The sequence below is a fragment of the Anser brachyrhynchus genome (assembly GCF_964034855.1).
Source record: "Anser brachyrhynchus genome assembly, chromosome: 14".
In the NCBI taxonomy this organism is placed as follows: domain Eukaryota; kingdom Metazoa; phylum Chordata; class Aves; order Anseriformes; family Anatidae; genus Anser; species Anser brachyrhynchus.
In genome coordinates, this window is record NC_137709.1 from 245,778 (window position 1) to 776,596 (window position 530,819).

Consider the following 530,819-nt stretch of genomic DNA (forward strand, 5'->3'; position numbering starts at 1 on the left):
CTTAAAGAGAATGGAAACCCAGTCCATTTTCCCCTACTGAATCAAGGGGAAATAATCTAATGCATGTCCTGTCACTTAATTGCTCTCATATCTGTTTAAGTACCTTGCCAACCTACAGGAACAGTAAAATCTTGTTTTCAGTTCCATTATTTTTCTGTTACCATAGTCAATATAATATGTGCCTCTGAACAGCTGCTACCCCTAAGGCATTACAGCATCTGCCTGGGTCTGTCTTGCCATTGCCACATCCACTGTCCTGCGTGCTAATTTAGATTCACTTGAGACAAGGAGAAAGCAAGTAGCTGCTCTGACAATATGCAGCATGGATATACTAGGATCTGGAAAAATGGGCCAGCATTTGTAGGGCTGTAGATTTGTAGGTGCATCATTTAAATGCTTTTGAATCAAAATCTAGTGGAATGTATTATTAAAGCTACTTGTTCCATGTTCTTGTCTCTGAAAAAAAAAAAGTAGTATAACAGTACTGTTAGAAGGAGCTCCTCTTTTCCTCTCTTAAAGATTTTGGCTTTCCTCTTACAAATATTTTTTTTCTTTTGAGCTGCTCATGACTTGGAGTGCTTGGATCACCCAAGCATATGCACTCTAACCACTGCCCTGACCAGTTGTTGGGAAGGGTTTTTACAGAGTCTCTCATCCAATGTCTGTTCCAGGCAGTACTGCCACCAGCACCAACACAAGTCAGCTATGGCTTTTTCTACAACTTTTGAAAATGGTTAAGGATATAGACTCCAACACATCTCTGTAGAACCTATTACAGCACTGCACCAACTTCTTGGTGAAAATGTTTTCACAGTATATAGTCTGAACCACCCAAGTTACATATTATGGCCATGATCACTCCTTATGTCACCTGCCATTACCAACATGGGTTTGGCTTTGTCACCTTTGCAACTTGCCTTCGTGTAGCTGTAGGCTGTTAACAGATCGCCACTGAGACTCCTCTTTGCCAAGCAAAAAATCCCAGCTCTGTTCACTTCTTTGTGGGTCTTATGCTACTGTCTTGGTAGCCCTCCACTAGACTCTGTCAAGTTCCCACATATCCCTCTTGAACTTTGGGGTTAGGGAACTTCATACAACATTCCAGGTGTGGCCTCAGCAGTGCTAAGTAGATAGGAATAACTTCCCTCAGTTCTCTGGCCATGTTCTTCCTAATACAGCACGGTGCGTGGATTGTCTTACACAGTATCAAAACACACTGGTGTCCAGGTCCTTCCAGTGGGGCTGCTCCTCAGCCAGTCCCTAACCAGAACAGATGCATGGGGCCAGCTCTGCCCTGTTAGAGAGCTCCACTCTTTCTAAACCTTACAAGGTCTCTCTTGACCCAGTCCTCAGGTTTCTCAAAGTCCCTCTGGATTGAAGCTCTGTAGTTCAGTATGTCAATCACCCCCCCTAAAATAACATTATCATAAATTTGCTAGTTCCTTTTCCTGTAGGATGACTCTTTTTAAGGAGTTCATGTCACCAAAGATGCAGTCTATACATTGAGCTACATGTCTTTGTACCTATCCATACCTAAAAGTCTCCAGTATTCCTGCTGTGAACCACACTGAGACTAAAGTACAAGAGCAGATTTGAGTGCTTTATTCATAGGAACAAAAGAATAAAACTATATGAGCCATAAGTGGCCAAATGCCACAGGTACTGAAGCAGAAAACTATGAGTAGCTGCTTTAGATGTCAAGACCCTGAACCTTCATCAGCAATGAGCAGCCAGAGCTGTTTAGGGACCCAATACTCATGCTACAAAATGAAAGAGGTTTTTGTTTGTTTTTCTGTGAATACAGACATTAACTTCTGCTGGGCTGTTTGCATTAGGTTAATATTTCTGTAGTGTACAGGTGTTAATACGAGATGTGAGTGTCTGCTGTCTGTCTCTGGCCCCATAAAGAGCAGAGTGTGGTGCTGTAAATATTAGCCTAGGCAGAGAAGTGTTTGCACAGCCTTCTTCTGTGCTGCCTCCTGCAGTAGAACTCTGATAGTACTCCTTACAAATGACGCAGGCTCAGCTGTCAGAGGCTCAGCATCTTCTGCATTCTGCAGTAACATCCTCTGGTTTTAACTAAAAAAGCACTGAAGCAATCAAATCTTGAAAAATGCAGCAAAAGCACTGGTGTGCTATAATCTTCAGAAGATCTATGCTAGACAAAGTAAGGTACAACTAAGTAACTCAGCACATACAGAAATCAAAGTACTTGTTTGGTCTAGTTCAATGTTCCTTGGCTGTGGCAGTCCCAGATGCAGAGAAGAAATGTCTGGCACATCACTGAAACTGCTACATGCGTTAGTACAGTGACATATAGTCATTTCAGAGGGAAACTGAAGACTTTTGTTCTCAGTTTGTTTAAAAGAGCTCCCTAGTAATAGAAGGGAATGCCCATTGCCGTTGATTCGAACAAAAGAGGAACATGAAAAAACATCCTCTTGCAGATACCATAGGGATCTTCCTGCCACCAAAGAGAGGAACAAATGAGACAATGGCACCAGCACAGTATACGGATTCCTCGTTCCACTGAGAGTCCTGCCTCACACATAAACTCTCACATAGTCTATGATGAGAAATAACTCAGATGTGGCCTGCCATGTGTCCAAACATGCTGAATGAGTTGTTACTTGATAGAGCAAAAATTTTCATGCACTTTACCAAGTCCTTCATAGCCTGAAAGCAAAATGAAGAAGATGAACTGTGATAGCTTCAATGAATTTCAAGAAACATCACGAAGGCCTGGCTGGACTTTCCTCAGTTGAAGTACGGAAACTGAGTTGTACAGTTATTGCAACAAACAGACATCCATCTGGGCTACTCTGTTCAACCTGAAGTATGCCGTCATTGCCATCAGGACCCTCATGAAAGTTCTTGTTGCCACAGTAAGTCCAAGTGGAAGGCCTTAATACATGCTCTAGTCCTGACTTCCTGGAAGGTATGGACATTTTTGATGAGCTATTCAACACAGCGAAGCAAAAAGTAGGCAAGCTGTATGTCAGAGTTGCAAATTAATAGTCATAATGATCAGCAACGTTGGCATTATCAGCCACCTTCATAGCTTTGCATATGAAGGCATTTTTCTGCCTTAGGCTGAAAGTGGATTGACACCATCCATTCCCTTATGGGCTGCAAAATAGAGAATACAAAGGCCCTTTTCCCCAAGGTGAAGTAGACCAGCCTTTATTTATTCTCGCTCACCAAGCCAATATGAAGCATTATGAGCAATGGGACTCTGAAAGGCAAGGACTGGGTGGATTGGAAAGCTGAAAGGTTCCAATTTTCCACATTTTCAGAGGTGCTGTTTATAGAAAGAGGAAAACAAATGCAGTATTAGGCAAAGACAACAATGTATGTGCTATAAAAAGTCTCTGGGTTGGGCACTTGTGGTACACACAGCCTCACAGAAAGCATGTAGCCAAGCACTCAGAGTGGACATTCAGTCTAAGATCAACTGCTACTCAAAGCATGCATGAGCTTGAAGATGTAACAACATTAACTGTATGCGAGTATCTACAATGCTAAAGTGAAAAGCGGCTAGACACTTCAGAGAACTAGAATCCAGAATTCATGGCTTTTGCAGTCAGTTCTTATCACTGAACGACCTCGGAGCAGACATTGCTCTATGTCCAAGCTTAGTTATCTGTAAAGCTAAAAGCATATCGATCTCTCAGTAGTAATGTAACAGTAAACTAGCTTTATTAATGCCTTTTTCTATGGAGCTGTGGACATACAGTTATTTTTACAGAGTTAATTTTATGCTAATTAATTTATTCTAATAGCTACTACTAAAATATTAGGAAAGTCATTACGACTTCTTATCAGTACGGCAGCTGAGTCATAGAGAAAAGCAACCAAGATGCTGTGTGTTCATGTCCATACTGAGAATAAAATTATTTGTATTGCAGTGGTTTGGGATGCTTTCTGCATGAGGTTAGGTGCTAATGTTTTCCATTAGAAGTTGTTGGATTGTAAGCTGCAGTGTAAGGACCAGAGGCTCCTCCAGACTCATGAATCATGAAACAAAAATGAGAAGCAAAGTAAGGCTCTATATCAGGGGGAAGGTGAGCGGGAGAAGGGACGGTAATAAATGTACAACACTCTACTGGTTTTGCTGCCTGTAGTGTACCAGTGTGGAGAGAGAGTTTCTATGACTGTTGTAAAAGCAGTTGCTTTTTTTGGCTGATTATTTTCAGTCTAACAGTCAAAACCACACAACCTCCCTGAGGATGAAATAGTGATGAAATAGGCAATGCAAACCTTATGCCTGATCAGCTTGCATACAGGTGTCCTCTTCAGTCTCAATGCACATCAGGAAGAGCAGAATTTACCTCAGAGAATAAAAGCAGAGGAAAATGGTTCGCTGCAGGAGTCAGATAGCAAGTGCTATCTTCAAAGGACTGGGATTCAGAAGAAGGGAAACGCAGCTCTGTAATAACATTGGCTCTGGTTCTGCAAAGTAACTCATTGCCTATTTGATCATGACAGGTCACTTATGAAACGTTTCCCTCAGCTCTTTTGAAATGACATCCCATCACAAATATATGCACAGGGATGACACCCTCCAACTAGCTGATGAGAAGCAAACGCTCTTTAAACTCCATGAAAAGTCACTCCATGTGTGACTACATGAATGGGACTATATAGCTCTGAACTCAAAGAATTCAAACACAAATTGAATTCCTTGATGAGTTTCAGCAAGTCTGTTCCTCAAGATCCTATGTGTAAATGGTAACAGTTCATAGGAGCTTGTGTTTGAGGATGGGTAAGTACTTGAGTGATGGTATACTGCCCAGATACTGCTTAGCCCTATGAATAGAATGGTGCTTACTGCAATAGGTGATGACAAGATCATAAAATGGCTTGGGTTGGAAGGAACCTTACAGATCGCCCAATTCCAAACCCCCTGCCATAGGCGGGGATGCCACCCACTAGATCAGGTTGCCCAGGGCCTCATCCAACCTGGTCTTGAACACGTCCAGGGATGGGGCATCCACAACCTCTCTGGGCAACCTCTTCCCATGCCTCACTGCCCTCTGAGTGAAGAATTTCCTCCTAACACCTAATCTAAATCTTCCCTCTTTTAGTTTAAAACATCTCCCCTTGTGCTGTCACTATCTGATAGAGCAAAAAGTTGCTCTCCGTTTTTTTTTACTAGCCCCCTTTAAGTATTGAAAAGCTGCGACAAGGTCACCCCAGAGCCTTCTCTTCTCCAGGCTGAACATCCCCAGCTCTCTCAGCCTTTCCTCATAGGAGAGGTGCTCCAGCCCTCTGATCAACTTCATGGCCCTCTTCTGGACCTGCTCTAGCAGGTCCACATCCTTCTTGTGCTGGATGCAGCATTCCAAGTGGGGCCTCATGAGGGCAGAGCAGAGGGGCACAAACACCTCCCTCAACCTGCTGGCCACTCTTTTGATGCAGCCCAGGACACAGTTGACCTTCTGGGCTGCAAGTGCGCACTGCCGGCTCATGTCAAAATGATAAGGACATATCCATGATGACAAGAAGTAAAGAACAAGATGTCTAATTTCTGCAAGTGTTTAATTCCCATGCAACCCTGAGACTATGCACAGGATTAACACTTCTATTTTGGGTAAGATAAGATATTGGCAAAGATCTGATGAGAATTTACTTACTATGCTCCAGTCACTTGTCTGTTTCATTGCAGGACCTTGTTGACATCACTAACCCAATTCAGCCAGGACTTATATGAAGATACAAAGAGCAACACAGATAACATAAACCATGGAACTGATGCTAAAAGCTGAGGAAATCAGATCAGTGTTGATCACAGTTTCTACAGCTGCTTGAGTAGGTCAAAGGCCTGGACATTGCAGGGAATTAGTGAAACTAATTCATAAGATATTACACATTACACTGTAGATGGTCCTCATAGGTCAGAGTTGCCTATACAATTTCAAATAGAAAGAGTGATGAAAGCATTGGTCGTGAGAGACTGGTAATTATCCAACTCTCTGAGACCTGTAGTGAGGTTAAAGTGCTTCTCTGTACGTGTGTGTATGTGTGTGAGAATAAACAACTAACCTTGTATGTCATGGGTCGAAGGCAAAGACACTTATAAGTATTAAAAAGTTGAGAAAGGGATAGTTCCATTGCGACAGGTGGGCCATTCTGGCTAGTGAAGTGACTAGCACTTCACCAGTTATTAAGACAGAATTCCTCTACTTGGCCACTTGCCAAGGCAACCTGAAAGCACAGCTGCAACATTCGCCTTTAGTATGGAAAAAAGATTTTTCCCCCTCCATTTTTATTTGCTGCAAAGCATAATTCAAAACTGAGTTAATTAAGTTAACTAAGTTAATTCAGTGGTGTTTGGGTGAAGATTCATAATCACAGAATCAGAAAAATAGTCTGGAAAGGATCTTGGGAGATCCTCTAATCTATCATCTTTTACCAAACTGCACTGATTTACCAAGAACTGTTCTTACAGATCCCAAGTACAGATGATCTCTTTCTCCCCTCCCCACAAAAAAAATGTTATTCTGTTAGAGAAGAAATAGTACTGGTCCTTGACAAATCCGCTTTGGAGACAAATAGCAAGCCTGTTATTTTCCACATGCTAACAAATTGTTTATACATGCCACAGTTTTCCTAGAGCTTGACAATAAGATTAATAGTTTATATCCTTTCCTTTCTCGATGTACACAGACTTCTCCCTTCTCCAGGCTTTTCTCCTGTGAGTTGCTTGCTACCAGTTCACTGAATTTACTGAAATCTGTCTTTGCTTAGAAGGAGAAACATAAAACCAGCAAAATAGAAACAAGAGACCAGGATCACAGGCTGATAACCACTACCATCCAAACCGCCCTTTACGTTCATATCCTCAAAAAGCTGTACCTGACACTACAGTCAGGTCTAGTAGAGCTTCCTCTCCTGTGGCTGTCATTAATTATCATCTTCTGTTCTGAAAAAAACAGTAATGCTTGCCACAAACTTACTGAACCAGCTGTACTCCTGTACTGCGGGGGGTACAGGGCAGCTATAACTTCCCACTGCTCTGCACTGGATGATTCTACTTGGTTTTACTTCTAGGCAGCCTGTGACATAAATGGTAATGCCCAGTCTTCTTCCCTTTTAGCAGTCTCTCAAATTGCTTAGAAAAGATCCTCCTACTGTCTCAAAGCAAGTATACAAATCCATGACATAGAAGACATCTCTTCTTCTCTTGCCTGTTATTTCTCACGTTGCACACTTCTGTATCAATATTCCAGACATAGCAGTTATCCAGGCAGGTCTCTACAGTGCCATAGTTAGAATTTTGATCACAATTAAAGATTTCCAGCTCCACTTGTTTATTCCTCTCACAACATACAGAAGTTCACAGCACCAGCTCACTTTTCCTCTTTCATTTTTTTTCCACGTCTTTGTGACAAGTAAACCTCCTTGCTCCTAGTTTTTTCTTCAATATGACTGCTCTGTTTCCTCCCTGAAGTGATAACAGAAAACACCTCTTTACAAAGTTAAAAAGTCATGTCCCATCCATCATTTACCTTAAGTTCCCCCGACCAATAGACGTTGATAAGTATTTAAGGAACGGTGAGAAAGATCTTCTCTCCTCCTTAAACAAGAAGCAGGAGGACAACTTGTGGACAACTTGTTCACACCCAGAATTCTCTCATGGCAGCTCCCTCCAGTAAGCAGGACTCATCTTTTTCAAAACCCAGGAACAGGAGGCAGCACTGAATTGGATTAAGAATACTTAATGTGTTTGCATAATTATTATCCTTTCTGTTGGGCTTTATGGAGTAAGGCTCTCTACTTGTACAAACAACTGATCTACCAAAAGTTCACCTTATTTTCATGTATTACTGTTTGATGTGTACATGTTGGCATGTTACTTTTTCACATTGGTTAACTAGATCTTGGGATGGAAACTAAAACGAAAGACCTGTTCAAAAAGAAGCACATCTGCCTTAATGTCACATAGGGTCTTGGAAATGCCCTACATAGTGGGGATCTAGAAAAATAGCCCAATAAAGGACAAGCCTGCAACGGGTACGTTTCTGAAAAGACCCTTCACAGCAAAGCTAATGGGAAGGAGCCAAAAGCTCATGCCATCCTTTCTGCAGACCAAAGAAGCACCAAGGGAATTTATTCAAGAGCCAGCCAGCATCTGTCCCGTCCAAGGCCACTTCCTCTGTTTAATGTTCACTTTTTTTTTCCTTTTTTTTTTTTTTTTTTTCACCAAAGCGCACCCCTGCGGGTGCTCCTCACAGAGTTACCAGCGACTACAGCTTTGCCCTCAGTGCTAGGACTCAGCGAGCAACCCAACAAACGGGAGTTTTACACGGCATCCTTCCTAAACGCCGCTTCTGAAACATCCTCGCCGGTCTTGCCTGGGCGCACGGCCCTGCACGGCCTGCGCCGCGGGGCCCAGCGGCTCACCGGGTGCTCTCGGGACAGCCGCGACGGGCTGCCCGCAGCTGCAGCGCCCGGCCCCGGCCCTCGCCCCGGCCCTCGCCCCGGCCCGCCGCGGCTCCGAGCGCCGCCGCTGCCCCCGCGGGAGCACGGGGCCGAGCCGCGGGGCGGCGCTCGCCGCCAGCACCTCGACGGGGCCGGGCCGGGCCGGGCCGAGCCAGGCCGGGCCGGGCCGGGGCGGGGCGGGGCGGGGCGGGGCGGGGCGGGGGCCGCTCCCACGCTGGCGGGCTGCGCGCAGCCTGTGAGCTGCGGACCCAGCACCCGCAGAGGGCGACCGCTGGCTGGGCTGCAGCATGCTGCTCGCCCTGCTCCTGGGGCTGCTCTTCTCCCGAGCCGGTAACAGCGCGGGGCGGCAGGGCAGGGCAGGGCTGGGCTGGGCTGGGCTGGGCAGGGCAGGGCAGGGCAGGGCAGGGCAGGGCAGGGCAGGGCAGGGCAGGGCAGGGCAGGGCAGGGCTGGGCTGGGCTGGGCTGGGCTGGGCTGGGCTGGGCTGCGCGGCCCCGGCCCGCTGCCGGCAGAAGCTGTGCCCGGGGCCGGCGCCCCTCGCTGACCCCGTCCGGGCGGCCCGTTTGCGCGCTCCTGGCGCCGGACGAGCCCGGGGCGCGTCCCGGGCTCGGGGCTACCGGCCCCGGCAGCAGTGAAGAAGCCGTGTTTCAAACCGGGAAAGACATGCTGCTGCTTTGACCTGAAACGTGAATCGCAAGTGCTGATGTGACCAAGGAGGGATGCTCTGGGGCGGGGGAATGGATTTCATTGAGGCGAAGCTCGCGGAGGCGAAGGAGGACGACCTGCTGCTCTGACTCGCAGCGGGGAGCGACAGATGTCAGGAGCTGATCCCTCAACGCAGCAGAAAGGGCATAAAGACAGTGTCCGTTCTAGCTCTTGGAGGAGACGCTGGACCTGTCTGAGATAACTTTGCTGAGAGCTTGTTTTGATAGCAACCTTCCAGGCAGTCCCCCTCTGAAATGCTTCAGGATGATAGTTTTCTGAGATGAGGCTCAGTTGGCAAAGACCAATCTAGGGAGCTCCTGTGGAGATACAGCTGTTTGTCTTACTCTGCCGTATACTACTGACAAGTCACAATGGCTGAGGATGGAAATGGTTCCTCTTTCCAGTTCATCTCTTTCTTGGGCAGTCTTCATGGTTGAAGTGGCTAGAAATAGAGAAACTACAAAACTGCTCTGAAGCACTCCTAGACCCTACCTATGGGATGTCAGTGCTTTACGTTCAGAAAAAGGTGCAACTGCTGAATATCATGACTGCTATAAAGAAGAGCTATTGTGCTGAGATCTCAGTAGTATTTACAGCAACATGATTGCAGTAGATTTCCTAGTTTTCTGTTGTCCAAATACTAATGCTTACTTTATATCTGTTCTTAATAAAGCAAAGGTCTCCTTTCTGCAATTGTCCTCTCTTTCAAGAGCGTGGAGTGCAAGGGATATTTAAATAATAATACTATTAATTGTAACTCCATAAATATATATAACAGAACACGGAGTCACAAGGGAGAATAAATGGCTGTTGTATTAACTATTAATTTCTCTAAGATACAAATAATCATGTTTTGCGAAGTGAATATTACTTTTTATTTATTTATTTATTTATTTATTAACTGCAGAAGGGACTCCTGTACAGTCCCTTTAATGCTTTCTGCAAGCTAAACTACAGAGCTTTCTAATTCTTTCACCTGACTGCCTGGAATTATAAGTTTTTGTTGTTGTTGTTTGTGTGTGGTTTTTTTTTTTAAAGAAGAAGCATGTCATGTATTAGGGCTTAAGACAATGCCAGCTATTATATGATGTCTGTAAAGGAGGATTGTTTTAAATTTCTCTGCTTTGAGGTTTCCAGCAGCTTCACCCAAAGCATCTGGTATAGGCCTGTGGCAAAAACACAGTCCATTCATTTATAATCAGTTTTGCTCCACCCTGTCAATAACTATATCACTTTAAAGTTTTGAAAATGTCACTTAAACCTCAGGTGCTTGTTGAGCAGAATTCTTAAGGCTAGGAAAGTATGTCCTGTCCTTTAATGAGCTTACTACAACAGCTAGTACAGGCCACTGTTGGAGATGGTACTTTGTTCTGGCCTTGTGAGGTAGATCAGTTTGTACCTCTTAGAATTCCAAAGCTACTGGAGATAATAGAATCATTGAATCGTTTAAGCTGGAAAATTTGCTATTGGAAATTTGCCCTGCTTGCAGCCTTACGGGATGTAATCAAACTCAGAATGTTCTTTAAGGTTGTGCTGAGGTGGAATGCCTAACCAAAACCTACTGTGCCAGGTACAAAGCATTTCTGGTGAGAGATTGTTTTTCAGAAAATTCACAAAGTCATACAGTCTTTATATAACAGCCAGATGAACAACAAAGTACAGGAAGTTGCTAGAAAAGCCAAGAAATATGTATGATTGGGACAGAGACACCTAGATAGCATAACTGGGCTGTAGGAAAACTAGGAAGTTTGAGAAGCAGACTAGTATGGAATTAAACAGCCTACCGCTTACAGCAAATAAACTCATGAAGCCAGCAAAAGTGAAGGAAGTGAGAAAACAAATTAGATAGCGAAGACAGTATACCACGTAATATAAGCTGAACCTATATATATATTTAGCTTGTAGTGAAGACAGACAGAAATAGTAGTACAGCACCTGCTGATCAAGAGAATGATAGGTGAGATCACATACCCAAAGAACATCAAAGATAGGTGTTAGGCTAGGCATAGTTATTTCCCCAAAACAGCCAAGCAATATTGTCCTGAAGGGAAGAAACGTACTACTAGCCTACATATAAATTCTGTTAGCAAATAGTCTTGTTCCAAGTCTTCACAAGTCTAGGTTGGATGGGGTTTGGGAAACTTGTTCTAGTGAAAGGTGTCCCTGGCCATGCAGGGAGGTTGGAACTAGGTGGTTTTAAGGTCTTTCCAACCCAAAACATTCTGTGATTCTATGGTTTGTTGTACCTGTACTGTAAACATAGATTTATGTACTGTAGAAGTGAAGAAAGATTACAGACTGAATTCACCTCTCTGTGAAAATGACAGCTCACCCTCTGTATTATCCTTAGGGCAGAACAGTCTATATATTTAAAAAAAAAAAAAAATCATCAAGTTTTAAAGATTGTATTGTTAAATTAAGGTTATTTAATACTTCCATAAGGTGGTGGGGTGTATATAAATTAATATTTTATATATATATATATATATAAATTAATACATGTGTTATACAAATACACACAAATAGTTATACTCAGAATTCACAAATGACCAAAAGATGAAAGCTGATAGGTCAAGCCTGCATCCCAGCGTTTTTGGCAGAAATTTCAGGGATTCAGTTCTATATACTGTAAATTGATTGCATGTCAGCACTTTTATATGAAACTACTTGCATCTAGTGATAAGGGTTTCTTCTATTATACAAAGGATACGTATATTTATTCTTACGTTTCCAAGCTCAATAAAATAGTTGCTTTTACACCCTGGCAATGGTTTTCTCTGCATCTCTTAATGACCAGTATATACATAGCAATGGCACTAGCGCTGACTTACATCATGCAGCATCGTGTTAGTACTTGTTTGTTTCACTGAGCTTTTCATTACCCATATAGGAGAGTTTCTTCAAAGCAGGCCTCAGCAAAGCCAAGGTTTCCATAGAGATTTACTGCTTCAGGAAAATACAGAGCCATCCCTGATCCTGACCAAATTGAAAGAGTGAAGGGTGATGGGGAAAAAAAAAAAGGTTTTATTAAACAAAATATTTTTTGAGATTTTTCATTAATCTTTTGTTCCCCCTTTAATACACTAATACTCATCCTTTTGTTTCTAAATGGAGAGCTTTTGCTCCTTGCTACGGTATGAAGGACCCCAACCAATTCTGCGCTGAGTCCTTACTAGGAATGCCAACAGAACAATGATAACGTGTTTGTGTGGCATTCATCCTGACTGAAATCCTAACAATCTTTTCCCTGCTTGACCAGGAGACCTCCTGTCTCTGCCAAGGAGTGACTGCATAGCAGCAGAACAGCTGTGCCTCTCAGACTCCATCTGCAATGCCACCTACAGGATTCTGGAAGACTGTGCCCTTGCTAAGACTCGCTTCCTTCCACTGGATCATGATACCAGGGTCAGGTGTCTAAATGCAGAGCTAGACCTCGGAAACAGCTCTTTACTGCACTGCAAGTGTCACCGACGCATGAAGAGACAGGAGCATTGCCTACGCGTTTTCTGGACTGTTCACACCAGCATGACAGATGGTGAGATGAAATAATATGAATTTAGAAGGTACTAGTAAGGCTCAACCCTGCCCCACCACCTGAAAAAAAACGTGAAGGGCCACTTCCCAACACTGCAGGTTATCACTTTGGAGCCACATCTCCTAGTAAAGAGGAGTCATTACTTCTCTGTTTGATAAGCATAGAAAACTGATCTGGTCTGCGACTGGCCCTTCAAATACACCGGGGACCTTACAAAACAAAGATAGCTAGTTTGAGACATTTACTTATATTTAGTGCTGTAAAAATCACCTCAAAATGGTCACATCTATCCATCACTGAAAACGGATGTGAGATTATCACACACACTGTAACGGCATCCATGAGCAGGCTACTTCTCTCCAGCTTTAATGGGATGCTTCTACTTGGCCTCCCACCAGGGACTGCTAATGCTGCATATCTCCTCACTAGCACTGAGGCCAAAAAAACGCAAATTTCAACATAGACCAAATTCCAGCCAGAGGAAATCTAATGACAAAATGTAATGCTGTTGCTATACAGTAACACCTTTGCATCTCCAGCAGAACCATTCTTGGCATTTGGCTTTGAGCATGATAGAACATCTCTGAACCCCAACCTGAAGAATCACAAATAAGAGGGAAAAAAAAAAAAAAAAGAAAAAAAACTGGTCACAACACATTTCTCCCACTGCATAAAATAGAATACCTTGTGTCTTGCCTAGGCTATTTCAATTTGGAGACCTCTCCTTATGAGAATCCAGCAAATGAAGAACACTGGAAGACAGATTATAACGAACTGGCAGCTCTGCTATCAGGTAGGGATTATAATGGTTATATGATATGCTGCTGCTGGTTTTTAACTTTTCAGGGGCTGAAAATTATTAAGAAGAATGATTTGAGGTACTTGACCTCGGAGGAATGTCTGCTCTGGGTACTTACCTGTATTTGCACCCCTACCAAATATAAATATAGCTACAGATCCAGGCCTATGAAACAGGCAGTAACCCACAATGATGCATTCTTTGGAACGTCAACCAATAAAATATGTGATTTTGTAACTAACATCACTGCAGTGTCATGCTACAGGCACATAGCAGGACTAAGTTGCTTTGTTCATTTTGATGTTAGCAATTAGACCATCAAGTAAGGGCTACTCCTATTTCCATGTAAAATCTTTTCTGAAGACTTGCTTCCTTGTTTATGGTTTGGGTTTTTTTTTTGGCTTTATAGGCTCACAGTTAGCAGGAGATGCAACAAATCCATGCCTGAAAGCAACTCATGTCTGTAATCTGAGCAAGAAGTGTGTTCGGCTGCGCACAGACTATGCCTCAATCTGCACCAAGGGAGCAGGAAGTGAGGACATGTGTGACCGTCGCAAATGCCACAGAGGGCTAAGAAATTTCTTTGAGAAAGTGCCTGAGGATTTCACTAGAAGGATCCTGTTCTGTCCGTGTCAGGATGAACTTTGTGGAGAACGACGCCGGAAAACTATTGTTCCCGATTGTTCCTTTCAGTATAACACTAAACCCAACTGCCTCTGGCTTCTGGACTCCTGCTTGGAAGACCACATCTGCAAGTAGGTCTGGCAGCAGCAGACACTAGCCACAAGAAGAGAACAACATAGACACTGATAGTCTTATTTTCCTTCCTACAGATCCCGACTGGCTGACTTCCAACAAAACTGCCAACCTGCAGATATGTCCCCAGATGGTTGCTCTCAGCACAATCATGCTGCATGCCTGCAGGCTTACATGGGGATGATTGGTAAGTGATACCCACGGGAACACACAGGGTGAATGCCTTTAGGCAACAAACTTGCAGTCACACTGCTATGCTGTGAGGGACTGTCTTGCTTTGATGCAGGTAATAGTGCTCAGTATGCCCATAAACATGCCTTAGCCTAATTGATGATAGTGTTCTCACTTGCTTCTGAGGTAAATGCAGCCCAAAGAGAGCTCCTTGGTGGCATTTATCACTCTGTTTTGTCCCATCCGCTGCTGTCAAAGCAGCAGCACTTGCCTGGGATTCTTGCACTCCTGTTCGCATCATCAGCTGATGCAAAATGCTCTAAATGCCTGACCACTGGGACTCTCTTGGCTGTATGAATTAAGACATTCCTGCTGTAGGAGCTACATCATGATCACAGCAGAATCCAGTTGTAGGATAGGATCGTTATTATACATGCCCTCACTTCTTAATGTTTACATTCCTGGTGGTTTAACACTGTGTGCACACTATCTTTGAGCCAGTCAGAACAACAGGTACACAAAGCACTATCAGCTGTTGGAATGAAAGTTGTCTTTGCTTACAGACATTTGCTGTCAACTTGCTAATACCTTTTCAGAATGGTTCAAAGGAGAAGCGACAAAGTGCAACAGTATCTCAGAAGCTGTAATTCTAGACTACAACTTCTGGTTTTCCAGATGTTTTTGCTATTTTCATCCCAAATAAACTCTGTGCTCTGAATGGCACACTACAGATGTGCAGCGCTTGTTTGGCAAAAAGCATTTGGCCACGCAGTATTGCCTGCTATGTGAGAACTGAGAGAGCCTTTTGCTGTTATATGCCAGTATTGCAGTTGAATCTCTGCAGATGGTTCACATCCTTCAGTCTAATGTTTTCACCAGGTTCAGTTATCAGTGTACCTCACCGTCAGATTGAGTTGGGATTAACAACCTCCCCACTTTCTCACAGTGTAGCAGACTGCACATGTATTCAACAGACCTAGGTCACCTTGCAGGGGCTTCTGACCTCTTCTGAGTAACAAGCACATCACAATGGAAGGCTTCTGCCTCCAGGGTAGCATTGTCTTTAACACAAGAGGACCGATCATGCTTCTTTCACTTAGTGAAGTAAATCTTGATTCCCATTTCTGGGGGTTTGGGACAGGCACGCCAATGACACCCAACTACATCAGTAACTCCAGCGTGGAGGTCTCCTTGTGGTGTACATGTGAGAGCAGCGGCAACCAGAAGGAGAAGTGTGACCAGATACTCAGCATGTTTGAGAGCAACAAATGCCTTGGTAAGCATCACATCATGGAACTGGGGAAACAGCTTAGCACAGGGAAGTTCAAATCCTGTTCATTTCAAGATCCTACATTGCATTGCTCTTGCATATAGTTCTGTCTTCTGAAGTGTTTCCATGATCTCCTAGCCAACCTGTGGGACCAGCCTGGATCTGCTCACAGAGGTGATTTTATATCTTTTACCAACACAGACACCAGTGAAGCTATCTACAAACAGCATTCAAATGAAGGGATTACAAAGAAAACAGGGGGTGTCAGATGTGTTGTATCCATAGGTTGCTGAGTAGCCCCATCACTGCACCAGGATTATGGGGTTTTGGTTCCTCCTCCCCTTACTAGCAACATACCTTAATAAGATTTAAATACTTCGTTTGTAAAAGCTTCCAGATGATATCAAACAAAGAAATCAGCATAATTAGATAAATGATTATTTAAATCTACCTACTGCTATACTGAAAAGACTTATACCCAGCACTATAGATACACCTACAACCCAAACATCCCACCTGAGATACTACATAGCTGCCCCTTACAAATAGACAGCTGGCAAAGTCCCATAGAAACCCAAAGGTCTTCAGGTAGAGTGAAAATTGGCCTTGTAGTCTCTTCTAAAAGTCACAAGTAAACCCACAAAGTAACGTGCCATTTATTAAACACAAAATATGTATTTTCTAAATCAAATCCATACAGACTGTGAGTGCCTTTCTTAAAATAGCTACCCTAGACTTCTGTTCACTAAACTCCAAGGTATGCACAAGAAAAGTACAATAAGACTCTTGCTTTACTTCTGTTTACAGAAAATACTATTTGGTCTCAAATGCACCAGAAGCAGACAGGTCTAGAACGACAGGAAGACTTATTCTATTCATCTTCCCTAAGCTTCCAAGGAGACAGTGCCAGCACATCTCTTGCTTCAGAAATGTCCCAGGTACGTATTGCTTTGTTGCCTCCAGCAAGTGGTGAGTCAAGCAACGTAGAGACAGTTGTCCAATAACCCCGGATCTGGAAATGTATGATTTTGGACATCAACATGAGGGATGCCATATGCATGCAGAACCCTAATCTACTTTAGCTGAACCTATTCCTTCCACAGACAAGCAGAAATAGGAGGCCTTGCTGCTTGGCTGCACAAGTTTCCTATAGTCTCACAGCTGTGCCCAGAATTGGAGGCCCTACAGAGGTGTTTGAGCACAAATAAGTCTAACTGGGATTCATTCCTCCTTTTCATTTCCTAGGTGGCAGAAATGAAGACACATCGAGAGACCTCTGAACACAGCAGTTTGCCTATGGTCTCCTCTGTATATTCTGGAACTGCTGTTTCTTGGTCATCTCTGTCTCTGTTCCTGCCCCTGTTGCTGAGTGCACTTTAACTTGGCATAAATTGCATCTTTCCTTCCCATATTATTAATCTTATTCCATATCCAGGCACCTCCCACTACTGATTTACCCTGGAGAAACAAAAGGCTTCTGGAAAAGAGGAAGGGAGTAGCCTTAACCCATAAATGCAGTCACTAGAAACCTCTCCCCAGCTTGCATCCCACTTTCCCCCAGTCAGTTTGCACTAAGAGCTGCAGATTTGGAGCCCACCATTGCTTCTGCCATGTTAGTATTTTGAGTAAAAGTCCAGCTGATATTCAAGCACAGTATTTTAAAACCGAAGTCTGAATTCTGTCAGAACTTGTGCAGGGTTAGGTTTCTGAATAGAGGGAGGCACCTTTAGTCAGAAACAGCATGAAGCTGCAACAGAGGAGGTTCAGGCTGGATTTTAGGAAAAGGTTCTTCACTGAGGGGGTGTTCAGGCACTGGAACAGGCTCCCTAGGGCAGTAGTCACTGCACTGAGCCTGCCAGTATTCAAGAAACATTTGGACAATGCACTCAGACATATAGTTTGATTTTTGGGTGGTCCTGTGCAGAGCCAGGAGTTGGACTTGATGATCCTTGTGGGTCCCTTCCAACTCAGGATATTCTAAGATTCTGTACCTGACACTGTATCCTATCACCCCACCTCCTGAAGCTCTTCCTCAGGCACAGAGTACAGCATACCATCTTTAAGATTTAGTGGCCTCACTCCAGGGGGAGTTGCAAACAAAGCCAAGTAAATGTAAACATAAAGTCCCTGTCAAACACCAGTTCTGGATTACTTTCAGTTCCTTTTATTTTTATTTTTTTCCAAATCCATTCTTTTAAATATATGAAAAACACTATCCCAGGTCAAGGATGCTATACCCCAGATTATGTTCTTGCTTCTTTCAGTTTTGCCCCTTGTAACTATACATAACATCCATTAGCATGGCTAGCAACAGACTTGTATTTTGTGGGTTAGCAGAGATTTCTCTACTCAACCCTAGTAAATTCATCTAGCCAAGGATGACCTTGCCAGGCCTCAGGCCAAACCTTTTCAGGAATGCTTACAGAAAGCGGATAGCTCATTGAAGCTGTATTCACTACACTGAAGTTGTATTCTCCTGGCACATTCAGTTGCAGAAGCCTCTGAAAGATGGAACTAGTTTGTACCTTTCCACATACTGAAGTTATCATTTTCCCCTTTCACTCCCTGCCAGCCTCCTCCTTGCCAAGATCTATTTCATAATCTGTTTATTCTGAGTGTAAACATGTGCACTGTATAACTGCTGTTATTTTATGCTGCATTGGCCTGTTAAAATGTGGTGTTAAGTAAATATTGATTTCTGAGCATAGGTTAATAGTCCACAATCAATTGTGTGCAAGAGTTGCCTCATCAGCCATCTTATGCTTTCAGGATAGCTAGAAACTGAGTTCAGTACAGCTTCTCTACACACACATATAATGCCTCTTGTTCATCCTATGAGGTACAACAGATCTGAACAATATTATGCACAGCTAATACTGTGTGAGCAATATTACAGTCCTGAATAGATGCAGAACAGGTTAGCATTTCTTTCTGCCTTGTGCTTTATCTGCTCCCAGAAAGGTACCAGCTAGGTAATGTGCTGTGGTTCCCAGTCACTGTCAGACACCTTCTTACCAGAGAATCTTCCATTGCTAAATGTATCAGAGTAGCTGTCCTTCTGCAGTGCTAATATTTCTGTTTAGAATTCCAGCCTTCTCTTACCTTCTTGGGCAGGTAGGGCAGGAAAATGATTGCATGGAGCAGGACTTTGTTGCATAGAGAAGCAACACCTTATTTCCATGCAGTAGGAACAAGTATCATGTTATCTTAATTAAGAGGAATATGAATGCTGTTATTTACCATTGCCTACTGAAATGTGACTATGTGAATCAAAAGACAGCATTGTTTCCACATGTTTGTTACCCCTCTTTAATGAAAATAGAGCCCATGTTACCACAGAACTCTGAGATCTACATTTGGCCATCCTCCATAAGGTGAGGCTGGAAATGCGTGTCAAGGCTTTTTATTGTAGCATCGTAGGTTGTGTTATCTCCAGAGATTGCTGGAGAGTGACAGGGAAGAGGAAAACATCGTGCTTTACAATATTCCACAAATCAGTGAGAACATTTATCAGAAAGATAGAATAGCTTTCCCTGAGCCATCTCTACCACATATATAGTCTACAGCATCCATCTTCCACTCATCAATGCTGTGAGTTTTCCTCTTTCTCCACTTCAGTGCTCTGAGACAGGTGGATATGGGGAAAGGCATTAGCATTTGTTGTTCGTATTCATGGCACTGTGGACTTTTAGCCCCTAATGAGAAGGTTACCGATTGCAACTGCAGCCTCCTGTTGTGCCCTGGATTACATAGGAAAATGCTTTACAGTCAGACAAAATCCTGCTCTAGACAGAAATTAAATAGAACGCATCAGTTGGGATTTTTCTCCAAATGTCTTACGTCCTTTTTCTATGTACGTATGCACCTTTATATATACAGCTGCCTCCTAAAACTCATTCATCAATAACTGGAAACAAAATTTTCCTATAAATACACCTGCACTCAAAAGTACTCACACTGATGTGTGTAGAAATCCATTTTTACTTAAACTTTCTTAACACCTAATCTCCAAATATCACAGTTGTTCAATGACACAGCATACGTGCATGCAGAAGTATAACTACTACTAAGAAACATCATGCCAGTATCAGTCCAGTTCTGCTAGCATCACAACACATTCAGAACAGTTCCTACTATCTGTACTACATGGTAATTTACAAAAAACAAAACAACAACAACAGAAACCCCTCAGCATCTATTCACTAGTAACTGCAATACAACATCCAGCTAGCACCTTTGCTCTAAATACGAAAATAATCTAATAGAAATTCTCTGTCCTGTCAGTCTTAATATTGAACTCTCAGCAAGCATATAAAAGGAAGAAACCTTCTAATTGTTGTAATGTAAATTATTTTTAAGAGTGTAAAATAATGCCAAAACTCAGTAATAAAATTTATCTTGCAACTCTAGAAGTCTCCTGCCTTTCTGTGCCCTTAAGAGAAGCTACACTCCTTAGTGTCTACTGCTGGACACATTATGGGAAAGAACAGAGACAGGATCTCTTACCAAGCAATCTCAACAGTAACTTTTACAGACATCGCTCACTGTCAGGGACTTCAGATATGGCTTCTAGAAATCTGATGTAGCTTTAGATTTCTTAACGTGGTTTAATGTATTTACAAAGGGCATTCACATAGTTCTTTTTGAGCAATGAGCTCAGTCGCTGTGTTGGATGAGTTATTTCTTGTCTGACAAGTGAGAGAACTGGTAGGCATTTCTTGTCCAAGGTCACAAGCAAGGTTATGCCAGAGATAAGCCTTGGATTTGGAATCCCTGAAGCATCATGCCTTAGCCTCATTAAAATAATTCCTACTTCCTCCAGCAAACGCACAAGCTTAAGGAACAATCAAAGGAACATGTTTTTCTTTTTAAAGAGGGACACCATTTGTATCACAGATCCGGAAAAAATAAGCTTTACTTCAAACAGTAATTCTTGGCTACTACCCTGGAATGCCTTTTAAAACCTGCTGATGGTACAAGGTAACTTCAAGTTTACAAGACAACACTACAGGTTCAGCACCCATAAAGAACAAAGGTATCATTTTCAATACATCATAAACATCACACGTTGCTCTATTTGCTAAAATGGAAGGCAGCACAAGAACATGAAGAAAAACTCCAAAAGTAATCTTCGGGGTGTCCACGCACCAGACAAAGCTTTTGGGGACAACAGTGAAGAAGCAGGAAGCCAACCAGCACTACTATGGAATCTGAACCAGCTGCTACTCTACAGTTGCTTCCCCCATTGAAACATGGTAAATATGATCCACGACTAATAACTTTTACCTAAGGGATTTTGTGGCTGAACCTTTTTTCAGATGAGGGAGGGTCAGTTGAGGCTGAGCTTGGTTTTGCCTCTAATGGAAGCTTTTCTTATAGGTGATTAGCTCTCCTCCAGGAAGTGATTTGGTGTTTGGGTTTCTTGCAAACCCTAGGGTTAGCAGAGGTCAAAGAAAACAGCAATTTCTCCAAGTGCCTTCATGAAAATAGCCCAACATACTTTCCATTTACAGCTGATCACCTCCATTATCTGCAGGCTAGGAGGAGATGATCAGCAATTGTTAAGTGCTTGAATCAGACTAATAGCTCACTGCTAATTCCCCCAGTAATGTGAATCTAAATTCCTGGTAAACAGACTGACTGCTTTTCATGCACAGGGATGAATGCCAAAAGCCTAATATTAGAGCTCTGGAGCTAAAGCTTTTAGAGCAACTCAAAGATGTTTGATGACATTATATTATGTACTAAATAATTAGAAAATGAAGGCCCACTTGGAATCAATGAGTTACTGTCTAATTAAGATGAAAAAGGGGCTCTACCCTTTTTTAAACAAGTTTATACTAAAATGGTGTACCTGATAAATGGCGCTGATAGCTAGGTCTTTACCTTTGGGCAGAACACGGCAGCCATTAAGCTAGTAGAAAATAACTGTGTGATTTTTGGCTCATCTCTTCCTCTTATTGGTCCCACCTGTTTTCCTGTAAGGCACAAGCTTCAGCAGTTCTTCCCCTCTCCCCATCAGATGACAAATTTTATTAAGCACCATTCAAATAGCTTATCCTGACACAGAGAATCATCTTTGCCTTTGTTTTACTATGTGGCCAGAATCGCTGAGCTCACACCACTAGATGTTTGAAGAGCTAAGAGATGCAGACTGGAGCCCCTAGAAGCAATTTGCAACGGGAATTGCTACCGAGCTTGAGAATACAGGAGAAGATTACAGTTATCTCTTTGTTTAGTTAGAAGATTGAGAAATGTTCTATTGATTATCCGATTAAATTATAATTAATTAGCAAATTAGTCTTCAAATAAATTATATTTCAGCAACCTCTAAACAAAATAAAGAGCAAAATCCTAGAAAAGCAGTAAACAGAGTAGATGAAACTATTTATCTATTTTTTTTTAAACTCTACTTTCATTATACAACATATACACATAGACACTTTTGTATTTATCATCCCTTGAAGAACATGCAAGTCTTCACACTTCAGTATCAATGACACTGACAGTGGGATTGAGTGCACCCTCAGCAAGTTTGCAGAGAACACCACGGTGGGTGGTGCAGTTGATACCAAAAAAGGAAGAGATGCTGTTCAAAGGAACCTGGACAAGCTTGAGGAGTGGGCCCATGTGAACTGCATGAGGTTCAACAAGTCCAAGTGCAAGGTGCTGCACCTGGGTCAGGGCAATCCCAGACAGGAATACAGACTGGGAGAAGAACTCCTTAAGAGCAGCCCTGCAGAGAGAGACTTGGGGGTTCTGGTGAACAAAAGGCTTGGCATGAGCCAGCATTGCGCGCTTGCAGCCCAGAAGGCCAACTATGTTAGAGTAGCCAGCAGGTTGAGGGAGGTGATTGTTCCCCTCTACTCTGCCCTCATGAGGTCCCACTTGAAGTACTACTGTGTCCAGGTCTGGGGCCCCCAGCACAAGGATGTGGACTTGTTAGAGCGGGTCCAGAAGAGGGCCATGAAGTTGATCAGAGGGCTTCTGAGAGCCATTCTATGATTATATGAACTCGGGATATTCTATGATTCTAAATGTCAAAGCCCTAGATCGCACATATCTGGGTAATGCTGACATGTTTCTTCTTTTAATATTGTCATCTTATAGATCTACTCGTTTCTTAGTTAAGTAAAACTTTTCAGAGGAAACATTTGGCTTCAACTCATGGCATCCAATCCACCGAGGAGGAAATTTGTAATGTAACAGCTATGTGCTACCCGTAAAACAAAGGTAAAATTCAATACAGTAAAAATAATTTCCTGGTTTGGTGATAAGACAGTATTGCAGTTTTTCTCAGGAAATATGCACAATGGAAAGTGTTTTAAGTTTTTGCCATGAAAAGCATGTGCTGCTACGTATGTATATATTGCCGTGTGAAATTTCATACCAGTTATGAGAGTCATCAATTGATTTTTTTTACACTTGCTGATTTCAATATTGATGTGTGTTCTTTGCAGAGATTATAAATTCGGGGTAAAATCTGTCAGTCTAGTGTAACTGACAGGCTCTTGATTAATAAAGCCTAGGACTGAAATTTCAAAAAGGGGTGGACCTGCTGTTGGCAGAATGGAGATTGCAGAGTTTCACAGGGTGAAGCATCTGTATGTAAGGATGCTTTTCAGTCACTCTTGCTTAAGATATCTGTGAAAATAGTACTATTAATACATAGTGGAATTGCAGTAAGATTTTAATAGAAGTAAATGTAGCTTCTCCAGACTGTGGGCTGCCAGTCCCATTTGGGAAGGCTTCTACCTTTATCTGACATCTTGTTTAGCACTGATAACACTAGAGTCCAATTAAAGTATTTCAAGAAGACATCCCTATAGAAGACTACATTGATTGTTCGCTAATGTGTATTGAATTTTAGCTAAATACAGCCCCGGGGTGCTGTGCTGGAAAGCAGAGGAGCTTGCTGTCCGAGCTCTTAATTCCTTTTATATCGATTTGGCTACTAATGATATAGCCTTCTACTCTAATTAACTGACATCTGCATTAGGCTGAACAAGAGCCCCCTGCTTGAGGCTGTCCACTTGTTTGTGTTATGAAATGTGTCCTTTTGTGTTCAATTTTGTCCAGATTTGCTCATTCTGTGCAAAACCGCTTATCTAAAGGATGACTTTACTTTTAAATATCTTGTGAAGCAAGTTTGTCTTTCTGCTGTCTGCATTCCTACCTATGTGCCCAGGGCTTAAGTTGCTGGTGAGTCTAGCCAGAGCTGTTTCACTGACTGGATGCTGTTCTAATCCTTCTCAACAGATTATTCGCCCCTTAGAACGATTTGAGGCTGCCAAGAAAGGTGTAAATTCAAATAATGATGCAGGGTATGAAGACCTGAAGATGAGTATGAGTATTTGGTATGCCTCAGAGCATGAAACAAACATCTGATGTAAATGACATTTAGCTAAAATTGTACAAATTTGTTGGAAAATATTTGAAGCTACACATGATTTTGATTTAGGAAAGTGCTACAGCAGTGTACTGAAATAATTATACAAGCACACTATAGCAATATATGCTTAGATCACAGTACAGATGTGATTCGCTTTATGGGTCTCTACATACCTTCACAGTGCTGGACATCCCCAGTGGCCAGGAAGGCCAGGTTGGTTGAAGACAGCTCAAGCCTGTTGCTCCCTTCAATTTTTTTTTATTTTCAGCTGTTTTTTTCTTACACTCTGTGTTGGGCTGATTTATGTATTCGCTCCCTCCATGCTGATCTGCCTAGCTCAGGGAAACATTCATACTCTTTAATGACCTAAGGGGGAAACATTTGCACCACCAGTTGATCCATTTAACTGTTGATAGCTGTTTTAGCTAAACCATCCTCATTGTGTTGGGTCAGCTTCTTCCAATGGCTGTGGTCAGCCAATCCCTGCACTATTCCCTGAACTTCATGGTCACATCAGCCTTGCTTGCCTATCTCTACTGAGCCTTCTTCCATTGTAGGGCTTTAATCAGTGAATCACATTCCAACCCAGGATTTTAATCAGTCCTGGCTTCATACTCGGTGATAGATACTGCAGGAAGATTCGGAAGTTGGCTTCTCTTGCTCTGTCTATAATATGTCATGTTTTTTCTGTGAATACTATGACAGCCACTTGTTTTTCTATATTGTTTGTGGGGCTAGACAATCTCCTGAGAAATAGACCTATATATGATAGCATTTCCAGTGTTCATTCGATTGCTATTCAGCCAAACTTGACAGATAATAACTGTTTGAAGATTTCTATTTTGGTGCACTTCTGAAGCTAGCAACTATGAAAAGGACAAAAAGTATCACTCAGAGAGAAAATGGACAGAACTCAGCTGGTGAGACTATTGGCTTCTTCAGTCAGCATTTGTGTATGTAACTTAATGGTCAGTATGTACATAATCCTGGACTGGCTTACAGTATTTTCTGTTTCTTGCTTGATGGGGATATTGTTAGGAATGCAGGCTTTTTATGGTTATATATATTCGAAGACAATAAATCTGTGAAAACAGGCTTCATTAGTTCCTTTGCTTAGGGAGCAAATAGTTTTCCATGTCATTCTAGTCCTGTAACGGTAAATTTTATTTCATACTTTATTCTGTGTGTTATAAAATAATTCTAGTTATGGTTTATTTCCACTAAAATGATGTTCTCACTCTGGTTTCTGCTAATTTACAGCTTTCAGTAAAGAAAATTTACAGCTTTCATTTGTAATTGAAGTTATTAAGTTTTATTAACAGCACTAGAATGTCTTTCTCTCTTTCTCTCTTCCTTCTTTGCCATTTTCCTTCTTTGCCTTTTCCTTCTTTGCCATTTTTCTTCTTTCTTTCCTTTTTCTTTTTCTTTTTTTTTTTTTTTATCCTATTGAATCCTACTTATGTTTTGGGGAACATAGAGAGTAATTAATTCTACTTAAAGCAATGCAACCAGTTCTGGTTTAATTCTTGATCCATCACTTTTGATTTTTCAAAGTCTTTTGCTTGTAATTAGTGCTGTCACCTTCTGTTAAAAGAAAGAGTCTGTGTACATGCCATAGTAGCAATGATGATGTACTCCACTAAGTAGTGGCACTGCTTTTCCTTAATCTGGTTTCCTTCCAGCCACTGGCTGTGAGCCGCAGAGGAATGAGGAAACAACACAACTCAGAAAATAGAGGAATAGTAAATAACATTTTTTCCATGTGGCTAAAGGTTAACATAAGTGGATCTCAAAAGGTGGCAGGTGTGTTAATCAGCAATTTTAGAAGAAATGTAATTGTCAAGGAAATGAGCAGTAGCCATAATCAGACAAGGTGCCTGAGATCCACGGTCATCAAAAGGATCTAATGAAGCTGAAGGAGTAGGCAACATGATTACAAATGGAATTTGGTGTTGGCAGATGTTAGAGAATACATACAAGAACGAATGATTGAAACACTCGTGATTATGGTGCTTTCTATTGCTTATGACCACTTAAAAAGATCCAGGTGTCACTATGGCCATGATGATAAAGACTTCTCTTCAGTGAGCAATAATAGGGGTTAGAAGGTGGTCCAGCTCTGGGGCCTCTCGAATGTTAGACCTTGTTAAGTCTGCTTTGCTTTTGTCATATTAACTGTCATATTTTAGGGTGAAGACAAAATGCAAATTGGACATTGGTATTAAATTGCAAAAGGCACGGGCCAGAGGAGAGCGTTTGAGTCTGGGTTTCCATCTTTGTGTTCCACACTGATACTGGACAGACCAGTGTACTGAATCCTGAAGCCAGCTTGCAGAAGCACCCAGTACAAGGGCACTGAACTCTTGAGAGGAAAAGACAGTCTTGTGGAGAGTTTATGCAGTCTCTAGCAAGATGGAAAGCCCAGCCTCTGCTAGGGATGACAACACCTGGGTAGAAATAACACTGACGGCCTAAAATGAGTCATCACAGAGCCATTGATTCAAATCCACACTTCAGTTGGCCTTTTCTCCCAGAATGTTTACTGTGTAATTCATGGAGGGATCTTTTCATTCCTCTCTCCTCCCTCAAGCATCTGGGTTTATTCCAAAGCTGAGAACAGAAGAATACAAGAAAGGTGTTTTATTGGCAATGGGATTTTCTGTTCCTTAAAGAACCTTTGCCTCTTTCACTAGAAAAGTGACCTGACATGCAAGAATGTCTTGACACATTAAAGGCTCTTTAGTTGATGATATTTCTACTTAAGTGGGGATTGCTCTTGAGGAATACTGAAGATCAGCTAAACCTGTTGCAGAAGGTTTTGTAACCTTTGACAGAATATGTTTCTTAGTTAGCTAAGAGCTGTGATGTCAGAATGTGATGTGATTGAGCTTTGTTTGAGAACTCGTGTTTGTATTTGCTTACAACATATGAGAATATCTAAGATTTACTCATCTCAAAAGCAGAACTGAATTATTATATTACCAAGTGTGCAGACCATTTTTACTCTTGTCTGTGTCATTGCTGATTGAGGACTTAATCACAACTGAATTGTGCAAGACATTAAAATATGTCATTAGGCTAAGTCTTGGAAATGCTATGCTTTAACATAAGCAACAGACTCTGAATTGAAAAGTTCATGCTTAAAAATCTGAATTAAAATACAGGCTCAGGTGGATACCTGAGTAATACTGTGCTGTCAAGAATGATTGTAGGATTTCTGCTGAGATCTGCTAAGCTGAGATCAATCAATCAAAAAAATTATATATATATATATAAAATCTAGTAAAGTGTTCAACTCATCATCTTTTCTCTTTCCTTACCATTTGATTGTGCATGATTTACCACATGGAAGATATAACTTGGTGATGCTTGAGAACAGAGGCCAATCTTGAGCTTCTAGTGATAGCATTTCAGTCCTATAGAAGGAATGTATCTCCTATGTAGTATGAATATAGCTGAGATTTTACTAACAACTTTTTAGTGAGTCCCTTCATGGCAAGTCATAATCTCTCTCTGCCTCAGGGCCTTTCTGTGTTTAAAATACATACAAAGCTTGCATCTGCACTATGATTTGCAGTTCCTTTTGGAAATATGCATATTAAGAATGAAGTATTCAGTGCACTAAAAATGTGCTTCTGATGTGATGCCACTGCTGCTCCAGTGCAGCTCTTCAGCTGTTGGATGTACAATAGGACTAAATTGTGTAGTATATTTAAGGACCTGGACAATTTGTTCATTACGGATTTTGTACAAGGCTGGATTGAAAACTGAGAGACAAGATGACAAATCTCTTTAACTGTTTCTATTAGAATTCACACATGTTCTCTGATTTGGAATGGTGGAAGTGAAATCCAAAAAGCTTGAGGCTGGAAGAATTAGTTGTTAATCTCACATTTCTACAAAAAGACTGAGTGATTCCTTTTTTATAGTCCTGAAAACATAATGGACCCCTGGGGATTACTGACACAACAAGCTTCTGAGAGCTGCTAGCACTTAGCAAAATTGACCTCAGTTAATCAAAAAACAAACCTTACCAAACAACAACAACAACAAAAACCTGCTAATTTCGCCCTGTAGCCCGGGGGTCTACAAGGCAAGTAACTGTGTAGATGGTTAAAGAAATTTAATTTCCTTGAAGTGGGTCTCAGTGACCTGTAATGTCAGTATGTAATTGGCAAACTCAAATGGAAGGGAAAGTAATTTACATGCTAAGGTGGTGGAATAAGTGAAAGGAAAGAGAGTAGAGCTAGCAATACAATGGCATTTTGCTCAACCTTTATTAAAACATTTCTTGAGCATAGTGTATATGAATCTGCAAGCACATAAAAGACTATGGCACTAATAGGAATAAAGAGAACAGAATTAAGCAGTGTGCATGATCTGGAATATTAACATGCTCTATTACAGGGAATCAGTTGCCATTATTCCGACTCATGTTCCATGGACTTTTGAGTCATTTTCCTGTAGTCCTGTTTCCTGGGCCTAAAATGGAGCCCTGAGGACCCCACTAGGGACTGGTTGCCAGCCTGATGTAACCCCGTTTACCATAACCCTTTGAGCCCGACCTTTTCATAATAAAAGAAAGGTTGTAGCACTGCAATCTGTGTAGATTTCAAAAATGTTATAGAACACTTTCATAGTGTATCCTGGAGAAACACAAGGTTATTTTTCCCCAGTAATAACTCATACAGGCCATGAGTACTTTCTGTAACAGAAAAGCTGCACACTGCATCTTCCATTACCTTCCAGTTTAATTAAATGTTCCTTGAATAAATCTTGTGTTTACATTCTCATGACATGCTCCCAGTGATGACTTCTCCATTTATAAACTGACTGGATTCAGTCCAATCATTGCTGCTTATTGTACCTGTCACTCAAAGAAAACTCCAGACTCTTACAGTCATTCCTCTTTGGGTCCCTCTTTGCTAGTTACTAACTTGATATGCCTGTGAAACTCAATTGTTTAGATGAGCTAGGTAACAACAGACCTCTTTTAGTTTACTTGCCTAGAGTGGCCAAGAGGTTGAAGGAGGACAGGACACCAATATTCCTTAAACTGGAACTACTAGAAAAATTGTAAGTTACTAGTTAATTAAATTTAAAACACGAGTATCCTTCAACTGGCTACACATTTCTAGGCCACTGCAACACCATGGTGATTTAAACTAACGTGTTTTACTTTTATTTAGAACAGGTGAGAAGAGAATATATGCTCAATTGTCGTCTTTCAGCAGATGAAAGGGTATCTTTCAGAGAAGATGCAGTAATTGTTTAAATCACCATTAGCTTAATCATTAATCTGACCAAACGCCACTATGCAACCCAGGAAGAGAAGGCATCAAGTGCCACAGAAGTCCTTTCAGATCATGTCTGCACTTAATAAGACAGAATGAGGATAAGCAGTAAATCACATACCACTGGCATTAAACTTGTATTCTCTGATATTTTCCTCTCTTGAACCAGGACGGTTGCCAGAATTTTTTGTAATGTTGCATTTTAATATACATTCCATGATGACTGGGAGTCATCCTTACTCTTTATGATGATAAGAAAAACAAAGTTTATCTACTTTCATTAAAATAATCCCTACAAATTGGAAATTTCCTTATATTGCACCTCCATTATACTAATCTAGTGGTGTTTGTAGGGTTTTTCATAGAATCATGGAATGGCCTGGGTTGAAAAGGACCTCAAAGATCATCTAGTTTCAACCCTCCTGCTCTGGGCAGGGTTGCCAACCACTAGAGCAGGATGCCCAGAGCCACATCCAGCCTGGCCTTGAATGCCTCCAGGGATGTATTGGGATTTTGTATTTTTTGCTCTTAAAAGGGAAGAAAAAAGATTTATTCTGCATGTATGTACAAAATATTTCAACAACCTGGGCTTCTAGAAGAGAATAACAGAACTCTCAGAATCAATTTGCAAGCATGTATTACTTGAAATTATTAAACTAAGTACTTCAAATGCCTAGGCTAACACTCAGCATATCAATGTTGGAGTTAAACCACCAGTTAAACTGAAGGTTCTTAATGCCCCAATTTTTGGTGACCTGTAGAAGATTAACTGGAAATAAACTATGTCACAGAAGTCACTATTTGGCTTCTTGGACTTTCTAATCCATCATAATATGGCTAGCACCAGACAATTTAGAAATACTAAATTCTGTTTCAGAACAGCATCACCCTCAATTAAAGAAAAAAAGGCAATTATGTGCATAACATAATTTAGTAATATTTAACTTCATTTTCCTCAGGATGTCTAGTATGATACACTGTTATATCAAGGAAATAAATTTTGCATCTTTATCAGATCCAGTGACAGCAGAAACCTCTCCTGCAGCAATTCATCAACATAGCACAAGTGTACATGTGCACTACTTTATCTTCCATCTGAAACAGTACAGCTCAGTTAAAAAGCTAGGAATTTCAATATAATTAACTCAAGTGAAAAAAGCCCTGTAATTTAGAGTTGTTGTTTACTTGGATATTCACAATGTCCCCAGACATTCGTAATTCAAGTAAGGCTTACATATCACTAAGTTCCAAAAGAACTGATGAAATCTGAGGAGTAATTACAACTGTACAAGAAAGTTAATTAAAATTAATTTTATCATCACCACATTAGAACCTAACTTCCAAAAAAACATTCTGAATTTTTATTCTAGTAACAGGTGTATGAAGCAGAAAGAGCATTACTTTCTTAATGCATGTACCAGTATACATGATGGTGGCCACTCAGCTGGAAAGTAGACTTGGGGTCCCTGGTGGACACCAAGCTGAACATGAGCCAGCAATGTGCCCTTGCCACAAAGAAGGATAACAGTGTCCTGGGCTGCATTAGGAGTGTCACTGTAGATGGAAGGAGGTGATCCTTTCTACTCAGCATTGGTGGGGCCACAGCTTGAGCACTGTGTCCAGTTCTGGGCTACCCAGTACAAGAGAGACGTGGATGTACCGGATGGAGTCCAGCAAAGGATGCATCCCAAATATGAGGAAAGGCTGAGCAAGCTGAGACTGTTCAGCCTAGAGAAGTAAAGGCACAGCGGGAATCATATGAATGTACATAAATACCTGAACATAAATACCTGAAGGGAAGTTGCAATGAGGACCAAGCTAGGCTCTTTCCAGTGGTACCCAGAGACAGGACCAGAGGCCATGGGCACAAACTGGAATACAGGAGGTTTGGTCTGAACATCAGGAAGCAGTTTTCCACTGTGCAGGTGAGGGAGCACTGGCACAGACTGCCCAGAGAGCTGGCTGGAGATACTTATAAGTTGTCTGGACATGGACCTGGGCAAATGGCTCTTGGTGTCTCTGCCTAAGCAGGGGGCTGGACCAGATGACTTCCAGATGTCCCTTCCAACCTCAACCACTCTATGATTCTGTGAATTTTGCAGATCTGTAACTACAAGACAAGTTAAGTAACTTATCCAAATGCAAATTGATCATGCACAGAATCAGTACCCAAACTCATGTCTTGTGTTCCAGTCCAGCCACATGTAAGCCACATGAGGAATCATACAGCTTTCCTGCTTCAGATTAGAAAGACTCATCAAACAAACAAACAAAAAAACCACAGTGCCATTTCTTGCACAACTCATTCTGCTTTACTTATCAAGCTTAACTGTTATTGTCTTTCTGAACCAGAAATGTTTCACATATAATGTTTTTTTCTAGTCATCCCAAGATTCTTCTTATGTACCATGTTTTACTCAAGTTCCTTCCTACCACACTCTTGTTTTTAATATTTTTTTCTGCACATAGCCCAGAAGTTCCACCTCAAAAACTTCCCAACTGTTCTCCATTTTCTGCTCAACTTTTATTTATTCTGGATATTAAACAAAACAAAACAACCAAGAAACAAACAAACAAAAAACAACCCAAGCTCAGCTGAAACTGCAATTAAATAAAATATCTTTGACACAGAAAATACATGGCATGAATAAATGGATTTTTCAAATATAAAGAAGTGATTCAGACACAGTAAACACTTCTGCTGCATGACTCCAGGGTCCTCAGAGGCATTTTATGTCACTTCATCACAATTAACCTCCCAAGAAAGCAATTCAGATCTGAGCAAGAGAGAGAAAATGAAGACATTACTGACAACACACAAAGTCTATTCTGATGTCATAATGCTATATTACTTGAATCACAGGCAGGTTTCCCGGTATTCAGTTTCAAAGCAGGAAAACAGACAATGGAGAGCATATAGAAGGAAGAACAACTACCTGCTGTGAATCAGATGCAAGATGATTTAAGCTACTCGCCAGATGCCGATGAAGTTATTACTACTGCTGAAAGTTAAAGAACCACACCTGAACACCTTATTTGGCTTTGAAATGTTCCCCAATCTCAATTGTGCACATGCTGAAAATGAAGAATATAAGTTCCAGCTCTCCCACAGTATCAGTATCTTCGGGGTTAGAATATGCTCTTCTATCTCCCTATTTCCAAAAACGACAATTTACTGTAAACTCAACTCATACCTCCCACTACCTCTTCTGCAATTGTTCTAGCAACACCCTTTATGCATCAGCACCACCAACTGTCAGTACTCTGTTACCTTACTTTAAGACATCTCTTTTTTTTTTTTTTTTTTAATTGCACTATATTGCATTCCACACAGGAAAATTCAGTACTTCATGAAACCAGAAAGTATTTCAGCTCTAAAGAAGTTACCAGCCTGTGATAAGGGATCAAAAGGACAAACCACAAGGACTGCTGTAGCTACATGCACAGGTCTGTAGGGTTCTAGTAATACTGAGAAATTCTTACTAGTGAGACCACCTTAAACATAAAGTACATTAGTCATAAAATGAGCAACCTTAATAAAACCAGGCCTTAGTACTGTTTGGTCAAAACAGACGCTCAAAATGTCTATAGCAATCCAATGTTCCAACAGCACTTTAAAATAAAAATAATTTAAAACCCTCATATGATGAGGATACAAGAACACATATTTCTGCAGTTCTTACACAGACCTGTACAAATAATAATCGCAGGAGGAAAAATACAGTTTTCCATACTAAACCACTATGTCAGCTCCAGCAGGGAGCTGTCTCAGCTTGACTGTCATCTGGTACCTCCCTAGTCCATAAACTCCTAGCACTTAGATATCTGCACTACAAAACTCTTCACCATCAGTAATGCCTTCTCACTAGCAGATGAAGCACATGGATTCCAAATCAGTTGATTGCAAACTAAGCCCGAGTTGCTTCCGCTGCAAAGGGCAGTCCCATCCTTCTCATACACTCTTGTAAATTTTTTGCCATCCATGTGAGCAGCCCTACGGTCTCTCCACAAGCTGGACAAGGCAATTGATTCCGTTGAAAACTGAAGCACCCTCTTTCACACAAAATTTGTTTAAAGCTAGATCAGTTTTACGATCCAGATTATTCTGTGGTTGCATAATTGCTACCGTCGGCATGACAGACCCATTAGGAGAAAGCAGCCTTGAGTAGGTGAAGAAGGATCACAAAACAACAGTCTAAGCAAAATGGTAAAGGAAACGAAAGGTGTTCAGACATTCTTAAGGTATCATTTCAAGATTTTAGCACAATGACAGTTTACGTACTGCCACTCAACTACTCATCTTTCCCTTGCAGAGCAGGCAAGCAGAAGAAAACATTCACCTATACCTAATTTTTTGCGATATGAAATCCATCTGCTTAGCCTAACACCAATAAAAGTTTCTCAAGGAGGCAGAGTGGATTTTGTGAGAGAAACATTAAATCCCTTCACTGCCACAACCCCAAGTTCATTTCTTGATTTGAATGGTAATCCCTGTAACGCAAAACACTGATGTATGAATGAAGTATGAATGCTTGTTGCCTTGTTACCCATGCTATCATTTCATGGACAAGGACTATGTGCTTCCCAGGACTATCTGTGTCCTGGAAAGGACACTGTACCTGTTTTTAAAATTCTGGTGAAGAAAAACGTGCTGCTGCAGTGAACGATTTTCTTCTATCATGTTTGCAACGAAGGCATGTTTGCTTTCAATCAGGACAGTTCTAAGCCTCCCTTGCTGTGTATTCTATCACTGCTTGTCCCCTAAGGGAGAAGGATAGACAGCACTGCATCAAACAACTGGGGGAAAAAAAGATCATCGTATTGTGTGCTCCATTACTCATGTTAACACACTCTCTGGACATCAGACGTTTTAGATTGTGCTGGTCATTACTATGACTGGACTATAATGCACGTTAACCACATGAGATATTCCCCAGTCAGTTTCCCATAATCAGTAAATGACTCTTTTTTTTTTTATCATATTTGATTTATGAGATTAACAACAGGTCTATAAATGGAGAAGAAATAACAGGAAAAAGAATCACAAATTGATGACAGAAAAATCATATTAAAATCACTCCTTCCATTCTATCTGAAGACTGCAAACCCTAACATCCCATTTTTCAGTGCATTTCAATTGACCCACAGCATGGAGTGTCTATTTTTGTCCCAACAAGATCCCTGCCCACATTAATGCACCTCATTAATCAGTAGGTCTTTGTTCTGTGTTTTTGTAACATTCTTAATTTCATATCAGTTGCCAGATCTCCAGTTTATACTAAACAATTTGTCCACGTCCTGCGGGTTTGTACTCTTTTCACATTTATTCATAGTGTTCCCACTTCCTCCACTCACAGATCTCTGTCTTGGACTTAAGCAATTTACACAAGCTGAAACAATTGTTAATGACCTCCAGAACTATTGGGACCAGTTTCGGATTCTCACTTTCACTGCTGTAATAACCATGCTAGAACCAGTATGAAAAGATTTCCTACTAAAAAAGCCAAACATGTAGATTTCACCAAGGACACAAAACTGCCAAATCAACGATCCCTGTAGCCCAGTTTCTCCTATGTGGTTCTGACAACTGTTTCTCAAAGGGTGCAGAAATTCTTAAAATACATTGAGAACTTCCTAATAGCAGATATACACAACAGAGTTACCTGTTTCAACACAATCACTACTTCATATTGACCTTACTGAAAACCCCACAGTACCCCAAGGAAAGATGACAGAGGATGGCAGCTGTTTTCCACATACATCAAATGTTCACTCCCTACATCCTACTCTTCTCCACACCTTGCAGAATCCCTGCCCCAGGTGCTGGGGTCCTAGGGTCTAATAGCATCTGCAAACATTTGAGTTGTTTAAACATTTCTGTACCAGACAGATGCCTCCATGTGTTTTGACATCCATTCTGAAGAAACAGATGGTGTGCAAAGAGGTTATTGAAATCAGAAACGCTCTAGAAATACCTAACCAGGACAAGGGTTGCCAAACCCTACCAGCTGTTAAAATTAAGAGAAAGTTGAATTGGTAGCACTGGCATGCCCTTCCCACTACAGCTCTGTCACCCTTCTCCATGGTGCACCCTCCCTTACAGGGATATCTAATGAGATCCAAGAGATCCCAGTCCTACTATGTCAGTGCTGCTCTTATCAACCTTTTTGTATATCCTCCCAATCAGCCTTCCTCTCATCCTCAGTCTTCCCTTTCACATTTCCAGAACGGCTCTGTCACTTCCCTGCTGTACTGTACTATCTTAAACAACTACTACAGGAATTCAAGTATTAGCAGTGCAATGCAGAGGAAATAGAGATGGGCTAAAGTTTCCTCTTTTCACACAGACTAATGATGACTTCCTCTAGCCTACACCAGGGCAGACCCACTCTTGCTTGAGAGGCTCCATGCTGCATTTCTCCGTCCAGTACCAAGTTAGGGGAAAAATATAAAAAAAAAAGAAAACCACATCTTCTTAAGTGAAAATGTACAGTTGAATTTTAAGTTGGATCTTGCTTTACAGATGATCCTGCTTTGTTCAGGGAGTTAGACCAGATGACCAAAAATCTCCTCTAATGTAACTTACTACAGTTCTGTGCAAAGGGAACACAAGGTTTAAAAGTTAAAGTTATCTGACCCAGGCTTTGAGACAACTTGCTATGATTTTGGACAGAAGTAAAATGCTCTTTACTTATGGTTAAACATACTAAAGATGATATAATTCATATATATACGAGTTTCAAGAGCAGCCTCGGGGAAAGAAAAAGGATTTTCACTTACTTGTATACACACCTCCTATATCCTTTTCAGTGTCACTGCTTTCCGGAATACCCTCCTATTTTACATTTCTGCTCAGATACACAGATTTACATTTGGCTGTGTTGAAACACTTCACTTTTATAAGTTCAGCTTACCAAGTGAGCCAGGTAAATTTCTGATTACCCTGTCCTCTGACTACCCTTTCTGATTACCCTGAGTACTTTGTAAGGCTGGCAACTGACGCATCAGTGGCTGATCTCACACTGTCGATAAAACTGGTGAATTGCATTTGGCTGCTGAACCTGGTAAATATGTACTTTAAACTGTCTTCTTGAATAACCAATGCCTTTCAACAGCTATGAAAGAACTATGAACAACTGTTTTTTTGTTGTTTGTTTGTTTTACCACAGAAGGTGTCCAAAGAGAGGTGGTTAAATTAATGTTGCTTAATATGAACAAAAACCTAAACTCACACACCTTGCAGAATTCTATGCATTTTACTTCTCTAATGACAATTTTATTGATGAATCTGTAATCTCAAAGAATGAAGCACAGTTTGATAAGAACTGCTTTCCAAAAAAAACATAATTAAAGCACAGGATTATAATGCCGGGATCTTATACTGCATTTTCTTTATCTGGAAACTACTGCCAGACTAAGATAGCTGTCAGCCAGGTAAGTTCTCTTGCTTGTTCTTCTTCAAACTAGCACAGTATTAGATTTTTTTTTTTAATATTTCAAAATTTATTTTAAAAAATCTAACATAGTTGGGACACAAATCTCTTCAACAACTTATTTTAGGATTCTTGGATGCAAGTTCTCTCTTCCTGCTTACTTAAAAATATACATTCTGCATTTTAGCAACTTCCTTTATTAGTAATAGGTTAAGGAGCCTCTCATTCTTGTATGATACATACTCTTGAGTTTTCCAAATATACCCCTTTTAGTTCTAGGATTTTTGTTCACAAAAGTCTACAGTTTTAGAACACTAAGAACAAAAACCATGAAGCTACAGCATACTGAAGTTATATAAATCCTCCTAAGAACAAAAACAGATAATTTAGCACAGATCAGAGAAGCCCATAGAATTGACACCATTTTTGTTAGCAGAGCTGATGCTGCACCTGTGTGGTGCCTGACCTCTAAAGTGAGAATGCTTTTCTTCATCCACTTTACATACTTCTACAGAACAAGCAGATTACCTATTCAATCATAAATTTTCCAAGCTCAGGATCGGTGCATCCCTAAGAGTAGGAAATCGGGGAAGGGGGGCAGGAGACCTGCGTGGATGAGCAAGGAGCTCATGGACAAGATCAAAACGAAGAGGAAGGTCCATGAAATGTGGAAAAAGGGCCTGTCCTCTTGGGGGGAGTATAGGAGTGTTGTCAGGGCCTGCAGGGATGCAACAAGGAAGGCTAAAGCCCACCTGGAGATGAAGCTTGCAAAAGAGATAAAGGATAATAAGTTTTTTTTTTAAAGTATGTAAATAGTAAAAGGAAGACTAGGGATAACGTGGGTCCCCTGCTGAACGAGGGGGTGTCCTGGTAACGGGGGATGCTGAGAAGGCAGAGAATGCAAAAGTAGGAGTTGCATAACTGTGTTACATAGAGAATACAACCAATAGTGGAAGAGAATTTCTTATTACATGAAGTTTCTAGTGTAAAATTATAAAACAACCTGTAATCATTGTTGATTTTAAATATTTTAAAAAGCACTGTTTGATAGAATCATAATAAAGAAACTGAATTCAGATAATGAATAAGTCAGGATTTTCTAACTGGCTGAAATGTCTGCCAACAAATGAAATTCCCTGTATCGGCAAGACACTTCAGCATTTGTAAAGACAATTACACTGGATTTTGTTGGAGAACAGTTGTACTTTTCAAGATTTTTCTCCTTGAAAATATTAATCCTCTTAATATAAGAGTATCTGCACGCCCCATTGGTATGATGGGTGTATTTTTGTTACCATGTTTCTGTGAGGGACCAGAGACTAGCTCATGCAGGTAGCTGTGCCATGACATAGCAAACAAACTCCTGCTCTTTCAGCAGCACCCAGTTAGTACAGCCAAGTCAATCTGTGTCTCTCTGAGATATTATCAGTTTCATGCACAGAGTATTTAATTAGTCTCCTGCTCTAAAAGCCAGCCTTGGGTGTCACTTAACAGACGCATCTATTACACAATGGAATGACAGGAAGAATTATGCCTTCTCATTATGAAGCAAGTCTTGAGAAATTGAATTACTGAACTCTTAGCCACCAATAAGTACCCTTTCACCCTTTTTATGTTGCCTCAAGGAAGAGCCCAGAGCGCCACCTTCTGTTTAACGGCCAGAATCACAATTTCAGCTGCTGCTAACTGCTGCAGTAACAGCCGTTCACAATCAAATCTATCGGGCTGGGTACCAAAAAGAAAACCGTTTTCTTGTTAAACAGCTCAGTATGTCATACTTGTCAGACCTACTGCTCTTCTAGAAATGCAATCATACGAACAGCGAGAGCATAGCTGCCCAAGCGGCACACATCCGGATCCTGACACAAAGGATATTTTTCATAAATTTCAGCAAGCATCCAAAGCACCTCATAGATTTTTGCAGAAGGTTCCATATTTCTTACTTAAATGTCACAGAGCACTTGCAGCTATTGTCACAATTTCCATCCAGGAAAACAACACACAATACCCAGCGTGACCAAGGCTGAAGTGAAGATAAACAGACTTTGATAAAATTACTTCACAGACCTCACTGAAAATCACTCACTGGATTCTTGTAAAACCTGAACAGCCTTAAATTAAAGCAGTATAATTATCAAATAAATATCAAATACAAAATCTGAGAGTACAGAACAATTCACTCTAACACCTAATCCCCAAATATAGAGAACACAATAGAGACTATAAGGACAATGAAAATTCGTTTTTAGATAAAAAACAGGAGTCTCTTTTCATCTGTGTTTTGGAGCAGGACAAGGAGAAGAGGAACAAGAAATAAGTCATAGGCATTTTGTGGGTTGATTAGACATCTTCGTAATGAGAAGAATAACAAAGAACTTTTTATTTATATCTTGGACATATGGGGTGGCAGAATATTTTCTGTCAAAGCTACGACTGAACTTGCAATATGTTTGGCTATAATCAAAAGAGAAAAAAATGCAATATTAATTCAGACCTTAAACAACAGATTAATTTGCTTTGTCTATTTGAAAGACCATAAATAACTCATCACTGCCCACTTTAACAATAACGCGAGCTATGCGTATTTCTGTAAACCTCTGCAGAACAACCTTCATTTCAGCAGGCTGCTCCAGAACAAATGGGTCCAGACCAACATAGAGTTACAACCTAGAAATTGTTGTAGTAATCATCACCAAACTGAAAATAGGCAGTGGCCTTAGAATTCAAGCTGGATTCAGTGCAATCAGAAACACAAACATTCAGTGGCTCACAACAAAAATCTTTCATTATGATAATAATGAATCAAGTATGGTGGCATCATACTAATCAATTATGCTCCTTTTATTACCAGTGACCTTGAGGCCAATTCAAACACTGTGTCCTCTCATTCAAGCCACTTTTGTAATAAAAGAAGCGATTGTGAAGGGTATTTTCATAATACTGAGAATAAAGTGCCTTCACAATCATTAAGAGAAAGAATAAAAAATATAAGCGCAAACTACATAGAAAATAATTTTAACATTACTCATTCTTAACTGCTCTTTTAAAAGGGTCATAGCTGACATTCTGATACTAGAATGAACACAAAAGAGGTATTATCACCTTTCCGTAAAAGCTTAAAAAGCAGTTGGGCACAATGATCCTAAAACAAGTCCTTAATTTTCTGTATTTGAACCAAATGCAGAAATTGAATCAAAAACCAAATTGAAACCAAAAACAGAAATTGAAATTGAACCAAATACAGAAAATGAACTAAACACCATAGAAAAGATACAGAGCCAAACTACATTCTAGCATAATACCAGTGAAGTCCCCAAAGCATTGTAACAAAAATGCAGTGGGAAAATAGAGGCTGAAATGAATAGGAAAATACTGTGTTAAAAGTACAGCCCTGAGATACCAGTATTAGAACTGATTCAACTTATTGTTTTCAAGTTACAAACTGTAAGTCTGAAAGCATTGTCCAAATGCTTCTTGAACTCAGCAGGCTTGGTGCAATGATCACTGCCCTGGGCAGCTTGTTCCAGTGCCTGACCACCCTCTTGGTGAAGAACCTTTTCTTAATGCCACCCAGCCTGAACCTCCCCTATCGCAGCTCCACGCTGATCCCTTTGGGCCTGTCACTGTCACCACAGAGAAGAGATCTCCACCTGCCCCTCTGCTCCCCTCTTGAGGAAGCTGTAGGTTGCCATGATGACTCCCGTCAATCTCTTCCTCTCTAGGCTGAACAAATCAAGGGATTCAGCTTCTCCTCATATGTCCTGCCCTTCAGACCCTTCACCATATTTGTTGCCCACCTTTGGACACTCTCTAAGAGCTTTATGGCCTTATATTGTGGCACCCAAATCCGCACACAGTTCTCGAGGTGAGGCCGCACCAGCGCACAGCAGAGCGGGGCAATCCCTTCCCTTGACTGGGTAGCAACGCTGTGCCTGATGCATCCCAGGGTATGGTTGGCCCTTTTGCCTGCCAGGACACACTGTTGGCTTGTACTTAACCTGCCATCAACCAGAGCCCCCAGATCCCTTAGCGTGGGGCTGCTCTCCAGCCGCTTGTCCCCCATTCAGTATGTATTTCCAGAGTTGCACCGTCCTAGGAGAAGAATCTGGCACTTGGTCTTGTTAAACTTCATGAGGTTGGTGATTGCCCAGCCCTCTAATTTGCTAAGATCTCTCAGCAAGGCCCCTCGTTCCTCAATGGAGTCAATAGCTCCTCCTAATTTAGTGTCATCTGCCAACTTAGTATGCACTTGAGTCCTGCATTCACATCATTTGTGAAAACCTTCAAGAGAACTGGGCCTAAAATGGAGCCCTGAGGAACCCCACTAGGGACTGGTTGCCAGCCTGATGTAACCCCATTTACTACAACCCTTTGAGCCCGATCTGCCAGCTGATTGTTCAACCACTGTACAGTGTACTTGTCTAGCTGTATGCTGGATATTTTGTCCAGAAGGATACCGTGAGAGACAGTATCAAAATCATTACTGGTCTTTTGTCCCTGGCTTTCATCCTACAAGAGCCACCAACAGTCTAAGACCCAAACCAGCTAAATTTTAATTACATAAAGTGGGAAAATGCAAAATATGTGAAACATTAAGTCAGAAGTGAATGAAATTTTCAGTTGCAGCTAAGTTGGGTAAGACCATGCAAGAAGTCTTACTGTACTAACCCTTCCTCCGACTTCTCTGAATGGGCTTTCTTCTAGTTTTCTCTCATCCTTGTTTCTCCTCACTCAGTAGGTTCAAAAAACATTAGCCAACGTGTCTCAGTACAGGTATCTGTTAAAGAAAGATAATATTTATCTACCTTAGATGAAAAGGACAAACCCCAAACAGTTATTAATGTTCTGTTAGTATGCAAAAGTCAGGTGTAAACTACTTAATTTAAAAAAAAAAAAAAAGCAAAACTCAGAAAACAGGGAAAGAAGGATGACACTGAGATACACAATCCCACACCTCCAGAAGGTAGAGGGGCATTTTGAACCCTTACATTTGCCTAGCCTTTGAAAAGCATCTGGTTTGGCGGGTACTTCCCAGCAACGGGCCCGCCTAGCAGCGAGGCAGGGCACGCAGGAGCCCCAGGAGCGCCGGCTCCCCGCTCCTCGGGCCGGCGGGGGGCGCAGCGCGGCACAGCGCCGCCAGGCCGCAGGGCGGCGCCCGCGGGCGGGGCGGGGCGGGGCGGGGCGCTGCGCCGTTGGGAGCTGCCCAGTCAGACGCCGAGGCCTCGGCGAGCCGCCTTGGGTTGGGAGCGAGGCTCCTCGAGCTCGTCCGGTGACAAAGCTGCGTCTACAGCGCGGAGGCGCGCGGGGTGCGCGGGGCTGCGATTGGCGGGGACGCGCGGCGGCGGGATGGCGGCGGCGGGGCTGTGCGGCGCCGACTTCTCGGACCTGCGGGAGATCAAGAAGCAGCTGCTGAGCGTGGCGGAGCGCAGCCGCGAGCGCGGCCTGCAGCACAGCGGCAAGTGGTGAGCGCCGGGCGGGCGGGCGGGCCCCGCGCTAGCGGCTGTCTGCGCGCTAACGGCTGTCTCCACGCAGGGCCTCCGAGCTGGCCTTCGCCCTGGAGCCGCTGCCGCTGAGCGAGCTGCCGCCGCCGCCTGCGCTCTCGGAGGTACGGGGGGGCGGGAGGCCTGGCCGGGCTGCGGCTCCCGCAGCGAGCGTCAGCGCGCGGGGCGGCCCCGGGCCCGTCCGAGTCCGTCGGCGCGGGAGCGGTCGCTGCAGCCCTTCCCGCGGCAGGAGCCGCGAGCTTGTCTTTAGCCCCGTCTAAAGCCGTTAAGGAAAAATGCGATAGCGATTTGTTTATCTTTTAAACTATTGTGCACGAGGTAGTTCTGAGCGCCGATCCTTGTACGGTGCTGTACAGGTCCCTTCTGCCTTCCCTTTTTTTGAAGTGGGGTGGGCAAGCCCGAGTAGGCCTTGCAGGTGAACGCATTCTTTTCCCATTTTGCCCTGTCCTAAATGAGAGATTCTGTACGCAAAACTTGAAATCATGCCCCTTAATTTTGACTTCTTCACCTTCACTGAGTTATTGCAATCCAAATTATTTTATGCCAGTAAACTTGTCCTTCTTAGGGCACAGGAGAAATAAGTTGTATCTCATCCCTGCGTCCACAGTGGTACCGTAGAACTCGTAGGTGTAATCCTGCTTGGCTAAATCACTGCAGTGTAACATGTCATAAATGCATTTCACAGGATGTTTTAGGTTGGAAGTGACCACTGGGTCCATCTGGTCCCACACCACCCCGTTCCAGCAAGGCCACTTGAAGCAGGTTGTCCAGGACCACGCTGAAGCATTTTTTAGTATCTCCAAGGAAGGAGACAATGCAGCTTCTCTGGGCAAACTGTGCCAGTGCTCTATCGCCCACACAGTACAGAAGAGCTTCCTGTTGTTCAGACAGAGCCTTCTGTGTTTCAGTTTGTGCCCGTTGCTTCCTGTCCTGTCACTGGGCAGCACTGAGAAGGGCCTGGCTCATCCTTCTTTGCACCCTCCCTTCAGGTACATTGATGAGATCCCCCTGAGCCTTCTCTCCTCCAGGCTGAACAGTCCCAGCTCTGTCAGTTTTTCCTCATGTTAGAGATGTTCTGGTCACTTCATGTTCATGGTCCCTTCATTGAACTCTCTCCAGTGTGTCTATGTCTCTCCTGCATTAAGGAGCCTGGAACCAAACACGGTTCTCCAGGTGTAGCCTCACCAGTGCTGAGCAGAAGGGAAGGATTGCCTCCCTCGACCTGCTGGCAATACTTTGCCTAATGCAGCCCAGGACACTGTTAGCCTTCTTTGTGGCAAGGGCACATTGCCGGCTCATGTACATCTTGGTGTGTACCAGAACCTCCAGGTCCTTTTCTGCCAAGAAGTTGTTCAAGGCATAGGTTCCATGTTCTTGTTGAACAGCAAGTTCTTGATGTCTGTCAACTTGCCACTGTGTATTTCCTGGAATCTCTCTGTTTACTTTAAATGTTTCTAACCAGTCTGTATTCATTATGTCAGAACTAGGAATCCAGTCATATGAGGGAATGGAGAGGCTTTTTTGATGGTACTTAACTCATCTTTTGGGAGTGAACAAAACTATAGAGTTTTTTGTTTTGTGCTGTGTTTTTGTTCAGCTTTCAGGGCAGTTTCAATTATACATTTGTAACTAGGTGATTTTCATAAAGCATGGCAGAGCTTCTAAGGTCTTGAACTCTTCTGTGTTCCTGCAGGAGGATGCTCGTGATCTGGATGCCTATACGTTAGCCAAGTCCTACTTTGATCTAAAGGAGTATGATAGGGCTGCATATTTTCTTCGGGGCTGCAAGAGTCAGAAAGCTTACTTCTTGTATATGTACTCTAGATACCTGGTAAGACAGAAAGAAAAATTGCCTTTAAGCACTGAACTCTGCTTCCTTTCCTTCCCCCATGTGGAATGTGGCAAACCTTATTTCTTTGTCTATACTGTTTCATATGTCCACCTAAAAATCCAAATGTATATATATAGTGGGGATGGGGAAGAGGAGAATGGGGAGGGTTCTTATTGGAACTGTCTGTGATGTTCGTGAAAATTCAATTCACGTGCTGCTGCCAGAACTGCAGCAAACATAAGGAATATGCTGTTGTAAAATAATCTTGGTTTTCCTCTGTTTTCCACAGTCAGGAGAAAAGAAGAAGGATGATGAGACAGTGGATAGTTTGGGTAAGGCTCTGGTGTCAAGAAATGCAAGTTAATTTAACGAAGCTTGCAATAATGCATCTTCATTTAAATCATTTTGGTTTCATAGCTTTTCCCTTGATTTTTGGATAATAGTGGGCTGTAACATAATTTGCTTTCATTCTCTTTGTTGGCTTAAGACAGGTTAAAAATTTTCATCTTTTAGTTCTTCTGTTAAAGCGGATCATTGGACTAAGTGATTTTATTTTTAAAACAAAAAATTGACATGCTGGGAAGTGTTCTGGTCATGTCAGTGATGATTCTGAATATACTCTAGAGTTCATAGTTAATGTGGAAAGACTTGAACGAAAGCTTGCTGTTTGACTTGCTCTTCGTGCAGGACCACTGGAAAAAGGACAGGTGAAAAATGAAGCTCTACGAGAACTGAGAGTTGAGCTCAGCAAGAAGCACAAAGCACGGGAGCTGGATGGGTTTGGCCTTTACCTGTAAGTGTCTACAAGTATTTCTAATGTGTTTGTGTACATTTATGTGGATCTGCATGGTTTTATGACTGATTAACTTGATTCACAGGTATGGTGTTGTGCTGCGGAAGCTGGACCTGGTTAAAGAAGCAATAGATGTGTTCGTTGAAGCTGCTCATGTCTTACCTTTGCACTGGGGAGCCTGGCTGGAACTTTGCAACTTGATTACAGATAAAGAGATGGTAAAAGTTGGGAAATAACAAGTTATGGTAACAATTTCTGGACTGTAACCTGATTTAGTAACCAGTGATTCAGTTGCCGGAAGATTGGTGTTGCCCACTGCTTTATTCTGTGAGACTCTGTCCAAGAAGGCAACCCAAGATCATAAATTATATTGTTAAAGTCTCTTTTTCTTCAATTGCTTGCTATGCCGTTGCCTGAGAACCTTTATACAGGCAGGATTAATTCCTTCACATTCACCCACAAGGTGGTGTAAGAAATGGCTGATTCACACATTCTGAAATAGTTGTCCACTGGGTTATTGCTTTGTGTCACAAAGGAGATCCTCCTAAGGTACTTTCTTTGTCTGGATCTAGTACTGCAGTTACTGAGCACTTTTGGTGACTTTGTATTATATGTAGAATCACTGCTTGCAGTGTTTTCAAATGACTGAAAGTTTGTGCTTTTCCTGTCACATCCTACTGTGCAAATTATTTGCAATGATACAAATGATTTGGTAAGCAGTCATTCATGCAAGTAAGCCTTTAATAAGTCTGTTCCGTCATTATCACCAAGTAAAGTATAGTAGGCTTGAATCTGTAATTGGAAATAGTTGACTTAGAAGACCCATTGTTTGCACTGTATATGATTTGGAGAGATTACTTTGAACATGCTGTGGTCTGTTTTTGTGGCTTAGACATCTATTAGTAATGGGAGTGTATCTCTTGAGTTTAGCTTTATCCTAAGAGAATCTGGATTGCATACTCTGATAGAGCTTCATGATGTGAAATAAAGCGTGCTTATGGGGGTGTATTGGGGGAGAGATTTGCTTCTGAAGTGCCAATCTGATTCAACTAAAAGGTATTCCCTTCGTTGAATATCGAGTCACATGTATGAGATGAACTGTATCAAAGAACTGAACTTTGATTATTTTGTCTTTATGCATGGGATTTATGAGACCACTCCTGTAACTCTTCAGTCAATTCTGGCTGATAGCGTATTTTAAAAAGTAGAGGTGGCACAGAAGAGAGTCTTACTGATCTTTGAAGAACAGGAAATACATTTTTGGTGAGATTATTTACAGTTCTGTTCATTTAGCTCATATAAAAAAAACCAATTTAATATTGATGCTCAAACATGGGAAGAAAATTCAGTCTTTTGAAGGACTCTTGAATTTAAAGTAGAAATAAAGCCAGTAACCAAAGCAGAAGCCGGATTTGAAGACAGTCATTTCTTCACTGATTGGCCAAATGCAAAGGCTTCAGTTTTGATTTCAATCATCATAGAAATAGATTGGGAGTGACTAAATGGAATTACATGGTCCATATTTTACTGCCTTTTAGAATGGATGTCTTAATACTCCTTTCTTGTTCTAATATTCTTAATTTATAGGCATTATTTAGCCTTTCCTGTGGAAGAAGCTGATATTAATTTTTGGTCCTAATACTGCTCTTTCATAGCTGGTGTTATGGCCTAAGAAAGCACGATTACAGGAAAGTCTCCTACCTCAAGACTGTCTACTAAATCATGGGAGGGAAGATAATGGATTCTTTGCCACAGGTGGCTCTTAGAATACTACTGATTATCATCTCTTCCTCCTCTTCTTTGATTCTTGCTAGTTGAAGTTCCTGTCCCTGCCAGATACATGGATGAAAGAATTCTTTCTTGCACACATTTATACAGAGCTGCAGCTGATAGAGGAGGCTCTGCAGAAGTATCAGAGTCTCATTGATGCAGGATTTTCCAAAAGCACCTACATCATTTCTCAGATTGCAGTTGCCTACCACAATATACGAGGTCAGTGGTATTTAATAACGTATAGGAATGAGCCTCTTAACACAAGCATGGCATTTGTAGTTCTTGTTCTCACATCTGCTGTTCTTTCTTCAGATATTGACAAAGCTTTATCCATCTTTAATGAGCTAAGGAAACAAGATCCTTACAGGATAGAAAACATGGACACTTTCTCCAACTTGCTGTATGTCAGGGTAAGCACCCTTTCTATTCCATGTCCATCATGATGCTTTTTATCAGAGGTAAGTTAAACACTGGCGAAGCAGCTGCTGTTACCTAGCTTCTCTGAATATAAGTGCTCAGCTTCTGTTTTCTGCTCCACAACTCCTTGAAATAATATGATCTGTGCATTGTCAACTGCTTAGATTTTCGTTGTCTGAATCTGTAACATGATCCTTTCCTCATCACGTTCACTTTGTTTCACTAGAGCATGAAGCCTGAGTTGAGCTACCTGGCTCACAATCTCTGTGAGATAGACAAGTATCGTGTTGAGACCTGCTGTGTAATTGGTGAGAGCCAGTCCTTTTACATGTTCTTACTATGCTGTCTGCAGGCTGTAGGAGAAAATCTTAGTAACGCTTGTGAAAATGATCAACCAGCAGGGCCATCAGAAACATTTGGTAAATGTGATTTCAGGCAGCCTAAAAAGTGTACAAAATGAGGGTACCCCTTTGTCTCATTTCTCTCTGAAAGAACTGCTGTAATACTATCAGTGCAAAAAGTAGTTGAAGAAAACATGAAGGCCCATGTAGCTGATAATGCCTTTATTTATAGTCCCGAAACTACAACAGAAACAATTGTGTGTCAGGTCTAGGAAATCTGCTTATTAGATCATGACATAAATTTCAACACAGAGAGATGAGATCTTAACTGATTGGTACAACCAGAGAAGCATTTGATCAGAACACTGGAGAACAGACTGCTATTAGGTCTCTTGAGGTTTGAGTCAGATCTGCCTTTAATATGTCTCTTCTTAGAATCTAAGTTAGGAGGTAGTAGATAATACTTCTTCCATCTATTTTTTTTTTTACTTCTCTGCTGTTTTTTTTTTCTATGTATTTAAATATTGTGACTTTTTGCTTTAGGAAATTATTATAGCTTACGTAGCCAGCATGAAAAAGCAGCACTCTATTTCCAGAGGGCCTTGAAACTGAATCCTCGTTATCTGGGAGCCTGGACACTTATGGGACATGAATACATGGAAATGAAGAACACATCTGCAGCTATCCAGGCTTACAGGTATCACTCGTGCCATACAAAACAGTGTTTGAGTTTGCATACATTTGAGTTGGATTAGATCTTTTTTTTGGTTGTCTTTTGCTTAACTCTGTCTTGTTTCTGATTAAAACTGCTTTCTGACTGGTTTGTCTCCTTTTCTTTGACAGACATGCCATAGAGGTGAATAAAAGGGATTACAGAGCCTGGTATGGCTTGGGGCAAACCTACGAAATCCTCAAAATGCCATTTTACTGTCTCTATTATTACCGACGGGCCCACCAGCTCAGGTAGAGTTGAAAACGTAGCCATGTCTATTGATGTTCACCCAGACCTGGTGGCTACTAGCTGAGAAATTTGCACACAGGAACTGAATTGGGGAAGGGGGAAGAGCATCAATGCCATGTGATTTGTGCAGTCTCTCTATTACAAATTCTTCTAGTTGAATTCATTAGCTGTTAGCGGCTTTGTCACTTATATCCTGAGGAATGCTGGTCAGGAATCATAGAATCATTAAAGTTGGTAAAGACCTCCAAGGTCATCTGGTTCAATCATTCCATCATCTGGCGAAACTTGAGGCCATTCCCTCTTGTCCTGTCGCTAGTTGTCTGCAAGAAGGGGCCAACCCCCAGCTCCCCACAACTTCCTTTCAGGTAGTTGTAGAGAGCAATAAGGTCTCCCCTGAACCTCCTCTTCTCCAGGCTAAACAAGCCCAGTTCCCTCGGCATTTGTGTTCCAGGGTCTGGAACACAATAGGACTTGTGTTCCAGACCCTTCACCAGCTTCGTAGCCTTTCTCTGGACATGCTCCAGGGCTGAAATGTCTTTCTTGTAGGGGCTCAAAACTGAACAAAGTACTTGAGGTGCAATCATAGAATATCCCAAGTTGGAAGGCACCCACAAGGTTCACCAAGTCCAACTCCTGGCTCCTCACAGGACCAACCCAAAATCAAAACATATATCTGAGAATGTTGTCCAAACACCTCTTGAATGCTGGCAGGTTTGGTGCCAAGACTACTTCACTATTCCAGTGCCTGAGGAATGTAAATGAAATTTTATGTAAGAGAAGATGAAGGACACTGGGAGTTATAGGTTCCCCCCCCAGCCCCCTGAGAAATCAGCTGACTGTCCATTAAACTACATTTAGGAATTGCTTTTTTTTTTTTTTTTTTTTTTACAGACCTAATGATTCCCGTATGCTGGTTGCTCTAGGAGAATGCTATGAGAAACTTAATCAGTTAGTGGAAGCTAAAAAGGTAAGTGATGACTGGCATGTGGAGTAAGACATTAGGATGTCCCCCAGGACACTAGGTGGAGTTGGAATAAAATTGTGTGGCTAGAGCTACCAGAAATGCATGCAGCATGTTAGGTTATTGAAACCCTTTCTGTTGCAGTTTAAAACAGGCAAAGTTCTGCTGTGATGTAACTAGAATAGCTGTTAAAGAGATACGTACATCTGATGTGTGTCCTTTTGCTTTAAAGCCATGCAGTTTTCTGTTCCTAACTTGCTTGCCTGAGTCATTTTTCTTGTGTGCTTGACTGACTCTTCTTTGACAGTGCTATTGGAGAGCTTATGCTGTGGGAGATGTGGAGAAAATGGCATTGGTGAAACTAGCAAAGTGAGTATGTGTTAGTACTGAACTGTCAACATGTTGTTAAATGCAACTAAAGCACTTTGATATCTAGTGATAAAATACTAATTGGGAAACAGGCGGAATTGCCGTTAGGTACTATTGCTTTTGGAGCTGCATAATCTTTAGAAGGTTTGCAGCAACTGCATACTCTCTGTTAAAGTTCAGCTTTAACTTTAATTTTCCCTCAGAACAGCTACAGAGGAAATCATGGGATAATAGGGGTTGCAAGGGATTTCCAAATCCTGGGGTGATTTTAGTACCAGTAGTTGTATGTCTTACAGTGAAACTTAAAACAATCCAAGCAATTTGTGGTGCTAGATGCTATACAAAATTGTAGATTGATTGTTACTCCATTTTTTTTCCTAATATATGGATGTGACATTAGAGAAGGGTCTAATGTGAAATAAATGTGAACACTGCTGTTAGCATCAATTTTTGGTAGGGGAAAAAGTGGTATTAAAAGGAAAAAAGTGAAGGGGAAAGAAACAGGCAGGTGAAAAGTGAAACTGCTGTACAAAGATTTTGGGGATATAGGGGGGAAGAAGGAACACTGGCAGAAATAGCCAGTTATAAAAGACTTTTCCTATCTTATTCTAAGCTTTAAAATATAACAGAATAGACAAAAGTTCCTGCTTTGGATGTATCCGCAGTGCTTCTAGCAGTTGTTACCTGACTGGTTTCCTTCCTGATAATGTGACTGTTCTCAGGCTAGATCGCTTCTTTCAATGAGGGACAGTACATGATGCATGTCTTGCAAATTCTTAAGGAAAAGACCTAGCTCTAGTTCTGGTCAGGCTTAGTGGATACATTCTCATTGACCAAGAAGGTCTTTGGCAATGCAGTGTTGTTCCAGTGGCCCATTTCTTCTCCTTTTCTAGACTGCATGAACAGCTGAATGAATCTGAACAGGCTGCTCAGTGCTATATCAAATACATCCAGGACATCTATTCCTGTGGGGTAAGATGATATCTTGGGAACAAAAGGAAATGTAAACATGATGTAGAGCTACCTTGGAAGATACTCAAAGATGGTTTTTCCCCCCTTTCTGTAGGAGATAGTGGAGCACCTGGAGGTCAGCACTGCCTTCCGTTACCTTGCCCAATACTACTTCAAGTGTAAGCTCTGGGATGAAGCCTCAGCTTGTGCTCAGAAATGCTGTGCATTCAATGATGTGAGTAGTTGCACAATCCCTGGTGTCTTGGGGATCTCTGACGTTAATCTTGGCTATACTCGTAGGTATGAGTAGACAAATCTTTTATTGAAGGAATGAGGACTGTCTGTCATGCAGGTGAACAGTCTCATTCTGAATGTTTTTGTATACCTGATTACTACTGCTGCTTGTGATTAACTAAAGTCAGGGAATATAGTGTAGATAGTAAACTTGAATTAGGTATCATTGGTTTGGTGTTGACTAAGTATAAGAATTTGAGACTGCAGTCTTAAGACTGCTGAAAATCTTGATGGTGGTGAGGTGGTTAAATGTTACTTCTTGTTTTTTCATCTTGTATGTGTAGGCAGTGCAGAGGTTACAACAGCACTAGAGTTCTATATGTTACTCCATATTCTGAGGTTTTCTGTAGCTTGTAAGGGGGCAATTTTGGATTTTTATTTCAGACTAGTGGTAGCCAACAGCCACAAGACAGGGTGTGTGTCCTATCTTTAATAAAGCTGTCTGGAACGCAGAAGAACCTGAATTCAGCTTATTTGTTTCTTCTCCTTTTTACTTTTTGATGGACTATGTAGACAGTAGCAGTGGTTGATGGTACCACTGTCACAAGTAACATGCAAATCAGGTGAGTAAAAAGAGGAAGGATTATTTAAAAAAAAAAAAAAAGTAGCACACTAAAGTTCTTGATAAGTAGCAGAAAAAAGAACCGAGGACGTTTTTTTTTGTATTTTTCAGAGTGACAGTCTTACAGAGCGATAAATTAGTATAACTTAGGTTGCTTACATACTGAGTTCGACCCAGAAACAATCCATACATAGATGCGTTGTTTTGTTTTTCACAAATTATCTTCCAGACTAGAGAAGAAGGAAAGGCCCTTCTGCGGCAAATCTTACAGCTTCGCAACCAAGGAGAGACCTCATCCACAGAAATTGCTTCTCCTTTTTTCCTCCCTGCATCATTGTCAGCTAACAGCACTCCCACACGTCGTGTCTCCCCACTCAATCTGTCTTCTGTTACACCTTGAACAATGCTGATACCTCTAACTTTGCATTGAATGTGATGTTGCAGATGGGGCTTGCAACCACTTAGTTCTTTCCAGTGAAATTTTTACATTCAACGTTGCCTTCACGTGAAGGGTTAGGAGTTACCAGAGTCCACAGCTGAAGAAAGATGTGTCCAAGCAGGCAAAGGTGCAGCCTACATGAAAGTGCCTATGCTGAGATGTGAGCATCTGCTGTACTTCTCACAAAGTCATTCCAGTCAGTGGGCAGATGTGTTCTAATATACTGGACTACTAACTGAGAGACTGGGAAGAAATTGTCTGCTTGAGTTAAAATATATTAGAAGTTTGACTGCGCCCTGTTAACTCTGGTCTTTACTGAACTTATTTGGATGATCTCTTAGTGGTATTGTTGCTGCATACATCAGAAACTGTTACCTGCCTGGCTGCTTAAGAACTTTTGCCTGTCTCAAACTGATTTGGATGATCTCTTAGTGGTATTGTTGCTGCATACATCAGAAACTGTTACCTGCCTGGCTGCTTAAGAACTTTTGCCTGTCTCAAACTGCACAGAAGTTCCACTAAAGTGTTATGAGGCACTTAGATATTGTTGGCATTTCTATGTTGAAGGACTGAAAAGTGTCAGGAATCTCAAGTAGCCACAAGTGACAGCTGTTTGTTCTATCTGTGATTTTGACAGATATTTTGACTTTGAAAAGAAAGACAGCCAGTAGGATAGCACAATTAAAAAAACAAATGATTCAGCTACTGTTGTTGGGCTTTTTTTGTGATGTAGCTTTCATGGGTACTGTAGCAAATTAAATTGGATGAACCATAATTTTAGGATTGCCAAATGTAGTGGATGATGTGATGCGGGGGGTTCCTTTCTTCCAAGTCTGCTGAATGCCAGGGTACTGCTTGTTCCTCTTCATGCATCCAGCCAATGGTAAGGCTGAGTGATTTTCAAAGATGTATGCATATGCCCATGTAGTACAGATATGACCATAAATTAATGGTTTAACACCAACCAGAGGATAGCGCCTTTAGAGATGCACTTGCTTAAGACACAAGCCATAGAAATGGCCCGATCCTCTTCCTACTTGCTGGTTTATCAATTTGCTAGTGGAACATACATATTTGCTTTCAGTGTCTCATGCACATTTCTGTTTTCTCTTCAGTCTCCCGCCAAGACCTTAGGTGTCTTCAGTATCCATATCTAGACCTTTAAGTTTTTGTTCCATCTCAACCCTGGAACTAGGATCTCTACAGATTTTGTTTTTCTCCAACTTGCCAGCTAGTCCCACTTGAGATTGCTATTGAAATTATTGCACACGTATGCACACAAATGCATCCAGTGTAGAAGACAGGCTGCCATAGGGTTTAATAAGTGTAGAACACCGTGGTGAAGGGATGCAAGGCTCAGTTAGACAAAGCTTACTGATCAGCAGCCTGCTTGCTTGCAGTTGTTAGCTTTTTCTCCCCATTCCCAACACAGTTACTCCCTTCCATTTTCCCATACTTGTTGCTTTCTAGCCCATCTTCACCCCCTCACTAGATCTGTGTTTGTTCCCCTAGACATTCTATGATACATTTTATGTGGTCCTGCAATCCTCTTCAGACATCTTAACATAAATTTGCTCTTGCCTGTGAGACCCTTCCTGATAACTGACCACAGTCTTACTGGTTACAAAGCTCCCAGCTGAATCTCTTCAGAGTTATGCTTTGGTGGTTCCTTTAATGGCCAATCAACCTGTGTCTTAGAGTGCTAGCCATGGTTATCTGTCAGTAGGCTTTTAAATATGTGCGCTTCATTTGCTGCCTTTCATGTTTATTGTCCTGTCTTTTACACTCGATAGCTGTTAACCAGATATCCTTACACATGTATGTGGTTTGTTCACACTTTCACTAATGTAATGAAGGATAGAAGTTAATAACCCTGCTGACTTTGACTTGAATTGTCTTGCTCATTGACAGTTAGTACCCTTCAAAAACAGTGTGTTTCACCTAAGCATGGCAGGAATGTCATTTTGCTTTGAGAAGTGAAGAACAAGCAACAGTTCAGGGTATCAGTTTGACTTATGGCCTTGAACAACTTCAGCTGAATCTTTCAGTTCTATTCAGTTTCACCTTGTAAACTTCATTCAACTTGGAGGTATTTTTAAAAGTACTTGAGACTTGCGTACATTTTTGACTATGAATATATGTTATGAATAACCTGCAAATGTTCTTTTTCCTTGCTAAACAAGCTCCAGTTTCCTCAGGGCTATCCAACAGTGCAATCTTCCATTGCATTTTGTAATTGTTTGAAGATTTCCTTACAAGGAAATATTCCCAAGTTTCAACTGACTGTCTTTTAACGAGGATTCTCCAATCTCTGGTGCTTACAAAGGTCCTGCATTAAATTCGCTGTCTGGTTGTCACTGTGGGAGTCTGTCTATAAGGATTAACTTGCAGACACCAGGTCTAAATACTAGGATTGCACTGAGCTGATACGATGCCTGCTGAGTTTCTAGAAGGCTTTCAACACCAGGAAGGTCGGTAATCTTGGTTTCTCTTGATGTGGAGGATATTTCTTCCAGATCCATGTATTTTAAATACTTACTTATAAAAGGTGCTGTAGAGTTGAGGAATTAATGTCTAAGTTTGGTTGTGAGGATACTCAACAGCCCAGGAAGAACTGAGCTCATCATTTTGTCTCCCTTATCCCTAACAGAGATAATGGCACTTATAGCCAAGTTCAGAAACTTGTGTTTGGTGAAAATGTGCTGATTGATATGTCTGCTATGCTATGCCAGTTCTGGAAATATGAAAATCCTTGGTGATAATGACATTAGTTGCGCAAGGTCAGAGTGATTTGTTAAAAATAAGGCAAAAACTACACATAGGTATAGGTTACTGTCTTAAGACTGAAAATTCAATGGGACTTCCTTGTTTTGGAATATGGCCTATCAGTATGTTTAGAATCACAAGCCAGTCTACTAGTTTTCTATTATAATACATAGCATAAAAGTGTCCCATGTTGCAAACATCAGTGACAAAAAAAATCAGTAGTTTCTAGCAACAGTTAATGATCAGTTCTTGTGCCACCTAAACAGCAAGTTTAATATACGTTACACAACTCATACAGCAGAACAAATGTACTAGTTCTGTCTTTCCCTTCTGGTAAAACAAATAAGCTTTATATTTATCATCAATAATTATTACCTAGGAAAGTATTATAATACAGGAGGCATTGAAGAGCAACTTTCAAACTCTACATGCTTTTGAGGAATGATTGTGATTATGTAGAGCTATTAATGTTTGTTTCTTGATACTTTGTGAGCATTTGCATGGAAATCTTTGCGTTTTATTTTGTTACTATATTCATAGATCTCTAAAGGAGATACTGGTTTTAACATCAGTCACATCTACAACTTAAAGTCATGCGTCATAGGATTACATTTTGGAAATAAACTGGTTTCTAAATAGGTATGTGTTCTGCAGTACTGACGTACACAATCTTTCTTCTACATTGTTTTTGTCCTTGTTCAGTCATAGTACTTAACTATTCATCTCTCCTCAAGTACTTCTGTGCTTAACATGCTTGAAAGGTTGTTACTGAAATCAGCAATACTATTAGTAGGTATAACTACATCTCTTCAATCTATCCTCGTTTGGGGGATCACCCTGTAAAACAAGCCATTTTGTGCCTTGGTGTTCAGCTTCAAGTGTTAGGATGTAAAGCACGAACAACCCTGTAAAATGATGGTAGGACCTGGGCTCATCAGACCAGGCTGCCTTTCCTGCCTTGGAGAAGTTTAGAGCCATAGTCGTGGCTTGCCTTGGTCCACTGGTATTTCTTAGGAGCACATTACACTAGACAGAAGGCTGTGACCTCCAGCCAGAGCAAGAGAAAGGGGATAGAGTGGCTGTGACAGTCCTGGATGTCACTTCCATATCACCTGTACCTCCATTTCAGGCCTGTGGAGCAGCAAGAATGGGCAGTGCTGCAGCCTTGCCTCCTAAGAAGCCCACAGACAGAAGGGGAATATTTTGAAGCTATTTTGCTGTTTGCCACGGGAGCCGATAGGACACTGTATGGAGCTTGCCAGATCCTGTGAGGCTAATTTTGTAGTCTCTCTGTGCTTGCAGGCCCAGAGGAGTCATGCCGCTTTATACATCTTTATAGTGTTTGTAGTAGCGTTTTCCCTTTTCCATGTACTTCAGACCTTCCATTTATCTAGTACAGCCACTGTACTAGTCTTTAAAAAGGCCATTTCCAGAGCTATATATTCAGTAAAAAAGTTAGGAAAAATCGAACATTTATGCTAGACATAATCAGGCAGCAGCTTTTAAAACTTTTTAAATGGGACCTTGCTTTTTTTTGGGCATTGAAGTTTTCTTCAGTCACTGAATGTGTTAACTGCCCCTGGGGAATTTCTTATGAAAACACTAGTTCTGTAAAGCCCATTTATAGCATCTTCCACTTAGAGCTCTTAGAGTTTGTCATGGGGCAAGGGATTTTCCTTTTGATTCAGGTTCAGGTGTGTAAGGACAGAGTTCATGTGAGGTTGAACCGGGGAGCTTATTGTGTTATTTGGCAAGTGTAATGCTAAACTATATGTATCTAATGCTCTTGCCCTTAGTATCATGTTGCAGATCCCACTGAATTAAAGGAAAAAAATCACTGAATATGTTAAACTGATCTGAGGAAAATTAAATGCCACCACTTTAGAGTGAGGAAGCTGAAGCTGGGACAGACTGCTCTGCCATCAGCTGGGCATACAATGCCTGCCCCTTTACTCTGAGACCTTTGTTTCAAGGTTTCTAGTGCTGTTTTTTCCTTTTTTTCTTCCTGAAAGATTTCATGGTAAAGGTTTGAAACACTGGCACTTAAAGTAAGGATTGGCAACCAGTTATTAGGCGCTCTGATGGAATTTGGTATTAAGGGTGGATGACTCAAAATTTGGTGTCTTTGTCACTAGTTTCGTTCTTATTTTGTCACTGATTCACCAGGAAACTGCTTCACAGAGTGGAGATAATCTGCAAACCCAGTAGCCAACTAAGCCATCTTCTAGTTTTCAAACGTTTTTGTTTCCTGCGTCTTGGTGTGCTTAGCAAAAAGAAACAAACCAACCCAAGCGTGTTTGTCTTCAGTTGGCCCACAAAAAGAAAAGCCTGTTTTTGCAGAAAAGCTGATGCTTTATCTGACCAGGCTTAGCAGCCACGTTTGTCTTCTGTGTAAAGCGCCAAAAGGATAACAATTGGAATTCTTGATGTGTTTATTAGCAGTAGCCTACCGAACTCTTTCAGGGATACCCCTGTCAGTATTCAAAAGGATGGAGACGAGGAAGCATCTGAAGAAACCGAGGAGTATGTGCCTCCGCGCCCATCGCTCTCGTGACTGCCTCTCCGAGGGTTGGACGACACAAAGAAGCACGAGAGCTGGCAGCTTATTCGGGCATACGAGCAGTTCCCATTCTGTCAGCCTGGGCTTGAACGTGTTACCCGCCGAGGTGCGGGCCCGTTCGACGCAAACCGCCGCTGCCCGTCGGAGGGCGGCTTTCCAGCCCGCGGCGCCGTTTCGCGGGAGCAAGCAGCGGGGAGCTCCGAGCGCAGCGGCCCGCGCGGCCGCCCGCCCCCGCCGAGTCCGCTGCGCGGCGCCGCCCGGCCGGGCCGGTTGCGCGCGGCTCCGCCCGGCCCGCGCAGCCGGCAGCGGGGCCCGCTCCGCGAGGGAGCCCCCGGCCCGCGGCCTGCTGCTGCCGCGGGGCCACTCGGCCGCGACGGGCGCCGCCGCAGCCCCTTCCCGCCCCTCCGCCGCTTCCTCCCCTCGGGGCCGCTCCCGCGGCCCCGCCGCCGGCGCTCGCCGGGGCCCGCGGCCCCGCGCCCCTTCTGCCGCGGCGTTGCCATGGCGGCGGGCGCGCGGCGCTGCGGCGGCGGCGGGGCGGTGCCTGCCGCAGACCCCGGCCCGGCAGCGCAGGCCTCCGCCGCGGGGAGGCGGCGGGGCGGGCGCCCGCCCTCAGCGTCGGTGCGCAGGAGGCCGGCAGCGGCCGGGGCTGGGCGCTGGAGCCGCCGCGGCGGCGGGAAGATGGATGCGCCGCGCCCGCGCCTCGCCGCTCAGCATCCTCCCCGGGCCGCGGCACGGTGAGCGGCGGCGGCCTCCCGGAGGAGCGCCGGGTCCCGCGCAGGGGCTGCCCGCTCCCCGCGGCGCCGGAGCAATGACTTCGGCCGGCTGCGGGGCCGGGGCGAGGGCGGCGGAGCGGGGCCGGCCCGGGGCGGCGCGGTGCGGCGCGGCGCGGCGCGGCGGGGGAGGGCGAGCGATGGCGGTGAGATGGAGGCCGAGGTGATGGGGAGGAGGCAGGTGGAGATGATGCAGAGGAGAGATGGAGATGGAGAGGCAGAGATGGAGGTGGTGGAGAGGAGGCAGAGGGAGAGGTGTGGCAGGATGCCGCCGGCAGCTGTGCCGAGATCCACCGCAGCCGCCCTCCCGTCCTGCACCATTGTGTTCCAGGTTGGTCATTGTCTTGCCTTCCTCACTGCAAACCGCGGCGTGCCGGGCATGATTGCTGGTTACAGTGGAGGGAATCTTCTAAGGGCTGAATTTGATGTGCGGAGAGTCACAGCCAGCAGAGCCTGGGCTGGGCCTCAGTGAGATGGCATCTGCGGGTGGGTATAAGCGCAGCTGAGCGGAGAGCGGCTGTAAAGGCACTCCCCTGGTTTATTTTTACTCGCAATGCATCTTTGCCTATTCCATTTGTTTGTATAAACGGTATTGCACAAGGTTTCTTTCTGAGCAAGTCTTTTCAGAAATGCACCTGTACATGTTTTGGACTCTCAGGGTTGGTGCATTTGTGGATGTGTGTATGAATACATTCTCCTTTGCATACAGAAACACCAGAAGCTGCATCTCTTTGTATGTGCAACACGTCTTTTTTTTCCCAATCATTAACTGATGAAACATGCCACTTGGGCTGATGTGCAATTTATTCTTAAATTACCGGATGCTGTCCTTCACTTCATTATGGCTACTTAAGACAAATCTAGGTCTTGCATTTGGGCTGATTTTTTGTGGCATTAAATAGTCATTTGTAGTCTGTTTCTATTTTTTTTTTCTGTGAATATGTATATGTATATATATATAAGATGCTGAGTATCTCATAGGCTAGAAACATAGAGAGGTATATGTTTTAAAAGATTAATTTGAACTTTTGTAAGGAAAAATATAATGGGATGCATTGTTACAACTTTTGCGTTCTGATACTGCCCTATGCATTACACTGAGGTGACATGTTGCAATCTCATTCTCTATGTCTCTCGTTTGCTGGGTCAAATTCTTCACTTGTGCATATACTATGCCTAGTCTTACTAGACTTATAATGCCCAGTCTAGTAAGCAGAGTCTTTGTCCATTTCAGGAAATGATGTTAGGTTTATTGCTTCTGCTCTGTCTCAGGTTTTGTTTCTATTGATCTGGCCTGCTGCTCCACAATACGAATTTCAAATCTGGATCTTCTGTGCTGTAAATGCAAGCTTTGCTGGCACTTGACCAGATTTAAATTTGTGCTTGAGTGAGGTAAATCTGTGGTGATTCTAACAGGTTTTCTGGGAATGGTTATGGTATTGGTGAAGTCTGAGAGTGGTTAGCTGTTAATTGTTGAAGAGGAAGCAAGGTATGGGCTCTATAAGTAGATTTGTAGCAATCAAAAGTCACCATGGACCAAAGAGATGTGATGAAGTTAAGGGGGTTGCAGCCAGTTCCACCCTTACTTACACAGTGAACAAAATCCTGAGAAGGAGCCTGGGGGAGGAAAGGCTGGAAAGTTTCTGTTGGGATTTTGATTGGAGTTGCCTGGTAGAGTTGGCTGCCAGGAGCTGTTGCTCTGCCCTTGGGCTTTGCTGCTTTCCAGCACTGGGTCAATGCAGTGGACTGCTGGGATTACCTGGTCACCAGCAGAGCTGAAGGAGCAGGCTGCCTCTGATGGATGCTACATCATTTCTGACTTGCTGATCTTGGACTGAAAATCTGTTAGTGCCTCAGGTAGAGAAACATGGTCCTGACCTTGGAGATGAATTTGAGCCAGGTATTTTTACAGTGTCTGCCCAGAGCTTAACTTTAGTCTGTGTGATATTGCAAATACTAATGATCTGTCTCAGCCTCCCTTCTGATAACCTTGTCCCTGTCATCTTTCAGTGGTTTCTGATGATTCCTCTGCTTCCGTTGGCTGTTTCCAGCTAGACTTTTGAATAAGAGCTACTTTGTGCTACTTATTAGGAATTGAACATAAGGTACAGCTAGAACATGGTTGTGTGTAGGGGAGACAAGTGGCAGTTGTCATTTGTAAATGTATGGTGGGATATGCTAGACCATTTGTTATCGAGACTTTAATGTTGCTGGAAAGATGCAGCATAACTTCTCTGTCATTACAAAGGATGAGTGACATCAGGGTATTCAAGAAAAATGCCACGAAACATAACTGGCAAAATGAATCATTTTCAATTTTGATTTCTATTCATCCATTCAAGAGACAATTGCTACTGTGGTTTCAAAACTATATAAAAATAGTCTTCTAACTGTAAAAGAAAAAGTATGGTGTTGGATTGTACTCTCAGATATAGCTCAAGTGTAGCTCAAGTGGTTGACATCCAAGTAGTTGTAAATTATAACTTTTTTTTTTTCCTTTTTAACTGAGCTATGGGACTGAACATGTTTACAACTAGTCTTTCACTACTGAGTCATGGTCAGTTTGCATTGTGGTCAGCATTTGTGCTTTCTGTTTTCTTTGTGAAATTGTGACACAGCAAATAGTCCTTACTAGATACCTGAATTTCGGGTCACTTTTGAGTCTGTCATATTTTTGGGGTTCAGACAAATTTCTGTGTTATCTTTGTGCATGGCAATGCAATATGTGGGTTACAGGACTACAAAACAAATGCTTAAATTCAAGTCAAAAAGTTATTTTAGCTGAATTTGGAATGGCATGTTCGCAATGTGTGTTTCTAAACTAATAGCTCACTTTAATTCCCAGGAAGTAGCTTTTTCAAAGTTCTCATATATATCTGTACCACTTGAAAATCTGGTCTATACCAGATTACAACAATCTTGTCCTCCCATCCTCAGAGATGGATTCTCTGATGCCTTCTCTTTAGTCGTCATCTACATCAGTGCAAAGCTTTAGGGTGACTGTGTCATCAACTTTCAACATTCAGAATCCATGACGGCATTAAAATGTCATTTATGTAGTACTTCTAGTTTCTGTATCTTTAAGGTCTATTTGAATTTCTCCTTTAAAATATGAGGACTAAAAAACTTTCCCTGATCTAATTTCTTTGCTCCGGGAGGTGGGGCTCTAAACAGAATATTCATCAGCATGTCATGAGAAAACTCTATGGTCTCGCCACACTGAATGCTGTCAAGTTGAAATGAGTGTATTTGGCAACGTCTTGGTATACAACAGAAAAACTGTGTTGATCACAGCCTGCAGATTGGATTCTGAAATATCCAATGAACTTTAAAGGAAAAATAATAACATGCAAGCACTTTCACGAATGCAGGCTTTCAGTTCAGATCACTAAAATTCCTGTTGTATGATTTGTTTGCCATGAATTCGGATCACTGGCGGATCGCTGAGAAACCGTCACACATCCTGGAAACTTTAGGGCCTGTGTTGTTTATTTGGAAGATCGTATTTGGACATCACAGCCTGTTCCTATGTTAAATAGTCTGAATCAGCTATTGTCAAAATAAAAGCACAGTGAACTAATTGGTGTGACAATCTACATAGCATAGTTAAATGAGAAAGAGGCAAATGCAGAAACTATTTTAGTATATGGCTGCATAATGAGAAACCCCTCAGTTAACTGTTTAACAGATGCCGACAAATAATGAATACAAATGAAGACTGGGTAGACCACATATTATATTATATTTCTAACTTTAGATAAAATATACCTGTGATTTACAATAAAGCAATCGAAGGTACCTAAGGAAATGGTTTAGATAGAACAGCTGCTATGGTAAGCCAGATCTTCTGTAATGTTATACTTTGCATCATCATTTTTAACATGATCTCAGATTAAATATATTTTATCAAAAATAACAAAATGACTGATTTAAGTTAATTGATGACTGCTGATGCTAAAGCGCAAGTTTTCTCTCGTTTTTACATTATGAATTCCTCCTATCAGCACCAGGGAGGTTTTATCTTCGAGTTACTGTTTGACACTTGTACTTCATTTGTCAAACTATTTGTTGTATTTTGTTGAAAATGTTTATTATAATTTTTTTTAAGCAGCTAGGGGGAAAGAATTGTTAAGCCTTACATTGCATGGGCTGTAAATAAAAGCCATCCAAATGTCCAACTTAAAATTGCACTGAATTCCCAAGGTAGCTTAGAGTAATCAGTTATGAGTGATCAAATGAAGTTGGGAGAAATGGTAGAGTCAGAGCTTCTGGGCTTCTTTTTCCTCCATGTGCACTAGTTTACTGAAATTCACTAAGTTGATTTTCTTTTAAAATTGATGCAGAAATATTTTTCATTATTCATTTCTATAGCGCATGCAAAATCATTAGAACTTCTAATGTTGCAAGTGATAGATAGAAATTAATTATAATCAATACTGTATTGTTTTGCATGTATTTGTTGTAGGATTGGTGTACAAATACTGCAGTGAAGAATTAAAAAAATAAAAATAAAATTGTATTAATACACAATATGCAATTACTTTCTAATTATATTTTCATGAACCCAAATGCTATTTTTGTTTCTGAAGGTCTGTTATTCTTAGGTAAGTCATTCTTTTTTTTACCTGGTGTTTATTTGTACTTAATATTCAAGGTTCTCTGAGCTGCTATTTTCTGCCAATGTGTGTTGGAGAGGAAAAAAATGAGATGCAGTCATTTTTGGAGAATCAGCTAGGAGAATCTGCTCTAATTTTATATGACACTTAGTAACATCCCTTTTCCATTTTCTGCCCCTGACTGGAAATTATAGTCAGTTATAATTTCTTTCAGAAAAATGAAGAATGTTTGAGGACTTTTGCACTTGAAGAACGTTTAGTAATCTACAGCTGAGAGAACAATTGTGTTAGTTACTATTTGGTTGCTTATAACTAAATGAATGGTTACTTTAATTAAATAGGCAATGTTTTTAAGAATTAACCTGTAAGATGAGAGAGTGCCAAGTGTTTTAGAGTCACAACTAATAGCAAATAAGCATCCATGCAGATTCAGTGTTAAGTATTACTAACTGAGCGGTATTTGGCTTGTGGTTGCAAGGTTCTGTGTTAGCAGATCCCTTTTGTACTGCTTTGTGTATGTTTTAGGTCACAGAATGACCTGCATGTTGCCTTTTCTTGGAATATACAGTCAGTGTCAGTGATCTGCCTGTTAACCTGTGTTAGGTGAAGTCAGTGAAGATGTAAGCATTGTCCTTGGAAATTGATTTGAAATGTTATACAGTAGCTTAATGCGTATTAAAATCTCTATGAAATTGCCATAGATATTTTTTTCTGGTTTCAGATGCAGCCTTAATGGAAATCTGGGTGCTCAAGACAGTATCCTGAATGTCTTATAAATGAGACCTTTTTGTTTTTTCTACTTTGTCATGTCATGTATGACCCAGTATCTCATCTGGGTTTAATGGGTGCTGTTTCATGCTTACACTTTTGCCAGCTGAGAATCCCACCCATCACCTACTTACATAGGTGGAGAATGCCCTGACCAATACTAGCTGATGCTTCCATTTTTAAAGCAGCACAGTTCAGCTAAAAATCTTCGTGTAAATTTCATGAGCATTTTCTGATTAATAACCTGTAAAGAGTAATTCTACATGTAATGCAAGTTTTGCTTTTTCCTGACTTGTATTTTATTTTATATTTGTTGAGTTCTGTTCATCTCATTATGAATAGAACTACAGTACGCGTGATGAAACATGGTATGGTGTTCTTTAATTTGTTTTGTTGGGAGGGCAGCAAATAACAGTTCCTTGTACCTCAGCTGATTAATGACATTGATGGAAAAGAAGATTTCTAATGTTACCTGCCTATTAAGGGCCATTGTTAAAAAGCTCATAGACTGTAGAGGTCTTGAGGGAACCTATCTTGCAACATACAATAGAAGAGTAAGATTTACAACAAATCAGAAATGAAAAAGACCAGCTCTGGTAACAATATTTTCGTAAGTGAATAATCTGAGTGTTTCTAGTGAATATTTCTTCTGAGGTTTTTTATTTTTAAAGGCATTTTGACTGTTAAAGATGAATGGAAATTGCTAACAGGATGTTCACATAGATATTCACATTTCTGCTGAAAAGCTGATCTGAAGACAAGCTTTAATTCCAATTGGCTTAGGTTTTGCATAGCTTGGAGTATAACCCATGGTAATGGGAACATTCAGATTATTTTCCCAGGTAATGTAATGAAAGGCTAAGTGGGATACAGGACATGGGAAATTAGAGAAGTGTGTACATCAGGTTCTGCAGGACATTGACAGTGATACAGTGGAAGTAGAAAATACATATTTTGAAGTTATATTGAGCTGCAAGAATGTAGTGATCTGGTCAGAAGCAAGGTATTCAGAAAAGAAAAAAAGTCATCGTAGAGATCCACATTGTTAAATGTTAGAAGTGAACACAGGAGGCCAGAACACTGAGTTTTCTTATGCAGTCTGACATCTTATCTAAATCTATCTTCATCAGCTGTAGCAAGAGTTGAGCTAAAAATGGCAAAAACTCTCACAAGTTATCTGGTGCTTTTAATAGCAAAGTTACTTAAATATCTCACAATTTTTAATAGTGAACACAAAATATCCTCCTCTGATGCTTGTAAGACAATAGATAATGAGGGCTATGACCTTGGAAAGAAAAAGGAAGTGTTTCTACAAGACACAAATGGGACATGAACATTTCCCTCACTGTTTGTTGTTTTCTTGTTTATATGCATTTTGATTAAATAAAAGATGGTTTTGCTGGCTTATTGAAATCAAAATCAAAGGAAGGACGGCCTCATGCTATAAATTCCGTGACTTGCAATGTTTCTCTTTCAGGCTCCATGTGTTGTCTCTGGCAGTGTTTGAGTGCAATTCTACTTGTGTAAAATACCTGTACAAAATGTCTTTTCAGTAAACCAAGAATGGGCCTAGAGTAACACTAAAAAGTGCAGAAACACTGAAATGTTTTTTTAGACCCCATTGTGCAATGAGCTGGGCAAGTTGATGGAGTGCATAATTTTCTTGACAATTCTGTTATTCTTCAGTCATGTGTCTTATCTGTGTCCATGTATATTTCACTCTGTTGAGTCTGGGAAATTTCTATTTCCTTTCAGGATAGGGAAGGATTTCACTTATTTATTGGTAGTATGCTTCATGGTAACTTCTAAGAAAACACTTGTTTAAAAAAGAGATGGTATTTTAGCCACAGAATAATAGAATATTGGTTTAATATTTAAAATGTTTAAAAAAAGCTCCTCAGCTTTGCTGCAGATAACAATAATGCTTCTGTCCCCTTTTGAATGTTTCCATGGTGCTGCCAGCAACTTGGATAGGGATTTTTGGTTCATGTTTTAGAGCAAGAGCCAATGGTAATTTTAGCAGCCTAGCAGCACCAGATTCATCCTGTATTCCTTGTGTGGAGCCTGAATCTGAGGGATAGATATTTTGAGTTTAGTTCTGAAGACATTTCAATATTCCTGAAAATTATTGTGGTATTGATTAAAAAATTATCTATCACACTATGATTTCTGTATAGTCAAAAGCCAAAGTGGTTAGGATTTGTTCTGAAGAGCTATTTATCACCATTTGGTAGAATAAAACACATTTAAGCTGCTAGCACATGAAATTTGTCATGTTCTGTCTATAAAAAAATATAGAACAGAATTGTATAAAGGCATGCAAATATTTGTAGCAAGTCTGAGCTAAGTTTTTTCTTTGATCTTGGGATGCTGTATTATGATTTCATACTAAGATAATACAGATCGTGCTTTTAATCGCAGTTTCCATTAATCATTTATTTCATTATGTGACATAACATGCACAGCATGGAATGCAATAATTCACACTTGAATTTTATTCTGAACCAATGTAAAGCATAGATGAAAATTGGTAAATAAGACAAAGCAAAGACTTAATTTTGGATTTATTCAAATCCCACTAGAAGATGCAAAATAATGTGCATCCTGACAATAATGCAGGAAAGCTTGTCTGGAATCTAGTATCAGAGTACTGATTGTTCCTGCAAAGCTTCAACACTGTTGAGGAGTCTGCCCTAACCCTTCTTTGCAGTTTTCATCTTTCAGTTCTTTGCCCATCTCCAAAGAGATGTATCGATGTTTGCCCCAAACATCAAACATTCTCTCTGCTAACACCCACAAGTGGGAATAATAATAATGCTGTCACATGAAAGTGATGATTATGATGTTTGTCTAATGTCCTGAATTTTATTTCATACAGTTAACAACCAAATGTTAGTGTTCTATATGTTAGTAGAACCAAAGTTAGTAGAACCAAAACCCTAATGGTTACATTACAGAATAATCTTGCCATTCCCTGCACCATTTGTATGCCAGGTTCTTATCCTTCTAAAGTGTTGGTACTAATTTCTCATCCTGTGGCAGATTGTAAGATATTACTCCTTAATAGTAAACACTTGTGATTAACATCTTGCATTGCCTGTGCCTTCGATTTAATGGTCAGTATCCTTCCTTTGTGAAAGCTACTTTATATAGCTAAGCACAATTTATTTGGAAGCCCAGTAGCCTTAGAGGCTTTCTAGAATTATGAATAGATGGGATTAGGTCCTCAAAAGCAATGCATCTTTGTCACTTGATCATCCAACTTGTGAATTATAATTGGTGAGACATCAGCTGCAGATGCATCAGATGCTGACTGGAAAACGGAAGAAGCTAAACAAGAGGGTGCGATACTAATCTGCTGCTGCTGTCTTAGTTACTACAAGGAACAGAGCTCAAGGTTTCTAGTTCTGAACTTTGAGATGTTAAAGTGGAAACCCAGGAGTGCAGGGTATGTCTATATATTTTAAAGATACTTAGTCCCAAATTCCACTGAGTGTTTGGGCACAAAATAGGCAGGAGTAGACATTCTTAGTGTTTTTATTTATTTATTTATTTTTTGTCAGGGGGGAGGGGGGACAGGGAGGTAATTTCTATTGTGTGTTCAAAGTCTAGATGATGAAAGAGTCATCAGGATTAGATGATTTCTCTGTCTGTGCAAAAGGATATTATGAGCATATGCTTGCTTTCAGTTTTGCCTTTGCCAGATGCCTGCACTCTGGTCTCTGCCACTTTGAGGGGATGTATATATACTTGTTCCTCAGGAGACATAGCGTGTGTTTTGGTTCACTCATAGTCAAGGTTATTCCTGTGTTGAGACTTAAGGGTTTTGTGTGCAGACCCAAACAGACCAACACTCTTACTCAGGAGTACACCAAATTTGGCACATGAGACACCTTGCTTTGCTGAAAGGAAGGGTTATACTTTAGAATATGTTTTAAAGGATTTGAATTGATTTTCTAAATTCTGTGGAAATTGTCATGTTATTGCTTTTCTAAAAAAAATACTGATCATGCTTGCATTTGTATCAGTTTGCTAAAGATAGCCATAAAAACCTGTGTTCTTTGATCTTTGAGTAAGAACTCCTTGTGTTTCACATGGAGCTCACTGCTGTAGTCTTAGATGTCTTAGTCTTGTATGTAATTCGTGCAAAAAGTAAAGTCATGGTTCAGAAGACAAAAATGGTCTGGCTAGATTCCTCTCATCTTTATTACAGTAAAACAAGATAAAGTGGTTAAGATTCCTGTTACAAATGGGGAGAGTAAAGCAGGGAACTGTTAAAACACTGTAAGAGAATTATAGCCTCAGCTCTTTTCCTGATGAGGCCCGAAGCAGTTTCCATGATATAAATACAGGCTTGCTTGTCATATGTGCAAACTGGAGCATATATGCCTACGGCTGTTTGATTGGTGTGCGCTCGTGCCTCTTCATACTTGGCTGGACATCCCCCACAAAGAGTGCGCTGTTTCTCCTGCGCTTGCGCTATTATTCCAGTGAGACTGGAAAGGTATTTTGTGCAATGTGTCTCATTCAGCAGAAGCCCAAACAGAGAAAGGAGCCAGTTTTGGACCTTCAACTGTCATGACAAAGCCTTACCTAAAGACAGATTGTTTTGAAATAGCCTGACCCCAACCTGTCAAATTAATTTTTGGTATGATAGTAGTGATTTTTTTGCATTTTAACACGGGAAGACAGAAGTGAGGGCTTTATACTGTTGCTTTTTTTTTTTTTTTTTTTTTTTTTTTTTTTTTTTAGAAAAAAATCTTCCATATAACTAACTGTCTGCAAACCCAGAGTACTTCCCCTGGATTCACCTCTGGACCACGTCGGATATACGACTTGCTCAGTGTTGCTGTTTGGTTCTGAGCCCACTTGGTGGTCATGCTAATAAGGATATCCAGTGAAATGTGTCTGAGTCTAGTTTGCATGATATTCTAGCCATGAAGAATACAATGAGAAGACATTCCTTCAGGCTGCTGAACTCCACCCCACCCCAAATTTCAGGTATCTTTAATGGGATTGTTTTCTTCTATATCCTTTTAGATAAGGGGTGTGACTCAACCTTAACAAGCAAGCATATCTGAACTGACTGCCAAGGCAACTTCAGGGACAACTCTGGTGGGAAGCCTGTTACCAGATAAATTCTGTCCCTACTAATCTGTTCTGGTTGCCTTCACCAACTTAGAAGTTGAAGACAGTTTGGAATTGCCATAGGTTATCATTAGGAGCAAAATCCAGAGCAGTTTCCTCACCACTTCAGATAAAGGAATAATCACAGAATATCCCAAGTTGGAAGGGGCCCACAAGGATCATTGAGTCCAACTCCTGGCTGCACACAGGACCCAAAACCAAACCATATGTCTGAGAGCATTGTACAAACTTATTTTGTACTACATTTACTGTATGAAGAACAGTAATTGATTACTACTTTGAATGTGACATATTTGCTATTCAGAAGTTTGATTTCAAGACCTGACCTGCTTTTTGTAACCTTATTTATTTTGCCTTTGTTACGGATACGGAAATGGTACTGCTTGAATCTGGAAAATTTATCTGAACTTTTGTGTGTGTTGAGTTCTGAGCAAAGTTTTCAAATCAACATGCGCAATATCAGCAGCCTTTTCCATAACATTAACTGCACATAGCACATAACAAGGAAACAGTACAGAAAAAGTCACCCTAGAATTATTTTACATTTGTTTGCACACCCTTTCACTTACGGCTACTTGCAGAAGAAAAAAATATGAACTAGAGGTGGAAAATCTACCAGCAAGCTGTAACTGGGGACAGATCTCAAAAAGTAGGTTTCTTGGCTTGGAAGAATTTTCTCCTCTTCCCATCCTCAAATATTCAGAACCCAATGAAGTTCATTCCTTTCAGTGATAGTTAATTGAACAGTTAATATGAACTCTAAGACAAACATACTTGTTCAGACTATTAATACCACAAATATTAGAATGTAACAATCACTTTGAAATGAAGTACTGGATCGGAAACACTGCTCTTAAGCTCAGAACAGCTTCAGAGTCCCATATTTTCTGGGATCAGGAGTAGGAATTTTTCCTCTCTACTTTTGCTAGCATATGACCAAACCCACACAGAAAGTTAGCCTAGAATGCAATGGAAAAGAAAAAAAAGCTAGGACAAAGGGAAATTAAAAAAAAAAGGGGGGGGGGGAGGGAATTAAAAAAGGAAAGCATGGAAGAAAAAAGAAAAGTAATAGCAATGAGTGAAATTTGTAGGAAGGGATGAAAACAGAAGATTAAACAGACTAGGTAAGAAGAAGCTTTTAGTGGGATTGCTCATCGAGTTGCACTTGTCTTTTTACATATAATGTTAAAGATTACAGAGTGCTTGCCTTGAAGCATTTTCTTTTTAAAACATGTTCTGCCATGGGACGAAGTACAGTGTTATCCGCGCACTTGCTTTGAACCTCTGGGAGTGTGAATATGAACAAACTTCTTCTACATGCTTATATCATGCAGCTAAGCTTGAATTGATCTCAAAAACAACAACAAGAACAAAAATGAGATTCAAACGACATACTTTTTTCATACAGTAGCAAATCTAATCAAGTTCAAGTATTCAAGTATAGCCATGATTTCTTGCTGATAAATTCTTCACAGCCTGTAGCAATGTGTTGCTTCTTCTCATAAAAAGTGTGGCAAATTCTTCAAGGAATTCATTTAGACTTTCATTGAAGGTGCATCTCAAAGAAAATGTGTGGTGCTTTTACTCAAGAATCCAGTGGATGGATTTTCTAGGGAAAGGAGCAAAATGGAATCTCTCCTTGTGGGTTCCAGACTGAATTTATTATGCTTTAGGAATGGACTTAATCCTGTTATCTTGGATTGAAATCTGCCCATAGGGTTTTTTGATTTTTTTTTAAGCAAGCTTTTGCTTAACTAGGTATTTTCATGGCTCTGAGGGCTTCAATAATTCCTACACATTCTACTAGCAAGTGCTAGAAGAGGGCAAAGCTGATAGGAGATGCTCCTGTTGCTATTGTACTTGGCAGCCATTCATCATAAACAATTCTGATGGTCTTTTTGCTTACAGACATCCGACAGATGCTTCTTGCAATCTCTAAATAGCTGCATGGCCAAATATGCCACCAGAATTTGAAACAGTTAATAGGGTAACATCATTCTCACAATCTGGGAATGTTATGATGTTTTTAATTTCCTTGACAGATATGCCTTATGATATCTGCACTATGCACTGTGTACTTCACAGGGAGATCTATATACCCAAAGGGTTCATTCCACTAAAGTCAAAGGAGTTTGTTTACCTAAGGACTGAAGCTGTTTCTTCTTGGGCTTAAAATCTAGGGTTTGATCATGTGTGCTGCTGAGAATCAGTACATCTACCTGGCTCCCTTCACTCTTTTGGAATTGCAAGTACAAGTGTAAAGTTGCAAGTGTAGTAAGGACATGGCAGCAGGTGAAATGAGCCTCCTCACTTGCCTAGATTTCCACAGCAGACTGCTGGGACAGTGTTCTTCAGCAATATAATTGGCACCCTGTGGGGGACGTGGTATACCAGGGATTTATAAGGAAGGTTATTACCTCATTGTAGTCTGCAAGGGTCTGCACACAAGCTTTGGTAAAGCAGGTATTTAGAAATGCGAATAATACTAACGATTTGGCATAAATATCAAGCTTTGTGCATTAAAAGCAATATGATCCAATATGGACAAACTCACTATGCCCTTCCATCTCAAAGGGTAGGTGACCTTGATAGGTGAAAAGATACAGCTTCCCAAAGAGTAACTATATCCCTTTTTAATTATGCTGGATGCTGAGGAGGTCATTTGAAGGTGGCAATATCTTTCCTTTTTGCCTTGGTTTTGGCTGGGATAGAGTTAATTTTCCTCCTAGTAGCTGGTATGGTGTTGTGTTTTGGATTTAGAATGAAAATAATGTTGATAACGTGCTGATGTTTTAATTTTTGCAGAGTAGTGCTTACGCAAAGCCAAGGACTTTTCAGCTTCTCATACTGCCCTGCCAGTGAGGAGGCTGGGGATGCACAAAGAGCTGGAAGGGGACAGACCCAGGACAGCTGACCTAAACTGGCCAAAGGGATATTCCATGCCATATGACATCATGCTGAACAGTTAATATGGGGTGGCTGGCCAGGCTGGGGGGACCGCTGCTCGGAGAGGGGCTGGGCATTGGTCAGCAGGTGGTGAGCAATTGCATTGTGCATCACTTGTTTTGCACACATTATTATTACCATTACCATTACTATTATTATTGTTATTAGTATTTCTTTTCTGTCCTATTAAGCTGTCTTTATCTCAGTCCACAAGCTTTTACTTTTTTTTGATTCTCTCCCCCATCCCACTGAAGGGGGAGGATGAATGAACGGCTGTGTGGTGCTTAGCCATCTGCTGGGTTAAACCATAATGCTTTCCTCTCCCCCTTCACAGGCACGAGATAAATCACACTCATAATGAACTCTTAATCATACCTGTTCCATGTGCTTATGAATTTACTCCAACTCATTCACACAGAAGGCAGTATTGCCTAAAGGAAGATGTCTGGCCCTGCAAATGAGGCTGTCAATGAAAACAGACACTTTGCTGATGAAAAATATATTTCCCTCCTATAGTGAAAAATTGCCCCTCATCAAGTACAAGTCCTGCCTGTCTCACCACAGACTACCAACTGTTTTGTAGAGGAGGCTGGCCAGAGGATGACATTAAAGGCAACCAGACTGTTGTGACAGCTTGTCTTATTACTTTATAGTTAGTGTCTGATTTTTGAGGATGGACACTAGTGTCCCCCAGTCCAGTTGCCTGTGCCATGTGTTGATTCTAAATGAATTGCTGAGTGGTAAAAAAATGGAATTCCTCTCCTAACAAAAATGCCTCTATTTTCAAAATCTGTTTTGTTAAATGCAAGGTTGACATAGCATGATAATTCTGAAAGCTCTTTTTTTTTTTTTTTTGCTACTATTTAATTTTTCATGTATTTTCATTATTTCATGTTGAGGTGTTCCATCTGAAAATAGGAAAATTCAGTGGAATGACCGAACATAACAATATAACATACAAACATAAACAATAGATTGCGTAGTAAGAGACTTGCAGAAGTTATTCAAAGGTTGTGCTAAATATTACTAAAACTGCATTCACCAAAGTCATCTTACCTTTATAGACTTTAACTGACAGTGCCAGCAACATTTCCCTTTAAGTGAGTAATAATTCTACTTCTCTTGCCTGTAATTCTAAATTTGTTCTTTAATGATTACTTTTTGGTCTTTGTTTCATGTTTAGGATCACTGTTGATTGAAGCCATTCTTCAAAGCCTTGTGTTTCAGTTGGTTAACATAAACCATGTTAGCTATTGGTAAGATACCATTGAATCAAATGTGTCTGATCTTAAAAGGTACTTAACTGGGAAAATAAATAATGGCAGTGGAAAACAGCTTACAGAATGGGCTCTCTGGAGTGATGTTACTGGAATGTTAAGGAAAGTACATATACGGGAGTGGAAGGGATGAGAAAAGAACCTGGAAGTTGTGCATCATGGTCTCTGCTTTACCCACAAGATCATATTGTGTTCCAGCAGAATTGTCTCTAGCTTGCGTTAAATTACACTAGGTTTTCTTAAGTGCTGCTGCAGCCAGTCAGTCTCACTAGAGTGTGATCTGCAATATATAGTCAATAGATATTTATGTCTATTTTTCTAGAGTAGACCGAAGCAGGGCTCAGGACCCCAAATCTGAAACTAGATTAATGAAGGACCTTCACTGCAGTCCTCCCACTGATCTCTACACTTGGATCCAACAGCATTCAGTCTTATTTCTGTGAAGCATAAGTGACTCGTTGTTTCTAAGTAGACATAACTCAACCTAGGAAAGATTATCAGTCTGTGTCAGACCATACATTCAAAGCTTCTTGTTAAAAGGAATTCTGGAAGCAACTTAGCAAGAAAACAGTTAGGCCACTTGAAGAGGCAAGGTGTGCAGACAACTAGTAGATCTGACAGTGAGGGTTATACCAACTGATGGGCACTGTTGCTTGAAGCGCAAACATGTTGAGTTTCTTTCTGTTTTGTAAGTCTGCAAGTGGAGATACAGCCATGGCCAGAGTGACTTTGGAGAGTCCCTCTGCAAGTTCGGCATTTTAAAGCACCTCTGAGTGTACTCATGTGGTCTGCAGAATGAGAGGCAGGATACACCATGTTGCCACGTCCTTGACTGACACAAGAAATGCTCATACAGTGGATAGAGATGCTTTCAAATTGTTCTGGGGACACCAACAGGAAAACAGAATTCAATACAGCATACCTGAGAGGACCCAAGTGCCTCTTGGAAGAGTGTGATGTTAGTGATGTATTGGAGAATGATGAGAAAGATGAACGCCTCTAAGAGAAAAAGGTTGATAACTGGAGTCAGAGATGCCATCTTTCATTTGAAAATTAATTGTGGGTGCAAAACTGTGATAAGTACAAGTTATGCTCATCAGTGTGTTGAAGTGCTGTACATGCCATGCAAGTTGATTTGTGGAAAATTAATGGAGATTGCTCACATGGCCTTTTTTTTAAAAGAATCATGAAGTTAACATTATCATCAAATTATGAATGCAGTTGAGGAAATTATGGGCTACTAATGAATTTGCTGTAGGTCTCTCCAGTGCATTTTTATGTTACATTTATATAGTTGCCTTTGTTTTAAAGATATATTGAAATTCTATCCCAAAGCAGTATTCTTTGTTGAACCAGTAAAACAGCAGATTAAATAAATAAAAAAGCTACTCCAAACTAAAAAATCATAGGGCCATTAGTGTTCTGTTTAAGTACTTCCACTATACATTCATTAATCTTAATGTCACAAAGAGCATCTTTAGGTTCCTTTTGCTTTTGAATATCCATATTTTCTTATTCCATTGAGACAATCTTGATACTAAAGTAATATGCTCTATTTTTCTATTTGCTAATTATTTTTTAGTTTATCTAGAATATATACTACTAAAATAATGTTCATTAAGCCCTATTGATCACTAAAAATCCATGTTATACTGCTGTTTACCAGTGATTATAGTCATGGGAAACAGGAAGAATATGCACTCTAACTTGATGTTTTGCAATTAGTGAATGATTTTTGTGTGTTTCATTGAAACTACTTCCCAAAAGTGCCAGTAAACTTGGCCAATTCCTTGCAGTAAACCAGAACAGAGTCTGGCTCTGGAAGTTATTCCTAGTTAATGTAATATCTGACATTGTGTGGTGGCACTGATTGTATGACAGCACTCTGATAACACTGCCTTGGGATTACCTCTGTTATGGCTGTGTGTTCTTGTGTACCAGTTACACTCTGTTTATTTAATAGCTCTGTTGCAGCATACTGGCAAATCAGTTGTCCAGTGAAGAGTTGTGTGGCCAGCTCAGTGTGGTAAGGATTGTGAACAGTATGGTCCTGGTGCATTAGTAGAAGTTTGTATTATCGCAACACTACAGCATATCACAACTATCAAAGCCTCTCTGCTCTCTGCTGAACGGGCCTCTGGGACAGAGGAGTCTCTGGAGTGGTTGAGGGTCTTAAACAACACAGCAAAGAAGCATTTTCCCCATTCAGGAAATCTTATCCTGTTAATTTTAATCTGTTGTCTTTACTGATTCGCTTGTGTACTGTTTTCTTTCTCCAAAGCCATCCTTCGCATGGCTAATCTGGCGAAAGCATGAGCTGTTGTTCAAACTCAAACAAATCATCATTTGGCATTGACAGTCAAAGATTTCTGCTTTCTTGACCATTTCTGTCCCATATGGTCTGATTTTTTTCCTGGCCAGAACTATATAAGATGTTCCAGGGCTGTGCTGTGTCACATGGTATGTGAGAAGAACAAGCCATTTTATTAACTGCTTTCCAAAGACCATTTTCTTTCTCTGTCACTTGCACTGAAAGCAGGCTCAGTTCTGATGTTGTACTGTTGCAGCCCTACTGAAGAAAAAGTCTTTCATGTAACTAGCTTGATTAGATCTTTTGTTACCAGTTTTGAATATGAGGCACTGTGGGAAGGATGGATCAGATCCTGCGCCCATTTATAGTGTGTATATACAACACAGTTCCAGGATTTCAGAGGTATTATAACAGGGAGCAGCATATGAAGTCCTGGCTGATATAGTACAGTATTTTCAGAACAGCAAGATCAACACAGCAAGAAGGAGTGAATTTGCTTTGTTCAATTCACAATGACATTCTTTATTGAGGATTCTGCTTTCATCTCAAAAGATGTATGTAATTTCTGCAGGTTTTGTGAATGTGTCAGGAAAGGCAGACTGACTATGTGAGCATGAACATGGCACCATCTCAATCCCTGCTTAGCGCTGAGAGACAGATACAGAAATTTCTAGGAAGCTTATTAAATCCACACTTATTTTGTGGGTAGACAGAATACCTCTTTATCCAAGGCTGTCAGTCTGTGCTAATAACTAATAAGAAAAATGTTTAAAAAAAAAAAAAGTACATGGGACTTGCAGGACAGAGGGATACTCATATTCCCAGTGATACGGAAAACAAACAAACAAACAACAACCCACCTTCACTTCCCTATCTGCGTATCTTGCTGATGTGCTTGGATTTATGCTTACCATATCATTTTGACTTAGGACAGAATTTTCCCCAAAATTTAGTTGACAGAAACTGTTGGTTAGTTTTTTTGCATTCCCTTAAAAATGGCATAGGTGACAAATTCTAGTCTGATATGGGCTTTTGCATGTCATTCGTTTTCTGCTTCTACAGAGACCCAGAATGCTAATGAGGACTTCAGCGCTTCTCTCTTGTAGTAGACTGTAGGAATGTTGTATGAAAGTCTGAGTTTGGCACAGGATCTTGGGAGAGTTCAAGGGTTGGGAAGGGTAGCAGGAAGAGATTGTAGATAGATTCTTCAGACTAAAATGCCTGCTTTGTGGTTATCCCAGACTGTAAGGCTTGGATTAAATGACCTGTCCTCTCCAATCCTGTAGTCTCAACATCATTAATCCTTATGGTAAACAAACTTGTATCTTCTTTGCATGGTGCCCCTTTATGAGAAAAAGAAAAGGGCATGTATGAAATCTCCACCACTATGTCAGACTTGCATAAGGAAGCCTGGTTGTGCTGGGATCTCCCTTGCAGGTTTTCAGACTTGCAGAGATTGCAGTGTTTGGAGAAGTGAGCTATCTTGTGTTCCATAGCCATGTGAGCTGTCATGTTGCAGTGTCCACTGATAAATAATAGTATGTCTTATTTCTCACAGGGCTTCCAAAGCAGCTGAGGACAGAACCTTAAGGATTGCCAGGCAGTAGGTGTTAAAATAACTGGTACAGAAAGGAACAGAAAAAGATGGCAGTCCACATTTGAAAGAAGTAAACACATGGACTCTCACTGATAAGAAATCATGTCAAAAAAAGGACGTAGCAAGGGCGAAAAGCCTGAGGCACTGATTCTTGCCCTACAGGCTGCCAATGAGGAACTCAGGACCAAGCTAACAGACATTCAAATTGAGCTGCACCAGGAGAAATCTAAGGTGAGTGAGGGTTTGGTTTTAAATAAAAGTGTCTGCACTGAAGGAAAGAAACACATGAAAAAAACAGTGTCACAGAAATCAACAGATGCAACTCTTCTCTAGAACAGTGGTATGATGTGCTGCTGCTTCAGTGGAAAAGACCTCAGTAAAATACCAAGGTACAAGTTTAATAAGACTTTGGCCCTCAAATGGAACGGTATACTTTTTGTAACATCTTTGGCCGTATTCCAATTAGTGTTTTTCATACTATCCACTCAGATTGTCTCTAACTATATTATTATTTTTTAATTTCCAGCATCTAGAAATTGTGTACTGTTGCTGTTTTTGAATAAGTGAATTTTTGAATATATTTCAGCAAGATATGTCTTTATTTCAAAGTAGAGTGAAGTAGTTCTTAAATGTATAGCATGAAATTCCATGTGGATCCTTGTAATCTATCTGCAATGCAGCCGAACTGTATTTTGTACATTAAGGTATGTATACATTATTTCGAGCTTGTTCAGGTACCAATGGTCTGTCAGCATTACAGTCTGATATCCAAAGTTAGTCAAAAGCCAGCTGAGTATCATGTGCAGAGGGTATAGCCATGGCCCTGTCTGTTCATACCTGTGAAGGTTTGAGGTTCCTCACATAAACTTTAGAAGCCTTTGGTACCACCTTAGGGCTGTGGGCTGCAGCCTCAGCTCTCCCCTACATCATCTGCTGATGTCTTGACTCTCTTCCTGCATCATCTGCACTAGGGCAGCCCTTGAAAGACACTAAGATCTTGTTACACTGTTTCAGCCTTTGTAGCCTGTAAAAAGGTAATGGGCCAGTTGTTATCCAAGTATGAAATACTGGCTGTTATTTTACACCTATTCTGCATAAACCCTGCAGACCTTCTGCTAAAATCCTTGCAGGCAGCATCAGTTTTCCCACATGTGATCCTGACGTGGCCTTGCAAAACAGTGTAGATTTTGCTCTCCAAAGTGCTGCTCCCTCATCATTTAGGGATGCTTCTAGTGGCACTCACAGTGCATCTGTGTTTTATAGGCAGAGTGCAGCTTTTGTGCAATAAACCCTTATGTGGTAATTGCTAAAGTTCCCTGACCATGAGTGAGATTAAGACAATCTTCAATCTGTCTTTTACAAGCAGTGAAGATAAACAAGGAAGCAGATACCATAATTCTTTCAAACTCATTCTGCATCCTCTTCTTTCATATGGTCAATGACAGCCTTGGAAAGTAAAAATGCTTCTTTTGTGTATTCCCTGCAAGCTCTGTCATTCATATGTTGCACATAGGCAAGGCTTAGTTATTTTCTTAAGGAGCCATAGGAGGTCAATAAGAAAACTGATGGCCGAGGGAGATTCTGTAGTGCTTTCCACTATATTCTAACTCTTGCTGGTTTTTTATCATTGCAGCTATGGAATTTTGATATGGTACTTGCCAGTGCTGGTTTTTGTTACTAGACATCACTTCAAGGATGGGTCTAAATAATGAGAGCAACAAATGTAGTAAAGCCTTCAAAACTGAAAAAAAAAAAATCTTACCTGAAATATATTTAAATGTGCTTCAGAGTAACAATGGAAAGAACCTGAGCAGAACGTGAACAAAACAACGAAATTGCTTGTGCTTCAGTACCTCTCAGGAGGTCCATCCATAGGTGCTCTCATCTGTTCCTGTGACCAAATGGGACTGAATGCTCCAGATATCAAAGGAATTGTCATCATGGAGGAGCAAGGGGCTAAAAACTACAGTCTCAGGAAGCAGATCACAATTCTGAAATGTTCTGCAATTTGTATCTAGAGGAGCAGCAATCACTGCAATTTTAATTGTGATGTAGAAATCAGATTTTAGCTTTTCCCCCCTTTTTTCCCTAGACATAAGCAGATTTAGAATATACATCTTAGTACAACCTCATTTGCAAAATGATGTTAAAAATAGGATGCCAAAATGGACAGTCACACAACATCAGAAGGAGTTTTAAGAAATTGTTCATCCCACAAAGGGTTCAAACCAATAGGATCTTTGAATTTTCCTGTCTCTACTAGCAAGAAATTCACTCTATCACTGAATCCAAAGAGGACCCTTGTGGTCTTTCATTGAGCAGGTCTCTTTCACGTTACTTCAAATATAGTAATCTTTCTACCACAAGACCCTCACTCTCTCTCCCTTTCTTCCCATCAGAAACGTGCATCTACACATCAGCTTAACGCCTAATGGCAGTTAGATAAACTAGGCAGCCTGGAAAATAATAGGTGCAAAACCAGGCATCCCAGTACTCAGCTTGGGTTGTACTCAGGTCCTGCGTGGGTCTGCACTGTGCTATTGTGATACCCAAACTACTTTGTTGAAAGTTTACGTGTATCTTTTTATGTCACTCCAGAATAGATCACATACAATAATTACACCTTATTTTGTAATGCATTCAATTCCCTTTTTAATAAACAGGAAGACAACGGTTAAAGAAATAAAGAGAGCATCAGGCTCATTTTTAGTCATGAGTATTCAAAATCAAAGATGAATTTAGACTGAAAAAGGAGTGAAGGCAAACCAAAAACATGCCTAAGGATTCTCAGGGTGGGGTGGAGGGTGGCGGGACACTAAGGTTATGTGTAGCTTTCTTCTCAGAAGTGATCTATGTAATGGCATTTGAATTTCTCATGTGAATCATATAGATGTGATTAAAAGAGATTGCTTTTTAGTCCCTAGCTGAAAAACACTTTTTTGCATATGACGTGTTATTACACATAACTACCACACTGATAACTGCTGAAGTCCTGCAGAGAAGTTAGTGGGAGCTGCAAGTACATACCAACTTTAAATAACGTGTGTACTGAATATTTTTCATTGAAAAGTTCTTGTGTGTTCCAGAGAACTGTGTAGGGAATTTTAGGAGAATCTTTCAGATTTGTTTTCCATGGAGCTTTCTGAGAAATATGCATCTCATTTTTAAAGTCTATTAATTGTCAGAAGGACTCGAAAACCGAAGTAAAAAGGTAGGAAGTAAGAAAACCGAGACTTGATTGAAACCGAAGTAAAAGTACGCTTTCAAACTCTTCTAACAACTTATTTTGGGAAAGGTAAAATGGCAAAGCTTGAGACAATAAGTCAATCAGCTCTGCATATAGTCAGTAGCACTTTCTACCTTCACTAAATCCTATCCAAGTAATCAATTAGGCCTGTATGCTAGACCACCAGTGGCTCTTGGAGGGCTTTCAGATGACCTGCTACTATGTTTGTTCATATATTTTTTTTTTCTCCCTTGATTTTTCTTTCTGAAAGGTTTTCTCTTGTTCATTCTTTGTGGTCTTTATTTAAAAAGAAATAGACAAAGTAGTTCTTACTATCGCAGAAGTCCCAATCTTTTTCACTGTAAATAACAAACTTACTGAGCTTGCTCTGAACTGAAAACTTTCCTTGTCAGTGGCTTATCTTTGGTGTAGGTTCACATGGGATTCTATTGTGAAATTGCTCAGGGTTATGAAGTTGGACTTAGAGATATGTTAGTGCAAATGTACTGAAAGCTGCCTTGTAACTTTGATTCCAAAGCTATGGTCCAAGAACTTTAAAAATTATCTTTAATCTAGAGTAGCAAAGGACATTATTTTAAGTAAAGCTAGCTGTTCCATTAGTGTAATAACCAGTGAAGCATGCTTTTCTGTGGATTCATGTTCAAGAGCTGACTACATATGCCCATTAAAGCTTCACTTATGGATAAGAAAATCTGCAAAAGACGAGATGTTTTCCGGTCCTTCAGACTCTCACCTTACCTCAGTTGGGATCCTATAGATGCACATACTTCTGTCTCATGTAATTGACTGCCCATGGTCATGAAAGTTGTAGGAATCTTGCTATTGCTAAGCTCTCTACTTTTCTTATGAATTTGGCTGAAACTGACTGATGGGTTAAAAAGTTATTAGACAAATGCATACATATATACAGGATCTTATTTCTTAAGGGAAAAATGAAAGTTTGTGTAGCCTCATTGAGTAAGGCAAGATACCTAGAGAAGACAATGATGTTTTGGCTTGAGTAAAGACAGTGTAAAATCTATGTGAGGGCTGTAGGAGTTGGCCCATATTTTGTGGTAGGAGGATGGAGGAGCATCTAGGGTCTGCAGCAGGGTCTTCTTCACTTTGATAAGGCTGTGTGCCTGGGTGAGCTTGCTTTGATAATAGTATCTTGGTAGCAGGTGACTTTCATTTTGTCTCAACTTAGGTTGCTAAACTAGAAAGAGAGAAGACTCAAGAAACTAAACGTATCCGTGAAGTGGAGCAGCGCAAGCAGACTGTGCAGATCACAGAGCTAAAAGCCAAACTTCATGAGGAAAAAATGAAGGAGCTGCAGGCTGTGAGGGAGAACCTCATCAAGCAGCACGAGCAGGAGATGACACGGATGGTAAAAGTCCGAGACAGTGAAATCCAGCGCCTCAAGTCAGCGTTGTGTGCACTGCGGGATGGGAGCAGTGATAAAGTAAGGACAGCGCTGACTATTGAGGCACGTGAAGAGGCCAGAAAACAGTTTGACTCTGAGCGCCTTAAGCTTCTGCAGGAAATTACTGAACTGAAGTCTGCAAAAAAGCAGGTAGACGAGGCCCTTAACAATATGATCCAAGCTGACAAGATCAAGGCGGGTGATCTTCGGAGTGAGCATCAGTCCCACCAGGAAGCCATTTCTAAGATCAAATGGGAGAGTGAGAGGGATATTCGCCGCTTGGTTAGTAACCCCTCCTTGAACCAAAACATTTCATGTGTTGTTTTATGCTGTAGTGAGTTTGCTTCCTGTACCTCTCAGGTTTTTGCGAATCACAGAACTCTGCAAAGCACCTTGGCTTGCAAAAGTAATAAAAACGTTGCATTATTGTATCCCAGCATCAGATAGATCACAGTGAATCCACTAGAGTGACCACTAGGAGGGCAAATAACTCCACAGAGTAAGAGTGATTGGTCCAGTCCATAAGGAATTGATTTGCTGAAATGCTAATACATCTGCCATGCAAAGTATTAGAAAAAGAAGATGTTTGCATCTGCACTGACAGCTTATTAGTTTCTTTAACCATTGTGATGGTATCTTAAACACATTAAACACAGAGCATGGCAGAAGAAGAGAGATCTTTTGCTTTAATCTTGGCATAGCCTTCAGTAATTACTGGAGAGAATGAGCAAAATAAGACCCAAAATTGGCAATGGTGCAAGTGGCCATGTTTCCCTATCATGCAGCGAGCTGAGCCTGCTTAGTACATTGGAAAATGTGGCTTGAAAACTGAAATTCAAGATTGGTCAGTTAAGTAAAAGAGATGGTGATTTAAACAGTATCAGGAGTGGTATTTTTGAGTTTAAAGCATTGTAGTTGAACCCTGGTAGGTGGCTAAGCACCCCACTGCCACCACTTACCTCCCTTCCCCTCCTCCCCCACAATGGGAGGAGGAAGATAATTGGATGGTAAAAAGTTAAAAAAATCATGGGTTGAGGTAAAGTTTTATATATATATATATATATAAAGTATATATAGGTTTAAAACCCAAAACAAACAAATAATAATAAATGTGCTGATCTTAATAGAAGCTTTAATTTAAAATTTTCTTCCCAGTCATCATTTGCACTCAGATGAAGATTAAGAACATTGTCAATCAGCTTTAAGAAATAGGGGGTTTGCACAGAATTTGTAAGAAACCATCTGTACCCTCTACCATCTCAGCTGTTGTAGCTCAATTTATATGAGCAGGAGCTATTCTAAACTGTTCTGGTTTTGTTGGAGTATAGACTTAGTTTTCAGTAGTATAAATAACTGACCAAGATGCAAGGTGAAAGCCTGAACTGTTCATCCAGTTTTTGAAGCTTTGTATCTTATTACCCTGTGTCTATTGCTGTTACAAGGGCTGAGACATTTTGCATATTTCATCATGCTTGGTTCCAAGGCTTCACTCTGTGAAAGGCTGCCAAATCTGTTACTATATGTGATGGCATACAGTTGTGTCTGAAACCTCAAAGAGTATTGTTTTCAAGCTTGTGTGATATGATGTAGCAGATTTAAGTGGTGAATACTGGTGTTAAGTAAATCATATCGTCCTAGATTGGACAAGGATGAAATGCTTTTACATTTACGCTCTAACGTTGTTGCTCTGGTGTTTGTCTCATCAGATGGACGAGATCAAGGCTAAAGACAGGATCATATTTTCCTTGGAGAAAGAACTGGAGACACAGACAGGCTATGTGCAGAAGCTGCAGCTACAGAAGGAAGCTCTGGATGAACAGCTCTTCTTGGTGAAGGAGGCAGAGTGTAACATGAGCAGTCCCAAGAGAGAGATACCAGGAAGGGCTGGAGATGGTTCAGAGCATTGCAGCAGCCCTGTACGCAGGTTTTACTGGATGCTGCAAAACAGAAACGTAGCTGGTTTCTTTTACTTAAAAATTTTCTTGGTCCCTGGGAAAACATTCCTGCTGTTATTCACTACAGAGAAGTTATAACTGTAGCTTCTTCTAAGAAAAGGCCAGTTGGACAAAGCTTTGTAATTCTGATTCCTCATTTGCTGTATTTACAAACATAAAACATCTTAAATAATAAGTGCTATTCTGAAAGAATCATAACTATCTGGGTAGTCTGCATCCTCAAAAACAAACATAGAATTGGGAAGACAGGTAGGGAGAAGTATGGGGGAATCTAGGAAGCTCAGGAGCACCTCCTCTTTCTCTGTCTTGGTCTCTACATGTGTAGCTGTTGCTTTCATTTACAAGGCATGCAGCTTCCCTAGTTGAGTGACTAAACGTGGCATTTACACAACAAATATGTATATACACATATTTACACATATGCAAATGAAGAATAAGAAGGTAAAGGCAACTGATAGTGAAAGGGATGTCCTTATTTTTTTGTGGCTTAGCAAGTAGAAGCAACGTATAGGAGAAGGCAAGAAAAGCTAGAAGCTCTTAGCATTTTGCTTTTTTCCCCTATCAGAAAACATATGAACGTCAGTTTTGTGTTGTTTTTTTTTTTAGATTTTGCTAACAACTGAAAATTCTCAGTCTTAAAATTTCCCCCAAACTAGATGCTTTCTTCCAAACAAACAAACAAAAAAAAAAAAACAACAACCAACAACACATTTTTGCCATAATATTAAGTATCATTTAAAAAAAAAATCACTTGAAGGTGATGATGATGACAGCTTAAGTTGACTAGTATGTGGTTTTGGGAGATTATTTTCCAAAATGTATTTTGAAAAGAATTAGTAACTGTATTATGTTGTTACCAATGAACAGGACTTGCGCAGAAACCAGAAGAGGATAGCAGAGTTGAACGCCACGATTCGGAAGCTGGAAGACAGGAACACATTGCTCGTTGATGAACGAAATGAATTGGTGTGTGAGCTTTGCACTGTCAGACAGAGGGGGCCAGGAGCCATAAGGAAGGCAAAGAGGGGAGTCTCCAAGCATGACATTCAGTGATAAATGTGCCTTTTTGATCCATCAGGCTTGTCACTCAGGAGACTGAGGATGGTTTTTCACTTTAGAATTCAACAATAATTTCAGTGAAGTTATACGGGGACAAAATCACAATGGAAGCTGAGGCAAAGGGTGTTATATCTTTCTATATGATTGATTGTGTTCCTTCCTTGACCTTTTCAGGTGTTTTTGGGCATACAACAGTGCATGATGAGACTTATCTTGTAAATCAAATAATGTCTGTAGTCCACTGTATGAGAACAGCTAAGAATCAGCTCTAGGGAGAACAGACAACAGTGAATTGATCCCTTTATCTGATTTACTGTTAGGCAGTGATATCTGTGTGTTGAAGTCAGCACCCTGACTTTTTGACTACTCCATGTTTCTGCTTCTGTGATTAAGGGTGAGGGTGTTGAAATTCAACTCCTGGTATTTTTTATAATTCTTGAGCTAGGAGTCTTAATGTACTCCTTTCATATCAGTGTGGCTGGCTTGGATATCCTCAATGTTCTTAATTTAATATTTGCAAAATAATATAAAGTTTGTAGTAACATTACAAATGTGTTCACAAGCCTCTCTTCAATTATGAAAAGCTCTCAAACATCAAATTTCTGCAATACTGAATAGTTTGTAGTCTGATGAGTCACCTTGACTAGCTGTTGCATGTCATTAAATACTTAGCCTGTTTTTCCACAAGAAAAAAATCCTTAAAAAGGCTTCAAATTTGTATCTTGCACAATGTGACTACAATGAATACATTTTGTTAAATGTGACCAGGGTACTGCTAGAAATATCATGCACCTTAAGATACATTCAGACCAGCAACAGCTAACTTTGTACTTAGGTTAGGACAGATGGTTGTTTTGCCAACAATTGTGCTGATTGAAGGCCACTTATGGCAGCTCCTCCCTTTCCTGTTAGCAGAAGGGATCTTCAGGTGCTTGCTAGCCCACTTTGGGCAAAATTTAATGGATTAGTCTGAATACCCTAGTAAAATGATGTGATGATATAAGCAAATGTGGTTAACAGTCTTTAATAGCTACAATAAATTCTCCCAGTCCTTTCCCCAGCAGAAATGCAAGGGGCAGGAACCTCCCAGCGATGAACAGTAACTCGGAGCTGGCACAGTGCCTTCATTAGGTAGATCATCTGGGCACAAGGAGGATGTCTTTCCACAGCCACACATAATTTTCCTTGTCCTCCCTAAGAAAAAGAAATGTCATGTATTAACACTCAGTTTTACCAGATGGAACTAGTTTTGCAAAGAAAGAGAACTTGGTTAAAACTCTAGTTGTGCCAATACTGGAACTTACAAATATGCCCTAAGATAACTTTTAATCTGATGGGATTTGTTGTTTAAATGATACGTGATTTATTGATTAATGCAACATTCATTGTGCATGTGCACAAGTATTTTACTGTGTTGCATTAAGAAACAGGTTTACATATATGTTGTTGCTGTGATCCAGACTGAGTAGGTACCTATGAAAATCTGTCTTTCAAAGAAAATCAATGGGTTTCCTGCAGATTAAAAAGAGGTTTTGGCTTTGTTTAGGGCTTTTGTAGCAGCTTTGCAGTTGCCTGGTGGTTCGTAGGATGGGTTCATTCCTATGTATGAGTTTTCACATAGATAAAGCCATCTTTCAGAAATAGATGTGCAGAATTATGCTTTGAGATTTATAGATAAAGTAAGTTTATAGAAGCTGTAAGCATTACTAGGATTGCTTTGCCAGTTCCATTTGATCATTTTGTTTGGCATTTTACTGGGACAGTAGTCCAACAGGGAAGATTAACAAAAATATTTCTAACAAATGAAAGAGAAAAATATATTTTATTTGGATTGCTTACAATTATTAATTGCTACTATCAATTCAGTTGAAGCGTGTCCGAGAAGCTGAAAAACAATGTAAACCTCTCCTGGAAAAGAACAAGTGCCTCACGAAGAGAAATGATGAACTGATGCAGTCTTTGCAGCGCATGGAAGATAAACTCAAAGCAGTCACTAAAGAAAATATAGAAATGGTCAGTACTGAAGAGCAAAATGAACATTACTGCATGACATATGTCTGTTTTGGTGTGCATGTCTGCACAGTACATGCATGTACAAACAAAGTGTGTATGTGTAACACTATTTATAAAATATATCAATATTTAGGTTTGTACATAATAGACTTACATAACCTTGTGGGTTATGCATACGTGTAATATTTTTAAGTGAATTCATAAAATCAGTCTTTAATACTATCCCCAAAATTAGATTTGAGTGAAAAAAAAAAAGGTGTATCATTGAGTCATATCCTACTCTGCCATTTTGCATTTGTAAACCAAAAAGGAAGCTGTTAAAAACTATGTTTTCAGCCAGCCTGATTGCCATCTTAGAATGCTTAGAATGTCTGTGTTCTGTACAAAGAACATTGTAGAGCTGATAATGGCAAAGTGAAGTTCTGGTCTGCCCCTGAGCAAATATAATATTCCCATAAAACACATGCATTGTACATGTATATGAGAGAGGGAAAATGGTGTTGTGATGGCTAGGGTTATATATTTCATATATCAGGGCTATATGAAGTGGGAATAAAGTGGTTATGTCTGTAGTTCCTTCAAACGGAATCATCCTTAGTGTCAGTTAGAATATGGTTCCTGCACATGCGTCAATGTTGCCTTGACATTAATATAAAAAAAGAAAAAAAAAGGTGGAAATCTTGGGTTGCCAGATGCAAACTGGCAAGCTGCTAAGTGTTTGTGTCTCTTGTCTTTGGCTCACAATAGCCATTGTCCTCATCTTGAGCAGGCTGACCATTCTGCAGTGGATGCAACTCTCCTGCTGATTAGGATGAGACTATCAGATTCACTTTCTTGTCTTATAGAAGAAAGGCTTCAGAGTTACAAGGTTAATCCACTTTAAGACTCTACAATTCACTCATGCCCAGAAGTCAGATAAACTTACTGCAGACATCACAAGTCAGAATTCTTCTTCCACAACTGCAGCAGATCACAGATCATGGCCCCTTGGGCTCTCCCTCAGCAAGCAGAAGGGACTTGAGTGTCTGCATGCATTAGGCATCGGTGGGCAGCACCCCTGGTGCATATGGGCGCACACAGCACCTGTGTTCTAATTTAGCTCCCTGACATTTGCTCTTGATAGTGTAGATGCCCAAATTATGGAAGCTAGCAAATTGTAGGTGGCTAGATTGATTCTCACAGGCTATAGACATCTCTCCCACATATGCTCTGAAACAGGCAGGATACAGAATTCTAGTTAAAATAGTTCTGATACCCCATTATTTACCTCTCCTCTTGTTCTGACTGGATACATGTCTTTCACAAGTCTAAAATGTCCGATTCCTCACTGTGTATGGTCATATGAGGGGTATATGCAAGTGCATGGGGTCATGGGACCTCATGGCATACCCACTAGGCACACTGGGGATACAAATATATTTGCCACATGGTGGACATCTAGATGCATGGTGCAGAAAGTTATGGTACATGACCTTTAAAGGCTGCTGTAGAGGCTATATTGCCTCTAAGTAGAGAGAGAAATCTTTGTTGTTCTGCTTGAAGGACTCGGCCTTGCAGTGCTGCTTTATTATTAAGAATCGCTTGTGGGTTATAAAAATTATATAGCTGAAATTATGAATTACAAAATTTTAAGTTATAAGAATTATGTAGCTGAAGCATATTTAAATGGCTTTACATCTTAAATGAAGAACAATGCCTAATTTTTAGCTGAAAGGTTGTCTTTTTCTTTTAATTGCTATATATTATTTTATCTGTGTCTTTCTTCTTCATACCACAGAGAGAAAAAATGACATCACATCCTCCTCTAAAGAAATTAAAATCTCTCAATGACCTCGATCAGGCTAATGAGGAACAAGAAACTGAATTTTTAAAGCTTCAGGTCATAGAACAACAGAACATAATTGATGAGTTAACAAGGGTACGTCCAGAGCACCAGAAAATGAGCAACAATTCCTGTATAGAGTTCACCACTGTTAGTATTTTTTTTATTATAAATAGAGGACTGAGAGTTCATCTCTTCCTTACTTTTAACACCTGCAGATTTTTAGATGTTGGTGAGTGCGGGTGTGGTTTATTAACTGGCTTTCTAATGGGGCATCAGCCTTACAACGAAAAGGTGTAGCTTGTGTGTGTGAACTGAGCTCTGGAAATGAACACAGACTAAGAACAGTGGAGCTCACCAAATTACATATATGTTCATAAGGCAGAGCTGTGACAAGCTGTCTTTCCATTGTAACTAGACTATTATTAAAATCTTGATATGCGGGCACACAGTGCAATATCCTTCATGTTCTAGAAAAGAGCATGCTGCCAGTTGGGGCTCATTAGTTTCTGATCTTTTTATTTTTTTATTTTGGGGGGCGGGGGTTAGACTCAATGACTCCTTTTGGGTTCCTCGCAACTCAGATATTCTGTGATTCTATGATTAGTTCTTCTGTCATATCCTTTAATACAATCCTTTTTTAGCTGGCTTTGTATTATGATGTTGAGGGGAACGAAAGAGAGACTCCAAAGCAAGCTGTTGCTTCTTCTAAGATATCAGTGCTAGGAGTGTTGAAACCAACACTAGTATCTCTTAATGACTCTGAGATAGAGGCAGCATCACCTCTGCAGTGAAGTCAAACAGTTTGCCTCCCATATAAAGCCCAAAACAGTCCCCTGCAACAGGCCTCCCAGTGATTTTAACAGGAAATCAATCAGTGCCTGTTGTTTGACAGCCTGTCAAAGCAGCTGCACAACAGTGGGGTTTATTTTCTGCTATCCCTTCCTCCCTTCTTCAAATGGTTTTCTGCTGATGCACAGACACAGATTAGAATATGAATCCTTCCTTCCACCTGGAATCAGATTCCTGTTTGAAAGTGTAAACACAGTCAGAGGAAGCCCAGTGTTTTGTTTTGTCTGTAGATTTGGCATTCTAGGACTGCAAACAAAAGAAGAGCAAGATACAAATTTTAAGTCCAATAACATTTTAATCTTATTTTCCAGGACAGGGAAAAACTCATTCGTCGCAGAAAGAATAAAAGGAGTTCAAAGCCAATTAAGGTAAGAGGAAAAATTTTTTTCAGGTTATAAAAATGCCAGTAGGCTTTGTAGGAAAACACATTTTAGCAATCTGATTAAAGAGAGTTCTGTGGATTATAACAAGCTGCTTTAGTGATCGGTTTTATAAACACCTTAGTTAACCTGGGATAGCTTTTCAGGTCCGTTTTGAAATTCAGTTAAGGGTGCATAGCTATTTTATTCACAACAAAATGTGTCTTTTCCCTTCTCTCTAAAATAATAATAATCTTCCCTCTATTTTCTATAAATATTGGTCTTAAGGCCTACTATGCTGAGATGTATTTATGTTTCCAGAGACCTTCCCATCTATCTTTCGCTATTTTTTGTAGTCCATGTAGTCCATCTAGGCCAATCCTGCAATTCCCACTAATGCAAAATCCTTATCCATCTAATTTTTCAAGTGGAAGTCTGTCAGAAAAACTGTGTCATTCTCTTCTGCTCAGTTCCACAGGGCTGCCCCTTATGTTATTCAGTATTGTTTGGATACCCCTTATGTTATTCAGTATTGGGTCAAGTCAGTTAGGCATTAGTTAGGCATTGGAATGGGTTGCCCAGGAAGGTGGTGGAGTCACCATCCCTGGGGGTGTTTAAGGAAAGGTTGGACGTGTGTTAGTGGATGATATTAATGGTAGGGGGATGGTTGGACCCGATGATCTTGGAGGTCTTTTCCAACCTTTATGATTCTAAGTCCAAAGCTGGTATAGTTTAGGATAACTTTAGAGCTGAGTAGTCAGCAGTGGTTCAAGTAATTTTTTTATCAGCTGGATTTAAAGAATGACTGTGCAACAGCCATGTCCCATGTCCAGAGAGTGGAGGTACTGTGTATGACACATAGTTTGGTTGCTTTTTGTCCTCAGGGACATTCCTTAGGTGGTCAGCCATGTTCTGTGAAAGTAATGCAATGCTTCCCTGCACACAAGACAGAAATTCAGACCAGTATATCCTAGATGTGTCATCACATTGTTTCTATATCGGTTTTCAGGCAATATGTTCAGCAGTTCTTTCAGCAGAAAGAACTGTGAGGCAAGGACTAAAAAGTATTTTCATCTGTTAACTTTATTTCTAAGCCAAAAATTGAAACATGGAAGGATATGGCTATTGTCTTCACTTGTAAAAATAAATGAATAAGAAAAAAGATAATGTATGAAAAAGTTTATTGTGCTTTTTTTTTGGGGGGGGGCGGGGGGAGAGGATTCTAATTCCAGGTTTAGAAGGTTGTAACTTGTCAGCAAAAAAGAAAAATATTGCAAAGCAGAAGTGCATCTAAAATGCTCATTGATCAGCTTTCAGCACAGTTACCCATAAAGCAAGTTTTAAAATGCTCATCTCTGTGCCCTAAAACCCAGCCCTGCAGGTCAAGCACCTATACTTTCATAGGTCATGACTCAGTTTTCATTTGATTTGGTGAATTCAGTTACCAAGACTGGAGACAATGAGGCATCAGACGTACAAAAAAGCTGTGTTGTGTGAGCAGTCTCTTACAACATGTGTCAGTTACTATATGACTGGAAAAATATGTGAGATTAAGGTCACATTAAATTATTTTGTGTTAGCGTAACATTTACTCGTTTTCTCGAACAGCACTATCAGTGAGAGAAGCACTGAAATATTCAGAATATCAGCAGTGTCTGTGAGAGAAGGAGGAGGTTCCCTATTCCACAACTTAGACATTTCCTTTTCTGGCATTGTCTTGTCTTTGCATATTATGCTGCATGTTGACAGATGCCTTCTGAACAGCTTTGAGATTAACAAATGATTCTCCTGACATTGTGTGGGGCAGAGACTTCTCCTTAGTATGTTGCTGCTACCGTAACGTTTTCCAAGTTTTAGATTGAGCCAGATCCTCAGTCTAGAAAAATTAATCAGCAAACTCATGTTCTCCACCAGCACAAGACCTAATATTCAGTATGATTCCCTTTGATTTTGTTTGGAGGTGGTAGTTGCAGGGGTTGTACATAACTCTTTTTTCATGTCTTTCCCTTTTTAAATAGCTAGCAATGTGGTTTGGAATTAACCTTTCCCCCAATCAGAAATGCTCGCAGCCCATTTCCAAGGAGATTCAGAAATCACATGTTTTTCCTTCTTTAGAGACATGTGGTGGATACAGTTTTTGGGTACGATGATGATTCCATGGACTCTGAAACATCCTCTGTGGCCTCATATAGAACAGACAGAACACCAGCAACCCCAGATGATGATCTGGATGAGGTAAGATCCGACTCTTTCCATAGGTAAGGACAGGTGTTCATGAGATTTTGACTTTCAAAGCAAGTGGCCAGGCTCTCCAGGTTTTTATTCCTGAATATTGAATGACAAGTTCTTCATAGTTTGTCCTCAATTTCAGTTACTGATATCCTGAAATGCTGAGAGGTTCTTTAAAGATCTAATCCATAGAGTCTACAGCTATGACTTCATTGTGATCTGAGATGAGTTTCTTTTCCCACTCAAGAAAATGAACTTGTTATATTTCTTTTAGCTTAAAGACATATAAATGGTCTATAAAGTCTACATTTTTATTACTTCTTATTACAGCAAGCTTACCAAAAAGCTGTTTTGAATCAAGATCCATAAACCAACTATTGTGTTTAACAAGTCACACTTGCATTCTTTGCTTTGGCAGTGCACTGCTGCCTGGTGCTTAGACATGTCCTTTCTTCCTCAGAGTTTAGCTGCAGAAGAATCAGAGCTGCGGTTTCGACAGCTGACAAAGGAGTATCAGGCCCTGCAGAGAGCTTATGCACTACTGCAGGAACAAACAGGAGGCATCATAGATGCTGAAAGAGAAGCCAAGGTCAGCATTTGTTTGAGGGTAAAAGCATTTCCTTGCCATCAGAACATACAGATATCTCAAAGAGGCATACAAAGAAGTAGAGTGGCATACAACAGAAATGTCCGTTTCCCTCATTGGCTATGTTTATTTTAATGGAATGATGATTACAGATGGACACAATAACTCAGTTTACAAGGGGCTGTCCTCCAGCTGAGCCCCAAACCCCTGCATTTAGGAAGGCATACCAAAGCAGACAATTGTGCAGTTTGGTGCAGAATCACAAGAGTTTTCTCGTGTTTTTCCCAGGTATGAAGGTGTTGGATTTGCAAACGTAGATAGAAGCCTGTGGTTTTGCACAAAGGCATAGATTGTACCAACCTTAGGAATACCCACCTGTTTCTAAAAAATACATCCAAATTACATTCAAATTTGAATGTGATGCAGATTACAGTAAACCTTCCAAGGCTAAAAATGTTATCCATCTAATAAAATCCTGGAATCGTTCAGGCTAGAAGGGGCCTCAGGTGGTCTCCAGACCAACCTCTTGCTCAAAGCAGTGTCAGATGTGAGATAATACCAGGTTGTTTACCACTTTAAGTCAGTTCTTGAAGAATTCCCAGGCATTTCTGATTGCTTTTTTCTACAGCCCTTTGCCAGTCTCATCTGCTAAGCACTTTTCTTCAGTTTAGGGACTGTCCCTTACCAGGGTCTTTGAGCAGAGTCTGTCACACTGAATACCTGATCTTGGGTTTTGCCACTCTAATACATGTTACTAACAGGCTTGGGTGGCGAGAGGGGGATGATCTGCTGCTTTGTCCCCCTGTGTCATTTATATGCTAATACGTGAGGGGGCAGAAAATATTGATGAGCCAGAATCTTTGTAATGGTTACTCATTCAGTGGAAATAACAGCATAGACCATGATTCTTCTTATGTTTGGTTTCCTTTAATATCAGCCACGTTCCTGTTTTTGTTGTTGTTTAATGCTATACCTCACTTAAACAGGCTCAAGAGCAGCTCCAGGCTGAAGTACAGAGATATAAAGCCAAAATAGAAGATCTGGAGAAAACTTTAGCACAGAAAGGGCAGGTAAGCACTTCTTGTATATCTTCTTTTAACTGTTCTGCTTTGAATATGCCTAGTACAGTTTCAGTCTAAACTTCCCTAAGATACAATGTCACTGTTTAATAAGCAGGCAGGTCTAGCAGGTTCAGAAGCTTTTCTAAAGCTTGGTAGACTAATATGCTGTTATTCTGTAATTTGCAGTCTGTTTGTGTAAGATTTTTAAACCTGAATATTGTGGCTCCAATTTTCAGTGAACATGCCCAACCTAATACAGTTTGATTATTCTGAACAGTACTGCTTCATCCAACAGGACTCTCACTGGGTGGAAGACAAACAGCTTTTTATTAAGAGGAACCAAGAACTTTTAGACAAGGTATGTTCCCAAGTTCTGTGTGTTCACGCGGAAAGGTAACCTGGATGCTGCAATACAGCTTTTGGATATGCAGTCTGGTGTTTATAAGTATAGTATATGGATAGAACAGCATATTTGAATATGGACAAAATGTATGGACAGGATGACATATGGATAGACACAACCTCTCTAACTGCTTAGGCACTGTTGCTGATGCTCCCAACCTGAGAGCTGGAAGCTCTGCTTAGCATTACAGCTCTGCTCCAACATTGTGTTCCTGCAACACTGCACTGAAGAGTCTGCTGTTGCTGCCCTGGCAGGACATTTTGAAGTCAGCTTCTGGGTGTGAAACAGCAGCAGAAATGTAGTCACCCTGTAACACCAAGACCCTTTCATACTCCTATTTTCCGTATGTTCTGTATATTCTAAAGGGCTTGTATCATCCCTAGGTCCAGTGCAACTTGAACTAATATTTCATTCGGTGCATTCAGGAACATCAACTCTATGTGTGCATATATATACATGTATAGATATATATATGTGTATATATATTTAATCATGGAATATAAGGCCATGAAGGACCTCGGCATTGCTTGAATCACCAACAGTTACAGCAGTGTCTGTACATACAGCTGCCATCAGCAAGAGATCATTAACACCCAGCAACAGCTCCCCTCTCTTCCGTCACCTCCGCAGATGAGGCTTCCTAGCTGTGTTTCTTCCCTTCCATAAACATGCCTAATAGGTCTCCAGCCCTGTGTCATGCTTCTCCAGACAAACTAACCTACGGGGGCTCATTTGACTTCAGTCTTAACACACTCCCTAACCGTCCTTGTCTGGTCCCTACTCAGAGAACCTTGTTGCAAACTATAGGTCCTGGCACTGGCTGGAGACTTGCAGAAGAGAGCAGGCTGAGGAGCCAGTGGTTGTGTTGTTGCCAGCAAGGAAGTTGTATCCAATTGGCCAATGCATGGTATTCATGTCTGCTAATTGACAGCGCAATTCATGTGGACATGCTTGTTGTGCAGTTCACAGGAGTGCTCATGTGGGATAGGATGACTGCACAAGTAACTGCCCCACAGAGACAACTGTCCCTGCATGCCAACTTTGCTTCATGTGCCACACACTGGGAATCCCTGATCCAGCCCAAGATTTCCTCTGAAGCAGGACCAGCTATTTCTGTGCCACTCCTGACAGATGTTTATCCAACTTGTTTGCAGAGCCCTCCAAGTATAGTCTTCACAGCCTTTCCCAAAAAACCTATCCTAGCACTTTACTATGAGATCAGTGCATTTAATAGCTAATGTAGAATAATCTAATAGCTAACTTGATATTTCTGTTGTGTTAACCTTCCCACTGATCTTCACTAGGATTGGATTGCTTTAGGAAAACCTTCAATCTAAGCATTTTATAATGTTTAGCAAGCTGATGAGCAGAAGTTCACCTGTAAGCTAAAGACTCATTGAAGTAACATGGCAAGTATCCACGAATCCTCTCTAGAGCTTGGATCTTGAGCTGTCTATGCTGTCTGAACTGTTACTCACCAAATATTCAACATTTCTTGTAACAGTCACACAGATCATGAATTTACATATTTCTATTAGATAGAGAAGCTGGAAGCAGAAAACAGCCGTCTGCAACAGGAGCTGCAGGATGCTCGGGACCAGAATGAACTGCTGGAGTTCCGCAACCTTGAACTGGAGGTGACAGATGAGCTCCTTACAGTAGACAGAACCAGGGCACTTGCACTGAACACCAACTTTAATCAAGTGTTTACACCAGTGCTGTAGTGATATAATAGAGTAACAAATCAGGCTGAGCATATTTAATTGTGGGCTGTGGAGGTATGTCAGCTCTAATATCGTGGAAACAGTAATCTCTATACTTAAATGGTTCACTTCTATCTGAGCTAGGTGCCTAGTAAGGTAAGGTAAGCTTAGCCAATTAACTTCAGCATGGCTGTGCTAGGTTACCATGTTTTTCTAATAAGTCAGAGAATTCTGTTGTCAGCATGCTTTGTTCTTATATCTGCTCTGGAGTACAAATGTATAGTGCTGGACAGAATATATTAAAATAAACAGAAATTAATTAAATCTAAATGACCCAGGTAAACAAAGTTTAAATTCCATCCTCATGTACTTTACTCAGAGCTGCATCATAGTTCACAGCTAAAATCTCTGCTGAGAGTGAGTACCCAGGTTATTGTTTTGTTTGTGCTTTTGTTTTGTTTTTGTTTTGTTTTTAATGAAAGTAGACTGAGCAATTGAATTAAATGTTTGTAAACCAAAAACATATTTGAAAGCAAAATTTGATCTTTGTTTTTTGTGCTTGCCTGAATACCTGAAAGGGATGAGAAATAACATTTTCAATTTTTTATTTTTGTCTTTGGTCCTTTAAAACTGGACAAAATTTTATAAGTTTTAGGTAATGAAGGTGTGTAAGTAGCTAATTATTAATTTTCTTGAATTTATTCCTTTCCACAGATAATAGAACATATGACATACCAGGATGAGCAAGCATGTAATCTGAGTATCCTAGTAGCCTTAAGTCAAATACCCATTTTCCACAGACAACTTGCAAATATATATAATTCATGAAATTAGTCTGCTGTAAAACAATTCACTGGGTTTTAAAACCCTGTACCACTTGGCATACTGTTTTTAGCCTGGAGTCTTTCCATTCAGTTTTACCAGCAGTAGTTAAATAGTGATGTTTCTTTTTCTCCTAATATGAAGAGGTTAAGTTTGTGAAGCATGATATAAACAGTAGATATTGCATTTATTGAGTTCTCTACACATCTCATTCATTCTAACATGTTCTCTGGTGTCTTCTGAATTAATTTTCAGGAAAGAGAGAGACGGTCTCCACCATTTAATCTCCAGATTCACCCATTTTCAGATGGTGTGAGTGCTCTACAGATCTACTGCATGAAGGAAGGGGTTAAGGTATGTCAGTTTTATAAGGCAGGACTTACTACAGGAGTGGTTGATGCTCCCCAAGTAATCCATTATATTAATCGCCACTAATAACTCCACTATATTTTAAGCATTTAAACTCAGTCTAATATAAAAGTGTATGATGACTGATGCAATTGGACTTGTAATTTTCATCATAATGATAAAACCTGGCTCAAAGGCAATTGAAATCAGTGTGTGATGCATTTCTATGGGATACTACAAAATGTTATGTCTCGCTGTTGTTCATAGGAGGGACAAATATTGCAGCTATGATACAATGTGCATGCAATGCCTTTATCTTATTTTCTCTTTGCAGGATGTCAGCATACCAGACCTCATAAAGCAGTTAGATATCCTAGGTGATAACGGGGTAAGTTCAAATGGGAGGTATTTTCCCTTTACAAAATACATTTTGTACAATAGGAAAAGTGAAATCTGTAACTATGTCTATTTTCTAAGATATTTGTTAAAATTATGTAATACCAGAAGTCTTCATTTAGAGTGTTTATCTCCTTAAGTTGAGCATTTGTGAGATTTCAGTAATCAGAGAACTAGTAATGAAGTAGCAGCTTTAACATTTGGTTTCACAGACTGGGAAGAACTCATGTCCAATGGCCACTGATATTTGGAACTGGTTCTGACTGTACTCCAGTCATTCAGCGAATCATGTGAATTAGGTTGGCAGTATGAGCCCACCACATCTTCATCAGGACTAGAATTCCTCTGCAAGCAGTTTCATAAACAGACAAGAAATACCAAATGGCCTGTGGCTTTCAAAGTGGGCATTGCTTCCCACTTTAGTCATCTATGTAAAAGAAAATACCCGGTATCTCTGGCTAACATAAGATACATTTTAAGAAAGCGTATAAGAAATAGAAAAAGAAAGATCATTATTGTCTACACATATACTGGTGTAAATTAGCTTTTTTTTTTCAAAAACAATGGAGATTCAGCTTTGCAGAACTAGCAAAAAGAGAAACAAATGGGTCTAACTTCAGTTTACATTTCATGTAAGAAGCAATGATATGAAAACATACAGTCAGTCCATATCATGTAGAAAGGCAAAAGCAGTGTTTTTTTGTTTGTTTGTTTTTAATTATGTTAGCAGATCCTGAATATTTTGTTGGGAATACTATAATCAGTAATATGTGGTTCCCCTAAAAACTGTAGACCTAGCGTGCAGCCTGGATAATCTGTATTCATGCAGGAAACTGCTGCTATTTTTTTTCTTCCCTCTCTTTCTCTTCACAGAATTTAAGAAATGAAGAACAAGTGGCCATAATTCAGGCTTCCACTGTTTTGTCCTTGGCAGAAAAGGTAAAATGTGTGCTTGCTTTTCTCAGTGATATCTAATCCCTCATCTAATGCTGTACATTTTTTGGCTCTGGTATATCAATATTATCAAACTTTCTAGTGTAGTGAGCATTTCCACAGACAAAGTAAACTCTGCTATCTGTATGTAAATACTATTGTTTATCAACTAGAGATTTTGCAAGGATAGAAATACCTTGATGTAATCACAGTCCCAAACACCTTACTAAAGCAGCAAAAATGTCAGACCTACCTGACACAAGCTATGTAGTCAGAACAGCTGGAAAAGCAAAAAGAATGACAAATGAAACCTGAAATTCTAAAGTGAATTAGAAAATATAAAATCAGACATTTAAGCCATAGTTAATCATAGCCAGAGATTTCCACTCTGAAAGGAACTGTATGCAAAATTTCCACTGAAATTATGTGTCTAGGTTCCTTGTCTGGGAAATTGAAAATAGGCATTGGTTAAAAGTACTTTCTATGGTTCAAATACAGCACACAGTTGTGTTAATGTGACAGCATCCAAGGATTCTACTCATCAATTCTCCCTCTCCAAAGTGAATTGCCATTTACTTAACTAAGCTATTTCCAGATCCTAGAGACCCATGGGTCCTTATCCGTGGAGTGAAATGGGGTTCCCTGTCCAGGAAAGTGTACTTTTCCATCTTCCAGTGATCCTGTAATAGTGATCCTCGTAATTCCTCCTTATGAAGTCTCACTCGTAGCCATCATGGCTGTACCTGTCACTGGAGAATCTATTAAGACAGGCCCAGAACTAGCAATAGGTTACTATAAATAGACTAATAAGATGCTGTATATGTCCCATTGCCACTGCCTGTGTGCCTAGAAAACACAGGAGATTACAGCTCTCATTGTCTTCCCTACAGTGGATCCAGCAGATTGAGGGAGCTGAAGCTGCTCTGCACCAGAAGATGATGGAACTGGAAAGTGATATGGTAGGCAAACTTTCCTTAATAGACATTTTAGGAGCATGTCACATTTACTTGGTGTGCCAAAAAAATAATTAAAAACTTGTCTTTTGGCAAATTAGGTATGCAGGCTTTCTCTGATAATTGCTGAAACCATAAAAATGTTACTAGACTGTTTCATATGCAACAGCAGATAACACAGAAATGGAAATAGTTAAGGTTTGAGAACTTTCCCTCTTTCCATGAGGATGACTTTACTAAAAGTACAGAGGGCTCAAAGGCTGCTCAGTGATTTTCAGATATGAAAATGGCCACACTCTTTGCCTACTAAGATTGACAGTATAAACGTTAGCAGTTGTAGAACATTTTGTTCAATACCTGTAAGTGAGAAATTAATGAATTTTCATACTGTCTTCTTTCATTACATTTCAAGCCCGTATCCTCCTGAAGGTAAAAGCTTCACAGCTGAACTTCCTATAGCATCATTAAAGCTAGGACTTTATTCTTTTTCTAGTTAATAGAAGTAACTTAAGAGATGAACAAGCCTAACAACATGAGTTGGATAGCTGTAGCATTTTACCTTTTGTTCCTGTGGTATGTCTATACTCAAGTTAATTAAGCTTAAAGTACACTGAGAAGTTAAAGCACAGCATCTTTCCTCAAATAACAAGGACATGAAAATGCCTGTTTAGTTCCTGTTTAGTTTATTGCACTTCCACACTTCTTCCAAAAAAGAAGCCACAAAAAGAGTTGTCTGGGATGCCAGAGGTGTTATCTTTAGAAAAACCACACAGAAAACCTTAAATACTACTGAAATGCCAAGCAATATTACTGAAATCAACAAGAGATGATGGATTTAGTTCCATGTAGATCAGATGTATTATCATACAAAAGTAAACACAGCTATTTTTCCTTCTTCCTTTTCTAGCTGAGTCAGATAGATAGTAACTTTGCAGAGTGTAAGTGAAGACCAGTCTCCTAGTCCTGCCCAAGTCAGATGTCTGTAGCTGATTTAATAAAACTTCCCAAAGCATTTTGGGTAACTGATTCACGTTTCTGTCTAAATCCTTCATTGTAGGAGCAATTTTGCAAAATAAAAGGTTATTTGGAAGAAGAACTAGACTACAGGAAGCAAGCTCTTGACCAAGCATACATGGTATGTACAAAGGAAATGCTACAGTACATATTAGCCAGCACTGTGACAGGACATGGGCTCCTGTTGGATCACGAAAAGAGGTTTTTGCTTTCTTCTTAGTATCTTTTTTGTTTTTTTACTATTTGTTTTCCGATTCTCCTAACAAACTACCATGCAACGTGCACAACTTCAAAATGACACCTAGGTTTTGCAAATCAGAAAAAGGTAGATCTCCCGAAGTCTGAAACTCTTTTACTCTTTTGTCATTTATAGGCAGTTGCTCATTAGTGTCAGCTTGTCCAGCTGGAGTCAGTGAAACCAACTGGAACTCAGATCTAGAGTCTTAGATGGCCCATTTTAAGCATATCATAGCAACTAGAGGATATGCCACAAAGAACACAATTTCCTGCTGTAAAACCACTGTGTCAAATTCTGATACATAGGTCTGATAACTGGCCTTGCAAGTTCAGCACAATTGGTTTGTCAGTTAATGGGAATGCTCATTGATTAGCTCGATTAAGAGCAAAGTAGTTTGACACTGACCTTCAATTTTTTCTCTCTCTTTTTTTTTTTTTTTTTAGTACAGTGGGTCAAAATTTTAGAATTGGTGAAATAATCATCTTTTTACATTACAAATATAAAATAGGTATGAAAGTTCTATCCAACTCCTGATCACCTCTGTAACTGCTTTAAAAAAGTCAGCAAGAGATTTCAATGAAAACCAATGTTGAAATACCATAAAAATAAAAACTTTTTTTTATTTGTCTAAACAGTGAACCACTTTATGAGTTCTGTTTGTCACATTTTTGCACACTTGAGCACAGGGACCACCATGCAGGTGCCTGAATCTGCCACAACCTCCCCAGTCCCCATTGTGTTTTAAACAATGTTCTGTCTCTAACTGGCTTTTGGTATTGCATCGACCAGAGGATCCAGGAGCTTGAAGCCACCTTATACAATGCTTTGCAGCAAGAAACGGTAATAAAGTTTGGGGAACTGCTCACTGAAAAACAGCAGGAAGAGCTGAGGACAGCAGTAGAAAAGCTAAGACGTCAGATGCTGAGGAAAAGCAGAGAATATGATTGCCAGATTCTTCAAGAGAGGATGGAGCTGCTCCAGCAGGCTCATCAGGTAAGAAAAAAGAACGAAGCACATATAGATCTACTCAGCTTTGCTGAGTAAGAATGTAAGCTGAGGTCAAATTTAGGTAAGCTCTTGGTCATGAGTGTGCCTGGCATTTCTTGAGTTGTTTTATACTTTGAGTCTTTACTGTACACACAAACATTTGATATTAGTTTGTGGAGCATTAGTTAGTTATATTTTGAGCCTTAAAATTCCAAGCCAAACAGTTTTCATCCAGAATTCTGTCCACATGAATCTATCTCTTTGATTAAAGTGGTCACCCCTAGTTACTGGACTTGGTTCAAGAGGAACTGTATGAATGTGTCTGGCTATTTTTACGTAGGAGAGCTATCTGTTTTTCCAGCCACTTCTGGTCTGTCCCTCCCAAAGTGGGCAGTTGTAATGTTTTGCTGATGAGATATAGCACTATATTTACATTCAAAGATTAATGTGACAGCTGCAAAATGAACAAAACTTACTCTAATGTTTAAGGGAATAAGAGAAAGCATATGCCCAGCGGTCTTTCTTCTCAAGGTGCCAGAAGTTTAAGTCATGTTACACAGTTTTTGTAAGAGTACCCAGCTCTGCTAAAAATGCACTTTGGCTACAATTTACGCATAACTGGCTCACCACAGAATTAGTGTTTTCATGGTACTATAAACATTTATCATTTCTAATAATAATACTTTAGTCCTCTTTCAATACATCAATCTGTGAGAAATTTTAATGAATTGTGATATAATTCTAAGGAGTATAATTGTGATCTTATGCTTTCCATCTATTTACCACAAGATTGGTATGAAATCAACGCTTGAATCAGATCCACTATTGGTACTAATTTCCAGCATTTGAGGATGCAGTGAAATACACACAACAGCATATTTTGAGTAGTCGTGCGTGAGGTAAAGTTATGGTTAGGCAAGGCTAGTCGATGGAGTCATGATACTGCACAGGTTTATCCCTGCCAGAGAAGTGGATTTGTTAATTACTAGGCTGTTAGCACTTTGAACATTTAGTCGCTTTTCAGGCAAGCAAATTTATTGAGTATTTAGTCTAGATTTCTTTCTTTTTTAATTTCCAGAGGATCCGAGACTTAGAAGATAAAACTGACATCCAAAAGAGACAAATTAAGGATCTGGAGGAAAAGGTTGGTTCTGTTTTGCTTCTGAAGCAGGCTGATCCACTTTTTTTGGAAAGTAATGATATAATTCTTTGGAACTACATGACCTTTTTGTTTAGCTTAATAAGCTGGACATGTTAGTGTTTTTCTACTATACCATCTTTTCAATTTGTGTCTTTCAGTATACCCAAACTTTAATCTTAAGAGTCTCCTCCACAACAAACTCTTTTTCATTTTAGGAAATAAATGCTGAACACTTAATTATGGTTAATGACACTGAACCAAATGATGAAGCCTTTATTTGTCTGTTAAATGCTGTCTTGGTATATAGACAATACATCCACTAAAGGCAGGGTGATGGTAGGAAGCAGGAAGGAATGAAGAAAACTGAATGAAGATTTGGAGATTGTCCTTTGCTGGCAGGACTAGGGAACCCAGGTTCTGATGTCATCCCATTTATTGAAGGTTGCAATTGATTATACAATATGAAAACAGTACTAGAATCTTGCCCCTAAACTGACCTGTCAAAGAACTATAGAAATACACATGCTTATTCTTTTTATATATATATATATAAAATACATGTTTATAAATATATGCAGAGCTGTTCTGCTTTTTGGGGGGGAGGGGAGAGAGCAGGGGGAGGGCAGTGTTAAAGCTGCTCTGTCACATTAAGTTTTTCTAGTTTTAGATAGCTAAGATAGGATTGCTGAACAAAGATCACAGCATGGGCACAGCACAACGCTACCAACAATGTATTTTCTAGAAATGCTAGACTGATATAAGATACATCTCCAGTGGCAGCTTTGCCAATGTAGTCATATTAGGGAATATCAATGTACATACATAAACTGTAATAATGATTATATCAGTACAATGACAGTAGTGCCAATGAGACCTTTCTGTTTGTACATACATTCCTAAAGTGAAACAACTGTGCTTAATGTAAAACTTGGTAGACATAATTCTTTCCACTTTTCTGCCAATATTTTTGTGACACAAAGACTCAGTGTCCTTCTAGTATATATAACTTGGAAATAGACCATAATCTGTGATGAAGATTAAAAACAAAGCAAAAATTATGCCATGGTCACATGGAGACCTTGAGTATGAGACTTTTCAGTGTAAATTTTCAAAAGAGCTTTTGATTCACGAAAATTCACTTTCCAGAAGATGCTGTATTCATGCTTAAAATGATATATCCAAAAATTAATTATTCAACATATAATAGTTAGGGTTTACCATTAGGCATATATATTTCCCAGGCTATTTCCAGTATGGATAGCAGGCATTGTTTTTAACCCACTTTAAAATACTACCGATGCTATTTTCGATATCCAGCTCTGTGAGTTCCATCAACCCATAGTGGTTTACAGTGAAAGCTATATCTCAGGCTTTCAATATGGTGCCAATTCTAATTCATCACCAAAATTAATGGGATGTTTGTTTTCTAAGTCTGGGAGATAGTATGGCACTCAGAGAAGTAACCAGGAAATACAATGTTTTCTGAATGAGTAATTACTTTATTTGTCCTTCAGAGTGCAAAAAGAACTAATCCTGATGCTTACAATGCCATGACCTTTTGTTTTTATGCAATCTTCTTTTTCTTCTGCAGTTTCTATTTCTATTCTTGTTCTTCTCTCTTGCCTTTATTCTTTGGCCTTGATGTCAATGTGCCTCTTGGAAAGGTAAGACTACTTCATATATTTCCTCAAAGGTAGCACTTCTTGCACAGAGCTGAGGATCAGATCTTTGCATGTTCCTGTATGTGTCTAGAGTCATGGAATTCAGCAGGTCCTTGTCAATTTGTAATAGTTTGCAACAGAGAGTGGTTACACTGCTGAGCTGACACAGGGTGTTGCAGTCAGACCAGCACTATCCAACATACTTTTAAGTGAATTGCGAAAGCTTGCGGATGATATTCTGCCATTCATAATTGTGAAAATAAAAGCCAACAAGAATTTCACAATTATCAAATAGTCAAGAGAATTGCACGTGAAATTCAGTATTGATATTTGAAAAATGATGCAGCCTTAAAACTGTTAAACAGGCTCTGAGCTGACTGCTCCCACTCAGAACATAGCTCAGTGTCCAAAACTAGGAGAGGTATAAAGAAGAGCAAGGAAGAAGGATCAGCTGCTGAAAGACAGGAAGAGGGAGACAGAGGGAGAGAAGGATTTTTCTGGTTTCTTTCTCTCACAGGATTAGCACAGCACTCACTGCTGTACTTTTCAGATCAGGAAGGAGAAGCATTTGAAACAAGGCCAGAGTGCAACGTGCATGAATTAAACCATATGCAGCAATATTTAGCATCAAGACCAAAACTCTTTAGTTCCTTCTAACGTGAGAGTTTACTATAGGCATTGTTTTCTGTGCTTGTGAATATATACATTCACTTATTTGTGACCAAATAATGAAGTCTAGTCTGCATGGATTTCACACTCAGTGAGTTTTACCATGTGGATTTTAATGCTGAGAAAGCAAAGAAAAACTATGCCATTTTGCCCCATGTTTCAAATCTGAAACCCAGAATTCTTTTCCATATATATGAAAGGCTTCCTTGGATCAGGAGCAGTCTGCGTTTGCCTCATTGCAGAATTAGCCAAAGTTCTGGGGTTGCCTTGAAACCACACGCAATGCATATCACCTGCTGTCATGTCTGGTGAAATTTAGGCAGCTGTAGTACAGGAGATATTGAAACCCACAGTTTTGTAAGGGCTGGTGCATAACTCTTCATCTGAAGATACCCGTGGGAACTTCTATGGACCAGAGAGCTTTACCTTTTCAGGTTAAATGGACAGGCCTGGCTGGTGTTACTGATTAACTCATTGTCAAAATATAAGTAATTTTCACAAATGTCTTGCATGGAAACAGAAACAGTCTGCCCAGTTAGCTGATAATTGTAAGAACAGATCTTTTCAACTTTCTGACTCTATTTTGTCATCTGGATATGTAGGTAGAGGAAATTATCACTTATCTGATACAGATGTTCTTTTTGTTTTATTTTTAGAGCACCCGACCACACAGATAAGTCCTTAGAAAGGCAAATGCTTCCAACCCCCCGATGAAGAGAACATTGTTTACACCAATTTAAAAAATATATACAAAAGAACAACCTGTAGCCAAGACTGCAACCACCTTATATTTTAAAGCCATCATTCAAGATTTGTTACTTGACAGTTTCTGTCTAAAGCTATGATATATGCTGCATCTAATGAAATCCTATATGTTGAAATTACAAAAGGGGAAGAAAAATAAACTGTGAACCTACATCACTTAGGAAAAAACTTAAAGGGAATCTGCAAGGCTCTACTTTCAGCTGATCAAGTCAGAGTGTGTCTTGGGCATGGACAGAAAAATATATCCCTGCTATGCAGGGCAATCATTTAAATGGGACACTGTCATCCCATGAACAAATCAAAAGTAAGAAGACAGAGCAGGAGAAACACTTGAGAGCTGTGGAGAGATACTGACAATAAAGCATTTGGTTTGAACTGTCTGGCTTTCTCACTACAGGGACTCTTTCTCTTTCCCCTTGGTTTTAGCCTCAGGAACAATGACAGCTGCAGTGTGGGGGCAAAAAAAGGAAAAATACATTCTAGTTTATTGCACGACGGGCAGGACAGGGCACCATGTTTTCTGTTTGAGGTCATAACTATGCACCATTCTACATGGCAAGGGATGGGAAATGAGGGTGTGTAGTATAAGGAAGACTTCTGACAGAATTGTAGCCTTATCTCTTCACACTCCCTGCATGAAGAACAGCCTGCCCATTGTCAGATACTTTTCATACTCTTTAAAGACTGACAGTGAGATATTAATGCCCATACTTAGTTTCACTATTGGAATAACATAGTGAGGATCACTGGATTGGACCTACAAAGTGGCTTCTTAGAAAGAAAAAAATGAGTTTGAGGGAAAAGGGGAAAAAAGCTATCCCCAGTGTTCATGTGGTATAACCCACAAAGCATCATCTTCCAAATATTTTGTCTCAGCTTGGATCCTACTGAACATGCAAAACCCTTATAAATGTTTTGGTTTGGCTTGTCAAACTGATTTTGTTAGCCGACTTCCTGACCAGTGACACCTAAGCCAAAAAATGGGGAAAGCCATGTGAAAGCATCCTTATTAGACATGAGGAGAAGTATCACTGGCTTGTTCAGATTTTTCCACAATTAAGAATAACTAGTAGTAGTTTCCATTTCAGAGCATTACTTACCTCTCCCATGACAAAGGCTGGAACCCAGTCCTGGTGGCTCCCTGAGGCAAGGAGTGCCATCACAGTGGCATGCCCCTGTAGTCAGTAAAAAACAAACCCTGAGGAGTGTTGACACCTGCAACAAACATTGCCAAGTTCCTGTCTGTTGGAAGCAAAGTTGCATCCATCTTCCCTTTTCTCATGGTGTGCTGTATGATCTAGGCATGACAATGCCCTTCTCTGTGCTTCTGTTTTCATTTACCTGGAAATTGAGTCCTTCCTGTATAGACTTCAGGTTCCTGTGGCAAGGCTCCTTATTTGAGCTGTGTCTTCCACAATGGAGCCTTAATTTTAGCTAAGAAAAATGGATTTCCATATTTCAAAGTAGAAGACAACCTGTGCATTACTTAAACCTTCAAAAGAGGGCTCACATGTTCTGACATCTTAAGCACAGACTCTACAGACTCTGCACACCAGAAGCTTTACAAGTGCTTTATAGAGGGTGTTGCTTCTTTTTGCTTATTTTTGCAGATGAAACAACTGAGGCAAAAAGTAGTGAAATAAGTCAGCAGGGCAAAAGCCATTCCTTAGCCACAGCAGGGATGAAGTTCATCTAGTATAGGGGATGCCTGCCCCTTACAGATGTTTTTCGTCCAGAATAGCTTTTAATTATTAATGTCCATACACTCAGCTGGATTGCAATGCTGGGCTCAGTTTCTCCACGGAGACTTTAAATATCCTCACTTCTTTCATGCCTGGAGATTGTGTTGAGCCCTCTGTTGAAGGTTGGAAGCTATTAGAAAATTCCTCTTCCTTAAAATTAATTTAAATTAAAAATGACCACAGCTTCTGGAAGCAGTCTGTTTTAGCCAAGGAGTTTACTGAATTCTGCACCAGTTGTATGTTTGCTTTTTTTTTGTTGTTGGTGGTGGTGGGTTTTTTTTTTTGGTAGAACAAACAAAAAAAAACAAACAAAAACAGACTTGTAGGCAAATATGTTAAATGAATGCTAGTATGTTGCATGCTCTGTGGTTCAAACTCTTTGCCCCCCCTGCAGAGGCATCTATGGGTAAGGTTGACCCAAACCTACCACCTGTGCTTTCCAAGGGTGCTGCTACCAATTTAGTCCTGAAGCTTTGGAGTTATGCTTCTTCTACACCTGACGTATTAGGATCACTTTACAACATCTCGTTAGCTACAAAAAGTTTTTTTTCCTCCCTCGTTATTATTCCCTCTTCCCCCTTCCACTGTTTTTTCCCTTGCTGCAGCACAAGTTCACTTCATACCACTTGGCAGCAGCGGTATGTGGCAAGTCACAAGTACATGCAGGCTGGAAACTGTTTTCCATAGGTATTATGGCCAGCAATTAAAGTGCTGAGCTCATCTTACAGAAGCATGAGCAGCATCTATTTTCTATGACGTTGCAATAACGTCCTTCTCTGCTTTGGTTAAAAAAAATAAAAAAAGAGTACTAGAAATGTTTGTTTCAGGCAGACACAGGGCAGAACCATAGCACAGATATAAGTATCTAGTTTCAGAACATACTGGACTGATTTTGTGGCAGACTATATCATTCAGGTCCTCTGAACTGTGCTGTGCACACTTTACTCTCATTTGTCTTGCCTGATTTCCCCTCCCTTGCTCTTCCTTATTGCATGTGCATTTCCAAGGGCTTGGGGTGAGGTGGGAGATGGCAGACAATCCACGGCTTACCATGGTGCGACTTGTAAATTGTCTGCAGACTTTTAATGCTAGAGTTCCTCCAGAAAGCTGAATAACAGCTGCTTTACTCCTCTCGAAGCTTAACATAAGCCATGCCTAAAACACACTTCCTGATAAAATACAAACTTCCTACTCTCGGCTAGATCAAAATGAGTTTGTTTGTATGCATATTTATGTGTATATATAGTATACTATATATATGCATATATATATATCTATTCTCTACTGTATATAGTAAATCATTGCTATAGCTTATGAAAGTTTACTTCCAATCTAGGTATGGGGAATTGAATCTAGACTTGTTTAGCCGCCACAACTGGTAACACTCCTCATGGTTTAGTTTTACATCTCACGGGCAACTAGTCTTTCTCCTCCCTCCCTCCTTCCTTCCTTCCTTCCTTCCTTCCTTCTTCCTTCCTTCCTTCTTCCTTCCCTCCTTCCTCCCTTCTCCACTGTTCTCTGTCCTGAAGCTGTTTCTCCAGGGCTTTTGTTGTTCCTGATATTCTTTGAGGCACGCTATTGAGAATCCTCCCTCAAACTTCACAGCCAACTTCCCCTCCTACAAATCAACTAGCAAAACCAGATCAATTTATTTCAGTCTTTGAGGACAGGAAACATAGTCCTGGATTCCTCCCATCTATCTGTCCTAGGCTGTAGCAGGACTACCAGCACTCCATGCTACCTATACTGTCAAAACATCAGATGAGGCACGTACATCATGCAAGTCAAACAAAATCTGACTTGCCACTTTTTCTCCACTGACCAAATCAAGAGAGTTTGAAGACTATACTTTCAATTTAAAAACTTCAGGCAAAGGCCTAGTTAGGTGAGATGAATTTAGGCAATTGGGTCTGCAGAAGGAAATAGAGCTTCTTGCAGTATTATCAGCCTGGTTTACAGCTCCACCCTCTCATTGACATGCCTAGAGGACCATGTAGTCCTTCTTTTTGTATACGTGCACCATTTTCCATCTCCCTGCTCTCGTCTCAGAGGGGAATATCCGCTGGCCCTCCAGCGCTTTCAGTTCCATGGCACTGCATGAGGACTGGATAGTCCAGGCTCTTGCTCTCACTAGGGTAAGTTTCAATAAACAGCCACACAGTTGCTGGAGAGTCAAAGTTTTGGTTTTGTTTTGTTTTTCTGCCCTCACATCAGCACCTGTGTGTTTTTATATATACTTTTCATTCCCAATTTCTTTGGTGTTTACTCCAGAACAAAACTGTAAATGACTTGTCAGAATGACCCTTTGATAAACACTGGACATGTATCTGTACTATATGTATTAATGTGTAGAAGAGAATCCTTATTGTATGTAAAGTTTTATGAATGGTTATTTTTTAATTTATGTATTTAATATAGGATTCGATGACCTCTGGTGTTTTAGTTTGTATAAAAAAAAATAAAACAGCAGCATTTTTTTTAAAAAAAATCTCACTTTACATTCACAGAGCTATTCAGTGTCTGTCTGGAATCTGTTCAGAAGTATCATGTTAAAGCTGGGTAACCAAGATGCAGGAGACACTTCCTTGCCTACTCGCTCCCACTGATGTGTTTGCAGCCCACAGTGAGAAAGACTGGAGAGGCTGGGCTGTAACATATCACACTTGGGAACATAAATCAATTAAAAAGCTTCAGTGGACATCTTGAAGTAATTAGTTGATAAGAGGTGGACAGTTAGCTTTCCCAGCATGTGTCCAAGTTTGAATTTACTGGCTTTTTACTAGGCCTGTGTAGCCAGGAATAAAAAAAAAAAAAAAAAAAAGGCTGCCTGTTTGCTGGAGTTAAGGAAGGAATCTGCATGGGGGCAGCCTTATCAGACTCTTGCCACAGTTCAGGAAAAAAAAAAAATAAAGATCTCAGAATCTCTTTTGCATGCTGTATTCAGTCTCCCAGTGCTCTGAGGTGCCGATACTCGACCCTAAGTTCTCTGCCTATAAAACAAGGATCAGGCTCAGCAGAGCTGCACAATGCACACGGTCCTGTCCGTCTGCACGAAGGAATCACACCACGGCGAGCACAATTCCCGTGGCTCTGCTTCAGCCTCTGCCGTTCCTGCGGCACCTTCACGGGGCCCGCGCCGCCGCACGCGCGGGCACCGCTCCCCGCCGCCGCCCGCCGCCCGCCAGGGGGCGCTGCCGCCACGCGAGCTCCGACGACGGCGGCGCCGCCGCCGGCCCTGCCGGGGCCCTCCCGCCGGCGCCGGGGGCGCGGAGCGCTGCGAGCCGGGAGCGAGGCGCGTGGCCGCGCTCGGGACACGGCTCGGTGGAGTCGCGATCGTCGGTGGGAAGCTCGGCCGCTGAAGTCAGAGCAACGGGGGGGAGTCGGCGCAGACGCGCGCAAATAGATCTGGAAGGCAAGCTGCCGTAAAATACAGGCAAACAGCGTTGAAGTTAAAACAAGTAAGTAACCGAAACGATGGAAAACGTTATCTTTTTGCCTGACTTCACCTTCCTCAGGTGCCAATAATACTTTCCGCTGTCCTACTCAGACACTAAATACATGTATTTAACATTTTAGGTCATGCTCTTTAAAAGCCTCCTCCTTAGAAATACACTCCTAGACAAATTATGCAAGTTCTCAGCTTGAAATGAACTTTAAATGGTCATATTGATCACAATGTGACTCCCATATATGAAAAAGAATAAAGTTGCTGTTATGAACTTCCTCATAAGCACTGGGAGAATCAAAGACATCCAGCTGGCTAAGCAAAACTTTTGAAATATGAGCCAGCTCTGCCAGGAGAAAAGAGAATGACTCTGAAATTCAAACTTCTGTTCTCGCTTTGTGGATTATTACACAGAACTACTAGTCTGGCCAGAAAAATAGAACACTCAAAATATTTACAGAGCTGTTTTCTGCCATTATCTACAAGGTTAATGAGAATCTAATGAGGCTAATGAGAATCTTTGGGTTCAGAACCACAGAGTAGAAAACTAAATTGACTTCCATTACATTTCAGCCATTGTAAGGGTTATGATTTGGGTGATGAGGTTTATGATTTTTCATGAGTACATAACTGCTAGAGGAAATTGATGAACTGTGGTTGTGGAACTCATATGAGCTATAAAGAGGATGAAATCACGCATGAGCCTTTCATTTGGCCCCTTGAGCTCACAGCTGAAACTCATTCATGGCACAAGTGTGGTGTAAGAGGGCTAGAAAAGTAGTTCTGTACTCGAAAATTTTCACAGATTCCACACAAGGGTCACACAATGCCACCTTAGAAATGCTGCTTTGCTGCACTGGACTTTTTCATTTAAAACACCAGCAGTGTGCTAGCTGGCCATGGATGCTGCAGAAATTCTGCAAAACATATTCCCCCCTAGATGGTTGTCAGCAATCTCTTGCTGTTATATTACAGAACTGGTGTGGCCTCCTAAGAAAGGCTTTGCAGATCCTCCCCAGATAAGGGAGTAGAGTGCAGCTCCTGTGTCAGTACAGTACTTACCTCTATCAGATAAGCACAATGAGGTTATTGCTGTGCAACCACCCAGGTAGAATGGGTACACAGAGTAGAATGTTAAAAATGTACTCCTTTAATCTGTGATAAAATTAGAAATATATTTCAGTCAGTGTGCTGTTTATTGGACCCAGATCAATAGGGGTGTATGAAAGCTACCATGTCAGCCCTGAGTCTGGACTTCTGCTGATGTAAATCAGGAGTACTTTGCTGAAGAAATGAAGATACAGGGCAACAAAACCAGTATCCCACCTAATACATCTCAGCATGGAAGGGCTAGGTGTCAACATTTGTTATCATGTCTGATTTTGCCATCTCCAATGCGTGCATGGAAGCATGGCCATCCAAGGTACCATTTTTTATGACAATAGCAAGAAATCTGACACTGTGTTGTGGGTCCAGAACTGTCTGGATGCTTCTCTGGGACAGCTAGCTGCAAGTAACCATCAGCTACAAGACAATAGCAAGGATGCAATAATGCAAGGGAGTCCCAGACTATGCCTACTATTGTCATGAGAAGGTAAGCTTTGTGTTAGTCTGTCCCTGGTATGTGACAGCACTTCAACCTGCTCCCTGCCGCAGTAGAAAATACCCTAGTAAGACGGCAGCCTGAATCATGCTGCAGCTGTTTGAGCTACCCTCGAAGCACCTTAATTTTGTCAAGGCTTTTGTCATCAAACAGGCTTTGGTGAGTAAAGAACTGAGCTGTGTTACAGATTGTGCATCTGTCAGGGGCAGCCATGGCCAGTACTCATGGCTTGTCTAAGAGGAAGTATGACTGTCTGCATGTTGAAAGGTTTCTGTCGTCTTGGCAGCCCTTTTGCATGGCAGTAGTTTTCCATTGTTTGGGAGACTGTCTAAACATAATAAAAGCCCTAAGAGCTGGCAGTATGCCATCTGCTATGTGTCAAGGGGGGCTGAGTCTCTGAACACAGCAGAAAAATACACTCCAAAGCCCTGTTTTTGCTTGGACAGAGGAGCATCCCACAGCCTGTGCCACTGACAAGAGAGCATTGTGCAATGTCTGCCGCACTGCCTGGCCACCAAGTGACAGCCACAAACAGGCTCCTTTGCACAACAAAGAAAATACTGCAAAAACTATTTTAGAAGCCTGGAGCAGGACCGAGACTAGACATATAATGATTTCAGTGTGCACAACAGATGGAGACTTTAGAGTACGGAGCTACTAATCTATGGATTACAGACTCCCTAATTATAGACTGACACTTACCATTTCTGTCCAGTACTACCAGCTGATGGAGGGATCTTGCAGATCAGTGCTCAACGACAGCATACAATGTTAGGGATAATTAGGGAGAGAATAGAAAATCAGATACTGTCACTGTACTACTGAATCAACCTCTTGCCCATTTGTGTCTCTGAATGCTGCATGGAGTTCTGGTCCACTGCAGATCTTGAAAACAATGATACTAGTGCTGGGAAAGGTCCAGAAAAATCTGCACGCATGATCAAAGACATGGCCCACAGCTCTACCCAGGCAGGCTCTTCAGTGACAGGCACTTCCTTGAGAATTAAGCACATGTCATTCATACATTTCTAGACACAGGTGGGGGAGCCTGTAAGAACCAATAACAAAATGAATTATTCAGCATCTCCAACCTTGAACTTTAAATTAATCCTAATACTGATCCCAGTATGGTCCTACCTTACTGACTCTTGGCCTTGGAGCAGACGAAAGCTTGTTATTCCTTTACACATTGTTCTTAATTCTTTCCCAGTCAGTCATACAACAAAACATAAAACAAGAACTACAGATTACTCAAAACCGAACCCAAAGATTAACACTGCACTTAATTGAAATAATTGAACCCTGAGACACAAAAAACAAAGCAATCTGCAACCAAGCAGAGACACCACTGTCATTGGCATGGGCCAAGCAAGAGCCGTCAATAAACTGTCATCAACTCTTGCTCCAGATCCCTAACCCTAAGAACAACCCTAGGCCAAGCTATTATTTCCAAATTTAACCACAGGATAATAGCAAGAACAGAAAACAGCTTCAGTATAGACAAAACTGGAGGGCCTATTTAGAATGATCAGTGCGTTAAGTTCAGAGTCGTAACTGAGATGCAGTCATTCACCCTGCTTCCGTTCATTTCCATTCATGAAAACTCATTCGCTTACTTCTGGTGTTATCCTACAACAATCCACCTAGTAAAGTTCAGAAATTAACAGCTCCATAGTGGTCACTAAACTGAACACCAGCCCTAGCCTGTACTGCATCCTAATGCTATTTGTCCCAAATTCCTCAACTGCCTCAGACACAGGAAAAACACCGCCAGTCAAATATGGGCCCTCATCTGTATTCAAGCCCTAACAGAGCCTAGCAGAAGCAAGAAATTCAAGCTCTTCAACTTTATACTCCAGTATACTGTCTATACTCATGCCTTGGGGACATCTGCTACCCAGAGAAGTAAAAGCAAAGCAACTGCAGAGATTAGTAACAAAAACCTGGGATGTGGTGAGTTGCTGTCATCAAATGAGGCTTTCAGTGCCTCCAGTCAAAAATGCTGACTTTAGCAATAAGCCTGACTTAATTATCCATACTGGCTCTAGACTGGTGGGAAGCTAGTCACTCCTGTGCACTCCAGGCCATGTGCCACCTATGAGCCATCTGTAGCAAACCCCATGTTCCCAGGTTTCTGGACAGCTAAACCCTACCTGTAGTGCATCTTGGAGGTTACCAGCTCCCCAGCTCCCAAAAGATGACTGCCAGGCAAGACCTGCCAGCTTCCAGCTGGCCATGGGCACCACACTTGAACACCTTTGGGAATTCCTGCCCCTCCTTCATGGATGGCCCTCCCAGCATGGCAGCCCAGCTCTCGTGACACCTGCTGTGCCATGCCTACGGGTCAGTGCCAGGTCCCCTGCTGGAATTAGCCCAGAACACCTCATCTGTAGTGGCACTGGCAGTAGCTTCCAGCATGTGGAAGCTCTGTGGGGAGCAGGCTCATCTTGAGCTCTGCCCTGGTAAGGTGAGGCACAGCACAGACAGCGCTGGGGGATTTAAAATTCAGTGAAGGAAAGAATCATGGAGTCATAGAATATCTGACTTGGAAGGGACCCACAAGGATCATCGAGTCCAGCTCCTGGGTCCCCAAAGGAACACCAAAAGTGAAAAATAAAAATCAGACCATGTGTCTGAGAGCATTGTCCAAACACTTCTTGAACTCTGGCAGGCTTGGTGCTGTGACAACTTCCTGGGGTGGGGAGCCTGTTCCAGTGCCAGACAACCCTGTTGGTGAAAAACCTTTTTCTGTTATCCAGCCTCAATCTCCCGTCACAGCTTCAAGCCATTCTCTCAGGTCCTATCGCTGGTCACAAGAGAGAAGAGATCAGTGCCTGCCTCCCCACTCCCCCTTGTGAGGAATTTGTAGACCACGTTGAGGCCTCCCCTCAGCCTCCTCTTCTCTGGGCTGAACAATCCAAGTGACTTCAGCCACTCCTCATACGACTTCCCCTCTAAGCCCCTTTACCATCTTAGTTGCCCTCCTTTGGACACTCTGACAGTTTTATATCTTTATTATACAGAAAGCATCTGTGCAGTGCATAAGGCTGCAGAACAAGGCAGTGTAGGTATTAAGTTTTCTAGATCAGAGCTCAGGAAAATTAATTTTGCCCAAGTCTCAGTTTTAGTGCCAAAAGAAATGCCCACACAATAGTATAATGCAGAGTACCCCAAACTAAAAACGGGCTGGGAAAGCCAAGCAGGATAGGCCAGTGCTGTGCGGATGTGCCTGCTGTACTCCAGTCTGTATTCTCTATTGCCTTTCTGCTTTCCGTAGGGCAGAGCTATTTTAGCAATAGCTGTTTTGGGGTTAGTTCAGCTACACCTGGACTGAAAGGTTTCCATTAGGTATGGCCCTCAAAATGGAAACTTTCTGGAGTGTGGACTGTCCTCTCTCTAGTAGACTTACACTGTCAGTGGGCAGAAACCCCAAAGTGAATTAAGATGTCTGGTTGTTGCTTGAATGCAATAATGCATTTAAAAACAATAATATTAACAACAATTAGAATAATAGTTGTTGTTTTGGAGCCAAAATAACTCGAATTGGAAAGAAAATGAACCATTTTCAAAATAGGGAAGAGATGGTTCTCACAAGTAGAATTCACTTTTGGTTTATTAGGAAAACTATGAATAGTCTAACATTTGGTTTGGATTTAAAACATGCTATGACCTAGAGGAATTATGAAATCGTAATTTTGTTGCTTACATTAATGCAGATCTCATCCTGACTGATAATATAGGGAGTTACCATCTGTCCATTGTAAGGAGGTACACATTGTCCCCTCACTACAGATAGCAGAATGATTTATAAATATCAGTTCAACTGAAAAACACTACTGTGTTTCATATAGGTGGGTTTTCTACAGGTGAACATCTATCTGTGTTGTTCAATAAGTCCATGAGCATCTTCACCAAATTTTCACCACTTCTTTCACCACTTTCTTTCCTAAAAAGAAAAGAATGAGAAAGAAAGCCAAAAGAAAGTTCAAATTTCAAACTATATGACGGTTTTGTCATACTTTACAGTTCACAAATGAAAATTCACATAGTTATCAATTCTAAAATCAGGAAATGTTTAGGCAAAAGTCTTGGGTGATTCAGGCTTATAATCAAGTATTAATACACATCTTAATATTAATGAATTAATATTAATAAACGATATCCTCCTCTCTGCTGAAGGAAAGCAAATAGAAAAGAACATGGTGAATTAAAATGCATATTTAAGTATTAATATAAATATATTTCAGCATTTGCCTGGCTATATGAATGGGAATTTGAGGTCCAGTAACTAATCTATTGAAGTGAAAGCCAGCAATCATGAGATCTACAAGAGTACACCATTCGAGGTGGACATGGCCCTATGCCACCAAATAAATGGGAGAAAATTATTGCATGCTGAAGCTACTAGGGAATTATCTTGGCAGGCTGGTTTAAAAGCTGAGACTTAATAAGTGAATCTCACTCTGCTCATAAGGTGGTGTTTGCTCTGTGAATAAAGGACATCCAGAGCTCTCATGCCAAGCCTAAACTAAAAAATCACACAAATATGCACAATTATTAGATTCTGATCCTCAGAGGACTCGGGGAGAATGAATATTTATGAAACAAGGTGACTTGCGGAAGGAATCTGGGTATTTTAAAAAAAGGCTTAGCTTCATCTGGTTTCCTTTAGACGCATAAAGCAGATTTGCTGAGTTACTGCATTCTTGTTTGATGTCTTACATGAAATCATATTATTAAGTCCAGAGACACAGCTGACTCTTCACCCCATCCTGGTTAGCATTTCACCATTGCCACAGCAACTGCCACAAACAGCATGCTAACCCTGAGTGGCAGCATGTCCCAGTGCTTGCCACTCTGGTCAGGAGAGCAGAGCCACCAGCACAGCCTGAGGCACTGCCCCCCTGGTGATGGCCAGGGTGAATTTTGGGGGGAGATGGCAAGTGGTGGCGAAGAGTGGGGAGAGTGAGGGAAACCTTCAGCATAAACTCAAGCAGAACGTACCAGCATGAGTGCTTACCAACAGGCAGATGCTGGAATATTTCCCAGGACAATAATATTACCTGGTGATTAAGCTCCCCTCAGGCCCTGAACATCTAATGTCAACTGAATATTTTGATGTTATTGGGTTTCAGGAAGCATGCAGAACAAATTATTATCAAGATGGTATTTCAATTTTGCTTAAACCAGAAATAACAGCTTAAATGAGTGTTGTTGCCCCTGATTTGCAGGGATATAACAGAAAGCAGCCTAGCCCAGGAGTCCAGAGAAAGCAGGCAGAAAGCAAAAAAGTGAAGTATTCCTGCCTGACCCTGACAGTGGTGAAGCCAGGAGTGAAGGTTGGAGGGGCCTGTGTCTATCAGTTTTGTATTTGAGTGCAAAAAATGTGATAGGAAATCTGTGATTTTACAAATTAATACCAATAATGGTACCGGAAAAATATGCTCGCCTCCTGTATCCATTTGAAATGCTGGAAATCTGACATTAGTTTGCAAACTGAAAAAGTCACTAAAATTGTGACTGGAATTGGTTTCCTAGCAATTTTCTAAACATGTATCTCAATATGTATCGTAAAGAAGTGTGACATAGTATTAAAAGTAGCTAAAGAAAAGCCCTCTCTATTCAGAAAAGACAAAAACATCAATTAATGTGAGCAGTCTCACCACTGAATGGGATGGACCGTGCCTTATGTCAAGGACACATAGAGTTCTCTGCTCTCTGATTTTCCCCCTCTAAGTGCATTAGCTATGGTCTGCTATACAGATGACACTTGGGTCAGCCAGCAATAGAGGGAGGGAGTTTATGACCACCGTAGACACCAGTCTCCTTCCTGCAGTCAGCCAGCCACACAGTGATGATCTAAGTGCTCCAGAATGCATTCAGACTGCACATGAGCAGACTGGTACCCACCCACAAAAGACATCTGTTCCAGAGAAAGTCCTCTTCTGTGGAGAACTTGCAGTGCTTTGCATGAACCAGTGCAGCTCTGAAATGTTTCAATTAAAGTATCCAGCATCTACTCCCAAACACAGAACTGGCTAAGGCCTTCTGTCATCACTTCTTGGAGGGGAAGATGCTTCTCTCCGTCGCTAAAAGGGCAGCAGAAACTCTTGGTGTGCTTTATTGCTGCAATCTTTATTCAGGCTCTCCTGAAACTGTACTCACATGTTAGTGTCTCTTTAGCTGAGCTACATGTCTGCTCCTTAGTGGTTGCTGACTCCCAGATGCTTTAGAGGCTCGGGTCTTGAGCAGACTACTTCCTTTATGAACAAACTGGAGTATAAATTCAGTGATAATCGTAAAGTAGTGACTCATTAGTTCTTGTATTCTTATAATAACTCTAATTAGGTTATGTGCATTCAAAGATTTGAATGAGTAAGCTTCTGGAACTTAAAGTCTCTTGTTTGTACATTCTTTGTATGTTTTCAACTATCCCAGAAGTTCAGTAATGTTAACCTGACTCAAAGCATACATTACAAAACAAGATTATTATTCTGCTTTGCAAGGTCCAGAGGAAACATAATGAGCTTCACTTCCTGGAGACAGATAAGGGAATTCTGAAAGCAGGGCCTTTCCCTCTCAGTGGGGAATTCACTGCCCTTCCAGAAAATTAGCTGGCAATAGACAACATTTTTCAACAGCAGCTTCCAAGTTAGGGATCTGAACTTATGTCCAGGCATGAATAAAATACAACTACATTTTTTTTTCAAGATTAATGGAGAGCATACACTGCAAAAGGAGAAGGGAAGTTGGCAGGGAAGTTGGCAGATTTGGAAATACTCAGCACACAGGAAAATCAGTCCATTTTCATTAGGTGCCTAAAAAAAGACTTTTATGAATGAAACCCAAGCAAATCCAACATTCAGACAGGTAGCACTGGCTGCAGTCATCTTAGGTCCTGAATTTGCAAGCTGTGATACTGTCTTTAACTTAAAAGCATGGAAACATTCTTAACTACATAAATAGCATTAATCCTCAGTCTAGAATGTGCAATGTGTTTTCAGAATGAGAACCCTAGTATCTTGTAATTCTCTCTCTTCATTCTCATGTTTTATGGCCTTCTTTGCCACATTCCCAGCAACTGTTCTCAGCTATGGTATACCTTGCTGACTCCTACAATATTCCTGGCAATCCACATCTTCTGTTTCTGCCATAGCTGCCCTCTTGCTAGCAGGGGAAATACGGACCTTTCTGGACCATTCCTCATCATCATGGAAAGTGCTTTGCAAGCCTCAAAGAAAAACGCTGCTGAGCTAGAAACAATTACTGTGCAAGTGTAAGTAAATAAACTGTAGTTTTAAACAAAGGAAGTACAGAAAAAGCACACATTCCTTAGCAGGGCTGAAGCATACATATTACATGTTTATAGGACAAGCCAGAGAAAAGCAGTGGGTAGCTATTTGAGGTGGAGTTCATGTACCCCTGAGCTATTCCAAGTTCCAGAATTGTTGTTCAGAAAGCACTCTCCTAAATCACTTCATCCAGAACCAACACACACTCTTAAACAACAGTGTTGTTTTTAGACATAGTTTGAAAGTATCTGTATAATGCTTTCCCTATAACTTCAGAGAATGCAGATTTAATGAAGGAGATAAGAAGCTTCCGGGACATTTTGATCAAGCTCCGAGAAATGGCAATATATACCAAGTATTATAACAAAAAGACAACAAGCCACAATAGTTTGGATTCCTTTGTATATGAAACAGAGAACTTTTAAAGTGACTAGTTTGTCAAAGTTTATTCTTTAAGCTCCAGGTAAACCAGTCAGTACAGTTGCAGTAGCTTAACTGATACGGGCTGTGAAAAGAATTTGAGCATTCCAGCTTGGCAAGAAAGGCAAGCCTCTATTTTTACGTTCTCAACAGAGCACGCAGTAACTTCCAGAGTTCACCATGGTATCTGTTACTTAGGTTTTTATCAGTTAGCTTAGGCATTGAATGGAGGATTTGCATATTTTAATACTGACAGTCACTTAATCTAAACCTGTAAGAACACACCATGGACATTGTACATAAGCTGTGTGAGTATCTGCACATATTTTGACAAGCTCACATCCTCACTTCCATGTCAGAACATACACATCAGAAATAGTGGAAAGGTAAAAGAAAAACACAGTGAAGCAGAAAGATGACCCTGCAAAAGTAACCTGCCATGTTCTTACCCACACTTTCCACTTAGAGCAATCTGTAGTAATGGGAAGATATAGGGAAAATGAAAAGGACTTTAGCTTCTTGGTTTACAGTCTCAGAAGAATGGTTCATTTGGCAGTAACAGGTATGAAATTCCTAAAATATTTTGTGTTTTGTGGGATGCAGGAAAGCTATGCTGCAGTTAAGGCATTAGCACATCTGGGGTGCAGATTGATTTCAAACTCAGAAATTCAAGGTTTATCATGAACAGATACAACATTCGTACGCTTTCCTAGGGAAATGACTAATATGCCACCTTTTACAATTTTCCATTCCAAGACACCTCCCTCTGTTCTGAAAGTGCACAACCACTTGGCATTCATATCTTGCCCATGCTCTGTAAAGGGCTCACATCAAAACGCTGCAATTTGGACCCTGTGTTCCAACCTCTCCAGCAAGAAAGGATCTGTATCTTTATCTATTCATCTCTCTCTTTGCTCTTTATTTTTCGTATTTAGTAATATTCTGGTGATGACAGCACAATGGTATGCTGTGGTGCACAATTCACTATTAAACAGGAATGAGCCTGTGGCATGATGAGTCTTTCTGATTCCTTTCACTGCAGCCTGACTTTGGTATGATACTCACAAGCCATTGGTTTAGAAGTAAAAGCAGATGAGATGAAAGAACCAAGCAGGAAACTAGGAAAATCTTCTTCACACTGAACAAAGGAGGGTGTGAACATGTAATATAAAGACAAAACATTGATGTTGATTTAGTGTACGTGCTACATGGTAGTCCTGTGAGCCCACATAATACTCCACCTCATCCAACCTATTCTTCCAAAACTGTTAAGAGATTAGTTAGCAAGATTTTTATTACCTCACCATTTCAGCTGGCAGTTAAACACTGGCAAAGGCTGGAATGGACTATCCTCCTCTGCTGCCTACACTTTGCACTTCTTTCTGCAGAGGAAAGCAATGCCAAACCAGACCCAGAGACATAACAGCATCCTGAAATGAGTAGGAAATACCTGTGGCTTCCACTTCCAGCTTCTGACGTGGGGTCCCAAATTTAACCCTAGATGTGCAGCCATCCAGGGGCAATTTGATACTTAAGTGCCTGGTGTCATCACAGAGAAAGAAAAGAACAATATATTAAGTAGAAAACAGCAAAAGTTATAGCATATTGGGGAATAGTATATTGTCTCCTTTTTGGCCCCTAAAGCAAAAGTTGCTAAAAAAAACCTTAGTGTTTGAACCTGGGAGCATAACCCTACATGCACATCCTGCTTGTTTTGAGGTTCACTACAGAGACCTTTTTTACAGCCCAGTGTACTAGAGCCTGAGCAGCTATGCACATCACAGTTCAGATGGAAAGATCACCTATTCAGATACAAGGATTTCCCTGGGAAACAGGAATCCACCGGGTGGTCTGAAACTGGCACAAGCTGTTCTTCTTCCCCACCCCCTGGGTGCATCATGGGCCTGACATTGACCTGAATGTGGCAGGATTTACTTTTGACTAAGTCTGCCTTTCTCAGATGACTTTTTCCAGGTGCATTCAATGCAGCTGAGTTTGGGTTCTGGCATTCTGACAGAGTCTTAGGTTTCACGTGAGTAGCTGAAAGTGAGTTCAGGGAACAACTCATTCCAAGACCACTTGCAAAAAAGTGAAGGGCAAGATGTGTCCTGGTGATGGATTTTGGTAATACAGAAGACTTTTTCTAACATGAGCTCTGCTTGCTTTTTTCTCTTGGACATAACTAGCAAGCAACATAGTTGGACATGATCTGTTCTTATCTATTTTACCATCTCTGTTGAAGGAATATCCCACTAGTCCTTAATGGCTGTTGGATAATTTGGCAATAATTTCAAAGGGAAATCATGGGGGACAGTGAATACAGACTGAACACAATTACTAATATAACTACATAAGATGGAGGTGTGGCTTGCTGGTGCTGAAGCTGCTGAAAGACTCTTTTCTTTACTGCCATACTATCTTTGTTCTTTATATGCAGTGGAACTTGCCTTTTTTTTTTTTTTTTTTTTCCCCAGCAGATGATGGTATAATATAAGCTTCAAGGAGGTTCTTAAAGTGCTTTGAGATTGTTAATTTCTTGCCAATCTCTTCTTAGGGCATCTCAGAGACTTAGTTGCTATGCCTGACTGATGGAGTCAGACATCTTTTGTTTGCCAACACTATGACAAAAAAAAACAAATTTTTTTAAGCTCTGTTATAAACCATAGCAAGCCTGAATCTGATTTCTGCACAAACGTATCTCCAATGAGGTATGTTCCAGTTAATCCAGCTTTACACCAGGTGTGTTAAGATAAGAATGTGATAAAACCAACCTTTCTAGCTAAGATGAACACAGCAAGATGAAACTATCATTATAATTTTGGATACTTTTGACAGGAAGCAGTACTAAGTAGAAATGGAAGTAAAATGCGGATGGGTAAATTTTAGTGCAAATGACCTTTGTAAGTCAGTCCCAAAGAGAAATGTCAGTATCCCCTTTCATCTTGGCTCCACCACAAAGACAACAGACAAGTGCCTGATGTGGGTCTTGTCAGCAACCCTTTATGCAAAAGCGGTGTAAGAGGAATGGAGCCACAGATGGATCAGATTAGTCCTGGCACTTCTTTGCTGCATGTGGCAGACTGCAAGAACAGCTACCTCTCCAAGGCAGACAGCATGTCTATTAGACAACCCAGACCACTGGCAAAGTGCCTGTGAACAAAGACAGCTATCTCAGACACTTCTGTCATGCTACTCTGACCTGTCTGTGCCTACCAGTTGCATAATGAAGGCATCAGTGCTCTGTTGCAAGCCATTACCCCTCTGCAGCAGGAGGCCTCAGGACCGTGATCCCATCATATTGTTGCTTCTGTGCTGTCTGAACAGTGCAAGCATGTAATACACTGGAGTGGACAACCAAACCAAACCACAAAACAGTATGTGATTGTCTAATCACATCTTAGAAGCAAAACCCGCTTAGAGTCCCTAGTATTTATCTTTCCCATATCCCTTTATGGGTCTAAGCAGAGTCTTATGTGAAGTTGCAGTGAAAAGCGCAGTTTCACTGTACGGAAACCACTTTAGAATTAGGGTTCTATTGCCCTGCCGACCAAGTGGTGAAGGGCAGGGGCAGAGCAGATGAGCAGCACACTTGCTCACACAGTGCCCGACACCTGTCTTACAACGAACAGCTCCTCTTGTTGGTTATCATGAGAGGTGAACACCAAGTGCAGCAGTGCTGTCTGTTACATGGGTTACCAAACTCATGAGTCAGCCAGCGTGTGGACAGCCCACATGTCCCACTGCGGTGTCCCCGTGAGCTGCATGCCAAGGGCGGGGAGCAGGAGGTGAGCGGGAGCTGTGTGCCCAGGGGAAGAAGATTCCCACAAGGTTTTTCTGCATTGCTGTCACTGATTGCTGTCTGCCTGCGGCTCTTATTGGACTCCTAGAACTCTGCAACTGTCAGATGAAATGTGCTAATTAAATGAATGCAAATTATTTTCACAACGTATTTTGGCTGTTACTGACCTGGTTAGAAACACCTAAGTATATTAAAGCTGAAAGCAACCGTAGATTATTGTTAATCCCCAGAGCTGTCTGCTTACCTGAAAAAAACCCACATGCTTTAGAAAGCTTCTAAAGCACATTCAGCTGATCAGAAGGTGACACGTCTGAGGTTTAAGTACCTAACATGGATCTTGGCATTTGGGCTCTTTTTCTTTTTTCCTTGATACATAAAACTTTCAGAGACACTGTTTTAGTTTAAATAAAATCTACAAAACTTATTTTTTTCATTGGGACACCTCTCTCCTGTGGTGTCTTCCTTCAACTGAGACTTCAGCCAGGACTTAGGTTCATTCTCAGGCCAACAAGGATAAATTTCTGTTACGATTACTCTCCTTGCTTCTGCTTGCAAACAGATGGAAGACAAACCTTTACTGGTTAGTACATGGTTCCCTGGTGTGGTTTGGAAAGAAACAGAAATAATTTCAGACTTTCTCTGGACTAGCAGAATTCTGACCTTTGTAGCTTTGTCCTTGCTCAGCATTTATCACCTCAGTACCTCTGCAGCTAATCTGCTGTGGCAGGACCTGCATCTCTTGTTTTTCATTTATCACACATTTTGCACCACAGAGGGAAAAAGAGGCTTATAACCCAAGTGGTGGTGAGCAGAGACTATGAAGAGAATATAGAAAGATACAAAACCAGCTGTACTGATGCCAAATCACCTCTTCTGAATCTCTTAAAAATCACTGTATCTCTGGCACTGTCTTCAACAACCCCATGATTGAGTGACTTGTTTTGTATCTGACCATGATGTTTGCAGCATCACGAGAGTCTTTGGGCATTAAGGAAGAGGTAATAGTTCTTCCTCGGAGAAGGAAGAAGAAGCCAGATTACCCAAAGGGAAATTTTCTGAACTCCTGTTCCATAATTGTTATTTGCTAACATTTTGACTATCAGCTCATTTCAGGACAAAACAAACAAAGAAACAAAAAAACCCCACCACGCTGAAATGATGGAATTTTCCATAGATTTTGCTCAGTACTAAACTAATCTGGAAACTAAAAGCATTACTCTATATCAGAAATATTCTTGGAATAATCCAGCACAGAAGATTATAAATCTATTCTAACGTCAGCATGCTCTACTAGCATGGAGACTGAAGGCACACTGAAGTCAATCTGTATGTGGTGTTAGAAGGTGTACACTCTGACTGTACAACAGCATTTTGCAATAGAGATTAACACTCTGTGAACCCACTTTCCCTTGTGGCTTTGACATGGAATGCTGAACAGGCTTTTGACAGTCAAGCGTTTTTTTCTTTGGAACCCTTCAGAAGTTTGGCTTTCGTAAAGTATTTCATTAGTCACCACTCTACTGTATAGCAGCTTGCCAAATGATATCTGTGCCTATGGTGAAATCTTTCCCTGGTACCTGATATAAAGGCTTATTTCCCCCCTCAAATCATTTCCACGTTAGACAAGCATCCCATTCCTGTCTTTTCTAGTTTGTGACAACACAAAGTATGTCCTTCCAGTCTCATCCATTAATTTGCCTCATCCAGTATAGAACATCCAACACAACACGGAGCTGACGGGTGGGTTTGTGTTATCTCATTTAACTACAGGTGGGTAGGGTAGCACATCTGTCAAACAGTGGAAAGCTGGGCACAGTCACACAAGATGGCATGTTCACAGGTTCTTACATAAACTCATACATCTGGGAACAAAGACATTCCTACTGGCACTGGAAACTCTGTTCTGGAAAATTGATTTTAAAACAGCTGAACATCGGCTCCCAGCATGACTTTGTGGCAAAGACAACTAATGCTAGCCTTTGATGTATAAGCAGACATATCAAATGAGAGTACATATGGATGTATTTAACGTTGCTATACTATTGCCACTGTGCCTTCAATTCTAGCTGTCTGCATTTCCAGTGGCTGTCAAAAACTGCCAACCCTCCAGACACAATCAAGGATAGATGTGTATGAGAGGTCTACTGCTGGAACCTGACGCTGAGTACATTTAGAGGAGATAGGGGATGCCCATTTTTAACAGCAAGGGTAGGATTCTGTTTTAGGACCTTACAATATTTGTCACATACTCTCCAGCACTAAAAATATAAATCAAGATCAGATGTTTTTCTGAAAGATATGGTCACAGAGAGTCGAGATGGAGAGCCCCTTGATATGCAGAGCAGCCTGGAGGATCACAAAGGTCTGTTTGGACCTCCTAACTTACTATGTCTGAAAGTTTAGAAACTGGAGCTTGAAGATGGAAGCATCAGCTGCTGGCCTTTCCTGGTTGAAGATAGCATGCTCATCATTGGCCTGCTCTTCACCAGTGTGCCATTTCTTGGGTAGTGAAAGCACCCACTGTTCTCTGACCTCAAAAGATTTTTCTTTTAAAGTTTGGCTCTTTCACTAATCTCTCTGTTTGTCCTTAGCCTGACTTTTCCTGAGGCACATGAAATGCAGTGCTAGAGGCTGAAAGAATGAATCAGCAAAGCAATCCTGTTTATCTGGCAGTGTCCTAAAACAGGACACCCAAGTAAGATAAGGCAGCTGTAACTTAGCATGAAACAAGACAACTCCAACTAATTTCATCATTATTACTTGTCATGCATGTAGTATAGGGATTCAGTTTTATCAGACCCTGTAGGAACCAGACAGAAATTGAGGAATCAGTGTTATCCTGCCACTACCATTGCCCTACTACTTCCCAATGCTTCTTCAGCTGAAACTACAGACCTTAGCAGCAAACCTAGAGCTATAAAACCAGACATGTATTTATCATGCTAACAAAGTTATGCCATCATTATGTCCTTTTCTTGCACAATTACAAAAATGTGCTGCCTCCAGGACCACAGGAAAACTAATGTAAAACCATTTTGTATTGATTTGACATCAAGGAAGGAGATGTCCTCACTCAGGACACAGCTCTCTTTTGCTTGAGCTTGTGAGTGTTTGCAAGAGGGGGACAATTCTCAGCTAATGTCAACAGCCCATTTTCTTCAAGTAACACAACGTTCCCTGAGTCAAATGAGCGTTGTGGTCGTAGCTATGGAGCCCAAGATGCTTTCCTGCCACCCCAGGTCCTTTCTTTAAACAGGCTGAGTAACTCCAGAAAAAGAAACAAGAATAAAAAGCTAAACACTTAAATGTTGTGGATTTCTGGCATGACTTTCTTCCTGCCAAAGCCTTTGTGTTTCTCTGGGGTGGAAGGGCAGCTGACATACAATGCTAGAAAGTACTAGAAGTCATCTAATTCCTGCAAAGTCAGCTTGTCTCCTGTGAGCATATCTGGACCCTCTCTGGTGCTCAGATGCCCAAGGAACAGATCAGCAACATTGATGCTGCATGTGCACATCTGCACAGCAAGCCTGTTGCTTCTCTTAACACACGCATCTGCTGATGGTTTTCCATATCAGCAGATTACGCAAAAGAGAGGCCTTCAGCATTAATAGATGCCTGTAAGAATCACCTGATAAAGAACTCCAGATATTTGCCACGATCCTGAAGTTATCCACTGCTTGATAAAATCTAGCTGTGGTATTTAGCACTGCTAAATCAAAAGCAAGGCCACCTTGTTAGTGAGTCAAGGGAAACAAAGTGCGATCTTAGCCCCCTGGGGGTATTGAGCAGTTCCCAGTGGCACAGGCAACACTATGTGAGCAAGAAGCCACAATTTGGGATATTCCTCACTTCTTTTTAATTCCTTTCAGTTTTTACTATAGACAGAATCATGTTGTGTAGTGCATCTGGGAAATGGGAACCAGCACAGAAGTTTGCCAACAGAGGGTACAGAGTTTATCCAGTTAAGAAACTGCCTGCCAGCCTGACAAACTGACGATGAATCAGCAAAATCACCAGAAAATACTCAGCAGAGAGTAACTGTGTCTTGGCAGTGGCAGGCAAGATGACCTAATATGGCTTCTCTGTTAATACCTCTGCTGTTTGCTCACTGATTCCGTGGGCAATTTAAATTCCTCTCCAAACATTTAAAAGACGACACTCACTAAGTGGGCAGCCTCACTGGGAAAACGCCTGTGAAAGTTACATCGCATGCTGTGCCTCTTGCTGGTTGCTCAGCAGATTGGGCAGTCATCACTGGAGCCCATGATTCCCTGCACAGATACTAACAGGAAACCCAGCTGGTGCTCTGGCAGCAGATGAGAGGAGCAACAAAGGAAACCAACAAAGGTTCTGTGTGTATAGAATGAGAAAATGCCCACCCCAGACAGGGTGATTATGTCCCATTGCATTAACTAATCCTTTTGCAAAAGGGATTTGCCTAAAGAACGTTTCTAAGAAGGCTCTACCACTCCCCCATTCATAACTAGTACAGTTCACCCTGTGACATGACTGATTTCCATTTCTGAGCGCTGCTTAATAAAAGCAGCTCTTACTCAGATAGAAGGACACAGTCTAGTTGGACATAAATTAGAAACTTGACATCACAAAATGTAATTTCCCTTAAAATAAACTCTGTTTGCTAAATCAGAATACTAACCTATTTGTTTTCTTCTGAGATATGACCAGCAATGCCTGTCTGACAGGCTCAGTCAGACTGCTGACATGAGGGACAGGCACTTGTTCTGTGGTCAAGAAATGAGTGCAGTCACTAAGCCAGGGAAATACTCTGTGGGGCTGATGCATCAGTTCTAGCAGGTCCCCATGCACATGAATTCAAATGCCTGCCATCTCCATCCTCCTCGGGCTCAGTCTGGGAAGGCAGCCTTGTCGTGGAATCACGTCCTTGATCTATATCTCCCATCCACTTTGCACAGACAAACAAGAGGAGATCAAATTTCCCAGCAGGATTTGAAGACACACCACTCATGACTGCTTGAATGAAAAGCACTTTTGTCAGTTAGCATAAAAACATGTGATTTAAAGAAAAGAAATCATGCTTAATTACAGGGGACAGATGTTTTGTCATTGTATAATTAAGCCTCAAATCTGATCTGAAGACATACAAATACAGAAATAAAAATAATGCATTCTAATGGGCTCATATGCAAGGCTATTGCACTGAACACATACTGAACCCAAACCTCAGTTTTCATAATAATCTCAAACAAAAGGCCTTAAAACACCTGACAAAAAAGAATCTTAAAAGTGAATGGCAATGCACAAGAACAATGCGAAAGTGCTGTAGACGACAGAAAATTAAAACCAAGAATTGCCTCTTTTATAGTGAATAATTTCCATTAAAAGTCAGATTTTAAAGCCTCCACTTCTAAGAACAGCCCCCGTACTTTTTCAGCAGTGCAAATAACTTCAATGCACCATTTATGCAGCAAAGCACTAGGAAAGATAAACACAAGAACCAGGATTTAAATAAATACTGCTATTAAAGTACAATGCCGAAACTTTTGCACATTTGCTGAACCAGACAAAGGCCAGGCCCTGTTCCAAGGAATTTTAATTCTCCATAAAGCTACATAACCATATGGAGAGGCCCCAGCCAAAACAAGGGGTTCACAATACCTTCCTCAGGGTCAGTGCACAAAGCAATCAGGCAGCCTGTGGCTGAGGAACACGTTTTGTCCTGTAAAAGGGTTATTCCTCAGGAGCTGTTACTTGGCAATGAGAAGGCAGGGGTCTGCTCAGTGCCTGCAGTGCGCTCTCCACTGGCTCTGGAAGAAGATGTCTTGAATTCTGCCTTGATGGGGCAGAAACTGGCTAACAGTTCTCACCTTATGCTCAGTGGACCCAGCTTGCAGCAGGAAGAGGACAAATTCATTCATTCCTCACTAAGGAAGAGACCTGGTGGGCAGCTATTTTGTGTGCAGCTATTTGGTCAGCACTGGCTGTCTCCCTGGTAAGCGTCTGAGAGAGTGTTTGCCCAGAGAGCCTATTCTATAGTAGAGGAAACTATGAAGCAAACTCATTCTGGTTATCTGAAGGAAAGCTTCCTTCCTTAGCTGCCAAGCACTGCTGCTGCACCTGAAAGTGGTAGCAGCATGGAGCTTTTCTCTGGCCTTGGTGGGCGAGCACAGAGCTCTGGCCAGGATCAAAGTCCTGAGGGTAAATTTCATTGAGCTGCAAACCTGGGGCTGTTGCATGTTAAAGTTCTATAATATCACAAGAACAATGAAGTTTAACCCTCTCTGATGTTACTTTAGGGTGATTAAGAGTAGATACTGACCGGTACTCTGCTGTGGAAGACATACGATTCTGATAAAGTAACTCATCCAAGTTTACTGACACACTTTGTTTATACTAGTGTTTATATTTAGTGCATCCTCTTTTCTCCTAACCCTTCAGACCTGAATAATTAGTCAAAAATTCGAGGTCTTGTAGATTGTTCCACTTAGGTGGAGAAAAAAAGGACAGAGTCAATTACATTGGTACATATCCAGTAACAAAAGCAGACTGCTTCACACAGTGCAAAAGGAAGGAAACAATCCCAAACCATTTCCTCCCACATAACTTTAAGCCTCTGTCAGACAGTGCCCACAAACTCCCTCTCCAGACATAATCACAGGGTCATTGTTTTCCATGATGGGTCAGGCTCCCTGGAAATTTTTCCAGAAGTGAGAACCACCAGTCCTTGGAGGACTGGCAGAGACAATGGCACTGCTTTGTTTTCATAAAAAAAGGGTGGAAAAAAACATAATCGACACCATATCATAGCACAAACATGGGGTGTGAGGAATTACTTGGCAGGATGTTGAGCCCAGGTACAATGGACAAATGTTCTGTGTAAAGAAACAAGTACTTGGAAAAAGAATTTTAAGTTAAAACTCTAGTTTTGCTGCTGTGTGATGGATTTCACAGGCTGCTACTCTGTTAAACACCAATTAGCATATTTAAGACTCATCCCTGGCTCCCATCTTTCAGGCCTCCTATACCTTTGAAATGCAGTTGTAATGGAGTTCTCAAAGCTTAAATTAGCTAACACGCAGCTTACATGCTGATTATGTTTGCATGACAGCATGCATGCACATGTGTGAACAGTTACATCCTCTGTAGGTTTGTGCAGTTCACATTGCTTGCGTGTACCTGTAACATGACTGACTGTGCCTGTGCAGTGGCTGTGGCCCCGAGTGGAATGACACACTGCCTTGTGCCTATGAAAGCCAGGTTGCAGGCAGCACCCAATTATCTGCAAAGCCAAAACCTCCTGAGCGTGCCGATTCTGCTGCTGGTGCAATTCTGCACATGCCTATTTGCTGAGAGCAAGCCCCAGCGAGCCGTGCTAGCAGAACCAGCAGCGCGATGGTTCTGTGCCTGCCCAGGTGTGAGTCCCAGCTCTGTCCCTGCGCAGAGGCTGGAGGTGCGGCCGGGCACATCACAGCGCTGCAGCACTCGGGGGGTGGCTTGCGCACCACCGCCGCGCTTTAGCGCCCGGACCCGTCCCGCGGCCGTGGCAGCGGCCAGAAGCGAGGCTCGGGATGAGCCGCTCAGGGCCCGCGGCCGCACGCGCCCCGCCGTCACCTGCCGCCACCGCCGCCCGCTCGGCGCCCGGCTCCCAGCGAGCCCTCTGCAGGCGGAGCTGTGCCGGGGCCACCAGCGCCGCTCCGAGCGCCGGAGCGCAAAAGGAAGGGAGCCGCTGCTGAGCGGGCCCGCCGAGCCGCCCCCAGCGCCTGCCCCTCGGGCCGCCCCGCTCCCCGCCCCGCGCCCCGCTCCGCGCCGCGCGGGGCCGCCCCGCCGAGGAGCCCCCGCCCAGCGGCCCCGGCCCCGGCCCCGGCCCCCTCCCGGCGGCGCGGCGGGCGGGCGGGCATGGCGGCGGGCGGGCGGCGCGGCGGCGAGGAGCTGCCGGTGTACCTGGCGCGGCCGGGCGCGGCGGCGGCGCCCCGGCAGAAGCGCGGCGGGCTCTTCTGCAGCGTCGAGGGCGCCTTCGAGAGCAAGACCCTGGACTTCGGCGCGCTGCGCGTCGGGCAGCGCCGCGCCCCGCCGCCCGCCGCCAGCCCCGGCCCCGGCCCCGGCCCCGACCCCGGCCCCGGCCCCGGCCCCGGCCCCGGCCCCGACCCCGACCCCGACCCCGACGAGGTCCGCGCCGCCTCGGACAAGGAGCGGCTCCAGAACCTGTGCCCCGACGACGACAAGGTGAGGGCCGGGCCCGGCCGGCCGCGGCGGGGGCGCGGGGCGGCGGAGCTCGTCCCGGGGCGGCGGGGCTGGGGCTCGGGCTCGGCGGCGGAGCGGGGCGCGGTGCCGGGCGGAGCTGCCGCCGCTCTCCTGCGCGGGGCTGCGCCCGGCGGCTCCGGAGCCCAGCGCGGGAGACGCGGGGCCGCGGGGCTCGGCGGCTCCGGGCGGAGCAGGAGGAGGGGGCAGCCGCTCTGCGCCGTCGTGACGAACAGTAACTTGCAGCGAAGTCTGTGCTCGGAGGAGCTGCGGGCAGCGCGGGCTGCCGCTGGAGCTCAGGCTGTTTTTTTTTCCTGCTAGTTCTGGTTAACCAGGAGGCTCCACAGTGTCCTCCTGCGCTTCCTTAAAGGAGGGAAAGAAGGAGAAAGAAGGCTTTGCTGTCATCGTAGAGTTTGCAGAGCTTCTGCCTGCGATGTGTTATGTCGGCGAGTTTTGGAAATAGAATCAAACGATCCACACCCCATTACCAAGAATGGTAAAGCTAAGCATTAGAATAGCTGACTCTTTTTACTATGTTTGCTCTTTGTAAACCTGAATGAAAGGACATCTCCCCCTCCTCCCCCAAAGAAGGGATTTTGGAGTTGTTACTCTTTGAAGTAATCCCAGCCTGATCCTGATCTTGCATTGACACAAATCAGAAGTACCGTATCTGAAGCTGGGGACATCACGTTGGTCTGGAACTGACACCAGCGAAGGTAGCATCAGGCACAAAGTTCCTAAACTCATACCGATCTCAAAGTAATAAATAAATACTCTCCTAGCTCAGCAGCATAGATTCTTCAGCCATAGATTGAGATTGCTTGCTTTTTTGGTTCTGATCCCATATACGCCCGTGTGAGTTTGGCAGGAAGATCGTTAAGTTAATAACGCTGAGGAAATGCTTCAGTTGGGATTTCAGTGACTCTGTTACTCATTTACGTATGAGGCACTTGCTGGCCTGTGGGTCAGTGAGTAAATCTGAGGCTAAACTTTTCAGTAAATAGTAGGCATAAGGGCACTGTTTTTCAAGGGTGAACAGGGGAAATAAATAAAGTCCATTTTAAAAAATGGAAGCAAAAATCACTAAACTAAATAGCAACCTTGCAGCTTAGCCTGAAGAAATGATGTGGTGATGTCAGGATTCTGCAGAAACCTCAGCTTGTATCCAGGGTACAAATTTTGACAAAATGCAAACACTTAGGATCTCGAGGACTAAACTCACCATCTGGAGCCTGATGGGAGCAGAAGCAATGAAGTGCAATGACTTGGCCTGTTATGCCTTTTGGGAAAAGCATCAGGCGGTCCTCAAGGACTGCTGTCTTCTGTAAGAGCTTCTAGCTAGGCAATTGGTTGCTTTGAGGTTTCTTCCTTGCACATTTCTTTAGTCTCTGCTTTCTGGTTTCTTATTGGCACAATATTTGGTTCCTGCTGTTGAGCTTTGCTCCTTTTACAGTCCATTTTACTGAGTCGGGAAGAAAATTAACGCTATTCCTGTCAGCACTGACCTTGTCTGTATGGTTCAAATAGCAGCTGCAGAACTGAACACTGAAGTAACATTAAGCTGCTGCTTGTTGGAAAAGAAAAGGAAACTTGTGACAGCCCGTCTGCAGGCTTTGCTCCGAGCTTCTTTGTATTAGCTGTACCAATAACTTGGAACAGTGTCGTTCCCTTTTAAGGTCTTGACTAGACCCTTGTCTCCAGAGTTTTGTAGCTGAGGTTTTCCTTCAACAACTCCTCTCTTCCCAATGTTTTCTACTCCTAGATTTCTTCCTCTGAGGCCTTCCGCCTGACAAGCATCAGCAACCAAGCCCTTTTAATCTGCACTTAGTGCCCGAGAAGGTGGGAAGCTTCACATATAAATGTTCTTGTGACTGCATGACCAGAAGGAATCATATGACTTTTTACTACACCTTTCAAGTTCAAGAGTGTCCCGGAGTACAACAGTCCTGATGGGAAACACCCATCTTGCATACTGAGCCACACTATGGCAAGTTAATGTGTCTGTACAACCACAAAGAGTTTGCTTGCATTGAACTTTTTGCAGATTCAGAGCACACAAAAGCTCCTTTGTCAAGACAAATTGAAATCAAACTTCTTTGAATAATTTGACAGATTAAGAAACAGAGAGAAAGGTTAAGTGACCTACCCTTGACCAAGTAACTATTTACTAGGAAAGCTGAGAATAAAGGACTTGCCTCTGCAGAAAGCAGCAGATAGAGTTTTATATCCGAATTTTTCAATGAACAAATTCTTGGAAATATAACATACCAACACACCATTTCTTTTTTAAGGGCATTAATTATAATTAAAGCACCACTATCTCTGCAGGAAGATAACTGCAATGTATAACTGCCCTGTAATAGTATGTAGTGTCACACAACCTGTCAGCATAATACAGGACCAGGTAGATGTAACCTCACTTCACTTTATTGCAAAGCCTATTGGAAGGTCAAGAACAGAGCTGTGGATTCAGGCACAGTGAAGTAATACTGCTGTGCTACTGCACAGTGTATGTTTAAGAGCAGTTAGGTGCCTTGCCTTTGCTTCATCAGTGGGAGTCTGAGCTTTGCCACTTGATTTGGGGGTAATGGCAGTGACCAGTCATTCAGGCCAGAGAGTCGGAGGCAGCTGGGGTCGGGGCTGTGGGGGCTGCTGTGTGCCTGCACAGCTTTCTGGACTTGCAGATTACATCATGTATTTTACTATAATGAAGTCAGAGAGAGTTTTCTGTGGCTCACAGGCAGCACCCTCTGAATTCCTGTGGTGGGGGCATTCATGGGGGGGCTGGTAATGTTGCAATACAGCCTACAGGGCTCCTCTGTTTGAGCTCCTGGGCATCTGCAGAGGCGGTGTGGCTTTGAGGAGTAGAGGAGCGAGCTTTACAGGCACAGGGTCTCCTCTGTGCTTGGTGCCTAGAAGAATAGTAAAGCAGAAGCCTGTGGTAGCCTCCTTAATGGACCTCCTCGGGGCTCAGCTGTACGGGATCCCTGCTCTCCATCCTTCTGTTCAGTAACACGGGCGAGGAGTGCTTGGCTTGTTATGCTTACCCCAGACTTCTTGTCCCATCCTGCTGCGTAGTTCTGCAGTGAAGTCGTCATTTCCAAGGCAACTGGCCGTGGTCCCACAAACAGGGGATTGCAGCTTCGCCGCAGGCTGAGGCTGTGCCGTCAGCCAGGCTGCAAGGGAGCGGGCTCTAGCTGGAGGCAGTGGGGCGAGGCGCGCTGCGCTGAGCGGGCCATGGGGACCCTCCCACCAGCTATTGGCTTCTTCCCGGAGGTGGCCGGCACCACGCAGGCCCTGTCCCATCCAGTTGTGTGACACCACTCATATTGTTTGTGCTAAATCTTGGGATGACAGAGGGCTGCCTCAAATGGAGAAGGAAGATTGAGTTAACTCTGTTCTTTCTTATTTTTTCTTTTTCTGACACTCGTAAAATTTGCTATGACTTCAGCATTCAGCTTTTTTTTTTCCATTGCCAGTAATTTATGGCAGAAACTCCAAGCCAACAGCAGTCTTTTCCTTACTAGCGAACTTAGTGTGATCTAGAAATTGCAGTTGTGCACGTCCTTTTAGCACCATTTAAAATCTTGTATTTATGCAAGTGATCATAAAGCACTTTGATGGCATTGATTCATAGCCTCCATACCACCCCCTTCAACAGAGAGCTGAGGAAAGGTTTTTTTTATTTCTCATATTTCTGTAGAATATAGGAACAAACCCAGGCCACTGAACTAGTTCAAACAATGCAAATACAAGAGTAAAACCTATATTGTAATTCCTGGGGTTTTATGCTAAATACACTCATTTTTATTGAAAAAAAATCTTGCACATCTTTTTTTTAATTTAATTTTATTTTTTTTAAGAAAGCTGTTGCCTGCAGAACAATAACTGGTCATTTCTTTGGCTGTTAATGACAGGATACAGGTACTTGCCTGCACTTACACAAAACTACCAAGTTTGTTAAGCTGTCCTGTAGGTGGTCAGAGCTTTGCAGGGATTTAGAGGGATTCTGGCCTGTTGGTGTAAAAAGCGTTGTGTGCTGGGAAAGGAGTTTATTTCTATGTCGGTGACACAGTTTAGCATGCTCTTTGCCTTTGCGAACTGATAGCACAAAAGAATATTTAAAATGCAGAGCCAGTATTATTTCCCCCCGCATTTGACAGCCAATAATATGTCCTAGCTCTGGCACATTTTATGGAGGCAATGGGGAATCACCATGCAGGCCATGAATGTCACAGTATGCAGCATGTTCTAGTGATGGCTCATTCCAGCAGATAAGGGAGATGATGCTTCCTTTAATACTGTATATATGGTCTCCAAGGTTGACGGAAACCATAGCAAGATGTGCACATGCAATATTTCCTGATCCTGCATGAGGAAAAGTCTGTTCTCATGCATAGCTTCCAGAGTAGCTGAGATTGTTCCTCCACTAACCACAGATCAGCAGTGGGCTCGCTTATTACTCTGCTGGGGATGCCACAAGAAAAACACCTGCAGCAGGAGGTGACATTGCTGATTCAGTAGCTTTGCATCTTTCCTCTGAAGTGTTTCTGGATGGTGCCAGCCCAGCATAGTACAAGGGTCTGTGTCCCTGCCCAGCTGCTGGTTGTAGGGTGAGATGCAGAAGCGAAGGGCTGATTCCCACGTATCTGTGCTTGTAACAGATCCTGAGCCATTTCCTGGGTGATGGTTACACAAGAACTTGCTCAGCTACAGGGAAGGGGACAACGATGCTTTGCCTCTGCCCTATGTGGCTGGGGGCCCTATCAAAAGTCCTTCTAAAGTGTGGCTTCCTGCAGCCGTCTGCAGGTCTGAGGCTCCAAGCAGAAGCTGGAAGAAGCGTGTGGCTTCCTCACACAGCACCTCACTGTAGTGGTGCCAGGGGGTGGTCACGTAGCGTGAGCATCCCAGCAGGTAGCATTTCATCAGTAACCAGATTTTGGGAGCCAAACAAATTCTGGATGAGCCACATGGGTATTTATTGTTGTCATTGCAAAGTTGCATGCAATTGTTTTTGCAAAGCACATTTTAGAAAAGAGTAAAACAATGAAAAAATTCTGAATTGTAGCTAAACATTTTGAGATTCACAAAGCAAAACTCACTGCTTTCTCATTTGAAGTTTTTTTGCTGTGTTGGAAATCCCTTCAAGCATGTTGTATGCACACAGTTGTAAGTGTCAAACACAAGCATCAGTGGGTTTAAATTGAAGTGTTGTGGTTTGACCATAGCAGATTCGTTGGCTCCATCCTAAATTAGCTTTTCCTTTTGTTTTTGTCTAAGAAGTCAGCACTTCCAGCAGGTCAGAACAATCTGGCCCTGCTTGCCCCGCAGGGAAGAAGAGTGTTTGGTGAGGTGAGAGTTCTAGAGTACGGGACTGCAAAACGTAGGTGCTAGAGGGAGCGCTAACATGGTGTTGGCTCCCCTGTGCCCTGGCAGCCCTGTCCCATGCAGTGTGTGGGGGGTGCGGGCAGTGTTGGCTGGGCAGGGCCGGGCCAGGGGTGGGTTCTGCTCGGGAGGTGTCGTAGCTGCATGAACTGGGGACAAGGAGACCTGCTCGGCAGTCACAGCTAGCAGAACATGAGGAAGGGGATGGAGGAGAAATGCGGCCTGTGGAAACCTGCAGTAGTTCTTGGGATTTGCAGATGTTGGATATCAGAGCAAAGTCAGTAGTTTTGCAGGTTAATGGAGTATGAAATCTTAAGTGCTTTGCCCAAGAAGTTGGTGCCACTCTTACGTGGTGGAAGAAAAAATGAAAAACAAATCAGAGGTACACAGTCCTTCAGGTTGGTTTAGAAATGATGAGAAAGCCACTGGAATGGTACCAGCTAATGCCTAACCTGACAGAATTTATTGAACCATTAAGTCTGAAGAAAATAGCCTGTAGGCAAATATTAATTCATCCCCCCAGATACCAAGACCCCCAGTCGTCATCCTGAACCTGAGCGTGGATGACAGATTCCTTCAAGAGGTGGTAGTCAGTGCGTGAGTGTGTAGACACTGAGCCTTTTGGTTTTTCACCAGATCATCCTGGGACAGTCAGTCCATGCCTTTTCCACTGAATGCAGAAAGCCCAACAGTGTGTGACCTCCTGCCTTGGTTGTTTGTGTGGGAGATGGTAGATCCCGTAACTGATGTTGGGCTGTCTTGCCTGTGAGCAGCCAAGCTGGGGGGGATGCACCCTCGGGGACTGAAGTGCTGAGGGAGCCCCAGGTGCGTTCTTGTACTGCTCTGGCCACCACTAGTGGCAGTCTTTATGCTTAAACACTAATGGGTGTCATATCAGAAAAAAACCAAGCAGGTGCTGTGTTTGATTATGTTGAATGTGCTGGTGGCACCGGCTGATTTTCTTTGGTACTTTTTTATGGGTTTGCCATTTTTGTGGTTCTGTAATAATCCAGCTCAGCACAGGAGTGGGATGCAGGCTGCCCAAGGCTGCTGGGCCACCCAGGCCCGCATTGAAGCTATTGAGGTCCAGGACCCACGGGTGTTTACTACGGCCTCTTCAGACATGAGCTCCTCCCTGTCCTGCACAGCTCACGCCTGCCCTTTCATTCCTGGCTTCCACTGGGCAGACTGGCCATTGCAAGTGACATGAAAGCAAGGAGGTTTTGGAATTATAGAATCACAAAATAGAATCATAGAATGATTTGGGTTGGAAGGGACCTTAAAGATCATCTAGTTCCAACTACCATGCTAGATCAGGTTGCCTGAAGTCCCTTCCAGCCTTGTCTTGAACACTTCCAGGACTGGGGCAAGAAACAAGCCCCATTTGTGATGGAAACGAACACTGTGAGACCCAGAAAAGTTATTTCCTCTGTGTGGCCTTCTCTGCAGAAGTGGTCTGAGTGAGTGCAAAGCTGGTCACTGACAGTCCGCCCTAATCCCGAGGAAAACCATAGTGGAGACCAGCTAGAGCTGTATTTGCTCTGATGCTTAACCTCAGGAGCAAAGTTAGGAGTTTCCCTATGTAGACCCCTTCCATTGTTACCTCTGCAAAGAGGTGGAGAAAGTTGATTTTTCTGCTGGGGAGCAGTTTCTATGATGGCCAGAGGAAACGGGAGGAAGAAACAAAAACCAAACATGCCGGCAACTTCCTGGAGACAAGGCTGAGGAGCTGGAAAATATAGCAGTGCCTTGGCTGGCTCTGCTGGGCTGGCTCCTGGTGGTGGGTTGGATTCAGCAGCACTGTTCTCATCGATCTGCTGGGACGAGCTGAATACCATTTTAGAGCAAGTGGGTTTGGATCCAGCAATGGGTGTTTCCATTCAGCTGAGGGGAGAATAGTGGTGAGGCTGAGCAGAACACCCAGACCTTCTTTCTGTTCCTTGCACTGCACGTGAAGGGGAAGACATCACCTCTGTGCCTCTGTGTCATGGGCTTGGTCTGGCTCCTCTGCACTCAGAGGGAGTTGAGTCATTTCAGTGGAAATCCAGATGCTCTTGTGTAGCCAGAGTTCACCCTGTGGAGAGAGCAAAGCATGCAGTGGGAGCGATACCCCTCCAGGCTCGGTGTTAGCGTTTGGCCAGAGATGGGCTTTGGTGGAGACTGTGTCACCTGTCCCGGGCCCGACAGGAGCCTGGCCACCCTAGCATTGCTGGACGGATCCTGTCCATGCTCAGTGTCAAATAAGCTGTGTCCCGTGCAGCCGTGGGGATGGAGCTGTCAGAGGGCATGGAGCAGTCAGTGCAGGTGAGGCCAGGACCCTCCCAGCTGCGTTGCACCAGGCATGGGTCAGAGGCTGCAGTGCGGGGCTGGGGGGTCCCCAAGGGACTGGCCCAGCTCTCTGGTGACATCCTGTGGAAGGAGCACCCTCACCAGCCCTGAGCAGGCTTGCTTCGGGAATCCTTGCCGGGGATACGAGACCATGCAAGGAGAAAAGCAATTCTTCTGGCTAGGAATCAAACCTCTATCTGGGCACCCCACATTTTTTTCCTGCAGGTGTGGCTGTATGCTCTGCCGCTTCTTATTCTTCATCCTATTGTTGCTTTAATCAGGAACACACTTTCAAGTTTCAAGCACTCGTGTCCTCCAGGGTCATTTACAAATTCAGTTTTTGCTGCCACATTTGATTGTGTCTGGCAAACCCAGTGCCACCTTCTTGCTCTTAGGTTTCTGTCCCCTCCCTTTTTCCCTTGTGTCATTTCTGAAATGAGTTTGAGAGCTGCCTCCTCCTCTCTGGGTCCTGGTGGCTCATCCTGTGCAGAGGTGTGGGAAGGGACCAGGGGAGCAGCTTTGGCTGCCAAGCTCCGGGAGGCTGTGGTTGTGTTAATGCTAATACATTGATGTTCGTAGTCTGTCGTAAAACCAAGGTGTACACACTGCTCTGCTATGCTCTGTGCATTGCTGTTGTGTTTCTAAAAGGGGAACTGGAGCAGGCAAGGTGCTGCTAATGATGGTGGTGGCACTGGGCAGGGTGATGAGGACAGCGGCTCCATCCCACAGCCTGTGAGCTATCCTCTGGGCTGCCAGCCCTTGCCCAGCCTCTCCCTTGCATGGCTCTCTGAGCTCCCCAGGAGAGGAAGAGCACTTGCTGAGCCACCCAGTTCAGTGTTCTGCAGGACCAGGCTGTAACTGAATTAATAGGCCTTAAAGCAGCAGTCACTCATGTACACATATTAGCATATTCCATTTGACATGTTTGATTTCAACTTCATTTGTTTCTGGCAAAGAGAAGAACTAGCTCACCCTTGCCTTGTTGCCTCCTCTGCATGCCTGCCTGCTCAGGGGTGCACGGCTCTATTGCTGTGATGCAGGGATGGGTCTGTCTCTTGCAGTTTGGGGTTTGTTCAGCTCTCAGAGGCCTTGCAGCCCTGTTGGGCCTGTGAGAATCCTCGGGGACATTTGTGAAAGCAACAACGTCCTGTCTGAGTGAGTGTCAGAGCTGGGGGCTGAAGGCAGACTTGCTCGTGGGTGGCTGGGCTCCTGAAGGATTTAGCACTCATTTTCCTCAGGGAGTTAGTCCCATAAGTGACTATTTCCAGAGTTTTGTCTCTTTTGAAGATAGCAGTTAGGTTCTGCTGTCATTATTTGAAATGTAGTTTTGTCACCATCTAGAATAGAGTAGAAATAGAACAGAAATTCAAAGTGCTTTTAAAATTATTATTCACTTCTCTCCCTTTCTCTCTTTCTCTTCTTTTTTTTTTTTTTTGGCTATTTATCTTAAGCCTGGCTGGTTTTTCCAGCTGAAATGTGGTTAGGTAGGTGTTCATTTAACTGGTCTGTGGGGAAGTTGCTCACTGTTGGTGGGAATGAGCTCTGTCCCTGGGAGCAGCAGCCTGGAGTCCCCTGCCTGCCTGCGGCAGCCTCAGAGCAGGCAGGGCAGGGCGTGCTCTGGAGCTCAGTCTCGCTGTGCCTCCGAGCACCGGCTGTCCGAGTGTACTTGGGGGAAGCAAGGCACCTGGTCACTCATGAAGCCTGCAGACTGCCGGGCCTCTCAGCTGCAACTTGGAGCAAAAGCCCTCGGTGAAGGCTGCGTCAGGGTCACCCACCTTCCCTCCATCTCTGGCCCTGTTTCACTTCAGCTTGGGTGAAAGTTAGGAGTCCTGTCAAATTGGATAAAGCTAACTAGTATTAGGCCTGTTCTTAATTGCTGCCTGTGAAGAGCGTAGGGTAGTCCACAGACCTCTGGTTGTCCACAGGCTGGGAACTGCTGTTTCAATAGGGACGTTGTCTCGGTGTTTGGCATTGGCACACTGGAGTTGCTATGGGCTCCTGATGGTCAAGGGCAGCCCCCTTCAGGGACTTCGGCTTTTCTGGAGCCTCGAGCATGTTCTGTGAAGCAACATGTCTGCCAGGCTCTGGAGCTGGTTCATGAGGGTTTTGTGGATGGCATCACTGGTAGCCTCACTCCAAAGGAGGAAGAAAAGAACAGTCCTGAAATTACTCTGGCTTCTGCTAATCCTTAATAAGACAGCAGATAAATTCTGGCTTGAACAATTGCCTTACCTAATGTCAGTTTGGACATGTGATTGAAATCATGTGGTAATCCAGCTGGGGCGGAGTGGCAGTAATACCCAGTGCTTTTAACATGACAGTTCCTTGAAAACATCAAGTCCTGACCTGGAAATTTAGTTTGTTTCAGGCCTTACATCTGTTATTTTTTCTCCTTGTTTCCACTGCCAAAGCCCCAGTGTATATTCTAGCCAGGATAAAACTAAGCAGAGTTGCTCCACTGTGGAAAAACTTGTGTCACGGCCCCCCACCTGCCTTGTACAATATGGAGGCTGTCTCCTGCTGCCTCTTGGCAGACCTCATGTGTGTCCAGCATGAACAGCTGAGCCTCAGATTCCTTCCCATTCTTGTCTGCTCCTGAGTGGGAGTTTGAGAGGCTGCAGAGCTCCATGTTGCCTCTGGGAGATGGTGTAGATGGTGGAAAAGCCAGTATGGCTGTAAGTGTTTTTCAGTAACAGAGCCAGTGGGCTTTCTTCCCAGTTTCCTCTCACTCTGGCTTTCAAGTTGAACGTAAGAGAATGGGACAGCTGGAGCCAGCAGCACTGATAGTATGGTCATCAAACACTTGTGAACACTCATTGCATGGAGCTGGACACTCCCACAGAAGTAAGGGTGACCCCAGCGATGGGGAGAGGACAGAGTGTGGAGAGAGCCACAGGTCTGGGTCAGCCACCCCCTTCCTTCAGGACTAGACAGACACACAGACAGACAGACACACACACACACACTCACACACAAGAAAAAGGGTTGTGTGTGGTGGAAGTTCCTGGTGTGCTGGAGTAGGATTGCCTGACCAGCCTCTTGAGGCAGCACATCCTGCCAGAGGTTCCACCTAGAGAGAGTTCATCAGATGCGTTCCCATCTCTTGGATTCACTGTGCCCCAAGGTAGCTCAGACTCTGAAAACCTGACTGTTTAGGAGAGAGGAGGGGATGATATTATGCAAAAATACATACAGGAGAAAGGAGACTGCACGGGGATGAGCCACCCTGAACATCTGCTAAACATTATGACACTTGAGCCCTGATTTATTCCACCACTGGTTATATTCACTGTACCTCAGTTGTGTCTGTCTGTAAAAGCACCATTGATCACATCTGTGTAAGACTGGTGGGACCTATTTTCATCCTTTGCACTAGAGCTGGGTCAGCAGCACCTTGATCTTTACAGACATGTCTTGAGTCAACAGCTGAGCATTGATAGGCCACAGTCAGAGTTGGTTCCATTTCGAAGACAAAATCCTTGCAGCAGCACATGCCTGTTCCTCTGCTCACACTACTGGTGTTCCTTGCCATGCTCCTATCACCCATTGTGGCCATACATTAACATCTAATTGTGTGTTATCTCTACAGGTTTTTCTGAGGGTATGAGCTGTAAGAGTGTTGCCATTTTAAAATAACTTTCCAGTCGGCTCTGCTTCGTATTGAGGATGTTTTGAAGCATGTGAGTAACACCTTGCTGACTGCACCTTGAAGAGGCCCTATGAAAAAGAAATCTTTTTCAGTGTTGAATGTGTTGGGGCCCCGGCAGTGTAAAACACGCTGTGTATTTATGCAAGCGTCACACAGCAACCAGGAGGAAAGCACAGAGGAAGGCTCTGAAGTCACCATGGCTGGCCAGCATCCAGGGGGCTGATGCAAGTCCAGCTCTTGAAACTGAAAACTCAAGTCAGTAGCGTATATCTGCATAGTCATTTATCTAATTAACTGCTGCTCTTTTTGTTGCTGACACCACACCAAATAACATGGTACCACAGAGCATGGGGATACCGTTAAACTTTCTAGAAAATAGGTGAGTGAAGTTTCAGGAGGTTTGGCAATGAGGGTCAAGCAACTTTCTCACATGCCAGGCCCAGCCAGTCCAATCTCCCCAAAGTCCAGGACTGATTCTGGGTGCATCACAGCGTTGTGGCAGGAGCGCTGCAGTCTGGTACTGTATCTCCTACCCACCCCCTTCTTGGTCAAAGAGGCACCAGCCCAGCCCTGCTCCTCCATGCCCTTTCCGACACCTGCAGACTGCTTCCAACACATGGATGCATGGGGAAAGGGGAAGGCGTTCAGCCCTCCTGCTGACTGCTGGGCTGCTCCAGCTGTGGGGTGGGATGCAGGAGGCAATGGGCCAGCTGGGCCGTGCAGCCCATGCAATTTTGCAGATGCCCTGGTTGTCCTGGCAGTGATAAGTAAGTTATTGAGAAGCTGCTGACTCACCTGAAGGTGGTGAAAGTTTTTTGGACTTAGCAGAAATGTGTATCCATTCAAACTTTCTAAGAGCTTCAGCAAGATCGCATTTGAGGAAATACATAGGCCATTTGTGCTGCCAACACTGGTAGCGTTTACATGGGGCACAAGGTTGTCAGAGTCAGGTGTGTACTGCATTGTATTTTTGTTTCCAATACTTGTGCTTTTGAAGGAAAATCCAAGGTGATCCAGATGCACTCTGACAGTACAAAATAACCCGTTCCTTCAGAAATCTCTTTAATTTACTATTATTACCTTGACAATTTTTAGCTTGCAAGGAGCCGCGTTGGTGGCCAGCTCCCTCGGCTGCTGTCTTTGCAGGCTCGACCCAGGCACGGACCTGGCCCCACACAGGGCGGCTGCGCTGCTCGTCCTCAGCGGCCGGGCCCCGGGGCTTCCCCGGGCGGAGGGGCACGGCTGGGCGCTGCCCGCTGCCGCTGAGCCGCGTCGGGCGAGCGGCGCTCGCTGCCGGTGGGCGCCGAGCGCTGCGGAGCGCCCGGGGGCGGTGCCGAGGGAGCGGGGCCGGGGCCGGGGCGCCCCCTGGCGGCGGCGGGCGGGGCGGGCGGGGCGGGGCGGGCGGGGCGGGCTCCGGTCCCCGGTGGCGGCGGGCACGGCGGGCGCGGCGCGGGCTCGCCTTTGTGCGGAGCCGGGCGGAGGAGGGCAGCGCAGGCGGCGGCGGGCCGGGCAGCGCCATGTCGTACCAGGGCAAGAAGAACATCCCGCGCATCACGGTGCGTGCCCGCGGGCCGGGCGCGGCGGCGCCGCCGGTGCCCAGCTTCCCTTTGCGCGGCCGGGGCCGGGGGCGCGGGCGGCGGGAGCGGTGCGGGGCCGGTGCCCGGCGCCGCGGGCCGGCGCGGCGGCGCGCAGACAAAGAGCCGCCGCCCGCGCAGGTGTCCGCGCCCGCCCGCGCCCGGCGGAGCCGCGCCCGGTGCCGGCGGCAGGGGCGCCCGGCGCTCCCCGCGCAGCGCCCGCGGGTCCAGCCCGGCAGCCGCCCCGGGGCCGCCTCTCGCCGAGCCGTGGCAGCGGGTGGGCGCGGTGCCCGGCCCGGGCTCGCAGCCCCGTCGCGTTCCGCGGGGGTCCCTCCCGGGGGGGCAGCGGCCGCGGAGGCGTCGGCCGGGTGCGGGCGCTGCGGGCGGGCGCTCGCCGTGGGCGGCGCGGCCGGGTCCCGCCGGGCAGGGGCCGGGGCCGGGGCCGGGGCGCGGGGTCCCGCGCTGGTTCCCATTGTCCCCAGCAGCGCGCAGCGGGAGCGCAGGTGGGGCGGGCGGCAGGCGAGCAGAAAGCCGCCGGGGCGGGGTTGCAGCCCGTCTGGTGTGCTCTTTATCCGTGGTCCGCGAGGTGCTCTCCGTATTCGGAGGCGCTGCGCTGGATTCCGAGCTGATCTCTTTCTTGCTGCATCAGGTGCGGCGGTCCCCATTGCTGGCGCAGTAGTGCAGGGGACCACACCTACCGCGATCACAGCCCGTTCGTGCCACCTCAGCGAGAAGAAAGGCTGGCTGACATGTTTTCTTTGAAGCTGCAGGGAGGCCAGCTGCACGGGGGTCCCACGGGTGCCTCTCTGTGTCGCTCTCTCTAGGGTTTTCATGCTCTGATCCAGCTTGCGCCTTCCTTCGTGGGGTGCAGCTGCTTTCCTCCTGGAGGAGGCTGCATGGGGATTTTTTTGCTGGGAAAGCAATCGGGTCTTTCATCTTTTTGACGGCTTTCTGCTGACTTCATATAGCTCTTGTTTTTCCTCCTGAGGACAGCTTTGGCCTCTTGAAGAAAAAGGAAAGACAAAGCAGTCAAGCTTCATTGTGCTTTTTAATGTACAGATGTGAACAAATTACTCCCAAACAAGCACAAAGGTCATTAACCACTATAAAAAGAAATTCTTTTGTCAACCCAGATTCTCAACCCAATTGCTTTAATAAGCAATATTACCTCTTTACAAATCTTGGCTTTTCAGTATCCCTAGACTGGTTACAAGAACATTATTGCTGGAGGTGGGATTTTCCCCATTCTCTGGGTCGTTTTCAGCAAGGACCTTTGTGATACACTTTACAGGTATGGGGGCTTGTCCCTGCTCCTCTGGACTCCATCAGGGACTTTCTCACCTCAGTGGTAACAAAGTCTCACAAGTTGCCTTTTTTTTTTTTCTCTCTGTTAAATCCTTCCCTCCGCCTACTGACGCTTAAAATGCTGCCAGTGAGTGGCATTTTGGGAGCTGACACCACAGGTGGTTCTCTCCTGTGACTTCTGCAGCTTGGTGAGGGCCCTCCAGGACTTGCTTGCCCTGCTTTGCAGCATCATCACATTCTGGTTGGGGTGGTGGAGATTCTAAAATTCTGGTCAAATAGCCATATGTTCCTGGACACATGCTTTGAGGTCCAGGGGAAGCAATGCAGTGGAGTCTGTGTTTGGGTGGTCTTCTCTCATTTAATAGTATGGCAGAAAGAAAATCTCAACTATATTGGCTTCCCTCAAAGTAAGCCTCTGCAGTCCCTTTCTGCAGGTCATGCCTCCCCTGGGCATTGTGTTGATTGCTTATTCCTCCTCCCTAGATTTCCACCCCAGAGTCTATTCTTGCCTGTCAAGACACACAGCAACTTCTGGGGATGACAGACTGTCAGCTAAACTGTGCTTGTTAGAAGAGAAATTTTGGAGACTGTATTGTGCCATTAGGATAGAAGATATCTCAAAGACCTTCAAAGCATCACAGTTGAGAGGTCAGGAGTATGAAGGTACACAGAGGAATGCTAGCAGATAACTCACCCGTCAGTCTCAAATCTGATAGCACCGAGGCAGTGGCTGAGCCTGCAAATGAAAGGAGTAGTAGTGCTTTCACCATGTCTCTCACCCCACAAACAGGCAGGTTTGGCTTTTGTGAAGGCACTGGAAATCTGAATGGTTTTACTTCCTGACAGCTATTGTTTGAACTGTCTAGCATAATTCTGGAGATGCACAAACACTCCCCTCTTATTTCGTCTCATACTCAACAGCATTGCCGTCAGAATTAGCAGTTAGTTTCTGACAGTGATCTGTAGAAAACCAGAGTTTGCCTGGTGGATCTGTTTGCGATTTCTGGTCTTTTCTAGGAAAGCCATTTTAGTGAAGAAGCCAGAAGCTCAAGTGAAGGGTGCATGTGTTTGTGTGGGGTAAATTAGTGTGGAACTATTCCCAAACAGAACTGGAAAAGCCTGGTCAAAAGTAACATGTGACAGAATGACAGACAAGACTGTAGTCATGAAGAAAGATTTGGAAATATGGGCAAATCTGTTGGTTGTGGTGTGGAGCAAACATGAGGAGGTGGGAGGGGAGGGTTATTGAATCTTTTTGTTTTTCCCAGTGACTGCTTCATCAGCGTGATAGGGTGTTGCTCTTCACTGGGCCTTTGGCTGTGCACAGTGCATTAGAGACCAGTAAATGTGCTGTTACTTTCCAGATGTGTACTGGTGCTGGGATACCCGGCTCAGGAGAAAAGTCACCCTGAACCTTGTGTGTCTGTTGAGAGATTCTTTATTAGCTCCTTTTTAAAAAAAATTTTGTTTTGTTTTGTTTTCCAACATATAATCAGGATACTTCCTCTCTTCCTCTCCTTTCTTGCTATTCACAAGACGTGAACATTCCTGCAGAAGGAGAAGTGGAAGACCAAAATGAGGAAATGCCGTTTTCACAAAATAGCTATTAAGGAAGCTGCTGGTTGAAACAAAATGTCCTGGTCTTTGTGCTTTGGTCACAAAAGTCTTTTCCATCCCAGGTAGACTGGAGTTCCCATATCTTCTCATGGTGTGGGCCATGCCTTTCCCTTTCAGCTACCCTGTCACAGCCCACAGATGGCATCTCTGTGATGTTTCTGGAAACAGTAAGGTCTGCACAGGGATGGTTAGCATCTTGTGTCAGGTGCAAGTGGGGAGAAAAGCCTCAGTTACTCACTGGGCAGAGTTTGGTAAACTGCCAGCCATCGCTGTGGTATTCATTACCAGCCCACACGTCATGGGGAAGAACATGTGCAGTTAGCAGTTCTGCTGGCCCTGCTATTCCAGCCTGGGGCTTTTCCATACTCTGGTGTGGTCCCTTAATAAGGAGGAGACGTCCAGCCGCTGATGACACACCATAGCAATTAGTGTCTATTCTTTTTCAAGGGAAAGAGCAGTAAAGCCACACACCTGCTTCTGTACTACCCTAATTATACCCCTGTGCTTTGTCAACAAGGTAAGCTCTATTCTTGGCTGGATCCAGCATCCTGCTGGAGGCAGCTGCCTCCCTTTCCTGCTGCAACATCACACAAGAGATGCTAAGAGACCCCCTGACACTTTGGGATCTCAGATGACCAGGTGATGCTTAAGAGCGTAAGGAGCAGAGTGTGGGCAAGAGGGAATGGGTAGTGGTTTTGAAAGCTTCTTAGCACTGATTCCAAATGCCAACAGGTGGAGGGACAGAGTGTCCAGCACAATGTGCTGCCCAGCAGAGCAGAGGTGTTGGGTACCAGTGGTGATCCCAGTGAGCCATGCAAGGCTGTGCTGGAAGGATGCTTCCAGCCTGACCTGTGGGGGGGTGCCTGTGCCTGCAGGAGTGGAGGCTCATGACAGGCACCACTCCTGTGACCTGAGGGCTGCCGCCAGCTGCCCAGGGACCGGCTGAGACACGCTCAGCAGCGTGGGCCAGGTGGACAAGCAGCAGCCTTGTGCCAGCAGCTGGGCAGAGCTGCCTGTGGCTGTGCTCAGGGACCCCTTGCAGCTGTGGCGCTGCCCCGGCGTGTGGCCCTGGCAAGGAACCGGGTTCCCACTTGCCATCTGCAGCCAGGGGCTGGGCGGGGGCCGTGGGGGTACGCGTGGCTCCATGCCGCTGCCAGGCCTGGCGGAGAGGAGCTGCCGTGGCGCCTGCCTGCTCCCTGCACAGACAGAGCTTCACGTCTGATAACAATGGCTGGTGGCACAGCCTGACACTGGCTGGCAGGGGGACACGGTGGGTGTGGAGAAGCACAGGCGAGCTCTGGCAGGGGAACAGTGCACTAATTGTGATCTGAGGCTGCTCTGGATATGCGTGCTGCAGAAGCCTGTCTGTTAAGTCGGCCTTGTTTCCTCTTAACTGTTTCATCCTCTTCGTTTCCACTCCCCCTACCTCTTTACGTCTGGGTGTACCCCTGAATGGGATGTCATTGGGATTTTCCTTTTTTCACTGTGTTGTATTTTTTCCTCATGGTTAATGGGTGGGCACTGGTGCAGCCCTTGTCTCTCCTGTTCTCACGGGGATGGTCTGGCAGCCAGGCGTGGGGTGGGCTCTGGGGCAGAGCCCGATCCCCTGAATGAAGGCCTTGTTCATGCTCCAGCCGTAGTGAGCCTAGCAGTTTTATTTGTGTACTAACCGAGTTAGCACTGAGCAACCCTTCATGTCTGCCACAAAGTGACCATTTGTATTTGTATGCAGGCATATTTTCTGACTTCATATTAACACTTTATTCAGCAATTGTCAAGTATTTCAGTCTCTGACTCCTCACACCACTGGTGCTTGTGTCGCTTTGCTTTCTCTGGTCTGATGTGCAGGGAGAAGTGGACAGCATCAGTGTTCGCTGGCGCTCCTGGTTCTTGTGAAAATGAACTCCAGGGCCCTCAGAAAGGCAAGTTGGAAGGTGCGAAGGGGATAGGCAAGACATACCATGGCCTAGTCGTGTTATTGGATCTGGACAGGTTGAGTCTTTTATTGTCTCCTTGAGCAGGCTAGCTGAAGCCAAGCATGATCTGCCAGGGCATAGGGAACTGGACATATGGGAGAAACTTCACATACAGTTGACTGCAATATAAAACGAGAATTTTCTTCCCTTTGTTTCTCACCATAGCCCCAGTTCTTCTGTAGCTTACGCCTGATACTGTTGCTTGACTATTGCTATCTGCATTTTTTATAGTGTTACTTAAATATTGATCATTTGCATCCCTAGAAGCCACAGCTCAGCTGTTTTCCCCTCTGACTGACAGGTTATAAGGAAGTGGCTGTGGTCCCATTTCACTCCTTTTGGGTTTTCTGAACTTAAAATGACAGTACGGTAACTTAGATGACATTTATACAGATGCAAAGGGGGACAAGTACCCTGTGCCAGGGAGGAGAAGAATCAGTGGTTCGTGAGCAGCATTGTTTGGGTCCAGAGTCCTCAGTCCCAAACCTGGGCATCACCTGAGGTGTGCTGCTGGGGAGAGGGGCAGCAGGCTGAGAACTGGCCCCAAGACACGGCACTCCTAGGCCAGCACGCCCGGCTGGTCTGCTACCTCTGCTGGACCCAAGGGTGGAAGATGCAAGCAAGGGGTGCCCACGATCCCAGTGTCACAAGTCAAGGCAGCGTTTGCCTGTGCCAGCAGTGACCTGTTACGGGTGGCTGCTGGGAGCTGTCCGGGGAGGTCTGCGACCAGCACCATGCAAACCTCTGCTGGACCTGTGTCCCACCCGCGTTCAGGAGAGAGGGGAGCAGAGCCTGGTCTGCTGCTGGGGAAGGACTGTGGTCAGGAGAGAATGGGGCACAGCTCCAGCCCGGTGCCACCCTGCCTGGTGGATATGGGTCCTGTTGTGCCTTCAGCTGTGCTGAGGGCAAACCTGATCTTAGACAGGGGACCTCGGGATACTGCAGGCTGTTAGTGCCGATGAGGAGACCGAGCCTGCTGCCCTGCCCAGCACCAAGCTGCAGCCAGGCAAGCTCACCGTGCTGTGTGCTCCCTTCCCCACCCAATTTCTTTGTCTCGACCTGTATGAATGAGTTGCTGTATAAGGCACACGGGCCTGGAGCTTTGGCTGCTGTGAGATGCAAGGGTGTGAGGGAGTTCTCTGGCTGCAAATGACCACAGCTCGGTGATATTTCCAGAAATCACCCTGGGGCAGCAGATGAAGAGCAGGAAGCCCAGCTCCCTCTAGAGGAATTAACTGTGCGGGAACCCCCCAGGATGCGCCTGCATGTGAGCCCTGCGGAGGGTTGCCAGCAGCCGCGGTCCAGGCTCGCACCGTGGGAGGGACGGACCTACTCACTCTCTGGAACCTGGGCTACAGGTGCTGGAGGGAGCTGAGGGGAACGTGGGGGGAGCTTGAAAGCCAGAGGGCGGTTGGAGGTGTTTTAAACAGTTATGGAGCCTGCATATCCTCTGGAACAGCAAAACCAGCTCTTGTCATCTGAATGCATGGTAGCCATGTGTGAGATCAGGTTGTTTGACTTTGTACCACGTGCAGCCCATGTTAAGACTGGTGCAGGTGAAGGCAGAAGATGGACCTCAGATTCCTCAGGCTGGGGTCTGTTCCCCACATGACAGCATCTGTTCTCTCCCCATAGTGTGTGCTGGGTTGTCCAGGCCCAAAAATGAATGCAGGAAGGGGCACAAGAGCAGTTCTGTTCTGGGTGCTCTTCTGCTCCGTCTGTGCTCCTTTGGAGGTTTCTGGTCATTTATGTCAGTAGAAAGGAGAAGAGAAGAGGTGGTAAGTGACGAGATGGGAATACAGTTCGTTGCCTCCTGTAACATTGTGGAACACCTTGGAAGGACCACCCTGAGCATTGCAGGGGAGGGACAGGTCCAACAACAAATGCATCATCTTTGGGGCTGCCTGTTCTGCCAGTGGTCTTTGCAAGGTGTTAACAGATGAGAGAGACATAAATTGTCATCTTCAATGAAATGTATTTTGCACAGTATTTGGATCATATTTAAGGATGTAGGAAAGCTCTCAGTAACAAACTTCCTCTAAATACTGGTATGTGACTTGTGCTGCCTCTGGAACTATGTGCATAATGACCTGGTGCAGGAGGCTCTTGACTTTTCCCTGTATATTCTGTGGAAGCACATTTGCTGTGTCCCCAGTGCCTCTCCTTTGTACTCATTCCACCTCAGCGGTGTTCCTGGCAGCACCTGTTCCCCTCAGAAACAGCCCCATGAGTTTGATTTTTTCAGTCCTTGTGCTTGTCCTGTATTTTCAAGTGTTGGTGCAGATGTGAACTTTCTGCAGTATCTGCTGTTGGGGTGAGCTGTATGATGCAGTAGAAGAGCACCCAAGAAAGTCACTGTACCAATGGCTGACAAATGCGTGCATTGCCTGCTACTGACTACTGCTATATTTTTCCCTTCACAGAGTGATCGTCTACTCATTAAAGGAGGGAGAATAGTCAACGATGACCAGTCATTCTATGCTGACATTTATATGGAAGATGGTCTCATAAAGTAAGTATGGGACTTCCATAGCATATTATTTCCATCTCCCCTTAAAATAGCTTCAGGTTGGATGGTTATTGGTTTTTCATGGATATGGTCTGCACCCTGCCTGCCAGCTGGTGAAACTTCACCGCTCACTTTGATTAGAGGCTCAGCTCTCCACAGTGCGTATGGGCACATATATGATGCTTGGCATGTTTATACTGAATTGCAGCTGGGCTGGTGGCTTTGTGACATAGTGTCCATTGTACAACAAAGCTGTATCTAACTGAACCAGGAGCAAGATTTGTCTTTTGACTCCTGTTTTGCCTTTTTTCAACAGTATTAGTATGAGCAACCCTACCCAAGATCCCATTCTTAGCACTACTGAGGACAGCACTGTGCTGCGGCCCATCTACCTACCTGAGATTTTCAGGAATTGCAGGCAAACCAAGTTGTCTTCTATCTTGATTTATCAGGGAAGACTGAAGAAGGCTTGATGAAAATAGGATTTCTGAAAGAAGAGATTTGAAGGCTAAGTGCTACATATGGACAGATAAAGGGATTGAGGGGGCAGAGGATGAGTGAAGGGAGATTCAGGTGACCTGTCCTGCAGGAGAGCTGCTGTGTCCAGAGAGGAGGATGTCGATTGCCCTCCAGAGAACTATCAGTAAGGGTGCTTTAAGCTACGAGAGAAGATTATGCTGGAGCCTTTTAGGTTTGCTGTTTTCACAAGAAGCTTTTTCAAGCTGCAACAGGGGAGGTTCAGGCTGGACATCAGGAAGAGATTCTTCACTGAGAGGGTGGTCACACACTGGAACAGGCTCCCTGGGGACGCAGTCACGGCACCAAGCCTGTCAGAGTTTAAGAAGTGTTTGGACTATGCACTTAGTCATATGGTCTGAATTTTTGGGTAGACCTATGTGGTGCCAGGAGTTGGACTTGATGATCCTTACGGGTCCCTTCCAACTCGCGATATTCTCTGATTCTGTGATTCTAAGTACTTGGGGTCTAGCTGCCTTCACTGCGGCGTGGCCCTGTTGTTAGCATCCTTCGGGGGCGGGAGGACAGCAGGCGAGTGGGAAGGTCCTGTGGAGGGAGGACTCCTGCCGTGCTCCTTGGGAGGAGCGTGAATGTGGTGCAGCCAGACTGGGCTGTCAGATTTTGGCATTGTAGCCCACTGCAGCGCGTACCCAAGGGAGGGGGCTGTCCTTCACCCACGGGACTTTGTGGTGGGAGCAGCATTGCCAGACTCTGCCGAGCCCTGAGCTGGCCTAGCAGCTGTGGCATTATGCTAGGAAATCATCTTTCTCTGTAAGTAAGCCTCGGACTTGAGCCTTACTTAAGGTGGGCAGAAGGGTGGGGGAGAGGAGAGATTAGGGGTACAGCTTACTGGACCCAGGGCTGGTGTGCACTACAGAGGTCTGCATCATGCCCATCGGACTGTGCTTCAGGCCTCCCTGAGCCAGTGCCTGCCCTAGACAGCTGGTGTCTCCATAGACACCACTGCAGCAGGTGGACAGATGCCAGCCTTCCCTGGACTGTGCAAATCTCAGATTAGGTGGGCCGGACAATCCTGCGATTCTCTGCTCAGCGAGGTGGTTTCAACCCCAGTTCCTGGGAATGAGTGGGGCGTTTCTACCAGGCCGAGGGGGTGGCCTGGCTGCTCCCCACCTGGCTTGTCAATTGATTGCGTTGTGGCTGGTTTTCCTTTGTGTGTGCCTCACCATCTTGATGTGGTCTCATCAGGCAGATTGGAGACAATCTGATTGTCCCTGGAGGGGTCAAAACCATAGAAGCCAATGGGAAGATGGTGATCCCTGGAGGAATTGATGTCCACACTCGCCTGCAGATGCCGTACAAGGGGATGACAGCAGTGGATGATTTCTTCCAAGGGACGAAAGCGGCCCTGGCTGGTGGAACTACAATGATCAGTGAGTGCAGAAGGCAGGTCTCGTGCGCAACAGCACCCAGCAGGCTTGGGCTTTTGAGAGCAGTTAAAGTACTGCTACATTCAGTATTCTAACTCTGCATGCGATCTGTTTGATATTGGTTTCCATATCTTCTGAAGATTTTTATATATTTTTAAAATGACGTTAGGATGTCATGCAGGAGGGTACAGTCAAAGAGGGTTATGTCGAAGTTCCTCTTTAGGGCAGGGAGAATGGACAGATGACAACTGGCAGGGAGGATTTAGGGAAAATTTGGAGGAAGGAGAAAGAAGCTCAACAGTTGGTGTCAAGTTGGTGTCATTCTCACTCTCTGGAAGAGGTAATTGGGAACATAAACACATCTGATACTTGTGAAAACAGGGGGGAGGGCTGAGAATGGGAGCCCCACTTGGAGCTCAGAAACTTGCAGGCTAAGTGGCAGAGACCGGGCAGCCATCTCAGCAGTGATGATCTCGCAGAGACTCCCTCGAGGATGCTTGCTTTCCTTGCCAGGCCAGCCCGCATTTCTCCCTGCCTGGCTGGCACCTCTAATGGAAAAGCGATTGGAACAGAAAGTGCAGCCAACTGTGCACTCCAGCTTTTGCTACCAGTAACTTGTGGCGGTGCAGGTCTGGGTGGAGCAGAGCCCTGGTATCTTTTCATCTGGCTGAAGTAAAGAGGGTGGGCCCGGAAAATGAATTTTCCTGACCAATGGATGAAACATGCCTTTGGGTATTAAAATGTGAAACCTCTCAGAGCATCAGCTCTCTTTTGCTTGAGTGCTGGTTAGCAGTAAACAGTAGGGTGTGGCACAATAGAGCTTCTGAGCTCTCATGGAGGGGCTGAGCAATGAACGGACAAATTTTTTTCACTTATTGAGAGTGCAGCCTTCAGGGGAGGCAGAGTGTACACATCAGGATAGCAGTGCAAACATGGTCCAGCTCTTGTTAACCCTCATGTCCCCAGTCAAGCGCTTTTTTGCAGTGTGTTTTGGACATGCTCCTGTTCTGAGCTGGGGAAGGCATTTGCAATAAAACTTCAATCCAAATGAAACTCCTCAGTCTTAAGAATTTTTTGTTGTTCTTGCACTCTTGAAAAGTTGCCCAGTTATTTTTTTTTCCTGTATGCTTTTCATAGTCTTCTTTGCTTTAAAGATCCATGACAGTGTGCTCATCTTTTCTGTGATGTCTGGTTCAGACTAGAGAGCGAGGCGCAAGATGAATCTGTAGGACTGTTAGTGGTACTGAAGGTGCTGGGAAAGGAGATACGCACAGAACCCTCTGCACAGCTTCAGATCCTGTGTTCTGCAGTGTTCCAGCGTCTGCAGCCACTGGTGCCCCTGAGAACCTCAAAAAGGAGTAACGGCATAACTTCTTTTCCCCAGCTAAATAAAAATAGGGCAGCGTGATGCTCAGATGACGCTGAGCAGAGGAACAGAGTGATGTCCTGGCATCGTGCACTGCTCAGAAATAAACAGTGCTAACGAAAAAGGAAAGGGGATTCTGAGATCCTTCCCTGGAGAGTGCCAAGGGTGTGCAGTGCTTGCAGATCCACGCTTTACTGCTGTGCAGCAGCCACAGCTGTGTGTATTGCAGGGTTCCATGGGGTTCAGGAGCAATTGTTGATCCAGTAAAGGACTGGTTTTTTTGCCCTCCCCACTCCAGTTCACCTTCCCCCATGGACCAAAAAAATCAGCTGTGTGAAGTGCACTGTGGTAGGGCATGAGGTGGTGTAATGGGCAGTAAAAGGTGCATTAGTGTTGCAGGGGACAGGAGACCGTGTGTTAATGGGGTTGAAGTGAGGATGAGGAGGGACAAGGCGCTGCAGCTTTCAGCTGATTCCTCAGCAGAAGCCTGTAAAAGCCCCTGATCCTTTGCCAGAGGCTGTTAAGTAAAGGCTGTATGCATTTCACATCCAATAAATGCACTGGGAGGAGACTAGGGAAGTCATGGAGGTGATGAGGACCTCTTAGGCGCTGTCCTGAAGCAGCCAGAGAGACGGGTCTGGGATGGTGGAGATGCCCTGCAGCATGCAGGGATGCAGTGGGGTGCACATCAGGGGCAGGCAGCTGGAGAAGCCTTTGTTCACAGCTCCCATGTCCCCTTGCAGTGGACCACGTGGTGCCGGAGCCCGAGTCCAGCCTGGTGGAGGCATTTGAGAAGTGGCGGGAGTGGGCGGATGGGAAGGCCTGCTGCGACTACGCACTGCATGTGGACATCCCTCGCTGGAGTGAACGTGTTCGTCAGGAGCTGCACACCATGGTCCAGGAGAAAGGTTTGCTGCCCCTTCCTCCTTGCTGCCGGCTGGGTGCAGGGGTCCTGGTGGAAGGGGCAGGTGGTGGATGTGCTGTCCTTGCTCCTCTGGCTGTTGAGCATCTGCTGGGATCCTGCGTGGCCCTGAGCAGGAGTCAGCATCCTGCAGATAAGCTGCCAGGGGCAGCCAACCAAAGCAGACACCCTCCTGCCTGCTCCCTGTTTCTGCCAGGGGTCACTCCGTCCAGGTCTGAATTCTTCTTGTGTGCTCGGGATGTGTCTGGGGAGGGAGAGCTGTTGGCTCCTTCCTCAGCATTCTCTTCTCTGCTCTTTCCCTAGGAGTCAACTCCTTCATGGTTTATATGGCCTACAAGGACTTGTACCAGATGTCAAACACTGAGGTAGGACCTCATTTATGGCTTTGGTTGTGTGTGATTGGAGTGCTGACTGTAAAGATGGCAGCAGTGCTGTGTAATCCTGGCTCTGGGGCCCAAGGCGAGATGCCGTCCACCCTGCTTTACAGGGGCTTGCAAGCTCCTCTCTGCTTATCCTTGCTGCCTTCAGAGGTGCGAGCCTTGGCAGTGCCCCCGCTATGCAGCTGTGAGTCACCTTGCGCTGCATATTGGCCATGCTCCTGCTTTGAGGATGGCAGGCAGAGGGGTGTATGGGGTATTACAGGGAGCATCTGCTGGTGGCAGGTGGCGTCCTGAAGGAACTGCCTGGCACGGTCACGGAGCCTGGTCTTTGTGTGGCTGACACCAGATCCTCCAGCCCGTGCTGACCCTGTCCCTGCTGCAGCTTTCTGCTGAAGGGCACAGTGCAGGGAGCTTTAAGGTCATGCACAAGCCAGGATGATGTGCCTGTGTTGTAATCACTTTTTCTTGTTTCTGTTTCAGCTGTATGAGATATTCAGCTGCCTGGGAGAGCTGGGTGCCATAGCTCAAGTTCATGCTGAAAATGGAGATATAATTGCGCAGGTAACTACTCTTCTGTTGTGCTGGGACTGAAAGTCTCTTCCAGGCTGATTTGATATGGCGTATTTGCAACACGACACTAAAGCTGCATGGGCATCTTTTGCAAGGTTATCTCTTTGCAACTCAGCAGTGATATCAAAGTTTTTAGCAAAGTTTTCTGCTGTGAAGTATCTGGTGGGAACTGCAATAAAGAGGTTGCAAAACCTTTCAGCATAGTCTTTCAGGACATTGAATTGCACGTCAACATAGAAAAACTGGTTCGTGGTGTTTCTGTGTTTTGTTTCTGATGAGCAATATTAGGTAAAAATCCATTTCAAAGGAAAGGTAGATAACCCAAGGAGTCAGGAGGACATGTTTAGAAGCATATTATTCTTTTGTTACAGCAAGCATTATCATCTTCTTTTCTAAAGGTGATGAAAGCTCAAATTATTTTATGGCCTATTAGATACAGCCAAACTTTTCAACGTTTTTGTTCAATGAGATTGAAGGTCAGTGAAAATATTTGTGTCATTTAAAAGAAAAAAAAATGCACTGGCCAAAGTTTTCTTAAACAGGTAGTTTCTTGCAGAGTTAGAAAGACAAGCTGACAGATGAGTTGAAAGCAGATACCAGCCACTCTTTTTCTGCCTAAAATTAAATGAAACTTGGAATACACAGAACTTCTCTAGAAAATATCAGGATTTAAAAGGATCACCAGCTAATTGGGGAATTTGTTACTGCAGAGCTTTTGCAGCTTTGTCAGTGGAGTGAGTGAGGAAATGGTAACCTTGGGAAGAGAATTTTGGAATTGTATTGCCTTTTAATGGTCGTTTTCTCAACAGACTACTTGCATTTCAGAAGGAGAGGTATGGAGTGGCTGGAAGAGGGCCTGGAAATGTATCGGGTGCTGTTTGTGGAGCTGGGGAGTTCTGTACGCTTTTTCCTCAATGCTGTACTTGTTTTGTCACAGAGGTTTCAGCCAGTGTCCACATGCCTCTGAGTGCTCCTGGTCCCTAGCCTCCCTGCGGCTGCCTCCTGCCCTGCACTGGGGGGCCTCAGGATGTCAGTTGGTGTCAGCCTGAGGGCATGGCCATTGGGAGGGCTCTGCTTTTCTTGGGGGACAGGTTCAGAGCTTGGTAACATCCCGCTGTCCTTTCCATGTTCTAGGAACAGGCCAGGATGTTGGAGATGGGAATAACCGGACCCGAGGGCCATGTGCTGAGCAGACCAGAGGAGGTAAGGTGCAGGACGGTACCAGCCTCAGTGCACTGAAGAGCTTTCCTCACAAGCCGTAGCAGGGCATAGTGTAGCAGGGCCAAATGTGTGTGTGTGTATGTCCACTCCCCCCTATATATATATGTTCATTAGTACAGGCAGTACTGTCTGGGTAATCACTGGTTTAGGAAAGAGCGAGGTGTGCTTTTGTGACAAACATATCTCAGTCTTGTTGGAGTTTCCTAGCAGAGACAAGGGCTTCCAAGTAATCCAGAGATGAAATAAAATAAATAAATAAATAAAAATAAAAACAAAAATGTATGGCTGTGGCAGCACCAGGGGGTGGTTTGGGGGCATTTGTTTTGTATTGGTGATTCCAGAGTGTAAGAGGCCTGCGAAGAATTGAATAGTGAGTTTTAGTCCCCCTGAAATGTTATCGTTCATGTCTCTGAGCACAAACAGATTCCAGCTTCTTTCTGCCTAATCTCTGCTTTGGGTGTAACATGAGTTTTGAAATCAGACAGACAAAGCCATTGGTGAAAGGTGTGGGAGGGGAAGAAAGGGGGAATATCCTGGTTACAAGTCATTGTCAAGACGCTGATTAGATAATTTCTAATTTTAGTTTATGAGGTATTTTTCTGTTTGGTCTATTAATCTGAGTTGAATCTAATTTTAGATAAGTTTTCTTGAGATAGCTCCCTGCCGAGAGCTGCTTTTAACTTTCCATAGCATACAAAAGAAGAAAACGATAGGAATTTGGTACAACAGCAAAGCTGAGTAGAGGAAAACAGGGATGGATTTGTATTTCAGGATCTGCTGAAGTAAAATCAATTGGCTTAAATAAATAGTATAAGAAGTTGACTGTATTATGGTTGGTAATGACAGATACAGCCTAGTATAATGCAATGCTTACTGTCTTTGAAGTATGAGACAGTAAAACATTTCCCTGTACAGAGAAAAGACTCAATATAAAATACAGTAGATCAGAGTCCCTCTGTGTAAACTGACATTTATTTTTCTTTAGACCCGTTGCCACTAGCTGGCAAGCTAACCTGCATTTACGGGATGCTGTGGTTGTGCCAGCATTTGAGAACTGTCCTATTATCGTAAGGCAGCACTGCGGTTCTTCTCGTCCAAAGATGATAAAGCATTGTTAAGTGTTCGATCTTGAAACACCATTAAAGTGTAAGGCAACTGGGAACAGTGCAAGAAAGCTGTAGATACAGTCTGTCCAGCCAAATCCAGGTGTCGTTACCTTTGAAAAGAAACAGCGTACCTCTTCCAGAACACCCTTGACCTGGGAAAATGTTAGGTGGAATGCAAGTGACCTGCTACCCTCCAACAAAGCTTGCCAGTTGATGTCAGGGCATTGGGAGGGTGGCCTACAACTCCAAGGATCTGTTCTGGAGGGACCTGAGTGGGAGTTAAAGACATGCTCTACTACCAGGTGGTGCTGGTCATTTGGTAGCGCAGTGTGCTGCTGCTCCAAACTGTGACCCATTCTAAAGGGCATTCAGCGATTGCTCTGTTTGCTCCTGTCTTTCTGTTAAAACCCACTGAAGTCTGTAAGTGCACTGGTAAAAATCTTCTGAAAGGTCTTTAAGCAGAAGAGAAAAAGTCTTCACTGTGCTGACGGACAGTGCCATGGACAGGCCTGCAGAAGTACGCGAGGAGCGCATGTGTGCACGTCTGGTGCAGTGCCTCATTTAACCTGCTGCTGGGAGCACTGAGATTGCTTAAGCAGCTGCCGGCCTGCAGGCAGCAACTGCACAGTCCCTGCCTCCCCCGGGGCTTGGCTGATTGGTACGTTGTCTTTTTAAGGCTTCTGTTTTGAACTTTATCATGCAGAAGCTTGAAGCCAAGCTGCAGAGCAAATACTCAAAGAACGTCTGGAGCTGAGCTCTGGCTGAGCAAGGGCTGATGTAATAGTCCAAAGATATCCCTTGTGGTGGAAATGCAGCCTGCTCTAGCAGCAGGCCAGCGAAGCCCAACTGTCTGGGATGGCCAGCAGCTGGCTTACGGGACAGCCAGACCCTGATGGGAGCAGCCTGCCAAGGCACAGCCTGCAGCACCCCAGCCACCAGCAGGGTAGTGGTGTCCAGTTAAACCAAGTGCCGCAGCAGTGAGTGCTCCAAGGGGCAGACCTGTGTCAGCCTGCACAAGCCTAAACTGTGCTGCCAGGCATGGGCAGCCGGCCCTGGGCTTCTCCAGCTGTTGGCAGATCTGGAACCAGGCAACGGAACAAATGGTGGGCGCAACTCCACAATTCCCCTGCAGTTAGTCTGCAGTTGGGGAGCCGGGGTGAGAAGGCCCGGCAGCATGCCTCTCCTCGCCCGCCTGTGCTCCTCTGCAGCTGCGCTTTTCTCTCTTCCAGCTGGAAGCAGAAGCCGTCTTCCGGGCCATCACCATTGCCAGCCAGACCAACTGCCCTCTCTATGTGACGAAAGTGATGAGCAAAAGTGCTGCTGACCTCATCTCGCAAGCCAGAAAAAAAGGTGAGCAGCTGCTGGTGCTGCACACAGCCTTGCTGTTGTTGCTGGGGTCCTGGGTGGCTGGATTCGGTGTCTTTGCATCCTGGCTATTGGGCTCAGACCTGCACCTATGCCTCAAGCAGCCCAGAGCTTCCCCTTCTGCTGGGGAAGTTCAGGGGCTTACCCTAACTTGTGAAGGGCCATGGGGATGCTGCACCAGGCCACCTGGAGGCACCTTCTGTGGCCATGTCATGCAATGTCATGGTGTGGGCAAGGGTTGGGACAGACCCAAGATGTTTGTGAAGGTCTCTGTGGGGACATTCACCCCATCCACATGCACACAGTTGGAGCTGCTGGGTACAGCCCCAGCCTCATTGGCAGCACTGGCCCTGCAGCGGTGCTGGAGTGCAGGGACTCAGGCGGGCATGTCCCACCTGGATTCAGCGAACTGTGCCCCTACTCACAGTGAGGGCTGGCAGCAGCTGTCCTCTGCCAGGCTCAGGGGCCTTGCTTCCTGCTAGTCCAGACAGGGCCTCCCAGCATGAAGGCAGCCGTTGGCAGGGGGGCACATTGCCAGTGTCCTTGATGGGTATGGATTTATTTTGGAGAATGCAGCTCTGAGGCCTTGTCTTCCAACACCACCTGCCATCTAGGCTTGTACCATCATCAGGCTCTGTACCCATAGCCAGAGGGCTGGGATGGCGCTCATGTCAGCAGCAATGGCATGTAGGGTGGGCTTCTGATGCACCATGGGCCTAGTGGGCCCTAGTGGGCCTCCCATCTGACCCAGTGCCTGAATTCACAACAGGCAGTGGGGATCAGACTGCCATGGGTCCCCAACACTGTGTCCTCTCTGCCCCCTTTTCCAGGCAATGTGGTGTTTGGTGAGCCCATCACAGCCAGTCTGGGGACTGATGGGACACACTACTGGAGCAAGAACTGGGCCAAGGCTGCAGCGTTCGTGGTCTCTCCCCCGCTGAGCCCAGACCCCACAACCCCTGACTACATCAACTCCCTCCTGGCCAGGTGAGCTACAGAGGCTGGGCTGGCTGTGCCTGAACTGGCGGCTCCACCAGTGACACTGAACGGGAGGCAGTGTGCCTTGGCCTCAAATCGCCCAGGAAGAGGCCATGGAGTGTTTGGGTAGTCTAGACGTTTGTCGACCCTGAACCACTTTACCCTAGGTATTTAATGAGCTGCCTGATGAAATGGCTCTACCTTGGAGCCATGGTGGCTTATCCCTGAGCACTGGGGGACAGAGGAGGCACCACAGGCTTAACATCAGTAATGAGGAAAAAAAAAAACAAACCAGCAGTCATGAACTGCTTTAAACACCCTGAAGAAGGCAAAGAAATGAGGTCCAGGTAACAGGTGTCAGCAACAGCATTGACCAAGCTGGAGCAGCCAGCGTGAGAACAGCGTAAGCAGCTGCCTGGGCTGCAGCTGTGCAAGAGAAAGTCTGGGGGGTACAGGTGGCACAGGCCGATGGGGACCCACTGCGCTGAATACAAAGCTGACTTTTTTTCCACACCTGTACAGATAAGCAGTAGTACAGACTGCAAGGTGCATGAGCACGAGGTCTTTAAGGGCAGCTCATGTGCATCTGACAGGGATGGTAGATTTTTTTATTTTTTTTTTACCGCAAAGGCAGGGGGTGGGGAAGGGATCTGTCGAAAACAGAGAGCAAACAATAGAAGCACTTCAGCAATTTGCTGTGACCTTTTTCTCAGAGCTATCCTCCATCCTCTCACTGGAAAGGCACGCGCTGCAGCCAGGGACGTAGATCTCATTGCTGGCTGTACCCGTGCACCACATGTGAGCTGTGAGCCCAGCTCGCCTGTGTTTGCTGGCTGAGTGGTGCATGTGGCGCTGGTCTGTGTTAGGTGGGGATGGCTGACACTGAGGGGGCTGTAAATGGAAATGACCTTTGAGGTAATGCTGGAAAAATCTGTGATGAGATGAGCAAGGGATGTTGGGTCAGGAATAGGTGTCAGAGCAGAAGAGCATGCTAGCATAGGCCAGGTTTGTGTGCCACAGTGTGGGGGCATTGCTAGGTGTGTGTGTGTGGAGATGCTGTGGCTGGCAGAAGTGCCCATGCATTTGGGATCTGGACGTCCAGCTCACCCTGGATTTTGTTGTGGTCAGTAGGTGGTCATGTGTTTCTGCTTGGTCTGGATGTATGAAATAGGTGCAGGTCTCAGGGACTGGCAGCGAAAAGTGAGCCCAGCTCCTGAATTGCCTTGTTAGTGCTTTCCTTCCACTTCAATAACAATTTTACCCCAACCCTCAAAGGAGAGGCAGGAGCACCTCTGAGTCCCTGCAGCCCACATAGGTCTGTCCCACACTGTGCCAGTGCCTTTCCCAAGCTGTTTCCTTTGAGGCTGCAGCAGAAAAAGCAGCTGCAGGAGCTCCAGCTGGGCAGGGAGGCTTGTTTTCTTCCACCAGCACAAAGCTGGTGGAGATTAGGAAGCATGTTGTGTCATCAGTCCATGCAGTCAGTCAGACATATGGCAGAAATTATCAGAGGAAGATGGAGATTACCTAGGGATTAGGACTGATTTGTGGCCCTGTACAGAGCCGCTGTGTCAGTGCCCTCCCGGGTTCAAGTCCAGGAGCCTGACACTCATGGCCTGTCCTTGCGTGGCTGCTCCAGGAGCTGGCCTGGGACCCGCTTCCTTTTTCCTGGCAGCGATGGCTTCCAGCAGCCATGTGTCCCCAGCTCCCCGCAGCAGCGGGATGACTTCCAGCTCCTTGCCCTGCCCTGCCTGGCAGCGGCTGGCTCTGCCTGTTCCTGCCCTCTGCTGTCACTGGACAGCTCAGGATGGATGGATTCCATCCTGCTGGAGGCCCTTCCCAGGCAGAGGTTGTCTGGGTAGCAGCACTGGGCAGTGCCTGCAGCGTGGCTTTACTGAGAGTCCCAAGAGCCATTTCTGGGAGTCCTGGCTCTGCTAACCCTGCCATCAGATTCCCGTCTGGCTGCAGGGGCATTTGCTTTTGTGACAGTGGTGTGGTGGGCATGCCACAGTGTGGGCCAGCCTGCTTACCTAATCACACCTTTTTGGTTGGTGCTGCTGGCTGCTGCTCCTTCTGTAGCTCACATGGTGCTGAGGGCTGCTGTCGTTGAGCTCCTGCTGGACGAAACATCGCAGGCCAGAGCCCAGATACCTGGCTGGGGTGGGCTCCTTGGCTGGGTCGGCAGGCAGAGAGTGAGCGGCAGCAGCATGCAGGCTCAGCTCTGTGCACTCACGCTCCTGCAGCTGCTCTGCCAGATGCAGCGGTGCCCCCTGGGCAGGGTCAGGATGAGGTCCTTCCTGAGGGAGCTGGCGCTGCTAGGATGCAACAAAAGGGCCGGCTGTGGTGACAGTCCTTGGTTGGAGAGAGGCTCCTTCCTGCCTGCGTGGCACAAGGGCTGCTCTCCCAAGCAGACCCAACAAACTGCCAGAAGTAGTTTTTCTAACTCACGCTGGGATGTTTTATCCCTCTGTTTTGGTGTGAATGACAGTCTGGTATGGAAGGGCATCTTTTGGCTTAGCACAGAGGCCCCTCCCTTGTTTCCCATGACATTTCCCTCTGCTGGGCTGTGTGTTTGTGGGCAGGATGCTGTCCATACCCCAGGCAGGCAGCATGGTGTTGGCAAGCTCTCTTGCCCCTGTAGCCCAGGGGACTCGGCCACTGCAGGGCTGAGTTGGTGGAGGTCTCCAGGCTGAAGGGTCACAGGAACGGGGGTGCAGAGTAACAGAGAGCTGAGCTGGGGGCTGCCTTTGCACTGAGGAGATCCTTGGCCCTCGTGTCTCTGATATTGTCTGAACACAAAATGGCTCAGGATGCTCTTGTTACCACCACCCCAGTGGTGACCTGCAGGTTTCGGGAAGCGCTCACTGTACGTTCAGCACTGCACAGAAAGCAGTTGGAAAAGACAACTTCACGGCAATCCCAGAGGGGACCAACGGCATAGAAGAACGGATGTCTGTCATCTGGGACAAGGCGGTGGTAAGAGCCACACCTGGGGAGGAGTGGGCAGGTTCGTCAGGCACCTCAGACCCCCTGTGTCCTTGTCCCAGCAGAGCTGGGCACCCAGTGGCATGTCTCCTGTCCCTAAGTTGAAATAAGCGTGACCAGGAGAGGCATCTGCCACAAGCTCAGGGTAATGACCAGGGTCCGTGAACATACCTCTAGCTTTTGGTCTGTCTGATACCTGGGCTCTTCCTCTTCCCTTCCCCAAATGAGTGCTTTGTTCTCTTTGTGTCTGAGCAGGCTACAGGAAAGATGGATGAAAACCAGTTCGTGGCCATGACGAGCACTAATGCTGCAAAAATCTTCAACTTGTACCCACGAAAAGGGAGAATAGCTGTGGGCTCAGACAGTGACCTGGTCATTTGGGATCCTGATGCAGTGAAGATCGTCACGGCAAAAACCCACCAGTCTGTAAGCTCTCTGCTTGTGGGTGGGGGTGCTGAGGGGGGCAATGTGGGCAGTGCTCTGTGCAGGTGATCTCACTGCTGGGAGCTCAGCGCTGCCCTGCTGGTAGATTCAGGGACTGAGTCCCAGCTATGGGTGATGCAGCTGTGACAGCACGGTGGGATGCCTGTAAGCCCTGGGCTCTGCTCGCAGGGCCTTTCTCACCCAGCTGCCTTGCTTTTCCCCTGCGCCTGGCACATGCAGTTGTAAAGACGCCTTTCTCCTGATCTGGGTTCCTCTTCTGGGTCCAAATTTTTCCTGGCTTTGCCGGCATGCTTTGTTCACTGACCTGGGTCGTGCCCTCTGTTGCTGCAGTCCTTGCTTGCAGCCAGCTTTGAAGCTGTAGGTCCTGGTTCACGGTGGGAGCTGTGGTGGATCCTTGGTATGGTGGACCTGGTGAAGGACAGGAGGCCTGTGGCTCAGGGAAGGCTGTTACAGGTGTCTTCTCCCTGCCCGGGTGACTTCAGCAGTGGTATGTGGGGACTAAGCAGCCCTCAGGGCAGGCAGTGCTCGTGTCCCTCCTGACCATCATCCCTGGTTGCTGCAGGCAGCTGAATACAACATCTTTGAAGGGATGGAGCTGCGTGGGGCCCCGCTGGTTGTCATATGCCAGGGGAAGATCATGCTGGAGGATGGCAACCTGCATGTGACCCAGGGGACTGGACGTTTCCTGCCCAGCAGCCCTTTCCCTGACTATGTTTACAAGCGCATCAAGGCCAGGAGGAAGGTAAGGAGATGGGGCTGTCAGCAGACAGAGCTGTGACGCTGTTAACCCAAATTGCCCTTTTCCCTGACAGCTAATTGTTTTCCTACTGTACCCTGGAAACAGTGCTGCAAACCAGTGTATGTCAAACATACAGTTGGGATAGCTAAGGCTTGTTGCTGGTAGTGTTCCCCCACCGGAGGCAGGACTCTTGGCTGGGTCAGCAGTGGGTGATGCCTGTCCAGCAGCTCCCTCGCTGCTTTCCTGCTGCAGCAGGAGTCTGAAGGGAAGTGCTGAGTGAAAAAGAAGGAGACTGGACAAAATGGCCTTCTTCCCCAGCCACACAGCATAAACCTGTGCCAAGGGGCTGCCTGTCACCCACAGCCTCTGCACGCTTTTGGAGGCTGTTGTGCGGAGGTGAGCGGTGGGGTTGAGCCACCTCCATGCTGCATGGAGGTCTTGGGCATGCAGGACAGAGGGGCATGGGGCTGGTGGTGTGAGTGGCCTCTTCAGTGGTACCAGGGAGCCAGGGCTCTGTGCAGCAAGACATTGGTGGTGTCAGTGGGCTCACAGGACACTCACAGGGAGCACAGCAGCCTCACTGTCTCACTTCTCTCCTGTAACAGATGGCGGAGATGCATGCTGTGCCCCGAGGCATGTATGATGGACCTGTGTTTGATCTGACCGCCACCCCCAAGGGGGGCACCCCTGCAGGGTCAACCAGGGGGTCCCCCACGCGACAGACTCCCCCCATCAGGAACCTCCATCAGTCGGGGTTCAGTCTGTCAGGTGAGCACTGCAGAGGCTGGGCTGGCAGAATGCAGTGCCCCTGGAGTGGGTGGGGGCTGAAGGGGGGGGCAGACTGCAGCTATGGCAGTGTCAGCGCAGCACCAGACCCTGCTCTTGCCACATGGGTCTGCTCTTGGAGGAGTGTCTGCAGAGACGTTCAGGCCACTGCTCTCAGCGTCCTGCCAGAGTTGGAGGCAGAGCAGGTTGCTGCAGGCTGCCAGGAGCCCTTCAGTTAGACCCCAGCCTTACTGGTGGCTGAGTCCTGTGAAGAAAATCCTTTCAACTTCACTTTCCCTCTTCCCTTTGTTCTTGCCCTCTGCCAGGTACCCAGATTGATGAAGGTGTTCGCTCTGCCAGCAAGCGTATTGTTGCGCCCCCGGGAGGCCGCTCCAATATAACCTCCCTGAGCTAAAGCTCCACGCCGAGAAGGAAGTAATCCCTGTACAAGCAAAAGAAGAAAAATGGTACATTGGTGTTTAAGAAGGAAAAGCAAATAAACCTGTTCTGAAGAATCAGTAAGCCTCAAGCCTTATGTTTCACAAATGCTACTTGCTACCTAGCTTTAAAGATGTTGCTTCATTTTGTTTTATGCATAGCCTTAAAATTCTGTTATTGTTGTTGTGGGTTGGGATGGGTTGTGTTTTTCCTCTTCCCTTTTGTATGCATGCTGCTCAGACAGGTTGCTTGGCTCAGAGTCCGTTGTTTGTGTTGAACACTTGTGGGATGCCACTGTGTGCGAAGGTGGGGAGGACCGTCATGGGCACTGGCTGGGCAGGGTCAGGGGTCTGTGTCGTGTTCACCCAGCTCTTGTCGGTGTTTCACCATGAGGCCCACGGGGAAGCCCGAATCTCTCTGTAACAGCTGTCACAGTGCCTCATGTAAGGTATTTCATGACTTTGTACACTTTATTAAAAAAAAAAAAAAGAAAAAAACAACTGTTCCTTCAAACAATTTGTCTTTCTGGCTGGCTTTTTTCATCTCCAGGCTGCGTCTGCTTGCCTGGCCCTTGGGAGAGCAGGGGCAGGGGAAGCTGTGTCCCGTGGGTGGGTGCAGGGCTCCTGGAGCAGCTTTGGGCTGTTTGAGCTGAGGGAGCTGCATGGCCAGAGGGAATCCCTGTAGGTATAGGTGTTGGGGACTGGTGTAGGTGTTGGGACCATGTGGCTTCTTGGGCAAAAGCAAAGGTATCAGCAAAACAGGTTGGTGCAAGCACTGTTGAAGGTCTGTTCAGTTTGTCCACGTAGTCTCTGGCTGCAGCCTGACCTGGCCATTGTGGTCTGTGCCTGTCACTTGTGCAGTGACATGGACCAGCTCTGCACATCACCGTGTTCAGGTGTTCCCAGCTGCAGCTGGTCTGGAGGCTGTTGGCACCTGTGAGTTAAATGCTTCCCTTCTATGAAGTGGTGTTTGTCAAACCAAGGGTCACAACCTTTTAAAGCTTGCAAGGCATTCAAAAAAACTTGGTTGTTTTTTAAATATTACAAAAAATAAGTGTCAATTTAGGCAGTGCTAAATAAATACACTTTTTTTGGGTCAAGTATTTGACCCTGAAATATTTATTTTTATGTGCCTGCAACTCAGACAGGACAAGTTATCTGTGCAGCAGTCCTTCAGGGGCCATGCCACAATAGTTGAGCTGGGGTGGGGAAGACTGTTCATACTTGGAAGTTTTGTGAACCTCTGCTATCAAATAATTTAAGATTTTTCCCTGTTGCCTGGTAGTGATTAAGCTGAGACTGTGCCTCTGAGAGTAGAGATTGTTTTAGAGGTCTGTGGGGAATTTTTAAAGATGCAATGTTCTCACTTAACTGTTTGAGGAGGTTTGGTTGTTGGGTTGTTTTTTTGTTTGTTTGTTTTTGGTCAGAGAGTACACCAGTATTGATGCAGCAATAGCTGTTTGCCCCATCCAGCAGCAGTTTCCTTGTCTGGGTCTGTGGTGTATGAGCCTGTCTGCTGCGGCACCAGGGTGAGGTGACAGGTAGAGCTGTTGCCACATCCAGACTTGACCGAGCCCTCCCAGACTCTATTTAGGACTGGGCAAAGAACCAACTTACTGGTGAACTCATTCTGCTTGTTTTGCAGCTCCATGGACAGTAAAGGGTAATTTTTCCCATTTGTTTGTTTCCATGGTAGCAGCATACAGTGACACTGCTGCACTCCCAGCCCTGTCCACATGCTGTGCTGCAGCTATGCCAAGAGCCTGACCCCAGCAAATAAAACAAAACCAACGGGCACAGCGTGTGGGTGAAGGTAATGACACCTCAGTGAATTGGTGCAATCGCCCGGAAGACTCTGGCCAGCTGCGCACAGGAAACGGGCACACTGCAGAGAGTGCTGCAGCCCTTGGTCCCTGCAGCTTTCACCCAGAAGTGGCTGCACCTTGCCAGTGCACCCTCATGTGACAGCAGCAAACTGCTACAGTCCCCTAAACCTGTGGGGCTGCTTGTCTTTACTGTGCACATTGCCATGGCACAACACCAGGAGAAGGATGCTCAGTGCAGGCCAGAGCAGGCCCCTTCAAGTCCAGGGAGCTGCCGATACCTGCCTGTTAAAAAAGATGTCAGAGCCTACACCTGCAGCTGATGCCACTCAAGTCTATGTTACAAATTACTGCAAGAGAGGCCAGGTGGGTGAGAGGAGCAGAGAAGCTGTCCTGCAGGGGGTGGAGTTGGCAGGGTGGCAGTATGGAGGCTGACCCTGGAGCTGCCTTAGCACAGAGGAACCAGAGCAGGGTCCCCAGCACATTGCACCACACACCAGACTGTCCAGAGAGCCCATTCCCCCTGGCAGCCTGCATGGGATCGCACACAGCCCTGCTGCAGCCATGCTGGGCTGCCCCAGAGATCTGCATCCCCCCAGGGCTATTCCTGGCTGGGAGGGCAGGCCTGATGTGACCCACAGAGGGCTCATGGTCTGGTCTGCGTAGGGAATGTGTGGCTGCTGCATGCTCAAGAGGAATGGAGACGCTCCTCTCCCAGCAGTCACTGGGATGACGGCTTGCTTGTGCACATGCTTAAACCACACATTTCCCAAGGTGTCCCAGCCAGCCATCATCTGATCAATGAAAGATGGCTTATTCACATATCAGTCTATCCGAAGCATTTGTGAAGACCATTGGAAGGTCCACTGAACACAATCTGATTTTTCTTCTATGTTGGAACAGGGCAAAATCCACAGCTTGAGAGGCAGAGGGAGTCTTCATCCGGGAGAAAAGATTTAAACTGAGAGTCCAGTAAAGTCCTAGACAGCACTAGGCAGGAGGAACATCCACTCTGCCTTGCAGTGCAAGTGACCTCAGACATAACATTGGCTTTTGATTATCTGGGAAGGAACCTTTCATTTGCTGTTGTTTTTATTCAGTTAATCAGATTTAGCCAGAGAGAGAAAGACAGGAAGGCACAGGGGATACAAGAACACCTCTGGGCAAATGGGAGGCACACAGTTCATCACGCATTCATTATATTGCTGAGATTAGGAAAAATGTTGAATAACAAGGTGAAAAGTTGGGTCTGCCAAAGCATTTAAATAATAGCATAATTCCCCGCATTACCATAATAGAGATGCTTTGGCCAATCACAGTCTTGGCAAAGGCTGCACCAAGGGCACAGCTTTTACTGCAAAGAATAGCTGCTTAAATCAAGTATAAAATCAACTGTAGAGAGATAAAAACTACACATTCAAATTTACCTCTGATGTTGGAAGCCACAACCCCATCAGATTCAGAGAGCTGCAGCAGTTTAATGTGATGGTGAATGGATTTTTCAGGATGACCTGGAAAAGCTTCTGGATGCTGCTTATTTGCCAGTACTTGGTTGTTACCTTGTCGCTACCTAATCTGCCTGTGTGAGCTGATCACCCACCAGGCCAGCCCAGCTCTGTGTGAAATGGGCCAGGAAACAGCGTGGTGAGAGGGGGGGCTTCACGGGAAACCTTTGCTGCCCCCACCCAGGTAGGGAAGGAGTTGGTCACCACCTCCAGCCCTCCACAACCAGACTTAGAGGATGTTTGCAGGAGACCTCTGCAAGCAAAGGCCACTTTCCACCTGTGCTGGTGGAGACCCTGCAGCTCAGAGCTGCCTCTTCTGCCTGGAGCAATAAGCTGAGAGCCCATGCAGGAATCCTGGCCCCTGGAGAGACAGGACCCACAAATGCAGCTCCCACCAGGATGAAGCTGGCAGTAACAGCTCTACTAAGGGTGCACTCCCAACCCTTCTGCTCCTGCTGGTAGTCGCCTGGCACTCAGCCCCAAGGCTGCAATACCGGCTAGCCAAGCCCGAAAGGAAGAGTGCTGAGTGGCTGAGTCACATTCCTGCCACCAAGAAAGGCAAAATAATGGGCTCTGATTCTAATTGCTGGTGGCAAACTGCTAGGGTATCCCACAGGGCCTCCTCCACACCCAGCTCTGCAGGAGGGTGGGAGGAGGCGCAGTGGGGCTGTGCAGCACTATCAGGGTTGTTGTGCTCAGAGGTTGTTGTTCTGGCCATCCTTATGCAGGCAATTCGCCAGCGCTGCATGCTCCTGGGTTTTGCTGTGCTGGTGTCTCACCCTAGGGCAGAACAGGAGGTCAAGCTGCAGGAGGGCCTGGCACTGCCTGTGAGCTGCCTGCTCCCGCACCAGCCCAGCGCCCTCCTGTGCAGGCTGCTGCTGGAGGATGATGGTTGCCCACCCATGGAGAAGACCCAAACTTCAGCAGGTCCATTATGGGCTTGGGACCAGCCTGGCCATGCTACAACTAAGCCTGCAGGAGCACCATCCTCTGCTCATCCCTGCCTGCCCCTGTCCCTGCCCCTCCTCACCCCACCCCTGGTGGCAGGGCAGCATGCAGGGTGGGGGCACTGAGGACTTTACTCAGGAGCAGCAAGGTGGTGGAAAGGGGAAGAAAGTCCTTGCTGTGGACACTGAGGCCTGGGCTTGCACCTCATTGTAGCGGCAGCACCCCTGCCACAGCCCTGGGGGCTGACGTCCACACATAGACATGAAGTTTCCACGCTGGCAGAGGTGTGCGCAGGGCACCTGGCCTCAGCCCCAGGAACGGCGTGTGGGAGCGGGAGGCAGCGACGGCTCTGGAGCACCTGGCCCAGGAACGTGCCTGGCGCTGGGCTCTATCACCAGCTTCTGGTCCTGCCCTCTGCAGCTCCGTGGTCTGGAGGCAGGACTGGTAGTACCACTAGAGATGAGAGCTGACTGCAGGACTACCAGTAACAGCCCCCGCAAGCCAGGCCATGAGCACAGGTTGTGGCTGTGGGCCTGGCCCCCTCCCTCATGAATGAAAATGGCTCTTCAGTCCCTGGCAGACAACAGCTGAAGCTGCATTCACCAGTGTCTTTTTCTCAACAGCTTCCTCAGTAAGCTTCTAAAACCCAATCTGCAGTTTGCTGAGGTGGCCCAAAACCCGAGTCTGCCAAAGTCTTTGTCATTGTGCCAGCATCTGTTACACTGCCTTTTTATCAATACTTACTTTTCTCTGTTGAAAACAATGAAGTCCCTCTGGAGCATCTCTAGGTGCTTTTGAAGATGGTAGGCCTTTCACATTCGAATAGAAAAATAAAAGGATGAGGAATAACAGAATAAATTCACAGTTGAAACAAAAAGATTTCACAAGGGCAGCTTCAAGGATATACAGAGACATCTTTAGGTACAGAGCATCTCCAGCACTGCAGCTGGGAGAATGGAATTACAACTCTCCTCACAAAGAACTCAGTAGGTATACATGCTCCAAATTACACATTGTATATCCACAGGGACTATTGCAGAAAAACCTCAGGCTGCAAAATCATAAAACCACTCACCACAATGAAGGGTACCCAAGAGTTCCTGCACAATGCAGGAGGGAGGCAGCAGCTCAGGAGCTATTTCATGCTCTGTTTTGTGGAAGGTCTACATGAAAGAAGCCATTCAGATTCTGGTTGCTTGTATTAACTGTGTAGAGAGCTGTACTCCCAAACAGGCATACAGATCTTGACTCAACACAGCAAGTTATCCAGGCCCTTGCTATTGGAAAGGAAAATAAGCACAAGGTTCCAGTGCCAAGGGAGGGCACGGCACACTGGGGATGCATGAGAAAGCCAAACCTTATGCAGGGTCAAGTCCTGAGTTCCCAGTTGATTTTTAATGCTGGGGGGCTTTGATCAACAAGGCTCCTTTTTGCAGATAAACACTTTTCCAAGTTAAGTCATCTTTAAACATGTTTTCTCCTATTCCTTCTTGAATAAATGTTCACAATTCATCCTGGCTTCATGAAACCAGACTGACCCACTCTCTGAGGTCTGCTCACTGCACAGAGCTATTTGTAACTCGCCCTTGGACAGTGCTCTGGCCACCCTGCCAACTCCAGAAGCAGAGGAACAGTTGCTTTAAAGGACATTTGCTTCCATTGGTAACAAATAAAAAAGAATCGGTTTTGTATTTGAAAAAACTATGACTGGGGGGTTTGGTAAAATATTTAAGATGGTCAAAAATGCAACTGACCTTTTCATAACTGTATTAAAGAAAATCTCAGTACCGTATAATTAAAGGGATGAGGAAGAATGAAGCTTTTTTAAAGCCAAATCAATCTTCATGATCTAGACAGGAAATTCTGGCATTATTGAAGCCAGTAAGAGTTTTGACACCAGTTCCTGACTAGCAGAATATTTCAAACCCAGGACTTTGCTAAGCTCGCTGATACCAGCTTGTGTGTTCAAAGCACTACCTCTTCCTGGGCTGCTTCTGGCCCTGGAAATGTTTTATGTTTTTGCAGCACCTGAGACAGAACCAAAGTGAACAGAAGAACAAACTTCTACCTAAAAGAATCTCTCCAGCACCACAAAAACTGTGCAGTGTCTCTGGAGCATTTTGCGACTTAGATACACCTAACTTCAACATTTACAGGTTACCATTCCCCTCACTCCCCACTCCCCCCAAACACACACACCTAACTGGAGATTTTAGAAAAGCAATAGTGTGTGTTGGTCCCGCTGCACCATTCTGAGGAGTACATCTGGGTAAGGAATGAAGGAGGCTCTTGGGAGAAAAATTTGCCTGAAGGAATAAACATAGTCTGTCTAAACAGTCTGCTGTGGTCTTGCTAAGCAATAGTCAGCTTTCATGGAAAATGAGAGACTTCTCAACCATGTGTATGTACCTGCTTGCTCTCACCTGTGAGGAATTGCTTTTGCTGGTGCCTTTTTCCTTTTTAGCCAAGCGCTTTTTTTTCTTATGAAGAGGTTTGGATTCTAGGATCATTTCTTCAAGTTCAAAGGTTGGGTCACAGTTCAGTCTGCCTTTCTGGTGGGGAGAGAAAAGTTGCCTTAAGTGACTAGTGCCTGTCTTGAAGAGACTCTCTCTCATAAATTGGAATGCATCTGGGAACTGAATTTTGTAAAAAATGAACTAATTACAATTGCACACGTAGCCAGAACACCTGCTGTACATCTTACATATTTTATCAGTTTCCTCAGCCAGTGGAACATTGTCAAGGTGTGTCTGCATCATTTGAAAAAACACTTGCTCCCTTTGTGCTTTCTACTTATATTCAACCCGTTGGCTGCTTCAAAGTGACAGCGAGGACTGTGTTTCTTGGCTGGGCTGTACCTCTCTTGGGAAGGTGTACAAGGTCTTGTAAAAAGGGTTTTAAAGCAATACACATACAAGCACCACAGAGAAAACCACTGACAGAGGGGAAAAAACAAGCAGCTAAATATTCATAGTTTAGCCCTTCTTTCGCTTGGCTCCAAGTGAAAAATAGTTAGAGCAACTCTGCACAGAACAATCCTTAGATTATTTTCAAAAAGGGTTATGTTACTCGTGTGCTGCTTAAATCCAATTAAAAAAGGATCAGAAACACTAATTACTGTATTTGTTCTTTTACTATGAACAATGGGCTTGTTAGGGAGAGTCATTACAGGAAGAAACAATTATCATATAATGACTGGTGATCTCCAGGCTCCTAATGAATCTATGTCTGCTTATTATTATTTTTTTTTTTTTTTTTTTTTTTTTTTTTTTGCATTTGGAGAGCTGGTTCTAAACAGGGCTGCTAAGAAAAGTGGTTCAGTGCAGGATGTCTCACAAACAATAGCATCATGTATTTGATCTGACATGTCAAGGGTGCTTATGGGCATGTAAAACCAAGTCTGTAACCAGAAATTCTGATAATATTACAAACAGAGCAGATCATCTTTGGGGCACCCATACTTTATAGTTACCCCCCCATTAGTCTTTATTACATCCACAGGAAAGAGAAAATTCTGCCCTTGCCTCTTTTCCCCTTTACCTTAGGACATCTGATGTTTTTGTGTAAGACATTCCCACTGTGATTTGGTGCAAGGTGCAAGGGCAGCATGTTACAGGAACTTTGACACATTAAAAACCTTTCAAACTTAAAAATTGCCTTACTGTGGGAATGAATTCTGGCATTATCCTTTTCTGCAGAACAGCATCCCAGTTTACATCTGACAGATATGGAAAGTCCTGGATATCTTTCAGCTGAGAAAAACGCTTATCAGGATTTGTCTCAAGCAACTGCAGTGAAGAGTGAAATGCAAGAGGTTAGAATGAGACCCCAAAACATGAAATGAAAGATTAGGTACATACAAACGTCTGTGGTGAAGTTATACCGGGTAAGAGCTAGAGAAGGGAAACGATCAGATTTTTGAGTATATGTGTGTCCATACCTGCTTTTTCACAAATATACCAGTTTTGCCTTTGCTAGCTAATGTTACTGCCCCTGCACTCTGTTCAGGTACCCAGGGAAGTGCAGTGGCAACAGCATGTGGTTACAAAGGCAAGGAGGTGCTCAAAAACATCTTTGTCATTTGTACCTGAGGACAAGCTTGAGGCCTGGGTAGGTCTGCCATTTGGGTTAGACCGTCGGTTTACCCCATACAACCAGGAGATCGGCACCAGCAACCAAACAAGTGCAAGTCACTTCTGCAAAGGGGGTGAGATTGCTAAAATTGTTAAAACACGTAAGCTACAGATAACTGGGGCAAACAAGCAAACTGAAGCTATTCAAATGTTACTTGTCTGCCAAAGACAGTGGTGAAGGCTCTGCTGAATAAAGCTCCAGGAAATAAAGCATGATTAACAATGCTGCATTAATACTGGGTGTTTTCAATGGCTGTCTTGACCTTCACCAGAATATACAAGTAGCTCACAATCTTTAAATCCATTTATTCTCATTTTTATTAATGACTTTTATCATCATTTTAGGAGCAGGAGCTGAGGTGGCACAGTGACTTTAAACAATTTGCCCAAGGTTAAAAGAAAAAGCATTTGTTACAGAATGAGGAACTCTTGCTTCTGCTTTCCAATTTTAATAGCATATCAGTAAACCATCCCTGTTTTCTAACTCTAGTCATGGAATATTAGTATGCATCACTCCATTGTGAAATAATGGATTCACACTGCTTATTTTCAGATTTATTTATTTATTTATTTTAACAGTGCTGTAGAAATTGCTTTTGTGGAAGGAAATGATTGAATATTGTCTTAAAGATCGAGGATTCAGCATTGCATAAACTGCTGACTATGTACAGCACGCAGGAAAAATAGACAATCTGCACCTTCTGGACCCCTTCTAGTCTCCATCCAGTGTTAGTGCCTGCAGCTCAGTTGTGGGAGGCAAAAGCTATGCAGAATGTGTGGTATATACAGACCAAACAATAACATCACTCACAGTCCATTTCCTCCTGACAGAACTCAGTGTTTAAGTCCTAACATGAGTGATGCAGGTCTGCTAGGAATGATATTTTGCTTTGAAGCTTAATAAATACAAAATTTCACAGGAGATGTTTCAGCCAGGAAAATACCCTAGCTGGCTTCATATATAATACATATGGATATCAGAGCAGATGCAAAGGACACTTGGAAATTTAAATTGTGACATTGCATTATTTATTCACAAGGGAGCCTGTATGGCTTGCAGCATGTTGTGGTCCAAGGGAAAAACCTCTAACATAAAAATGAATAATAACACAAAGGACATCTGCAGTAAATATACCTATATTACTGTTAGGCTTAATGAAATTCCAGCTCCATATAATTTTAAGTACATTGAGATATTCTTCAGTTTCTGTCTTGGAAATATGCTGTGTTACTGTCTCAGCAAGGAATTGATGTCTTGTTTCCATTAAAGAGTTTGAGAGCATTTCATTAGAGAGGACAAAATAACACTTCTCTATACTATTTGGAACAAAACATGATAAGTACTATTTTATTGCTTACACTTATTTGAAAATTAGAAAACTTATTCACCCATTTTCTAAAATTTTCAGCTAGTACTGTTAAGCAGAGTTTAGTACTTCAGCTTTGCTGCCATTGTATGCATACAGGGTCTGATACTGACAAACAATAGTTTTGCTTATTGAAGATAGTTTCACTACAAACATGATTTTCAGCTTCAAAATTCCAATAATGATTTTGAAGCAATTTTGATAATAGCTTATTAAAAACTAATTACAGTGGTGCATAAACTTCATGACATCAAAGGATTTCAATACTGCCTTCACTTCACTTATTAGCAAAAATGTTTTTTCATAAATCAGAAATTTTATGCATTTTGGGGGGGGGGGCAAATTTGTGGACACATATATCAGCATCTACTTCTAAGTTACATAATTCCCGACAGACAAAGTTATAGGAGAACCTTTGGAAATCAAGACTGCCTGTGTCCTTAGGAGAGATGCATTAGCAGCAGCCACAGTTGCCAGCACAAACTCTATCACCATTAGTCCAGGAAGCAGTACTGTTAGTTGATTATTACATTAGTGTGTCTATAATATTAAAAAACTCGGTATTTATCATATAGTACCATCTGAAAGTCACTGACACTAGGTCTGGATGCAGTTTGCAATGAATCCCCACAATTTAGTACAAAGGCCAAAGTGCCCAGTGGAAAGACTTAACCCATTCCAGCAGGCTCCCAGCTATAAAATATCCATGCTCCTAAGCTCTCTGCTTCCACAGCTGCCCTCACCTTTTTGATTAGTGTCACCATTTCCTTGGACCAAGCAGCAGGGTACATTACTGAAGCTGTCTTGAACACATGAGCCATTTCATTTGTGGAAGTGTTGGAGCGAATATGATATGGCCTCTGTGAAAAATGCAACAAAGAAAGCATTTTAATGCATCTTTTTCCAACTCGTTTGGAAATCTTTTTAGAACAAGGTAGCTCCATATAAAATCTCTTTGCACATTTCCCAACTCCTCACTGAAAATCTCTCGCTGTAATAAACAAAATAATAATGTCAGGAAGAACAATAATAATAATAACTAGATGTTTAAACAGCATGACAGATAGGAGGCAAAACAAAAATTAGAGTTGTTAACCAGCTTTTGTTTACTTGGCCTTGTCAACATTTGTATCTTGAAGGACTATGAAAAAGGATTTTATAATATAGTGCTGCCATTAAAGCATTTCCAATATTCCTGTAAAATGCTCTTCTGTTTTCAGTTCTTCATTCACATTGGATATAACACAAGTAAAAAGAAGCAGGATTTCTGCCAACTATCAGATCATATGAAGAAATACTGCCCCAAGAGGGGGCCACAAGCCCCAGGTATGACACGAGGCTGCAGAATGACCTACAATACAGTGGCACAGCAGACAGCAGCCTGGGCTGTCCCTCAGGACCGCTTTGTTACACATGCGGGCAGGGATGGAGTCGGGCTGCCCGGGGGCAGTGGAGCGCTTAGGGAGCTGAATCTGAACTGGGCAGTATGCAACTAGTGCTAGCACACAGGTGGCCCAGGTCACCTCCATGTTTAGCTCCTACCTACAGCAAAATTTCTGTCTTGCTTAAAAAGACAATGTGCAATGAAAGAGTGTTGCTGTTTGGGAAGATTTTTAATTCCCAGATTTCCCAGATCTTTACAGTATTTGGGTGGGGGTGAGGGGGGAGGGAGAGGAATGCTGTTAAAAATGCATTTAAAATAATAGCTACAAATTGTGAGATAAAATCAGGTGCATTGTGCTTAACACATGCGGACACTAGATGGACCTCAAGGTCTCCTTCACTTCCAATACAGTAACCACCACTGAAGATACCTTTTATCATGGCTGTGACATGATGTCTGAATACTTAACAGCACTTCTACTTCTATCTTCGGAAATAACGCCATCAAGTCAAAAATCAATGTGATGAACAGTCCTACAATTTGTTTAAATTTACAAATAGAAAATTCACATATTATGTTAACATTTTTAAAGTTACTCAACAGTTCAGACAACAATGTCCTCTTAATGTGTACTAACTTGATCACTCACAATCTGTTCTCTATATTTATCAAATTTATTTTTAGTCTTTCTGCAAAGATTGATTGTAGGTTTTCTTTAAAAAGTGTTTGCTCTTACTGAAAGAAGTCTTCTAGCCTCTCAAGATTTTAAACCACCTTTTGCTTAGGAGAATATAATTTAAATAATTTTATTCAGCTTTTTACACAACAGTTCCAAAACACTGACCTAATCATTTGTCTACCAGGCCCCCAAATCTTACCTAGGTTAGAAGCAGAACATTCACACAACAGGCATGAATTATACCTAATTAATAATTTACATGTTGTGGTTTGCTTTTGCTCAAACTGCTCAGTCTTATCGGAAAAGCAACAAGATTTTTTTTTTTCCATTTTTTTTTTTCTTGCAGGATGGGAGTTCAGAGTCAACTTCATTACAGACCAAACTTAAGGATTTCTCACTCATTAATCAGATGGCTCCACTTTCTTTGAATAGTCAGTGCCAATTGAGAAGTCCTTGGACACTGTGAGGAACTGTCACAATGAGTTATTCTGTATTGCAGTGTTTTCTCTCTGAGCTCTTAGCTGTGATCACAAAAGCTCTGATGAAGATTTTGTTTCTGCTGCCTATACTGTAACAAACTTTAAAGCATTGAATTTGGCTTGGAACTTTCATCCCTGTTATAAGGTATGAACCTTTCCAAGAGAGTGCTTAAGGAAAGAGGACAGACAGCGACAGCAGCCGTGTGCGCCGTACCCGGGCTCTGAGCAGCTCATAGGCAGTGATTCCTAGTGACCACCAGTCCACAGCGAAGGAATAGCCAGTAGGTTTTGTGGAGTTAAACATTTCAGGTGCTGTGAAATACAGAAAAGAGATTATTTGCCTTGCTGCAATCTGGAGTGGAAATCAGCAACACAGAATGAACACCTCATCCAGTGACACAGAGAGCAGCCCCGCTATTCTGCCTAAGACATAAATTAGCATATTACCCTTTACCACTTTGCTGATCATTTCTGTGTTTTTCTTCAAAACAATGGTATGTGACTGGTAGATTGGCCCTTTACCAAAATACAGAGGTGGTGCACAAATTTAAGCATGGCTTCCTTGCATCAGTTTATTTTTGGTCTTAGTCAGGCTCCACAATGGTTGTCTCAGTCTTGCAGTGCAGAATGATGCAATACTGAGGAACCAAGAGCAGAGAGAAGACCAAGCACCTGCCTGCAAACCACCCGAGCCCGCGCCATGACAAGTGCTGTGCAGCACATTGCTGCTGCTCCCTGCAGCTGGATGCGAACACCTGCTGATCCTGTGACCTGCTTTGCTCTCAACACCGTGCTTCAGGGCAGAAATGGCATCTGACAGAGTTGACAGCACAGAGGTTTAACCCAGATATTTGCCTGCCCTGGAAACATGCACACTTTGAAATCTTGACCCTGCTGCCTAACTACAGGTACAATTAGCATGGTATGAAACATTTTCTACTGTGTTAAAACCCAAACAAGCATTTCAGGTCCTCTGAGCCTTACTTTCCCTACCCGTGAAATGGGACTGAATGATTTCTACTCCTAACGGACTGTTGCAAAACTTAATTGATGTGTGTAAATGATGGGGTGGCCTTGATAAACGGTGTGACTTGAATGTTCAACAATGACAAATACAATCCAACTTATGTTGATTACAGGATGCTTTATATAACTCCCATAACCACTTAGAGATTTACCAGACCCAGTTAATTTCCTATATCATATAAAGCACTAAAACCTCTCACTGTTCTGGTGCAGGGTGCTTCCTGTGCTGCTATGCTCCCAATCCTGTGGTATCTGAGCTCCCCATAGCCCCAGCACATGGATCTCCTCAATGCTCCTCTGTTCTCAAAGGCAGAGAATAATAATTGACATTTTCTGCCACAGCGCTTTCCTGTTGCTCCATAGTAAATATGCTCCAGAATAAGGAATAACCCTAATTCTCTGAATCTAGGCACAAAATTGGACTGAATATCTTCTCGCTTCCCTCAGAAAGCCTCTCTGCTCTTCAGCTAGTGCTTAGTAGATGTCCATGTTTGAAAGCTGTTCCCTTCCCACTCATCTCTCTTTGCTCATATTTAAAGTACTTCCATCTGGTAGAAACTAAATGCAGCCTCACACAGTGAATGAAAGCAGCTCTTTAGAAGCATTAATATGCAGCATAAATGTAGACATAGTGTCAACTGCACTCTTGGAGATGAAAAGCAAATTTTAACTGAATGAAGCCTAAGTACCACAGCCTTTTAGGAGGAAGTTACCATGCTAATACGAAGTGAGCGGAAGCACAGGCTGAAATACTCCCTCTCTTCCTTAGGTAATAAATTTCCCTTTTGAGATGAAGGGAAAAAAATACTGTGGTTTATTTTATGAGTGAGAAGAGAGGCAAGAACTGCTCTAAATAAAATGAAAGCAAAACCAGGGAGCAGTGACTTCTTTTTGTGCATATTTTCCCTTTAAGATGATTGCACCAGGTGATGCAAAGGTGAGAGGTCACTTTGGTCCTTATGATAAAAAGGAGAATGCTGGGTTCCTCCCCTTCCCTCAGGGATCTGGCTTTGCAGTAGCTGTATGGAGGTCTTGATATTTAGGTCTGGCAGATGGTCTTACTCTGTAAGAAAGCTTTTTGTTTTGTATTTAGTGTTAGCTGTATAGAAAACCTTCTGAGTGGTTTTGTTTCACTTAGGAATGTCACACTCTTGCTTTACCTAATACGAAGACTTTTATGTGTGATATTTGCACAAGAGCTCTTTTTGCATTCATTTGGGACATTTCTCTGCAGTTTGTTTCCTGCATGCTTCAGCCTTGATTCATCCCAGGTAGGTCCATGGTGTTCTGATTTATGTTTATCAGCTGTGCTTGTGTGGTAAGTATCCAGTAGGTCTTTTACTGCCTGAATAGCCAACTTCACTGGTCTGACTAGTAAGTAAGCCTGAGTAAGGCTTTCGTACTCCTATTCTAAAGGGGAAAAGAATAAGAAGAACTTATTATTTTTTTGAGTAGTAGGGAAAGAAGGTCTGCTCAGGGAGCAAGGACTGTGTGTCTTTCTTCCCTGCACGTGTACTGATCTGCTCACAAAAACTGTTCCTACACCTGGCCCACCGCAGCAGTGGAGCGATTGGCTGCTCCAGAGCCACCTTACCCCAGAGGACATCTCTTTGTGCACCCCCACAGCTGCCAGAGCAGTTTTCCTGCCTGGAACTAGCTCCATGCCATTGCCTGGAGGCTAAAAGCTTCATAAAAAATGCAATTTTTAGAAATTAAAGAAAGAAGAGGAGAGGGATGGCTTGTAACCATAACAACCAACCTGGCTACTCAGCTCCATAGGGACCCGGAGGCTGGTGCCCAGCTCCCACAGTGAGAGTGCTAGCTCCATGCGCCACATGTGGCTGCCTCCATGGCCCTGCAGAACCCTGTTGGGGCTTGCTTGGGACAGCCAATTCCCATATCAACAATAGAGGGACAATGGGAGAGGCTTTCGGAAAGACTGAAATATAGGCTCAGCGTTTATCTCCCTTATGTGGAGGCCACATTTGCACCAGCTGTGCCTCCTTTGTGCAGATGGGGCTTTGTCCCTCACCACTGTGCTCTGCAGCCCCCCCCCCCCCCATTGCTCTGCTGGTGTCTGGCACATGGGAACAGCAAGTCCCCATCCCCTCACCACTCCTAAGCACAGGGTGAAACTAGTTTTTAAAGCAGCTAGCTTATATAAAATGCAAATTATGAGCTAGTGATGCAGCAGTGTAAGGTTTGTATTCAGTCCCTCACTAAATCAGTACAAGCCTTTGTGCTTCACTTCCTTTCTCAAGGGTAGTAAGAGTGTTTCATCACAAACAGAAAGAAAAAGAGATCTGTGGAAATAAATGGTTTGCCCAGGGAAGTGGTGGTGTCACCGTCCCTGGGGGTATTCTAGGAAAGGTTGGACGTGGCACTTAGGGATGTGGTTTAGTGGGTGATATTGGGAGTAGGGTGATGGTTGGACCAGATGATCTTGAAGGTCTTTTCCAACCTGAATGATTCTATGATTCTACTATTTCATGACTTTGCACTGCTTGTGACATGCTCTGAGATCCCAGGCATGTAACTATCTTAATTTATCATCAAAACTAAGCTGTACAGCACGGTACAATGCTGCTAGAATTAGTGTTTGCAATAGGCTTGCTTTGTTCTGCTGTGTGAAGTTGTTGCCTGCCACACCTCCTCCAGCTGCATAGGGGTGTGTGTGGGGGGGACCTCTGCAGCACTAGCTAGGTAGTTTCTCACGTCACACAGAAGTCTTTTGTTACATACCAGGAACAAGAATTCAAACTTACATCACAAAGGACTTCAGTTGTATCCCACCACAGCTGACAAATCAGGCCCATAAAATGGGAAGAACATTTAAAAAAAAAATGGCCCATAAAATACAAGAACATGTAATTTTAATCAGTTCTTACCCATATAAGGCTTTGTGCCGGCAATTGTGGAAACTTGCATTTCTTTAGTCAGCATCGTGGCAATATTGAAATCAGTGATGTGCACGTGTCCTGAAAGAGAGGTTAATGCATGAGCAGATTTGTTTTAATCTTACACAAGAAATAGTCTTGAATCAGAAACTTACAGTAAAATACTCCATGGAAAGGTATTTCCAGAAAAAAAAGTTCTTGTGCCAGAAGTTACAGAAAATATTTCAGCTTACAGGTTGCTTACAGATGTATCTTGTTAGATGAAGTATCCCCTTATTTTGCTCTGGAGAGCAAAAAAAAAAAAAGATTGGAATTGTCCAACTAGTCACTTAATAATGATTGTTTTTTACAAAATTTTGGGAAAAGAGAACTTATCTCTTCTTACCGAAAAATGTCAGCTTATTTTTTTTAAATCCCTGATGTTTTTGAACAATAAGTATGTGATATTTTTAGGCTATGTTATATCTTGATTTCTTATAATCTCATGAGTTCCGTGCTGGTATAAAACGATATGCTATCAAAAAAAGGTCTCTTCTGATGAAGGTCATTCTAAAGGGAATTTCCCAACCATTCTCATTTATTTCTAGCCTTAGCTTCATAGCTTCATTTTGGTGCTGCTGGGAGACTATTTTTTTTTTTTCCTGAGCTCAGATTCTAACCTGTTTTAAACTGTAAGTGGTTGGAAGACGAAGAGAGGAAAAACGGTTTTATAGACATTATATACCATGTTTGTAATCTCTTCAGTGATCACTTCAGAGTAGTTTAAGAATCAATATCCTCTTCTGTTCATAGAACCAAGTGACCTTTAATGCATGAATAATGGAAACAGTTGCTGCAGGCTTGAAAATAAAATGTAACTTTCAGGCAGAGACTTACTGTGGTTTGGGTTTGGTCTGTGAAAGGACATGGAAGTACTAGCACAGTAGCACAACTGAATGGTGACAACCACGCAACATTGTCTTGAACATCACCTATTTATGCCCTTGATGGGAAAGTGGGATTGCAGTAAAATGTGGAAAAGCCCATATGGGAAACAGAAGTCCTGGGTTTCTGGTCAGTTAGCACTTCCTCGCTTTGCGCTATGTACTTTGTGCAATACGCATCTGCCAGCACAGAGAACTTTAGCAGGTAGGTATTTATCTGCTGCAAATATGAGGGTGACCAGCATAAAAGGGCAGAGATGTGCAGTCTGAGTGTAATGTCAGAAGAAAGAAATGAAGTAGGAAGTATTACAAAACTATAGGAGACAAAACATTCTCATTTATAGTTTGTAAATGTAAATTCACCAATGCTTATGTTTTAATAGTAACTTTAGTATAGTAGCTGTAAAATAGGCACCACCTGGAGAAAGAAAAGAAAAAAATCCTTGAAGCATCAGCTTATGCTGTTCAGGAAGCCTGGTGTCTGCTAGACAGATTGGGGCTCCCTGACTGCATCCCAGGTTGGTGACCCTGGCTTGTGCAGGGCGAGGACCTGCCTCAGAAGTGGCTCCCAGCTGAGCTGAGGGCTGGAACCTAGGGGAGCAGCAAGTGCTAAGCCTGTGCCCAGGAAAGGGAGGAATGGAAGACATGGAATAGGTCGCAGCAGCAAAACCACATGAGACTGCTACAATGTGCTTTGTCTGCACAGCCTTCATCAAGGCTGCTCAAAGCACAGCACCCTGTTCCCAATGTTTCCATGGGAAGCATGTTTTATTGTGAGCAACTAGTCTTTCAAAAGCACAACATCAGCCTTTTCAAAGTTGAGCTAAAGATAACTACCTGACATGGCCTATTCTGTGGGAATTAGCAAGCCTCATCCTCTTGAAAAGACAAGTAAGAAATCCTGCAAGATGAACTTTGTCCACACCTGTTGGTGCACTGATACTGCTTTCTGCCTCCTGGCACAAGTCAGCTTATTTTAATGATGTTTGCATTTAGAGAGTATTTTCCAGTGTTTTCAAGTAGGGTTAGCAGTGGCTTTCTAGCTACTTGCTGTTTGTTGATCCCAGGTACTAAGCACCTCTCTTATTTTTCCTCCTTTGAGGATGTCTTCAGAATGGAACAAAATATATATTACAACAAGCAAAAGATCCTTGCACAAGAAATCACTAATATCCCCTTGTAGGGTAGGAATGTTTTCTGTTATCACTGCTGCAATATGCACAACTGCTGCTTACAAGCTGAAAAGGAAACAAAAAGAGTGGATGTGATTTGCAGGGATACGAAAGGAAATACGTCCTCCTAGCTCTTGTCTGCTCTTTTACTTGATGTTTTTGTTGTTGTTTGTTTGTTTGCGAGCACTTAATTTATTACTGCTTATTCCCTAAACTCATATCAGTGAGCAGACTAATCATGTACAGCAGTATGGGCAATCAATGCAAGGCTGACTTCACTGAAGTGAATTTCTTTGAACCTTGTGGGTTAGTTTAGCCTAATTCTTCTGATTAAATGCTGATGGTCTTTTCTTCTTCCTGACCTCATATGTTTTCTCTTAAGGCACTGAACTTGTTTGCTCCTGACAGGGCTGGACTCATTATCAAAACCATCAGAAGTGCTGTATATTGAGTTTTGCAGACTCATCACCCTCCTCTGTAATAACAGGGGGTGGCTGAATTGCTGTTGTTTCCTTTACCACAGAGAACAAATGAAAGTGGCTCTTACCGATGGAGATGCTATGACAATACTTCCCTCAGACATTAGCTTCAGCAGCTAGAAATTCACTGTTGTTTAATTTAAGTAGAATGACATCACCTTCCTATGGCTAAAAGTTGATGCTTTGGTAACAAGCACCTGTTATTTTGTCTGGATACTATGAAACATTTAAGGAAATCTTTACAATTGGGCCTAAATATTTGTTATGTGGGAACAGTGATACAAGTTTGCCTGCTGCAAGTGCCTGATCTAGCTGGGAAAATTTGGGGAACAAAGTACAGTTTGTGATACCACCTAAGAAGACTATTGCATCCATTGTTCCTGCCTGTGTCTCTTCAGTGATAGGTCCACAGTGTGTAAAGCACTGGAGCCCCCCTCACCCCTATGCCAAATTAGCCATGGTCAGGGTGCAAAATGTACCCTAGTGCAGGCACATCCAAACTGCGAGTCTGGCAGCTCATAGCACAGATGTGCACACAAGTGCAGCTTCTCTACAGATGTTCTAGGAGTGGGATCAGACTTCTGTCAGGACCAGCCTGCTACGCATCATACAAATTGGGGCACAGTCAACATCTGGCTGTATGTCTCAAGGGACAGGGACCACCCCTTTGTCAGGCACCAGCCTCCTGTCTTGCACAGAGCCCTGGTGTGCACAGCTCCAGGCACTGCTGCTGGGCATGCACGGGGCAGAGGCAACCTGTGTTGCAAAGACCATGTCTCAGCCACTGAACTTCCACCTCCATATCAGCATCTGGCAAAGATGAACACATCCTTCAGCCCCTGCCAATGAATTTATCATCCAGCTTTTCAGCAATTTCATATTCCATGATTAGGCTGTCTCAATCAGAAAAAGGCATGTACTGCTCACCAGGACAGCTGACTTGCTAACAGCCCCATCTAGGTCAGACCTTTCTCTGCACCCATGTGCTTGTAGGCTGTTAGTCCCACCGACACATAGATTTCCTTAGTAAATTTGTGATGCTTGTCAGGCCCAAGTTTGAAGGAAAAAAGAAAACTTGAGGTCCCTCTGGTTAGCCATGTGAACTGCTGGAAGACCATGTGTGGGATGAGCATGCCTCTCACATGCTATCTTTCATTGCTTTACAAAATCAGCCAGGTCCTTGCTTCCTTTGCTTTCCACAAAATAAGCGGCATCAAAACACTGGGGAGTACTTGAAAGAAAAGGATTACTTATAATTTTCTTGTCTGAATATGTCCTCTCTGTCCTTGCATTGTTTTTTCTTTCATCTCTGTCTCTCATTCCACTTTGTGGGGAGCTGTTTTGATATATATGAATCATAGAGACTTATTAAGAATTTAATATTCTAAGCATAAATATCCCCTTCTCTCAATGTATCCTTTAAATGATTCACTTGAAAAAAAAAAAAAAACAACTTGTGATTTGTTTGAAGTTAGCCCACTTGGGAACATACCAAATCATGCCCATTAGACTTCAGGAAGAAGGCTCGGTGTGGTGTGACAGGCTGAACATTACATTGCTGAACTGCAGCATTACAGGTCCGAGGGGACTGGATGAGCAGAGACATCAGCTACTGGTAGACAAGAGGGGAACGCTGGGTGCTGCTGTTGAGCTTTAGGGTCAAACTCTAAGCCTCGTGTTTTCTTGATTGCTCAAAATCTCTAACTGTATCCAGTTTCTAAATGTAATATTTCCATATAATGCCCTGTTATGCATTAGGGCAAATAACTTTGTTATTAAATTTAGCATCTCTTACTACATAATTCCTTCACCATTCTAGAATACCTTTTGTGGAGGGGAAAAAAAGGTTTCTCTAAATTCAGATAACATTTTAAAGAATGTGAAACTATAGATAGTAAATGTTGTTGAGTATGGGGTCTCTCAGACAGAATGTGCTGTAACTTAATTGAGGTTAGAGAGCAAATGCCACAAATTAAATATCTGGGACCTGGCAGTTAAGCTCCTATTACAGCCATAAGCTCCCATCGCATTCCTGTTGCCACGTTGGCATGAATTCACCCATTTTAGTACTGCTCTAGAGATCCTTTGGGTAGTGGAATAAGAAATAATATTGTACAAAGCCACTACAAGGTTCTTGCAAAAAAAACCTCTCAATTTTACTAGAGATATAACTGAGCTTTTCTTCAATTTTATTAGACAAAGGACCTTGCCAAAACCTCCTGAGGAATTAGTCGCTATTCCTGGAAGCTGCTGTCTGTTATATATTCTTTTATTCCCAAGTGAGCTGTGTTGTCATTGAGCCAAATCGATAGACTTACCATTAAAGGAGGAAATCACTTTGTGCTTGGAATGACTGTTGAAGGTGGTCATCTACTGAAGATTTTTTCATTATGGGACTTGATCCAAATCTGTTATCTAACAACTGCTTTATTTATTGTGCAGAAAGACATTTGTCCTATATTCTCCTTTACTTATGGCTCACTTCAATTTCTTAGTTGAAATTGATAGGGTACTACAAATGTCACTGACCAGATAGACAGAGGCAAACACCTCAGGTGTGTGTTATGTTTGTGACAGTCAGCAGCAGGGTGACATGTCAGTGTGTGGAGTCATGAGAAGCACTGGCACTATCAACAGTCTGAAACAACCTCCTACTCAAAGGCTAGGTGATGTGTGCAAGGGCTCCTTTGTCCCTGTCAGCAGTCAACACCAACAAAGAGGGCACTGCACTTTGCAGCAGACACAAAAGTCTTCCACTGGTAAACATGGGAGGTGAAGAGTGACAGCAGGGGAAGGCACTTCACAGCTGGAAGGTGGGCCAAAGGGCAGAGCTGAAAGGCAAGAAGGGTGGAGAGATGAAAGATTGGAGTCTGACTGTTGAAGGCTTTCAGGTGCTTTATGCTCTGAGGGGACTGGTCTCAATCAAAAACGTTATGAAAACTGATTAGCAGATTGCACGTGCTTTCTGAAAACAGTTATGAAAGCCTGGTGAAGGAAGAGGAGAGGGAACGGGGACCTGCAGCTTTGTTCCATAGGGAAGGAGACACAAAAACAAGCACAACCTATGAGGTTAAATGTAGATAAACATACCCTGATAAGAGCTGCTCAGGGGACAGAAGTTGAAGTGTGTGCACACAGCTTTCTGTATGCATGAGAGAACACATCTTCGGATGAAGATGCAGCAGGAAAAGAAATAGAACAAGAAGTCATAGTCAGAAGGACACTGAAGTCGGGTACATTCACAGAAAATAACTCTGAAACCTGCAGCAGACAGTTAAAATATCTCTGACTAGAGAATAGGCTCAGAAATCAACCCAAATTGCAGTGTCATTACGGAGTTTTGTGGACAGTGTGCTGCTGGGCTGAATGCAGCTGCAGAGGCGTGCAGCACCTCTCTTCCCTTTGTTCTTCCCTCTTTGGCAGAAGGCTGACCTACATTCCAGTGGCTCCCACTCGGGTGCCAGCATCGCCCTGATCCTGCAGTGTGTTGGGGAAGCTGCCCAGGGTGCAGGGGCCAGCCTGGCATGTCCTGCCCCAGCAGACACTGCCAGCCTGTGCTGGGAGCGGCTTCACTGACAGCTCCTCAATAAATAATGAAAGTAGGGATCATATGTGAAGCTAGTAGAGCCTGGGCTCAGGTGTTCCAGGCAGGCCTAGTTACACATGAGAACCGTGTCAATTCTGCAAGAGCATCAGCATCCACATTAAAACCTCTGAAGTTATAATACATTCAGATAGGCTGCACTCCTGTACTGACATTTTCTCTTGAAGTGGCTTACTGTCATTGCTAATGAAGATTTCTCGCAACAAAACAGTTATATGGATTTTCAGAAAATAACGTGACAAAATGCTTTTTTAATGACTTAAAAACTGATAAATATCAGAACAACTCTTCATGGTGGCTGCTTTGCCAGGACACAAGAAGTGTCCAGAGATAGCACAAGACTATAGTAAGGGTTTTTTCTGAGACAAGACTAAGGGAAAATTTATAGCAACATCTGTAATATACCCAAGCCCAAACCTTCAGAGCTCCCTCTGAAAGTCAAATGCTTGAGGAAGAAGAAAGTACCTGAACGAAGATGATCTGTTCAACCATAATACAATCTGTTCATGAGCATACATTACATACAGTCTGTAACTGCATGTACGTTTGCATTCAAATGATTACATTTCAAGTAAATTTTAAGCAACAGCAAAGGTCTTAAAATAAGGTTTGTTAGGCAACTGGTCCCAAGTAGCATGGAATGCATCAAACCTGCCAATGACTTCTAGAGATGTTTTTGAGTCAGTCAGAGGAGGTGTTGATTAAACACTAATGCACCCTCAGAAATAGCACCGCAATGAGGGGTGCATAGTGCCCTGAATGTACATGATGCTGCTGCTCAGAAAGTAAAAGACATCAGCCAAAACACAAAAGGATATTTCCTGTTCCAAACTGCTTGTGAACTGGGAGAGAAAGCAACACAGAACGAGGAAAACAGCAAGCACCTAAACTTCAGCATGGATGTACTATTTCTGTCTCTACTTTTACGCATATGCATGACCACAGAGAAGTGGCACTTACCATGCTCATCCAGCAAAATGTTGTCAGGCTTGATATCTCTAAGAAAGAGAAGAGAGGAAACAGCCATTAGCTTACAGAAGTGACATAAACAAGGCTGCAGATACTTTATGAATACCCAAGCTCTAGAGGGACCTACTTCAATTATGCCCTAGAAGGGTTCTTTGCTTGGGTTCTTCAGCTCTAATGTTTCTGCAAGGTTTGATTTCAGATATGATAAGAGAACAACTAATCAAGTAATAAAAACAGAAATGAAGGTACAGTCATATAACTGTGAAGTGTAGCCTAGCTGCTAGCAGCACCTGCATCTGCAATGCTACAGCTTCTTTTTATTTTTCTTTTTATTCTTTTTTTTCTTATTCTGCTTCAGTACTGTATTGAAAGCTGTTCCCCATTTATTCAGTAAAAATCAAATGTTGGAGCAAAGTAAACAAGTGGCATCAATTTTAGCTATTGTCCTTACTGCATCATTGGAGTCCTTTAGCTGCAGGTGAAACAATAGAGCAACATAACAAGGAAAGTGTTTCTGTGTCTAAACAAGATATTTCTTCAGTGATGGATAAAAGCTTCTGCTATGAAAGGTGCAAACACAGGAAGGCTCTCGACAAAAAAACGTTTATTTGTGGATGTACTGACCGGCACCGATCTAAGCCAAACCTACAAAAAGCTGCAGCAATCACATCTGGAATTGCTGTTTCATTTCTATGGAAGAGTTGTCACATTTGCATCCTGAATTAATTTTCTACCACAGAAACAGCTTTTTGAGGAAAATACCTCAACTACTTTGTGTGATGGTTTGGAAATCTCATGGGCACTGTTATTGATACTAACTGTAAAACCTTCTTGGCCAGCTATTAATGTATATTTTTCATACTCCATTAAGAAAAAAGTTATTTTTCATAGAACAGTGACATTTGACATAAAAGTGTTTCTTCTTCTCTAAGCAAAAGGAAGCTATTTGGAGTAAATTGCTAATTCTGAGTTTTACATTCAAAGTTCAACCACTTTTATTAATTTTCATGTAAAATAAAAACAAACCCCACAAACTTGCCTGAAGCGTTGCCACAAAGCATTTGGCAGCTCTGTACGCTTTCCTGTGTTTTTGGTGGTTTGAGAGTAGTACGGTTTTAGCTAGAGACATTGATTCAGTAACTCTAAACCACATTTGCCATAATTCCCAAAATAGTGCTCTGAAAGGTGCAGAGGGCAATCCAGATTGTACCAGCATCCATGTTTAGAGATGCTCCAGTCAGAGAGGCAGACTCACTACCAACCACTGCACCAGGTGGTCACAGGGTGGTAGCAATAGGGATAAGATGGAGAGGAAAAACAGCTCTGAGAGTCACCCCGCTTTGTTTGGAATTTTATTTATTAATGCTTTTATTTTCTTCAGGAGTAGAAAAATAGTCTATATTGCTTTTTTATCTCTTTTTTTCCTCTAGGCTATTAAAAAAAAACAACAAAAACACACAGTAGGGAAATTCGTCACGGCTCCACATCTACTGTACATCAGTTACCAATCTTGGGAACGTTACTGATTATCTCACGCTTGGGGAAACAGGAAAAAAAATATGAGGTACATCAACACTTTTAAAACAAAAATATTAAAATTAAAAAAAAAAAGAGGATGCACAAAATACTCTTTGTATTCTACTGTATAAACTGAAATTGACAAAGATTGTAGCAATAAGTTATGAAAATAGCCACATCTCTATAAGAGAGTAAATGGAAGGCATAATTTTAACAAAATCCATCTATCTGTCTATCTACGCATTGTAGAGAAACCCACTTCTTAGTCGGCAAAAACGTATGGTCTTGTTTCTTCTGTTTCTCACTAGAAAGTAAACAGACTGGAAACAAGAACATTTCATTTTCTTTGATGAGAGGAAACTTCAAGTGCATAGCAGACCTGATCTCACACAAACCACTTTAACATTCTTGTTTTAGAAACAAATGGGTTCCTTGCAGGTTTTCCTCCTCGATAAAAACAAAACACCAATAGCAAAAACACCCATCACAATGCTGTGAAGAAATGCTTTCCATTGAAGGGAGAACATGTACACCTGATACACCTACTGTATACACCTGAATGACTTTACAAGCCATTACCTGCTTTTAATGAGCTAATTACATCAGTGCCCGTCTGCCTGCTATCAGGCACCTTGCAGTTTCAAGGCACCTTGCAGCTGCCAAATGCATCGAGCAGGCACAACAGCCCTTCACCCTCCTGATGCCTTCCTCAGGCCTAGGGGGTCAATGTGAAGAATAAGTGGGTTTCAGATTTTATCTTTAAAACTCCAAAAGATAAAGTTTGCAATCAAGAAAAGACAATATATACAATTACCACATAATAGCTTTCAACTCTCATCCAAACCCCATCCTGTGGGATACAAACAAACACCAGGTACCATCCCTGTGTCCCCATCACATACAGAGTTTTCTTTAGAGCCTGAATTGTGTGGATCTTCTATCCCCTTAGTCCTGGAAAGCTACTGAATGTAGTGTATTACTAATAGAAAAGGATTTCCTCCTGCTGTTTCCCATACACCTGTGTCCCACTCAGTTTGTTTAGACCAAGCCTACAGCAAAAGGATTTACCTCTGGCTGTCCAGGACAAAGGCAGCTTAGTCTGCATTTCACAATGTTTAATTCATGCTCATTCATTATTTGGTGCCTGGGAGCAGGTGCAGGGTGGAGGAGGCCACAACCGTGCCCTCACCACCACGCACCCGCTTTGTTTTCCGGGTGCCCACAGTGCTCTTGGCTGGAGCCTGAATGGGACAGTCAACATGGCCTGCTTGCCAAGGTCAGATGCATCGCGGAGTGGAAATCTATACAGGTATGAAAACAAAACAAGAAATATGAAAAATAAGACTCCTGAGAAAGTGGGAGCTATGCACAATAAGGTCTGTCTCAAACCAAAACGAGAGAAAAACGTTTTTGGTCCGGTGGGGTTCTCCACAAGTGAGGAGGGCGCATTGTTACGGGAGTACTGAGATGGCCTTTTTGCTTTCACGTCTCAGAAATGGCAAGCACGTGCTGCTTTACAGAACTAAGTGTTAATCTTCATCAGCCCTTGAACAGAGCATTCCTTACCTTGCCAAGGACCACGATCATTTCAATTTTCAATTTGTGCCGTGCTTTAATCTTATGCCTCACAAGAATGCTCTTTCTGGAATGCCATTTATAAATACAGTAATTTTCTGCCCTCCTTTTTTAACCTGTTGCTACTGCCTCCCTGCTTACAACCCTGTTAGCAGATACTAAGCCAAAAGACTTGAACCCCTGAGGTCTGCATCACCTAATACATCAGGAGCAGGAAACGTGAGCATGTCTGTTCATCTGCTTGGAGCCAAACCTTGCCTTTCAAATCAGGGAAAAGCTCTAACCTGGCCTGATAGCTGGTTGTTATTTTGCCTGAGTAAGCACTGCAGCTTTTGCATCATTTTTCTCTAATCTATAAATCCCTACCTAAGATGTTGTCCACTATAAGTTTTCCCTTTGCCACATTTTCCTGGAGTCCACAGTGACCTGAAACTAGCATGCACCTAGCATGTATGGGTTTGCAAACACTTTTTTTGAGGACACTGACTCACAGAAAATAAGGGTATATAGGAAGAACTGCAATCCCAAGAACGATGCTTTGATGTAGTGAATCAATAACTTGAGTTTTGCCTATTTATTCAAGCTGCAGATACAGCCCACAGTAAATGCAGCATACTAGGTTATTCTTTTACTTTGATCAAGACAGTTTTATATAGAACAGCAAGGTTTCCAATTTCCTCCCTGGAATTACATTTAGCATATTTTTATAGCTTGTCTAATTAAATTGCATTTGGCTTCAAGGAATTAAAAACAAACTAATAATTTCTTCATTCGGCAACAGTGTCAGGAGCCTTTTTGATGAAGAGAAGTTACAAAACAGAATGGGGTTGCGAGGGAGAGTGTCCTACTGCTGCTCTGCACTATGTGAACTAATGCATAAGCACAAATTAATAATTCAGCTGAAAACTAAAGAAGTCTTTAAAGGAAAAATATATGCTCTGACATAAGTAATTAATTTATATGAAATTATTCTCTTGAGAGATGGTTGCAATTATTAGGACATCACGTAAGAAAAATCCCAGAGGGTAGATTACAGGTAGTTTTGTTGTTTTTACAGGTATTTTTTAAAGCAGCAAACCACATCCACTAAATTTTGAACATTAATATTCATCTGAGACTCTAGAAGAAAGCAAAAGATGTAAGCCAGAGGAGAAGACCTGGCAGTTCAAGGCTCCTATCAGGACCACCTATTTTCTTCTTCTTTGCCTTACTTTCCACTCCTGTTCCACTGCATCATGTGCTGCAGCAGTGCATAAGAGCTTTGAGAGCTTTTCTCTGCCACCTTCCAACAGGCTCCTTTTACATCAGAGGAAGCACAGCAGTGATGTGAGGTAGCTGCAGGCCTTCAAACATGCTAGAAGAGCTCAAATATTTTATCACTGAACCTGAAAAATCTTAGTGGCCAAAAAGAGACTCTCACCACTTCTAGAAAGGTATTTAAACTCATGCAGAAAAAGTTGTGCTTTGGTCCCATTTTGGGTCTTTCAATGTGGTACAGAGAGGGAAGCAGAAGGGGGACACCCTCAAATACAATAACAGAAGAATTCTGAATCCAGATGCTTATCCTTTACAGACCGGAGCAGGCTTTAATGAGCTACAGATAACTAAACCTTTTAGAGACAGCTTTTTGCAGGATCAGCAAACAATCAAATATGCTTTATTATAGCTATCCCAGAAGGAGAAATAACATGTTCTCTGCTGCAGAAGTACATGAAATACTTTTTTTCTGAGAAACCTAGTATTTTACATAAAAGCGAACGTTTGTAGGAGAAGATTTTGATTAACTCTTAACTTTCTATTTGTCCTTTCATATCAAAGAGGAAAGGATCAGCTCCTCCCGCGGTCTATGAACTTGCATTCACCTATGAATTTGCCTGCTGACCTGTGGATGATGCGTCTGCTCTGGAGGTAGTCAAGGGCCAGTGCCAGCTCACAGATGAAGAGTTTCACGGTGCCTTCTTGGAATTGCACATTTTGTTGAAGATGGTAACGCAGGTCCCCTCCAAGCAGCAGGTCTACAACCATGAACATATCTTCCTCATCCTGGAATGAGTACCTAAAAAAGCATAGACATGGCTCAAGGAATATTTATATATATGTACATATATATAAAGAGCATGTTAAAAAAGGACATATGGTACCTCTGGGAATGCTCATAATTTCATGGAAATTCTTCACTTGGTATCAGTAAATAAAGGAGAAATATCTTACCATAGATTTACCAAGAAGGGGTGTTCCAGGCCCTGCATAATCTGCAGCTCCTTAAAAACATTTCTCACTTCATTTCGCTCCAGACACTTCTGTTTATTCATGTATTTCATGGCATACATTTTTTTGGTATCATTCTTTTGTACAACACAGACCTAAGTGAGTAAATCAAGTGATAAAACAGAGATGATTTGTCAGTAAATTGACACAGGCAAAACACGGTTGCCTGAGCAGTCTCCAGGTATCCTTAACAAAGCCCACGTTGAAAAGTCCCAGCTCTATGCAATTCTCTGCAGCTCTGGACATTGCCAGTGAATACCTCATCCCATTTTCAGCTGAAGAAATAATTTTTGTGGGGGAAGGTGAGGGGAAGGAATTTATCACCACAAAGGCAGGAGATAGGGAATCACTCGAGTCAACATTTAATTTAATAGCAGTAATAAATCTTGATCGTGTTCCATCAAATGGTCCATCCCCCCCCAGAGCAGTTACTGTTTTCAGTTGAAGAGCCCTTTCCGCCACAGAACTACAGGCTGGAAACTGGGGAACAGCACATGAATTTCTCCCTTCTTCATTCAGCTAAGCTTCATTCAGCTTGCTACAAACCTTGGCCTTTGTTTGAGGCATATTGGATTTTGAATTTTAACCCTTCTTAAAGTTATATTTTACCAAATCTAGAAAGAAATGTTGCTTTGAAGAAAAACTTGGAGTTTGTAAGACTGCAAAACATAAAATTTAGGCTAGATTTTTCAGATTTGTTTCTAAAACAGTTTAAGAGTTTGAAATAAATTTACAAAGTTTCAGTCAACCTTTTTTGTTTCACTACCAAATAAGCCTCTTTGTCTAGAGATCTGTCTTACTCTGTACATAAAACATACCCTATTTTGGCATCACTGTGTTCAGTGTCGCTTTGCTGCAGAATCTTAGAAAATGTTTATCCAGAAACATAGCAAAATTCATCTCTTTTGATTTATCAGTATCTCATTTTAATCTCCTGTAATACAATTTGTGGCTGTGGAATAGATGAGGAGTCAGGTTCTGATTCTTTCTTGTTTACCATGAGTTGAAGCTCAGGTCAAATCTTGTTGACAATGCAGTATTTCATTTCTTTACTCTCATATGATCCTGGCTAATTTGCCCATTTTCTCAGTTAAGTTTCTAGTTGTCCAAATGCTGATTAGCTCACAAAATACTTACTTTTCCAAAGCTGCCCTTCCCAATAGCTCGCAAAATTTCAAAATGGTCAAAGGTGACTGCAAGAAAGAGCAAACATTCAAACATTAAATGGCTAAGCAACAGTTTGATGAAATTACAGTATTTCTACTTTTTCTTTATGAGAGAAGAGATTAAAAAAATGAAGGATATCCTAGCAACTTTCTGTTGGTTTTGGAGATGTCTCTCTTTTTAGTCCCTTCCCTTCCTCCCTCTTCTCTCCTGCCCTTGTCATTTTTATGCTGACACCAGGACACCGCATTCTTGAAGTGGGCCTTGTGCCTGGAGGGCCGCCAGCTGGATGATCCCAGCTGCCAGCACTGTTCTCACAGCCAGCATGCGGGGCTGCAGGGGACACGGCTGATTCCCAGTGGCCTCTCCAAGGCACCAGACGATGTATGGGGACTGTGGAAGGTGGAGGACCCTGTGCCAGGAGCAGGAAGCCTGTGGAGAAATGCTGTCCTCTGTGGTGAGGGCAATGAGAGTCTGTTGAACACCGACTTCAGCTCAGCTGGGTGTGCACTGCGGCATCCCTCCCTTCTCTGCTGGGGCTGACCAGCACCAGCAGGGATGTCAGCTGATTTAATAATGTGCTAGAAGGCAACTGTCCAGCTCACGTGGGCAGGCACAGCTCCTGGAAATACCTGTCCTCCATTGCCTCCAGGAGGTCTGACCCACTGCTATTCCCGTCACTGCCCTGTACCAGCACAGTTGTTCTGCAGGTAAAGCCCCACCAGACAAGACTTGGCACCAAGTCCAGCACCATGCTAAATGGTGCAAATCCAGATGAGTTAAGCCAGCAGCCTGAGTTTGCATGTTAACACCCTCTACCTCTATTATCTTTTAATATGAATGCTTTCATTAATATGTTAACACCTTCTGCCTCCTCATTTTTAATATTAATGTTTTCAGTAATGTTTAAACACTGATCTGTAACTGAACTGGTTCTAAGAGAGCTAAATTGCATATTTTTTTTAAGACTGTTAAACTAGGTATGATCACTCTTCCACTGCTCTCTGTTTTAGCTCTCATATCATCCCACGTTTTCGCAGCGAGCCAACCCAGAGTCTCACTTCCAAACAGGACAGAAATTGGTGGTGTCCAAGGTCAGGAACCAAACACATGCTTTTCATCCTGAATCGACATCTACAGATTTGAAAAGCCTCATTTCACTGCCTGATTGCATCTAAAACAATGAAAAACCCAACCACCAGAGATGGTGGCCGAGGCAGCAGGAAAACTGAGGATGCGTCTCTCCCAGCCGTCTCTACAAGCACTGCTCCTTCCCCATGTAGCTGAGCACAGTGTACCTGCAAGACATATCGAGGCAAGGTGGCCTCAGAGTGAAAGGAGGAAGAGGCGTGTGGGGACCCTGAGCTTATTGGTGTCTATAGATTTCCTGAAGAAGCATGGGCAAGTTATTGAATATGAAGGTGTTATGTCTCTATAAACTGTGCCAGCAAACTTCAGCACAAGAGAATCATGATCAGATCTGCCCTAAACACCCTTCCCCTGACGTGTGTCACACTCAGCACTTTGCTGGGCCTGATAAACATCACACATTTTCCACAAAGTGCTGAAACAAACTGAGAGTTTAACTTGGGAAGAATGGAAGTTACCCAGGATAAACCAATCATTTTAACAATTCACAATTGTTTAATATTTGATTGGAATCCTTTTCTTTGGGACAGTAGTTTTTAAATTTATGTAACAATCTAACAAGTAAATTTATGGAACAATCTTTTAAGGACTGTCTCTACAATCTTGGCAGCATGGTAACACCAGTCTCCAAGGCTGCTCTCAGCAATGCACCCTCCCGTTCCATGCTACCAAGTCCAGTCTCTCCAAGTGGCTCTCCTGCCAAGCTCAAAGCAGGGATGGGACACGCATTGCTCAAGCTGTATTCCCACCACACTTTATACCAGTCCTCCTTGGGCTGTGATCCCCAGAACAAGCCTTCTCTGCCTCTGGAACCACAATTTCTTCCCTGCCCTTGAACTGCCTGGCAGTGTCCCAGGGACAGCTCAAAAGCCATACCTCTCCTGCAGAACTGCTCACCCAGTGCCCAGCTGCAGAAGGGAGGTGAAAGGACCACCCGACCTCTGGCCACACCTCTGCGGCAGGCCAAAGGCTCGGGGCTGCTGCAGACCATGGCACTCCGGTGCTTAACCGAGACGCCTGGATGTCTGCAGTCCCACCATAGCAGCTGGCAGTGGCTCTCAGTTGTGTTGCCCTTGGGATATTCTATTCACTGGTAAACTTTGCAGTCCCAGACACCAGCTGGGAAAAGCTCTTACCGTCTTCGTTTTCATCAAAGGGTGGTGACTTGCTGGAGGTGTTTGCGCCCATGGTGTGTTCTGCCCAGGCTCGTCTCTCTCCCACTCCTCTCTGTTACATTACCACCTGCAAAGCCAGCACACAGAGCATGGTGCTATCCTGAGGGTCACTCCCAGCAGATCTGTGCAATGCTCTGCTGGTGCATCCTGGAGAAGGCAGGAAGCAAAAGCCTGTCATCACTGAGGATTAGGAAGCTCTTTGCGGCCTCTAAATTTCTTGCTGGATGTTGAATGCGGTAGAGACAAAACTGACCATCAGAAAAAAAGCACATCATAATGGAGTTGACAAGAAAAAACCAGGAACATCATAACTTTGTCACCTAGACCAGAACTGCTGCCCACTGAGTGAAGTGAAGTACGGGCCAAATGATCTGGCTCATGTTTGCTGTATCATCCAACATACTGTATTTTGTACCTTCAATGATGTTATGACTGATTTAGAGATGATAAAGCGCAACTAATTGTAACAAGGTCAATATCCAAAATAAATGAGCATAGCAACTTGGCTAGATAAAATCAGAAAGGCATTTTTGACTACTAAGGTCACATGAAAGTGTAAAGCTGTATAAGAAAAAAATCAAAATGTCAAACTTTTGATTTGAACAACACAGGTTTTAGTTTTCCAGTTCTCTGCCAAACAGAGTTCTATGGTTCTGCACAGTTAAGTGTCACTCAAGACTACTTTAACAATCTTATGTGGGTACAGTATCAGCCTTTATTTGTAAAGCATTTACATGCGAGGCACCCTTATAAACTTGTCTTTATACTGACATCTCCGTCAAGTACACAGCATTTATTTCTTGTTTTAAGTATGAAGCCCATAAAAGAATGAAAGCATAGCAATGCAGCACAACCTGGACTTTGTCCAGCCTGGAGGGTTTTCCAGGACGTTCACATTGTCACTGAACATTTAAGGATGCAATGCAGGCTTATTCATTTTTCTCAGACCTATGCTCTGAAAACACAGCTACTGAGCAATTTTACTTTTTTTACATTAAAGTAACAAAATTAAACCATTGAAACACAAAGGGAGGGATCATAAAAAAAAAAAAAAGGTGTAGAAAAGAGAATTACTGGGACAGTCCTGGGAACAAGGACTGCCATGGGGTTCCTTGGGTTCTCTGGACCAGCACTCAGATCCTTCCCAGCCAACTTTGGCTTCACCTGCATTGCTCAGTCAGGAGTTCAGCTCTAGCTTTGTGCCCTAGGTCAGCACAATGACCTTAAAACAAGTGCCAAAGCTTGTCTGAAGTTTAAAGCTACCCCTGCATTTGTGTCTATTCCTGAACTAGGCTGCACTGATGTAAAACTCATCCCCAGTATCACAGTCCTGGGAATCAAACTGTGGATCAGACTGTAGCACCTGCAAAAAGTGACAAATGGCTGAGTGTGCAGTGGGATCTGCCCTCCCTGAGTTAGCTGGAGCCAAGAGGTCTCCCAGCCCTCCCAAAATCTCCCCAGAACTCCCAAGAGGCAACCAGAACAAACCAGAGGCAGCTCACAGGGCACACTCTGTGAGGCATTTTACAAAGCCAATTACAGCACACCCGTGCTGCCCCTGTGATTCACACAGAACTCACTGTTCCAGCAAAGAGCTTCCCAGGGAAGCTTGCATTTCTCAAAAGCCACCCCCCCCCCTCCCCCCCCCCCCGCCCCAAGGGAAAACAAACAAACAAACAAACAAACAAAACAATGCAAACTATTAAAAAATGTAAATTCTTGAATTCTCATCTTGGAAGACTTAAACAAGATCAAACAATAAAACAAATGCAGCAAGTGTTCATTATACACGGCAATGCCTCTGAACGGAACAGACTGAGCCAACAACCTGGAACAAAACTACATGAGCACTTCTTTACAAGCTCCAAAACTTACTCTTCAGAATGAAAATACACCTTCAGAGGTAACAGCCATAAATCAGGTCTGCATACTGATGTTCTACATCCCAGTGATCTTATTGGTGGCAGCCAAGGTCAGTTGCTCAGGAAAGTTTTCTTGTATAGGAGTCTGTAGCTTAATTTATTTTTGAAAATACTTCGATATAAAAGCTTTCAGGGAGGAGGAGTGCAAGGTCCTTGCAGTTAAGCTAGTCTGGATAATAATTACTAGGATTTATATCTTTATAAGAGGTACCCAGGGTACAGTAATGATAAATCTTATCCTATTTCACACTGAAACTTCACAAAATGATTAAAATGATTATTTTCAGTAGGACTAAGACTACTAACGCCTCCACCTTAACTTTACTCTTGGTCGGATCACTCGCTCCAGCCAGCAGCGGTCCCCGAGTCTCCCCAGTCAGTCTGATGACTGCAACGGAGATTTTACAGGCAGGGGAACGCAGCTGTCTGGGTGTGCCCGTGCACCTGCCTCCAGAGCTGGGGCAGCACATCCTCACGCTTCCGAGCAGGTTTTATCCTCAACAGATAAATGTAAAGCCAAAGCAAAGCAGAAGAAATGTAAGCACTGGAGTGTCATCTCCAGGCTTCTGCTCTCCCTCTGCAAGCAGAATGTGCTGCCTAACAGGGAAAAGAGCTCAGCAGGATTAAGAAAGGATTTAGGTGTTTTTACAAAAGGTGAGCAGCCAGTTACAGGGTTCAGGAATAATTTCTCTCATCACCTCGTCATCGCTTAAGCAAGGGGGTGCTGCCACTGTTCTGCTGAGCAGATGAAACTGGTCGGTAAGACAACAATAATTGTTACATTACTTTAGTTCCAGCATGTCTGTCCCAGAGAAACTGAAGATTATTCTGAACTCTTCTGGAGCTACAGGGGAGTTCAGAGAAGGAGAGCAGGTGTTACTCGGTGTCGCCTTTGTGTCTCACCCTGTTGCGGCCCTTCCTCTGGCCACGCGACTTCCCCAGCGCAGAAAATGACTGAGTTACTGCCCGTGACGAGGCAAATATTCCAAGCCGCAGCCAACTGCCCGCGGACGCCCCCCGCAGAGCTCAGGGATGAAGCGTGGAGGACGCGGAGCCGCCAGGAGCCCCGGGGACGCACGGAAAGAAGGCGCTTACCTGGGGGGGAGGGCGCGGCCGCCCGGACCGCGGCGGGGCGGGAACGAGCGGGCAGCGAGCGGCTGCGGTGCCGGGAGCCGCCTCTGGCCGGGGCGCGGGGCGCGGGGCGCGGGGCGCGGGGCGCGGGGCTCGGCGGGCCGGGGTCCGCTCCGCGGGCACGGCGGGTCCCCAGGGCCCTCCGGATCAGGGCTGCTCAGCCGCGCTGCTGTGACATCTCCTGCCCCCAGGGGAAGGACGGTGCTCGGTGCTCATCCCGCCGCAGCGGAAACCCTTCTGCCGATTCGAGATGTTTGCGAACCGTCTCCTTTGTTGCCGTCTGGTCTGGGTTTTACTTCTTTTTAACTCGTATGGTGCCACAGATTTTTATTGCTCTTAATAAGGGAAGAGCCAGGATCTGAAAGCCCCTCCCACGTGCGCTATGTCTCAAAGCAGGGGATTGCCCTCTTCAAGAAGGGGTCTGTCCTACAAGGTGCTGAGCTCAGCCCGGCTCTTAATTCCCTAGCTTTAAGCCCTGCCCTTCTCCCTTATTTTCTCGGTGTGAAGTTGAACAGGACGCTGTCAGAGACAGTCTGAGTTACTTTGCTGTCTGCAAGGCCGAGTCCCAGCGGGCACCCCTCTCTCCTCACCCAAATCCATTCCTGTTTGAACGGCTGCTGTAAAAGGGCAGAGACCACATTTCTCATCCTGTTGCCCATATTCTTTGGACACTGGCTTTTCTCTCATTCACAAGTGCTTGGCATAGCCTCAGAATCCTGAGGCTCCTAGGGAGAGCAGTTCTTCCTCCAGGACAGCTAGAAATGTCAAAATAATCCAATTTTAACAGTATTCATTTATTATTTGGAGAAGAACCAATGAGCAGAAACACAGCTTGGGTTTCCCTAAAATGATCTGAATTTTAGTCAAATGCACAAAATGCAATCTTCTGAAAAATAAACATGAGGGCTGTGGTAAAAGAAAGAGGCTAGATTCACTGCAGAGCTGGACTCGGGACACTCATCATTACCTGGCCCAGAGGTGGGAACATTGATCAAAAATTTGAAAAATGTTACCTTAAGTCGTTAGAAGTCTTTTGTAAACATTTCTTAAGATTTTATTTTGAACAAAATTCAGCAGCCAGGACAAAACAACAGAGTGGAAACAGAACTGTGAAGGTTACAAAAGTATTAATTCAGAGTTGTTCTCTGCAGAGCAGGTTGTCAGAAGAGCTTCAGTATCTCTGTACATAGACAGAAATAAAATACAAGAGCAGAATTCCAGAGAAGGCCAAAAACCCAGCAAATTAGAGGCCCAGAAGGCAGCTCTCCCAAAACCATTTCTGAGGAACAGACACCCTCTGCCCCACCGAGCCAGCAGGCCACACGCTCCAGTACCACTGCAGCTCCTAAGCTGCTGCTGGGGAGGGGGGGAGAAATGCACTGCTCAGCTCAGTCCCCATGGAAAGGTGACGTGGGATTAATTTTCTGTGGTAAACAGAGAGCCTAATCAATTGAGCAATGAATCAATGGAACTATGCTCAATCTCAAAAAAAAAAAAAAAAAAAAAAAAGAGGGCACACATTAAAAAAATGCAAAAAATTTCCCCCATTTTTTTAAGAAAGAAATGGAGCTTTCTTATTTTGTCAACTCAAAAATATGAGTCAAGTCCTAAGCAGAGACTTTTTTTTTTTTTTTTTCAGTGGGAATATATAAAGGGACTTTCTTGCAAAAGCAGACATCCATTTGCTGAACTAATTCACCTACCTATGTAACATGCTATCAACCTACTGCACAAAAAAAAGGGGTATCGAGTACAGACAGGTTAGAGAATAATGAAGTGCTGTTCTCTTGCAGTCAGATAATAGGAAAGAGAATGAAAGACTTGCATTCTTCTTTCACTTCCAATGACACCCATTTGTCCAACTTCAAAATTTAAGGAAAATGCTGGAAATAGGCTTGCTCTGATATATGAGATATATATGCTCTTATATATATGAGATCCAGAAATGTCACTGCTGAATCTAGAGAACTACTTGCCTGAAAGGCAAATGAAGCTACCACCTAGCCTCTGTGTACCTACCAGCTACATCTCCAAAATACACTTCAAAGCTGATGTCAGAATCATTTGTGTAGGTTTTCTGCAGGTTTCTTATAACTGACTCACAATAACAAAACCAACACTTCTCAGCAAGTAGACCCAAGAGTATAAGACTGAGAGGAGGTCAGGACTCAGGCATGCAGCAGCAGCAGAAACCTTGCCCCACTGCAGGCTCCCACTGTGCAAGGACATCTCAGGGAACCAGGCGAAGGTGTGCTCCTGGTCGCACACCAGAGCTGGGAAGCAGAAATGAATTTTCTGGAGGCTTCAGCGTGGAGAGCAGACGGCAGTGGGACATGCCTGTGTGAGCCACGCCAAGCAGAAACTCAGGAAGGGATGCAGGTGGCGAGAGGTAGAACAGCCACTGCCAGCTTCCCTCCTGCCTGGTGTCAAAGGAGTAACACTGCTCTCGATGGTAGAGCTCTGGTGCCTTCTAACGGAGAAAAGGCAAAGCTGGTCTCGCTTCTTTGAAAGTCTGCGACAAATCAAGTGCGCTCGGTGATGTCAGTGGCACACCAAAATCCTTCCCCTCTCACCTGCTGCCTTGCATACGTGACAGACCCCAAAAGCTCTGCAAAGACCAAGAGAGTAAAACACTCAATTATCTCCACTGAACTAACACATATATTTTTTTAACCCTTAATTGTAACTGTTCAGCCAACTACTTTTTTTTTTTTTTTTCCAAGTAATAATCTCATTTCTAGCAGCGGCTTACAAGTTCAGCCTCATTTACAGTATGTATATCCTGCACCCATAAGCCCTAAAATAATTGAAATTATACTCAGCATCCTTATTTCAGCTGTAGCCCTCTGGTGGTGTTTAGCATTGAGTTTTGTCCTCTATACATCAGATTTTGGTATCCGTTGCTGGCATCTTATGGTTAAAGCGGGCTCACCTTCACGAGCGCCCAAATTCTAGTGAATTGGAGGCCTTTAGGATGCTTTGCAGTTCTGATGGGTGGCCGCTTGTTCACAGGCAGAGACACGGGCTCGCACAGCCAGCCGAGCCTCAAGCTGGCGGGTTGAGCATCGCAACCTGCCCCACCGGGTTTCCCCGAGCCGCCGCCCGGCGGAGGACTCCCGCAGCCGCCCCGTGCCCGCCAGGGGTCCCCGCAGAGCCGCGGGAGGCGCGGGGCGCTGCGAGTCAGCGCGGGGAGGGGCGCGGCGGCTCCTCTCAAGGGTCTGTAGAAGCCGTCAGAGGCAGGATTTGCTGAGGAAAAGCAGAAGAGCTAAAGAAAAGCAAAATCCTTAGTCTCCTGAGAGGAGACGCCTTCTCCAAGCGCACAGTTTCGAGTATGACCGCACAAAAACATCGCTGTCTTCAGCACATCCTGTGAAACCATGCCAACATCACGCATTTTCTTCAGTAAAAGGCTTCTAAAAGCTTTTTAGCTTTTAGAAAAAGCTCTAGGCAAGGATGGATAAACTAAACAATGAAAAAAAAAGCCCTGTTAGGGGTTGGAGAGTTTCTTAGTATATATTTGACAGATACAATTACTAACTTCATCCTCAAATGTCAAAATGGTCCACCTCTACGAACTCCTTGGGGATGTATGGTGCTGCTGGGAGTGAGAGCAATGAACATTGCACAGAAGATCGAGGCAGCTGGGGGGTCACAGATGCAGCTCTGTGCTTCATGTCACTGTGGCACTGTAAATAGTACCTCATGAGAGGAGAATCCAGGGAAGGTCTGTTATTCAAGCACAAGAGTCAAGCAACAAATCTGAAAGGGACAGATCATCACAGAGAGACAGCTGCTGATTTGCAAAGTTCCATTTTCCACTCCAGTATCTCCAAGAGGGGAATCAGAATGACTGGAGGTTTCTTTGCCTTTCTAGTCTCGATTTGTGACAGAATTGTTAGAAATAATGATGAAGGGCATCACATTTTCCATTTGTGTTTCCAACTACCTTTATCCTGAAAAATGAGCAAAAGAGAAACTGCAGTGTTAATGTAGTAACATGTTTGTTGTTTTTTTTTTTTCCTGAAAAAAAGAAAAGATCTGCAATGCTCCCTCTTCCAGCAGCCATCAGAGAAAGAAATGTCATTATGGCAAAGATAGTACCAATATTTTTTTTCACTTGTGAACTTTTGTCATTCAGGAATCCCTACCAACTCCACTTTTGCAGATTGCTTTTTTTATTTCCAGCCTACACATCAGGGGAGGTTTTGGGGATAGGGTAAACCAGCAAGTTAAAATACATCATTTGATAAAGTCCCCAGGCTTTTACAGACATGCTGGGTAACACATGTCCCAGATGAGCAGTGACATCCCAGGGGACCCATCATGGAAGTGGAGCACACTGCCAGGGGAGCTCTGAGCAGAAGCTGGAGGACTGAACAGCTGGCTCTGCAGCTCCCTGCATCCCAAAGGCTCCAAACCTTTAATTCTGCTGCAGATCAGAGATGACTCTCATGACAACACTTCCCTAGGGAGCCAGGGAGAACTCAAAACCAAGCACACCATTCGAAACATGATTTCACTTTTCCTAGAGAACAGAATGCAAAGAATTACTACAGAACTTTTATTGACCCTGAGCCAGAATTGCTTCCCCTTGCCAAACCCCTGACTTGTTCTAGCTCTCCTCCCTCTCCCTTAATGGAAATGTAAATATACAAAATCATATCTATCAGATGGTGGCTCACTCAGACTACAAGCTAATGTCCTTAGGGGAAAAATCGGATCATGGAAACATAAGTTTTAAGTATGTGTCCACAGAAATGAACACTTCATGAATAACTATGTGGGAAAAAATAAATAGTGTTTTTGTAACAGTTTTGCTCCAAGGAGCTAAAAAGTTAACAATTACTCTGATAAATACTGAGCTCAGTTTTACAGCAGTGAAAACAGATGCACATCAAAGTCAGTTCTGTTTTATGGTTACATCATGTACCCTTAGGTGGGCTGGAAAGTAAAATTATTGCTACTTCTCCTCTTAACTTCTACATATCCCCCTCAGACACATGGGGGAACATTCTCTTTCTGTGTACATCACCCAGTCCCATCAGCACCAATAGACTGTCAATTCAAATAGATGCTCTCCCACTGTTACACAACATTCATGACTCATTTAGTTACAAAACTGAATGCAATGCAGTTAGCAGCGGACATCAGAAGACCAGTCAATATTCATGTGCAGCTTTTCCCCAAGCACATTTGATTTTGAGGAGTTCTTCAGCTCCTTAGAATAAAAAGAACATTCAATTTGCATGCAGTAAAGTGAGAGAATAAGCTTGCAGGAGTTTTTTTTTTTTTTTTTTATACATCAGAATCACAAGACATGTACTTTGTTAGTGAAATCCTCTCCCGGCAAGAATTGGTGTTCTAAAAGAAACAAGTCCAAGAATTACAGAAGATGGGTAGCATACAAACTCTACATGGTTCACAGGGAATTGGTTGAAGAGAATTCAGCAATAAAGCACAAAAAATACAATAGCATTCCTTAAATCAATGTGTCCTCCACATCAAATGCAAACTCAATTACTAAAGGCTGTATTTCCAGCCTAGTTTCTACATATTGTAGTATTTGTGCTGCAGGAGCCAGGAGGTACCAAGGGCTAAGAAACCCTGTCTGCTTGCTCTCAGCACTACCAGCACAAAGCAGGAATAAATGATCCCTGGTGTAAATCTGAAAACTACAGGACTGAGGACAGGAACAAGTCCTGGCAAAAGCTGCTGGGCAAAAAACAAACAAACAAACAAACAAACAAACAAAACAAAACAAAAACACAATGATGCCTATGAAAGGGAAGATTCTAGGCAGAACTCTGCAAACTGCATAGCATGTTGATGTGAGCATTGTTGCTCTTATTGAACCTTCCATCTGATCTCTAACAAGCATTACAGAGCTGCCAGAAAACTTCAATCTTTCCATTGCCTGCATTCAGATATTTCATCCTCACCATCTCCCTCTCCCCTCAGCTTTCCCTTGAATTTATTTCCTTCAGTACAAACTCCCCCTCTGTGATTCAACGTCAGACATAAACTTACAGTGAGCTGCTGTCAGAATGTCTGACCACGACCATGACCTCCAAAGCAGTACTCCTGGGGCCATGAGTGCTCAGATAGCTGCAGACATTTCAGGCACAGAGTCTGGTGTGAGAGCGAGAGGATTGTCATGCCCTCTCCAGCGTGTGCTATCCAAGCATGACCAGGTTTCAGGGATACTTTTTGATGATATATTTTTTTTTTTTCCCCAAGACTCTGCTGTGGATTAAGGGAAGTTGTTCCTGGAAGTGTTTAATAAGGCTTTGCTGGTACATCTTTAACCAGCTGTATTTTTTGTATTATTTCTGGGCTCCCAGCAAAGCTCCCAGCAAATTTACATCCAACAATATAGGGATTACTTGAATGCTGAGAAGATGTTGATCAGTTATTCAGGCATGTTTTAATATATCTGCCTGAATTCAATTGTTAGAGAAAAGAGAAGGCTATGCCATTGGAGTGAGAGATTACAAATGGAGATCTTTTCTCAGTGTCTTGGACACATGTGAAGCAGTTACATTTCAGCTGTAAAAACAGTGTGCATCATCACATGCTCATGACTTTATATAATGAAATAAATGGCTTTTCTTTTGTAGGTGTTTAGCATTTTGAAGAGTTCAGATATCCAGCTTCCCATCCCTATTGCAGAAAACCCTTTATGAACATCTCCAGCAGCAGCTGAGCATGAGAAATGCTTTGAAAACATGGAGAAAATGTCATCAAACACAGTGATTGTGGCTTCTTCAAAACAACCACATAAAATGAGACAGATGTGTTTATATACACAGAAATCTTTGCAAAATGTTAGTAAGTGAATATAAATAAAAAATGTTAGACATCTATCATACAAGCGAAACTGGCATTAATAAAGCTGCAATATAAAACATTAACAGGTTAGAAAATGAAAAAATAAGGATCAGAGGCTCATATCAATCTGGTAGTTATTTGGAAGAAGTAATGGTGATGCGGCAGATTTAACTTGGAGCTTGGCAATTCCTACTGCAAATACTTATGTCCACTCTCACACAAAACTCCGTAACTTAAACTAAAGCAAGTAGGAACACAGCGAGTCATTAACTTCTTCACTGAACAAAAACACAGTCTTTTGAAGATATGCTATCAAATGATAACTATCAAAGTAATATGAGGGTCTAACCCTTACAGTGTTCCTCCAGTGTCTAAACAATAAATAGTAAAAATCTTATAAACAATGAGGAAATAATGACCACATAAACCTTATCACCATAATTAGAAAAAGAGGTATTTGTTTACTGATTTGCTTAGGTTAGAGAATCAGTGATCTTATTATTGTCATGACCATATAAAGAAAATCACACATAAAAATATTCTTGTCTGAGATGGGCTTAATTGCCGTGTTTGCTTTCCAGTTTTTATAACTCACACTTCAAATCTCCAGTGGAAAAAAATTGCTATAACAGCTGTTGATTTGTATGAACTGACTTGCATAAATTTTCTCCCTCCTATCCTTCAGGGAGAAGTCTGAGTAAACATGAGCCAGGGAAACATACTCCCTTAGAAAAAGTCATCTTCCTGGCAATCTGAAAAACTCCGTCAGTTGTGAAAGGAATCCATTTCAGCATTATAATTTTTTCCCTAATGGGTGAATCTAGTCATGGTGAAACCAAACAGGCCACCTGAAAGGACTCCAGTGCTGTATTCTCCCTCTCTGTCAAGACTGTACCTTTGATATCTGACTGTCAAAGCATTGCTGGGTCTAGGAAAGGTCCTCTATTTGTCCTGGCCTGGCCCGCGTTTGCTGAGCACCGCACACAGCTCAGCTGTGGCTACCTGGCTTCCCTTTCTGCATGGACAACTGTCGCTGACAACCTACTCAAGATCAGCAACTCCCTTCACATACACTAGCACTCAGCTGTGCACAACACCTTCCGGTTAAAACCACAGCTAAATGAAAGACAAATGTTGGTAATAAATAAATAAATAAATAAAAAGAAAAGAAAGAAAAACAACCAACCCACAAGTTTTAAATTTTTTTTTCCTTCATGTTTCGATAAGTGTGTAAACATCTGGAAGACCTCCTATCTTCTGATTTAAAAAACAGCATTTCTTCTGGGAAATGACTCTACTGGCAAACTCCAAAATTTCTCTGTTGAGAATTAAGAAATTCATGAAACATAAAAAAAAAATAAATCCTAAACTTTACATTGGATGTTACCCAGCAAGAGAGTTACACTAGTGCATTAGTAATGCAGAGGAATCCCAAATCTTTTCTCATTTCTATTACGGTACTTTTTCCTACTGGCAATATATCATTATTTTCCAGGCAGTGAGAAACTTCCCTGTCTGAAAGTACTAGGAATTGATCCTAACTGTAAATTTCCTACCATGTAAACAGTGACAAGTGAAATAGATAAGATCTCAAATGTTTTTACCAAACTGTTCTTTCACAGAGAGAAGCTTCAAGTGACTGAGCTTTCAGACCCTTATGCTCAGCATGTCAGCATTATATACTACTTGTTACTGACTAGCTTCTTTCATTGTGCTTCTTTCTTCTTGTTTGGCAAGTGCTTTGAGATAAAATGTGTGTTTGGATAAAAGGAAGCAAGTTGTCTTTTGAGGCTGTGGATTTTTTGTGTTATAGTGAAAGCTGCATTACATAAAGGCAAATTTTGCTGAGCTGTCAAGAAAATGAGGAGCAGTAGATAAAATCCGAATTTCTCTCGGAGTGTCTTAACAAAGTATTACAACAGTAGCAAAAACGTGAGAGAGCTACAGCTTACTAGTGTGCGTTCTAATAGATATGTCTGTAGTATTATTCTAAAGCAACTACAGTGCCCTTTTGATTCCAGGCAAATTTTGATAATATTCTGATGTGCTGTAAGGCGGCTTCTGATGGGATTTGTTACCAAGCAGTTTACAACTAGATTGTCCATAAATTGAAAAAAAAAAATAAAGTTGTAGTAGCAGTAGTTATCTTTTTGTCTGTTTCACTCTCTCTTTAACAGTGATGGAAATGATTGGGGCCATTAGCATTCTGATGAAGAGAGGCTGTGACAAAGGCTATGACTACAGGGCCTCCTGACTCTTCTGTGATGCTGCCAGTGATGTAGAGGGGACTGACTCCAATTGCACCATTTTTGAAACAGCCCTAACATGGTATGGAGAAAACAGACAGATGGGCAATTCATAATGCGGGCATAATGTTCTCAGTTTTGCAGAGTTAGCTTTGCATTTTATATGGAAGAATGATACCAGGTGAGAAAATATTTCTCTTCATGTGGGGATTGCAGATATTTATATGCCAATTTATATGTGTGTGTGTGTGTTTGCTTAAAAAAGGGCAAGCTACATACAAAAGTGATCACATCTTATCTTCTTTCTGCATGTTTCCTTGGCAGGATTTGAAAACTTCATGCAGGATGTACTGTGGTGCTTTAGTCAAGTAAAAGGAACTATTGATATTGGGGTGACAGAAGGTGGGTTTATTTTTCCTTTTTTGTTGCCGTGATCAGAAAAACCTTGTTTGTCATGTATTTCTTGCCTCAACCGATGTGCAAGGTGTTTGTATGCATGCTGTTGGGTGAAACTGCTGGCAAAGAGATAAGTTACAGTTTTTTTCTCTTCTGCTTTCATTATATATTTGTGCATCTAAAGAGATGGGTAACTAATATTAGCTATTGCTACAAAATATTTGTTTGAAGGTATTTTGGTTTAATAGTATCAATAGTCTTTAAAATAACTTTCCCTTGGCTTTGAGCTTTTATTTACATGAATGTTTCAGGGAATTATGAGACAGCCTCTCCCACCATAACATCCTTTATAGGAATCAGTTGGGTTCTGTTTCTGGGTGACATAAGTATTAACTTGCTGCTCATTCTTGTATTGGGAGTTAAAATAAACTGTACTGTGCACACTTACACAGATATCTATGTAGGAGGAGTTAGCACAGGTGGCTGGGGGATTTAGGAGTCCAAGACATCCCCCTTCATGCCCAGAAACTTTCAGGATGATTCGTGCTCCTAAATCACTTAGGCATTTCTCTTTCCACAAGCATACCCATTCTGTGTTTAGCCAACATGTAGATTGCAAAAAACACGGACAATTGATAAGAAATAAACCCATTCAATTTTCCTGCCCTTAAAGTTGAATGTTTTCATGCTGTCCTGTTCCTCCTATAGGATGACTCTTCTGTGTTCAGCTTCGTACTGGGTATTTTCCTACATGTTCTTATTTTCATTTCACACTTTCATCTTCCATTCTTTTACAGCATCAATCGTTAATCCATTAATTTATTTCTCCCCCCATTTCACATTTTGTTCCCTATATGTATTTTAACCCTCATAGATAACTGAATTCTCTGTCACATGCCTCTTCTCCTAACCCTCCCAGTACAGGCAATGGTTTTGTGCTGTAGAGTGACCAGATAAACAATGGTGAAATTCTGTCTTCCAATGTGCAGAGCAGTTATAAACTGAAGGCTATAAGCTGAAGGAATCCAGAGACATGATGGCAAGGAAAGGCTCCTGCAATTTTTTCTCAGGGTATCCTGGAGTCACAGGACAGAAGAGGCTGATAGATAATACTTTAAAGGCTATATTCAGTGAAACCCATAAGGAAAAGGTGGTCAAATCGGTCTTTCAGATCTCATCAACATGCACAAATGGCCTCACCGTGACTGAGCAGAAAGTTCTGGAGAATATTTCTATGTATGGGTTTGAGCTTTTGGCTGTTATGCCATTTTTGTGTTTGTATGACAATATGGGCATGTATGTGTACAGATGTACATACACATAAAAAGTATCATAAATGTATGTTGATATCACAGATGCCTCCCCTTTACCAGAAGTTTATCTTTAGCTTGTTAGCTTTGTGCTAGTGTTTATGGCACATTTCTGACCTTCAGGACTCTGGTTAACATCCAAGCATCCTGAATTTACAATTTAATTAATTATTGGAATGCCTGCAGCTGTGTATAGTAAGTTGAAAGGAGATGCTACTATTATGTTTATGGTGTTCTGCATCTTTAAATTTAGAAAAGCCTGCCTACTTCAGCTGGACGCAGTGTCATTCTGGCTTTAAAGTGTTGCAGAGAATAATTCTGTATGCTTGCTCTTTTCCATGCACACATAAACCTACACAAACAGAGATACCCACAAACTTTATCGTTTTGTTCTTTTCTTGTTTATTGCTTTCCTTGTCTTTGAATATGGTATCATAATGTGTAGTGCTTGTCCTGATGAAACCAGTGATTTAATGGATTCTTTAACTTTCTAACACAACTGTCTGGATGAATGAGATCTTTTATGCATAGATGGGAGGCCTGGGACATCTTTCAGCTGCTCAAACAAACACAGTGCTTTCAATGTTAAATGTGAAGTAAATGATGTTGCTGATTCTCTTTGGTGTGCCACGCTGCTTTGACTATATTTCATTACTACTAACAGGAAACCAGTTTTAGAGATCTTGCCTTATTTTGATGTAATGATAATTAGCAATCAGGTGTAGACACCAGATTTGTGCAAATTTAAGAGGTCAAATTTCCTCTAGTTCGCTTGAGCCTCAAGATATGCAGTGTAGAACTACCACTGTTGTGAGAATACAGCCATACAGTTGCTGCAGGCTTTATGACTGGCATGCAGGCATTCAGCACTTCAATCTTTGTCATATTAAGTTATTCAGGTGTAAAACATATATACAGCAAAGTTATCAAGTGGAGAAATATCACGTAAACAGTAATGGCTAGGTTAAAATGATCCTAAGGCAGTCAGATGTTTTACCTGGTGTCTGGAATATTTTACAATCGGAATGTCATCAGGTCCTAGCAAGCTGCTGTGACCAACAGCCGTTTCCAGTGCACCTGAGATTTTTATTACATCTGCTTCCAATTGTCTGTGTTTGCCATATCATCCAACGGTATAACCAATAGCTCCAAATGAAAGATTTAAGTGTTGCATGACTGTCTGCAGGCTCACCAAGCTGACTCAGAGCCTGGCTTGTGTTCTTACATTGTGGTTTCATTTTTGTGTTGCTTGCTAATTGAGCTTGAATAAATATCCTGATTTTTGCATGTGAAATGAAACTCAGTTTGTTAATGGAACGTAAAAACTGACTATAAATATTTAAATAGATCAAAGCCACAATAGTGATTGCCCTTCTTCTGTACATGATTTTAATGAAGTGGAATTAATCTGTTTCTTAGGGAATGTTCATGTCTACTTTCAAGTGGAAAAAATATTTTTTTCCTGTCGTCCAATGCAAGCTATTTACATCGGCATAGAAGGTGGAAGAGAGGCATAACATTTACAGACTTCAGTCCTATGTGTAGGTCTCAGATATGGCTTCTATTTCAAGCTGACTCTGAGTTTCTGAGTAAGCCTTAAGCAAGTCAATGCACAGCTCTGTGTGGACAGAACTTATTCCAGAGCCTCTGGAATAACTTCTGACTGTGATGTATCTACATGCATAACTAGACGGTAGAGACAGAAACTACAGGGATTATATATATGTGTGTGTGTGTGTGTATATATATATATATATATATACACACACATACAGTTAAAAAGACAGACATAAAGAGAGGAGAGATACAGGGTTTGAGGAAGAAATGTAGTCCTCCTCCTGAAGCTGTGAGAGTGACCAAAGAAGCAGAGCTAGGACAAATATCGTTCTGGACTCTTAAACACAGAGGCAAAGAGAGCCCCTTTCTGGTCAGCTGAGGGTTTTGGACTGGCAGTCATTTTTATTCTCCCTTCCTGAAATAGGAGGCAGGTCAATACCACACAGTTTATTTAACTAAGTTCCAGGGGTGGAATAAACTTCTATCCCTTTGCTACCACAGTGAGTTACACGAACTCAGTACTGTGACTGTGAGGATATTGGTTGTAGTAGGGTGTTGACTGGTGTGGAAACCCACACCAGAAAATCAGCAGGTTGGTCTGTGCATAGTGAATGACCGTGTCTGTGGTATGGCAGTGTGGCTCGGAAGATTCCATCCTCAGGTAACCACGGTGTGTGCTGACTACTTCTCATGATATGCACCTGCAGAGCATAAGCAGCATGCTAAGGATGGGAAAGTTGTAACTTGAAGAGTAATACATGCTCTTTTTTCTTTGTAGAAGGTGAATGGTTTCTCCAGAACTGTTCTCAGCTGATGTAGCTTTGGGGTAGCCTAGCCTTCTCCACAGATATCCTGGCTCCAGAATCTTAGTCAACTAACTGCTTAGAAATTCATAGTCTTTTCCAGGTTTTGTTGTATGTGAAAATGGTAACTGAAATGCTTTGATCATTAGAGGTATGTAATTGCAGTTTTCGCATCTGTGATATGGTTTAATCACGTGTACCGCACCTAACTTTGCTATGTAATTTCAACTTGAGATAATGTTTATCACTTTCTTGGGTAAACCTGAATGTGGTTTCTGGGTGCAGTTAAACAGCAGTGTTTGCTTCAGATATAGTGGTTTATGTTTCCAGAATGGTTTATTAAATAATCTCATTGTGTGAGTCATATACAAACATATAAAGGTAGCTGCCATGAAGAGTGCTTTATAAAATCCTGTCTCTTTTACCTTCATACCTGTTTGCTGGGATGGACTTGTGATTCTCAATAGTAGTTAATCTGCAGCCTTCACTTCTGTGTGATGCAACTGCAGTGAGCTCTCCTCCCTAAGCAGGAGGGCTTTGCATGGCTTGCAGCCCAGACCTGCAGTTTTCCTTACAAGTCTGGAGAGGGTATTTTGAATAAAGAGAAAGAGATTAAAGTGAAATGAAAAGCGTCTCTCTTCACTGGCACAGGTGCTTTGCATCTCTCCAGTAAAAACACAGTTGTGCTGTCATCTGATAATGACAGCAAGATTAGACTGCAGCAGGATGATGAAACCAAACAACAAACTGACTCAGTGCTCCACGAGGCAACGGTGTTGAGTGCTTTGGTCCTAAAACAAAATACTTATTCATAGAGTAATTAAACATCAGAAAAACAAGGGGCTTGAGCATCAGCAACTTATCATGTTACGTCCTTGCAGCCTGCCCTCCTGATATTGTGATATTTTCCACTACGTGCACCTGAGCAGGCTGCTACAGAGCAGGTGCCGAGTTTGGAGTGCGTTCAGCTGTGAGATATTTCTGCCTTAAAAACCGTGTTGCAGTTGCAGAAAACGTGAGAAAGATTGATTTAAAACTCTTTCACTTAAATAGTGCAAGTCTGACGGGGTACTGGGGAGTGTGGGTTAAGAGCACTGCTACAGGAAAGTCCAGAATATAGTAAAAAGTATCTTTATTGTATGACTCAACCGGCATTCTGTGGCTTCTAAGTGCGGTGTTGGGCTTTTGCGTTTCTTTTCTTTTTCTTTCTCATCTTCTGGTTACTCCCCGCTCTCAAAATACTTTATGAATGCGGGAGGGCTGAGCGAGAGATGCCGTGAAGCCGCCAGGCTCGGGCTGCTCTGACCCGCCGGGGCAACGCGTCCCTCGGTAAGCAGCGTTGCCGTGGAAATCCCTCGGCGCGGGAGTCGTCAGGCTGGGCTTCGCTCCTGCACGGGGCGAGCCGCGGCGCCGAGGAGCGCAGACGGCCCCGGGCTTCCCGGCCGCCCGCCGCGGTGCGCCCGGAGCCTCGGCGGCGATGCGCCCGAGAGCGGGCCCCGAGCGGCGGCCGGCGGGGCGCTGCGGAACGGCGCCGGGCAGCCGCGCGGGGCCGAGCGGGGGCAGCCGCCCGGGCGGGCTGAGTCAGCAGCGCGGCCCCGCTCCGCGCCGCGCCGCTCCGCCTCGGGGCCGGGGCCGGGGCCGCGGCGGCTCCGCCGGGCCGGCAGCGCGGGGGCCTCTCCCCGCCGGGCAGCCCCCGCGGCGAGCCCGAGCCCGAGCCCCTGCCCCTGCCATGTAGGCCGTCTGGAAACCGGAACAATCCTCATGGCTTGAGGCGGGCTTGCCGCAAGTTTTCCTTGATTTCTAGTGATTTTCTTTTTTTAGCCTTACATGGTTTTATTACCTTTTCTTAATTACCGTTTTCGGAAGATGAAATGCTTTTCTCGTTACCTGTCGTACATCTTCAGGCCTGCCACCTCCATCCTGTCCTGCAGCTGCCACACGGAAGGTACCGGCTGCCCGGGGCGGCGCGGGGGGGGCGCGGCGGCAGAAATCGGCTTGTGGCCGCCGACAGCGGGAGCGGCTGTTAGCGGTGCTGCTGACCGCAGCAGAAGGCTCAAACGGCGGCAAAAAGCTTAAAAGGCGTTTGAAGGCTTAGCAGAAAATGATTTTGTTTCTGGGAATGCTTGTTTTACTATCAAGTCTGCGCTAATTTTGCAAACTAGCAAGCAGCAGGTCTGGCTTAAGGGAAGACTTTCTAGCTATTGTTTTACAAGTTTATGTAGTTTGTAATCGGGGCTCTTAATTCATCTGTATATTTCCAAGAAAATTAAAAAATCATTTCTTGCGGTTCCTGCGTTTGGTTGTCCGTGCTATTTCACTGATTCAGTAAAGCCTGTTTTCAGGTCTCAGCAAAACAGCTGTGCAGCTCTTTGGGATAAATGAGGTGCTATTGACAGCGCTTGAACTTGGTGTTTGGTGGGCAGGAATGCAAAGTATCGGGTCTACATCTCACTGAGATTTCAGTGGCGCTTCTCGCATAGAGTCCTTTTTCATGCTAATGTATAATCTGGTGTGATATGACTGCATGCACATGTGCTGCATGTGAACGATCGGGCAATTTTGTGAACCATCTACATTCGTTCCCAAAAGAGCTGCAGGATCAATGCTACTTTCCTAGACCCAGTCACAGCACTTTCTGTCACTTGCCCTAGCCGTAGTTAGTTTGGGGAGATAAACCCAGTCACTGACAAGGTACGTCTCACTTTACGTGGTGCTACCCACACCCAAGGTACTAAGAAGAAATTAGGAGCCAAATTGTGTTTTAAGTTACACATGGATATGGGCCAGTATTGCCAGTGTTGCTCTGGGGGTGTCATGTGCTGTCTTCTGCTCACAGATGAGTCTCATGATGCTGTCTTTGCTGAGGGTGCCAGAAAGTGGATTTAATCATAAACTGTTCTCCAATTGGTTCTATGGGATCTTTAACCCCTCAGATGAGGGATTCAGTGCCAACTTGAGTCTTTAAACTCTTTTTTCTCCAAAATTAGTCAAGAGTATTCTTAATATTAAGTATTGAATTCCTTGTTGTGAAAGGCTTGGATAATAGAGAAAAGGGGCAGGGTTTGTGGGTATTTGCATTTTGGTCCTAAGAAGAGTTCCTAATGTTGCTTTTTGTAAATAACTGTTGTCAAGTGAAACTATTTTTATGGGTGGCTTGAAATGCATTCCGTGTTTCATACACTGGGGTATTTCAGAAGTCTTTAATTTTGATGGTTGAATTAGGTATTTCTCTATGGTGTTTCGTAAAACACTCCATCTGAAAAATGTTTCAGCTTTAATGCAGTGTATGTAGGATAGATACCTCTGTCAAGAGCCCTTTTCCTTCCTGAGCGGTGCATAATGTGCCATCCTGTGTGATCACAATGACTACTTGACACCATGTTATTATCAGTTATTTACTTAAAAGATTCCTGTGAAACAAATTGGTGTATAAATGAGGCTGTTGATCCACACCTACATGGTGGAGTGTGTCTCGGAGGGGGGGGAGATCTTCAGGAAGAGTCTGCTCTGCATCTTCTTTTCAGTTAAATCATGATGGAAGTTCTCTGTCAAGAGGGAGGGCTCTGGGGAGGTGCTGGACAGCTGTGGCAAATAAGAAATTGCATGCATAGTCTAGCTTAAAGCATGTGAATTAGCAGCTTGAAAGCAGCCCTGGAACAGTTCTCTCTATACTTAAATAGGTCAATGGCTTGAGTTTGTGTCTGAGAGAGTTTTGTGAGGACAAAGATGAACACAAGGGGAGAGAGGAGATATCTGATGAGGATTTTACTGTTAACTTGATATACAATACACATATGTTGTGCATCTGAATATGATTCAGGTGTGCTGTGCCTTTGCAGGATCTCCACTTGAACCACCTGTTTTCTGGGAAAGATGATGCGAATTCTGACATTCAGATTGATTTAAAAAAACAGCAGAAATAATTTTACTCTTATCCTTTCTGTGTCTTAGCTACATCAATGAACAGAAAATTTTCTGCTCCCCCCCCCCCCCCCCCCCCAAAAAAAGTTGTAAACCTGATAAAAGCAAAAGAAGGAACAAACAATGGTTAAAAGTGATATAGTGAACAAACAGAAATCCTGGTATAAAAACTACAGCTGTTTGATTTTTTTAGTAAGGAAAAACAACCTTCCCTTCACTCAACTGAACGCTCACAGTACATTTTTGAGATGATTGGCTTCAATCTCTGCCCAATGCGTGGATCTATCTAAAAAGAGGCATGGTGGGGAATACCTTGCCTAGGCTCCTGATTGCTTGACTGAGAACGTTATCAGGTTGAAGATATGGAGTGGAAGGATCAAGCAGGCAGGACTGGGCATTAGATGATGACACTCCAGGATAAATTATTATATCTATCTAGGTTATGTTTCGGTTCAAGCAGACAGCGTGGACTTGCTTTGTTTAACTTCCTCTGAAATCTGTTGGGGTAACTTTATCTCCTTAGAACAATTCAGACTAACTCTGGAGTTCTTTCTTTGAAAAAAAGTCTCTGAAAATTTCTTTTGTTTTCATTTTGACTTTGTCCAAAGGCACTGCTCCTTAAAATATTCTAAACAAGTAATTTTTTGATTGCTCTACTGGAATAGGTTATTCAATGGATCTCGCTGTTTTAGGGGAGTACTAAACAGAAAAAAAAAAAAAAGAACTCAAGAAAGAATACGACACTGGCATGCTATCTATTCTTATCCATTGCAAACAATACATTAAAAAAAAAAAAGAGAAACTTGTATAGAGCTATTTCTCATACCAATTATCAGATGCATATCATTAACTAAGGGTGAAACCGAGGTCTGGAGAGTTTAAATGACTATGTTACAGGCTAAATCACTAGCAGAACTGAGAAGACAACCCAGGGAAGAGCGTTTCTCCTGCTTCAGTCCTCCAAGTGGCTAAAAAGGCCAAACACAGAATGGTTGGGGTTGGAAGGGACCTCTGAAGATCATCTAGTCCAGCCCCCTGCTGAGCAGGATCACCTAGAGCACCTTGCGCAGGATGGCATCCAGGTGGGTGGACAAGAACACTCAGTATATAAGGCCTAGCAGAGCAGGATCTAGTGCTTGTACATACACATTGGATTGATGAAGTTGCATTTTGGTATCTCTGGCTTGCTCTAATGGAGCGCTAACATTCACAAATGGACAGGACTATTTATGGGGGGAAGCTGTGATGCCTCAGTGACTGGATTCATACACTGCACAGGCCAGCACAGAGCCCAGGACTCCCTTGGCAAGTCTTTCAGCCAGGCTTTGCTCCAAAAACAGACAGAATGAACAGGATGTCTGAGCCTGTCAAACAGAAAAGGCTGCTTCTGTCATTCAGCCTGGCAGTGGTATGCCTCAGTGTGTCACCCTGGGTACTTACCCCTTCCTGACAAAGGTCTTCCTCTGAACACCTTTCTAATGCCTGCTCTGTCTGGACTGAGGTCTGTCGGTTAGACCTGGCTTCTTGGCAGGGGGCATGCTGTATTCCTGTAGAGCAGAACCAGCTTTCTCCTGTTCCAGGTTCTTGCAGGACCCATGATGTCTCTAATGGGTTTGTGGAGTAAATAGTGTGGAATCCAGTGCATGCCAAGCCTTCATTTTGTCCCATTAAACCTAAAGACATACCTGTAGCTTGACTGAATATTAAGAGTTTGACAGAATTTGAGTCAACCTCTTGGACCCTTCATGTTCTGAACTGCGTTTCAGTGAGGAATATTGCTGTAGAAAAGCATTTCTTGATCTGTTAAGTTGCAAAACAACTATTTGGTTCTACCTTGTTCTCATGGTGGTGTGTGCACTGCAAATTTATCCAAATATCTTTTGATATGGAATGTGCACTGTGGACTTCTAATGTTTACAATTTAACCCTTTTCCAGTAAATAATAGAGTGATTAGTACCTTAACAGAACTACATATATATTAGTTTTATGTTTGCTCAGAACTGTGGATGGGCTGCAGCATCCGGTAGACTTGGTGTATGTTTACAAAATAAAACACTCAGAATAAATACAAATATACTGATCAAAACAACTGCAGCTTCCCCCCCCCCTCCCCCCCCCCCCCCCCCCAAAAAAAAAACCTGACCTTTTTTAATTTCTGCAACATGTTCAACTCAAGGGTATCAAAGATTGTTTAAATCCTTAGCTAAGTAACTTTCAGGAAAAACGCCTTTGAATTAGAAAAACAATATCCTTTCCTGCAGATGAGGAAGCAAGCACAAACATGGGAAGTGAGTTCTGAGGTCAAAATTGTCATACTTTTAGTCATACGTATGCTTATCTTCCAGAACTTAAATAGAAATGTATTTTTGTGTTCTTTTCTGAGCACAGTTTTGGAAAGTTGGCAGTTCTGTAGAAGTATTAATTCTTTTGAATGCTTCAACTAAAGTTTAGATGTAATATTTATTTCTTAACCTTAAAACCTGTTAATGTGCTTAGGAGATCTTTAATTGCATTATTCACTTGACAGTCAGACCAACAACTTGCATACATCTTCAGTAACTTCCAAACTTTTTCCAGTTGGGTTAACATTGGTTGAGCAGGTAGGAGGTCTGGAATCACTTTGTATTTAGCAATGCTGAGTGTAGCCATTCTTTGCTGCAGCTGTGGGATCCTAGTGTATCACTGTGCTAGTTTGGTGCAGATGCAAATCTGCAAACAATAAAAATGTCTGCTTTCAGTTCATTCACTAACACTGCAATTGATATTAAAAGATTCAAATGTAAATAACTCATATGAAAGACTTCATCTGATATCTGAATTTGCTGTTAAAAGTCTAGATAATTTTTTATTGTAGCAGAATAATAATGATGTAAATTTAATACTGCAATACTATAGAAATACTTCCTAAAAATCCGAACAAAGCAATTTAAAACATATGTAAAAGAATCATTTCAAACTAGGTTCAGAAAAAATATGTACTATAGGTTTTATATTATTTTATCAACTCTAATCACCATAACAATGTAATAAGAAACTATAGTACTTCCTTAAGTTTCTCATGTACTTTTGCAAACTAACTAAAGAAAGTGTCTGCTGAACACATGCAGAGAAGTTAAAACAAAGGTTTGGAGTTCAGTTGGTGCTGTGAGTAGGCACAAGCAGTATTGATGCAAGCAATAAACTTAGTGTTTGCTCTGCACCAACAAATCTCACTTTTTCTTGATTTGAAGAATTTACCAGGAGTGTGGCATTACTCTGCATCTCACGCCTGCACATTCTTTATTTGTGCAAATAACTTAGAGTGACTAAATCAAGGAGCTTATTGAAGGAAAAAAAAAGTTATGGGGGTAATACATTAGGATCAGTAGAAGGGCAAGCACAAGGTTTGTGGTTGTTAATTGGGAATTTTTATACTGGCTAGTTTTCTTTTTATTTGGGTGGTAGGAGGGAGACAGTGTCACATTGTACTAGGGATAGACCTTTACTTGCTTGGAAAATAGAAAAAATACAAATAAGAGACATCCAATATACTCCAAACTGAGATGCACATGAAGGGTAAAGCAGACTTCTCTGTGCAGTACAAACAAGGAGTAGCCACCACTGGTAACGAAGGGTTTGGAAACCCTGCCATGCTTAATCTTAGCTGTTGTCAAATGCAGATGATAAGGGAGAAATAGTACAAATGTGACTCATGTTAGAGAATAACAAGTGGGCAAGGGAAAAAAAAAAAGACACAAAACAAACAACCCTCATGAATCACAGCTGCAGAAATGGAAAACAAAGTCTTTGCTATACAATTACCACAAGGCATTATCTGGGTCTGAGTCTCATTAGTTAACCTCTCTATTGTCTTTATTATGTTATCGTCATGGCTGCAGTTACTGCAGTTACTGCCCTCTTAGCTGGTATCTGGCACTTTTGTTAAATTAGTCATTTCATGGCTTTTCTGGGAGATGGCATTATTAATATTTTACCTATTCTGAACTATACTCATTGGGACTGCTGGTACTACGGTCTGGATTTTTTCACGTTGCCCTGAGATCAAAGTATTGGGGCAGGGCTAGAAGAAAACATGGATAGCAGATAATGAATAAATAGAAGATAACGTCATAATGGTGTTTTGGAAGGAATTTGAAAAAATGGTTTGATAAGTCCCTTGAGAGTCACCTAGCAGGATTAACTGTACTTATTGGTACTATTGATGCAGTATGGGGATTCTTATAAAATATCTTCATCCATGACAGATTTAGTTTGGAATCTTACTCCCATCCAGCTGATCCATAGGCTCTTGTAATCTAGCAATAAGATAACAAAATAAACTTGAGATTTTTTTGAATGGCAGGAAATATACAGGAGAAAACGGTCATGTTATATTGCTTCTCTTTAGACTTCAGGGACAATACTAAGAGATAATTATTGCAGTTAACATGGAAACATAGATGTGATAAAAGACTGGAGGGCTAGTAAGAGCTTGGGAGGTCTCTTAGTTCACTTTCGTATGCAACAGATTCTGGTAAAGCAGACACTTTTAATGGATTCTTTTCAAACCTCAAAGAATGCCAGATAACTACCTTTGCAGGTAATCAGTTCTAGTGCTGAGCTGTTTTTATGCTTAAAGTTTGTTTATTGCTAACAACACATACCTGCAAGTTAAAATGATATTCAGTCTCCACTACATAGTCTGCAGAAGAATTGTTCAGCGTTGGCTTTATCGTAATGTTGTATTCCATCTTGTTCAGTCAAATTCACAAAACAAATCTTTCTGAACTCTGTTATTCTTGTTAGTCCTTTTTATTCTCCCTTAATGTGGGATAGCCAGGAAGGGAACTGGTGCTGTAGCTAAGAACATCATCAGTCCCTGGCAGAGAATATATCTTGTATGTTTACTGCATTCCAGCCTGCTGATGTGTTAGAGTGTTATGACCTGTGGGTCAATGGCTGTTAGCTCAAATTCTGTTTGTGCTTTTGTATGAATCTGTCCCCCTACTTTGGTCAATTTTCTAGGCACAACAGAGGAATTCTGGCTGAAGTTGTAAGTTCCTGTGTTGCTGAATATTGTCTGTCATGCATGGTCACGGCTGTGTCGGATGGCACCCTAGATGGTGAGAAACGAAGGCTTGTTAGATGTTATGCGGTCAGCCTTCCTCACCCCCACCCTCCTGAAAACTTTATTTTAGTCAAACTGTTGTCATTTTCCCTACTTTCTTCTCCTCCAGGGGTCATTTTCAGTGCACAGTAAGCCTTGCAGTGTTAACACCTAGGGTAAGAGCAACTACAAAGCGTGCCCAAGACAAGGGATTCTCTTCGGTGTGGCCAGGTAGGCTCCGCAGGTACGTTCATCTGCTGCAGCTGTGTGCAGTTGCTGGAGTTGGTCTGGGTTTCCCAGCGGGCGCAGAACTGAGCCAGGCGGCTGTGCAGGCTGGGCTCCTGGGGTGGCTCTGGGATCTGTAGTGGGAGCTTGTCCCAAAAGAGAGAGATGTGCGGTAGCTCTGAGTCCTTTGTGCTGCGCTGGCACACGCAGGTACCCTCCTACATCACCAGCAGAGCCGCTGGCAGGGAGGCACGTTATCACCTGCCTTCGACAGGCCTCTGTGGGTGCTCCACATGTTCTGCTGTCACCACCGCTAACCAGCAGTGGCTGCTCTAATAATGCAGCTCAAACGTTTTCTATTCTAAGCCGCTGGTCCTGATCTGTGCCTGCAGCTCTTTCTCCTTCTGAAGAGTCACCCTGGTGAACTGCTCCGAGCGCAGAGCAGCCACTGTTCAAACATCTGTGGCCATAGTGCTCAAGAGCTGAGTGGGGGAAAAGAACTGAAAAGGCAGTTGAATAAACAAATTAAAAAATAAAAATAAATTCAAAAAAATCAATGTGATAAATATTATATATTTAAATGCTTCGTTCAAGGCCTCTGGACAATGGCTGTTGCCCGTGCCCAGGGAGGGCTATGCATGAGCCGCAGCTGCAGTGGAGGCACAGGGCAGTGTCTGTGCATGGTGAGGGTGGGTGCCAGCCTGCAGCGCAGCCCCGCTCCCCCCGCTGGGTGTGTGGGGACAGAAAGCCTTTGTCTCTCATCTCTCCGAGAGAGGGCAGAGCCTGCTGGAGTCATCCTGAGGGGGGTACCAGGGTGCTGCATGTTTTGTCAGGCCAGTCCCAATGTGGTGCCCGCTGCTGCTCACAAATCAGATGTAGGTACGTGGGGAGCTCTGTGGCAGTGAGCTCTCCTCCCGCCAGCAGTGTAGGTTTGCTCTAGGGGGAGTTTAAACATAAAGCATATCTACATTTTTTTCAGGAATTACATGTACTTCCAAATTGCATAGTGTACATGCAGAGTTGAGGGAACACATAAGCTAATTCTGATCCCTGCTCCTTGAATGACACAGCTACTCACTGGTCTTCAGTTAAATAGCTCCTGTGTTTCCCTGACCCCAGTGCATTTCAGATTTGGTATCATCACCTCCGTGTGCAGTGGGGGTCACGTAAAATGCACAACTGCCTGTTACAAGCACTGCTGAACATGCTAGCAGTGTGATGCTGCTCAAGCCTGCTGGACTTGCCTGGGGGATGTGGTGAGTCCTTCCATGTACTTTTAAACCTTACCTCTTTGTATTCAGGTGTGTGAGGGCTCTGTTCATCTTTCCAGGTCGCACAAATACATTTTACAAGTGTCTATCCTGTGGTCTGTATTCAGTATCACTATTTTGACAAAGGCTGAGCTCTAAAAGGTCATAAAGCATCTGCTTTGGTATAAGAACTCTGGCGCTAACTTGGCTTGTTTAATGGGATAAGTTTAAGGAAGTTAATCTGTTGCTTTAGGAATGCTTTCACCTTCAACTCATTAATATTAAATACTTACGTTATCCAGTGCTTGATTTATAAAATTTTCAATGACAAGGTGAGCAACAAGCACAGACTTGAATAATCAATGCAGTTTATGAAACTGACTTTTAGCTCAAAATGACACACTGCTTTAGTGAAAAAAATACACTAAATAATGAAACCAATTTTTAAGTAGACTATTTCCTGAATGTATTGATACTTGCAAATTTCAGGGTCATCTAGAGAACAAAATGTGACTTTACAGTCTCAGAACTTTTTATTTTAAAATAATAATTCACAGAGTACTTGTGTGAATGGTTACCTGGCCTCAGAAAGGCTACTAAAGGATGTAGCGATTCCTGTGTTCAAGTATCCTTGAAGTAAATTTTCTCTGAAGCCTTTAAGAGTTTTCTGTTTCTTTACATTTATGTTTGTGCCCAACCTTTGCATTGGCATTTTTAGAGGCAGTAGCTGAGATGATGTGAAGGCCACGATGTTTAATCACTTATTGTTTGAACTGATTTTAAAGCTTAGCTCAAAGGTGCACTTAATAAGCTAGGGGGCTATCACTTTAGGGGGGTCTTTAACATGAAAGCTCAGCCGGAGGCACCTTAAAATTAAACTCTACATTAGGAGGCATTTATAAGCTGAGATGTTAGCCTCTGGAATATTTTTGATTAATTGATGTGAAAAATAAAAATAATTATTTACTCATATGCTCTGTAAGTCACCACAGAAAGGAAGTTCTCTTTTTATTAAGATCAGTGGAATAGGCCAATTTTCTGGAAGAAACAGCAATACCAAAGTGAAGAGGAAGAGTGTGTGGCAGCTGTTTAAAGTGTTTTAAAGCCTCCGATCCTGGGTGTTTAAACCATCAGTTAAATGGAACCAGGTGGTAAACTGAGCAGTGGCAAACTTCTGTGTCCTCTTCTCTTCTTCCATATTTTCTCTGCACTGGCACTTTGCAGAACAAACCTTGATTGGGATTCTGGAGTGCTCTTGGGATGGCAAGGCTCCACAGCCAAGGGCCTTGGCCTGCAGTGAACCTTCAATGGCCAATTTCGTACTAGTTCAGTTCTGGAGATGTTAGCTTAGGTATTATGATGAATATTATACTTTAGGATTGGTATGTCAGTTTTGTTCCCACTGTGCGTACCACAATCATGTTTATTTTTCTGGTGAGTCATTCTCATGGCTTTGACTTGAGTTAATCAGGCACCAGCAGCTGGGAGCTTCACTGAAGTCCTGAATTACCCTGGAGTAAAAGCCACGTACATTACAGTTGAAGCAGCTTTAATACTAAAAAATGGTATATGCATTAGAGATACAGTAACGTTTTGTATGTATGCAGATATGTTTTGGTGTAACTAATAGTCTCTAATTACGTGAAGAGAAGCCATTAGTTTAATGCTGATGGAGGAGAACACTAAGATTGAGCTTTCGACAGTAATTGCATTCCCTGATCTAGCAATTCTTTAATTTCTGTCCAAGTGTTTTATCAACCCTTGTTTTTTAGAAAAGAACGTCAGGAACTGAGATTAGAGGAAGTCTATGTTTATCAGAATTTGCACCACATGCAGGAATCCAAACACCTGGTCTTTTCTTTCCATGACAATAACTGAGGTTAATCTTGTGCAGCCATTAAGAAATGGATTGTAGCTTGGCAAATTCCCTACCCAAAATATTAGGCATGGCGTCAACATGAAATGTAGTGTATGAAACCAGTTTCTATTCCCAGAGAGCTTAAGGCCTTGTTTCTTTTATGTCCTTTTCTATATATTCATTCGTGTTTACTCTTGTAGAGTTACAGTGCTGTCCGGGTCTTCCTGAGGTACTAGAGGCAGTTTTTGTCTAGTGCCAGACATGGTGAAACAGGAGGAGAAAAAGGAAAGGAACAGGGCCCTGCCCGAACTTCTTTTATGAAATGATCAACTTTGCCTGAACAGGATATGATGGGGGGGCTCTAATAGCAGTTGTGCTGCTCACCAGTTGGCAAGATGCCCAGCTCTAGAGCTGCCAGGTTCAATTATTGGTATTTAGACATATCAGTGGTGCAGATGGTTCTGTTTTCTGCATTAGGGATGAGTGGTGCACCTGCATTTTTGTTGCAATAACTCAGGAGCTGGAAGTATCTTTCCTTGGCTGTGGCAATTGCATTTGCTCTGTATTTTTTCTTCCTCTGTCCATATCAAGGCCTCTTAGGGGTGGAAAAGAAAAAAATTCATTACTAATATATATATATTTTCTTACAGGGTTTTACTTTGTTCTATACTATCTTCAGGAATTTATAAAAGAGAAAGAAGGCTGTTTCTGCTGTCACAGATACAGAGCTTTATAGTTGCAATTATATACTTTCAGTATAATTTTTGCCACAGAATGAAGATATTTTTTATCTGAATGGTAATGCTCTTAGAGCACTTCCAGTGGGGGGAAAAAGTGTGCAAGCCACTTTGAAAGATGTTAGTGTGTCATTAGGAACTCAGCTTGAAGTCTCTCTCCTTAATATACTGAATTCTGATGGGCAGAGAGTTGAAGGTGAGAGAAAGTGTTCTGTATGATTCCTCTGCGCTTCATTCACTGTTTGATTCCACACTTGAGCTCTTGGTGTCTCCAGGAGGAACAACACAGCACCAGTGCTGGGCTGAGGGGACCTGCAGCTCCTTCCCTGCGGCACTGAGGGAGGAGGCTTCCTTGGGGAGGGGCAGCAGAAGTCCTCCACCAGGTCTTCTCACTGGGCCGGCCAAAAGCAGAGGTTCTCCACTCAGGAGAGGATGGCCAGGCCCATGAGAGACAGTAACAAAAATCAGTGGAACCATTGGTCTCCCGGCTGCCTAGCATTAATGCTTCCTGCAATCTTACACATCAAACCATCTCCAACAACAAGAAGGAGCACAGTTATGAACATATTTCCAAGGCTCTAGAAATATTTCTGCTATGTCACTACAGATAGATTCAGCTGTAGCTTCCCAGTGTTCCTGTGTCATCTATATTTAGTTAGTCCTCAAATCAGCACAAAGGTACCTTCTGTCATCCTCCCACTCTGAAGAGACCTGATTGTGCAGCCCTGCAACCTCAGCTAGAAAGAGGAAAAGCAGCTGGCTGGGAGTCTGTGCTTCCGAGCAGATCCATTTTCTCCTTCTCCATGCTGAAATGCAGTTAAGAACTTTTGGGGAAGGCAGTATGGTGACTTTGGTGAGGGTGACTGACCTGCAAGGAAAAAGCAGGGAAGTCTTCTCTATTTTTCTCACCACAACATCATCGTCCTGTGCCCTTGCAGCATTGCTGAACTCACTCTCCTGCCCAGTGGCCCCGCAGTGAGGGCATGTTTCCCCATGAGCACGGAGGCTGCCCTTCAGCACAAACCCTAGTTACAGCCCAGTGACTATGATAAGAGCTAGAGGCATGTTTAGCCGCTCTCGTGGGTTGGCAGAACTAGATGATAAATACCCAATAATAGACTGCAGCTTCTTCATTTTTGTGCTCTCTCTACTGAACCCCTCTAGGAATTTCAAATTACTGTGTTGGCAGAGTGAAAGAAGGGCCAGGAGTCCAAGTATATTGACTCAATGAAAATATTCACAAAAACAATAGTCTGAGATTTAACCTTCCTCTTCTCCGCAGGCAGCTTTGCTGAAACAAGATCACCAAAAAAAAAAGTTGCAGAAATTACTTACATGTTTTAATATTATGGTGAAGATGTGCAGGTGTAATTACAATATACAAGACCATATTCTTTTTGTGAAAGGTTTGTATTACACCAGTGACTATTTGACAGCAATCTAAAAAACCATGATGCTATACTCTAAATGATTTTCTAATGTGGATTATAAAAGAAAAACTGGCCATCATGGGCTGATCTTGCTATATTTGGGAAATAAATGCTTTATCAGCTTTGTAAAGCCATACGGAGGATTTATTCACAATCAGCAGTTCCTTTCAATTTCAAGTTCATGATATTCAGTAATACATTTTCCAGTATATAGCTCAGTGCTCTTTTATTTACTTATTTTTATTTCCCTTTTCCAGCATAGTGGTCACCTGGCTGTTGTGGTAGGCCACCTCTTGTCTGGACAGTGCATATTCAGCAGTATGATAATAACTTAGGTTAGTGAGTTCTTACAGACTCCTGTGTACTTCATCAGATTTTGACCCTGTGCAGAGCCATTTATAGTGTTCCTGGCTGCTTTTTTTTTTTTTTCTTTCCCCCCCGCCCCGAGGGAGGGAGCTCTGCACCTAGAGCTGCTGCTGGGGACACTGGGTGCTGCTGGCTCCCTGGCACTGCCAGGCCTCCACAAGACAGCTGAGTGCTGTCTGTATGTAAACAGAGGTGTTGTCAGCACTGGGCCAAGGCGCGGGTTGTCCGCATCAAGGACCTGATGTATTTAGGGGAGAGGGGTGCGAGTGTGTGCACGGCCACGAGCAGCGGGATGGAGAGCTGGTCGGGGGTGGACCTGAGACACGACTCCTGGATCTCCCTCTTGTCCGATGTTCTTCCAGTGTCAGTACACGCAACCATGGGTGACTTCTGGTGTGGACTGCTCTATTTTTTATGGGCTGGATTCCTCACCATAAAGAACAGTACTGACCAGTCGTGATTGTGTTTGTTGAATGTCTGTGACCACACCGACTGAGCAGGGAGCAGCTGATACTCAGCTCCTCTGGCTTACAGCATTCAGTTCATCCCAGTTTATTCACTGAGGATCAGTTCCTGTGTATCTGAGCCCAGCCTGCTTTTCTCACTTCGTCGTGACTGATCTGACACAAATATCTTTCCCTTGTGCCTATTCCAGCTGCTCTGCCCACCTGTATAATGACAGCACTTAGCGCTAAATAGCTTCAAAAAGGCCTTTTAAGCATTATCTAATTAATCTGCATAACATCTTTGTGAAGGAGCTATGTATTATTTAAGAAACTGGAGAAGAGAACAGAAGAGGGACTGCAAGTAGGGCTGAGAACAAGACATGGTGCTTCTGGTGTAGATGTTTTGTATCAAAAAGCTGAGCTCTATCACTGTATTTTCCTCCTTCCTTTTTTTTTTCTTTTTTCTTAGTTTGGAACAGAATATTTATTTTCATAATTAGGCATTATAAAATCAGCTTTCTGAAACATAAGCAAGGGGTTTATCAGTTCTTAATCTGTTCTCATTGTCCAGAGAATGCAAGTTTCTCCTTTGAGTTGTAGCTGAGTGAGCCTTTACTGGGCTCAGAAGCTCCTAAGTGCCTCTCTTTACGCACCTGCCATGAGACTGAATTACCATCCAAAGCTGAAATGGGAGGCCGGCTGTGATTCAGGGACCTGCATTTTTATGTATTTCTGTGAAGCACCTATACCTGAAAATTTTCATGACTGCATATGCAAGAAAAACAGATCAGTCCCATGTCTGTTGGCATGTATGTTCCCTCATGCAACGTCAGTGTGCCCTTTCATACAAGCATACCCCAGTGCTGGTAAGGTTCTTCTTGGACAGTGAGGCTGAAGTGGACTTCAGAGCTTGGGAGGCACATTCCTTACAGTGGTCCTGCATCAGAAAAATGGGAACCCGAAGACCTTCTCAGGACAACTTGCTGCATCATGCTCTCTGCTGTTCCTTGGAGCCCGAGTACCTTATCATCTGGTGCCTATGCTTGCTGCTGTTTTGGCAGCATGTGTGAGAGCAGGAGGGGTGGAGGCTGAAGATGGCCCTTGCTGTGGAACCCTCATTCCCCTGGGGAACCTGGTGCATGACGATTAGCCAGACATCTCTCCATGCTATCTCCCGGGCACAGTGAAAGTTTTTTCTGGCAGCTGCAGTCCCACAAAGTGCTGCATACAGAGAGGCAGGAGTCAGCATAAACTCATACTGATTATATCCTAATTTTTCAGAGCAACATATTTGGCTGTTTGGAACATTTATTTGAAAATATTCAGTAAAGGGTACATTTAATTGCCTCTGTTTTTTTCCCTTGAAATTGGTGGAAATGGTGAGAAAGCCACAGGAACAGTCAAGAATGGTAGGGGAGTCGTCTGCCATCACGTGCATTTGTTTGGTGGCATTCACTGTGCCAAACGTGGCTTCCTGCTGGTTTGGAGCAGGTGCTCCATGTTCACAGCAGCGCTGCTGAGATCGCAGCTGGCTGCCTGCTGCCCCAGTCTGAGAGCTGTCACCTTGCACAGAGCCGAACTGCTCCCTTCTTGTGTTCTGAGGGCGTCTCGTTCCTTACCCCAGAGTGATGTGCAACTCCGGCATACACTTTGGAGATGAAATTAAGCATGTTCTGGATGGGGTTGCAATGATTAGTCTGCTGAGTGTAGTAATATTCAAATTAAATAGCTGTCTTGGAGCACAGCCTGGAGGAGTAATTCAGGTAGCTGAAAAAGAAATACAGTAGATATGACTTAGGCCAACCCCAGCAAAGCATCGCTGTCTGGTGCAGATAATATGGTGGATATATTTTGTGTGGTGAGTGTCTCCACGTTAGAAACTCACTGAATCCCACAAAACCCATCTCCTAGAAGTTACTATAAAAGAGCCACAAGATGGAGATGTCACATCTCCCCACGTGCTGGGCATGAGCTGATCATCTCAGTGAGCAGGAAATCTCTCTCTGAATATATTGGCATGCATTTCTCATGCACACAAGGATGAAAGCTTTCTAAGAGCAAGTGCAGTAAGGAGCTGGTGCTCAGCCGGGCAGGTGCTAGAGCAAAGCAATGCTGGGCTTTGCATACTTCCAGTCAGAGATGTAATGGATGAGGTAATTACCATTAATCAGGATGTCATCTTTTTATGTGTTAGGAGATGGTCTTGGGTTTCTGAGGAGTTTTGTTCTCCTTCTCTCCTTCTCTCCCTTTTCTTCATTTGTCTAGCTGCGAATTCTCTCCTGAGTTCTAACAGTTAATGAAATCAGTCTGTTATTTTCTTCCGCTTAGGGATCCCATTACCTTGGTTACCTGGATACTTGTTTTGTGTACTCTGTCACAGTGATTTAGCTACTGTAACATCTCTTTTTTTTGTCTGTAAGTAGAAATCAGTCAATACTCTGATCTTATTAAACCAGTCACTGTCTGAGCAATGTTTACACCATGAGGTTTGAACTGCAGTTTCTTTTTATTGGGAGCTATGAAAACTGAAATGACTTTGGGCTGTCATTGAGCACTGATTAATGGCCAGCAGTGTGCAGTGTGATGTGCATCGACCCCTGAGGAGGTCTGGGTGTGCTGAGGATGGCTGAGGCACTGGTGAGCGCCGTACCCCCAGCTTCTGGCCCAGGCCTATGCCCGCCCACGGGGAGATGCTGGGAAGTGGCTGCTGCCATAACTCACACCAGGTCTGCTGGGAGCAGATGTGAGCTGGGGCATTAAGCCAGAGCGAGAAGAAATGTGTGTTGCTGAATTTTATGGAACAAGCAGTGCATTTTTTGTAAAACACATTTTCTTCTTTCTGTAAAGTGATTTAAAATCGTATGTGGTACTTTGGTACTTACATACTTACATGGCACTGTAAATGCATGCCCCCCCAGTCACCTGTGAAGTGTGGTGAGCGTGGAGGGACTTGGCCATCCTGGGGCAGCAAATCTTGGATACTGTAGTGAACATGGACCAAGCATTCTGCTGTTGCTTATTTGTGTCTTAGGCACAAATTCTCTATTGTCTGAAAGATCAATCAACTTGATCAAGATTGGCACCAAATAAATCCATCGCAGAATCAGGAACAGGACCAGCATCTCTTGATTTCTTGTCTTTGTTAGTCTTTTTTTTTTTTTAACTATGACAAGGGGGATTTTTTTCCTTTCTCACAGAAAAAGGCACATGATTGTAGCAAGCTGGAAGCTGTGACATAGAGCAAGTCAGAGGTCAGCCCTGAGTGGCCCCTGGGTACGCGTGTGCTCAATTCTGGCTTCATTCCCTCTTCTTCATTCCAAGCAACTTTTATTTTTCCCCAGGAAAATCTCTAAGCTGTGTTTGCTCCTTTATGCTATATATAAAACCTACTGGAAATTCCCTCCATGTAAGCTCCCATTCTAGTAATACCTTGAATCAATTCTGCACCTTAAAGACAAGTGGTATTTTCACCCAAATAAATAGTGTCAGCTCATCTTGCCAGCCAGAGGCTGGAAGCTTGCCATGTGCTGAGTATCAAAGGTGTGCCAAGTGCTCGGTGTTGCAGTGTGGTTTGGTGAGGGCTGGTGCAAACCCAAGGTGGTTCTGTAGTTTCCTTGTTTCTCCTTGCTTGCTGTGTCGGGGTGGCAGGCATCTCCCTGAGTGCTCAGGTCAGCCCCCCTGGGGGCTGCAGAGTATGCGGGGCATGGGGGCAGCTCTGCAGGCTGCTGGGCTTGCTCCAGCAAAGGGAGCTGGGGGCCACACTACTGTGCAGGGCCTGGGGATGATTCCCAGGGCAGAGCTCGGCAGAGCTGACTTGTGGCAGCTCATGTGCAGTGTTAATTCCCTTTGCTTCATGGCTCATTGATTGTTATTGTTGGTTGGTTGGTTTGTTTATTTATTTATTTTAAATTTTATTTTCTTAAGCATTGAGGCTGGGCTTGGCCCCTGCAAATGGCACAACTGGCGAGGCTGTGACCTTGAGATGCCTTCGGTGCCTGATCCTGGCCATGCCAGGGGCTGGGCTTTCCCCTGCAAAGGGTATTCCTAGGGGTTTTGTCTCAGTCCAGACTAGATTACAGTCTTTAAAGCCAGGGCTGTTCTTGTCTGTTTCTCCCTGGCAGTTGTTGCAGAGGCTTGGGAACAGTTTTGCAGGGACTTGGGCTATGGAAGCACTGGCACTGGAAAGGATCTTGCAACTGCAGCAGCCTGCAGGTGTGCAAGCCAGAGGGTGCAGCCTGCACCCTGCTAGGAAGGGGCTTTTTAGTAATGGAACATGTCGGTTGGAGAGATGTATTTGTTTGCTGGGGGGTGTCAATACAGTTGCACAAACTGATATTATTTTTCTTTAACCTGGTTTCTAAGTAACATGCCTGAAGAGGAAATTTCAGAACAAAACAAAGTGGCCATTCTTGCTTTGAAACTCAGGGACTGATCAGAAGGCTCCCTTTTATTTTTCTTGTGTTCCTGCCTTTAAATTCAATGTTCCTCAGCTGAAATGAAAGATTAGGCAACACACAAGCAGATAGCAACAAAACCACTGCACTAACCCATGAAGAGAAATCATCAAGGTGCATTTTTTGACTTGCTGCCACATAGTTAGATGTTATTCCATTGAAACAAGCTAATTGACTGCTTAACTCAATAGCAGCTTAGGCTTCTTGCTGTCCAAACTGTTAATCAGAAGTCTTAAGTGATAGAATAATTGAAGGAAAAAAAGAATCGAATAATCCAATTAGGAAAAACAGAAGCAACTTAAGAACAAGGGGCTGACGTGTCTCTTGCTGGAATAAGACAGCTGGGTTCCTGTCCAGAGTCCCCACGGACAGTCAAGTTTTCTGTGCTTAACATCACACTCTGGGTTGTCTAAACTTAAAAGCCACCAAATTGACACTGATGAAATTTCATACGTATATGACTGAAAAGACCATGGAGAATATTTTTCATGGAAGGTTGTGGCCATATTTTTCTGGTGCATTTTTTGAGGGCAGGAGTGAAGGAAACACTGCTGTTACACCCTTGTTGTTCTGTTCTTGTAAATTTGGGTGTCAGGATAATTAAACATTGTAACCTCTTTGCTATAGTCTGTTAGCAGATGTATTGTGGGGTGTGGATAGACATAAAATAGGCTTTTCAATTAGTTGTAAGTGACTGAGAATCAGGAGTGGAAGGGCTAAGAGAGGTGAAGCATGGGAAGTGTTTCGAGCAAGCACATGGGAGACCAAACCTGTAGGAGTTAATATTGGCTATCTGGGGAGGAGCTGGGTATGTAATCTCTTATCTCAGGACATCCTTCTGTAGCAGTACTGGTGTGTATTGCTACAGGTTAGGTTGAACGGGTTGCTAATATATGGGAACTCATGATAACCATGTGAAATGAGCTACTCAAATGCCTTTTTTCTTTAATTAGTGCAATTACTTGTTTTAGGTGAATAATTGTGGCAAGACTACATACAAACTGGCATACAATTTCAAACATGTGTAGAATGAAGAACGGTGTGCTCAGTGTTTTTATGCCTCAGTACTATGCTGAATGTCCAGAAATGGTTTGTTGATGCTAGTGCTAATGAATCAATTACTCTTCGTGCAAGAATGTTGCTTCCTTTAAATGTTCAGAAATCATTCAAAAAACAAGAAAAGAATAAAATCAATTTTGTTTGTTAAATTGGATTAAAGTAACTGTATTCCCATATGGACAGGGGCAATTGGATTTAATATTACTTTGCATATTATTTCAGTCTCATCTTGGTGGGGATAGCTGTCTGTTTTAGGAACTACTTTATTTGAAGGACAATAAAATCTTAATGATCACATTATCATGTTTCAAGTTAGACTCTTTTATACATAATGCCGTTCTGACCTCATTGCTTATATTGTTATTATATGTAATGCAGGAAATGGCTTTGAGAATGGCAGATCTGTGTATGAGCACATGCACGTATTTATGTTCGTGTATAACCCATGTGGTAGAGCAGGCTGTTGCTTGATTCATGATTTGGTCAGGGCTATTAGATTTCCTTCCCTGAGGCATTTTATAATCTGTTTAACATAACACAGTCATTTGTCTTGTTTGCTGACTACTTAACAGATGGATTTGTGGTTTTTGTAATTACTATATGAACATTAATAAGACGCAATAACGTGATATCTTTTATTAATTAACAATTTTCCAGGTTAGTTTTACCAAATGACATGAGGTAGATTAGATGTAAATAATAGTGACATACAAATATTAGTTTTACAATGTTAGCATTTTGAAAAGTCGTACAAGACTTCTAAGGCTCCCCATAGTGTCTTTTTTTGTGGTCTCAAGGTATTGTTTGTAATTATTCTCTAGTAGCGCCATTATTACTTTCTCTCGTTAAAAATTGGTCTCTCAGTATAAAGAGAGAATAGACCTGGCCAATGTCCTAAAACATTCTGTATATTTATCCTGTCTGTGATGTTCTTCCATGGCATTTATATCTTTATTTAATATTCACATCCTGTCTTTCCTTCTGGAGATTTCCAAAAGTAGAAATCCAGGTGTAACAGTACAAACACTGAGTACCATATGGGAAAGAAAACATCTCACGCCACAGGAATGCAGGCATTTTGTAGAGCTATTGTGATACAACTGAAGACAAGAACATAAACATAAGCAGTCTTGTCATGTGAAATAGAGAGAGGGCGGCAGATCAGTGTGGAGCACTGCAAGGTTGAGTTTCACAGGTGAGACTTTAGTCACTTGCACACCTCATGCTAGGACTCTGAAAAAGAGAGATTCACTTTTCCTTTATGAAAGAACAGTCCCTTCTGCTACCAATGCTCATGGCTAACAAAGTTCTAAACGATGTACAATATGTGGGAACACTAATCAGTCTAAATGTCACGTTTTCCCCAAACTGTTATCTTTATTGGAAGCACTTAGGAGTCCTGTTGAGGAAGAGGTATAGCACCAAAAGTAGATCAATCAGGGGTAGATAATCACAGAACTCAAATGTTGAATTTCATGCATTCCCAGAGAATGAATGAAGTGAAAATGTGGGAACAAATGATAGGGCTGTATCTGTGCCCACATGTGCGCATAGGAGCCATGGATGGCTGAATTTGCTGACTGTCACTTCTTGTTCCCTGTTTGTGGCTCTGAGTCACGGGGAGGGAGTACTACCATCTGAATTTAGGAGCATATGCATGTAAGTAATGTTGAACAGGAAAAGCATAATGTTTCTTGACCTGCCACTAATGCTCAGACACTTCAAACATGACCACAATTCAAACTGAAAGGTTCTCTTCTGAAGGGCTTAATTTTATAGGAGGTAACAATGGATATGCAAATGTAGGTGTGATGTGAGCATTGTGTGGCTTCACCCCTGCCAATAAGCAGTGTTAAAGGCATGGAGCTGCTTTCCTTTCAAGTGCATTCCATTACTGGTTTCTTTACTCATCCATATTTTGGCAGGAAGTTCACATGCACACTAAATGCCACAGCTGTCATCTTCTGTGACAACTCAGCCATTCTCGTAGAGCAACGTGGCCTTACAATGCCAAAGAGGTGGATGAATCAGAGTATGTTATGATGACTTGTTGTGATTTTTCCCATACCAAAATAGTTTTGTGCTTAAAATACATTCTATGTTAAATGAAGTGTGAGTGGGGCTGGGCTAGCTTTCCAGCACTGAACTGAATTTCAAACTTTATTTTATTGTGGTACATTGCCCATAGACTTTTTATCTTTCTGTTGAGACAGCTGTGAGAAAAAAAATGGCTATCAGCAGGCAGGAGCATGGTGTACGTTTGTTTTAACTTTGTAGAGTATCGCTAAGAATTTGTAAAGTTCTTTGAATTTTGAAATAATCAGCAAGTAGATAACAACTTGCAGACAGATAGAGCAGGCTGTCTAGGTTGTCTGGCTTTCAGTATTGCAGCCAGCAGTTGGTTTATTTTTATCTTACCCAATGTTGTGTTTTCCACCAGAGTGGCTGGAGAACCATCCTTCTGATGGCTGCAGAACTTAAATTAATCCTTATACAGGTCAAAACTCTGCCAGACATGCAGTATAATTTTCTTCGGGGAATTAATCCTATCTGACTGATTAGCCTGTGTGCTTTCAATTTTATAAGGATGGCTAAGCTGCATCCAAGTGTACTACTCACTTCTGCTGCTAGATGACATTTAAGGACAAGCAGAATGATTTTTATAAAGTCATAGTCCTAGCGCTAGGGTTTGCAATGTTGTAAAACTTGCTGTGCTTGTTAGAAGATGTGGGTAGCCAGGGTTAATTTATACCACAATTTCATTACTTTTGATGTATTCCATGTTCAAATTAAATGAAGGCAGTGGAGTAATTGCAGTTTAGGATATACGATTCAAAATGACCTAGATGTGTTGGAGTCTCCTATTAACATACATCCTTTCAAATAAAATCCACCTTTGGGGCTATATAAAATCTTGCATATTTAAATGCTAAGTAGTCATTCTAACAAATAATATCTCATCCCAGGATACATGGGGAAGCATCTGAGTACTCTATATAAATACACCACATGACAAACTTAGCTTTTTTTCTGCGCTCACATGAATCCAGTTTCTGCTTTTCTTGCTGCTTCTGATCACACAGCCGATGGCTAACCAGTTTGCAGACTATTGGCTATTTGGTAGCTTTCCTGTTTTATTAATTATTAAAATTTGTGATTGTCATCTTCATGCTATGGAATTCTTTTTTGCCGTTGGCTTTATGACCATTTTTTTTTAAGTAGGAGAACGATGAATGGTGAATGAGAAATTGTTTTTGGAAGCCGGTTGACACATGAATACACACCTGCAGCATCCAGTCCCTAAAGTTCATGTGGAAAAACTCAGTCTGTATTCATTACGTTTTGTGAGCAGCGGATGAAGAAGGGTGCACACAGCTGAAGTGTGCAGCTATTTGAAGATCATCTGATTATCTTCCAATATAACTTACATTATTTGTTCCACTCAAATGCACGTGCAAATTCTCCTCCTGTATGATGACCAAACCTAAAACATATTGGGAGTCGTACAACTGTACAATACAGTGGAATTAAAATAGTGATTTTTCTCCACAAACTGGAAGTAAACTAATGGGGAAATCCAAGAAACAAAATATTGTCTTTATTTTTACATTCGGTGCTCACTAGATTTATTCGGCCTTAGACCTCCTGTAATGGTTATCTTATGAACAATGTTCCAGTATCATCTTGCATCCTTTTTATCCCTTGTGTCATGTTTCACTGCAGTAGACTGTAAGCACTTTGGGGCAAGGAGCCAGTATTTATGCATTACAAGGTGCTGTGTACATTGGTTGCATGCTCTATATATAGTATTCCAAGTCCCCAGAAGACCTTCAGTATTTGCATCCTGTAATGCTATTTCCAGACAAATCAGTTTTTGTTGTTCCATTATTATGTGCAGCAGGTTTTGTTAGTAAAGTTTTTTAAAAACAACAACAAACAAGCCAACAACAAAAACATCGCCCCAACCACAACAGAATGCCTGATTTGTAGCGCTGCTCAGAGTAACTGCTCTCAAGTACAAACTTATTCCTTAGCTAAAACGATGCTCAACTAGTTCTAGTGCACTGATGCTATAGCATGTGGCCTTAATCTTGAGAAATGGCAAATCCTATTTACTGTGTAAGTATTTAAGCTAATTATACCTCTGATGTGAGCAACATGTGATAGAGTTCACACCGTATCCTTTAAAGGACATTGAAGTCTTCGATTCTCATGAAATATTCTCATTCCATTTTGCGTCTACTGTATGTGTTCTGCAATAATATAATTTAATACTAATATAGACAAAATGTGTGTTATGGCTAGATTATCCATAGTGTAAAAGAAGAAATAATTCTTATGTTTGTCCTGGAAGTGCTTTGTTTGCATTTCAGTTTCACAGTTAGGGATCTGTTGCATGATAAGGAGTGATAGGATAAACAAAGGTATTTTGGCTTTAGAAAAGATGTGTTTGACATCAACCTCATGTGTTGAAGACTTATGACCAGCATTGTCTCAGATGAGATGGCTGTACGAAGATCTAAACAGCTTTTGTGGGAAGGCTAGGGATGGAGAGCCATGTTTCTGCAAGGAGCTGTTTCCCTTGGTACTGCAGTGGATCAGCCCTGGTGAAGAGTGCAGCGCTGGGGCTGTTGCCTTGGCGTGGGGAGAAGTGGGGGCAAGCAGCAGTGGTGACCTCAAGCTGCCTCTGGTTACGTAGGTGTGATACAAGAGTCACTGAACTTCTGGGTTGGGTGCTGTGCTAACACAGGAAGCGGAAGTAAAAGCCAAAGCCACTCTTCTCTAGGCATTGCTGCATCCTTAAAAGTCTCCTGGTAGCTGTGCAGTGCTTTGTGCAGTGATAGGAAAGTCTTTCCCCTTCTCCTTATTTTTCAGCTCTTTGTAGTATCTTTGTAGTACTGCGGCAAAGATCCCACAGTTAAAATATGACTGCAGTGGGTGGGACATCTGATGGCCATCATACACTGACTTTGCTTCAGGAGCATTTCTGCAGACTTTCACTGACATAGCCAAGAGCCGGGCCTATTACCTCCCTACTGGTTTTGGTCAGAATCAAAACACTGATAAGAGAAATGTTTCGTACAAGGAACAAAGTGACAATGGTCCAAGTGACTGCAAAAATGGAGTGGCATCTGCCTAGACGGGCAATTGCACTGAAAAGTTCTCTTGGTGCTGGGATTTATCCCTAGCTATGGAAATCCAGAATGGTAGGAGCTAATGAGTACGTGTGGCCAAGCAGGCTTACCACTAGCATCCAGTGCTGGGCTGTGCCACAGCCATGGAGCAGGCTGCTGCCATGTGAAACTTCTGTGAAATCCACCCAAACCCACATGAGGCTGCTGTGCTGCTTATGGCATCACTGTGGCATCTAGTGGCATTGGACTGTTCTCAGGACAATAACAGGGATCTGAGCTGCAGAAAAATACGTCATGTTGCTGTGGAATAATCAGTGGATAATCAAGGCCCCTGTTTAAGAGACACCCACATAATACATTTGCATTGAAAAAAGTGTCTCACTAGCTCAGTTGTAGTTATTTTTGTATGTACAAAGTAATTGTAAAAGCGATGTAATTATTATGATAGGCACTACTGTAATGGTGGTAACACAAAGGTGTTCCCCAAGGTTATGTTTAAGATACCTACTGTATGTAGGCGTCGTGCAAGGTGGACAGTATAGTGCCTGCACTGTGTGACATCGAATAGAGGGAATCTCAATTAAGTAACAGCCCCCAAGAGTGAAAAGTAGCAGAAAGTGTTAAAGATGTGTAGAGTGCTATGGCATGTACATAACTGGACCAACAGTTACAAAGCAGCTTGTGGGGAAGCATTTGTACCATCCAACAATGCATCAGCTGGCTGAGCAAAGTTTTGGTCAAGAAAAAAAACAAGTGAGAAGCACTGGTAATAGGCACTGGATGGGGCTGCTTGAAGAAAGGGTAGAAGTAGTAAACTGGCCAAAAGGAGGCTCTCTTCAGACCCTGGCATAAAATACTTGGTAGGGAAAGGGTAAAAACTAAGAAGGGCCTGCTAAAATGTCACAGTAACCGGTCAGTCTAATTCAAGATATGTGAGAAAACACTTCAAGAGCAGATAATCCCCGAGCCGCGGCTGGATGTGACGGTGCTCATTACTGGTGTGCTGTTAATCATGTACAATGAGTACCAGTAATAACACGTAGCAAGGGTGAAAGCAAAGCAGATCAATTTATCTTATGACCTTTGGGAGGCAGAAGTCTCTACCTACTTTGCATTCAATGAACTGATTCTTTCCTTTTCTGCCCTGAGGTCCTGACCCTGTGTCGCTTGTGAAGGGAGACTTGAAATATATACTTTATGTGCAACTTGACTTCCCAAATTTCATTATCTTAGTCTAATCCAGTAAATTATTGCTCTTCTTGAAGTCATTCTAAATTAAGGTTCATAGGTGTGTTTTTTGGTGCACTGCATGAGAAACATGAAGGCATGGTTTCAGAGCACAAAATGAGGGATCCACAAGAAGCTTCACAATCCCATTAACAGTAAAAGGATTAGCATGCTGTCCAGTAACTGTGTCATCATCCAGCATTGGGTCTGCGGATGAAAAGGGAAGGCCCAGCATGAGGTGTTCACCTGGAGCATGTTCACCTGCGCTGCAGGTGCTGCATGCACCTTTGATGTACTGGGCAGGAATGGGTTTTGTCGGGCAGTGCATCTGCTGCCCTTTCTAGGTCTTCCCCAAGGTCCATGGGCTGTAAACAAGCAGTGTCAACCAGTCTAAGCACTCCTCTGTATGCTGGGAATAGTATTTATCCTTTTCTGTGAAGTGCTCAAGTGTCTGTGGTCCTCTGGAAGGAAAGGTCCGTGAGCTGGTCTCTGTGTCTCTGGTCCTGGGCTGGTCCACCAACGTGCTGGGCCTGGTGTTGCTTCAAGACTTTGGGAGCTTCAAGCAGCACAGCTCTCGGCGCAGCAGGGACAAGTGCAGGGTCTTCAGACAGGCTTCAGAGCTGTGGTCAGAGGTGCTGAGCGAGTGGCGAAGCTGGCAGCGGCTGGTGGAGGAGGCTGGTTCTTTGGAGGTCATCCAGTGCTCCTGGCTGCAGGGTGACCGCTGTGACTGCCTAACCGCTGACGGTGATGGGCTGCCAGTGAAAGGCCTTTGTTGCTGATTGACTCCTGTTTTCCCGCTGGTGCCTGAAACGAGGACTTGCGCTATGGCTTTCAAGATAGATTGAATGGAAATAACATATACATGGCACGAGCAAAGTTAATAGAAATCTTACAAGTTTAAAAGAAATTTTGTTAACTAACAACATATTAAACAGTTAAAAAATAATAAAAAAAATGAAGCTAGCATTCTAACCTGGACCAGTAATTAGGAAAATGGATTTAGTGCTGATGGATGTGAAGGTAAAAATAAATGAGGTGAAGTGAAGGAAGTTCTTCATGCAAGTTTCATGCTTAGAATAAAATCAGAGGTTTGATTCAATTATTATTAATACACTGCTTAGGTCCCACAGAAACCTGTGCACAGGGGCTTTTAAACCTATTCTAACGGAAGCAAAACTCAGTGGAGTGGAAAGTGTCCTGGCTCTTCAAGAGATGCCTACCATGTTATATACTTTGACACCTGGGGGTTTGGAAAACAGTGACAGCTACAAGCCGACCTTTGGTGAATTTAATCTGCAAATGGATTCCTGCTTAGGACAGCTAATGCTTTTAGTTATTGTAAAGGCTCATTCCTGGATTTTAAAAAGCTGAGAATAAATGGATTTCATGATGCAGCTCCTATGCACATTGCATAACAAACAGGTGGCTTGTGGATGTTTTTAAATGATATGGTGTATTGAAAAACTTTGCAGGACTTACGAATTCATAATTATAATGTATGCACAATGGTGAGAATAATCTTTCTAATAAAGGAGAACAGAGTTGGCACATGTTAAAATAGAAATACATTGAAGACAGAGCCTGCTGAAAAGAAAGGGAAGGAGGTTGATGGTTTGTGTTTGTTTCATAATAATATTCATAAGCATTGCAGGAGCTTATTATTCAGCTGGGTATGGCCTTTTGACTGAGACTTATTATCCTAAGACTTGAAGGGAGGATGTAAAACAGTAACATTTGGTTATTAAAAGACTATTTTTCTTTTCTGGAGTTGAGATTGTTTAAGTGAGATTGCTCCTGTATCTTACACAGAGTGTGAGTAACCACACAAGTCCACACCTGCAGGCAAATGCACATCATAGGCAGAGATAATCAGATTCCTCTGTGTGTGTATGTAGGTATGTATTTAATCTTTGTTTTCCTTCTCTCTTTTACTGTGGGAGACTAGTACCATTATCTTCCCTTTACAGATAGGAGATGTATGTGTAGGGGAATACAGGTGCAGAAGTGTCAGTTGTCCTGCCCAGGATAAGCGATGGTTCTGAGTCCCAGTGTGCCACGTTCAAGTCATGCGCCCTTCCTTTGCTGCCATGTGCACAACAGCACAAGGAGCTGTCAGCAACACAGACTTTTTTTTATAAATGTTATGATATTACTGCTGTGACTCTTCCTGGCTTGCGAGAGAGTAAATACATTACTGGACTTTACTGTGAAACCATGACCAGGTCTTGTGCCTTGTCATGGGCGAATTCACACCGACCCGTGTGAGTCTCACGCCATACAACTGAGAACGGCATCAGCCACAAATACAATGCGTTTGCCTAATGTGAAAATGTGCCTGGGGATTATACCAAGGAACTCATATTCCAAAAGAATTCAGTAAAGACTTTGGGCATGGGGACTTCAGGCTCATGCTTGTCTGAGGGGTGCTGGTGGCTTGTCACATCAGTATTAATGAAAGGCCTGTGATGTGGTTGACTGACAAATCCATGAAGTTATATATGCATATCAGTAAGCGCCAGGGCTCTCCGAGGGGCAGTTTTACAACACCTGGTATCAGCCTTCACATGACAGAGTGTCAGAAATGGTCCTGGGGAGCCAGGTGGCTGAGGACCTGGGAATTCACCTTTCCTAACAAAGTCATGATATGGGGCAGAAAGAACTTCTCCCCTGTCTTGCAGTAGCGCTCATGTGAGGATCCACGTGGTCCTTCAAAAGGTATGCTGCAGTGGTGTACACAGCCCTGCACACGCGATGTATGCATTGGAGTCCTTGAGCCTTCTTGCTCTGAAGTGCTGTCTCCTGCACTTCCCCTGAATATAAACAGCTCCCCAGGAGGTAGGGCCATCTCAGCAGAATAATGCAGGCTACAAAGTCATGCACCTTGCCAATGAGATTTTAATTATGATACTATGGTTAGGAGAGGAAATCGAACTGCAGCGCTGTATCTTACAGCGTCATCCAGTATCTTTGTTCATTCCTTCTGCATCCCTTATTTTCCCTCCGACGCCAGTAACAATGACGCTCCCTGTTGATGTGGCACTGAGCTGCCGAGGCAGCTCCTGTGCAGTGCTGGAGCTGCGCTCTGCAGAGGCTTGCACCGAGCTCTGTGGGGTGGAGCTGCAGGGGGCTTGTGGCTTGTAGAGTGCTGAGGTCACTGCGCTGGCCCTGTGCATGCAGTGGAGAGGGGCAGCAGGGCCTGCACTGGGGCCTGGCCCCATGCCCTGTGGCACCTGGCACAGGTGAATGACCTGGCCAGGGCCTGAGGGACTGCAGGAGGCTGTGTCTGTGCACCTGCATCCCTTCAGCAGCAGTCTGGGCTGGGGAGAGCTAGGGGCAGAGGGGACACTGAGGGTTGGTGGTGGCTTTAGTGTGAGAGCATGGAGGCGTGTCTGTTCCCCCTACTGGTTCCCAGGGCACGCATCGTTGCCTTGCTGGCAATATCTCGGGTCTTGTGTACCAACATGGTGCTTGGGTTTTACCTCCAAGTTCGGTCGTGGCAGCTAACAGAAGTGGAGTCAGGGGAAATCACCCCCGTGACATTTTTTCCCTCTGGCTTGGTCAGTGGCAAGGCTTATTTCCATCAGGCCTACACACAAACACAAAACCCTCCCAAAAAGCAACTGTTTCCCTTTGAACGCACCAGCTGTCTTGTCTGGAATACAGCCTGTCCTTTCGAAGGTGTGCGCTGAAAATCAGGGCCCTCGCTTCCCCGATAGCTCCTGTGCTCGTGCTCTTCTCCAGGCGTCGCCGGTGCCCCGACACGCGCTGACCTTCCCGTCCCTAGCGCCCGAGCATCCCCGCCGCCGGCTGTGGCTGCGGCAAGGGGCGCGGACGGAGCGCAGCTCGCTGTGAGCGCGGAGCCCGGGGCCGGGCGCTCCTGCTGCTGGTCGCGGGCCGTGGGACCGCCGGGGCGTTTGCGTTTGGGAAGCGCGGGGCCGTCCCAGATGATCTCGGAGGTCTCTTCCAACCCAGATGATTCTGTGATTCTGTCCTCCTGGCTTCGCGGCCCCAGCGTCCCTTCAGGCAGCAGCTCCGCCGCGGCAGGAGCACCCTCGGGGCAGGGAGCTCGGCCGGGGCCGGGGCCGCGCCGTGCCCGACGGGGCGGGCGGGGCGCGCCCTGCAGCGCGGCGGCGCCGAGCCGAGCCGAGCCGAGCCGAGCCGTGCCGAGCCGTATGGGAGGAGCCAGCGGGCTCCACCGCCCCTGCGCCCCCCCCACGCCGCCGCATTTCGCGGCCGGCCGCCGCGGAGCAGGGCGCGGGGGGGGGGGGGGGGGATGATGGATCCGCGGCTGCGGCTGCTGACGCCCCGCGCCCGCCAGCCCGCCGTCAATGGAGGAGGACGTTGAGACCCGCAAGATCAACAGCAGTTTCCTGCGAGACCACAGCTATGCGACGGAAGGTGAGTGCCGGGGGCCGCAGCAGCAGGTGGGGGCCGCCGCCCGGCAGCATCCCTGCTTTCCCCTGCCCCTTCCCGCGCCGCTCGCGTCGCCGGCATCACCGCGGGCCTCCCCCGGCGGGGCTCGGGCTCGGGGCTCGGGGCCGGGCACGGCTCCCTCCCCGCCGGACGAGCGGGAGGGGGGCGCGGGGTCGATCCCCCCGGGGCCTGCGGGCCGGGCCGGGCCGGGCCGGGCCGTGCCTTCGGTTAACCCGTTCCGGTGACTCAGCAACGCCGGACCCGGTAGATTTCCACCCCGTTCGCGGCTTGCCCTCCCGCTGGGATCGCGATCCTCTCTGGATCCGGCTTTGCGGGTGAGGTCTGACATCTTGGATACACGGGAGACCCCCAGGTTTCAGCCAGTTCTGACCCTCGGTGGATGCTACAAGACCCGAAGTCAAAATCTGGCTCGTTGCTCCTGCAGTTGTATGCGAGTCAGAGAATTGCGTGTTTGCAGCGAGTGGTCTGGCCGTGCTGCATTGCTGATCGGTGCCGGTCCTTCTCCTCGCTGCGCTCCCAGGGCGCCCGAAGTCTCCGTGCTTCTCGGGAAGGGCAGCAGATGCTTCTCTGCCAGGGAGCTGAAGTGGGGACAGCGGGGCTGGGGCCCCTGCCAGGAACAGCTCGGAGCTGAGTCTGTGAATGTGAGCCAGCCTCTCCCTGCAGCCTGCTCCTGCTCCTTTTCAGCGATCCCCAAGCGTGTTTGCTTATTGCTGGTTTGTGCCTGTTTCCTCGGGGCGCTGTCATGGTGGGGGCATGGCAGGCGTTGGGAGCCAGGTGAGCCCAGGGCTCCTCCTGCCTTGTCCTGCTGCCTCTGTTTTCCACGCCGAGAAATGAGAGCAGGGAAGAGCTCTTGCAGGGCCGGTACAGAGCAGAGGGGTCACTGACTGCAACAAAGCACTCATGTTGCTGCTGCCCTGCGAGGGTGAGTGCTTGTGACGGCTGCTATGCTAAATGGGAGGGCTCGAAGGCTGTGAGGCGGGCACGGAGTCGCAATTCAAAATATGCTTCATTATGACTGTATTAGTGACTTCTGCTGGTAGCCTGTGACTGTAGCTGTTGAAGGGTTAGGAAATATGATAAATACTAGTGTAATTGTCATTACAGAAATTAAATAGTTGTCTTAGGGCTGTTTTTCCTACAAGCCTTTGCATGAAGAAATGCGTATTCTGAGATGTATATTGCAGAGGTGAGGAGATGCCAAAACTGTTAGACGTGGAGAGTGTCATACCCCCAGCTAAGCACATAGGGCCTGGCCACTGGTGCATTGGAACATGAATTTCCTGTAATGGCTCAAGAAGTGGAGGAGATGGTGTGGCCACTTTCGGCTCAGGAACTGAAAAGTGAGCTGCGAGCTGCACACGGCGCTGCAGACTGCCACAAAGAGGCAGGCTGCACCATGCTGGTGGGGATGGAGGGCCAGGGCAGTGTCTGCCTCGCTGTCCTTCTGACAGCTGGAGTGCTGCTGGCTTCACAGCGGTTCTGTCACAGCCCCCTTTGCTTCCTTCCCTCAGGAGGAAAATGCGGTTGCTGTAAAAGAAAACCAATGCCCCCCCATCCCTCCAGCATTATTTATTCTCCCAGTAGCATGCCTTACATGAAACTCTGAAGGCAGCCTCCACACTAGAGAGGCTGGATAGGCTTAATTAGTAGCCAAATAGTCTTCCTCTTATTGTTTCGTTCTCCAAAGGCTCTAGAGAAAGCTAACATATGACCTGACCTTGGGAATTTTATGACTCCAGAACATCACTAAAGGGGGGCTTATCTAGCAGAAAGATCCTCAGCTTAATATAGTAATGGAAAGCTTTGGATACCTGGTGAGCCGTGCAAGAAGACCGTGCACAAGTTGGCATTGCTCGTGTGTAAATGAAGCGCAAGCGCTGAAAGGTGACGAGGACCAGAGGCAGCGGAGGCGACGCCTCAGTGCCGGTTGGTTTCTGGCACCCAGGCCCCGCTCCGGCCCTGCGTGCCTCGAGCTATGGGGTAGGGCCCCGGGCGGGTGCGTGGCAGCAGGGCTGGCCTGGCCAAGCCCAGACAGCGCGGGCGAGGGACGTTTGTGCTGTGTGGGATGGCGCAAGCCGGGGCTTCCAGTGTGGCGGCGCAGCCAGGATGGTGAGCGTCCACACTGCCAAGTCAGCTGGCGCGCAGCCTTGCTCCATGCCCCGGGGCAGGATGAACTTGTGTTGCTGTGTTATAATAGGCAGCTGCAGCAGGCAGCAAATAACAAATGGGAATGTAGCTGTCCGAAGGTTTTCCAGGTTGGGAAGGGTGAAGGGTTGGGTTGAGCCTGCAGTGAGTTCAGCCTGTGGCACTTGGAGGGTTGGGGATTTACCAGCCTGCCCTTTCGGATCTGGTCTGTCTGGTAATCCATGGTAAATTTCCCCAAGTTGTGCACTGGCGCTTTCAGAAGAGCCTAGCGCATCATACTAGTAAATGACAGCAATCCTCTCCGTAGAAATGAAATAGCCAGAAATGTTTGTAGGCAGCCTACTGAGTCAGAGCAATCCCTGTTCTGTTGCTTAACTGGAGGAGGTACATGAGAATATTTAATGGCTGAATATTGGCCGGGAGTTTCATTTCACCTCGTGCTCCTCAGGCCTTCTCTCCCTCCATGTAGTTGTTATGCTAGAGACGGGCTCCATGCACTTTGGAGCAGTAGAGCTTGTTAGTATGGTGTAGAGGAAAAATAATTAAGGAAGAAAATTTTGTTCCATTTTTTTCTAAATGTGAAAGCAGCTTATTCCTAAAATGATCTGGTTGGTAACCTGTGTTTTGTTAAAAATCCTTCCAAAACCTGTTCAGAAGATAAAGACTTGCTTTGGAAATGAAGGTGTCTGTGATGTGTCAACTGAGGAAGTAAATGGGGTTATGTAATTTGGTTTAGTGAAGTGTTGTCCCTTAAATAGGTCTGGTATTTTTATGCAAATGTGGGGTGAGGATGGTATTTCAAAAGCACACACTTGAATGCCTTGTTCTTGTGTGACACTCAGAAACACGGCTAATGAAGGAAGTGCATCCATTGTACAAATTCAACTTTAGTTGCCAGGGAATATTAAGTTGCTGAGGTGCAGCGCACATACATCCCTAGTGGCTCCTGCAGCACAGTTTGCCCCAGGGCAGTGCCTTCGAGCTTGTTTGGTGGCCCAGGACCTCACGGCCTGTCCCCAGAATGGGCAGTCTCACAGGGGGGAACATTCTGAAAATGTGCAGGGTTTGTTCTGCTGCATAGATCCGTCTTCGTTCGCAATTTTGCTGAGCTCCCTGTTGGAAGTAGAGCAAGTCAAGGCTATTTGAATACAAACAGCTTGAGCAGCTTTCACTTCTAGGCATGCTGAAGGTCTCTTCATGCCCCCACCCCAAAGCTGGACTATTTCCAGCAGCTTGGCCCAGAACATCAGTCTCCTGAAGTCTTCAAACTAGGGGGATTATCCATTTTTGTATAGCCTTGCTGTCCACCTGGTGGTCCTCTGAGCCCTTTCTATGGCTGAATGTTGGGCAAGTGCTTCCAAGCAGAGGAGGAATGGTGCTAACGCCCCTTTCTACATTCTGTGCCCTAATGAGAATTACGCTGGCTATTCTCGTGCTCGGCGGGTCCAGGTGGGATGGGAGCAGCAACTGTCACGGTTCAGCCCTGCAGCATGCCCGCTGAGCGGCAGTGTTCGTGTCCCACTCTGCGAGATGTCTGTGGTCCCTGCCCCGTGGCGGGGCAGTGTCCCTCATGGGAGCGGGGCCCAGGGACGTGGGTCCCTGCCAGGGCAGGAGGGCTGCGGGTACCACAGGGCTGGTGCTGCCCCCTCCGCTGCCTGCGGCTCGGCTGGCAGCGCGGCCACGGTGCACATCTCCCCTCGGACGTCTTGCTGGCGGAGATGGGTTCCTCCTCCCCAGCTCTGTCTGAACCCTTTCTGGTGCTGCAGGATGTCCTCCGGGGCTCCACCTGTGGAGAACCTGTAGAGCTTGGCCCTGCCACAGCTGCGTATGATTAGACTTCTACTTGGAGAGATGCTCCTTCCCACCGGTTTGGTACAATGTGCAGGAAACTTTTATGAGGCTTGACAGGTGCCCTCATGTCCCAGATGTCCGTTAACCTGCTCCAGGGGAGGGTTCTCCCCCCATGCTGCAGGCACCAGGCAAGCTGAGGGAGAAGTGGTCTGCAGCATGCATTCTGTGGTATGCACTCCAGTTGTAAGCATCGTCGCACAAGTGACCCCAAGTCAGGAGACGTGGGCGCTGATACCTCCCTGACACGCTTGCTGTACAGCAGAGCTCTGGGGACAAGATGTGGCCTTTCCTGCGGCCGGTCCTGGGTGCAGCCTGTTGTAGTTTTGCTGTTGGAGGAGGACTTGGGAGGACCTCGTCCCATGGTGTGGGCTGCTCTGCAGCTGGCCACATCCCGGGGCTGTCCTGGCACCCGCAGGGTGTTGCTGTCTCCAGCCGGTGCCGATGGGGCGCGTGTCCCTGGGGCAGACCCCGTGGGGTGCTGCCGGGCCAGAGGGCTGTGGTACCTGTCGCCCATGCGCCTTTCCCTGGTGTTGTCCTTAATTTTTCTGAACTGTGCTTACGAAACTGAATAGATTTGCCATTAAGAAATCTATCATTAAGCCTTCATTTCCTTTTCCTAGTTTAATCTCGTTACTCCCAGCTGTAACCCCTTGCCACTCTGTCATCCCCATATTGCCTTCATCCCTGGCCTGCTGTCACGCGTGCTGTGAGTGTGCCCGCCTCGAGGAGGGAGCCGGGGCGCCCACCTCTCCGCCCTCGAGGGGCAGCCTTGCGAGACCTGTACATAACAGCCCCCAGCAGCACCCTGATGTGGCCTTTGGGGACCTGGGAGCCATCAGATGTGTAAGCAGCCTCCTCAGTATTGCACATCAGGCTCTTTTGTTCTGTTTTGGAGAGAGAAACAATCCGTGCATTAAAACGTGACACTTTCAGCCTCTGAGGGCGTCTCCCCCCACCCTCCAGTGGCACAGGGGCAGCTGGGGGCTGCCAGGGGCGAGCTGATGCATTTTCTTTGCACTGACAGAACTTCAGAAGCAGATTAGCCTGCCTGCTGGGGCTTGCTGGGGCTTGCTGTGCTGGATACCTAAAAGCTTTTTCACTTTCAGTGTCAATTTGCTAAGAGCTTTCTGTGGTGGTGACAGTGACTTTTTTTCCATCTATGTATAGTCCCCTGAAAGCAGGAAGTAAGGCATTTTTCCATCATGTGCTTGGTTCAAGCTGAGAGCTGCCAGGTATTTTAGTTGTAGCAAATGATGTTAATTGCCATTTGAGGATCATCTGGGTTGGGATTTGATTAATCCAGGAACCTCCTTGAAGTGGTTATTTTATCACATAAGTACTTTGATTATGAAACACATCCCTGTTCTTTATGCTTTTTATTTATACAGATATATTTTATTTAGACCTCCCTTTCCTTTCCCTGCGCCTGTGGTCCTGTTGGTCTGAAGGACCCGTGGACATGTCTCCTTCTGTCTAATCCAGGGATCACTGCGAGGGGATGAATGTAACTCAGCCATTTGTAGTGTACTGCGTCAAAGCCTGCTTGGGATACTTTAATCCGTGGATTAGTGAGAGAATAGATGTGCTTGGAGACTCTGTAATCCCAGGATTACTGGGAGGACCGGGAGCAGGTAATGATGCAACTCAGACCCAGTGCAGATGGGCTGTGGGAGCTCCAGCCACCGGTGGTGGCACCTGCCAGGCTGGCACCCATCTGCATGGGACGTGGCTTGGCATCTCCCGGCTCCTTTTGTAGACACGGGGTCAGGAGCTGCTCCCTCTGACACTGGGAATGCCCGTGCTGCACCGACAGTGCTGTGGAGCCATGACCTTCAAGCCCAGCAGTTCACCAGCCCCTGCGGCTCTCAAGGTCTGGCTGCTCGAGGGCCCAGCACCAGGTGTTCAGGGCTCTCCGAGGTGCTCGCACAGCGCATCTTGGGGTGCTGGTGTGGGACAGCCTGACCCTTGGGTTTCTGCTTGGGGCTGTAGGGCTCGTGAAGTGGTGGTGGTGGCACAGTGGCTTTCCTCGGTCCTAGCTCTCTGTGCCTGCCCCTGTTCTGCACCTTCCCTTTGGTATGCTTACTTCCTGGATGGCTTCTGCGGTGATCCCTTGTTTCTGCAGGTCTCTGATGTCCCATCAGGGCTTGATGGGCTCTTCAGGTGGTCTTTTCGGGTCTGAGGGACCTCGATGTGCTTGTGCCATCAGCCACCAGGAGGCCATCAGGTGATGCAAAACATTTTGTACCCCCAGGCTCTGTCCTGCAGCTGTGTGCTTGGGGCTGTGTCAGGGCTGTGGTCTTCCCAGAGGCACAGGGAGCTCCACTGGGGAAACCTGAATGTCCCCGGAACAGCAGTGATGTAAAGGGGAGTGAACCTGGGAAACTCTTTCCCATGGTCTACTCAACCCCTGTGGACAGTGGCTGCAAGAAGAGGTCATAAAAGCTGTTAACATTTGCTAAACACACAGAGAGCCTGCCTCTGGCTCAGGAAGGCCCTGAGCTGAGCATTATCAGAGGGTGGGAGAACAGCAGTGGAAGCGCACTGTGTGCTTGCCGTGTTTGCATGCATCTCCTGTTGTCTGTTGGAGATGGGATGGTGGAGTAAATGTCTTTGATCTGTCCCAGTATGGCCTTGCTCAGGTTCTTGTGTTCTTGCGGTCACTTATGTGAGCGGGAGGCTTGGCAGACCCCTTAAAGGCTTTAATGCCTCCTCCCTGAAGAGCTAGGGAGATGCAGGGCTTGATGGTGAGTGTTGTGGCAGACCAGGTAATCGTCAGCTACCTCCTGGCCTAAAACCTGGGGGTTGAAGCAGATGCATTCCCCTCCCAGGGGCGTTTGTGGGAGAGATCCTTTGCAAACCTAAGTTCCAGCTGCTTGAGTTGCTGGAAACTGGCAGGTGCGGGCAGGCGACTCCTGCAGCCTCTGTGAGAGGTGTGTGCCGTCTCGCGCGGAGGTGAGACCCGTGGAGCAGCACGCGCAGCGGAGCTGAGGTTTCTGTTGACGTGGCAGGATGCTGATCAGGCAGGTTAAAAATAGCAGCTGCTTCCTCCCCGCTCCTCCCCATCTCGGCTGTGTGGCTGCAACTGGGAGCTGGAAGCGCTCATGCCGTCGTGCTGAGCAGGCACAAAAATCCAGCTGCGGCTGGGGCGGGCGTGGGTCTGGGCACCGCAGGGCGTGCAGGGCAGTGCTGGGGTGGGATGGGCCAGGGGTGCTGCGAGGGCCTGGAGCTGGGGATCAGGTGCCCCAGCATCGGCCAGCTTCTCTCGGTGCCCCTGCGGAGCCCTGCTGTGCCTCCCGGCATCCTCCTGCGAGCATGGGCGCTACTGTGTGGCTGTACCTGAACTGCTTCTGGCCCTCCCCACGTGTCAGGGAGCTGCTGGCATCACTGCCCTGCCGCAGTGGCACCGAGGCAGGAGCAAACCCGCGGCTGCTTGAGCAAGCCGTGCCTGGCCCCAGCCAGCGTGCGTCTGCCAGCCCGCTGGGTCGGAGTGCTGGGGTGCGGCGTGGCCGCTGGCCGATGCCACCGTGGGCACCTGGCGGGAGTCCCGTGTGCCGGGTCGGGCAGCGGCTGCTCCATGGAACATCTCGGTGAGCCCGGGGCCATGCATCCACCTCTGCCGGCACGCTGCTGGGTGGTTGGTGCCAGGCCATGGCTCGCTGCGGCGTGCAGCTTTGTGGCACCTGGCCTGTGCGTGCCGTCTGATTTCCCAAATGCCCTGGGAACAATTCTGTGTGAGGGTACGAGCTGTGCAGCAAGTACACCTTCTGACTCCCCGCCAGAGCCCAGATGTGGGGACACTGTCCTTGTTGTTCGTACATTGTCAGAAATGCTTTGCACAACTTGCATCCATCCTGTCCTCCCCAGTAAAGGTGTAATTGAGCCATTAGTGTCGATGTCTGCATTCAGAACAGTTGTTCCAAAGCTGGTTGTTATTTTTCTCCTGATGTATTGTGAGCCTGATTTCTTGAGAGGAAACATTTCAAGGGTCTTTGAAAGGTTTTGTTCTCCCATGGCAGCTGCAGCCATGGAAGGGATGCAGAATTGTACTGCTTCTCTTTGTGCTGTTTCACTGGCCTCTGAATAGCTCTGGAAACAAAGACAAACTGGAGGGACCTCTTTCAGTGTGGAGGTGACCGAAGGGAGTCCTGGGCACTGTTGTCCTTGACATCCTTGTGTCATTCCTGGCCAGGTTTTCAGTTGCATCCAGCAATTAACTGCTTCAGATGAATTCTCGCTTTGCCCGTGACAATCAGAGTAGCACAGTTGGGTCCTGACCTGAGCGAGCTGCAGCCCCTCCTGCTAGGTGTGGTATGGACGGGCAGGTGAAACAATCTGGTGGCAGCAACATTCCTGATAGCTTTGCACGTTTGTTGAGGCTTTTCTATAACCCAAATTTCCATGAGCAATACAGATTTTACTCTTTCTCTCTGTCAAACTCAGGCTTCTCCCAAGCCTTCTGGTCCTCCTAATCTCTGTGCTGCACAGGCAGGGTTGCTGTGCTTGTACACGGGTTCCTCGCACTGGCCGGAGGAGCACGCTGCATGGTGCCCAGTGCTGCTCAGTGCCCGATGCTGCTTGCTCTGGAGGATGCCTGGGGAAGCCACCAGCTCTGTGCCGCGGGGTGGAGGGTCTGCTGAATCAGTGAGAGGGGATGCTTGGCACCTTTGTGGAGCACAGTGGGGTGCGACGAAGGAAACAACAGAGCCCCCCGCTCCTCCTCTGTGTTGCACCAGTTCCAAGCAAAATGTCCTGAGGAGCCTCTGCTCTGGGAGGCTGGGGCTGGGGTCCAGCATACTGAGGGGTGGATTGAGGCATTTCTGTTGCATTTCAGTGTGCAGCTAACACGAGTGAGAATTGCTGGGGGATGGGGCTTTGACACCCCAGCTGATGCTTCAGGAGGCAATGCCTGGGCAGCAGGAATTGCAGCCCTCAGTGGCACAGCAGATCCTGGGACTGGGGAGGTGTCTGTGTGATTTCTGTGGCTTTTTTGCTTTTTCGTTTTTCAGTCTTTTACTGCTTAAGGTTTCTGCATTCAAACCCTCACTGCAGCTGCAGCTCACTTTGTTTCAGGGTCAGCTTACAAAGGATGCTGTGGTACTTTGAGGTGCAGTACATACCTTGGGAAGAAAGGAAAATGCGAAGTACATTAGAAGCTTTTTATTGCAACCTCCTGGGAGGTTAAAGGAACCACGGGGGTCCAGACACCAGGGCTGTTGGAGAGGTCAGAGAATTGTTTGCAGACAGCTGGTATGTCCAGAATGATCCTGCCTCCATTGCAACACTGTCTGCCTTGCAGAGAACTGCTGTGCAGCCTTTTTGTTTCTTTTAAAAACTGCTCACTTGCTTATGTGCAGCAAGTCAGCTGTTCAGTAGTGTGTGATGGACCAGCTCTCCTAAATCCATGCTAAATCAGATCCTTTGAATGGAAAGGTAACCAAAATAGAAACCAGAAACCAAAATAGACAACTAATCTCCCATTTTGATCTCCTCTGTCCTGCATTTCAGTTGACTCCCTAGTGCAGTCATAAAACACAACCATTATCTCAGCTTCCCGAGTATGCAAACAAATTGCTGTGATTTTCCTACCCTTGGATCAGTCCGTATCCATATTCTCAGAATAACAATAAAACGTTAATGGAGATAAAGACTGTTATCTCCCTCATGTCTATTTTGTCACTGGAATAACAACTTTAAATGTTAGCAGTGCTGAGATTTATAGATGCCAAGCCTGCTCAGCAAAAAATAAATCATGTTCCATAGTGCACATTACCATTTATTGCCGCTATATTATCTGAAGCCAGAGTGGGTGTTAACCCTGTGATAACATCCTCAAAGGGGATTTTAAATAATTCTGTAGTTTAATGTAAAAATTCTGTTGGCTGCCTGGTTTGATTTGCAACTCAATTTAGTGCAGGGGTATCGAAGTGGAAGCTGCCAAAAATACTGATAACGAGCTCCCCAAGAAATATGGAAACAGGAGAAGCACCGTACCCTGAAATAGTCGCTATCAGCTGTAACTTCAGTGATTCCAGCCACATGCACGTGGTTTCCCAAGTATGGTATTTTTCAAGGTCTTGTAGACATTTGAAGACCATTGGGATTTCCTGCTTTTTGAGTTTCATCTCAGCGTTTTCATACTTAATACAGAAGTCCACAGTGACATACACACTGATAACAAAATAAATGTATTTCAGTCGTCATTTAATGCATGGCCTCAGACAGAGCAGTTCTGCAACCAGCACTTCTCTGAGCAACACCGTAGCTGAACTCCGTGGTGGTGCTTGGACCTCTCCAGGTGATGCTTCTCGCTCCTGAGCCCCTGAGTGGCAGAGCACTGGCAGCAAGCTTTGGAGGGGCCTCTGGTGCCCAAGTGCTAATGCTCTGGGTGTTGCTTTGTCAGCCCCTAACCGCGTGGCCACCTTAAAGCTAAGTGCAAGGGCTGCATTCAAAATCCTGCCCACGTGTGGCTGTGTTACCAGGCTCCTGAAATGAGCAGTGTAGTCTTGGTGGTTAGTCATTAGGCGTTTCCTTGTGTTTCCTTTGTTGGGCTCTGTGAGTAGAGGAAAAGCAATCTGACTGATGAAAGGCAACCTGACAAACACAGGCATTTGACCAAACATTGAGTACCTGCTATTGACAATTCGTTCCTGTGTGAGCCTTGTAGCAGTTAGCAGCTGATGAGCAATGTTAGCAAGCATGACAGATCACTTCACTCACAGGCTTAGTAAATTTTACCGAGTGAGAAGGTGAGCGAGGTCAGGAGAGCGCGAAGGAGCCAGCCCTTCCAACTCGCTTTGTCTTCAGTGAACCCTGATGGAACTGTATAACCGCAGAGCTCAGACTGATGGGAGCCAGATGCCAACCAGCATCTGGGGGAAGCTATAGCTCGTTTAACACCTGGCTCCTACCCATTAAACTTGCTTGGATAGATGGTGCAGAACAGGGAGTGCTTGTACTCTGGTGCTCATGGTGCAGCTCCTGTAAAAACCTACTGTCAGGAAGAGTGCCTGTCTCTAAAGGTGGTGCTTCAGGAACACGGCAGCGCTATGGAGCCCGGCCTCTTGCAGGAAAGTGCCCTGAGAGCAGCCGTGTGCCGGTGTGGGCTGTTCATCCCCCATGAAGCTTCAAGAAAATGAGCTTTGTTTCCTCGGGATCCTCACTCTGTTGCTGCCTGACCTGGTGTCCGTAGCGTCAGGTGCTTGGTGTGCCTCTCCAGGCAGGTGAGGAGCCCTGGTCACAGCTGCCCCGCTGGGCACTGCCTGCAGATGGGGCATGCGTGCACTGTGCTCGGGCTCATTGGCGGCTTCTGAAATGGCTGAGGTGGGGCCACTCTGAGAGCCCTCTTTACCAGGCGTTGTCACCATCCCACTTTCTGGGTGCTCAGGAGGTGTCTTGAGGAAGTGGAATGGATCTTGTGGCCATGGTTGGTCTTTGTTCCACCAAGAGCACAGGGTTGTTCAGAGGAATGGGATTGTTATCCTCCAGCCACCTACAGCAGGAAATGCTTTTGTGCAGAATGTTTTCATGGGCTGCGTAATTCATGTGAGATGTAACTGAGCCTAAAGGGAGCTAAACGTTTCTCGCTTTGTCTGAATTTTCTGTGCACTTACAGGTGAATGAGTTTAAAATGAATTCTTTTGAACCTAGGTGTATCAACCAACCTCTACCTGCCTGACATGTAGGAGACGCCTTTTATGAGCAGATTTTCATAACTCCATACTGGAGGACTCTTGCAGTTGCTTTGCCAGGAGAGGAGATGTGATCTGCTGGTATGGATGAGACCTTGGCAGCTGTGGACAGCTGCTCTGACCCCGTCTGGCAGGCTGTCAGCGGGAGCACGCCTCTGAGTGGGACTGTGGGATGAAGTGGAGAGCATGAGAGAGGAGGTTTCTGAGAGCCCTCCCTCACAGTCCCTAAATAAACTTGGCCTTGGTTGCAGCAGGCTGACAGACCCTTAATTATAATAACAGCATGAGCAGTGTTGCTTTGTAACTGGTTCCCCACTGAAAATTTCTGGCTAGCAGGAATGGTACGCCAGATGTCTGCTTGTGATTGCCTCTGGTTGTGAAGATCAGTTCAGGGGTAATACTCTCAGCTGGAGGATACAAATAATGCAGGTATCCGGGGTATCCATGGTTTGTTTGCTTGTTTTTTGGCAGAAGCCAGGGTCCCATTGCATGGGCCCATCAAAATATTTACGAGCATCTCCACAGCAATTATCTTCTGCAAAAAATCATTATTTTTTTTTAGAAGAGACTGAAGTGAATTGGGATGTGCATGTCTCCAAGCAATGATGTACTGCTGAATTTTGACTAATCTCTGGAGGTGTCCTTCCACGCCCACATCCGCTATGATCTCTGGTCTGTGGGTTCCTGCAGTCACTAGCCCCACAGCGTGATTTCATCCTGCTGAGACAGGACCATGTGCAGAACGTAGCGAGAGTCTTGTAGCAGTGCAGTCCTGGCTCCTACAGCAATGCCCGTGAGTCCAAGATGTGTTGCTGGACTGGGAAATGTGCTGACACGTGCTGCCAGCTGGTGGTATTTGCATCTGCTGAGCTCTTTGTGTCAGAGCAGAAAGCAGTCCAGGGGCTGGCCAGGCGGTAGGACAGCGTCAGAGGCACAGTTGATGTGAGGAGCCTTCAGGCTGATGCAGGCAAGTGTGCTGGGCTATATGTGTGCTTGAGAAAGCCACAGAGAAGCCCCCTCAACCAGCCTTGCCCAGCACTGTTGCGCTGCCGGCACGTGGGTCCCGGCGTTGTGCCCCGTCCCAGCAGCACGGGGCCTACACACCAGTTATTGACCTCATCTTACCGGTGCTCGACACCAGTAGCGTTTCCATTAGGAGTGCAGCAGAACACAGCAGCTGGGCGTTACAGTTGAAGTGTCCTTGCACGCGCGGCCTCAGGGCTGCGCAGAGGCTGGGGCTCCCTGCCCGCGCCCATCGGGGCAGCGCCAGCCCCTGCGGGGGGAGCAGGAACGCGGGCACAGCCCTGCCACGGAGCTCAGGAAGGCTGCTCACCGCCAACAACAGAGGAACAGCTCCTGGTTCTTGTCCAGCACTCTCACCGGCACGTTTCAAAGCACCTCGTAAAGGAGATGAGGCTTCTTGCTTTCCTTGTACAAATGTGCGCGCTGGTTCTCATCCATTAGTGCCCCTCTGGGCTGGGTACTGATCTTGGTGATGCTGCTTTGAGACTCGAACTGAAGCCTGCCATGTTACCTTGTCTTTACGTGGCTCTTTGGAGGAGACAGTGAAGTTCTGTAATCGTTGTACATTTGATGTAACGTAAGAACTCCCTAATTAGGACGTTTATGAGTTAATCACGTGACACTGTGTTTGCTCCCTGCTGCAATGCTGAGATGTGTTTGAGGACGTGGGGAAGTGGATCATCCTGTTTTTTGGCTTTGTGTCACCCTAATGCATTACCTCCATCTGGTTGTCTCCTCCCCCCTCGCGTCCCTCAGCTGGAAGTGTGTACCAGTGGCTATTAATAGCTGAATCCTGCAACAGTCTGCTCTTGCAGATGGGATTCTGAGCTTCTGAAGCCTAAAACTCATTACAAATAAAGCAATACGCTGTGTGGTACTTAATACAATTAGGCTTGCTAATTTAGGTTCTTGGGGCCAAATGTGGCCCCCGGTTTCTGTGTGAAGCCGCGGACCAGCACGTCCTGTCGCCATTCGTTTAGCTGGTGTTACGGCCTCGGCGGCGGTGCTCTGTAGTCAGTGCTGTTTGTTAAATACCGATGTGAGATCCTGGTCCCAACACCTTCAGCTTTGCAATCCTGATGTCCCTTGGGGTTTGCACAGCACCAGGATGGGAGAGCTGTTGGGCTACAGCTTGTCTGGGTTGTCCAAGGCTGTTGAGGGCTTGGACTCATTGCTTTTCTCCTTGAACAGCTAAAACCAAATAAAGTACAACTTGCCCTCTCTGCACGAGGGTCTTCTGTATGAAAAGTAGAAGCCATCTCTCCCTTTCTGACAGGGATATTTTACCTGCAGGTGGAGGTGGAAAGGCAGAAGGAGATACACAAGCATTTCTGGCACCTTCCTTTCTCAAGGGATAATCAGCTGTGAATCCAGCAGCCCTTACAGTTAAAAACAGTTGTTGGTCACTTCACTTAACATCTCCCGTACCCACACATTTAACTGCATGCATGTACCTCTGTAATTACCGTTAGTAAATGTTCTCCTGCTTGCCGGATTTGGCACTGGCTAGTAGGAAGAAGGGAGAGAAAGAATATACTGCCACAACCTGGAAATGCTCGGAAAGGTTAGTAGGACGAATCTGCTGCGTTAATGATGAATTCAGACAAGCTTAGTAGGTGAAATTCTTGTGATGCATGCACAGGTGGGAACACTGGCCCCATAGGTCAGTTGGGTGTGTGCAGCCCCATGCAGTGCTGACTGGTCACACGTGGGGGACAGCAGCACCCTGGTCCTTTTCAGTGCCAGTGGCTGCTAATGTGACAAATGCCGAGGCTGAAGGGTGTGTTGCTCCAAGGCTTGCTGGAGTGTGTCACTGCTGTGCCTGCTGCTGGCTCCGTGGCCTGGGCACTGGGCATGACAGCCTCGCTGGGGATTTGGGTGCTGGATGCAGGTGCCAGCACCTGCAGTGAGGAGGGGTGGCAGAGGACCCTGGTGGCTGCCCGGCTGCTGCAGGAGCTGCAGACCCCATGGGCAGGCGGGAGCAGGGGTGTGGGGCTGTGCACAGGCGATGGTGCCAGGGAGGGGCCGCAGAGGGGACGCGGCGCTGTGAGAAGCAGCAGATGGGAGCTGGGGTTACGTAGGCAGATGAAATGAGAGGTGTGATCGCGCCTCGCTGTCGGAGCACACTGCACACCAGAGCTGTTGGAGTCTCCATTTTGCGTGTGCATTTTCTTCAGAGAGCCTGTGGTCCCGCAGCGGTGCTGGTCGGGCACCGGTCCCGTGGGAGACGCAGTGCTTGCTGTGCCCCAGATGGCCTCTGCGGCCGGAGCCATGTTCAAGGCATGCCCCCAAGGCTTTCTGAACCCACCTTCATCCTCGTGGCTGACATACCTCTTACGTTCTCTGACGGGTCAAATCCCAAGCCTCGAAGAAACATGGGGGCAGATTTTCATAGAGCCATTAGGGTTGGAAAAGCCCTCCAAGATCATCTGGTCCAACCATCCCCCTACCACCAATATCACCCCCTAAACCATGTCCCTAAGCACCACATCCAACCTTTCCTTAAACACCCAGGGATGGTGTTGTCTCTTTCCTCTTATTTTAAACCTTGTTTCTTTCTCCTCATCCTCAGCACCAAACCTCATTCTTGCCCTTTTTCTACATGCAAACCTGCTTTTTCTGTCTTTCCATCCCTTCGCAGGGCAAGTGCACCCCACTGCAGAGTTGCTGATGGCTGGAGCAGCAGCACAGCGGTGCATGGTGAAATGGAGAACTCCCTCAGAGATGGGAGAAGGGACTCTGCATAGAGCTGTATTTAGAGAGAGAAACTGCCAGAAATTGCTCCGAACTGTGCTCACGTCTGGTGTTTCCACTTGCCAAGGACCCACGCAGCCTTGGAAACCAGCAGGGATTTGGAGTTTTATTCTTAAAGACTCTGTGTCTTTAATTAAGAGAGAGCTCTGCTTTCTTTTGAGAAGCCTGCTGTTAAAACCGCCAGGTTGTTTTTAGATCCATTGCACCTTTCCTCGCACTATCTGGGGGTGCAGTGGGATGCTCGTGTCCCTCTGGGCAGGAGGCGTGCGGTCCTGCACCGCCTGTACTTGCTGGGGTGGGCACAGCATCCCGTTCTGGGTACAGAGGTCCGATTGCACTCCTCTGTGATATTTGATGGTGCCAGCTGAGTTTGTGGGCACAAGGGTGCTCATGTACCCATGCACACAGCATGTTTGTGTAACTGTGGAGCTGGCGGTGAGGTCTCCGCAGCTCTGCTGAAGCTGTGCCTGAGCACTGGGGCTGGGCTCAGGACTCTCCTGATCCGTGCTGCCGGCCGCTGTGCAGGGACAGTGCCGGCGCTGTCATCCTTATGAAAGCATCAGCGTTCAGGTGGTGCACCCACAGCATGTCCACCCAGCTGCTCTCTGAGGGTTTTGTAAGTCACAGATGGGAAATTTGCCTAGTTTTAGTCTGTCCCTGGCTTAGGTTCTGGCTGGTGATTTTTTGTGTACCAAAGTTAAGATCAAGTTTGGTAAACAATGTTTCTGGTGCAGGATGCCTTTTTGACCATAAGTAGACTTTTTTTGGGCAGGGGTGGTGGTGGCATTTGTATTCGGACCAGTTTCACTTCTTCTTTCATGACCTATGTTGGAGCAGCTCCCTGGGCCACGCTCCTGCCCAGCAGGGTCCAGCCGCGAGCCCAGGGAGGTGACCAGGGCTATGCAGAACAGGAGGACAGATCCCTCCCAGTAAATGGAGGCTGGGTTGTTACGGGCGCTCCCACTAGCACAGTGATTTGTGATCTTGCCCAAAGTCTCCACTATGCTTATTTACTGTGGCTTGGCAACAGGGAGTATTTATCGCAGTAAATATGGCCAGCACCTGTGTTCCTCTTCAAGGAGGGGGCACCACAGCTGCCTTTTCTGCTTCATGACTTTTATGTTTGCAAGGTAATAATACAACTAGTCTGATGAATATGCAGCTGTTCACTTAACTGGCTATAAATGTTCATCATGAATCTAGACAAGAAACTTGGCCTGGTTTAAAGTACCACTGCAGAGCTGAATTCCTGACTTTCTGCAGCACTTTGTTCTCTTGATTCTTCCCTGTCTTCCGAAAGTGACTGCCTCACCAAACCTCTTTCTTTCCTTGCAATCTGTTTCTGACAACGTGCGAAATTATTGACAAGGTGATGAAATCTGGTGGACTAGAATTTGCCAAAAAAAGGATTTATTTTTTTTCCCCCCTCCTGTATATGCAGTCTCAGGCCCTCAAAGAAAACCATCGCACTTCTAGACCCCCACATGCCACTGCACAGTTACTGGTGTAGAGCTGTGTCTGCAGGCAGTGACCGCTGAGCCATGGTCCAGCAACAACTTTGCAGTGCACGTGCTGGCCTTGGAATAATGCAGGTGATACTTAGCACAAGAAAAACACACTGTGTTATTGTCCTTGCTAGCTCTGCTCCATCGGATGTCGGATACTGTTCAACAAACCCTCTCCCTTTTGTCTGGTTTGGATGAGCGTGCAGCAATTTTATCCCCTGCAAAGGGGAGAGATTTTAAGTTCTGTTTTTAAAAGTCTGCCTCAAGATGCATTTGTTTCATATCTTTCCAGGAGCTTTGCTTCATGCCAGGTGGTACAGGCGGAGGTCACCACGGTTTTCTGAATCACCCAGGGGGCACCTTTGACAGACAAGCCACGAGCTGCCTGTTGGGAGTTGGGACTCACGTGAACTCTGCAAATGCTTTGTCACCCATCAATTGACTGTGACTGGCTTCTTCAGCAAAGTTGGCATGGCAAAATAAGATCAGATTCATTAAATGGGAAAAAAAATCCCAATAGATGATAATAGCTCATCTAGATTAAGCTTTTGGGAATGGTTTGTTGGGAAATATCCTGTCTTGGCAGAGTGCTTGGAAAAACTTATTCCATGAAGTTGGTGTTTGTGTTTAGGTACCGCATGGCATTGGCTCTGGCATGTGCAGTTACCTTCAGCTGTACTTGCAGAGATGCCTTTCAGACAGCCATGTCCGAACGCTGAGCTTGATCTGCTGGAGCTGGGGCGTTTTGTTTTGCTGCACATAATGCTGCCAAGGTGGCTCCTTCCTGGCCCCTCTTGAGAGGAGCATGGGCTGCATTTCCCCCCTGTAGAAAAGCAGCTTGTTTTATTGCATTCAGTTACCTCTAGTGTGAGAAGGCAAAGAGACTTGGCTAGACTTAGATTTACCTTTTGTTATGCTGTTGGCAATGCAGTTTGGAGGCTGGACGGCTGTGTTAGGTGTATTTAATTACAGGCTTTCCGTCCTTATTGAATATCTGCTGGTACAATTACTAACCTGTAGTGAAAAGTGATAAAGCAGATCGGAAACATCCAGGCCATTCTCTTGTCCCATCCCCCTCCAAAAAATTGGGAAAACAATATTTAAGCTTATCATCAAGCATTGCTTTCTGGCTAGCAGGGTTTACAAGCAGTTCACTGTGTGCGTTTCTTTTACTCTCCAAAAGTCATTGATTTTTGCAGTGTTGCAATTAGAAAACAAGAACCCTGTAAAATGGCGTTATTCCTGTATTTTAAAATGGAGTTTCAGTCTCCTGCAGTCTTTTTATTGGTTTCCCCCCTCTCCATCCCTGCTGAATGTTGCTTGAGTCAGCGTGTTGTAATTGGCCTGTGGAGATCCAGGTCTTGCTGGTATCACTTAAACCCAAATGGCTTTGCTACAATTTCACCATTCTTTGGCTTCCCATGTAATAGAAAACACACACTTCTGAGTGTTTGTACTGCTGTTGTATTGACTGGGAGCACTTGGCTAATCGCTTCCTGTAATTAAATTCTTCACTAGGAATAAAGTTAATCTTCTCAGAGCACGTAAAACCTGACCCGCAGCCTGAACCAGTAGAAACACTGTTGTTTATAGGCACCTTCGTCCAAGTGTAAAGGCTCCCTTCCCAAATCAGAAGCAATTAGTATAATTAGATATTCTTGTTCCTGAGCCAAGGATATATAATAGTAAACTGTAACCGATACAGCAGCTTTCCTCTAAAGATTTTGTAGGCTTTCAAAGTCACAAGGGACCATTTTGCCTGTTCACTTTGACCCCTGCTAAAACACAGCTCTGATCAAGCCCCGTCAATCTGATGGCGTTGTCTTGCTCTCCTAAAGACATACAGGGGGGTTGCTGTGCTCCTCTTTAATGTTCACATGTGAATGTTAACACGTTCTCAGTTGATCATGGGATCAGCCTCTAAGTTGTTGAGAGCTTCACGTGAGCACAGGCAGAGCCCAGCAAGCTCAGGGTTTGTTCATGGACAGAAGCTCTGTGGTTGGGTGTGGAGCTGGAGGTGAAAGGTGGGGCTGGGGACATACCACCATGTCCGGGCACTTTGGTCTGTGAAAGCTTGGGAAATAACAGCTGAGCATGATGGTCAAGAGGCATGCCGTGTGCTGGTTTCATGTTTCTTTGTTAGTCTTTTCCTAGGCATCATGCAGTACTGTCTGTGGATATAGTTTTAGCTTCCCAGTTTCCTTTAAATTCATTCTGGACTAACGTTTTCTTAGTGCTGTGGTGCTCAGTAAGTTTGACAGAGAAAAATCAAGGAGACTTTCCCCAACTCCTTTTCTCTGTGTTTGCATAAACACATTAATAAACTAATTGACCAAATCCTTGCTGGCTGGCTGAAGCATTAAGCTTGCTATGGGTGGCTGGCTTGAACCATATGTTTTGGTCCCAAGGCTTCTTTGGGTTTTTAGAAGAGGTTCAGAAAGTGCCTATTTGCATCATCTTGAAACATTCACATTCCAAGCACAAATAGTTTTGCATAATTTATTACCCTCACTGTAGCTTTGCTCATACTCCTAAGTTCAACTTCAAAGTACTGCATTCTCTCTCGTGATTATTTATGTGCAGAAAAACAAAACAACATTAAGCACCATCCAAATATTACTGTGTTTTCATCTGATGGAGAAACTCAGTAGTTCTTTCATAGTCATAACAATTCGTGTATATTTATTAAGAGAAAAAGTCAGAAAAAAAATAACCTTCAAGCAACCATTAACATTTACCTTTCCTGGAACTTAGAGCAATCAAAATCTAGTGCTTATAGCAAGCAGATATGTGTTACCTGGATGGTGCCAGGTACTTGCCATCAGCTGTTTAATTTGGGCAATTAAGGTATATTTGTCAATTCTGCTTTTGTTTAGAGTGAGATTCCCTTTCTGGTTATCAGACAGACCACCCTGGAGAGGGTTGAAGAACAAGTGTTAATGAACTGGGTCTCAGCTTTTAAGCCACAAAAAGGAAAAGAAAATGCTTGTGGGTAGCGGGAGGGCTTCTTCGCCCCTTTCTCACGGTCGGTACTCCTGCTCCTGCTCCCACCAACACTGTGTTCTGGGGGCTGCTTGCAGCCACCGAGGTGGCCAGGTGAGCCAGAGCACGTCCGAAATAGAGCTGGCATGGGTGTTGTCCCTGTTAACTGGAGCTCTTCAGGCACCTAGTGCGAGGTGATGTTTTGGAGTCTCTCCATCATTTGGCTGCAGCTGAACATTTTGCCATGGCTGGAAGCGGGGATGTTCTGCAGCATGGGGCTGCTGGCAACAGCAGGGTTAACTCCAGCCTTCCAAAATGCTTCCTAGGTTTCAGGTTTTTGTAGACCTCCTTTCAGCTCTGAGGCCTTAAGGCATCAGATGGATTTTCTCTCTTCCCGTGATTGTGGCAGCAGTGCTCCTGGGGACTGACAGGCCAAAGAAAACTCCTTAATTACTGCAGCTATTAAGCCATGGAAGTAAGCCTGCGTAGCCAGTGGTGCACTTGGCCCCAGGTGCATGTGGTGCTGCGCTGTCGCTGGAGATGTGTCCACAGCTCACCAGGACTGGAGATGCGGGAGCAGCCCAGCAAGCAGGGCTGCAGCAACAGCAAAGCTGGCATCGAAATCGGAAAGGTTCCTACTTTGCAACAGGACAGAACTCCTCCTGGAGCTGGGCATGTTTCAAATGTGGGCCTGAATTTGGCAGTTCTGGAGTGAAATCCTGTTGAGAAATTTTGTTGTTAATTAAAAAAAAAAAATAGATGCAAAACGTTGTCATGAAAAAAAAATCATTTCCTTCATCCCACAATTAAAGGCCTGGAAATTATTACAAGTGCTGTTTTGCTATTGCAAAAAATAGGAGCTATACATTGGAGCAATGAGACTCACTAACACAGGCTGTTCACTTGGCACAGTCCTTAAATACTAACTTCCTCATTAACTGGCAGAACACATACTTTTTTTTTTGGTAGAATCTCACAAATTAACTGTGTAGCTTTCACCTATGTTTATCTAATTTTATTTAAACTGCTTTGAAGTAGCTCAGAGCCATTTAAAACTGGATGTTTTATACTACGTTACAGCCTTGCTCCAAAGGTGAGTAGTCCGTCTTGTGCTTGGCTGCTTTTTATCTGGTCCTTGGTAGATGAAGACCAGTTGCTTCTGCTGAAGGCCTGCAATTGATGTCTGTTGCTTTTCCACCATTATCAAAAAAAAAAAAATCTAACTGCGGCCACCCCAATTTACGGTTCGTGTTTTGAGAAAGGGGCTCTTATGTCATGCCAGCCCTCAGCACGTTCACTTGTTAAATTATGCATATGCTAATGAAGTGTGAAAATCAGCCAAATAACAACTCTCTGTAATCACTTAATGTCCCCAGAGTATTGTGGCTTTTTTATTATTATTATTTTATGATTTGTGACCCATTCTGAGTCACGTTTCTGCAGGGCGTTCTTCCAACAACTGAGGTTAATTAGCATTTTCACTTTTTCCCCTTCTGAAAGAAGCCCAAACATGTGTTCACAACCCACAGCGCAGTTTGTGTTTGCTGTTTTGAATTCTGTTTTGTATTCAGTAATCCTCAGATTTTCATTATAGTGGGCAGCAGTTTCCCAGCACAATTGCTAAAATCCACATCACTGCCCTCAGCTTGCGTCTGTGCATACTGTAACATTGGGTGTCCTGCAGTCGCTTGGGATGGCCATGGGTGAATTTTGCCAGGGCGCCGTACTGCTCTTTGTCCCACCCTTGGCACTGTCCCCAGGATGAAGTGCTGTCTCACCATGCGTGTGCACAGACAGACTCGGAGACCTCGTGCTGACCGCCTTCCAAGAGAATCTCATCAGAACGTTAAAATATTTTGTTGGTTCACAGGCTCTCCTGTCACTGCCACTGCAGAAGTCTACACAGAGTGTTACAGTTTGATTCAGGCTGTACCAGGCAGGCAAAACCCATCAGTATAATGCGGATGTTGCATGTGGTTCATCAATGGGCCGCTAGAAATGTGCTGTTCCGTATTCCCGACATCAGCTGATGCTGCGTGCCATGCTGCATCGTTGTACCTGAGGAATGAGGTTTTGGTGCTAATCCTTCTCTGTAGGAGAGACCGTCTCATATTAATTAGTGTTATGGGACATTGCCAGACTTGGAAGGCTGGGTGAGGCTTGTAGAGGAGGTTGGAGTAACTGAAGGTGGGTGATGCTGCAAATGTTTGGGTGATGAACTCCAAACCAAACCTGTCTAATACTCAGATTTACAGCAGCATTTAAATCTGTTTGCCATGGGTTTTAATACGTGCCCTTGGTCAAAAATCCTAATTCCCTTTTTGGCAGTTTCCACTGGCAGTGCTGTTAGCATGAGGGGAGAGAAGCCCAGCATCTTGCCTTGCCATGAGCATCAGGCAAGCCCTGGATGGTGTACAAGGCAGCGTTGCCTATCATCTGGTAACATTTGAACATCTGCTTTCTCACTGACAACACAAGGGAGAGTAGAGACGGGTGCCTGGCTCTTGTGGCACAGTGGTGATGTGATGATAATTTGCAAGGGCTTTAAGTCATTTCTAGAAAAGTGGTGCATGAGACAATTGTTTGTCATTGTGTGTTCTCGGTCAAAATTGCTGGATGTTGTGTAAATCCATGCCTGTGTGATGTTGACCAAATGTGCTTGAGACCGTTGTCACTCTGTAGCCCAGCTCGTGCTGAATCAGTCACGTTTCACGCTTGCACTGCTCCTGCCGTGTCTGTAGCTGGTTTGTGTCACTCAATTCACCTATGATATATAGAGTCATGCTCTTCACCACTAACAAAAGGTTTGTTGAAACAAAGCATGGGGAATAGAAGAGAAATAGTTCTCTGGCTTTGCTTGTGATGAGGCCCTAACTCTTAGGAAATTACCTTTTATATTGTCTGTCAGTGCATAGTTTAAAAAAAAAAAAAAAGACATGTAAAAACCAATGTTTTCAATGGTGATGCTGTAAAAGCCTTGAAGTCTGCTATATTTGCCTTGTAGTCTGTGCTATAAATCAGAGATTGGTATGGGCCTGTGGCTGGTCAAGGCCTGAAACATTTATAAGCCAAGGGTCACTGTGGAAAATGGCAAGGGAAATACTTGCCATAGGCTTGGCCTCCACAGAAATTATTAATTAAATTTCCTCTCCCACACGCCTGAACACCGCCAGTATGAGTCTTTAAACCTGAGCAATGCACACAGCAGTAATAATGGTGTGCTGATTGTGGGATGAGCAGCTGCTGCAGCTGCTCCTTGGTTTGACACAGGTCGTAAGTCAGTGATGTGAGATGCCCAGGCTTGGGGAAGAGCTGTCAGCGCCATGGGGGCTCCAGCCCTGTGCCCAGCATGGTGATGGGATGTGGCCAGGGGTCAGCCGCAGGCGGAGGAATGGGTTTTCTCCTGCTTTTCTGCAGAGCGGGGTCCCAAGGGAGAAGCAGCAAAGGGTGGGATGAGTCTTCCCCTCCTTGGGTGGACTGAGGGCTGGGGTTTCGGAGGAGTCCACCCATTGTCTGTGCCTGCCCGAGCCATGCTGGAAGGGATGGGGCTCCCTGCTTCTCCACGGGGTCCTCAGGAGTGCAGCGGCTTCCGCAGGTGCTGAGGGCAGTGGTGGTGGCGAGCTGCGGCGGGAGAGGTCAGCTCAGGAGGGGCGAGCGCTTCCGTGGCCGTTTCGGGACCGTTTCCAAAAGGAGCAAACCAGAGCTGTTTCCTGATGGACTCCCAGATTCCCGAGAGAAGAAATTATTTGAAGCTTTCTCAGTGCTGCTTTTGGTTTATTTATTGTGTTTGATCGAACCTGTCTGAGACAGCAGGAGTCAATGTAGCCAGGTTTCAGACAGCTGTGTGTGTGCAGGCAGCACCATGCTTCGCAAACAGAAACTGCCAATACTAGGCAGAAAGCCTTGGGAAACCTTTCTGCAACGCGAACCAAGACTGTGAGTCACCATGGAAGATTATAAGCATTCTGGTAGCTACAAGAGGTTAAATTTTTCATTATCTGCAATAGGAGGAGGTAAATGAAGTGACTTTGATAGGCAGGACCTGGTGTACAGGAGAGGTTTAGATCAGCTTTCTGTAGGAAATTTTCAAAGTGTGAGGTGGAGAAAAGCTTCAGTGCAGGAGCGGCCAAATTTGCAAGAGCTTTCTCCCTTTTGCTCCCTCCTTCACCTTTGTTGGAGGGAGTAGTGTAATGTGGGAAAGGAGATGGGGACTTCTGCTTGAGTAGAATTATGAATAGCAAATGGGATTTCCAATAGCAAGTCAAGTGACAACTGGATATTTTGCTAAAAGTGAATTGACTTGTTTGATCGCATGCAGATCTGAAATAGGGGTCGCCATGTGTACGAGCGATGACTTTCTGCCACTGCTTGACCTCACGTAACAGGAACATTTTCAGTATTTCCTCTCTGTATTTGTCACTTGTTTTGGCGTGAACAAGTCCATTTTCTGTGCACTTCAATTAAGTTTTTGTGTTAATGATAAGACTTCACTAGGAACAACCAGGTTAAGCTGCTGCTTTGATTCCTGCACTGTGGCAGAGGAACAACATCAAAATTATTTCGGTCTAACAATTTTGTCCAAAATACTTTGTACTAATACTGCCTCAGGAAGCATTGTGTTTAGCTTCAGTGATACAGCCCTCGACACCAGAAACAGCTCCCAGCAAAGATCTTTAATTCCCTGTCAGAATCAACTTAATTAAATCCCATCTGACTGAGAGCGCATTTTCATTTGATCTAACGAATGTCCATACTTCCATTTGGAAGCTTATTACATCCTGGAGTTTATTCCCTGATAACGAGCAAAGTTTGTCTGCCCTGTTTCCACTAAAGATAGATTAAAATGAAAACCAAATGAAATTTTCCTTCCACGAGGACAGAGTCCGTGGTGCAATGATTAATTAAAACGAAAAGCACGGGGACCGTAAGCGAATTTGTTGTCTTGAAAGGCGCGGCCGCGCTGGTACCCGCTGGAGCAGAGCACCGGTGGGACGTGGCGCGCCGCTGGCTCCGTGCAGAGGAGCCGATCTGAGCTGCCCCCGGGGACGGGGACGTGCACGCCGTGTCGCGTGGGCCGTGGGCACCGAGCGAAGGGGCGAGGTGGGGCGCGGTGCTCTGAGAGCCTCGTGGGGGGCATCGGCCGCCGAGCGCGCTGCGGGCCCGGCTCTGCCTCCAGGCTGGAGACATCCCGCGGAAGCCGTCCCCGTCACGCACCTCACGGTGCGCAGCAGCAGAAGAGCAGGGGAATCTCCTGAGCTCTCCAGGCTCGTCCAGAGGATATTTGCCCTTTCAGCTCTCTGAAATCCTGATTGTTTGCACTCTCAACTCACGGTAAAATTAACAGGCTGGTTTTGTGCTAATGAAAAGGCTTTACTGGAGAGCGATCAGTGGGTACCCCTTGGCTGTGTATTATCAAAGTTTTTCTTCAGAGGTCTGCTATATATATCTCTTTCGGATGATGATAATGATTAGCAGCCTAGCTGGGTTGCCAACCATGGGCATTTTTTTAAGCTGAAAGATATTAGTTCTCTCGTGTCAAAGATGAATTCTCATTTTCACAACCTATCAGATCCCAAAAATAGCATGAGCATGACCTCTCTATTTCAGATACAGATTGAATAGTGATTTATCATGCAGGGAAATAAGCGTGGTTGTACCTTTTTCTGGGCAAACATGAGGATGTATTTAAGCTGTGTACTAGATCATTATCTAAGTTGGGAAAAGAGAGTACAAACAGGTGTGAATTTTTTGAAATGGAAATTCATGATCAGTTTCAAAAAATAATTTATGTTTTATAAATTGCAAGTATAACAACATTGTTTTTTGTTTGGTTTTTTTTTTTGGTTGGTTGGTTTCGGTTTATTTGTTTTTTACTGCCTGCTACTTACTAGCAAGAGACACAATACTTTCTTACTCAGACAGATAGTAGGAAATTTCCAGGGTGAAAGCAGCACACACAGCAAACACTTGAATGTCTTCTGACCTCAGGCAGCATTGCTTCTGATTTTGCTCTATGGTGTTGTGGCTGGCAGGCACCATGTAGGCGCGTTCCTAATTTGGTTAGCTGCTGTCTGCTTTGTGTTTGAATTGGACAGGCCTTTGCAGAGGCTGTGCCCGTTACATATTCTGAATCATTACATCAAATGATGCTGAGTGTTACGAGGTACAGAAACATACATGCGCATACGCTGTGAACCAGTATAAGCAAAAAATGCAAAGTTCCACAGATTAACTCATTTGTAGTTATAATCTCCTTCAGCTGCTTCACGAATTACTTTTAATCAATTCATTTTAGTGGCTCAGAACGTCATTTAATGAACCTAACTCTGAGATGAGAAAAGGAAGGTTTAATTAAAATACTACATGGAAAATGTCCCAAGACGAGCTCTTCCAGGGGCTGACTGTAGGTGATGGCACAGACATTCAGCTTCTGTTGAAAGAAATGTTAAAGTAGGCAGAAAATCCAGTTTGTTACGAGTTTCAATCCAAGTCCTGGGGAGTGGCCTGGTGCAGGGGCTCTGTCGGGTTTTTCCTGGGCAAACGTGGGTTTTTCCACTGCTTCAGGAGGGGTTTGTGTCCCCTCGAGGGGACATGGCAGCAGGCTGGAGATGTGCTTAAGGAGCTGCAGGCAGCAGGGCGCCCGTGGGCAGATGCCAGTGCTATTGGTGGAGCATTGTGGCACTGGCTGAGCTTTTGCTCAGGCCTGGGCTGTTTCAGACCAAGTACCTGCAGCGCTGTGCTTCGAGTAGCACTGCCTGGCACCCCAGCAGCTTGAGCCCCATGGGAGAGAAAGCCTTGTAGGTGCTCCCCTGCTTGATACAGCTCCAGATGTTGAATTAAGCCTGCCTTAGCTGATTAAATTCAAATCTAGGCAACAAATGCCAGGGACAGTCTGTATGTAGCTTTAGTGTGTTTACTTTCTCCTAAGTACAGAATTGGGATATTAAGCATATTCTTTCAAAAACTAGTGCTCTCTGAAGTCTGTGGCTTCCACATAGTCTTTCTCTAAAGGTAGAAGGTTGCCGAGGTGGCTCGGATGCTCTGTGCAGAAGGTGTTTGTCATCTGCTGGATATGTTCCTTGTTGGGCTTTCCCCATTCCCCTGTGGATGCTGGGACCCCTGTGTTTCACCGGCTGTTCTCCCTCCACACTGCGTCCCCACGTCCCTCACACAGACGGATGAGCAGATGCTCTCCTTTCCTCACCTCCTTATCAGAATGCTGCAGTTGGTCCACACTATCTGAACAGGTCTCCACTTCCAGTAGGTCATCCATCCTTTTTCAGCTTTGTCATTTGCTGTAGTTAGTCTACAGAGATAGGCTGTGTCACCTTCATTATGGCTTGTCAGCTTTGGGGATGGAGCATCCTGGGCAACACCTGGCGGGGGCCAGAGCCTCCAGTTTGTAACTGGAGCACCCCTGAAAAGCAAACGTGCACGTTTGGCCAGCAGTGGCATTTTGGTGATGAGATGTCTGATCCCAGAAGCTTCAGAGGAGACGAAAGCAAAGCAGTCTCGCTTCCAGAACTGGTGAGAAAGTGAACAGTTGTGATATCCATCATCTAAGTGCCCAGCCTGGAGGTCTTGAGATCTGAAATGTGCCTGCTCACGCTCTCGGGTCACGCCGTTTTCAGCACCACACTGCCTTATTCCTGTGAACCATCTGTTATCGTCGCAGCTGTTACAGAAACCATCTGTAGAGCATAAAACAGGAGGGAAGTTGATTGTAAGGTGTCATGGGGGAACCCCATGATGGCAGACCTCGAGGGGAGCTGTGGACAGGCAGAGGAGCCGTGTGGGCAAAGGAGGACCCTGTGAGAAATCTGGCAAGAGGTGCCTGCTGCTCGTGACATTGTTCAGATGTGAGAAAAATGGGAAGGAGGTGAAAAACAGAAAAAATCTCTGATGGGGGAAATTCTGAGCTAAGTAACCCACGTGGTGGATATTGGTTTTGGGATCCCCAGCAGCTTGTTTAACCATCCCATGCCTGGACTTATCCACTGGTAAAATTGTTAATATGAGTCCCTGTGTTTGTAGAGTATTTTCTGATCCTTGATGGAGTAAATCTCTGTAAATGCTGCTGGTTACTGAATGCTCAATATCAGTGCCCTATTAGAAACCTCACCTGAGAGAGGAAATCTCTGTAAAAGTTATCTCATGTTATACTATCTGCATCCTAGATGAGTGCTCCATACGCTTCAAACTGGAGTAATGAAAGAGGAACAGAGAATGACATCAGTGCAATATGATAAATTTCAGTCATAAGCTGAAAACAGCTGCTGTACATGAGAGGAAAGCTTGAAGCTTCCAAATTTAACTCACTTAGATGACATTTGGGTACTTCTAATTAAAATTTTAAAAAAATCAATAGGTTTTACTGATAAACTAACAGATGGCTTTAGCAAGATGACCAGAGAGACAGAATGCGTGGCACACTGAGCGCTTTGGCAAAACGTTGATCCTGGTGCCTGTGCACCGACCGTTTTGCTGCAGCAGTATTTTAACAGCGGTGTACATGTATTGGGATTTCCTAGTTCTGCGAGGCAATATCTGGAGTATACATATATGTAATGATAATCAGAGCCATTTGCTGTAGTGGTCAGCACAACATTGTTCTTGTTAGAAAAGCAGTCTGTATTCCTCCTGAGGACAAAGAGCTTTCACATACAAAGAGCTAGGTGAGGTTAACATCCAGGTTAACATCCGTGAATTTGTTTCCTGGATCAGCTGTTCAGAGTTCAGCAACCCGTGGTGTCTCTGGGTGCTACAAGCTTTCAGAAGGTACTTGGAAATCAGACCACCTCCTTGTCTTCTTATTCCTTCCTACCCATGACCAAAAAGTGTCCAGCCGCTCCAGTGGCAGGCCTGGGTGGCGAGCCCAGGTGCTCTGATCCCGTTGCTCTCGCCATGGAGAGGTAGCTGTCTGTAAGTCTTAGAAGTCTTTCTTTTAGGCACTTTGAAATAGGCACTGTGGTGGGGAAAGCTACAGAGAGGCACTGGAGGAGCTACCAGATGGAAAATTCTTTATTCTAGGTCGGTAGCACTAAATTATTCTCTGCTGTAACAAGGGCAGAGAAATTTTGAATGTGACAGTATTTTTAGCATTTAAATCTAGGAGATTTATTCCATTTTGGGTAAGATTAACAGCTGCTGCTAGCTCTGTAGCATTGCAACATCGTGACAGGAAATCGTACCCAGACTGCAGAGCTCAGCATCCCGTCCGGCCCTCCCTGAAGTGCTGGGAGATCAGGACTTGCCACAAGGAAAGAAATGGGTCGGAATTTTCCCCAGGATTTGCAGGCGCTCTTGCAGTGTGCAGAGCTGCGGCGCCTTGCTGTCCCACCTTCACCACAGCCCCGCCTGGCTCGCCTTGAGAGGTCAGGCAGGTGCAGACGCTGTGCACCAAGTGCTGTGCTATGCTGTGGTTTGCTTTGTCGGCGTGTAATAATTTTTTGGGGCATTTCGCTGATGATACCAGATTCTTACTGGGCTTAATGCAGTGGAATTGATTTCCGTTTGCCAGGCTATCATTCCCCTCAGCAGGGAAAAATCAATGCAGATCAATCACATGTGATTTTGCATGCCATTAGATCCCAGTTTAACCTCTGCTGTCCTGCTCCCTTTCTCCCCCTTGCCTCCTGTGGGAGACCACACAGTTTGGAGGAGGATCGATCGCATGGCCCGGCCACGCGTGACCCTGCCAGCTGCACTTTGCTCCACTTGGGTGGCACCAGGGAGCATGTCCCTGTCTACCTTCCACATAGCCTTGCCTGTGTTTTTCCTTTTTGCCCATCTTTTATGTAGCTAAGAGGGCTTGAAGTCCTCCTTGTTTTGGTTCCTCCTTAGCATTTTTCACAGGCAGTTAAGAAAGCTTCAGAGGCTTTGTAGCAGAGGATTTGGGTCTTGGGAAGGGCTTTTCCCTCAGCATTCCTGGAGCCGATGCAGCTCCTGTGCAGGGCAGGGCTCTCAGAGCTGCCCAGTGCCCTGCTTTATTTCATGGGAAGTGATTCCGAGATGCCCTGGCCATCCCCGGAAGAGGTGAATGGGATCTGTGAAACCTCAAAGTCCATGAAGTGACCAGGAGTACCCACAATTTCCTTACACAGAAGTCCTTGTTGTAAGGACTCGTGGAGGCTCTGGTCCCAGAAACATTCTCAATTTGTCAGCCAGTCGATGCCTGTGACAGAAAGGCATGATTTGCCTATTTTTGCATTTGGGGCTGGGGTTTTGTTTGTTTCGAGTGTTGGTTTTTTTCCCTTCCCTTTTGTAAATCATACAAAACTGGAAGAATGTTGTTGCTCCTTTTGAAAAGCCTTTCAGTGTTCAAGCCTACACACTGGTATTTTCACAACTCTCCTTCAAAACTCATGGTTTGTTTAAAGCTCTGATGTACAGCGTGAAGTCCTCATTGCTAACATTGTGTGTATTTCAGGGTTGTTAGAAAACCCTGTTATCTCTGTTATCTACCTGTTAATGGAGGGGCTGCCTTGGGGTGGGCGGGACGTGCTTGCAGTGAGCTGTTATCCCACTCTTACCAGCATTAAACTGGATTTGACAACTCATAGCCTGGGATTTGAATGATCTAAATCCTTCTTCATTTGGCAGCCTGGTTTGCTGTTATTTATGGTGCTTCTGAATTTATTGTCATCCGCAGACTTGTAGGCTTTGCATGCAGTGCCATCAGTGAAGTGATTTATACAAATAATGAAAAGAAAGGGTCTTCCAGTGCTGCGCTGAGGTCACAAGTCCCCTTTGTGGCCTCGATTCTCTGCCCCAGCTCAGCGCTCTGGCTCCCGGTCAGTGCCCAGCCTCCAGCGCTGCGCCCAGGAGCTTCCTGGTGGATGGGGCACAGGCCGGGCGCTGGGGTATGGGGCATGGGGCTGCCCAAGGCACCACTCCCAAAAGAGACCTGTCCCTCTGGGGGAGCAGCCAAAGGGGAAGGAGATGCAGAAATGAGTGGTGAGGCTCAGGTCCTTGCTGCTCGTCCTGCCTGAGCATTGGGCAGGTGTCGCGCTTCCAGTAGGTGCATGAAAAAGTAGAGGGAGAAAGGAATGAGAGCAAAGCTCTGTATGTCTGGAAGGAGCTGTATAGCCAGCATTGGTTTATATCCAGGGGGATTTTTTTTCAGATTTTGTTTCTGCATTTTTAACTCCTGATTATTACTATATGATGCGTCTCTCAGATCTTCCATGACTGCAGGTAGACACATCCTTTTGGCTTCAGCAGAGCTCTGCCAGCTTGTTGTCTGTCCTACAAAGTAAGAGAAAAAGCACCTATTTGTCACTTATATTTGGGAAGGGAAAATCTAGGGTCGTTTTATGCAAAGACATCTCCGTTACAGTTTGAACAATCTGCTAAGAGTATTACCAGTTCTAGCTTTTTGGGCAGTAAACACAGTCTGATGCAGAGGCTGGGCACATCTGACCTTAAACCACATGGTGAGGAATCAGGAGGTGCCTTCAGCTGCCGCACTTGTCCCCCCCTGGCCAAGTGACGGTGACCGAGCACCAGGACTTGGAGGCCTGGGGCAGATGAGCGGGCTGAGTGAGGTGTCTGTAAGAACGGATGAGCTTCAGGGGGAAACCATGAAATGCAACATGGAGATGTCAGCTCTGGGTCTTGCTGGATTAGAAATAGCTAATTTTGCAGTTTTGTGACTTACTCATTTGTGGATCTCAGACACAAGCTCTGCTATTCACAATCTTGCCGCTCTAGCCAATTTATCATAATGATGCTTACAGTAATGCTCTTCCTGCCTCTAAGACATTTTCTCTGGGGTTCACAGAGAACAAGACTTTGCAAACATATCTGTGTATGTCATAGTCCTGCCATGCAGATGGAGAAGAGCAGTGCACAGGAAGGCTGTGTGACTCCCGAGGATGCAGAAGGAATGGGAGCAGAGGCAATGAAGGAAGACACGATCATGTGTTGACTCATGCATCCTCCATCTCACGCTGACAGTGCCCTGACACACCTTTGGCAGCGAGCATGAGGCTAGTGACAGCACTGCTGCGAGCCCTTGCAGTGAGACTCCCCGCGTGTCTCCGGGCTGCTCTCGCACTGCCGCGCTGGGAGCGTGCATGGCAGCGTGCCGCTGGTAGGGCTTCTCGGCCAGCACCTGCCAGCCTACCTGCCAGGGTGTCCGACAGCAGGCTCTAAGTGTTGTAAGCACAAGACAAGTGTGTTTCTAACAAGGTAATGAAAAATTTTGGATCACCCAGTAAAGCTCTTGCTGGTAAGGGTTGCTGTAACGTGTACCTCAGCTGGAAGGGGTATTCTTACCATGCAGGCAGATTTTTCCCTGTCTTTCCTGGCTTTGAACCTCTTCTTGGCTTACTGTGCCACGCAGAGCACCTCTTTACAACCTTGCAGCCCGTTGGATCAGCCCTGTGGTGCCAGTAGAAGTTGCATGCGCAGCTGGCGATGTGCAGTGGGCTGCACCATTCTGCCCTGGCAGAAATCATTCTGCCCCTTGGGAAGGAGTAGACTTTGAAAGAAGTGGTGAAAACTCAGCAATTCTGTGCAAGAGAGGCCCTAGAGAATGATGCCAGGCAGAGGGGAGGCGCAGGCGGTCCCCGCCTCCCAGGGCAGGTGGGACAGAGCACGGACAGGGCACCAGGAGCAGAAATGGGGTGCCTGGACCCTGCACATGGGCGAGAGGGGTGTGCAGCTGCGGGGATCCAGCTTTTGGCACTGACTTCAGCCCTCTGGTTTTGCCCTCTTTCTGTTTAATAACTGGCTCGTTTCCTCTTTACCTGGAGAATGCGCCTTCACGCGACAAAAGAATAGGGGGAGGAGGAAACCTGCTGTTGAGCGTGTGTGTGTGCCCATGTGTGTGTGTATTATAAATTTCCTATTTTTCTGATAAAGCTGCACCACTACAGTGAAAATCAAATCCAGTCTTCGATATTTTTAGCATGAAAGCGTGAAGGAACATTAATGCTCTCAGAAAGGGAGAGCTGCGGGCTGGTGCTGCTCGGAGGGGAGGGTCTCCATGGAAACAGTTTTCTTTAAATTCCTCGCATTCGGGGCACTGAGCATGTAGGGGACGAGGAAGGAAACGAAAAAGCAAAAAAGGAGAAGCTTTTTTCCTTTTTGTTGTCACAAAACTACTGTAGGAACCTTAGGAGAAATGGACATAAATTATTGATCATTTCAATACACATAAATGCGAATTTTAATAAATAATTGCCTGGTCTTGTCTCTAGCACAGCGGGAGGAGATTAGCAGGCGGCAGCCTGTAACCAGCCAGCCTGCGCCGGGGCCACAACTTTGCCGCGAGACATCTTTGACGAGGGTCTGGTGCTACACTCTGCTGATGCATTTTGATCTGTTTAAAGCTCCTTCCTTTTTCCCGTGGGAGGTGTTTTCCCGTGTAATGCTGGGCTGCAGTTATCACTCAGAGGTGTCGGGGAAGAGCAGGAGTGCAGCCCACCTGTGTCCGCGGAGAGGTCCCACTGCTGTGGGTGGGCGTTGGATGGGGCTGGTGCTGGGCGGCGAGCAGAGCTCTCCGGTGTCCTTCACCAGCCTGCCCACGGCTTGCACAGCGCGAGGCATGCCAGGTGCAAAAACTGTTTGCATAGCCAGATTTACACCCGTCTCTCATAAGAAGGGAGAGTGCGGGTTTGGGGTTAATTTTCTTAAGGGATGAAATCGTGCTGTTAGTCAGGTTCTGCTACCGAGCTGCAGGAAGGCCGGGCTGCCGGCAGGAGCGAGCCGCCTGGCTCAGGGAGCCTGCTCCTGGCTCCCCATCAGGTAGCAGCCACGGTCTGAAGAACGTCTTGCTGCAGCCAGGAATTTAATTCCTTGAAAAACCAAGTGACCTAAAAACAGTGGCTGGTGATGGAGAAGATTAAATAGTGCAAAGCAAGTATGTTTTCAGTGGTGTAATTTTAGAAGGAAAAAAATACCTCCTAGTGTGAGGTGCACATTAACACTGCTCTGGGTGACCTTTACAGACCCTGGGCTGCTGCGGCAGCTTCTGCTTTAAGTCTGTCCCCGGCACTTTCTGCGGGTGACACCCCTGCTAACGTGGGGCTCGGTGGGGACGCTGTGGTGACACGCACCACCCCGGGGGCCACCCGCCACCTGCACCGCTCGGCGCGTGCCAGCCGGCCTCAGGTGCTCTCTTTTCAGTATTGCTCGAGGTGCGTTTCTGCTGTTCAGGTGTCCTCGGGCACTCGCGGGCAGCTCCACAGGGATGCCGGGAGCTCCGTCTCCGTCCTCCCTGCAGCAGGCCCCGCGTGCACCCCCCGGGGTGCGGGGAGCAGCGCTGGGGCCAGCTGCTGGGCTGCCGCGGGGCCTGCGGGCTGCCTGAGTGCACGACAGCGTGTTTGGGTGCCTGCCCCGAGAGAGAAACGGGTGGCTGGGGAGGGGGGGAGCTAAGTACTTAGCAGAGGACAGGTGAGAACTAGTATTACAGTTATAAAACGTTGCCTCAAGTGTGCCTGTTAAATACATTGCCAACTGGAAACTGTCATGAATGAAAACTTCTGCCTGAATTAGGGTTTACCTCAAGCTGCTGAACTGGATTTGGCTCCAAACACAAAATCTCTCAGTGCTTAAGCATTTATTTTTATCTGCGAGACCTATCTGCAGCTAGGGATGCAATTGCATGTGAGAACGGGAGACATCTTTCGGGCTGTGTTTTTCTTACGTTTGTTGTACCCAGCATCCTTTCTTTGAAATTGCAGATTGGTTTCTGATTCTACAGGATCCTCAAATTTTGGAGCAAGTCTATGCAATTTTGTAGCAGCGTGGGTGAGATGTGCCCTGTCTAGGTAATCATTGTCAATGCTTAACACGTGTTGAAAATGCACTCCCCCTCCTGTCCTTTGGGAGGCATTCACTGGGTGGGGTGACTGTATGAAAGAGAATTATGTCAGATGGATGTTTTGTTTGCTGAAGTTTTACTGGTTTCCTTTCTAAGCTCCTTGCTTCAACACAGCTTCGTTGCAGAGGCTTCCCTCATCCAAAGAACTTCATGGATCCTTGCAGCTCTGGCCTATCAGTCAGGCAAATCTGAGATGACAGAAGTGGGTGGGAACCAGAGAGATTTGTTTTCCTAGTAGAAGGGGTGCAGGAAGCTGCAGGCTCCAGCACCGCACTATGCACATGTGGGGGCACTTGGTCACACCTTTGCTTTGCTTTCCATAACCCTTCCGGATTCTCTCTCAGGGCCCAGCTTGGATGCTTGGCACTTTTTCCTTGCGTTGTTACATCTCTGGCTAACTCCTGTCCAAGTCATCATGCAGGAGGGTAACTCGAGGGTGGAAGATGCTGTTGCATCTAACTCGGTTTTGCAGTGCAGAGGGTGTCAGATAACCCAGCTATTTTTGCAAGTATTGTTCCTACCTCCCCCCACCCAAGTCTCCAATAAATCTTTGAAAGAGCAGGCTTTTTTGCTTGTTTTTTTTTTTTTTTCACCTTGGGTCTCTTGGTTGCTTCTGAACTGTGTTGGGTGGAAATGGTAATTGGCTGTGCATCATCTTAGCTGGTGCATTGATGCATTGTAAACCTGTTGGCAGCGATGTGATCTGTTACAAGAGGTTTTACGTACGTGTAGATTGTATTGCCTAAGGGATACCAGAAAAGGAAGAAAACAAACAAAAACCTTCCATGACCTGTTTTTCTAGTTGCAAGATGGGAATGATATTTAACCAATAATTCAAACCCAGTCAAGAGAGGATTAACAGGTGCATCTGGAGAAGCTCAGGAGCCATTCAGCAGCTTGACATTAACCCCAAAAAGACTGAAATTCTTAAGAGATATTATCATTCCTTTGTGGTGCATCCAACTCCACTGCTGTTAGCCTGGCTTTTCACCAGTGCTAGCAAGAATAGTCTGGCCCTTCTGCAATGCTTTTCAACACTTTCATTAATGTTATTAACAGATGGTTAAAACCTTTCTGGCAGATTTTGCTACCCACAAGTGCAGGCTGAGGCAGAATGGCTCCAAGCAAGAGGACAAAGTGCTTCACCTAGAGCTGTCCAGCACAGACAGCTCAGCCCTGATGCACTCCCCAGTTCTGTTTGTTCAGGTGGGAATGTTTGCCACTAGCCCCCTTGGGTTTTGTCTCTGCAGTGACACCTCTGTGTGCAGGAAATAATCTCCTTAAGCTATTCACAGCAGCCAAATGTTGTAAATGAATTAAGACAAACTTCAGAATGCATTCGCATATCATTAGAAATATGCTTAATGCTGGAGAGATGGGATAATACAGGGAAGAGGAATGAAAATTAATAGCAGCAGCGTGGAGTTCGTTACTCACCTGCCTGCTGCCATCTGGACTTTCAGAGCTCAGCAGACGTGGTGGGCTTCTTGCACATCATCAGGGCAGGGTGGATCCAGGGAGTGAGTGGAGATGTCCCCTTGAAGACATGAAAGTGGTGGGCAGCGTGAATAAATGGAAGATGGTCTCTGCCCCAGATTTCTCACCCACTGGTCCTCACATGCGTCTCTGGCACCATCCTGGGCACGGTGCGGCGTGGGGCTGTGGGGCTGCACAGGGGGCTGGGGCATGTAGCTGCGGTGCCAGTGGTGCTTTCTTTTTGCCAGCACCAGCAATTATTTGCTCACTCTGAAGGGTTTATGAAGATCCCAGGTATCGCAGTTACCCTGGAGCTGTGGCAGGGTGGCTGAGGGTTGCAGTTATGGATGGAGCCATCCACGAGATGGGATCTGCCATCCAAAGGAGCCTGAAGGCTCATGGTTTTGTACAATTGCATTGTTGAAGTGTGGCTGAGTGATTGCTCATCACCGTTGTTTAGGCCAGCGCAAGCTTTGAAAGGACTTTGGGATATAAAACCTGGAGGAATTAGGCCTGCTACTTGGCAGAAGTAATGTACGTGGGTATACCGATGTCGTCAGGCTGCTCTGGTCCGAGATGAGGGGCAAAACAGCTGGAGCGCTTGCTGCGCTGGCGGGCAGCCCCAGGCTGTGTGGTTGCTGGGGGGAGCTCGGAGCTCTGAGACCCCCATGGGGCTGCCACAGCCGCAGCATCGTTTGGCGACAAGCGGCGCGGAAGGCACGGGCCATACAGAGCACTCGCAGCAGCTGCAGAAGCCTGTGCCAGTCTCTGAGTCTGGGTTTATGTCCTTTTCTCCTTGTCTTTTCTAATCTGCTGTAGTGACTTTCTAATGGGTGCTCAAGAAGGATAAAGATCACAGGAGGGAGAAGAAGGGACAACTCAGGCTGTGTGTTTTAGATATTTCTCGCACTGGCACATGGCACAGCTAATAAGCGAGATAACCGTTATGGTGCCCGGAGTGCTCTGGAGGGTGCACAAGGGGCACGCAGTCCGGGCAGCACCAGTGGCCTGGCTGTGTGGCCGTGTTTGCGCACATAGGTGTTTGCACACGCAGACGTATTTGCTCACACAGCCAGCACACGGGGTCTCCCTGCTTCTGAGGGGTGCAGGAGGCTTCATCTGCAGGCTGTACAAATCCATGGGTATGGGCAAATGAGAGGGGAATAGAAATGCAAATTCTGTCAGCCTTCCTTGCAGGAATGAGCTGGCTGTTATAATAACTAAGTGCCTTTCATTGCAAAATCAATCTTGCACCAAGTACTGGGTCTCTGAGGCTGCCTTCATTTTTCCCTACCCCTGCTTTGTGTTTGCTGAATGCTGCGCTTGAAGGCAGTCAGTGACACCAGTTGGGCAATAATTACCACAGAATTAACCTCTGACATCCTTCTAAAAATAGCCCTAATAAATCCAATCATTAGCAGTTCTCCTGCCCGCTTTGCCTCAAGGGTAAATGCTGCAGATTAAAGCGTTTACAAGCCACAGGTCTCTGAGCATTTCCTCACCTCTCCCCTTGCAGTAACCTCGCACCTGCCCCTGCGGGGGAGTTTTGTGCGCTGGTGGTGACAGCGGGCACCAGCCCTGTTCCAGGGGAAGGTGAATGGTGAGAGCAGGGTGGCTGCTGGGTGAAGGAGGAATGAAAGGCATCGCTTCTGTTTGTCCTGACGGACCCGGGGAGATTCAGCAATGCACAGGGAAAAGTGGCACCATCAGTGTGGTCCCTCAGGCTGCTCTGCCCAGTGGGTTAGGGCGGCAAGGGTGAGGGGTCCTCACCTGCTGCAGTCCCCCTCTCTCTGCAGGTGAAGCCTGAGGGAGGAGTGGGTGGCAGCGGTGCCAGCCCAGCGTGCACGGGCGAGGACAGCGTGGAGCCGGCCGGGCGCTGCTCGCTGCCGTGCCCCTCGGGGCCTGGCCCCCTCGCGGTGCGGGCGGCTCTCCTGAGCGTGCCGTGGGGGTCCCAGCTCCGTACCCTGCCAGCCTCCAGCACGGCAGGGATGGGAAGTAGCCCCGAGTCAGATCAGGCCTGGGGTCATGCCCCTCTGGACAGCAAAGTTCCAAAATTCTGTGTCCATTGTTATATACAACAGAAAAACTGAGACTTAAGGAAATTTCACAGGGGAGACAGAGTGCTGACAATACACGTTGCCTTTAGCTGCATGGGGAATGGCGCTTTTTAGATGCCTGTGAAAAGCCAGTCTACAGTTACTTAAATTGTCTTTGTCTTTCTTTTCAGCTGACATTATCTCTACAGTTGAATTCAACCACACAGGAGAATTACTAGCAACAGGGGACAAGGGGGGTCGGGTTGTAATATTTCAGCGTGAGCAGGAGGTAAGTGCGAGTGAATGCAAAATGCCCATTTTATCCTTTTAAAAGAAGCTTCCTGCTGTTTCCTAATCTGTATGCGTCACTCTTAACCTCAGTTCTCTCCTGGCAGACTCAAAACCGAAAAGTGACTATTATCAGAAGCAGGATCTTGTAAAACACCCTAAAAAACCACATGGCATTTCCTGCATCCTTTTAGTCTCATTGCAGCTCTATGCAGCATGAAGTAGGTCGGAGCAGGCTGGTGCACAAAGTACCTCCAGCCATGACCATGCCATTCGCAGACCCAGCAGCGCTCCTGGAGCCCCTCTCTTCTCATCCAGGTTTCGCAGGTCTGGTGAAGTCTCCCCCCTTCTAGGCCAGGGCTGGGCTTGTGCCCTCAGCTATGAACACGTGGGAGCTCAGCGGACAGCAGGGGCCCCCTTTGACCCTCTGACCCCATTCCTGCTGGTGTTCTACCTGTCTGTGCTTTGGGGTATTTGTTGAGTTTGTCATGGGGGCCCTGCATTGGAGCACAAATCCCTCCAGCAACACCCTTTACACTGCCAGAATCTGAGGAAAGCATAGTTGGATCAGTGATCACGTTTTCCTTCCGAAACACTTCACTGGAGGAAATTTTGAGTTCTTTGTTAGAAGTTTTGGGTCACAGTCTGTCCAAATTCCTGCAGGAGTCACATTTGCACTTGGTGTTCAGTGTGAGACTGAAAGGCTGCTGCATGTACTGGTGGTCCAGCTGTGCACAAAATGTGGCTGGCGAAGGGGAGCTGTCATGGGCCCTGGCAGCCTGGAAGGTCTCCCTGCATCTCCACAGCTGTCCAGGGTAGTTGGTCTGGCATGGCTCACACGGTGCTTCACAGCCTGATCTGGACGGAAGCAAAGCTCCCTTTGTGGGCGGTTTCTGAAGGTGGAAAGCGACGAGTGAGGCCTGGACATGAAAAATGTTGTCCAATGATGGTTTAAATTTTTCTCAAAGTTGTAATGTTCACACTATTTCTGTATATGCTGGATGAACGGATAGGTTAAAGGTTACATGCATAGACACTTCATCTGCCTTTCCATTAGTATTTCTCATTTATCTCTCATTTTATTATTCTACCGCTTTTCTTGAACTTTCCACTTCCTAACATCATGCAGGATATATTCTATTCACCTCCTGCCCTGAAACACTACTCTGCTCCAGGAGACAAATGGGACTTTACCAGCCCAAACACATCATTTGCGTGCGGGAAGTTAATCTGCACAATAGTTTTCATTTAATTACCTCAGCCCCATTCAGAGCCTGATGCTGTAAGGTTCACTGCGTGGGATTTGGAGATACACAATACCTTTCGAAACTGAGCACTGAGCCATGTTATACAGTATTAATTCTTGCAGAGATTGTCTCCTTTCCGTGATTGTTTTATTCTTGCTTTATATTTGTGCGTCTGTGGGGTGGATTCTCCTTATTCTGTGCAAGTGGAGCGATCCCGGTGGTGTCTCTGGCGCTGGTTTCAGCATGCCGGTTGGGGTTAGCTCGCTGTCAGCCCTCGTTGTTCCTTTCAAGTTTCTCCCGGAGGTGACCGGCATGGGGGCTCTGCTCGCTGTGGGCGCAGCGCGAGAGCAGTGCCCCAGCCTGGCATTGCCGGCGTGCTGGAGCTGGCACAGCAGGAGGGTGCTGCACGGGTCTCAGCTTGGCTTTCTCACCTGAGCTGCTGCGTGTCACCGCGGTGAGGTGCTCACTACTGTGCAACAACCTTGGAGGACAAGAGAGTCAACAGAATATTTTCTCTTCTCCATGTCTTAAATTTCTCTTTATCCCCCTTCCTGCAGAGCAAAAACCAACCCCATCGCAGGGGAGAATACAATGTTTACAGCACTTTCCAGAGCCACGAGCCAGAGTTCGATTACCTGAAGAGTTTGGAGATAGAAGAGAAGATCAATAAAATACGATGGCTCCCACAGCAAAATGCAGCCTATTTCCTGCTCTCCACCAACGGTACGTGACCATGGCCGTGGCTCCCCCAGCCCTGGAGAGGCAGAGGGAGCTTCTCTGTAATGGTTCTGCTGGAGAAACATGTTTTTTTAAAAAATGTTGACTCACTTCACAGCAAACACCAATATAAAGAGGGTAGCAGGAACTCGGCCAAAGTGTTCTGGCAGAGCCTGATCCTCGTGCACGAGCTTTTGTCTTTATTTCACAGCTTTCACTCACTGCAAGGGAGTGAATCTTTTCCCACTGCTGACAATTTATTTTTTTTATTTCTTGGTTTTTGGAACCTGGGAACTCTTTGTGTTTTTGGTAATGGTGGTGGTTTTTAAAGAAAAAACACAGATGATTTGTTTGAATTTGCGTTCAGCTCAGCAGTTTCGTGTTATGTTCAGATAAATATCAGGAGAATCCAGGAATATTACTTGGGATGAATGGGACCTTAAGATGGATGTGACTTAATTACTTCAGGGGAAAAGAAGGGGTCTAATTATCTTCCATAACCAACTTACTTTGTATTGTAGAATTGACTCTATTGATCATTATAATAAAATTCAAAGACTTACTAAACTCATTTGGGGGGAGAATCATTGAAATGCAATGAAGATTAATTATAGAGCATAATGTTCTGTTAACTGAGTTTTTAAATAGTTTTTTGATTAACAGGGATATTATCTTTGCATTTGGGATGGTGTTTCGTATACTAGCAGGTTATCAAAACAGCTCTTTGTAAAATATTCCCATGTTATGCTGTTTCTTTTTGTTCTTACTCTTAAACTAACATTATATATAGAAACACCCTGAAGTAAAGTGGGTTAATAAAAACAAAATTAATGGCAGTCAGTTGCAATTGCTGTGTAAAGGGGAAAATTAAGATGAATTATATAGTTATGTATCAAACCTGTTGGAAGTGATGATAAACTATTGATGGAGTCTGCCGAGAGAGGAAAGAAAGCGCCATCATTCAGTGTGAAGACCACCTGGAGGACTTTGTGGCGCAGGATGAATGGGATGCCCAAAGGGGACGGGGTGGGGCACTGGTGGTGAGGGAAATCAGGGCTGCTTTCAGAGTCAATAATAGATGCTGGAGTTGGTTCAGTTTCTGGATGGGGAAAGTCACAAGTGACTTCTGAATAAATTATGTTGTGATTTCACCTTGCTCTGGGAGTTTCCAGGAGAGAGAGAGCTTACATTCCCAAGGACTTGCTCCTTCAGAATTCTGCTGTATCTGCCAGCTTGCCTCTAGCCTTGAGTCATCTATTGCTCTGTTCCACTCTTCCCATGCTGTATTTCTTGCTTAACCTACATTAGAAGAAAAATTAAGTACGTTGAAGCATTCTGTGCCCAATGAGTTTTGTCAGCTCCCTGACACTCACCCTGTAGCAGCGCAAGCACTGCTGTGGCTGGTGACCCCCATACCTGATGGGGCTAACCTAAACCAGGGTAGCCCCGGGGACGCTCCCACCCCTCCTCGTGTGTTTTGTCAGGGTGTGCAAGGCGGTGGCTCGGCAGGTGAGTGGAGACAGGTGCGTGCAGGCACGCACGGCTCGGCAGCAGAGCAGAGCTGGGCAGGCGTGCGTGGCGCTGCCGGCCGCGGGGACACACAGCCCAGCTTCCCCGCGCCGCTCGGGGCCCTGCTGTTGTAGCCAGTGCCTCGTCACCTCCTCGTGCAGGGCTTAGCGAGACCCCATCGCTCGGTATGTTGAACGCCGGCATTCAAGGCATAATCTCCGAGGCTGCCTGCCTTGGGAAATCGCTTTTCATATTATTTGTACGTTAATCTGATGGTTCTATTTTTTTGTTCAATCATTTTTTTATGTATGTAGTAAGTGCACAAGCTGTTGTCCAGCAGGAATATGAAAACAAAAGTTCTCAGGGCAAAGTGCTGTGGTGACAGTTGCATTTTCTGGGAGGGTTTCTTTCCATGTAACTGTGTTACTTTCAGTATGTTAAAGATGAGGATGTGGCAGACTTTCAACTTGGAAGCCAACTGACCTGGCCTTACCGTTCCTGTCAGATGTTCCTCTGGGAGCAGCCAGGCGTAACTCTGTCTTCTCTCCCAGATAAAACTGTGAAGCTATGGAAAGTCAGTGAGCGAGACAAGAGGCCGGAGGGATACAACCTCAAGGATGAAGACGGACGCCTCCGAGACCCCTCCATGATTACCACGCTGCGGGTGAGTGAAGTCAGGCCAGGATCGTCAGGAAACCTTTCTTTTACGGGCTTGGAAAAAAATCGCAGCCAGTGCTACTTGTGTACAGCAGTACCAGTAACACCGCGCTGGCTTGGTGGGTCTGGCGTCTGAGGGCAGGGGTGCTGGCTGCTGTTTCAGTCGCTGGTGCTCTTGCAGGTGCTGCTCAGATGAGGATGGAGCAGGCGTGTGGTGCCGGGGTGGTGTGGGCACTGGGCAGGCACACCGCGAGGCACTCTGTCTCGCTGGGTACCCCGGTGCTGCGGTCACTGCCACCATGCTACCCGTGCCTGTCCTGGCCGGGGGACAGCACCCAAATGTCTCCCCCTCCATGGCATTTGCAAGCACAACCTTGGCTTCTGCAGCATAAGTACCTTCTCTAAGTGAGTTTTCCTGCCAACCCATGTAGATTAAAACTGGCCTCCTAAACACCCAAGGCTACATTTTCCATTTACTGCAAGGGAGTTGCATGCACAAAACCCATTAAACCAGCCATCCCTGCGCCCTGGGAGTGCTCCCATGTTTGGGAGCGCTGGAGAGGGAAGGCACAGCAATGCTGCAGTGCTCATCTTCTGGGCTTGCTGTGCACTCTGGGCCTTGGGAGATGATTGCACCAGGTGAGCAGCGTGCCAGTAAATTTGCTCTTCCTCCCAGTGCTGCCCTGCTGTGTCTGTTTCTGATCTTTAATTTGCATATAAAGAGCCAACTCTGGCCGGAGGCAGTGCGTGGCCCGTTAATTCAATCAGAGCTCGCCCGTGCTCCGGGAGCTCCGGCTGCTCAGGTCCAGGCAGCACAGAGACCCTGTAGCCCCGTGCCCTGCAGGAGCAGCCCTGCCACGAGCAGGTGCCCCTCTGACAGCTGGGAGAAACCTCGCTCCCCTCTGCTTGATATTCAGAGCAGAAACAGAAAATTGCTCCTTTAACCTGTAGGCGTAGAAATTCCAAATATTCAGTAATTTTGTCACGGCATTAATCAGGCCATACTAGCTTGTCATTTATTAATATCCTGTCAGAATTTGCATTTTAAGTACTCAGGTTTTGTATTTATATATATAAAGTTGTTGGTATGATTACCCTTGGCTCACTTTTATAGCTTCCAGTTTCATTGCAGATTAAGCCTTTGAGAACCCCAGACAGCTGGTTAATTCTCGCCTCCGTACTGAGTTGCTCCAGGGGCCAGCAGGCATTTTTCCTTACAGAGCAAGAAAACATTTTATTTCGTGTATATGTGTATCTGCTGTCATGCTTCAGGCAGCATTTCCAGATTAATACACTGTCACCCAGACAGTCCGTTGGAGAACTTCGCTCAGGATCTGGATGCTGGTGCTGTAGTTACCAACACTAAGCGGGATGGGAGGTGGATTGTAAAAAGACAGCAGCGTTAAGGGGTATTACTGTGGTTACTGCTTTTTTCCTCTGTCTACATGCATTGAAAAGCCCTGGGCTTACAGAGAAAGTGCAGGTCCTACTTTCTCCTGGGTCTGTGGTCTTGACACCTGTGCTGAGCTCTGCAGCAGGCACTGGTGGGTGCTGGTGCCTCCCTTCATCCCCATACCCAGGGTCTCCTGAGCACCCAAAACAGATCATTGGAAACAATGCAAAATAAAAAATGATGGGTCAACATTCTCACAAGTTACCATTTTTTTAATATTGATTTATTTTTATTTCTAATGTATTCTTTAAGAACACTGAATTTCTGGGGGAAGCAAAGCAGCCCGAGTTCAGGGTAAAGGTGATGTATATTTCTTTCCTTTCCTGCACAAACTGCTTTAAAATTGACACAACATCAATGTAACATCTTACGTGAAATATTTCATTATAGAAACATTGAGTTTTGACATTTTGAAATGAAACTTCTAAACCTTTTGAAAAAGCATTATGAAAGTTTCCTTGACTTTTCTTAAAGGCTGGATATCCAGAATGCTTATTGGCCTGAATAGCAAACAGACATATTTCGGTGTAGATCAAGGATTTATATTCTGGGCTGGCCTGCAGCGTCATCTTCGTAGTGCCCCATGCACCCCAGACGTTTGCCTTGCCTCCCGTGCCCGTGGCCCATCACGTGCCGGGCTTGGGGCTCCGTCTGTGCCGGCTGCTGCTGGGCTCCCCTTCCAGCTGGCAGCAGAGCGCGGGGAGCACAGCCTGCGGAGCACAGCCCGCGGCCGGCACGGGGCCCTCGTCTGCATGCAGCCGCTCTTCTGCCCGCGTGAGGCAGCTGTCGATGCTCTGGTGTCGCTCGGAGGGTCTTGAAGCTGTCCTGCTGCTGCTTCTCCTGCCTTTCTGGCATGGGTTAGTGGAGCAGGTCTGCGTCAGGGTGCGTGCAGGTGCATGGAGCTGGCCCCGTGTCAGGGCCGTCGCTGCTGGAGCAGCCGCTCCTGGCGCCTCCGCACTCGCTGCACCACAGGCTGGGAGCAGCTCAATCGGCCAGGCGAGGGTAGCGACGCCTTGGCAGGCGGGCAGTTATGAAAATAAATAATTGTTGTGCTCATCTGTGCTATTGATTGTTGGCGTTAGCTGATTGCATTTGACCACATCCTGGCATTTGATTTGGCAACCGCAGGGCTGCAGGGGAACCAGAGATCGGTCTGGGCATCCTTTGCAGGCCTTCGACCCGAAGTCACAGCCCCAGCCCGCCTGCACTGCCTGCACGTGGAGCGCTGTCCCCGAGGAGGAGCAAGAGTGCTGGGGTGTGGCTGGCACCAGGTCCAGCCCCGGGCAGCGCGGTATGGGGCTTTGTGGCCAAGGCACCCTCCTCCCGGCCCTGCTGCAGCCTTCCTGACCCCACACCAGATTCCGGGGTGGGAAAGGTCTGTCAATGGCTTTTTCTATTCTCACTTCTGCTTTTTTTCTAGCATTTTTTTTTTCAGTTGTGAATCACTTGCACTGTATGTGAGAGAAAGGTGAGGCTTTAGATAAATCATTAAGTAATTTGTGTTCATGCCGTGTGCTGGTGCCGTTGCAGGCCCTGTGCTGGCTCTGGCGCATGCGGAGCAGCAGCTCTGCAGCTCCTGGCCCCTGAAGCTCCTGCTTTGCAGCAATAGGAAGAGGTAAAACAGGATGTAAGTGCTTGGTATGACGGGTATTAGCATCAGCATCTGTAACGTCTTCTGTCCCTAAGGATGGAAAATAGAGGAGCCTTCAGCCAACTCTGGTTTGAGCTAATGTTTTGATGATTTTACTTAGACAGATATTTACATATTTAACAATTTTACTGCAGCTTGGCGTATGTTGGATGTTTAATTGTCCTGTGATGACTCGCATTTTTGGAGTAAAGCCGCATCCATCCACAGTTTAATTTTCAACCACAGACAAGCAAAAAAGGGTTTTAAAACCACCTTGCTGCAATCATCTCTTACCCATTCATCGTAATGGTTTAAATTTACTTGATGAGCATTGTTCTCTGAGGAATTTCTAACCCACATAATGCAAAAGGAATATTTAACTCTGCTCAGACTGTGAAGTAAGGCTTTTGCAGTCATTAAAAGAGCTCTGCTTATTTGGATAGGCCCCCAGTCTAATAGCTGTAGCCCTTCAGCCACTGAGCTGTGTAGAAGCCTAAATTAACAGCTTCACAGAGCTCTCCAAGTGCTTCTCTGCATACAGTTGTACCTGCGCTGTGGGATGTTTGCAGGAAATAATTAACACAAATAATATCCAAGGCTTAAATCTTTTTAAATAGGGAACGTGTTTGCTTTGATCCCCGCACGGTACAAGCCAGAGTGAAGAGGAGCACGGGTGTGCATGCCCTCCCTGGGGGACGTGGCTGCACACATCCTGGATGCTGTGCTCAGCAAGGGGCTTGCTGTGGCTTTGATGAACAAAACTGGGGGAACCATCTGGGGTGAAACAGCTTCTGGGCCTCATTCCATAATAGAGAGGGTCTGATTTTCATGTTGCTTGTGTAAATAGAAGAAAAAGCAGCAGGCTGTGCTGCTAGTGCTGCCTTCATATTTAGTAGCTGAACTCAGAACACTGCAGGGACGTCTTCCCCACCTGCCCCTGGCTCCCAGGCACTGCTGCTCAGGAGGGCAGTGGGTCTCTGTGCAGCATGTGCCCACCTCCTCAGAAATGGGTAACTGCTGTTCTGAGTCCCAACAAAGTCCCAGAGTCACAGAGGGTTAGCTCTGTGAGGGTGGGATTGCGGAACGGCGTCTCAGGAGGGTCTTCCCGAGTGATCTTTGCAGGGTGGCCTTGGCTGAACGCGCAGAGTGCCAGGGCACTGTGTCTCTGAGGGAAGCCACAGTGTCCTCTGTTGTGTGGAGGGCTGCAGGGGCAGGCAGCTCGTCACTGCATGCAGGTTGATAAGCTTCTGATTAGCTTCTGAGCCAGTGAGAAAGCCGAGATGCAGCACGTGTCAAGAAGGCTTGCAATATATGAATCATTGCCTCTGTTTTCTGTGTGATACCAAAAGAAAGGGAAAAAAGGCATTGCAGATGTCGCCAGCAGTGTACAACCTTATTAAAAAGTCTTCAGCTCCCCTTCAAATGGCGTTTTGTCCATGCCTGAGGCAGAAGGGGACAGCACTTGCTGCCCAGACAGACCATGGACGTGAATGTCCAGAGGCGCACTGCTAACTTGTGTGTACTCCCTGTGCCCGCTGGCACCCCAGCTGGATGTGGATAGCATATCCAACAGCAGCACCAGCACAGGCGTACAAGTGACAGACACAGCGATGTACTGTTTGGAAGCTATTTCTAAAGAATATCCTTTTAGGCCGCTCCTGCAGTGCCCCTGGTCACGCCACTGGCACAGGTCCTGCCCCCAGCCACTGCAGAGAAGAGAGGGAGCAGCCTGGCTGTCGCTGCCCATCTCACTCTTCGTTCTTCCCAGGTCATTAGATGCATTCTTTCTTCCCTGGTGTAAGCTCATTATTCATCCATTTAATATTAGTAAACTTGCTTCAAAATGCTGATGACCAGGACTGACCTTTCAGATTCTTTTTTCATCTCTTTTTCCACAGCAATTGTCCTGTTGGTATCTATGTCTAGACGTACTGTAAAAACAATGTGCCGGGCAGAATTATCAAGCGGGTTTAGATTACTCTGAATTTGTGTTTGTTAACAGAACTGTGCTTTTACATAATTCTCCCTGGAAAAGCAGGAAAATTGTAAACTGCTAGATGAGATTTGACTGACGCCAGCCCTTCTCGAGTGGGAGAAATAAGTTAATACTATTGTAAACAGTCACATCTTTAAGGGGAATGTACCTCTTACGGAGTGTGAATAAGAGTTGAGGATTTTTAACTTAAGAAAAAAAAAATGTTCTGTTTGTTCTTTGAATTCTTGTTTCAGAGTTTAGGTACAGATGGTGAAAGTTATCCTGAAATGTAATAACGGAACTGGGCCAGATTCTCAGTTACAAACAAGAAAAGAATCCTATGACACTATAAAAATAAACAAGGAAGGGGAAATCTGGGATGCACATGAAGTGACGTTTGCTATGAATGCTGTCCGACTTGCACAAAAAATCCCTCCTCAGCTGGCCCCCTTTTGGGGCGGGTGGTATTCGGGTGGACTGACCACGCGGCGGGGTCGTGTGAGCGGTGGTGCGCGGAGCTGGGCACCGTGCTGCCGTGGGCGATGATGGAGAGGAGCGGCTGGGCGCTGCTCCCACCTGGGGCGCGTGGGATCCACCGGGCCCTCGGCTCCTCCTGGCCTGGCTCAGAGGCCGCTCACACGAGGACATCTCCCCTCACAGCTGGGGCCTCTGCCCGCAAACCACTGTCCTGCTGCCTTCTGTCCTGGGCCTCAAGGTGGGGACTGAAGGACAGCGACCTTCGGGAGTGCCTTGGTGGCTGACGGCTCAGCACAGGGCTGTGAGCCCAGCATGCGAGCAGAGCTCGGCAAGCAGCCGGATCCAGTCCCATACCGTGTCCCCATCCAGCACTGGTGCTGCAGCACTCGGCATGCCAGCAGCCTCCCTGGCGCAGCAGTAGCTGAGCGGCTTGACAAGGCTCCTTCCAGCAGGCTGGCCGGGGTGCGCCGAGCACGCTCATGAGTGCGTACCTGTCCTCGCTGCGTGAGCTGCAGCCGTGGCCGCGCTGGTGGAGAGCAGAGTCCAAGGACTCATCTCTGTCGGACAGGCCCCTGTCGGCAGCTGGAGAGGGAAATAGGGTCAGGCATGCACACATTCCCAGGAACCTGAAAGTGGAAATTTTGTGTGGCTCCTGCACTTTACCTGACTGGGGGCGTGCTGCAGCTCTGAGGTTGGTGGCGTCACTGAACCCACCTTGTCCCATGGGGAAATACAAGCAAAGAGATTAAAAAGTTGCACCCAGCATCCCGAATTTGTTTCAGACATCAAATTAAAGGCTAAATGTTGGGAAATTAAATTTTTGCTACTTTGGACTGCAGTAATGTCCCCGAGCTGCAGACCCTGGTGACTCCAGTCCTCCCCCTTCTCCTGCCCCCGGGCTGGGACCTGTGCCCCTTTGGGGCAGCCCGTACCGCTGGGACCCGCGCGCAGGAAGGGGATCTTTGGCTGGTGAGAAGCCTGTGCTGGCGTTTCAGCGCATGAAAAGCTCTCTGTAACAGGCGACAGAAGAAACAGTGCTGGGGTAAAGCTTAGCAGGGATGGAAATGTCTAGGGAAAACAGATGAAACCAGGAGCTCTATCAGCTACATGGGCTGGTAATTAGATAGCAGGTTTATCTTCACACAGGAAGGAATCTTCTCACATGTCATGGGGAAAGTCCAATAAGACAAAGTCCTGAAGATCATGAAACTGTCAGACTGCCATGAAAATGGTGTTTGATTTATATTTTGTCTGCAAAATATTAATTTGCAGGTAGTGTTGGCCAGTTATTCCTGGTGCTGACAGCACAGAATATGAGTATTTGGGAGGTAAAAAATAAACATCAGGGAGCGTATTCTGAGAGGGGCTTAGCTGTGACCGGAGGCTAAGTACCTGGCAGGATTTACCCCCAAGCAGCCAGCACTGCAGTGATTCGCCAGTAACTGGATTACATTTTCCTTCTTATAAACCTAAGGCTGGGGTTAATCTGGGCTTCGGCTGCGACTAATCTTGCTTGGCCAAATCCTGCTGGCTGGCGCAGTGCACAGGGTGGCAGAGCAAAGCACCGGGGGAGTGGAGCTGATGCTGGCTACCCTCACTGCTGCGGCTCAGCTGCAACAGGCAGAGGTTGTCCTGTGCACATGAGAAAAGTGAGCAGGATCTGCCCTGCCGGCTGGTCGGCCAGCACCCCACGCTCAGCAGCGGCACTGTCGTGTTCGCGGAGCGAATCGGGGTGGGAGTTGCAATAAAATCGGCACTATAGCCACGGCGCGGCCAGGCCAGCGTGCTGCGGGTCCCTGTGCACTCAGCAGGGAGTTCTCTGGGTCAAATCTGGATCTCAGCGTCTGATGAGAAGACATTCCCACCAAGGAGACAGTGCTTTGGTGGAGATTGTGGAGCCCCTTGGTTAGGGCATCAGTTTTCACCCTCTTTCAATTTGTGGACCTCTAAATATTCTCCATCTGAGGTGTGGAGACTTGTATAGTGAAAACAAACCTCTGCAGAGGGTTTCCTGTCTCAGTTTTCCTCTGATGTCCCTTTAGGAGCAGCCACAAGCCTCAGTGTAGGGCTTTGCTGAGGCTGCCACGGGCCTGCCCCAAACAGCAGGGACAGTCGGGACCTGGCACGAGGCGGGCTGCCGTCTGGGAGAGGCAGCGTGACCTCGCTACACCGGGAGCTGTGAGTTGGGCCTTTTTCCCTGTATATTGACTCATGTTCTGAAAATACTGAGCACTGTATGCCAGCTCTGGCAGAGGATGAGGTTTTCCTCAGGAGTGCCGCATCTCTGCATCCTTTCAGACCACATCTGTCACAGCGCCTTGAACGACAAGGAAAGCCTCTGCCACACAGGGCTTTTCCCCCGGGAGCAGGCAGTATTTGGTGCCAGCCGACATAACACGCAATGAAAGAGGGAAACAAAGCAGAATGACAACAATTGCACACACTTCATTAACTGCGCCTGATCCTCTGACCAGAGGCTGGACATGGTGGGGGGAAACGCAGCAGCGGCGGGTGGGAAGGGGCTGGGGCACTCAGGGCCCTTTGGCTTGTGCTGCACCTCCAGCACCAAGCCACAAAGAAAATGAGTTTTACAGCTCAAGGGAGGATTAGTGCCTCAGTAACTGTGGAAAGGGGAAGCCTCCATCAGACAAGAGAGGGGAATATAGTGGCTCATGTGTGTTGGCTGGGTGGGACCTGCTCTTTTTGCAGGGGGTGTCTGTTCAAAGACAAAAAAAGAAAAATTAAGACATTTTTAAAATGAAAAATGACTGGCATTCCCCCCCTTCCAGAAAAGAGAAAGTAATTTAATTTATTAGTGGTTTATTTTATTTGACAACCTTTCAGTGTACTTGATGCGGTTTGTTACACTGAATTACCCTTTAATAATGGGTATATATAATACCAGATACTGCCCTGCAGGTTGGTTCTGTAATTGAGGAAGGGATGCATTTAGGAGTTTTCTCTGTTGTTCAGGATTGCCATGACGATGCCAGTGGTTTAGACAGATATGAGCTTGGGTTCTGTGTGCTTCAAAAAAAAAAAAAAAAAAAAAAACAAACACCCCAAAACCCCACGATTCAGTTGCTACCACATTGGCACTGTTTTGTTAGGCACTTTGCCTTAACAACCACTGAATGCTGCGGTCCTGGGCCGTGCACTGCTTTCCACTTCTTTTCTGTGGTGTAGGCTTGGGACAGTGTCATGTGGTAGCATGTGGAGCAATCCACAGAGGTCTTCCTTTAGCCCACTGTCTCTTTTCCTGTGCTGTAAGTGAAGCAGAAATGTAATGGGGATGTCTGCCAACCTGTGGGAAGGGGTCCCAGGGGAGGTAGGAGACAGATTTCTGGAGACCTTTGAATTCTGACAAGACAGCGCATTAGGGAGGATGCAGCCAAGAATAATCCCATGGTGGCGGATGAGAGGAGCACAAGATGGGTGAGACAGAAGATGTTTCTCTACCTGTGATTCTTCTGCTAGCAGCTTCCCGGTACAATTTTTGTGGATTTAACTCTTCCTGAAGGAAAGACCAGAAGCTGTTTTCACTTTCATGCTGAACAAAATTAGAGGGTTGGATTTTCTGCTCCTGAATTTTCTTGGAAAACCCTCGTGTTGTGGTTTTCTGTCCTTTGGAAGTCAGAGGCAGTGGGAGTTTGTTCTGATTTGAATGCAAGGAATGGCAGAGAGAGAAATGCCCTGTGCTGGCAAACTGCTCCCAGGTGCACGTTCCAGGGAGCCAGAGCTCACGGTGCTGGTGGCCTGATTGTGCCAGGGAGGGGAAGCCATGCGCGCAGCAGCACCCCGGGACGTCCTCGGCCACAGCGAACGCTCGCCTTCACAGCCCTCGCCCGATCCTTCCCTGCCCCACTGCTGGCGGAGCAGCAGAGCCTCGAGGTGCAAGCCGTGACCGCGCAGAGCTGCAGGGGCCGGTCTGGGCACAGCCCCCACGGCCAGCTCGACCTGGCCCCGCTGGCACAGCCTCGCTGTGCGTGCAGGGTCGGGTGCAGGGGTCGCACGATTCTGCCAGCCCTGCTGCCAGCATCCGGGTCCAGCTGCGGAGCAGAGTCAGGCACGGGAGCAACGGGAGATGAAAGCCCGGCTGGGGCTCCGTGCGAGTCTGCTGTCTGTAACCATCCAGAGAGCTGCTGGGTTTCCTTCTGCTGCAAGATGTCTGCTGTCATGGGATGAAAGCCCTGAACCAGTGTGTGCTCCCAGCTGCTCCTGCCTTGAAATTTCAGTGTTTTCAGGTTTAAATACTTATTGCAGGTTTAAGTACTTATTGTTGGTACAGTTAAGCAAAAGCTTACTGCGCATGTTGAAAAGAGGCATATTCCATATTTAAGTGCAAGCTCTCACAACTGTAGCAGGTAAGAAATCCTGACGTAATGAAATACTCACAGATGGCCAGGTTTGTTCATTTTGGGGGGTTTTACTCAGTGAAAGAACAATTTCCAGGCATGTGTCTCTGAGGTAATATGGGAAGAATTTTATTGCCTGAAGAGTTTACCTTAGCTTCCTATCTCAAGAAAAATGTGTTTGCAGGTAGCTAACCATATAAAAATTAGGCAGGTAATTATGTTGGTTCAGTGGAGGTTGCAGATCACCACCAGCGCCCTTGCTCAGGCCCAGTTTGTGTAGTTTCTTTGGCTCGCAGTCCTGGCTGCAGTGTTACTCTGGGGATGGGCATTGTTGTGGGCTCTGACCACAAGACGTGGTTGGTCTGCGCGTTGTCATCTTGCTGAGTGAAATCTTATGCGAAAGCTTTTGCCCTATTTGTTTTTGCATCCAGAGTGGCCCAGTGTAACAGTTGAGCCCTTTCCCTTTGCAAAACCATCGTGTTTCCGACGATCTTAATGACAGTCCATTTCCTGTAATCTCTGAGCAAAATGTGAACCTATGTCCCCAGATGGCTGAGCAAAGTCATTCAACAGCAAACGATGCATCATTGAGTATGTCAGGCTGAATTAGAAAGCAGGCTCATCACATTAAGCTCAGGCTCTGAGCTGACAGTTCCTATGTTCTAGTGTCACTTGATCTGGCTGTCACACTCCTGTCCCCACCTCTGCAGCCATGGGAAATCTCTTTGGGCAGCACACAGATAATATACACAGTAATGAAGTAGCTTGAGGGAATAGCTTACTGGCAAGGAGGAGCACGGACTGACACCTTTCTAGTGCATTAAGTTGCCTTAAGAACATTATGTCTGAAGTTGTTACTTACACTGTTTCTTGCATATGCTGCTTCTGACTGCATTTCTTCATCCCCTGATGTTTACATAAGTTATGCTTATTAATCTAAAAGCTCTGCTTCTTCTTTCCTCCATGTCTCTGCCCTGTGCGTTCACTTTCTCCATCTCTTCCCACATCTTACCTCCGTCATTTCACTGTCAAGCAAATCCAGAAAAGCTGAAAGAAAAATCTGTGCTGACCTGGCTCTTAAAAACTACCCTTCTGTTAGAAACGCGCCAGGAATTTCAAATTCCACTTAACAGTGACAAAACAAAGAAGACGTTGTTGTTCTTTGGCCACAGAAGGAATTGTTGCTGCAGGAAAGATCTGAATCTGGTTTACTTGGCTTTTGCTGCCTCACCAAAATGTAACCACACCACCACCAGCTTTCCAGAAATAAAAGGCTTTTGTGTTGGCTTTCCCTTCCGTTCTTGTACTTACAAAGTCACTGGGTTTCTTGGGTGAGTGTGCTCCGAGGAGGGTGGGGTGCAGCGCGGCCAGCCACAGCTCTGTCCCCCCATCCTGATGCTCTGCTTCCCACCCCGCAGGTGCCCGTGCTCAGGCCCATGGACCTGATGGTGGAGGCCACTCCCAGGAGGGTGTTTGCCAACGCTCACACATACCACATCAACTCCATATCCGTCAACAGCGACTACGAGACCTACATGTCGGCAGACGACTTGAGGATAAACCTGTGGAACTTTGAAATCACGAATCAAAGTTTCAGTATCCTTTGGTGCCCCCTCCATGTGGGATGGGCCCAGCAGGCAGACCCCTGGCTGACAACCAGGGCTGCCTGTGGTGGCCCTGGGCTTCTCCTCTGCCAGCTTCTCGGCTTGTAATCATGGGGCCGGTGTTGAGGGCATGATGCAGAGCTTATTTCTTACTAAGAAAAGGGAGAATCGAGGTCAAGGTTTAACCCATTATGATTTTCTTTACCAAAGACTGCTAATAACAAACCCTGCGCATTACCATTTTATTACTGCTGATTACCTGGTTTCTTGCCAGGAAGTGCGTGCAGGCGAGATGGAAACCTTAAGAGCAGAAGCAGAATGGAGCACCAGTGCGGGGGGGCTGGGTGGAGAGACAGGTCCTGGTGAAGGTGAGCAGTGGAGCAGGGACCCGTGAGGGTCCAGCTCCTGCCGCGTCCGCCCTGACAGTGACCGTGCAGGTGGCACAGCCTGGCTCATGCCCAAGCCTCAGCTGGAACCGGGGCTGCACTGCCTGGGATGAGCTCACGGGGGCTCAGGCACTCCGTGCTCCGCCATACCAAGCGGTGCCCTGGTGCACAGCTCTGGCAATCCCCAGTCCCCAGGAGTCATTTCCAGGGCACGTCCCTCATTTCTGCCAGGGCTGAGCCTTGCTGCCAGCAGGATGCCAGGCTGTGTCCAGGGCGCTCAGCCATCCCACCAGCCCCCCCCGCACCGTGCAGCACCGCAGGCGGCGCCCCTGCCATCTCCCAGGCTGTGTGACACCATGTCGAATTCTGCCTGCAGGGCCTGAGTCGGGGGTGGGAGGGAGAGAGGGGAGACCTCAGGTGATTTAGAAGACAGATGCCCTGGGGGAGACGAGGAGTGGAAATATTAATAGCGCTGTTTCCATTATATACTGCAGCAGGGTGACAGGCCGCCAGTCACAGTCACACAAATGAGATCGTGCCAGTCACTCTTGTTACAGCTGCATCAGAAATAATAACAATGGGACACTAATCATCAGTGATATTTATGTAGCGTTTTCTGCTGAGAAATCCCCAGGGCACGTGGCAAATTTAGGCAGCTGGAAAGGATTTCAGCAGTCACAGGCATGTGGCTGGTGGAGGCTCAAAGTGCATGTGTTTGAGCAGTGCTGCAATGTGCGCTGGTTTTTGGAGAATAATGCGAGGATTTGGGTAAAACTTCGGGAAGTCTAGATGGCCCAAGGGATTTTCGGCAAGGTGCAAGTGCAGCACCCAAAATGCTTGCTAGGAATTGATGGAGGAAAGTCATCGCCAGAGCAGTGTCCACTCAGATGCCCTGTCCTGCAGGCATGCTGCTGCATCGGTGCCCCCCCCCCGCCCGGCACAGCAGCACTGTCCAGGGGGTCCCCAGTGCGGCTGTGCCCAGCCCTGCCGTGGGCACTGTGGTGGGCGCCGGGGCAGAAGAACTGCAGCAGCACTGTGCACCTGAGGAGGGGAAGGGCACATCACTGGTTTGGGGTTTTGCTGGTCAGGACCAAATCCAGCCCCTGAGAGCCGAGAAGACATAGTCCTGTGGGTTGGATTTTCGTAATTTTGTGCACATCACACAGCTGCTGCACAATTTGATGTGATTTGAAACCTTTGCTTAGCAAAGCATCAGGGCTGTTGTAAAAGTGTTATTGGAGGTCAGAGTGCAGGACAGCTACAAAACTGCATGGGAGTGCAGGGACGTTGTGATGCAATGCAGTCCTGCACTGCCTGTCGTTACAGTGACAGCCTGCTTCACCAGTGCTTATAGATCTGGACTTGAAGCAGTTTGAGAGGCAGCGTTTACTGCGCTGTAATGCCATGCACTGGGCTCAGGTCTGGTCTGAGCTGTGATCCAAGCTCTGCTGTGGACCTGCAGCGTGGGCTGGGAGGAACGCACAGTGTCTTCCAGGGCCCTGCTGCTGCTGCCGGCGCATTGCCTGCCTTGCGCTGAGGTGAGCACCAGGTTCACTTGCCCCTCCCGTAGCAGGCAGGATGCCTCCCTCTTGCTGACACGTCCTTGCCCTCTCCTCCACGGGAGATGGAGATTTTCCTTTAGTCACTTTGCTACATCACCCCTGCACAACTGACAAATTCACATCTTCATCTTGCCAGGAACAGCATGGTCTTAATTTGCTTTCCAGGGGGCGATGAAAGGTGCTATTTCTTTTCTCTCGCTGTCTGCACAGTGGGTAAATTGCCCCTTGCTGGGTGTTTGGATTGTGCTGTGAAGGGCTACAAAGATGATCAGAGGACTGAAGCACCTGTCATATGAGGACAGGCTGACAGAACTGGGCCTGTTTAGCCTGGGAGAGAGAAGACTGAGGGGAAACCTCATTAATGTATATAAATTTCTGAGGGGAGGGTGTCGAGAGGATGGAGCTGGACTCTTTTCAGTTGTGTCCAGCCACAGGGTGAGAAGCAACAGGCACAAACTGAAGCACAGGAGGTTTCAGCTCAGTATGAGGGGGGCATTTCTTTACTGGGAGGGTGACAGAGCACTACAAAAGGTTGCCCAGAGAGGATGTGCAGTCTCCTCCGGAGATATTCAAAACCTGCCTGGATGCCATCCTGCGCCAGGTGCTCTAGGTGAGGGGGTTGGACTGGATGATCTTCAGAGGTCCCTTCCAACCTTGGCCATTCTGTGATTCTGTGATCTGAAACCTCTTCCCACCGTGACCGCTGGCTTGGCCAGGCCAGAAGTTGGCAGCTGCCCCCCGCAGCACCGCGGGCTGCTCCAGCCCTGGCCAGTGCCGGCTGCAGGACCCCGGGATGGGGTCTGTGGCTCAGCTTTCAGCCATTATCTTACTGAGCCAAGAAATCGTGCAGCCCCAGCCAGCCACCCCTGGTCTGTTGTTTTGTTTGTCGATGTCATCCAGGTTTTATTTTCGTTCCCTCATAGTTGCTTTCAGTGTGGTTATTCACTTTGCCCAGACACTGCAATACAAGCTGTTTATTCTGGCTGGGGTGAATTCATCAGGGTCCGGTCTTGGGCCTGTTCACACAGAGAGGACAGTCAGCACTTCCCGGCCGCGCAGGGCAAGAGTCGCAGTCTCCATGCAGGCAGATAATGGGAGCGAACAGGATTTTCCACGCACCTGCACTGGCCCCAGGCCCAGTGCTCCGATCGGGGCTGGGGGCAGAGGGATGGAGCCCTCAGCGCGGGCTCGGGGCTGGTGGTGGACACAAGCTGAGGTGTCGGGATCCAGCATCCCCACGGGGTGAGGCCTCAAGGGACATCAGTGCACAGTGGGTGGATGTCAGGAGGCAGGAGCGGCTGCAGTACACGTTTGGTTGCATCGGCTCTGCGGAGCCATGGTGCTGATGCACTCCAGAGCAGCGCTGTTCTGTGGGGAAGACAGGGTTTGTGTAGGGGGACGGAAAAAGCTGGTGTGGAGAGGTCAGCGGCAGGCACCAGGAGCCTTGACTCGTCCTGCCAGACATCGTGGACATCAAGCCAGCCAACATGGAGGAGCTGACAGAGGTGATCACTGCCGCTGAGTTCCACCCACACCACTGCAACACTTTTGTCTACAGCAGCAGCAAAGGCACCATCCGGCTGTGCGACATGCGCACCTCCGCCCTCTGTGACCGCCACGCCAAGTGTGAGTACGGCCGGGCCAGGGCCCTGTGCTGAGCAAAGGTCCCAAAAACGGGAGTGCAGAGATCAGCAGGGGCTTGGTCACCGTGTGCTCGGGGCACGCAGGGCTGTGGTCCCCGTCCCAGCGTTCCTGTGGCAGCCTGCATCAGTCCACCCATCCCGATGAGGACAGGGGTCCCTGGTACCAGCCCAGAACATTCTGGGGGTGCACATTAAAAACCTGCTCTGATGTTCTGGCTGTGGTGGGTGTGACAGATCACGGGTGCCAGGGCCCGGTGCCTGCGAGAGCTGTTGATACCAGATGACAGGGGGTACTTCTTCAGGCCACTTGTCTGAGTAAGCCTGCATCCTGTTGTCAGCTGTGACTGATGTGACAAGGGTCAGGAGGTGCAAAAAAGCCCCCCAAAATCTGCAGGAAGCAGGGCAGCCAGGGAGCGTGTTCCTCATCCTCCCCCCGGCAGACGTGACAAGGCAGCTGCTGATGAAGCAGCGAGTGCATTTTGGTTCCTGCTCCGCCTCTGCCTGTCAGGAGTTCTCATTGCTGGAAGTGCTCTCCTAACTGGGCACCGCTCCGAGACATGCTGGCACAAACACGTCCGACATTGGTGGGTTGGTTGATAAATACCTATTGCAGTTCTTTGTGACAGGGCAGTTCCTGAAAAGCAACTCTGCACTGAGCTGTGTTGTAAATGAAACACAAGGATAGGCCAGACCTAAAGAAGTTTGGTGTCAACCTTAAAGACAGCAAACAATGGCAGAAGCAAGGGCTGCTGTGCTTTATGACTGGCTGTCCAACCCTTTGTGTACCTGATGGGGTTTGAACATTGTCCTCTGAACATTTTTGTTTGTTTATTTTCAGTTGTCTGGATGTACAGCCAAAGTGAGAGATTTTTACATGGCCAGGGTAAAACTTGTTTGAGTTTTCTTCAGAAAATGACCAATATCTTGGGGGAAATTAATGAGATTTACAGCATCTAAAATATGGTCATGTTACAGGAACGACACACACAAACCAGGTGCAACTTATGGAAGCCTAGTGCCAATAATCTACATCCAGAGAGCATCTGGCTGTATTTCAGATTCAGGCCTCCGGTAGAGGCAGTAGGGAATGACACACCAGCTATTGCTGTTTGGCTTTTGAGCTGTGGTTACAGTCTGATACCTGTTTTTAAATTGAGGTAAAGGAGACAGAGAGGAAAGCTTACATTATTGTCTGGAGATTTGAAAATATGGAACGGTTGTTTTCCCAAATCCTGAGCAAAACTCACCCTTCTGTTCTTGCATTTCATGACTGTGTCTCGCAGTTCTACAGTGACAGCTCCTAGCCAAGAATCAGAGTACAATTAAGGAGCAAAGGAAATTCCTTTTCCTGACACATCAGTGGCAGAAGCCCTCACATAGTATTTCCCTTTGTTTGGGTGCTGCTATGTCCTTTTAGTCCTCAGTGAGCACACCGACCAACAGTGAATACAAGTTCGGTTTGACCTCTCCCTTGACATTTTATATTGATTTCCCTCTATCCCTCAGAAGCATCAGCCTCAGTCAATTGCAGTTCAGCAGATGTGTGAGTTGAAGTTGAGACAGTTCATCAAAGTTCAAAATGAAAAGCAACATTGGCTTTTTGAAGCATATTCTCCAATGGAAATATTTAATAACTGTCAATTTTTAATAAAACTGCAAAATATAGCACTGCACATCTCAGTCATGTTTATTTAGGTAGACGCGCTTTGCAGCCTGGGGCCAGCTTTTACTTATGTGCCTCTCTTACTAAATTTTGGTTGCCCATTTTATTTGAGGCGCCTGCTAGCCATGACATTTTGTATGTTACCTCCAGCCATGTAGCTGGGTTAGGGGAGAATATCCTTTTCCACATATATATGTCTGTTCCTCAGGGACTTAAATGGTGATGGGCTACAATATTAAGAAGGTCTGGTGCAGGGATAACGCCGTGGGCAGATCGTGCACAAAGAAACCTCTCAAGTTGCCCAAAGTACCAGAGGAAGCCAAAGGGGAGGTTGGAATTCATGGGGCAGCTGGAGACACCGGCAAAAGTATTTCTGTTCTGAAGAGCCATGTGAAAAAGGGAGGAAAAACCCCATTAGGTGTATGTAACACGCAGGATAGAGCATCTGTGCTTGGGATCAGCCTTGGCACGGGCATGCCTCCCTGCGCAGTCAGCAGGATGTAGCTGGGGCACTGCAAGGGGTGACGGACAGCAGCAACCCAGCTGAGCACCAGGCTGATGGCCGAAAACACGCTGCCAAGGCCGCTTATCAGAGCTCTGGCTTTTCCTTTGCTGCAACTTGCAGAGCTTGACCACAGAGCTAGTGCCTCAGAAACCCTCCCCGTGAGCTCAGCAGCCCAAATTTGCTTCGGCAGCAGAAGCGAAGCCACACAAAACCCTTCAGAGGGGCAGCGGAATATTGCTCCCCCTGCCCTGCCTGTCCTGGCAGCTGCAGGCCTTTGCCTGGCCTCTCAGTGCTCTGCAGACGGGGACCCTGGGTCTGATCCTGCCTGCGCCCATCCACATAGGCACTCAGAGCACCTGGACGGGAGCGCTTCATTAATCTGCACCTTGTCTGTGAGGGAGAGAAATGAGTGCTGCTGCCTCGCTGCAGACAGGAGGAATGAGGCAGAAAAGTGAATTACTCGGGAGAGACTGGCACCAGACTTGTGATTTCTGCCCTTAGGCCATGGTTGCAGTGTTCCTGTGCCTCTGGGCTGAGGCTCGACGGCAAAGTTGATTTTTCTGGTAGAAAGCAAAACTGGATTCTCTGCTTGCACCAGCATAGCTTTTCCGCAGTTATGATTGTGATGAATTTTGTGCCTGGGTGAACTATCAGTGGGCTTTTGGCTTTTAATTTGAAGCAAGAGAAGCAGGAAATTACTGGGTTTTCCTGCGAAAGCTCTGCTCCACTGTGCTGTCAGGTTTCCATCGGGGCCCTGTTTATTCCTGGATTAGCAGAAGACTCAGCTGAAATCCAGAGGTGCGAAGTGACTTGCCCAGGGTTTGTGACCCCGAGGCTCCAGCGCTGCTGCCTGAGGTGGGTGCTGCGGGTGGAGGTGCTGGCCAGTGCTGCCTGTGCCCAGCCTTCACAGCGCCACGTGGCAGCACAGCCGCCAGCTGCACCCTCAGAGTGCAGCTACAGTCACAGCCTGGCCTGAATTCCCTGGACGTGCCCCCGCTGATGGGTGGGTCTGGGGAGAAGTTCCCAGTGCCACTGCTGTCTGCAGCAGGAGGCTGAGCAGAGGGCTCTGGCTGCAGCACCCGCTGGGTGACGGCCGGGCCTTGTCGGCACGCGAGCTGCTGCTTGGCTGGAAGGTCCCGTGAACTCCCGCAGGGCCCGGGCCTCACTGCTGCAAGCCACGATCGCCAGCTCAGGCAAGAGGCTTGCTGCCTCCGGAGCCAGGACTGCCGCGTGCCATTAATACACCCAGGGATGAGATAAGTGCCAACTCTGCAAAGCCAAATCAGGCTGCAGCAAAGAAAAAACACTCACTTTCACATTCCCATTAGCAGCGAGTTCTATTTACCTAGTTTTTCACCTAAGCATTTTATAGAGGAAAAAGGTTGCATAAATAGAGCGCAGAGATCTGGTCTCATGTGAGACACCTCACTTCTCTGTGTAGGTGAAGCTAATCCTGCGCAGGACTGAGACTGAGGCGTGGAAACGAGCTCTCATTGTCTGCTGGGTTTGACTGAAGCAGCAGGCACATAGCTGGTGCAGAACTAAGCTGGTGGTGTCACCCCCCCCCCCCCAGAACGAAGCATCTCCTTCTCTCAGCCCCACACAGCAGCTAATGATGTCCTGCTGCAAAGAATAATAAGCCTGGCAAGACCTCGAGCTAAAAATTAACTAGCCGATTGTGCAAAATCTCCAGGGGGATGAAGAACAAGCCTCGTGTGCCACCCTGAGCTCATTTAGCAAGCCAGGAAACCTCTTTGCCTTTGCAACATTCTTGTCTTCATTTTAAATCGAAACCTCCACCTGGCTGCTCATTGCCTCTAGCGGAGGGGTGGTTAGGGCCAGAGCCACGTCTACCAGGTGCTGCGGCCCCACGGGGACACCCGGCCTGCGGCTGGGACCGGGGGCTGCGCGCGGTGCCAGTGCCCTGCACGGCCTTGCTGTGCTTTCAATTTTCCAGTACGTGTGGTTAATTGGCATGATTAGGGTTTAAATGAAGGAGTGAGAAAGAAAAGACAGTACTCAAATTGGTGTTAAATTTAATGATGAGCGGTTAAATTAGTTGCTGAGTGAAAAGAAACCGTTTGCTTTGAGGCTGCCCCAGCAGAGTCCTTCTGGCCAAGGGCTGCTCCCGGGCAGGCACTCGGGCATCGACAGCTGGGGGTGCCTTGGATCCTCTCCTGGGCTCCGGTAGCTCAGCGCTTGAGGTGTCATGGCCTGGTACTGCAGACGAGCAGTGAGGCCTGTGGAAAATACAGCGGGCCCGGAGAAGTGCGCTGCGCTGTCTGGAGCCAGAAATCAGTTCCCGTCCCTGTTCCTGCCACTGCCCTCTCGCTCCTGCTCGTTTGTCTTAGTGCTGCCACCAGCTCTTGGGTTCATTCTCTGAGGCCTTTCTTGTTTGTTTGTCAATCTGCAATTTAAATTTTTTACTTCTACAGTATCAGCAACAATTTCGTCTTGCTCATGGACTATAAATTTAACACCTCTAGCCTTCATGACAGCTCACATACATACAGCTGTGACAAAAATGATGCAGCTGTTAAAAAAAACTCATGAAGCAACTGGCCTGGTATGAGAAAACCTGTGATGGTTAGAGTGAAGACAAGTCGTGGAATTCGGATGCTCTCCACAGACTGCCTCAGATTTTTATTTTCTTTTCTTCTTGTTACTTTTCTTATTAAAAACAAACAAACAAACAAACAAACAGAAAAGCTGACATATCAGCAGATTTCCTGCTGGTGATTAAAGGAGCCAAATCTGGGTCCTGCTGTGGGGACTGCCATTTCTGATTTGTAGACAGATCATTTATACTGGCACTTCAGGCACTTTTTCCACCATATTCAAGAACTGAGGCATCCGTAGCACAGGGCTCAGCTAGGGGATAATAAAACTGAGGAAACATTTGTGCTCAGTGTGGCATGCAAGGTGAGCCCATCCCTGGCTCGCGGAGCAGCCATGCTGGCTCCTCACAAACTCTCCTTTTCTAGGTACCAGTGGGTCAGAACAAAAAGGTGACGCAGCAGAGGATGTTGTAGCAGTGTCAGTGCTGGGGCAAAAGTCGGATTAACGTGGCTGGGAACTGCTTTTTTTTCCAGTACAGAAATAAAGCAGGAGTAGCTTCTCCTTCTTACTGGCAATATTCTTTAATGCTGAGATAGTAAGGGGCTCTGTAGAGATGGAAAGAGAAGACTAGGCAGATCTCCCCTAAGTGCACAGGTTCTGTGCTGATGCATCTCTGATTATTTTTTTTTTTTAAGCCATACATGCCCAGCTGATGTTACTTTGAAATTGAATTTGTAAATGCATTTAATTTGGAACTTCACTGATATTCTTCAGACTGTTCAAACTGTGATTTATTCAAAGACTGATCAGATGAAATCTGTAGGTTGCACTGGCTATAAAATATTTACATTGACTTTTGGTTATGCTACACATTAATTTCTAGAGAGAATAGGCATGCAAAGCTCTAAATCTTTTGGGCTTCTATTGTGTTGTTGTTAGATGGGTCTCTGATGATCCTTCCTGCTTATTGCACTCATTAAAAACAAAGGAGCTTCAATTGCACCATGTGAAGTCTGTGAAATACGGATGTTTGCCTGGTTTATGCCATGCCCAGCAGTGGAAGCCCATGGGCACGCTGTGTCCCCGCGCCACAGGCGCTGCTCTCCCACCCGCCATCCCGGGCAGGGCAGCAGGTCTCGCGGGGGACCGCTGATGTCAGCACCTGTCCCTTCCTCTCCTGCAGTTTTTGAGGAGCCCGAAGACCCAAGTAACCGGTCGTTCTTTTCTGAGATCATCTCCTCGATCTCCGATGTCAAATTCAGCCACAGCGGGAGGTACATCATGACCAGGGACTATCTAACCGTCAAAGTGTGGGACCTGAACATGGAGAACCGGCCCATCGAGACTTACCAGGTGAGTGCGGGGCACTGCCTCCGGCACAGCCGGGGCTGGCAGCAAGGGGACCGCACGCCGTGACGGGTGGGAGCGTCCTGCCATCCGCACTGCCGAGGCGGCTCGGCTGCTTCGGGCAACAGGCACCAGCGTCAGGCGTGGCCCTGGCCTCACACCACCCATCCCCTGCCACCAGGTCCACGACTACCTGCGAAGCAAGCTGTGCTCGCTGTACGAGAACGACTGCATCTTCGACAAGTTTGAGTGCGTGTGGAATGGCTCCGACAGGTGAGGGGCGGCGGGGCTGCGCGGGACCCCCCCCGCGTGGCACCTCCCTGCGCCACGGCGGTGGCACTGGTGGCCCCGGCGCTGCGTCGCCGTTCCCGACGTGGAGGCGGCCGGACGCGGGGCCTGCGCCTAGCCTGTTCTTGGGAGTGGGGTGCAAGGGGACGGTGGCGAGGTATTTGGCTCCAGATACCGGCGATAGCTACCCGTGCATAAATCACACTATCCAAGGCAGCAGAAAACGTCCAAGAGCAGCTGACGTTGTGATGTTTTCTCTGTAACAACAAAGCAAATAAGACACAACTGGCCTGAAGCCCAAATTCTAAATCTAATCTAAACCTCATTACACCTCTGGATATTCAATATGCCTGTAGTCACAAGGCAGTTTGTCTCTAAAAAACTGTGAAAATCGTTTGGTTCAGGCCAGCTAAATATCCTCATATGGAGGGATCCCAATATGAGTTGTTATCCTGAAAGAAATTGTCTTTGGTATTAATATTCCCTCAGATGAGGAGGGGAAAGACTTGAGAAGATGCAGAAACTTGTTGGCGTGGCACACGGCACGAGCCGCCGGCACGTCCTGGTGGTGGGCACTGACCGCGGGGTGCGGTGTCCGCGGCTGGGCGCTCAGCGGTGCCAGGCACGGCCGGTGCGGAGCCCAGGGGTGCGTGGGGACGGGGATGGAGCTGCGCTCGCTGACTCGTCCTTCCTCCTCCTCCCAGCGTCATCATGACCGGCTCCTACAACAACTTCTTCCGCATGTTCGACCGCAACACCAAGCGTGATGTGACGCTGGAGGCCTCGCGGGAGAACAGCAAGCCCCGGGCCATCCTCAAGCCCCGCAAGGTCTGCGTGGGCGGCAAGCGGAGAAAAGACGAAATTAGTGTGGACAGTCTGGACTTCAGCAAAAAGATCTTGCACACAGCTTGGCATCCTTCAGAAAATATCATTGCCGTGGCAGCAACAAATAACCTGTATATATTCCAGGACAAGGTTAACTAGGAGGATAAGTTATTCTTTAGGACTCTCATGTACTGAATACTAGTAAACACAAGATTTCAAATGTTTCTTTTCTTTTTTTTTCTTCCTTTTTTTTTTTTCCTTTTTCCTTCCTATTCATTTGTTTAATTACTGCTCTGCATATAGGAGTTGTGCAGGGGCAAGCAAACCAGCTTCACTATCCGCCACTCACTGACACCTAGGGCAGTGGGTGGGCGCACCAAGTAGATACCAGGTTTTCTTTTACTTGTGAATCGCGAGCTAAGACATAACATGGGGCAGGCTGGGAATGTTTAGGCTTTCATTATCCCGGTGTCCTCTGGTGGCATTGCTATGGTTGTAGATGTCTGCTGATTCAAGTGTGGTAATACAGTAGTGTGGGGTATCGAGTCAGCTGCAGTGGGAAAAGAAGGGGAGGTTGTGCACGTGCGTGTGTGTAGGACTGTGTGGTTGGGGTTTTAATTACAGCAGCCCGTTTGGATTTTTTAAAACTTTATCCTAGAAATGTTCCACTTGTTATTTTGCAAGATCAGAATGTTGTCCCCTTTGCCATTTTTCACATTTGTCTTTTTATTACTTCATATTTTTACCAACAGCAAAACCAAACATAAAATGGAAAAGCTCAGATTTGCAATAGACAGGCTCAAAGGAGGAGGGATGGCACTACACACAAGATGTGTGTGCGCTAACCAGGCTGCTGCCTTCCGCCTTCACCCCACAGAAACTCTCCTAAGGATTTGGCTTTGTAGATACTGTGGTGCCTTTTTTTGCTATATGAAATACCTTTATAAATGATGCTTCCAAAATGCATTGATTGCAAACCAAATTGAACCTGGGCGCTTTTTTTCTGCGTTTCTTGTATTTTGCTTTGGTCATTTTTAATTGTTCTGTTCTAAGCTCTTGCATGTTGTGACTCTCTCTATCTCTTTTTTAATTAATTTATTTATTTATTCCATTTTTGTTTTGTTTTGTTTTTAAGATAAAGTATATGTTGCTAATTTATGACATTCTAAAACAGAATACAACCAGATATTGCTGTTAGCACCTGACTGCTTCAGAGAGAGGCTGTCTATGGTCCTACATTATAATAATAATTATTACAATAATAATAAAAACAGTAACTCTTCCTCTTTGCATGGCAAGGCTGCCCTTTCTACTGTAAAGACTGTTCAGATCCTTCATTTACTTGAGCAACTGTTCAATAAAAAAAAAAAATTCAATCTGAAACCTGCTCCTGCAACAAAAAGCAAAGGGATAAATAAAGTCAAATAAAAAATAAATCAACACTGTCACTTTAGAAATGGATCCATAAGGGTAACCCTGCTGTGCATCTGTTCTGCTATGGGCAGTGGGTATCCCACCAGTGCCTGTATCCTTGCAAGGAAGTTTACACAAATTTTTAAGGACAAAATGCACTCTTTAGACAGTCTCTTTCATAGACAGTCTCTTTCATAAGGCATGATTGGGATTTCAAGCAGTTTCTGCAATGACCTACCGACTCTTACACCTTACGAATGAGATTAACTGCCACTTACTCAAGGAACGGAACATAGGTACCACAAGGAAAAACATGAACTGCATAGAGGCTGGGACTGGCATTTATCTCTCTCTGGTGGGAGAGGAAGATATGGTTCAAGTCCCTGGGCTGGTGCTGTTTGACACTCTGTCCCCACCCAGCCAGCCTGCGCAGGGCAGGAGCAGGGAGCATTTGCCGTCTTTAAAGAGATAAGTACAAGGTGGGGGGAAAAAAATAATATGCACCGGCTTATAAATTTACTACAAGGGATCGCTTTCAGGAGTAACTTGTTTTGTTTTTTTTTTTTAATGAAATGGTAAAAAAAAAAAATAAATCAGGCGTAAATAGACCATTAAAGAAAAAAAGATCTTTTTTTTGTTCCTGTAAAGAAAACCTGCACTGGTATCAAAAGTAAAGTTGTCCCAACATGTCTGTGTGGAGTCGCTGATTGTTGTGCTTTTCAAGTGCTGTGTAACATTAGCGCCATGGCACCAGAGTGTATCTGGAGAGCAGGGCTGGGGCTGTCTGCCCACCTGTGCTGATGAGGCACTGCTGCCGGGTGGCAGAGAACCCCGAGATTTTGCATCGCAGTACGGGACGTCGTTTTGGAGACCGCTACGTGGAGACAGAGCCTCCCACCTTCAGCTGGGTGCACCCAGGCAAGGGCACGAGCCTCAGGTGTACAGGGGCCATGGACGTGCCTGTAAGGCATTAATTCACTTTTCAGCTCTTAGCCAAGTGCAACAGGTGTCTGCAGAGCGGATTGCGTGCGGCTGGACGGGGACCTTCCTGCAAATAAACAAGCTGCTCCAGGTTAGTTGTTTAGCCCTCACCCTCAGTAGTCTAATCAAACACCTTATTTCATGGAAACCAAATACAGCTTTAACTGCACAAAGGCTTGGCAACACAAACATACGTATTTACTGACTGACAAAAAGTGTTCCTGGTTTTGAGCAGCTGGGGCCTGGTGGCAGCGAGGCAGGGCCAGGGAAAGGCTCTGGCTTCAGCGCCCATCAGCTCCCAGGGAGCCAGGCAGCCCTGCGGCTGTGATGGGCGCCAGTGGACGAGAAGACAGGGAACGTGCTCAGAGTACCCCTCTGGCCAAGAGGGTCGTTCTCATCTTTCTCCTTCTTCTCGTTGGAAACGGATTGTCTAGGCAAGAGACCTTGGCCTCCTGTTTGCAGTCCAAATTAAAGTTCCGATCTAAAACATTAAAAAATGCAAAGCAGGAACATGTCCACATAGCACCTTGGTGGTGAGACGCAGCAGATGGCTTTGTGGCAGCACAGCGGCTGCAGAGCTCTTTGCCTCTCAGTGCAGACACTGGCAGACAAGTCATGATGGTGAAGATGGGCAATTTCAGCGAATTCTTTCCTGTTTGCACTTAGGGAATGCTAAGGATGAGATGGGGAGGACAACGGCACTGCAGGCTCCTCTTTCTCTCTCTTGCTTGTGTGCAGTTTGGGTGGCAGCGTCACAGGGAGGGAGGTGCTCAGACGCCCTCTCGGTGCTCAGACCCTGTCACAGAGACCAAGCCCGGGGCTCACCACCTGCTGCCTGTCATTGGAAACATCAGCTTTTTGGTGTTCATCAGGAATTACCTTGCTTTTTTTTTTTCTTCATTTGAAATTTCTATCTATAGCTGAACTGGCTTTAAAATAAAACTAAAGCAGGACTTGATGCAGGAACAACCTGCCAGGGTGACTTGCCAGTGAAAGGTGATCACAGCTCCCGTCTGGCCGGACCCAGTAAGGCTGCGGTGTGCGGCTCGGCGCAGGGCACGGCGCGAGCCCGGCCGTGGCACACACACAGCCCCGGTCTGCCCGCGCTGCATGTGCCCCGCGCAGCGTGCCGCCGGGACGTGGCCAGGACTGCGGGTGGCAGAGCCTTGGGAGCGCCGGGCAGGTCGCCCTCTTCAGCAGGACAAATCCCATTATTTGATAACACAAGCTTTAATAAAACAAGCTGTCAGTTCCTCTGTAGTCCACGTGCTAATTCTCTGCTGCTCTTGGTGATGAATTTAAACAGAGGCACCTAATTAGAGGCTTCGGGGCATGGTTTATAACTGTCAAGGAAATGTTATACAAACAGACACTCATTTACCTTCGTATTAACTGCATGACCTTAATCTACTAAAACGAGCATGAATTCAATCCCGGGATTTTTCCCCAGTGTGCAAGGCACTTTCCGAGCAGAGCAGCTGGATGCTGCTGTGTGCATCACAGTGAGAATTTTCTTCCAAAGGGAGCTGCTTTGTATAGTCCTAGGTTTCCCAAGAGCTCTTCAAAATGTCCAGCAAGGATTTTGACATTTGAAATAGCCACATTTGTCTTTACCTCTGTAAAAACTGAATTATGTGAAGCACCTGAAATCTTTTTGGGATGCACTGAAAAGGTCCTTTAGCATATTCCTACTGAATGCATCTTCCCTCCCCTGTCACAGCTCTTCTCCCACATCGCTATAAAACTCAGCAAGCTGCAGAAACAGCACTGAGATGGGGCGGGGTGCTCATGAAGTGCAGCCCACGCAGATAGATGACTGTATTGGGAAAGAAAAATCCCAGAGGAGCGCTGAGCTGCCAACCTGCCTCATCTGGGGGCTGCAACCCAGCCCCGCGGTGCCCCACACCCCCCCGGGCAGCCTGACCCTGCAGCGGCACGGGGAGAACGCACGGGACGTGTCCGAGAACCCGCAGGAGTCCGGACACAGAACTGCCAGAGGTGTCCAGGTCCTCCATGAGGCACCAAGCAGCGTGCCACGGCCCAGCGATGTGAACTGCATTTTGGGGTCCTGGGCCCCATCTGGGGCTGGGCCTTGGCAATGCTCTCACATTGCGTTAGCACTTCTGGACAAAGGAACCAGTGCCACAGGAGTGAAATACGAACAGGAAATCAGCACATCTCAAACAACTTTTAAACAGGTTATTTGGGACTGGAAGTTCTTATTCACTCCTAAGCTGGAGATACGACACAATTAGACTTCTAGGACCATTATATGCCACTGACTGTAACCACAGCTCAGCAAGTCACATTCCCACCGTGCAGTGAACCCCGGCATCAAAGTCAAGTCACAAAGATCATCATAAATAGTCTGTTCTTCCCCATTTGCTGGAAGGACCTGATTCACCAGTCTCTTCACTGTGGATCCTTGTCTGGTTTCTGTGTGCCTGGCTCATGCTGGGCAGACCCCTGAGCAGAAATCAGGGCAAAGCCTGCGTGAAGCTGCTGACCCGATTCACGATATGGGAAATTGCTCCAGGCAGCTGCACGTTACACGTGGGAAAAGTGTCATTTCTAAAGTTTTTTTTTCAAATGAACATGAAGAAAAGCATCAAGAAACAGAGCTGATGAGTTAATAACCATTATTGTTTCAAAGCAGTACCAGGAGTGCTTTACGGCCTGGTATCACCACTTAGGGGGCAGGTGAAAGCGGAGGCAGGGCGACGGAGCCGACGGCTCAGCCACCCGCAGGGCAGGGCCACCCCACGCCGCGTCCCCGAGGCAGGGGCAGGAGGCGGCTGAGAAACATCTGCCCCGGGGAGCCCCAGCAGCTGCTCCTGAGCTGCGAGGCCCCGACGTGCAGCCGCGGGGGGCTCCGGCTCCTGGCCCCAGCGCAGTGACTGCGGGTGCCCTGCCTGGGGACCCGTGGCCGTGGAGCCCTGCCTGCCCCGAGGCTCCCACCTTACCGGGCGGGGAGCTCAGAAGGATGGCGGCTGGCTCGGCCGAGCTTCCCCGGCACAGGAATTGCCCCAGCTCCAGCACCCGCTTGGCCCAGCTGCGCCAACCGAGCACAGGCCCGGTGTCCGGGCCTCCCTCTGCCACCGCCCCTGTGCTTTCCCTGCCAGCCACGCACTTGAGAGTTCTGCGTTTGGTGTTTTCCAGCTGGGAACCACTGGGCCTGTAGGGGCTGACGTCCAAGCGAGCTACAGTCCGACTTGATGCCATGCCTTGCCCTAAGCTGGTTTCCCAGCAGCTTGGCCTCACTGTGGCAGCGGTCAGCCACCAGGAGGCAGGTAGGAGGGATGCTTTTCCTGAACTGAGGGTGTGCATTCTTACTACAACTGTCTGTATTGCTGACATCTGAAACAATTCCTCCCAAGCTGCCTAAATCCTTGTAAATGGCCTTAAACTCCTGTCTCTGTACTCAGAGGAGAAGTCCCACTGGCTGGTTACCATAATTAATTGCTGGGGAAAAAAAAAAATCAGGTTCTCATGAAGAATCCTTCCTTTCCCCCCAACCCAGAGGACTCAGTCGATGTAAAACATAGAAGAAAGTGAAGGAAACGCTTTGACACCACCATTCCTACCATCTCATAGTTAACAGTAAAAGTGAAGAACTACACTAGAAAATGATTTTGTTTGGCGCCCAATTGCACAGATGGGATCTGAATGTTAATGAAATTTAATTTGATGCTGCACAGTGTCACGCTATTTTGCCAAGCACAGCCAACGTTTTAGGTACTATGAGTTCAGTTCTTTGCTTTACTCTTAAATCCACAACTCCAACAAAATCCAACAGAAACTGGTATCAGGCCTGTACAATCCATATATAAAAAGGGTTGGTTTATTGTAGTTCAAATACATAAACTGAACAATCCCAACATTTCAAAATTAAACTTTAGAAACACAAGTTTAACATTCAAAACAGGAGTATAGTTTACAAGAATTGCCCAGAAGGGAAATCCACAGTCTAATCCAGATGTAAAGATCACTTTATCGCAAATAAAAATGTGTTTATACAACCGTCCTGTTCTGTTCTGGTAACCACTGTTATTTACCAAGTGTTTCCAACTTTGAGTAAAAATTGTTAGACAAACCTTCACTTGGGCAGAGCAACCTGATTTTGTTTCTAATCCATGAATAGGGTAAGGAACAAAGCAGACCTGTGAGCAAACGTAATTTGGTCTCTGTAGTCCTAATTCTCCTCTCTCAGCTTTAACTGACTTTAATGGATTTAGTTCCATTTAGAAGGGTGAAAGCAAGCACAGAATCAGGACTTGTGTTTCCAGAACGCAGTCTTCAGTAATCGGTAATTTCAGTTATAAGACAGCATTTCATCTCCTCAGATAGGTGACCATGGGTGAACCATCAGGAAGCTGGTGGCACATGTGTATTACAAGTTCCAACCACAAGCACAATCAACTAAGACTTGCATACATAACGCTGCTGAGAAGAACGCCTCCAAATATCAGACATCCATACCTCATACACAGACACACTATTGCTCAGATCTGAAGTTACCAAACACAGCGCACATGTTCGGTTTTTGTCAGTCACGCCCAAAAAAATCATAAATAACTTTAATGTTCTCTCTCCCCCTCTTTTTTTTTTTTTAATTTTTATACAGAGACCATTTTATGTTCACAAATGCTGCTTCTTCCTCTGCTCCTAAGATGGTTTTGCAATATATTCACGGTAATGTATATGTATAAACCTGACAGATGGCTCATGCAAGCTTTTTTAACAGATACCCTGTTATGAGAGTATTCATAATTATTTTGTTGTTCGTCTTGTAGGCTCTGAAGCTGTGGGTGGTGGAGGCGGACCTCGACGGTCCAGGTCATCTACATAGGACACGATGAGTTTGCGTCTCTCTTCTGGTACACAGTCAAGTACCAGGTATCTCTTGTCATTTTGTAATATCTTCTCTACATCTTTCAGGTGCTGATCCGACTCCTGGATCAACTTTTTGGATCTGAAAGCAAGTGTAAGAATTACCACCTGACAGGGGTCAAAATAAAGCAAGAAGAGGCCTCTTTCTGATGCAGATTTTTTTTTGTCAGATAAAAAAGTTGAAAGATGAAAAGTTGTAAGAATTCAGACATCAAATTATTTTAAGACAAAAAACAGTTATCAGTTTGTTGCCATGTACAGAGAAAAGCATAATAAAAAGATTAGTTCTTTGGTGACATGCTACACACCTGTACGTTATAAATTTGGTCTCTTTCAATAGTGTTCGGAAGTCAGCTTTGGCAGTAATGTATTTGTCTCTAATGTACTCCTCAAACTCCCTTTGTTTTTTCTGAAAGGGAAAAGATAAGCTTAAAACACGGAATGCAGAGTGCTTCATGCAACTCACCATGCTGAACATAAGTAACAATTACATGTTGAATGTATTTGTATCTTTCGCATTTTTAATTAAAAAAATATTTCTGTTCATATAAAGCAGAAATCATTTCAGTAGTCACTATCTTTCTCTGTATCCTACATTATACTGAAAGTTAACAACAGTGATGCAAACCTCTTACCCGGTCACTTGAAGAAAATTTAATGCACCTTGGATCTTCTTTAATTATTTTTTTCACTTCCTTCCATGTTGATGTTAAAGTTATCTTTCAGAAGAAAGAAAAATAGTTAAAATTGCAAGAAAATTAGACTCTAAGAATATGGAATGTTAAATATCTCCCAAGTACACTAACAATGTTGTTACTGTATATCAAAGTGTTGGTTTTCATTATTTATACTACTATATTTGTATTTTTAATTAGATTTTATAAATTTACTTTTTTACGGCAGCACCTTGAGTACTGTGTTCAGTTTTGGGCCCCTCGCTACAGGAAGGACATGGACATGCTCGAGTGAGTCCAGAGAAGGGCGACCAAGCTGGTGAGGGGTCTGGAGAACAAGTCTTACGAGGAGCGGCTGAGGGAGCTGGGCTTGTTCAGCCTGGAGAAGAGGAGGCTCAGGGGCGACCTTATCACTCTCTACAGGTACCTTAAAGGAGGCTGTAAAGAGGTGGGGGTTGGTCTGTTCTCCTACGTGCCTGGTGACAGGACGAGGGGGAATGGGCGAAAGTTGCGCCAGGGGAGTTTTAGGTTGGATGTTAGGAAGTACTTCTTTACCGAAAGGGTTATTAAGCATTGGAATGGGCTGCCCAGGGAGGTGGTGGAGTCACCATCCCTGGAGGTCTTTAAAAGACGTTTAGATGTAGAGCTTAGCGATATGGTTTAGTGGAGTACTTAGTGTTAGGTCGGAGGTTGGACTCGATGATCTTGAGGTCTCTTCCAACCTAGAAATCTGTGATACTGTGATACTTTTCTTCATTATTAAGACAGTACTTTTTCAAGGCAAAGTCCTCATGAACATCATTTACTTTCCAACACATTTAACATTCATATATACATAAACGTGTACTAGAAAAATATTTTTAGAAGTATTAGTTATTAAAAATTAAAGAACAATCGCTTTGAAGTAACATGTCCGTCATTTTGTCCTATCACACTGAGATCCACCTAGCATTCTGAGCATTTTTATCTAATGCATTAGAAATAAGTTAAAAACTGCAGGATTAAAGAAAGCTGACTGAAGTTTGCACGAGATTAAAAAAGAGCAAGACTCCCTAGAACCCCATAGTACACCAAAGAGGGGATGGATTTCCATTGTAGTGCATGGAACAGTGCAATGATTCAGATTCAGTAGCACAATATAAAACAGGAGAATGTCAAGACTGACAAACATGGTAAGATTATTTACTAACACAAACATTGGATATTTGAAAGAGCAGGATGCCACATAGTAAAGAGTATCAAATAGCTCAACATTGAAGAAATGTAACATCCTGCAGGAGATAAAATGATCACTGACTATAAGTTTAAATGAAAATGAACTATATGTTAAACTGAAATAACACTCAAGATAAACAGCTACAGAAACATAATGTACACATTTTCTTAAGAAGAAAGGATAGCGGTGAAACAGAAGGACCCAGGAAACAGAAACAACCAAAAGTCAACTTGTGTGATAGAAAAACAGAAAAAGATAAATCACGATATACTGGGGCAAAGGTCTGAAGTTTGAGTATCTACAGCTCTTACCGCTGAAGTTTCATCCAGAAGTTGCCTAAAGTGTTCCCTCTTCTTTTTGGTAAGTGCTTCAATGTGTTCATTAAAGAGTTTCTCTTTCTCTTCTCTTTCTAGCAAGGAGCCAGATTCCCATCGATGATCTTTGCGTAGAGTCCTTCTGGTATCAGACCAAGACACATCTGAAGAACGCACCTGAGTAAAAGGATGATTATTATTTAAAATCATTTTTTCTATGGCTCACCAATAATTCTTATACACTACTAAGCTTTTTTTTTCCTTTCTCTTAATTTAAATTAAGGTTCAAACTAAAGATAAAAGCTATTTAAAAAAAGCATTATGAGACAATGGCAGCTTTCTTTATAAATACTAAGCAAGCAGTGGCAGAGGGAATTACTTTGCCTAAGTTCAAATGCAGATAGAGATATCATATACTATATTAACTGTAAGTGGTCTGGAAAAGTAGCCTCAGAGATAACTATTTGCAAAGAGACACCAGGAGCTTTGCAGTGCCTTGGCTCTAGTCTGGGGGAGCATCCCTCAAGCAGCTGACGCTTTATGTTGCTGGCTATACCACCAAATCAGGATGATGAGCCATTTATTTTCTATCCCCTCATAACGATTTCCATGAGGAAACGTGAGAACTAGTACATGTTTGGTTTTTAGATATAATACCAGGAAGCAAGGGCATAGTACACACACGGGTGAAAAGTCATTTTGCTAATCTTGCCGTCTTAATAAGACATTCACCATATGGAAATTGCCATCTTATAGGTTAGCTTGACTACTAGTACAAAGTAAACATGTAACATAGCGAAGAAATAACTAAGACAAAGACACTGTTTGGAGCATGAAGGAGAGACAACACGAAAATAAGGAGAATATTCCTAATTTTCTAGTTTTCCAGAAATTTATTTATTTATTTATTAATTTATTGTAAATTTCCAGAAATTTACAGCAGCATGTCTAAAAATCTGCCATCTCCAGTGAGGTGCTGGAGAAGCACAGCAGGAACAATACTGTCAACTAACCCCGTGGGCAAACTGTCAGAACACCAACCCTAAAAGCAAAGCCTTCTCTTACAAACAATGCAAAACTCCCAACAGGAAAAAGGGAGGGCAGTGGAATAGAAAATAGAATTCTATTTCTATATAAATTTAACTACAATCAACAAAGAGCTTTTTTGTAGTGCAACAATTAGTAAAACGCACTGACAAGCTCCTGCAACGAATAGATCAGGAGAGAACCTATTCATATCTTACCATGTCAGACAGAAGCGCTTTGAAGTTCTGTATTGCTTCTTCACGTTTGTGCTGCTCACGTTCTCTGTCAATTTCCTTGGTTTGCTCTGAGCGAGCTTTCTGGACTTCCCTCTCTCGTTCACGCAAACTTGCCTCAATGCGAGCTTGTCTTTCCAGCTCCTTTTCTTTTTCAGAATCTAAATTCTGAAACGTAAGAAGAGCAGAAACTTTTCTCAATAAAAATGTGACACCTTTCATATTTTCATTAGGCAGGTAAGCAAATTAAAGGATTGTCAAACCAAAGGCATATTGGAACAAAACACTTCAAAGTGATTTAAGATGTAAAAGACTACAAAATTTTGCTTGAAGAACTATATGCTATAGAAGCATTACAGGGTCATATGCTGAAAGAAGTTTGGTCACAACGCTGATCCCAGAACAACTATTCTTAGGAGCATATTCCTCGTATACAGTGACAAACTGAATAAGGGGCTGGGGAAAGCAGTATAAACTATCTGTTAACCAAGTTATACGTACTCAATCATTAATTCCCTGGAAGAGAAAAGCAGGAATACTGGATTGAGAGAGAAGAACCAGTGAAGGAACTGTGTATGAACCACCTATAACTCTGAGTGAAACAGCTGATACAAAAATTGCAGCAAAGGAAACTGCCCATCCTGGTTGGGACTAGTCAGTGTAGCATCTGTATTTTCTCAAGTTTTAAAGCCAATGACTTTATGAGAGTCTCTGTTTTTCCTGTTCTGCTGGAGAAATTCTCCCATACATCTTGTGTGTTCATGTACGTGTGCAGACATACACATACCATGAACACTTGCACCAGCAGTACCATGGATAGTACTTCTAAGTGTCAAGCTCTCATTCCAGGGTGCTTCAAACAAGTAATGACGGTACAGAATTCTCTGAAGTATGGAACTAAAGCACACGAGTCTATCTTATAGTTAGTTACATCACACATTAACAGCAACATAACCAGCAGAACATCCAAAGACATACTTCCAGATGTCACACACATACCTTTGCTATTTTTTCTATGTACTGTTTGAAAAGGTCCTCCCTCTGTGAAGAGCTATCCACTGCTTTGTAACGAGGGTCAGTCTCTACTTTGTCCTTCACTTTGCTCCAGCGAGACTGACTGTCCAGGTGGTGATTAGCCAGTAATTCAAAGAAGTCCATCTTGATCTATTTCACAGACAATAACAGAAAGACAATACTTGAGAAAGAGGCTGATACATAACAGTTTGCTCTTATGAAAAAAGGAATCAACTTACCTCCAACAGAGGGAAGTAAACTAATATTACATACCATTAGAATATAGATAAAAATATCACTAAAACTTTGAATTTAGACCTAACATGCCTAAAATTCGCTTCCCCTTTGGGACAATTTTGCTAAAGCAAATTGATTTAGCAGATCTTCCTAATTTAAGATGAACTATGTTCATTAAAGAATGATTCAGCAATACAGTTTTTATTATTTTACTTCAGCTTAATTATTAAACTTTTATATATCAAAGTAACACGCTACTGATTCCACATTGTAGCATTTTGCTATCAATATTACAGCAGCTATCCAGTTTTACAAGGGGCACTAAACAAATCAAGTATTTATGGATTCATCCTCCAAGTGTACAGAGGTAAACACTTAGATCTGCTGATAAATAGCAAAAAGGATGTAACCAATAAAAAATTAAGCGCTTACAGTAATCAAATAAGCTACATTTGAGATGGATATTCAAGTATATATTAAAGTTTAAGAAAATGTTTTATTCTACATTTTCAAATAGAAATGGGATATCAACACTCTGTCCATAATGCTAGCATCATGAAAAGCTGGCAGAGGATCAAGAGGATCAGTCATACTTTTTTTTGTTCTTGTTATTCTTTTTTTTTTTTTTTTTTTAAATCCTGAGACAAAACTAGCAACATTTTTTCACCTGAACTCCCAGAATCAGCAGATGCATGAGCAACTACTGCGCCTTTATTACATATCTCATTTTCTGGGGTAGATAATTTCCCTTGTTGCTGTCGCACTTTAGGTCCTAGATATTTTTTCCATGTTATTTCCACCTCTTTATGCCTTAGAAGTCTGGTTTGGCATTTAAGCCTCCACCTCTGAGAAGAACAGCAGCAAGGGGCAGATTAGCCTCACTTGCTGAATGACTGGAAACCAGCGAGTGACTGGGGACTCAAGGGTACACACAAGGTTAAGCGTGCCGCCTTCACAGCACCCCAAACCCCGTTAGCCCACAAAACAAATTCTTTTGTCTTGGCACACTAGTTAAAAAAAATTAGTTGAGAAGGGCTGGTCGTTCAATTTTTGCTACTTATCTCCTCTCCTCATCCCTCTGAATAAGGCAACCACCCAAAGCTGTTTAGCTCCAAAACACTGAGATTCATAAAGGAAGAAAGCAGATGGGCAGGTGAGCGAACTCTGGTTTGCCAGAGGACCGCCATCCTGACTTTCTAAAAACGTGTTTAGTTACAGCACGTATGAATGAGAGACCAGAACCAACATTCTGCAGGCTTACCCAGTGATAATTTTAGCTCTTCACAATATTAATACATAAACATAAAAGGCTTTATAGACTTTTTTTTCTTTTACTATATCTGGGAGATTACGACGGTAAGCACAGATTAGCAAAAACTGGTTAGAGCCAGTGGAGAAGTTACTCTGTATCTTCTCTTATCTTATCTACAGCACTATCACTCTTTCTTAACTAGCTGCACAAAATGCTAAGCAAACCATCTATTCATTTTAAGATTAAGAATGTTGTTTCAAAACATCTTAAAACATGCATGCAGTATAAAAAATATGAAGCTTTCTAAGCCATAGCATTAGAAATCATTAGATAGATCTGTCAGAAAATCAAACAATGCCCAGCTGTTACAACAGAAGTCCATAAAGTAAGGGTATCTCAAAGTTACGTGACTTGTGCGAAGTACTTCGACGTATGATAGATACATCCCATGGAAAAAACAAGATAAAAACTACACTCACAACACTGCCGAAGTACTTTGGCACCAGCTGCAATACAAAATCAAACCTAACAAAAAAGAATACATCGTGTAGGAAGACGTTTTCGCACGAAGTGCCAGCAGCATTCCCCTGCCCTCTCTCGGATGCTGCGCAGACACCATCCCGGCCATCTGCTGCTCCACTAGCAACTGACTTTGGAAAAAACAGGATTTTAGAGCCAATTCCCTCCTGAGGAAAATGAACCACCCTTTTAGACTTTTTACACTCTCAGGGCACGGGTTTAACTTCAGTCAGAACTATCTTTCATCTTCAACGTATACAGCACAAGTATTGTCATTTATTTGTCAATTAAAACTAAGGGGAAAACTTAGAAAAATTAAGACAAAAACATCTCACCAAGGAATTTTTAGGATCACAGCTCTTACTCACACAGGTTTGCTATATCTATAAGCACAGTAACCAGCTTGACTAACTCTAATACTACAGAAGAAAACTGTTGAGAGATCTCTGTACAGGATAATGACACTGACTGGCAAGGTGGGCTGCCGTACGTTTTCAGCTGAGCATTAGGAAGCCTACGTAAGGAGGCTAATTTAAGATGACTTGTCTGCTGGCACTGCTCATCCTGAGGACGTGCAACAATGTCCCTGTGTCCTGGGACCGCACAGCGGTAACTTGGTCAAAGTTATCAGCTCACCGTTCACTCACGGATATCCCCCCCTGCCTCTGACCCGAGCATACTTGCGTACCTCCGTCATCTGAGAAGCGTTAAGGTTCTATTTACTCACCGACGTTAGCCACGTGAATAAAAACAACTATCTGAAAACTCAGCTGGGCCCTATCACCAGCCAGCAAGTCATAAATCAACAAAGTAAAAATCAAGTATTGGGTAACTTTAAACCCTTACGTTAAAGATTTCTGTAAAGTTGATCCTCCATAAATAAAGATTTTGGACTTTTAAAACAGACTGAGAAAGCTTCAGGTTAAACGCATTAAATTTTCTTTTGCTTTAAACACTTTCAAAATCAAAGGAAAACAAGACTGAAAATATTTCAGGTGTATTTAGAAGTCTTTTTTTTTTTTTGGCAGTTAACACATTGCAGGTACAACTCTCATCACTTCACAAGGAAAAAAACTAAAAAAATGTAAAGTACCGGAACTGCGGGAGGCTAAAGTCACCACACAGAGATACCAATTCTTTCCTCACTAGGGAATCCCATAATATTTGCGTGTCAGTGATTGACAGCTGTCAGACTGAACTGATTGACAGGCCGCACAGCACATAACTGTAAAGTCTATCCACTTGTTATAAAACAGAATACATAAAATGGTTACAAAACGCTTTTGGAGAAAAAAACATTATTTCAAAAGCAAACAAACACAGTCTCTCAACTTTTTAACTTTAGAACAATCATGCAACAAAACAAGTATTTACTTTTTTTTAAGCTTTCAACTTCACTAAGCTGCAAGAACGCTTTAAAATTCCATTCATAACTGAAATGCAATATGTAAAAGTCTAGTTTTGAACTACATCAGTTCTCCTCTGAAAGCACAATCATTTATTGAAAATATCAGCAATAAGACAGCTTGCAAAAAATGGAGAACACAAAAATCAAATTAGACCAGAGTGCCTACATTAAGAAAAAAATATGCAAGACTTATTCAACAAGTAAACTGTCTGCAAATCTAACACCTTATTCAGCATTTCTCTCTTCAGCAAGTATTCTTAGTAAGTGAAATTTACATTAACTTTGTGCTACAAAAGAAATATTGCAGACTTTAAAATGTCAAAAATGATTAGGCTTTAGAGGTTATTTTCTCCATTCGCACAACACACAGGGACATTTAAGTAAGTGGCTGCGTATTTTGCTGGTAATATTCGATGCCACCTCCATAGAAGTCTGCTTCCCCAGCCGTGAAAGCCTGCTCCCTACTATTGACAATATGGTCAAATGACATTTGGAATTCATCAATCTTTAATAGCCGACCTTTAATTCTAATAAGCAGCAGGTTATACATAAGATCTATTTACTGAAAGATTAAAGTCACTAAAAGTGCTAGCTTTTAGATGGAAAGAGAAGACATGGAAGCTGTTTGAAATTTAAATAGAGTAGCCTACAGAGAATTTTGAGATCTTACTGCCTTCACTGAGAGAACAGGGAAGTAACGGCCAGTTCTGGATTCTCGAGCCAAACAAAACAAGAATTTCCTTTCAGCGCTCCAGGACAATATATATTTTTTTTTTAATAGGGAAAAAAATAGGCCTCATTCCAGTTAAGAATATGTTACATGCTTAGGAAAACAAAAAACAGTTAACTCAGTTTCATAAAATTAGGTTCTACACACTAAGTCGGTATAGTATACCTGCAAACTTAAAAACAGTTAGTTCATAAAGACCAAAGAAACATCTGTGAAATGCTTACATTGTAAAACCTCTATGGAAAGAGAAGGACTGAGTCTCAGAGAAGGCACACCGGAAACCAAGCAGTGACTTTGTCCCATCTCACTCAGGCTCACACCACTCACACTGCTGGAACCAAAAAAAAATCACCTTACCTTCTCACCTCTGGTCTTCGAATCTTCTTTTTCCTTCTTTCTTGCCGCTGTGATAAACTCATTAAACAAGGCCTCTCGATCTTTCATCTTTTCAATTGCCTTGAATCTCGAGTCTTTAGCATGCTTGGCTGCAAATTCACTAAAAGTAGTTCTGCAACAAAATGGCAAGTGAACTAATTTGGCAGAGCTGTCTTTGCTGGGAAGCAGGTTCAGCAGAGAAGTATTTCTTCTGCTAGAATACATGCCAGACCACAAAGAACAAAAAACCACTCATCCTATGTTCTCACTATAGAGATGTTTGATCAATGAACTACAGAAAGGAGTCAGGTTTAGGCACACACATGAAAGGTATTGTTAAGAGACTTGCACGGTGTAGTATTTTTGTTGTTTTGGTTTTAATACAGCTACCTGCAGAATGTGCAGGTGTAGGTGTAGAAAGAGAGATTATAATACAACCAAGAAATTAAAAAAACCTCAGCTGACTACAAGTCTTCTTTTTTGCAGTTAAGCAGTTCAGCCACCAGTCTGTCCAGGTATTTCACAGCTGTGAAATTGAAAGATTTACATGCATTCACTTGCAGCCAAACCATGCTAAGAGTTCACCGAGGAAATCGTTGTTTGGTGTTAGTCATGATAAAACACTGGCTGAATGAAATCTTCCCCTACACGGAACATAGTATAGCTTTATCTTAAAACACAGAGGGTAGAAAATGTATTAAATGCTATGGGCAGACGCAGCAGCACTGGGCTTTCAACCCATTATTCCCACAGCATTTTCCTGACAGTTCTCTCACCTCCAGGGCCAGATTCCAATCTGTGCAGTAAATGTAGTACTGCCACTTACCTCAAAAAAAACCACTACTGTGCTTTTTCCAAGCTCTGATGCAAATCTGGCCCCAAGAATACGTGAGACACTTATAATCATACGAATGTTTCATCACAGCATGGAAATAATTAGACTTGGAAAATCCAGCCTACTGTTGCTGTAGGGTAAATTGAAACAAGAAGAGAATTTGGTAGCTTATTCAAAAAGATTAGAAAGTGAATGTATAGCTATATTGAAGAACAAGAGCTGCTTAAGTGGAACACAAACTCTTGAGCATGTTGGACTGAGATAGATGATTAAAAATAGTCTGACACTCACAGAGGTACAGCAATATCTTTAGACAAACACTGAAACCAGAAGACAAAGGATAAGATTAAACAAGACAGTCATTCAGTTGCAATTCTTTCCCACCCCAGCCCATAATTAGCTCAGAATTAGTCCCAATATGATGCACTGGAGATATCTTGGAAGTTGAGAATACTAAAGCTAACAAGAATAGTCCATGTTAGTCTCCGAATGCTATACTGAACTCACTATTTTTTTTTTTATTTATTTCAAATATTCCCATGTCTCCATTCTTCCCAGACCATCAAAATTGTTGCTATCATTAAATGAACAGACGGATGTTTCAAATAAGAAATATTAACCAGATTTAAAGTAATTTAAAAGTTTACATAACGCTGGATTCCACGAATTTCCGACATGGATCACTGAAAAAAATTAAGCTGAAATGAACCAAATGAGATGTTATTTCACTGTAAAGGAATTAGTGCCAGGTAATCCAAGAGATGCTGAAAGAGAATGCTTTAGAGCTCATCTGTTGACATAACTGCATATTTCATGAATTATATGCAAGAAATCTGTGAAACAAATAATTCTAGCAATAAAATCTTGAATGTTAGTATGTTTACTGCTATCACTAAGCTATTATCACTGCATGTAGGCCTGGATGTGAAGGGTAAGTAATAATTTTCCTATTAAAGCAACCAAAATATTGTTATATTATTATCAATGTATTTTGTAATCAGAAAAAGGTCCCTTCAAATCCCCAAACTGACAAAACCTCCCTAATACTTCTCAAGGAATACTAACATTCTTAAGAAGAAACAGAGTTATGAAAGAAAACTTTTATCTGGTAGTGGATCTTGAGGTCTTTCTCACATTCCAGAGAGCATGCTGGGGATTTCTTCAAAATGACTTAAAAATACATAAAACATCATAAATATCAAGTTCTATTATTTTATGGTTTGTGAGAGTGCAAGCAGGCAAATGAAGATTTCAACAATACCTGATTTTTCTCCACTTTGCCTCTAATTTTGAAAGAGGTTAATCAAGTTAACCTACCCAATACCACACAACATACTTTGTTCTAAGAGCGTTCATGCACATGAACGAGAAAGAAGTTCCTACCGTGGATTAATCTTTGCTTCTTCCATCATTTTCTTGAAATCCTCCTTGGCCTGCATTATTTTGTTTTTCTTCTCCTTGCGCTCTTCTTCAGCTCGCGTTTTCACATACTGATCAAATACCTACAGAAACACCAGTTACTGACTTAAAACATACAAACCTGAAGCCACATAAGCTCCAGGCAAGATGGGACAAAAATTCCATTTTTTTCCTTTTGTCTTACTTCCTTTCCTCCCACCATAGAACCAATATAGACAGGGTAGAAAGAAGGGTTAAGGATGTTTTGTATTTGAATACGCAAATTATTCCACTCTACTGAACATGCAGTGTACAACACACGAACACACAATCTGAGACCAGCAAACAGTTTCTTACATATTCATTTTATGTTAATATTTTTCGGGGTCATGTGCTTAAGAAAGCAGATGCTTCTTGTATTCTTGAAGTTTTCTATTTCCATACATCCATTTGAAGAAAAGCTTCTGGAGCGAGAACTGTTTTTTTTTTTTTTTTAACAATAAAGATGTGCTTTAGGTTTTCCACGCTTTTAGGTTTTTCTTTTTCAGTTTTTTTTAGGTCTTTTAGGGTTTTCCACGCTTTTTTAGGTTTTCATAAATAGCTGGATTAATCATTGCTCCAGTAGTTTGACAAGATACTGAAGATTCTCACCATTTCACTCAGGTTTTGAGAGCTTTCTGTATACATATAACTTTCACTGTCTTAGAGCACACATCTTGCAACAACAGGAAAAATAAAAAATGTCAACTCACTCCTCCTCTCCTCAGCTTTTTCCTTTTCCAGACAAACCCTAACCATAACAAAAATCTCTTGCAATACTGATTACTGAAGAAGGCTAAACAGGAAAAAAAACAGACTGAGGACTTAGATAACACCTGTAGTAGATGTGTCTGGAAGGGGAGTGAATTCTTTACCTGTTTTCTTTCTTTAGGGTTGAGAAGTAAGTAACGAGGATCAAAAACTATCTTGTGTAGTTCTTTCTCCCATGTTGAAAAAGCAGAGACCTTTAATCAAAAAAAAGTCAGATTTTAACTGTTAACGTTTCCTTGAACGTGCAGATGCTGTAGAGTTTTGCTGGAAAACTATAGGACATCTGATGAAAAGAGGGAGACAAAAATCATGCTGAAGTTTTCATCACTAATAGATGACGAGCTGTGGGAGTCTGCCATAGCAAGTTTCAACACTAATTGGCTCTGAGAACTTTAAATAATAACACACACTTAATTACTCATTAAAATAACTACTACGGTGTGACATTTTAAAAAACAACTCCATCAAAAGAAAGCTTTGAGATTCTGCGTTCTCATATCCCATGCCTGCCCTGTACCTTTTCTAAATATTATGAGTTTAAACTCCAGTTCTGCTACAACAAACTTAAAGAGGCTCAAGCTCATTTTAATTAATTTTTATTACAATTATCCCATAAGAACTAGTCAACGAAACTAAATTAAAGCTCATAGGTAGCTGGAAACACTTCAATTTTTTGAATAAAGTTACTATGTGAATTCATACTCTGACAGATAATTTAGGCTATTAAGAACTGATTGTATAAAACAAATTTCAAATTTAGGTAACTAAAAGCAAGAAGTCTCCCATTTAAGGATAAGAATGTACAGACTATAGTGGAACTTACTGTTTTTATTGTGTAGGAACACTTCCAAAAACATTAACTATGTGTCCAGTTCTCATTTATTTTCACTGGCAGCTTTCAACTGTGTACTTACTTAACTTGGGGAAAAAAAAGTTTAAAAAGTCTTGATACTATTTAATTTCACTTATTTAGAAATTCTGCTAATTTTAACATTCATTGAAATATAGGCTCTTGAATGAAACATATCCATGAATCAGAAGAACAATGAAATTGTTTTCCTCGCATAAGGCACTGCAGGTTCTGAATTAACTAAGTACGAAGACTTCTGCCTGAACCTCCTTTTCTCACACCCCTTCACTCACTCACTCTCTCACACACACACACTTATTTCTCTAACCCCTCTTTCTAGAAGCATGTCCTTGAATTGTTTCATCCGAGCCTCCAGAGGGACAATGGCTCTCTCTCGAGCGGCTTTAATTTCAGCTTCCATAGCAGCCTCCTTCTCTGAATCAATATCTTTGTTATCATCTTTCCTGGAAAAAAAAATTAAATACACAGTACAACTTGGTAAGTAGTAAGTCAGCCCTGTACGTTAGACTGAACTGCATCAAGACAGAACAGGCATAACAGATTAATTCAGAATTACTGGCTTATAAAACATGGAAACCATTCTTTGAAACTTGCATAGGAATGCTTTTCATACTGGAAGAGTTCAAGGAACCAAAGTGTCCTCAACGACCTCAGTGTCAACAAGTGGGGCCAAGAAGTCAATACATTCTGGTTTTGTTCATTGGTCTCACCAGACGTGCAACAGATTTTGTTAGCTGCACTAACTTTCCTCTTCTCCCGTTCAAGAACGTGAAGCCCTGTGAAAGGCTACAGGAGTTAGTTCAAACTGAGAATACCTTAGAATCATTACATCAGAAATGCTGTACCACAAGTGATACATTCATCCAAAGCATTTCTGAAAAGAAATGCATGGCTTGTTGACTAACTGTGAACAACGTTATAATCATCTCTAAGAGTACACAATAACAAACAAAATGGTAAAACTACTTTTAAAATAGTGTGTACAAGTAACTCAGAGTAAAGTGATGTATATCACTTCCAATAGGCAAAACAGACAGACATAAAGAGCTAAATAAAACACTTAAACTTTTATAACAAAGTGAAAACAAATCTTACAGGACTAATCACTATGAAAATCTAGATGGCTGGACTTTTAGGCAACAAAACCTTGTGTGCAGAAATTAACAAGAAAAACAAGCAACTTAAGCAAACTATTTAAGATAATAAATTATTGCACCTGATCAGGGCAATCCCAGACATGAGTACAGACTGGGAGAACTCCTTGAGAGCATCCCTGCGGAGAAGGACTTAGTGGTTCTGTTGGACAAAAAGTTCAACATGAGCCATCAGTGCATGCTTGCAGCCCAGAAGGCCAAGTGCATCAACAGAAGTGGGAGCAGCAGGCTGAGGGAGGTGATCGTCCCCCTGCTCTGCCCTCACGAGGCCCCACTTGGAGTGGTGCACCCAGGTCTGAGGCTCCCAGCACAAGGAGGTGGACCTGTTAGAGCAGGTTCATAGGAGGGCCACGAAGATGAGAGGGCTGGAGCACCTCTCCTATGAAGGAAGAGAGAGCTGGAGGTGTTCAGCTGGGAGAAGAGAAGGCTCGGGGGAGACCTCCTTGCAGCATTTCAGTACTTAAAGGGAGGGCTTAGAAAAAAGAGTTGGAGAGTGACTTTTTACACAGGTAGGTACGATAATGATAGGGGGAATATTTGTAAACCAGAAGAGGAGAGATTTAGATTAGATGTTACGAGGAAATTTTTCACTCAGAGGGTGGTATGGTACTGAAACAGGTTCCCAAAGAAGCTGTGGATGCCCCATCCCAGGAGGTGTTCAAGGCCAGGCTGGATGGGGCCCTGGGCAACCTGATTCAGCGGGTAGTATTGCTGTCCATGGCAGGGGCAGAATTAGGTTATCTTCAAGATCTCTTCTAAGCCAAGCCAGTCTACAATTCTATGGTAAATCATGCTCAAAGTATTTCCTGGACTCAACAAATAGCTTATACCATTTACTTTCAATCTTAATAATTTCTAAAGGCAATGCTATTTCCTCCTTACTATCTCAGCCATATCAAGCACTTGAGCTGCTAATGTAGAACAGCAGGAAGGTGATGAATCCTCTTAGTTACTGCTACCACGTTACTACATACAAGAGCACAGGAACTGCTCACATGAAGCTTCAGTTATTTTATTTACACAGGCTACTTAGTACTTAAAAACAAACTTACTTGCGCTTTTTAATTTTAATAGGCTCATCTTCATTTGCATCTTCTGTAGATTCATGCTCTTCTCTAACTGTAGAAGAGATTTCAATAATACTTTAGATTTTTATCTTTACAACGAGTCTGTCCTTGTGCAAAAAACAGACGACACTGTGTACAGTACTGCATTCTGACAAAGGAAGATGGTCTTAGTTGCTTTCAGATAAATACCATCAGAATTTAGTGGCAGGACTAAAGGACTTGTGGCAAGCTTTGCATTTAAAAATATAAATACTGACCTCTTACTTCCATGAAAAAAATCTGGCTAAGCAGCCTAACAAAGAACATTTGGATCTCCTGGTTATCTACTTGCACTTTGCTTTCCTCCAATACCAAGCCCACATGTCATCCTAGGATCATTTGCTAGAACTTGTACCAGAAAGAAATCTCGAGTGTTCTTTGTTCTTGGCAGCTGTTTTCAAACTGTATTGCAGTTCTTGCATTCCCACTATCTTTCTTAAAGAAATTCCAAAGCTATATGCATTCTTCAATACCTGCTTACATTTCTCTTGCTTATTTAAATGTTACTAATTTTGGAAATGAACACAAAATAAATGATAAATTATGTTCAGACTTCTAAAGCAAGCAATAAGATTGCTCTTACTGAGTTTTTTTCCTTCTTCCATTCCTTTTTTGTGAGGAGGTTCTTGAATAATTTTGTCCACATCAGCTCTTCCAATGAGGTCATCCGGTCTGTCCCACATCGAAAGCCGGGTGGTAGGGTTATAGAAGAAAACACGCTCATCACCAGTCCACACCACACACCTAGAAGTTTAACAGAAAACGAAGTCTTATCTTGTTTTACCATATTTGTATTACCTTATTCAAAGACCGAGAAAGAACAAGACAAAAAGTTTAATATTGGGAAGCTCTTTCTTTCATAAGTCACTCTATATTTGTCTATAGAAAGAAGAAACAAGTAGGTGTTATAGGAAGACTGCTACAGCTTGGCAGAACTGACAAATCCCATGAAATAATGTATGGTTCACACCTTCAGTTGAGTCCTGAAATTAGTTTTACAGCACTCATTGAAACAAGAAGGTTCACAAGCTGTTGAATTACCAAAGCTTTTAGGCTGAGCTTTTCTTTTGTTTTGAGTTTCTTAAAAATATTGTGTACAGCATTGCCTTCATTTTCACAGTATTCCCACCTTTCCTGTCTAAAACATCCTAATTTTCCTTTTTCTATCCATGAATCTTGGTCTGGTGGCATAGCAACAGCAGCACAACTGAGTCTGAAGAATATGTTATGATTAGCTGCCAGGAACAGGCTGTCTGGTCAATCAGCACCAACATAAATACTGTAGTATAGACGTCTTCACCCACATGATGTTGGGAACAGCACAGAAACAAGTGGAGCAGGGAGGAGTGGATTCTAGCTTGTATACTTTTTTAGTCAGTGACAACTTGCACACTACTTGTCAATACACACCTTCTCTTCACATTTGATTAAATTCGAAGTTACCACGAAGGAGGACTGACAAAAGACTCTTCCCATAATTGCAAGTCTTAAATGATGGAAAGTAATGTTCTACATATGCAATGGTAGTGTGTCAGTTTACTCAAACTAATAAATAACTGTTCCCCAGTTTTAATATTTCTGATGTTATTTACATTGTTCCTAAAGAGTAAAAATAACACCTTAAAATATCCCCATGTAAAGAAGGACCAATTATCACAAGCCTGTTGGTCAAGAGAAAACTTCTAAAGACAATTACATTTTGTTTCTGCAATTGCTATTTCACAGGATAATAAACAGCACCAGGAAGAAACACAGGAAATACTAGCAAGGAAAATCCTATAAAAACAGAAGGTTAGAGGAGTCAGTCTAGTGCCACAGGAGAAATGTAGATACAAACTGGCTATACTTAAATTGTGTTTGGACTGAGTATAGCTTGTAGTTTTAAAAGATGTAAAGAATATACCACAGCTCCGTTTGAGAAAGCAATTGACTCTTATTTTGAAAATCATCTACTATAGAATAGAAGTATAACGGTCACAGAGAGAGTAAAGTCTTCATGATACTATACATATAGGCTGCTATTGAGCATCTATCCTACATTAAAAAACATTGGATTGTTTCGGTCAGTAGCTGCACCTAGTCCTTCCCCAAGGCAAAAGGGCAAAAGTAGTACATGCTTTTTTTTTTGGCCAGTGTTTCATGCCAGATCAGGAGGAATCAGTAGCAGACAGAGAGGGCTGGGATATGAAATCTATGCTGGTAACATATCTCATAGGACTGCAGACAGCAGTTAGTGAGTGGTACAAAGACTATGCACACACACCACTAAACATCAAAAGTACTGGGACGGTGTGAATTGTGTTGCCTGAAGGAAACCAATGCTATTTGAGTCAGAAGAGTACCAAGAAAAAGGTTCTTCATACACTATTACTTGTTCTACCTCTCCAGCAACCTTCCTTGCATCTACAGGAAATGATGTTTCTGATGTTTCGGTAACCCCGGTTGCAGGCCATAGGGAAAATTATTACCTACCATGGGGTTCCTGGAATAGGAGTGGTTGCAACTGGCTTGGCTTTCTGAGCTGCCTTTTCTTCTTCAGTCATTTCTTCCTCTTTTGGCTCCTCAAGATAAAAAAAAGTTACAGGATGCAAACAATAATAGCTAGCCTATTATTTATTTTAAAGCAACTCGTTTTAAACAAGCAAAAGTATTTTAAAAACAATGCTAATAAGCAGCTCACAAATATACTTCATCCACACTTCAAACAACAGTATTGTAATTTCATCACATAGACAGTAACTGCTATTCCAAAATCTCAAACCAGAAAACCTTTACGTGTTTACTAACTTAGACTTCAGTGAAACCTTACTTAAATGCTTTCCTAGTTCTGCATGAACCCTTGGCTCAAGGCCTAAATATAGGGACAATGGTCCAAATTCTCATAAAGAAATTTGTATTTATTCTTAAAATTCATTTACGTGAAACTGAGACATGGAGTATGAAACAGTCAAAAGTCTACAGTGACCTTTGTAATATTATGATTCTGTGATTAAAGCCAAAAACAAAAAACTAGCAACTACCTCAAAAGCAAACAGGGCAAACGGGTAACAAAACCAGCAATTGAATTCTGTGGTTTTGCTTAGAAATCTACAATGAAGTTCATAGAACTCAATATAAAAACGTTTATTTTCATTCAAGCATCTTGGTATCTTCAAGACCTACGCTTTTTCAGCATGACAAAAAGCATTACAAAAAAAGTTGCAGTGTAAGCACTAAACATTTTCTAGGATATGCATTCCTAGAAAACTAAACTTACTGGTTATAGCACATGGAAAGACAGTTTTGTTTCAAAACTGTTCAAAAACTAAGTAGTAAAGAAGTAGGAAAATAGCTGTTTAAAGATTCCAAATATTCAGAACAAGTTTCATTTTCCGGAACATCTTAGGATGAGAGATCATCACGCCTATGTAATTACCTATTTTTTGTCTATGTTCACATTAATTTTTTTTTTAACTTAATTCACATACTTGTAAAGTTTTTTTTCCCCCCGTAAAAAAAAAAAAAAAAAAGCTGTGAGGCCAAAAAGGAAGGCTTTCAAAATCACCCCAGGAATTCAAGAACTCAAATTACTAACCATGTCTCCTGTCAATATGCCTGGTCTACAGATGCATCCACACCTGTAGGATGTAGGATTCAAAATGGCGATACTGACTATTTGGTTGCAAGGTCTTTTACCTCCTTTATAAGTTCTTTTATAGGTTCTTCTTTTGGCTCTTCTTCCTCTGTCTCCATTGGTAAAGGCTCCTCCATAGGTTCTTTAATCGGCTCTTTAATCTTCTCTTCCATTTTTTCTGCATAAAGATAAAAATTTCCTTAGTATTATTAACAAACAATTATAGAACCAAAAAAGATGTGCTTTTATCAGTAAGCTTTGCTTCTACTGTTGTGCATTGAAAAAATTTTAATGTGTTTTCGCCACATTCCATCCTCCTTGTGCTTTACAATGTGTGCTTATAAAAATAATCTTATCTCCTGTAGCATGATCTACTTGGGACTGGACAAGGAAATACTGCAGGACAACCTTTAGCTAGCTGTTAAAAAGCTAGCTAAAACGTACCGATAGAAACAGCCAAAACAGTAACAAAAAATATCATCCACATTCAAATAAGTATTCAACTTCTAAAACAAAAAGTCTCAAAATTCTTAAGTTTCAACATGAGATACCGGGACTTTGGCAAGGAAGTTTTTTGTTTGTTTTTTTGTTTTTTTGTAAGTACATCATGCAAAAGCTGTGGAAAAAAGCTAACTGGAAAAACATTAAATTTAAAGAAAAGCAAGAAGAGAAGCCTTGAGGTCTTCAACTTCATTGCTAGCCACTTTGTGATGTATGTGCAGTTGAGAGTATTTCTTTCCCATCACAATGGCAAAGACTTCCTTTGACTTCAAATTGTCTCTTACAAACAGTATTTATTAGCACTTATGGTCAGATAGACTGACGTTCCTTTTGGAAGTAAGCATCCAATTACAAAAAAGTCTACACTACGATGAGAAGTGTTTTTTTCTGAATTGTTCTAAATTAAGGCATAGGTTTTTAAATGAAGCATCAAAAGATAAAACCAGAGAGGGAAGAATTAAATTTACTCAAGTAACTCAATAAGGAGTTAATAATAAATGAAGTATATACAGAGCTAGGATTACATAAGGATTCCAAAACTTCCAGGAAATATTTTCTAGAAATTAATCTGCATGCAACATTGAAGGCCACCTTCAGATTAGAAATGCTGTGACAAAAAAACATCTGAAAACTCATGGAGACTCATCTGAAAATTGCACTGTACCCACTTAAAAAAACAACGTATAATCTTCAGTCAGCAAAACTGATATTTGCTTAGATGACTTCACATCACTAAATTGCAGAGCTATTATTTAAACCTGACTTATTAGAAAGATGGGTATCAATTACTTAAACTATCTCACTGCGTAAGTGTTTGGAATGTGTCTAAACAGAGACTTCTTGTTACTAAGAATTCATGAGAGAATAAAAGCAAGAATTATTTGCTCTGACTGGATTTTTTTCCCCAAAAAAGACTCTCTAAATTGAATAAAAGCCACGAGATTTTTGCCCCTTCTTCCTTATTTGTGATACAAGAATTTGCCTCCAAAGGAAAACACCCATTGACATAATGTGGATTAAAATAATGACAAGTCACAGAATATGACCTGAATACAACTTGGGAACTGGGGGGCAGGAGGTAATTTCCCGTTTCTTCATATTTCAAAACTTATCATACACTTAGCTTTTCATGAACAACAGACTTTCCTGGTTTACACTCTTTAAAATAAATGATGCCCCCACCTACACCTTTCTGTCTGTCTTTGAGATCTCGTCAAACAGATGAGTAGGTACAGTACTTACACTCCACTGGAGTGGAAAGACGCACTTATTTGCGTGTTCCAGGATATCAAAGCAACTCTAGAACAAAATACTCTTTCAGTACAGTGGGAAACGAAGAAGCTACCACTTTCAGACTCATAAACAGCTTAAATGTCTTTAGTTAGGTATTGGAATGGGTAGCCCAGGGAGGCGGTTTAAGGAAGGAGATGTTTAAGGAAAGGTTGGACCTGGTGCACTTAGGGACATGGTTTAGTGGGTGATATTGATGGTGGGGGATGGTTGGACCAGATGATCTTGGAGGTCTTTTCCAACCTGAATAATTCTATGATTCTAAATGGCTCCTTATAACCAGGATTTCAAGATACACTTAAGGCAGATACTGGATTAGAAAAATTCTTGTTCACATTTTCAAACACAACCATTAATGGCCTAAGCAATTTTGCCTGGGATAAAGCTGTATTAAAGTACCTTTTTCTTTCAGTTCTTGGGGTTTTTCCCATGTTGACTCCAAAGTCCTATTGTTGTAATAGTAAGTCTTTCCATCTGCTGTTTTATACTCTGTCCACTCAGAGACTGCTGTTGCTCCAGCCAATGTAGCAGGTGAAGCGGCAATAGCAACCTGAGGATGGATCATAGGTACAATGGGAGGTGCCATTCCTGGCAAGACACCTATATAAAGGAGAAACAAAAAGAGGAAAAAAGAAAAAAGGGAAAGAAAACAAAACAGTAAATGACAATGAAATACCTAAGAACAAAAGCCTAGCACTTTACTGACTTACTTTACAGAGTACATAAAAATTATTTTGAAAATGAAATTTGAAAGCAAGGCATAGTTACTAAATTTCCGTCCTATGTTTTCTGATCAGTAATGCCTGTGTTACCAAGAAAATTAGATAAATAAAATTTTAATTAATTTCCAATTCTACACAGCACAAAGCCTGTTAGTTTTTAGACATTTCCTTTAACACTTCAAAATGAAGCATTATGCTAAGAAACCCATCTTTCTTATTTCTCTGTAGCAAGTTATAATTAAACAGTGGAATAATTCTGTCATTTTAACATACTCCTAATGCTTTTGTGTAAAAAAAAAAATGTTGGTTTGAATTTCAGCCATACAATACAATATGGATCAGAACTCTGGTACATCTTAAACCCTGACTTAAAAGTTAACATAAATTTAGAGCCTTGGATAAGAAGAAATAAGAATTAAATTATTTCAGATTGTGTGATGGTTTTGTTTAGTATTGAAGATTGGAAAAAACATTTTATTCACATCCTAAAGCAAAATGTCAAGCAAATATGCAAAGGTAAAAAAGTCAAAATGCTACGTTATTCTATTAATTCTCTCTTTATCCCAAGAAAATGGATATATTGAAAGTATTTTGAATGACAACTTCCATAAAAGTGAATTGGATAAGACTAGCACCACAAGATCATAATTTTGAGCTTTTACCATTTACATGAAAAAGTTTCATTTTAAATAAGGGGAAAAAGTACACATTACATATTGCCATAAACTAACTTCAGTAAATGGCATTTCTTAAATGCATAATATGAAAAATGAAAATTTATACTAAGACACACGTACACGCACACCAACATGCAAGCACAATCATGTCACTATACATGTGGAAGTCAGAAAAACAAAAATCCACACACAAGAAACTAATAACTAAGAGGTATGGGCATGAAGAGGGTCACAAGTATTACAGAACTCAGTGATTACAGAAAAATGTACTGGATTTTTTTTTTTTTGGTATAAAATAAGCTACCACTAACAGTTAATTGGAAAAGTTGTTTCCTGGCCAAATACGATATTTGCATTTATACTGGTCTTGAAAATAAAGTATATATATGCAATTAATTGGGGGAAGCAAATAAATAAATAAAAAATAAACAACAACATTCACTACCATGCCAACTTACAGACAAAACGAACTAAGATGGTTTTGAAAATTACCGGTCTTGGTGGTAGCGACTGTCTTTACATACGGGCAGCTGACTATTTGCATCATTGCTACACCTGTAAAACGGATAAGCAAGCATGTTGGAAAGCTGCCATTGTACGTCAGCTACCACTGGGAGTCTGGATGCTACAGATTTCCTGCTACAATTTGGAATGCCATTTTCAGCTGGCAAAAAAGAAAGCCGCTTTGACAGGAAAAGGTAAATTATTTTTGCTCCAGAATTTTATGCCAGATCAAATTTAAAACTGATTTTAAGCTGCAGCAACAGTTTCTGCCTACATTAAGCCATCTGTTTAGCAATTACTAGGATGCTGCTTAAAAAAAATAAAACAAAAAACCCACCATGATACTTGAATGACGACTCAGGGGTTTAAGTTCATTCTAGGCCAGGTAGCACCAGGGAAGATTATGCTAATGGTGATGTTTTCCACTGACAGGATTTGCTCAGACAGATCCATCAGAGCAGCAGCAAAGTGAAACTGACTGTCTTTGCTTCTTTCAGTCTGCTGCTGCATTTAGGAAGTAGTAGCAAGAGTAGGACAGATTTAAACTAGTCGGACTAGCAAGGAGTGGTGGGATGAAATCCAAGTTCAACCCAGAGGAAAAGGTGAGGTGATGAAGGTCATTAAGGAAAGGCTGGAGGTGGAAGAAGGGGAGGGGGGATAGTAATAAAAGCCATGAAGCCGCGTACAGAGGTACAAAAAGCTGCACTAGGTCAGTGGCAGCAAACATTTTCTTCATTTTTTGTTACCTAGAATGTCACGAGCTGAAAATGCTCTAAAAACAGCATTAGTTCTCCAAAGCCATCATGCAACTGTTCTGCTCTCCAGCTGTGACACAGGCCACAAAGGGGAAAGCATCTAATCCTCTTCAATTAGATGAAAAATTCATTAGGAAATTAGACAGGTGTAAGGGGAATGCATTTCCAAAATCCTTCATGTTAGGATACAGAAGGAAACTGCACAAATTTTCTCTACATTGGTCTAGTTTTGACACTTGGAAACTGAAACACTTCAGAAACTTCCCCCTAAACTGTTTCAATTCCATCATATGAGGTTGGAAATCCTCCAGCACAAAGTGAAATTAAACCCCTGTGTTTATAACGAATGTAAGTTCTATTTTTCTTCATTACAGATGTAGTATCAAAAGTGTACTAAAACTATTGCCAATTTATTTCAAAAATATTTGCGAAAAGATAGAATTGTAATGTTCTTTACTAATTATTTCAATGAAAGAATCCAAAACAAGTTTTATAAAAAAAAAGTATGAATTGAGACACAAAAACAATGACTCAAACAGCACTGAATGAAGCATTTGTCTAAATTTGGGAGGGGGGTCATGTTATGTACTCAAAAATTCGTTTTGTTAAGGAAGTTACAGCATGTCTTAGAAGTGGGTCAGTATAAATAATGCCATCTGCGGGACTGCTGAAATTAGAGATACCACAGCGCAGATAAGACTTAGCAAATACCCAAGCTGTTTCCTCTGCCAAGTTCATTTTCAAACATACAGCTAACTTTTAACATATGAATTAAGAGAAAGCAGACTTACTTTTTAAGATCTGAGATTACGAGATATCACTAATCAACTCTTCCATTGCTCCGTCTTACTACAGCATAATACAGAGATTAACTTTGCAATCACATGACAATGGCATTCATCAACTCTGTCCCTGTAACTTGAAAGCAATCCAGCTGATTTTATATGAACTGCTGAAAGCCCCAAACATCTATACATTAAAAACTTTGTAAGCCTTTTTGAATTCACCTTTTACTGCCTTAGAGTCATTTTCACTTCTCTTTATTTTTTTTTTTTACTATAAAATATATATATATTTTTTTTATGGTGGTTGTAAACCATTACAGTCAACTCAGGTTAGAGCTAGCTGAAAGGAGTCAAATGGTTTTATTCTGTAATCAGGCAAAATAACAAATTAGACTCATCAGTGGAAACGTGCTCTTTCTGCTAGGTATCCTTCTCGTGTGTTACAGGTTCAACCCCAAAGGCTCATCTCACCACGAGAACAGAAGAGGCCACATCTACACTTACTACCACTGAAGCTCTGAAAGAATCGTTTTCAAGTAAGAGTCTAAGGAGGAGGTGACTGACGCTCTTCCTCTGTCATTCCTGCTGCACTGCATTCTGTACTCAGTAAGTTCTTTGACTGAGAACTTACAAAAAAAAAAATCAACCAACCACACAGCCCAGGGTGTCCATTTTCACTGGCACTCACCTCTGCTAGTTTAACCATTCGCATTTCACCAGACAGTTCACAGCTGAGTAGGCGATTGTATCTTTCAAAGATGCATAAGAACCCTTCATGCTATTCTGATTCTTTGCTGACAACGTCAGAAACTGCAGTTAAGAGCAGTCAACTGGCCACTTCTAAGGCTTAGGCATTTCTGTTGTTCTCCCAAACCTCACAAATATAGGCAGCAGAATTCTCCCCACATTCTTTACTCATTTTTCACCCAGCCTTGAATATTATATTCAGAATGTTTGTCTGTCCTTAAACAAGGAGTACTACGCTGTGATTGCCTTTTCGAGCGTACTACAGATGGAAAAAGCTTTGCCTAGTTATTTGAAAAAGTAATATTCTTCTAGAAGAAACAACTAAAAGTTGGTCCTCTCTTCTAGTTTCTCTCAAAATAAATGCTTTTTATTCCACATATTTCTACCCGATGGGTAAAACGAATACCCCTTTTAACTACTTTGGTGCTTTTAGCTTTTTATCAAAGAGGATATAAGGAGTGTTCTAAAGCATTTCTTTTCATCTAATTAACTAAATGGGAGGTTAAAGCCATCCATCATATGTACTGCATCTAGGCATTGAGTGGACAGCAGGCAAGTAGTCACCTCCCTCAGCCTGTACAGAGCAAGAAAGGTGAGGAGGCAGCTCAGAGCTGCTTCTTTGTAATTCTTCATCAGAAACTAACTTGTATCCAACACAACTGGGGTCTCAAAGCTTTCCTTGCAACGGAAAACCACCAACTCTCATGTATTTCATTGTACTACTACACACTGAAACAGAAGTAACAGGAACCGTATCCACGAAAACCGGAGTATTTAAGCAATGAGTGGTTTTAAGGACCAATTAAGACCTGTTCAGTGATTACAAAGAGCAGGTCAAGTCCAAAATTTTGCCAGACTAAAATATTTCCTTCGGTATCTAACCAAATGTTTTTATCAAAACTTGATAAAATATAACTAAGCCAGGCACCAGGGGGCTCCCATCTATGATGTTGTCACAATGGTCTTTACATCTGAAGCTTAGGGATAACACCCTGGCATCCTGAATGCCTTAATTTAACTGTCCTCTATTTAAAGCTCAACATGTTGCTTAAACATTCAGCATCACACTTAATAGTTGCAGAACAAAGGAACTACAAACACCCAACATCGTTCCAGGGCAACGCATTTGAATGGTAATTTTTCCTGCTCGTAAATTATTTTCATCTAACTTTCTTCGGCTATAATCCGTGTCCTAATAAACATTTAAGCCCCAGACTCGAGCTCTATACCAAACAAGCTGAAAAAAGTTAAAGTGATATTGTAATTGGTAAAATACAGAGCTACAATTTTCTCAGTCACTTACAGATTCTGTCCAAAGCTCACTTTTTTTTTTAATAGGATGACGAGATAGACACATGCCATAAGATTAGGAAGTGTTTAGTGCAATTCTTATATTTCCAATCATATAAAAGATAAAGGGTTACATGTTTAAATGTAGCTATTTTCTGGTATGGATATCAAAGAATTAGAAGTCAAAAATTTCATTTTCATTGTTAATTAAAAAGTCTGTCTGCTAACCCTGAATTCTTTCAAAAATATTCTAAGTGGAGAGGATTCAGGCAAGTTCCGTACACAGTGGACACATGAGTGCAAACAAATTGACAACATGGACATGTAGCGGACAAGACAATTACAGTTCGCCAATTTACCTGGAAGTGGAATAGGCATGCCAGGAAGGGGGACACGAAATGGAGGTACCATTACTGGTGGAAAAGCAGGAATTGCTGCAGTTGGTTGAGGTACTGCATGAGGAACTGCAGGAGGCAATGTCTGTGGGACTGGCTGGGGTACAGTCTGCACAGGTGTAGCAGAAGGAGCAGAGGTTGAAACACTGACTGATGGTGTGGCAACTGAAACACCCGAACTCGGGGTCTGGTCTTGTGTGGTAGGTGCTGATAAAAAAAAAAAAAAAAAAACAGAGAACACCTTGTATCTTAGGTACTACAATATATTTGCTGCAAACATACTGGCTCTCTGTTTCCCAACAGATGTCATATAAGCAGATATGCTTAGATAAAATCAACAGGAAGACATTCTTGGAAAGAAAAAAGCCTTTGCCTTCTCTGTAACACTATGTATTTACAAAGAAAGGCAATGTCAAGTTTTACTTTGTACCATTCTTTATTCCTAACAAGTCTCTATAGTAGTGCCAAAAGTATACCAAAGGACAAACAGAGCTTGCTTAGTAAATAAATTAAATTCTACTCTGTATCCCTGTTCAGAAGAATAAAAAGGAACACTGCAAAGAGTTTCAAATGGAAAACGTGTTCATTCTTACACTGCACAAACAAAGGTGGTTTATTTTTAAACAAGCATAGTGATCGCAGCACGTGCATGACAACAGTCTAGCTAAAACTGTGCTTATGAAGTTGTGATCCAAGAATGGAAAAGTATCAATTTAAAATGTGTAATTAAGCACGGAAAAGCAAAGTACTTTTTTTTTCAAAGCTGCAAGAACTTTCTTGGACTTCAGTGCCTCCCAGTGGAAAAATACAATATCACAATTCAATTCAGCAATCCCTGTAGCACAGCTGAAATCAGCATTTAACCAGGAACAGTGCTACACATCAAAGCACTGACAAAACAGAAGCTAGAGATCCAAGTGATTAAAGCTTACAAAGATCTTACAAATCTGTACTCCAAAGGTTTGGTGGAGGAGAAGAGGAACTGTTGAAAAAATGAGTTAACCAAAAAAACACCAAAACCCACCAGCTCATGAACACATTACATATAGGCACACCGTATGTCTCCGTTATTTAACGACAACCAGAAGCATTCCCAGTAGGACACCAGTATTAAGGTTTTTAGATAAAGATTTTTGGCCTGTTGTTAAATGTTTCAGGACAGGTGAAAGTTCTTAGCACTGCCTAAAATTTAGGGAAACAGAGTCAACAGTCAGTATGTCATTTCTTCTGAGTCCTGTGGCAAATCAGTACCAGACAACAATGAAGCTTAGCTAGAAGCCCCAGTCTTTTACAGGCCGAGCCTGAGAGTTGTAAAATTATTTTAAATCATGAAATTTCATCACCTAGGTATAGACACCAACAGTAACAGTTCTGGAAAGCAAAGACAAAGTTTAGCAGGTAGAACATGCAGAAGTAGAGCAGACTCTTAGTGTTTCATATCAGGAAAATTTGTTTCAGAGAACGTGCATAAATAAAGTGCTATTTCAAAAGCAGGAGTAGTTCTCAGAAGCCTAGGCTAGCACCTGACATTCACCTTCCACCTGCTTCTTGCTACCCATCAAAATGGCTATAGTCTCTAGTTGATGACACCAGGCCGTATTTCAACAAAGCAACTGAACACGATATTAAGTTCTCCTTCAAATTAAAGCCATTTAACGCTTTGAGCCATACAAATTATTTGCTACTCTAATGATCTGTCTGCCCTCCAGCGCTAACTGGAAGCACAATTTACAGGCTACCTGAACTTGACTCCCGTTCATTTGGGAGGAACTGTAAATTAAGCTTGACTTGGCTCACCTGCTACAGAAAAATGGTGAAAGAATTGGAGGGGAGGAAACTATCCAGTACAGCTGGAGTTCGAACAGGTCAGCAACTGCTGGTCTTCTGCACACTCTTTGGCCTGACCACTGCACACATTCTGCCAGCACAGCTACAGTCGCCAAGACTATCAAACAACAGCATGCCAGACCAACATAAATGTTGCGCTTTCAGAAGCCCGGCACAGACAGTAACACTAACCAAACCTTTCCTTGATAAGCACGCCTTGCTTTGTCCATGCTAGGTGATTTTTATTTATTTATTTTTTTACTCAATTGTTTGCTTGTGACACACTCCTGCAAATAGAGTTCTAATACATAAAATACAGCTCTGTGTAGATGCTCTGCACTAGAGGCACTTGTTAGCACATAGATGCCAATCAACTTATATAACAAATTATACTGTTTGCACGTAGATACTCTGTAAAACATGCATTATGTCCATGCTGCATAAATTCAGTCCCCATTCTCTTGAGGTTCCCTCAGCTGGAAAATCCTTGGGAGCAAAGACTCAGCCCATGTAAACAGCAGTAATTTTCAGACTATTATTCAAAAGTAATCAGTGAGTAATTACGGGTCTAAGGACTTTCTTTTTTCCATTTTTATGCAACTCTAAAAAAATGGGAACTTACAAGGCTTAGTCGGAAGACTTCTAGCAATAAAAATAAGACAACAGAAGCAACTCAGTTCTGCAATTGACCAATTCTATGCAGTCCAGAAGCAGCACTGGAAGATTTCCTCTTAAAGCAACAAATGCAATTTTGGAAACAGAGGAAATTGGTACAACTGTAATTCCTACCTCAAATTAACTTTTGTGAAATACTTTTAAGATCAGTTTAGCTTTAAAGTCAAAAGGAAATGGATGTATAACAGCTCTGAGATGGTAACAGCAGGAAAAAGCATACAAAGACCTAAAGAAAAAGGGCTGCATACTGACTAGCGATTTACTCACTTGAATACAGTACTGGTCTCCTAAAGAAAAAAGACCACACGCAAGGGTCTTCTGGATTAAATGCTGTACTTTAAAAACTTATTCTACTTGATGTAGCAACTGCTTCCTCCTGGATATTAAGTTTTTGCTGCAGCAGCTCCCCAAAGCAGCATCCCCAATGTTGCAAAGCTTGAGAAACCCCGAGGTACTCACTGGAAATCGTCTGTGAAACTGACGTGGCTGTGGTTGTGGTAGAGGTGGTGGAAGACTGAGTACTCGAGGACGTTGACGGAGACGCTGCAGATGCTGGACTGCTGGTGGTTGGCGTGGAGGCACCTACTGCTTGGGCCTGGGCCTGGGCTTGGGCCTGGGCAGCCAACATCGGCGTCAGCTCCGACTGCTGAATAACTTTGACCCCGTCTGGCTTAGTCCATGCTGACTCACGTGTACGTGCATTATAGAAATAGACCTGCAATTTAAAAACATCGCCATCAAACAACTGTTTTTCTGGAGGGGAAGCACTCAAATTGGTGTAACTGCTCCCACTCTAAGCATAGGTAAGCACTACTAATAAGAGGATCAATGAAAGTATAGGATTTTGTCACACAATCACTTTTAAAAGATCTGGAGTTTCCGTGTGCAGGACCATCTGACAACATCTTTACAACAGCAGTAGACACACATCACTTTGTTGGTTCCGGTATTCATCTTACCTTGCCATCTGGAGTTTTGTTTTCTACCCATATCTCTTCCGCTGGGGGCATTGCTGGTGTTCCAGGGGCAGTGACAGGCGGCATTCCCGGAGGGAACATCATACCAGGAGGCGGTGGCATGCTACCCATGGGAGGAGGCATAAACGGTGGTCTCTGAAGACATAACAATAATAATAATAAAATACAGTTTTCAAGCAGGGTTTTCCCTTATTAAAGCACCAACACACGTTACAGCTATGGTAAGGCTAACTCCACCAGTCTGGAGAGCTTCTTTGACAACTAACGTTACCAGTTCAGAGCACGCGCTCCCCGACAAACCACCACCCATGGCAGAACAGCTGTAGGAAGCACTTCACACCTGAGATGTTAACATGAATGCAAAGCAACAGAGAAGAGTGGCAGGAAAACAAGTGGGGTGAAAGAAAACTCCTCTCACAAAAAGGAGAAAATATCCTAACGCATGAAAGAAAGAACAGGAACTGTCCCTGAGTAGCTGCTGCTCAGATGTCCCTAGCTGTGAATCAAAGATTTCCTGCAATACCCCAAACACACAATGACTCTCCCAGCGAAGAAACACCAAGAGATTAAATCACACGCAAGCATCCTATTTATTAGCATGGCAGAGCAGCAGATTTCATCCAACCCATTATACTTCTCAATTATCCGTTAAGTAAAATACTAACTAGCGCTAGTTCAAAAAACCAAGAAAATCAAATTACAGCTTCACTAATGCATCATCTGAAGAAATTCAGAATCGCCCTGCGCATCACTGTTGCACATGAACCTGTTTTCTGCCTGTTTTCCAATTAAAGGTACGCTGAGTTCATTTATTTCACCCATTTATTTGGACCGTTCTGAAATTTCCCGTGCAAATTTCTCCTTGGTGAATCACTCCAGTTTTAAATGAATTTATGAGTCAAAAGATTTCCTCTTGATAAAGGCAGTATCGAGACAGTCCACTGTAAAAAGCTTCTAGCTCTACACTCGTAACTGACAGGCTTGATAGCGAAATGCACACATGCGGCAAGAGGAGGGCTCTGCTGAAGCTGGAATGTGTGCAGGAAATCCCGCGTAACAGAAACGGGGTGGCTCCGTGACACGCCACACGCACTGACTCGGAGCTGCACCCATGCACTGAGAATCTGAGTCCTGCCCTTTGTGGTTTTCAGCGTGTGCCGTGTCCTTGGTTTTTGTCTGTACTTGGTTTCTTTTGGAAGTTTCCCTGAGATCAACGTTTCTGCTGCAAGACTGATATTTTGAACTGCTTTTTAAATTCATGTACCGACTCGGAGTTTTACTGAATACTACCCTACTGATTATAAAGGAAGTCAAGAATACATGGACAGAATTAAAAACAAACAAAAAGAGCCATTTAGGTAACAGCAGCCTTTCACTCCTTCCTTCCTTGACTACTTCTCCTCTACAGCTCCTCCATCTGGCCATTGGGCGATCTCTCTCTCTGCTGCTCTACAAGCTGCACCAAGAACCCCCAACAGCTCCCTTTTTGCCACTTCCTGGAAAAAAGAAGTTAGAGCACTCCGGGGCAGTCCAAGAGCAAAGGAAGGGATCCCAGGCGTGCAGTCATGAATCGAGAACAACCCCTCAGCTGCACACCCAGCACACCTTCTCCTCCGTTCCTACACCACCACCTTTAGCACCAGGTGCAAGGCAGGGTACAGTGCTGACACGGCGCGAGAACACAGACACGCTTCGTGCAGGGATTCCTCGTGTGGTAAGGAGCCGCAGAGGACGCTCGCTGCATGGCACAGTGAGACAGTGACGATGTAACAGCTGAGAGCTGAAACACATCCGGAAAATAAATCAAACACGTAAGGAGCTAGCAGCAGCTAAGGCTTTGGGCTTCAAATGAACTTTGACTGATTCGTGAAACTGCACAGCGCTCAGGAAGCAAGGCCCAGCACTTCCCGCTGTGCATGCTCTGACACCTTCCCTTGCTTCAGCAGCTCTCAAGGCAGCGAACGGGCACAGGAGCAAGTGGTGAAATGGGATCACAGAGCACCAGGAGAAAGGTGCAACAGGGGGAAATAGCCTTACATAACCTTAGGCTGAGCACGAAATCGTACCCCAGAACAAGGCCCCTGGTGCTAAATGAAAGGAACAGAGAAGACGGCATCCAACAAGACGAGCGGGGCTGTTCGCATCCCTCACACTTACTGTTTCCATCCTCGGTCCAACAGGACTTTTGTTCACCTGAGGAGGTTTCAATGAAGCTAACAGCTATTTCACACCTCCCTGAGCAGCCCAAGTTGTAACAACACGCTACGTGCCCAAGGGAAAAGAAGAAACTCTTACGGAAGACACACACTATTTTTTTCCTGAAATCTTGTGCTCAAGATGCTACCCTCACACTAAACTAGGCCGCAGTTTGCTGCTGTTCTGTTTCAGGCGAAATGCAGCTTAGGGCCTCGTTCCTGCTCTAGCGGCTTCCTTGCTTCCTTTCATCCTGCCCGCCGTTTGCCGTACAACTGTTTGCAGAGTTACACAGTGAACCCACCTGCATGAGGAGGAATGAGGATAAATGCTCCCACAGCAATGCTGCCGGGAACACAGGTGAAGCAGGACCCAAAATACCATGAAATAACCCACAACACTATTTTCTTTCCATCTTGCCCACGTCCATACTTTCCAGAGTACATTTCACAGCACTAGCGTTTACTGTTCAGTTATAACGAGTGGATTTGAACCCTTATTTATAAACCGCACAGCAATATTTTACCACCTACAGTCCCACACGGTAATTACACTGCCGTTAAAACAAAACTTTTCTTATTCACAAATACGTTGTGCCTTTCAAACTGTCCACGTCTCTGAAAAGTAAGCAGAAGAACTTGAAGACACACCACCACGAGAGACAAGCAGAAATCTAACTTACTTGAGCCCAACAGGCTCATGGCAGGCTCAAACTAATCTTGTAGATGCCAGGAACACCCAAAGTTAAAAAAAAAAAAAAAACACAAAACACAAAGCACAAACCGAACACCACCATACCGATCATAAGATAAAGAGCGCTCTCCCTCTGCTGAGAGGGAGACAAACTTATGTCAGCATGAGGGCGACATGCTGCTGATCCAGGCAAACACTAAGCCTAGTCTTAATTTTTTCAAACATTTACTTTTTGTTTTTTGGTCAGTCTGTTGACAACTTCTGGTGCATTCCTAATGACACAACCTTCCGAGAAGAGTGCTGAAACAAAACACACGGGGTCACTGGTCATATACCTGCTTCTCAGAGCTACTACTTGTCTATCTAACCAGTTCCTTGGTGATCTAAAACAACAACAAGCTTCCACGGTGACTACAGGTGCAGTTCACGCAGGACCTTCAGTGGGATTCAGTTCGATGTAACGCGGTAGCTTCCCCGTCAGTCTTTGTGATGAACCGTCATCACCTCAGTGAGCGGCTACGGCACAATTAAAGTTACCCTACGGGACCGGTGCGCGCCTCACACGCCTGCTTCCTCGAGCTCAGAAGCCTGAGCACAACTGAACCCTGCGCTGCACATGGCCACAAGGCACCAATGTGAAGCCAGGTTTTAGTAAACATTCTGGTGGTGAGTTCACCCTAACTGCGTGATTAATTTAGAGTTGCCTTAAGGAACTAAATGTAAATTGCTTTTATATTACCCCGTGTGTGCATGAGTTTCATAATACGACACAAGAGCCTCAAGAGCTTTTATCATGCCCTGTTTTTTTCACCCATCTCAGCAGCTCTCCTCTTCTTAACACTGTTCATGAAAACGAACCTAAAGAAACCCTAAGCCCCAACTCTCCAAATCAAAGGACCACCCAGCCGTTCGTTACCTGTAGGTGCGGAGGTCCCATCGGTGGAGGAATCCCTCCCGGAGGAGGCATTGGAGGCATGTTTGGGTCAAACGGAGGGCGTCCAAACGGGGGCCGAGGTGGCGGCGGAGGACCTCGCATCATCCCGAAGGGCGGAGGAGGTCTCATGAGGGGTGGTGGGCCTCTCATGACCGCGTTTGGCGGGGGCGCCGGGCCACGGAACCTCAGTGCTTGCTGCTGAGCCATCCTGCGGGCGAGGCCGAGACAGACACACTTCACACCTGCTCACCACCACACCGAGGCACAGAAGTTCTTACAGTGAAAGGGGAAGGGCCCTCGTGAAACACAAAACGTGGGAAAAGGCCAGGCTTTACTGAACAAAATAAGCGTGCAACCACTTCAACGGGGGCTTCCCCTCCGCAGCTCCCGGTGGTCACCCCTCGATCACCACCTCTCCTCACAGAGGTGCGCAACCCGCACCCCAGGGGGCAGCAGGCGCCGCGGGCACGCGTCCCGCCAGCCCAGAGCCCCCCGGGGCTCGGGGCGCCCCCCGCCCTGCCCCCGGGCTCCCCCAGCTGCTGCTACCCGCGGGGACCGGGCTCGAGGAGGGGGGGGGGGGGGGGCGCCCGGCCCCGGCGCGGCTCCGGGCCCTGCCCCCCTCCGCCCGCGCCCAGCAGGCCCCGGCTCCGCAGGCCGGGAGCGCGCCCGGGCCCCAGAGCCGCGCCCCGCAGAGGCCGCAGGGGCCCGGCCCGGCCGCCGGCTGCCGCGGAGCTCCGCGAGGCGCCGCCGCCGCCCCCCGCCGCCGGCCCCCGCCGCGCCGCGCCGAGCCGCGCTAAGGCCGCAGCGGGCCGGGCCGGGCCGGGCCGGGCCGGGCCACGGCCGGCGGGAGCCGCCGCACCTGATGTCGCCGCCGAAGCGCTCCGCCGCCGCCTCCCCCTCGCCGCCGCCTCCCCCCGCGCCGCCGCCGCCGCCGCCCCGCTCCGCCATGGCCGCCTCGCAGCGCCGCCGAGCCGCTGCCGCCCCGGCCGGGCCCCGCCGCGCCCCATTGGCCGCCCCGCGCGTCCGTCAGGGCCCGCGGGGGCGGGCGCGCCTCGCGATTGGCCGCGGCGCCCGCCGACTTTGAATGGAGGAAGTCAGGTGCGCCGCGATTGGCTGCCGGGGCCGCCCCGCGCCGCCTGCGGAGCGGGGTCGCGCCTCACGTGACCCGGAGAGCGGACCGGAACTGACGTCACGCAGGACGGAACAGGCCGGAGCGGGGGAAAAAAAAAAAAAAAAAAAAACAGGAACTGTGTCCAATCAGCGGGCAGAGCGGGGGATCCCCGCGCACCAATCAGACCGCGCGAGCGGCTGCGCGCTGCCAATCACAGAAGCCAGATCGGGAGCGGCCCGCCCTGTGACGTACCAGCGGGCGGTGCTCGGGCGGCAGCCAATGAGCGGGCACGGGCCGGGGCCGGCCAATGGGGAGGCAGCGCGGGCTCCGTGCGGCCGCCGGGGGGCGCTGACGGGGCCGGGCCGGTGCCGCTGCGGCCCCGCTGAGGGGCGGCGGCGGGGGCGGGGGCGCTGCCGGGCGGGGGCGCTGCCGGGCGGGGGCGCTGCCGGGCGGGGGCGCTGCCGGGCGGGGGCGCTGCCGGGCGGGGGCGCTGCCGGGCGGGGGCGCTGCCGGGCGGGGGCGCTGCGCCCTGAGCGGGCCGCGGGCGGGGACGGGCCGGGGAGGCGCCGCGGCGGGACGGCGCGTGGGGAGTCCCGGAGCCGTGGGGGCGGCGTGCTTTGGGCTGGGGCGCCGCCCCGCCGTGTGCCCCGCAGCCCGTGTGCCTGCAACGCCCGCGGCGCGCCGGGCACCGGTGATCGCTGGGGCACGGTGCTGGCCCTGGCCTCGGGGGGGGGGGGGGCTGAGAGAATAAATATAGGTAAAATAAATAAATAAATAAATAAATAAATAAAATGTGTCCTGTGCCAAAGCAAAAATAAACGTGCAGGTAAAGGCTGTGCCAAGGCGCCGCAGGAGCCGGGAGCCCAGGTGTGACACCGGCGTTAGGCTGCAGATGTAGCACGTTGTACAGCCCCGCTGGGACGCCTCCCGCAGCCGGCGACGCGTCCCAGAAGAGAAACAACGAAAGCGCGGGGCGACGGGCAGGCGGCCCCCGCCTCCCCTGCGAGGCCGTGCGGGCACGCGGCGGGACAGCGCCGGCCGTCGGGGTCCGGGAGCTTGCAGAGGCAGCAGGGCTTCCAGCCCTCCCCGCTTCGATCCCGGGGTCCCGCCTTTCCCATCTCTCTCTTTCTGCCAAAAAGAAAAAATAAAAAAAAAGAGCTTTTTTTTTTTCTTAAATAATGAAAATAATCAGAATCACTAAGGGACTTTTGATACTGCTGTGTTAAAGAGACTCTTGGATACTTTGATTTTGCTGCTCAGTTTCTTTATTCACGAGTTTTGCTCAAAATCGCTGCGGCGACGAGAAGAGCTGGCAGCTGGTGGGGGCTGCGGCCCCCCGGCACCTGCGTGCCCCGGCCGTCCCCGGCACCCGCGGTCCCGACGCGTCCCGGCCCTGTCCGTGCCGGCGCTGTGGGTGGCAGCAGCCCGGGGCCCCGTCGCCTTCACCCCTCCAAGGAGCCGCAGGAAGGAGCCGGAGGTGCTCTCTGCTGGCTCTGCCCCAACGGCGAGATGAGCAGTGTCTGCCTGACGCTCGGCGAGGGGAGAGGAGATGAAACCGTGCACCAGGCGTCCCCACCCCGCCTTCCCCATCAGAAGTGATCAGTGCCTTCTGACAGCAGGAGATTAAAACGATTTTTGGACATGATAGCTTAGATCCTCCCCAAACAGTGGGGCTGTCTGTCTTCCACTAGTGTCTTTCATCCCCTTTTTCATCTGCTTGTTTCAGGATTGTCTCAATAATTTATTAATTACGGGCTGGCAGATAGGAGCATCTGCAGGGCCCTTCTCCATGTTCAGCGGAGAGCTGGCCCCATTCCATGCAGAGCCCCGCTGCACTGCAGCCCCCTCCCTTACTGCTCAGTTTTATTTTCTAAAAAATGAAACAAAACAAAACAACAACAAAAAAACAGCCAGTAATTCTTGGACTACAGCTCTCTCAAGAGCAATTAATTCTGAGGTGCACAGTGCAAGTCATTGTGATGAACTGGGTGTCAGTCCCCTATTCAGCAGGACCTGGCTTTTGGAAATTGTGAAATTCATTGCATTTAAAATACCTACTTTTAAAGTTCACCTAGATTTTAGTCCACATCTGGATTCTAATTGCAGAAGTTGCTGTTGACAGTGATATCCTCACTAATTAACCAGCAGAGAAGACCCTAAGAATGCAGATACGAAAGAGGACCGACAGGACACAGACACCAGCCTGGCTCATGCTGCTCACTCACGTCACAGGCAGAAAAACCTCCGAGCTGCTGTCTGAGCTGGAAACACACCGCTGGGTTTGCCCCTTGGGAGAACACGGCTTTGGCAGTGCTTGGTCTCGGGGATGGATCCCTTCAGGGGCAAAGCCAACACCAGACCAGCTTTGGTGACTGGGGCTCTGCAGGGCAGTAAGGGATGATGTGACAGTGTGACTGTAATGTCTTCTGGGCAGGCTGGGTATCTATCCAGAGAGATTTTTATAAAAACCTACAGCTAGGGAGCCAGCAGCAGCCTGGTTTCAATCCCTTCTCTGACGGCAGCACCCACGGTCTCCTTGCTCCAGGGCAGCTCGAAAGCAGTTGCCTCCGCTCTGGGGTGTCACAGCACGGGGCTGCTGCTGTGGGTGCTGTTTGAGAGGGAGCATTTTCCAGGGAGATTTTTAAACTTTCAACCTTTTCAAATGTTTAGGTTGTTGTGATTTTTAAAGGAGTATTTCTTAAGTGGCCCAACTTCACTGTCAGGCATGCGGGAACGATGCTTGAAATTTTATGTTTTGGGTAGTCCCTCTCAAATCTGCCCAAGTTCCTAAGTTCCTTACGTCAAATCAGGTGGCTTTTGTCTTCCTCTTTGCAGCTGTGTGACAGGAGCTGATATCCAGCCGCGTCCTTGGGTTTCCCCTGCCAGGGAGTGTCACAGCCCTCGCGATGGTGATGGCACCCACGGGCAGGTGCCACCCCACGGCGCGCCGCCCGGCCCCCGCCCCAGCACCACCCGCGCCACGTAGCTGTGCTCCGCAGCTCAGCCGCACGGGCCCAGAGATGCTGACATCCTGTCATTCTTTTTCCATTTTTTCAGATTTCAGGTTGAAGTCTGATGCTGAATTAAAATTTTTGCCCTGGGCTGTCTGCAGGGCCTGCAGGCTACTGCGATGCCAGCATCTGCCAGGGAGACCCGGGGGTGCTGTGTCGGAGGGCGGCAGCCCCGAGCTGGCACCGGGTAGCCGCGGGGGGGTCCCCACTGCGAGGGGGCAGGCGGCGCCCCCGGCATTCCCACTCGCGGCATTCCCACTCCCTGCCCTGCCTCGCCCCTCGCTGCTGCACGGTGCCTGGGGTCTGCACGGGGACCTGCCTGGACCAGCCTGGCCACAGCCCCCCGGCTGCAGCGGTCCCATGACAAACGCACGCTCGCTGACTGACGTGGCAAACGGGAACGCTGCGCGGCTGGGCCGGGCGTCCCCTAACGATGTGCAGCCCCGCAACTGCGGCCGTCGCAGATCTGCAGGCGCTTGGCTGGACCACCTGCAGCAACATGCTGCCTTTACCTCCAACATCAGTTGTACCGGTGGGGCTCTAGCAAGGGGCACAGCACAGCACCACGCCACGCTGCACAGCACCGCCCTGCACCGCACCACACCGCACTGCATCGCGGTGCCCAGCACCTGTCCCTCTGCTCCTGCAGCCCTCCATGTGGATAATGTTATTTAAACCCTTCAACAACCCTGTGGCGGGGTTCAGGAGGTGGATTTTGGTCTGAAACCCGGGGGCTGACATCGCCGGTGTGTGCCTGCCGCACCCCTCCGTCGGCCATCGAGCACCGTGCTGCTTGGGCGGCGTGTGGGGAGCAGATGGCCCCGGGCGCTGTTAAACTTTAACGAGGCACTTCCCCGTCCGTCACGTCAGCTGCCACACGGTGCAGTGCACGCAGTTCCCGGGTACGGAGCTCCCTGCTCTGGCCTAATTCTTCCCCTACATTTATATGAAGAAAATCCAGATTTTTCTGTACTTGGGGAGTCTGTAGATCTTAGGTGGGCTGGGGAGCTCAGCTGTGGTGCAGCTGCAGAGATGGAGGAGGTCAGTGGGTGTGCCCACAAGCAGCGAGAACAGAAGGTTTCCCAAACTCAGGCTTGTTTGGAGGTTATAGCGTGAACATCGCCAACAACGCTGGAGCCAAGCCTTTCTGCTGAGTGTTCACACCACAATTACGCTCTTGCTGCACCTTCACAAGGAGTACCGTCCACAGGCCGTGCCATGCCATGCTGTAAATCCTGAAAATGTGTGACAGCCCTGAGTAACATCAGCCCCATCATGCCGGCCGCGCTCAGGGCCTGGGACCTGCTGCCCTGGCTGGGAGGAACGGTGCGACAGGGACACCGAAGTCTGCGGTAGTCCAGGGGAACTTCCCCTGCTTGAAAAACAGCCACATATCTGACACTAATGGAAAAAGACCATTAAAAAGCTTTATGATATTCTGTTCTCCTGCTTCTGGTCCCTCTTTCCCTTCATTGCTGCTGGCATTTTATGAATTATTGATGCGCCTAGGTGCTCTGCTCCCCCGGTTCCTGCGCCACAGCTCCCAGTGCCTCTGCTGCTCCTTCCCCGCAGCCGCTCCACTGGCTCGGGCCGGACACCGCGGAGCCGCCCGGCCACCAGCAGCCCGTTGCCCACCAGAGGTGCCCGGCAGCACGGCGGGAGGCCCCGGGCAGGGTCGGTTCCCCGGGGCAGGGCTGAGCACGATGCTCCCCGGAGGCAGCGGGGGCCTCAGGCCTTGCTCTGGGTGCCGTGGCACGGCCCCGCGCACCAGCCCTCCTGGAGTGCCTGCGGCTCCAGGCCCCTGGCTGGCCCCGGTGGGGTGGCAGGGCCGCGGGGTGCTCCACGCCCTCCTGCCAGCTCCTGCCCACAGCTCTGCTTCTGCCAAGGCTCCTCCTGAAGCACCGTCAGGGATTCACATCCTCGCTGTCGTGGCCCCGCTCAGAGCACACGGCGCTCGGGGCTGGCCGCAGGGTGCGTGGGCCTTGGAGCAGAGCGCAGGGCATGCGGGATGTGGAACAAGGCACGGGGCACACCAAGGAGCAGGCGGGGCCTGGCGACACTGACAGGAGCCCCAGAAGTGCCCGTGTGCAGCCCCAGCAGTGCAGGGAACACGGCTGGGACACAGGGGGGCACGGCCCGCTGCAGGCAGCATCCCCAGCCCAGGCTGGAGGGCCGCCCGCCAGCGTAGTGCCAGACCGTGCGGCAGGGCACCCCAAAAGCAGGCCTTGCACTGGGCACTGAGATGTGCTTCTCCCAGAGGCACCATGAATGCTGGCTGGGGGGCTGATATTGAACTGGGCATGCCAAGGCGAGCCCTCCTGGCCTGTTGTTCATTTGGCTGCCGGGGAGTGCAGTAAATTGGAGCAAGCCTGCATTTCTGGCTCTGCTTCAGGTCTGCCGTGGAGTCCTGGAGAATGGCATCAGTGTTAAATCCCAGGACATCAAGTCTCATGGCCAATTTCCTCGTGTTTCAGCGGCGGCAACTAATGTGTTTTCCATGTTAATGTGCATGCACGTGGCACCCAGCCCGTCTCAATGTGGAGCTGCTGATATGACCTGACTAACTCACGTGCCCTGTTTGCAGGGGACCCTGGGCAGCTTTCCTACACCCTCTGGTTGACCAGGCCTTGGCGGTGTGGGGCTGGGGCTGGAAGGGACCCCCCTCCGCAGCCCCCCAGGAGCGTGCTGCAGCTGGAAGCGGCCACACAGCCTGGCCCGGGGCACAGCACCACGTCGCCACCTCCAGCCAGAGCTGCCCTGGGTGGGCAGTGCTGCAGGATGCTTCATTGCACGGGAAGCGAGCAGCTCCTCCTTCCCTAGCATCTCTGACACAGAGAATGCTTCGCTCTGTCCGAAATGCTTCAGGTGCTTCCACTGCCCCCTTCCTTTTAGAAAGCTACTGGGAAAAAAAATCACCTTTCTCTCCCTTGTAAATGCCCAGCAGTATTTCTAAGTATTTCCCTCCCTCTTTACACTGAGGTTGCTCACTGCATTCTGAGCTGTGAGGCACTTCCATGCCGTTGGCAGCCCTGGCACTGGGGCTGACCCCCAGGAGCTGCTCCCAGCTCCCCCTCGCCTCTCTTGGTCCGTCTGCAGCCGCCCGTCCCGTTCCTCATCCAGCACGCGGCTGAGGGGAGGCAGCACATCCCTTCTGCCTGCCCCAAGTCACCCCTTACACCCCGCATCCCTTTCCTACTAAAAAGACCGATGTGCCCTTTCGGCTGCTCCCCGATTTTTCTCCCTCCCTTTGCGGGAACACCCCCGCAGCCGGGGCGGGACAGGCAGGGCGCAGCGAGACCACGGGCAGGTGCTGGGAGCAGCCGGGAGCGCGGCCAGGGCTGGGTGGGTGCTGACGGGAGTGCTCGGCTGTCAGCTGCCCCGTGCCATCGCCGGTCCCCGAGGCCAGGGCCATCAGCTGGCGGGGGAACTGCAGAGCATAAAAACCAACCAGGAAACAAGCAGGAGTTCGGATGCTTTCTCAGATGCTTTTATAAGTTCTCACTGCATTACCTAAAGAAGGACTGCTGAGTTTTGTCTTCCTGAAGCTGCACTCAGGCCATGATGTGGTAATGTTTGTAGACTAATCTGTTTTGGCATTTGGGGAAAAAACAAACATATTCAGAATCAACTAAGATATCAAACTTTAAATAATGTCTCCGACTCAGATCCTAGCCACATCTTGTTCCTGTTCCCTGAGCAAGGAGTGCTCACGGTGGGGCTGTGCCAGGGGAGCGCAGCGCAGGTTGCTCAGTCCCCGGCTGATGGCCAGCCCCAGGTGCCGGGCACGCAGCCCCACCGGCACCCAGGCGGGGTCGGGGCTGCTCTGGGCCCACTGCACAGGGCAGAGAGCGCTGCCGGGGGCAAATGGCCGTGAGTTGTGACACCCAGCTGAAGCATCCTTGCGCATCCCATGCAGGCCCTGAAAATTCAGTCCTTCTGCCCAAAGCAGTCCTGATTTTTCAGGGGGTTTGTCCTCCAGGCCTAACGTTCTTTTATGTGTTTTTTGTTGTGTTAATTATACAGTGTATTTGGGCAAGCCGTGTGCAGCACTGTCCCACAGGTAGCTCTGAAGGAAGATTTCAAACACTGAAGATGAAAGGGATGTTCTTTGTGTGCCATAAATACTTCAGCTTCTGCGTGTGGCTCTGCTCGCTGGGCGTCTGAAAGCACAAACAGCCACAATCCATTTGTCTTCTCTTTTTAGAACAAGTAGCTCAGGCAAGCCCAAGCGCGCTGGTGTCCCAGCACCGTGCGTCGCCTCTCACAGCGTGTGCGGCAGGTGAGCTCTGGGCAGCCGGCGTCTGGCGGAGAGCGCTGACCTTGGCCCCGGGCTCCGGTGCCAGCTTACTCCCATCTGTCCTCAGCAGCACGAGTGGCTCTGGCTGCTGCTTGGGAACAACTTCAGAATGCAGCCACAAGGCGCTGGGATGGCCTGCGGCGAGGCAGGGCGGTCTCTGCAGGGGAAGACAGTGGAGTGAGCCTCCAGCTGCACCACCGGCACCTTCTGCCCGCAGCTGCCCGCGGTCACGCAGCGGCCCCTGCACGGGATCAGAGGAGCTGGAGCCCAGGTGTATTGGCAGCACACGGTTCCTGTCCTCCCGGGTAGAGATGTGTTTTCTGTGCACACAATTAAGCAGAAATCCATTAAATCACGCTCATTCTCATTTGCAAAGGCACAGGCAGCTCTGTCAGGGTAACCCAGAGCCAGTTTCTGCAGAGACCTTCTGTTGCTCAGAAGCGGCCCAGCAGCGCAGTCCCTGGTGGACAACTTCATCCCGGGGCGATGTCCCCAGCATGGTGTCCTTGGTGGTGCCTCTCCCCAGCCACCCATGGGTGCGGATGTGTCCCCTGCACCCCAGTCCTCCCTGGGTGCCCTCCCGGTGCTTCCAGGTCCTGGAGGCAGGGCTTGTGCCGTGTAAACAAGGACCTGGTAAACTCACAGAACGCATGCATTAGACACACCAGCCTCAGGAGGAGAAAAATCAAAGGTTTCCCTGCAAATCCATCTGCCCTACATCTCTTCTCCATTTTGATCTCCAAACTCATGCAAGTTTAAAAAGCAAGTAAATGCTGACTGTGTGATTAACCTCCCCACCTGCTCCCTGCCTCTTTCTCTCCTGAACAGAGGCGCTCACCTGCCTGCTGGGAGCATCTCCTTCCACGCCGAAGATGTGGGGAGTCAAACCGGGGTGGTTCCACTGAAATTGCAAAACACTGTGCTTTTAAATAGGTGCTGAATTATTTAGTGCCTTTGCACTATCCGAATGCTTTGCTCTTTTGGTGGGTGATGGCTTGGTTTCCATCCCAGCTTTTCTGTTAGGAAAGTGAGTAAATGGAGGGACACGGCGCGCGTCGAGCACCCACAGCCACCCACCCGCAGGGCGGTGCCGCGGGGCGCTGCGGGGGCTGCTGGGCCGGGCGGTGCCGCGGGCAGCAAACTGCTCCCCGATCCCTGTGCCTGGGGACAGGGGCAGCGCTGGGCGCTCCCGTGGCAGGGACCGAAGGTGCAGGGGGAGGTGACCCAGCTGGGGCAGTCGGGCGTCCCTCCCGTCAGCCCACGCTCTGCAACACCGGTCCAGACCCTACAAGCTCTGCGTCCAGCCACCTGCTGTTCTCCCTCAGCACATACAGGTAGTGGAACCCCTTCATGATCTGGGGATGAAGCAGCCGGGCACTGAACCGTTAAACGTTCCTGAATGTGTCACTATTACCTCTACGTCCCAGAACCATTTAATTAGTCTGCAACAAGCCCCTGGCAGAAAGGGCAGCAGATGTGCAGATGAGAAGCCCTTTTCCACGTAGCCTGTTCCATTCTGATCTCATGCCAACGCCAGTGCTCTCTGGTCCGATCCCTGCCACTGGCTCCCCTCGTCCACGCACCCCAGAGATAAATGTCTGGCACCTGGCTGGCTCTGAGCACCCGCAGCCTCTGCCGCCTGAGAGGAGCGTGCGGGAGTTCTTTACATGCTGCATTCAGGGCTTAATTTTCACCAGGCAGGTTGAAGACGCTTAGCGGGTGTCAGTACTATTTTACAACAGTTGATCTAGATTTATATAGCGTTATTGTACATTTTTAATTCTCTTTGGATTTTAAAACAAAGCATTTTATTTTCATCTGCATATTGTTTCATTCCTCCACATAAAATTCTACTGAAAATGTTGTGACATGAATCTCCATCTATAGTTCTAAATTTACGTCAAGAAACAAAGTCTTGATGGTGGAATAAATCTGTAACTAACATTTCCAGGCAAAATGCAGAGCACAACTACTGTCATTAAAGACAAATTCGCTTAATTGCTTTAAAACACTCTGTTCTGAAAATAACTGGAAAACCTGCAGGACTGCAACAAATTCCTTCTGCTCTATATCGGTGTAAAGCAGCATTTTGGTTTGAGTCAGTGCATTTCCACAGAGCTCTGTGTTTGCTCTGAATGCTCACATGCAGCCTGTGGCAACGAGTACTTGGTGTCCCCAGACTGATTTGGGTTGAAAGAAGGGGAGGAAGGAGAGGGAAGTCCCATTTCTCCCGCTGAGCTGAGCACGGGGTTTGTTCAGGCAGGGATGGGCCAAGAGCAGCCTGTGCTGCTGAGGGCCCACCGGGCTCTCCAGCAAAACCCCTGCGTCTGAGGTCGTCTGCGGGGAAGAGATGGCCCTGGTGCGGCTCTGAAACCTCCTCGCTCGGGGGGGTTGGGGTGGCTGGGCTGGGATTGGGATGGGGATGGGATGGGATGGGATGGGGACGGGGATGGGGATGGGATGGGCAATGTTAGGACAAGTTCAAGGCTAAGCGGGTTGTGCTAGGGCTGAGGTTTCTCCAGCCCCAGCTGTCACCGAACAGCTCCGTGATGCCTGCGTAACCCTCAGGTCCCACACCCGCCAGGTGCAGGTGCTGCTCCTCACCTTAACCGTTGTGGATGGCAAAACAATCATACCAGAGCGGGGGGGCCAAGGCCTGGGCCACCCCCCAGGCGGCACAGGGCAGGGGCTGGGGGTCCCCGCACACCCCGTCCCATTGCCCCCTGCCCCTCCTGCCCCTGCCTTTGTGCGTCTGGGGACCCCTCCCACATCTCCCTGTGATATCAGATGTGCTTCTATTGATTTCCTCCCTGCATTTGTTTTTGTTATTCATTATTAATGGGATCATTTTTCTATCCTTCGTGCATGAAGGCAAATTTTGTGTAAAAATCAATTGAGTGAGCAGCGCCAATGGCTTGTTTGGTTTTCTTTGCTTTCATCTCTCGTGTGCAGTCCCCGGGAGACAGAAAGCAGGATATTAAGGAACAAGCACGGAATGGGGAAAAAAAATAATAAATCAGTTGTTAGTGGTTCAGAAACCATATAAAGGGATTTGCCTGCTGGATCTTTGTCTCATGCACATGTGCCTTACTGAGCATTTTTCTCCACTGCCCATCTTCCAGTTCAGGTCAGGTTTCACTTTCTGCTTTCCACCAAGGCTGCCGTTTGAAGGCAGCTCCCCTGCTCACCAGGACAGCAGATTGGCCTGGATGGTTTTGTTTTAACAGGGCCAGGGGGAGCTTTTGTGTGTGTGGTTGGGGGGTGTTAAGGAATTAACTGTCACAGAGTGGTTGCCACAGACCCACTGAGCAGCAGCAAGAGCCCAAGCCCTCTGTGGGAGCGGCAATCCTGCACCCTCACACAGCTGGAGGTGAACAGGGGTACGAGGGGCTGCATTTTGGCAGCAGCTCCTCCCGAACTGGCACCTGCACAGGGTGAGGTGCCCCCCCCCTGCCCGCCCCAGGGGGAGCTGGGCCAAAAGAGCCGGGGTGGAGCCGGTGCCTGGGGGCTCCCCAGGGGAAGGATGGAGCCAGGCACAGCCATGTCCGGGCTCCAAAGCCCAAACCCTGCCCCTGCTGCGAAGCAGCAGCTATCGCACTTGTCGCAGTAGTGAGGAAGGTGGGACTGGAAGGGTGTGCTGCACACAGGGGCCTGACTCTGCTGTCACCAATGTTCCCTCTGAGCACTGATTCCCCCTCTCCCTTCCCTGATCACCCCTTGGCATTGTTTCCCAGCTTCAGGGCACTGCCGCTTACACCAGGAAGAAAAAATGTGCTGTTCCTTCGTGCCTCCTCAGCAAGAAATACCAGTTCCAAACTATTCCTGCTGAAGTCAAAAGAGCTTATTCCTCAGCTCCAGTAAGATCAGATGAGTTTCGTATTCACAGTGTATGCACCTGGAGCCGGAGCTTTGACAGCCAAACCCAGTGAAAGACTTAGCCACCAACAGTGGTTAAAACAATATGTACCTGAGCTCCCAAAACCCCAAATGAAGCACTCAGGTCCTGTGTGTCACATCTGGGCAGAGCAAGGCACAGAACAGCACGTGGAGAGTAGAAAGAAACCTGGAATTCACAAAGAGTGAAATCTGGGCAAGGAGAATCATCTCAGCCTGAGGCAGGAGGAGCTCCTCTTGGTGCAGCTCTGCCTCCGTGCAGAGAGGAACTGGGAGTAGAGGAGGACAAGCAAGAAGGATCAGGTGCCTCAGACCTCACTGGTCAGCATATGTGAAGGAGAGAAGGAGCACACAGGAGCTCTTGTTTCAGGGACAGTAATTGTAGATTTTGAGGTCTAAAGTTCATTTAGGGGTTGTTTTACATCTTTAAGCCATTTTCGGGACCTGGCCCAAAAGGACAAATGCAAAATTGTCACACAAACGTGGGCAAAATAAGAACAGTCACAAAAAGAAAAACCTCATGGACACCTTTGCCATCATAAGAACAAGCACGATCCTATTTCCCTTCCAGAAGTGAACAGGTGAGAAGGTAACGGGCACCACAGCTGCAGCGTAGGCTTAATAAATACCAGTGAGCGGAAACACAGGCTACGTGAGCTAAACCTGGCTGAGCTGGGTTTATCGCAAACTGGAGAGAATCGTACACCCGTCTGAGGGCAGCGCTAGGAGGCTTAAAGTTATTTAGGAATATAAAGATATTCCTATAAAGTTATTCCCGTGCCTTGCTGGAAGGCAGACGGCGTGAGGCTGCAACGAGCCGCCCGCGGCAGCGCCGGCCGGGTTTCAGGGTGGATATTCCCCTCCGGCACCCGGGCACCTTCTGCCCGGAAAGCTGCCGGCACCGAGCGGGGGCTGCGGGCCGGGGGGGGCGGCGAGCTCAGCCCCGCAGCCCCCGGCAGCGCCCCGCACGCTGCTCCCGGCGGGGCCCCGGCGGCTCGCATAGCCCGGCACGGCCCGGCCCGGCCCGGCGGGCGGCCCCGGGGGGCGTCGGGCCCGGGGAGCCGCGACCCCGCGGGAGAGGCGCCGCGCCCCGACGGGGAGGGCGGCGGGAGGCGCCGGCAGCCGTGCGCGGGAGCTGGGGCGAGATCGAAAGGGCTCTTACCTGGCCTGTCTCTAGCGAAACGCCCGCTCGGAGCCCCGGCAGCGCCGCCAGCCCTGCCTCGGAGAGGATCTGCTGAAGTCCTAGTGGACGGCGGGGAAAAGATGCCGTCTGAATCGCCTTCTGCCCTTTTTATACTCCGGCAGGCGATTAATATTGCATCACCCTTATTTTAAATTTTCAGAACCCACAATATAATGTAATGGCATAAGGGCATTTATTATTAAAGGACGTTTGATTGGGGGAAAATCATTGGGGCCGATTGGAAGTACCCGGAGCGAGGGAGCGTTCCGGCTTCCCGCGCCCCGCAATTAAAAGGCTGAGTGTGTCAGGGCCCTGCCTAATGGGGGAGGAGGGGGAGGCCCGGCTCCGCGGCTCGATGTTTGTCACTCGGTGAAATGCCGAAGTGAAATATTCAGAAGAGCGCTTCCACCATTAATTTTTAATCGTTAAGGTGCTTCTGGGAATCATAAATAAAAGCCTTTTCCCCTCTTAAACGGCATCAGAAATGAACCCGCGGTAGGTGCTCTTTGGGTGAGATTTTGTTCTTACCCCGGCGGAGGGGCCGCGGCCCCGCGCGTAGCCGCGGCGGGCACCGGGCACCGGGCGCCGGGCACCGGGCACAGGGCCGGGGCGGTTCGCCAGCGCCCGGGGTGGCGGCGCCCACGGCACAACGGGGGCCCGGCGGGGCGAAGCCTCGTCCCGCTTCCCGGGGGAACCGCACCGCCGACGGCTTTTCGTTGTTCTCGCACTCGCACACGTTTCCTTCGGTCCTCCCGGCGCCGCCTGCCCAGCTCGGGACAAGAGAGGGAGCCAGAAAAGACACGTCCCCTTCGGGTTGAAAAATAAAGCCTTTATTCCAGAGTCGAGGTGGGGAAGAGCGCTCGCGCCGGAGCTCTCCGCGGAGGGACGGGACGGGGCGGGCGGGACGCGCAGACCGCCGGAGGGGCGCGGAGCGCGGCCGCGGGGCTCGGCTCCGGTGCGGGCGAGCCTCCGAAAGCGGCTCCTCGCTCCGCCACGCCGGGTCCGGGGCGCCGCGGAACGGCCGCGGAACGGCCTCGCTCGGCGGCCCGGCGGGCGGCGGGGCCCCGGCAGCCGTCGGTGCCTCGGGGCGGCGGGCTCGGGGCCGGGGCGCCTCGGCCGTGCCAGGGGCTCGGGGGGGGCTCGCGGCGGCCCGCCCCGTCCCGGCCCTCGGCGGGGCCGCGCGGCCTCGCCCCGTCCCGCCGCAGCCGCGGTGCGGAGCCGTCGGGGCGGCGGGGCCGGGGCCGCCGTCAGTGCACGGCCGAGTACTTCATGCGCTTCTGCTTCTGGCGCTGGTTGCAGAACCAGACGCGCACCACGTTCTTCTTGAGGTCCAGCTTCTCGGCGATGGCGGCGATCTTCTCGGAGGAGGGCCGCGGCTGCAGCGCGAAGTAGGCCTCCAGCGAGCGCTTCTCGGGCGCGGCGATCGAGGTCCGCTTGCGCTTGCGCTCGGCGCCCGCGAAGAGCTCGGGCTTGGCGGCGCGGTCGCGGTGCGCGGCCTCGGCCTCCTCCAGCCAGGCCTGCAGCACGGGCCGCAGCGCCGTCATGTTGTTGTGCGACAGCGTCAGCGACTCGAAGCGGCAGATGGTGCTCTGGCTGAGCGAGCCCACGCCCGGGATCTTCAGGTTGGCCAGGGCCGCCCCCACGTCGGCCTGGGTCACCCCCAGCTTGATGCGGCGCTGCTTGAAGCGCTCGGCGAAGGCCTCCAGCTCCCGCGGGTCGGACTCCACGTCGGGCAGGCAGGGCGCGGCGGGCAGCGGCGGCGCCGGCCCCCCCGGCGGGCCCATGCCCACGGCCAGGTGGCCCATGGCGCCCAGCGGGTGCGGCGGCAGCGGCGGCGGCACGGCCGGGGGCTCGGCCAGGCCGCCGACGGCCAGCGAGGGCGAGAGGTGCTCCAGGAGGTCGCCGTCCAGCGCCGGGTGCGCGGCGTGGTGCGGGTGCGAGGTGAGCGCCGCGGGGTGCGGCAGGGCGGCGGGGGCGGCCGGGGCGCAGGGGACGCTGCTCATGGTGTGGTAGGTGGCGTCCGGCTTGAAGGGGTGGCTCTTGCCGTGGGAGACGATATCGACAGCCGCCAGAGCCTCCGCGCGGGCCAGCAGGCTCTCATCAAAGCTTCCAAATATATTGCCCTGGAGCTGCGAGCGAGAACGCGCATAGTGGAGTCAGTGGGGAATACTGTCATCTCCGGATTAAAAACCTTGCCGAGCACAGAGATGCCTCCTCAAAGCTCAGGTCATAAAAATTAATATGAAGGCAGAAGCTTTGCTCGAAGAGACGTGTGGATCAGAGACGAGAGCGAGAGGGAGAGGGGAGAGGGGGGGAGAGAGAGGCTCAGAGATACGCGATTGTTCTGTGACATGAAAAAAACATTAAGCGAGTGCCTGTCAAAAATTGTGCCTTAAAGCGGTAATTATGCTTAATCTACATACCTGCGGGGCTGGGAGGCAAACTCTGCGCATAGCCTCCGAGCTGGAGTGCAGGCTGGAGTACTTGGGCTCCTGGAGGGCAGCGTGCATGGTGAAGGGCTGCTTGGCGTTCATGGCCATCATCTTTGCACACCTCGCAGGTAGGCAGCCCGTGACATCGACTCAGGGTTGTCTCTCTGCCTTGCCACTGTCAAAGTGAGCTATTTTCAATGACAGAGCTTCCCTCTCCGCGCCCGCTCGCGCCCCCCCCACCGCTCCTTCACTCATCTTACACGCTGCCTGCCAGCCACGGGCCCCGCGCCCCGCGCAGGCGTGCTGCAGGGCGGCACCGGAGGGCACCGGCGCCGGGGCAGCGCCGAGCCCCGCGCCCCGCAGCCCAGCCCCCGCGGGCGGCCGGACGCGCCGTCGGGGCCGGGCCGCTCACCGGCGCGGCGCGGGGCGGAGGGGAGGGGCGGGGAGGGGAGGGGCGGCGGGCAGCCCCCGGCCGGGCAGGGCCGGGCCGGGGAGGGCAGGGCCGGGCCGGGCAGGCCCGGCGGGGAGCGGAGGGGCCGCGCCCGCCGCCCCCGAACCGCCCCGTCCGCGGCCCGGGAGCTGCCGCCGGGAGCGGCCGTCGGGGGGAGCGCCGGGCCCTGCCCGCCCGGCGAGAGGCCGGGGCAGCCCGCGGGGAGCGGCCGGGGGGCGCGGGGCAGCCGGTGCCGAGGGAAGGGGGCGGCAGGGGCGCGTTTCTCCGCGGCAGCGCGGAACCCGGCTCCGCGGGGCCTCGGCCGGGAGGAGACCGGAGCCCGCAGCCCGGGCCCAGGCGCGGAAGGGCTCCCGCAGGGCCGCCGGTGCCGAGGTCCCTGCCCACGGGCCTCCCGCGAGGAGGCGGCCGAGCCGCCCCGTCCCGCGGGCCCGGCCGCCCGCACGCCGCGAGAGCCCCCGGGAGCCGCCCGGGTGTTCGCCGCCCCCTCGGGCGTTCCCGCGGCCGTTCGCACGCCGGGGGGATGCACCCAGCAAGCGCAAGCACATGAAGGCGAAACGTCTTCCGCGGGTCCCGCACGGCTGACAGCGACCCCGCAGCGCTGGCTAAGTAGCACACAAGTCGGGCGGCAAACTCGGAAGGGCGCGGCGCTCCCGGCCCCCCTCCAGGCGCCGCCGCAGCGAACGGCCCCCGCCGCCGAGCGGAGCTGGGCTCGGGCTGCGCCCCCTCGGGCAGCCCCGGTGTCCGCCACCGCCGGGCCCGTCCCCGCGCTCCTCGCTCGGGCAAATCTCCCCTGAAACCGGGGCCGCGGGGTCAGGCCCGGGGCCGCAGTACCGCCCCGCGGGGCTGTGTTACACCGGAGGGGGGCCCCGGGGAGTAAGGTTCCGTTGATTTCAGCGTTTGCCGAGGACAACGTTTCCGTTGAAGTCAAGATAACGCAAGGAAATATTTCCGTCGAGGAATTTGTTTTCGTAGGAAACCGAGCGCGGGCAGACCGTGGGGCTTCTTAAATGCCGTGGGCACAGCTGCAGGTCCCGGCGAGGCTGCAAGGCGCCCCGCAGCCGGGCTGGGAGGTTGCTGGGCGAGGTGAGCCCCGTGCAGGCGGCCCGCGGGCTGGAAGCTGTGCCGTGCTCACAGCGGGCAGCTCCACTGCCAAGCGCCCCCAGATGGGCTGGAGATGGGCATAATTCTCCTATGGAGCAGTTGCTTTATTTTCGATTTCTCATACTCGTCACACATCGTCAGACGTGACATCCGCCAGACTTTGATGGTCCACGGACTTAAGTATTTTGCAAGTGTGAAATTTCCTGTTCTTAAGCAAAAATAAAATCTACGCTCAGCTTTAGAGTTTCCAAGAGCTTTATGAGCCCTAATACATACAGAACAAGAGCCACAGGACGTGCTGGCTTGGTTTCCTGACGAGCATGAGAACTTGGTGCGGCCAGAGGAAAGAAGAGGTACAGCTCCTGCGGGGAGATGCCTTTCACTCAGGAGACACCTACATACACCAAGCATACTTACAAAGGCTTGCCTCCACATCTCACAGCAAGGGGAAATAAGGGCTAAAGGAGCAGGAGCAGCCTGTTTTATAGCTCACTCCGCGGGGAAAGTTCCGCAGCCCCTAGGCCCGTACCGAGAGCTGCTCTCCTCCATGCGCCGGCCGGGCGGGGCGCGGCGCAGGAGAAAGCCCTTCCTCGCCGAGCAGGCGGCCGGGGCGAGCCCCCGCGGGGCCGGGCACGGGCACGGGCACGGGGCCGGGCACGGGCACGGGGCCGGGGCCGGACACGGGCCGGCAGCACCGCGGACAGCGCCCGGCCGCGGCGCGGGTCCGGGCTGCGCGGCGCGGGGCTCGGCAGCGCAGCCTCGTCCCGTCGGGGGGAAGGCGGCGTGCTGCCGCAAAGCTCCGTGCCCTGATTTATGATAAAAAATTTAAAGGAAATCATTTATATTTCAAAGGGCCTAAATAGCTGCATGAAAGTTTTATCCAAAGTGGCACCATATTTATAGGCAGCCCCGCTTCGGTGGAAGTAATTAATAGAGGGATAAATTTCAGACCTTTGTTTTGTTTGGAATCCTCCCTTTATTTAGGCCTGGCTGGTTAACGTAAATAAATAAGAGGATACAAACGGGGTGCCGGACATGAAGCTGGAGGTACTGCCTGCTCGCCAGAGCGCGTCTCCCCCTCCCTAGCTCCCAGGGCGTTTGCACGGGGCTGATGCTCTCCTCTTCCGTCCCTCTGCTGCTGCCAGCCTTCCCTCTCGAGCTAGGAGCTGCCGGAGACCCCCGAGACCTTTTCCTGCTCCCGCGTGAAGCGGCGGGCGCTGCTCAGCCGACGCGCCGCAGCCAAGCGCCCCGTGGGCAGGGAGAGCTCGGCTTGGGGCTCGTGTCCCGGCGGCCCACCCCGCGAGCGCAGCTTGCTGACTGCCTCGGGTAAGGACGGCCTTCCCCTTCCCTCCTGAAGGCAGCTGTTCTGAAAGAAACCGGGCTGGGTAACCTAGCTGCCTTTAATTAAAGCTGTAAAATATTGATGCTCCTGGCCCCGTCTACTGACGTTACACCTTACAAACTGAGGAGAGAAGTCCAAAGGATAAACAATAACAAGTTAAAAGAGCCCAGATGGTTTGCCATCAGAAACTATCTGCAGACTCAAAGGTGTCACTGCAATAGATTTCAGAGATCATTCACCTACTGGTAAATAATTAATGGTATTTCTGGAAGGAAAAAAAAAAACACCAAACCCATACCCTGATGAAACATCACTGGTGAGTCACTGAAAATCTGAAGGTAGAAGTCAGATTAAAAGCGTGCGTTTTACCCGCCGTGCGGTCTTATTCAGTGTCACAATTCAAAGATCATTATCCATTTTCCTAATACATCAAAACAGTCTGTTCTCATTTAGAATTTAATTCAAAGCCCATCACAGTCAGCGAGTTGTCAATAGGCTCTCGGTTTCATTATATAATTGAGTTTAAGAATTATAGAGTAAACGCTTACACAGGACTGACAAAAGCTTTGAAATATAGAGGTATGTTATTTAACCACAGTTCGTTCTCATATATTCTCTACAGTGGGCTGTAAATAGCACTACTTAACACAGTCACAAAGCCAAAATGACCCATGAAAATTTCCTCAATTGCTATCTACGCCAACCACATAATTTCCTACAAACCCAAAAGCATACTACTGTGATCGTTTACATTTCGAGATGCATGAGCGAGCTAAAGCACGCATACCAAACACGCAGATATTTTCCTTGTTCTCACTAGGTGAGCACAGTAGTTTATACCTGCCTTCTGCTTCCTACCATGGAAAACTAGATCCCCTGCCCTGACCACCAAGAATCCTGAAAGGGGAGGATTTCTTTGTTAGCCCCTAGTATTTTTCTTTACTGTGCATCTGAAAATTATTTCTGTTTTAGAAATAATATTTTTCATTTTTCATTCAAGATTCAAGTAATAAGTTCTTTTTGCAGAGATGCAGCGTCTTATCACGAATTGTCTGATACTGCTTGGAGGAAGAGTGAAGAGTGCTGACTTGTGCAGGTTCCTGCAGAACTTGGGTTTACAAAGCACATTTCTAGCCCACGAACAAGCAAGCAACGCTGCACACAGTATGATATGGCTGTTCCATTGCACAATCTGATCGAGGAAATATCTAGGATTACCCAGACAGTCAATTATTCATCAGCTAAACGGCCAAGCATCAATTACCTGGCTTGATTCTCTTATTCATTAAGGAGATTGAAGAGCCCAACTTAACAAAGCAAAAAGAAAGTTGCTAAGTTACAGGAGCTGCCCGGCTCAGTAGCGAGGCCGCACAGTGTCAGACTTTCAAAGGAAACTGGCCTAAAGAGAGGAAGTCTCGTAGGCTGTAGGGTAACACTCACAGCACTCGGGTTTTAGGAAGCCCATACCTCCACAGGGTTGAAAGCAACAGGGGGTTCTGCAGAGAGGCAGGGCTTTGCTGGAGGCTTACCTCCACCTTTGTACAGCGAGAGGTCACCCGGGGCCTTGACTCAGACGAGGGGGCTTGAGAAAACAAGAGGTGGAGTGAGGGTATTTTAGAGAAGAACTTGAGGGGTTAAAGTGAGGGGTTAGGGAAGGACCAGCCTCATCCTGGGAAGCTTTTAATCGAGGTGTGGTGGGATGGAAACTGGTCCCGTGTCGACACAGAAAAGCTGTGAGTGGTGTCACCACGAAGCTGCCGCTCAGCACATACCCTCGGCAAGGTCCTACACCAGAGACGCCTCACACCAGGTTCCAAGACAAAACGCATTCCTCCTTTCAGCTGAGCTTCCCACCTCTCCTGCTCCCCCGCCGCGCCCGGCAGCTTGCAGCAATGGGTCCCCACGTCCCGCAGCCGAGGCAGGGAGAGCCGGGGGGCTGCAGGGCTTCTGCAGGGGCAGCCCAAGGTGCGCAGGGGGGGCTGGCTGCACAGCCAAAGGCACAGCCCGCTGGCGCCCAGCAGCGCATCCCTCGCCACTCTGGTGAAACGCTGCGGGTCCAAATTGCTTAGCGATGCCCAACACCAGAAACAAATGAACGTTTCCAGCGCGTGTTTGATGTGCAGCCCCACTGCAGCTGGAGCCTGTCTGGGCAGGCTGGGGCACGGTGCAGGGGGGTAAAGGATCCTGGCAGTGCCGGTGTTTGGAGAAGCAGGAGGAGATCCTGAGCCTTATCTCGTCGCTGTGCTTGATACGAGGGACAAGCAGCCGTGCCTGTAAGGTAAGGACCCGCAGCAGGACACACAGCTCCAGCTGACAGAGCGTACCCTGAAGCTTGCTGGAGCCTGGGAGAGAGTAATTACAATAAATTAATGGTCAGAAATCTGTAAGCACATGTAGTAACACAGCTGATGACACTTTCTCTTAACCGTCCTGTGACTGCCAGACTACTCTTCCTTTAAGGGGATTTGAGAGAATAGTAAGGGCATAGCATCTTGATGAGATGAGCAAGATTCTTACTAAACAGGGGTTTCCAGTAAGTACTTGTCTCATCATCGTTATTGATCTTCTCTGGTAGGGAGCCTTCCTGGGCCATATAATTCAGCTGACATCACCGAGGTGGATCAATGCACTGTGCTCCGAGCAAGGGGCTTCCTTGGACAGCTGGGTGGCTCCCTGTTCTGACGCTGCCCCACGTCCCCTGGATGTCACTCACGTCCCTGCGAGTGCTGCTCGGGTGCTGGCGGCAGCGCAGGAGCCGCAGCGTGTCGAGCAGCAGCGGCTGGCTCCCTTGGGGCACGCCGCCGAGCGAGGAGCAGAACAGGAGGGCCCTGACAGCAAAAATCTAAATTAAAATTGGATGCAAAACTGGATTTTAATTGGCCATTTTATCTCACTAGATATGAAACAAACATACAATAATAACAAATAGATTATTTTTTAGGTCTATTAATGTTTTTAAAAGCTTCCTTTAGACACCATCAGGTGAGATTTTTTTTTTTTTTAATGTGAAAATCAGGGTGCTCACATTTGCTTGAATATGGAATATTCAAATGGCAACCCATAGGAATGTGCTCTTCAAAAATAATAGGGTGAGGCCAGTTGAACTTCTTTCCAAAAAGAGAAATGGGGAAATACTTGTGATGTCCATGCTGTTTAAATTAAATTATTAAGGCTCTCTCTCACCTTCTGTAGTTTAAAACAAAACAAACAAACAGTTTTGCCTTTTTTTTTTTTCTTCCCTCTAGATATATGCAGGAGAGCCATCAGAAATCAAAGTTCTGGCTACGTTAGTGGTTACAAACAGTGGGCATGGACAGTCCTAGAAAGCCAGGTAAGGTGTTTGCAGGTATTCCTAGAAAAAATATTGTGGCCATATTAGAAAATTAAAAGGGCCAAAGCTACACTGCAGCACTGAAATGCTTGGCTGATGGGAGGTAAGCAGCATAAACATCCTGCCTTCCAACTGCAGTACTTGGGAAACTGACGCAATCTTATTTCTGAATTTTTCAGTAAACAAGGTTTTGATTTGAGGTAACAGGGATGCAGGATGCCAGACAGTTCATGCTAGCTGGGAGGTCTTCCTTGTACTCATTTGTAATGTGCATGAATTATAGAACTTGTTTCTTGTATCTTTCCCTGAAATTAAAATTGTAACAAAGCAGACTTCTGTGCTTGTTAAAAATAAAACCTATTTATTTCTGATGAAGATAATACGAGCAACACAACAATATTTTCCAAGGCGGGAGGAGAGCAGAGTGCTTATCTGTCAGGCATCCCTTTCTTCTTATATTTGCTCCTAATTCTAGAAATACATCTAAATGTAGTCTAACAAGACTCTGTTCCACAAGAAATTAATGAGGAACAAACATTAATTATTAATGCCCTGAAACAGTAGGTCTGCTAATGTTTCTGCTAATCAACAAGTCAAACAGCTGTATCTTTGCAAGGGCAATCTTGGGGAGTATGAAGAAAGAACAACATTGATACTCTTTACTGGACTGCCCCCAAAGTTTTGTTCTAAGCTCTTGCATTTGCCTAGCACAAATCCAAGATTCCTGCTGCTTTCTAATGACATCCACTGTAATGATATTGAATTGAAATATATTCCAGCAAGACATCACCTCAGACTTGACACAACTCTGCTGGAGAGGCTACTGGGAAGTCCTGTGCTGACTTCACTGACCTGGATTCAGCCCTGCATAGGGAAAACGAAGGGAATGAGCCAAGGAAAACAAACCAACCAACCACACAGAAAAAGGTACAACAGGTTCAGCTGCACGGGTCTGAAGCAGAGACTGAACAATGGAAAAAAAAAAGCTTCATTTCTGGTCTTCTGAATCCCAGTTCTAGGTCAGAAGGCTCTTTGCATTATCTTAAATACAGCAACACACAGGGAACATCCAACAACATGAAAAATGAAAACTGTAAACAGGTTTTAAGGTCCCTTCCAACCTAAGCCATTCTATGGATCTATGTCTTTTAGGGCTTACTTTTCCTGCAGTCACCTCTATTTAGGTGAATGTAGTGAAATGAACCTAGGCAAATGTCTAAACAGCAGCATTTTGTAACAGAACACACTTAAAAATTAATAGCTTGGTTTGGAAAAAAATAAAATAAATGGAAGCATAATTAGAAAACAAGTTGCCTTCAGATGAGAGCTTAAGATATTAAACAAAAATTAAAAAAGTATTTCCTTCAAAGGGGCAAAGGTTATGTAGCCAGGAAAGGACTTAGAATCCTCCTGCTTTGCCAAAATTCACTGGCCTGAAGCTATGCTTTTGGTTGCTGTGAGATTGTTTATTGCTTGAACAAAAGCAGCACGGGGACTGACTGTTCAACGTGTGTTTAAGCAGACACTCTTAGGCAGTCTCTGTCTGATTCAGCAAGTAGTGTTTGCCTCCACATCCAGCTAAAGGAGCCACAGAAAGCATACGGTGGAAAAACTCATGAAATTCCACTACCCAGCAAAATTCAACAACAAGCAAGTTCGAGCAAACAGTGCCAGAGAAAGCAGTTTAGCATCCTCAGGCATTCCCGCCAACATTACCCATTTGCCTCATATTTACCACATTTTAGCCGTCATCCACAAGCTAGAAAGAACAAATACTTCCACTTTATTAATAGGCCATCCATGAGAATTAACATAAAGATGAGAAAAACTACATTTCTGTAGGAGAAAAAAAATCAAAATCTTTTGCATGCTGAAAAGAAGCTTTGCACACACACACACACACACACACACACCTTTAAATGGCTTCTGAAACATTGCAAATCACGTTGAAGCACTGTAAGTTCAGGACTCAGCCTCACACACATCCTCAATTCCAATGAATTTCCACAAACCAAAGGGATTTTATGACTTGTCCGTACCATAAAACCTCTCATCTGTGCACCCAACACAGTTGGAAATTCCATCAGCGTTGATGCATCTTAAAACTAGCCCAAGGAGCAGGTCAAGCTGCTTAAATCCTGGCTCCATATCATAGGCTCCATATCATAGCTGTAGCTGCAGCAAACAACACACTTTCCTCCCAAGATCCCCAGACAAGCTGGTTATCAATTTAATGACCAAACCCATAGCACATTCCTGCTCCTATGCTCCGACAAACAATTTTCCATCACAAGTGCCTTGGGAATCGTTCTGAATTTGTTCCAGCTGTACAGAGCACTATGGGACCCCACATAGAGGATTACGTGTTGCGTCCAGGAGGGAATGTTGGTCAAGATCTGCACCCCTGAAAGCTACTGATAGCCCATGGGCTGAAAATTATAGGGAGCATGGGTGTTTGGGAGGTAGTGGATGCTCGTGTGCCCTGTAGCTCTATAAAATTATTCAGCTTTGTGCTGCCTTCACATTCCTTTTACATTAATGCTCTCTGAAATCTTCATTAAAATTTGAAATTAAAATGTAACAATCGGGGGGGATGGGGAGAAATCCTGTCACCTGACATTAAACTCATCCCTTCATACATTTACATTTCCTGGATTTTTAATTAAAGAAGTCACACCAACTGCTATATCAGAGTTTGGGGAAAACAAATTGTCACTGGCCAAAGCGTGCATGTGTTAGCTACACTCCCTCAGCAAGCCCCACGTACGGTGTCGGTGTTGACAAGCCAAAGTTTCCTCTGCCACTTAGCTATGTTTTATTGAAGAGGCAGCTCTGCAGGGCCATGTAGCTGGCAGCGCCTGCTGTACACACACCAGCTGAATTCCCTTTGCCACCGCAGATGCTCTACGGCTGCGTGCATTACACTGTATTTTTAGAAACTCTGCATGTCGTCTTCTGTGTGACATCTCTTTGCTTCTTGCATAGTTTTCCACCTATCAAACCTACCAAGAAGCCTTGTTGTGATCAGGCAAAGAAAAAACTTAAGTTCCTAAGTTACTTTAGATTTAGAGGAAAACACCCCACCTAGAAAGCCCTATGGGCAAGAAATATTTCCAAAGCAGCAAAAAGTTTATGTATAAAAAGCATTACAGAAATCCCTAGGAAGCTTTCTCAAAGCATCTCAAGGATTTTGCAGTGCAAATCCTTGGGCACGTCTATTGATTTATTTTCAGGTGTGGGTGATTGTAAAAATGCCACTCAGTTCTACTATCTGCAAAAAGAAACACACCAAATGTAGAATTTTGGTCAGGATCAATCTGTTGACAATTTATGAGCATATTCAGCATATTCAACATAAATTTCTTGGCAGGGAGAAGCTTAAAAAATGAACACGTGCTAAATTCTTAAAATTACTAGGGGCGTCATCTTCTTCCCTCTACCTGAGATCTTAAACCACCCAGGATGCGGGAGGCTCATGCATAATTTCCTTCATACCTACAGAGAGCTGAGCCTACACTGTAAAACCCTGAGATCACCAAAATGAACAGGCTACAAACTATTCTGGAATAATGCGTACTGGCTCTTGGCACTGCTGGACAGAAATATGTTGACGTGAACTAGAGCAGGGACTGGAAAGCAGGTGGGTATCCTGCTCGGCTGGAAACACACGGCCGTGCTCCCAGCAGTGAGCACACACAGAGGAGGCCGGGGGAGCAGCGACATGAAGGGTTTGTGATGCCAGGAGATAACTGAAATCTAATTCGCAAGACATCAGCACAGAAATTGTCAGTGCAGCGTTTTCAGACCTTCCTCCTTCTGGAGCTATTGTCCTTGTGCCTAAAGCACTCCGGTAGTCATGAGCCCACGCATGGCACCCTGTTCCAGGAGCCGGGGCCATCCCCACATCCCCCCTCCTGCCTCAGGGGCACTGCCTGTCTCTGTCCCCAGTCCTATCACACTTGCTCTGCACAGGTAAGATTTCAGCTTTTGCTGTCACACGTACAGCTTGAGCAGGTGGGCTTCGAAGGTACCTGTGAATATTTCCTGCCTTTTGTTACTTGCTGTCCCCTCTGTTGTGTTTTATCCAACTGCCCTGAAGACCAAGCCCGCTCGCACAGTGGTCGCTCATTGCCAAGCTGAGCACTGACCGGCAGAGCCGTCGGTGTGCGGCCCGGCGCGCCCCAGCCACGCCAACGGCCATGGTCCTGCAAGGCGCTCAGCCTGCGCAGTCTGCGGGAGCATCTTCCCTTCACCTCGACCATCAAATTCTCTCACTATTCTATTAAAAAATATTAAAATATTAATCCTTTTATGGGAGGTCTATCACACTGCCTGTTTTCCCAAACTCTTCTGCTGAATTGCGTGCCGGGATGAGAATATTATCTTTCCCCTATGTGAACACGCACACCTCTGCACCGTCCTTCCCCGCAGCCACTGCTGCCCGCGGCCCGGCTCGAGGGGGTGGAGGGGCCGCGGGGCCAGGCTGGCCACGGGTGAGGACCGGGGGCTCCTGCTGCCGGGACACGCCGCCTGCGCTCCTGCAGGTCAGTCCGTCTCCGACCAGGTCTGCCCCACTCCACCTAAGACAACACGTATAACTACGTAAATGCAGGTATACTCGTGTGTGTAAATATGCACATGTTTATACGTACTTATAAACATATATAGTGCTGAAATTTCAGAGACATCAGCGTAGCACTGATGTGATTTTGCTCCCACCTTTCTTTTGTTGCTTCTCCCACTCTGCTGCTGTCCCCGCTTGTTGGTTTAATGCCACGTCCATAGCAGACAGCACTGCTCGGTCAGAAGGGCTGCGCTGGTACTGGGGCAGCAGTGACAGGCCTATGATGAAAGGAAACTGTGGGGCAGGTACCAGCTCCTGATAATCTGCATGTAACTAGAAAAATAAAAGAACAATTTGACTGCAAAGTGGACCTAGTACTCCACATTGCATAACATGCACAGTAGCCACGTTATAGTTAAAGAAACAGTAAGTTTCTCAGCAGAAATTCCCATGTTGACCTTTCCACACGAGCAGCAACAGGCTGAAGTTTTCAAGCCTGGAAGCACACACCTCTGCTGCTTGAGCAAACGGACTAAGGAAGAAGAAATTCACACTGAGAAAGCAGGAATCAGAAACAGATGAGGAGCCCCTTCCCTTTAGGAGGAATTTAGTTCAAGGAAACCCAAGCCATGTATAAGAACTCCTCAGGCTGACAGGTAACAAGCTGAGCTCGGAGAATTCAGCTCACGACAGACTTTTCTACACTGCAGCCCAGGCACACCCACAGAGCACAAAACATCCCTGCTTAAAGGACTGGGGAAAGCCCCACGCTGCGCAGCTCCCCACCGCGAGCACTGCGCTGCCGCCCGTCCCCACGGGTCTGCCTGGAGGCCAACCCCAGCCTCCCGTACCTTCAGCAGCGCCTGGCTTAGCGGTGCTGCCGTGCCACCTCCTGTGGAAAATGTTATGCTTCCTGCACAGAAACTTCAGATTCCCAGAGAATACTTCTACATGGGGGTTGCCAGAAACATGCTCCCAGGGAGCTGTGAGGTTGCAGAGGAGGCGTTGGCTCCTCTCAAAGCCAGTAAGAGCTCAGACAACTGAGAGAAGCATTTAACGGCAGCTCACTGAAGCATAGCAGCGGAAGAAGCATGCCTAGGGCAACACGCAGGCATCTTGAGGCGTAACCATGGGCAGGAGCTTGTTTCCTATTTGGAAGCAGGTTCAGCAGCACCGACCAAGGCAGCACCGAGACTCGCACCTCCTGCTGCCGCCAGCCCTGCTTGCACAGCAGGGTCTGCTTTCCCCGTTGGGCTGCCTCCAAGGGTGACCGTCCCTCCTCCCGACTTCTGCAACAGTCCCAAACGGCGCTACACCAACTGCTACGCTCGGAGACGAGGGCAGCAGTGTTGGGGCTTCACTGCAGCAGCAGCGCCTGGCAGAGGAAGAGAGGGGAACCTTTGTTCTCCGAAAGGTCTCTGCTCCGCAGAGCTGCTTGTGGAGGAAGCAAGGAGGCTCAGGCCCAAACCGTGCAAAGGCTTGCATTGCTAATAGTAAAAATACTTTCTTAAAGGCCTAAATATGTTTCAAGTTACATATACTTCTATCCCGATTTATACTTTCGCAATATGGGTATCAGAAGTTGGAAATTTGCTTGTTAGAGAAGTCCTCATCACTTTTCTTTGACCTACAGATAACCCAAAGTCACATTAAAAAGCGAAAATGAAGAGTGGATGAAATTGTTTGACATATCTTTAGCCACCAGAGACCACACAGAGGTACATTATATTGAGTTGACTCCAAATAATTTTCACATGAATTACTAAAGTGCCAGAAATGTATAATTTATTACCATTTAAATAAATCACGGAGCAGAAGTGCTTTAAGGCTACCAGTATAACATGCACAGACTAGATAGACTACATTTACCTCAGAAGTACCATGGAGTGCAGCAGTCCTAGCACTACCACACTTACATGACCAAGGCAAAGAGCAGATGAGGTTCAGCTCCTAAACAAATAAAACCAACGATACCAGCAATCGAACCACTGAGCGGCAGAGGAAAGCTGCTGCTACCTTGCTCCATTCTTCTTTTGAGAGGTGTCCAGAGTGAAAGTTATCATTTCTTGTGGTGTCAAAAGAGTCCTGCCTCATGCGTGCAATATTCAATATTTGTGCAATCACAAGTTTAAAAACCGCAACATCAGCTTTTTCTATTAATATGATTTTTTTTGGGTCATATGAAAGCTGCAAGATCACAGCTGAATATGTTTATAAACTTTCAATTTATGCCAGGGTTAAAAACAAGACATCAAGGAGGAAAATATTGAAAAAACACAGCAGCAGCATATAAAAATCCGTATCATCATAACTGAGTTTCCTATTGTGAAAGCGCACGTAAGATCAAATTGAAAACAAAGTCAGCAGACAAATCACAGTAAAATGCATTAGATTTTGTGGATGAACATTGCTAGGGTCACAGAAGATATTGCTTTAAAATATATTTATCCTGGGATTAACATAAATCCTGTGTTACATGGTTTCCAATAAACTTTTCTGCATCTCTCTTCTCCCCAGAGATGCAATCCACCGTGCAGGCGGGGACAGACGAAGCTAGGAGTGAGACTTGAGACACAAACCAAGCAGCCCGCTGACAGCGATGCTGCACTTACCTCTCTCTGCAAGCCTGCACGAACCTGGACAGGCATGGGATCGGTGCAGGCATCCTTCTGGAAACCTCACCCCCCCGGTCATGGCTGCTCAAGGTCCGCACGACACAAAAAACCAACGCCCGCCAGCTCAGGGGAGGGCAGGCCCCGTGGGCTCGCACGTGCCATCGTGGCCACGGTGGGCCTGTGTCGGGCGTGCTCGGAGCGCCAAGCGAGGCGCCCCTACCTGACAGGGGCACGAGAACACAGGCTGTACTCACCGTTCATCAGGCGGCGTTAGACCCTGGCCGAGCCCTTCATCCTTATTGCAAAAGTCCTGATTAACCCCCAAAAGCCTCAACAGGGACAAGCAGAGGGCAGTGAAAATGCTGTGGGGCGGGGGCCGGGTGGGAGGAGGGCACGGCAGAGTGCAGGCACCAGACACCTGTAACTTCAGAAGATGGAGGAAACTGCTGGCCCCCGACTTGTAAGTGGAAAAACTGTAAACTGATGAGCTCCAGCAGCCGAACGTCAATGTAACATGCTCACAGTTTTATTAAAAAATCAACCTTGGACTGCACCCTGTTGGGAGCAAAACCCCACAACTTCAGACGAAGCAGCTATCGGGACGCTGCGGGGCGCAGCTTCCTACGTGCAGGCCTGGGACAAGCCGCTGAGGGGTAACGCTCCCTTCAGCCAGCTCTCTAACTTTTAACCGAGCGATGTGAACACAGGCCCGATATTTACTATATTCAGATACCTAAGGATGCAGATTTCTAACAACAGCAACAAGTTCAGATAAGCTTTAGGTTCTGATGCTTTTAACTGCCGGTTGCATCTGCCTCCAACGGGGGGGAACAGCCGAGGGATGCTGAAGCACCTCGGGTGCCGCGGAGCAGCGGGCTCCCGGCCTTCTCCTGCCCTCTGCAGGGGAGCTTCACGAGCGCCAGGTGAGTTTCTCCAACCTACACGGCTCACCCGTTTACACCCGGCTCCTACAACTGAACGGAAGGCCCCCGGATGGAGGTCGAAGTGCCCTTTGAACACCTCCCTGGCCGCGGGCGCTTTCCGTCGCCTGCACCACCCGTACCTCAGGGCACTTCTGTACCTCAGGGCACTTCTGTACCTCAGGGCACTTCTGTACCTCAGGGCACTTTTCCAGGAGCCGCTGAACCGGGTGGCTGCCGCAGAGCTGGCCGCGCGGGGCGAGCACCCGACGCCGAGCACCTGGTGCCGAACACCTTGCTGCTGGCCCCTCTCTGGCTTCCCCCATCTGGCTCCCACCTGCAGAGCCACAAGCCCAGGGTCTAGCACAGATCAACCTACCTTAAAATTAACCAGCAGCAACCGGGAACGCTCTGGGGGCAATTCTGAGGAAAAAAGAGAAAAACCTCCAGTGAATCCAACGGTGGCACGTTGGTCATCGCAACTGTGGATCCATCATAAAAGTAAACAAACAAAAAACCAGCAGCGCAAGTACACCTAAGCGTTCTTTAGAGGAACTGGAATGGTAAGAACAGGCACGGTTCACTTGGTGTAACTGCCTACAGCGTCCTTACACCTAAGAAAGGCTTCAAGTTCTCATCGCTTCCCCCTCGAGGAGGGATTTCAGCCCCAGCGTTCTGTAACGCACGCTGACGCCGGGCATGCCGGGCAGCTGGCGACGGCACCGGCCGACACCAGACAAATCTATTTCTCCATTTTCAACCGCACACTTGTGTCAGTGCTCCTGACAAGAAGGAAACAGAAAAGTGTTACGCTACCTACCGCATTGGCTACACAAGACAGAACTGGATCCCACGTTTCGAGAAAAATTAAAATTATATCACCATATTTGGGAAACCTCTCTATATACAATTACTACTGAATTTCATACAGACTTCAGTGCAACTAATAAAGAGGTTCTTGGCCTAATAATTAAAGCAACAATTTACCTCTATGTATTTGTTCAGCTAAAGTAGTTACTTGGTATTTCTTTCTTTCTTCACAATGGCTGAAATTCCTTTCCATTGCTTTAGTCACACCCTACTAAAACATAGTTCTTTCTTTAATAGGAAAAATTTAAATATTTGAAAAAGGCAGGGAAAAAATAATCCAAAGCCACATCTGTACACAATTAGAAAATGCTATCCCTCTTTCTTGATTTTTTTTTTTTTGCTATTAAGATTAATTTTGATCATATAGAAACAAGTTTTTTTTTTTTTTTTTTAAGAGAATGCAGAATATTTCCTATTCAATGTCTAGACTCCATTTCTTCAAAGGATTTTATTGCATCTTGCAGAATAACGAAGATAATTTGGTGATTAGTATTTATACACAGGAAAGCGGGCTGTGGAAGGATTCTAAAATTCAATTATTGACAATGAAAAAATGTCCAAAAGGCATAGGTTTATCATAAGAACTCTATTCTACGATAAAGAAAAGCCAGCTCATGTTTTAAAACATTTATATTGCAGACCACAGAGATGAGAGAGAGAGTACAATCACAGCAGTAAAATGTACTAGCAGGTTCCTTCCTCTCCTCCCTCTATTCCTCAAAATGAGCGCAGTGAAGAAAGGGGGGGGGGGAGGCACATCCCTGTAAAATGTCTAATCTGTTTTCAAAAGTCTTATTACAGCACACCAACAATCCAGGTTAAAAAAAAAAAAGAATGTGAGAAAAGTGTAAGAAAAGATCACAAATGTTTACATTCATGAAAACAAGATTGAAAGGGAAGGGAATAAGAGAAACTACTAAAGAAGCAAAGACCAAAGATAATGTTAACGATAAATAGAGTAAAAGAATAAATTAATTTTCAGACCAAAATGCTAAGGGGTAAAAGATTGCATTTATACAATTTTTGGTTTTGCACACACTATTTTCAATAACCCAGCAATACTGCAAATCTGTAAAAGAGATCATGGAATCCACTGTAATCTATGAAATTTTTCTTTTTATATTAGAATTTTGAACCTTGCCCAGAATGTAACACAGTCTTTACCGGAACTCCACTCCCACTTAATTATGACTAGGGTGTATTGTCTATGTCTTCTCCCCAACAAGTTAGCTACCTTAATTTGCACCATTTCAGAGCACTGAAGCACTTGATTTTACTCCTTGCTGATTCAGCAATTACTCATGAGCATTCACTATTAAGCAAAATAAACTTGCTTGCATTCTCCACAAATAAATAACCCTTCACACATACTTCCAGAAAAAACAGTGATAACGCTCTTTTTGTGATAATTGTATTTTTTTTGAATGGTTCTGCTGTCCAATTTATTTAAGTTAGTTTTCATTTTTTCTAAATCTTGAACCATTCCATAGTATATCTTTATTGCAAAAATTCAACATGCATCTTAGAAATTCAGATTGTAATCAATAAAACAAACATTACATATATGAATTTAAATGTATAAACAGTTAGAAATTCAACAATATCTCCTATTATACTATTACACAAGTTCACAATTTTGTAAAAACTATAGTACAAGTTTACTATACACCAAGAGGAACTTTATTCCTTTTCACATGATTTTGCTAAGGGAAAAAAAGTGTTGTATTTTCCACAATAAGCAGGCAACTGTTTTCATATTTATTCTTTTAACTGTTGGGTTGTTCTTTTTGCTTAGCTTAAACAATGAAAGGGAGGTAAGTATAGTTCTACGTAACAGTTAATTTCTTTTCCTATCACATAACACTTTCAATGTTCATACACTATGCTTATACTGGTAACATCTTATTATACATTTCCTGTAAATACACTTGCTGGTGTACGGAAGTTCCACTGTTGATTATAAGTTCTATCTAACGTACTCTCTGAAGTTCATTAATTTCACAATAAAATGTTACCGTAAAGCAAGCTGTACTGTCATGTTACCTATTAAACTAAACAAAAAACACACGCAAAAAACCAGAACAGTTTAATATTGCCTAGTACATACACCCTAAGGTACAGGGAGATAAGCTTTGGCAAAATGAAGGTCACTTTCAAACATCTTTCCTACTCCTTAAAGACCACAAGTCAGATACTGCTATGCTGCCCATCACTTAAATCCCCAATAATATAATAGCATGCTTCCAATACACAAGCTAAGTGCAGAGGCACAACTCATTTTTGTGCCTCAGCATTTACAAATCATGTTTGGGGTGTCACTTGAGGATTTATGTAAGCCTGCCAATGTGTACTCTAAAGGGAAAAAAAAAGTAATCATGTGAAGCTCTCCAAAAATCATTAAATAAAGCTACCACAGTCACTTACTTCCTGTCTTGCCCAACTTGAAAAGCCAGCACGTGTGGGAAAGGACAAGTGTCTCTGAATACAGTGTGCCAGTCAGGTGCCATTTTAGAGCTAAAACCATATGAAAAGGAATCCCATTCTACGTGTGTCAAAGGCTACTGCAATTTTTCTTACAGCTTCATTCATTCACTGTAATTTTCATTTTCCAAATGCAAAAATACAACAGTTCTTATTGAAATCTATACGCTGGTAGTTTTAGTACACAAAAAGCAAAATATTTACAAAATTATACAGTTTAAGAAAAAACTCTGTACAAAAAAATATATAAATCCTTTGTTCCCTCTATCATTTTTAATCTGTCAGGACTCAAATATGGTTGCCGCAATGGATTTTTCAAAATATACACTGACTGAGCCACAGACATTAAAAAAACAGTAGAGATAATGGGAGAAAAATCAAGACATTCTAAGTATGTAGAACTGGTTTTCCCTTGTTTCTTCATGTATGTAATTTAGCCTCAATATTAGCAGGAAAGTCCTAATTATATAAAAAGGTTTTAGTGTGAAGAGGAAGAATACTGAAAGGCATACTACCTTCAACTGACAAGGAAACAAAAAAATACACTGTTTCGATTTTTAATATTCCACCACAGCAAGATGGTAACGGGGGAACAGTGAACTCAAAGGCATGCTCAACTCCATGTCATTAGCTAAGTTCAGAGCCACTGAAATTTAGAGGTCTTGATGCAAATTTTTCTTCAGTTGGGAACTTGCTGACAAATATTCTGGTAAACTATTCAAAAGAGGAGCATATTTTTGCACCGACATTGTTTATTTTGTATAGAAGAGTAAATAAAAATGTACTGAAAAGTGTACGGTACAAATGCAGAGAGTTAAGGAAAACGCTTCCTAGGTAACACATATTCATGAACTGCAAAAGCCATGTAACAGTTAAGACACATGGCTTAAGTATCTAAACTTGTTATACTAATTTCTATTATTATACACCATTTTTGGTGTGTGTTTGCTTTTTCCTTTTTTTTTTTAAATGGTAAAGTGATAAGGCAACTGAGAATGTTAATGGTATTCACCTTAAATGTGTCTGAACAAAAATCTATACTTGAAGATAAATGGTTAACATTCCCAAAACAGGTCTGAACACTACTCTGAAGGCTTACTGAGCAGCAGACTGACATTTTTTGGATAAAACGTATTTTGCTCTGAACACTTTACAGATTTGGCTTGAACATAAATAAAATAGGGAAGGAAGAAGAGTTTCTAATGGCTGGTGAGCAGTTGCCAATTTCGTTCTTTTTGGGGAAAGCATAAAACATTACATTCACAAATACTGAGATGCAATAGATGAATAGTATAAATTTGAACACTACGCTGAAACTACAGAAGGAAATCTCAAACACTCACTCAAATCTGTGTCATTGCTGATGTTTTTGTGAAGCAGGATTTGAAGAAACAGAGTGAACTGGACAATATTATAGTAGTAACCTGTTGAATTACTTTTTCCATCTCCTCTCACAAAAAGCAGAATATAGAAACTGTGTGGCCTTCAAACATCCTTAAATAAGCGAAGGATGAGCTTAGCCACAAATAATTTCTACAGTGAGTGATTGCATATGAAATAAAATGCTACCTTTTTTCAATTAGTAAATGAGGCATTTTTTTCTTTCATAACATTTAATGAAAGTTTGTGTCTTTCCCCCAAGCCTATAATATTGCTAAATAAAACCTGTAACATCTTTTCAATTATAAGCTAACAAATCAATCACATTATAAAAAACAAAACAAGGTAATACAGGTGACACGAAAAGAGGACAGGAAAATACTAATATTCACTTTCTTTCTCTCTTTTTAACCTTCTTAAATAGAAAAGAATCACCACCCCGGTGAGCTTGATAATTCTGTAAAAAGTTACTGGGCCTTTGGCTAGCTTGGCATCACAGCTCTTATCTGAAATGTTTTTATAACAAACTTTGCTCACTTTAAATCTTGTGGTTTGAAAAGAAAGTAAAGCTTTTTTTGGCTCATCAACTTTCTTAAATAAATGTTTAAAAGATATAGCTTGAACTATATTCCTAAAATTATACATTTCCAACATCAAGTTTCATCTTCTCCAAGAACGGGATTCATCCTCATCTTCGTCATCATCATCATCATCTTCATGCAAAAATAAATCTGAGGTTTCAGTCTCCTAGATAAAGAAAAAAATGTTTTTAAACAAAGAAGTTCCATGCTGTATCCTAGGAAACTTGTATGACAACACAGCCTCCCCATTGCTCTTTACATCAGGTTCTTGTTTACAGTAAATCTCACCGAATTGCACGCAACTATTTTCCACAAGCTTTAGGGAAAGAACAGTAGTCTCACACATCAAGAAAGGGAAAGAAAGCCAAACTTCAAAGGAAGCAGGAATAAACAACCACCCACCCACTCTGAAACAAGTTTCTGTTAAATGCCTAGGCAGAAAAACCTTTAAAAGCCTTAAAGTGTTCATAATTACAATCTAAGAATATACAGAACTTATCCCTCAGTAGAGAATTAATAAAGTAAAAATATTAGCAGCATGCATACATGTGAGAATGTGATGTTTATCATCTTAATTTACAAATCTAAGTTTTTGGAGTGGATTTCTTTTTTCTTTCCTTTTTTAAAACACGAAAGTTGTACCTGACTATTTAAAAACAGTTAGGCTTCTGGCTTGCAGAAACATATTTTAGGTTGGATATTAGGAAGAACTTCTTTACTGAAAGGGTTGTTAGGCGTTGGAATAGGCTTCCCAGGGACGTGGTTGAGTCACCATCCCTAGAGGTCTTTAAAAGATGTTTAGATGTAGAGCTTAAGAGATACGGTTTAGCGGAGGACTTGTTAGTGTTAGGTCAGAGGTTGGACTAGGTGATGTTGGAGGTCTCTTCCAACCTAGATGATTCTGGGATTTCCTGGAATTTCTTCAGTAAACAAAAAACCTATCTGAAAAGAGCTCATAGCTTTTAGATTGTTAAAAGAGTCATAACTTTATCAACATATTTTCATACCTCTTCCTTAGGCTCCTCTTCCTCAATTTCTGTTGACACAGAGGGTACCTTAGGTTTGTACCATGATATCTGTAGTCTTCGGTCTTTGAACCGGGATCCCTGGTTAGCAGCCTACATTGTGTTTAAAATGAATGTATTTTCAAAAAGAGAATCAAGTAAAGGATTTTTTAAGATCATCAGTAATGAGTAGACCCAGTCAACACCTATCACTGCAGAGGTATATCAAAATATCGCAAACACATAATAATTATCTGCTTCAGTCTTCAAGAGCAACTTCATTTAAACCTGAGCCTATAAACAATGCTCCTCTACTACCAATCTGAAAAGACTAACAGAGTTCTAAACTGATGGTGACATTGAACCTATGTCAGCAAAAGACCTTTGTTATTAAATTAAACATGAGTTATTTCCCTTTTTAGCAAACTATACGTAAAAGCAACAAATATCTGCACTAGCTAGCTTGAAGTAGCAGGATCAAAGCTAGCTCAATTTTAAAACACAAAAAGGCAGACATGAGTAGCTAAAAAATCTTATTTTGGAACCAGGAAAAAAATCCATTATTCCACTTACATTCTCAGCTTCAGAGCGAGATTTAAAAGTTAGAACAACACTTAGTGGGGAATCCTCTTCTTGAAGGTCTTCAATATCTCCAAATTTCTATAAGAGGAAAAACAGTAATATTCTCCTCCAGAAACATGATCATCATGCGCTACGAATACATTGTTCTGTACCACAGCACTACTGAAACCTTGTTAGTTTTTGGACAGAAAAAGAGAAATCTCAGCTGCGTCATCCAGCAACGCTGCAACATTTGTACTTGTATTTTTGGGCAAAAGCTCAGACTTATTAATATTCTAATAAGCAGAGATTTATTTTGCAGGAGAAAAGGAGCTATAGAGAAAAGGAGCTGAGAAGTGAATCCAGAGAATTCACCACTTCCTTATCTGTTCTGCCTTTCAATGTTGTACTACTACAGACCTGTTAAGTATGTCCTTTAGAGCTTATTTACTTGCAAAAGAAGAGATTTGATCAATAGGAATCAAACTTTGCTATATAGCTCCTGAATACGCTAAGTACAGAACATTTTTTTCATGGAACCAGAAAAGAAGTCTAGTATGTCTAGATTAACAGAACATTGCATTTTTAGAAATGGTATATTGCATAATGGTAAAAATTTGAATGTACACAGCAATGATAGATTTTTAAAAAAAACAAAAAACAAGACAGAACATCAAACTAACAAAAACACACACAAATTTATCTATTTATGAAGCATTAGATTGTCTCCCTGACAAATTTACTAGGTTTGCAAAGGGAAACATTTTATTCTGATTAGTGTTAACTGAGGGAAATGTCAAATGTGTTTTTCCTTTATTGTGTTAACTCAGGTCTGATACTAACACATCCATTAACTCAGCTTGCAAACTACCAGCTATTTGCTGTACCACAAGTTTGTAAATAAGTTTAACTTACAGAATTAATAAGACGAAGCCATTTGGCTTTTCCTATTAAAGGAATGCATTGGGCAGCTACTGTAAATCAGCTATAAAAGACATTTACATCCTTGATAACTCTTGAAACTGTTTATCCATATCTTGTTCCATGAATTCAGGATAAATTTGTTTGTATTACAGATAAAGACTTGCATCTCCAACTCTCATTCCCAGTTTCTCTATTTAACGTAACCTAATACTTACAGAGAAGTGCTGTAACAATTCATCTTTTTCCTCTTCAACAAATCCTCCAACTGTTAGTGCTTTGGGACGATGGTCTACCACCATGTGATTCAACATGCCCCTTCCTCTCCCACCACGACCCCGCCCTCGTCCTCTTCCTTGAGCTGGCATTGTCTTTCCTCGACCAACAGGCAAGATACCTAAACGGGCAGCCTGTTGAAAAGGCAGCAAATAATGTATAAAGCTATCCCCAGTTTGAAAGGATTTAAAACATTTATATATCAAATACATTAAAAACATAAATGCAGACATACTTACTTCTACTTGTAACTGGTTTAGCTTTTTTCGCAGTTCAGTTGTATCTTCTCCAGAGGAAAGTCTTTTATGGAAGTCCAGTTCTGCATCTAGAAGTTCCTTTTGTGCCTTGAAGAAAAACATATAGAAAGAGAAAATGCGAGGGAAAAGCAGAACATGAATGTCTGCTTTTAATATTTAATTCCACTTCTTTAGCAATAAATTTATACAAGAAATATAGGCAGATCAACACACAACTTCCACACTTTCCTCTAAATTCAGTTGTTTATGTTTTATTTGCCTCCATGTCCTTCCCCCCACCTTTTGGAGGGACCCAGAATTCAATGCTTCAGAACATGAACAAGCTCGAATAAGTTATATGCAAACTAGGTCACCCAAGTTACTTGAAACTACTGCTTGGTTCTCCATAGCTATCACTGAAATTCAAAATACTGCTGGGAAGTATATTGATCTAACAGTGTGTTGCATTTTTAGGACACATCATTAGAAATAGTTATAGGAGATTGATGGCCAAGTGTCTTGTACAATAAATACCTCTGTCTTGGACTTTAATTTTGATGGTGTAGAGGTTGCAGATGAAGTTTTTAACTCATCCTTTAATTGAGATATTTTTCCTGCTAGTTCTTTTAAGGTCTTCATTATTTCTGCTCTCTCTTCTGGTTTCATAGCCTTATTTTTCTCCAGCTTGGATATCAACATCTATGTATTAATAAAAGAGCAGGAATATAAAACTTCAGCAAGAACAGCACTGAACAGATGCCTAAAAAATCAGAACACTTTTACTGGAAGCCATTCCAAACTTACCTTCTGACATTCTATTTGTTTTTCTAACATCTCCTGCTTCTTTTTCCTCATGTCTTGTTGGAGTTTCATTGCCTCCTGTGAGAAGAAAACCCTTCCAATCAGAAAAAGCAGTCTAGCATTACATGTACTCGTATGTCATATTTTCTTCTTCAAGATATATATAAGCAAGGGCCATAATAAAAACTACTAGTCTGTGAACTACACTAGTATTAAATATATCTGATCTGGAAAATAACAATGAAAAGTTGCCCACTTCCTGTTCTGAAGCAGTCTACTATTTTTTTTCTTCCCAACACCCCTTGAATATCCTGTGCTGTCATTTAAGTTTTTCGTATCTGCAGAGATTAAAACCAGAGAAATGTCAACAACCCCTTATCGCTTGCTCTTAAACAAAAAAAAACAAACAAAAAAAAAACACACACCAATCCTCAACGTGCATCTGCAAAATTGAATCATAAAACCCACACTGATTATGCGTAGAAAGCTACATAGCAGTATTTGAGGTTTAAGGTGTCTCTCAATCCTTTCTTTTTAAAGTACTTTGACCACTACACTGTCGTCAACATATAGCAAAGTACCTGTTGTTTTTTTTTAAGAGCTTCTTGCACATCATGAGGTTTAGACCCTGCACCAGGCTTCATAGCTGTCTTTAAATTTGAAGTACTGTAAACCGTTTTTGAGTGGCTTGTAGAAGTAGGGAACGTCTGAAATTGTAAAAATACACACACACAAAAATATGTAATAGGTTAAAGTGAAAGTGATACACCACCATCATATAATTTAAAAGGAAGACACTCTATGAAACAAACACAAGCTTCCAGATTTATGCAATGAGAAAAAAATTAAAATACATGTATAAAGGCATTAGCCTAACTGTCAACTTGCTTGGAAGCAATCATGTTGGACACTTTTGCAGAAAGCATTTTAACAAGATAATTTATTTTAGTCATTATCCAAAATTCCCTTTGTATCCAAATATCCACTAGGAACACTGCTAAAGCTGATCTTTTGTATCTGCACAATATTCAGCTTGGTAACACAAACTAACATCGCACTTTCAGACCAAACACTTAAGAAAAGAGGTATGCAAGTGACTGTTACTGCCTTTTTTTTTTTTCTCTCTCTCTCAAGGAAGGACTTCTTTGCGTCCAAGAACATTTGCTGCAGTATGGTATCAGTGCTAATTAAACTGTACCACCTTGAATTCTATACAGAAGGATTCTCTAAGTTTCTAGTACTATTGTTGAAGCACAGCATAAGCTCCCAAATCACTGGGAAAAGCAATTAGATTTATCAACAAAAAGCTGACGTCCCATGTAGGCCGTCAAATTTGTTTAATAGGAAGCACTGCCAAAAATATTTTATGATACTTAAAATAGCGGTACTTTGTTTCTGAAATAATTCTCCCTAGTATATATAAGCAGCTAATGAAACTAAGAAGTGACTGACCATGTTGTATAGAACTTTAGTGATAAAGAAATAATCTACTAGGAACAGAATTTGCATGTTCTATTTGCTAGGTCCCTTTTTCAGCTGACGGGCAAAAGCTTTAAGCAAGTATGAAGATGGTCAGCTTTCATAAACATACCTGAGAATCCTCTACTACAGCCCCAGACTGACTTAAATCAGACTGACTTCCACCTGCTGCTCCAAGGCGACGTTTCACTGGGACTTTATTAAGGACATAGGCACCAGAGGCCAGCGGTTTATTCATTGCCTGTGTATCAACAGATATTAAAAAAATGAGAAGGGCACTGTACTCTGCATTTTCAAAGCTAGCAGCTGTCACTTAAGAACACTGATAACCTTCAGCATATCGAAGGTTAATTTATGAAAGCATACCTTTGACATATTGCTATGCATCGTTACGGCTGGAGGCGTGGTCAGGGCTTGCTGCTGAAGGTGAAGCTGGTGATGAAGAGACTGTGAGGGCGACTGCTGCTGTGGTTGCTGCAGCAATGGGGGATTCTGTTCGCTTTCTCTGTGCCACAACACCCTTATAAACCGATTGTTTAAAACTGCCTCTGTGCTTGAAATTGCCTTCCTGGCCTCGTCATTAGTTAAGTACTGAATTAGTGCAGCTTCAGGATCATTCTGGAAAGCAACCTAAAACAAAAGTTGACGAAAATACATTAATTCTCAAGAAAGAAAACATCTCAACCAGTCGCAAACCAACCTACAAATAATCCGCAGTAACAAGTGGAATATCTAATGGTATTAATAGCTCAAAAATGAAGGTAAATATTCAATACAATTAAAGCCAAGTACATTTTAGCAAATATTACACATTATTACAGCAAAGACTATATGCAGTAAAATAAAATCAAATAAATAATAAGAGACTTCTCCACCAAATATCATTGGATAATCAAAGCACAGTAAACTGCTATTGGGATATGACTGAAGAGACTGATACAAAGCCGAAAGCTTTTTATTCTAATCTCCTGAAATAAAAACGTTGTCCAAGGATATGCAGTGCAAAGATTCACCACATTTCCAAAGAAACATTATGCAGCAATCATGAAAAAGACAAATTTTCTCTAAAAAATAATCATTACAGAAATAAAAGCATACTTCCTAGTTGGACTTTCCAGTATGATATGATTGAGGTAATGTGTTTTAAATGCATTATTTCATTACCATCGTGTAGAAAGCACCACAGTATCTTCTGGGCTAGGCTAAAACTGTCAGCTCAGGAAATAGGGAGGCCTCCCAGGTATCTGTCTTTATTCAGACCTCTAACCAAGGACTCTGGAGGCCATTGTTTTGTGTAAACAAAACAAAAGGAAATTTAGTACTTTAACCATGCAACTACCTGTGTTTTGCTTATATAGTGCTTTTCCACTTATAATGCAAGGAACACCACTGAATTGGAGCCAGTTCTAGGATGCAAAATGGTAATAAACTGATGCATAAAGACTCTCCTGTAGCATCATTGCCAAAATCCTAAGAAATAACGCAGGACTTCCATACAAAACAGAATTTGCTAGATCTCTCTCAAAAATTATGCTCAAGTTGCTCAAAAGCCTGATAGATACTGTTAAATCTGCAAGTCTTTCAAATGTAACAAGACCTCACGAAGGCAGAGAGGACCAACAGGCCTTTTTGAATTTGATTACCTACTTTTGTTAGTCTCCACTAAGATTTCTCAGAAACGAAGTACAGCTACTGTATTCAAGAAGGCTCCAGGGGAAATAAAATACCCACATGCAGAAACAAAATTGAATTTCGTTTTTTACCTGAATGTTTACAATAGTTCCAAATTTACTGAAGTGTTCGTTGAGCTGTGTAATATTGTTCAGTTCTGGTGGAATTTTCCGAACTTCTAATTTTGTATTAGTATACTGATTCTTTTTCAAAAATCCTGGCTTATTCTGGTTGTTATTTGCTTGCCTAGAGAAAATGAGAGCAAGACAGTCATTCAGAAAGACATAAATGCACCGAAGTAAGGCAGCAATTGTTAATGCACATTTAACTTTTATTTTCTCATTAGAAGTACATACTCTAGAGAGTAACAACAACTGAACTACCTTTTCTCCCAGTATTTATTCTCCGATTATTATATAGATTTTCTGACTCAGTCTACTCAAATTACAGGGACTAATGAATTGCTATATTTACAGCACTGATAGCATTAAAGTGCATTCCAGTTAGTCAACTGTGGTCATTAGTTCTTACTTTCCCAACCATGGTTTCTTCAGTGGTGGACATTCCATGCTACTTGGAGATCGTTTTCTGCTGTCTGGTTCAAGCACAACTCTAGTTACATTGCTGCTATTATTCGTAATGGGAATGGGAGGTTCAGTCTGGATGATAATATTGGCAGCTGGAGGGAAGGAAAGGAATGGGAAGAAGAGATGTATTATTTATCACACATCAATGGAAACATTGATAAAGCTTGCATTTAAACAACAAAATTGAGCTGATTTTAAAAACATAAGAAATAAGAAGTTGGTCTGTTCTGTTTATGAAGTTACTTCAGAGATCACTTGCTAGCCTAACTAATCAATCTGAGGAAAACAAGCATTTAGTCCTGCCAGCAGAGGTGGGAGTTTTGACCTTCAAGATTAGTATCAGTTTGAAGAAACAAAGATAAAACTTCATATTGCAGGTACTGAAGCTTTAGGTTCTGCAGACCACCAGCACCACAAAACAACCCACTACATTCTGAGATTTCGGGTTAGAGTTCTGGAATGTGGCATGGGCTTAATAAACAACCAACTTTCCCTGAATTAACCTTTGATAGTGAAAGGCAACCAAGAACCCATTCCTCCCACTGCTATCCCCTTTGCCACCCCTCCATCCAGTTTTCAGCAACAGCAACTGTCAATTAAGCACAGCTACAGCATGAAATTATATTCTGAGATGTTACATTTATCATTTGAAGCAAATTCTACAAACACAAATCCGAAGCACTAGATCATAATTTGCCAAGTATTTATTACATCCATTTGAAAATTATGCTATTGCTGTTGGTTTCTTGTGTATGCCAAATATTCAACTCCTAAAAAGAAGTCTGAGTTGTAAATCAATTTTCTGTGGTTTTTATATATGCCAGAGCTCTGCTGATTACACTCGTAAGAAAAAAAGACTAGGCATTTTCAGGCATACAGTTTCAGTCTTACATTGGAGGATGATTTTAGAGAAAACCTTTCAGGTACTTGACAGAGACAGCAAAACAAGTGGCCTGAAGCACCATCACCAAACACAGACCCATTGCTTACAACTGGAATGGGTTCTTAGAGAGAATCTGAGGACCAGCAATAAAGCCCCAACTCTGCTTTTTTGACATTTATTAAGATGAAAACAGCAACAACAATTTCTGCAATAGTATTTAAAAATATTCCTTATAGGATGAGTCACTGGAAGGGAACACTGGGCAAAAAAACCTCTCTTACCACTAAGTAAGAAGCACTGAAGTGTAACAATAAACACTGAAATTTACCAACTTTCCCCTTACAGATCATGGGGAGAAAGCAGGAAGGAGAAAGAAAGCTATGCCAGCAGAACAAAAATTTCTTTTTTGTTCTCAAGAAGAGCCTTGACTTCTTCTCTACCCTAAAAGAGACTTTGTACGTGCCACGCTACATCCACATTCATCCAGCTTATGAATCAGAATTACTTAAATGTAGACTGGAATTTCTACAGGCTAGGAGAATTAGAATTCTACCTGCAACAATCATTTTAATATAGCATCTGGCTGACAAAGTCAGACCATCAAGTACAAAAACAAGCCATGATAGTTCCCCTCACAACTACCATCGAACCAGACGAGGCAAGTATTGTGGATCATCGCATCTGTGCCCCAGCTCTTAAACACGCCCTTGGCAAATCAGAAGTTTCTGCAAAATGTACTGTTTAAAGTCAACTTCCTGTATCATTGTTCTTTCCAGAAGCAACAGCACTCAAAAAGTACCTTTGTAGGCTAAAGACAAATAAAAACCCAACCAACCAAAAACCACCACAACAAACCAACCTTGTAACATTTCCAAGCCAGTGGTTATTTTTAATCAATAAGTCTGCTGTTACTTCAATATGGTCATATTAGCATTTTTTAAAAAAGTTGAGATGTCTGAAAATTGCTCTGAAATACTAGATCAGTGAGAAAAAATATACTGCTTTTAGCCTGAAAAAGAGGTAAATAAGTGTTGACGCTCTTGGACAAAAATAGCAACAGCAATGACTAGAAACCCTTCCTACCTCTTGGATTTGTATCCATCTCCCCAGATGTTAGGCCAATTAGATTTGGACGCTGCGTTTGTGCTCTTGTAAAGAACTGTCGATATTGAGATCTACCAGCACTGGTAATACTAGGAGCTTCAGGGTTATAGCCATCTGGCTCATATGTATCTATAAAAAAAGGAGAGAAATGAAAGAATTTTTCAAATGAGTTTAAGACTCAGGGTTAATTTTCCTTTAAGGAAACGCATGGATGTCCAAGAATCAGAAGTTGTTCTGAACAAAGAGGTTGTAGAACCAATGTGTGTAGCTATTTAGAACCCTCATCTCACCTCTATGCCTAAGTCTACTTGGGCATATTCTCCTTCAATTATTGTAACTGTTTGTACAAAGTGCATAGATCACAACTACCGAGTACTGATGATGAAGTGCCTGAAAAAGAAGTGAGGTGCCTGTATCACATCCTTCACTAAGTCTGACAGTGTTTCACAGGGAACAACAAAAAATTTAGTTTGAGCATTTATTCTTACATCTTATCCTAAGACGTAAAGAGATTTTGAGTCTTTGTTGCGCTAACAGATTATGTTACTTCAGGGAAGGATTTTTGGAAAAGAATGCACTTAAATGATTCCAATCAAAGCAAGTTGAGAAATCAGGTGATTTGACCAATACTTACCTATTAAATTATCTTAATTTATATGAGATTAGCTACCTACCTTCATTAAGTTATTAATGATTACTTAACTACAAGGGATAACTGTGAGAACACAAGAAGACAGAATTGACTCGTGTTGTTCCTCTAGTCCGAGGTACATCAAAGATGATGTATTCTTCCAACAATAAAAAGGAAAAGCTATACAAGAGCTTGAATGAATAAAACCCATGAAAAACCTCCAGAGAAACACAGCATATCCTGGAACAGAAATGGGTGCCAATACAGGGGGATCCAACAGACCTGAAGCACTCTACATGTCAGCTCCTTATTCTAAATGACAACGAAGACTTGACAATTTAAACAGATTCCTCAAAACTTCTATACTGATGTTCTTCATGCAGCGCTGACTCTGCAGTCAGCAGTTTCAGATTCTGCCAAGAACTTTCATTAAACTCGTGTGAGCTGAACTACAGGTTCCTCTTCCAAGATCCTTCATGCAATTGCAAGAGGGCAAGCAGCAGTTTAACCGTAACAGTCCAAGAGTAGGACATGAGAATCAACCTCCACACAGGTTTTGGAGAAGAGAATTATGTAGCACAATTAAAGTCAAAGATGCCCTGTGAGTTACAACAGATAGAATCACTCCTGAGAAGAAGCTCTGAAGCTGAAAGAATCTGATGGTAACATGGCCTGGCAGCATTTGGAGACAACTGAACAGAGATCCTAACAAGATATTTGAGTGACTGACATTCTAAAAAGCATGGAATTCACGAAGGAAATGACATGGACCATAAACTGGAGCTCTCCTTTGAATAAAATCCAGAATATTTATGTTAAAAAAGAGCTAGGAATATTATAATTACTTATTATTATATTATTTATAATATTCCAGAAAGGTATATTATAAAACACTGAGATTTTAATCGCCTTAGTTTGCTCACATAAAACATGAAAATGTCATTACTGTTTTCATTATCAAAGATATATAAATTTGATTTGGTTTAAATTGAATGATTTGGGGTTCTCCAGTTATTTTGTTATTCCTTTCATAAAAAAAAAAGTGCTCTGTAAGGAAGATGTCATGTCCATTGAAAGCAGTCTTTTTTTTATTTTTTAAGTTAGAAAGCTAGGATTAGGTCAATTCTGGAAAAAAGAGAAATAAAGTACTAATGTATATGAAGAGCCTAGAGAAAATTTTGGTACACAGATGAGAGAAGAAAGTCTCTCATATGAAGTAGTAGCCAAAATTGGGTAGGAATAAAGACCAAGTTAAACAGTAATTACAGGTTTGCAGATGCATCTTTTCTCTACTGATGTTCTACTAAACAGCTAGAAGATGAACGAATTTTTTTCTTATGCTACCGTTTTATTATTTTGAAAATATGAAACCAAAAAGAAGCTCCTGACAAATGAACTTTTCTCAGACAGTGACAGAACACTACTGCTATTTCACACAGTAACAGCAGATGATGCACTGACCACAAGGAAAGCCATCAGACTTCTTTTTAGATTTGTATTCACTGGAGGAACATAAAGGTAATTACTTCCAATTACACAAGCAGAGGAACTTTTAAATTTACATGCCAAGCAGATTTAAAAAAAGAAATTTGCTTACGTTCTGATACTGTGTACAGTAGGTTCTGGGGTAATGGAGGAGGTAGCCTTGCTCCTACAGAGGCAAGACTGGGCACTGCACTTGTCCCAGGCTGGTCACGATTATTTATCAAACTTGACTGTGTTAAAGGTGGTCCTACAACGACATCATAGAATCAGTAAGACTCCACAGATTAAATGTATGAACAATTCTGTAAAATTTGTTTATTCCTTGTAAATAATCACAATCCTACTACATCAAAATTGTTTACCATGGATAAGAAGTTCCATTTTGCTACGTTACTCTGATTCCAACACACTTTCTCTCTTTCCCAGAAAGAACAAAGCTTTAAGCCTAAGGAGGGGAAGGGGAAAAAAAAGAAAAAAAGACTTTTCTTCCCCAGAGCTTTATTACTGTTAGAGCTTGCATTAGCTAAAGCAGCTCCTCCCTCAGCTCTGCCATGGAGAATCAAGGCTTGCTCAGAGCAAGACATACCAGCAACATTTAGATTACAGTTCTAGAACAAAAAACTACAGGGCAAAAGGAATTAACAGGCAAGGAATCTGTCTAATTTGTGCTTTGTTTGTACCATATACAATACACATGCTTCTACTCTCTATGTAGCCAAAGAGGGGCAGTGAATTAATCCTACACAACCTACTAAAACACACCTACAATCAGAGAACTCTGAACAGCAAGCCAACTCAGTACCCACTAAAAGGCTCAGGCAAAGTTTTGCGTAAGTTATCCTGTTAATTAGAAAAGCTTGCTTTAGATAAGGTAAATGTAGTATTTCCTACCTTTGCCATTTTAAGCTTTTGCTACTAGGGTTCGTGAAAAAAAGTAATCCAAGGAAACAAAAGCAGGAATAAGACTAAGTGTGTATGAACAGATATAATCTACAGGTGCCTTTCATGTAATTGTAGCCAGGCACAGTTTCACCAGAAGCACCACTGTTTTTGAAATAAAACTAGCACAAACAACAACTATATTCCCCAAGATTAATTTCATAATTCATTTTTCTACTACCAGTGTAAAACGTTTTCTAGAAGCCTGCCCACTAATTGCTTTGTGTTAACCCTATATGAAAACTATTCCTTATCCCATAACTGCTGCTACCTGTTACAATTAAGACAGCATGTATTGTGTAACTGGAGTCAAGAGTACTGAAACAGAGTAATCATATATCCAATATACTAAGATTTTTCTCCACAGAATTTACAATGTAATATGCAACCAGATAACAAAAAAGGCTGAACAGACTCAGATCACTGTTGAGCTAAAAGAGATCTCAGATGCATAAGGTATCTGCTGCTAGAAACAACACATAGTGTAGTACAAACACAGAGATTTATTAGAACTTTCAATAGATTAGATCTCAACTTTTTTTCATTAGAAAAAAATTTCCTTTCCAGAACGAGCCATCATTTTAACTTTGTGACATATAGTAACACAGAAAAATGTTTGAACTTACTTGGTACAGGAAGCACAACAGGAGGTGGTGCCTGCGGATGAGCTTGTGGTACTGGCATCCTCATACTGCGAGCTGGACCTGGCATCGGAGGCAAAAGCATACCAGGAGGAGGAGGAAGTCCAGGAGGTGGTGGAGGGAAAGGAATCATACTTGGCAAGGAAACTTCATCTACTACTAAAGGATCGTTTCCATGATCAAACTGGCAAAGATCACCAAGTACACAAAAGCCTCTCTCTGCAAAACAAGAAAATTAATTATCTTCTTAGAGGGGAAAAAAATTAGTTGTCAACAATTAATGTCATCTCAGTTTTTGCTGGAATTTCTTACTAAAGAAAACATACAATCAATGACTTAACATTATCAGATGAGGTTTCAAAATAATTCCAATTATGGTAATTTTCCATAAAAGCATACAGACAAATATATGTATCCATAGGAAAAGCCGTGGAAAAACAAAGCATGCGTATGTACCACGTTTTACACTAAACACATATAGTGAAATCTTTTTCAGAACTGCCAGTCATTAAGTTATTTGCCAAGGCAAATATGTAGCATTGTGAACAAAATCCATGTTCTATCCACCAGCTGTCAGATTACAAATGAACTGCTTCCAGCAAGATTAGTTCCTTTCCCAGTAAAATATCGGTCATTCGTGCATTTTTACATATAAAGATACACCACAAGCTACTGCATTTTGACTTGCTACACCTAACTTGAATACCTAAAAAAAATGTTACAGAATTATTGAAACTAGGTAGGAAACAGAAGACTAGGAAACAGTTTACCATCATAATCTCGACATCTTCTTTTAGGTGGAGGGTTTCTGCCAAATGAACTGGGATTGCTATGATTGTTATAATAATTTGACCAGCTCTCTGTTGTGTTTTCCAGATGGTGCGCAGGTGCAATTACAGTAACAGCACTGGGAATAGATTGTGCAGAAGAATACTGTTCAGTAGAGTTACTTGGAGACACAGAAACTGGATTATATGAGCCTTCAACATCGTTTCTTTCACTCTTGAATTTTGATCTCTCACGGTGCTCTGCTTAGAAAACAAAACAAAAACAAAATTAGGTACATCTTCATACTTTGCTCTGTATATCAGAGACCTGAAAAAAAGATGTTACGCAACAGTATAGACGTTTACTTAAATATTCAATATTTTGCATGTTAAATTGTTCTTAAAGCAGATTAGTCTTACCAATGGAAGACAAACTAAATATAGTGCAAACAGGGTTTTAACTTCAGAAACCTAGACGTTTCCTTTGCAAAATGAACATTCTTTCCTCTACTCCTTATCCCTTCTTGGATTACAGCTTTCTTTTGAAGTAGAAAGGGGGAGAAAAGCAACAAACCTCTCCGCCCACCAGTAACTAATGTGGTCTCAACACACATTGAAACATGTAGTAATCTGTGCCCCTTAGTTTTCCAACAGTTCTGAATTAGCCCTAAAAGTACAACGGATCATGTGGTAACCACCTTGAATTAGAAAGAAAACTTCTCTAAAAATACACAATAACAAAATGAAAAAGAGATTTATACTACTTAGCAAAAAATATAGTACATCTTTGAAAAATCAACAGCTTTGTTAACACATACAGCACATAAATATCAGCTACTGATATACACCTGCGGATAAATTAAGAGGTTAGTGAAGAACACAATTCCCTTAATTACTCTACTTTGAAGAACAGCATCTTAATGATTTCAGCAACACAAAGTTCTCAAAGTTTGCTCAGACTGCTCAAGGACATCTACAGCCTGCTAGACCGTACAGTACGTAGGAGTCACCACACATCACTGACATTATATCTTCTCCTAAAGCAACACCTTGAGTACTCACCAACATTTCTGCTCGAATCGCGGTCTTTGCTTCTACCCCTACTGCGGCTACGACTTCGACTTAACCCTCTGCTTTTACTACGACTTTTACTCCTGCCTCGTCGCCAGCTGGACTTGTCTCTGTACAAGTCACTCCTGTCGTAGTATCTGTCATAGTCCCTCCATTTTCCATCATCTCTCTTTTTCTCTCTGGTTCTAGAAAAACACATATGTAGACCATATTTATGAAAAGAGAAACCCAATTCAAAAACAAGTTTGCAAGTTAACATACTGTTTGTCCGTCCTGTCCAGTTTAGACAGCAAAAAACCCATTTGAATCAGGATTTCCCCAATTACACAGAAAAATACAGAAGCACTCATTCATGGAAACCAGCTACAAGAGGACTAATAAAAAAAGGAAAGGTGAAAAAGTTACAGATGAACAGAACAAGTTCTAAAAACAATGTTGACAGCGCGTGTTGGGGGGGAGGTATAGGGAAAGGGCAGTAAGAACACTGCCGCACCCCAACAATGCTTTTCATTTATATAACAAGGGAAAGAACGGAACTGAGAGCATCCCTAGGTATTAACATTTGAAAAGTACTGTCACTTTTCCCAAAGAGACTAACATCTAGTGAAGGGTTCTCATGCATGAGATCAGATCATAGAAACATTTCCGACAGAGAACAGTGGGAACGAAATCATTGTTTTTGTGAAAATCCTAAGAAAGGGGTAAAAATCCTCAGTTAAAGACTGCCAGCAAATACAGAAGGAGATATCAGCACTTTGGTTCAACTACTAGCCTTTGTTCACTGGAATCTGCACGGCTTCTCTGTGGACTAGAATGTTTCTTTTTCCTGCCATCCCGCTCTTCTTCAACTGGTTCTTGAAAATTCTGTTTAAGAGACAGCCACCAAGTCAGCATGAGCATAGCTTTTTTTTTTTTTTAAAAGAAAAAGACCAAGATTAATTTCATATCACAGTTAGTATCTTGTATAAAACAACATTTTAAGTATTACTTGCACAGAATACCTAAGCACTTCAAGTAATCACACTGCAGAGGTTGATGGGCTGTGTGCTTTAAATCTTTTAGGATTTTCTCTAGAGCTGAGGCTCCAAAGTAAAGCTACTTTCAAATTTTGTTTTTAAACAGGATTCACAACAGACAGATATTATGCCCACCTTCTATCCCATTAGAATAAGCAATTATACAAACCAGGCATTTTCTGAATCTCGTAGCAGGAACACTACTAAGGAGAACTACTTCTCTCCATGTAGACAGGCCAGTTATTCACATTTTGAAATAAACGCTTTAAAGCCAAAAAAAAAAAAAAAAAAAAGCCCGACGAAAAACCAAACCTGTTCACATAGTTGAAGTAATCACATTTCTCGCTGGCCTCAACAAAAGCAGTATTAGAAGTCTGTCAGTTTCCCCAGTACTGTAAATCTGTTTGAACGCATTTTGTACATTTTCATGCGTTTGCTGCCATTTTACTTTGCTTAGAAGGTACTGTAAATTTGGGTGGCAAAAGTTTTCCTGCAATAATATTTAAGAGTTTTTCAAGTCAAAACAATACTAAAAGGCAGGCTTGTATAAGATAAATTCATCCTTGTTTAGGATTATCTAGAAAGAATTGGTAGAAACACTCAAGAACTGGCTTGACGAGGCTCTGGATAGCCCAGTTTAAGGTCCTGCTTTCAAAACAAGATTGGATGACTTCATCTCCAGGAGCCCCTTCCAACCTAAGCTTCTCTCTGATTGCATCCTTATTTTATTCTGTGCTCTCCATTTCAAGGAAATGCGCAATACACTGAGGTGCGTGACAAAACATCAAGTTCCTAAGGTAGAAATAGCTACTAAATGTCCTGATCCTGTAAAACTGTCACACAAAACTGTCCTAAATATCTTTCTTCGTCTTCCTTCCAACCCGCAAACAAAGCCAAACAAAACAAAAACCCAAACCAACCAACTACACCAAATGATCCCTCCCCCACCATTAATGCAGTGGTTAAGTTGACAGAGGATAATTCTAAAAAAATTGTTAGAAGTTACGATAGTTCTTTTAAGAACTGATTAGCAAACTATTGTTGTCTTGTATAGTTGCAAATGATGCACTTCCATCACCAAAGCTACTTCAATAAATTGTTGTGATAATTCTGGATCTAATTCTCAAAGAAACAAAGACATAAGAAATGAAAGAAGAGACTAAATAGCAACTTTGATTTAAATCAATTGATGAATCACATTCAAACAGCATCTGCATTCCACAATACAATATAATACAACTTTGTTTTGGTTGACTGACAAATTTTGATCTATTATTTGTCACCTTCGTGACCATCTGCCAGCTTAAACACTGAAGACAGAACAACTAATTCCAGCAAGGTCTTTCTTTCATCTTACTTTAGGCTTATAGACAAAAGCATAAATCTGAATACCCATTCAGAATACTTCTCTGAAAACAACGCTCGTTATAGTCCATTACTAAATAAAGAACAACAGTTTTTGCTTTCAGCACTTCAAGACATAAGCATCCATGGAGCAAGGGGGAAAGAATTAGAGTATTAGTTTTTCCCTGACTGCATTTACATCTCTCCTATAGCAACTAAAACACACATGCAGCCTAAAGTATCTTGTGAATAGTGATGTGTGTATGGAAATGAAGAACATTTATTTCAGTAGCAATTTTTCCCCAACTCTCTCTCAAAGCTGGGGCATTAGGATGCAATAAACACAGATCTCCTCCCTTGGAAAACTGCCGACACAGAGAATAATATACCACAGAGAACCGAGAGCAGAGGATTATACAAGATAGAAGGGGTTTAGATAACTACAGAAATATTACTTCGCTTTCTCATAAACTTGATTGCTTTAAATTTTGTCAATAAAGCTTAAAAACAAGACAAATGCAAAAACTGTTGGCAAATGAGTTACATTTTTTTCAGTAACTAACCCTTGATATAGAGGCTGTCATATTTCACTGATTTCGAGTATTACAGAAGACATTTAAAGTAATTTTTATTCCTTACAGAATATACAAAATTGAAACAGGAAATGATTTGGAATGTTTTTCCTTCTTTCTCATCTCTTAAATCCTTTCAAATCACTGCCAGCTCATGTTGCCAGGGACATCTGAATAGGATTTGTGAATGATATTAAGCTAGATAAAAGTAAGATGTTCTTTCTGAATGATCACCTTCCATTTTCATTCAGATGCACAGAGACCAAAAAAAAGATTACTAGTCACAACAAAATGGATTTTGCTTTTGCATTTTGCCTCACAGATGTTACAGCAGGGATAATTTGAAAATTAGAAACAGGTAGAGAAAAAAAAAAAAAGAGGTTACCTCCTCCTTGACTTCTTCTTTTTCCTGACTTGCAGGCTTTGCTTCTACTTTCGTGGGTTCAAGAGAAGGAAGGTAACTCTTTGTGTACAGACTTTCAAAAAGTTTATCTACAAAACCTGAAGTTTCTGAAGATAAAGAAGACAAGAAAATATTACATACCGATTTAAGTTCATTGTTTGGAATGGCTTTACCAGAAAAGTCCACAAAAAAATCATCTGGGTAGACTGCTTAAATCAGGAGCAGCAATGCCTTAGGTTAATGAACATTAGTTCCATTCGAGGAGATGGAATTACAAGACAAAAAAAGAGACTTTTCCTTCAATCACATTTACAGCTTTGGAATGTTCTAAGGGCCAAGTGTGACTGAAACTCATGATCAAATCCACAGCTAGTCCGCTAGCTACAGAGTGAGCAGTTTCTTTTAACACACTGAATTTGATACAAATTGCCCTGAGCAGCTCATCAGAAGCCTGGAAGATCAACGTGGGGCAGGTTTTCAGAAGTTATCAAACATCTGATACAGAAATGTCTGGCGGCACGACGTACGTTTTAAAACCAAATCAAGTGTTAGCTTTTATTTTAGAGGATTTCCTCCCACCCACTGTGAACGCGACAGGCTACAAAAATCATCTTGTGGAAAAAAAAAAAAAAAGAACAAGATTTTTATTCCTTCACACTCTGTAAGAAATAATCGATTTATGGATAACTAGAAATATTTTGAGTGAAACAATAGTATATCATTCTCCCCATCAAACACAGTGAAATGAAAACCAGGAAACAAAAGATAAAGAAGTGTAGAACACGGTACCTTTTTGCAGAAAGACGTCCAGCTGATCAGCACAGAAAGCTTTCAGCTCTTTCTCTGGTTTGTCTTTCTTAACTAACGCCACAACATAGTTGGCTAAAGCCGACGGGTCTGCATCACATCTGCGGGGAGAAAGAACCATTCTTGATTCTGCTGAAGAATGCCCAAAGCACTGCATGTTGGACAGGCGCTGGTACAGGAGGGCCACCGAAGAAAGCCCAGCAACAGACACTGGATGCTGTTCTGACACCCGGTATGAACACAGCTGCACCAGGATGTCTGCGACGGCAATTTTTTTTCCCCAATTACAGCCAGATACTTTAATCGCCTTGTGACCACCTCCCACACCCTGCCACACCTGGCAGCCTTCCCGGTCTTTTGCCCCTTCCTCGGGTTTGCTCAGGAAGAGCCACCTTCCTGCCGTGTTTAACGAGGACCCAATTCTAGGGCAACTGAGCAGACGTCGTCGTTTCTTAGCTTCCTCAGAGCATCACAACCAGCACCCAGTGTGACCGCACCAGAGTAGCAGAGCAACTTCCCGGAAAATCACCGCACGACTACTTGGAAGTACTACAGGGGCTTTACAGTACGAAATCAGTATTACAGCTCCTCATTCTGCCTCTCCTGGAAACACGCAGATGCAAGCTATCAGAGGGTAGGTAGGACCCCAAAAGAGTTTGATGATTTGTTTTTAAATTAACATTTAAAGAGAGGAGCGATTTTTTTTTAAATAACGTTAACCATGGAGATACAGGGAAATAGCATAGAGTGTGTAGACCCCCAAATTACCTCAAATAATAATAAAAAAAATACACAAACTAACAAACATAAAGAAAAATGCAGATGACACTGGTAAAAGACAAAATTCCCAATGAACTGTCAGTCAAGCAGCTCGACTCCAAATTAATTTGCTTGTTTCCAAGATCTGATGAAAGCCGTGTTAAACATAGCAATTAACAACAGAGAAACCACAAATTTACAGATTGTACAATTCTCACGCGCAGATCCACTACAATAAACAAACCGTATTTAATCTATTCCGTGGCAGCGCCCACGCCAGCTGACTCCGACCCTTCTGTTTTAAATAAAGGAGACGGTCCGTCCCTTCGGGCCCTCGCCCATCCTCTTCTCCGTGCGTAAATTTCTCCTAGGCACTTAGGCTGCACCGCAGCAACCCGTGCGAGGTGGGAGCACGCTGCGCCAGGCTGGCCGCGTTGCACCTTCCCGACGGCACCCCGGGACCGCCTGGGCCAGGCCGGGCACCCCCCGCCACCAAGCCTCGCCTCCGGCTGCCTCCTGGCGCTGCAGCCCGGGCCGCACGGGGCGGCGGGAGGCAGGCAGGGCCGCGCGGGGTTGCGCCGCGGCCCGGACCGGCTTTCAGAGGGGCCCGGCCGGGCGTCGGAGAGCCGCGACCTTAGGAAGAGGCGCGCAAACGACGGCCGGGCAGGGAAGCGCTCCGCCGGGGGTCGCGTCGCTCACGGCGCCGTCCGGGCACCCGCGGGAACGCGCGCACCCGCGGAGCCGGGCGGGACCACGCGCGGGGAGGGGGCGGAGGGGCGCTCAGCCGGGCCGCGTCACACCGAGCCCCCGGGGCGCCGCCGCGGCGCTTCCTGCGGCCCAGCGCGCGCCCGGGACCCGCACGCGGCGCTCAGACGCCGGGCGCTGCTCGCGGCGCGGGCCGGGCCTGGGCCGCGCTCCCTGCGGGTCCGTACCCGGCCGGACAGAGCCGGGCGGCGGCGGCGCTCAGCCCGCGCGGGGTTCCCGGGGCTGCTCCTCGGCGCACGGTGACGGGGCGGCCCCGCTGCGCTCCCGGGCCCGGCCGCGAGAGCACGGCGGGAGCGGCCGCTCTGCTGCTGGCCCCGGGCGGCCGCCCCCAGCCCCGCCGCACGGCTGCGGCTCCGCGCGGGGCACGCGGCCGGGCCAGGCCGGCCCTCACCGAGCGCTGCCCGCGCCCCGCGCACGGCCCCAACGGCCCCGAGCCCGGCCCGCCACAGCTGGACGCCTCCGGCCCCGCGGCAGCCCCAGGCGGTGCCGGGGCGGCGGTGCCGGCGTGTGGCGGTGGGGACGGCCCCGGCCCCCCGCGGCCGCCCCGGCCCCAGCCCCAACCCCCTCGGCTGCCCGCCCCGTCCCGTCCCGCCCGCCCGCCGGCCCCGCGGCGCTCACATGGGCTCCAGCAGCCTGGCCAGCCAGGACTTGAGCGCCTCCACGTTCTCTATGATCATGGCGCCGCCGCCACCATCGCCCCCGGCCCGCGGCGGTTGCTGCCCCGGCCCCTCCCCCCGCCGAGGCCCGCTCCAGGAACCAGCCGCCGGCCGCCGCGCAGCCTGCCGGGCGCAGCCGGGGCGGGGCCGGACGGCCGCGAGCCAATCGGGCGGCGGCGCCGCCGCGCGGCGGGCCAATGGCGGCCGCCGGGAGCGCGACCCGGAGGTCACCGCGCTGGGTCGCGCGAGCGCCCGAGCCCCGCGGCGACATCTTTGGGGGTGCTCTTAAAGGCGCAGCGCCCGGCCGCGGGACGGACAGGGCGGGGCGGGGAGGCCGGCCCCACCCCCCGGCCCCGCCGCCTTGGTACGGCCCCGGCGCGTCACGGGGCGCGGCGCCGCCCCCCGGCCCCTCCTCCCGGCAGCATGGCGGTGAGTGGGGCCGGCGCGGGGCTGGCGCTGCCGGCGGGCTCTGCCCGGACCGGACCGGCGCGGCGGCGGCGCCCGGGGCTGCGCGGGGCCGCTCCCGGGGCCTGGGCCCGGGCCGTGGCGGGGCCGCCCCGAGCCCCGCGGTCCGTGCGGGCCCTGCCGGGGGCGGGCTGCCCGCGGCGCTGCGGTAACGCTGCGGGCGCCCTGCGGGGGGGGGGGGCAGGCGGCGTTAGCGCCGGGGGCGGGCGGGTGCGGAGCGCCCCGCGGGGGGAGGCGCCGGGGAAGGAGCGCCGGGGGCTCGTGTGCCGCGGGCAGCGCCCGCCCCGCCCCGGCCCTCGGCAGCCGCCGGGGCCGAAGCGGCTCCGCGGCTCCGCGCTCGCCGGGGAAGCGCGGCCCTGGCCGCGGGGCTCGGGCGTCTCTGGGCTGCGCGGTGCTGGCGGGGTAACGGGCCCCCGGCGGGGCGCCGCGCGCGGGCCGGCACCGCCTGGGAAGGAGTCTGCCAGCCCGCCCCGCGCGGGGCCGAGGCGTTCCAGAAGGCCGGAGGATGCGGGTGGGCGCGGGCCGTTTGGGGCGTGGGGGTGATGTGGGGGTGATTGGGGGGTGTCGGTGGTGTTGGCGATGTTGGTGATGTTGGTGATGCTCCGTTGTGAGGTGATGCCGCGGTGTTACGGAGGCCAGGGAGATGCTCACGAACGCGCTCTGGGGCCGCGGCACCCGGCAGCGGAAGGGCTTTGGGGGCGGCCCGCAGCGCGTTGCGGTTCTGCGCTCGGAAACCTGTTCACCCAGAGTTCTGCTCTTCTTTGTTTCACAGGAACGCAAGGGGACAGCAAAAGTTGATTTCCTGAAGAAAATTGAAAAAGAGATTCAGCAGAAGTGGGACGATGAACGAGTCTTTGAGGCGAATGCTCCGGACACGCAGAACCGAGAGAGGTATCGTCACGCTATTTAGTGGTTTTATTGTCACTTATCTGAAGCTTTTTTCCAGGGAACTTTTTTTCCATCAATATCCAGGGAGGGGAAGAGTGGCCTCTTTGGAAGTAACAGTGTTCTTCCATCATCTGAAGGTTCTCACGCATGAAGTTAGCGTTTCCGTATCTGATGGCATGAAGCGGTGGTGAACACGTGCTGGCCACGTTCCAGTAGTCCTCTCGTTCCTTGGTAGTTTCAGTGCCATCTGGGATTTTAAAAACAAGATTCCTTTTTGAGATGTCTAATTTCTGGTGTGTAGGAACCTTTTTCAATATGGTAAAGGAGTAGGAGGGCTTGACACCCGCCCAGTCAGAAAGGATCTCTCCTCTATCTGTGGTGCGGTAGCTCAGGAGGCGTGTACTCGCTCTGCTTCACTGAGAATAGAAAATTCTTCAGCAAACACCTCGGGTCCTGGTGTAGGCTAACCTGTTCTGCTTTGTGTATAAACAGACAAAGGCCGGGTGTGTGATCATTACCATTACTCAGATGAGGTGCTGCAATCTGTTTTAGTATATGAACTGTATTGAAGTTGTGTGACTTGTTTGTTAGTCACAGAGCTTCAGTTTGGACTGCTCTTGTTGCGAGCTGCAGCTTCAGCAGTGTTAGTCTCAGGACTGCGTAAATAGTGAATGACACATGTGCCCCTAAATGGGTCAGACAAGTTGAATCCTAAATCTAGGAGGCATAATAAAAGTGGTTGTGTGGGTACACTTGTTAGCATTGTAGAAATCTTTTTTGGCTTAAGAGAAACGCAGTCTGAAATTTAGGGTTGTAATTAATACTTAGTTTCTGACTGAAATGAACGTGGTAGGTCAGTTTTACAATATTGAGCAAACATGAAATTTCAGCGTTCACTATGATTACGTATGACCACCCTATAAATCAAGAAAAACTGCCTTGCTAACTTGATTTTGTTACACTCTAGTTAAAACGTTGTGTATTTACTTCAGGGCTTTGTCATAAACTTCTGTTTTCATAAAATAGCTGGTACTACTAAAAGCTACCCTAGAAGAGAGAGAGAGGTGCTGCCGCCATGTACGGTTCTGCAGTCGTTCCTTACATAGTCACAGTGGGACTTCATCCTGTGCAGGAAAAAGCTTTACTTGTGATGCTTTTTGTTAAGCTGAGCTCTTAAAGCTCCATGGTATTGTGATAGAACTGCTGTGAGAGATTTGGTGCCATTCGTGCAATTTTCAATCCTAGGAAGTGATAGCAAAAACATCCGCATCATTACTAAATATCACAGTTATTCAGAGAAAATGAGCCAGGAGAGATGACTTATAATGTGGTTGATCTTTTCCAAAACTCAGGCTTAATAAATTCTTCGCTATAATTTCTGCTTAGGCTTAAGGGGATTCCCTAGGAAAGAAAACGTCCTTTACTTAAAGGGAATGGTGTTCCACCACAGATCTTCTTTGGATGTTTTAATAGCTAGTGATGTTTTTGTTTCATTTCAGTTACCTGACCTCAGTTCCAATCCCTGCGTTTCGTTGCATTTCTGCTTCCTTGCTTAAAGCTTTCTCTGCTAATGTGATTTCATTGTGTTTCTAGAGGTGCTGTGCCTCAACCACGTCTTGTTCTTTGCTGTTTCCATTTCATAATGCCCTTGATAGGATTACCTATGTTCTTTTATTTTGTTCAAATAAAATACCTTTTGTTGATGTTATCTCTGTGTGTGCATCTGTACTGAGTTATCTGTACTGAGTACGTATACATATGTACATATCTGTACTGAGGCATTTTTCCATTCCTTGTTGGTGTTTGTCGCTTCTAATTCATTTGAACGGCTGTGAATTTTATTGCGTTTTTCTTACTTGTTAGTTGATTTTTTTTTTTAATAGAGCATTCTGCTTTTAATCTGTGCTGATTTCAGTTAACCTAATACTTTACTTTGATAATGGCCACCTGGTCTTGTGGGAGAATATTCCTGAGCTGCTATCTGCTTATTATAGAAGGTGCTTCTTTTGTTGTTTAAATTTCTTCCCACATGTTTGGTTTCATTATCGCTCTTAGCTTTCTGAAATTGCTCCCTCTAAAATACCAGGTACGTGTAGCACTGGTCTGGTCTCTTCACTCTTTCCCCAGGACAGATACTGCCTGCTCTAGTGCCTGAGCAGCTACCAAATTTTGATTTTGTGTGAGTTCCCTTGTGGCAGGTGCAGTACTGCTCAAGCAGAGAGGGGCAGCTTCTTGGTTACCTCGGTCACAGCTTGCTCATGACTGTAAGAGCTGTAAGAAATGGTGAATTACGTTTGTGACCAGCTGAGGAGCGAACGGAGCGGTGCCGCCACCAGGAAGAGTATCTGACTGGCGGAGGGAGCATGCGGTGGGATGGGGAAGGGCTGCTTAACTCCTGGCTTTTCTCCTATCTCAGAGTAACCATGAGAATCTTGTTTAAGCCGGAAGCTGTGGAAATGCTGAGCAAGCTTGAGAGCAGAATTCCTCTCAAATCAAGAGGATCGATGCTCCTTACAGTATAGAGAGCCTTACTTGTGAAACAGCTTTAGTGGCTTGGGTAAGGTCTGAGTGAAAAAGCAGTGACCTTGGCAGCATGAGGTTGGTTACTTCTTACATGGGAAAGTCAAACTAAACCAAGATAATAACTGAAGTGTTGTAACAGGTGGCAGCTTCTTAAGCTATAATATTTTGCAAGTAAATAAATGACTTAGCTTTTATTTATGCACACTGATATTATCAGCAGTAGTGTCCGAAGGGTAAAGGCGAGCCATGGAGGAGAGGCAGTTCTGCGAAGGTGGAGGCAGAAATTTCAAATGTCCTAGATATCTAGAAATTATTTTAGATGTTTTCAGAGGTCAGATTATGATAATATGTATACAAAATGCTGTGCAATAATACTATTGTTGAATATTAAGTGATTATTTACAGCGTACCACTAGTAAGGCTGAACTCAGACAGTGAGAGATTAAATACATTATTTCTGTAAGCCTTTGCAGTAGTTTGTTTAGAGAATCAGGATTAGAACTTCCTAACTTTGGAAGACAATTTTTCAAAGTTTCTTTGTGATGTCAGTCTGATTTTTTTTTTTTTTAAACATGATAAAACTTGTTAGTGTAGCAGTGGTTTACAATCAAAGACTCATGATATTGCAAGAAAAAAAAGTATTTTCATGTGACTGTGAGCTGATAATATCAGAACATACCATGATGTTAACGGTATTATTTATGCTTCTCCTGGTGCTCACTTTCAAAGCATGGTTCTATGTTCGTATGCTTCAATTCTTTGAATTTCTTTTCAGCAAAGGAAAGTACTTTGTTACTTTTCCTTACCCCTACATGAATGGACGACTTCACCTGGGACACACATTTTCTTTATCCAAATGTGAGGTAAAATTTTCCATTGCTAATACCTTTAAGGGCTTCTTCTAAAGGAGCTAATGCTACTTTTGTAGTTATGTGCTAATTTTATAGTTAAATGTCAAGCTAACAGAATGCCTTGCTAATTACTTCATAGATTCAATAATGATGTATTCAAACTTCCCTTTTTTCATATTTCTGGAAGCAATATTGGTGGCTGAAAAGAAAGACTACGTATCACTTTTTTTTTTTTAATTTGTTCTGGGAAACTAGAATGCAGGTGTTTCCTCTGGTTCTTCCTTCACACTTGCAGATATTTTTAGGAGGTGCTGCTTCCTATTGTTTGTTTAGCTGCTAATTAGCACAAACTTCACAAAGAACCGTATTGTCTTTTTTGTTAGTGACTACTGTGCTCTATTACCTGTGTGTTAACAGGTTTTAGATATTAATGGATAGGATTCCACAAAATTCATTTCTTCTTTGCATTCTTCACTAGTCAAAAACAGCCCCCTGAAAATTAGGAAGACTTTGTGCTTAGGCAGGCCTGGTAACAAAATGTGTTTTTACTTTTTCCTACAACTAGCTTCTTAGATGCTGTTGGCTGCATTTGTTTCTTTGTAGCTTCATGTGGAAAAGGAATTACATTTACGTTTTGGGAAGGGTGTTGATTTAGCCCTCTGCCATTCTTGTTTCATGTGTTTCATTTTTCCACTTTTTATAGTTTGCAACTGGGTATCAGCGGCTAAAGGGAAAGAGTTGTTTGTTCCCATTTGGTCTACACTGCACTGGGATGCCTATCAAGGTAAGAGTTACTGAGGGCTTTTTCTGATGCTTTCTATGCGTAAAGTTACTTGGAACATTGACTACTGTCTGTCTGGAACATTATGGTAATTTATTCAAAAAATTATTAAGACAGTGTGATTTGGAACCTGAATTTGTAGTAAAGATGTGTTTTGTGCTTGAACTATGCAATATGACATACTAGAAAATAAAATGCTTCAAAATTAAGTCCAAGTAGTTTTATTTCATTTGAAGGAAATCCTCACTGTAAGCATCATCCTGCCCTGGCAGGATTTCTTTAAGTTGCAAGGTCTCCCAGAAGGTCATGCAATGTCCAGAAAAAGTTTGAGTGTTGTAGTAGAACACAGTGTTATCAGTAGAAACTGATCCTTGTCAGTTGCTTCAATCATAGCTACGGAAAAGTGCTGATAGTCTACCAATAACTCTATTTAGGCTTGTGCAGATAAGCTAAAAAGAGAAATGGAATTATATGGCTGCCCCCCTGAATTTCCTGATGAGGAGGAAGAGGAAGAAGAAAATTCTGTTAAAAAAGAAGAAGAGTTTATCATCAAAGACAAAGCAAAAGGGAAAAAGGTAAAGTTGATTAAACAAGGACTCTGGGTTGGTAGCTGTGCTCAAAAAGCTTCAAAGTATGCATCATAGTTCGTTCTTCTTCCTACACGTACCTCAGAGAAGCCTGTGATAAAAATATTTTGATTGTTTTTTCAAGATAACTTGGTCCTTTTAAGGTTGACTTGAAAAAAATGCACTTCCTGCATGGTTCCAGAGATGCCATTTTAATACATGAAAACTTAATGATAAGCTGGTGCACTGTTTGATAGCCTCCTAAGAGAAATGAGATCATCCAGAGTAATATAATACTCTGAATGTTTTGCTGCACAGAGCATTCACAAACTATGAAATAACCCTGCTTTCTTAGCAGTAGGGGTTAGATGTGCTATTCTGAGTACTCTATTGTAAATACCCTAAGGAAAATCACTCAAAATATTGTGACTTATCCGATTTGTAAGAGATGTATGATTTTAGGAGTATCACAAGGCAAGGAAAGAATCAAGTCCAGGAAAACTTTAGAGGTGTTCTAATGTGTATAATTTATTCCAAAGAGATTGTTGCAGTATAAGTATTAGATTGAGGATTCTGCCTGTTCTGCATCAACAGTAGATAGGATCTTGATTGCTCTTGCAGATAGTTCCAGTTGGGTAGAGACATAAGATAGCTGAAGGACAATAGCTGGAAAAAGTAGTATGAGCAAAGTACCAGCAGGAAAGGCTTTTATTACAAGGATTTAGTATAGGACTGCTCCACCTTTTCATGGTAAAAATACACATTTGTTTGACCAGCACATCAATTAACTGGTCGTTTCTTGCCAGTTTCTCATGGCACACATTTTCTGCAGATGTATCGTGATAAATCTAAGCATGTGTCAGTTGAAAAGGGGGGAAGGGTACTAAATTGTGTGTAGTTGAACATGAGCTAGGAAATGAAATACTGTAGATCAAACTGTAGTTGTCTTCACTGTGAAAGGCAACTAGAATATTCATATTAACTTCTATATCTGGAAATAGAAACCACAACGTAAGTGGAGGGAAAAATGCACTGGAGCATATGAAGGTATTGTCAATGTGAGAACGTGCAGTTTTTTTCTAATCACAATTGTCCTGTTAGAGTAAGGCTGCTGCCAAGACTGGGTCTTCCAAATACCAGTGGGGAATTATGAAGTCTTTGGGTCTATCTGATGAAGAAGTAATTGGTTTTTCTGAAGCCGAGCATTGGCTGGATTACTTCCCTCCCCTTGCTGTCCAGGATCTGAAAAGCATGGGATTGAAGGTAACTGTATGAAATCTAAAATTCAATTATGCAAGCAGCCATACTTGACTTGTTACTACATTTGTGGATACGCTTCTTTTGTCTTTAACATGTCAGCTCTGAAAGACCAAGCACATGCACATTGCTCCCTTAGTAGGATATGTACTTGCAATATGTTTTTGGAGAAAAGTGTCTTTTGTAGTTTTAAAGTTAGGGTTTTACAGTAATTCAAATTTCCTTGAATTTCTTTATTTACTTACTAGAAACTCTTACACATTTCCAGGTGGATTGGAGGCGTTCTTTCATTACCACAGATGTTAACCCTTATTATGATTCCTTTGTGCGATGGCAATTCCTTACCTTAAGAGAAAGAAATAAGATTAAGTTTGGGAAACGGTAAGCCTGCCATGCGTTTGTGAGTTTGGATAAACTCAGCTTTACAAAACTTGGAGCCCTGTGAAATGTCTCTAGAACTTGCCTATGACTCAAATTAAACTAAAATCCTTTTATTTCAAATGCCCTATAGACATTGTAACATAGTGTGTTTGTTGTGCTAGCTGCGTTTGTGAAATAGCGTCCCTGTGTTTTAGTTTGACAACAGATGCCGACTCAAAGCAAAGTAAGGTCAATACTGAAAGCTCTGGCAAGAACTTGCTGGCGGCAGTGGAAACAGAGGCAAAATTTGAAAATACCATTTAGGGAATCTCCCTTTGATAAGGAGCTTTTTTCCTTCTCTTCATCTACAGATTATTGTATTTACTACTAAATGAACATATACCTTTTTTTTAGATACACAATTTATTCTCCAAAAGATGGACAGCCTTGCATGGATCATGACAGGCAAACAGGAGAGGTAATATTTTTAGTTGACATTTTTATGTGTTGCTTATGGTTCTTAAATACCGAATGGAAAAAATGTATCTTGGTCAAATGTATTTTGTACATACTGAACTATCTGTTCTCAGTTGTCAGTACATGTGAAAATTGAATGAACTCCACTTTTGAGAATACTTATCCTGAACTATGGATAGTATTTTCCACTGTAGCTATTTTCTGTGGTTGTCTGGCAATTTGTGCCACCAACATCACTACAGCATATCATTATCTATTTGTTGAAACAAAACAAATAAGCTTTTGTTATGTTGCTGAGATAGTTGCTGTCATGAGTAAATTTTCAGACAGAGGAATAAAACAGAACCCCTCTCTTCAGACTGCATTTTATTAAGCAGCCATCTGTATCAATGGAAATATGATTTTCTTTGAAGAAACAACTGGTGCTTTCAACAGCATTTGTGTTAGGTTACTACAGAATAGAATTTATTTTCTTTACTGCTTGAGTCAACTTCATATATTGATTGGTGCATTGTTTATGTGAACTGTAGGGTGTCGGACCTCAAGAATATACTCTAATAAAAATGAAGGTGTTAGATCCTTACCCAGCAAAGTTAAGGTAGGTCTTGAATTCATAATGGCAAATAACTTCCATCTTACGGCCAGAAGTAACCATTAAATTAGTCTGTTTTACCTAATGCAGAATTTAATTTTGTAGTGTTATTTGTCATGCAAAGACTTGGTCTCTGTTTTGAGCTGCCATATTCACTAGTCTGTGTGGAACACAAATTGGGAGTTCAAAAACTAAGTTAAATTAAAAGCCCCGCAAAGAAGCTTAATGAGCCACTTTCATCCCTTAGGAAATGTTACTTACAGTTCGTATTAACTTAAGAGCATGTCTTGTATTACCCTGAATGTTTTCATTTTGCTGACTTATAAAATACTTTTTCCCCCCCCAGTGGCCTAAGAGGAAAAAATATCTTCTTGGTGGCTGCTACGCTCAGACCAGAGACCATGTTTGGACAGACTAACTGCTGGGTTCGCCCAGATATGAAGTACATCGGCTTTGAAACTGTGAATGGGGATATTTTTATCTGTACGCAAAGAGCTGCCAGGAACATGTCCTACCAGGGCTTTACAAAAGATAATGGAGTCGTACCTGTTGTCAAGGAACTGATGGGAGAAGTAAGCATCTTGCAGCTTGTGGGCCAGGTTTATCTACTCCTGTGAAGCTTACTTATACTTAAAAAGGTGGCTGTAGAATTCTGCTTATAAAGAAAATAGAGGAACTACAAAAAAATCTGAGTGTTAAGTAACTTGAAAAAAAAAATTAAAAAATGCAAAAGAGCTTCTTTGGCAGCTAGTACTACATTTGGGAGATTAACCAGATATACTATCTCATTGACAAATGCATTACTGTTGCCTTAGCATTACTGATAAATGAATGATTTAGGTAGCATTTTTGTGCGTGCTGGAAAGAGTGATGACTCTTCTGTGCTAGGAATGGAAAAAGAAGAAAAGTAATAGCTGTAAAGTAACAGCTGTAAGGTATTATGTGAAAAAGACTGGTGCTGAAGCTTCCATTTTTGTGAATACAGCTTTGTTAGTTTTGTAGTTGAATGTTAGTTTTTGATATTTACGGAGAACAGAAATTAAAGGGTAGTAAAAGCGTGGTTACTGGCATTTGTTCATCCTAATCCAGAGTACCTTCATGCTGTTTACATCATTTGATCTTTGTTCACTAAAATTTCTTTCCATCCTTCTTGATCCTGCTTTGCATGAAGTAGAAAGTACACGTTTTGATTCTTCATTAGTAGAGATGATATGAATCCAAGCAAATTAGAGAGGGATGAAGACAACTGCAGCACCTAGACTACCTCTTGTCAGTGCATAAATCTTGACAATATGCTTTTACTGCCTTTAGTTTAATCTAGCTTTTGAACGTGGTTAGTTAATTCTTATAAAAAACAATATAGAATAGATTCAGTAGGAAGGGACTTACAGAGGTCAGTGAGTCCAACTGTCAGACTACTTTGGGGCTGACCCAAAGTTAAAGCATATCATTAAAAGCACTATCCAAATACCTCTTGGCTGACACCTTGTGCCTGTCCATGTCCACCTCTCTAGGAAGCCTGTTGCAGTGTCTACCCTCTCGGTAGTGTCTTGATGCTGATGTGATCAAAATGTTTGGATGCAAACTGTGTTCCTGCTTATCTTTTTCCAGCTCTAGACTTTCTATTTCAGTAATTTTGCTTTGCTCTGAATTATTTTGTCAATATTATCTGCTATTTGATTTTTTGACTAGTAAATAGTCCATGTATTATCTCAAATGGTACACAGATGCTTTTCTTAAGTACTTCCTCCTTGTCTAACAATACACGTATTTGTTTATAATATGTGGGGAATGCACATGTTTGCATATGAATGCATATGCAATGCACATGAATGCATATGTTGCACATATGCAAGTTTAAAATAGTATCAGCAAGAAGAGCTTACTCGGCTAGACTGAAAAAGTGCTGTTTATAGTAATTATATTCTTTTGCCCCATGTAGGAGATTCTTGGCGCTGCACTTTCTGCACCTCTCACCAGCTACAAAGTTATATATGCTCTTCCCATGCTCACAATCAAGGAAGATAAAGGTAACGTTGCAACAGCTTCTTGCCTAAGCCTGTTTGATGCATGCTGTACATTCAGTATGTTGACTAATCTTTTTATCTGTTTTATCTTTCTCTTTGTCAAGGAACCGGAGTGGTAACAAGTGTCCCTTCTGATTCTCCAGATGATATTGCAGCCCTGAGAGATTTGAAAAAAAAACAGGTCAGTCTCTTACCTGAATCACTTGTCTTTCTATTTCCTTTCCGGGGTGTGGAGCGACAAAAGGGGATATCCAGTGGGTAAAACGAAAGTCCCTTTGGTTGTAGTTCTGCCATCTCTAACTTCAAATCAAAGTAGTTAAACAACAAAATAAAACCAGCTGAGGTCAGCAAAGTTTTTATTCTCAGTCTTCAAGGAGGGTTTTTGAATGAGAATGATGTCACTTCTGTATCTTAACATGCAGAGAAGAGTGTCAGTGAAATGGAAATAAATTCCTGTTGTGAAAATAACTTCCAGAGATGAGAACTCTGTATGAATTCAAACTTTCAAATGAATTTCAGCTACGTAGAGTAGCTGTTGCTATCACAATTTCAGAAAGGCATCAGTGTCTAAACAGCTGTCCACTGGCTGTTGAAGTTCCATTCTACTCGGCTCTAGTGTGGCTTTTTCCATCTTAGAAATGTATTCGTTCTGATAGAAAATCACGTGAAAATGAGACAGGGATTAAAGTCATGTGCGAGAAATGGTGAGCACGTAGAGAAGCATTTTTGTTTGCTTTATAGTAAAATACTATGTCCATGAAAGGCACTAAAAACCTTCGAAGATAGAAGAGTTTACTTCTATTCATGTTGTGTTTTTTCTGAATTTCAAAGGCTTTGAGAGTGAAGTATGGCATTAAAGATGAAATGGTCCTGCCGTTTGAACCGGTGAGTACACCCAACTGTGTGCATCAGCAGTACACATGGCTTTGCATTCACTGATGAGAAACGTGCCAGAACTGCCTGCCTCTCTCAGAATTTCTGTCTGATTTCTCCCAAACTTCTACTTTTCAGATGAAAGAGATATGAAAACATTAAACTTTCAGTTTTGTTATAGTTGTAATATTTGGTCTGTTAGGGTTTGCAGTCAAGATTTATTATTCTGTGCTATACCAGAGTTAAATAAAAGTACCAATTTTTGTGAAAATTACTGTTTTGGAGAAAGTGCATCTTTACATCGATAACCTATTGGTTGGTTAAAACTTAAAATAATTATCTTGCCTTCAAGCAAGGCTGCATCTGTTCTGTGCAAAGGGCTGAAGTCCCTTCCTATTAACACAGACTCATGGCTGAATCAGTTTTCATTGGAAAACAGGTGACGGGTAAAGCCATCCCAACATTGTCTTATTACCCTTGCTTCCACAGGCTAGCTTCAGTGCTGGTATAACTTGGTGCTGGCATGATGTGAGGAGATAAAACTGGGTTATTTTTTGTGGGAGAGCAGATCAGAAGTCCCAGCAGGGACCACCAAGAATTCTTGAGCTTATCAGTGGAATTGCGCTGATACTTTGTAAATGCCTACGTAACTTGATGACTAATAGATGCTGCAAATCTACGCGCAGAGTAGTACAACGTGCTACTATATCATGCAGCACAAACACAATAAGTAATAATCGCCTCTTGTTTCCCTTCCTGATCTCTGGTTCAAACTCGTGTTAGCCTAGGGCCTGCAAATCAAGCAAAATATTGTCTCTTGTTCAGTGCATCACTTCTTGTGAAGTATATCAAATCTACAAGACAAATCCTTGTGTAGATATTACATTGAGATAACTTGAAGTCAATATGTGACGCTGTTTTGTTAATTCTCAGGTGCCCATCATCGAAATCCCAGGATATGGCAACCTTTGTGCTCTATCAGTCTGTGATGAGCTCAAAATCCAGAGCCAGAACGACAGAGAGAAACTTGCTGAGGCCAAGGAGAGAGTATACCTGAAAGGATTTTATGAAGGAGTAAGTAATAAAAGATTTGGCTTAGTTTGATTGGGAGAAAAAAAAATCATGGGGCAAGGTAAATAAAATAAAAAAAACAGCAGGAAAGAGGGAGTTTTGTTTGTTTTTTTCAAGAGTCCATTTTTCATTAAGAATTCTTCTGCAGTTGCATTCTACAGTTGGAGGAGTTGTGTAGAAATGAAGAAAGAGAATAGAGAAATGTGTGAATACAAACTGAGGCTCATAATTTGGTTTCTTAGCAAGTGGTCGCATTAAAGAATTGATCCATTTTGTTAAAGTATTGATTTGGAAACCGATAGGAAAAGATGGCAATATATACATTTTTTTTGTCTCTACTCGTGTAGTGGGTTACTCTGATGTAATCCTCAGCTGTTTTCTCCTAAGCTGGAAAGAATTTGCTGTTCTTACTAGCTATGTGGGGTTGCCTATACGCATGCCAACCTGTATACAACTTTGTTTTAGGTAAAGAAGATTGTCTATTAAATAAAACCAACCAAACAAACAAAAAATAAACCAACAAACAACCTGAAAGCTTGATTCCTATTTGTGCACGTCAAAAATCCAGTAATCGCTATTTCTTTCTTAGATCCAAATACCTACTGCACCTATTTCTTCTTAATTTAAAAACAATTAACTCTCTTGACTCATCTTTTACAGGTAATGTTGGTAGATGGATACAAAGGACAAAAAGTTCAAGATGTCAAGAAACTTATTCAGAAGATGATGGTGGATAATGTATGTCGTAGAATGCACACAGCTTCTTCTAAATCATCCATTTTGTCTTTTTTCACAATAATCGTGTCTCTGAGGAAACCTCTTTTGTTCTGCAGTCCTCTTCATGGTTCTTAGGGTAGCTACAGAGTATATGCTACTGCTCAAATTGCTTGTGTTCTTTGGTTAAGTGGGATGAATAGCTTAAGTAGAGACATCTTATTCCCTGCTTCATCCCATCACTTTGTCTAGGAAATATTTTGGTCTGATTTTCATCTTTGATAAAGCTGTGAGATACTCAAAGTATAGGATCTGAACTTATAGGCTTTTTCAAGTAAAATTGAAGGATATTCATTACATGCAGACACCCCATTTCTGGGTGGGGCTCATCAAGCAGAGGAGAAAGAGTAAATGAACAATGATCGTCATTACTCTGATAAGATTTTCCCAGTGAGGACTGGAAGTGAGAGAGGCATCTGTTACTTTGTCAATATTTGCTTGCCATTGCAGCATTGTTATGTTCAGCTTATAACGCTTTATACTGTTTCATCCTCCATCAGAATATATAGTCTGTGAAGGAAGAATTAAAGCTCACTGTTCTATTTTTCTTTGCCTTCCCAACCTTTTTTTTTTTTTTTAAATAGTAGCTGTGATATTTGTTATATGTTTTAGATTCTGCTGTAAATAACTTTTTTCCCAAAATAGTTTCAATTGCTAGGAGCATAACTAACGAGTAATATTGTTTTGCTTCTGTCCTTTTCATAATGAATGGAGACATTCTTCACAGAATTATGTGAACTGAGGCATCTAGGAGGTACATAGTCAAATATTATCCTTATTTTACTGAAGCAAATACTGAGGCAGAGAGCCAGTGCAGTTATGAAGGCCATGCAATAAATGCTGTAAAACAAATTAGAATAAAAATGATGGGTGTTAGATGCGAGGATTTTCAAGGCTCTGCTAAGTTAGCTTTATTACCCTTTATCTTAGCTTTATTGCCCTTTTAGGTGTATAATGATCTCTTCCCATAGGATGAAGCCATGATTTATATGGAACCTGAGAAACAAGTCATATCAAGGTCTACTGATGAATGTGTCGTGTCCCTTTGTGACCAGTGGTAAGTGAAGTAAAGCTGTAGTTAAAGCATTACTGTCTAGTTATATCCAACTTGTTGATTGCTTTGTTACATAAACTTTTCATGGCTGTAGGTATTTAGATTATGGTGAAGTGGACTGGAAGCAACAGGCATCAGAGTGCTTGAAACATCTAGAGACGTAAGTTATAAAAGCAGATGTAAAGAGGAGAGATTGTTTGCTGGTGATGGTGTTCTAAGAAGACTGAGAGGAGTGATTAGTAATAGCTTATTTCTTACAGATTTTGTGAAGAGACTAGGAGAAATTTTGAAGCTACTTTAGGATGGCTACAAGAGCATGCATGCTCAAGGACGTATGGGTTAGGTAAGCAAAAAACGTATTTGCTCATTGCTTCATGAGTATTGTACTCATTACTTCATTTGGAAGGCTGAAGTGTACCTTGGATCCAAAATGGTATAGTTAAATCTGTTCTACACTTATCCAATTTAAATCTTGACCCAGCATCCCAGAGAAGGCACCCTTTATCTTGTAAACTTGTGGCGCTAGGGGTAATCTCTGGCTTTTTTTTTTCTTTTGACTGGGCAGTTGGTTTGGAAGGAATCTTAGCAGAAGGGACTAATTCCATTTCTTGGGTGTTCTCCTCAAATGATGACTAGCCTTTGGCATGTGTAGCCTGCAAGGTGTGAAAGCAGGTGCAGCTTGACATGGGACAGCTGTTATAACTGCATTATAATCTGCAACAAATAATCATGAATTAAAATTTGTTTGTAAGATGCTGGCTACAAAAATGGCAAGTATTTTCTCTTGAATAAAATTTTCAAATGCACAGTTGTTTTTTTTTTAAAGGATTTTTAAATGTGTAAGCATGAGTACTTGCAGAAGGAGAGAGATTCCACTAAAAGTCATGAACTGCTAATGTATGCTTGGATGTCTTGCTTGTTAGACCTGCAAGTAGGGATGATACTGACTGTCTGATACCTGGCTTCCATCTCTTCCAGGTACCCGTTTGCCTTGGGATGAGCAGTGGCTGATAGAGTCTCTCTCTGACTCAACTATCTACATGGCCTATTACACAGTTGCTCATCTGTTACAAGGAGGGAACCTGAGGGGCCAGGGAGAATCTCCTGTAGGCATTAGGTAAGGAGAGTGAATCACTAAATTTGCTTGTTTAATTTTGTGTCCTCTTCTGTCCTGTTCTTGACAAAGACTTGCCAAGCAGGCTGATTTGCTTTTGTGTTTAAAAGGCATTACTGTCAAAACTTAGCTTGCTTGTTAGATAAATTGTAGCAATTCTGTAGAGAAATACAAAGGAAAAAGGGAAGTAGTACTGTGGCCAGAGAGAGGGAAGGAATGTCCTTGAGAGCAGAACCTCTCCTGTGTTCAAACCTCTCTAATTACAGAGGGGTTACCTACACACTAGTAGTGTCTGGGAACAAACTTTGAAGTGACCATCCTTAGCACTGAATTACAGATTTGATGTATGTAATTAAGTACCTAAAATTACATTGTGCTATTACATGAGTAGATAACATCTTTCTTTTTAGTATTAGCAAATACATTTTTTTTTAACTAAGACTAACTCTGTGGGGTACAGTAAATAAGGGATTCATGGCACATCATGTCATTCGTCATTCAGATACAACAATCTTTAGCAACAAACATAGAAACGAAGTCACAGCACACAATAGTAATTTAAAGCATAGAGCAGAACCACCAGAGCTAAAGCAGAAAACTGGTGCATATAAGACTGTTCTGAACTGGTGGTATTGTCTGTCATTTGAACTGTGTTTAATATTTGCAAAAGTAGTTTGGGTTCAGAAGTTTTTTTCCTCTCTGCATAATACAGGGCCAAAGCACCTTAGTAGATGTTAAAAGATGGTAAATGTAGATTTGACACTATTTAATTTGAAATGTTTTCAGGTAGTATATGGTAGACTCCAGTGAAACTCCAAGAAGCTAGGAGTAAAAAACTATGTAGAACAATTTTTTTTAACTTGTGGATCCTACTTCCAGTAATTGCTAAAACGTGTCTTATTTGATAGTAATTTTGAATGAATTTGGTATCCCAGCTCTGTGTTGGTAATGAGGGGTGAAGGGTGCACAGGAAACGGGACACATTTTTCCATGTAGGAAGGTGATCTTGAATTGTACAGAAATTTTCTTGTACTCCTGCTATTCTACTTTCATGGAAACCAGAAGGAATGACAATATGACCCAGTGCAAGGAATGCAGAGAAACTTACATACTAATAGGTATTCATTACAGAATTAAGGTCACAAGTGGTGCCTAGAGGGGAAGGCATTTGTAAAATAAACAGGTTTTCAGGACATTCAAGATTATACTTTAATTATTAATTGCTTTTTCTTTACAGAATTCCTTATGGTTATTAGGAAATATCAAAGGACGTTTTAAGCAGGGCATGGCCTGAGCTGGTACTTCTGAGTTCTGATTTTGTATTTCATGTTTGACTCCTTCAATTTTGAACAAAATGCCTATATTCTTTTTGTTCGTGTTTGCTTTTCAAATGGGGAGTATGTTGTGAGAATGAATCAACAGATATAAGAAGTTTTATTCAAAATGCTGTGGCTTGTAAGAGGAGTTTTTAATCTCAGATTGAGATGTCAGTAATTCTGTGCAGGGCACATCAAATGAGCAAAGAAGTTTGGGATTACATCTTCTTCAAGGCAGCTCCATTTCCTAAAACAGATATTCCGAAAGAGAAGTTGGACAAGCTAAAGGAGGAGTTTGAATTTTGGTATCCTGTGGATCTCAGAGTCTCTGGCAAAGATCTCATTCCAAATCATCTCTCATACTACCTCTATAATCATGTGGCTATGTGGTCAGATCAAAGGTAAGTTCGGAACTAATGCAAAACACAGGTGTGCAGGAGATAAAGCTGGAGAGTTTTTAGTTTTGATGGTTTTGCTAATTTTTTTGACCACCTAACATTCAGGATTAGCTTAAAAACTTATTCTTTATATCAGTGTTTTTACCATTGTCTATACTAGAAGATATTGAAATTGAAGGTTTTTTACCCTTGTTTTTCCTTTTTATTTCCCTAGAATTCTTTAAAGATTTTAAGATACAAGGTTTTTTATGTACGGATTCTAAAATACTGGCTAAAGCAAAACTGAAATTTAACTGCATAATATGACTTCTGGCTTGTTGAAACCCTGTTCTAAACGCTGGAATTCTTTCATGGAGCAATCGATTTGGCAGTTTAAATCATAGCTCTAGAACAAGCCTAAGGATTTGCATGTTCTAACGAAACAGTACCTTTTCTTGGTACTTCTTTAGAGGGTACATGGAAAAAACATTTTAAAACAGCATTGCTGTATCTTTAAGGCTTTTTCTATCTTTGAGAAGCAGAGAAGAATATACAGTAGCAACGTCTAGAGCTAAATCCATATACAGCTGGTGCAGGAACCTCTGATGTTTGCCACTATTTTTCATTTGTTTTGTCTGTCTATGGAGGCATGAAAAGCTCACAGTTAAACAGCCACATTAGAAAGAAAATGTATAAAAGTAAAGAATTAATTTTTAGTGTAGCCTTCATTGACCTCCTTTATAAAAGTCAAATGTATTCTGTAAATATCTCTTTCTATGGATTTTCTGATGTTGAATCATATTCTTGCACTGAGATTGAAGTGAATTTATTATCAATGTTTTCTTAATTACTTCTCACGGACCGTTGAAACTGTGTGTGTGTGTGTATATATATAAGTGTATATATATATATATATACTGCTGTGGACTGTATAGTACAGGCTGAGAATTTTTGCCAATCACACGGGACTTTTAGAAAGATGTAGTTCCTAAGCATGAATATACTGTTTGTATTGCCTTGAACCGCTAGTTAAAAGTTGTATAAAACTGTATATAGGAAAAGTTGTTTTCTCATGTATAGTAACAATGATCATGGAGAATGAATCTGCCTCCTCCACTGGTCGAGATATGTGGGTTTGCCCAACAGAAGACTGTGTAGCTCTATCCAGTGCTGCTGAGCAGTGCTAATCACAGTCTTTTAAATTAAATATAGCTGAAGGGAGGGAGGTAAGGTAAATGAAGTGTAATTGTCGGTGCAGTGCTCCCTGCTTTGCATGTCAGCAATGGTAAGCCCTAGCCCTTATATTACAGTTCTTTTCATCTTCAAAGACACTCCTGGATTTTTTTTTAAAGCCACCTCTCCAGATACTTTTTGAAGATTTCATTTAAATTATTCATCCCAAACAGGAACATAAAATGTTTATTTTCTCTTTTAAAAGGAATATTTCTACTTAATTATACGCTTTGCATCTTGTCTTCAAACAGAGAAAAGTGGCCAGTAGCTGTGAGAGCAAATGGACATCTCCTTCTCAATTCTGAAAAGGTATAGTGAGGTTTTGTGTATGTAGCTGTCAAAATAGGCACTTGGTAGCCAGATTGAAAAAAATCTATCTAGGAAATTAAGAGGAAGAAATTGTGAAAACTTCAGTTCCTTCTTTGGTGCCCTTAAGTTTTTCATTCACTGGAGATAAAGACATGCCTTTCCTCCAATACTGTCTTAACTCCTTTTCCTGTTAGTTCTTGTATTGCTTCATCAGTTTAGTGAAGATTTCAGTGGATTTTTATTAAGTTTTAGGATAATTTAGAATGTAGAATGCTTTTTTTTTGGACTGCATTTTTGATTTGTTAAGGCTTGGAGTAGGTATAAGAAGAAAATGTTTGTATGACTAACTTTGTAATTCCAACAAGTTCTGAAATTGAACTTTATTGAATTTAAAAGTGCCTAAACCTTAGAATTTGACCTTGGAGACTGTCTAATTGAAACAAAAACAAGACAAGACAAGACAAAACAAACAACAAAAAAAAACCACCAAGGCTCTACCTCAAAAACTGATGCAGAATAAGCTGAAAATGTCAATTGCAAAGTATTATTTTGATTTCAGAAATTTAATTCAGGTAACTTTGGGGATTTAATTTTGGTACCAGTTATCCCATTTTCCGAAGCCTGATGAATTCTAGGGTGGAACCCAAATGAGACAGAAAGCAGCTACTATTTCCATGCAGTTGTGGTATATGCAGACCTTAGTAGTAACAATTTGTTCAAGTCTCAAGAAATTTCAGGAATTGGATCAGTACCTGCAAAATTTAGTCTGTCTTTACTATGAGACATTGTTCAGTTTTACCAAACTGCTTTTGCTGTGATTCATGAGAAAATACTTTCTCAGTGGTTTCCCCAAATTCTTGTTGTCTGTCTTGCTTATCCAACAGCAAAATGAATGTAGGAGAAAAACAAGGTTTTTCTGTTTCTTTTAGATGTCTAAATCTACAGGTAACTTTCTTACGCTAACTCAAGCTGTTGACAAGTTTTCTGCAGATGGTAAGTATGTTTTGACCTGTTTCTGTTTTTCAATTTTAGTCATTTTGGCATCATTAATGTTTTGCTCTGGAAGGAGCAGTGGATATATTGGAGTATTTAATTGCAGTAAATCTACCACTTACCAGCTGGTTTTGCTTGAAAAGCTGAACTTTATTTAGAAAACTGGAATGAGTGTTAAGACAACACCTGTTTAAATCCAAAACTTCCAGTGCTGAGGCTTTCTAGAAGGTGCCTAGGATGGGTGAAAACCCGTTCTCACTGGGGGTCAAAACATCAGACAAATGCTATTGTGTGTGCATAAATGTATGCCATGCTCTTCCTTGCATCCTCATGGTTTTTGAACAGTGTTTGTACTACTCTCTTGGTGTCTGTCTGATCTTCTTCCTCTTTATAAGGACGGCAGTGGGTAAAGGGCATCTTTTACCCATCATGGGTAAAGGGCATCTTTTGAGATATCTCTAGTAATTGACTTTGAGTCCCTTGCCTCCTACATCCCTATCTACCAGCTAATTGCATGCCAGCCATGTTAGCTATTGTGGTTACTTTCAGGCATGCGTTTAGCCTTGGCTGATGCTGGAGACACTGTTGAAGATGCCAACTTTGTGGAAGCCATGGCTGATGCTGGTATTCTTCGTCTCTACACGTGGGTGGAGTGGGTAAAGGAGATGATTGCAAACAGAGACAGTCTAAGAAGCGGTCCTGCTGACACCTTCAATGACAGAGTCTTTGCCAGGTACTTTACAAAGGCTAACGTAGTTTGGTCCTTTTTTTTTTTTAAATCTTGCTAGGATCATCTTTGTAGTTTTTTTTTTTCTTTTCTTTCTACAAGTTAATGAATTCCATAAAGCAAAACACATTTTTGATTCACTTTCAGAATAATAATTGTGTCACACTACTGACATTGATAGTGTTGTTTTACAGTGTTGCTGTTAAGTGAAGTGGACAATATTGATGATTTCACTTTCTTCCCTAGTGAAATGAATGCAGGCATAATGAAGACAGATCAAAATTATGAGAAGATGATGTTTAAGGAAGCACTAAAAACTGGCTTCTTTGAGTTTCAGGTAGGTGATCTCTTTTCAGGTGTAGAAAACTAATACTTGCCATTTATTACTTTTGCGTGGATTTCTTTTGATCCTAATGTCTCTGATCCTTAATTGTACCACTGAATTGGAATCCAAATTATATAAGGAAAAAAAGACTGCTTCAGTAGTCTTAAATTATAAACGTCTTTTTGTGGCATTTTGCAAAAGTCTAGAGGAGGGCACCTGTGATGCTGCAAATAGTTTTGATATCTAATATGAGCAAAAAGCTCTTTAAAAAAAGATGCTGTTGAGAAGAGTGTTTCCTTTTTGCTCCTTTGTAATAAGGAACTCTGTATAAGAAATACAGATGATAATCAACAGAATTGTTTGGAAGTAGAATGCTTTTTGATATACTCTATAAACTATGTCTCCAGAGTGTCTGCTGAACCATGCCACTTCACATAATTACAGAGACTCCTTTATGTGGTTCCTTTATGTTATTCAGGAGCGTGATTAAATAGGCTGTACTGTATGCATAAGGATAGACCATATTCATTACCTTTTTCTTACTACTTTTTAGTATCTTTGCAAGTTATTGAAAATGTTAGTACCTGATACGCAGTTGTGCATATTTTTGTATGTTATGTCTGTTCAAAAAAACACTTTTTTTTTTTTTTTTTAAAGTACCATGCTATTGTACAATGGTCAACTGACAGATTTACACTTGCAGGCTTAAGAATGTAATTCTTTCAATAATATATTTTAATAATATATTATTGAGTTCTAAACTTGTTACATTCTAAAGGTATGTTAGAGCAAAGAATTGTTTTTTTTTCTTCTTTCAAATGTTTCTCCTTGTCAATTAATGTGTTAACAATGGTTGTTTTAACATATCAATGGTTGTTTTAACATATGTAACGTTATTTTAACATATTAATAGTGGTTAAATTGGCTTTATTTCAGGCAGCAAAAGATAAATATCGTGAGCTGGCGATAGAAGGAATGCACAGAGAGCTGGTGTTTCAGTTCATTGAAGTTCAGACTCTGCTCTTGGCTCCCATTTGTCCCCACTTATGTGAACACATCTGGTCGCTGCTGGGAAAGGTACTAGTAGTGTATGTTTCAGTTTTGGTTTTTCATTCAGAGCTAAGCTTTCACTGATTTTTAGTAAGGCTAGTATCAGACTTGTGGATGCCATTCATATGCAGGTAAAAGAAACGTCTGTCCTATATTAGTGTATGAATTGCCATAATAGGTCATCATCCATATCACAACAAGCATATTGAATTAATCTGTGTATTCGTGGTTACTGTAATGATATATGTAACTTTCATACAAGTCACTTTGACTATCTTCTCACTGAGAGGTGATCTAAAATTAATCCAAATAATGAAACATTTCTACATTTATGCATGAAAATTAGCTTTTGAACTTGTGTTGGCAGGTAAACTGGAGAAATAAATGTTGTATGTGAAGTTATGTAGTTCTATGGCAGGTGTGCTTGTATATGTAGTCTTTAACATACTTGCAAATTAGCGCTTGTTGGCTGTATACTTATTCCTTTACAACTGAGTTATCGGTGGGTGCTCATTGAGGTTCAAACTGTGTAAACCAGTTTCTACTCAAGCTATAATGGTTTGAGAAAATACCAGACACTAATGTATTTTTATCTCAGTGCATTTAATTTCTTCCTTTCTTCAAAGCCTGATTCCATCATGAAAGCCTCCTGGCCAATAGCAGGTCCTGTGGATGAGATACTAATTCGCTCTTCTCAGTACCTCATGGAAGCAGCTCATGAGCTCAGACTTCGTCTCAAGAGCTTCATGGCACCTGTGAAAGGAAAGGTGAAGTGTACTAAGTCATCCTTAAGTCTTCATACTCAGTAATTCTGGATTGCGTCAGAACTCCCTCCTGATGTTACTTTTTTTTCCCTATTGTTCCCTTAGAAAAGTACTAAAGAACCTTCCCAGAAGCCTTCTCACTGTACCATCTACGTGGCAAAGAACTACCCGCCTTGGCAGCACACCACCTTATCAGTTCTGCGCAAGCACTACCAGGTGACTGCTCTTGTTTCTTTGGGCTGCTTACCTGCTTTTTTGTACTCTTATTTTCTGTCTCTAAAGAAACTTACAAGCTGTAACTTGCTACCAAATTACTTAAATATAAAGTGAGACAGTTTTAATTTCCTTTGTGCTTTTATATCTGTCTAGTAGTTTTCAATGCTTAATGAAGATGTTCTGAGGAATACCACTGATTTGACAGTATGACCTTGTTCCTTTTGACAATTTTTGAGTGAAAACTGGCCCATGTTTTGTTATTTTTCATTTTTAAATTGATAAACTTTTAAAATATTCTCTTTCCCAGGAGTATTTCTGAGGAAATGTTGTTGACTAAGAGATTAATATTACTATGCAAGAGGGCTTAGAAGCATTTTGTGATCTCTAAGTAGGTGTATGCCGTTCACTGATGTTGCAAGGAATATGTTGAAATGCAATATATGTCATAAGCAGAAGAAATTAGCTTCTGTGAAAGCAGAAGAGTCTGCTTCTAATGTGGAAACTGGTGAGAATGGTTTTTGGCATGCTGATGAACCATCGTCTTTTTCAGCTTAAACAGTGTTGTAGCTGATAGATGAGAGTTATGACTCTCTCAACGTGCAATATTGAGTTAAACCAGTGTTCCTCAAGTGAAACTTGTCTTTAGAGTGTTAAGTTTGGGGAATTCTATAGCCTTTCTTGTATCAGTATTGAATTCTGCTGTTCAGTCTGATGCACTGACTTGGAGCGTTGGCAAATATCTGAACTGTGAATGCAAAGTACAAACAATTTGGGAAAACCACTGCATGAAAATCTGCTTGAGGCAAGAATTAAATGTGGATTTAAAATGTATTTTAGTATATCATTCAGGTACCTTAATATATAGTCAAAGGCAAGAGTGAAGAAAACAGAATAATACTGAGTTGCTTGAATGGCAGTAGATAAGTGGTTTTGGTCAAGATTTTACAGTCTTACTTCTAAAATGTTTTAAAAGGATGAGAAAATGATTGTGTGGAAATCAATGATAGTGTTTGCTGGTATTTTGGGAAAGCGTGGAGGGTATATGATATTAAAGGGCAAGTATTTATTTTTTAAATGATGCCTATTCTTTTTAATGTATATTCATTAACATTTAGGTCAGTGGAGGTCAACTGCCAGATAATAAAGTAATCGCCAGTGAGCTTAACAACTTGCCAGAGCTGAAGAAGTATATGAAGAAGGTTATGCCTTTTGTTGCCATGATTAAGGTATGTGATAGAAGGACACTTCTTGTATAGAAAAAGGTTAATGGTGTCCTGGGCTGCAGTGGGCAAAGTATTGCCAGAAGGTTGTGGGACTTGATCCTTACCTTCTGTTCACACTGGTGAGGACATACCTCTAATACTGTGTGCAGTTTTAAAATCTTTTTGACTCTAGATGTGATTCGTAGATGTTGGAAGGGACTAGTAATGGAAAAATCATAAAGTTTAAGGGAAAAAGTAACATTTTTACACCAATTAAGAAGTGGCTTTTAAAAAATGTATTTATTAATGTCTTCTACTTCTTAACCTTATGTTTGTCATATAAATGCTGTTTTAAAGCATTCTCTTGCCCTCTGTCTAATGTCATTCTAATTATTCTGTTTTGTGATAGCTCAAAAACTCTTAGAGGAATAGAAAGCGCAAAGCAGCTATGAAGCTGTCTGTATAAGTGAAGTTTTTAAAAAGGTACTATTTTATTAGATCAGCTAGTACAGTTTAAACAGATCAGACAAGCTTTCAATCATACAAGTAAGTTTAGGTCTGAAGCACGCCTGGTTTTTGCTAGTGTTCATCTGGCAATAGTTAATGATTCTGTTGCATGCAGGGAATGGGTCGGCATGCTGAGGCTTACCCAATAATTGATCCTTGCCCTTTAAAAGATGATCAGTAAGCGATTGCATATAAATACATAGAAACTACTGAACTCAAATTCCTTCGACCAGAATATTGTTCTGTGAAACTGATTATTCAGCAGTTTCAATGTACAAGAAGCATTTTTGCTTTTGCTTCCTATTTCTTCAAAAGAAGGCTTAAATCCCAAAGCTTCCCCTATGTTTACAAAGGGAAGAAATTCATTGTTAATTTAGGGAATCTCGTACATTAAACTGACGAGGAAACTACTGCCAGGGTAAGTCTGATGGAGCAGAGCTTCTAAAGAGACATCTGGCTCAGCATATGAAAGTGAGAAAGGGACAGGTTAAATTCCAAAGATGAAGTTCGGTTTTTTTTAAGGTGTTTTTTATATTGCCTTTAATACTTTGGATCTTGTGATTTGTTTTTGGTTTTCTGTACTAACTAAGTTACCTTTATGTTAACATATACAGTGATTGTTATTTCCCTGCAGAGAACTTGTTTTACAACTGTTGTGAACATGTCCAGTTGTTGTATGCTCATTCTTTGTTTTAAACTAGGTCATGACTAAATTTCCTGCTGTGAAATAGCACTGAAATGCTGACTGACTTGGAGAATTCTCAACCTGCACATTAAATAGAGATTATAAGTAACTGAATATAAAACACCTTTTGAATTCTATATTAAAGATGTGTTATAATTGTTCTTACTCCTCCCATCAGTGTCACTAACTCCCTGAGGAAGAAACCCTGTTATGAGAGAATAGTTGCTCCTGTGCTAGCATATTGTGCCAGCAGAGAGCTCTTATGTTTAAAAGCCTGTTCTTTTCATGACTGATGTATGTTGCTTGCCATTTTGAAGCATTATTTTACTTGCAGTGTTCAGAGGGTTTTAATCCAGTTTTTTCCTTTGACAGGAAAATCTGGAGAAGAAAGGTTCACGTGTTCTTGATCTGGAACTGGAATTTGATGAACGGGCAGTGCTCATGGAGAATATTGTCTATTTGACAAATTCCCTAGAGGTTAGTGTGTATTGGCATATTTGTTGCTTGGTTCTCACTGGGATAGCTGGAGGACCAGCCTTTCCAGTGACACTTTCGAAGAGACATTTTTCTCAGACCTAACCAATATCTTATATTTTTCAACTGAAGAAATGAGGAGGAGATGTTCATAGGCATCACTAGTAAGAATGATCACAGCCTCGTATCTTCAGACTCTTTCAATGGCACATGTTATCTGTAGCAGATTACTTCACCCTCTTCAAGGAGTGGATTCTAGGCAGGGTTTTTAAAACTGTTATGTTGTGAAAGGCCAGTCTAGAAGCATTTATGCCAGTTTCATATGATAACCAAAATACTTGAATGAGGGAACAGCTCAGGCAGGTTTATAAGAAATAGCTTGTTTCAAGAGTTAGAAGTTTCAGAAATACAAACTACTAAACTTCATTTTTTTCACCTGTGCAATATGTAATAAATGTGGGTTCATTGGATTGCTCCTATATCAGAGCAAAGTCAAGAATGAGCAATAACTTTTGTTGTAAAATGTGTAAATTTGCAAAAACAAACAACCAACCCAACCAACCAAACAAAACCACTAAACTGGTGGAAGCAGCAGTTGTCCTGCTAAATGGTGGAACTTTCATGCAGGAGAATGTACAGAAGCATAAGAATTAGACTACCAGATCCTACAAAGTTTAACAGGAGTTGTCATGTTCTGTACCAGGGCATAATAACTCCATATTTCTGGATAAGCTGGGAACTGGCTGGCTGTCTATCAAGTTTGCTACAAAAGACACTGGTTACTATGGGGCTGTCAGGTTTAATGCAAGTTTAATGCGAGTGTGCTGTCACTGCAAATGAGCCATGCTGTTTGTTGACCTACATTAGAAAGAGTTATCTATATAGAATGTGATTTGGGAAGTCATCCCTCTCAGCCCTGCTGAGCTCAAATTTGGAGAATGTGTCAGTGTTTCGCCCCTGTCTCATCCTCCCCCATTCCCTACCCCCATTGTTAAAAAAGGATGATGAGAAATTGCAGCTTGTTGAACAGAGGACCACCAAGAATGTTAGGGGGGGACCTGGAGTGCATGGAGGTCTGGTAACTCCTGTTGCTCCCTCCAGAATGATTAAACTCCTATTTACACGCACACATACCCTTTCTTACAGCTGGATCACATTGAAGTGAAGTTTGCTTCTGAAGCAGAAGATAAAATAAAAGAAGAATGCTGTCCTGGAAAACCGTTTTCTGTATTCAGAACTGAGGTAAAATCAGAAATTTAGATACTGGAAATCTGAAAACTTAAGTTAAAACAATCCCACAAGCATGCCATTTAAAAGTTTGTTCAGATATATAAAGAGGAATTTTTGCCCTTAACCTAACACCTCTTCAAGACAGGAAACACTTCCTGAAGTAATTGTAGCTGTGTGAAGGGGGCAGGGGAAATAGTAAATGTGCCTGTATTTGTATCTTAGCCTCAAGGCTCTTTAGGTCAAATCTTTAAATTGTGCTGACTGGGAGACTTTTAAAAATGAGTGACTTGAGCATCAGCATACTCTTACATTTGTTTCTTTGAGCCAAGCGCCTCGATTACCACTCTCTAGATAACTAGATGAATCTCACTTTACCACTGTTATTTAGAAATTCTGGCAGTGTTATACTTTTTTTTTAAGGTGCTTTAAACTTCCATGTGAAACTTAGCTTGCTGAATCCTAAGGTGTTTTTTAATATTTTCAATGATTATCTGTTAGTTTATAATGGGCTAATAAACCGCATTCAGTTGCATAAAAATAAAGCCTTTTGAAATTATTCGTACAGCACAGTGTAATGGAGTCCTGAAAGAATTAGTGAGTAGTGTGTGATTAGCGAAACTCTATGGCAGTAGTATCATATATGAATATTTCTAGCTGTAATACTTTTCAACAGTAAAAATTTCATTGATTTCCCTAAATATGTCCTAAAAAATTATGCATACTGTGGCTTATATTTTAAAGATTCCTGTGAGTGCTTGCATTCTGCCAGTGGCAGTCAGTGTTTCTAAATGAAGGTTATCCATCCACAATATTTGTTGATAGATTATGTTTATTTGTTTTATTTGCATGTTTCCCCCGAGGCGTTGATCACAAACACAGATTTTGCCTTTACTGTTATTACCAACTCTCTTATAGCCTGGTGTGTCTGTATTTTTGGTGAACCCTCAACCATCAAATGGCCACTTCTCTACAAAAATTGAAATCAGGCAAGGAGATAATAGAGAGACGGTGATCAGGCGCTTAATGAAGATGGACAGAGGAATCAAAGGTAAGATGTGTAGTAGTAAGAGTCAGTAAGCATCAGAAGAATTTCTTTAAAAGCACTCAGTCCATGGGCAACAGTGAACTACATTGCGAGAGCATCAAGACATGCATTTTATCACCTGTGAAGCCCAACCTTAAGCAGCATTTAAACTGTCGTAGCACTACGTAGTCCATTCCCTGATGTTAGCTGGTTTCCAGTAGTGGAGACCCAAGCAAGAGCAGCTGGGGAGACAATTTGCTATTGTGTCTGACAGCATCACCCCTGCTCGCTTACCTGAGGTAGTTGTCCTGGTAGAGGTGCAGCGATGGCTCAGATAAAGGTCTCCAGGCAGAACCTGAGTGTGCTGCTTTTGCTGCTAGCGTTTCTGTTTAGTGCTTGTAGAGTTCTGTGGAGTGGCTGGTGTTCTGTGGTTTAGGGATCTGAATTCCACCACAATAACTTCCATAGGGATGGATTTTCTTCTTTTCTGATGAAAATCCTGTGATTGCCATAAGTACTTTGTGTCCTCTTGCTTCTTTGCTTTCTAAATAGTTTTCTGTCCAACAACCTCACACGAGTCTTACACTGCCACGTAGGTTCTTCAGGCGATAGGCACTGACATGACAAGATGATGATGAAAACAGCATCTCATCACTGTCTCATTGTGTGGCACTGAGAAAATCTTAGCCTCCTTTCTTGTTTTTTGGATTGTTGCAGTTGGAATAAAAGCTGCCTCTTGAGAGTGCTGCTATGGTCAGTTTAAATGTTTGTGGTATCTTAACAGTCTAAAGGTCTTCTTTATGCGTAATAATATTTCAGGATGTTCCCCTCACCCGTTTTTGTTGCTTTTAGAAATAAACAGTTTGTTTTTCAGCCTGCTTGTTTACAATTTTAGTATTCCTTGCCTCTCCAACTCCTTGGAAAGATATTTTAGGAAAACACAGAATAACGTGGTAAAATTTCCCGTCAAACATCTTTGAAACAAACATGAAGTTTCTGGCCAGTGTAATGGAAGAAAATAGCTTTCTTAAAGGAACAGCAGCTGTGTTTGTGTTGAAGAATGCAGAAATTAAGATTCAAACAAATCTGAATCACTGTAGAGCTGGACATTAAAGGAAAGATGGACTTGATCCAAAAGCTTGTGACAGCAGAGACGTCTTTTCTTTCCTTATTTTTTAACAGCTTGTGTTTATATTAATGTTTAGCTGTCTAGCAAAGACGGCTGCCCATTGATGGTGTGCACAGAGGGAGGAATATACGATGATGTGTAGCAATATGCACTTGGGGAAATGTGCTGTGTGCGTAGTAGAAGTGTATGCATGTCCACTACCCTACTGCTGAGTATTTTGAAAAGATGGAAAAAAAGTGACTCTTTATAGCTTTTCATCTTTTCCAGAAGGTGTCACTGTTCTGTTGGTGCACAAGGGATAGGAGGTTGTACTTGGAGCAAGGCTTGACTAAAAGATCTGAGGCTTCACAGTGATTTTTCTGGTCTGCTTAGCAATCTTTTATTGGTGTGAATTTTAAAATGGAATTGTATTTACAAAAATCCTCACCTTCCTCTTTCTCACAATCCCTGAATTCTTTCCTCAGAAAATGAAGACAGTAGCTCTACAGTTACTTGTAGCTGTCACAGAAACAAATAAGGGAAATGCAATGCTCAGAATGTGGTGTTGGGACTTGGGGATAAAACAGACAAATACCGTTTCTGCTAGTAATGTGCTCTGTAGCCACTGAATGACATCTTTGTAGTGGATTTAAAACTTAATGTGAGTAGTATCCCTGAGAGAATATATTTCCTTGGGGAAGATATCTTAGGAGTACCAAGTATTCAGTGTTGTTTTGGTTAACTTATTTGATACTATAGCTTGTGCGTAGATCCTGTAACCTAATTAGCGAGTCTTTTTATTGCAGATCTCTCTAAAGTGAAACTGATGAGGTTTGATGATCCCGTACTTGGACCCCGCCGTGTCCCAGTCCTTGGCAAAGAAGAAGTGGAGAAAACGCCTATTCTAGAGCAAGCCATCTTCCATATTGACCTGGATGAGAAACGTGTTCACATTACTGAGAATGGCCTCACAAAGGACATCGGTGACACAATTGTTTATTTAGTTCATTAAACTGGCACATACACGGCTCGATTCCTGACAGTGAGAAAGTTCATAGAGTGACTTTGAAAGCATTTGTAACGAACGAAGATGCTTATTTGTTCTTAAAAAAAGAAAAAAAAACACACCCCAAACAACCTAATTAGGCATGCAAGTTTGTCCCTACTCTTTTAAATGTGGATATAATAAAATTTAATAAAATTATTTTCCTCTGGCCATTTGGCTTTGCTTCCTTTTAAAAAAAAAAAAAAAAAAGTAGTTTTCCCAAATGTTAACGTCACAAATCCTCCTTTTCAGCTTTTCAACTGTGGCCTATTTTCAGAATCATTTTTGAGTACCATATGAAGAGAAGTTGGTTGTAAATATCCCATAATAGAGGGGAAAACATTGCTTGTACACTTACGTGTTTTACTTTTCAGTGACCCGAGTGACTGAATGCCGTTACGGTATTTTTACATGGACTTACCGGTTCAGAAGTAACTTGATACTGGGGAACTGTGGGTGCATTGCCCAGACCTGAATATCATTGCTTATTTGGCTTCCTTGGAGCAAATTTGGCTCCAAGGCTGAGAACAGAAGTTTCTTACAGAAGATATGAACAAGGGGTTTCCAAATAACTTGAATTAGATACTAGATTTGCTCTCTGATCTCCAGGTGAGAAGGCTACTGTTTTGGATAACTGCTAGCAAAAGCGGTACGTGGTAAAACTAAACCCCTTGTACTGCCCTGGGTAGCAAGGTGGGACTTACAAGTGGACAATTCCCAAATACGTGTGTTTTGATCACCACAGCTCTACAAAAAGTTATCAGGTGAAGTGAACTGATCGTTTCCTTGTACAAAAGCACCTTCATCAGTTCCAAGAAGCAGGGAATACAGCAAGAAAAAATTAATGTATCTGGCTGCTGATTTGTCAATAATCCGAGCGGAGAAAAGTTACTTCAGAGGTTTAGAGCAATAAATTTTGCTTTGTTGCTCTTATGATACAGGCTTTCTTGTTTCAGCCACTGCCTAGAGAACAGCCTCACACGCATGTTGCACAGAGCTGGTTGGGAAGCCTGGGGTGTGTGTGTGCAGGTTTTTTTTTTTCTCCCATAACGGGGAAGTTAACCAATGGTGGTGTTCCTTACATTCTCAGTGTTTGAGTGAATCAGACAAACTGATTCTTAATGAGCCAGGTAGAGCTAATAAGCTGTGTTTGTTTTTTTTTTTTTTTTTTCTGCAATTGTCTGTTGGCTTCCAGGAGATGTCACTGCTATGCTGGTTCGGGTGCTTTTTTTTCTCTAGTAAAAGCTAGTAACAGGATAAAGAGTTTTTTTGTGCGTGGTGGATTTCCCACGTTATTAAGAAAATTCTGGCCTTTCCTAATATTCTCCCTGGTATGATTCTAGTTTAAAAGAAAAAAAAAATCTGGAAAGAACTTTTTTTTTTTTTTTAACCTGAGTATGTTTTTTGAAGGATATAATTTCACAGTTAACAAGAACAGGCCTCTTTCTTTTATTTCCCAACTTCCAATTTTCTGCTGTCATGCTGTGGGATATTTCCTTTACTTTCATTGTCCTTCCGTTTTCCTCTATTCAGATGAAAGTACAGATACTTTTCTCAGAAACACTACGAGCCATAAATAACATTACGGAAGGAAGTTAACATTCTGGAAAAAGTTCAGTGGGACAACGAGGGACCTTGGCTACGTCCCTTGACGCCAAGACAAACTGGATGAAATCGGAAACTGCGCAGCAATTTCAGAAATGTGAAACTAAGCTCAAAACAGAACGTAGATGTTTTGATGTCTGGATTTTTCCAAAGCAGAGTGAGTACGTGTCTGTGGTAGTGCCCTGCTGCCCGTCTCACGATGTGCAAGAGGTGGCAGTTTTGATTCAGGTTGTCTCCTGTGTCCATCCTGCCTGGGGTGAGCTCATAGCGAGACGAATGTGGGCAACCAGGGCAGTGGGGAACTTTTTTCCCACCCATGTGCCTGTTATGCAGGCACTTGATGAATTTGCCTCATTTAAAAAAAAATAAAAATAAAAAAAAAAATTACTGTGTTAAATTTCCCCCGATATTAGTGAAGTGTTTTGCTGACTGACAGGATTCAGATTCGGTATGTGTTAGCAAGGAACGTTTGAAGGAGGAATATATTTTGGCTGCCCCACGGAAGCGCTAAAGCTGCACCTAACTTGTTCGAGGGATTTACCTCTGTCCTCCTGGGCCCGTTCAGCTGAGTGCCGTACCTGAGGACCTTCTGCCGTCCCAGCACCGGAGCGGGCTGCTGCTCGCCCGTGGTCTCGCGTTCCTCTTGCTGAATTGCTGCCGGCCTGTTTGGAACAGTGCAGAACAATCAGCTTCTAATTCTGCCTGGTAATTGCCATGAGTTTAAGGGCTGAAAGATGTGCTAATACTCATGTGGTTGTGGAGCAGCACCAGAAGTAACGAAGCGTTTGTGGTACCAACATCTCAGCGGGGGCCCCGGCCAGGCAGTGGGGTGTCCGTGGGGCACGGGGAGGGGACGGCACGGCGCTCCCGCGGCGGGGTGGCAGCGGGGCGGCAGCGGGCCCGGTGCCTGGAAGCACTGCTGCTGCCTGCAGCGCTGCGGTGCCGTCACCGCTCGGTTTGCTCAGGTTCCTCCAGCAAGCAGATGCGTCTGCTTCCACCCCTGGTGAGGTGGTTGCTCCGTGGTGAACGCTGCTGAGATCCTGTTGCTATTTATTCCTTCCTGTTTGACCCCTGGGGATGGGACTTCTTTTTCCTTCTGGCCTCAAAAGAGGAGTAAGGTTAGGAGGCTGATCCTTGGCTAATGTTATAAATAATCTGGTACAGTATAAAAATCTATATAGAAACCATATAGGTGATGAGAAATGAAAGCTCCCTGTTGCATATTTCACTAAAATATCTTGTAGGGCTGCCTCTGACTCAGGAATTCAGTTCAGAGAAGTTTATTAATCCCTGTGGGTTTTGCTGGCAGAAGAGAGAATTATTGACTCTGTGGCACCAGCAAAGTATCCAGGATCTATATTTTGTTTAAAGCAGCACCAGTTATTCTTCAGTGCTGTCTCGCTGTGTTAGAAGGATTGCTTGACCTTTGGTGAATTATTTTCCACTGAAGTGGGGAGCAGCTGAAGCCACCGTGTGAGTTCGAGGTGCACACCAGCTGCTGAGCAGCAGGGCGGCTGCCAGGGAACGGCTACAAGTGAGGTTATTTGAGAATGGTCTTTTTAATAGTTGTGCAGTGCTTCCAAGGGGTCACCGTTAATATTGACTGGTTCTTGAGCTACCCGTGTATAGAGAGGAGCCCGGCGCAGGACAGGCCACGGTGCTCCCTCGGCACGCACCCCTCTGGGCAGTGGTTTCTCTCTTGCTCCTTTGCCAGCTTTGAGGTCCTCCAGCAGGCAAGGCAAACACAGGTTTTTGGTTGCTTTTTTTGGTTGATGGGCCTTTTTGTTCCTGTTTTAGGCTGCGTCAGTTTGATCATGCAATTGTGTTGCAAGGTCTGGTTGCTTAAACTTGAAAGCCCCTCCCTGATCTCCAGGTCCCTGCTCTGCGTGACTTCCAGCAGCTACCTTCAGAGCGTTTTAGCTGGTGCTGGACACAGCTGATGTCCAGGTACAACTCCAGCTGCTACCCAAACCACAGATTAGGCAGAAAGGTTGAGGCTGTATTGTTTCCCCACTTCTGGTATTTTTAAAGAAATCACTTAAACCCTGCAGGGATTTCATAAAAAGGGACTTACAGGTGAGTTTAACAGAACGGGAAACGTTATATTTCTGTAACAGCGTGTTGTTTAAAGTACTGTCATTATTATGCTAAACCAGATTTAAACAATGTGATTCTATACCAAAGGTCCTAGAGCATCAGTTCTGCTGAAGATGTTGTGTTTTGCTAGATGTATTTACTTCTGAATTGCAAACAAAAGGCAATTTAAATGAATTGCGAGACTGTGATAGCAAAACATTATTGAATTTACTTCGGGCAATAACAGTGAGAGAAAACCAACACATCCAAATGGGAGTCAGCACTGTCTGAGCAGGTGCTCTGAGGCTGATGCAGTTTATGCTCAATTCTTTTGTTCCTCCTGGAACAATGTTTCACAGATTTTGAAGTCTCTTCACTACTGTTGGGGCCACAGCTAGAAAAGGGTTTTCTTTCATCCAGCTAGCAGCACCATGTCAGCGGGTCAGAGGAGATGACACCTGAAACCCAAAATGTGTCGGGGCTAAATTCAGTGTGGGGCGTAGCATCTGCCATAAATATAGGAAATTTGTTGGAATTCAAGCAAGGTTTTGAAATGCACACGCACATTAGGAAAGAACCCCTTCTCCTGTGGCATAAATCTGTTCCTATAGTATAAAGCTGTTGGGGATCTGGGACCTTCAGCTGAGATTTTTCTTGTCTAGCAGCCTTGAAAATTTTTGGCCATACAGCTGTGCAGGTTTATTTCCCAGTGCATTTGGGAAAGACAAAGACATGCTGAGGGAGTTGGGGTTGTTCAGCCTGGAGGAGAGAAGGCTCCAGGGAGACCTTACAGCGGCCTGCCAGTACCTAAAGGGGGCTGCAGGAAAGCTGGGGAGACAGACTGTTCATCAGGGATTGTAGTGATAGGACAAGGGTAACAGCTTTAAACTACGAGAGGGGAGATTTAGATGAGATATACGGGGGAAATTCTTCGCTCAGAGGGTGGTGAGGCACTGAGCAGGCTGCCCAGAGAAGCTGTGGATGCCCCATCCCTGGAGGTGTTCAAGGCCTGGCTGCACGGGGCCCTGGGCAGCCTGGTCCGGTGGGAGGTGTCCCTGCCCGTGTCAGGGGGCTGGAATTAGATGACCTTTAACGCCCCGTCCAACCCAAACCCTTCTGTGACTCTGTGAGCCCCACTGCTACGGCTGGGACCGCGGTGTTCGGTCCTTCAGCCTGCGCGGCCGGGCGCCGCTGGGGCAGGGAGCCCAGAGCCTGCCCCTGGGGGCCGGATCCATGCAGCAAGCGGGGGGGCGAGAGGAGCCCCGTCCTGGGGGCGCGCGGCTGCGGCCCTGCATCTGCAGGCGGGATCCGCGTCCTGCAGCGTGGCGCTGAAAGCGGTGACGTTGAAGTGACGCAAATGTGAAAAGTTCATTTGGGACTCAGTCCCGGAGAAGATGGATTCCACCCACCAGCCCCCACGCTGTTCACGCCGGCTTTTGCAGGATCCTACAGCCAAATTCCTTTTTGATCTGAAAATCTGTTCTGTTACCTTGATGCATTTTTAAAGCTGAACTAATGCATTAAATCTCAAGAATTGCCCTGTCTCCTGCACTGAGGCAAAAGCGGTATTTGTTTCATAATAGAACGGCAACTCCAAGCAACTACTCATGTTTTTAAAGTACTTTGTTAGAGCGTGGCTGTATGTGGCTGTGTAGCTGCTGTAGAATTACATAGCCCAGAGCTGATGCCGTAAAATATACATTACTGCGTAATCAGGGTGGCAGGGAACAAAGAGCCCTTTGAAGCTGTGCTGGAGCCTCCATTCAGGCTGAGGCAGTAGAGCGTCCTCAGAGCTCGCTTTCCGCAGTGAAATCTGCGGCTGGCCAGCACCCTCCGGATCTGTGCTCCCCGCCGTGAGTGCAGGCGGCAGGTGAGAGCAGGGCCTGGCCTGAGACGGGCACCGCGCGCGTCAGGGCAGTGCTTGGGCTGGGCCCGGACCTGGCCTGTGAATTCATTCTGCTTGGTCTTGATGTGCAGGGTGAGGTGGGAAGCTGGCTCCTGCTCATGGCACTCACACAGAGCCACCTTCCTTCTCTCCTAGGGGCTCCTCTCCGAAGCCCAGCCCTCTTGCTGCTTGCTGCTGAGCTGCTGCCGCCCGGGGGGCCCAGCGCAGGACAGGAGCGCTGCGACCCTGCGCTGTCACTGCTGCTGCTTCAGCTGGGGGCGGCCTGCTGAAAAAACTCCCCAGCAAGGGAGCCTGAGTCATGATCCTCTCTATCCATCCACTTCTTCTCCCTCACCACCCACTGTGCAAAATGCCTTGCTTTTAAAAATAAAATGTATGAGTATTTTATAGCCGTCTCTCTCAGCTGCTTCTTATCGCATGATGTTAAGAGTGGATATAATGCCCAATAACCCGCTCTTCATGCTAGACAGTCATATTGAAGCGGTTTACTGATCCAGCAGTGGCTTGAAAGTATGAACCTAATTTGTCATCTTGGGCTTGGACAAGTGAGCTGAAAACCATGCAGATTTACTTGCTTTTCCTGGAGAGAACAGCAGTGACCCCGTTCTGCAGCAAAGGGGGCAGTAGCACAGTGCAACAGCAAGAGACGAAACAAAGCAGGGCAGGAGTTCCCCTCCCCTCCCCTCCCTGCACTGTGAGTGCCAGTGCCTCCTGCCACTTGACTTTATCCAAGTACGAGTGGAATAAGGTGACTTGCTTCTCTCTTATCCAGAGGTTTCAAAGCAGTCAAAATTTAAAAAAAAAAAAAAAAAAAAAAAAAAAAAAAAAGTCAAGCATTGCTTAGAGCTTAATGGGATTGTTGTATTTGCTTGTAGGGAGGCAAAGAAGAACGTCGCCAGTGGAGACCGGTGGCTCCCGCTCGGCCTGGCCGTGGTGCCCAGCTGCAGCCGCCGCCACAGGGCACCCGGAGCCCCGCGGGCGAGGTGGCGGCGAGCAAAGCTCCGGCTCCTGCAACAGCGAAACGTGAGATGAGAGCGGAAATAACCATTCCTGCTTTTCATGCAAAAAGTTTTAATGGTAGCACAACAGCTTCTACAGGATGGAATAATGCACATGTCTGGCTCTGAAAATGTTATCAAGACCCGTATTTTCCACCTGTTGACCTCCACCAGGCTAGCGAGCTAATTTTATAGTGCACGCATGCTGCAACTCGGTTCTGCCGCTTACGCTTCCAGGTACAAGGTGGAGTAATCCACTCGTCTTCAGTTAACTTCTTAATTAATCTACAGGTTACAGACCTACACTGCGGTATTATAAACTTAGATAAGTAAACTTTTGAGAACTTAAAATATTTTTAAACCATTGTTTTTTAGCTACAGAAATACAAAATAAATATTTTGAAGATTAATACAAACCAGAAAATTAATATCTTTGTTTATTGACTTTTTTCTTCTCCTTAATAGTACGATAAATTGAAAAAGCCTTTTTAAAAAATGAACTTCACATCATGGAAAAAATATTAAGCATCACTGAATTTGTACAAGTATCTCCAAACAATAAAGTAAATATATGTATTCTATTTTTTTTCCTACCCATCACCAAATAAGAAATGATTATATAGCTTACTGTTTCTAAACATATGCATGTAAAAATAGTCATTTCTGTTTTCTTATTTATAGTAACATGGCAGTAACATTTCACTGTAATGTTTCCTGGGCTCAATGCAGAAAGTAGGCAACAAAATTCACTGATCTGTTATGCAGGTGACCAAGGTAAATCGCTAAGGATCCATTGATCCTTACTGTCTCTAAAATGTATTTAGCTTGGAAGTTTGGTATTAATAGATCTTTTATCTGCTTTTATTAAGTGTATAGTCTTCATCAGTGCAACCGCTGTTAGGTGTCCTGTGTGCCAGACCAAACGGTGGCTGCTGGTTTCTCCACAACTTTCTGTTTGAAGCAGGTACAGGCGGAGCACTCGGCCTGTGCGAGCTTCTGCCGACGCGTCCTGTAAGTCCCGATCGCTTCACCCGGGGAGTGCTGGGTTCTGGGCGCTGGTTTGCCGAGCGTTTGGAAATGTTACCTTTTAAACGGGGGAAATACTGAGACTTGGGGGGTGGGGGGGAACGGGGACGGGACACATGAGTTAAAGTCTATATAGCTATTATTACATTTAATATATGTAGTGGCACAAATGAACCTCAACTATATGGCAATGAATAAACCTTCTAAAATACTGATAAATGTACATAGGAACTTGCTAATTCCTGGGCTGCTCTGGTGTTTCCAACCTAAATGTTTTGAGGCCAGATTTGTCCCTTTCATTTTCCTGGACCTAGGTACAGAAAAGGGCTGGGGCGAGGGGGCTCTGCCCCGGGCTGTTTGGAGGAAGGAGAGGAAGGAGTCCTGCGGCCCCTCCGTGCCGTGGGGCTGAGAGGGGGCTCGTTGGGGCGGGCTGCTTGTGCTCCTGGGCTTTTCTCACCAGCTAATTTCTTGGATTTTTCTGAATGTAGATGAGGTGCTTGGTGCTTTAACTGTTTTGGTTTTAGGTTGGTGGCTTATGAAAACCTGAACAAGATCAAGTCAGGAAATGAAACACGTGGAAATAAGTGTTCATTAGAGCACCTGGTGACTGAGAATATATCATGGATTGGATGTCTCAATGAGCTACAGCCTTATAGTTTGCTTGTTTGATGGTTTTCTAATATTTTAGAAAATGGCCCATTACTAAAGGGAGAGCAGGGCGGTTGGGAGAGTGAAAGAAGTAAATACCTGGTGTTGCACTACATGGTCTTTTACTAACTTATCGGTATTGCGATACCTTTTTTAAAGTCCCATGTTCTTGGAATCATGTGATCATCTACGAAAGAAAAAAAACCCTTGACTTCCATTTATAAAAGAGGAAGAAACTCTTGAGAATGACTGTCAAAGGCTCAGCAACTGGAAGACATAGAAATCACAGCAGGGTTTCATAAGTATCGAGCTACCAGTGGCACTTGTGTTTGTCAGACCAACGTGATCCCAGCTAGCAAAGCCTTGAGCCTGCCCTTGCCCTCTTGAAGTCAGTGCTGTTTCCAGTAGCACCTTTCTGGCATTTTTCAGCACGTGACAAGATGTGGTCATAAATGCATTGTGTTGCTTTGGACGCAGCATCCTCTTACGTGACTTCTGTCCTCTGACCAAGGAATAACGAGATCCTCTTCATCACAGAGCAGGCGCTGGTCCCCAGGGACATTTTATAGACCCCAGTCTGGCTACAGTTCTCACGCTCCTAGGAGAGCAGCCTGCCGGTTTCCCTCTGAGATGGCCGTGCAGAATTCCCTCCTGACATTATCGCTTTTATTTTCCCCAGGGCAGCCGTGGGAGGGAGCACTGTGGGTGCAGCTCCAGGAGGCCGGGGGGCTCCCCTCACCCCCGTGCCTGAGACGAGTTGTCCACCGCATGAAGTGTGGGGAGGGAATTAGTTAACGCTATGTTTTGTTACCTCTGCTGCCTTTGTTCGTAATTCATCAGGAAACATGACTGCAGTTCAAGCTCAGGGGGGTAGGTTACTTATTGAAGTGCTCCTAGGTTTCTGCCAGGCTAGGCAGGCAATTAAAGCAGAGCTGATGAATGGTCTGATTCAGCTCCAATTCATTAACTAATCATAAGAAATGAGCAGATAGAAAATAAGCCCAACTCAGGAACTTGAGAGAGGTTCATTAAGGGTCCCTCTGTCCCCGTGTGCTACCCTGTGTGCTTTTCCAGAGCTCTTTCCCTGCGCTCCCTGACAAACGCGATGCTGCAGATGGCCGGAGCCCCCAGCAACCGAGTGCCTTCGCATTGAGCCGGGGAGGCAGAGAACAATGTATTTTCATTACGGAAATACATTATGCTGCAGTGCGGTTGCAATTGTATTTTGCCTTTCCTAACGTTGTTTCCTTTGCGCTCTGGACTTCATAAGCTGGGTCACGGTGAGGCAGGGCTGAGCCTGGGCAGTTCAGTGAGCGGGGCCGGGGCTGCACCGCTGCAGGGAGCAGCCCGGGGGGGGGCCCGGTCCTTCCCGGCCTGCTGGAGGAGATGCAGCAGCAGGGTCACGGTGCTGGTGTCTAACCTCTCTTCACTGGGGAAATTGGGCTGAAGAGAGTCTGGAAGAGGGGAAGAGAGGAGGGAAGATAAATATATACATATGAAAATGAACATACACCCTTAAAGAGCTCGCCCGCCTCCATGCAGAGCTACCACCCTCCTGCCAACATGTGATGCTCCTTTTATACTGCTAACGATAAAAAAAAAAAAAAGTAAAATAATGAGAGGAGCCAGAGGACGGACAGGGGTTTGCAGCAGAGCTTCATGAGAGATGGAGTGCCCTTCTGGTCCCCGGCCCAGAGCTGAACCAAGAAAATGCTGTTTGTCTGTGCTCTAAGCTCTCCCTGTGTGGTTGTTCTGCTCACAGAATAAAGGTGATTAGAGTAATTGTTCCAGAAGAGACATTTCTGGTCTGGTGCACTTAGAGAATTGCTCCTGGCAGACCCCGTGGATGTTTTCCCTGGTGTGATCAGCCTTCCTGTGTCGATGAGGACTGCTTGTGGGGCACTGCCTTGCTTAGCGCTTGTGACACAGCTGCAGGTTATCTCCCTCTGGGGTTTCCCTTTTAGCCTGGATTTTTGCAAGAAAGCTCTTGAACCCTCGCTCCTTTTGCCTGCAGTGTTCCGTAGTGAAATAATCCAGTCCAGATGCTATGCTCCACCATTCTGCACTGGGCTGCAGGATTAAACCAGTGGGCAGGTACGTGTGTCGCTGGGAGTGCTGGGTGATGTCAGTAAGATGCTGATTGGAGCTGTTGCTTTAAAATGTGTCCTGTTTTCAGTTCTTTCTTCCTGCACATTTTGGATACATTTAGGGAACTTATCACCATAGCACCAAAGCACTGAAATATCCTGTGCAAGAAACTGAGATCTGTCCCAAAATAGATTCCTGCTTTTTTTACCAAAGCACCAATTTCATTGTCAGTGCTTCCTTTCCCTCTTGGTGCCTGTGACTCTGTGCGTGTGTGCACGCATGTGCACAAGTGCCAGAGCTTTTTCTCTCCCCATCAGCCCAACGCTGTCACGTGTTGCCATAACACAGTGGGTCAGCTCTGGGAGAGATCTGTGGTGCTTTTTGGTGTTTTTGTGTTAAGTCTTCAGTGCCGTGAAATGGGCTGAGCAGTTTTGCAAGGTTCCCTGTGCGCATGGGTCTGTGAAACCTTATTGCTGTTTATCTTGGTGGAAAAGGGTGGCTTTGTTCCATGAAAGGCAATGTTCTGAGCTGACAACGTTATGAGCAGCATCCAGCTGTTGTGAGCTCGGATGTTCAGACTTTATGGCTTATTAAGTCTTAAGGCATGCTGAGCACCTTTGGATTTTCCTGATGCTCACAGTGTCTGCTGAGGCTTGGCTTAGTGCACCTGACAAATCGGGCCAACGGTGGTGCTGTATTTCCTCCCCTCTGGGCTTTGGTGGCAGGTATGAGGCATGAGGAAGGGGCCCACAGGCAGCTCCGCAGGTTGCTCTCTCTGTTTCTCATTTTGCAGCCCCAAACAACTTCAGATTCTTCCCTGTTGCCCGCCTCTTGTGGGAACCCGCCCCAGTAGCAGATTAAATTTACAAGGTGACCAGCATACATCTCTGCCTGAAGCCCCAGGGAGTTGCTGTATGCTGTTTTCTCTTTGTCGCTCGTGTTCAAATCCCTCTCTGCATGCAGCTTGTGCTGAGCTCCCGAGCGTCTGCAGTCACTGATGCGCTCCCTGCTCTCGAGGAAGGCTCCTTTTGAGGTCCTGATGAAACGGGCACTGGGGTCTTGCAGGGCAGAGCTAATTGCTGGCAACAGGCGAAGATCTCAGATCAGAGCTGCTGCAGGCTCCCCAGGCCACTGTCTTGCTGCTGGCTCTTGAGGGACCCCGTGCTCTGCTGGTACTGGTGGGCTCGAGGCTGCCTCTTGCTGTCGGGTGTAAAAGCCCACCCAGGAGGGGCAGCAGGCACAGCGAACCGGCCGGGTCCCTCCCGGCACAGGCAGCTCGCAGCAGGCGCCTCTGCTCGGCAAGCAGCGCAGCCGGGGCCGTCGCGTTAGGCTGGGCTTCGCTGTGCTAGCGGGAGGCGAGGATGCTCCTTCTGGGGGGCAGTAAAATGCAGACATTCCCCTTGCTTCCCTACGTGTGCTGTCCCTTCTCAGCACCGAGCTGTGCTTCACATTTCCTGCTGCTCCCGCTTTGGCAGCATTTCTATCTGCATAATTAACTCTCATGTGTAGCTCCAACCACCCATGCCACTGTCTTGAATGAGTCTCAGGGGAGGTCAGCTGTTGAAATGCATTGGATGCTTCGTCAGCAGGTTACAGGTGAGGTCACACCAAGCCAGCCGTCCTTTCATTAGCATGCGCTAAGTGATGGTCGGAGCCAGGCGTGAGCCGGCAGCCCCTCCTTCCCCTCCACACTAACACTATAAATTACTAACTGGGATGATCCTGGACATACTTAATGCAATTCTGTTTATTTCTGACTGTGGCTGGGAGAGGTGCAGTTGTTCTCGGTTATAGAGACATCGTATGAGGTTTTCTGGTTTAGTTCTAAAGGGTTGAGAGGAATCTTCGGCGAAGAGCTGCCATTTTCTCTGGGCTGTTCAGTTCTCACTGAAATGGCATCGCTAAGGGCTGTCTTCACCCTCTTATTTGCCACTTGCACCACCTTTTATACCTGGGAAAAGTGCACTTTTTCAGTTTGTCAGGATTTTTCTAAAGGACCTTAAATAGTGACAGACAGCAGCAGGCAAAGAACTTATCAGTGCCACTGGTTAGTTCCGCGCCATTGAAAATCCCTCTTTTGGGGAGAAGCCAGCTTCCTGCTACACAAACAGAAAAAGCCTGAAAGAGAAAAAACAGGGTCTGTGGGCTAGTAGAGGTTTTTATCCATTCCCTTTCCTTAATTCCAGAAGAAAACCTCCTTCTCCAATGCACAGCCTCAGAGAGTTTCTATCCACCAGCAGAGCTAATTCTGTAGGTTCTGTATGCGATTAACCAAGGATGTGATTTCACAGCAGTTTTGGAAGAAGCACAGCTACCGCTGTTAGGAGCTGCTAGGAGATCTAATGTTTGTTTGTTGTGGCTCAGGTGGGAATTGGTGGTCTCTAAACCAGCAATAAAAGCGAGGTATGAGAACCAAAACCTGCTGTGCAGCAGCCTGCCGGGTGCTGCCGGCTTGCCCGTGCGTTCCCGGGAGGGTGGCTGCAGGGGTCGGCTGGGGCTGGGGCTGCCACGGCGGGGGGGGTGCTCTGTGCTGTGGGAGCGCTGAGTCCTGCTCTCTGCTCCTTGGACGATGTTTCATGCGTCTTCATGTAGGCTTAAACCCATGAATCCCATTTAGGGTGTTTACAAAAACAATATCCAAATGGGTGGGTGGTGAAATTGGAGTAAGCTCGTGGCCAGCTAGGAAGCGGCTGTCAGGTAGCTAGAGGACACCAAGGGACGAGAAGCAAGATACAATACCCTCGTCTGCACAGTCTAAGTGGATGTTGTGAGGACGTGTCCCTTTCTATTGTCCCTTTCCTCAGCAAATCACCTTTTAAACTATTTTCTGAGTTACAGCTCCTGGACTAAAACCAGAGAGAAAAGCAAGCAACCAACCTAACAAAAAACCCAAGTGAAACCCCCTCAAAAGGGAACGCGAACATCCAACTAGAAGCTGACTGATTTTGATTTATGGTTTCTTTATCCTGTGGAAGTAGGAAGGTAATGAACCACTGTTTTGATCTCTGTGGGTTTTCCTGTGGCAGTGAGGAGATCAAAACAAGTTTAACCATTTCTGATACCTGTGTGCTTTCTTCCCTCTCCCGCTCCTTCCCCGATTCTCCTACAGGCAGCCCTATGCGATGCCGAGGAGCGTTGGCTTTGTGTTGCCCTAAGCCCAGCTCCCCGCTGCTCCGTGCAGTTCCCGGGCCCGTGGGGATCCCGCAGCCCGGTCTGGGGCCGTGATGCCCGGCTGGCTGGGGCAGGGACGGCCGCTGCCCCGTCCTGCTCCCCTGGGGCTCCCGAGCCCTCGGCTGGGCCCGGGTGCTGGCAGCGTGGCCCATGGGGAAAATCCCCCCTGCCAAGCAGGGGTGGCAGCGGGGTGGGCGGGGAGGCACGTCGCGGGGGGACTGTGAGCTTACCCTGTCAGTTCGCAGAGACGCTGCTGTAGCTCTTCCTGATGGGGAAGGTCAGCTGGCCCGAGAGGTCCAGCGATGCCGCCTTTGGGTGCAGCGCCCGGCGCGGGTGCAGGGGGCTGGCGCCGAGCCGGGGCGAGGGCAGCGCTGGCAGCTCGGGGCCCGGCGGGCTCCCCTCGGGCAGCGGGGGCTCCACCACGGGTGCCGGCTCCGTCCTGCTGCGGAGCAGGCGTGGGGAGGGCTGCAGGCTGTGCCGCTTGGGCGGCGGGGGGCTGTGGTTCTGGAACCTCACCGTCTTCACCTGCTGCAATGAGAACGGAGCACGTCACCAGGGGGAAGCGGGCGGCCTGCCGGGGACGCTGCGGGGAGCGCACGGTGCTGTGGGGAAGAGCGCGGCGCCCCGCCACGCCGTGCCCTCCCTGCTTCCCCCAGAGCTCCCAGGGCTGCCCCCCTCGGGGCCTGTGCAGTGACTTGCCCTTTGGGTGCCATGGGAGGGGAGAGCTGTCAGCAGGGCAATGACAGGGTGACAAATGTATCCCTTTTTACCCAGGCAACGTCACTCTGGCTGCCAACAGGGAGAGAAATCTCCATTCCATGCGGCTCAGCCAGTGGTGCGAGGGAGATGTGGGGGCATGCCGGAGTGCTGCACCGCCCGGCCCAGCGGAAGGTCTGACATCCAGATCTGGCACCTGCTCATTTGAAACCAGACTCACGGCGACCTCCGTGGGATTCATGCCTCATTTAAGACCTCGAAGTCTCAAAATTTGAGCATGACCAATGTTCATTCATTCACTCCGAAAGAGACCCTGCAGCACCTTGCCATTCCGAAAGGCTTAATTTCAACAGCAGAGTCAGCAGCACCAATATCTGATCGCTTAATGCAGGTATGGATCGTGCTGATTTCTAACAGGAAAAAACCTGGTGAGAACGGAGAGAAGCCCTTATGGGATTGGGGCCACGGCCAGCGCTGGGCTGACACCAACTGTGGGTCCCTAGAGGACTGTGAGGACCGGCCGAGGGCAGCAGGCCCCCCCCGCCGTACCTTTTCGGTGCTGTTCCGGGACGTGTCTGGTTTCACCAGGATGGACGGTGGAGCTGACGCAGGCGGCTTTGGGGCTGGCTCACTCTTTGCTGGAGGGTCTTTGGCATCCAGGATCACTGAGCTACAGACAGAAGGCGTTCTGCTTTCCCCTCCTCTGACCACAAGCACTGGTGAAGCATCGTGGGCGAAGTTTGGCCTCATTCCTGCCTCAGCCACGCCAGCTGCAGGAGGGATGCTGTGCGGCTGAGCGCTGATGTGCTGATAGAGCTGAAACTGCTGAGGTCGCACCGTGGCCGTGGGAGGACGCCGCAGGGAGCCGGCAGCCTGCGCGGGGCCCCCTGGCTGCCCCGGCCTCTGCAGGGACCCATCTGGGGAGCAAGAGCCATGGGAGGAGGTGAGTTAACAGGAATGCCGTGGGTCCCAAAAGGAAGACAATAGAGGCAAAGCAGAGAGCAGAAGTGAGCAGCGGTTATGCATCAGCAGCCCTGTTCGCAGGCTGGTCCTCGCCTCCCCAAGCCCTGTGCAGGGCAGAGACCCTCATCGAGAAGTACCTGCGGTGGGGAGGCAGCACATCCCCAGGGGTCTGGGCACCTTCTGCTCTCTGCCCCTCATGGTTTTATTTATTTATTTATTTATTTATTTTTCTGAACAAGCAAGAACTGTAAGCACAAGCTCTTGCGCCTGAGCCATCCCCACAGTGCTCGTGGTTTGGTGCTATTTGTAGTTCCCACTTTGGCTGCTCCATCTGATAGCTGCTTTCCAGGCTACAGTGCTGGAAGTTGCACACTTTATTTCTTCTGCAGCGTCTTGCTGTTTGGAAGATTGATTTTTTAAACAGAGCCACCACAGGGGAAGGAGTCCTTTGCAGTAAAATAACTTTTAAGATAAATCCAATTTTGAGTCTAAAACCACTGACAATAGTTTTTGCAAATGAGCCTCACCCCTGCCAGTGACACTGCCTATCTCCGGCCAGCAGCTCCGCCTGAAAGTATCAGAGAGTATGTCAGAGTTGCTCAAATATACTTGGAAATATATTCCAGAGCAGCATGTATGGTCTGAAGATAAACCCTACCAGTCTCACTGGAAAGCATTTAACCAACTGAGCTCTGAATAAACCTTCACAAAGAGTTTTTCTCTGCCAACTCAAAAAAAAAAAAAAAAAATTAAAAAAAGGAATCACCAAAATGACCACAGCTGGGGAAAGCCCGCAGTGTGGGACATGGGGCACTGCCAGCTGGCAGGAGCATTTGCTCAGGCATCCCCTGCAGCCTCGGGCACGTGGGACTGGGCATGTGAGCAGGCTGACGGTGTGTGCGTGCGGCCCTGCCCTGCCGGCCACAGCAGGGCGGTCGGTCGGTGCACCACGTGTGCCGCGGTGTGCCGGTGGCTGCAGAGCTGCGGCGGCTGGCAACGTAGCTGACCACAGAGTCGGCGTGGTTAGCGCCGTGCCAAGGACGTTCCTTCAGGAAATGGCTCCTGCAGGCACGCAGCAAGGAGCCGTGAACGCCCCTGCTCCTGCGAGTGCCACCACGTGCCCCGGTACGCGGGGCGCAGCGTCTCTGCCTGGGGCTGGCTCAGCCCGGGGCACTCGATGGGCACGGGCTGGCTACGGGGCTGCTCCCACGGGAGCTCGCTTTGGGTCTTGGCGTGGGAGAGGAAAATAGAGCTGATATGGAGAATTTTGCTCCTCGAGTTCTGTGCCGTTGAAGCTTTTGACTTCACAATTTCACTGGATGACCCCTACTTCTTTTTTTTTGGTGAAGTATCGTTTCTCACTTTCAGCCTATTCGTGATTTTATGCACCTTGGATATTTCCAGGCTGAAAAAATTTGCTCCAGAAATAGAAGTTATTCCATTCTCTTGATCATTCTTCTGTATACTTATTTCTAATTTTACTGTATTCTTATTGAGTTAAGAGAAATATGAGGTATTCGGGATATGAGTTCACTAGAACTCCTACAATGGCACAGCTGAGTTTTACTCTTTTGTTCTGAGCTCCTTTCTTAATAATTCCTGCTTCAAATAATATTTCAAATTAACCTTTTTTAATTGCTTCTGAGCATGGAGTTGGAGTTCTCAGAGTCATCTGTGACGACTCCAAAATCCCTCTCTAGAGGGATACAAGTAATTTAGGGCCCAGTGCTGTGTGTGCATAATTAGGGCTTATCCTTCTCCACATCCGTGTATGGATGTTTCAGCTACCGTTCTAGCTCCCTGTGTTGCTTGGTGTTGTGAAATTATCTTGTGGATCTTTGCAGCCAGCCTCAGACACGACTGCGCTGAAAACCCCAACACCAGCAGCAAACTTCACATCCCTGTCCTCGTGCCTGATTCCAGCCGCGCTCCGTGCGGGCGCCTTGGCACCGCTCACCGGCTGTCCCCGGGGGCCCGCGAGCGAGCGCCTCTGCGCAGTGCTGTCGGAAGCTTTTTCGCTGTTCGCTGTGCTCAGCAACCACCTGTTCAGGCTCTCCAGCTCCTTCAGGGAACTCAGGCTTGTTGACCAGACTGCCCTGATTTCCACCCCCAGATGTGTAAGGTTTTCCTGCCTATCCACTGATTCTTTTGATTCCCATCGCTTTGCCCAGTTCAGGAGCTGGATTTGCTGGTTTCCATTTTCCAAGACCACTGCTTCAGCCCACTTAGGGACTGATCGTATTGCCTCAGTACAGTTCACGTTTAGGTTGCTGGCTTTTGTTTCACTTACTTTGATCGCCAGCACTTTGCTCGGCACCCCGCAACGCTCAGGACCCCTCCCAGCCCCCCGGCGGCACCCCCGGCCCCGCACTTACTCTTCCTGGTGCTGCCGCGGCCGCGCCGCAGCGACGCCTGCCCCGTGCCCCCCAGCGCGGCCACGCTCCTGCCGGGCGAGGGCACGGGCACGGGCAGCGCAGCCACCTTCAGCGGCCGGCTCTGCCGCTGGCCGCTCTCCGAGATGCTCCCCTGGGAAGAGAGCGAGGCGGTCGACAGCGTCCACGAGGCATACAGGGAAGGCAGCTTCGAGTCGGAGAGGCTGGGTTTCCTGCTGGCAACGGAGAAGGTTGTGAGCTGGCGTTCAGAGGCTTTTCATAAGGAAAGCAGCAGTTTGCCCCAAATGTGAACTCGGTGGCTTTAAATACTCCTGCACTGCTCCTGTGCCAGGGTTTTGGTGGAAAACACTACAGATGGCACAGGTGGTTCAGGAGGATAGAATACAGCGCCCAAATCAGTGTTTGTGGTTGAAGCACTTTGTGAGGCTCGTTGGGGTGGCTGAGCTGTGCTCTCCACTACTTGTTCTGCTCCGTTTATCAGTGAGGTGGGGCCGTGGTGTTATCGGTGCGGGTGCACGGAGGAAGGAGGGGATCTGTTTTTTCCACGTCACAAGAAAATGGGGGAGAGGGAATGCTGGCTCTGGGCTGGGAGCAAGCAAGGCACTGGGTGCTGCTTTTCCAAATAACAACGTGGTAATCTGCAAAGAGGCTTCTTGGCTCATCCCCATGCTTTCTGTTTCAGACACAGCACTGCATTTCTAAGCTCTTTGTCATGCCTTTGCCTAACCTGAGCAAATATCAGGGGAACTGAGGGCACAGGCAATTTTTTTTTCCTCACCTAAATTGTATATATTAATTATTGCTTTTTCTAATGCATGTTTGTTTAATTAGATCAGTGGCTTCTAGCATTTAAATTCCTGCTCTAAAGACAGTATTTTGACTCTAAGAGAGCCTTCAGCTCATAGTTTCCCTTCTGGCAGAAAAAAGAAGAGTGGTGTCATCCAAAATGAACAAAGGCGAGTCTGAGACCAGACCGGCTGCTGCTCAGCCTGGCTCCCAGACTAACTCATCAACACGCACTGTGTGGTGGCACCTGCAGGTCTCTGCCCAAGCTCCTGGCCTGAATTAAACAGCCGTGTGAGAAGATAGAGATGTCCCTGCCAATATCCCAGATTTAAAACCAGCAGACGAAGGCTGACCACGCCGTTGGTGTGTCTGGGCTGTGTGCCACCCCAGGGGCAGTGCTGCTGAACCCATCAGCTGCCTGACTTCTCCCTGCACCAGCCCCTGGGTGCTGGGGGGAGATGTGATTCCCACGTAGTGCACGCAGCCGGGCAGGTGTGCAGAGAAATAAAGAGCAGTGGGAGGTGTCCCTGCCCATGGCTGGGGGTTGGAATTAGATTATATCTAAGGTCCCTTCCAACCCAAACCGTCCTATGATTCTGTCATCACAACCCCACGAGGAGTCACTGGCTGTTACTAGTGCTGCAGGAATCCCACGCGGTGATTCCACCGGGGGGACGAGAAGACACAGCATCCTACATGTGACCCGCCCCTCTCTCCACATGTTTCTGTTCCATATAAGAAAAATCGGACCTGAAAAGAGGAGCGACGTAGTTGCTTGGGAAGATCCCCACTCTTCCCGTGACCAGCGACATGCCCCGCAGCCAGCCGTCGTGGTATTTCCCAAAGATGCGGACCCCTTCTCCTTTCTGCAGCTCCAGCTCGTCCGGCCCGTGAGCCATGTAGGAGTGGAGAGCCACGCACCTGGGGAGACAACGGGGGAGGTGAAGGGGAGGGAAGGCAGCCTGCAGAGAAGCCACTGCCTCCGTGCGAAGTGGCTGGATCATGTCCCAGAGCGCCTGGTTTTAGCTGTGCTGAGGAGGTGATGCTGCTGGGTTTGGGTGAGAGGCTGTTTGCCTGAAGCCTCCTCCACCAGCACTTCCGTCAAGTCTTTGGGTGTTGCTGTTACTGTGGAGAGAACTTGCAGGAAAGAAACAGCCTGTAACTTTAGGCCAAAGGGGATATGAATAAAAGAAAAGCCAGCAGGAATGAAGAACAAAGCAGATCTCATCAGCGGTTGCTGTCCCAGAAGTGCCAGCCGAGCCAGCCAAGGGCGACAAGCAAGCATCGGGGAGGAGAAGGCTGCTGTTCTCCTCCTCACCCAGGAGGTGCTCCTTTGGAATAACTGATTAAGGACCAACGTGGACCTGTTCTAAGGCAAGGCACTATGAAAGAGGGCAGCATGGTGCCCTGTCCAGGTGATAGCATCAGGAATGCGTTCTGCCTTTGAAGCACTGGTGAGCAAGAGGCCTTGCGACTGCTTGCCCTGAGCATCATCTGGAGGTGCGGGAGGGAGCCCGGCAGCACAGGGCGACAGATGCAGCGCGAGTGCTTGAACCCCGTCCTCCTCGCTCCCCTTGTCCTCCCGCGACCACAGCCGTGCAGAAACACACGCTGGGACCTCAGTCATTGATGCTGGGGGGCTTTGAAGAGTGAAGCAGACGAATGAGGAGGGAGATGGCTCTGCTCCGGACTAGTGAGGAAACTGGTCTAGAAATTCATTTGAAATTTCATTTTTCCTTGGAGAGGGGGATGTGATCTGCTCCCAGCTATTACGGACTGTGCAGCAATTAGCAGTTATTATTAAAAAAAATAAAATGAAAACAGCAGACTGTCAAAGACTATCCCATAACTTTTAAAATGGTTTGTTCTCTCTCCCTGTTGTTCAGAAAAATCAGCTGACAGTTTGTCTAAAAAAGTCTGTCTATAAAATAACTTCTGCTGCTGCTACTTGCACAGACCAGACAAAGTTCAGCGTAAGGGTGTTCTGATTCTGCAGTGGCTTATTTTATACAGGATTTATCTTCAGGGGCAGGACAGGCACAGACTGGTTTCATATTGTAGGGTTGAAAAAGGAGCTGAGCCAAACAGGCAGCTGATAAAACACTAAAATACAATCCTCATTCTGAAAATTATTTTAAGGCTTCAGGAGCATTCTTATAGTTAGGAATCACTGTGTTTGTGTGCAGCAGTCTTGGATGACCTACGCTAATGCAAGAAAATAGCAAATATCATGAATGTAGAAAAGATTTCTAGATATTGCTCACGTGTACTACTGTATCCAAGGGTCTGGCTCAATACTGGGAAGGTGCTAATTACCGTGTAGACAGCTTGTTGCTATTTGGTTGTTGTTGTGTAGCTTACCACAGTGCCAGGCTGCTGAATCTTATTCAGAGGAAAACAAATCATCACAATATATTTACCTACTAATTTTAACTCTGGGAAACTTTTAAAAGATTTGATCATTCAAAACATCAGTGATCTTCATTGTCTTAGAGTAAATAATTAGGCTCACTTAAGGTGTGATTAGTTTCTTTATATTTAAAAATTTTAAATGTACCATTGATAAGTGGGTGAAACTATATGTCTATAAATACAGAAGTGAGGTAGTAAGGTGCAAAGATAGTTCACCTGCGGGGAATATAATAATTCAAAAAGAAGAGCACAGTAATTTGAAATCTGTCTCAAATATTTCCATCAGTGTATCTATATTCTTCCATATCCCCTGATTTCCCTAAAATTAACCTTCAGCTGCCACAGTAGGTCTCTGCGACCTCCTGTTCAGAACTGCCACGGACACTCATGCATGGATCGGCGCTCGGACCCGGACACGCGGCACCCGCGCTCTGCTCCGCCTGCATCTCCTGACACCCGACAGCCCCTGGCAGGGCTGGCTCAGCTCAGGCGAAGGTACAGAACATGGCACGACACCCCCGGTGTTCGTCTCCTTACGTACATGTTGGCTGATAGGTGGTGCTGCAGGTGGGGAAGAGTGACAATGGCTGCTGAGTGCCCCAGCGATCCCGAAGCGGGGTAGTAAGATGCACTGACCTACAGGGAGAAAGAAAACAATATGTTAGTCTGAGTATAGGCTTATCTTAGCCACTGGGAGAGCGACTGAAAGCATTTGACAGGCGCCACCCATGCTTCCAAAAAAGAAGAAAAAAAGACACAATCTTAAAGAGAGGATTTCTGTTGGCCTGTGGCTCTGAGGAGTACCACGTAATGGTAGATCTAGAGGAGACAACTGATTCAAGTGTAACCCCACCTAGCAGCAATTACTTGCTTCTCTTGATATCTCCAGCAGATTGCAGGGAATGCAATGAGTATCTCCCTTTATTACGTAGGAGACAATTGCCTGGCTCCATGCCCCGGTCTACAAGACAAGTAATGCTGGCTGTTGGTGTCAGTCTCGGCAGCGGAGCTGCAGGTGCACAAGAAGAGGGTTGATGTGCACCATCCATCTGCCATGCAGCCACAGACCTGCTGCTGGAGGGGTCTTCTGGCTCAGCTGGTCCCTTCCCTGCCCGATTTAACACTGACACACTTTCCGGGGCACGGCTCGGTGGGGCTGATGGAGCTTCTCCCATTCTGTAAGTAAGGAACTCAGCTTTCCCACTCACTGTGAGGTTGTCCACCTGTGTCCGATGCACTTGCACCCCCTATGTGCATTGCTAAAATGAGGATGAGTTCCCTGAAGCAAATAAAGAAAAAAGGCGCTGAGCAGACAAATATCATGTCTATGTATTTCCAACAGGAATAAATGGGATGTGTCTAGATTTGCAGTTGCAGCTCTTGGTGCAGGTTCATCTTTGATTCAGGAAGAAAAAGGAGCTTGGAAAAAAAACATTTCTGACCCAGACTTTGCTAACCAGGAGGAGACTGTCACGTCTGCCAGGTGAGACTGTATAATCCTTGTTCTTTTACTTGTTAGTTATTTACCTCCAGCTGGGAGCACTGGCATTATCTAAAACCTCAAAAAATACAGCCTTTGCCCCAGTGATCCTTTAATAATTGTTATTAAAGCTGTTTACCATGTCTGTGGCTGAGGAGCTCCACAAGCATTTGCACGTGCATAGTGCAGGCCCCTTGGGCAGAGGAGGGGAAGCAGCAAGGAGAGCCCCGCGCAGACGGGCGCTTGGCCCCTTTGCCACTGCCCTGCACCCGGGCAGAGCTACCAGGGCCCCAGCGCCCGGCTTGTCCTCCCCTCGCAGAACTCTTCTGTGCTTAAAGGAAGAACCTCAGCCCCCTTCTGCTGTCGGAGTTCTGGGTTTAAAACTCGCTCGGATAACAGCACTGAAGTCCTGCTGCATAACTGCTGCAGGCTTTAGATGTTGAGGACAGACGGACAGATACTGGTTTCCTTTTTCTTTCTACTGTTCTGAAAGAAATATCTTTCAGATACTTCTGTCTTTGTTCTTGTGCACAAACACAAAAACACAGAATGTGGGATGAGGCCGAGTTATGAGAGAGGAAACAAGCTTCAGCTTGAGAGGCTGTGACACTCACTTCCATACTCGGGGCAGTCTGGGTGCCGGTGTGCCCTGCAATGCCAGCCCGTGCTCATTAGCTACCAGCAGCTAACAGATGTCACCTGCTTGCCTCGGGAGAAAACATTTGCTGAGCATCGTGGCTAATTTATCTAGGCCAGTAAAAGAGGACAGGCACAGGTGGGTCAGAGGCTCTCATGTACATCCTACCTCTAGCAAAGGGAACTAGAGAGGTGGCGTGGGTAAAAGCAGAGAGGAAACTATGCCTGGATAATGTGAGGGCCGTGATTACCATTTCATTAGTTCAGCAGTTAATTTCAAGGGTTTAGGATAAATAGGATGACCTCTCTGAGGCTGGTAAACTGCTCTTCCATCTCCAGTGTACTCCGCAGGCTGAAGGAAGCGTCCAGATGCAGGGAGCATGACATGGAGATGTTTCACTCAGCTGCCAGTGCAACGTGGGTTAGCCATTCAGAGCTGCTTGACGGAACGAGCAGTGTAAACGGGTACTGGAGCTACTAGATATGGGAAATGCTAATCCTGTTCCACAAGCATATAAAAAATGTAGATAAAAAAATCCAACAACCTATATTAGCCAACTATACTGACTATACAAAATTTTTCAGCTAAGGAATTCTACTGAAGGGCTCGAAAGACATCACAGGCCTGCATGCCGCCTCCTCCTCCCTCTCCCCTCTCCTTGGGCCGTGTCCCCTGGGACACACAGCAGCACCTGCCCCTCGGCCAGCAGGCTTGCAGCACACTGGTGGTGATCCCTGCCGTACCGGGAAGGAAAGGCACTGGCCTGTATCATGTTGGGAGCTGCAGGACAGCATGCGTTAATGGAAATATTTCCTGCTTGCAAACTGATTCAGCAATCAAGGTGTAAGGCCTTTCAAAGAAAACAGACTTTTCCGAGGGAAGGTGGACCCTTCGCTTGCACTTGAAAGTCCAATTATCTTTCAAATGGCAAAAGCCAAACAATTTAATCTGAACTTTTTTGATTGGTTTTAGCTGGCAGCCTTGTTTACACGCTCAGCAGGGAGGCAGAGGATTAACTGGAGCAAGGACAACGCAATCCCTCTCCTCCAGAGGAGTCGTGCCAGGCAGGGGGCAGCACGTGGCCGTAACACCCTGCACTTCTGCAACGCCTTGCTTGGAGGATCTCCAAGTGCTTTACAAACATTAGGAGATTAGCGAGGTCTCTCAGCCCGCAGAGGCGGGGAGGTTTCGTTATCTCTGTCTCACAGACGGAGGGCCGAGGCCTGTCGCGTGAGGTGGAGGAAGCAGCGCTGCCGCCTGGCCCTAGCCAGTGCTGGGCCCGTGGGCTCGTCCCTCGGCCACTGGCAAAACGCTTTAAGGGAAAGGGTGAGGAGAAGCGGTGCCCGGCCCTGGTGCAGGAAGGTCCAAGCTACTGAGCTCGCTGCTCTGCGCCACCATCACGCACCTCCAGTTTGTGCCCAGTGCCTCTTGTCCTGGTGCCGCGCACCACTGAACAGAGCCTGGCTCTGTGCTCCCTGCACTTCCCTGCATGTATTTAGAGGCTTTGGTAAGACCCCCTGAGTCTCCTCCAGGCTGAACGGTCCTAGGTCCCTCAGCCTCTCCCCATAGGACAGGAGGGATAAACCACTGCCTACCTTGTTCTCGAAACTTGCTCAGCTGGTGATTTTCCTTCCCTTCCCAGTGATGCTCTGTCTATGAAAGGAATTGTCACGGAACCACCACACTTTCAGACACGCACAAGCCACATGAGGCTTTTCCAAAGTCCCTGCACTTACTACCAAGGCTAAACCTCCACAGGAGGCTGCTGCCTGGGCAGACTAGCCCGTGGGACAGCATCAGCTCTCACCCCTTCCATTGCTGCTCAGTCCTGGAGCTTCTGTTCTAAACAGGAGGGTTCCCTTATCATCAGTTTCAGCACCGTGGCTGTTCAAGCCGATTACTATCACGGAGCTCTATGTGTCCTCAGTGGGATACGACCAGCAGTATCTGGCTGGCAGTTCATATCGACACTTGCACTAGAGTCTCAGATTTCCACCTCGGTCAAATACCGTAACCCAAAGATGGGGATGGAAAGAGGAAAAGCTGCAACCTCCGTGGCCACGTGCACAGCACATAGATCCCCCTCTAAGTCTGCAGGAGAAAAATTACTGTTTAGAAGAAAGGAAATTCAAACCATTCTAAGGCAACAAGTTAACACATTCACTCTATTGCTTATGCTGTTGACAATAGCTCACGCTGAGACACTTTTGGTAAAATTATATTGGGTTCATGAGACATGATACCATTTCAATTGAATTATAGTTCTATTGTAAGGCTTCATTTCCTCTCACATAAACCAGGATCTAACATCCAAGGCTCTTCACAGGCTATTGCTAAGTACAAAATGCCTGCTGGGTTTTATTGCATAGACACTGAACTACCAGGGGCTGGCTTATTGCTTTATAAAATGTTAGAGCAACCTTGAGTATGAAAGATGCCATATAAATCTAAACAAAACCTTTTTTTCTCCCATTTCAGATGATCTGTGAAGATCCTGTATTGAGATCTTTAGTCAGAGTGTGAAGAAGGAACAAGACTCTTTTGCCTCCTAAAATAAGGAGAGGATATAGTCCAAAAGGTCAGTCTACTGTTATTAGCTCAGCCCCAAGTTCAGCTTCTCTCAGCACAGTCTTGGGTTTAGCCTGCAGGCAGGCAAGGGCTCCCTGGTAACTGCCCTCCCACGGCAGGAGCCATTCATCTGGAAGCGGAGAGAGGCAGGCGGCAGGCTGGTTTAGGACAGGGCAGCAACCCTGACTGCTTTTCAGGAGGCTTGATATCCCTTCTGAGGAGCAACAGGAGGGCAAACCACTATTGCAGCACATGTTCTAATGCTGCTTTTTGTGAGGAAGCCTGTCCTGCCACCAGCTTGTCTCTGGGGAGGATCCTTTGAGGGTTAGAGCAGCACACTGCTGGCCGCATACGGGGCTGCACCGCGGTGCTGGGGACGCGGCGGGCTCTGGGCGTGCGGCCCCGGTTGCTGCGGGCTGTGCCACATGCGCGGTGCCAGCAGAAACGCTCCACAGGTGTCCAACATCCCCGGATCCACCTGGACCAAATCCCCAGGCAGAGAAAAGGCTGTGTTCAGAGTCACCAGAACGTGAGGCATGCTGCACAGCAGCTGGGGTTTTAATCGGGGTTTTGGTGCTGGGGACTCAGAATGGCAGGATGGTTGGGGCTGGAGGCACCTCGGGGTCCCTCTGGTCCAACCCTTGCCCCAGCAGGGCCACCTGGAGGAGGGCGTCCAGCACCACGTTGAAGATCTCCAAGGAGGAGACTCCACCACCTCTCTGGGCAGCCTGTGCCAGTGCTGGAACTCCTCATGTGCTTGAGACTCACCAAAAAAATTTAATGACCATCAATAAAAAGAGCAGGTTCCTGCCTTTCTTTTAAGCACGGGGTTAGAGCAGAAGGCTGTTACCAGCCACTGGCTCCCCTGTGCAAGGGGGGAGCGAGGCCTGGTGAGTGCCCCTGGGGATTCGTGTTCCACACTGACCCTTCTAAAATTAAAAATACTGGATTCTGCAAGTGAAGGTCTATGTTTTCTCTGGGAGCTCACCGCAGTAGTGTAGGAACTGGAACAGGAGAGCACTTATCTGAGTTTAGTTACTCTGATAACTTCATTTCTCTTTCTGTGAATTCCCTGGAGTCCCCAGACTCTACGGACAGACCTTTCAATTCAAAAGGAGGGGAAAACATCGCAGGCAGCCTGATGCTGCGGATGACATTATCTCACTGATGCTGTCAGCCTGGGTGTTGTGTCTTTGCACGTGTGTGCTTCAGCTTTCTGGGCGCCCGCCTACACACCCAGCGTTTCCATCCAGAACCCGCACCCCCCGCCGCACCGCTCCTTCACCTGGGCAGGGGGGCCCTGGGGGGCGTCCGCCTGCTCGCTGCTGGGGGCGGCCACGCTGGGGTTGCTGGAGCTGATGAGCACCGGGGAGCTGATCTCCAGCGCCGGCCGGTCGGTGGGCGCGTGCACCATGCGGTTCAGGGTGTTGAGGGCGGTGGTGATGGAGAACGGCCGCAGGCTCTTCCGCCGGGAGTCGGGCGCCTTGTGGAGCGCGGGCGGCTCCCTGCCCTTCGCTTTGGGAGAGGCCGTTCGCAGCGACGCGCACTTAAACGGGGGCGGCCAGTGGCTCTTGCTGGTCTGCAGGAGCTGCCTGGCCGTCGTGTTGGGCTGGAAGAGGCAGAAGGAAAGGCTGGTGATGCCGCTGCAGCGGTTCCCCTTCCCACAGGCTCAGCCCAGGGGCTGCTCAGGAGCTTTCTGCTGCCCAGCAGCACAGCAGCGGGCAGATTGCAGGTTTGCAGGTGATCTGTACAAGTTGTGGCTCAGTTATGTCCCTGATATGTTTTCAGTGACAAATTCTGAATGCAAAATTACCCATGTAGAGCTCACAGTGAAATTTAAATTGGTTTGAAAAATTTGTTGCTTAGACGGAACATCAGTGAGGCTAAATGCCCCCCGATACTTTGCAGAAACTTCATCCCTTGTCTAAGCCCTTGACTTGCAGAGGTACACAGAGATGGCTGGCTCACTAGCAGCATTGTAATAAAGTCAGCTCTAAATCAGAGGGACATTTGGGCACACCTTCCTGTTCTGCGTAGTGCTGGCAAGCTCAGGTGCGCCTGGGAATGGGATGCCACATCTCTACAGCCGAATTTAGGAACTGACTTAGAGAAGCTGTCACTGACAGCAGCTTCCCGAGCAAAGCTGGAGCCCCCCCATTACATCTCCGTAGCCCGAGACATTCATGGCTCATTGCTGTTGCCCCTGAAAAGAGCCCAGCTTGGTAACCATCGGTTTTAACGAGAGAAGAGCCAGGCCCTGAGTTTGCATGGAGGCAACAGTCAAGCAGTATTTCTTGGAAACTGCTGATCACTACAGTATTAATAGCAAAGGGCATGTGGTGACAATGTTTTTCACCACGATGACTGCCAAAGGAATTAATCATGATTTACTGCTGACATTAACGAATTGCAAAACTTTGAGATTCTCACCCACTCATGTGAGGCAATATGCCTGGCTCCGCGGATGAACGAGAATTAGGCTAACACAGAACAGGTAGTTGTCTCTCAAGCGTTATCATTTTAAAGCATGGATTGTTTTCACATTTCCCTCCTCCTCACTTCTTAAAGCAAGTTTTAAAAAGCATGGTGTATGCATATGTATACATATAAGGTGGTAATATTGTCATTTATATATGTAATCAAACTAGCCAGAACCAAAACCAATTTTCTGCCTTTTCTAACACCAGGGGACTTGATAAAGCGGGGCACAAACTGAAACATCAAAGCCAAGAAAAGCCTCACGTTTCCCAAAGTAGATCTACCTTTGCTTTCTCCATAACTAATAAGTTTCTCCACAACGAATTCCCTGGTGTCTTAATGTGTCCCTAGCTAACTTATTTCTGTTAACGCCAGAGTTAAATAAGTCATTTCTGAAGCTAAAATGGTTTCATTAAATGAAAAGGCGTTTTACAAAATATATTAGAGCTTCAAATTAGATGTTTTACTGATGTCCTTTTATAAAATAGCCACAAAGAGGTGCTTGCTGTAATTATGATGATTATAAGTATTAATTTTATTTCTAGGAATTCTTGTTGGTGCCATGTACACCCTGCATCCCCAGCTGAGCCGTAGGAACACAATTAATGTCTAGACCGGTGCTCACAAAGGGCTGGCCGGGAGCGGGCGGCTGCGGGGGCTCTGGGGGAGGATGCCGCGGCCAGGGAGTGCCGGGACGGGAGCCTGCGAGGGGCGGCTCCGGTGCTCTGCCCGGGTTTGGAGCTTTGCCCCCCAGTTTCTCCGTGCCGAGGAGGCTTCGCTGCGGTGGGACGGGGCACAGGGGCTCGCTCTGCCCGGGACGTGGCAGCGGCCAGCACGAGGTGTGATGGAAGCGCAGGTGCGAGCGGCTGTACCTACCTCCACGAACAGGACAGGGAAGATCCCTACTTTGTCGCCTAACTTGCCCTCTGCCCAGTTTCCATCAACTCTGCTGATGACGGTGATGATATCACCCTGAAAGGCAGGAGCACATTGTTACCAGCCGTCTCTTGTGGGAGAGGTGGATGGTGGGTGTGAAGATGGGCTCGCCCTGTAATTTCACACAGCAGCCTTGTTAGGCAGCCTCGCCGGTGTGTCCCCTGCAAAGTCCTCTGTTCGGCAAAGCTTTTGGTATGTATTTATTCTGAAACACAAGCTCCTCTGTCCTTATTCAGCACAATGCTCAAACATGTTTTTAATTTAAAGGTGCAAGCGTGGCTGAATTGGGACCATGGACACGCGTCTGACAGAGGAGACATGAAAAGCAGAGGAGCTTTCCACTTGTTTGAAGGTTTCCACCGCGTGGAAATGCTTCTGTAATCACCATGCCCAGAACTAATAATGAAAATGGCGTTTTAGCTACGAACGAAGCAAAAAATCCCTGCGTAAGTGTCTAGGTAATTGGTGCCACGATGCCAAGAAACTCAGATCATTACTTCGGGAGCTGAAATAACCTGATGTTACTGGAGTGTAGGTATTTGAAATGCTCTGGAGGAAAAAAGCTAGTTTGTATTGACTGATAGCTAAATCTCTTTAGAAGGACTCACGTTTCTGAGCAATCCAGCAAAATTAAATCTTGTCAATTTTTAATATGTTTTGATTTCATCATTTTAATGAAATCTGCTGTAGGTTTTTGGGGGGCAAGTTAAGAGAACTCTACAAGAAAAAAAATTTGTTTTTCTCTCTTTTGAACTAATGCACAAAGTTTGGGTTTAAACTTTTATCTGCTCTGAGGTTCTAGGGGTCAGAGAAGGCTGGGTCCTGCTGGCCAAATTATTTACGCCCGTGCAGGGTACGAGCACGAACCTTCTGCCTGAATTGGTGGAGATTTTGTGTTTCTCTTGCAGCAGGTGAATGACCCTTCAGGCTCAGACAGGCAAATCGGAGCTGGCTGCCGACTATTTCCTTGAACAAGAGCAAGAGGTGCTCTTCAGTGCCGCGCACGTTTTGGGCCAGGCTTGTGGCCAGCTCTCTGCAGCTTCTCCTGAGAAGCCGGATGGACCCAGCGGCCCTCAGACGTCCTGTGACTTGGTGGTTCTGTGAACTCCGGCATCACCCATCCAAGGCTCCGCCGTGCCTCTGCTAGGGTTCCCCTGCCTGCTGCGGTTCCTGGAGGAAACCGTTTACGGGGGCTTGCAGCGAGAGGGCTCCCCAGGGGTGCTCTGCCCAGCGGGAGGAGCACCCGCATCGCCTGGAGGCTTCTGCAGAGGGGAGCTGCTGAAGTTACTGTGCCAATCTTCCCAAACTCCGTGCAGTAACAGCTGACGGGTGTTGCAGAGCTCGGGGAGAGGAGGATGTTCGTGCCTCTTTGAAGAAGCATCTGTTTGTTTTAGATGTGTGCTCACTTCCCATGTGTGAACTCTGCTGCGGGAGAGGAGGGGAGCACAGCCTCCCAAAAGCAAATAAACAGAGTGAGTAAGCCCTGAAACAAAGGCAAATAAAGTGGAAGAGAAAAAACAAATGCAGACAGCAGGAAGCTGAGGAAGGCGCCTCCTGCTAATAAGTAAATCCTAATGACAAAGGAAGGACTGCTGGCTGCCCAGGCTCCCTGCATCTGCGCTAGCAAGCTGAAAACCCCCACTTCGTAGGGCTGCTGCTGATGTGCAGCCCTGTTCTGACTGTTTTTTCTTTTGTTTCCTCCCCTTCTTAGTCAGAAACCACATCTGGCTCCTGGCTATTTGATTTCCCATCCGCTGGCCTCCCCACATCCGGCTCTGACTCCTCAGACACCTGGCCTGGACCACAGCCTCCCTCCCCTGCCTCTCCTTCCTGCTGGGGAGAGCTAGAAGAGCCTCGGCCTGTGCTGCCAGCCGGAGAGAACAGAGGTGGCTTCCCTGCTAGGACACCGATGCCTCCAGGCACTGCTTTCTCTGCTTTGCTTTGTGATGCCTCACCTCCTTTTGACAGTATAGGGACAGCTGACTTTGCTGGGAGGTGCAGTTACTCAGAAAAGTGTGTCCTCTAACTGAGAGCAAATGCAAGCTCTGCAGCCTTTGGGGAATAAAAGCAAAGGCAGCAAAAGTTCAGGTCCTACCCTGCCAGTGTGTGCATTGGCTGAACATGTTCGAGCTGCAGAAATGAGGTATTGCCGGACTGGAAGCAATTTTCTTTAGTATGTCAGTGGGTATCTGTTAAGGCTCTCCTTGGTGCGTTGTGGTGCTGAGAGCAGCCCACCACCAGCAGCTGCTCCTCGTCAGCTAAAGCAGCTGAACCGAGGGACTGAAATTGCTGCTCAAGATGACCTCGTCCTGGCCGTGTCTGTGCGTGCCCTCAGGGAGCCACGGGGCTTTAGCCAGTGCTGTCAGTGACTGAAACCTTCCTGATTTTCAGCAGATCTGCTCTAGTGCTGTGAAGCAGCAGAACGCAATACAACCCAAAGAAGAAAAGCAGCCCAGCCCGTGTCACCCAGCCTTTGGCTGCGCAGGGCGGTGTTACCTTGTGAAATGTCAGGCACTCTTTGTTTTCACTTTTGTCCCTGCTTCTCAGGTCAAAGTTGTAAAGTGCTCTGCAGAGGGGTGGTGGCAGGGGCAGGTGCTTGATGACTTGTACAGAGCTGGCTGGGAAAACCCCGCTGATCCCGTTGGCCTCACCCAGGTACCAGTTCTCATCCAGCTGTCGGAGCAGCATGATGATGTCCCCTTTGTTGAACCTCAGCTCGCCGGGATTGTGCCCTCGGTAGGTGTACAGTGCCTTGGCTCGTGGAACCTGTGGGATGAGAAACAGCCCTTAGAGCTCAGCTGTGACAATGGTGTTTAACACAGACAGAATTCCCCAAAAGTACTTGTAATTACTGGGAAAAAGTCAGAGGTCTAAGGCTGAAGCATGCATTTACTGTGATTAAGTACCCACATCCTTTCTTGATGTCTTTTTCTAATGAAGACAAGCTCCAAAATACTTACTCCAAATTTGTATCTAGATGAAAAGCAGGCTGAACTTGTCTGAGAATATTAAGAAACAATTAATGCCTTAAACTAGTCTTCCCATGGGATTTTTCTGCCTGCTCTAAGCTCTCTTCTAATGAAATGCCTATTGTAATGAACATGGTATTTCTGTTTTAGCATGACCGGCGGTGACAGCAGCTGTCGAGCACCTGATGGCTGTCACCCGCAGGGGCCAACAGAGCATCTTCAGGAACAGCTACGGGAAGCAGGTGAGTGCAGGTGCCTGCCTTCCTGTGGGCATCGCCCCACTTCAACACTGCGCGACCGTGACTTTATGTCAGTCTGTAATCTGAGTTACAGGAAGAGAGGTTTTCTTAATGTTGTTGTTGTTGCAGTATAATATGAGAAAGAAGAGATATACTAAACCTAGCGGAAATGAGGGAACTTTACTATCCTGACTCTCATTGAAATGAAGCCACAAGGTTCACTTAAAATAACAGCTTTACTGACCTTTATCTGTACTAGAAAACTCAATTTAATTTAATACACAGTGCAACAGATCATTGAGATGGCTGAATAAATGCAGAGCCAGCCCTGGCCTCCCTGCTGCGAACCCAGGCGGTCCGCTCTGGGGCTGCCTGCGGCTGCTTTCCTGCAAGGAGCGCCGTTAGGATGGAGTTTTCTGTGCTCTGTTGAGGTCTTCTAGATGTGCGTTTTGAAATGGCAAGGCCGAAAGGCTTGCTCTTTATGTACTTGTGTGGAGATCCCTCGAGCACAGTGCAGTGTCCCACGGAGGACATCCTGAAACATGTAAGCAACCCGTGTTTGTGGTTACTGTTATCCGCAACATCACAGCCCTGCTCAGGGCCCCGAGCGAGCTGTCCCGCAGGGACCAGCACCGTGTCCTGCCCTCCCGCGGGCCCCGCAGCCTCGGCACGGCCCCGGCAGGTGCAGAGCCCTGGCTCCGCAGGTGGCAGAGGTGGTGGAAATCATAGTCAGGGGAACAGACGTCCTCGTGCGTGCTTGTGGAGCGTTGAGTGCGTACGTACCGATGCTGTTTTAGCACAGGCTTGTGTTCGTACACCGCATTTCCATCACGTATCGGGTGAGCAGTCCTCGTTTCACATCCAGCTGGGAACAGTGGCCACCGCAAGGTGCTCGGCGGTGGAGTGCCGATGGGAGAAATTGCTTCTTCACTCGAGGCACATAGCGATTGGTTTTGGCATAAAGTGAGGCAGCAGCATATAATCTGAACTATTAGAGGTGCAGATGTTGCATTCTTTGAACCGTACCAGATTCCTGGCTGTGATAGTATCTTGCGTTGTGGGCTCATTTTCCTTAATCCCTTTTGATTAACAGTAACGCCGTTTCTGACTGTGGGAGCTTTGCTGCCTTTGGTGTGAATCCTGAGTTACGGGACGGATCCATTTTCTGCCTTCTTACATGGCAGCGTCTCCCTCAAAGGGCTCCTTGGACCAGAGGGGAGGCTTTGCACTGGGGCTGGGGAAAGTAGAGCCTGGGTCCTGCTGGCCCCTGCAGCTCTGGCAGATGGGACCAGAGCCACAGCGAGTCCCCCTGGCCGCTGCTGGGCTCTGTCTCCCGGCCATGTGGCGTGGAGCTGAGCGGGCTGGAGAAGGGCGCTGCTCCCGAGCAGTGGGACCCCAGCCCGCGCGCCGGCTTCCTGCAGGGGGCTGCGGCACAGATGGGTGGGTGGCGAGGGGACCGTGGGGCCGGGGGCTTCACTTCCCCGGGTCAGTCCCCCTGGGAGGGCAGCAAAGGGAAGAGAGACGCAGCGCTGGTTCTTGAAGCGTGGAAAAGACCACAGAAAATGACTTAAGTCTGGGGAAAAGGAGATCTTCCAGCACTCCCAAACACTGACGCTTGGTAGGGAGAAGGAACCAAGAAGTGAAAAATTTTATGTACTGTGCTTCCTTCAAAGCATTTGAAACAGGAAGCAATTAGTTTAATGCTTAGTTCTAATTGACTCGTCCGTTAATTTGCACTAATAGTAAATGCATGCACTTGGCTTGTTAACACTGAAAGTACATTGCTGAAAAAAAGGGAAATCATGAAAATCAGTCAGGCAAGCTTTGTTCCGCCATCCATCCTCAGAGCACAGACTGGAAATACTGACTCGGGCAGCACTAGAGCAAAGAAACCATTGCAAATGCATGCCTGAGCACGCACACGTCCTCCAGCAGGGCACAGGCTGCGGGGTCTTTGGGGAAGAAAACCTGCAGGGTCACGGGAGGGCTCGGCCGCATCCGCGAGACTCGGTGACACTCCCAGTGTCAAACCAGGATGAGGAGCACGGCAGGAGTGCTTTAGGAGTGACCAGAAAACATAAAGGACTGATGCAAACTGTGAGAGCAGGGCTCCGAAAAGAGGAACACAAACGTCCGGGAAGATGAGAGAGTGGTTGCACAACGAAATAAGGCCAAACATAAAAGGCACCAAGAACGAGTTATGGAAATATATTAAAAATAAGAGAAACTCTGAAATGAAATGCAAACCTATTACTACTGGGAAATGGTGAACAAGCAATGGGGAAGTCTGGAATGTTCTTTCTCCAGCAAGAAAGAGGATGATCAGATACTCTGAGAAATTAATTTTAATGAGACAGGAGTGCGGGCCTGAATAGAGGACTGAAAACTGGCTGGAACAGAGGTGTTTGTGACATGAGGGCTTGCCGAAACTCACCCCTCAGCGCGTGAAGAAAGGGTCAGGTACCCTCTGAGCAATTAGTGCTTGTCCGCAAGAGCTCCTGGAAGGCAGAACTGCTCCCGGAGGACGGGAATAAAGTTTCTGAAGCTGTGTGCGGCCACGACCCCTGCCTCCAGACATGCCCATACAGAGCTGAAGTTTTGCGATAGGAAAACTCATCTCCCCGGCTGCAGCAGAATATTTCTAGCGCTGCTAGAAATGCCAGCAGCAGTGCACCTGGTGGGCAGGGTTGGCACTTCCGTGGCCCTGCCACTAAGTGCCGATTTGTCTGGCAAATAACGCACGGGGGTCTCCTGGCTGCGCGGGGCAGGCGGGATGCTGCGGCGAGCGCTGGGGCACGGGCTGCTGGCTCCCACGGCGGGGGGCCCGGCCACAGCTCCCGGCAGGGGAGGACGAGCAGGTCTGGCGCTCTCGGGCTGGGCAGACGCCAATGGAAATGGCCCTGGCTTGCAGCTCGGTGCCGGGAGGCTGCGGGGGAAGCGAGCGCAGCCGGCGGCGGGGCCCCCTGGCAGCAGCAGCGGAGCCTCCCAAGCCCGTCCCAGGAGAAGGGCCCGCGGCGCTCCCGGCTCACTGCCACAGCCCCGAGGTTCCTCGTCCCCGCTGCTTCCTCTGGGTGGGAGCCTGCGGCCTGGGCACCGCGCGGCTGCGCCCTCCGGGACATTCCCAGCACGGCGTGAGGGGTAACGGGCCGGGCTTTCTTCGCTTCTTTACCTCTTCTTTCACCTTCCTCTCACTTCCATGCCCGTTCAAATCTCACTGCTCCTTCTCCTTTCCAGCATCCCTCTAAGTCTTGCTTTCTTTCCCAGCTGTGTCCTGGAGCTTGTAACGATGAACTGGCAGAATCTCACCCGCCGCTTTGTAGAGCAGAGCTTGTATTCACGCATTGAAATTTGTTGCAAAACGTGTGGACGCAAAATTATACTTAATATTAATGGTTATGTGCTTCTTTAGCATCCAAAAAATATTCAGAATCTTGGTCTTTTGGGGCTTCCTAGTCGTTTTGCACACTCACAAAGTAAGGTCGGTGTGTTTCTTCATGGCCACCTTGCCAGGAACTGTTACAAGGCTGGTGAGCCCACGGGGCGGGTGCACCCCGTGGCTGTTCCCCACCCAGTGGATTTGAGGCTGGTAGGGGAGAAAGGGTTTTCCGATCATTTTTGGCATTTGGCATTGGCTGTGCTAGGCAGCCATCCAACACATCTGAGTTTCCCTCTGTACAAAACAAAGACGTAAATTAAAAATATGCACATGTGTGTGTAAAGAAGCAATTCAAAGCATCCCTTCATAGCTGGGAGAAAAGCGCACTATAATTATCTTAAATGAGCTAGTTATAACTTCCTCATTATTGACAGTGGGTTAATGTAAGAGCACACACTCACAGCACTGGTATTGAAAAAAAGAGAAGCGCGTGGGTCTGCGGGGTGGGGGTCACCAGGGGCTGGCGACTCACGGTGCCAGGGACGGGGAAGGGGAGCTCCCAGCAGAGCGCTCTCCCTGCACCCCGTCGGCGGTGCCAGGCGATGGGGCTGTGCCGGTGGCAGCGCCTGTGCCCGAGCAGGGCGGCGGTGCCGGGGAGCAGGGGGCCGAGGCCACACACGCCTATGCTGGGCTCCGCTCGCTGCCTCCTCCCCGTCCAGGCAGGGCTCACCCCGAGCGGCCACGGCGCTGAGCTCAGCGCTTCCCGGCGGCTCTGCCTGCTGCAGGAGGGTTGGCATCGTGTGGTGCAGAGGCAGTGACATTCCCACGGCCACACCATTCCCTAACACCTAACAGACTCCTTGAGAGGAGCGATTTATTCTAGGATAGTGCTAATCATTGCCAGGAAGAGAAGAAATCCACTCCTGGATGTTTTCCAGCTTGGTTTCTCTCCCACTAGACACTTCGGATTCAGTGTGCAAGTGTTTTTGGGTTATTTTTCATTTGAGGCTCAAACGCCTCGGGGCTGTTGGAGTGTTTGGGGCTGTGCGGGGCGGGGGGCACACAGGGAGCTGCATCCCTGGGGCTCGCCCAGCGGGGCAACGCGAGGCAGCGCCCTGCCTGCCCCTAACGCCCTCGTGCTGGCTCCGTGCCTGCGTGCCAGGAGCCCGAGTCTGAACCTGGACCGGGACACACGGTGCTGCTGGATGCCGAGCTGCAGGCACCCACCACCCACAACAGGCCCCAAAGGGCATGGCAGCCTTCTGTAATGAAAAATAATCGTTAAAAACTGCATCCATTTGATGGCTAGATTTCTGCAAGCCTCTAACGTCCTGCCAGAGACTGCCAGCCTTTCAGCTGGGATGAATGAGCCCTGCCTCGTTTCCTTTGTGTGATCAGTGCAGTTTTTAGGGCTCTTTAGGATCCAGTTGGATGAAAAGAGCTATTTGAATGTAAATTAATTGCCATTACAATTCTGTTTTTCTGCTTTTCAGCAGAGGAGATAACTCCAGTCTTGTCACATAGAACAAAACCATCAAAAGCGAACTTGTCATTTCAATCTCCTCATATAATTATGTTCTGAGGCTTCAGACAGTTGGGTAGTTTCGGCATTCCTTCTCCCCCGAGGAGGACGGCTCGCATCTTCCAGGCGCCAGCAGGCTGCTCGTGCAGCGAGGAGCAGCTGGGGGGGCACGGGACGGGCTGCGGCCCAGGGGCTGGGGGGAGCACACGGACGCGGCTGGGTACGGAAAGCGTTGTCTGCAGCTACAGGTGCTGCTGGGTGTGCTTCACCGGCTGGGGAGATGAACCGTGACCAGCGGGGCACGAGGCGGCAGGCACTGGGCGCTGACACAGCCCCGTGGGGCAATGGCAGCGGGGGGAGCGCTCGCAGCCTGCTCGCCACTGGGCTTAGGACAGGAGCTGTGCTGAGACCTACTGAGGCCGCTTCTGAACTTTGCCTGTTGTTATTCTGGCTTCGTAATGCAGGAGGGGGGGAGTGGGAAACGGGGAAAATGATTAAAGAAAGTGCAGAGCAGCTCTTGTCACAAGAAGCTCAGAGGATTGTGCACCCAGCAGCTGCGTGACTCAGTGCCGACGCGCACCCATCCCTGAGGTGGAGCTCAGCGGCTGCTTGTCAGGAGCTTCCCAGCGGCTCCGGAGGAGCACAATGCCATATTAGGCCTCGCCTGGCCCGCGTGAAACCGCAGGAGAGATTCTAGGCAGGCAGAACGAGTGCCAAGATGCAAGCAACGCAGGCGTTACGCCAGGGCTTGGCTTCATTTCGGGGATGCACTCTCCTGGGCGCAGGTGGAGCTGCACAGGCGAGGACGGGGGGACAGGCGGGGGACAGGCGGGGGACAGGCGGGGGGACAGGCGGGGGACAGGCGGAGCGCCCGGGCGCTGGGGACACGAGGGGCGCACAGCGTGAGCACGGCCGGGCACCCAGTGCAGGGCCGTGGCTGCAGCGCCCGCACCGAGCCCCCCCGCCTCCTCCCCGCCGGCGGCTGCTATCAGATGGCCGTGTCTCTGCTGCAGTCAGCACTCTGGGGTAGTGGCTACGTTGTGTGTCACGGCTTTAAGCCGCATGGAAAACAAAATGTGTCAGCCCTCAGCATGCCCGGTCATGATTCTCCGCTTCGGGACCATGCTCCTCAGCCGTGGCCGCTTGCCACGAGGGAGGAAACCCGGGCACTGCTCCTCTCCGCTTTCTGCCCTCGCGTGTTCCTGCTGGTTGTGCCACCTCCCTTTGCCGGGAAGGGGAAATCGCGCCGCCGCCCCAGCTCCCAGTGCCGCCGCTGTGGGGCAGTGCCAGGGGGCAGCGGGGAGGCCGGAGGGGGCTGCTCCCTGCTCGCTGCTCCGCTCAGCGAGGCTGCTGAAGGCCAACGGCTCTGCACCATGTCCTCGCTGCTGACAAAGCCTGCCAGGGCCCTGCACTTTCTTTTTGCCCTTGCTACATTGCATAGTAGGCATTTTGATGGTAAATTAACGACCATCATGAGCTCCACGATGTGCTGGGCCTTGCCTGGCCCAGGGGTCAGGACTGGAGAGGTCACTGTCCTCACGGTCTTGGCTGTGCTCACTCTTGCCCAGACCTGGACCTGTAAAAAGGAGCCCTTCTGCCCTTCCTGTACTTACATTTCCTGAAGGAGACTGACTGACTCTGGAACCGAGTTATGCAAGAACCAAGCAGATGTGGTTTCCCTGCAAGCAAGGCTTGCTCTTCCTTCTCTGCAAAACCAGCAGGAACTTCTGGGCCCATCAGTTATTCAGGACCCAAAGGAAACCCTCGCAGAGGGATCTGATTTCCAAAGGACAGAGGTTTGTCTCTTAAAAACAGTGCCTAAACCGTGTCGCCCATCCTGGCACCGAAACAAGAGGGAGATTCCCTGAGCTGCGAGTAAAAGGCTAGGCTCAAATATCCACTCACAGACTCCTAAGGGAAAAGTTTTCTTAAGAACAAAGTTTATAATTCTTTATTCCGTTGCACAATGGAATTCCGATGCTAAATGGAGTTTGAGTACCTGACAATTGGCAACAGCAGAACAAGACCTCACATTTAAGGGCAAGCGCTGCAGCTTCCCCTGTGAGAAGGGCAGAGGAGAAGTAAGGGAGAGGAGGGGAGGCTCCAACTAAAGCGGGGCATCGGCGTCCTCCCTGCCAGGAGCCAGCCTCCTCCGGGGCTGCCTCCGAGCTTCGCCCTGGCAGAGCCACGCAAGAGCTTGCCTGTCCCTGCGCCCCCACCCCAGCGCGGGGAGCAGCAACACCAGGCCAGGTGCCGCGCTGCAGGGCCCGGGGATGTGCCAGCCGCTAGCGGGGAAGCTCGGCGAGAAGAAGGGGAGCCTCAGACTTTCAGCCTCCTCGCTGACCACGGCGCTTAATAGGTGAACGCGCTACCCTGCAGAAATCCTGTTATTCTATTCCTGACTTGCCAGCTGAGGCTGACTCATTGCCTTGGTAACAAATTAAAACACTTTCATGTGTTAGCTCAGCGCCAGTTTTGTGGAACCAGGGAAACTTGCTCCTGGTGTGGGCCCTGCTGCCCTGCGCGGAGCAGCCCGGGAGCGCCCTGGCCCCGCTGCGTGCCCGCGGCCCCGGTGGGAGCTGGCGCTGCGCCGCCTGCAGCGGCCGAGCCGCCTGCCCCATCCCCTGACCCTGGGGCTGCCGTCCTGCCCACGGACCTCTGACAAGGAGGACGAGCGGCTCCGCGCCGCCCCGTGTAACACCGGCTCTGTTCGTAGCCACCTGCTTCTGGGCGGCTGAATGCGCTGCTGTTGAACGCACCTCTGTGGGGTGTGTGTTGTCAGGTGATCGATATTGAGGTGACTTTACTCTTTTCGATAGATACGAGATGTTAAAACTGCGTGCAAAGGAGGAAAAAGCCATACGGTGGGGTGTGCGACGAGGCCAAGCAGGGAACAATCCCTCAGGTTGCCCTGATGGAGGCAGCTGGAGGAGAACTGGGGCAAATCCACCCTCCCAGAGGGTCGCAGGACCCCACGGTGTGCAGCAAAATGCAGTATTTCGATTTCCAGGTGAAGAAGCAGCCAGGGCAGGTGGCTGCCAGGCACAGGGATGTCCCGCAGCCGGAGGGGATCCTGCGCCACCCCGAGGTGGAGCCGATGGGATGTGCGGAGCTCCCCTGCTTGCAAGGTCCGTCCAGCTCCTGTCCAGTGCTGCCCAACCCTGACATGTCTCAGTCCTGCGATGGCGCAGGAACCGGCTTTTGTTTCTCTTGGGGAAGTTGCTCAGTGATATGGGTCAGAAAACGTTTGCTCCTGCTGGGTGCAAGCATGAAGGTCGCTTTGAACAAGGTTTTGAAAAGAGCCAGCAAACCAAATCCTGTCTGTCAAATTCAGAAAGGAGCTGGAGATGTTTCTGGAGGAGCAGAAAATACCAAGGCGCAGGCACTATATATAGACGCCCATGTGAAGGTGGCGATGTTGGAGTGTGGTGTATTTTTATCCCGATAGAGGTGTTATCTGTCTATCTCCCATGAAGTGCTGGAGGGGGCTGTTGCAGCACTCGGTTCATGCAAAGAGAAAACAGCCGAAGTCACAGGTAAAGCGGCACGGTCTGTTTTCATGGGCAAGCCGTCACTCTCGTAACCTCTCTCCTCCGTCTCATTTGGCCTCGTGTTTGCTGCAGGACAGAGCTCACTGCCCCGGCGGCCGCTGGGCGCCTGCCGTGCAGCTCTGTGTGCTGCAGCACACAGCGTCCTCGGCCCCGGCAGTGCCAGGGCCGTGCTGGGCTGCAGCCCGCTGGGACGGCCGCTTCGGCAGAGCAGGAACCGCATCTCGCACACGCCAGGGGCGGTTCCTCGGAGTTCAAAGGATTCAGTGTAAATTATTTACGCATTCACCTCCTAGCAAATCCTTTCATTTCTGAGTTCCAGACGGTTTATTACGTGGAGATCCTGAAAATCCTAAGTCTTGTCCTCTTGGCATAGACGTTAAGGATCTTAAGCCTGGCCAGACGTCCCTGGAGCAGCTTCCCAGGCAGCGCTCACCAGCCACATGCACAGAGCCAGAGCGCGCCCGGCCTGCGCTGGGACGCGGGAGGCACGTTCAGAAGGGGTGTCAGTGCCACCCAGTGAGAAATAGTGTGGGGTGGGCTGCAACTGAAATACTCCCTGTCCTCTGAGGGCTTTGGCTCCTTGGAGCTCCTGACTGCAGCCTGCATGGCGTACTGTTGATTGTTCAGCAGCTCTGCTGGGGACTGCTTGCGCCTCACACGCGGAATGTTGTGAATTCTTGCTATGTGATGAGGGGATTTATTTTGTTAATTATTTATTTTTGTGTTGGCTTCATGGACGCTTGTGAGGATGAAGACCAACAAGCTGTCAAGAAAAGACCTCTGAGAGGAGAAACTTCAGTCTAACTTGTGATTTCTCAGCTCCATGGAGTAAAGGCAGGTTATTTATAGGAGGTCTTTTTTTGTAAAAACAAAGCATGTCCTGTATCCCGCTTTTGATGGCATATCTGGCTGCAGTGCAGCATGGCGTACGTTAATTTTGTTTGCTTTGTAGCATGAAGTGGTGTACGGTATTGGCAGTAATTAGTCTATGCAGATTGGGGCAGTCTTTCTTTGGAGACCACACTGCCGTCCAGTGCATTGCAGACAAACGCTGCATTAGGGGTCACCCAGGCAGCAGCTGCGGTGGGGCAGCTGTGCTGGAGCAGGGCTGCAGGAGCTCCGTGCCCCTTGGGATGAAGCAGGCCCTGTCTGGTGACGCGAAGGCCAGACCAGTGCCAGCGCTACTCAAAACCCAGCAACAAACTCAGTGTGCCCTGAAAAGCCGCTGGATTATGTGCATACAAGCAAAAAAGTGCCTTTCAGGGCCACGTGCACGCCCCAGCAGCGATGGTGCTGCCTCCTCCCGTGCCACGCCAGGGACAGGACAGGGACGGGGACAGGAGGGGGACGCGCTGCCTGCGGGGTGGTGGGGACAGGCAAGCACCGGTCACGTTCCTGGGGACTCTCAGCGTCTGGGTGCCAGTGAGGCTGCAATCAAGATGCTCGGGAGCTGTCTGTGTATCTGGCCAGTTGGTTTTACTACTTATCATTTTCTCCTGGTTTGGGATTTTACTTGCTATTTTCCCCTGGTTTGGGATTTTTAAACTCGGGTCATTTCAAGAGTACTATCAAATCCTTGAAGATGCAGAGATAAGAAAGTTAAAATCAGCTCAGAAGTTTGAACTTTTCCACAAAAGAGATCTAAAAATAATCTTAAGACCAGATTTCTGGTTTGGAAGATGTCTTTGTGCTTGTTAAATAATAATAATTATGGTAGTAGGAGTAGTAATAATAACAATAATAATAATAACAGTAGTAGTAGTAGCAGCAGCAGCACAACAGTCTTAAATAAGCCCGTGGAGAGATGCTGATCTCAGAGGGACTTAGTAAAGGGTCCTTTCTTGCTCACTAAAGTCTTAAAGTGTTTTGTGAGCATCCACTGGTGCCAGCTGGCCGCGGGGCTGGGCAGTGCTGGTGGCAGAAGCCAGCGCTGCTGCTGCTGCTCCTCCGGCACCTCCGACGGGAGGTGAGGCTTCAGTCCTGGTGCCCACGCTGCTCACGGGAGCCACGACCACAAACCGCCTCCCATCCTCTTCTGCTGAAAATCTGACACTATTTTGTGCTATAAAAGGCAGCTGCCACAAAAGTGTCTGCTCTTAAGTTCAAGTTGCTGGAGGCCTCTGCGTATCCAAATTGCTTCAGCGATGTAACTCATCACTCGTTCCTGGTGTTTGCGCGCTCGATGCTGCAAGAAGGCAAGCCGTCCTTGCTGTGTCCTGGCCTCCTTGCAGCACGGGCACTGGCAGGGGTCCCCGCTGCTGCAGAGGAAGAGCTGCTGGTGCCGGGAGTCAGCCCCATGAAGGGTGTGCGTGCACTCCTGCCCCCTCGGGCAGCTGTAGTGGCACGGCCCAGGCTGCGTGTATTTGGAATCACCAAAATCCAAATGTGACTAATGGTCGCGTTCTTCACCTCGCAGTTGAGGTTTTCAAAGTATTTTCTAATTAATGAACTCATTAAGTCCAAGAGCATTCCAGTGTACTGTTTTACACCCCTTCATCAGAGAGCGCGGGGAGCCGGGGCCACCCCGGTGCCTTTTGGCAGCGCCGCGCGGTGCCGACCCTGCTGAGCGCCCACGGCCGGGCTGCGCGCTTCGGCGGAAACGCTTCAGGAGCTGCCAACAGGAGAGCTGCCGCGGTGCAACACCAGCAGCAAGCTTCTACCTGTCCTGAGAACTAGTATGGAAACGCAAAAGGGGCAAAAGAGAAGAAAAATAAATATGAGCATGTTTGCTGGGGAGCGCCGCTCACTGCCTGGGGCTCGGGCTGCCTCTCCTCTGAGCTGAGGCACGAATTCTCGGTACAGACGAGCACGGGGCAGAAGTGGAGGACACCTGTGGGGCCTGCCCACCTGCGGGCACTCACAGCTGCGTGGCCACGGCCGAAGCAGCAGCCGTGATGCTCCCGTGCACCGGGGCCGCTGCTCCCCGCCCAACCACTGCGACGTGCCCCGGGGTAGGACACTGGGTGCCGCGGCACAGGAATTATGTCCGCTGCCCGTGGTAAAGGGACTCATTGCACGTCTCAGGGCCACACTGCCACGTTTTCCGGTGGGAAAACCTGGGACACGAGCTCCAGAGATAGGCCTGGCTGCTGTGTGCGACACGTTCAGGATGACCCATCAGTGCTCCAGAGGTTCCCTGCGGTGCGCGCAGCAGCTCGGGCCCACACGAAGCGCGGTGTCCTCTGCAGCCGTAGAGCCTCACACGCAAGCGTACGCCTTTATAACACGCCGGTTAGAAAACCTGTTACGAGTCTGCCCCTGAGTTTGTGTCTCTGCAGTTCTGAGAAGTGCCCTCAGGTTTATCAGCCAATCGAGTCAAGCTTCTGAATGTTATGGAAAGCTTTCAGAGGTATTTTACAGAATAGTGCAGGTGAAAGAAATGGAAATCCAGGAATATAACACAGGAATGGTGAGGTCACGAGTCAGTCTTTTCTCAAAATGCAATCTGAGCCAGGCTCCTTACCAGGTCTCATACCACATCCTAATTATTTCAGAAAAGCTTTTGTACTGTTAGAGAAAATTACAGAAACAACTTACAATTTTAAAATTAGCCTAGGAAATCATCACTAGATGAAGCTGAGTTTAATTTTTTTCCTTAGTGAACCTCAAAGTGTTTTGCCAGGGACATAAACATCATTATGCCCACTCCTTCCTTTTTAAAGCCTGGGGAAACTGAGGCGCAGATGAGAAACACCTTTCTCCACCTCTAATAGCTAGAGCCTTGCAACGACTGATTTAATTGCTATCAATCAAAAATCAGTAAATTGCCTGAAAGTTAAAGCATCTGAAATGCCCTCCAAATATCAGAAGCACCTCAAAACTCCAGAGAAAAACAGCTGCTGTGAAGTTTTTGTAAGGGGAAAGGCAAGCTATTTTTATCTAAGCCTGGGATTCAGTGCAATTACTGTTGTGATGAGCTCCAAATAGTCAAATATCACAAGGAAACAGCAGCCAGATTTGCAAACAAAAGGACAATCTCTCCTACTTCAAACATCAGCATGTATGCATAGCAGCAGTGCTAGCATGGAAGTTTCATAGCTCTTGGCACAGAGGAACAGATCTGTATGCCCACGGCAAAGGGGAAAATGTGGCTGGTGCTTACCCCATCCATGTGGATCCTGGGGCTGGTCGCCAGCCGGTGCTGGTGGAGCTGCAGACCCCGCGGGAGCCTCCGGATGGAGGCGGGGGAGGACAGGAGCCCTGACCTCTGCATTGAGCCGAACCGGGGAGCATTCTGTCCGTATCTGACTCCATCCAGCAGGCGAATGAGCAGCAGGTTGGACGGGAGCTGCTCGATGCCACAGAGGACGAGCGTCCTGCACTCAGGGCACCGGAGCTCCTTCTGGGATTTCAGGATCCTCTGCAGACAAGGCTTGCAGAAAGTGTGCTGGCACGGCAGCACCTTTGCTGTGGCGTCGAGCTTTTCAAAGCACACCGGGCACTCCAACAGGTCGAGCAGAGCCAAATCATCCATCTTCAGCGCAGGGCTCCCGTCACGGGCCGCGCCGGGGACATCCACATGACACGGGCAGCCGACACGACGCCTTTGCGCACCCGCGAGACTGGCACCGAAACCCTGGGCTCAGGCAGCTACCCTGCACGGAGAGGAGGGGAGGAGGAAAAAAGAGCAGAGCTCGACTGCTGGAGTATGTAATACATCCCACCTACATCGCAAGGCAGTGCCTCACGAGCCAATTTGCAAATGCATGCTTTGCGCTCCCATCCAAGCCCGAAGTGAGTCATTCGTGATTCAGGAGCGCGAGGGGGCCGTGCCCGGGCGGGTGCCAGCGGCCGGGGAGCCCCGCGGCGGGCCAGGGGCTGCGGCGGGGCCGAAGGCTCCGTGCCCGGCAGGGCGGCTGGGGCAGGCCGGGTGCCGTCCTTCCCGCTCACACTCCAGCAAAGTTCTCTCAAATGCTGTCTGCCCTGTGGGTCATAACTGGCAGCACAGCACAGGTGCCCCCAGCCCAGCGATGCAAGCCCTGGCAAACGTCGCCTTGAACCTGTTTTCTCTCGGCTCTGGCTTAAAGCAGCCGTCGGCTGCCCGCAGCCCCTCGCACACCTACACACTGCCTTGTTTGCAAGATCGGTCCTAATTAAGCTTTCTATCTGCCAGTTTTGACAGCAGTTCTATAAAAAGCCCTCCAAACACAAATATAATCCTGTTTTACCTTGGAGAGACGCGGGGAGCTGCAGCGACATCCGCGCCCAGCCGGGCTGCCTGAGCTCTCCCTGCAGCCCCGGACGATTATTCCTCCCAATTCCTCCCACGGCCTGAAGTCACTCAACCCGTTCGGCTCCTTCGGGGCTGCGCGCCGATCTTCACTCAAGCAGGCGGCTGCGGGTTCAAGTCACGGCTTGTGGGAGCGCTGCGTCTCCCGAGCATGCCACCCGGGCTGGAGTGGGATGCTGCCCATGCCAAACCCCTCCAGGTGCTGCAGCCAGCAGCGCCGTGACACTCGTGCACACCCCTCGGCGTGCCCTGGGTGCGCGCGGCTGCGGGACGGCTCCTTGCTCTGCTGCCCTACAACAGCGAGCGGCGGACGGAGCAAAGATTCAAGAGATTTGCCTTTACCATCTCTTCCATACCTCAGCCGTGTGTTTGCAAACCATGAATTAGAGGAAAGGATTGTAAATCTAAAGGAATTATTTCAGTTTGGTCCTTCTGCAGACAATGCACAGGACATCCTTCATGAAGGACTACGTCAGCAGACGTTGTTAACTCGGTTCTTTTAAAAGCTTTTCCCTACCGATCGTGATTTTGTCAAAGCAAAGTTTTTTCTCTCTCTCTCTCTCTCTCTTTTTTTTAATGGTGGCCATTTGGCTAAATTAAAACGTTGATGAACATCTTCAGGATAATGCAAAAAAAACACAATTACTTCACTCTGTTTCATCTCAGGTTTCCATCTACTTTGGTATTTCTTTGTAGCCTGTCATGTGTTGATTCATGCTTGGCTGACTGAGTGCACAATTTTTAATGAATGACGTTGAAAACATCTAATCGACTGGCGTTATAAAATGCAATGTGTGACATCAACTATACTGAAAACAGTTTTTGAAGTTTTTTTCTTTTTTACATATTCTTCCCTATTTCTGTTCTGTGGTTAATACTTACACGTTGCATTTTCATCTGATTAGAAATGGAAGAGAATTATGAAATACCTTGCAGCTAGGAAATGGTGGGAAATGAAGCAGACCTGCTGATTTTGTGCACGCTAGGTAATGATAACCTTTCACGAAACTTGTTTGTGAGTCCTTTTTCAATTTTTCTTAAACTTTCGGTAAGGCCCAACCTAGTCTAGTTGTGCTGTCCAAACAATGGGCGGGATTGAAAGTCTGCCTGAGAGGACACCGACTTCGCGGTGCAGTTCTCTACCCCGTGGCAGATTTCCATGGAAATCCGTGGGTGCTGTGCAGCGGGGCAGGCGCGCTGCTGCCCCGTGTCCCAGCTGGTGCCATCCGTGCTCCTGCCACCTCCCAGCCGTGCTCCTGCCACCTCCCAGCCGTGCTGAGCACTCGTGGCCAGGGCAGGAGCCAGGTGCTCGGTGTCTGTGAGCCTGCTGCAGCACAGCAGCAGCTCTTGGGGCTCTCCAAGGGCTGCATCTTCGTTTTCTCCAGTGAAACGTGTCCCTGTGGGCAGCAGGCAGTGTTTTTTTCTCCCAAGAATGCCATGGTATGCTGGAACTCTGGGCAGCTCTTTCCGCCTGAATTTGGTAGTGCTCACAGCCCAGCTCCAGCCTGCCCGGAGTGTGTGCACCGGGAACGGCTCAAGCAGGGAGCGGGGACCTTTCCTACCGGGAGCTTCCAAACCGCCCTGTACAGTGAGGCTCTGATCTTGATTGCAGTCTCTGGGTTCTGCTGCAATGTAAAAAAAAAAAAGATGATGCCAACTCTTAGCATTTATATAACTCCTTCAAAGCGCTTTCCAAACGCTAATTCATCTGTGGAACGCCCCTTGGGCTGTCACCCCCACTTCGTATGGAAAAGTTCAGGGGATGAGGCCACTCTGCAAATCAGTGCCCGAGCTGGGCCTAGGTGTGAGGCCGGTTCTGCGCCCGGTGCTCAGACCACCCCGCCGAGCTCTGTTACCTGCCACCGCCTCTCCCTTGCGGTGCGTCTCGTAACTGGGGCTAAAAAACAAAGGCAGAGCTAGGAAGCTGCCAGTCCTTCCCTTTCATTGAAGCAGTCTGCGCTTGATGCCGATGCTGTAATTAGCTCAGGGCTGGATGCGGCGGGCGCTGCTCCCCCGCAGCGGCATCGCGCCCACCCAGCGCGGCCGCCCCCAGCCCCAGCACCCGCGGGGTGCCCTCGGCCCCGGGCCGCGCGTGGGGCCGTGCTGGAGGGCGGCAGGGCCGGGCAGGGCAGGGCCGGGCAGGGCCGGGCACGCTGCCTGGCTGAGGCGGTGGATCGTGCCGCTGGGAGCTGGGAAGCAGCACTGCCAGCAGAAACAGCCGCTCCGCTCTGGTTCAGCGCCTGTGCCTGCAGGGAGCAGCGTCCTCTGGCCTGGCCCCATCTCCAAAGCTGTCTCAGGAAAGAGCTCGGAGGAATCCCGGACAGCAAGCACACTTTGCCACCTCGTCCGGCAGCAGCCCCGTGCCTAGCGAGGGTTTCTGTCCACCCAAGTCAGCTGCCACGGACAAGAAGCGCTCGGTGTGTTATCTCAGGGCTGCCCTGGGAGAGCCCCACGCCCCCGGCTCCTGACCTCCCGCTGCAGGGTCCCGGGAGCCCACCCGCCGGGCCTGGCGCTCACCCGCCTGCGTGCGGCTCCACCCCGCTCCAACAGCTGCGGCTGCGAGCTTCCAGCGCACAATCACACCGCTGCAAATAGTATTTCCTTTTACCAGTTTTGAATTTCACACATTTTAGCATCGCTATTTCCAGTTCTTGTGATTATGAGACACTAACGTGTAAATAAGCTTTGCGTTTAATGCCTTTAGATCACAAAGAACTTCATGAAGCTAGATGTAATTACTGCCTTTTATGGAGGGGGAAAAACAGAGGTGGGGTGGCTTTTCAAGGTCATAAAAGCGACCAGTGGCAGTCAAGAAGGGGCCTGACATCAAATAACTACTGTGATCAGCTTTGCCTCACGCACGACCTGGCGTATTGTGATGCATCCTTACAATATTGAAATGAATTTCCTCGCTCTTCCTGTGGCTGCCTGGGCAGGGTTAACAGAAGACAAGGCATTGCTATAGGAAATGGGAACCTCCTCTCCTCTACCTCATACGTACTGTACAATTCCTACGCTGAAGGGTGATGAACCTGTGAAAATCCTACAATAGCAAAGTGAACATACAACTGGTTCATACAGCCCGGCTAATTTTTAAGCTGATTGCTGTGCCAAACAAGACAGCTCCCTTCGGACCTCGCTGTGCCCTGCTGCCTTCCCGTGCTCCGGCTGACCCCGTAAGGCGCATCCCTGCGTGGCTCCTTGTGCAGAGCTGCCCGCGGGGGCTCCGGGGCGGGTGGAGCAGCGGCTCTCCTTCCCGCATCCCCTCGTGCTCGCCGCTTGAAATAACACTGAACAGTGCGAGCGGGTAGAAGGAGCTTCCCCCAGCACCCCTCACAGCCTGTGTGCTCTGGCCCACCAGGAGACCTGCTGGGGGGCTGGGGACCAGCCCGGCACCCGGGGACCCCGGGATGGGCACGGGGCTGTGTTACGGGGCTGCTGCAGCAACGCCACGGAGCCACAGCCTGCATGCGAGGAGCCGGAGCCGGCAGAGGGCAAAGGCTCGGCAGCTCCTCGCCAGGAGTTTATAAAAAGCCTTCTGTCACACTGCTTATCGCGAGTGGGTGCCGCACGCCTCCTCCTCCGGGGAAATAAGGGACCTCTCGTTCCTTTTTTAGATCCTGGAGGGCAGGGAGAGGGGGTGCCACTTACACGCTGCTGCAAATTATAGATCTGATGCTAACAGCTTGTCCTCCTACCACCCACCACCCAGGCACGCTGAGCGGCTGTGGTGGCTGCGAGGGGAGGCGGGCGGCAGCCCCCGCTGCCCCCTGCCCCGGCGGCAGGGACGAAGGCGCCTGTCCCCAGCCACTGCCTGGCCTTGCTCGCGCTGCTGCGCCCCGTCCTCGGGCAGCGGCACCGGGGCTGTGGCGTGGCTGCCGCACGGGCAGTCCTGTGCTGACGGAGAGAAGCTGCTGCACGTTTAGCAATTAGACATAACGAGGCGGTGTGAATCTGCAGGATCTGTGCAGCGTGGGGCCCTGCAGAGAGCAGAGCAGAGGCCACCCCGAGCTTTTCCACCCCCCACACCGTCCGCCTGTGCTGCGGTGCCGCCGAGGCAGCGCGGGGGACACAGGGCGCTGCTGCCCACACAGCGACATGGGAAGCGCGGCTCAGCCCGGACTGCCACAGCTGATGGAGGAGCACCAAGCACCGAGGAGCTGCCTGCACCGGTCAAGAAGAGCGTTTTAGAGCGCTGGTCATTAATCTTAGGGCAAGTCAAATGATGTCGTTTGTACCTAATAGCCTTTAACAGGTTTGCTGCTGGGTAACATGAAGCCTTCAGCCCACCCAAAAGTAGCTGGAGCAGAGCGGTGCCTATCTAGACATGGAGAAGTATTTTTAAGTGAAGCTCGGATGCTGATTTTCCTTAGGATAGGCTGCTACACACCCGCTGAACTGGCGTTAGCAGCAGCAGGTGGTGCGTGGGCACCGTCCCGCGCCCCTGGCCCTGGCCCCCTGCAGCCAGCTCCCCGCACGGGGCCGAGGGCAGGGCCGGCCTGGCTCAGCTCTGTGGTCCTTCTTTCCCTGCAGTGCACTGAAGGACCACAAAATGCGCAGCACTAAATCCTGCTTCACTGGGATTCACCCAATAGGGGCTGAATCTGCAGGGATGCAATTTCCATTTTTTAAGACAAGAAGAAATAAATGTTCTCGAGTAGCAATAGACCTGAGCACCAGCCTAATAGGCCTTTGAACATTGCTGTGAGTACTTCTCAGCTGCTCTTCACACAGGTCTGACCACAGAAAATGTCAGGCTTCAGTTACCTAATTAAATACAGATGCAAATAGCAACGCTGCTTGCAACGATACATCTCCTTTTAGTGTTCCCAGGTGCTTCTGGCCAGCAGGAAGGCAGCAACTGCCGCAGCCCAGCCAGGGAGGCAAGCTGGGTTATAAATGCACAGCGAGCACCAGTGTTGGGTGTGGAGTGTGGGGGTGAGGCTTTAGCAGCCTGTGCAGAAATAAATCTGCTGAAAATGTGCTTGTGCCTTGCTGAATTAAGGAGCAACTGGTCCAGCTATTTGCTGCCTCTTCACTGGGTCGTGCTGTGACTGGGGGCTGGCAGCTGGGCTTTGCTTTCCTCACAGCCCCTGCCCGAGCAGTGCTGCTTGTGGGAGGAGGTCTGGGGAGCGGGAGCTGAGCGTGGCCGGGTTTGGGGAGCGGGAGCTGAGCGTGGCCGGGTTTGGGGAGCGGGAGCTGAGCGTGGCCGGGTCTGGGGAGCGGGAGCTGAGCGTGGCCGGGTCTGGGGAGCGGGAGCTGAGCGTGGCCGGGTCTGGGGAGCGGGAGCTGAGCGTGGCCGGGTCTGGGGAGCGGGAGCTGAGCGTGGCCGGGTCTGGGGAGCGGGAGCTGAGCGTGGCCGGGTCTGGGGAGCGGGAGCTGAGCGTGGCCGGGTTTGGGGAGCGGGAGCTGAGCGTGGCCGGGTTTGGGGAGCGGGAGCTGAGCGTGGCCGGGTTTGGGGAGCGGGAGCTGAGCGTGGCAGGGTTTGGGGAGCAGGGCTGCTCTGTGGGGGTGCACCGGTGCGTGTGCCCGGGAGTGCCCGGGGGCTGCGCCGCAGCCCTGCTGCAGGCTGGTGTTAGCTGTGTGCTCACCTCCCATGCGAGGTGGTGATAACAGGAACTGCGGCTCCGTGTCACCACCTTTCTGGGAATGCTCACTGGGAGGTAACAAGTGCTGTTGTTTGTTGTGTGCACTTTTTTTTTCTTTTTTTTTTTTTCTGGATTCCAGCCTCATGCAGATCAGTTCACGCTGCTCCCAGGAGGCAGCCTAGGGAGGTTTGCTTCTCAAGGTAGGACTCAAGTCCTGGGAATTTCCCTCTTTGAAGCACTTTTTCCTGGTTTTTGTTTCCTTGTGACTTCAAGATTTTTATGCTTACTCAGGACTCTTCCCTCACCTGCCCATGCACAGTCTCTCGGGCTGAGGTGGGTGCTCAGCGAGCTGACTTTCATCCAGAGCCTGCACGGCTCCTGGAGGTGCCAGGCATCCTCCGCTCCTGTTGACTTCAGCCTCCAGGAATGCGTGGCAGGCCCTGCCTTGCATGTCAGCCAGGAAGCGGCCAGCCAGATGAGGCGTTCCTGGCTTGTTTTCCTAGAAAAATGGAGCCTTGTGGATTGGCGGTGTATGAGAATGTGGGTATGTGTAGCTGTGCCTGTCTGTGCACCCCCACACCTTGTGAAGCCAGTTTAGTGGGGAGGAAAAGCTCCCAGAATTTTAAATATCCAGTAACTTCTATGAACATGGGAGGCTGGGCCCAAAAAGGAGACCCTGTGAGCCCCTTCATGGTAAGAACGGTGCAACATGACCTCGTGAATCTACTTTGACCTGAAAAGCAGGCGTCAGCCTCAGCAATGTCTTCCTCAGGCTGGTGGGGCGATGGCCTGCCCTCAGCCACCGCCTTCACCAAGCACCTGCTGCGGCACTGCAGGCGGGGCAAGACCCCCGTAGGCACCATCGCTTCCGAAGCGGTCCAACATCAGCGTCCTGCCGAAGGGCGAGTCGCCTCTCCCCGCGCCTGGCCCCTCGCACCTCGTCCTCGCGGGCGGTCCCCGGTTTGCGTCGGCAGCTGGTGCGTTTAAAAGGGAGGTAACTTTGAAGAAGTAACTCAAGGTTGTCACCTTGAGTTTATGAGATCAGAAATACGAGGATACTTTTCCCCTGGGGTGAGAAGAGAGATGGAGGCAGGCTGCTGGGCAGTCTTCTTGTGTGGCAACGAGCTGTGGCAGCTATTCTGCGTGGTGCTGGGTCCTTGTGGCTGGCAGCTCAACGCAGCGAGCCCTGTGCAGCTGACGCTGCTATGGGGAAGCTGTGCTCAGCCCGTTCAGCAGGGGATGGAAAAAAACACATTTTGCAATGAGTGATGAAATTAAGCTCCGTCTGTCGGGGCAGGTGCAGCGGTTGCAGTGCTGCTTGCCGTGCCCTTCTGGGAATGCCAAGCCCCGCTGTGCCCGGCTGCCACGTGGCGCTGGGGGAAGTCCCTGCTCACTGGTGCTGTGCCGCCAGCCCTCGCGCTGCTGCTGGTCCCTCTGCAACCTGGGGACAGCGGGGAGCGGCTGAAGGGAGCCCGAGGGTTGGAATGAGCTGCGAGCACACGAGTTCGTGGTTCTCAGGCCAAGAGCTGAGGACCAGCCTTGGCTGGGTAGCCCACGCTTCTGTGCAAGGCTCTGGAGCTGCTGCTGCTGCGGCTCGGCGTCTGCTTTTCTGCTTTCACAGGGGCTTATCTCAAAGCCCGAGCTGTCGGCTAACAGGCATTCTGCACCCACCAGCTAAAGGAAGAGAGAGGCTGTGGCTGCTCTCTATAAGTATGTCAGGAGGTAAATCTAGCAAAGGAGAAGTGCTGTTACACTGAAGGACTGTGTTTGTGCAAGCACAAATGTGCACAATTGGCTGCAAACAAACCTGGTCAAGAAACCAGAATACTCCAAACCATGCAGTGAGCAAGGGTCTGTAACAGCCTCTGATAAAGCTGCAGGGCCCAGGGCCTGCAGACGTTCCTGCCTGCTCAGCTCCCCACGACACGGTGCTGCGGTACGGCGGCAGCACGGGCACCACGGCGGTGGCGGGGGCGGCAGCAGCTCCCTGGGGCCAGGAGCCCCCCGGGAGCAAGGTCTGGGGCCAGCCCTGGCCGGGCAGGCTGCCTGCTCCGTGCCGCCTGCTGGGTGCCTGGGGACGGGCTGCCCCTGCTGTGGGGGAACGCAGAGCAGCAGCAAGGAGGAAAGCTTCCTTCTGCTGACAGACAATTATGGTTAATGTGGCATGCTGATATTTCCTCGTATTCACCACCACATTTACTGTGGTAATGCCACTATCTCCTCACCATGAGGTCTCACAACTGCTTTGTGATTCCTTCCCTTTCTCTTTGTGCATCCAGAAGGTGTCTAAGTGCTGGTGAGTTTTTCCCAGCATTTATATAAAAAAATATATTTCCATAGGCTAGCAGCAAGTAGCTCTGTTTGTGACTTCGTGCAGTATCTTTTCTCTCCTGCTTTTACTTCATCTCGTCGGCACACACACACACAGAGCCCTCTTCAACTCCATTAAATTATTGGCTAGAATTATCTTCTTGACCTACTGATCTGAACCTTTCTGCTTGCTACTCCCACACTGAAACAAGTTTAATGCTTGTGTCCTTTCAAGCTTCTACCTTGCTCCTTTGCTTCCTTCGTATCTGACCTGCCCTCTGCTCCGTGACCGCCTGCTCCATGGCCCTCTAGCCTCTCTTTGTGTCTGCCAAAGCTGGCTCAGGCCCTTTCGTGTCCCCTCTCCTCCGCCTTACTTTAAGGAGCCGTTGCTGTGCTTAGAGTAACGTGACCAGCGGGGCAGGGCTGCGGCGTTCCGGCGCTGCGGCGGCTGAAGCCGTGACACCTTTCCACATCCCTGCGTGTTGCCTACCCGGTGCTTGCACAAGGATGGGCACTGCAGTGCTTGCAGTAAGGAAGTAAAAATGAGCAAAGCACAACAAAACATTTTTCAGCGAAATGTGCAGGTGGAAACATGTCTTCACATGGTTACAGGGCAGTTCGCTATTGCTTTTCTATCTGTCCTAGTTTGTACATACCCTGCTTTGTTGCAATAGATCTAAAACAGCGTGTTGCACTCCTTAGGGCAAGGGCCGTCCATCTCTTTGTTCTGCACAGCCTCCAGCACGCTTCCAACAATCAGTTAATATTTCTTGACGTGGAGAGGAGGATGAAGACAGGGTGCATGCTTGAAAGGCAGATGTCATTAAAATCCAGTGGAAAGAAGGCTAAAGGAAAGCTTAGTGCAGGGATAACCTAGATCACGAAACAATGATTTCACTGTTGTATGCAAAATCGCTATTGTATTTGTGGTGAGGACCGACTGGCTGTGGGAAACGAGCCCGGGCTGACGCGTGAGAGCAGAGCGAGTGCTGCTGCCGGCAGGGCTGCGGCAGGCGGGCAGCGTCCCGCTGAGCTCCGGCCCGTCCTTACCCTGCTCCCCAGCTCCGTGCTGAGCGCGCCGCGGTGCTCCCCTGCGGGAGCGAGACTGCTGCGGCTTCAAACCCTCTGCCTGGAAAGCCCCTGCTCGGCATACGCGGGGTGGGAAGGTTGGCCCGGGCTGGGGAGCGCAGCCCCGGCAGCCGCAGGTGGCTTGTAGCCAGAGGAAAGCTGTCTGATACTGCTCCAGAGGATGGGATTGTTCTAACACGAAAATTATAGGGCCATGGCAGGTTTGTTGCGTTGTGACAGCACCTGTAAGTAACTGTGTGTACTGGAAGCCACTTTGCTCGTCTAGCAAATGTAGCTTGTGACTGTGGTGCTCTCATTGCTGCTTTCAACTTCTTTTCCTGTTTGATTGTTCCCTTAATCAAAAGAAAATGAACACCAATTACGCTACCTTACAAAGTGTGATTTGTGTCAATTAAGACTGCTGGTGTACCTTTGAAAAGCAGTGATGCTGAGGCCTGGTTCACGTAGGACATGCAAGAGAAAGGGGTGGATCAAGCTTCTCGAGTAAATGCAGTAAGAGCTGAGTTTGATTAATGCAAATCAAAATTTTCTTATAAAGCGAGATCCTCCTGTCTGAGCTAGGAGGGCAGCCTGACATGAGCATTACCAAAACGTTTTGGAAATGAGAAGGGTGTGTCCGGGGCTGTGTGTTTACATGGGCAAGTTCACACAGGTTCTCCTGGCAGAACGCACAGCCTGTGCGTGCCCCCACGAGGCTTCCAGCAGCCCGAGGAGCCTGCACGGGCAGCGCCCGCCCCAGCAGAGCCGCTCTCGGCGCAGGAAGGCAGGCGGGCTGCGGGACCGGCCGCTGCAGGAGGCTTCTTCCAAGGGCCAAGCGTGCGCTCCGCGTTTTAACAACAAACATGCTTCTGAACTACCTGCCGAGCATTTCATGAACAGGAATTTAATGAAGCATTGGCATTTGAAAGAAGAGAGATTTAAAATATTGCTGTGTACACTTGATAAAACTAGGTGTTAGAAGACCTTCAAAAGCCAGCCAGCGCTTGCTTTATGGGTGCATTTTGCACCAAGCGCACTCGTCATTTTTCCCCTCAAAAGGCACGGGGCACGGTGACCGAGCACCTCCTTCAGCAGCAGGGCGTCGGCAGCGGGCAGGGGGCTCCTGCGCGCGCAGACGGGAGGCGTGCGTGGGGCGGCACGCTGCTGCACGGGCACCGAGGAGCTGCGGCACCCGTGGGGCGCTGGAGGAGGAGGCTGAGGAACTGCGAACCCTGTGAGGTGCTGGAGGAGGCCGTCTGCCCGCGGCACGGCTCAGACCTACCTGCCCTGCAGCTGGGCCCCCGCAGCCCTGTGCTGCATCTGTCCCCTGGGAGAGGCGCGACCAAACGGGGCGGCCGCGGTCGGGTGCTCCTGGTGCGCCTGCAAGGGGCTGCACGGAGCAGGGGCTGGGCCGCTGGCCTCTCTCGGGAGGCGGCTGGCTTTCAGAAATTAAAAGCGAACCAGAACGGTCAAAAGGCCTGGAAAGCCGGCAAGAATTACAAATAGGGATTGAAAGCTAAAGAGAGAGAAAATCTTAATTAGATCTCCACCAACCTGTAGAGAAACACATTTGGATTAAAATGAAATGGAGCTTTGTACTCTCAGGGTTTCTGAGCAAGAATGGAAGAGGAATTATTCACAATTGCTATTTGTGAAGCCGGATTGCTTTTTCTGTGAACTTGTCTTTTTAAATTTTCACCTTGTCAGAAAACGGTGAAAAGCTGCTGGGATGGTGTATTTGGGATAGTTCTTATCACAGGACACGGCAGAAACATTTCCATGGCTGCAGAACGCAGGCAGGGTTTCCTGTTTAATCCTCTCCTCCCCAAGGTAACTCCATTTCTCATTTCGTAGGCCAGCCTGTCCACCTTTCAGCAGAGTTCAGCAAAACTTGCCTTCTATTTCACCACCACAGATATTTTCTCTTTGTGAATATCTATCAATATTTAATACAGCGGTGTCGGTTTTGCCGTAAGATGAGAGGAACTACTAGAAACCTTGAATTATACATGGTGTGTCTGGGGGAAGCTGAGGAGAGTTTTCTTTTGGACCCAAAGCTCTTTCAGTTGATCTCCAGGACCTGCGACTTGAAATCGTAATCATGGATGAGCACCAGAAGAAGCTCAGCCAAAGGCACGAGGGAAGGCCCCGCAAAGTGAGGTTCAAAATATCATCAGCCTACAGCGGTCGAGTGCTAAAACAAGTCTTCGAGGACGGGCAGGAGCTGGAGCCCCCGGCCATAGAGCAGTCTCGGCGTTTCCTCCGGCACAGCTTTGAGCCGGGGAACCGTCCCTGCGCGGCGGGGGACGCGGCAGAAGGCAGGCAGTGCCCGCCAGCCAAGCTGAGTGCCCAGCGGATCAGCATATTCAAAGAGGATAAGAAATACAGCCTCGCCAGCACCTCTCCTCTCCTCAGCGACTGCCCCTCGAGAGACGGCCACCGCAGGGTGAGTAACGCCCAGCCTTGGCTGCTGCCTGTTTTGTAGAGTAAGATGCAGCATTTCCAAGTGTTTCAATATCTACGCAGAGTAATCCTAATGCATCGAGAGCAGTCAAAAGTAAGGTGGATATTATCTTAATTAGTTATATTTTAAACATAGAAGTTGCATGACTTGAGCTGGCAAAAAGGTTAGTGCCCCTGGCAGCCTACCAGCGAGCCTCAGAGCGAGTCATGCACATCCTCTGGAAACTCAGAATTACCCTTCACCCGCTTTGAAACCCCGGCTTAGTTTCACTGGATATGTTATTAACATATAATTAACACCACTGATATAGAAGTGTCCTTTTAGCTGTAATAAAAAGCAAGTACATGTGTAATATATGTTAAATTGATTCATATACAGGGATTATGTTCATTTTCTTGCCCTGTCAAATTAGACTTATGTTATTTTTTACTGCTATTTGGTTTTATCAAACCTCTACGTACCAGCCAAACAACCCATATAATGATGGTGGTGTATCAGTACTGTTGATAACAGCCACGTTACCCTGAAACACAAACTCCAAATGAAGTGCATTATTGATATATTGATATAATCAGCAGATTTGTCTGATTTCAGGTGTCTGAAATTCAAGGTGAGTCTGCTCATAAAAAAATGAGAAAAAGGAAGACAGCAAAAGGTAGCTAGCTTGTTCAATCAATACATCAGGCCTTTCCCTGGTAGACACCTCATTTCAAATCCAGTTCAGATTGAACAGCGAGCAGTTGTTGTTCAGAGACTGGTCTGTCCTTTGCCCAGGACACACCTTGCACACACCATCCCAGTCCTACACTGGCTGTTTGGTGGTATCGCCCGGGTTGCTAGCAGAAAGGTCAAGAATTAAGGATGTCTCCAGGGAGAGAGAAATTTGAGTACACCAACAGCTGAAACATACAGAAAGTTGTACTGTCACCTGCTGTGGTCTCTTGAATAGTCACTTTGACCACAACTGAAGGGACTTGGGAGTGCTTTAGAAAGCATTTTATGTCTTAGTTTAAACATATTAAAAGTCTATTGGTGCTAATCAAAGTTTCAAAGTTGCATGTAGGAACACCAGACTGCTGATACTTGAACTACACTTAGTTGATACACTGGGCATCTATAACCGAAAATATCAAACCACTCTGAATGTCTTTTGCCCAAAGACAGAGCACTTATGTGATCCTATCTCTACCATTAATTTGTTCTGCATTCTTGGGTAATACTCATCTCTATTCCCTAGTCTCCCTAACCATAAGTACTTTGAGTAATCATGCTATCCAATATCTGTTTTGTTTTGTATCAACATGCACTCAGTATTTGGAGACACCACGTCTGCATAAGAAATACGAGGTGTTTAAAGCCTTCTGCGAACGGGCAGGGTTTGAGCTTGCTGCCCCTCCATGCTTCTGCTGGTACAAAGCAGCAGGTGCCCGGTTGCCAGCAGAGCCATCAACCAACCTGCATTGGATGATGTGAGTCTGTCATGGCATTTTCTTAGGAGAGCATCTCCTTTTGCATCGCTTCTTGACACTTACACAGAGCGAAATAGGAAGAGTTTGTAAAACAATAGGCTATGGTAACTGCCATATGATACCTGGTAAAATGCTAAGGGAAGGAGGGACCAGGTAAGCAAAATGCTGCTTTCAAAATGTGTTTGACCAGACCAAGTTTAGCTTAAAAATCATTAGAAAAGAATGCAAATTCAAGTGTCCCCATGAACGGTTATTTAGACTGGCTGTTAGGACCAAAATTTTGCATTAGAAAATTAGCTTATTTTTTTAAATCATTTGACTGCTTTGCCAGCATTAATAAATGACTAAGAGAATTTTTCTTTTAAATCTGAAAAACCCTACCTACTCCAGTGACATTCAGTTGAATGTCACGGTCGGGATGGGGAAAGCTTTCCGGGATGTAAGGTCTCACTTCAACCCATCTGCAAGAAAGGAAGAAAGCACAGCCCTAAGGGCAGTGGAGCTGGCACGTAGAGAAAAGCCACCTCTGCAGCTCCAGATGATGGTTACCTCTTTGGTAGCATTCGGTAGGGTTTGGAAGCTTTGACCCAAAGCCTGGGTGTGAGCTGGCAGCCCCGTCTGTCTGTCTTTCCATCTCTCCTCCCCTGTGTGCACCGTGCTCTGGAGGGCTGTGGGAAGCTGGCCTGTGGGGCAGAGCCCGGCTAGGGGCGGCCAGGCAGGAGGGATGTTCTTCTGGGAACCCAGGGATCGTCACTGTTTGCAGAGCGTATTCATACAGGTGAGACATTGATTAAGATCCTTCTACAGGCTTCCCCAATCATAGATTTTGGCAAGATCATCATCTACACAAATAACCTGAAAATCATCCGTGCACCAATGGACCAGAAAGAGCTCGTGAGAAGAATCATCCAGACTGAGGGAGTAAATGACTGGGCCTTCATATACCAGGAAAGGAAAGACAGAATTGGCACTGGACATAAAAAAGAGGTGGAGAAAAAGGTTGCCTGCAACCAGTACATGCAGGTAAGTGATAATGGAAATTGCTTTTGTTCCCCAAGGCTTTTGGGTCTTGCAGTCCCAGTCAAACAGCTCAATATTCCCATCCAAGCCCCATCTATGTCTGTATCTGACACTTCAACTAAATTTGGATTAAAAGCATCACTTTGTTCCTCTTCCAACATGGAGATAACTAATCAGTGCTGCAGCACAGTTTGCACTCTGGGGACAGCTGCTCTGTTTCCAGCGTCCTCATGTCTCCCACTTGATGTTTCCCTCGGAGATCGCTGACATTTACGTAGTTTGGCTTAGGTCCATCTTTCTTCACTCTCTCCCAGCGGAATAAGAGCAGGCCTGAGTTTCTCCAGCCTGACAAGGCTAAACACAGCTGCCGTGTGGCTGAGACTGCCTGGGGCTAAAATTTTAATATCAGCTGAAATAGGATTGTGTCTTCCCCTTATTTTCTCACGGGTTAGTCTTTGTTGGTCAGAATCCCAATTAGTCTGACCATAATTTGATCCCACAAAACAATGCTGTCATGCAGGGTAAATACCAAGCATTACGAATTTGCCAACCTGAAACCAACCTCCTGTGCATAATGCAGGTTGCCTTGGATGCTCTGCAGCCATGAGCCTTGCTTGGGGCTCACTTACGTAAAGTCCCTGTGAAAACTGAGAACAACCCTGAGAAGCTAAGCAGCGATTTTTTCCTTGGTCAGTATTGAAATAAACACAGTTTTCAGAAAGAGGGCTTTAACATAAAAGCCAAGATTCATCCCATCTACTGGCAGAATTGCCTGTCTGAGATATTTGGGAACAAAGAGTAAAACCTGAAAGTACCAAGACTGTGGATTTTTTTTTCCAGAATAGTTTTGGATTCTTTATGCACTGGTAATACAAATATTCAATAAGATGACCAAACCACAGGAAGGTTGTTCTCCTGAGAAGTCAACTAATTTGGCCTATCAAATTACCATGTAGGCACGATGTAAAGCATACCTAGCACTAACTCCCATATCTTAGTTAAAGCCTCGTTCTGTTCTGCTGGGTAAGGCAGCACCGCTGCGCAGGAATGATGTGGGCCACTGAACTGACACCAAAACGGTGAACCTGTGCCCGGGTATGTTCTTCCTGGTGCAGATATTTAATCACTTCTGGGCTCTGTGGAAGTAGTGAATTTTAAGCTGAGATTTGAAAGAGGCTGGCAGCCCTGGAGCGAGTTGCAGGCACAAGGGGAAGCCTGAAAGAAGCCACGTGTGTGTCAGTGCTGGGGGACTGGCGGGGGCAGAGGGTGAGGAGCAATGCACGAGGAAAGGGAGCGTGGCTTAACACATTGCTGGTAAAACGGCCACATTAAGAAATGACAGGAAGATGGGGGACCTATGCAGACCCTTGCAAGAGGAGAAAAGCTGAATTTCAAGGTATTGTATTTCAAACTCAGGCACGTTAACTTCTCATTTTGTAGAAGTATCCACAAATTGTCCGCGGACACACAGAAGCCTTTACCTTGGAGATCTTGCTATAGAGAACCAAATGCTATTGGCAGAGCGGCATGTCAGGAACCATGATTACTTTAAAGACCAGAGGAGAGAATTTCCTGCTTTCAGCTGTTACTGACTTTGATGTCTGATATCGGGTACAGATTTTGTTCATGATCTTTCTGTTGCAGGAAGGCGATGCTGAACACACTTGTTCCCAGTGTAAAGGATCAGGCTCTGCTCCTTGCTCGCTGTGCCATGGAAGCAAGTTTTCAATGCTAGCAAACAGATTCAGAGAGTCCTACAGGGCTCTCCGATGCCCAGCTTGCAATGAAAGCGGCCTGCAGCCCTGCCAGATCTGTGCTGTACGACCAGAGCTGCAGCAGTCTACAAGCACCGCACCGATATTTTGTTGAGAACTTTGAATTATTTCATCTTCAAGCAGCCTTGCTCTAATAGAAAGATTTTTAAAGATGAGAAAGGCGCCTTATACACGTCTCACCGTAAATGCGAACACAGCACCTCTGCTACCAACTGTTCCTCTTGTTTGTTGCACACATCTGTTCAACTTTTTAATCAGCCCAGACCCCGTTTTGCAAACATGCTGCTTGTAGCCCTGTGGGGTGAACATATCCAGGCTGCTACATGACACGATCTGCGCTTAGATGTAAAGAACCTGTGTAAATGTCTCCTGCATCAGGAGCTCGGCCTGGATCTGCTGGCACTGCCCGTCAGTGCTGTTGGGAGCCCAGCACAGACGGATCCCCGCCAGCAGGCACTGTGGTAGCACAACAAAAAGCAGCAGAAGGCGCAGCTTGGGCACATCGTTAACAGTCAGGGTGTGAAGTCTGTTTGTATGACAGCAGGGAAGAACCAGAGTGGTGCCTCCTCTGGGTTTTAATTTGCTGAACATTTTAACATTACACCATCTTTTGTGATTAACTCTGAACTTGCCTTGCAGTGTCACAAGTGTTTCCTGAAGATTTTGCTGATTCTTACATCAGCTTTAACGGACACGATGATTCCTGTGGGGTCTGATTTATGGGGCGAAACTGAAAACTCTTCCCAAATCTGGAGCTATAAAAATGCACAGTAATTTATTATTATAAAAAGAAGTTAATGAGTTTTTAGCCTACTTATGAGGAACTGCTGAACTAAAGTTCCCCTCTCCAATGCTCAGCACTTTTCAGGATCAGGCTGGTGGTGAGCAGGATTTCTGTTGCTTAATATTAATCCCATGTTGTAATCTGCAAGAGGTAAACTCTAATTAGTTGAGGTGAAGCAATGATGCTGAATACTTTGCAGGCTGCCACTGGTGGTGCAGAACACAAGGGCTTCAAAAGGTGGAGGCAAACAGGGGAAATGTTTTTTTTTTTTTTTCTTCCCATAGTCTTAAATCATTACATTTCATATTCATGAGTAATGGTAATACAGCCTTAACTCGCGTATTACCTCCGAGACTGACGAGTTAAGAGACTGCTTGCACATTCTTCGTGCTGAGGTTGCAAGCCTAGGCAGGGTAGTTTATGGCCAAGTTTCTACTTCTCTGTGGTGGGCTATAAAATTTCTCCCCAATACTTAAATTACTAGAAATAATGCCCTTATAGCTCTTAGACTTCCATATGTCTCCTACTGAAATTTTTCAGTGCATACCAAGGGCTTAATTAAAAATAAATACAAATATAGCAGATACTTGATTTGCTTCATTTATCACGGCAGGATCTGCAATATGTATGAATGTGGCCCTCTGGGCATTAACTGAGGGCAGAGGAGACCTCAGAAACCAGGAACTGATGTCAGGCAGCTCTCTCCCCGCAAGCTGGCTCGTTTGATCTCGGCCTGTCGGTCTCATTTAAAAGTTTGCCAGCTTAAGATAAGAAAGAAGCAACTAGGCAAAGCTGTTGCCCGATACTTGAATGTTTACAGTAAAACTAGATGCAAATGCGCATTTACGAAGTCGGTATTTATTGCTCTCCAGCAGTTACATCGCCCCTCGGCCACCGCCGCTCCTCCCGGCCGCACCAGCGCGGCGGAGGCCCGGGGGCAGGCCCGGGGGCAGGTAGGGGCGCGGGGCCGGGCCGGCCGCTTTCCCACAAACGCTCCGACCGCACGCGGGGCTGTTTGATCGCTCCCGGGGCTGCCGCGGGCGCCCCCGGCTCCCCGCAGCACCCCGCCCCCGGCACCGCAGCACCCGCCCGCGGCGGGGCCCGCAAGATGGTGGCGGGGCGGGGCGGGCCCTGCGGCGGGCCCGCGGGCGGGGCAGGAAGGGGCGGCCGGGCCGGGCCGGGCCGGGCCGGGCCCCGCCATGGGGGTGACGGTGGAGGTGCACCGCGTGTACCGGTACCCCTTCGAGCAGGTGGTGGCCAGCTACCTCCGCAAGGTAACCGCGGCCGCCCCGGCCCCGCCTCCCCGCCTGCCGCCGGGGCTGCAGCGCCTCACGGCGGCGGCGGCGGGGCCGGCAGCGGGCAGCGGGCAGCGGGGTGTGCCCGGCCCCGCCTCGCTGCTCGGGGCGCCGCTGCGGGGCTGCTCCGCGCGTCGGGGCGCTCCCCGCGGCCCTGGGGGCTCGGCTGCCCCGAGGGGCCCGGCGGTGCGGGGCGGTGCGGGGCTGTGCGGGGCTGTGCGGGCCGGGGGCTCGGCCGGGAGAGCCGCGCTGGGTTCTGCCCCGGCCGCCGTCACAGCTCGGGGCGATAGGCGCGGGCCTTGGCCTAGCGGGGCGATGCGTTCGGGTGGGTTTGCAGTGAGAGTGTTTTGCAGCGGGGAAGGCTGCGTTAGTGCAGGTAGGTAGCGTTCCCGTGTGGGGTCCATCCTCCTACGTTTTCCTTTTGAACGCTGCTGTCTCAGACCCAGCCTCCCAGCTGTGCATCAAAACCGCCCTTTCTGCTGGAGTTTTCCTTGAACAATAGCACAGGAATAGGGATGAGGTGTCATCTTTATTAAAAACTGGTGCTGGGCTTTTGCCCTCTGGCTGCGACTAGTTCTTAGGAACACCGAGGTGAAAAACAGAGCAGGCCCCATGACGTTTGGTTTGGCCGCGTGTGTTTAAACATTAACGACAGAAGTGAGCGGCGGTGTAGCACGGGGTGTTTCCTCGGCACAGAGCCCCGAGGGTTTGTGAACGTTTTTGTCAAGATGTTTGAACAAATGCTGACTTTGGGCTGAATTCACCCTTGTTGCAGCCAACGGACAGGCGAGGAAGGACGTACCTGTGCCGTGGGCAGATGCCGGTTCCCTGTTGCCCGTTGGCAGAGGCCGGGCTCTGGCAGAGCCGATGCCGAAGGGAGCCCAGAGCGCGTCCACCCCTGGCAGAGCGGAGCCCACGCGCCCCGCAGCGGAGGCAGCCCCGCAGCAGAGGCAGCCCCGCAGCGGAGGCAGCCCCGGCGCGTCAGCGGTGGGTGACGGCCGGCAGCGCGCTCCTCGCTGGCACGGCCTGCCTGCGGCGGGCAGAGAGCGCCTCTTGCTAAGGAACTTTGCATGGGAAATTGTCAGGCCCTTAACAATGGGATCAGTTTTATGGGTTGTGGTTGGAGTACAAAGCTTTTCATCCAAGAAATAACAAGCTTTTTTTTTCTGAAAGCTTTTGAAGACTGCGTTGAAACTTGCTGGGGTCACCAGGCTTTTGCAAGTGGTCTCAGTGGGGTCAGTTTCCTGTCTTCATTGCCAGTTTCACGGGATAATGACTGACAAGATACATAAATCTCTAAAAGATGGGGTGGCATGTTTTTGTTTCAATTGACTGCCTCTTTTTTTCTGGTGTTCAGCTCGTTATAAAAGGGAACTGAATCCCTGTAGTGGTGTCTTGGCCTGTAATGAGAACCAAATATGTTTTATGTGGAACTCTTACAAAGGAAAAATTCAAAATTTCTTCGCAGGCTGAAATGCCAGAATTTTGAGTAAAAATGCTTTGTCTGGACTCTTTCTCTTCTGTTTCTCTTAATCATCTACAGATGTTCTTTTCTTGTGCTAGTACAGGACTTTAGAAAGATGCATTTAAGGTTTCCTTCAAAAAAAGAAAAAAAATGGCAAAAAAAATACTTCTTTTTTTGCTTTTGCTCTGCTGCAGAAAGCCTGAGCTATATATTTGGCAAGCTTGGGTAGTCAAATTTACTAACCATGTAGTTTAGACTGCCACACTATGGCTGACTAATGGATGTGCTTTGAAATATTAATTTGAAAGCTTTGAATGAACTTGGAAAAGAAAAGGCAGGAGGCATCTTTTGCTGGTTTTCATGAGTGTTTGGGAGCTAGCCATCAGAAGAGAAGCAGAGTTCGTGCTTTTCATTGTGAAAGATACAAACCAGAGTAAAAATACACATAGAAATTGTATTCGGTAGTATATTTCTATACGACTTAAGAAGGGCAGTTGGAGATGAACACTGAGGCTAATTATCAACGCCAGAGACGAAGAGCAGAGAGGTTAAAATAATCCTCGTTTGTATGTGCCAGCAAAGTGCATCACTTGCTTTTAACGAGGAATTCTGTATGATTGAAGGATTGTCATAGTTACTCATAAATCCCATAGTTAAAGTTGATTTTCAGTGCTCCCGATCCTGTGCTTTCTGTCAGGGTCCTGCAGGTTGAACCGCTGAGTGTTGTTATGTTGCGGAACAGGGTGGGAAGGTGCAGCGGGGCTTGCTCTCAGAGGAGACCACAGTCAGGGGTCCTCAAGGGCACGTTTGTGTCATCTCCTGGCTCACGGAAGTCCCACGTATTGCCTGCACTGGGGCATTTTCTGTATTGACTGCATCTTACAACCTCTCTCGATTGATCACAGAAGTCACGAAGATCACTCAGACTATGGAAGGAGTTGGTGTGTTTTGTTCCTTGCCCCCCTCAATCCTCTTCCCCCTCACACACCTCTCGGGTTAGGTTTAAAGCTCTGCTGCACTCCGCAGTAAAGTTTTCACCCAGCTGCTCTAAAAGTGTGCCCTTACTGCAGAATGTTTCCTCCACTTTGATTAAGAAATCAGTGGTCATCAGACGGACAGCCTTCTACAGCAGATATTGAGGTATATATTTGGATGTCAGTTCACAAATACACTGGAAAACATTCTGCCTATGTCACGTATTTCTCGAGAAACAGGATCCAGGTCCTGCAGCGCACGGCAGTCGTGGAGCAGTGCAGGGCTCCGTGGACGATGCTGCCCACATTTCCAAGCCCTGCCGTAGCTCCTGATGGGGAAGGGCAGGTAGTGGCCCAGCTCCATCCCTCCTCAGGGATGTGCTGAGTGAGATGGACGCGTGGTGGTCCGCAACGACATCTTTCTGTTGCGTTACACCTTCTGGACACCTACAACGTAGATGAGGGAAAATCCCACTGGAAAGGTGTGAAAGAAGTTAAAGCCACAACTTCCGATGTGCCTGGGTTCTCGTGCCGTGTCCAAGGCAGAAACGCGGCGTTGCTGGGCCGGCAGGGAAGGGCGCGCTTAGCGTCCGCTGTCGGGCGCGGGGCCGGGAGCTGTGCCCCGCTCTGCCGCAGGGGCCGCTTGGTCGGGGAGACCTCACCTCGCGCTGAGCCCACGAACAGTAAATCAGACTCAGTTCAACAGATTGATTTGTATTTGAAATAAATGTATCCGTATGTGAAAGGCTTATGCATTTATTGATTTTTATCGCAGTAAGTAATCTACACAGTGGGTTTGCTAGATTTTTTTTTAAATTCACGTTTATTCACAACCACCACCTTTCCAACCCGGTAATAAAGTGAAGGAATGTGGAAAGGTTTAGCTGATTTTGCAGTGTCACCGCTTCATTTCCTTGGTGTTGAAAAAGAAAGAATCAGAATATTTATGAATTTAAATATTATTATTTTTTGCAAGTCTTTGAAGCTGTCATTTTGATTTATGTGGGCTCTATTTGATCTTGCATGTAAAACCAGCCCTTCATTGCTTTGAAATATTTCATTTTTATACAAATCATTATGTGTAACCTGCAGTGATTTCTCTCTGCTGCTAAACACAGTGCTGCTTGTAAAGGTCTGCTATTTCCCTCAAATAACGTCTAAGAAACATCACTGTGGTTAGAAACTGCTGCTTTTGATAAATGATCTTACGCATTCCAGTTAGGAAAGGTATGTAGGGTCTTAATTCCCTGGATTCAGAATAATGACTAATGGAATCAATTCTGTTTGTTGTTACTTATAGAAAACAATCGATACATTTGCAGGAAGACTGAGTAAGGGCACAGGAATTACTCTGTTTTTAATTGGCAGGTTTTTGCAAATGGGGAATGGAAAGCTTCAATTTCAGTAAGCAGTGAAATGTGGCGATAACTGGTAACTGCTCAGGTGCTGTGCTGGAAATGCGGAGGGATTTTCGGGATATGGGACTCAGCTTCTGAAATGCTGTTCGCGGGTGCCACGTTTGTAGCTCTAAGTCTCTAAAAGGGACTCAAAATCTTTGAGAAACACTCATGACTGGCAGCCACAGTAAAAAAAAAAGAAAGAAAAAGGCTTTTTAAAGACACTGATGAAGTCAGCTTCACAGTTTCTGCTGCTGCTGATTTGTTTGGGGTCTCTTTAGAACGACGGAGGGACAGACGTCTCTGCAATAAGCAAACCGGGAGTCTCCCTCCTCGGAGCTGTTCGGGACCTGTCTGGAAGTGGTCCTGGGTGGCCCCGCCTGAGACCCCCCCGGGGTGCCCGCCAACCTCAACCCTTAAGGCATTCGGAGGTCACTGGGAGGCAATTTACCGAGGGAACTCGTTGGAACTACCTCTAGGTCCGGCCTGGATACGCAGTGGGGTTCCCAAGCCCGAGGAGCGGTGGCGGTCTCTGCAGCGATGGCAGCGCCGGGGCCGTGCCCAGGGGGCAGCCCGTGGCCCTGTGGGGCCGGTGGGAGCCCTCAGCGCGGGGCCAGGCCGGGCACGGTGCCGGGGTGCTGGGAGCGGCCCTGTGAGGAGCGGGTGCGGCAGCGCTGGGGCTCGCGGCGCTCCGCTGCCCTGAGCCGTGAGGCCGCGGGGAGCGGAAACCTCGCGGGGAGGCTGGGGCTGGCTGGCGGGAGCGCTCCTGTGCGCGGCCGGCTCGCCAAGCCGTTACTTCTGCTCGTGGACTTAGAATCATAGAATCATAGAATATCCCAAGTTGGAAGGGACCCATAAGGATCATCAAGTCCAACTCCTGGCACCGCTTCTCATGTTGTTTCCTTTTCTGAGCCGTGTAGGAGATTGAGTCTATTTCTGTTCAAGTACTTGGGTAATAGAGCCTGCTATTTAGTGAAGGATTTATGTAAATGGTTCTCTGCTTCACGCGAATGGGCGTTACAGAGCGTAAGTTACGTTGATAATGCAATTTTGCCAGTACGGCCATTTCAAAGCAGCGTGTTGTAGGGAGCACTCCAACTTCTGTGTAGAACAGGACTTGAAAACCTTGCGCTTTTAAAGTCAACTTTTGTTCTGCAGTGAGAAGCAGCAGGAGAGCTGGGCTGTAGAGCAGCCTCTTCTGGAGTTGTCGGCCTTTTTAGCTCAGAACCGAAGATTTCTTTTATGTCAGAATTTTGGAGCACCTGTTCTTACACATTGTAATTGCATTACCCAAACTGATTTGGTCTTTAAATGCAATTTCTCCACCTTTTCTAAAGCTCCCTGTTATGTTCAATGCTGATTTTAATTTGGTGTTCAGGATTTCTCCAGCCTGGCATTTTTATTACCATGGATGCTACGGTAACTTTTGAGTATTATTTGAGTTCAATAAATTTTCTTGTGCTTTAAATTTTAGATTTTGTTATTGACATGAGTGTTGGTTGCTTGGTGTGGTGGCAGTAAGGTCCTTGTAGCCCTGTCACTCTCGTTTCTATCCAGAGGGGTTTGCTAAGTTCCAAGATAACTGTGCATCCTTCGCAGTCCTGGTCTTGTGCATCCATTCCCCGCATAGCACACTGCCCTGCAGGCAACCTGCACAATTTTGGCATAATTCCTGTGCGCTGGGGTCCCGGGCTGAGAATCTCTGGGGGCAGCTGTGAGGAAGGTGAGGCCGCGGCGATGCCCTCGGTCCTGCACACAAGTGCCGGTGCCCGGGCGCTCGGCGCGCTGCCTCGTGCGCCTGGAGCTGTCGTGCTGCCGAGAGGCGTGCGGGGTGCGAGGGAGGTGTCTGTGTGCGGCCTGTGGCACCGGCTGGAACCTCCCCTTCAGGCATTTTTTACCCTAGCAGTGTTGTGGGTTTGCTTTTCTGTTCTAATCTTACTAAGCTAGTCTTCCTAAATTCTTCCTAATTTGAATGGAGTCTGCAGACTGTTAATGTGGAGCAGCTTGTACCTGCTGAGAGGGGCTGTGAGGCTGCTTTTGGCTCTACGAGTGACGTTAGCCGTTTGCTGTTAGCCACGTGGCGAGCAGTAATGTTTACGCTGTGCATTTTTATCCCAGTACCCCAGTCCCATGGATAAGCACGTCATGGCTGTAGAAACAGTGGAAGAGAAAACAGGTAAGCTGCCTGACTTTTCTTAAAAAGCTAACTAACGCTTCTCATAACCTTCGGAGTTAATTATTTAATAGCTTTGTTTCAGTAGGTGCTGGGCACTGCACACATCCAGCACATCCAGCATGCAGGAATCCTAGGCATAAGTGAGACTGAGAAAATATTTAACCTGCCCCCAAAAGCATGTGTTTTAGCTGGATTAAGCATTTGGATTTTTAGCTTATTCCGAGGCTGTCAGAGATGACTTGCCTACTTTTTCTGCAGTACGTTCTGCTGTGCGGTTCCCTGGCACTTCGTTGACGATTTCCACGCGCAGTGCTCTGCAGACCAGACGTAAGGCTGCTGGAATTGAGCACGGTGAACGCTGGCCTCAGGCCTCAGGCGCTCCGCAGGCATTTCGCTGCCTCGCTTTGCAGGTCCCTGCCCCTGGGGACGCGTCGCTGTCCCACTGCGTGGCGAGGTGGTTCCAGGACCCAGCGACCTGCGCAGTGGCCCCATAGGGTGCTGAGAGCCGGTGAACCCGGACCCTCAGTCTGCCGCTTATCAGGGTTCCTGGAATACCCAAAGTTAGACGTTACCACTTCCCAGTCGTATTGACAGGAAAATAAACGTGCTCAGTCAGAGCAGGTTACCAGATAAGGTCCAGTGATACTGCATGGGCCGTTTCCCAGTTGCTGAGGTTGCAAGATCTGTTTGCAGTGAGGCACTTACAGTAACGTGCCTGTGAAGAAGTATTAAACTGTTATGCCACCACGTGGGAATCAAATACTGTAGGATTTAGCATAGTAATTATTCCCTTCTTCTAAATACTGGGTTAGTGATCGAATTCTCATTTGGAATGAAGTAAGAACTTGTTGACTCTTAAGTCTTACTACCAAATGCTTGTGGATGCTCTTTGTCATACATACATTTGGAGATGTCTTCTGTCTTGCAGCTCAGGGTTAATGGTGGCCCTTAGTGAGGTAGCTCTGAGATTAAAGAAAACAACATTAGTGCTGCCGTGGCAGTTTTTTCAAAGGGAGTAAACCACTCCTCTTGGAGAATGCTTTTCTGTTCTCTGTTGCATGGAGATGCTTCATGTTATTTATGTGATGTGTTTGTTCCAGTCCTGAAAACCAAACCCCATGAAGTGTTCATTTCACAGACCCAACCAAATGCTGTTTGAGAACACACTCTTTTATCTCTGACAAGTCTTTAACCTGGGCTGCCTGCCAGTTGGGTTCTCGTGTGGTACTATCCTGAGGTTTCTGTTCTTGATCTGGGTCATTAAATATTAAAAGGCAAAGTGGTTCTAAAAGCCAGCCATTTTTTTGAGATAGTAAATAACTGTAATTTGTTTCCTAATAGATAGTTTTGTCCTTGTCGCTGGTCCAATTCAATACAAAAATAAACGTGTAACGAGGCACGGCTGCTCTGTAAATCTTGCGTGCAGTACGTTTGCCCGGAGAATGAGCTTGAGAATATAAATCGGGGCGTGGGTAGAAATAAAGGGAAGCTTCAGTCCGCACGTTGGCCCGGCAGCTCAGTCGGTGTGCGGCAGGCAGGGCAGGGCGCAGCGCCTGGGGCTCCCTGCGGCCACCGGGACGGGCCCTGAAGGCTGGCACCGGCACGGGGCCCTGAAGGCTGGCACCGGCACGGGGCCCTGAAGGCTGGCACCAGCACCGGGACGGGCCCTGAAGGCTGGCACCGGGACGGGCCCTGAAGGCTGGCACCAGCACCGGGACGGGCCCTGAAGGCTGGCACCGGCACCGGGACGGGCCCTGAAGGCTGGCACCGGCACCGGGACGGGGCCCTGAAGGCTGGCACCGGCACCGGGACGGGGCCCTGAAGGCTGGCACCGGCACCGGGACGGGGCCCTGAAGGCTGGCACCAGCCCAACGCTGCGTGCTGCGGGGCTTGGCCACCCGGGAGCGTCGGCGGGGGTGCAGGGAGGTGTTTGTGCCACGCGCTGGGTGAGGGCGCCTGGGTGCAGCGCTGGGTGCAGGTGCCCTCCTGAGGCGGTGCCCGTAGCAGCCTTGCTTACAGCCCTGCCTGGCAAGCGGCAGCCGTACTCGGTTATACTTAAAAAATAAATAAGTAAATAAATAAAAATCCTACTGCATTGTTAATTTGCCAGCGTTTCTGCTTGCACATTTGCTGTCTGTGAAGTCTCGCAACTACTTTTTTTTTGAAAAATGGTAATATCTGCTGCTGTAACTCTTCCCTTCTGACTGACTTTTATCAACAGATTTGTCTACAGGGATTATTTACCGGAGGAGAATTGCAACGTGCAAGAATGTGATTCCTGAAATCCTGAGAAAGGTAACTACCTGGAGAAGTTCAGTCAGGTTGTGAAACCTTAACACCTGCCTGTGGTTTATCTTGTTTAACGGGATCTCGTTTCTTAATGATATTTTCTTTTTGTTAGAAAAGTTACTTTTAAAGAGAACTTGAGAGAAAAAGGTTCCCTAAGAGCAGATGTAACTTGAATGGACAAAATTGTAGCCTTGAGTACAGGAAGATGTAAGTGGTGCTGGTGGTTACCTTACAGGTGGCAACGGGCTTTTAACTTTCCTACCTGGATAAAGTAAACCTGCTTTAAACTGTCACCTGGGCCTCGGTGAAAGTGCAGCTGTTCCCCCACCTCCCCGTACAATAATCCTGTTGCTGCCAGCTGTCCCGATCCTAGTGCGGTGGATGGTATTTTTGTAAAAGCCCAGTCTCCCAGAACTCAAGAGAAAACTGCAACAGAACTCAGAAACTGCACCTGAAGCCTGAGTGAGAAGAAGGCAGCTAATAATAAACCCTGGGCAAGATTTCGGTGCTGAGCTCACGTTGGACGTCTGATCTATGACTTGGGCCACACTGGGCCCTAGTCTCTTACAAAAAGCCACTCTGTAAGGGAATCCAGAGGGAATTAAAACAATACTCAGTGTGCCTCTAGCGTGTTACAAGTTAAACGTGGCATCGTAGAGTCCCTGTAGAGAGGATAAGATGCAAGTCCTTAAAGGCTGTAGGAGGCGTAAGGACCTGGGGTGTGCAGTCCCGTGGTGTTTCGCTCCTGTGCCTGTTGAGTAGCAGTCCTTTCTGCACAGTTCATGGGAGAGGACTAACCTCGATTTATTATTTGTTTGTTGCAGAGTATCTCGCAGCATACAGCCTGTATACAGAAAAGTATATTTATGTTTATGCGTGGGTAAATAAGTGTTTTTCAAGGCCTGCATGCTTCAAAGTATACGTATCTATTTTTTCCTGATACGCTGAAGACTCTGTATGTTTTTGCCTCTAAACATGTGTTTGTCTTTTCCAAGCCTCACCCGCCAAGGAGAACATATCATTGCCCTATACATGCAGAATGTAAAATAAACCGATGGTGAGATTCCCTTCCCTTCCCTTCCGCAGCCCACGTTGCCAGATAAAAGTCTCGCAGGTTGACGAGTGGGCTCTAGAGGAGGCGGCTGGGGCAGGGCTGCCCGGGGGCGTCGCGCTGCCGGCCGGGGTGTGCAGGGGGGCAGCGCCCGTGGCCCCGCCGTGTCCCCACGGCCCCCGGGGGGCGGCTCGCAGGTAACCCCGCGGAAGTGGGCTCTGTCACCCCGGCTGCGAGTGAGCCGTCGGCAGCAGGGCAGGAGGCACGAACGGTCAGGTAACTCAGTGCTGAGTAGTCCTGCAAGTCCGGCTGGGGGCTGAGCAGTCCCCAGGAATTTTGGAGCGTTTGCATGGCCTTCAGTGGGTGCTGAGGAGGTTGGCTCTGCTCGTCAGGGTGAGCCAGAGCTGATGTCCCCTCCTCAGTATTCCTCAGTCTTACCCTCTGAGGCTATGAGTGTATGCCAGGTACTGAGAAGTGCTTCTACCCTCTCAAAACACATATTTTTTTTTTTTTTCAAAGCTCCAATTCTTCTACTTCCAGGTCAGTGCCTTAAAAGTGCCCGACATCTACCTGGAAGAGGAATCTTGGCTTAATATGCAGAAAAGAAATATGTCTATGAAAACTCACTGTCTCACATGGACACAGTATGCGTCCCTGAGCGAGGAGTCTGTCTTCAGAGAGAGCTTGGAAAACCCAAATTGGTGAGTGCCTGCGTGCCTGCTCCAGGCTGCTGTGGTCCCCTGGCCCTGCAAGTGCTTTCTGTTGCCTTTTGAATGCTTGGAAGGGTCTGAATAACAATTCTTTGGTGACTCTTGACTGTGTTTAAAGCAGCTACTATAAATGTTCTGTGGCTTTCCGCTGGCTCCTTCAGATGCTGGGTTAGGTTCTCTGGCCAGAGCACAAATAATCATCGGAAATTAATTTTCCATGTGCTCCTCTGCAGTCATAGAAGGCTGCCCCGCTGTTTCTGCACAGCAGGCACAGCCAGAGCATTCACTTTGCTCTCATGTCTACCAGCAGATGCTTGGCTAGCAGTTTAAAAATTATCAGCTACCTCCTGCTTGCCAGTCGTTGGCATGGAGCGCTCTTGCTCCCAAACAATTTTTTTCTCTGGTGTTTGGCCTGCCATGACCCAAAGATGTAAGCTGGCATGGGACTTTGCCTGGGAGAAAGACAGATTTGTGTTTGTGCTGAGTGGAGCACAGAAATGTCTTAATGCATGTTTATGACAAGGTAGGAGTGGAATTTCTAATTCCTGCAACAGTGAAATGAGCAGGTATGTAATACATGCAACTGTCTTTAAAAATAGATCTGTTTCTAGCTGATGTCAACCCCATTAGTTTTCACTGTGCTGTGGTGTCCACTGTAATTAGTCATTACTTCTGCCTTGTGATGTTCCCTGGGAAGCGTGGCAGGGTTGTCCAGCAAGGTCTGCCTGGCTTCTGGAAGCTCTAAGGATGCTTAAGAAAAAAAAAACAACTTCAGACAAAATTCAGTTTTGGTGGGTTCAAGCATTTTTGAAAGCCCAGTGCTGGGACTTTGCTGTTCAAGGATATGTTCCTCTTGCTTTTAAAATCACGTTGTTTCAGAAGTTTGCTGGGCCCCCCTGTCCTTGCACTGCAGCCTTACAGAGGGATGGAGCCTGTCCCACAGCTTCCTCTGGGGAAGACGGACGTTCCTCTGCACCAGCACTGCCTTGCAGCTGTAGGTGCTGGTGCTGCTGGTGCAGAAACTCGGGCCGCCTCAGCTGGTCAGAGCCCCCTGCCCTGTGTTCCGGCCTGTTCCAGGTTAGGCAGGATGCTGTCCTCGGCGTGTTGCTGCCTCTGCAGGCTCGTGCGGGAGAGCTGCCCCCAGAGGCAGGCGCTGCTCTGACCGCGAGGCAGACTGGCACTCGGCAAAGTGGAGAAGTCTAAACCGGGTTGTGCAGCTGGGCTGCCAGCAGCACGGTGCAGCCTCAGCAGTGACACAGCCTCTTCCCTGCCTGCTGGGCGAAGCTGCCCCCGGAGGCAGGCTGTGCGCTGCTGCAGGGCCCCCCGGCCCCCGCAGTGCTGCCCCTCCTCGGGCATCGGATGTGGGCAGCGCTGGCTCCGAAACGGGCAGGTGGGCAGGTCTGCCGTGGGAGCGCCAGCTGCGTGCCTGCCTACGGCGATGGTCACGTTGCGCGTGATGCGGGAGCGGTGCCCTGCAGCACGGATCGGGGTTAAAGATCTCCCAAAAGCTCCCTCTCATGAAGGGCCAGGCACTGGATGTAACTTTTAATTTAGTTTTGAAAGCCGTGCAGGCTTTGCAGACCCTCCTTGACACTACCTGAACAATATCGCTAGACTTTTTGTACTAAAGATGCTTTAATTAAACTCCCATCACGAAAACAATTAGACCAAATTTGCCGTACTTAACTAGTCAATAATTTAGTAGTTGGGTCTCATTAATAGGCTTCACCCTGTGACTGTGTTGTAACGATGCAGCATTGCCAGCTGTGTGCTACAGAAATCAATCTGAGATCAATATTTTCCTTGAGCTGCCCTTTTTGGTCTCTGAGAACGGTGAAACAGCAAAATTAATAAGTCAGTCCCAGCCAGCACAGCCGGGCTCAGGGGTGCCCAGTATTCACCGCTGACGTCCGTCCTGTGCCTGGGGGGAGGCTTCTCATCTGCACCAGCTCCTTCGCTTGAGCTCCATGCGTTTTTCTTCTTGATGGCCTGCGCATATAAAAAGTGGTTGTAGCCTGCTGGGGGCCTCGGCGGTGCCGGGCTCACGCGAGTGCTTCTGTGGCGGGAGTGGGAAGTTGTTCGCGTCGGACCTCTTCCCGCTGTTATCACTGCCTCTGTCCAGCTTGACGTCCCGAGGACCCGTAGGGTCACGCAAGCTTCGTTTGCTGTTTCTGCGGCAGACTCCCGTGAGTTAGAAGCCTGCGCTCCGTTGCCCGTAGGTTGAAGCACCTTGCTGGTTCGGTCCTGCCTCACGCGAGGCGCGTGTCGGCCGGCGCTCGCTGGCGCTGCTGCTCCCCGGCACTTGCAGCAGCTCCCGTCTCGAGCTGCTCCCGGAGCCGTGCTGCCCGGGCGTGTGCCTCTGAGGTCCTTGTACAAAGTGGGGGGGGGACGGGGTGATGCCTTGCTTGGGAATCGAGACAAAAACGTTCTAAAGGAGGTTTGTGTTTAATGTTTACTAAGTAGGCAGAGAAATAAGTTGGCGTTATGTTCCTGTTTTGCAGGACAGACTTCACACAAAAAGGCAGAATATCGGTGACGGGGGCCGGTTTGCTCAACCGTGTGTTGGAAGCTTTCGCTCAGTCGTTCTTAAAGCAAGGCGTGAAGAAGGTAGGTTTATCTACTGCCCGAACTTCTTCCTAGAGTTACATTCGAAATGTTTTCAAATCACTGCATTGTCTGGGATTAAAACTAAATTGGTGTTTTAAGCCTGGATTCCTTACGTCTTTTAATTGTTGAAAAAATATTTGACCTTTTCTTTTGTCTACAGAGAACAAGCAGAACAAAAACGGATTTAGTTTTATTATGGTAATAGGTTTATTTCAAATACATTTTAAAGCATGGTATATGTGTCTGTATCAATTTCTGTAATTCATTCTTATTCCTGATTTCCCCTAGGCGTTGAAACAGTTTTTCTTCCTAATGTCTTATTGTACCAGCTAATACTGTAATAATAATTTGCGGTTCTATAGCACCTTCACACTGAAATAGTCAAAAATAGCCAACATGAATTTATATCATGTCACACATTTTTCTCCAGTAACATTAGATATTTTTTTTTTTGGCAGCTTGATGTATTTACAATAGCCACAGTCAATCTCCCTGTAGCAGTTCTGTATACTTCAATAGTTCTGTCTTTCAGCAAGAATTATGAAAGAGGATAAAAGCTATCCAGTAGTGCATCCCAGAGGAATTAGTGTTCAAAGGCCTCAGTTTCTGGGAGCCGTGTCATATTGATAAACTGGTTTTAACGGCAGTGTCTCCTGTAGCGCTCACTGGGAAATGCAGTTACAGGGAAGTCCTGGTTTTGGATATTTGTGGCTTGGATAGGTTTGGGGGTTCAGGTTGTGATGAATAAAATGTTTAAAATTTGTACCTGCTGAAAAAGGAGCAAGAGAAGTAGCTGAAAGGAGTATTTAGTTAAACCTTTTTGATGTAAAGATGAGATTTTGTTTTTTTGCCTCCCACACAGTTTGTATATTATTTCAGATGAGTGAAAGCATATGCTTGAGCCTGAAAACATGGCAGTTTCACAGCTGGGCTTATGAATCTTATGTGCATGAGACTATAATGAACCTACACTTACCGTTATCCCATTGTCATTAGTTTTTAAGTTATCTAATGGAGAAGTTTGTTGTTCAGGTATACTTAGAAGTCCAAAGTCAGATCATGCCTTATGCCATTCTTTAATTATTCATGGGGACCAAGCGGTTAGTACTGGTAAAAGTTCTATTTTAAAAATGTATTTATTTTTATTTTTTATTTTAATGTGTCCGTACCAGTGTCCTGTCTTTTCTCGCTTAGCTACAGTGCGTATGCGAGCACGCAGTGTGGGCAGCAGCCTCAGCCCTTCCCCGTGCATCGCTGGGAGACTCCTCGCTGGCAGTGCGCTGGGCTGGCGGCTCAGCCTCTCCCTCCTGGGTTTGGAGCCTGTGCCCCCAGAGCTGTGGATGGAAATGTAGTTCAAACCACAGCATGACCATTTGTTCATTTGCTTATTCTTGATAACTGTAAGATCTCTGTTGGTGCTTTTTAAAGTGGGGGAAAAAAAATAATAAAGGAAAAGCAGGCAACTGTGCTGGTGTAAGCAATGAAGCAGTGGCTGGGTAATGAAACCCGTCCTGCAAGGTTAGGGCAGGGCAGAGCTAGCAGATGAGACAAACCAGCTCACTATATCTCAGTGCTGCATTAGAAATCCTTTAACAATTTTGGCTACGTCTGCAGAGCTCTGAAAAGCACAAACGGGTGTCTGGTACACATGTACAGACTTGCCTGTATTTTTTTTTCTCTATAACGTCGGTCTCCCTGTGGCAACAGCTGTGCGTATGCATTTCATTTCCTTTAAGCTGCTAGATAGGGTTTCTTTTGTGGCTTGGCCATAGAGTAATTGTGAGATGCATTTTACCCAAATGTAATAAGCGGCAACGCAAAGGTATTATATAAAGGTATAAAAGAAATGTCGCGTGAGTGACAACTCTTGATAAACGTTCTCTGGGCTTCCATTGTGGCTGGTTTACTTCTTATCTTCGGAGCCTGGTCTACATCCTTCCTAACGGTCTGATCAAACAGGTGCTTTTCTTGCACCTGGTACACTTGGTTGGGAAAGGTAAGGACGTTGCTTCCAAAGCTGAACCATTATTCCTGCTTTATCTCCTCAATCCTGACAGCAGCGCGCTTCTCCATCCCTGTGATGGAGTAAGGGTGTAAGAAAGCAGTGGGAGGCAGCAACCCGTGTGGGGCAGAGGAAATGGAGAAGGGAGTGAGCTACCTGGAGAGCAGGAGAAAACTGTGTAGTAATCTTAAACTTTGTGAACGAATACAAGAAAACTCATACATTCACACAATCGGTGTTAAATATCTCTGTGTTATAGAATGAGAGGGAAAAGTTAGGAGTAATAGAGCTATTCGTGGACGTGAAAGGCAGCGATCTTTTTAATCACTGTGTTTGTTACTGACATGATTCTATTCTGTAGTGGTTTTTTAAGGCATGATAGAACAACCGTGATGGTTTTTGCATTTTTCTTACTTTATTCCAACTGTGAACAAAACAAACAAAAAAGATAAAATTCCCCTTCCCTGCTTTTGTTTGTAGAAGTCATGGTGTGTGTTGGTGGAAATTGCAGCATTTATGCTTTTTTTTTTCTTGCCTGTTCAGAAAAACTATTAATGAATGATACGCACCCAGATAATGGCCAATAAAGCTTTCCTCCTGAATAATTTAAATGTCTGAGCGGATATGCCAGTAAACCCCAGCTGCCAGGACAGCCTGTTCTGGGTCTGTTGGCATGGGTTCTGGCTCCCTTTGGAAAGGGAATCGCTCTGCAGCGGGTGAGTAAAGGCTGGAGGAAGCTTCAGGCCAGGGGGGGTGCTGGAGACCAGCAGTCAGCTGGTGCGTGTGTGCGCGAGGGTTCGAAGCTTAAAACACGACCTGATCATCCCATTTTTCTCTAAGTTATGGTGATCTCTGCTAGTGTTAAGCAGTACAAACGGCAAAATTAGGAGCGATTTTAAGGCTGCATAACGAAGGAGCATGTCTAGCAATACATTTTTGTTATACTGATATATGTTTTATCCATTGCCTCTTAAATGTTGCAACATTTCTGTCATTTTTGCTTCTTGATTTCTTTTTTATATTCCTTTTCCATTACTCAAATATGTAAGGGGTAGAAAGTAAAGAAAGGCTGTAACGTACTGTTTGGTAAATGGAGCTGAGCTCAAATAACAATATTTAACTGAAACATGTTTTGTCATGGTTACAACAAGAATGCAAGGTATTAGGTGCTCTTTTTAGAGGCAGCAGAACATTTTCTGTTAGTCTGTTAAAATGTTACCCTGCTTTTGTGCTGGGAACGGAAATGGGCTGTGCGCTGTAATTTGTATTGCCTTCAGATTAAAACAAGCCACGTACACTTTCCTGCGTATCACTTAACCTCTTGCTTAAAGCTGGGTGTTGGTGAGGGTGTGGAGCACGTTACAGACACAACGCGTGCTCTCTGTCCCAACCAGCTGGGGTTCCAGTCTGGCTCCTGGCATATGTCTGGATGCAAACATAAGCTTTTCAAAAGGTCTGTGGTGTGGGAGGCTCCTTAGGCTGCCATTCCAGGCTGCCCTGGCTATGCTGTCACCCAGCTGCTGTGTCTCCGTGCCCCCTTTGCTGCGCAGCGTGCTGTCGGCCCTTGCTGGGGCAGTCACCCAGAGGCTGGGCTGGAGCCCGCAGCGCTCCGGCTGCGTGGGTGCTTCGGGCCGCTGCTGGGATCCGTGGCAAAGCACGGAGATGCTCACAGCGCGTTGGCTTCTCACAGCAGAGGAGTACCTCCACCTTTGAAAAATGGAACTACTTTATGGCTTGTCAATCAGAGAAGCTTTTAAGCTGTAGCTGTAGAGGTGCAGAGTTTAATGGGTAGGCAATGTTTGCTCTGCATTTCGAGGGCATCATTGCACTCTAAGTAGTGTAAATTTAGCTCCTTTAAGCCTGATCTCCTGGGGCTGAGATTTAAGTGTTTGAACTTTAGTTGAAAGGAATATATTGATTAAGCTTTGATTTAGTCATTCCTTGCCGAAAAGATACTGGGTAATGAGTTGTACCTGCCCTTTTGTATTTTTATTCATTTAATGGATTCCCCTCTCCTTCCCCTTTTCTTCCTCAACACTTTTCTGCCTAAAAGTCTGCAGTGCTACGAGGAGAAATAAAAGAAAAAGCAGTTGTCACACTGTGAACATAATTGACTCAATAAATAACATTTTTAAATTCCCTAGGCAAACCTCAGTCCTCACTTATGTCAATTAGTGCTTTGTTCTGCAAACAGTGGCATGTCTGGTTTAGACTGATAGACTGAGGTAGTCAGCTCGCTGCCTTCTACAGAGAGTAGCCATGGAAGAGGAACTGGTTTTTGTAGATAGATCTTGTCCACCTGTTATGGAGATGTGGAAAGAAGTTCTCCTGACCTATTTGTTAAAGTTAGTTGTCTTTTTTTGTTTTCTGTCATGATGGCTCCAACTGAGAACCCCCTTGTTCGTTTATCTTGGTAGACAAAGAACATCCTAGGGTAAGCCTTAGTCCCACTCAGGTTATAGCTAAACTCCAGGCTTGCTTCTTGTGTCTGCAAGATCTGACCAAACACTGGAAGCAGGGCTGGCAAATGATTGTAATTGTTGTACAAGGCACGGGGGAGGGAGGGATGTTTTAGATTTTCTTCTCTACAGTGACTGGTTTTGCTTTTCCACCAGATGCGAAGCCGCTTCTTTCTCACTTTGTACTGAACCTTGAACTTGAATTCATTTCAAAATAGGGAAGAACTTTGCTGTGGAGCAGTTTCTAACCCTGATATGGAAGAGCACTTGGTACCATCAAAGCTTCCCCCAGATTTTTAGATGGCTGCTCTGTTGCCAGCACTGTAGTATACCCAAACAGTTGTTGCTGGTTGGTAAGCACCTCGGGCTAATCTGCATTGCACCACCCCACTCCAGCAAACAAACAAACAAAAATCCGAGATTCAACCTAAACTTTGCTTTAATAACAGCTTAATGCTTGACAGTTCCTCTTCCCTTCACAGATCAGTCCTTTAGAAGAAACATTCGCTCTCGTGGTCCTCTGATGGTATTTTTGACTGTGCTCAGTATTTCTTTCCTGCATTATAGAAATATTCATATGTAGACCTTTGATTCTCACGGACCTGATCACTTGCAAAGAATACAAGTGACAGTATTTCCATTTTAAAGGAATTTCTCGTTCTCATTCCTAACTGAGTGCCCTGGCTTCACGCTGCCTTGCCTTGGAAAAATGTGGAAGCTGCAAAGAGTCTTTTGTCTTCTCCAGGTTCGTGTCCGAGAAGTCTGCGTTGTAAGTGCTGTTTGTGCCGTCCAGGCAGCAGAGAGAACTACATTGAGCTAGTACAGGATCATAAAACACAATTCTTTTTAGGGTTTTACTGGTATATTGTGGGGCCGTTCTTTATAATGTATGAAATAGTTATATTGTGTGTAAAGTTGGCATTTATTTGTGCTTTTTTTCAGGGTATTAAAATAATGGAGACACTTCTTCAGGAGCAGTGTGGTTGATTGCACTCTTTATGAGCTATTGTAAGTGCAGCATCCATCTACAGATGAGGAAAATTGTTCAAAGCTTGTGATAGCTACTGCACATTGTGGTCTTTGTAATTCTACAAATAAACATTTTTTTTTTGTCCATTATAAATAGCAGGCAATTTTTATGGAATTTTCAAGAAAAATAGTGATCTGCTACTGCGTTAGGCTTAACATAATTCAGAAACTTTGGAATAGTATTCATTAAGATGACTCTTGTGTTCGGTCTTTTGTCCTCTCCTCTCTGTGAATATATGAGTGTGGAAGTCTTGGTAAAATAAGATGTTGTTTCTATCTAAAGATTTCCTCCTGAAAAGTAGTATCTTCAAGGTTTATCCGTGGAGGGAAAGTTTGGTCAACTCTTTAAGTAGCTTCAGAACAAGAGCAAATGGCTATTGATTATCTCCTAATAAATGTTCTAAAACCTATTTTCTCTGCTTTTGCAGGAGAAAATGCATCTGTGTAGTTTCCTTGGAACAGCGTATCTTCATTGCCATCGGAATTCTGTGGCTGTTATCTGAACTTTGCTGGTGCCATTTTGTTGAGGAAAGAGAATTTAACGTGCATAGGAGAAAAAGACTGTAGACTGCAAACCTGTTACAGAAGACTAAGGAATCATACTATTTAAGGGAATGTTGATCTTGAAAATCATGGAGAAACAAATGCAAGCTTGGAAGCAGCAGCATCTTGTGAATTTGTTCTACAATCTCTAGAGACTAAGCCTTCGATAAGGGAACGCAGAACAATAAAAGAAAGTAGCCCTTGTTGCTATGAAGAGACCCTTGTCTCGTCAACCAGTTGCTTTGCATCTTATCAAGGGAGGTGCAAGCACACCCCGTGTGCTGTTTATTTCACAGCTTAATTCTGTGGGATAGAGACTTCATTGTACAAAAATGAAGCTCAACTTCAACAGCGGAATAGGGTTACTATTCCCTGCTTGAGTCAACATTGCTCGTTATTTCAGCCCTGCTTGCTGTGTTGGAAATGTTTGGTTATTATGCTCCTGCCAGTGTGATTATTTTCACTTGTAAGACATGCCTCAATACAAGTTTTAAATTACATACATCTGAATTCTTTCAGGAAGTATTTTTCTCCTGTTGCATCTGAACAGGGGAAGAAAACTGTAGGAAGATTGGTGAAGTGCAAGAAAAGTTCCCAACAGTGTCTCATTTGTCTTCCTTTTGTTATGTGCACTGCAACAGAATAGTTTTATTTCTAAACTGTCTTTGAAAATTCAGGTAAGCACAGACCAGCTTCGATACCTTTACTGAAGCTGGTTGACACCACACTTGAACTGAGATGCCTTGAATTCAGCGTTCTTTGTGGAGATTCGAGCCCATTAGCTGACTGCCATAAAGCAGAAGGGCCAGCTTCATTTTTGGGGGCAGGTTGGGTGTTTTTTTCTCAGATGCGATGTGAACCCTGGCTGGGCTCTTCCCTTCGCTGCACCCGGGTGCGGTGCGGCGCTGCCAGGCGTGGTGCCGCGGGCAGCGCGTGGCTCAGCCGCCCGGCCCGGGGGGCTGCGGCTGCGTCGCGAGCGCTGGCCCCTGCCTTGGGATGAACGAGATGAGACCTGGGCCTTTATGATGGACGGATTTTGTATTGGCACAGCAGAACAAGATACTTCCCTTTTTCCTTCTTATTTTGGTTGGTAACTGGCTCTTGTGAGTTTAGACTCCGGATGCCAAATGGTACATATTTATGAAACGTAAAGGCCAAGACTAAATACATTCATTAACGTATTTATTCTTCTTGAGTTACTGCTTTGTGTGCCTGAGGAAACTATCAAATTACTTCCTTTTTAGTTACAAAGAACAATTTTAGGAGTAACCTTTTTATTCTTCTAGTGCTATGGATTTTGGGATTAGGATAGTAAGCATATGCTTTCTCCCTCCGCCCTGAAAGTCGGAGTAGTATGTGAGTAATAAAAGTCCAATGAAATCCGGTTCCTGTTTCAAAGACTAAGTTACCCATCTGCACGCTGCTGGGTGCCTCACACAGAAGGGTTAAGCCTTCACCTGGGAGCAGGCTGCTTTTGGGGAGGCTGGGGATTGTGCTCAGGGTGGTGGATCTGTCCGGGCGTTGCTGGATGCGGAAGGACCGCCTTGCCTCACTGCTCCTGGCCCGGCTGCAGAACACCCCTGGTGAGCCTGCTCCAGGTGGCATGCTGCTGCTGCAGGAGGCTTTTGATCTGAAGCCTTCCCAGGACCGTGTCCCTTGTTGAAGCAGAAATCCTGCTGCAAGCAGCTGTCCACCCCTGCCTTCCCTCCCACAGCATGGCTGTGGGTGACGGGAAGAGCCAGGGGCCATGGGCAGGGGGGTGGATGGGTCCCGTGGGACCCCGCAGGGTTGCACGTTGGGATTTGGTGCTGTGGGTGTGGGAAGCCCCAGGACCTAACCGGAACTGCTCAAACCATGAGAAAGCTCATTGGTAATTTTTATGTAATTTTTCAAATGTCTGAAACTTTTGCCAGCTGCAGTCATGACTGTTTAAATGGTGGCGTGAGTTATTCCTGGGGCCCAGATGGTGCTGGGGGACTTGAGCAGCTCTGGCCCTCAGAAATCAGTCCCAACACTTCTACAGACCTGCTTTTCTAAATAACAGGATGGCAGCAGAAAAAGAAATACTTTTTTTTCCAGATTGTTTTATCAGAGTAGTTAATACACACTTGCTTAATTCTAGGAATTTAATTAATTCTTGCTTAATGTGTGGACTAAAAATACACACAGGTAACTTTGGTCAAAGCCCTGAAATGACAAAGTTAAATTTAAAAATTGAGAAAATTAGTATTTTATTCTCTTAATTATTGTACTAAAGCGACTATGAACATTTCCATTAAAAAGTCATCTTCTTTGTCTGCTCACCAGCTCTTGTCTCTGGTAGATGAATGCCGGATGTCAGCTGGAGTTCATTTCTCTGTTTGCGGTATGTTTGTGAAGCCAGCCGCCGCGGCTGCCCCGCTCGTCTCGCTCAAGATGTTTGCCGTCTTGCTGGGTTTCATTTCGCCTCACTGCCTGAACCCCACGTGGCTCTCTTAGGAAAACCTTAGGGTGCTTTAACTTCATGGATGTAGCAGAGCATTTTCATAATGCGCTGCATTTACGAACAGTTTCCTCTTCCGACATCTCCTGCTGTGCTCAGCCTCTTGGGTGAAGTCTCCGAAGCCCCCCGGCCCTCGCTGCGTCGGGCTGGGCTGGGTGGGGACGTGGTGAGGACGTGTGAGCCGAGCAGAGAGCGGGGACACGCAAACCTGGAGCTGGCTTTGGAAGGCAACAGGATGTTTAAGGATGTAAAAGAAGTGCTGATGCTCCTGGCATGACACCACCCCTGGAGTCACCTAAAACCCCCTCGGCTCCAGGTGCCGGCCGAGCTCTGGGGGCTCGGCTTCACGCGGCCAAAGCTGCCTCTGCGTTACTCCTTCCCTTCTTTCTCAGCTGCCTGCTTCCCTCCTCCAGTGGGCCAGATGATTCGGATTTTCTAGTCTATTTACTGTAAACGTGTGCAGGTGCCTTAAATATCACACCCTGGCTGCTGGCTGAGGTTCGGGAGAATCACCATAAATGCTGCAAAAAAGCCTGTAAGTTTTCAAACCCTTCCTTGCTGTGACATATGCGCAGCTCTGTGTATCCAGAAAGATGACACATTTTATTACATGAGGAAATCGAACAGTTGGCTGAGGAAAATAATTTCACTAGGAACAGGTTTCTGCTCCAGATATTTAATTGCAACAACAACAGTGTCAGGATCCGATGGGCTGCTTCGGTTTGGTTTAAAAACAACCCCTTTGTGTGTTCGAGGTGGGAGCTCCAGCGAGCCCCGCGTGGCGCTGAGGGGGGCTCCCTGCTGCCCCGGCCGGGCTGGGGGCTCCCTGCTGCCCGCAGCTGGGCTCGGGCTCGGCGCTCCGTTTCCTCAAGAGCCCGGGACGCTACTTGTGCCTGAGCACAGGCACCCGTGTGCTCTAAAAGGTGACTTTTACCCCCAGGGGAGGCCTGCGGGTGCTGCGTGGCCCTGCACAAGCCGCTGCGCGGGGTCGGCCCTGCCTGGCTCCTGGTTTGGTTGCCCCTGGAGGCCCTCCTGGGGCTGGGCACAGGCACGGCCATGGCCGGGCGCCGCCTCTTGTCTCCCGGGCTCACACAGAGGGACCGCTGGGGCCTGGGGGAGCCACACGGGGCACCTGGGGACAGGAGACAGGAGGGGTGGCAGCGCCCGGCCCCGGGTGGCCCTGGCTGGGGGTGGGCCCCGGGGAGCGGCATGGCAGAGCCGCAGAAGGTGCGAGAGGGGAGCGCGGCGTGAGGGGACCGCGAGGGATGAGGCTGGGCCGGGGGGAGCAGGGCGTGAGGACGGAGCAGGGGAGAGGCAGAGCCGGGGCCTGGAGGGCTGTGGCCGTGGCGGTGGCCCAGCGGTGGCCGTGATGCAGGCCGGGTGCTGCAGCTGCTGCTCCTGGCCGGCGCCTGCAGGCCTGGGAGGCTGGAGGACAGCAGCCGAGGTTTGCCCTCCCTGAAGCGGCCGCTCACCTCGTGCTGGGGAGCTGGTGGCTCTGAAGTACGAGGATTAATCAGACCCCGTGCTTTGAAAAGGCTCGTTCCCAGTTTTCAGGTACGTTTCTTCCCCCCCCCCCCCCCCCCCCATTTGTTTCTTGTTTTGTGAATTCTGTTTCATGTTTGTCTGCCTAATGATACAAACACTTCTGTAGGAGTGGCAAGATTTAGAGCACTTATCTATTTTAATATTAATTAGTTGCCTTATTGGAAGCACTAACGGGGCCCTGGGGAAAGCCAAGCTTGTAGCTACCTTTGCTGTGGGAAGAGCTTTGCCCTCTGGGGAAGGAGCTGAGCAGAAAGCCTTCCTTCAGTAAGCCACGGTGCCCGTCCGTCGCCAAATGAAGGACATCGGGGTGCTGGTCCCCCAGGGCGCAGAGGGAGCAGGCAGAGCCCAGGCCAGCGGTTTCCATTTATTTCCCCTTTGATCATTGCACAAAGTCCCTGCTTTTAAGGACAGGAGATGGACGAGCCCCCGATGCGGTGAGCCTGGTAAACGCTCGCCGTGCCGGCGATGGAGCCTGCCTGCCCCCGGGGACGTTCCCGGGCAAAGTGGGAGCCACGATCCCGCGCTCCTCCCGTGCAGCCAGGCAGTGCCTTAAGCCGTGGGAACGTTTAGGGCATGTCCAGCAATTAAAGCTGTTTTAGGGAAGCCTGCTCAGGAGAAAAGTGGGCGAGGAGCTGGTGTGGATTTGGGGAAGGGGTGCGGGGGGTTCGTGGTGGAAGGGGCAGGGATGGGGACAAGATCGCGACCCACCCGGGGAAGCGCGGGGTTCCTAGGACTGCCCGGGCATTCTCCTCCCCGGTGCTGCGGTCGATGCCCTGTGCAGAGCACAAACGCGGCAGGGCGCGGGGCTCCCGGTGACCCGCACCTGTGCCAACATCCCGCTTCCCACTGGTTTGATTTTTAAAACTTTTATGTCCATTGGAAATTTCTCAGTATCTTGCCTCATGGTTATTTATGCAGACAAAATCTTTTTGCTGAATTTGACTGGAACTATTTTTTTTTTTTAAATTTAATTTTTATTTTTTTTCTTCCAGTCAGTAAACTGCTCTCCTTCACTGCAGACCAGAAAACCTGGTTTGGCTGGGAGCCTAAAACAGCAGACATGGGCAAGCAATGAGCAGACAAGAGACCAATTAAATGCAGAACACTCTAAATCCATCTAATGCCATTATGTTTTGTTTTGCATTAGCTGAAGAAACAAAGTGCCCAGATAAAAATGGACTCTGCAGACTGGCACTGATCTTTTGTGCTCTTTAGAAATCAAGTTTTTAAAGTGCTGAATGTGTGGTGAACGGTATTTTCCTTCAAAAAAAATCAACAAAAGTTCCATTATACTTTAGAAGGAGATAAAGAACATGCATGATTCAGTCCTTTCAAAGGGAAAATAATTTCATTTGCTCCCACAATCAATTAGGAACGCCTTGTGAAAAGGGACATTGCTATTGAGAGGCAGGATGTGTTTCAGAGCGTGGCATTGAAAAAACTGTCACATTTGCGGCTGCCTTGTAAACAGAAAGTGTTTTAAATGTTTCTGACATTTGGAGGGACATCACTGTAATCTTAGGTCACTAACACTGTCTTTGTGGGGAAGAGACAGTAAATTTCCACTGATTTTTTTTTTTAACTGCCAGACGCCAGGCGCATGAGATATAAATTGTTCCAAATGTCAGGAATGGCTCTGCTTTGTGCAGAAATCGAATGATTTGGCCTTTAAAGGCCCAGGCCACCCTCCCGTGCACGTGGCGGATCTGCCGCCCGCCTGGGCTCTGCAGAGCCGGGACCTTTCTTGGTGCCCGAGCTGCGCGCCAGGGCGACCGGCACGGAAACCTGGAAATGGCCGTGTGCCTTTGGCGTCGCTGGGGCTAACTGCTGACGGTCTTGAGAAAGTGTTTGTGTACCTCAAGGCTACGGAGGGGTTCCCAGGACCTTGGCTGGGGTCCTGCCACGGGGGTCCCGCTCCGGGGATGCGAGGTGGCTGCAGCACATTGCTGCCTCCTCCTCCTCCTCCTCCTCTTCCTTGGCGGCTGCTGGGAGCGGTGGGGGCTCCCCCGGAGCTGTGCTGGGGGTGTTGAAGGACCTGGGGCCTGGGGCACCTCCGCTTCAGGCTCCCATCCCGACAGGAGCTTTTTGGCTTCTGTGTTGGCCCTTTCCTACCGCTTCTGTCCCATTCTCCCTCGCAGATTTCTGGTTTAGTAACAGACTGTGCTGGGGATGTCCGGACCCAGGCTCTGAGCACAAACTTTCCATTTCAGTGGCATGTTCTCAGATTTCTCTGTAGAGTTCCTTCAAACCCATTTTTCACTTACTTTTGCTTTGATTCTCATTTGTTCTAAACGTCAGAGAGTCTTCTGCCAGAGAAGCAGACTGGACTCTCTTTGGCAATCTTGGTCTTTTCCAAAGCGATGCGGAGAAGCTGTTTAAGTGCCAGGATTTTATAGGCTTTTTCCATTCACACCGCTCAGAAAGACCTTGCAATACGATTGCCCTGCCTTGATTGATTCATTCTTATTATCAGCCCTGAATTATTTGCAGAGGTAAATGACAAGTCTTTATTTTCTCATAGTGCTTTATCTTTTTACAAAATGCATCCAACAAAGTTGCTAATGGAAAAGCTTTTAACCTTCCGCGGCAGCGGGTGATCTTTGCCCATTTGTGCTAGCGTGTGACACGTGGAGCTGACTAATGCTACATGCTGCAGAAAAACCCTGCTACCCGCTTTGCAGCCATCCCTGAGGTTACTGGCAAATTTAATAGCCAGCCCAAGGTGACTGGCACAGCAGCGCCGATAAACTGTTTGCTTCAAAAATTAAAGAGAATAGAAAGGACAAGTGTATTCCCTCGCTTCGGAGGCAAGGACGCTTAACTTGTGTTTCCCGACTGCACGGATGGCTTTCCAGGGAGCCCGGACGGCAGGAGGGGTGGTGCTGGCTGTGCCCCACGCGGGAAGGAAGGCGGCCAGGCCCCCGGCCCCGCGGCACCCCCGGGCACCGCAGGGCACCGCAGGGCACCGCAGGGCACCGCGCCGGGGGCTGGCCCGGGCACTGTGCTGCCGCCGGGTGTCCCGCGGCGCTGTGGGTAGCAGGGGCTGGGGTCCGGGGGTGCTGCCTTCAGTCGTAGGAGGAAAAACAAGTCAGTGTGCGTGAAGCAGAGCAGCCAGAGCAGTGAGTGTGTGAAGCAGTGACAGATGTCAGGCCTGTGACACATATTTATATACAGATAGAAATGAAAAAGAAAAGCCGAAGACTTTGTTTCCAGAGTCTGAGGAATGCATTTCACCTGTCCCCAGCTCTGAGACCTGCAGTCGCTGAGGTGAGCAGAGCTCCAGGCTCTGTCCCTCCCAGGGCGCAGGCTGAGCACCCAGACCAGTCCCTGCTGCACGCGGGGCGAGGGACGGCACCTGGGTGCGCCTGGGGGCGGGCAGCGCGCCCCGCTCACCCCGCTGCTTCCCCACTCACCCCTCGCTGCTGCAGGAGTTTTCTCTCCGTGTCCAGCCCCTGGCTGCTGTCAGGGCGCTGCCCAGGAGGCTGACGGGCTCCTCACCACCAGGTCTCTGCAGGTACTGACTGGCACCAGGGCAGCTGCCGACAGCGGTGTCGAGCCGGTGCTGGCCTCTCCCCAGACTCAGCCATTTGTACGAGCGCGTCGTTTTCCCGGCCATTGCACGCAGTTGCTGCATTTAAACAACAAGATGAACTCTAAGTATAAATTATAATAATCTCTAGCTATGGCATTTCTCTCTGTCCTTCACTCGCAGGGTGACAATTTGTCCTGTAATGATGGAACAGATGGGGGGGAAATATTAGGAAAATTAGATCAAATCGTGGTATAATGCCATGAGATGACTCAGTTCTATTATGGTGTAGTCTTACAAAAACAGGATGTTGAACAAAATGTACTTTTAT

General features: G+C 45.6%; 13 protein-coding genes and 5 long non-coding RNA genes across 59 annotated transcripts; 9 read left to right on the forward strand and 9 right to left on the reverse strand.

Annotated features, from left to right (window-relative positions):
• Positions 1-450: 450 nt before the first annotated feature.
• On the reverse strand, positions 451-8,455 carry LOC308177646. The gene is made up of 2 exons (XR_013939284.1): positions 4,261-8,455; positions 451-3,301 (listed from the first exon to the last, which is right to left on the reverse strand). It is a non-coding gene; the product is annotated as an uncharacterized lncRNA (long non-coding RNA).
• Positions 8,456-8,628: 173 nt separating this feature from the next.
• Positions 8,629-20,086, forward strand: GFRA3 (GDNF family receptor alpha 3). Its single transcript, XM_080555224.1, has 8 exons — positions 8,629-8,775; positions 12,408-12,683; positions 13,384-13,476; positions 13,892-14,237; positions 14,316-14,425; positions 15,551-15,685; positions 16,487-16,617; positions 16,925-20,086. The coding sequence occupies exons 1-8, from the start codon at positions 8,733-8,735 to the stop codon at positions 17,057-17,059; spliced, it is 1,269 nt and encodes a 422-aa protein (XP_080411350.1). The 5' UTR covers positions 8,629-8,732; the 3' UTR covers positions 17,060-20,086.
• A 5,062-nt stretch (positions 20,087-25,148) lies between these two features.
• Positions 25,149-41,898, reverse strand: LOC308177962. Its single transcript, XR_013939523.1, has 3 exons — positions 41,787-41,898; positions 41,467-41,575; positions 25,149-26,681 (listed from the first exon to the last, which is right to left on the reverse strand). It is a non-coding gene; the product is annotated as an uncharacterized lncRNA (long non-coding RNA).
• A 52-nt stretch (positions 41,899-41,950) lies between these two features.
• Positions 41,951-52,693, forward strand: CDC23 (cell division cycle 23). The gene is made up of 17 exons (XM_080554905.1): positions 41,951-42,260; positions 42,331-42,403; positions 43,993-44,130; positions 44,420-44,462; positions 44,818-44,923; positions 45,009-45,141; positions 46,738-46,915; positions 47,009-47,106; positions 47,340-47,421; positions 47,998-48,151; positions 48,298-48,417; positions 49,307-49,382; positions 49,684-49,745; positions 50,639-50,717; positions 50,812-50,931; positions 51,782-52,331; positions 52,424-52,693. Exons 1-16 carry the CDS (start codon positions 42,145-42,147, stop codon positions 51,950-51,952), a joined length of 1,749 nt encoding a protein of 582 aa, XP_080411031.1. The 5' UTR covers positions 41,951-42,144; the 3' UTR covers positions 51,953-52,331; positions 52,424-52,693.
• Positions 52,694-57,896: 5,203 nt separating this feature from the next.
• JAKMIP2 (janus kinase and microtubule interacting protein 2) lies at positions 57,897-105,743 on the forward strand. 14 transcript variants are annotated; one of them, XM_080555238.1, is made up of 26 exons: positions 57,908-58,051; positions 68,224-68,472; positions 71,425-71,583; positions 72,749-72,821; positions 76,712-76,820; positions 76,913-76,981; positions 81,184-81,681; positions 83,106-83,315; positions 84,222-84,320; positions 86,280-86,426; positions 88,204-88,344; positions 89,412-89,468; positions 91,575-91,694; positions 92,149-92,295; positions 93,261-93,344; positions 93,631-93,693; positions 95,277-95,375; positions 96,519-96,617; positions 96,946-96,999; positions 97,881-97,946; positions 98,831-98,899; positions 99,951-100,028; positions 100,935-101,138; positions 102,211-102,276; positions 103,865-103,937; positions 105,260-105,743. In XM_080555238.1, exons 7-25 carry the CDS (start codon positions 81,298-81,300, stop codon positions 103,913-103,915), a joined length of 2,238 nt encoding a protein of 745 aa, XP_080411364.1. In that variant the 5' UTR covers positions 57,908-58,051; positions 68,224-68,472; positions 71,425-71,583; positions 72,749-72,821; positions 76,712-76,820; positions 76,913-76,981; positions 81,184-81,297; the 3' UTR covers positions 103,916-103,937; positions 105,260-105,743. The 14 variants fall into 14 exon arrangements, with proteins under 14 accessions (XP_080411372.1, XP_080411364.1, XP_080411368.1 ...); XM_080555242.1 differs by having other exon boundaries at positions 76,712-76,981; XM_080555237.1 differs by having other exon boundaries at positions 76,712-76,981; positions 92,149-92,277.
• Positions 105,744-131,529: 25,786 nt separating this feature from the next.
• Positions 131,530-167,925, forward strand: DPYSL3 (dihydropyrimidinase like 3). 2 transcript variants are annotated; one of them, XM_080555248.1, is made up of 14 exons: positions 131,530-131,871; positions 152,144-152,232; positions 153,952-154,136; positions 156,243-156,407; positions 156,725-156,786; positions 157,282-157,362; positions 158,506-158,574; positions 160,928-161,048; positions 161,894-162,050; positions 164,873-165,014; positions 165,279-165,449; positions 166,030-166,209; positions 166,812-166,974; positions 167,298-167,925. In XM_080555248.1, the coding sequence occupies exons 1-14, from the start codon at positions 131,545-131,547 to the stop codon at positions 167,384-167,386; spliced, it is 2,001 nt and encodes a 666-aa protein (XP_080411374.1). In that variant the 5' UTR covers positions 131,530-131,544; the 3' UTR covers positions 167,387-167,925. The 2 variants fall into 2 exon arrangements, with proteins under 2 accessions (XP_080411374.1, XP_080411375.1); XM_080555249.1 differs by lacking the exon at positions 131,530-131,871 and adding an exon at positions 144,640-144,804.
• Positions 167,926-170,288: 2,363 nt separating this feature from the next.
• Positions 170,289-207,335, reverse strand: STK32A (serine/threonine kinase 32A). Of its 4 annotated transcripts, XM_080555255.1 has the most exons (14): positions 205,631-207,335; positions 202,663-205,306; positions 199,607-199,712; positions 197,295-197,350; positions 196,101-196,252; positions 195,772-195,945; positions 190,788-190,825; positions 183,641-183,730; positions 179,941-180,038; positions 177,928-178,044; positions 175,347-175,472; positions 174,108-174,236; positions 172,429-172,493; positions 170,289-171,516 (listed from the first exon to the last, which is right to left on the reverse strand). In XM_080555255.1, exons 3-14 carry the CDS (start codon positions 199,656-199,658, stop codon positions 171,432-171,434), a joined length of 1,182 nt encoding a protein of 393 aa, XP_080411381.1. In that variant the 5' UTR covers positions 199,659-199,712; positions 202,663-205,306; positions 205,631-207,335; the 3' UTR covers positions 170,289-171,431. The 4 variants fall into 4 exon arrangements, with proteins under 4 accessions (XP_080411381.1, XP_080411382.1, XP_080411383.1 ...); XM_080555256.1 differs by lacking the exons at positions 202,663-205,306; positions 205,631-207,335 and adding an exon at positions 202,471-202,653; XM_080555257.1 differs by lacking the exons at positions 202,663-205,306; positions 205,631-207,335 and adding an exon at positions 201,521-201,655.
• Positions 180,417-195,842, forward strand: LOC308177645. 2 transcript variants are annotated; one of them, XR_013939283.1, is made up of 4 exons: positions 180,419-182,023; positions 188,420-188,502; positions 192,227-193,623; positions 195,708-195,842. It is a non-coding gene; the product is annotated as an uncharacterized lncRNA (long non-coding RNA). The 2 variants fall into 2 exon arrangements; XR_013939282.1 differs by lacking the exon at positions 195,708-195,842 and having other exon boundaries at positions 180,417-182,023; positions 192,227-195,316.
• Positions 207,336-211,797: 4,462 nt separating the features above from the next.
• On the forward strand, positions 211,798-314,551 carry PPP2R2B (protein phosphatase 2 regulatory subunit Bbeta). 3 transcript variants are annotated; one of them, XM_080555251.1, is made up of 10 exons: positions 211,798-211,953; positions 212,097-212,174; positions 285,949-286,046; positions 287,850-288,015; positions 290,070-290,182; positions 301,484-301,661; positions 305,079-305,243; positions 311,171-311,340; positions 311,516-311,607; positions 312,327-314,551. In XM_080555251.1, the coding sequence occupies exons 1-10, from the start codon at positions 211,944-211,946 to the stop codon at positions 312,604-312,606; spliced, it is 1,350 nt and encodes a 449-aa protein (XP_080411377.1). In that variant the 5' UTR covers positions 211,798-211,943; the 3' UTR covers positions 312,607-314,551. The 3 variants fall into 3 exon arrangements, with proteins under 3 accessions (XP_080411377.1, XP_080411376.1, XP_080411378.1); XM_080555250.1 differs by lacking the exons at positions 211,798-211,953; positions 212,097-212,174 and adding an exon at positions 217,462-217,783; XM_080555252.1 differs by lacking the exons at positions 211,798-211,953; positions 212,097-212,174 and adding an exon at positions 247,240-247,431.
• LOC308177647 lies at positions 222,244-224,758 on the reverse strand. The gene is made up of 2 exons (XR_013939285.1): positions 224,404-224,758; positions 222,244-222,469 (listed from the first exon to the last, which is right to left on the reverse strand). It is a non-coding gene; the product is annotated as an uncharacterized lncRNA (long non-coding RNA).
• Positions 314,552-318,660: 4,109 nt separating the features above from the next.
• On the reverse strand, positions 318,661-354,657 carry TCERG1 (transcription elongation regulator 1). Of its 5 annotated transcripts, none has more exons than XM_080555229.1 (21): positions 354,341-354,657; positions 353,464-353,689; positions 349,644-349,796; positions 349,144-349,399; positions 346,147-346,389; positions 342,199-342,261; positions 340,707-340,907; positions 338,579-338,694; positions 337,376-337,461; positions 335,487-335,647; positions 334,850-334,916; positions 332,951-333,086; positions 331,877-331,966; positions 330,948-331,066; positions 328,712-328,862; positions 324,194-324,358; positions 323,180-323,362; positions 321,933-322,112; positions 320,367-320,450; positions 320,040-320,140; positions 318,661-319,813 (listed from the first exon to the last, which is right to left on the reverse strand). In XM_080555229.1, exons 1-21 carry the CDS (start codon positions 354,427-354,429, stop codon positions 319,612-319,614), a joined length of 3,072 nt encoding a protein of 1,023 aa, XP_080411355.1. In that variant the 5' UTR covers positions 354,430-354,657; the 3' UTR covers positions 318,661-319,611. The 5 variants fall into 5 exon arrangements, with proteins under 5 accessions (XP_080411355.1, XP_080411354.1, XP_080411357.1 ...); XM_080555228.1 differs by having other exon boundaries at positions 337,376-337,464; positions 354,341-354,655; XM_080555231.1 differs by lacking the exon at positions 342,199-342,261 and having other exon boundaries at positions 354,341-354,654.
• A 2,340-nt stretch (positions 354,658-356,997) lies between these two features.
• On the reverse strand, positions 356,998-367,490 carry LOC308177815. The gene is made up of 3 exons (XR_013939417.1): positions 366,957-367,490; positions 362,739-362,801; positions 356,998-362,530 (listed from the first exon to the last, which is right to left on the reverse strand). It is a non-coding gene; the product is annotated as an uncharacterized lncRNA (long non-coding RNA).
• Positions 367,491-368,171: 681 nt separating this feature from the next.
• On the reverse strand, positions 368,172-369,792 carry POU4F3 (POU class 4 homeobox 3). The gene is made up of 3 exons (XM_080555827.1): positions 369,670-369,792; positions 369,401-369,584; positions 368,172-369,106 (listed from the first exon to the last, which is right to left on the reverse strand). The coding sequence occupies exons 2-3, from the start codon at positions 369,518-369,520 to the stop codon at positions 368,225-368,227; spliced, it is 1,002 nt and encodes a 333-aa protein (XP_080411953.1). The 5' UTR covers positions 369,521-369,584; positions 369,670-369,792; the 3' UTR covers positions 368,172-368,224.
• Positions 369,793-386,017: 16,225 nt separating this feature from the next.
• On the reverse strand, positions 386,018-410,555 carry RBM27 (RNA binding motif protein 27). 3 transcript variants are annotated; one of them, XM_080554850.1, is made up of 21 exons: positions 410,387-410,554; positions 408,227-408,345; positions 407,420-407,544; positions 404,875-404,966; positions 404,094-404,287; positions 403,035-403,295; positions 402,250-402,483; positions 400,797-400,931; positions 398,548-398,697; positions 396,526-396,673; positions 396,087-396,240; positions 394,690-394,953; positions 394,436-394,564; positions 393,426-393,551; positions 392,848-392,922; positions 392,578-392,742; positions 392,047-392,151; positions 391,750-391,941; positions 390,623-390,709; positions 390,053-390,163; positions 386,018-389,211 (listed from the first exon to the last, which is right to left on the reverse strand). In XM_080554850.1, exons 1-21 carry the CDS (start codon positions 410,443-410,445, stop codon positions 389,125-389,127), a joined length of 3,012 nt encoding a protein of 1,003 aa, XP_080410976.1. In that variant the 5' UTR covers positions 410,446-410,554; the 3' UTR covers positions 386,018-389,124. The 3 variants fall into 3 exon arrangements, with proteins under 3 accessions (XP_080410976.1, XP_080410977.1, XP_080410978.1); XM_080554851.1 differs by having other exon boundaries at positions 403,035-403,292; positions 410,387-410,553; XM_080554852.1 differs by lacking the exon at positions 398,548-398,697 and having other exon boundaries at positions 410,387-410,555.
• Positions 410,556-410,722: 167 nt separating this feature from the next.
• On the forward strand, positions 410,723-440,853 carry LARS1 (leucyl-tRNA synthetase 1). 3 transcript variants are annotated; one of them, XM_080554848.1, is made up of 32 exons: positions 410,723-410,853; positions 411,662-411,780; positions 415,076-415,163; positions 415,855-415,935; positions 416,367-416,507; positions 417,600-417,761; positions 418,024-418,136; positions 418,530-418,593; positions 419,123-419,190; positions 419,531-419,756; positions 421,127-421,214; positions 421,316-421,392; positions 422,043-422,096; positions 423,018-423,158; positions 423,816-423,893; positions 424,901-424,986; positions 425,078-425,143; positions 425,244-425,326; positions 425,962-426,100; positions 427,602-427,814; positions 429,275-429,332; positions 430,262-430,325; positions 430,875-431,058; positions 431,299-431,389; positions 432,314-432,454; positions 433,054-433,194; positions 433,297-433,407; positions 434,523-434,633; positions 436,174-436,278; positions 437,422-437,517; positions 438,421-438,553; positions 440,444-440,853. In XM_080554848.1, exons 1-32 carry the CDS (start codon positions 410,848-410,850, stop codon positions 440,647-440,649), a joined length of 3,534 nt encoding a protein of 1,177 aa, XP_080410974.1. In that variant the 5' UTR covers positions 410,723-410,847; the 3' UTR covers positions 440,650-440,853. The 3 variants fall into 3 exon arrangements, with proteins under 3 accessions (XP_080410974.1, XP_080410973.1, XP_080410975.1); XM_080554847.1 differs by lacking the exon at positions 410,723-410,853 and adding an exon at positions 411,129-411,400; XM_080554849.1 differs by lacking the exons at positions 410,723-410,853; positions 415,076-415,163.
• A 6,258-nt stretch (positions 440,854-447,111) lies between these two features.
• Positions 447,112-486,803, reverse strand: SH3RF2 (SH3 domain containing ring finger 2). 5 transcript variants are annotated; one of them, XM_080554906.1, is made up of 11 exons: positions 486,396-486,803; positions 485,330-485,822; positions 472,067-472,336; positions 469,511-469,606; positions 467,442-467,765; positions 462,013-462,107; positions 459,810-459,980; positions 458,256-458,488; positions 455,467-455,834; positions 454,431-454,728; positions 447,112-450,395 (listed from the first exon to the last, which is right to left on the reverse strand). In XM_080554906.1, exons 2-10 carry the CDS (start codon positions 485,699-485,701, stop codon positions 454,435-454,437), a joined length of 2,223 nt encoding a protein of 740 aa, XP_080411032.1. In that variant the 5' UTR covers positions 485,702-485,822; positions 486,396-486,803; the 3' UTR covers positions 447,112-450,395; positions 454,431-454,434. The 5 variants fall into 5 exon arrangements, with proteins under 5 accessions (XP_080411032.1, XP_080411033.1, XP_080411034.1 ...); XM_080554907.1 differs by having other exon boundaries at positions 447,112-453,147; XM_080554908.1 differs by having other exon boundaries at positions 458,256-458,485; positions 486,396-486,744.
• On the forward strand, positions 472,178-503,521 carry GRXCR2 (glutaredoxin and cysteine rich domain containing 2). 5 transcript variants are annotated; one of them, XM_080554911.1, is made up of 5 exons: positions 472,178-472,306; positions 472,690-472,781; positions 497,481-497,869; positions 500,164-500,379; positions 502,021-503,521. In XM_080554911.1, the coding sequence occupies exons 1-5, from the start codon at positions 472,257-472,259 to the stop codon at positions 502,243-502,245; spliced, it is 972 nt and encodes a 323-aa protein (XP_080411037.1). In that variant the 5' UTR covers positions 472,178-472,256; the 3' UTR covers positions 502,246-503,521. The 5 variants fall into 5 exon arrangements, with proteins under 5 accessions (XP_080411037.1, XP_080411039.1, XP_080411040.1 ...); XM_080554913.1 differs by lacking the exons at positions 472,178-472,306; positions 472,690-472,781 and adding exons at positions 491,402-491,580; positions 492,185-492,245 and having other exon boundaries at positions 492,337-497,869; XM_080554914.1 differs by lacking the exons at positions 472,178-472,306; positions 472,690-472,781 and adding exons at positions 491,402-491,580; positions 492,185-492,245 and having other exon boundaries at positions 497,278-497,869.
• Positions 503,522-504,028: 507 nt separating this feature from the next.
• PRELID2 (PRELI domain containing 2) lies at positions 504,029-523,432 on the forward strand. 6 transcript variants are annotated; one of them, XM_080554918.1, is made up of 7 exons: positions 504,063-504,209; positions 510,185-510,242; positions 512,464-512,537; positions 514,123-514,283; positions 516,794-516,899; positions 522,303-522,368; positions 522,818-523,432. In XM_080554918.1, exons 1-6 carry the CDS (start codon positions 504,135-504,137, stop codon positions 522,345-522,347), a joined length of 519 nt encoding a protein of 172 aa, XP_080411044.1. In that variant the 5' UTR covers positions 504,063-504,134; the 3' UTR covers positions 522,348-522,368; positions 522,818-523,432. The 6 variants fall into 6 exon arrangements, with proteins under 6 accessions (XP_080411043.1, XP_080411042.1, XP_080411044.1 ...); XM_080554917.1 differs by lacking the exon at positions 510,185-510,242 and having other exon boundaries at positions 504,029-504,209; XM_080554921.1 differs by lacking the exon at positions 522,303-522,368.
• Positions 523,433-530,819: the final 7,387 nt, after the last annotated feature.

Coding starts and splice junctions, on each gene's coding strand:
- GFRA3 (XM_080555224.1), top strand. CDS start 8,733: ATGCTGCTCGCCCTGCTCCTGGGGCTGCTCTTCTCCCGAGCCG. Junction 14,426..15,550: donor GGCTTACATGGGGATGATTG/GTAAGTGATACC, acceptor GGTTTGGGACAG/GCACGCCAATGACACCCAAC. Junction 15,686..16,486: donor TGAGAGCAACAAATGCCTTG/GTAAGCATCACA, acceptor TTCTGTTTACAG/AAAATACTATTTGGTCTCAA.
- CDC23 (XM_080554905.1), top strand. CDS start 42,145: ATGGCGGCGGCGGGGCTGTGCGGCGCCGACTTCTCGGACCTGCGGGAG. Junction 42,404..43,992: donor CGCCGCCTGCGCTCTCGGAG/GTACGGGGGGGC, acceptor GTGTTCCTGCAG/GAGGATGCTCGTGATCTGGA. Junction 50,718..50,811: donor AGGACATCTATTCCTGTGGG/GTAAGATGATAT, acceptor CCCTTTCTGTAG/GAGATAGTGGAGCACCTGGA.
- JAKMIP2 (XM_080555233.1), top strand. CDS start 58,239: ATGGAGGCCGAGGTGATGGGGAGGAGGCAGGTGGAGATGATGCAGAGG. Junction 88,345..89,411: donor TAATTGATGAGTTAACAAGG/GTACGTCCAGAG, acceptor CTTATTTTCCAG/GACAGGGAAAAACTCATTCG. Junction 97,947..98,830: donor TTTTGTCCTTGGCAGAAAAG/GTAAAATGTGTG, acceptor TCTTCCCTACAG/TGGATCCAGCAGATTGAGGG.
- DPYSL3 (XM_080555248.1), top strand. CDS start 131,545: ATGGCGGCGGGCGGGCGGCGCGGCGGCGAGGAGCTGCCGGTGTACCTG. Junction 162,051..164,872: donor ATCAACTCCCTCCTGGCCAG/GTGAGCTACAGA, acceptor CCACCACCCCAG/TGGTGACCTGCAGGTTTCGG. Junction 165,015..165,278: donor TCATCTGGGACAAGGCGGTG/GTAAGAGCCACA, acceptor GTGTCTGAGCAG/GCTACAGGAAAGATGGATGA.
- STK32A (XM_080555255.1), bottom strand. CDS start 199,658: ATGGGCGCAAACACCTCCAGCAAGTCACCACCCTTTGATGAAAACGAA. Junction 190,826..195,771: donor AGCAGACGCATCATCCACAG/GTCAGCAGGCAA, acceptor TCTCTTTCTTAG/AGATATCAAGCCTGACAACA. Junction 183,731..190,787: donor CATTTTGCTGGATGAGCATG/GTAAGTGCCACT, acceptor CCTCTCTTTCAG/GACACGTGCACATCACTGAT.
- PPP2R2B (XM_080555250.1), top strand. CDS start 217,666: ATGGTTTTATTACCTTTTCTTAATTACCGTTTTCGGAAGATGAAATGC. Junction 301,662..305,078: donor AATCACGAATCAAAGTTTCA/GTATCCTTTGGT, acceptor TCGTCCTGCCAG/ACATCGTGGACATCAAGCCA. Junction 311,608..312,326: donor GTGTGGAATGGCTCCGACAG/GTGAGGGGCGGC, acceptor TCCTCCTCCCAG/CGTCATCATGACCGGCTCCT.
- TCERG1 (XM_080555228.1), bottom strand. CDS start 354,429: ATGGCGGAGCGGGGCGGCGGCGGCGGCGGCGCGGGGGGAGGCGGCGGC. Junction 353,690..354,340: donor CGCTTCGGCGGCGACATCAG/GTGCGGCGGCTC, acceptor CCTCGCCCGCAG/GATGGCTCAGCAGCAAGCAC. Junction 349,400..349,643: donor ACAAAACTCCAGATGGCAAG/GTAAGATGAATA, acceptor TTTAAATTGCAG/GTCTATTTCTATAATGCACG.
- POU4F3 (XM_080555827.1), bottom strand. CDS start 369,520: ATGATGGCCATGAACGCCAAGCAGCCCTTCACCATGCACGCTGCCCTC. Junction 369,107..369,400: donor TTTGCCTCCCAGCCCCGCAG/GTATGTAGATTA, acceptor TCTCGCTCGCAG/CTCCAGGGCAATATATTTGG.
- RBM27 (XM_080554850.1), bottom strand. CDS start 410,445: ATGATCATAGAGAACGTGGAGGCGCTCAAGTCCTGGCTGGCCAGGCTG. Junction 404,967..407,419: donor AAGAAGAAGTCAAGGAGGAG/GTAACCTCTTTT, acceptor TCTCTTAAACAG/AATTTTCAAGAACCAGTTGA. Junction 392,152..392,577: donor AATTAAAGTCCAAGACAGAG/GTATTTATTGTA, acceptor TTTTTCTTCAAG/GCACAAAAGGAACTTCTAGA.
- LARS1 (XM_080554848.1), top strand. Junction 427,815..429,274: donor GCTATGTGGTCAGATCAAAG/GTAAGTTCGGAA, acceptor GTCTTCAAACAG/AGAAAAGTGGCCAGTAGCTG. Junction 438,554..440,443: donor GATGGACAGAGGAATCAAAG/GTAAGATGTGTA, acceptor TTTTTATTGCAG/ATCTCTCTAAAGTGAAACTG.
- GRXCR2 (XM_080554911.1), top strand. CDS start 472,257: ATGATGATGTCCCCTTTGTTGAACCTCAGCTCGCCGGGATTGTGCCCT. Junction 472,307..472,689: donor TCGCCGGGATTGTGCCCTCG/GTAGGTGTACAG, acceptor TTTCTGTTTTAG/CATGACCGGCGGTGACAGCA. Junction 472,782..497,480: donor GGAACAGCTACGGGAAGCAG/GTGAGTGCAGGT, acceptor TTGGACCCAAAG/CTCTTTCAGTTGATCTCCAG.
- SH3RF2 (XM_080554906.1), bottom strand. CDS start 485,701: ATGGATGATTTGGCTCTGCTCGACCTGTTGGAGTGCCCGGTGTGCTTT. Junction 469,607..472,066: donor AGTGCCTGACATTTCACAAG/GTAACACCGCCC, acceptor CCTGCCTTTCAG/GGTGATATCATCACCGTCAT. Junction 458,489..459,809: donor TACGTCGCTCCTCTTTTCAG/GTCCGATTTTTC, acceptor CTCCGTTGCCAG/CAGGAAACCCAGCCTCTCCG.
- PRELID2 (XM_080554916.1), top strand. CDS start 504,044: ATGGTGGCGGGGCGGGGCGGGCCCTGCGGCGGGCCCGCGGGCGGGGCA. Junction 504,210..512,463: donor TGGCCAGCTACCTCCGCAAG/GTAACCGCGGCC, acceptor TTTTATCAACAG/ATTTGTCTACAGGGATTATT. Junction 516,900..522,817: donor TAAAGCAAGGCGTGAAGAAG/GTAGGTTTATCT, acceptor CTGCTTTTGCAG/GAGAAAATGCATCTGTGTAG.